The 576,716-nt window shown below is 39.9% G+C and overlaps 6 protein-coding genes, 2 long non-coding RNA genes and 1 pseudogene across 27 annotated transcripts; 3 read left to right on the top strand and 6 right to left on the bottom strand.

Moving 5' to 3' along the window:
• Positions 1-204,476: 204,476 nt before the first annotated feature.
• LOC122152961 lies at positions 204,477-209,434 on the bottom strand. Its single transcript, XR_006164975.1, has 2 exons — positions 209,340-209,434; positions 204,477-205,294 (listed from the first exon to the last, which is right to left on the bottom strand). It is a non-coding gene; the product is annotated as an uncharacterized LOC122152961 (long non-coding RNA).
• An 18,719-nt stretch (positions 209,435-228,153) lies between these two features.
• On the bottom strand, positions 228,154-249,739 carry LOC116961955. Its single transcript, XR_006164976.1, has 4 exons — positions 249,497-249,739; positions 232,232-232,332; positions 228,904-229,171; positions 228,154-228,278 (listed from the first exon to the last, which is right to left on the bottom strand). It is a non-coding gene; the product is annotated as an uncharacterized LOC116961955 (long non-coding RNA).
• On the top strand, positions 241,212-241,358 carry LOC116961960 (annotated as a pseudogene).
• CASK (calcium/calmodulin dependent serine protein kinase) lies at positions 248,560-474,176 on the top strand. Of its 11 annotated transcripts, none has more exons than XM_042789078.1 (28): positions 248,560-249,350; positions 304,908-305,020; positions 338,118-338,223; positions 351,253-351,330; positions 352,611-352,683; positions 377,716-377,818; positions 388,839-389,014; positions 391,229-391,351; positions 393,831-393,914; positions 395,517-395,616; positions 400,911-400,928; positions 409,268-409,389; positions 427,272-427,349; positions 428,912-428,992; positions 434,512-434,700; positions 435,231-435,309; positions 441,336-441,421; positions 443,258-443,326; positions 449,245-449,313; positions 450,658-450,693; positions 453,464-453,660; positions 454,942-455,057; positions 460,102-460,167; positions 460,264-460,344; positions 463,969-464,171; positions 466,435-466,518; positions 468,868-468,894; positions 472,741-474,176. In XM_042789078.1, the coding sequence occupies exons 1-28, from the start codon at positions 249,292-249,294 to the stop codon at positions 472,915-472,917; spliced, it is 2,793 nt and encodes a 930-aa protein (XP_042645012.1). In that variant the 5' UTR covers positions 248,560-249,291; the 3' UTR covers positions 472,918-474,176. The 11 variants fall into 11 exon arrangements, with proteins under 11 accessions (XP_042645012.1, XP_042645011.1, XP_042645014.1 ...); XM_042789077.1 differs by having other exon boundaries at positions 460,087-460,167; XM_042789080.1 differs by lacking the exon at positions 400,911-400,928 and having other exon boundaries at positions 460,087-460,167.
• Positions 358,649-362,927, bottom strand: GPR82 (G protein-coupled receptor 82). 2 transcript variants are annotated; one of them, XM_032994509.1, is made up of 3 exons: positions 362,615-362,927; positions 361,495-361,640; positions 358,649-361,398 (listed from the first exon to the last, which is right to left on the bottom strand). In XM_032994509.1, the coding sequence occupies exon 3, from the start codon at positions 361,363-361,365 to the stop codon at positions 360,331-360,333; it is 1,035 nt and encodes a 344-aa protein (XP_032850400.1). In that variant the 5' UTR covers positions 361,366-361,398; positions 361,495-361,640; positions 362,615-362,927; the 3' UTR covers positions 358,649-360,330. The 2 variants fall into 2 exon arrangements, with proteins under 2 accessions (XP_032850400.1, XP_032850399.1); XM_032994508.1 differs by lacking the exon at positions 361,495-361,640.
• Positions 371,548-375,880, bottom strand: GPR34 (G protein-coupled receptor 34). 2 transcript variants are annotated; one of them, XM_032994506.2, is made up of 3 exons: positions 375,792-375,880; positions 373,162-374,022; positions 371,548-373,059 (listed from the first exon to the last, which is right to left on the bottom strand). In XM_032994506.2, exons 2-3 carry the CDS (start codon positions 373,998-374,000, stop codon positions 372,858-372,860), a joined length of 1,041 nt encoding a protein of 346 aa, XP_032850397.1. In that variant the 5' UTR covers positions 374,001-374,022; positions 375,792-375,880; the 3' UTR covers positions 371,548-372,857. The 2 variants fall into 2 exon arrangements, with proteins under 2 accessions (XP_032850397.1, XP_009965850.2); XM_009967548.3 differs by having other exon boundaries at positions 371,548-374,022.
• A 16,431-nt stretch (positions 474,177-490,607) lies between the features above and the next one.
• Positions 490,608-520,290, bottom strand: NYX (nyctalopin). 8 transcript variants are annotated; one of them, XM_042788938.1, is made up of 5 exons: positions 520,167-520,290; positions 498,209-498,464; positions 497,012-497,078; positions 496,533-496,882; positions 490,608-493,145 (listed from the first exon to the last, which is right to left on the bottom strand). In XM_042788938.1, exons 4-5 carry the CDS (start codon positions 496,552-496,554, stop codon positions 491,746-491,748), a joined length of 1,422 nt encoding a protein of 473 aa, XP_042644872.1. In that variant the 5' UTR covers positions 496,555-496,882; positions 497,012-497,078; positions 498,209-498,464; positions 520,167-520,290; the 3' UTR covers positions 490,608-491,745. The 8 variants fall into 8 exon arrangements, with proteins under 8 accessions (XP_042644872.1, XP_042644873.1, XP_009973181.3 ...); XM_042788939.1 differs by lacking the exon at positions 520,167-520,290 and adding an exon at positions 499,448-499,466; XM_009974879.3 differs by lacking the exon at positions 520,167-520,290 and having other exon boundaries at positions 496,533-496,608; positions 496,727-496,882; positions 498,209-498,515.
• A 2,662-nt stretch (positions 520,291-522,952) lies between these two features.
• On the bottom strand, positions 522,953-541,545 carry DDX3X (DEAD-box helicase 3 X-linked). The gene is made up of 17 exons (XM_042788369.1): positions 541,374-541,545; positions 538,984-539,041; positions 537,901-537,951; positions 532,520-532,643; positions 531,203-531,343; positions 531,020-531,119; positions 530,315-530,450; positions 529,803-529,888; positions 529,064-529,162; positions 528,828-528,988; positions 528,479-528,623; positions 528,234-528,378; positions 527,730-527,911; positions 527,522-527,639; positions 526,925-527,081; positions 525,822-525,949; positions 522,953-525,476 (listed from the first exon to the last, which is right to left on the bottom strand). Exons 1-17 carry the CDS (start codon positions 541,416-541,418, stop codon positions 525,394-525,396), a joined length of 1,959 nt encoding a protein of 652 aa, XP_042644303.1. The 5' UTR covers positions 541,419-541,545; the 3' UTR covers positions 522,953-525,393.
• A 28,448-nt stretch (positions 541,546-569,993) lies between these two features.
• On the top strand, positions 569,994-573,543 carry RPL8 (ribosomal protein L8). The gene is made up of 6 exons (XM_042788224.1): positions 569,994-570,053; positions 570,258-570,401; positions 571,142-571,283; positions 571,711-571,929; positions 572,952-573,067; positions 573,344-573,543. Exons 2-6 carry the CDS (start codon positions 570,264-570,266, stop codon positions 573,500-573,502), a joined length of 774 nt encoding a protein of 257 aa, XP_042644158.1. The 5' UTR covers positions 569,994-570,053; positions 570,258-570,263; the 3' UTR covers positions 573,503-573,543.
• Positions 573,544-576,716: the final 3,173 nt, after the last annotated feature.

Raw genomic sequence — 576,716 nt, 5'->3', positions numbered from 1 at the left:
GAGCCTTTCATTTATTTGAGACAGGGTTTTTTGTACTTGCAAACTCTTAAGAATGATATTTTTCAGGGGTCTTTTTAATGGAAGTTTGTGCTGGCTTAACATCACTCTTGCAGCTGATGATGACAAAAGAAAAAAAAAAAAGGTGTCCACTGACAATGCATATAAAAATATACTATATTCCATGATAGTGTTGGATTCCAAATATTCACGGAATCAATGGAAAATTATGTTTGGCAGGGATGGTGACCACTGCCACTTTTTCTACCTCAGCAATCTCTCTAGTTGGCCAATGTTGTAACTGCATAATGCTGGCAAGTTAATCATCTCCATTTAGCAAGGTGTCTTTTGGACCAATGCTATTACTGTATTTATAGTGTGAGTCTTCTAAAATCATGAATTCTCTCACTCAAGATAGAGATTTTGAAGTGACAAAGAGAAGAGGGTTGGAGGATATTCAGACACACATTAAAATGTCAAAATAATGTTTCCTATCTTTCCAATCCAAAAATAATTTATGAATCCTAAGTAATGAACCCCAACATCATGTAGTTTTATAAAGAATAGTAGTTCTTCATTTTACACAAGGGAAGGGAATTCATCCTGGCCACAGAAAAAGCCAATGTCAGAATTAGAGCCTACAGCTAGCAGTACTAGCTTCTAAACCTGAGAGCAGCCCATTAGATTTTGCCTAATCGTCAGTATAAATTTGGCATTGACTTCTCCAACTCCTAGTTGTTTACTGCAGCAGAGTAAAAAATCAGAATGTGAGAGGCAAGAAAATTCCTGTACTGGGACTCACAAAATCTGAAAACAGAGTAATTTTCAAAAGCTGTTTTTCTTCTTAGATGTGATGGTGACAGCTGCCCTCAGAAAAACACAGACGGACAGATGGATAGGAAATATTTTTGTGGTGAGCTGAAGCCAACATATATCTCAATAGTCTTAAGTCAGGTCTCCCATAGTAAAAGAAGAAAAATAGAACAGGACAAGGTAAATAAATAAATTTCCCTGAGATCTTCCTCTTGAGGGAAGGGATACTGAAGGAATTTCTACATCTCTCTGCTTAGTTGCTCTTGGAGAAGGCTCCTAGCCACATTAACCTCCCCTAAAGCATCCATTTGGGTATCCCTGGGGACATGGAGAAATGGTGACATGGGCTAGAGCAAGATCACTGTTCCAGACTTCTCTGCCCTGCTATCAGCTGCAGAAGTCATACAGGGCTGTGACCCCATGGAAGCTGGGAGGATTCGAATGGAAGCATCTACTTTCCCACATAGACAGAGAAGTATCCAGTCACAGTTCTCTTCACAACACAGAGGATATCAAGACCTCCTGCTGACTGTCTTAAAGGCTAATTAGACTGGAAACTCTTGGCAGGTCTTTACAGGAATTGTGCTGCAGGGACTGTTCAGTCATTTCAGTGCTTCTAATAAGGGGACTTGACATATAGTACCTGCAGAATTCTTTATGGCATTTATCTGGATCCCTTCCTTTCCTCCCTGCTTGCATGCCAACATCACTGTTGAATGCAACATTTATTGTAATTTTCAGACTTCTGCTGCACCTGAGCACAAAGGAAGACAGGTCTGCTTTCATACATCTGCTGTTTTGCAACTGTGCCATGGGCAAGTTTAGCTTGCTAAGTTAAAGAACATGGTTTAGTTCCTATGTAGTTGCAGATGGGCCAGCAAACATAATGTGAGCTGAAATAAAATATCTCAACTCATTGTGCCAGGCAAGAGCTGCTGCAGCAGATTTTTAGGGTGACTGTTTGTATTCATGTGGAGGCTCCCAATGCATTGATGAAGTGACAGCCTGTTTCTTTAAGAACTGCTGCTACAGAACGTTACAATACAGTGATACAAGAAAATTGCTGTAACTCCCTGCATGTTTGATTTCTTGAATTATCAGTAGAAATGCTCCATCTGTGTCTTCCCATCTGTATCGCACGTTTTGGCAAGACAACATGCCAAAGCTTCTCCTTTCCTCTATCTCCCTCCTCCCTGCTAGGCCCTTATCCCTCCTCCTCTGCTAGCTCTCTTCTTTCTTCAGAAACACTAGGCAGAAAATAGTGTCCAATGCAGGGTTGCTCTTTCTGTCTCTTGTTTTACTTCTGAGTACCCTGGAGGGAAAGGATAAACCTTGTCATCTTTCTACTCTGCCCTGCAACAACTACATGGTTTACAAAATTCAAAGGGTCTGACTCTGGGTAAATCCTGTGATGGAGGCAGGATGACCCCCGAAGAGAAAGAGCATGCTGTCTTTTAGCTGCAGGGATTCCCAGGGAAGAAAGCCAAAGTTACTGTAGGAGGAAATGTGGGGCACGAGGCTGGAGGGAGAGGAGATCGGATGGTGCTGAGCCCAGGAAGCGAGAGGAAGCACTGCAAGGTCAGTCTCCTCCTGCCAGGGGAGAGATGGGGTCAGCGCTGCTGCCCTTTGCCTCCCCTGGTACTACTGATTCCCTTGGGCATCTCAGCTCCTTGAGCTCTCTCAGCAGCAGCAGCAGCAGTCTGAATTTGCATGGCTGTGCCGCAGGCAGAGAAAAACTATGGCTGGTTTGATGGTCTCAGAGTCTGCTGCTAGAGGCAGCTGTTTACACATCCATGTGGCTAGCTCTCTAGATGAATTCCTCTAGCCTGAATATTTAAGGATTCCCTTGGGGGTTTATTCTCATATAGTCCTTTGACTTCTGCATGCTAGTAGCCATGCCTGCTAATCCTAAAGTTATCACTTATTTTATCACAAGAAGGTGTGTTTATGTGGATTGTTTCGGCCTGACAGGGCTGAGGAGGGGATAAAACTGAGTTTTCTAAAAATTTGTGAATGTTTTTTAAAAATATCATAAACATGTTGGGTTTGTATTTTTCATTTTTCACACAAGCCAGCTACCTGGCAGAGAGCATTAAAAAAAAAATAAATAAATAAAAGTGACTTTGCTTGCCAGAGACATCAAACAAATAATGAACAATCAAAGCAAAGTGATTACAAGCAACCCAGAGGCAGAAAACAATTCAGTAGGGCGGCTCAGATGAGCTCTCATAAGCAAGGATAGCAGTCACAAAGCACTAAACCCTCAAAAATGGCCCAGTGGCACATACCAGGTAATCCTGAAGGAAGTCTGACCTGATAGAGCTTTTAAAGCTCCTTCGTCTCCTAGATTGCCATCCAATAAATCTTTTGAGAACATCCTTATATGTGAATGTGAGCAGCTATAATGGAAACTTTCATATGCTTGCAGTTAGGCATGTGTTCCAAGTACTTTGCTGGATCCACTATGTAAGCATGAGCAAGATTTAGTGTTTTACAGAAGGTAGCTGCAAACAGTAAAATGAGCAGGAGGCACAAACCCTTTTCCCTGGGATTCCTGAAGCATGCATGGTATTTAATTGATGGTTATAGTTTCTCATTCCTACTTCTCCCTCTCTCCCTCCCTCTTCCTCTGCCAGCATGAAAAATTCACACACTCATACACAGAGAGAATCTCACAATGTCCTGATCTGACCCCACTACTAGAACCAATACGGGACAGCATTTAGCTATGAAAAAAAAAAAAACACAGAGCAATGTGAAAACAACCTTAGTGGGCTTTTTGTTAAGAATTAACATAGCTTCCTCTCAGAAGAGCAAGTAACTGTGCTTAACACAGGTCTGGCACCAGCATCTCTGACGGCACACCTCGGTTTGTGTCCCCACAAGGCAGCCTAGCTGCAGGGCGCCTGGATCCCAGTTCAGGGGTGGGAGCAGCCACCACATCATGGTGGATATTGCTACTGTGATAGGTGCTTGGGTTACTTCTCCACCAGCTGGTTGCCCCTGGGATTACTATTGAGCAGCAGCCTGTGTACCATAAAGTGTCATTTTCATGCATGAGTAAGTAACAAGTCACTAGTCAGTCTTGTCATACCGCTATGTAACAGCTTGCTACTGCTATAAATAAGTTCCCCGCTCCTAGTTGCTCCCTGGCATGTTCACCCCCCTGTTAAGATACTGGTGTCCAACAGTATTGCTTGGCTCAGATTAAGATTTCTGGATGCAGCAATTTTTGAGGCTGGCACATCAGACTGTTTATCATCCTAAATTAGGAAAAAATTACAAATGGTGGTGTTTTCTTAGGGCTTGGCTGTGTGTGTCCTTACTGTACTAAGTGTTTCAGACATCATTCTCTTGCAGATGCCTGGCACATGTTCCGACAACATTTCACAGCTGCATTTTCACCACAAGAACTCCCCCTTGCATGAAGCACTCACTGGGCTTTTAAGGCAGTGCCCTTTGTTTCTAACGGTTATTGATTCCCTGAATGCAGGGGAATATGGATTCAATTACCTGGTCATAGCACTGAAGTTCAGGGCTTGTCAGCATTTCCAGTATATAAACTCCTGTTTTCAAGGTTTATATAACATAACCATAAAAATTCAGTCTTTATTAAAGTTGGCATTCAAGGTCCTTTCACAGATGATTAGTTCATAACATGTACTAATTACTTTTATTATTTTAGAACCACCACTTACTGCAAACATATCATGAATTTCCAACAAAAGTTTCTTAAAGACAGTCACTTCCACTCAAGGCAGTGTTAGACAGCCATATTCAGAAGAAATTATTTTTCTGATTGGATAAAAAATTGCTTGCAGAGACCTCTGCAGGCACTGCGGACTGCAACCCCAGAGCACAAAACTTCCCTGTTGCACAGAATGGAAAAAATCTAATAGCCACTGAAATCAATGCCTCTTTAATGTAGGCCATGACCCATCCCAATGTTTTTCATCAAGCTATTTACTGCTGTGTTGTTTCTCCAGAAATACTAACATTTCCAGGTTTCCTCTTCATTCTCCAACAGAAGTTGGGCAGTAGTGGTCTAGCAAAATCTTTAGGCAGTGCTTACCCACATACTTACCATAGCTTTAAAAATGGGAATATCTCCTTGTCCAAGGAAAGGACTCCCATCCACAGACTTTCAGGCTGTGACTGCACTGCTGCCTACGCTGATCTCACTGCTAGCTCTGCAGTGCCACTGCTGCCTGCCCCCCCAGATGCATATTTCTGCCCCCTTTGCACCTGCTCTGGCATCACTTTGCAGCCAGTTCTACAGAAGGGACAGGCCTGTGGCTACTGGCAGCTACACTGGCTAATGCAGTGGTCTCCTCCATGGCAATAATTCACACAATCCACAATAATACACACAGTCCAGCTCACTCAGCATACTCATATTTGCAATGCAGCTTGGATCCCAGCAGCATCTTTCCAGCAAAAGCTAGGAGTTCCTAGACGGAAGTTCCTCCTGAATTAAGGCTCAGCAGTAACTGAGATGCTGGTGCTCAGGGGGACAATATCTTGCTTGGAACTCACTGGAGGCCGTGATCTAAAAACCTTTGGCTGTCAGTGAAGCAAGACTCTGCCAACCGGCTGACTGGCAATATCTCAGCACTGTGAGAGACAGATAGCCCCGGCTTTCTTGCTCCAGCTGAGCCAGGAACTCAACAAAGCCACTGCTTCTCATCATGGCAGGGTAATGCTCCTGTAGTAAATGTTGCTAGCTTCTCCCTGCTGCTGCAGTTCTGGGTCAGAGCAGCCAGAGTCTTCCATGTCTTGCTGTGGTGGGGTCTTGTCAACATGAGAAACAGCCAGATCCCAGCTCCTATGGAGCTCAGTGGCAGTCTATTATCTTTTAGAAGTTGCCCAACCCTCTTAATGGAAGTTTGTTTGCTCCTCTAGCTCTAAACCTTACTTATCTTATCCCCCCTTGCCATGACTACCACTTATTTTCCTCTCCTTTAAGGGCATTCCTTCTTTCTCTCCTCCTATTCTCTGACAGACAGCTGAAGCACACTCACTATTTCAGTGTTTGCTATTCTCAGTGCACAACATCAAGCTGACTAGCATGGAACATGCAAGTTTAACATTTAGAACAGTTCAACCTGAAACCACTTTTCATTGCCTAGTCTGCTCTGCCCAGGTGCATGTCTTTGCCACATCCTGACAGCAAGGCAGGCTGAGACATGGGTGTGAGGTATGGACACCATTCCTTTTTCTGTGTTATACCCTGTTGTTTGGTTTCTGTTGGAGTGAATGACCAGGGTATGTTGCAGTTAATCTTCTGAGCTGGGCAGCTTGGGGACAAGATGGGATGACCCTCAGAGCATGTGCCCTTCAGGATAGATGTAGCCTGAATATCTGGTTTTTAGATGCTTTTTTTTTTTTTTTTTTAACGTTCCCCTTCCTATGATTTAATATTGCTTTTCTAGCTGCAGGATGTCTTTTACTGTATTATTGAAATATATCAACTTCTAAAATACCTAAAATAGTTTATAATATGCTTGGTATAGGGATGACATATTAAAACGTATTCACATCTCAAAAATTTTAACCTGGAGCAGACTTGATATTATCTAAATAATTTGTTTAAGAGAACATAAAATAATTTCCTCCTCTTCTAGGGGAGATATAATATTTACAAAATCTTATCTTCACAAACAGAATTTGTATTTTAAGTTTTCAAATTAGCATTTGCACACTAAGAAGAGTCAAGCTAAAAAGGAATTAGGAATATGTGATCAGCAAAGGAAGAAAAAAGTTCCTGAAATGTGTCACCATTACCATGTTAATATATGGCAATCTTATGACAGGTAAATGGATAAGGAGTTATTTGCCAATGCAGAACACTCTCTATGGAACATTGATTTAAATATAGCCATACTTTTCTGTCTTCAGTGGGTCATAATGTAGTAGTAGCTTGTCCTCTGCTGTCCTCTACTTTTAGAGTTGATACAGGGACCCGGCTAGAAAGATTAGAGAAAATGAGCGGGAAGTATAGAAGCAGACTGAAACTACTGCCTTGGTATATGCAGTGGCAAGAATTGTTAACATCATACTAGGAAAACGCATCCCTGTAGTCACTCAGCTATGGATTAAGGTGACATGCATTGCAGCAGCACAAATTGTACTAGTATCATTAATGCTGAGATGCCATTTCTATGCCATGAATAGCAGCCTCTCTGTTCCTTTTCTTGTATGTGTATCTGTATAGGTACTAACATAATGACAACTATGTATTCAGATTGACACAACGTGAGCACCAGTAATGGCTAGAGAGGAGTTATAATGCTGTGTCAATTAAACAAGATGCATTTTAAAAGTGCTTAAATCTGAAGCCACATAATAGCTTGCTATCATTCAAAAGGGTTTTTAATAGCATATTATTTAAATCAGTCTGTGTCAGCTGTCCTCAGTCCACTGTGGGGTGAAGGTCTTTTTTGCACTGCTCCTGGATGGATCTGCACTTTACTTGGTTACTGCAGGTTGGTGAGATCAGGATGACTTTCTTCTCCTGGACTTCCCCAAGTGCTCTTTCCCAACTGAAATGTAGACTTGTTCTCTACAGTACTGTGACCTTCACTGGTATTTATTACTTTCAACACATTTTTGAAAGGTGGCCAGGTAAAGAAAAAGGGAATTTTAATGCTGCGATAACTGCAATATATTTCCTGTAGGTTAGATAACATATTTATTAAAAGTTGTGTGCTTCTAAGTAATCTGCCACTGCTCACCCCAGCCCTGTGGGGATAGGCCAGCACCTCCATCTTAACAGCTTGTCTGTGTCTCCACATGGCCGGCCAGATGAGCTGCACTGCTCCTGTCCAAGATCCTGAGCCAGCACAAGTTGCTGAGAGTAGATTAAGCCTTTTGTCTAGAATGACCCTTAAAGATCTGTCTGAGACTATGCCTGTGAGCACAACAGAAAACATTTGTGCAGCTGCTGGGGTCCAAGATGGCGGCACCACAGGCCAGAGCCTGGCCGTGGGAAAAGAGTGGTGCAGTGAGTAAGACCTTCAGGAGGCCTCATCAGCCTCGCTCTGGGGGCTGTCCCTGCCCCTGCCAGCAGGACCCTCGTGCTGGCCTCGGGCCCCACCATCCCCTCGCTTACTGGATTTTGTAAAGATTGTGTAAAACAGGTCTGTAAAACTGCCAAAGTTTCCCCATGGCTGTGGAGAGGAGCCAGGCTGCACAGCAGCTGCGCACCCACCCTCACTCCTCTGGGGCGTGAGGACACACTCTCCAGAGCAGCAGCTTCTCTGGCTGCTTAATAAAGTAGCCATGTAGGCTCTGGGGTTTCTTTTGTTCTTTTTTTCTGCTATGTTTTATTGAGATGATAATGGTGAGGTGTCAGACTTTTCTGAATGCTCGGGAAGAGCTCCTTTCTGGATCTTTTGTCTAGCCAGCTTGTCACTCCAGGGCAGTACATTACAGAGAAGGTGAGAAGAGGCAGCAGCATCTGTCACATGCAGTTGATGGCATTTTGGGGTCAGCGGTTTCTAACTCCTGCAGAAGCACCTAGAATGACTGAGTTCGGGCTCCTCCTCTGACTTGATCTCCTCCAGCAGGGCAAAGGCAGCAGCCCCGTTAATGCTTTTGCCATGCCAAGATCACTGTTCTTCTCACACCTCTCAGAGAGCACATCTCTCTCCAACTGTAAATACTGACCATAGCAGGAGAGGAATTGTGTTTTGTAGTGTAAGGAGGCAAGACAAGCTTCATCTTCCTTTCATGGCTTATCTTTCTGTGGTGTTTCTTCTCTCTATGTTGGGCAGTATGCACTACAGAGTTGATTTTGGAGAAACTCCTGGGGAGATTTGGCATTGATATCACTCAAGCTGAGCTCAAACTGACCCACAAAACATTGGAGAGGGGGCTGATGGTAAAGAGTGTTTCTGATCACTGTTCATGAAGCCCACAGAAAGGCACCATTGTAATTTTTAGTAAAGTGTGTTGTAGTGTATTGTAGTGTTGCGTCCAGCCGCAATGCTACCTGTAAAACACTGAGGGCTGGAAATTATGTTGGCATCTGGAAGTGCAGCCTAACCTGTGAGTTGCTCAACATCTGCAGCATTTTGTATAATTGCTTCAGCATGAAGAGTAACTGCTAAAGCCATAAAAATACATTTTTCGTTGGGGAAAGATTGGATAGTGCGGGTTTTAGACTTTCTAGATTTGAAAGTTTGAACGTTTACTACAGGCTTGGGTCTGGTTCTCACTGTTATAGGAGATATGCCCCTGGCCTTGCATATCTCTAGCACTGGGACTTCTACCATGTTTTGCCTGATTTAAGGAAATGGAGAGAAGCCGTGTGACTTCCAGATGAAGGACAGTCAATCAACCATTTCCATTCCTTCCGTCTAACTCAATGGGAACATTTTCTTAACCTTCACTCATCCAACCATTTAGTTATTTTTGTTTTCTACCTCTTCGATTTGTTTACATGATGAGTTCTCCATTTTCATCTGTTTACTACCTTCCTTTCCAAAAGTTTTCCCAGCATCCTTTAAATTTGTTGTTGTGAAGTTGCATCTGGCAAATAGCACCCTCCATTTTGTTTCCCCAGAGGTACATTTACATGCTGAATGGGTTCAGTTCTTCTACAGAAATGAGAGTTCAGGCACAGAGGGATGTGAAAGGCATCTAGCACATGGCTCAGCTCCACATTCTCTCCCACAGTGCAAATGCAGAGAGTGAAGTAGTCATCACAGGAGTGTGCCATGGTGAGGGAGAGAGATACCACTATGTGGCATGTCCTTGCCTTCCTCCGGTCCAGGTCACAGCTGGAGAAAGACATCTTGCTCAGATGATGTACACGAGCCTCCTACTAGCATCCCAGCCAAGGACTGACTCTGAGACAACCAGGATTTTCCTTTGCGTGCACCAGTTAGATGCCACCTAGATACAGTAACATGGCAACAGACTGCTTGGTAGCTGTGCTAGAAATGAAGCACTAACCATTTCTCTATGTTGCTGTCTCCAAGGAGAAGTTCAATATAAGTCAGTCCCTTAACATCAGTTTGACATCAGCCTATGTCTTTGCCACATTAATTCAATTTATTACCCATTTTCATCCACACTTTGCATTCTATTTAGGATGCCAGGGGACCTGTTCATCCCTAATGACTGAGGAAGCATTTGTGTTTTATAAGCTATTTGGGACACACCATAAGGAACTAAAAGTGTCTGCTTTATTTTCATTGTTAAATTTACCATGTACCCAATTCTGATGCCGTTTAAATTGATAGCAAACTTGCTAGGGACCATTGCAACTGGAATGCTTTCTGAAATTTAAGGAGCCCCATCAAAGATGCATCTAACAGGTTCTCCCCCCAAAAAGGCCTATTGGTCTCTTCATGAATAATGCATGGAGAATGTTATCGGGGGTGGGGAGGAAATTACAAAACGTTAGTTTGTTGTTCTGTCTTTTATCTCTAGCTAAACTTTGATCTCTAGAAAGTGGTTTTGCTGTCATCTGTAAGAGTTTCCTCTGTCTTGTCTCAGTATCATATTAAAATTCAGCTGGCTAATTTCACTGGTTTTCTTTCATCTTTTTCCTTCAATGTGAATTACTCTAGCTGAAGAGTTCATATTTGCCTAAGCAAACTTCATCTGCCTTTCTCTGTACATTCAGACATTTGGGAGTTTCCTTGCACTGCATTTTTTCCTACCTATCTTTGCTTATTCATGTATATGAAGAGCCTATGCTCTTCTTTCCAGATGGTCTTCTGCTGTCTCAAGTATTCAGATTTCTGCAAGCGATGGGTCTCCAGAGCGATTCCTAACTCCTCATCTCATCTGCCCCTATGTATTAGAAAGCTGTATAGGACAGTTTCCTCATTGAGATAGTTATCAGTAGCCCATCAGTGCTGCTGAAGTCCATACTCTTTTTTAAAATAACTTATTCATTTGGGAGTGAAAGAGTGTTGTGGATTTGGGAGTGTAGGGTAGGGGATCAGTAGTGTCTATTAGGGTGCAATGGCAAGATAAGTTTAGTAGCAAACCAAGAAAAAGTGTATGAGGTTGTTGGCTTCTTGCATACTTCTGCTTTTGAGTCTGTATTGTTGCAATGTTGGTGATTATGTGGGTGCCTGGACCATACTCTGTGCCCAACCCCACCCTAGGAAAAATGGACAAGCCATGGCAGGAGATGCACCAGGGGCACTTTGCCTCAGAAGTGCAGCACAACACATATATGCTGGAGCATGGAAGCAGCAGCATCCCTCTCAGCACACTCCCTCAGCCACCCAGCACACAGACAATTAGAGACAGACGTGCTCCCTACGTCTCCCACCCACTCACTGCTCATTTGCTCCTGAACGGAGCAAAGAAAACATATTTTCCTTGTCCCCATATAAATAGACCCCATTGCTGTCAAACCCCCAACCTATGAGCACCATGCGCATATGCTTGTGTACACACACTCATACTCCACCTGCTTCTTTCCACACAAGATCCATGTTAACTATCTGCAGAACAAAAAGATTTTAAGAAATCCTTAGAGATGAAACAAGGATTGGTTAGAATGCTGTTTTCTTGCTGTTCACAATCTCACAGTTATGAAATCAAACTACATGTTACAGTCCATGCTTCTTTTCATACATGGGTGTACTGCCTGTCCTCAGGACAGGAAAATGGTTTTGCACAGACCAGTGTAGAACTTGGAGCATAGTTCTTCATCTAGATGGATCTTCACCATATGGTAGTTTCCCCTATCATGCCTGCCAGATGATACTTGATGCTAGAATCGACTATTAGAGTTGGAGATTATATTTTTTCAGACAGTTGTTCATATTCTATTCTAGTAAAGTGCTTCTCATGACTTGACATAGATCAGTGCAAATTAAAAGAGGAATGAGTCTGCAAGGCTCTGTGCTATCAGGGTGATGTCCTGGTTTCAGCTGGGATAGAGTTAATTCTCCTTCTTAGAAGCTAGAATAGTGCTGTGCTCTTGATTCAGTACAGGATTTGGTATGAGAAGAATGTTGATAATACACTGATGTCTTTAGCTGTTGCTAAGAAATCAAGGACTTTTCAACTTCCTATGTCCTGCTGGTGTGCAGGTGGACAAGAAGGTGGGAGAGAGCCAAGCCAGAGCAATGGACCCAAACTGGCCAATGGAATATTCCATACCATGTAATGTCATGCTCAGTATACAGCAGAGAGCTTGCCGGGAAGCTGGCTCTCTTCTAGGATTGCAGTTTCAGGACTTTCCCTCCTCTGGCATCGCTAGCCAGGAATGGACTGGGCATCAGTCAACAGGTAGTGAGCAATCGCATTATGTGTCACTCATTTGTATATTCTATTATTACTATTATTACTACAATTACTTTAATTTTATTTCATTTCAATTAGTGAATTGTTGTTATGTCAGTCTACAAGTCTCCTTATTTTTACCCTTCCAATTCTCTCCCCCAACCCCTGGGGTGAGAGGAGAGCAAGTGGGCAGCTGTGTGGTGTTTGGCTGATGGCGAAGTTTAAACCACAACAGGTGATGTGCTAGAGAAGAAGAAATTGCAGACTTTCCTTTCTGAATAAATCTCAGTGTCTTTTGACAAAACTATTAAATGGTATTCCACCACCCAAATAATTTTAATTCAGCTCCAATTTTTGTCCACTCTCATCAAACTCTTGGTAACACAGCTGAACTGCAGAAGAGTTACAGTTAGCCCAACTGATTTTTTGAGACACACATATCCAAGATGTCTGGGCAGCTGAGAAGAGGGTCTCTCCTCTAATTTTGCTCCATCGGCCTCTGGCTATAGAAGAGCCATTTGAGGAGAAAAGGGAATTGTGTGTTATTCATTTAATGTGCCACTTCACCACTTCTAGCTATCTATGACCTAGGCAGCTGCCCATGATACATACCAGTCAGGGCTGCCTGATGCTGTTCCTGAAAGGTGTAATGCTATGCCCTACAACACTGTGGGTTAGCTTCACATACCATGACAGCTTTTGTGAGCTGACGGTTTAGCTCTATGAATCTTCACGTTATGACCTGCTTTGTTTCTCTTCCTCTCCTTTTCCAGCCCAGTACATCTCTGACCATAGTGAATTTCAGCCTGAGTGAGAAGGATTTTCTCTCCCAAAGTGATGTCTGGGACAGACACGTCTCAGACTGATGCTATGTATGAGAGCACAACAGCTCTCACCCACAGGGTTATTCTGAGATCAGCAAATCAATGCTGTCTCTGCTGAGAAGCAGGAAGAAAGACTCCACTGATAGAGGAGGGGTGAAGCACTCACTGACTTGTCAGATCACATCATCTCATGAATGCATCATGCAAGGCAGCCCCCCTGAAAAAGCAGTTTAACTCTCTGCTCTGACATCATGCTGATGATAAGATGGTAATTTAGCATATCAGTACCTGTGCTGTTTCCCCATCCAAGCTATGGGTCCTTTATGTCAGATGTAGCTAACTGTTGGCTGGTGTCATTTCATGATTTACCACATACTTGACACACATTTAACTTTGTTACTTTGTGCTGTGTCTTTTCTCTTGGTACATTTTACAATGAAACTGCAGCTCAACTGTTTTTTCCAACAGGCAGACACAATAATCCAGGACACAGACTGCTGGAGGACAAATGTGGGGAGAAATTATAATTCTTTTTGCCTTAACTCCCTGTGTGCTTGATGGGAACCACAAATAGAAAATGTCAGCCATCTCTGCCTCAAATTTGCCAACTCATTTCCATATACCTCCTCTTGGTTTTAACATGCTCCCCCACTTCCAGCTTTGCTTTTGGAGATTAGGAGAGCTCTAAAGATTATTACTTTTTCACAGTTGTATAGGTATTGACAGCTATTTTCTTCCATTGCATGTCAATGAAGTGTGCATCCAAAATTTTATATTTACACTAAAGCTTCTCATTCATTGTCATAAGACTGGCCCGGTAAATCCACTGAGGACAACCAGAAAAGTGGATGTTTGCTGTCCTCAAGCTTCCTGAGTTGGTCCCAGGGCATGGAAAGCATGCTTGCTGGCATTTATAGGATGTCATTAATATCTAGAAGTGAAATACAAAAACAATCTAAGGAGAAATAAGAAGGAAGAAATCACTTTATGCAAACGTAGTCAGAAAGTCTTTAGAGCTAATGGCTTGAGCTGACTCAGAATGCTCCAACAGCCGTGGAGGCTTCCTGTGGGCTTCTCAATGGGAACAGCATTGATTCATTGGGCATAGTAAAGCCCTATGCCTGATGAGCAGGTAAAAAATTGTTGCTAGCACTAGAAAATCACTTCTGGGGAGACACGCTGAGTAGGCAATAAACTACATGACGTGGCGCAGTTTAACATACTTTAAAAAAGGAGCGTGGGCTCAAGCACTGTGCAGCGTATCATTCTAGATGTAACTGTGACATATTATAAGAAGGATGTGATTTAATAACCTTCTCCCCTGTCTGGTAGCGCACGTTTGGCTCCGCAATTCACACATGCCTGAGACAGATGGAGGGAAACCATCCGCCATAATCTGCTATGCTGCAGGAATGGGGAAAAGAGCAAACCTACAAAAGCTTGAGCTGGGGTGTGGGGTACACCAGAAGGGATGCTCAGGCTTGCAAGGGCTCGTGGCATGTATTGATCCAGGGCCTGGGGAGCTGGTTGTTTAGCAGAGAGGCTCATGGCTCCAGTCCTGGATTTACCTGTGACTGTTAGCGCTGAACAGCACAAGCTGTAAATCCTGCCCTGTGGCAGCAGAGAGACTCCCTCCACCAGTCAGGCCATCTGGAATAATTCAATAACTGATGCTCCTCGCATGTAGCTGTCAAAGGCATCGTAAATCAGAGTCAGGGGAATTGTTGAGGGCCTCCTCCTGCCTCCCTCCCCTCCAAACCTCACCTGACTGCCACTTTGTTAGGGTGCTGATAGCCCCAGCACTCCATCGTTTACTTAGATGTATCTCAAGGGCTTGAGGGGCAGGGCCAGGTTGACTGTTGTGTTTTCAAACATTGTCATTCTGATTTGGCCATCTCTGGCTTGGTGCTTTCAAATGCATAAAAATAGGAAAAGCCGGATGCAAATCAATTTAGAGTGGAAAGCAGAGAGTCTTTATCTGGAGTGGCTACATGGATGGTTTACCCATGGGCCGAGGAGGTCTGCTGTCCTGGGGAGTCGATGGGCTTCACAGTGCCAGTGAAATGGCAACCTTATACATCTGCCAGAGCAGATTGCTTTAAGTGAAATATGCACATTAAGCCTGGGAATGGAGTATGCCTACAGCCCCCTGCATGCTTGGCAGCCCTGAGGGCCAGTGTCAATCAACAGAAACTAAAGCAGCCTCCAACTCTGCATTGAGTCAGACTAGCTCTGGGCTTAGGACTGGGCAAGGGAGAGTGGAAAGCCAGCGGGATAGTCATCCTTTACTCATTTCATGCTCTGTGCCAAGCACTGCTGTGCTGAAACCACAGCTGGGAAGCTATCTTGTTTCCTTCATTTCTGTCATGCTGCTAGTCAATTCAGGACCAATGTTACTCACCTCAGAGAAGAGTAATGGGATGTAGCAGAAAAAGAAACCACCCAAAACAAAGTTATATGTTATTGTCAGTGCTTTAGGCTTTTAAAAAACAATGTTCCGGGTTACAGACAACCCTTTTAAAGAATTTAAAATGTTCCATTATCAAAATACCAACACATTGCTTTTAAAAAAACATAACAGAAGACTTTCAATGCAGCGGAGAAAAACAAAAAACACAGTGAGCTCTGATATGTCGGGTATAAAGCAGAAATGTTTACTTTTAATTGTCTAGCAGAGTCAACACGAAAGGAAAGAGCAACTTAATTGCATCAATTCTTTGCTTTTGTATGTGTGAAGAGCATACCCCCATACAAGAGAACAGACACATGTGCATCATTTGCAGGATTACAACATTTGCATTTGCTGCATCATTTGGATCATTTTAAAACTCTGCAGACATTAACATGTCAGCATAATTAATCTACTCCTTAACAGAAGTGAGATCTCAAGGAGGATACGTAAAGCAGCAGCTTCCCTCCACCAGGCCGAACAAATGACATGGATTAGGGAATTTTAGTTCTGCTTCTTAATCCAAGACAGATTCCTCCTGTAACTGTAGAGAGAGCAGCCAGCCTCTCCATGCCGGTCCATCTGTGCTACATGTACATTACCTGTTCTCTTAATAATGCAACTGGAAACCTCTGTATGAAGCAGCAAAGACAATAATACAACAAAAGACCATCTCAGAGGTAGAAATTGTACCTCAGGTAGCACTCACTGTAATTTGCCCTATATTGATGTTTTCTTTGGCATATTGCTTCCCCAGGACTATGTGTTGTCCCTGCACCAGTATGGTGGGTTGACCTTGGCTGGACACCAGGTGTTCACCAAGCTCCTCTATCACTCCCTGTCCTCAGCTGGATGGGGAACAGAAAATATGGAATTCTCATGGGTTGAGATAAGGACAGGGAGATCACTCACCAATTACCACCATGGGCAAAACAGACTTGACTTGGGGAAATTAATTTATTGCCAATCAAATCAGAGTAGGGTGATGAGAAATAAACCTTATCTTAAAACACCTTCTTCCCACCTCTCCCTTCTTCTCAGGCTCAGCTTCACTCCTGATTTTCTATACTTCCACCTCCCGAGCAGGACAGGGGGACAGGGAACGGGGCTTGTGGACAGTTCATCATGCGTTGTCTCTGCTGCTCCTTCCTCCTCACACTCTCCCCCTGCTCCAGTGTGGGGTCCCTCCAACAGGAGATAGTTCTCCACAAACATCTCCAATGTGAGTCTTTCTCACAGGCTGGAGTTCTTCATTAACTGCTCCAGCCTGGGTCCTTTCCACAGGGTGCAGTCCTTCAGGAACAGACTGCACCAGCGTGGTTCCCCCGCGGGGTTACAAGTCATGCCATCAAACCTGCTCCAGCACGGGCTCATGTCTCCATGCATCCACAGGTCCTGCCAGGAGCCTGACAGGAACCTGCTCCAGCACAGGTTTCCCATGGGGTCACAGCCTCCTTCAGGCACATCCACCTGATCCAGCATGGTATCCTCCATGGGCTGCAGGTGGAGATCTGCTCCACCTTGGGCCTCCATGGGCTGCAGGGGAACAGCCTGCCTCACCATGGTCTTCTCCAGGGCCTGCTGGGGACTCTGTGCTCCAGCACCTGGAGAACCTCCTCTGCCTCCTTTGTCACTGACCTTGGTGTCTGCAGAGTTGTTTCTCTCACATATTTTCACTTCTCCATCTAGCTGCTGTTGCATGGTAGTTTTTTCTTCTTCTTAAATATGTTATCACAGAGGTGCTATCACCATCCCTGATGGGTTTGGCTTTGGACTGCAGTGGGTCTGTCTCTAGTCAGCTGGCATTGGCTCTGTCAGACATGGGGGAAGCTTCTGGCAGCTTCTCACAGAAGCCACCCCTGTAGCTCTCCCCACTACCAAAACCTTGCCTCACAAACCCAATACAATTAGCTACTTACATAAATGTAGTCATAATGTCTGGAGGAATAAGAAGCACTGAGCACCCCAATCTCACCAACACTCACAGATAATGGAAAGAGAGAAAGAGTTTCTGCTCTAAAATCTTGGAGGTGAATTTCTTCCCAGCGCAAGTAAGGGCAGGGCGGTATTTGGGCTGCAGCCATGTAAAATCATTCATAATTGTTGTGAATGTTAAACCCAGCCATTAGCCAAAAATCATGTAGCTGCTCACTCACCCTCCCCCACCCAGGGAATGGGGAAGGGAATTGGAGGTGTAAAGGGAAACTTGTAGGTTGAGATAAAAAGAGTTTAATAATGGTAATGAAATAGAAAAGAAAATAATAATAGAAAGTACAAACAGGTAATACACAATGCGATTGCTCACCATCCACTGACTGATACTCAGCCCATTCCCAGCTAGCGATCTCAAAATACCAAGATCCTGCAATTGCAATCCCGGAATCGAGAGAGAACCCCCTCCTTCCGAACTGACTCTCTTTTATATACTGAGCATGACATTACACGATATGGAATATTTCATTGGCCAGTTTGGGTCCGGTGCTCTGGCCGTGCTCCCTCACGGCTCCTTGTACACCTGTGCACTGGCAGGACATGGGGAGTTGGAGAGTCCTTGAAATCTCAGCAACAGCTGAAAACATCAGTGTGTTACCAGCATTCTTCTCATACCAAATCCCAGGCTGAATCCAAAGCACAACACTATTCTAGCTACTAAGAAGAAAAATTAACTCTATCCCAGCCAAAACCAGGACAATAAATCAGAAGATAGTGGCATTTCCAGAGAAATTTTGGGCATACTTTCCCTTTGCACTAGTTTTAAAGAAATTTTAAACCTTATGTATGTGCCTAAAGTTAGGTGGGATAAATCCAGATTCTGGATGCTGGTCCATAAGGACCATGTGATCAGATCCTTTATCAGATCAGATCTTCAGAGCAGGTCTTCACTTCAGAATAGGTAAACACAAATACAGATTTCCACTTTAGTGGTTTAGAGCCTCATTGGGGCAAGCTTCCTCTGAAAATTCATTAAATATATTTCCTTGTCACTTCTAAGAAGCAGCGTCAGTTTTAGTCAGTCCTTGCCCTGCTTTAGTAGAAGCCAACAGCTGTGGTACCACATGATGTCATATAAAGGGTAGGATAGGACTGATCAGGTGACTCCATTAAATGAGCTTTAAAATAACTCTGCTGGGAATTCTGATATCTTCTCCAACACCAGCCATGTCTTATTTGACTTTTAATACTGAAAGTATCATTGGTCTTGTAAGAAAGCACATGGTATATAAAGTCTTCTGGTGGGAGAAAAGACCCATCTTTGCTCCTCTGTAGCTCACACTGTTGCTCCTGTGAAGCATCACTGTTTGTAGGCCAGATATTTCCAACACTCTGCTTCAGAAAAGGGAACCAAACTCATCATCAAGTTCTTCCTCTCTCTTTCTCATTTTTTCCAGTCCATTCTGGACACTGTACAGCACTAGGAAATGTTCCACCAAATCACTTGTCTCCTTTAGGAGGAAAACCACTGAGATATTATTGAGTTTCAGGCATTTTAGGTTATGTCTTATCAATCTATGAGGCATGAGGAAGATGAGCAGGCAACAGAGGGTTCTTTGAGAATTCATTGAAGCACAAATGCTGAGCTACCCTCCACAACTGTATTTTGTTCCTTGCCAATATATACAGAGGCTGAATGTGGAAGGTGCAGTGCTTTTCAACTACCCTAAACTTACAGTTGTATAACAAATTGACAAGGAGGTTTTAAAAAGTTTAATGTAGGAGACGTAAACAGGGGCATCCACATGTAAAAGGCAACATTCTCAGCATTTCCTCCTTGTAAAAAAAAAGTAGTTTCATAAGCAGCAAATACAATTGAGCCAGCTTTCAGGTACATCATCCTATTACGTTGACCCCAGCTCCTCTCATAATTTTTATATTATTTCTTATTACAATACCCTCACAGCAGACTATGTCACATTTTTCACCTAACTTTGCCAAGGGCCAGAGGCAGCCAGCCTTGACACACACAGTTGTAGTGCTGGATCCATCAGCAAATGCTGCCTGGCTGATGGGCTGCCACTCTCACTGTTGGCCAGACCCCCCTGCCAGATAATCACTGAAATCTCACAGCCTCTTTCCCATGCAGTGTTTTCACAGGAAATCAGGCCTGGATTCAAACCAGGTATTACAAAGCTAAGGGTGAAGGATGGATGACAGGAAGATTGTGCATTTTGCCCAGTGTTTGTCAATTTTTGTTTTGTCCAAACAAAGGAATTCACTTTTCATCGTTCTGTTTTGCCTTTTCCTCCTCTCCTAAGAAGCAGAAGATTACTTTGTGGTAGGTAGTATCACATTCTGCTCCCTTGAAAGTGCTTTTGTACTTTTGCTCTATTAAAAAAATAAAATATTTAGGAGCTCTTCCTCCATGTAATTCATGTAGTGTTATGAATTTTAACAGGACAGAAAAACAAGTTGCTTTGCAAAAGCTCTAACCTACAGATAAAGGGACATGTCCTCAGCTTTTACAGACTGTGTGTGACCCTTTGACTTCAAAAGACAACACCAAATCAGACCTGTGGAGAATCTGACTCAAAAATTTCAGTGCAAGTCACCACACTCACAAGTTAATGCCTACCTTAGCTGTGTGTTGTAGGCACTAATCCCATGTCAGAGAAGCAGCCAGGTGCTATCCTGATAATACTGTGTAGGCAGTCTGGAGTGTAACTTTATTGTTTCACACATAAACGAGGCTTTAAACAACTTAATTCTGGCCTATAGCCAGACCAGCTTGACTGTGATCCAGGGGAGCAGAGGGATGCAGGAGCAAAGGAAGAGGCCCAGACATAGTAGAAAGGGTGTTATCAGTTTACTGTATGGCCTGGCTACTTTGGACTCCGTATCTCAGTAACCTAACTCTGTTCTTGAGGAAAGGCTCTTTTCACGAAAAATATAAAACTGTTTTAAGGTCAATCCTCAGTCCCTGAAGATACCCAGACTCAGTTTTAAAAAGTATGCTTTTAGTGGAGTTGACTTACCACTAAGGATTTAATACTGGTGGAAGTTTCATAACTGTGCAAAAATCAAGACTTTCCATCTCTGCTGTTCCATGAATCATGCCATTCTAGAGAATGTGTATCATCTTTTCCCACCAAGGTGTCTGCAATTGATTTGCAAGTGATCACTTAACAGAATGGAGCCCTGATCTTGAAAATGCATTACAACACAAATAAAATACAATAAATGGAAGGCTTCCTAACTCGTCTAAAGAATGCAGATATAATCTAGTCTTCTAAAAATTTGGACCAGATTGTCAACTGGAATATTCCATGCTGTCTCTATCCAGTCCTTTAAATGCATATTTAAGAAGGAAAGAAAGATAATCCTGTGATTAATCCCAAGGAATGGGTTCAAAGGGAATCTCGGGACAGTGGCAGAGTTGGAGATTGCCTTACTCAGTAACTGTCAGTTACTATGGCTTAACCTGTCAGTGCCTCCACTCTCTATCAATGAAGGGCAAGGAAGAATTCATATCTCTGGTACTGTCTGTCTAAATGCTTTCACATTTTTGAAGAGCTTTGGCACTGCCAGATGGTGACTGTATATTGCACAGCCTGTACAGCCCTTACTGTGGTTTACTTAAAGTTTAAATAGTCCCTTTGGTGAACACATCTACAGAGATGCAACCTGTCAATAATATAGAAAGCAGTGGTTATTCCAGGGACACTAGGAGGGAACACATAGCAAATGCTCCTCAAAGTAAAATATTAGAGCTATGCATAATCAAAACAATGACTTTCTGTGGAAGGATACTCAGAATTTCTATGCTCATTTGAAAATAGCAAACTTTTATTTTTCCACTGATTTAATTTACATCTTTTTTCCACTTTTCCTAGACAAAGACAGTGAGCTTGAAATTTTCAAAAATCTTTAAGGAAAATTGCCCTGGGCAATTCCCAGTAACATCAAGGAGAATTGAAAAGCTAAAACCCAAACACTGGAAGGTCCTGAAAATCTAGCTTAGTTATATGCCATAAAAATAAGGGCTTTAATGAAAATCCTGTTAAACTAAAAAATATGAGCTATATAGAAATTAAAGGAAGACAGTGTCTATAATTTTGTAGGCAGATGGTTTTCCTAGCTAAACCTGCTTGTGCATACTGGATGATAAATACCTCATGCTTTCAAGGAGGCCTTTAAAAAAAAAAAAGGCTCTTTGAGAGATGCCTACCAACTCTGTTGCCATGGCAGCTGCCAGCATCAGTGATAACCCAGAATTTCTAGGTTATAATGTGCATGCAACCCTATTAACAAGTCCCACAAAGTAGTCCACATTAGTAATAGATGAAATCAGCTGGTGGCCCAGTCTCAAAACTTGGAACTCAATCAGAGAAGACATAGAGCGAAGCAAGGTCTGCTTCTGATACACTGTATTCCCACATGTTAATGATACACAACTGTTGAAGATGCATATTACCTTTCAGACAAAAAAACTACCTGAAGCTTACAGGCTGCCAGTGCATACAGCTGCTGCACTCTGCACCTGCAAGTTAGGAAGCTGAAGCATGGAGAAATCAGAAATATGGGCACAGAGAACTCAAGATCACATGTAGGAAATCAAGAATAAATACTGTTCTTTTGCTGTCCCTCAGCTAGGTGAATGTTGTTTTCATTACTTGAGCATCAGCTCTTCTAAAAAAATATCATTGACAGATTCTTGTTTCCTTTCACTTCAAATCTGGGACATGCCCATCCTTTTTAAGGCCTCTCAGGAAGCAGAGGAGACAAGGACAAAGCACAGAGGGGCAAAAGTTAGAATTTTTCCTACTGCTTAGCCTCAGATTCCCCACTGTGAGGGAATTCCCAACCAGTCTTCGGTGTCTAGTGCACTATTGTCCTATGTCATTGAAGGAAAAGGTACATGTGGCTATCTGCTTGCTAATGTTTACCTCCTACCAAAACCCTGCAGAGAGCCTGGTAGCATCTCCAGAAACAAAATCATAGTTCTGGGGAAAAGGAACTGCCATCCTTCCCCAGGACACTCAAAGCACCCCATTTCCCTGTTACCTTGTCTCTACTTCACCCTAGTCTGTTCAGAAAACAGAGAAGATACTTACTTTTCTCCCCTTGCTGTGTGTTCTCTGTCCTTGGCTTGTCAGCTCCTTGGAGCAGGACCTGTCTGCAATGACATGTATGCATGGCGCTTAGCACAAACAAGCCATTTTTCAGCTGAGGCATCTCCTAGATATATAGTGATATAACACTGTCAATAAATAATTGCAGGAAGCTGGTACCTCTCAGTTCCATGGGATTTAGGCTTCCTTTCCCTTGCATACCAGAATAAAGGAAAGAATTTCTGCCAGAGGGAAAATGAGTTCTGGTTCTGGCTCTAGGGTCATTACTACACCATATGTGCAACATCCCTTTCTGTTTTGGTGACTGCTTTTCTGTTGTTCCCCAGGTCCATTACTTTCATTCATCTTTTCAGACCCAAGGAACTAACTTATTGTTGTGTCAGACAGTGCTTTAAAGTAAATGAAAACACTGATATGCCACTGTATATTAACTCTCCTTTTGTTTAAGACATCTGGAAATGAATGTTGAGACTGAGTGAGGGAGGAGAATTCCTACTAACAGGCAGCTTTCCATAAATCTCAGACATCTTGAAATATATACCACTGAAATATATTAAAACGTTCAATATATCTAAATACAATTTTCTCTTCTTATAATGGAGATTTCTGTGAATGGACTGATCATCTTAACTACAAGACTAGAGAAAAATGTTTATTTCACATATTTTATTATTCCATTACTTTTATTTCAGAGCTTTGTGGTGAAGTGTGGTGGAAAAAACTGTTTGTATTGAAAACAATGGAATCTAATTCATATTTTATCCAACCTAAACCAGTCAGTTTTGCCTTTGTTGAGTCTGTCTTTAAGGGTCACTAAACAATTGCTGCACATATTTATTCCAGAATACTGTAATTGATATTAAGGCCTGTCACTGATATATTACAGTAAGTATAAAACAACACTCACATATTTTCTGATTCTACAGTGGTATAGTCCTCCTATCATTAAGTACTGGATGTATGCACTTCTGGATTTTCCAGGACTACACACTGGATCCAGATCAGGCTTGGGTATACAGTCAAACCTCTGCCACATTAACTATAGTGCAAAGCGCTGGTGCATATATGCTCGTTTTATGCTAGCTGTGAGAATACAGATGATATCTGGTTTCTTATAAAGACTGCCACTGCAATATTAACCCATAAAGCTAACTCTCTGAGAAAATCTGAACCAGGAGAGAGAGGTTTATCTGGACCAGTGTTTTGTACTCTATGGCTGTACCATTTTTTATTTTGCATCAGAAGCCTTAGAGCTGGAGTTATTGAATCATCCAACCTCAGCCCAAATAACTTCTTAAATACACTCTCAGACTTAATAATTTATATATTACCCTCTATGATCTTACTTAAGATAGCAAACAGACCTATAATAAAAGTACATAATATATGCAGAAATGTGAAGGCATGCCAACACTTTTTGGAAATGGATCCAAGATTCCATTTTGGTTAAGATGAGAGGCAGAAACTTCAGTCATTCAGTATTGCCTTAAGGCAGAGTTTAAGGAGAAAAAAAAAAATGAAAAAAGATGCTGTGTGATTGCTAAAATGCACAGGCAGGCAATGATGATTTCAGTTCCTCAAATAGCTATACTGTAGAATAGGGCAGGATAAAGATAGAGTGCTCTGAGATTCCCTGGTGAAAGATATTATCAGTGGGCTGAGTATTTTAATTGCTTTTATACTATTGATTTCAAACTTGAAACCACTGAAGCTGCATCACTTCATATGGGAGAAAGTTCCTGTAAAGGAGAGGAAAATAGAATGAATACTCTTCACATTTGCTGTCATTTTCAATCCTTTTTCTTTAACACCCTTCTTTTCTCCTGCCATTCTCCTCCTTGTTCCTATTTCCATTAAGTAAACTAAAAAAATAATTTAAAATTTTGCAGAGAATGAGTCAAGCAGTTTCAAGGCAAAATAAATACCCAACCAGGCCTGGTGTTTTCCTAACACTAAATAATACTGCATGCAAACTGTTCAAACAGTTCAAAAAACTTTTTTCCCTAATGATTATTTTCATGTTAAATTCACTGAAGTGAAGAGCATGAAATTTCAACAGGCTGCACTGCTCTTCTGGAGCAGAACAGCTGGTACATTTTGTGCAGGTAACAGACTTAAAGTGCTCTTTCCAAGGAGAAAGGATAGATATTTCTGGAAAATTTTCTTGAATGTTTTCATTGAATAGCTTTCCTGTTTTACCAGTGAAAGCTGGGAACACCTAGACCTGCAGAATCCAGGGCTGATTTTGCAAATTGGACACCTCCTTCCCTGCCCTTCCCCTAGACCAGGTGAACCAAGCAAATTTTAATTCTGTGCCAGAGAATGCATAAAACACTGACACATACACACACACACAGATGCTGCTTGCTAAAAATTTATACTATCAGGATTAAACTTTAAATATCTCCAATGAAGATCCTGTTTAGTCATCCAGCTGTACTGTGTTCAGCTGCCTGAATTTCTTTACCTTTAGAGCGCTTTTTGTTACTTAACTTGAATTTTCCATGAGCAGTTTAAACCTATTGTGTCGCACTTTGCCTTTGATACCTAATGAGAATAACAGGTTTCCAGTATGCGAGGAAGACAAGTCTGGTGTTGAGCAAGGCCTGAGGGCTGCCCCTGAGAGTACAGACACAGCTATTATCTTTCTTGTGAAGACATTACTGTTCCATAGCTCCGGGAAACATGCAGTAAAATGTTCAATTAAAGTGGATTACATATTCTTAGCCGGTCAGCTGTAATATCTAGGCTTGAAAATGTATTAGGGGATCCAAGAAAGAATGCTGTTTCTTTACTAACCTCAGAATGCTGCCCGTTATGCTTGTGGATGCATTTTGCTTTCATATTCCTTTGCAATTTTTCCTGGGAGCAATCCAGTTTCACAGAATGTCTGCTTTTACTACAAACATTATATCCTGCACAAAATTGGGTCTGAATACCTTTGCATTGCAACAATTTAAATTGAAAAGGGGGGTTTATTTACTTCTATATTCCTTCATTGCATTTCATTTTTTATTATGTACATCCAGTTCCTTCGTTGCTTGCCAGTATTGACTCTGCAAATATCTAGGCCTCAAAACCTTTCGGGAATGAGTTACCCAGGTAGCTCAATTTTATTTGTTCTTATCCAAGATTGGTTCAGTTCTGACATGACATAAGAAAGGTGTAAGATAACTGAACACTACTGCAGTGCTTGCCTTTATTTCTTGTAGCCACATGATGATGGTTAGGGTTGCAAATGTTGTACTTGTTATATGGTAGGGATTGTTCTCCACTGGCTCCTGTAGCAATTATTACTGGAGAGAAAGAACATGGTGAGCACTAGAGTGGAAGAAATAAAGCTCTATTGAAGCAAGTCCCTGAGAGCCTTTCTGTTTATTCAAGTTCAGTGTTTTAGGAAGTCATTACAATGAGCTATCCTAAAAACCAGCTCAGCAGAAAACTGTATTTAACTGAAAGTCATTATATTCAGATCTCAGGGCAGACACAGTAAGCACACTGTGTTAATTCAGGATTACAGCTATTTGTTTAATCCCCTTATTTCCTCCTTTCAGCCTGGCATCATTCCTTCTCTCACTCACAGATATACAAGGCTAGGTGAGTCCATTACACTCACCCCAAAGACCAGCAGAATCCTTCCAGCACATCCCAGACTTGCCCTTCTACTGCTTCAGGCTTTCTAAATGCAACAAGTGATTGCAGCTCTTGCTTCTAGAGGAACTGTTTAGAAAAACAGCTGCTTGCTTTACTTTATCACCATCTGGAAAGTCCTCCCTGATTCACAGGCTGACATGGAAGTTTGGCTGAATTCTTACAGTTTCTCTATTCATAATTATTAACCAAAACCCTCTAAGGAATAAGTGTCCTTACACTGAAGTTAATCTATCAGCTAGTGTTGCTGTGTCTTGGCGTGGGGAGATATACAGAGTTGGTTCCAGTTCCTCCTCCTCCAGACTGGAATCTCAGCTGGATATAAAAGACAGGAGCTTTTTAAAATCCCCTCAACATCTGAGGTGCACCCTTTATATGGAACTGGCAACTGCTCCTGTAAGAATACTTACACATTTTAAGGTATCTTTTGGATGGTACAAAAGGTAGAAAAAACCCCACAGATGATAACTAATCCAAGGGTTCTCAACACACCCTTTACAACCTGTTGCAACCACCATCTTTTCAAATGGACGCATCACCTTCCATTATAAACCTGCAGTTTAAGACTGGAGGACGCAGCTTAAAAGACCAGCACACTACGTAATCAATTATGGCTTCACTTAATGAGATGGTGGTTACACATAGCTCTTTAAGTAGCTTTTAAGTCAATGCTGGAGACACAAGTTTACTAAATAAAGTTGTGTAAGTGTGTGTGTGTAGGAAAGGAGAGGACTACCGTTACAGGAGGCAAATAGTAGGTGTCATGCTTATTTTTAAGTATTGTTTCTATGAGTAACTGTTCTTAAGTTGTTTAGAATTATTTTACCCAAACCCAGTGAAGACTAATTAAAGAATAGATTTGCCTTTTAAAACATTTCTTATACTCCAAGAAATATCACTCTTACTCTTCCAGACTGTTCTTTCTGCATATGAAAAATAAACAAATAACTGAATTATGTACTCTGTGGCGGTCAATAGATGACACAGCTATTTTCTATTCTAAATGGAAGAAGAATGTATGTTGTCTCCCAGTAATTCCTGGCTAGCTTCTTGAAAAGTGTGAATTGTAAAGATGAGTAGTGTGATCCATAAAATCAGAAAATGTTATCACACTTAGGAAAAGAAACAGTAGCTACTGCAGAGGATTTCTGCTTCTTTCTTCATCAAGTGAGCTTGTCAGAGATGTAAGTGTTTGCACTGACGAACTACAATGATGGTGTTACACAGCCAGCAAACCTCTCTGGTAAAGATATGCTGAGCACAGTTTTTTATGATGTGACTTAGACTGAGTTTATGGAAGCCTCTTTTAGTGTGGACGCCATGTGTCTCCCCTGGATTTGTGGAAGTGAGAGGGAAATTTTTATACTACCTTCATCACATTGGTTCAAGATAATAAAATATCTCTGAGAGATCCTACAGCACTCCAGGAAGGTATATCAGCCCATGATTTCCAAAGTCACTGTTTTGCTAGAGAATGATGTGGTGCTGCTGTTACTGACCTTAATACAAGAGGAGAATTGCACAACCAAGGAGTCTTAGTGCCAGGGTCATTTCCCATGGGAGATGAACCAGATTTTTTGAGAGAAGAGGTACCTGAGACATGGGGTGTACTTATCCAGTACAGACTACATTTGCATAAACTGTGCTGGCATCTAGTTCTGTAAGGAGTTCTTTATAGCACTACAGTGAGATGTTATAGTAGCATTAGTTAAATACTGCATTTTCTCTTAGCATGAGTTACCACATCATCAAGCCATTAGTATTAGTTAATGGAAACCAAGCACTGTAGCACCACAAGCTATCGTAACACTTCCTGGAAAACATATATGATATTTCCAGAAGGCATTCTAAACTACTTTTTTAACTGTTTTGCATTCCAGGAAAGAAACATCACAAGCAATAAACCCTTGTAAACATTTTTCTTAATAGCGATCATTTCAGAATTAGGAGGAGAAAAAGAATAATAATAAAAAAAAAAAAAAAATAGTCTCAGTTCTTTGCTCTTCAGCTGAGATCTGCTGGAGATCACAAAGTCTCAGAAATCTGTACAAATACCTAGGACTTTTGTCTTTGCAAGCCATGCAGCTGAAAGGTGGAGGACAGGAGAGGTGTGGAAGACACTTTCTCTGGGCAGTCTGCAGCTGCAGCATCTTTACAAATAATTTACAAAAGAGCCATTTTAATTTTTTAAACCCAGAATGATTTCAAACTGTCACCCAGCATGTGGTGTTCACAACATGCTGTCTTGAGATCTACAGCCAGGAGAGCGAGTGAGTAATAGGTAAACAAAGTAATACCTAAGAACAGAGTGAACAGATGACACAGTGGATCTTGGAATGCCACAGATGTTGGATTTCTTGGGAAACAAAAATATTCCCACAAACCCAGAAGCATGAGAAAGGAGAACCAAATCTGCATGCAGAGGAAATCTAGAGACAATCTAGGTTGAGGGCGGAGAGTCCTTACTCTCTCATGAGGACTGGACACAAGGAATTGAGGAACTGGAAATGAATGATATATAGGTGTCAGGGATAACTGGAATATCATATCAGCTTTTAAAGGTATTCGATAATCCCTAACACACTTGTACAATTAATACCTTTAAAGACCTGGAAGAGCATCTGTCTTCTCTCTTTGAAAGAAACTATACATGAATGCTATGAACCCTCCTAAGGCAAAGGCATTCTGCTTGAAAGATATAAATGGTTTCCAGCAAGAGTCAGGGAGAGAGAGAAAATCACTTAGACATAGGATGCTTTGTAAGGTATTTAGGAAGGCCTGTTTAGAGTCCTGGCCTGGCATGGCCTGGAAAGGAGAAATGGGAAGAGGGATAGATATATGGATGTTGGTCCTCTTTTGGTTGGACAGCCCTGCTTCTTTTGTTTGTATTAGAAGTAAAGTCAGGCTAGGGGACTCTGTCAGTTCATACCCACAGAGACTTAAACTGAACAGAGCCTGTTTAGTTTTCATAACTGCCCCCTGACAGTAGGCCATAAGGGACTACAATATGAGATGGTACCTAAGGCAGACTCAGGTTACATGGGCTATTAAAGTCTTGCTTACTGAGAGCATCAACATTATTATTGTGAAACATCTGGTTCAGGCTTTCTGGAGAGATTGCTGAGAAAAGGCAACTTAGCCCTGAGAAATGTTTCTGCATAACAGGGACTCCTGGGGAAAGGATCAAGAGAAGTCAGCATGGTTGATTCTCCTGCTGTAGTTATTGCCTTTGGAAGCTGTGGAGGAATAGATGTGTTTAGTGACTCTGAGAATGTTAAATCCTAGCAGAGTCATGAACACCAGACAAAAAATGAGAATAAGAGAGAAAATAGTTCAGGAGGTTGTGAGTTTAGTGACAAACCAGCAACCTGCCGTCATAAAATGTTAGCTTTTAGAAAGGATGGTTGCTCCACAGTCACTGTGACACATGAGGGTAATAAAGCCTTATCTGGAGTGGCAGGAAGAATTCAAATCCCTGTTAATGCTCAGCAAGTGCATACTGGCATTGAAATAACCAAAGGTATTCGGGGAATGTTGGCAGGCTGACCTGAAGCAGCTGTGACTTCCAGGTTCAAAAAGACTCTCTGCTGTCCTCAGCACTGAGTTTGAAAGAGGCAATGTACATGAGCTACACAGAGGGACAGCGTGACATCATCCCAAAGATAAAATATGATGCAATGGCAATCTTTGGTCCTGTCCAGCCAGAAAATGATTGCAAAAAGATGCAACATCAACAGAAATGGTTAAAGACAAAATTCAGCAACCTGTGTCAAACTTGACAGGAGATGGTTTGCAAAAACAAAGTATTCAGAAAAAATACTCGGAAATGAGTGTACATGATCACAGCATTTCAGTACAGACTCAACTTGCTTTCAAAATTGAGTGATCTCGTGATATCAGCTTGTGAGCTGGTTTTATGGACCATATTAGCTCTATTCCAAATCTCCAATGCAGCACTGAGCAAGCTCCTTTCCTTCTCCAGGGGTCTCCTCCCCCTACCACATTTTGTCCATCTTCCCTGCATAACTTGCAAGCTCTTTGGATCAGGACTGTCTGTTGCTACATGACCAGTGATGCTTTTGTCAAAACTGTTTTCCAGGCACCAGTCTCCTACAAATAATGGTACACAGTACAGCACAATTCAGTGACAAAGCTGCACTCTGTGCAAAGAGCTTATGCTAAGCTCTGTAATTAAGACATATGGGACCTTATCCACAGCTTAGAGAAGTCAGTGGAAACACTGTCTCGTAGGCTGGATGACAAGATAGTGATGAAGCAGATTTTATTTTAAGGAATCATTTTTTATATTTAGGGATATTGTGAGGCTTTAGGGAAGAACTGTGCTACTAAAAGGCATGAAAATGAAGAAGAGAGAAAATTAATAAAGTAAAAAAGTGTATATCAGTGTTATAAATGGGCTTAAACTCAGATCTGAAAAAAATTCACAAAGAGTACAAATGACATTTATATTAGTGGGTCACTTTTTTATTTGCACTTTGTTTTATTTTAAAGGAGCTACTCAAAATATAAGTACTCTCCTTTGCAGTGGGACATAAATTATCTTATGGAATAGAGGGTACTGATAGGACATAAGGAAAAGAGAACCTGACTCCAAAGAAATTAAATTTAAGTGGATTATAAGAAGTAATTATATTATTTAGAATAGGACAGAGGTACATTTTTATCAACAGTAGAGAAAAATGCCAGTAAGCCTGTGGAGTGAGTAGCTGGCTGGACCACTACATGCAGATATTTAGTAGATTTGTTTATGTGACAGTTTGCCTGTTAACAGGAAAATATTGATTCCTCTGGCTTTGCAAATCAGTGTCCTTAAGTGCTCTGGCCAGAAATTCATAACATGGCAATACAAAACCAAAGATCTCAAGGAATGAATCTGGCCCTAAATGTTCACTGGACAGAGGGAAGCATTTTTCTTGTTCTGAAGATGACATTCAGGCTCCCAGTTACCTGCCTTGCAAAGTATATGGTAGAGGCTCTGAAAATAAAACATACAGTAAGCATGGTTTGTTGTAACCCAGACAATTATAGGCATCAAAACAATAAATTTTTAAACACTTAGGTAATATATAATAAATAAAAGATGAACAGGAAAGCACTCACAGCTACTCCCCTAATGCATCTGGAAAGTAATTAACTTTTTTTATCTCTGTTAAGAATGTAATGTATTATACCCGGGCAAAGTAGGAGCCTGGCCGCACATCCCCACTGAGGATTTATCTGAGGTCGGGCCCAGAGGGAGCAGCCCTGCATCCATCCTGCCAGAGCTCAGCATCTCTCCAGTGTCACGCCCCCACTCGGGTGCTGCCCCTTCCCCGCTCAGAAACCAGGCACCATGGTGGGGGTGGCAGGGATCGGGGGGGGGCACGGGCACGGGGCGGGAGGGCAGCCCTGCCCAGCTAAGGGACACACCAGGCTCCCACATGAAGGAGGATCGAGGCAATGTTTGCAATCGCCTGCCAAGGACTAACGGGAAAATAATAATGGTGGGAAGAGAACTGCAGACACATTTGTGTGGCCAGCGTGCCTCTCCTGGGGTTCTTGGTGTGTAGAAAAGCCTAAATCTTCTTATTTCAGGGTCTGGCACAGCTGCCTAGTCACTAGAGCACAGGATTGGCATTCATCTGAGGAACTGGCTTAGCTCTGCCATTTCCTCACAGTTCTGCCATTTCCAACCATCATCAGGGTGCAGCCAGGCCGGGTCCCGGGGCTGAGTGGCAGGGGATGCCAGGGGAGGCCCGGGCAGGGCAGCCCCAGCCCTGGGCATCAGGCGCCATCCTGGGTGGGGGCCGGGCCACGGCCAGGCTGGGATGTCGTCCCATGGCCGGGCAGCGCAGGGCTGTGGGGAGCTGGGGAGCGGCCCTGCTGCGGGACACTGGGGCACGGTCTGGTGGCCCCGAGGGACTGACGCGGAGCCCTGGACCATGAGCAAGTGCGGGGAGCCCTGGGGGGCTGCCAAGGGTCAGTCAGAGCTGCCATGAAGTTCTTTCAGCTTCTCCGAGCCTCTGGCTGCCCAAGCCGTCAGCTCTGGTGAGCATGACTCCGATCGAGGTGTTCTGAGGCGAAGCAGTTGCACACCTCTGGGTCACTGTGCGCTTTCCCTGGTGGGAGCGGGAAGAGCTCCTCAAGTGTGTGTTGCCAGATCCAAGTTCAATGGAAACTCCTGAGTCTGGTTTAGAAGGAGGGAGTTTGCCAACGTGGGTAATGCATCGACTTTGGCATTTACCACAAATATCACAAAATTGCTGTGCTTTGAGGTGTATTGCAAAATCAATTACTGCTGGGAAGTTTTAGATAATGGAGATGTTGCTGAGGAGCAACTTTGAGGACAGCAAGAAACCTAAATTCATTTATTTTTTCTTAGATGATCTCATTGACTGGTTTTATTTTAGGACTAACGATGCTTGTAATCCATTGCCAAAGATACTGGTGGTCAAGGTAGATGGATAAAAAAATGCATCACATTAAATTCAAATTAAAGCACAGACTGAGCAAAACTCTAGGCAATATTTTTTAGCAGGCAGCCTTTCAATGGTAGATACAAGGGAACAGATGATTTGATGGGTGGTTTTCCATGACTGATTTGTGTGATATAGATACAAGCCATTGCTCCATGATTACCCACTTCCTGATCTAAACCAACTACCCTTGCATGTCAATTCACTTACGTTTAAACAAATAAAGTCACAACCAGCCATTTTAGGGACAGATTAATTCCTGGAAACATATGGTGAAGTCAGGCTATTGTGAGACATGAACTTCTGACATGATTTGCAGACACAATCATAGACATAGATTAACCTCTCTTCAGTAAGCACAGTCCTGGACTGCATCCTGAGCAAGACCCCATGACCCAGATTCTCAGCTGTGGCTGAGCAGCAGCACAGACTCAAGCCCCAAAAGGAAAAGGCCTGACCTCAGCACTCTGTGTGCTAGTCCAGTCCCAGAGCAGAAGTTAAAGCAACCTGTGCCAGATGCTGACAGAGAGTGAGTTCTCCAAAGGACAAAAATGCCCCAGCCGTGACCCCTCCATTCAGTCATCCTACAAAAGTAGTCAGCAGGAAAAAAGGAGTTGGAGAAAGTGCTAAATCATCTCCAAGCTCCTGGGATGCATCCCCTTTGCTGGCTACGCTTACTCTACAGTCTCACATGTTCGTGTTACATAGCTGAGGGTGCAGACCTGTCTGTGTTTTAATAATGCAGATGAATGCAAGATGATGTCATGCGTAGACAGGACCCTTGCAAAATACAATGTCAGAGCATTCCTGCAGTTGTGCATGAAGGACTCCTGGTCTTCTGTCCCTCATATCTTTTTCCTGAGGCTGATTGCGATACTAAAGCAAACCTAAACAAGGTGACAGCCTGATCTTAAAACTGTGTTTGTGGGATTCATCCTGAACCTTCCACATGACTCAGTCTGTGTATAACTTAGTGGCAACTGTCTAGGTCTTCCTTAGCATATCCAGCCTACACATAAACATGTCCTTGAAAAGAACACTGGCAACATCACAAAATTCGTCCTGAAGAGGTAAGAAATGCATACATTCGTCATCCCACTTCTGTGTATACATGTCTTAAGGTATGGTCCATACTCATGCAGTCACTTATTATTTGCTCGATGGGGAATCATCTAATTCAGTCCCACAAAGCTGAGATTGTCCTGTGACTCCTTTGCTTGTGTATGTGGCTTTGTTTCAGATTCCTTTCCCTGAGTATCTTGTGTATATCACAGTCAACATAACTGGCAGGGCAAAGCCTAACTGACATACTTAATATAAGGGTTAAGACACAAGAGCATTTCCAATACCTGATTTCTCAAATTACTCAGTACTCATTTATGGTGCTTACTATCACATTTAAAAATCAATCCCCAATCATGCCTAAGTTACACAGAGGAAATCTGTGGCCATGGAGTCTCCAGTGTCTTTCCCACAAAGCCTGCCTGCCACTTCCTTCCCTCCTGCCTCTCAGCTCCTCTGTTGTGTTGAAACAGTTTCGTCTCTGATTTTCCTCCTTCTAAGGAGGGCAATTGCAGAGCTCTAGGAAATGAAAAGCAGATGAAGTTCAGTAATGTGTTGCATTAAGCTGTTCTTTGGCCCTTTAATGGAATAATCCCTCTCCAAATATCTTTTGTTTGACTATAATTTTTTTTTCATTAAAATTGTTTCCTGATTTATACTGTATGCACCAATTTGGTTGTAACTGAATATAAGATAATTAACATACAGTAACGATCTTCTCTTCCCTATTGTCACAATATCCCTTGGCACTAGTGAGAGCACCAGCAAGGAGGCGTGACAATATAAGAACCTTTTTCTTTCCCAATGTAAAAAGGTATTTAGGCTATAATTAAATTTAAAAGTGCCCACAGTGGACTCCAGAGGCCACATTCACTTTCATGTACATGGGACCACTCCCATTGACTAAAACCTACATTTGGATCACAGATTCATTCATTTGCAGCTTTGGTCTGAGTCTCCAGTGCCTTTATTTTCTTTTTTAGGAAGCATCTTATTTTCAGCAAGTTCCGATGCTACAGATACCTTCTAATTTGAAGCCCCTCACAGCACTAATGGTATGATGATTTTCTGGAAAAACAACAGTTATTATCTCTGTCTTCAAAACTCTTGAAACATTCAACTCCATTTTAGTTCTTAGTCAAGCTGGTATAGAGAAAATTATTTCCAGAGTTTCAAAATTATTTCCATAACTGTGTATTTTCCACTTAATTCCCTAGAGGACTAAAAGGAATTTAAATATTCCAGTGGCCTCAGAGCACTACTAGCAGTTCTTCCCCTGTTACACCAGATGATTGCCTCCTGAGATTTCAACCAAAATTCAGAAGTAATGCACAAGGTTGTGGTAAATTTATTTTGATCTCTTTATATTCATACATATTTCCCAGAGGCCAGGCTCCCATACAAATACTCTCAGACTCTCCTAGAGGTATTTAACTGCAATCTGCAACCTACAAAGAATGAAAGCAGGCCTTAAAGAATAGTGAAATATAAAGAGGAGGTTTTCCCCAGCAACACGTCAGTGGGTCAAGAAAAGAAAAAGGTTCTAATGGCTATCCAGTAGGTAACCTCATCAACTGTTTCTCTGTATCACAATTAAGACCATAAGGGAGGTTATATTAGGCCAAACCAGAAGTCCGTCTGTCCCTGTATCCTGTGTCTGTTGTCAAACAATAATAGTAGCTTGGGGACAAACTATCAGAACAGGACAAATGTGAAACAGGGACTTTTTAGGCCTGAAGTGGATTGGCTTCTCAATGTTTAGTAACCATGGATGGAGTTTTCATCTGTGAGCTTGTCTAATTGCTTTGTTAACAAATTTATATTCCTGGCTTCTGCAACACCCTCTGGCAATAAGCTCTGCTGTTTAATTATACAATATGTGGAAAGCTCTGGCTGTTGTTTCTTTTAAAACCTTTGTTTGACAGTTTCATTTGAAAGCCACGCGTTTTGTGGTATAAGAAATAATTTGTCGCTCTTCAGCATCACCTATGATTTTGGAAATCACTCAGATCTCATAATTTTTCTTCTTGGAAGATAACTATTCTATTTAGTTTCTCATTGTGCAGAAACTATTCCATAACAACAGTTATCTGTGTTACTCTTCTTAGTACTTCTGTTGGTTATTTTCTGGTTCTAGAGAAGATAAGACCAGAAGTGTAAAATTTAGGTGCATCACTTCTATATTTGCTGACTTAAAGACATGCTTTGTTTTCCTTACATGTTTTTTTCTGTTTTTTTTTTTTTTCCTTCTTTTCTCTTTCTTTGCTAACAACTTCTAGCACTGCCTCTGAACAGTGAGCTAATTTCACAGAGCAACCTACACTGATCTGAACATCTAATCCCTTAAATGGTAGGTAGTATACGATGTAGGACTTGTCACTATGTATAGATGGGATTATTTTTCTACATATGCATCAAGTTTTCAGCTGATCAAAAGATAATTTCACCTACTGTTTTATTGCCCATCTGTCAGTGTCAAGCCACCCTTCTCCAAGTCTTCACAGTCAATTCTAGTTTTCACTACTCCTCAGCAAAGGTTTCACTTTTCCTCTCTGTTCTCCTTTTCAGATCACTCATCAATACATTGGTGAGCACACGTTCCAGCACAGATCTCAGTGGTAACCCCTTGCAGCTTTTTCTTTCAGCATTTATACTCAGATTTATTTCCTGTCTTTTAATCACATAACAGTCCATGAGAACTTGATCCTTCTACCTCACTGCTTAATTTCTTCACGTATTTTTGGGGATGGAACTTTCAAGTGACTTTATCAATGGGTTCATCTCAGAGTCATTGACTTTCATTGATTTTGATGTTTGCCTGAATCACAATGATGTTATAATAAGGGAACTCCAAAGGCACAGGAAACCTAAAATTTGTCAGTGTTCACACAGATGCTCAATAGCTCCATAAGTGTTGAATTATATGGAATGGTGTGCCTCTGAGACGTGTTAGCCTTGTTTCATGTTGCATGTGTCTGGATGTGAGTGTCTATAGGAATGTGTGTCTGGCACTCAGATTGTTTCTTATGCCAAACAATTTTTGAAAATCTGTCTGATTTCAACCAAATTTGACAGAAGTATAAAGGTTTGGAAAAAAACAGTCCTTCCAGAACTAAGGAAAAGGAGGGCTGGTGAAGGGTCGAGATCTCATAGTGCTGCCATGGAAGTGTAAGTTTATCACAAGCACATGTTAGATCACCTTGGTAGACATCAAATCTTGAGAGAAACAGAGGAAGGATAGAAAGAGCAGATGGTATGAAAGCTTCAGCCGTAGGGATAATCTTCAGTCAGATACTATGGCAAATTAGACACCAGTGAATCCAAACATCAGACGTGAAAGGCTTTGAAACAAGGCTTTGGTCACTCACAGACCATCCTGTCTGATGGTGTTAATTGTTCAAAGTCCTTGGTGTAAACAGATCAGCTGCATATATCCTACCAGCAAAGACAGCTGGCAGTCTATACTCCTGATTTAGCAATTTAGAAGACGTCTATCAATTTATATTTAAAAAAAAAAAAAAAAAAAAGTTGAACTGGGAGAACTGCAAGGGAAAATCGGCTTTTTTACATTTTACTTTGTGAAAGAAACTGATGTATGAAAATAAAACTTCCTGCAAAGCCAAATAAGTATTATAGGAATGTGGATAATAAGAATAAGAGTATCAAGGGAAACTGAACAGTTCAGTGACTGGTCAGATCAACAGCTGTTTTGTTTGAGAAAAGCTGAGATACATAAGCTGAACTAGTTTAGTAAGTTACTGATGTAATTGTGATGATAAGAGTAAGCAAACTTAGAGTAATGAAAACCTTGCAGTGTCTTCACTCTGCTGTATTCCCTTATCTGCTGTACCTATTGACTTTATTCTTGCTGCTTATTTAAAAAACTACAGTGCACTACTGTCCTTTTATCTTTCATTTTAAATAATCACTACAAAACTATAAACTGATGTTATACTGAAAATTCCAGATTTATGTACACAATTAATTAGCTTGCTTTAATAAACATCTATCAGTCACGTCTGCTGAAAGATGAAAGAAGCTTGGCAAAGCTAATACTTCCTGATGAAATTTTATTTCATTGGAAAAATGCAGATTCTGTGACATTGAAGTGTTTACTTATTCATCTCAGTTTCATTGTAATATTTCACTCCATTAAAATGTCCAAATATTCCATTTCAATCATTTGAAACAAAACATTTAATTTTCATATTATAAACAGCTTCTCATTTGGAAAGAAAGACATATTTTAATGGAGCTTTTTAACAGGTTTTAACTTCAAAATTGCTGGTTTCATTTTCAGCCTAGCAAAAAAAAAAAAAAAATATATATATATTTGCTAAAAATATCATCAGCTGGAGACGGTACGTTTTACACTTGCCGAGGAGTTTAAAAAATTTGCATACCTCTAGAATTCAGATGTCTTGAAAATCATGTCATTTTTTAAGTTTTTCATTCAAATTTAGAAATTTTGCTTCAGACCTCTCTAACTAAAATAAGAATATGTGGAGTCATTAAAATGCTCAGAATTCCCTACACAACTGCACAATACAGAGAGATCTTCTTGAGAAGAATTTTTAACTTATAACTAGAAAGGGACGTAGTGCACAGTAAACATGTTTTCTTTATCAGCGAACAGCCTATTAATGTAGTAGCATAAAGAAATTAATGTACTTCTGAGCACACAAATGCAACTACAGTGTTCTTGTATATACATTGTATTCTGTCTTCATACTGTCCCAGAACATTTTCTGCAGTGTGTCGCTGAGTAGGACTGTAACCCTGTCCAGTCAGTGTAAAAGGTCTCTTGTCCCACAAAAAAATATTATTTCAAGGAGCCGACCTTTATTAGTCAGGCAGATTTTCCACCATGCCTGTCCAGCTTTGCCCACATGTGACGTTTCATGCTGCAGATACAAGTGCCGAGTTACCTGCCATTCATATTTTAAGCTTTCCACACTGGCCCACAGTGTCAACAGACTGTTTTGGTGTTGCCTTGCTTTTAGTGTGCCTCTTCCCCTTCTGCTTTCTGTGTGAGGATGGGGTGTTTTTTTGCTCTGTCCATTCCTCATTCTTCTCATTCTTTTTCTGATGAGTTTTTAGTTCTTTTGCCTCGATTTCTCTTGGGATGTTGCTTTTGTTGCTGCTTCTCAACAACCCTAGAGAAGGTTCAGGGACGTTGCCATCTTCTCGTTCTGGCATTTGTTGCCCCTGCAGACTTAGACAGAGGAATCTGGTCTTCCACATTGTGAGGGTGAATCCCTTACCAAAGTGGGAAGGGAGCTCTTCAATGTACCCTCAGTGTACTCTGCTCTTTCAAGGGTCTTTGGATGACCATAGATGGAATTTTGAAAAAGGCTGGATGAATAATGCATTTTTGGTTTAGTTCCCAAACTGAGACGCTGTGGGTGGGGAATGCGAAAGAAAATTTTGGATGAATGTGGAAATGGTTTATTTGCTACAAAAGGAAATTCTGTGTTGTGATTAGTGTTTAGAGCCCTATTAAATAATCAGGAAAATTTTTAAACAGAAAATTTACTATCTTGAAATGAAAGAATATAAAAATACTGTGTTTTAAAAGGCCAGAGAAAACATATTTATATCCTGAAGAGAATCCCCCTCTTTTTTTCTTAGTGAAACCATTCATTATATTTATCTAAGGATTCACAGACAGCTTGTCCACCTAAAAAAGGCTTTCATTTTAAATTAATTTATTTTTTACCAGTTTAAAAACAGATATCTTACTGTGAGTCAACACTGGCATATTTAAATAAATAAGGCACTTAAAAAACCCCGCTCTTCACCAGCAGAATTCACAAGGCTTCAACCACGCTGCATGGGGAGTGTGGCACACAACAGCACACACACTGAGTATTTGTAACCAGCACTGTGATGATGACATTGATTGTATCTGGGCGATTGCAACCATGATTTTCAGCGTACCCAATACATAAAATTATGACTACATGCTATTTTTCTTATTCCATATTTCACTCCCTAGGTCATGGTGTTCTTAAAATTTCTACCTATTATTTTATTCAGAATAAGTTGACTGAGGAAGTTGATGGTAGAACATGACCAGCAGAGTCCCTCCTCTTTTCCATCTCTGTCTGCTACAGACACTGAATATCTTCCTGCTGCTCCAGATGCTCTGTCTTCCTCAGTGTATTTCTCTAGATTTTGAAAGTGAAATGAAAGGATTTTCAAACATTCCTCTGCATCTAAAAATGGCAGCAGTAGAAGCTGGATGCAAGGAATTAAACCAATTACCACGGACCTAAGCAAACTGGGAAAAGACAGGCTTTGGATGGTGGTCGCTTATGATTCATTTGCAACAAAGAGGTCTTAAGAGCTTTCCTGCCGATATGCTGAGTGCTAATAAAGCACCATCAGGCTTTATGCTGACTCTGAAAAGAAAAGACTAAACTCTCTCTCCTGTAATATCTTAAATACATTTAGCAGATGCGTGCACAAACTCTGACTACACTCTTCTGTTTTACAGCATACTTTTCTATCTCACACTCTTAAAGACTGGTAAGATTCAGCCTTGACTCCCTGCCAGGCACAAGATGAAGAATTCTATAATTATCAATCTAGTGGTGGCATTTAAAAGCAAATGCATTATCATGCACAGAAATCATCTCATGTCCCCTACAGCGAGTTCCACAACAAGCACTGTCACTTTGTTTGACTATAACTCTGGCTTTATTACATTTAAACCTCTTCCATAACTGACTCCCCCAGCCAAAAAAATATTCTTTTATTAATAAAATAGCATGTAGTCTGGAGTGGATGTCAACATACCTAAAGGTCATATAATGTCAGAGTCATTATTTTCAAATCATCTACACTCATGAGCTCTATTTTGCAAGGCTAGCTATCAAAACAATAATAAACACAGAGCATGAACAGTGGTGCTGCATGAAAATTTGTGCCCTATCATTTAAGAAGTATGGAATAGAAGCAGAAATATTCCTCCGCACTCATCCTCCTCTCACTCTTGCACAACCACTGTATTCATCAGAACATTATATTAAATGTAATTAATAGCCTGAAGCCCTCTTTACCAATACCTTTTTCTCCTTGACCCAATTGGTAATCCAAGACAATGCATTTACAAGCCAGATGATTATCCATTGCAGAGTTGCCAGTTCTGTCAGACCCTGATATTTTACCCTGTCATGGATCAAAAAGATTAAAATCAACTTTAAAAAACATGTTATGATACTAAGTCCAGTAACTCTAGCCTGTTGGCTTCAGCTCAGATTTGGAAACTAAGCAAAGATTAATGTTTTGAATGGTATCTGAATTAATGTTCTGTCAACCAGCTGCAGAGACAGGAGTTGCTGTTTTCCCATTTGTTTGGTTGGGTTTAGTTTCCATAATCCAGATAGTTTTCAATCACCGTTTGCAGCGTCAGGAAGGCTATTATCCCTCTGCAGTCCTGGGAACTGATACAACTAATATTTCTAGCCACACTCAAGGTGGGAGCCATGGGTCATTGGTTCAACAGGTTAATGTGACTGACATAGATCGCACTAACTCTAAGAGTGATTACATTTATTTGCTGACCTAGATCTTCTGTAGATTAAGACATACTCCTACCTTCACCTTTTTTACCCTCCCATTTCCTCTACCTTAAAAAAAATAAATTAGCTAACAGATGTAGGCAACTGGGAGGCTTCACATTTCACCTCTCTGTTTTCTTTTTCTCAATGACAAAAGCAGCAAAGGAAGAAAGGGGCTGAGATGAAAGAAATATCTGTCCTGTGTTTACCTCAGAGAGCTGTACCATACATTACCCACCTCTGTGTTGATAGCTGGCACTGGTCTTAATATACCCTATATGACATCGGCTAAGGTTGAAACAGAAGACATACAGACTTTAAACTTGTGTATGCAGAGCTGACCATGTTTATCAGGGCTGAGCTGCATGCAATGCTCTGCATAAGCTGCAATCAAAGCAGTTTCTTCTTATATTACTGTGAATTATTTACTACAACATTTTGAACTGATATCCAGATTTTTCCCCCTCTGTTGAGAGTTTTACTGCAATGAAAAGAAGGAAATGAATAGCAGGAGAGGGGAAATAAATCCCACTGAAATGCACTGGCTGATAAAATAAGTGTCTTTGAAACAGTGACTTATTCAAGAATAATTTTACCATTTGTTACAGTGTTGTACTGATGTACTTAGGACCATCTCTAACTATGGCAGAGAAGTGAGAATCGAAGCTCCAGCTAGAGCATCCACAGGGCTGTGGGACTTTGTTTATAGGTTGTTGGTGAAGATATACCCGAGTGGCCTGCCCTGAAGACAGGGGTTTTGAATCCTTCCTATAAACTGTGGAGAATTTTAGAGCTAAGATATTGGCCATATGCACACACATACATGCAAACTTGCACACACACATAGACCAGAGAGGAAAGTGTTTTCCATTACCGAGTAACAGAGGACATCATGTCTTTGGCACAGAGGACAGAGCAGACACTGTGCATCTTGTGTTCTGCCCCAAATGCAGAAATAGAGAGGGCTGAGAAGAGGTCCCTGTCTATATCTCCCACACAAGTGTTAGGTGGGAGAGCTAGCTAACTCCTGAAATGCCAGCTATTACTCAATGTCTCAGCACCAGAGGTAGCTCAGAGAGAAGTGTGTTTAAACCTTCCTGTACAGGAAAAGGTTCTGCTCCACAAGTTACATCTGCTTCCAGTTTTTGATTGTAGATGTAAACTTCTCTCCATGAGTCCATAGCTCAGGATTTTCCAGACCCATCACTGGCTTTGCTCTCATTTTAAGCAGTGCCAAATGAAGTTCAGAAACTGAGGACAGTTCTGTAGGTGTAATGCTTGGACCAACTGATCCTTTCTCTTCCAAAACTTGCGTTTACTCCCAATTCAGAATTCAGTTTTCTCCTCAATGAAAGTTTGAGTTGGTTGTAAGGACCATTACAACAGCCTCTGGCTCTTGCCATTAATGCTATTGCTGAATCTAATGCAAGTGTTGGTTGAGTTTCACCTTAATTTCTAAGGAAGGCAACATTTTGATCCACAACTGTCATTCCCAGGTCTCACTGTGCAGCAGAGGAAGTTAAAGAAAGTGGCTCTTTTGAATGTTATTGCATAAGATTCTGCCTGAACGAATTATTAAATGAACAGAGTATCCATACATTTTTGACAGGATAAAAACTTATTTGGACAAGTCAGCAGAAGGCTTAGCTGAGTGATTACCACAGGCAACCCTGCGAGAAAGAGATACAACCAGAGACACAAAGCTGAAGCGGCAGACAGTCAGGAATGAGAGGCCAGTGACAAGCTGAAGTGCTGGGCTCTACACACACGCAGCCAGTGATGGGCACTTGACAAGCTGGTAGTGCCATACTTGCCAAGAGCAATTCTGATGGAAGCAGCGAACAAGCTTTGGGGACATACTTTCTGCAGCTGTTTTGTTTGCCCACACTTGCTAAGGTCTAGGCACTCACAAAGCAGGCAGTGGCTGAAGGCATCGGTGACTGCCACCAGTTTTCCCCACTGACAGCCAGACTACTTCTGAAGAACATATTAATGTCCAGAGTGGCAGCAAAACATGATGGGACAATCCCTCACATCAACAACATGCGTTCTCTCTCTCCTGGAAACAGCAGCAGAAAAAATCTGATCATCTCTGTCTCTCCTCTGAACTGTGCTCCTTTTCCATAGAGGGACCAGCTTCACCTCTAGGTGGAAAGACTCTACACTCAATCTGGGCCAAGTGCTTCTTTGAAGATGAAATCAGAGAGTTGGAGTCTGAGCCCTCTTGTAGCAGATCAGCCCTGACTGGCTGCAGTGTTCCTTTTACTGGAAAGCTATGCACAGATGCTTTTCTCTTAGCCACACACCTCTTCTCTTGGGAAAAAAAATATTTAATGAAGCATTTTGCTGGTGAAAAGGGGAGAAGGAAACAGAAGCCACTCAGGGGATAGAAGACAAGTGTGAAAAATCAATATAGATGGTGCAACCAGGTAGGTTTTTTAGGGGAACAGGTGTTTACCTGCGGAGAGAAGTAAGCAACTGTGTTTCTCTCTGTGCAAGACGGGTTAAATCCAGCCTTCTGCCTGAATAGGTTTCATCCTGAAGCATAAGAAGAGGTTGAGGTTCTGCTGCGTTGCTTTCTGTGATGCTGAGCTGCACCTCTGCAGATCAGTCCTATGACATTGGTGTGGTGAGGACAAAGCAGTGGGACAAGGAGAAATCCCATACCCTAGTACGATGGGATAAATGGCAGTCATGCCCCGTACAGACAGTTTTGGTGACTGGGCTTCCCCTGGACACCAGCCCCAGGACTTTTTGAACAGCCTCATCCACACACAAAGCCTGAAACTGGGACCCTCTGAGTTAGTCCTGCTCTCCAGTGCCAGAGCCACTTATGGATGCTCAAGTATTCACTGGATTTAACCTTGAGTGTGGAGCAATAAAAATAACTATTAGAGAATTTGGATGCTACAGATGCAGGCACACCCTATCTGCCTCCTTTGCTTTGACAGTCAAAGAGAAAAGGAAGGAGCAAACCTCTGTGTCAACTCACAAAAGCAATGAAAAACTTCAACCATTCATTAGCAACACTTCTGTGAACAGACATGTGGGCTTGCCTCTGGTAACTTGGGTAAGCCAACTTGAAAATACAGTAAAAATGAAAGAGAACTGTCAAGCTGATAATTAATGTGCAATTCAAAAATTATGCCTTGTTGATGCTATCCTGGTTAGAGGAACAGCCTTGGGGAGAGTCTCCGAACCAGCTTGTACACTCACTGTGGGAATTTCTGTGTCTGTTGTGGTAGACACTATGCAAGCACTCCTTAGCCTGTTCAAATTGAGACAGAATAGTGCATATTTTTTATTAATCTGAGACTGCCAACCCAGATACTTTGGTAGGTCTGTCCTACCCAAATGAAAGCAGCTTCTTTCTTTCCTTATAGAGGCAGACACAGGGTGCAAAAGGCACTCGTAATCACCTGCCTGATGGTTCTAGCACTTCTGTTGGGATCCATTATTTGTCCAGGACTCTGATTTATTTTCCTAAGAGAGAAAAAAAAATTTTCTGATATGATCACTTTATTCAATGTGAGGTGAATAAGTCCAAGAGGTCTCAGGGAAGTAACGCAGTAATTCTGGGTCTTAGATAAACCAGGCAAACACATAAATCTGGACTGGCATTAGAAGGCGATCATTTTCCTTCCTCTCCCTTTCTTCCAAATTGTTCCTGTTCACAAAAATCCAGAAGGAAAATTCATAGAACTGTCTTCACAGGCAATAAACCAAAGTTAATGATCTGATGTAAAGCCACTGGAGTAAGAATATTTTCATATGGTCAGAAGACGGAGGCAGAGTAGGCAGAAATATGGTCTTGTGGGTGCCATATGACTATGTTACACAGAATATGAATCCTTCTTCAAGCCTTTAAAAGGGATACTGCTCAAATTTAAAGGTTATAGAACAAAGAAGTTGAATCAATGTAGAGGTGCTCTGAAGCAGAACTTCCACAATCATCAAAACAACAAGCAAAACAAACAGTCTTGCTATCCCATTGAAATTAAAAGTACACAACAAAATTGACTTGTGGTTAGCAGGGCTGCACCAAAGGAGGTATGTGGTTATCTCCTCAGTCACTCCACATCCAGTGAAAGGAGCTCACACTCCTTTTTTGTTAGGAAACACAGAATCAGTTGTCTACTGAAAGAAATGCTGCTGCATAGCTCCAGATATGTTACTGGTACATCAAAAAGAATTAACATCCTGCCTTCACTTATACAAAGAGAGGGGTCTCGTTTGATGCCAAATGGCCATGTGCACTGATACAGAAATAATGTCTTGGCAGTCAGCTGGAGTGAAAAGGAGCCAAATTACATCATTCACTCTCCTTTCAGTGGGGATAGAAGACTCTATTTACTACTTTGGCAATAGCCACCACCACAGCTGCCACCGGTCACATGTAAGGGGAGCAGAGGGAAGACAACAAAAAAATAATTGAATCCTGAGAGCCTAGGGATCCTCTCTGTAAAATATGCCATGCTTGGTGCAAGAGGGTGCTATCCTAGGTCTCAGGAAACCTCCATTCTAATCCCACTGCTGTCACCACTATCTGCTGCATGACCTTGGCCCATCACTTCACCTCTCTTCTTTCCTCTTGCTCTTGGTCCTGTTTATTTGGCTCACAAGCTTTTGAGGGCAGAGATTGACAGAATGTATAAACTCTGTGCTTATCTCAGCTCCCTGCCAGTCTCATCTGGTTCTTATAGGTACTACTGCAAGAGAATAAAAACAGCAGCAGCTGTATTTCTAATAAGAAAGAGAATACATTGAAAGGGCCAAAAATGGGTAGATTTTAAAACATACAGGATAAATATGTAACATGGATCTTACAAGATGAGAAGTTCTGCCTCTTCAGAATACCTTTAACTGTGCAAATTCCTAATGGAGTACACGTACAATGATAAGAAGTCACTAGTGTGGCTAGAATGAACAGCAGAGGCAATTAAGTAGTTTAAATATTTTTTAAACTGAAACTATTAGGGAAAGGAACTGAATTAATATGAGACAGCAAGAATAAATGCCTCTGTGAATGATTGCAAGATTTGCCTTTACAGGAAGAGCCATACTGCATAAAGAATACTCCTACAGGACATAAAAAAAAAAAAAAAAAAAAGAGAGAACAAGAGAACAAGTGATAAACTGTGTAACCTAACAAGTTTCAAGATTTGTCCAGCTTCAATGGCCAGAAAGTCCAAGACTACCTGTCTAACAACACCTTCTTGTATGTTTCAAGCAACAGATAATTATCAAACACAGAAGAGAATGATGCCATCTTATTAAAATTCATGCTCAGGTGACACAACTCAATTCGTGTTGCTCAATCAAACCCCTACAGAGTAGTAATGTGATATAATTCAACTAAAAAATACCCCCCAGAAAACTAAAACCCTTCTCTCAGGATGGAATGCAGTGCCAATTTGTGAAATCTTTGTTACATATAATTCAACAAAACCTGCTAAAAAACTGAAGGAGTTGGTGCCTCATACAATTTCTGTAGTTTTAAAATGAACCATAATCACCCTACAGAGAGAAGCGGAGGAGACCCTCATCTGTGCTTTTTCTGCAGAACAGATCCACAACTTCATTAAGAGAATCAGTGTATTTTGTAACTAAATGAGATTCTGTCTCGCTGGCAGGCATATTCTGCTCACCGAACAAAGAAACCACACACAAAAATGTTCCAAAGGGAGATGTCCTTAAAAAAAAAGTCGTTGTAACACCACTAGACTGCAGAGTCTGCCAGAAATTATGTCTTTGTGGAAGAAAAAAACGACTGACAGGAATTAGGAAGCAGCTAGATGCATGTGACAAAAATCAGTTCTCTTGACCTTTTTATTTCTCAGTTAATGCCTGCGAGTTTCTGCTTGTTATGAAGCAATTGCTGTGTTGTTTTGTTTCCCTGTATTCAAAAGTCACACTGCTGCCTTCCAACTTCCGTGCCAGGGAGCTGGGTTTAGGGATGTGGCAATAACATTGGACATGTTTGAGGTAGATTTTTAAAGTATCTCACCAACACCCAAAACCTTGAAAAATAAAGCCTTGGAGGGTATATCTCAAAGGCAACAGGCTTATTCCTCATCTCCTGATGTGCTTGTCCTTAGCTGCAAGCCTGACTGTGCCCATGAGGCCTGAGATGAACAACTGCCTGAAAGACAAATGTGTAAAATCACAGCACTAAACCACTGTCAAATTCAAACTTCTCCATGCATGGGAGCCAACAAGGCTGCTGATCTGTAAGAAAATATTCAGACACTGATCCATGCACTGCGTTCTTGCTCAGAGTCTGAGTGGGAGAGGAAAGGGATAATAAGATCTCAGATCTGGCAAGTAATGGTAACAGAAGGAGAGAAAGGGGAAAAAAGAAAAAAACACCAGTGAGTTGAAAATGCAGATGGTGGTCTGAGATGGTGGACACAGATGGTGGACTATCTGTCATGTTTTACTTCTTCCCCTTAAGATACTCAAAAACAAGATGAAAAGGGGAGCTGGAGGTAAAGCCCCAAACAGGTTTTTTATGAGGGACTTCTTTATCTCCCCTTACACATGGCATATTGTTAATTATTGTATGTCAATTATCAAATAGAAGAGCAGGAATTCACTAGATGGTGAGCATGTCCAATATGTCAAATGAAAAACATGCAAAATTTACACGAGATGTCAAGCATGAACTAGGTGTTCTCATTCTTCACACTCAGTTGAAAGAGAGGCAGATGCATGGGGAAGTTCTTCCCAACTACCATAGCCACACATTCACCCAAAAGAAACCTGTCTGGGTGAAATGTTATACTTCAATACATCTGTAGGTGAAGGCGATGAATCTCTCATGAGGTCAGTGACAGCCTGTAGCGTCACAACTTGGTCTGATCCCATGACTTCATTATAGCTTTTAAACAACAACCCATCCCGACCTTGCTCTGGACTGTCCTCAAACATCTGAATTCTGAAAAAAAGCATTTGCATCATTTATGGAAAGACTAGATAACCAAAGCTCTAGAAATTCATGGCAGAAGGAAAACCAGTCCAGAATAGGGAGCATTTCTCAGAAAATCCCTTATTGATGTCTGTCAGTCTTTTACATAAAAAAAAAAAAAAAAAAAAAAAAAACAAACCAAACTTTGTTGTGCTGATAACCACAGTTGTGAGTATTTGATAGTGTTGTGGTTTTTAGGAAAAGATCACCTGCCTTCAGGCAATATAGACCCAAATCAGTTAGGTGTTTAAATATAATTCTGACACAATGGGTGGCTTCCTGTTTATTTTGGCTGGCTCTACAGTGGCTCCATGCATGCAAAATCAATATTAAACTCTACTCAGAAGTCAGCTGCTAGATTGTGCAGTCTCTAGTACTCTGGTATTATGTGATGCCAGCATAAATCCCCACTAGTAAATGGGCTGAATTATCCTGAACAAGTTTCCTAGGAAATAAGCACATGGAAAATATGAGTGATATAATCTACAAATGATAGATAAGCATGCCATCCAAGAAAAACATTTACTTACCTTATCAAGCCTTATGGACATGTCCAGGACTTCTACTTCATGAATCAAGTTATAAATTTTGTCTAGACTCTAGCTAGCATCAAGCCCCACCAATACCACTTTCTTCAGTCTTTCAATGTGATTTATAGATATATACATAAATTTTTTGTTAAGCCATGTAGTCTTCATGTAAAGTGAAAGCCTATCTTGATTAGTGAAATTTTTCCATGAGGCTATGCCAGCAGGATATGCTGTACATTTCAGAGGATATTCTAATATTTTCTACATGCTGAAGATGCTGTAATACTGGAGGTGACTCCTGTTTACCAGTTCCTGTAATCATGTCAACTGCTGAGTAAAAGGAGATAAAGAGGAACTTTACCGTTTTTATTTCTACAGTCATTTGTTTCAGAGAGTTTTGGCTTGTTTGTTTTTGGTTTTTTTTTTGTTTGTTTTTTGTTTTTTGGTTTTTTTTTTGTTGTTGTTTTTGTTTTTTTGTTTGTTTGTTTGTTTGTTTGTTTTTGTTTGTTTTTTTTTTTCCCCAAAGCCATAGTTTTGCTGCACAGCATTCACAGGAGGCCACAATGACTGTTCAAACCTTGAAGCACCTTTAAACAACCCAGAGAAAGAGTAATTAATTGTGTTGACACTAAAAGATTACTGGGGTAAAGCAGTGAAATTTTTAAAGGCAACTGTAGACCGAATATCAAAAAGAAATTAATTTATATGCAGTCTCTGGTCTTATTTTTCCTGTACGTAGTGAAGTAAGAGTGCCACGGCTGCTCAGTCCCTCATCCTCTACTACCCCATTCCCTCGTATGTGAAAGTTCACCAAGGAGTCAGAAGGGTCAACCCTGCCAACTTTTCCAGATCTTAACCTCAGGCGTCTCCACAGAGCAGGATGGTCTGTCCCTATACATTGATGTTTTTCAAATAACAATCATCCCCTCCTCTGCAGATGCTCTACACAAATTAAAACCATGCTGAAACCCGTGGAGGCTAGAAAATTCATTAATGGATTTGAGTGAAATTGCTGTTTTATGGAATGTAATTTCACATATGGGTAGCTACACTATCTATGGAGTTCATGGTTGAAACAATTTAAAGCACTTCTCACCCTAACACAAAAGATAAGCTCATTTTATGAGCTTCTCAGCTTCCTCTAGCCCATATTAAGCACAAATATATAATGTGAACAACAGTCTTGTGAGTTAGATCATCAAGGGGAGCTGAAGACAGATTTACTGTTGCAAAAACACAGCCCTCTTCAGGGTGATATTCAGTGCCCTGCCATTCCAGAACCATAATCTGAGGCATCAGCAAGCTTGCAGTTGTCTTGCCAGATATCTTCTGCTATAGTGTGCTAATTTTTAAATATTTAAGAGATATACTTTTACTCTCTGGAGATGTTTCCCATCTCCAATTGGTATGGAGCATGACTGGCAAGAAAGAAGCTATCTTCTCTCCAGATAAAATAACACAAGTGTGCTCCACTGCAAAACCCACAACGGTTATATGAATAATTCACAAACCCCAAATTCAAGGCATATTTTAGTGTGATATTAAAAACAATGTGGTTTAGCTTGCTTTGGTTTATCAAAGGTCTTAAATTGCTCATTTCAAATCAGTGTCTGGTATCCAATACCTTGGTTTCAATCACTGATTCAAACCAGGTCTTCTGCAAAAAGTATTTCTATCTGATTCACTTTATCACTTGCATGCTGCATTTATAAGATCCTATCACAAGACATAGGCATGTTTAATATTATTGAAATTACACTGCTAATATCCATATCAATTATGTTTTGAGATTTATGTTCAGTATAGATATGAATGTAGTCTGGCTTTTCCGGTTTTACTTCTGCAAGTATAATTTATTGAGACATAAATAGTAATATTAAAGCTATCAAGTATAAGAATCAATACTTGACAGCACTGTGTAATTTAGGAGTTACATTCATCTAAATTCAGTTGCAGTCCTTCCTGAATGCTCACATCTTAACTGCAGACTGCAGCTCACCAGGAATTCTGAGTTTTGGAAGCAGCAGGCTGTCAAGTAATGCAGTACTAACATCTTGAAATAAGCTTTTCAGAAGGACTGGGGATTCGACAGCACATGGTTGGGACGTGGGTTTTCTTTTTTTTTTTTTTTTCACTAAACACTCACTGTTTACATGCAGTAATCTTTTTTTCATATCTCTCAGTCAGTTTGGATTAATTATAGTTTTGGTGTTTTAGTGATTCCAAAGACATATAGGAAAATGAGTAATTCACCCATACTATCAGCACTGCAAGTTCAGCTACACCAAAACCTTTCTTAATGACCAGCTTATGTCTAACATCCTCCAGTGGTGGGAAACCTGCCCTCCATGTGTAACATTCCTTTGTTGTGCTGTTCAACAATAAAACAAATACTTTCCTCAAGGTAAAAGCTTACAAAGCAGGAACACCTATTGCTCAGTCAAAATACAATTGGACATGAAGATGGGATTGTCTAAAGGCTTGGTCACAAATACAAGATTTTTATATTAGCTCACTGTGGACACAGACAATGTAAACTGGAAGGAATTATCGTCTAGAAATGTCTTTTCCTCTCCTTTGTCTACAGAGGGGACATCAGTGACTTGGCCTAAATGCTTAACTTACATGAAGCTGCATAATATGAACTGCGGTGTCAGTGTATACAAAAGAACAGAAAATATCTGGTATTCATCAATGTTACAAGGATCCCACATTTAGATTTTTGAATATCAATGGATGCACAGTGTTGCCTTCAATTTTTATCTCAAAATACTAGTGGTTTAGTATTCTCATATCTGTTCTGAGCAAACAAGCAGTAGTGAAGTATCACTGGCGTATTTTGAGACTGTTGTGTTATTTGTGTTATGTATTAATCCATGTTGTTATGTGGAATTCTTCTAAACTGACACTGTCCCAAAGTGAAACTTGCCTCTGTTCAGCTAAGGTGGTAGCATTATCAGAGTCCATGGCATGCTTCACACTTGATTTGTCTGAAGACACCAGGGAGAGAGTACCTTAAAATGAAGCACACCAAGAAGGGAACTGTAAAAGTCATGCTGAATGCAGAAGTTTCGTGTTGCTTTGGTTCAGTGAACCTCCTGATAGAGACAGATGTTTGTACCTACCAGGAGGGGCTACCTCTAGCAAAAAAAGAACTAAAGACCACACTTGGCACTGTCAAACACTTACCAACCTTTTAGTACTTTAAAATGTAAACCTGACAATGCTCCATAACTATCTCAATGAGTTTTTGAGCTCATAACTCTTTTGTCTTATACAACCTTTTTTCCCTCTTCTGTTTGACATTCTGTTTTTATTAGGATTTGTCAATGTAGTGAGGTATACATCTGAATAAGCCGAGAAATTTAATGGTGAAAGTAATGGAGAATCATGTCCTGTTGCATCTAGAGGCATCTGCCCTTAAGTATAGAGTTTATTCTGCCATGTGCAAAAATTTGTATATCAGAAAACTGACACAACCCATTTTTGCACTGAAAAGACTAAGTGAACACTGTACTTGCTGTGTGTTTCTGAGACTATCCAGAAGAAATATTGCTACAAAATTACATTAATATTATTTGTTTATTTAAACATCCTCTGACAGAGTGAGAATGAAACATTTTTCACCAAAAAAAGGAGAGATCTCCCAGCACTACCACTGCTATTAAAAAAAAAAAAAAAAAAACAAACAGAAAAAAACAGTACATGGTCAAGAATTTCCTACATCTGTCAAATTGGAGCTGAGGATGATTTGAACAAACCACATTGACCCCACCCTGACAAACTTGTCTCACAGGTGAAATCCTAGCGAACAATTTCAGTGACAGTCTATTGGTGTTTCCCAGCTTTTGAAAGTCTGTGGGGGATAGAGGTGTGGCTGAAGAGGACAGATGTCTGCAGGATTCCTATCAAAAATGTATTGTTGGCAAACACAGATAAAGGAATGTATTTGTGGGTGTCCAGTGGCTCCATAAATTCCAGTTTGGAAATATTTGTGGGATCAATTCAATTTTTTCCCCTGTTATTTACAGTAATGTTCCCTAGTTGATGGGGAATACACCAATATTTTAGGAGTTTCTTTTATCTTTTAAGATTTTAAAATGCAGCTGACAACACACTAATCTGTCTAACTTGACCTCCTTTGAATGAGTTTTAGACTTCAGTAGTACTCATCTAATTTTAGCCAGCCTGACCAAGTTAAAATAAATGTGACACAGACCATGAAGGGAGCTACTCATTTATCAGCAAGATGCAGCTACTTTCAGGACAGATGTTTATTGTGGAAAAGGCAATGATCAAATGAAAATGTCAGCAAAAAATGCAGAGTTACAGTCCCTGCTGTCAGGAAATTTGTTAATTTCAAAGCATCATCAGTGGTACATGGAGAGGTGAATTAATAAAAAGTAAATAAAGATTCTCTTTAACTTATATTCTCTCTATAAAAGACTGAATAATACTTGGGGTTTTGCCTGCAGCTGCCCAGGTGATGCAGCCATTATTCTCTCAGCCCTTGTTCTCACCCACGCACACACCTTCGTTTCACCTGATGGCTAGAGAGGTAGATTCTGCTTTCATTTGAAGTAGCTGGAAATTATAATAACAACACCTTGCTACTACTTAGCCCTGTTTGCTGGCAGGTCTTAAGCTTCCTTACAAGTGCCATCACCATAATTACCTACATTTTACCAATGTAGAGACTAGAGCCCAGCAAACAGTAAGCTGTGCCTATGGACACTCCATGAGTGGGTAGGAAAAGCAGGAGGAAACTCAAAGTCTTCAGCTGCGGGTGGTGACAATATTGTGCATCCTCTCATAAAGGGTTCATTTCTTTGCCAGGGTACTCCAAGTGGAAACCCCCAAAAGTTCACCTGCCTATCAACTAGGGGACTTATTTCAGAGAGTCAGGCTCCATTTTCTCCCATGACAGGTGCCCCATTTGCTCTGCTGTTAGCATTACCCCCTGGCCACAATAGATTTACCCCTATTTAGCATTCACTCCACTGAGGTGTCTATCAACAGAAACCATGCTTCCTTTCACTCTTATTCTGGTAAATTAATCAAGCCAGTCTCTTCTAGTATCCCTTGATATATTATGTTCTCCATTTTGCTAACCATCTTAATAGCCCTTGTCAATCATGCATTCTATTTTAAAGCAATTGGTTTTGATCCTGGGTGACCAAATTATACTCCACCTGCCAGCAGTGCATGTGTACACCTCTCTCTCTCTGCAGGAAATAACTCGCCTAATCCATTCCAGGTTTCCAGGGTCTTTGCATTTTCTGTCATGTTGACAGCCTGTATATGATGTTATGTGTCTTTATCTTGCCTTTTCTCTTCCTTTGGCATGCCAGCAAAAGGGCCTTTAATAGTAGGCATCTAATGAAAGCAAGTGTTCTTATAACTCATATGTCCATATATGATTTTGCTCTTTGTACTTTGAAACTAGCTCAGTTTCTAACTAGTACTCTGTCCTCAAATTCTATCTGTAAAATATTCTGAATGCTCTGCCTGTACCTAGGATGTATCATCAGCAAGTCAGATTAGTACACTCCTACTTTTTGTGTGAAATAAACCACATCTCTTCCAAGATAGCCCTTTAAGAAATCCATTTCTTCCAGGCCAAGACGTGTCATTATTTCTTTGCCTATCATAGAAAAAAACAGTGTTTTTATCCACCATTAAGGAGTTATGGCTATGTGCATGCTTGTGTGTGTGAGATAGAGGGGGAAATGAGGCAGCTTCTGGAATACTTGTTTTCACACTGAAAATCATTTAGAACTAATGGATAAACATTCGCAGTAAGAAACACAATAGAAAAATCTGAAGGTAACTGTGTTGCTGCAGTCAGGGCAAGGTAGAAAAGTAATGGGACTTCAGTATAGGCTAAGTGGAGCAGTGCATGTCAGTGTTATCACTACCAGAGGACATTAGTAGTCTTTATGCAAAGCAAGAGAGGGAATGACAAGTGAGAGGGTAAGAAATAAACAACCATTTTGGAAAAGGTGCTTTTTCCAGAGAACTGCATCACAAGGGGTATAAGATCTTTAAAGGAAGAAAAATATGCTGAAAAACTTGAGGTCCTGGAAAAGTGAGGATCTTTTATGTACACTAGGCTTATCACCAACTTGGATAACTACCTTCTGCATGGAGGCATTGTGAGAATGAAGGAGGAACTGCTTCAAATTAAAGTGTTCATAAATGAGGTCTTAGAGCAACCTGATGAACTGAATTTCTAGGGTCAGATTCATTTGGCTGTTGCCATCTAAAAGTTAGGAAACTGGACTATGTTTATCATCTAACCATCTAAAAGAGAGAGAGAAAGAGAGAAAGACCATATGGAGAGACTGATATCTAAACTAGGTAAGGAGAATTTTCCACTGGAAGTGCCCATCAGTTGCCCTTGACTATGGTGCTAGATGACATACACACTTCCAGCTAAAATTAAGTAAAATAAATCTGGGCATATGTAAAAACCCAAGAAGAACAAATTCTATGCATCAGACAGTCCTAGAAAAAGTTCTGTATAAAATTACTGAAATACTAAGAGCTAAGTTAGTTTAGGTATCTAGTAGAAAAAATTCTACTAAAGTCTCAGAGAGTTATCAGAAGTATTATCAAGCAATAAAAATTATTAGAAACTATAATAATAATAATTTTTAGAAAAAGTATATGTAAGGAATACCAAGGGAAAGCCAGCATGGCTTTTGCAAATGACAGTCATACCTCACATATCACACAGTTGTCACAAGAGAAGAGGAGCAAAAAACATTACAGCTTGATACAGTCTGCTTGGATTGCCAAAAAATGGCATTAAGAGCCTCTATCAAAGGGCCTTACAGAAACTAAATATTCATGGCATAAATGGCAATGAAGAATTAACAGCTGCTTAAAAAAAAAAAAAAAAAGAAAATATTAGAATAATTTGATTCTTCCCAGTATAATGCTGTCACTCATAGTGCTACTAATGGTTTGGAGTGAGGGCCAGTGTTCCTCAACATATTCATAATTGTTGCAGGAAGCAGATAAGAAGGCCACTGTTAACATTAGCTGATAAAAAATTATTCCAAAAAGGCTAATCTACAGTTGACCGTGAAGTATATCAAAAGATCATAAGTTTTTGTATTTAATTCCATGTTAGCAACTGCAATGTGATGCAGAAGGATAACATTCTGCTTATAAATAGACAGGTAATGGAGATATACATGTGTATGTACATGTATGCATAGGATATTATATATAGGGAGTTACATGAAAAATTACCTAGTGTCATTTAAGAAGAATAGATGGAGTTGTTCAAGATTATTTGAATACTTTGAATACATGACACATCAATACTCAGGAACTATCTAAGAAACAAAAGATATAAAGAATTATTAGGAAAGAAGAAGAGAAAAAATCAAATATGTTACTGTATAATATTACTGTACATTATCTACTTATTATTCACTTCACCCCATCTCAAAAGAATGCACTGGAACTAAGACAGAGAAGGGAAGACCAAGCTTATAGAACAGTTTTGTTACAAGAAGAGTGGATAGACTAGGTGACAGATAATAGATAAAAATAAACTAGATAATAGGTGACAAAGATGAAATATGGCTGAAGTAGATATGATGAATAGGAAATGATTTATCCACTGTTTCTCACAACACAACATCAGGTAAACTGGTAATGAAATTATCAACCAGCAGTTTGAAAGAGAGGGGAAAAAAAAATCTTTTCACTCAAGGCTGGCGTATTAATTTTCACAGGATGCTGTGGAAGCTAAAGCATAAATTTGCTCCTGAGTGTCAATGAGAGTCACTGAACACAGGGCTACTGGCATCCCTGGCCTAGAAACATCCGACTCAGGTCAGAAAATTCCTCAGTGAACAGTTCCTAAAGTTGCCAGTTTGTGCTGAAAGAAAAATCCCTGTGTATTTGTCCCTTCTCTGAAATTCTCTTTCTAACCATCAGTAAAGGCAAGTTCTACAGGCCATGAGAAAACTTCACTGGGACATGTATGTATTTGCAGTTTTAGTACACGTGAATGAGTTTACATCATACAAATTTTTTAAATGTCTCCAATGTGTTCCCATAACTTAACATTGTCTTTTAGAGAGGGAAAGAGAAAAGAAGATGCACATCTTCCATGTTTCTGTTCTGTGATTGAGCTCTTTTCCTCACAAAATACTGATTGTTGACTTTCTTAGTTTTGTTACTGGCACCCCCAGTTTATTTGCAGAAGTAATCCCTTGGTTCTGTCTACAAATACAGGAGTCTGCCCTTTTCCCCCCATTTATTAAAACAAGCAAACAAACAAAATATACAATTAAATAAGGTCATGACTATTCTGTAAAAATCACATCCTCAGATGAAATAAATTACTGAACATTATTGGCTTCAGTGGATCTGTGGCAATTTATAGCAGCTGAATATTGTTCCAGCATTATGATTCAAGTTATAAAGAATGTGAAATGCTACATATTGATTCAGAAAACTCTATTTGAATTTCTTTTTCTAAATTATTTTATTCCCAGATACATTAAACATAGTAGGGAAATATTTCTATAATGCACATAAAGTGCAAAAATGTAGACTGGGGTCCAAACTTACCGATGCATTTAGGTATTCACAGGCATTCTTAGGCTCCTAAGTGCTTTATGAGTCTGACACTCCTGGCGTAGGATGGCGTCAATAGCCTATTTAGCAAATGCCATTCATATGGATCTTTCTAAATGTAGTCCTAAATATTACCACTGTTATTTTTGGGTAGTGATAGTATTCCAATAGCACTCATGGTGAGTGATTTCCAGCAGAGCTATGGACATACCCTGCCTTGAGTTCTCACGATGTATAGAGACAGTACAGGGAATGTACACAAAAATTCTACAGCCAGACTAAGCTTGCCCCAATGACCATTCTGCCGTTTTCAATGTATAATGGATAATCTCCTCCAGGTGTTTCAGTAAAAATGTTTTTTGAGAAGGATCATGAAGAAGGAAATGACCTTGCGATTCAGTTTTTGTCAGCCAATCCACCCATGAAGACAAAGTTGAAGAAAGTATAAAGGGCTGTATACAGGTAGTCTGCTATAAACGTGTAATCTACTCATTGGAGCCCCTTCTCTCCAGTGATTATGTGGTATGGCAGCAATGTTGGCACCGTGATTTGCTCCTTTCCCCCTTAAATTTAAATGTCTTCACAGAAGCAACACCTGATTTATGCATCTCAAACCTTTTGCCGACATATACAGTACAGACAGAGTTGGATAAAGGAACTACACATGCAGTTAAATCCAGTGTTGGTAGCGTGGCAGAAGATGCAGGACACAATATGGTGACAAAGGATAATAAGACATTTTAGTTTTAGGAGTGTTGAGGATGAAGGTGGTGACTTTAAGCTACAAACAGTAGCTTGGGTCTCTTGTGGTCAAGGAGTGCCACTGTGAAAGGGAGGAGAAGGAAAGCTGATGTTGGCAGCTGCTTTCTGCGAGGGATGATTTGGGGTGAGGAGACGTACAGCCAAGCAGATTTGTGTTACTCGAGGACTGAGGCAAGAAAGGCTTAGTTGAGAGTTTGGGGTGGAATTCAAAGGTGAGATGACAAAAATATCATAAATTACCATAAAATAAATTACCCTAAAAGAAAACACTCTGAAGGAAAATTGGAAAGATATCATGTAGCTGTCCTGTCAAGATGAGGGCATGGCCCAAGATAAGGGAGAAGAATCTTGTTATTTAGGCACAGGATAAGGCCCCAGTCAAACTGTTTTCAAGCTCTGGCACAGGTGTCCCATGCGATTTTGGATGTGCTGTTACTTCTCTCACCCAGTTCTCCATTTATGAAGCGATAGTCATGTTTCATTTGTAATTCTGGTCTTTGTTTTAAGTACCCTGATGTAAATTTGCTGGGGAAAGGATAGCCTTTAAGCGAGCGTGTATGCATACACAGCTTTTTATAAGAGAGTCCAGCTTTCAGCTGAGTCTCTAGAAAATACTGTAAAACAAGCTCCAGTTTATCAAGAAAATGTGATTGTACAATTGTAGGCCGGAATGGCATGAAAATTAAAAGACTATCAACAGTAAAAAAGGAAAAAATAGATGAAAAAAATAGAGTATGTCTTTGAGATAATATAATGAAGACAGTGTTGCCTTCTCTTTACCTACATGTATTTTGACTCTCACCAGGTCCTCAAAGATGTTTATATTAAATATTTTTGAGAATCCAGGTCAGAATCATAAACAGTCTGCATGTGTTAGTATTATGAGGAGCAGTGTTAACCTTTTTTTTTTTTACTTACAGTATTTGTAACTGGCACCTACACTTACTAGCACTATAAACAAGTGAGAGAGGGGGACAGTTTTTCTCCACTCTCTATGTATTTATCTTGAGTGTTTGGCAACATTTGGAACCAGACCAAAACCAATTTAAGTCAATATTCAGTTTCGTTTGTTCCCTTTATAGCCCATTTCCCCTCTTGGTTTGCGTGGGTATTTCTAACAGCAACAGAGAAGAAAAAATATTTCAAAGCAAAGCAAAATGTGGTTATATAACAGCAAACAAAGGCAGGAGGTTTCAAGGGGAAAATATGACTCCTGAAAATAATTTTAAGAACTTATCTTTACACAGACTGCTACACACACTAATATAATTACAGAAGTACAAATCCCACACACATACCAATGCACAGAGTAAATACAATTACATCAGTGCTTATATGAGCATAGCTTATTTTATTACAGAGAGAGGGAAAAGCTGTGGTGGTACTAGACTTGGATGCACCTTACATCCCTGCTACTCTTATTAATATTTTGGCTTAAACATTTGCACCTCTTGTACATGTAGCCAGACTGGTACAAAAACTGGATGTAGAGCAATGCTATAATTTCCCTCCACCCCCTTATTTTAAGGCTTTTTCTCTTATGGGCTCTTTTAAATTATCATAAGGTTTCAGGGTGGTCAGCCTACCTGCTGGAGAGAGATTTTGTTCTAGTTATAAGCTGTTTATTAGTGGTTTAACTCAAAAGTTTGGTTTTGGCTTCTTTGTGGAGGCTGTTGAATGTGAGCGCTACAAACCTCTAGCAGCAGTCAGTGCAGAACACCCAGCATTATAATAGTTAGGAAAAAAATGCTGAAATTAAATAAAATGTGTTGAGTTCAAAGCACTTTTTTAATTTAGCTTTTGGAGGTGTCTATCTTTTTAATGGCTCACTGGTTACTATGGGAACAAGGGCTTTCCCCTCTCCCCAGATTTTGCCTTTAACTGTGTTCAGTGCAGTGTTGCTCCATGTCATTCTTTGAGCTGGTTGAGACAGCACCACATACTTTTATTGTAATACATGTATAGCCACCTACGGAGAATGAAAAGGTTGATTTTCTTCTTTGTGGCAGGCACAGTGTTAGATAACACAGTTAACTGATTGTAATAGACAATTTGTTCCACTCGGGTTTATTGGCTTCTTTGCTCTTTCCTTCTTTCTCTTCTTTTAAGTATTGAGTATCTTAAACCTATCACAGGTTTTGATGTCTCTTAAAAAAAATACAAGGTTGGAAAGCAATTGGCAGTGCAATTAGCAATGTTAAATCAGCATGAATTCAAATCATTCATCTTGCTTCTTAGAAGCTGATACTAGGAATATGAATTAGAAGGTGGAACCAAAATTGAACCGTTGAAACTGGAAATCTTCAAAACAAAAGGCCCTGGGTTTCAGGCTGAGAATTACACAGACTTCTTTTAACATGACAAGAAATAGAAAAGAGAGGGCCGTAACATGGGCTTAATAAGCATATGTTTGCTTTCCTTTCAAGAGACTGGCAGCTCTACAGTGTGTGACTGTGAGGATGGTTCCAATGGCACAATGAGCGGTCCGACCCCTTCTTCCTTTGCATTTGATCAGCACTCAGCTCGCTGCTAGGCAGCGAAGAAGAAGAGTACAATAACTGCTGTGTCATGGGACACTCTCCTCCACCTCCACCCCCCTGCTGAAGGAGGGGAACATTCCCAAATATCCCTGGGTGTCGCTGAGGAAGGGTTGTGCTACCATTTGCTGGGATGTTGTACCTGAAAGAGGACACTGGAGCTGTTTCTCTCTGCCCTAGGCATGTCACTTCCTACGTCTGACAGAGAAAGGATGCCACAGCAGTGGATTTTTAATTCCTGTTATTTTTTTGATTTAAGCAATGTCATAGCTGAAGGATGAGCAAAACATGCTGATTCCTCCGAGTACTGCAATCATGCACGGCTGCATTTTATGTACAATATCTCCCAGCTGCGGTCACTTTGCTTAAAGCTCTAGGGCTCTGCTTCTGTCTACTGGCCTCCTGGCAGGAATGCACACACCCAGATTTCCCAGTTAACACTTAAAACCTTCCAACTTAGGGAGCAATTATTCTCCACTAGCATTTTTGGTCTCAATTTTTCCTTCTATCTTCCATCTAATTTTGCTTTGATACTCTTTCACAGGGAAGTTGAATGAGATCAGATGAGCTTTGCATTTTGTTCTGAAGTTGATGAGTTTATTGCCATTCTGAGGCCTTCCCAGGACTCCTGAATTTGGGATATGTGCAGAAAAACTATCTGCTTCACATCCCCCTAGATCCATTACGATCTTGCAGTTCTTGTCAGCTTATCAGTGACTGAGCTGTTGAAAACAGAGAAGGAGTGGGGGGAGGCAGTGGGGTTGGGGGCTTGGTGGCCAGAACCTGTGCCCTGAAAACCACTGTCATGCTGTGTCCTTAAGAGTTGAAGTCATAGCCTGTGTTGGGTTAATTCAGAGCCTCACTAACACGTTATGTTTTCTTGGCAGTTTAGTTGCTGTTTACTAATTTCTAAAATAGCAGTAGGAAGATAAAAAAATAACTGAACTGCTTATTGCCCTCTCATGTGAGTCACCAGGTAAACAGCAGTAAGACATGTAAGCAAAAGCAGTTTTAAGGCCAAAGCTACTAACCTGTCATATTAGTGTCCTGCCAGAGCACCCCTTCGGGCCTCCCTTCTGGCCAGAGTATGGAGCTCTGGCTTCCCCAAAGTCTTAAAAAGTTCTTGTGGCTGAACTTGCTGTGCATGGGTGCTAGGGCTATTTGTCTGGCCCAGTTTCCTTCATATATCCCATCTGCTTTTTCATGACGCCACCTAAACGACATCACACATACCAGCTGTCCTTCCTACAAGGCTCTGAAGTCACCTGCCAATAAAGCCACAGAGCATTTATGAGCAGCCTAAATCCAGGTCCAGCCCATAGGAAACAGAATTAAGGTGCTTCTTCAGCTTCCAAGTGCACCACACCCTGGGAAGCTCAGGAGCAATGTAGGTGTAACCTAGGAGATCTTGCTGCTTTTCTGTTGCTCTCTGCAAATCTGGAGATCATCTGAAACCTTGTGTCTCAGCTTCCCAGAATCTTTCCTCCAAAGCGGCAATGAAGAACTCAGTAGAGGTTTGTACTCCACATTTTTTCCTTCAGATTGCAGTCTCCACAAATACTTGTGCATATGAAGGCTGTATTTCAGATTGACACATCAGAGGGAATATCAGAACCAGGCTAAACAGGTGCAATTCTACTAATAACTCCCACCTGCATCCTAATCTCAATTTGTCTCCAATGTAACCGTATCACAGCAAAGTACACTTGGGGAACACATGCTACTTGTAAGGTGCGTTGTGAAGAAAAAAAATGTCTGTTTCATTGTTTGGTTGTAAAGGACAGACCATGGAGGAGATTCTCTATATAATGTTTTAAATGAAGAAGTCAGTGGAGAAGGGGCCCCTTTCTCAGTTTAATTTGGTTTTAATTCTTCACAAAGTTCCCACTAAGGAATATTAATGTCACAATGGAGAACAAATCATTCTGGTGTGTCACACAAAGTCAAACCTTTTCATCTGACCTGAGAGATAATTTCTCTAAACAATATCACCATAGTCAAAAGGAATTATAATTAATTCATACAGTGAGAATATAATTAGCATTCTTAGGAAAGAACTGACTACTGATGTACTTATCACTTTATGAAAAGGTTTTTCTTAAGAGTGATAGAAATAAACTGGGACCTGAAAAATCTCTTTTTATTAGTCTCATGTGCAAGATCATCACATTTACCACTTGCCAGGCAGCCTTTTGGAAGTATAATATATTAAAAAGCTGTACATCAAATAAAAATACAGAGTTGGCTATTACAGAAATTGTGTCCTTTGGTATTAATAGCTGAAGAACAAGAAATCCTCTCCATCTTCATGTCTATCTATGCAGTCAAGTTCAAATTGATTCTTAGACTGATTTATAGATATGATATCAAAAAAGCTGGAAGGCTGTTGCAGGGACACACTTATTTGTATCAACTACAATGTCATCAGCTGAGCCTCTATTTTTTTTTCCAACAACCATACTGCTGGTTTAGCAGAGGTAGTCCTATTCATAGTCCTAGTGGTCAATTTTTCTCCCTTAAAATGTTTAAGTAATAATTGTGTGAAGACAGATGAAGAAAAGAGGACTGGCAAAGAGCAAACTGGGAAGAATTCTAGTAAGGAAGGGCATTAATTCACAAACCACCTAGCTCTAATTGTGAAACTCAGCAACAGTGAAAAACTACAAGGCTTAAAGAATATGAAACAAGGAAAGGGTACAAGTTTTATTCCCGTACACTTCCACAAACATATTAAGACAGTAACATGATGCAACTTTCTTTTTATAGAAAATGTTGAAATATTTGATTACACATTGATCCAGCATTTTGCAATGACATTTTATTTTTAAATTTACTCTCGAATAACATTTAAAAAGGTTCAAAAAAATGTAGGACAAAGAAACAAAACCAATTTATCTGATTCAAAAGTGAATACCTTGTTGGACTAGGAATTAAAACATACTTTTTTGCAGTGGCATGAAAATTGAAAACAATTGGGTAAATTTAAAGTCTACTTCCTTCTCCAGTTCAGGTCATGAAAAATCAGATATTTGCACAGATTTATTTGTGACATAATACATTAAACAGGCCACAGACCTCAACAGACCTATTTGTTCTATAATTTTCACACTGTAAATACCTGCTTACTATCATACTTTAGCATTGATTTTGATGAGTGACTGATGCAATTCTGTAGGAATGTAGCTGGAATTCTGTTGTCCATATGTTGCAAATAAAGGCTTAGTATTATCATGTTACTTCTATAGATAAACTGTCTGGGAAGGAATAAAAAATTTACCTCTATCTATCAGATAAGCTGGAAAGAAACTTGCTTACAACATTGTCTTAACATTTATTTTGTTTATTCTGGCACCAAACAGGAGGGATGTGTACAAATTATATGAAGAGATATAAAACATGGTTGAAAGCCCATGAAAATCTTTCCTTATCTAGTGTCCCAAAGGGCTGACTTAGCTAGATTTTTATTTTTCTAAACTTAAATTCTTCTAGGTCTTCTAGGATCAATTTATTTATGGTTTTGTCAAGTTGCATCCAGACAGGGTTGGGTTCTCTTCTCTATCATAGGGGAACACTGTAGTAATTTTATTTTTAATATATATTTACACAGTTTTAATTTTGAAAAAATATTTTTATGTAAAAAATTTATTTTGCCATTTTCCTCTGGGTTTTGGATTATGGCTCTCTTTTCATTTTTCACCCAAGAGACAGATCAAGGGATTTAGGCCCTGAATGTGCAGGACATGAAACCTAATTAAACCATGAGTACACACATTTCTATTTGTTTACACTGAGGTTTCCCAGGCTGGGATGCACACTGCCTTATAGACAGACAGCTTCAAAGGGATGCCACTTCAGCATGCTGTGTGGTCAACCAGCACAAGTGGGTACTGTTATCTCTGATGATCTGTGTCATTTTGCTATGGTCAGCCGCTCTCCATGCATAAAAGTCTTATATACCCTAGCTCAGGGAGGTCTGCTTGCATGCTATGTTGTGTCCACTGATAATTCCTGGGAATAATAACCCTGCAGGGATTTTCATAAGGTTGAATGGAGCTGAATAGCATAGCAGAAATCATGAATGCTTGCCTGAGGAGCAGCAACCAACGCACAACAGAAAGTTGCATTGTTTAACCCAGTAAGGGTTTTGTCCTTGGAGCTGTCTTTTCTAGCAACACAGCAAACTTACAGTTTAAGTGATTTGTTTCAGACTATGAAACCTGGGCGCTGCTGTCTGGGGCTGATGCTGTTCCTTGTTTTCTGTTTATGTAGAATATCTTGTCCTGCTCATCTCCTTACTACCTTTTTCCTATTTCTAAGGAGTTAAAAGAACAGCCATATCAATATAAGAAAGCATTGTATTGTAATTTATTTCAGTTCAGTTGTTAACAGAGAGCACTTTCTGACCATTTGACAGTATGTTACAATGTCATTGTACTCTAAATTTTCCAGATTTTTCCACAGGCATATAATATCAACACCCATTTAATCTTCCCCATTCCTTTCTTTCAAGGTGATTTTTGCATTCATAACTTAATACCAGGAATTCTATCCCTAACCTTTTGCACAAAATTGATGAGAAAGTATAGCTACTCATATCAGTTTAAAAAGTAATACCCGAAGTGATGAAAGGAGATTTAAGTTCTAGGGTGAAAAAATTATTTTGTGAATAGTAAAAAATGGTGCACATACTAAACAGTGAATAGTTGGCTTTTGTAACACAGCAATAATTGCTTTTACTGGGGAAAAGCAACTGAATCAATAAGCACTAAGTTTGCAAGACTGGTTTTGTTCATTGATCTCATGATCTCATCAACTTCCAAGAAATACAGCTACTACTGCTGGACATTAAAAAAAAAAAAATATGCATGGTCTGAAGATCTACTAAACTGAAACAATACCATTATTTTTTAAACCTTCTAATTCTGCCATTTCAAATCCATTTTAATCATCTGAGATTATTGCTTTTGCATGGAAAACTTCAGGATACATTAATGCACTTCAGCCTGGTTGTCTTCTATCTGGAAAGCAATATTAAAAGTTACATGTCTCAGGCTTTCGCACAAGATTTTACTTATTTAATGTCATTTCTAGTCTTCACCATGACTTAGCAAGGAACTACATTTCTAGTTCTCTTCTGTATGCCTGTGTTTTTCATTATATATTTTATAAATGTGCATAAACTACTATGAAAGTCTAAAATGTTCCTTATTTGGCTGCAAGGAGAACTTTGTTCATAATGGATAGGAGATATGTTTATACAGCAGTCAGGTATCAGGTCTTTCACTAGGTGTTGCTTTCACCTTGGTTAATGGTTTGTTCACTGTCTACCCAGGTAGTAACTCCATATCATTATGCCCAAGGAACATGAGTATTTCCAGAACATCTTTAGAAATCAATGATCCTTAGTGGGAAGTATTAAAACCTGAGATCTTCATTAAGCATCAAGTGTATGAATTGTAATAAACCCTCAAGGGGACGTCTGAGTCTGAAAGGAAGCTGAGGGAGAAAAAGAGTATGGGAGAAAGTGCTTGTCTCCAGCTCAGTAACCTTTTCGGGAAAAGTAATTCTGCAGACAGATCTTGTCAGAGAATCAGTTCCCATCTGACAAATGTGGAAACTGCCAGATAGCTTTTCAGTTGAATGGTATTGGTATAGACTATCTCAGTTAGAAAAAGTATAGATATCTATAAAAAAAAAAAAGGGGGTTCTCTTTTTACTTTTTTCTCTACAGCTGTCCCTAATATATCTTACTTGCTCTTAAGTATGCTATACTGAATTATTTTGTGTTTACCATAAGGTCTAGATAGCATCATGGATGACTATGGGGTGTCTAGCAAATCATGCCATTCTGCTTTCAAGAGAACGGCCACCTAAGCTGTTGATTCCCAAAACCACAATTCAAAACCAGAGCTAATGCATAAAGGAACACTGAGCTGAGGCAGCTGTAAGCCTTTATGGGATCTCACCAAGCCATTCAACTGTCTTTTACTTACAGATACTGATGATGAGACCCACAGTCTGACTGGTAATATCCAAGTCCCATCTACTTCATTTTGTAAATCCACTGAGCTATTTTAGATCCTCCCTCCAACTGTCATATCCAGTGACAATCAGGTGATATGAGCTCTTTTTCCCCTGCAGAGGTAGAGGTCTGGCCAGGGAGCCCTGACTGTCTGGGGTCTGTGTCTGAGCCCTGAGTATCTTTTAAACTTTCACACCATCCAGCTATGACTGTCTAACACAATGTGGCAGTGGCGCATGAAAGAGAGCAGGCAGGTTTCTGAGATCACTCTTAGCTGTAAGGAAAGATATCACCAAACAGGAGGAAGTGAAACACTATGCAGTGTATGGGAGCGTGCTTGGCAAACTGAAGAAACATCCATCACTATTCAATTTTGAATAGGTTATCTAGACATTTCCTTGGATGATAACATAGATTTGGAAACTAAGCGTAGTTAACCGTATGGATTAACAAAGAAAGACAGTGCATATCGCCACCTTTGTTTAAATTTATTCTGTAAATAATTTAGCATTGCCTAAATAATCATTACACTTCACAATCTCCCTGAAACTGTAGACAAGGTAGGACTAAGCCCTTGCAAAGTGAAGAAGGGAGCAGAAAAACCAGTCCTGGTGCTGCTCACTGATTGTACTATAGGAAATATTTGTCACCATGGCAGTTTTTTCACCATTTGAGGCTCTTGCACAGAAGTGAGATCTGAGGGGTGCTTGTTCCACATGCGTCAGGAACCATCTTCTGAGAGCAGATTTCCCTGTGAGACATGTAGAATTCACAATTGGCAGGCAGATGGGGCTCAGTTAAAAGTCTTCCAAAGGCTACCAAACCTGCTGGGTTCCTTATAGCTAAAAGGAAGCATTAGAGACATGTGATGACACATTTCCATATTTTCTGTTCTGTATTATGTTCTCTACTGTGGAGCTATTTAGACAAGTTGTTTCCTTTAAGTGTCCTTCCATTCCTTCTGCTAATACCACATTTGAAGCCATGTTCTCTCCAAATAAGAAGAGATAGGAGAGGTGTGAAAGTAATTAGATTTTAAGGTTTTTCTGTCAAAAACTAATCAAAATCAGAATTTCTTTTTAATCGTTTTCAGCTATTTTTGAATCAATCTGAAAATGACTGAGAACACTTCTGAATAATAGAAAATAAAAAAAAATAGGTAGACAAATGCTTCAGAAAAAATATGAAGAGTTTCACTTTTAGAATGGGGCTGATGGCTTTTGTTTTTGGATCACAAACAGAGCAACTATGCATTTTATCAGATCCGTCTCTAAGGAGAAAACTTCTCAAATTTCTCCATGGTGTTGATTAATATTTAATTCTTTAGATTACTTTTAAATCAAGGAACGAATTAAAATTAGTTTTCTTCTGACTGTTCATACTGGAATTTAATCCAATTTTAGCAGTATTGATAACAGAAATGCCTGTTGATAATTCCTGACATTTCAAATGTGTTTAAAATAACTATTGCTTTAGGTTTTATGACTGTTGCTTATGAACAGTTGGGAGTTGGACAGTAAGGAGGCTGAGTAATAGTAATGAGCTAAAAGCTTCAGTTGAAGTTTGAGTCTCACCAAGAAGTACAGAAGAAATTAACACACCCTTCAAATAAAAAAAGCTGCATGATGGATCCTGTTCCTGGTAACTTCCCAAATGCCTTAAACTCATTTCAAGAAATGTAAAATTGAGTGATATAGGAGAAAAGATTCATACAACTGTTGCCAATATTTTTAGTTGTGTTTTACTGTCCTCAGTGTTTGCACTGGCAGTACAGCAAGCATCACCTGTCATGGACCAAGACCCTATGGACATAGGTACAGTACAGACTCTGAACAAAAGAGGAGAGACAGCCTCAGTAGGCATGGCAGTGGTTATGTTGTCCCTCAAACAGGGTTTGTCACCTGCTGTGCAAAAACTAATCTCATACACAGAGCCGAGATATCTGTTTATTCCATAGTTGCGTAAAGAAGGGTGCTAGGGGGTAATTCCACAAAGCTAGCACAACCCACAAAGGAACTACAACCTATTTCTCTTGTTACATAATTAGTAAAAACCTTTCTAAGTTTACACTCATTGGTTCATAATTACCATTTCATCTGATATTGGTTAGTTGTATTTGAATTAGCCTCTCTTGCTGTGTAAATTAGCATGCATGCTCCTCACAGGTGTGGGGAGAAAGTTCCTTAGTGGCCACAGATTTTTTTTTGGCTGACTTCATGCTTCTTGGGCAATCATCCAGCCTCTGGTGCCTTCTGGGACTGAATGTTTACCTCTCATCTCCTCTTCAATAGCATAGTAGTTAGCAAGGCCTACGTGGTATCAGGCTTACACAATAGATCCACAAAGTATCAGTCTTACACAATAGAGCCAGTGATTAGTGGTCCTTGTGCTTGATGACAAACATTCCTACTGGTTACAGTTAGATAAAAACAGATGGGTGAACATGAAATTGTAATGAAACACTAATAAACAGTGCAGCCTCAATGGTGTTTCCTCTTACAGGAAGCCACAGACAATTTCTGTATGAAACTTTTGGGAACTCCTCCTAGGTAAAATGGACAAGATAGAAGTAAGTTGTCAGGAGGACAACAAAACCTGGCAAAACAGCGTGGCTGACATGAAAATCTGGATTTACAATTTCAAATGAGAGCTGGCTGTTTGGAGGTATGACTGTAAAAGTCATGACAACTTCAGTAAGCTTAAGGCAACAAAACAAATCTAGAATTAATTTTACAGTTAGAGGAAAGGACAAATTGTGGTCAGGGTGATCAGAAATTGATTGCAGTGGGTGAAGTCCTTTCTTTGAAAATAAATTTAGCTTTTCTTTGAAAAGATATTTAAACCCCAAGTAGGAGTCAGTTGAGCACAGATAAATGGTCAGAAGAGTCTTCAAGCTCTCCACTGAAATTACATACCATGAGCATGGAAGAAGATAAGAAGGGGAAGGGACAGAGCCAGGAGTTACATTTTGGTAATAAGGTTAAATTAGAGGAGATAGGTCAAAGGACTGTGATATGTAATATCAATACAGCAGGAGAAAAGAAGAGGAGCCAGTGCTTTTAAAAAAAAAAAAAAAAGAAAAAGAATGGAGAGGGAAGCATCAGGCCACTACACTTAACATCAAGGTGGGGAAAGTGAAGAAAGGAGAGACTTCTACAGAGACAATGTTAGGCAAAGGTATACAGGTTTCCAAGCACCAAAAGTCAAATAAACAACTCAGATTTTTTGGTTGTCTGTACTCTTTTCAGACATGACATGGACAACAAAGGAGAGGTAAAGAAAAGAAGTAAGATGGAGTAGTGACAGTCAAGGGAGGATGCAGTGGCATGCTGTAATAGAAGGACATGGAGAAGAGACATACAGAGGATAGATTGAAAGGAGGTCAGAAGTGGGACAAATGGGAAAAACCAGGCAGACACTAAAAAGGTGTGAATATGGATCATGGCTTGTCTGGTGGGACAAGAAGTAGAAGGGAGAAGGATTCAGTGAAACAAAGTAGGGAGAAGTGAAAGCTGGGGTTGAAAAACATTACAAACAAGCAAAACCAAAGATCCCCAGTGCCTACAAACAGTGTCTTCTCTTTGCTTCAGGGAAGGTGAAGGGGATAGCACTGTTTTGACCTAGATCTCCCTTGTTTTGCCTTCTGCTGCCATTTTTCTGCATTCAGGACAACGCTTATAGCAGAGAGGGGAGAATACACTTTAGAATGGGGATGGTCATTGTCTACATTTCACAGGCTGTTGTGCTTCTCTGCCTGCCAGTTTATAAACAACAGTATCCTGGCTAAAATTAAACTATTTTTTCTTGGCAGCAATATTAACACCAAATGACTTTTGCTATTTTTCATTCAAGGCAATGGGCAAAAGAAAACTTCAGAAGTATTCATATGAATATTTAAAAGTAGGGAAAATAAACAGTCCAGATATGCTGAAATTCCATCCAGTTCCCACAGGCAAAATGATGCCAATACATCTCTCCAAAGAGCTGTTCTACTGGCATTTATTGGTCCTTGTCAGCTGCTGATTGGAGGGGGAAGGAGATAATGTTCATGAAACAAGCATATTAGAGGGGTCCCATTTCGTGCTTTGGGATTTGGATTTACTTGCAGTATTATCCAGTTCCACCAATTCATTTCTCCTTGCATATGTAGGAGCAGTACTGAATCAGATTTGTCTGTGCCTTCCTCTCCCTGTATTCCCATTACTGAAGGAGGCAACACAGAGAATTGTAAGCAAAGGGTGATTTAAGGGATTCCAATTCTATGCTTGGTGGTTCCTCAGGAGGCCCTTTGCTTTATTTGCATTTGTCTTTAAGCCATTTACACCACATTTAACCTGCCCTCTGACAGAAACAGTACTATGCTTAATTCTTACTGCTGAAGTAGAAGTATACTTAGGATCTGTGAAGGCAATCTGCAGGTTTTAAAAATATCCACACTATTTCCAGTGTTTTAGTTTGGGCTGAGCAATTGTTACTTTGTTTTCTGGAAGGCTGAGTCACTGCTCAGATCTTCCCAATGCTGTCTTCTTCCTTGTCTCTTCCATCTCTGACAGCTCGCTGACAATCAACATATACAGTACTGTTTTGCTTGAATCCCTCCTACTGCTTACCTGTATCCTGTAGCACATCAGATGGGATAAAGACAAGGAAAGTTTTCGGGTTTCAGTGCAGGAAATAAGAGTGGTTGGCCAGGTGAAGCAGAAAAAGCTCAGTTACCTACTTTTAATACATAATTGCCTGGACTCATGTAATATCTTTAGTTTGTCCTCTGAGTAGGCAACAGGATCCATAGCTCAGTAATGGGAAGCCTGAAAAGAGCTGGATGCAGGCAAGAGCAAACTCTCTCCTGCCAGAGACCTGGCACAGCCCTGCCCTGAGGCGTTTCTGATGCAAGCCAGGGGACTATGCTGACTGTATTAGGGGAGGCTTTGATGACAGAGTGAAACACATCTCTTCCTCAAGAAATTCCTCCAGAACTTGATAGTGGTGCAAAACCTGCCTGACTTTGCATGAAAAGCCTTCCCCAGCCTACCATCCGGAATGCATCTGCCCTTGTGCAGCACATCAAGTTGCAAAACCTAAAACCTGTCCCCCACCACTTTGGCAGTGGGCGTAAAACAAGCCCGGTAATTTGAAAGGCAAACAGCAGCCTCCTCACTATATGACTGAGGTAACTAAAGATAGGCGAGTAACAGAGAAGATGGTTTCTTGCCAAAAAAAAACAACCTGACTGGCTTTGGTCTGCATGATGGGAGATCAAACAACTGAGAGGGAATTATGCTTTATAACTTTTTCTTCCATACACAACCTTCCGGTTTATTTCTTTAATTTTGCTTTTTAAAAAGTTTAATAAGATATAGGTAAAATTCATTTCAAATAGCCATATTAAATGAGAAAACCCTAGAAAATAAAAATGTTTAAGTGAAATATTTCACTTTGACCAGAAATCACTCGCCAAGTTTTTCCATTAATTCATTAATAGCTTTATGCTAAACAAAAGCTGCATTTTTCTTTGAAATAAAAATTGCTGAAGTCTGGCTGTGACATGCTTTCTACCAATAAATATTTCTGAATCAGTAGATATAGCAAGTCTCAGCACACATGTAACCAACAAAGAAAACTGATTGGCTTGACACCGCTGAAAGGCAGTTCTGAAAGAAGTTATGGGGAGAAAAGTCACTATTTCTCCTAATGTTAGGAGGTTCTTTCAGAATATAGTGTGTCTTGATGTTATATCTTCTTTAACCTATTCAGTATTATCACATAAATTACCTCTCTGATTTCAACAAAGCTGTCAGCACGAATTCCAGAGTTAGATGCAGAAATACTGAACAATTTATACATAACCTTAGCCTCCTTTTTTATTTGCAGAGTTCTGGTGAATACATTTAGTGTTCATAAATGTGGTTATTGCCAAGAGTTTTTCAATTAATCATGCAGTATGCATAGCAAGTATTCATAGGATTTTCATTTCGAGCATTTGCTATGTGTTTTCTTTCATCTGGGTAAGTCACTATCTTCTGACTACCTAACACATGCAGGACTTCCCGCTCCTGATGCACACACCTGTGCACACCCTTGCACAAGAATTCATTACATCATTTCTTTCTGTGGATAAACTTGTGAACAAAGATTCACATATATGTAATTATCATCCAACAGCTGATCAGCACCAAGTTAGGCACTCTTGTAAACAGCACTTACGAAGGATTTAGCTATAACAGTTTTTACCAACTTCAGTTAAGATTTTCATGATAGAGGTGACTGTGAACTGCCTCTTTTGTGTAATGTCCTAAGCACGTTAATAACACCTTTCTGGGCAGATTTTTTAAAGGTATTTCAAAATAACTAGCTACAGGACTACCTCCAAGTAAGGCTTGTGACTAAACTTATCAAGTTTTTTTCAGGAATGGAAAGAAATCCCAAATAATGCTAAAGGTATGTCCAACCTGAAAAGAAACCACTTGATCTAGTGCAAGAATAAGCAGCACCTGTTGCCATGCAAAATGTAAAATATATAGCAAATCTTCAACACCAAGGAAGAATATGTATGGACAGTGAAAATTTAAAGCATTTTGTTCACAGGCATGAAAACATTACCAACAACTTATTCTGAAGTGACCTGCAGCACAGCTCTGAGCTAAGTCAATTTGTCAAGCCACACACCTGCAGTTAGCTGCTCCCCTAAGCCCCTCTAGCTTTCTGCTCAGGGGTCAGGAGTTACCCTGAGCAGTGTGAGGTTTGAAGAAGGAACATTAGTGAGCACATTACACGACTCCAAACTCTATGCCATCGAATTAACCTCATGAGGGCGGAAAGTTTCGCTCTTCTGGGCATGAGCAACATACTTTTGTAGAGCAGCAATTCCAGAAAGCAGAACAGGGAGAAGGTGACAAAAACCAGCAGGAACAACAGAACTGTTTTGCCACAACTTTCCTCAGGCCATTGAAAGTATTCATGTCTGCCCAGGTGGTTTTTTTACCCTCTTTTCCTTTTTGTGTCACTTTATATTGCCATCCATCCCTTAATCTCTCTCCCTTTCTCTGTAATTTTTTTGCCCTGTCACCAATATACCACAGAGTAAATGAATCACTGCAGTAGTCATTATGAAAATATAAATCACTGGTTATCTGTTTCTGCATGTGTAGGCAGACGATATATTCAGTAATAAACCATGTGCTGAAATGGAGAGATTTATCTGGTGCATAATCTTTGGGAAAATGCTTGCACCTAATATGAAGCTGTGGAAGTGTGATCTCACCTGGTGTCTCTCAGAGGGGAGAGGAAGGTGTGGAGGAGCAGGATCTGTTGGGGTTCTTACAAAAGAAAAACTGTTGCCAAAAATGCATCCAGGCTAGGGGAAAAAGCAAAAAAGATTCCACAAAGGAATAAAAAGGAAAAACAAGCCAAGAGAAAGACAAAGCAGTAATTCACAGAACAAGGAAGAAATCTGTTAGTAACAAACAACTTCCCATACAGTCTTCCATTACTCAAGAAGAACCAGGGACAATAAGCAGGTATGTTCCTACAAACTTTATTATGTCTTGAACTGCCCCTCCAACTATATTCCCAGTAATGCAGATAATCTACAGAGGCAGAAAAGGGAAAAATCCAAACAATAATAATTCCCAAAAGATAAATTCTATCTAAAAAATCCTCCAGGTCTTTTTACAATACGATCTCTTGGAGAAAGCCAGCACTTGGTTGGTAAGCTAAATCATCAGCTGGATTTGATGTTGATTGTGGTAGAGATAAGTTTCACATGCAGCCATACAGGAGAAGTCAACTTCTGCAAACAACAAAAATAACAAACAGTGAGGCAGTAACTATTGGCCATTGCTACATAGACAGTGCAAGGGTAAAAATGGGCACAGTCTAAATCCACCAGATCTCTCATTGCATAAAACACCATATCTGGGGGCAACTGGGAGATATTTTTGGTGTGAGGGATTTTCCTCCCCGAGACAAAGAGACAGTCCTCATCAGTGCAGCAGTTTAGTGCATACTGCCTGTAGAAAAAAATGTCAGTGAAAGCAAAATATTTGTAATATCTGCTGTAGACAGCCCATGGAAAAAAACTTACAGCAATGCAGCTGACTGCTAGCATTATAGAGCAGCAAAAAAGGAGAAGGAGAAGAGAAGAGAGAATGCAAAGTGTCCCACTGACAGCTCTCTCAACAGATCTCTCCTTGGATGGAAAGTGCAGACAGTGTATCAGTGTGAAGGGATGACTGGCAGACACTCTGATGTACAATTAATTGTGTGATTGCTCATAGTAGTACTTCAAGCTGAGATAAAACCTCTTCAAATGTTTCACATGTAAATTTCCTGCTGCAGATCTACAGAGTAGTTTTGGGGGGATCCTGCTGAACCATACTTAACCTCAAACATGAAACATTCCCCTCTTTTAAAAAGTCAGGATCAGAATAGCACAAAGAGCTCTTGGTATGCCAAATTTCTGGGCTTCCCCTCCCTCTTCTCCACCAGCCTTGTGGGATACCTGACATTCAGGGAACAGCATGGATCTGAAGTCAGATCCAGACTTGCAGCACGATCCTTTCCTCAGGTCGATGTCTTTGATGCCATGATACATGTCATTTATGTCATTAATGAGAATCCATTCACCTGACAGCTTTGTAGCTTGCTTTAATTCAGCACTGTTTTAAGGCAGAAGTCCCATAAATTCAGTGTCAGCTGAGTCAGGTTTATGGTTCACGGGCAGCAAGGACAGCGAAACTGTCTTTTATGCACATGTGTAGCACAACTGTGTAATACACATGGTACCTGGGGGCATCTGGCACATTTAATGTGGCCCTCCTTTAATTTAATTGCCTATCTGATGTGTTATACAAACACAGGGAGGTATTTACATTGACCACTGCATGGAAATCCTTTACTCATTTTCAGTGTCTCATTTATAACCTGTCACACTTTCATGGAGTGATAGCTACGAAGGTGCTTACCCATCTACAAGTTCAGACAGAAACTGAAGGTTGGGATCTCTGAGGTGCCATCCAAATGCCATCGGTATGTGCCCATGCAAGTCCCATCAAAATCATCTGTAAATCTCTGTGTGCACCCATGAGAAAGTCTTTACTGCTCCCTTTTTTGAGCTGTAGTTTGAAGGCTAGGAACAGCTGGTGGTGGCAGTTTCTTGATATGGCACAGTGGAAACATCCAAAGAACTTGGGAATTCCCCTCAAACCTTTTTGCAGAGGCTAGACACAAATAAACGAGTAAATAAGTATGTTGAGTGACACACCACCACTCCCTAGGAAAACAGATTTCATATAACTGTAGTAGATAAGCAGTTGGAGAAGTTTTCTGAATCAAAAGTGGACATGACCACAAAGGGCTGGGTATGCTCCTGATTCATATCTTGTAGGGCTTCATCTCCTTAGTTTAGATCCTATTCATTCATGAAGTTGTTCAGAAAAACTACTTGAGACTTAACCAAGATTATATCCAGGATGTGTTTGCTGTGCTTTGTGTTAACTCCCATCATTACTACTGATCAAATAATTTGGTATTACTGACTAAAATACTTTTTTCTAAATAACCAGAAGTGATGTTTTGTTTGTTTTCATTAAAAAGAGTTACATTTGTATTTAGCTTAGGAAAAGTTTTCAAAATGGACCCAGGAAAAGGAAGACACTGATAGAAAAATACAGATGGGTGATTTTGGCACTAACACATACACTTAAAAATTGTTATAAAGTAAATTACTTCTGCCCCAGGCTTGTTTTAGGATTTCGTTGTTCAATTCAGTGAACTGGTTTACTTTTATTGTCTCACTAAAGTTGTGACTGCAATCATAATTACACTTAATGCATCTAGCAGATTAGTTAACTGGGCAATATCATTTAAAGTTTGAAGTATATATGCATGTAAAAAAAAATATATATAGCTTTTTAAAGTTTTTCTTTGTGGGTTACTTCTTACAGGTAAAAAACAAGCTTCTGGAGAGTTTAATTGGTTTATAATTACATTTGATAAGGAATATTTTTTTTAGAAATAGATTCTTTTGTTTTTCATATTCAAAGCTGTTGAGACTGAATACAGAAGATATCTTTTAATGGTAGGAGAATAGATAGTTTTAAACTTCCACCTCCTCTGTGGTACTTTGATTTCTAGCAAGATGGAAATTGTGTGAATAAGCGGGGCAAGCCTTAGTACTGTATGTTTTCTATATTCTAAAACATAGGAACAAAGAAAGGAGTTTCTGGGAGGAGAAATTTCTTGAACACCTGAGAAGAAAAATAGTTTTGTCTTTGAAGTACTTGATCCTATTTAAGCACCAGATCTACATCTTCTTTATCTTTTAATTTTCCAGTCTGAGGGATAAAATGGAACTGAGCATTTGCAATCTCCTTCAGCTAGTTTATTACAAAATGCAAGACTGTCCTCGCACACCAAGACTCAAGCACCTCTACTAGGCTGGGGCAGAGCAGTCCTTGGTACAGTTCAAGCTTGGACCAGCCAGCACTCTCCAGAGCAGTCACCAGGCAAGAGCCAGGGACCACTCCAAACAAGCAGTTTTAGAGGATAAGAGAGCATATAACATAGGCCATGTTGTACTGGTTGGACTCAGCTCCAACAGCCCCAGGCACATTCAACTTCCTAGACAGAGATGCAGCCATAGGGGCAATCTGAGATCCAAAAGTTGAAGCAAGTGTTTAAAATCTCCATGCGCATTTATGTTTCTCCTGCACCATTCTCTGAACTAGTCAAATGTACCTACTGACATTTTGGTTTCCTCTTTGGGATTGTTTACATCTGCTGTAAATCACAGCAAATGTCATATTCTTTGTTGCCTCATCTCCTTTGACTTCAACTAAGTCTCACCTAAGGGGATTTTGGTCAATGGGAAGTTTCCCCACTACACAAATGCTTTTTATCAAGAAGGCATTTGCCACTAAAATGTGGGAGGATGTGCTTAACAGTACCTACCTGAAACCACTGAAACATGTTTTATCAAAAGTATTCTGTAAAGAAAAAGATAAATCTGTAAAGGTTTTCAAACCAAATATTTGAGTAAATACTTGTAGATTATTTATATTTCTTAGTCCATAAAATCAAGCTTTTCTCCTTTTCCCATTCTCACAGTTTCACATCCAATTTATATTGTAGTCAGGTAAGGTAACCTGCCATCTGCCCCACACAGGACAGACAAACATTTGTTTTCAAGCAGCTGTGCTGGTGGTAAGGTTATCACCCCTGCTCATGTCCAATTTTTTGCTACCTTTTAGCAGAGCTGCTTGTCTGATTGCTCCCTAAGCAATTTAGTTAAAATGACCTCTATGAACAAACACCTGCCACTTGATTTCTTGAAGCTAGCTGGTCCCTTTTGGACTGAAGTGTTCACACTAGGGAGTGTTCACATGAGTGCCTGTGCTGACAGACACAGAGAAATAACTTCTATCTGCACAGTAGCATCAAGAAATTTAGGACAGGCTGGGGTGAGCATCCTTTTAACTAGCAGAGTTCAGCATGGAAGATACTGTCTGTCTACAGCCAAAGTGAAATAGTTTTTTAATATGTGATCATGCCAAGGCATAACATCACACTGCATAAGAATGATTGGTTTTTTCTCACTTCAGAATGCTATTTTTGTGCTAAATGCTGGAGTGAAATATGTGTGTATTTCCAGATATTATGGAATTGCAAATGTTTAAGATGTGTTTAGTGGTGGGTTGTTTGATTTTTCATTTCCCTACCTCTTTGAGGGAAAAAAACAATCATCAAGACAAAGCACTTACTAAAGTGACCAATTAAGATAGTATTAAGTGCAACTTTAAAAGAGAAAGAAACCTCTCCCTAAGTTCCATCTGTGTCTACACAGAGGAGGTCATAAGTCCTGCAGAGCACATTTCTTATTTGCATTTAAAATTAACAGTCTCAGACTTTGATGTCATTTTATTCCACAAAGTGACAAAGGTAGGGCTGCACATTTTTGTATATAGATTTTTTCCTTAAATCAGTTCATTTGAAAATGGACTTTCAGAGAAAGTTACTAAAAGTGTCCCTGCCTACATTAAAGGAAATTGGTTAAATTAATGAGTCTTATACTACAATTCCTTAGTCCTAAAACCTAGCCGCATTTTAAAATGGCATGGGACTGATTGTTATCTATAAGATGAGGCGATTCATGCCACCCTGGAAGGATTCCCAATACTTAGAGTCTTTCCAATAAAGTAAAGAGAATGGCTCCTTGCAGAGCCTGGTGTTTGATTGTCCTGCAGGTAATACATATCCAGTCTGATCAGAGGGTCTCCAGCCTGAATTACAGCTTCAGCAGAAACCTGAGAAGTTCTGTCTTATTGCCCTGTCCCAGCCTTTGCTTTCTGTCATCAACACCTTCCACAGTCTCTTTCCATGTGGTACAAGTGTCTAAAAATAAACACTGGTGCATGACTTGAAGACATCAGCTATACTGGTCCCACTAGGCTTCTGAAAAATAATTTCAGTGGTTTTCTGCCATAAAAACAAAGAATATGTTTTTAGATACTTTTATATGTTTTTAAATACTCTTTAGATTCTTCAGGATATTTTTTACATTATACAACTATTCTACAGCTGTATACATGCAAGCTACTTTTCAAAATAGGGGCCTGCTTTCATGCTGTGTCTGGTGGAGAAAGGATGTCAGGCAACTCTGATCCTTGGATCTTTGGTAGATGTTCTGTCCAGACAGAGGTGGCAAAATGAAGCCACTGATATTCACTGGAAAAAAAACTCTGTGTGGAAAAGATCTTATCAAAAACATACCTATGATGGTATGTCCAATATATTGGTCTAACTTCAAATATTTCAGTAATTATTCTCCCTAGTCACCCTAAAGGTTTCCATTCTACAAAGAAGGGCTAGTGTCTGTCTAGACTGAAAGACCTTTGCCCTGAAGCATTTAGATGAAATCCATGGAGCTGCTGTCCTCTGCCCTTACTAGACAGTAGAGCAGTTTATAAACTCTGTGACCCATTTTTCACCAGTATTCATGCAAGGATTCAAATCTATTAATTTCTAAATCCAAATCACAGAAAGAATTATTCCAAAGTCTCTCTCCCAGCATTTATTTTTAAAAGAAGTTTAAAATTATGGAAAAGGAACTTCTTCTCATGGGAGGGAAAGCCTAAGACTCTTGGCTGTTGTCCTTTTAAACCTGGTATAATTAAGTCCCAGAAAAGCTCCATCTCAACAGCAGAGTTTGATTTTAATGAATAATGGTTTCTCTTTAAAGACAGAAGTGTGTCTGCAATAGAGGTCTTGGCTTTATAAAACGTGGTCTCGGAGAGCATAACCCGCTTGAACCACAACCTCACCACACGCCGGATGAAGTTTTGGTATAACAACGGCAACCTGTGGAAACATGTTCCCTTTGTACTTCTCTAGCTATTTTCCCCTTTTCAGAAATAAATACTGTGACAGACTCAGACACCACAATGCTTGGAGCCAGTAGAGCTTGTGGAGCAGTTACACAAGCTGCTCAAGACGGACCCAGCAGTCTGCCACAACCATGACCTTAAATAGCTTTTTTTTCTATGCCAATTCAAGCCATGGTTTGAATATACAGCAAATCTGACTTCAGGACTTCTTATATAGAAGTAGAAATGCTGTGGCCACATAACACAAAGCACTGATCCAATATAAATTTACTCTGACAGTTCAAATCTGTTGAAACAATATCAAAAGGTTATGTTCATACAAGCAGGCTTCATACCATCTCGTGTATTCACCCCATGCTGTGCTCCTGAACAGGCACCATCAGTCCTGCCAGAGCTGGTAGGAACCCAGCATAGACTCTATGTCATGTGCATGGACTGTCCTGGGCAGAAATGCAGTCATGCACCCATGCCTAACCCATACCAAATTCATATTACTGCATGATTCAGCAGTGTCTCATCTGGAGTTAGAGGTCACAGAGGCTCAGCCTCATTCATCCTCAGTCTCGAGATCCTGATAAGAAGGTGAAGTTTTCTTCCCCTTTCCTTTCCCTTTCTTTCCTCTTCTCTTCTCTTCTCTTCTCTTCTCTTCTCTTCTCTTCTCTTCTCTTCTCTTCTCTTCTCTTCTCTTCTCTTCTCTTCTCTTCTCTTCTCTTCTCTTCTCTTCTCTTCTCTTCTCTTCTCTTCTCTTCTCTTCTCTTCTCTTCTCTTCTCTTCTCTTCTCTTCTCTTCTCTTCTCTTCTCTTCTCTTCTCTTCTCTTCTCTTCTCTTCTCTTCTCTTCTCTTCTCTTCTCTTCTCTTCTCTTCTCTTCTCTTCTCTTCTCTTCTCTTCTCTTCTCTTCTCTTCTCTTCTCTTCTCTTCTCTTCTCTTCTCTTCTCTTCTCTTCTCTTCTCTTCTCTTCTCTTCTCTTCTCTTCTCTTCTCTTCTCTTCTCTTCTCTTCTCTTCTCTTCTCTTCTCTTCTCTTCTCTTCTCTTCTCTTCTCTTCTCTTCTCTTCTCTTCTCTTCTCTTCTCTTCTCTTCTCTTCTCTTCTCTTCTCTTCTCTTCTCTTCTCTTCTCTTCTCTTCTCTTCTCTTCTCTTCTCTTCTCTTCTCTTCTCTTCTCTTCTCTTCTCTTCTCTTCTCTTCTCTTCTCTTCTCTTCTCTTCTCTTCTCTTCTCTTCTCTTCTCTTCTCTTCTCTTCTCTTCTCTTCTCTTCTCTTCTCTTCTCTTCTCTTCTCTTCTCTTCTCTTCTCTTCTCTTCTCTTCTCTTCTCTTCTCTTCTCTTCTCTTCTCTTCTCTTCTCTTCTCTTCTCTTCTCTTCTCTTCTCTTCTCTTCTCTTCTCTTCTCTTCTCTTCTCTTCTCTTCTCTTCTCTTCTCTTCTCTTCTCTTCTCTTCTCTTCTCTTCTCTTCTCTTCTCTTCTCTTCTCTTCTCTTCTCTTCTCTTCTCTTCTCTTCTCTTCTCTTCTCTTCTCTTCTCTTCTCTTCTCTTCTCTTCTCTTCTCTTCTCTTCTCTTCTCTTCTCTTCTCTTCTCTTCTCTTCTCTTCTCTTCTCTTCTCTTCTCTTCTCTTCTCTTCTCTTCTCTTCTCTTCTCTTCTCTTCTCTTCTCTTCTCTTCTCTTCTCTTCTCTTCTCTTCTCTTCTCTTCTCTTCTCTTCTCTTCTCTTCTCTTCTCTTCTCTTCTCTTCTCTTCTCTTCTCTTCTCTTCTCTTCTCTTCTCTTCTCTTCTCTTCTCTTCTCTTCTCTTCTCTTCTCTTCTCTTCTCTTCTCTTCTCTTCTCTTCTCTTCTCTTCTCTTCTCTTCTCTTCTCTTCTCTTCTCTTCTCTTCTCTTCTCTTCTCTTCTCTTCTCTTCTCTTCTCTTCTCTTCTCTTCTCTTCTCTTCTCTTCTCTTCTCTTCTCTTCTCTTCTCTTCTCTTCTCTTCTCTTCTCTTCTCTTCTCTTCTCTTCTCTTCTCTTCTCTTCTCTTCTCTTCTCTTCTCTTCTCTTCTCTTCTCTTCTCTTCTCTTCTCTTCTCTTCTCTTCTCTTCTCTTCTCTTCTCTTCTCTTCTCTTCTCTTCTCTTCTCTTCTCTTCTCTTCTCTTCTCTTCTCTTCTCTTCTCTTCTCTTCTCTTCTCTTCTCTTCTCTTCTCTTCTCTTCTCTTCTCTTCTCTTCTCTTCTCTTCTCTTCTCTTCTCTTCTCTTCTCTTCTCTTCTCTTCTCTTCTCTTCTCTTCTCTTCTCTTCTCTTCTCTTCTCTTCTCTTCTCTTCTCTTCTCTTCTCTTCTCTTCTCTTCTCTTCTCTTCTCTTCTCTTCTCTTCTCTTCTCTTCTCTTCTCTTCTCTTCTCTTCTCTTCTCTTCTCTTCTCTTCTCTTCTCTTCTCTTCTCTTCTCTTCTCTTCTCTTCTCTTCTCTTCTCTTCTCTTCTCTTCTCTTCTCTTCTCTTCTCTTCTCTTCTCTTCTCTTCTCTTCTCTTCTCTTCTCTTCTCTTCTCTTCTCTTCTCTTCTCTTCTCTTCTCTTCTCTTCTCTTCTCTTCTCTTCTCTTCTCTTCTCTTCTCTTCTCTTCTCTTCTCTTCTCTTCTCTTCTCTTCTCTTCTCTTCTCTTCTCTTCTCTTCTCTTCTCTTCTCTTCTCTTCTCTTCTCTTCTCTTCTCTTCTCTTCTCTTCTCTTCTCTTCTCTTCTCTTCTCTTCTCTTCTCTTCTCTTCTCTTCTCTTCTCTTCTCTTCTCTTCTCTTCTCTTCTCTTCTCTTCTCTTCTCTTCTCTTCTCTTCTCTTCTCTTCTCTTCTCTTCTCTTCTCTTCTCTTCTCTTCTCTTCTCTTCTCTTCTCTTCTCTTCTCTTCTCTTCTCTTCTCTTCTCTTCTCTTCTCTTCTCTTCTCTTCTCTTCTCTTCTCTTCTCTTCTCTTCTCTTCTCTTCTCTTCTCTTCTCTTCTCTTCTCTTCTCTTCTCTTCTCTTCTCTTCTCTTCTCTTCTCTTCTCTTCTCTTCTCTTCTCTTCTCTTCTCTTCTCTTCTCTTCTCTTCTCTTCTCTTCTCTTCTCTTCTCTTCTCTTCTCTTCTCTATCTCTTCTCTTCTCTTCTCTTCTCTTCTCTTCTCTTCTCTTCTCTTCTCTTCTCTTCTCTTCTCTTCTCTTCTCTTCTCTTCTCTTCTCTTCTCTTCTCTTCTCTTCTCTTCTCTTCTCTTCTCTTCTCTTCTCTTCTCTTCTCTTCTCTTCTCTTCTCTTCTCTTCTCTTCTCTTCTCTTCTCTTCTCTTCTCTTCTCTTCTCTTCTCTTCTCTTCTCTTCTCTTCTCTTCTCTTCTCTTCTCTTCTCTTCTCTTCTCTTCTCTTCTCTTCTCTTCTCTTCTCTTCTCTTCTCTTCTCTTCTCTTCTCTTCTCTTCTCTTCTCTTCTCTTCTCTTCTCTTCTCTTCTCTTCTCTTCTCTTCTCTTCTCTTCTCTTCTCTTCTCTTCTCTTCTCTTCTCTTCTCTTCTCTTCTCTTCTCTTCTCTTCTCTTCTCTTCTCTTCTCTTCTCTTCTCTTCTCTTCTCTTCTCTTCTCTTCTCTTCTCTTCTCTTCTCTTCTCTTCTCTTCTCTTCTCTTCTCTTCTCTTCTCTTCTCTTCTCTTCTCTTCTCTTCTCTTCTCTTCTCTTCTCTTCTCTTCTCTTCTCTTCTCTTCTCTTCTCTTCTCTTCTCTTCTCTTCTCTTCTCTTCTCTTCTCTTCTCTTCTCTTCTCTTCTCTTCTCTTCTCTTCTCTTCTCTTCTCTTCTCTTCTCTTCTCTTCTCTTCTCTTCTCTTCTCTTCTCTTCTCTTCTCTTCTCTTCTCTTCTCTTCTCTTCTCTTCTCTTCTCTTCTCTTCTCTTCTCTTCTCTTCTCTTCTCTTCTCTTCTCTTCTCTTCTCTTCTCTTCTCTTCTCTTCTCTCTCTCTCCTCTCCTCTCCTCTCCTCTCCTCTCCTCTCCTCTCCTCTCCTCTCCTCTCCTCTCCTCTCCTCTCCTCTCCTCTCCTCTCCTCTCCTCTCCTCTCCTCTCCTCTCCTCTCCTCTCCTCTCCTCTCCTCTCCTCTCCTCTCCTCTCCTCTCCTCTCCTCTCCTCTCCTCTCCTCTCCTCTCCTCTCCTCTCCTCTCCTCTCCTCTCCTCTCCTCTCCTCTCCTCTCCTCTCCTCTCCTCTCCTCTCCTCTCCTCTCCTCTCCTCTCCTCTCCTCTCCTCTCCTCTCCTCTCCTCTCCTCTCCTCTCCTCTCCTCTCCTCTCCTCTCCTCTCCTCTCCTCTCCTCTCCTCTCCTCTCCTCTCCTCTCCTCTCCTCTCCTCTCCTCTCCTCTCCTCTCCTCTCCTCTCCTCTCCTCTCCTCTCCTCTCCTCTCCTCTCCTCTCCTCTCCTCTCCTCTCCTCTCCTCTCCTCTCCTCTCCTCTCCTCTCCTCTCCTCTCCTCTCCTCTCCTCTCCTCTCCTCTCCTCTCCTCTCCTCTCCTCTCCTCTCCTCTCCTCTCCTCTCCTCTCCTCTCCTCTCCTCTCCTCTTCTCTTCTCTTCTCTTCTCTTCTCTTCTCTTCTCTTCTCTTCTCTTCTCTTCTCTTCTCTTCTCTTCTCTTCTCTTCTCTTCTCTTCTCTTCTCTTCTCTTCTCTTCTCTTCTCTTCTCTTCTCTTCTCTTCTCTTCTCTTCTCTTCTCTTCTCTTCTCTTCTCTCCTCTCCTCTCCTCTCCTCTCCTCTCCTCTCCTCTCCTCTCCTCTCCTCTCCTCTCCTCTCCTCTCCTCTCCTCTCCTCTCCTCTCCTCTCCTCTCCTCTCCTCTCCTCTCCTCTCCTCTCCTCTCCTCTCCTCTCCTCTCCTCTCCTCTCCTCTCCTCTCTTCTCCTCTCCTCTCTTCTCCTCTCCTCTCTTCTCCCCTCTTCTTTCCTTTTTGTTTCTGTCCACCTGTCTGTATTTAGTTTTTTATTTATTTAAAACAAGTCCATGTGTCCCCATGAGATGGTCTGGGACTGCTCTCTATCTGATTACCTCTCACACGGACTGAAGGGCTTCCATGAAGAAGAGAATAATGTTCAGAGGCTTCTCGTCCTTTTCACTTGGACTAAAACATAGACCTGAGGGATAGTGTAATACTGATCACTGGAATGGTATAGTAACTGGAGGGCATTTATGAATATTTAAATATTTATCACTTACACAGAAGTTTTGACTGGTACACATAAACAAGAGTATCCATCAAGCACATAGTTCAGGGCTTTTATTTTAGCAACTAAACTGTCTTATACCCAGAATTTCATTAGCATAATTTCTTGAAGGAATAAACTCTCTAGGACAAATCAGAAGAACAAAACAAAACAAAACAGAAAAAACAAACCCCAACCCTACAAAAATCATAATATATGCATACTTCTTCAGGTGCAAGCCTTTGTACAGAAAATAAAAAAAGCTTGAGCACTAATATGGACACATAACTCTGCACCTAAAGGCTTCACATTCCTCATGAAATATTTAACAGCAGAGAGGATACAGGTCTGAACAGGGTTCAGCAGATGTCCTCATCTTCTTTAGGGGTCCTGCAGTCTTTCTTTCTTAGGTGGCACCATTACTTTTCTCTCTGCCAGCTGCCACTTCTCTTTCTGGCTCAATCCCCATTAGAGGAAACATGCATGTCAAACGCCATTGAGAACAAAGTTTCTCAGTAAATCTTGGTATGAAAAGTTCAGTAGTGTGGATTAAGAAGACACAGCCATGCCACTTCTCATCACACCAATAGGTAACCCACTACTAAGTCCAGACCTATAATACTGATTTTTACTCTTGGTTACAGAAGAAAAAAGGGAGCAAAATCAGTCATAACACTCAGGAAAAATTTACCACCATCAAAATATTAAAACCCTATTTTGATGACAGACTTGTGACCAGTCGCATCAATCTTTCTCCATACATACCATTCCCCTGAATAAATATTAACTTTACTGCTCAAGCATCAAGCAATTATTCACATAAGCCTCTTTCCTAACATAATGATCCTGGCAAAAAAAAAAAAAATAACACACAAACGAAGTATTTTCAAACCTACTCTGGCAAACACTTTGTGTTCTTTATGGGATGGTTTGCTACGATGTGTTACATTACTATAGTACTATTAGTTGCTACATTACTATGTTTGGAACAGACTGTCAGCAGCAGATGGACTATTACTGATATGCAAGTAGGTGAGATGCAGTGGCTGGGCAAATTAAACCATTGTTTGCAGATCTCTGCTAGTTTCTCCTCAGTAGAGGGACATAAAAAAGTGATAGAAATTCCTTAATATTAAATCATTGCTGATCTTTTATAATACAATATAAAAAGTAATGCAAACAAAAATTACTGGTGAGACATGGTTGTGAAAGCTATTTCTATGCATCATTAGCATACGTATTTACAATAAGATATAAGATGCAGAGGGATTTAGCTGTGAAGCTCCCATAGGGAGCCATATGTGGAATAAATCTATGTACATCTTACTGCAAATTTACTTAAGCTTTAAGTGTTTGGGTAACTTTATGGCTTGAATTTACATGTAGAGTTTTAATAGCTAGATTTGGCAGATTTTAGTGCTTTAAATTAGACAGGAAAAAATCTTTTGTCTCAGAAGCGATGCCTAAATGACACTTCCTCATACAGCTGGCTTATTAAAAAAGCTATGCAACAAAGTTAGTTATGTGCCTTTTTCTTCCCTAGCATCAATGGCAATGGGGTCCTGTGGCCATATCCAGTCTACAGCGGGGAAGACATGGGACCAGCCTGTGGACAAGAGCATCCTCCCAGATGGTAAGCAAAGCAGCAGCACACAACATCATGTGTTTGCTAACATGAAGTACCCAGCCAGAATGTAGAAGTAGCCCCTGCTGAACTAAGTCACCTACGGGGAAGAGAAGGCTGCTGGCTGGTCCAGCTTGAGATAAATTATTAGTGTTTATAAAATGACATCACAGGTGCTCACCCACACTCATTCACCGGGGGAGGATGGTGGTTCATAGAAGTCAGTAAATTTCAGATGTCCCTTCCTCCCTCTCTTTGTGTCTTCAAGAATAACACCTGAATAAGTTTCATAGAGATTCTACCCTCATGGCAACTTAGTTTGCCTTCTTCCCATCTCTTTGCATCTCTTACAATTTGAATCCCAAGATGCAAGCAAAGAAAACCAGGTAGAGGCTACCAGTGGGTCACAGGGTACAGGGTCGGGTAACCTACGTAAGCAGAACAGACAAACACACCTGTGAAGCTTGAGCTGACCTGTTCGTGTCAGAAAGCTGTGGCAGCAGCTCATCACCCATAATGTCTGCACTGCTCATCTGAGTGTGAGCACCACGTCCTGTTGGTGCAGAAGGAGGGTGTAGCTGGGAGAAGACCATCTCTCTCTCTCTTTTTTCTCAGAAGAAACAGCCCAGCCATGAAATGAAAGTTTGCATGCCTGATTGCACAGGAGAATGATACAGCCCTGGGAGTCCAGCACAGCCAGCACTGATGGCCTTGAATCCTAGCTGGGGGGGTCCATGGTGGAGAGCCCAGAAAAGTGTACACAGGCACATGTTGAGCAGTGACTCATGAGCACTTTGTTTTGTCTTCTTTAACAGGCAGAGCTGGTATGTAGGTCCTCTGCCTCCCACTCTGACCTCTAACTCAGTCAGAAAGCTGACTATATCGGCCTCCTGCAAGCTGTATCATGGGGGAGTGATGACAGCCATCTCCATGATGGTTGAATTCTCCTCAGAGCCATGGTAACAATGCTCCTAATTAAGGGACACAAAAAATTGAGCAGTCTCCTCCTCTCTTTCGTTCTTTCATATGCATACATACACAGAGAAAACCCCAAAATTAATGATGCAGCACTCCTCCTGACCTTAAGGATGTACTAGGTCTAGGGAGGGTAGATGTGCCTGTTGGCCCCCTCCAGCTTTGTCCCTGTTGCAGTATCTGTAGGGTTCTCAGAGCTGCATGGCAGCAGGACTGCACCAGCAGGACTGCAAAGGGTGCTTTCCACAGGACTGCATTAGACAAACATGTGACAATGAGGGCGCACCAAGCTGTAAAATTTAGCTTCTTTGCCTTTGTAATTTCCAGTTGCTTCACCCGCAAGGTACTTAATCAAGGCATGGCTGGGAAGAGACTGTAGGCTTCATCACTGAAACGGTAGAGTGTTTTGTTTAAGCCAAGGACAATTACCCCTGTGCCAGCCAAAGTGAGCCTGACTCAGTTTTTTCTTTTGCCTCCCTCATGTCAGTGGATTACAGAGGTCAGGCTGATCAGATGGTCCTACAGAGGTATTTAAAGAGTTCTCCTCCTTTCTAGTTACCTTTTTTTACCATTGTTTCTACTATGACACAGCCAGGGCTCCATCTCTGCTGTGATGTGCTACACTAGATGACACCACACACAAACTTCTTCATCCATTGCAGACTCCATAACTGAGACCTTCTCAGGTGCTGTAACTTCTGTGTAATCCTACACAGAAATGCTGTGGAAAGAAACACGCACAAGCTGCAGCTTGCTGCCTTCTTAACTTTAGTCTCATGTCATCATCACACAAATACAAACCTCTAGAACTCCATGCAGAACTCAGGTTATGCCTTACTTTTAGCTATTTCCAGACAGCAAATTCCTCTTTCCCATTTTGAGCATCCCCATATACAACTTGTCCCTTCCTAGAGTGAATAATTAATTTCACCAGCAGGCTTCTGCCTGTTTATGCTGTACATCCTATTTGAAGTTAATTAGCTGTATTAAAGTTTTCAAGTTAAAAATAAAACATCCCCAAAGATGCTATCTATGCCCTCCAAAACACTATTTGTGCTGGCATGCACAAACTCCACCTGTCTTTTTTTATCATGAGTAGCCAACAGGCTCATTTCCTCTCTCACAGTTTTCATCTCCCTCTGAATTTGCGTCATTGCAAAAGCCCAGGGACTCTTGCCTGGTGTCACCAATTTAACACAGCCTGGTTCTCCTTAGTCAGGACCTTCTTGTGGCAGAGCACTGAGCACCCACTCAACTCCAGCAAATCCTTGTTCCACTGAAGCCATGTGGGAAAGTGGTTTCCTTGCAGTAAAAGCAATCACTGCCTGACAATAGTTGGGTTTTTTACCCCTATTTTTTTTTAAAAAAAAAAAAAAGCTGTTTTGCATTGTTGCTAAAATAAAACTGTCCTCATAAGTTCTTATTTTTAAAAAGAACCCACAATGGTAATTTCTATGAAGGTGTAGCACATTATTACTATTATTAAAGAAATAATATAAATAATATAATATGCTATTATTCTAAAACTACAATATCCAGCATTTCAACACTGACTATTAAGGTACCTGGAGATTCTAAAACATGTGCTCCATCCTAAACACTGGGAAAAAAAATCCACACCTTTTCCAGATAATATACTAAATTAATTTATGTATGAAACATAAATAATTTGAGATTCTTGCTTTAGCTTTATGAATTTGGATAGGATTTTTCAAAATATAAATGATATCTACTGTATGAAAGGCCATTCTACATCAGAACAGAAGTCTGTTTAGTCCTGTCTCCAATAGACGCTCTTCTCAAGGGATGTGTAAGAACAGGACAAGAATATGTGATATTCTCCTCTCATATTCTTCCAGACTCCAACTGTTTTCAAGTAGAGACAGTTACAGTGCTAAAAGTGGTTTCTGTGAAATGAGTAACACACAGTGCATTTATTTCTTTTGCATTTGTCCAGTCTTGCCTTGAACTCATGTCAGCCTTTGAAATCTCTTGTCAAGTTATCCCTCACAAATGGGAAGGCTGTCAGTTTGTTTTTCTTCATTTTTCTTCTTTTTGTTTTGTTTATTTGTTCAATTGTTTTAAAGAAAGTTGAAATTTAATAACAGAAGTGCATGGCCAGGGCTTCAAGGATGCCATATACTCTGAGAGTTGGAAACACAAGAAATAGGGAGCAAATCTTCTACATCAAGGTATAAACCAACTTCTAACCAGTGAAGTTTAGGAAGAAATTGGCCTTGCAATTTATTCCATAACCCAGTACTGGGCTGCTTCTTGCAGTTTTAATTGAAGCATTTGGTGCTGGTCACCATCAGAGGCAGGCGGCCAGATTACATAGACCTTAAACAGCAAAGTTTCTGTGTTTCTGTTCCAACAGTACATTTTATTTATTAATTAACTGAAGAAATACGCAAATTTGACAAATGGTTGGTTTCCTTCCAGAAATAAACTTCAGCCATTCAGATGAGCAAGTGCTTTATCCACTGACTTAAAATAAGTTCCTTCTCTTATTAGTCTGTGGCAGGGAAGTGCACATTTTCCCATATTTGCTCCTTTGTCTGCATGCTTTCAAGCCTTCTCCATCCCTGCTGGCTTTTCTGTAAGAATTGAAGTCCTGAAAAATAATATTTAAACACCAGTATCCTCTTTGGACCTTTTTTCCCCCTTCTTTTTCTTTTTTACTACTTTGAAACCAGCAACTGCCCCAAAAACCTGCAGGAGAGAAGAACACAGATTCCTACTGATAATAGCTGTAACGTTTGCACCCCTTGAAAGCAAGCTGAGAAATGTCCTAACACAAGATCTCAGCCTTCGTTGTCCTCAGCAAAGTCTATCTGGGCTGTGAAAACACCAGGAGAAGTCTAAGCAAGACCTCAGACCCCGCTTCTGGTGAGCAGCTCTGACCTTTAGGCTATGGGAAAGCTGTCGGAGCGCTGCAGGAGTAATGCACATGCTACAGTAGTTCTAAGGTGTCAACCACCACGGATAATAAAACTGTTCTCATCTGCTCTAAGAATTATGGTTGTGATTGTGCCAGTGGTAACCAAATGGGCCAGCTTTGCTGAGGTGATCAGGAAGTGAGTGGGAGCATGGGGCCTCGGACCACCCTTACTGCTGATTTCTCAGTCCCTGGTGGGGAGCGACCTGGCTGAGCTCACTGCAGGAGCAGGTCCCAGAAGAAAATGCAGCTACAACTGACTATCTCCACCCTATACAGCTGGCCAACATTATCCCAGAAGGTTTTCAATCTCTCAAACCCTTATGCCATGCTCCAGTATACACAACACATGCCTCTAGGTGCCTGCAAAAACTCGCTCCCCAACTCAGTGGGTTATTAGGCAGCCCTGATGTTATTTCAGACATCTCAAGCTGGTAAAATGTATCCTGACAATTACATCTTCAGACCGCAGGGGTGTTACCTGAGGCCAAGGTTTATGCAGTGCTCAGGGGAATGCAAACCCCTCTGTGACATCTGCCAAAGGCAGCTGCAGCTGGGAGTAAGTCTTTGACCTTCTCTGCTCTTCTGCAGGTACACATCAAAACAATTCCTGCTCCAAAAATCAAATCTTAACTCTCAATCTGTCTTACTATGGGACTAATTTTAACATGCCACTGTAAACACTTGACAACACTTGGGGTGGAAAGCCAGGATAAATGCCTGTACCCTGTATATGTTCAGTGATCTGACAACTGTCCTCCTGACTCTTCATGGAGCAACACCATCACTGGGGTGTGTTTTGGGGAGCAATTTATTACAGTGGATGCCCACAGATGCAGGTTCTCAGAGTGAGGTCTTGGGACCAAAATGTTTTGAGGAGCCATAATTCAGCCTGAGACCAACAGAAGGTACAGAAGCTCTTCAGCCACTGGGTGTCTTGAGTGAGCATTTAAAGCATAAAAGGCATCCAAAATGAAGTTTTAACAGATCTGCTCCTTAATTATCTCTAAATTGGCAGTACTAAAACTCATCTGCTCTACTAGGTTGCTGTAAAGGTTAAATAGTGGCATTATTAAAGTGCTTTAAAAAGGTAATTAATCAGCATTTTTATTTTTAGAGCCAAAGTCAACCATTAAAAGAAATTTAAAAGATATGTCTCACTTTCCTGGCACTTGCCTACCATTTATTCTTTGGGAATATCCATTTCTAAGGACTGCTGCTTTTTTTACCTACATCAGAAGTCCTCAGTTAATGTATGTCATATCATAATAATTACATTTTTGTGTCATTTAACACATTATGTATCTGCTAAACTCTCTCTAAGGCTTATTCTAAGTGTAATTGAATTCCAGTTGAAGCAATGACCACACTAAAGCACTTCTGTTTGGAGCAATTTCCCCTCCTTTTTCACAAGAGTGAGTGACTGAGCAACAGCCAGAGAGACCACTGAGCTGAGCAAAAAATCACAATTTCTGTCCTTTTGGAAATTCCGTTTTTATTTTTTTTTTAATCCCAGATCAAAGGAAGGGGTAATTAACAGAACTTTCTGTGGGACAAAAATGTTTCTAAATTTCAGCATAATTTCAGAGACCTCAGCTGAATCATTCAGTTTTTGGGAATTATAAGGCAGTGTAATACTAGGAGAGAGCCAGGGGTCTCAGGGAAGTTGTAGTACACCCATAAGTAAGGCTGGGAACATGAATCACAGCTCCTTTGAGGCACTTGCACTTCAGTGCCAAGCACAAAATAAAATGTCTTTCTTTTTATTTAAAAAAGGGAAACACTGTGATTTGGTTTGAACAGCAATGCAATATTTCACTTTGATGGCTTAAGGAAAAAGCAAATGTTTTGATCTAAGTAGAAAATTCCCTTTGGATACTTTCACATTTCTGGAAAACCTTTTTTCTGACAGCAAAAAGACAAACATTTAATGGAAAATTCCCAATCAATCTAATGAAAAGTCTCAGTGACTGCCAGCACAGAGCTACACGGGAGGCTCTCCCAGCAGCATTCAAGAATTTTAGCCCCTAACCCTTAACATTATTCTCTACAGTACCTTAAACTGAAAGTTATTGTTTAGGAAAAAACCTCTGTTTTCATAGGCATACATTATTTCTGGTGCCACTCAGTGCTGAAAAGTGAAACTGTGTAGAACCTCTGTTGTGCAGGAAACAGCAAAAGCTGCAGACTTGTAGTTGTCTTTTCTTAAAAAGAGCTGTGGATTTGACCTATACATGTACCATGGAGCTAGCTCAAAAACAGGAAGGTTTCCACTCTGACAAAAAAACCATTGATTTTCATAAGTAACTCAAAAGTAATTGAAGATTACAAAATCCTATTGATTTTTTAATGGAAATTTTAGAGGTGTTTCAAAAACCATCAAATAAAGATCAAAATATTTCTTTTCAAGAACTCCAAACCTGAGATGAGAAGGGTTGACACAATGTCTCATATGAGCTGTACAGACAGGGCTTTGCCCTCCTTCATCTCTGTGCATCAGGGTCTTGGGCCAGTCTGGGTCCCAATTTTTTGGAGACGAGGCAAAGTGAATTGAGAATTACTAATTCTAGAATGACATGATTAGAGACCAACTGGCCGTGGTAACAGCTCCAAGGGTACAATGAGAGCCCTATAAGTCCCAAAGTCATTACAGCAATTCGGTTTCTGTTTTCCGCTAGAAATTCCCATTTTGAAATATGAGTTTCCAAGCATATTTTGCTCGTAATTATGCACAAAGGAATGCTCTTGGCAAGATCAGTTCTGTCGAAAAAAAATTGGATTTACAGTCATAAAGTTTTATAAAATGAAGATGTTCAACCAGTCCTGTTTTGATATGACAATAATTTCAGTGTGCTTAATGTAATCAGCCTTCAGACCGGTGCCTTCACTGTGCCAACCTGAACTACTCCCCATAAATAGATAATATTCACTGACAACAGTGAAAACGATGAAACGAGTTATGACATCTTTTCTTCAAGGAGATGAGCGTGGGGGTTTATTAGCAGTCTATGTGTGAATTCAGTAATGATACGCTCTGTGTTTGCTATTAGGAAAACACATATGGGAGCCGTTCAGTCTGCTCCAGCTCCCAGCACGTGCAACTCTCACACCGGGCTGCGTGGCAGAGGCGACGATCCGTGGGTCAAGGGCACGTAACAGGGGCATCTCTGTTCTGGAGAAGACCTAGAGAAAGGGACTGGGGGGGATGTGGGATCTCAGAGCAGGGAAAAGGCAGCAGAGCATGAAATAGGAGCACAAAAGGACAACTCTCGAGCTCAAAACCTCAGACTTGACAAACCTGTGCAATAACCAATCACCCAAGTACTTACATTTGTTTTCTTTAGAGGTGACTGGGAACATAAGCAGAGGTGAAGGTCAGCACTTAGGTATAAACAATCTCTGCCTTCCAAGTCTCGGAGGGTAATAAGCCACACACATCAGTTGTGTGAACAGAAGTTGCTCCATTCCAGCCCACAAAGATGCACACCACCTGCTTTCCTGAACACTAACTTCTTGCAGGACAATACAATGTGTAAAGTCTTATTCCCCACAGGTTGAGTGGAGGGAAATGTACACCTTGTTCACAGTGCAGTAAGGACAGCCCCGTTAACTTTCATTTAAGCTTGGTCAGAAATACTGTTAAATGTCTTTCCAAACAGCCATATGAAACACAATATCTGCTAAGCCCATTTTCTAAGCTCACTAAAACCAGTGATGGTTTGTATTGGGAAAGGAGCAGTATTCAGGCAGATCTGAAATCTCTCCACTTAAAGTCTGTTGCAGAGAGTCTGGGCATCCCTCCAGCTGCCTGTCTGGGTCCAGTCACATCATTTCTCCTTCATATTGCTTTGCTTTAATTGTTCAGTTTCCATATTCTCAATCCCTTAAACTGAAATCACTGAGCCTTCTGGGTTTTGGTAGAGGTAGCAATATCAGGTGACAGTCTCTAAACTTTCTCTATTCCCAAGGACCTCTGCTAAGCAACTGCTTGTGACATTCACTTCCCTACTGGTTTCCCTCTTTGGGTTTCTTTGTATTTTTTCCTGTTAAAGTATTGCACGGCAATGTTCAGTTATGAGTCCTGTTCAGCAGGGACTGGGAGGAGGGGAGATTTAGTACAACTCTGCCTGCAAGCAAGGACACAAATATGATTAAAATAGAGTTCAGTTATCTCATCGTAGTATTCTACAACCACTTGCTGTTTAAAATGATTCCTAATAGGGAACCATCCCACTGCTTGGCATATTTTGACAGAGTGGTAGCACCTGAAGAGGAGAGAGCTGTGGTTTTGGGAGGCCAGGGCAGAGGGCTAGGGACTGAGCCAGCCAAGAGGCTGGGCCACAGCATTGCCCACCCTTACCTCCTCCTTGAGAAACTGGTGAAACACGTACATGGAATCTTGGCCGCTTCTTCTGTTTGTTTGTGGCTGGTTTGTTTTTATTTTAATAATGGAAAATAAAAACATTTTATAAAAGGATATTACCTCCTGCGGGAGGAGCAAGCAAAGCTCAGACCCAAGCTTGCATCTGCCTTCTCCTGGCACCAGCTTCAGTGCCCTCATCGGGGAGGGGGCTGCAGCCGCGGCCGGGGCTCAGGCTGCACAGCCAGCCTCCACGTCTGCCTCCCGCCTCCGCCTTCACCATTGTGCCAAGACACAGCTGATGTGACACTTGTGTTTTATTCATGGTCTTCTTTTGCTTAGGACACTACACATTTCCTAAGGATTTTACTTGTCTGGACAAATATCAAGTTTCACTACTTTGTGAGTCCACTTCTGGATTTATCATAGATTTTTTTTAAACTGAGGCTGAACAGCTGCCGGCTAGTAACACCAGCCACATCTCAGACCACCTTCAGCGCTCATTCCTCCTCACTACTGACCTTCCTCCGGTACTATTTCCTTCGACCTTCTCCTCTCTTTCTCCCCACTTGATAACTAGACTACCTCAGGGCAATAGAGAGTTAAGATACTCAAGTGGGAAGCAACCAATATGTCTGTCCTGCATTTAGCTGGCAGGGTGCAAGACCAAGTGTTTGTCACAGCTTTTGTAATCTCATAGTTCCCTCCCCAACAGCCTGCCTGCAGCCAACAGACAATCTCTGAACACACCTCCCCAATAACTATATATTGATCCTGACACAGTGAATTTTACCAAGCTGCCAAAATGTAATTTTCCGAATAAAAATTCAGCCCTTTAAATAAAGGGGGAAAAAAAAAAAAAAAAAAAAAAAAAAGATACTTAGATACTTTACTGCGAAAATCTGTTTCTGATTGTCCTGTTTTCACAAGCTGCTCACCACTATTGTCAACAGAATTGGGCTGAATAACACACCTGGAAGCAGAGTCAGTGCCAGGTTTATCTGACCATATCACCTTGAAGCATTTTCTTTCTTTTTTGGTTCTTTTCTTTATAACATAAAAGCCCTCTTCCAACATCAACACCCCAACTGTTGTTGCAGTTGCTCCCAATGTCTCCATTTCCAGCTGGAAAGCTGATGTTTCCTAGAGCACAGCACTGTGCACACTCCGGCTGGCTCGTTACAATTTACAGTTTCCTTTTTCGCAGCCCTGGGCCACTGCACAATATAAACAATAGCTGTGTCTTGAAAACCATCCAAAACAAATGGGTCTCAGTGCCTGTGCTGCTCTCAGATCTGTAAAGAGAGCTTACTGTATGCACAGTTGGTTTAATCTTGTGAATAGTCTGGAAAGTATGATATAATACTCATTTATAACCGATGGGTCCTTTGTTGGAGTCTTGCTAGAGAGAACTTACCCCTAGATTATTCTTTGCTCTCTGTCGTGTACTGAATAGTTGAGCTGTATTTCTAGTGCTATTTTTTTTCCACAGTAAAATTAACCATCTGTAACAAGGAAAGATATATAAAAAAAAAAAAAAAAAAAAAGGAAAAGCAAATAATCACCCTCCATCATTATGACTTGGCAAAGCAGTCATAATAAGCAGCTAGAGCCGAAGTCAATATTTGCCCATATTCTGAACATTCAGAGGCATGTTATGCACTTGGGATTTTTACTAATATTTCCTGGATACTCATATTTTTCTTTTTGCCTCCAGCACGTTTTCCTGCTGTCTGACTAAAGTCCTCAGAGATACTGTTTTCACAATCTCCTGTGTTTTATAAAATTCAACAGTACTTTATCACTCCTTTGAGTAATCCACAGTGGCATATACTGCAATCTTCTGCTACAGGGTTGTCAAGTGTGGGATCTTCCCTCCAACTCAGAGCAGATGGTTTGCTGACCTTGTTGTGACAAAACCTCATGTCAGAGTGGAACATTCTCTGTAAAAGAAGAGATTATTGTCTCTGTGAAAGGGTAGGCTGTAATTCAAAGGAGTTGATCTGTGAGGATAATCTGAAAAAACAGCCAACTCAGGTTAAAGACTCACATTTTTTTCTTAGATCAGGCTAGGTCATATATAGTAAGTAAGATTTATTCTGAGGTTGTCATCTGGGTTTTTCTCCTCCTCATCTGCTTCCCACTGATGAGACCCCTTTGTACAAGAAGCAGACTGCATATGAATCCCTAAAGTCATGTCTCTTCACTGTGTATTATTACATTCTAGTCTTCAAGGTTGTTTTGTTCTCTATAAAATATCTATATCTATCTCTGCATTGACAAAACTTCATAATTTCCTTAACAAATATGTATTTTCTTTGTGTCAAGGTAATCTATAAAAGACATTGAGCATTGCTTCCCAAAACAGTCCTTGAGGACTGACCGCTGTTCAGCCCAAAATATTCCAATAATTTATTTGATCAACTAAAGGAAATTCACACCAGCACTATCATATGACATCAAAATGCAAGGGATATGGGATAATTATTCTGGCTATCATTTGTGAAAAAAATGAGTATTAGTCACAAGAGCAGCCTTTGAAAAATGCACTAATAATCCCATTCAACCTGGATGATTCCCCTTTCATTGCAAGACTGCCTTCCGATCTGTGCTTTTCATGTTCCTTATCCCTTTATAAGCATTGTATATATTCTTCAGCGTAATTAATAACTTCTTGTGTGGTATCATATTTTTAAAAAATCAAGGTAAATTAGATATACTTTTTTCTTGTCTAAAAATCATTTATCCAAGAAAAATGTAAGGCAAGTCAGGCACAATTTTTTTGTGAAAACAAGTTGTGATTTATCAGTTTATCTTCATATATTTAAGTATACGTCCTTTTAAAATTTGTTCTCTAATCTTGTATGCCACTGAATTCTTACTAATGGGCCTGTTGTTGCTTAAGTCACTTTTTCCCCTTCTGATAGCATAGACAGTACATTTACTATTTGTTACTCCTCCAAAAGCTCTCAACTTGCTAGTTTCATTAAAAACTTTTCAATTTCCATGCTAGTTCATTCAGTGTATATGATGAACACTGTCCAGGCCATCTGATTCAGGTGCATCAACCTCCATGGGTTTTAATTCCACTCTGGGAACAGTATGTTTCATTTCCTTACATTCATTCCACTAACCAACATCTGTGCCCTGACTTACTCAAATGTAAAGCATTTTCATTCTAAAAGATGAAGTATTCATTTAGGTGTAGGACCATAGCATCCTGATGGGGAAATGGCCCCATTTGTTTTTCCCTTTACTAACTTTCATAATCCCAGATGCTGTTTGGCTATCCCGATACTTCATGACCACTGAGATGTAGTTTTCTTTGTTGATCATTCTTTTTCTCTATTCCTGCAGGTTTTTTCTTACAGATCTTTCTGCTGTGATTATTCACCCAGGAGCTTCCAAGACCTACTGGGTTTTTGGCCTTGCTTTGCATGCAAGTTCCAAAATTTTTTTTTCACTTCTGTAAACAGAAGATCACAGTCAAGTGGAGGTGTTTCTGATGAGGTTCTGCAGGGACTGATCCCTGGCCTTTTTTCAGTCTGTACTGAAAGCACACCTTTATCTTCAAAATATGCAGAGGACAGGAAACTAAAGGATTAGTAAAACAAGCAAAATGAAAGAACCTGATAGAATTAGTGTGGTCCTTAGATGTACAAGCAGAATAAATGTAGAGATTTTATATTAAATTTATATTTGACACTGATGAAACTGCTGTTGAATCTGGTTCTCTTAGACAATATAACAGAAGTAGATGAATGTGGAAGAATCTGAGAACTTCAAGAATGATACAGGACTGGATTTTTTTCTTTATTGTGCCTGATTTCAGGTAGAGCCAACCTGGGGGACACATGTAGCTTCAGTATCTGAGGGGAGCTCAGAGCCACATCTATGAGATTTTGGCGTATCAATATGCCTGCTGATGGCAACAAGCTATGACGGAGGGGTGGGCTGGACATGGGTTAACACCTTATGCCTTTCTTCTTTCTACCTTGTACAGCTTCCCCAAGTCTTAATGAACTTTTGCATCTGTCCTCTGCAAACCATAAAATCTGTTTGATAGAGCCCATCTATTTCTGAGATGCTCTCTCCTGCTATGCCCAACTAATTCTCTGTAGTGGTCCCCCTTTCCAGTGGAGAATCATTTCCTCTGCATGCTTTAATCTCCAAAGGATCTCTGCCCATCTAGGCAGATGCCTCTGCTGACAATAACATATTTCACTTGATGCTATTGCGGCCTCCAGTAGGGAGAGATAATTCTCTCTCCTGAACTCTTTACAAGCTTTAAAAGTTCAGATTTTCACCTTTTCAAAAATAGAAAAGAGTGTCAGCTGCTAGCAACAATCGTTTAAAAGGCAGAGGTCCTCCAAGGATTCTGCATACACCAGGATTTTCAATGTTCTGAGATGCAACAAGGCAGCTCTGTTGATCATCATGTATCCCATTCAATCATTTATTGTTGAAGTCTCTCTACAAAATCCCTTTTAAAAAACAGAGAATATTTTGTATTATTTATTACAAAATCCTGTTCTGCCAACAGCAAGACTCACTTCATACAGAACTTCAATGATGGTAAACTAACTGATTTACTGCAAACTAACTGATTTACTGGAATAGCTCTTACATTTTTAATAGCTCTGTCTGTGTGCCTGCTGTTATTTGCACCCTGCAAAAGTGGCAAGTGAAATACAGGACAGATGTTCTGAAAGCTAAAAAAGAACATTACAGTTTTAACAAACAGCTACCTGTCTGGGACCTCTGCTGGAAAAAAATCCCATTTCTAGGTAGCTTTTGGTGAATAGGGTTTAAACAGGTTAGAAAGTATTATTGGCCCTACTGTTGTCATGGCACGTTTGAAAGTCAGACCACTGACCAGTGATAAACAAGGATCTTTTTCAGCAGAACAGGAGTTTATTGAGACTTAGAGATTAATTTTATTCTACCAAAGATCAAATCTGAGAATTCATTTTAGACAACAAATTTCTCACCTTTTTCATGAAAAAGCTATCTCAGATTTAATTATGTTTTTATGCTCTAATGCCCCAACAAGAGTAGTCAATTTTCTCTTCATAAAGTGGACACTTATTCCAGTGGACTGGAATAAGAACAGACTTACTCTGTTTGTAGAAGAGAACTGCTGACTGTCTTCATTTATAGTAACTACTAAATATCAGGGGATTAAATTTAAATATGCCTATAGGAGAAAGTAGTGTCCAATACTCTATGGTATAAAGGTGCGACAGGTCAAATTCAACCTAAATGCCACTCCTCTGAAGCCCAGAGATCAGTATGAATTTAATTTGAAGTATTGAAAGTGATGGATATCAGCTGCAGACTGGTAGCAGGGATTACTGTTTATTCATGGCTCACATGTCCTTCACAGAGAAATGGAAGTAGTGAATGCTACCTGGTTCCTTGAAATTCAAAACATTAAAATTCCAAATGTGCCAGATTTCAAATGTGTCCTGCAAGAATAAACAACAGATTGTTTCTACTGAGAGCTGGAACTGTACTGAGCAATAAATGAAGAACAGGTACCTCCCAGCCTGATGGTAGTATTTAGAGGGTCACACAACTGAAATGTAGGCATTTTTTCCCTCTCTCAACCCCCTGCAAAGCTTACAGACGTTGCTGCTTTAGGTACCTAAAACTTCTGGACATAAAGCCTCATGAAAACAGTATCTCCTTAAACTGTTTTGTCTCAGCTGTGTATAGATCCTCTTTGTAACCCCATTCAGTGCCATGCATGACATACAGATTTCAATTCAAGCAGCTTAATCTCATTTTAGAAAGTAAGTCCAAGCAGGCATGGCAGAGAGCTGCTGGAAGTGTGGATACTTGTCTTTGCATTTTGACATAAGCCTATCCCAATTACATGCAATTTCACATGAAGATTGTGCTTCACAGGGATGGGTACTACGATGCTACCGATGCAAAGGTTTGTTGAAGCATGCTTAATGCTACTCAGTAATCTACACTAGGAATTACATCCCTTTCTTGTAGCTGCCAAATCCTTTAAGCTAATGAATAGGGAAGGAAAATGAAGGGGAAGATATGAGGGCATTAGTTTATTTGCTGTGTGACTTAGAACTCAAAATCATGGCACTCTGTTAAGGGCTGTGTAAATAAAATTGAATAGTATTCCTGCCCCAAAAAGGTAAGACCAGATTTTAGACAAGAAGGAAGGCACACATGATGATAGACAGGCAGGAAGAATTTTTTTATGACAAGGGTGGTGAAACACTGGAACAGGTTGCTCAGAGCCCCATCCTTGCAAACATACAAGGCCAGGTTGGATGAGTCTCTGAGCAACCTGATCTAGTTGAATATGTCCCTGCTCATTTCAGGGGGGGTTGGCCTAGATAACCTTTAAAGGTCCCTTTCAACCCAAACCATTCCATGATTCTCTGATTCTATGAAAGCAAAAGGAAACATGCAGTGAATACCAGTCAGTAAGCAGTACATCCACAGATGAGACATCCTCAACCTTTCATTTAGCTCACAAAATGATAGTAAAATCCTTTAGCCTCCCAGTACTCTGCTGGAATACTGTAATCACATACAAACACAGCAATCAGGACTCCATGTCTCCCACCAGCCTTCAAAAGAAATCAACTTAATGTGGTTAACAAGTCACACTTAGATATGAATGAATTGCAGCAAAATGCAGACCTGGCAGTTCAATTATAAAATATGTCAAGGCCTTCCAGAAGTGATTAGCACCATAACATTGAATAAGATTACCAGAGGCATGACTGACTAATTGTCAATGCTAAATTTACTTTTAAATGCCAAACAGCATCTTATTGATATGGGCTGCTATATGGACAATGTATAGCATTTGGTAACTGGTGGCACAAGCATCTAAGGGGTTCATCTGTATGTCAAACAAGCAATCATCCAAAGGGTTTGTCAGGTAACTGGTAAAAATCACAACCTACAAAGTTATTAGGGCTAAAGCTTCCCATTTTTTTTTAGCTGAAGGTTTGCTAACTGATGACATTGTTAAAGTTAAGATAATTTTAAATAGACAAAAAATTATATATATTGATTTTTATGGAAAATAGTTTTTTCCAGATGCTGTAGAGACATTTGAGTGGTCCCAGCCCAAGGAAAGCTGAAACAGAGCAACTGGTGACTGTCATGGCTGCTGTGGAAACACTGTTTTGCTGGGAGCTGTTTACTTCTACTTCTTCAGTTATTTGCTCAAAAGCTCAGGCGCTGTGTTTATGATTTTAATTTCCTATAGAAGTATCTCACCTGAGCTTTATGACATACAGAGTGGTGCTGTTTCTCCCCCAGGGAGAGCTTCCATGTACGTCATCCAGGTACAAAATACAAACAGCTGGGGAAACAGAAGGGATGCAATGATGTCACATGTCTAATACAAGGATAGCACTGTTACTGTTGAGATGTTTAACAGCAGGTCTTTCTAAGTGCTTTACCTGTGTGAGGGGTGTAGTAAGTCATGAGAGAGCAGGGGAGAAGTGCAGAGAATTCCTCTACTGAAAAAATAAGGAGAGGAACTAGATTAAAAAAATATAAGATGCTTAACAGCTGCAGCTGTGAGCTGCATCTTCACTTGCACTATAGAGTTTCAGAGGAAGGTGGAATGATGTCCCACATTGGACAGGGACTCCGAGCAGTTTCTCAGCTCATCTTCAAAGACATCATCCTCACCTTCACATCATCACAATTGTCAAACTGCCTGATCAGGAAGAAGTAGTAGATGAGGCTTTCTTCATCAGCTGGAAGAAACCCTGCTGGAAATTGGCCCATATCATTTCAAGGTCACTCTCAATTATTTTTGAAATGTTGGGACAACTGGGGAAAATTCCTCAAGGACTGGAATTAAGTGAATGTCACTGCAACTGTCAAGACGGAGGACCTGGGGAATGACAGGCTGGTCAGGCTCAGATCAGTCCCTGGGAATGTGATAGAACAAATAATCCTGGTAACTGTTTCCAAATATTATGGGAAATAAGGTGACTGGGAATACTCAGCATGGATTTCTGAAGGGAACATCATTACTGACCAACTTGATATCCCTGACTGACTCATTAGACAAGGGGAGAGCACTGGATATTGTTTATCTTGAGTTTACTAAGGCTTTCAACACTGACCCCTATAACATCCCCTTTTCCAAACTGATTAAGTATGGACTATGGAAGTGGACAGAGAGGTGGACTGAAAACTGGCCAAAATGTCAGGCTCGAAGGGTTGTAATGAGCAGTATGAAGTCAGTTGAAGTTGAGTCACTAGTGGTGTACTGCAAGGGTCTACAGTGTGGCCAATACTGTTTATCATCTGCATTAATAATCTAGATGATGGGACAGAGTGTGCCCTCAGCAAGTTTGCAAACAACACAAATCTGAGAGGAGTGGTTGACACACCAGATGGTTTTGCTGCCATTCAGAGGGACCTTAACAAACTGGAGAAATGAGCTGACAGATGTCTGGCAGATTTCAACAAAGGGAAATGCCAAGCCCTGCACCTGGGGCAAAATAACTCCATGTACCAGCACTGGCAGGAGCCAACCAGCTGGAAAGCAGCTTTGCAGAAAAGTCCCTGTGGGTCCTGGTGAACACCAAGTGACAGATGATCCAGCCATGTGCCCTTGCAGCAAAGAAAGCAAACAGCATCCTGGGCTGCATTAGGCAGATCAGCAGCAGCAGGTCAAGGGAGGTGATCCTTCTTCTCTACTCAGCTCTGGTGAGAAACATCTGGAGTGCTGGGTCTGGTGCTGAGCTTCCCAGTAGAGGAGAGATAGGGACATACTGAAGCAAGTCCAGCACAGGGTCACAGAGATGATTAAGGGCTTGGAGGATGGTACACATGAGGAGACAGAGAGATCTGGGACTGTTCAGCTTGGAGAAGAGAAGGCTCAGGGAGGACCTTATCAATGTGTACAAATACCAGGAGGAAGGGTGAAAAGAGGGCAGAGCCAGGCTCTTTTCAGTGGTTCCCAGTTGTGCAGGATAAGAGGCAGTAAGCATGAATTAGAATAAGAGAAAGGCCATTTAAACATAAGAAAATACTTCTTTAACTGTGAGTGTGGTCAAACACTGAAGAAGATTGCCCAGGAAGGTTGTGGAGCCTCCATCTTTGCAAATATTCAAAATCTGACTGGATGCATCCCCAGGCAACCTGCTCTAGCTGACCATGTTCTGAGTGAGAGGTTGGACTAGGTGATCTCCAGAGGTGCCTTCCCACCTCAGCAGCCTTGTGATTGCAGAGTTCCAGTTAAAGAAGATGGATCTCACTATGTATCTGTACAACAGTGAGACTGTGCTTGGGTTAGAGGGAAAGCAAAAACTTCTGGAGTCTCAAAACCATAATTTCTGCACTGATTTAACATTAAAATGGCCAGACTGTTCTCTTAGTCATCTTTGATCGTGTCACAGAAAGAACTTGGCGTTCTAGTAAAACCAAGAACAGACGAGTACATGTATTTTGCAATGATAAAACATTTTCTTAATATATATAATTCATGTTCCTGTAGCATCACAGGAGTTATTATCTCATTTTATATTTTTAAAAATTTTAAAATGTGAAGTATGAGTCCTCATTGGCTCATTTAAAATACCTTTTTTATACCAGTCATAACTGCAAATATTCATTCTTGTCAAAATACATTTCAGAAAGTGTAAATTTTTAATACTTTGAAATAGGTGCACTGTAAACTAGAATTGAGCTCACAGTAACTGCTGGAATAAAATTCTTTCCAAAAACTTGTTTGCCCTGTTGCTGTTCATGGGCACTGAGCAGATGGCTTGTGTTTATTAATTAAAAGCAGCACGTAGTCATTTTCCTGATCTGCTTTCTGGTTTGCCTTCTTTTAAATATATAGTGCTCCAGCTGTGTGATGTACAGACAACTACTGTTTGTAATTTGAAATTGGAGTAAATACATACTTAAAGGCAAAGGTGTTTTTATAGCAAATTTGGAGGGTAGAGTTAAGACTATTTGACACACTGACCAGACATATCAGAATATCTTTAAATTTCTTTAGGTGTTTTCTAAATTCTTAATTTACAAATTAGAATATGCATTTGGGTAATAATCACAACAGTAATTTCATCTTTCACTATAAAGGTACTGAATTGTATTTTTAAATTAAAACTCTGTTGATATAACTTGTTATCAAGTTGTATATAAAAAAAAATTTACACACAACTTTATAGATTTGTCTTCTAAGTCTCTGATGAAAATGAACTTTCGAAATCATTTTTGAAAATGGAACTTTGATATTAAATACTCTGATATGTTACAGCTAGGCTTAGAACAGGATTAGGCCAAAAGATAGAGATCATATCTATTCAAACCAAAGACTGGTTTGAATACATACAAACAATTTTTTTCCTGCTTCTTAGCATACTTTTTGGGGTTTGGCTTTGGTTTTGCCTTGTTAATAATTCTAGGATCTAACTAGAAGCTTGGAGAAACATCAGAAAATTCAGGAAGAAATACCAGAAATATGTGCTTTAGTTCCTGGTATAAGCACTTCAAGCATGATTCTCTGTTTGCAAAGATGCAAATGGAGGAAAGAGTTTATAACAAAGGTCCTGACTGAAAGGCGTAGAAAATAATTTGAGTAACTGAAAATATCATTTCTTTAATAAGAAGAATTCCTTATGCAACTCCAGTTCCATGATCTGGCATTTCTAACATAAATAATTTTGATCAGTATATGCCAGAAAGAGCAAACACATCTGCAATGGAACTCACAATAAGACTAAATTGAGTAATGCTCCTTGAAATTAGACATCTGTCTCTATGAGTAAAGCTCCTTGAAATGAGACATTTGTGAGATTTGATCCCAAGCTCCCAAGTCACTTCAGCAAGACTTTATATGTTATGGAGAATGTATGGTATTATTACATACGCTGAGACTTGAGTATTACATTAAAAAAAAAGGTGTTTAAATATTAATAAAAACCTAATTTACTACTGTGTCAAAGATATACAAGAAATAAAATTGAAAAACTTGGCAAAAATGTGTTAAAACATAGTGACTGAAAAGAACAAAACAAAACATAGCAAAGCAAAAAAAAGAAATAAATAATGGATGAATTAGTGATTCCTCTCACATTGTTAAAAACACGACAGAGGATCAAATGACATCAAAAGAGAACCAAACATAAAATCTTCTCTCTGGAATAAGAACTGTCAACATTCTCAGAATCCATCTTTAATTCAGCAAAAACATAAAAAGGAAAAAATACAAACAAAAATTCGTATTGCTTATTAAAAAAGATTTGGAAGTCTACTTTCTCCCTTTTGGGTTGACTTTTTGTCAAGTCAGTAAGCTTGTGGACTTACTTTAAAAAATTATCCTTGTTCACCTAGGGGTTGAAATATGAGCCCTCTATAAAGAGAAAGGTAAGCAAATACATAGAAAATTTATGCAAAAAGCTGTAATTACATAAAACCTATACAGCTTTCATGCAGTCCCACAACAGCTTTAACATTTTTCAGTATGTCTGGTGATTTCCAGAGTGATGTCTGCTCAGACAGTGACTGATACTCCTTGCCCCTCTGTTTTCACTTTATTTGATTCTTGTAGCAAAGTCAAGGGGTCTGATACTGCTTTTACTAGAGTTTCTGGGAGTTTTACCATCTCCTTGGGTCTCACTTTGATGAGAAAAAATTGGACTCATGTTGCTGAAACCCAAACCAGAAGCTATATCCAACGTGATCTTTTTTGCACAGTCATTTCAGTACCTGGGCACAAGAACAAAATCAGGAACATATAATCCAGTCTCTGTTCTCATTGATGAGTACTTATGTGACAAATCCTGTTAAAAACGACTGATATACCTAAACCAGCACTTTTTTTCATTACTATTATTTCTGCGACAGTGAGGCTTATTGGTCAGACTGACAATTGGAGTGAACATTAGACTTTATTGCTCTTCTGGAAATGAATAAGTTCAGGGAAGGTGAAACACTGCAGACTTTTCTCATGCCAGCAGGTCAGATGCAGCCATCCTCTGCTATACTCTGGAATGATTTGCTGCTGCTACTTAGCACACCAGGGTTGAGGTTTTTTCCTATTCTTGTTCCTCTTTGCTTCCGAGGGGAGGATTCAACTGTGTAAATGTGTCTGAGATTTTATTTGCCATTTGGATACCCTGCCCAGCCACTTGCTGTCTCTCCAGAAGGTATGGCTTGGATGAAGCCCTGTGCCATGCCTCCCAGTCCTCTGCAAACATCTGCAAAACCATACATGAGTGTATCTGAAGTGACCTTACATGGTTATATTTAGGCAAACGTATATTAAGGCTAGTCCAGCAAAACATCACCACTAAAATGATGAAGGGACTGGAACATCTCTCCTGTGAAGAAAGGCTGAGAGAACTGGGACTGCTCAGCTGGAGAAGAGAAGGCTCAGGAGGGATCTCGTCCATGTATACAGATACCTGAATGGAGAGTGCAAAGAGGACAGAGCCAGGCTCTTCTCAGTGGTGCCCAGTGACAGGACCAGAGGCAGTGGCCATAAATTGAAACACAGAAGGCTCCACCCAAGGACTAGGGTACTCTTTTTTACTGTGAGGTTGACCAAGCCCTGGCACAGGTTGCCCATAGAGGTTGTGGAGTCTCCATCCTTGGATGCAATCAAAAGTCTTCTGGACATGGTCTGAGGAAACATGCTCTAGGTGACCCTGCCTGACCAAGAGAGTTGGACCAGATGACCTCCAGAGGTCTCCTCCAACCCCAACTATTCTGTGATTCTGTGAAAAAATTTTTGAACCTAGATTTTGATTGAGAATTTTTGATAAATTACCTTTATCAATAGGTGATTTCCCTTTCACAGATTTTAGAACATAAAAACTAAAAATGTGAACTTTGGGAGTTTTTCCAGTTTACAACACTTCTGTTCAATAATTCCTACTAATTTTCTCTAAAAAGGCACTTGAAAATTAAATGATCCATAATTTTCAGATTATGAGTCCTTGAAAACTTTTAGGATATCAGTTTTCTTTTCCTACTCTGCATAAGTTAAAAAAAAAAAAAATCTCAAAACCTCCTCTGGGATAAAACAAATCATTTCCTTCCCACTCCCTATCATTGAATCCCTAAGTGAAATACTGGCACCAACAGAATCAACATAAGATTTCCACTCACAATTGCCTTAGGCAAGGCAATATCCTCATGGATTTTATTATGCTCTCCATTTTAAGTATAAAGAATTTATTTTTACACTGATAGAATCTTTCAAAGCAGTGAGCTTTCTGAAGTTCAGTCTCTGTGAAGTTACTAACATTTTTAATTAATGCCACAAAGGCACTCAAATCTCTTTTGTATAATACAGTGAATGTAAATAAGTTAAAAACAAAAAAACCTTTCCTAATAAATTCTCATTCTATGATTCCTAGGAACTATTAGCAGACAGTCTTGCCAAAACTATGATTTTATATCCACCAAGCCTGCCTATAGCACCTTCAGAGGGGGCACAGTTTCACCTGTCTTCATTGCCAATGTGATAAGGTCTATTGGATGTTATTACACATATTTTGAAACCTAGGGATGCATATGTAGAATTTAGTATACTCTTGAAATTATAGCATTTAGTCTTCATGCTGAATTTTATGATTCAAATTAGACTTTTCAAGCTATTTTAACTTTCATTTTGACATGTAATATATAATATAGGTGCACAAAATAACACAGTGTTAGTTACCTCATCACAAGGTTTGACAAGATCACAAGGCGTATTAGCTAAGTGGTGTTTAGCTCCCCACCTTTATTCATTAGGGTAGAAACCACAGTTAATGTTGGGTTCAGAGAGCATGAATCAAGGAAAAAATATTTGCTTAAGGTGGCCTCTGGCTTAGAGACTGCAAGAGGTAAAGAAGCCCTAGGGGGGAAAGGGCAACAGATTGATGTAGTAAACTGTTTAAGATAGTATCTCACTTGTGAACAAGGGGTCATAGCCTGACACTCCCTGCCCTAGTAGCAAACACTTTACATTGTGTAGACAGACTGTCGGTTTAGAAAAGTGGTTATAATGCAAAACAAATAGTCAGAGTCATCACTGGATGTATAAAAAGAGTGCCTGTAAGATGACTGGACATACTTTTCCAAGAGAGGTGGTTGGAAAGGTGCTGTCAGTAATTAGATCTGAACAATGGAAAAGTGGCTGATTTTTTTTAAAGCTTTACAGGAAAAGGCTTTGGTGGACCATATGGTCTTCGACCCTGCAACACTCCTGTCTATTTTGAAATAAAGTTCTGTACTTAGCCCTCCAGAAGAAGAGTAAATTGGGTGTTGGGTGTGCAATACAGCTCTTCTGTCAATATATAGACCACATAACATCTTATTGAAAGAACCATGTGGGAGGTAAGAAATAGAAAGCATCTGCCACAGCACATAGTACAGAATAAATCCCCTGCAGCCACTGTTCAGAGCTGGGTCCAGGAGTAAGACATACAAGAGTCTCAGGTATTCAGAACTGATCAACAAGAGGCATTTTACTGCATAATTCAGTCTCCATGTAACAGTGCCCAATGCCAGGAAGCTTCTTTATTTAAAATCTGAGGGTCTTAAAAGTTTAATCTCATACACTGCACGCTCCTTCCTTAGCCCAAAAAGGCACAAGAAGGCACATATGACTCACAATTGTAATGTGTATCCCACCCATCAGCTCATCTGCCAATAATTTACAATTGCAGTGAGCCTTCGGTGTGTGTCAGTCCCTCGTACAGATTTGAAGGGACCCCACAGGAAATGTTATCAGAGGCAGTACACTTGCTTGCTTTGGCAATGCTGTCCTAGCCTGTCACAATGATTGTCCATCTGTGTCTTTCTAGTGCAAAAAACTAACATTAATATACTTTTTCTCCATCCCTCTGAAAGCTGCAGGTGATATTGCTTCTCTTGCCTCATTACATGATGATGTGATGAAGAAATTCCTAAGATCATGGAGATATTTGATATGCCATTGTCGTTTGCAGCTGCTTTTGTCTTTGCTGTGCATCATAACCCCTTGCAATCACTTTGTTCAAGGCAGGAGATACTTTGTAAAGTCTTGAGTTACTTGCAGGTTGCTCAGTTATACTGAAGGACGTGGTGGGACTCTGTCAGTTTGTTCTCCATGCTTATACTTTTGTGCCTCTTCACAGTCATTCATAAATATTCATATTGTAGGTATAGTACTGATCAAGTACTGCTGATCACTTTAAAAGAGATAGCAATGACATCACCCTGCCCTTTGCATAAAACCATAGCAACCACATCAACTTTCAAGTCAGTGAACTATAGTAATAACGTAAGTCATTTAAGGCCAGATCTTACAAATTCTAAGAAAGTGAGCCTGTCAAAGTCCGTGGGAAATTGAAAACCTAGGGTGAACTAAAAGGGGAAAGGGACCTAGACAGGCTATGTAATCACAGGCATTGCCAACTCAGTCATTACAGAGCTCTGCTTCAGGAACTGTGAGAGTCATTCCTAGCTTGGCTGTTGTTTTGTATGAAGTAGAGCATGACAATGGAAACAAATGCAGTAGCTATCACAATGCCTTCCAGAGTCTGAAGGCAGCCTGAGCAGCAGCTTTGAAATAGCTCTGCCACCCCTGAATGTTAAAGCAAGACCCACCCATAACATTCCTCCTTTAACAACACCTCCACTGTAATTTCTATGTGGCAAAAGAAGCTGCAAACATCAACAGTCTATCCAGATATGCTATGTGGCTACCAAATTCTGGAAAGAAAGTCTAGTCCTCTGTCTCTTCAAACCATGTGGGAATCCCTGGACATTCAAAGATGAAAATAAGTCCTTCCCTGAATCTGCAGCTGAAGATGAGCAACTGAAGAACACCATCAGATAAAAGACAAAGGTGGACAGTGTCCCATGGCTGTCATAGCTTCCTCTAGGAAACAGAACAGCAGTTGATCATCCCCAGAGCTTATACTTTTGACCTGTATTGTACAGTTCTCAGCCTTAGCTCCAGGATCAAACCAAAATAGTAAATATCATGTAAAAATCATGTATCTATCTGCTGGCAGCCCTAGTAAGGAAAACAAGGTCTAGGTGTGCTCCTAGGAAAGAGACCATACTCTCTGTGGTCAGGTTGGTTCACTACACAAGCAAATTGCAGTCTAAGTCTCCTGCCCACCTACCATCTACAGTAGGATGTCACAGCAAAACAGCCCACAGGACAAGAAGCAGGGATCCCCACAGGACCTTAGCAGCCAGGGTCCATCCCACCACAAAGCAAACCTGGAGATGGTGGCCAGGCTCAGCCAAGAGTCCAGATCATCAGGCAAGTTCATGACAATGAGAAAGGTTCAAGGTCTATGAAGGAAAACAATCCACAGGTCAGTTCTTATGATTGCCCAGCAGGCCAGCTAGGAAATCAGTCTGTAGGTCCTGGCTTGAATCAACAGGGCTTATGACTAGGCAGAGGCACAGCCGTAGCTGAGCTGTAGACCAGCACTCCAACAGCATCTCTCAAACAGATAGTAAAGGACCAGGACTGGACTTAAATATGCTCCTAGGCTTATGGGCAGTGATGTGGGTGGATGCTACAGGTGAATCTGGTCTGGCAATTAAGGCCTATTAGTGACCTCAGGGCCCTGACATTAAGTGTGGTTGGAGGGTAAGAATTCTGCATGTTTTTTCTACCAACACCACGTGCAAGTAACATAAAAAGTTTTATTTCCCTGGTGTATTCAGTGTACTTTTTCACCTAAGTTAGTTGGTACTAGTTATCAGAGTACTCTACTGTCAGAACAACTGTCAAAAGTCATCCAGGAATAAATCATTCAAATTTTTCTTCTTAGAACACATGGTGTGTGAGCAGGGAGACCCAACAAAAGATCATATTCTTGTATGACACCTACATATCAGGTACCTGGGTCTTTCCTTTTTAAAACAACTCTACTTTTACTATTTGATAATTTATTAATTTGCGTTTTAAAGCCTACTGTCTGTATCTACTATGTTCCTTTGATATTCATTGTCTTTCCAAATAACGTGATTTGTTAAAAACTCATTTTTCTCAAAACTGCTGCTCAGATGAAAGAGCAAAGCCAAAACAGGATGGGAAAGAAGAGGAAGAGAGAAGCTCTCCAGACATTACATAATTTTTATCTTAGCTCATTACTCCTTCAGAGAGGTTTTGTAACTCCTTTTGGATATCATTCTTGTCTTTTTCTAGGATCTCACCACAGTATAGAATGTGGCTCTGTGATGTTAAGGAGTCATATACTGTTGTAGCAGTAAATTATTTTCAGCCTAATGTTTAAGCTTGTGTAACCGTGTTTTCTGTTTGTGTGACTACCCCTCTGTCTCCAATTACTTTTGAATCCCTTGTTTCATAGTCACCACCACATTTGACAGACCTGGACAGATCTCACTGACTCAAAGTTCCCATAAGTTTTATGAAAACAGATGAGCCAAGAGAGGAAACAGGGTGAATTCAACTTTTATTAGGCATCATAGAATCCATAGTGAGATCAGGTCTGAGCCTTACTTCCTTAGATGCACATACATGTGTTTACAAAAAGAAGCAGATTTTAGAAGTATTACAATTGCCTTCTTTATCTGGTGAAGATTATGTTGCAATTTAACAAGAAAAAATCATAGAATCATAGAATCATTTAGGTTGGAAAACTCTTAAGACCACCAAGTCCAACTGTAAATCTAACACTGACAAGTCCACCACTAAATCATGTCCCTAAGTGCCACACCTACACATCTTTTAAATACCTCTGGAGATGATACCTCCCTGGGCAGCCTGTTCCAACGCTTGACAACCCTTTTGGTGAAGACGTTTTTCCTAATATCCAATCTAAACCTCCCCTGGTACAACTTGAGGCCAGTTCCTCTTGTTCTATCACTTGTTACTTGGGAGAAGAGACCGATATCCACCTCACTACAACCACCTTTCAGGTAGCTGTAGAGAGTGACAAGGTCTCCCCTCAGCTTCCTTTTCTCCAGGCTAAACAGCCCCAGTTCCCTCAGCCACTCTTCATAAGACTTGTGCTCTAGACCCTTCACCAGCTTCATTGCCCTTCTCTGGACATGCTCCAGCACCTCAATGTCTTTTTTGTAGTGATGGTGCCCAAATCTGAACATAATATTTGAAGTGCGACTTCACCAGTGCAGAGTACGAGGGACAATCGCTTCCCTAGTCCTGCTGGCCACACTATCTGATACAAGCCAGGATGCTGTTGGCCTTCTTGGCCACCTGGGCACACTGCTGGCTCATATTCAGCCACCTGTCAACCAACACCCCCAAGTCCTTTTCTGCTGAGCAGCTTTCCAACCACTCCTCCCCAAGCCTGTAGCATTACATGGGGTTGTTGTTGCCCAGGTTTAGGACCTGGCACTTTGACTTGTTGAACCTCATACAATGGGCTGTGGCCCATCGATCCAGCCTGTCCAGATCCCTCTGTAGAGCCTTTCTACCCTCAAGCAGATCAACACTCCTGCTCACCTTGGTGTTGTCTGCAAACTTAGTGAGGGTGCACTCAATCCCCTCATCCAGATTACTGGTAAAGGTATTAAACAGAAGTGACCTCCATGCCGAGCCTTGTGGAACACCACTTGTGACTGGCCGCCAACTGGATTTAAGTCCATTCACCACAACTCTTTGGGCCCAGACATCCAGCCAGATTTTTATCCAGAAAAGTGGACGCCCATCCAAGACATGAGCAGCCAGTTTCTCCAGAAGAATGTTGTGGGAAATGGTGTCAAAGGCTTGACTAAATTCTAAGTTGACAACATCCACAGCCTTTCCCTCATCCACTAAGCGGATCACCTTGTCATAGAAGGGGGTCAGGTTAGTCAGATAGTCAGGTTAGTCATTTGTCTTTATTCTTCCTTTTAACTGTTTTTTCAAGGCTTTGTCAGCATGGAAATTGAGATGACATTCATTCTTCAACAAAAACATGGGCAACATTGCAACGTATCTGGATTTGCAACTTTGTATGCACTGGCTGTCTTAGGCACTTTTATCACTTGACGTACACCAATATATCAAGCCTATTTCAGCAAGATGAGTGTGAAAAGTAACTTTATAAAAGCTACAGGGGCATTCTTGTGGTATCTGGTGTAATTCAACAACTACAGTTACAGAGGACTCACCATGCAACACAGTTGCTGCTCTGTGACCTCCTGCAAGCCCTCCACGTCCACCAACGCGCAGGGAATTGTCATGTAGGGTCTTCTGTTCTACTTCAGAGAATTGCATCCATAGATGCAAGGGGACATCACAAATTCAAGATGTGACTTTGCAATAAGGTCATAAGTATGGGACCAGGCCTTCTATGAGAGTCTGAGACCCTGTGGTTGCTTGGTCAATGTATGCAAGTGAAGGTGATTCTTCCCTGCATAAAGAGATGCCCACTGTGCTGGGACCAGTCACAGACTTCTGTAACCTTAATGATTTCTTGACACTACTTCACTGATCTTTAATTTAAAAACTAAAAGTCCCCATGTCTCTTAGGACATGTTATCCTGTAGAAATAAGCAGAAAGGAGTATGTTGCAGGTGACAATGACAAGCCTGCTTTCTCACGACATCCAGCATGCTTCAACACAGGCACCTTTCTGAGTGGCTAAACCTTTAGGACATAGCTATGTAGAGTGAAAGATCATGGTCCTGGTCTCTGTGGTGTTAACATGATTTTCTCTGACATCAAATTCTTCATCACTTGACCTCTAGTAAATCAGAGGAAATCCCATAGGCATGCATCCTACCTCCATTGCTTTAGATGCAGATTCACATACTTGCTTATTAATGCACTCATGCTAGTGCATTTACTCTTCCAGCACATGGACAGCTATATACAAAGGTCAAATCAAACAGCGTTGGCATTCCTATAAACATTATTTTACAAATGGATAAACATGCACTGTCAGGAAATACATGTTCAGAAAATGCATAATAAAAAATGTATGATTCTTCAATATTTAGGAGGATAAGTTTCTCTTTGCGATGACTGCCTTAGCAAGAAAAATAATGTATAAGTCATTCGCATTGTTTCTGGCCCCAATTCAGGAATCTTATATTCCACCTAATCCTCTCTGCTTGTCTTCCCCGCTGGTGGTGCCAGGCCTTGAAAAATGCCAAGACAATAACAAAGACAAGGCAGAGGCTCCCAATACTAGTTCAAGGCACTCTGGTGTGGTCACAGTTTTGGATCACTAACAGAAAGGCCAGCCCACTGTTAGGGAATGGAAATGGGGCAGAGAGAGGAGCCTGAGCGCTCCAGTCTTGCCTAGCCCCAGAGGTACCATGTCTATGACTCCTCTAGGTCTGAAGAAAAGCAAATGGCAGATCTTTGGACAGACATACTGACCAGCCACTGTTCACACACAGCTGACCCTTTTATTCCCTTTAACCCTATATTGTCCCACAATTGTTTCTCCTCAAACCACGCCGACCCCTCCTTTTCCCCACAGTTGGTTCTTCCCCAAACGTCCCATACTGTCTTATGCAATCCCAAAATGTTCTTCCCTTGCATCCCTTAATGTATACCATATCCATGCAGGGAGCAATCCCTTCACTCTGCAAGGCACTCCACAGAACCTCTCCATTGATGAAGTGGGTAGATGTCCCCCAGACCATGGGACTGAGGCTCTTCTGGCACAGCTGGAGTGTGGTGATGGTGGCGGTAGGAGCTTCTTTCCTCTGGGAGACTGGGATTTCTCTACCCATCATTGCTTCTCTGTGCTCCTTTGTCTGTGTGCGTAAGCATGTGTGCCGTTTGTGTGCATGCAGATGAGCTTTTTATGGGCTGATGGCTCTCCTGTGGTGGGCCTGGGACTACTGGGCCCAGGGTATAATTCAGATTCCTCTGCCTGCCGTTGTTCCTCTGTGCTCTTTTGTGTGTTCGGAGATGAGCTTTTTTATCATATAACCTGAAAATTCCCTGCATATATACATTCTTATATTACTATTCCTGAATACATTGCCCGTTGTTGTACATCTTCTCCTTTAGTCCAGTGACACTCCTGAGAGCAAATACCAACAAAGGAGATAACATATTCTCTTGGCTGACAGACTAAGAAAAGGGTAGAGGAGTTATTTCTTAGTAATGAAGGTCTGATTCTCCACTCTTTGCTTAGGGCATCTGCATCTTGAAACCAAAACAAAGTTCGCAGCATTCAAGCATATCGTATTGCACAGTTGTGCTAACAGGGCAGCTGCAGAACTGGAATAACCTTACATCTCCTTTGGTGTCCTTGGGTACCTCTGATACCCAGGAAAAATGGGTATCAGTGACAGACTGCTCTTCTTCCACTGCTCTCAGCCAACATAAATGGCTGATACAGGTTAACTACCCAAGAGGTGCTTTTGTTTATGTTGGAAGCCAGCCTTTGGGAACTTGGAGAGCAAGAAGGTAGAAAATAATGTAGCCCTTTCCCCACTCCCTAGGCTCTGCGATAGAACTCAGTCAGACACCTGGTGTGGGACCCGTGGTTCTCCTCTACTCCTTTCATTTGCTGTGAGGAAAAGGAAAGAGGTGAATCACTGTGGACCACTGTGCCACCACAACCTCTATGTTTATATTCCTCTACATACACCATATAATAACCCTGGGAAGAACAAATGTATCCATGAACACTATTTACTTCTGGTGCAGGGTATGAAATATCTAAATGGTCAGACAAAAAAGTCAAGATGAACCAAAACAGAATTCCCAGAGCTGATTTCCTCACAGCAGAAAGGTAATGGAAAGAGATGAAGGATATTGTTAGATCTGTGCAATAGTTCAATTACTTCTGAAATTACATTGATTTCTATGACAGTTTGGTTTACTGACATGGACAAGATTTTCCTGGTCACCTTGAACTGATATTCAGCTGCACTCACAGAACTAGTAGCAACCACTACACTTATATATCATGGGCCAGGTTCTCAGATGGTGTAAAACAGAGTAGATCCACTGACTAGCCCCAGGCCTGGGAAAGTTTATAAATGCTGTTCACTTCTTTGTCTGCTAACTATGGCTTCTTTCCTTGTGATCACAGTGGTATCAACACACTTTACTGCCCATTCATATTTTGTGGAATTGCTGATCTACTGAGTTTTTTTTGCTTTTTATTTTCCCAGACAATCGGCTAAATTATATTCTGCAATTTACTAAGTAGCAATTGTCTTCTGTCTCCTGTTGTCAGGTAAAAAATGAGCTCCTATCTTGGAAACTGTCTCACTGGAAACATGCTTGTGAAAGAGCAGTTACAATGCATATCCTGGAAATGGCATAATCACCTACAGAACATGCACAGGACTGTCCTGCTGGCACAGCCGTGGAACCTACCAAGGCCCTGAAGATCATGAAACTTCATTACTGTCACTGCAATGTTATAACCACATGATTATCTCTTTACCAGAAGGACAGAAGGCTTCCTTTTATTCTCACTTGTGAATCTTTCACACCAACTGCAGATGATTAATCCCTAAATATGGATATTAAGACCCATCTTCTGTTTCTTCGATAGCTTTAAGGACTCACACAGCTCTCCAACTTTTCTGTTTCAGAGCTTAGTTTTGTACCAGCCTTAGTGGAGTCTCCATCCTCACACCTGTAATTATTTCCTGATAAACTCTCTAATTCAAATAAAGAAGTTTGATATGGCCATTCAGGTTTCCAAGCCAGAATCCGATCTGTTTGTGGAGGTTTATTGTATCCTTTGGTCCTAATCTGTGTCTCACCAGAGTTTGCCTTTCTGTGAGAGCCTGAAAATTACCATCTCCCTGCTGCAAACTGAACTCTCTCAGTATGCCAGAGGACCACAGGAACCTTCTTCAACAAGTCAGCAGGTGCAAAATAAAATCCTTTGAAGTGGGAAGGCAGTATTTAATCTACACATAATAGGAAGAGTTAAATTGACTTTATCAAGTCTTATTTGCTGAGCCTTGTCCTTTAGTAGGTCAATATTTCTAATGAGTAAGCTTGTCTTTCTCAAACTTTATCTAAAGGTTTTCCAAACCATTTACAGTTCATGAGTCTTAAACCTATGATACATTTTCTTCACAGGTTTTCTAGAATTTTCTGGAATGTGCTATAGCACACATTGACATTAGGCAAAGCAGAATATTCCCCTGCTAGCACCAAGTGGGCAGGCTCTGAATCTAAAGGTGCTAATAGATGCAGAAGACATTTAGCCATAGATAAAGTACATACCACACAGGATCTGCTATACTGAAAAACGTCATCTTTCATGGTTTTCTAGTACCCCCACTTCAAAAATACAATGAAAAAGGAAAAAATAAGTTGAAAGAAGAGTTTTCATGTAGTTCATTGAAGCTACTTTTCTGGTTCTGTTAGATCAAAAGTCCTGTATGCTGCACAGAATACAGTCAACTGCATAATGTATATATTATATATTATTGCATACATTAACATTATATAGCATGAAATAATTAATATATGCTGTATGAGTAATTCTATTTTATAATTGTCACAGTCATACATATTTATTGTACGCTTAAAATAATATTAGTTATTTGTGTTTTGTACACATCTATAAGTAGGGAAAAAGTACAGTAAGATGTTAAATTGATGATAACGTATGCCATAGAGGTAAGCAGCTAGAGATCTCCTTAAAACAATATTCAAATCATTTACATTCTCCAAAAACAATGATAGATCTGAAGCAGTGGAGAATAAATTATTCCTCATTTAATTGTGAGACTATGGAAGTCTGAAGGAGCTCTAGAAATCATAGTAGCAGTATCACTGGGAGAAAATATTAAGTACAAGAAACAAATTTTGCAGAGGATGTGTAACAGCATGTTTTATTCAAACAACAGCTAATGTTGGAAAAAATGGTCAAGCTTTTGTGCACACAAACACAAGAGCAGCCTAACAACTAGTATTACAGGCAGCATTACAAGTTCTTGGAGAAATTCTTACTGTGAAGGAAGAAAGGACTATCACAAGTTCAGCCATTCGTGGCAGTGTAGCTGAAGTTGGACACCTGAAGTGTGTAAATAAGCCCCCTACATTTTTTCACTGATTGCAGGAATTTCAGATCATGTATCTGTGACTCCCATCCAGAAAATATCTCCTAATTAGCTTGTGTATATCTTTAAACTACATGTTATATGGCTTATTAGACAGAGGAAAGGCAAATTAACAATGAATCAATCTCTTTCACAAGTCACTTGTCACGGCCCAGTGAGTTACAGTGCGATCTGTGAGCGCGGGTGTACTTGATGGGGTCTGTGATGGAGATGGTGCTCCTGCTCAGTCCTGCTTCACGCTCCAGCAATCCCACTTGCCCGCAGCCCCATGCAAGCTGTGTAAACTCTCCATCCCTGTGCCTGACTGAGTGCTTAGTAAAGTCAATTATCTGAATTGTTCTGTTTCCTTACCTCCTGCTTATGCCTCTTGAAAGCAGTCACAGAGGAGGCACATAATAGTTCTCTATGAATTTGGGGCAGAAATAGATGGGACTAGAAGAGGAGTATGTTCTCTCACATACACATATATTCCTCTCTCTTACTCACTTGGCTTTCCTGAGAAAGAAATATTAAGACCCCCTTTCATAACTCTCCCTAATTTTGATTGTTTGAAACCAAAATTGAGTCAAATACACAAAAACCATGCATATTTCAAAACTGAAGCCAGCTGCCTCACCTCGGTCCCAGGGACCAGGGTGAATACCCAGCAGGCTACCCAGAAATCCTGGGAAGAGAGGGCAGTGTCTGAAGCACCCTCTTGTGTACCAGTAGTATTGCCTATTCAAAAAAACACAAGAAAATTATCTTACTGCTGCTTAGAAATCAAAGAAGAACTTGTAGAGGCAGGACTCCTTAAACTGATGTAAATTGCCATGGTATTTCCATAGCAAGAAATGTTTTTCCTTATATTTATTCTGTTTGTCAGAAATCACTGCTTAGTGATATTAGAAATCAGAAAACTAATCAAGAGTGTCCTCATTCTAGCACCTTCACAAAAAAAAAAAAAAAAAAAAAAAAAAAAAAAAAAAGAAGCAGCCAGCTCTTTCAAGGACATTCATTCACACGTGGTTTCCCATCTTGAACTCCTCTTTGCAGATCCTTTTACCTTCCTCTCTCCCCACCTTTGCAACAGAAGGAAATGTTCTCAGTCAGAAAAGCCAGCCTAGCCTCAAAGCAATTTTAAACCAGCAGCTACACGCACCAGCTCCTGGTCTAGAAGAGCAGAAAGCCTTGCTCCCCAGTGCCCTACATTACCCTGAACACTTTTCGAAAGGGAGAGAAGCCGCCTTTCCTTTAAACAGGATATTCAGGAAGTTTGGGATTTTTTTTTTTTTCCATCTGGGGCCTTACAGTATCTCTGCACAAATCTGCTTGGAGGCTGGAACCCAACTGTTTATGTTGAAGCCCAACCCTCCTTTGTAGGGTCCCTTTCATTGAGAGTTTTCATCCATCTGGGAGGGCAGGGAGAGACATTTTCTCTGCAGCTGCTCCCCATGAATCAGCTGGAAGCTGCATTGCCCATATTATTCCTCCAGGACTTTTAGGATGTGGCATCCACAACACTCCAAGTTTCTAATCACTCAGAAATCTCAAGCTTTGTTCCCAGTCAGCAGCCTGTCCGGTGGCAGGAAAAAGCTGGGTTTTTGCGCTGCTGTTACATATTTACTGTAGGCCACTCCTCGTAATTTCTTAGTCCCAGTACTCAGGCTTTGGTCCTCCACAGTGTCTTGCTTTTCTCACACTTCACTGGCCTTCTGTGTTTCACATTAGGCAATCAGCAGGATGACAAATACAACAGCAGTCTCCAGTTCAGCCTCCTGAGTGTTCCCCGTCAATATGCCAAAAATATAATGGCTTTTCTTTTATTTGCTTTTAATAACATTATCTGGATGGTGGCTATAGGCATCTGTCGAGCTTGTCATATGCTCCACATTTCCATATAGAAAGATGATGGTGCTAATAAAATAATTATTTGAATAGCACTTTATGTTATAAAAGGAGTAATTTGATGTTCATGTACATAAGTCCAGACTTGGAACTATTATATGCAATTAAAGCATCCTGCACTTGGGTGTGCATTACAGTTAGCACACAGGAGCAATAGATTTATGTGTGTTTTCAGTCTGGTCATAAAATTGAATCACTGTTTTCCTCCAGCTTAGCACTCTTACAACTGAGTGTCTGGAGCAAAACTACAGATGAATCTAATAGACTAAATCTCTTCTTTGAAGAGATTGTACAAGTCCCAGCTAAATTAGGGCAATTTTCTGTCTCGCATTTTTCTACTTTGCAGTACCATACACTGCTGAGTGTCTCGGGGAAATCAGAACACTGGTACTACCTCATAAGACTGCAGATATAAACATTTGTCCCTATCTAAGGTTTCTGGGGCAAGGAGCATCTCTTTGGCCCATGTTATCATTGTGACTAGCACAGCAATGCTTGACCTAGGACTCTCAAGCAATGCCTTAGTGTAAGCTGGTTACACCAATGTGGAAGAAATATAACATTAACTTTTCAAACAGTACTGGCTATTTCTTTCTACAATTTAAAATCTACAATTCATAAAAACTCTAATATGTAGCCACAACCATGTCTTTGCCTGGCAGGTCCTGCCCAAAGGACTGAGTTTCCAGGTTGACCCAGGGCCTCCCTTATCTTTGTGGATCTGCCTGGCATTCACTGGATCTGACCTGTGGATTGACTTCCTGGCTTGACCTTGGACCTGCTCTATCACCATGAGCTTGTGCGGTGATTTGGAAACTCCGTTGAGCCTGTCTGTGATCTTGTGGACTCCCCTGCAACCTTGCTGGGGGTGGTGGGATGGGCCCTGGCTGGTGAGACCCTGCAGGCTCCTATGGAGAGTTCTGTGGCTTTCTGCTCACAGGGAGCTGCTGGTGCTTGCTGCACACTAACATCATCACTTTCTGAAGCAGAGCTCTGGTATTTCCTTAGCTAGTAAAAAAAGCAGAATTGCTTTGAGGGTTGAATGAAGTCAAGCAGAAGCTTTAACTAAGGAGAGTGAAAAAAGGCCAGAAAGTGGAACTAAAAAGGGGAACGCTGCCAAGCATGGAGATCATCTAAAAGCTTCCCAGAGCATTGACTCCCATAGTAGACAACTTCACCTCCTTAACAACAGGTGTCCAATTCAGACTTCTTCAGAATCATTCATCAAAAATGGAAAATATTTGCCGTTTGGTATTTGCACCCTTTCAGGGATCAATCTGGCTCAGAAACTGACCTGCACTTAAATGAATAAGGCAGCGATATTAGAGAATGGGAGCCCCTTGATGCACGTCTTAATCCCATTAATCAGAATTAGGAAATCTGTAGCTGAACTGCAGCTGGACTTTAGCTGGATAAAGATTTAGTTTGTTTTGGTTTTCCCATGTTACCAGTGTGTAATCCCCTGTACTCTCCAGAACGATTTAAGGTCTGTGTTTTCTCTTCAGCATTTGGGGCTGGAGGCCAGGAGTTACATTAATGAAAAATGTAGCTCAGATCATCAGTCAGGAAAAACCACTGCCACCTGATGCTTCCTGTGATCTCTTTGAAGTAAAATGGTTAGAGTTGCATTTCAGCCACCCCTATAGTAGTGGAAAGGTTACATTTTAAGGGAAAACTCAATATTCATGTCTCAAAAAGTTAATTCTGGGAACGAGTAACATGTTCCCTTTCCTTCAATGCCTAGAGTCAGGAGGCTAAGCTTACAGATCCTTTCCTTCCAACAGCCTACATAAAGCAGGTCATGCTCGGGTTGTATCCAGATGATTTATACATGGGCCTTTCTGAGCCAGTCCTGTGGTCAGACCCGTGCTGCACAGTATGACAACAGTGGCTTGGAACTGTTACTGCAGAAGAGATAGGAAAAAACAAAGCATCTATTTCACTGCTAGTTGGGTCAGCTCAACTCACACTGGAAATGTGCCCAACCTATACCAAAATCACTGTTAGAAGGGCACTGACTGACATATTCAATGGCAGTTGTGGAAGAAGTGGGTGCACAAACACAGAGTTACTTCACATAGTGGTTTACCATTTAGCCGCTTGGCTGACTGATGGTATAGTTCAGAGGAGTTCCTTCTGGGTACATAATGTAAGAGCAAAACAGGTACGTGGTGGCCACAGAGAAAGTGAAAATAGGACTTGCCAGTAATGCATGGGAAATGAAAGACAGGTGTGTCCCGCATGCAGATATCCTCAGGGCCCTCTGAACATCCACCCAGCAAGCAAACAGCACTGTACCGTCCAGCTTGTGCTCCTGCTATCCCAGCTGTGGAGAGGGAAGCACCTCCAAGGAGAAGGACCCATGTTCATTCTGGGAACTTGCGGTGATAACGGTGTTGGGTTGGAGCCAGGGGATCCACCAGAACAGAGCATGGGGGTGCTCCCAGCACCCCAATTTAGAGGACACAGGGCTACAGACAGCATTCAGGCACTGGGGAAAGCTGACATACAGGCATTATGAGAAGGATTTGATCGAGTATTGCCCTTTGAAACTGAGAAAGCTTTGCAGGATTATCAATCAGTCATACTGTAATAGAGCACAAGCGGACCTATAGGGATATTTAGATATTGACTGGTAGGTTGCTGCATTCACATGAGTAACTAGGACTCTATTTGCTGCTAATAATATCAAAGGTTACATGGAGAAATACACTAACTTTGAGTTGTTCAGTAATTTGGAGTTTCGCTGTCTGGTCAATGCATTGATTTGGATGTAAATTGCTCATGGTTTTGTGTCCTTATTAGAGGTGAAGTGTTTAGGACAGAAATATCAATATTTTCACTAAATATTCTAAGTTAAGTTATTGTGCACTGTGTTTATTTTTATCTTTTCTTAGTATGTGCCATTCAAAATTGCTCAGTATTTGAGGTTATGAGATGGGCATTTTTACATGTTTTTGGATCTGTATTAAGGCATGGCTCAGTTTTATAATGCTCAACTTCCAAAGGTACCACAGTCTCACAATTCTCATTGACTTCAAGGGCAAGTATGGTTTCTCAGCACCTTGGAAAATCTGGTCATCCTGAATGTCTGTAGCTACATTTTAATCAGCTGTTTAGGCCTTTATGGTCGGTGCACACACCACCTTATCCAGCTCCCAGAGGAACCACCTATGGATGTCTCCTGACTCCCTATTTCTGAGGCAAAGAGGGATTATAATGAGATTGCCTGTCCTCCCGCTTTCTTCTTAATATTTCAGTGTTTTGCAGAAAAGGGAAAAGATCATTGCCAAGTTTTCCTGAAGGCCCTGATGCCAGACAAGGTGCATTTTTTGATCTGGTATAGGATAAGCTTGTGTCTCCAATCCCTCACTTGTGCTTCCAAGTGCGCAGTAACCATCTGCCTGAATGCAGTCCTACAGTAGCAAAACCTGTAGAATGCGAATAGGAGAGACAGCAAGACTTCCCAGCTAAAGGATGTTGTGGGATATGTGGTAACGTCAAATCTCTTTGCAAGGGGGATTCAGCTCTCCCGTTCCCTGACATGGCCTTGTGGGACCTTATCTGTCCAGATCTCATTTCAGGTCAAGGCATATAACCCAGCTGGGAGTACCTCTTACATGGTCTCCTCTGTCCTATTATGCAAAATGGATGGGTGTCTCCCAGCAGGTACAGAGGAGCACTGCCCTCAGTTCTCACACACCCATCAGCTCCCAAGATCCATGGTTCAAACTCTGGCATGGTCAACAAGACAGCACTGTGGGGAACTTGTTGCTCCACGGGTATGCAGTGGTAAGAAACACAGTAAAAGGCCAACTCCCTTGGCACAGTCTGTCACAGTATCCAACACAATTTGTCCGCTGTGTATTATCATGGGTAAACAATCCCAGCCTCAAACTCTCATTTATAAACATGGGTTCAGATTTCCACAAACTGGTCCATTCTTTGCTCCTCCAGGCAGGATGCATTTCCCAGTAGTTGATACTGAGTGTAAAGGTATTCCCCAAGAGTAGAAAACATTTTATGAAAATACCTTTACCAACCTCTTTTAGTAGACATTGACATGGATCTATGCTCTACTTACTTCAACCAGTTTTTACCAGAGGATGATGTACTTTATTTCTAAAATGCCCATAACGTACTAGATGATGAAACAGCAAGCTAGAGGAGGAAAAACAAAGAGAAATCTAATAGCTGACATCCAGGTAATTCTACCGCATGTGCACTAGGCACAGTTTTAGTTAGATATGGAAAAACCTGATCTACAAGATGACCAGACACTCCCCTTGGCAGAGGTGAGATTGTTTGGAATTTTTAACATTTTTGCTAATATATAGGTTCAACAATACAATGGAAATGTTTGAATATTAGAAGCTAAGCCACAGCTGATTTATAAAATGGTTTGGTGTTCTTCTGCACTAGGAGCAACTTTTTGAAAATAACTCCAGCTGCAGCTCTGGACTGTAGTCCGTCACCCAGTGGGAAGGGCACTTTCCCTCAAAAGCAGCGCACTGCTTGGGCTGCAGGCAGACAGCACACCCAGGAGCCCTCTGGGAACACAACTGTGAAGCTGCTAGAGAAGATTGGTTTGAAAGACTTGCTTCATCCAGATTGACTTGGAAAATTAGGTGAATTGTGTAAAGTAGTTGTTTGCTCAGCTAAGTATCCTCTCGACTTCCCAGTTATCAGCTAGCTCTGTGCAAGGCACGTCTGCACTTGCATTCACTCAAGGAGGGAGAAAGGAGATGTTCATTAAAAAATAACTTAGACTCACTTTAAATTCAACTCATACTTCCAGAGTGAAGTCCTGAGTTGGAAGTACAGAATCAGCATCTGTGACACAAAATCAAGGAGATTTATTTACCACAAAGAGCGGAGATGATGCTATACTCTAGCTTCTTCCCTGTGTCTATCAATCTTAAATTGTCTGAGACTCCCCAGTCCAGTAACTGATCAAGCTCAGAAGTGGCTCATTTTTCTGTAGGCCTATAGCTGTATATATAGCAGCATTCTCAATATCACATGAGGGTTTTTTTAAGCAGCATTTGAAGAAATTCATGAGTCACCAGATGACTCCCTTTGAACAATGAGAGCTTTATTCGCCAGTAATGTAACAATGTGGCCAAAGCTCATAAAATATGCTCCACAGAAATTATCTGAAAAGGCAATAAAACACCTCTGCAATACATTTCTTTGACTGTCTTTGTCCTTACATGCTTCAAAACAAAGGAGTCTTTTTTCATGCAGGTTACACTATTTTGGTCTCCATGTCTGATGGGCCTCCTGACTGACAGACCTTGAGCTTTGTGGGTTTGGTTTGATCCTTTACAGGGAGAAAGGTTGACATGATGACTGATACAGGCTTGGACTTCCAATTTCTACCATACTTCATGGTGTGGTGGAGTCAGAGTTTTAATTCAAATCCATCTCTAGTTAGGATTTACTTATTAATGTTTGTTAGCACACTGCATTTTTTAGCTGTTAGTCATGTTTGGTTTCATACTATGGTTCTCTCCCCTCAAAATTAAATTTTGACATTCAGACAGTGCATATAATGCTCTCCCAAGTCATGGAGACCACAAGTGGGAGTTGTGCTACAACCATTAAAGGGGTAATGGGGCACTATTATCGTTTATGTTTTCATTGTGGCAGCAAGGACAATCCATGATTTAGAGATTTCACAATCTTGCAACAAAGCCAGCCAGCCAGATTACTATGTAAAATATTCCACAAAATCCTGAAAGGAACTTTAAGTCAGACTCAGTTCATATTTCAGCTAGATGGAGAAATCAAAGAAGATAAAAAAGGGAAGGGGGGATGGGGGAAACGCCAACATATTTTCTCCTGAATTCTGTCAGTTTGATTTCGGACAGACACAAATTGAATTTATTATTACTTTTTGTAGTAGACCCAAGCTTTGGGACAATTCTCTTTGTTATTTCTCTGCATTTATCATCACACTATTAGCTGACCCTCCCCAACAGCCTGTGTGGGAAACCAGATGGACCTACTCCTGAGAGAAGCCCCATCCCTCACATCTCCAGGCAATCCCAAAACACTGCAACCTTTCATAACATTGCTTTTTTAACCCATTAGGATCATACATATATCACATTTGTTGTTTTGAGCAAACTTCCTCTCCAGGATGAAGAGGCTGGGAACAGAAGGATAAAGGACAAAACTCTGGTCCCTTTGAAGTCTGTGGGAATGTTGCCATTGACTTCAGTGGGGCCAGGATTTTAGCCAGAGCTTTCCTCCAAAGCCAACATTTGTGTCACATATCTAACATGGATATTACAGAGAAGGATCAAAAGGATGGAGCTGCTGTTCCCTCAGCAGTGGTCCCTTCTCAGGCAAACAATTACTATGTTAAGACATATGCTATGTCATATGCTATGACAGGATAGAAATTCTTGTTTATCCAAGGTTAATACCAAGGGAGGCTCCTGACCCCAGAGCTGACTGAAGCACAGCTCAGAAAAGCAGAGTTAGCAGGGTTGGTCTGTGGTGAGGCCACCAAGAGCTATTTCAGAGCCTGGGGCAAGCACAGCATTGCAATCCTCCCCACTCTGGCAGCTTCCAGCCAACACCACCCACCAGCCTGCCCCACTCTTCGCAGGGCAGCCCTGATCCCATGGCTGTGGTTCTGAGAGGTCACAGCAGGAGGAAATATCTATAGGTCCCAGAACCACTGCATCTAACCACAATCTTCTTGATGGCCCTTACCCTGAAGGGACAGACCTCTGCTGCACAGCAGAGGTTATCGTCTTGGACGTAGCCACTGAATGGCACAAACCACTCTAAGGGCTTTTGACTACTAAGCACTCGTATAGCAAGTCAGAAAGCAACTCTGGAAAATCAGAAACTTTAGCAACCCACCTACAACGAGGAGATTTTGAGTTAGCTTCAAAACCTCCAGCCCATCTTCAGCTTCACTCTGATGCAGTCCTTTCATCAGTGAGCTTTTGAATGTTTCCACAAAACAAAGCCACAAGCCAGCGAACCAAACCAGTCAAGTGCATTAACTGAGCAGCAGCAACTGCCATTAAAGAACATGTAGGTGTTAAACAACAAACACCACTAAATCCACAAATAGCTTTTATCCTATTTGCTGTATCTCATACACACAAAGAAGTTTCTGTTTATTTGTTGCCTGGCTTAGCTGTTGCTTGATTTTGTCTTTATAAAGGATTAAAAACAAATTCTCAGCTTTAGCTCACTGAAAAAATAGAGTAGGTATCTTCGTTAATCACCATTCACAGCCTGTTGCACCTTTGGTCACAGCCACAAGACTCAGAAGATTCACTACAACACATCTGTAAATGACATTACATTTCAGATTAACAATCTGGTGAAAAGTGTACCTCACATTAAATGCTGCTCTCAAGTTACACAACACAATGGATCTGTGATTTTCAGGTTCAGGAGATATTGAAAACAAATATTTTGTTTTGTCTAACTAAACTTTGTCAAGATTAGTTGTTAAATTACTTTCTGATCAGTATGATTTCATACTTATTAACATGGTTATGGAGGCTTCCTCTTCACTTCTCCTGTCAGTGTCTTTGCAGTTTGAAGCTAACTCTCTCCAAGAACCAGTTGTCCAGCTCCACGTCCTCTGGAGGCCCCTGGTCACCATATAACACAGTCTCTGGCTATGGCATATCTCCAGTGATAGCATTACAGTTGGCCAGGCATTTTCCTTACAACATTTTCCCCATTAATCTTATGATGAAGGATGACCTCATGCAAAGTACTCAATTTGACTTGACTGATCTTCTGCAAAAGTTTTTTGTGAATAGGCAGGAACAAGAAAAGGAAAACAAAATTATTGCCACTGTCTCCTCTTATACCAGAGAGGGCACCAAGTTAAACCTGTAGGTAGCAGATTCATATAGAAAACCAGAGCTGGTAGTTCAGAGAATTAAGCTTTGGAATCCTTTTTTTATGGGACACTGAGGGTGTCTAAAACTTACATGAGCTTTACAAAAAAAGAATTAAACATATTCATTGGGGAAAAAAAATCCATGAAGAAACATCAAATGTTCTCTTCATCAAATGCACTGCTACCCTGAGTATGCCAATTTTAAGAAAAAGAAGAGAAGCCTGTGCTAATATCAAGTTATCCTTCCTACAACTGTTAGTAGATATTAGAAAAAGAACACCCAGAATGTATCCCCAATTTAATAGTATTTCATGTAGGTCTGTGCAAGAGGTAAAAAAAGAATGGCATCTGCATGGTTAAATATATTTGCTGTAGCAATAGTTTAAGAGGCTATTGCTATCATTTGTTTCTTGCATTTTTATAACTTCTCACTGATCATTTTAATTGCCCTTTTATTATATTTGTTCAATAACTTTTACATTCACCTTTAATTATATTTTTTTATTGCACAAGACTGGGATCAAATTTAGAGGAACTGCTTTAAATGGGAAGGATGATAAATTCTGGCATATGGCTGAAAGATTAAAGTAAACACCATTCCTTTAATATAGAAAGCTTCTGCCTGGAAAGTCTGTAAAACGCCAAGAGAACCCCTTCTCAAGACAGTAAGTCTGCAAAAGCTTGTTGGAGGCAGCAATAAAGAGGAAGACTGGGAACTCATGACCAAGAAGCGGCATCACCAAGTGTTTCAGCTGCTTCACCTTGACTACCCAGGCTTTCTACATTCTGCCCTACTCCTTTTAGGGGAAAGAAAAACCAGAGATAAATTCCAGTCTTTTTAACTGATGGATGGTAAAACTCCTTCAAATATGAGTTTCGCTTCTGTGGTATGCTGATAAGCATGTGCTGCCTGTATCCAGTGATTCCCCTTCCACCAGTAACCTTCCCCTTCAGAGTGGGATGACTGGGAGAGGAAAGACCCATGCCTTGCTACCCATCATGCAGTTTCTCTTGGACCCAGAGCAACACTCACATTAAGGGGAGACACAACCTGTCAGCCAAAATTCAGAAGTATTTCCTAGTCCTTCCTAATTCCTAATGTTAGAAGAGTTTGCTTACTCCTTAAACACAAGTATTTCTTCACCTCTTTTTGAGACAACCCCATTGCTTTGTCTTGCATCAGCAGTCCCCATTGCACGTGCCTCTTTCCCCACGAACAAGGTTCATCAGGCTCCAGCCCTTTATCTGCAAGCTGTGAAGGCTCACCTCCCCAGGAGGTAAAATCCATTCTCACCCCTCACTGCATGGCAGCGTGGAGAAGTCTTCACCTCCGTACGGTTATTAACTCAACATCACATGTGGCCTACAGAGATCTGAGGCTTTGTAGCACACTGGATGTAAACTACAACAGTTTCACAGTACCAAGAGCTCTTAAAAGTTTCATGACCAGTTAGGAGTTTTATTAATTAAACATGCTCCGTGTTATTACAGCTCTTGTATTAATTAAGCACTGAATTGGTGCCCTGCTATACAGAGTGACAATATCGTTGTCCTTTGGATCTTACATCGGTGTTTTGATTTATTAGTTTGGTTGTTTAATCCAGATTTTCAAACTTGTAATTAATAAAAACAGAAGGCTTCCATTATGTAGCCGTAGAACTGGCCATATTTACTAATTCAATCACTTCTCATGGGCTTGTACTAATTATATCACTTCAGCTTTATTTAAATGCCTTTGAAATATTTTGATTCAGAAAAAAAAAAAAAAAAAAAAGAAAACAAAACCAACAAACAAAAGAAGTCTTTATACTCAGCTCGGTAATGCATCAGGCTCTCAATTTGACCAGCACTCTCACTGCCCACTTTGAAATTAGCGACTTTTCATTTTTAGCTTTACCTCAAATTCATCTGCAAGACATTTGATGTTTCCCTCTCTCCAGAGGAAGTAATGGGTTGGACTTAATATATTTGATCTCACTGGTACAACAATAGCATCTGTTTCAGCTGAATACAGAAATTCGAAGTAAAAAGAAAATCATACTTATTGCATGGGCTCATATGATTAAAATTCCACAAGTGGTTCCTGGGCTCCAGGTAGGCGTAGCAACAGTAGACCTGATCTGGTATTTCTTCCCTGAAGTTATGACATTTTTTCTGTTTAGGAAGAAAATAATTTATATTCCAGTGAATTTCTTCTCATTATCTTCCCTTGCCCCCACAGTCATCACCTGTTTTTTCTGTATGAGATAGGAGAGGTGTGGTAGGCAGTGCTTGAGTGGTGCTCATGAAAGCTGTAGTGGTTTGAAGGACCCTTGAGAGTCACACACCAACAAACTTTTCTGAGTGACCCTGAGAACAGGGAAGAGTCAAAGTCAAACAACTAAGGTTGAAGCTCTCCCTTGTCTGGCAGGTTGTATGCCGCTAATGCAGGACAGCACATTTCATGTTGAGAGCATGCATCCACAGACAATAAAGAGAAGTAAAAAAAAAGAAGAATGTCCAAAAAGTCACTGGGGTGTCTTTCACAGCCACTTGTGCTCTAGCTGGTGGTGTGTGGAGGTAGGTTTTAGGGGCAACCTCTGCTTTCTGTCAGCCAGAAATAGAAGAGGTAGAGGGGTGTCCCTAAAATACAATCCCTTTGCTCCATAGGGGAGAGAAATGGGCAAAGCATATCTCCTCAGTGCTAATCCATCTAGTGGGGGGAGGTATTCTACTTGGAAAGAGCAGTGGGATGATCCCTGGCAGGGCACCTCACTATGCTACCAGGGGAAGATGACAGACCACATATGCCCAGACCAGAAGCACTGAGGTTTTCCCCTTTTCCCACTCCAGACTTTCTTGCTCCATGTGGTTTCTCTATACCAGACAAAGATAAAAGGAGACTCTGAGGCAGTTTTTCTCCCACAAGGGACAGGAAGCAGCAAGAACATCCCCCTGCTTCTGAGAGCAGAAGGCAGCCATGTTCTGCCTCTTTTCCCACAGTTTTCTTCACTGATGCTGGGATCTACATATGCTTTCATCTCCAAACAACATGAACCTTTGCTTATCAGAGGAATAATTTGAAGGGGTTTGCAAGGAACAGCTGAAGTGCCTGTTTCCACAATTTCCACAGCAGCACCAGGTGCTACCACTTGACAAGGGAGCCTCAAGAGACATAAGGACCAATTCTGTTTGCTCCAGATGTACAAACCCAGGATTAAAGACACCTATCCTTGTTTAGGCAGGAAATTGGCCATGCAGTCTAAAGAGGTACCCACTGATATACAGTCCTCTTTTCTTCCCACTGCCCTGCTCCTATGGGGTGCACAGATCAGCCAGAGCGTATAGAAGGCTCTTCTTTTGACTGAGCCAGCAGTCCACCTCAGGGAAGTCACATAAGCACCAGAAGAGCTACTGCCAACAGTTATGCTGGTCTATATTTTACCTGATGCTTATACATCTGCACCTCTGATCAAGTAAAATGAACTCTTCACATTGAGGATTCTTACCAAGTCTGCCACAGCTATTGACCTAGTCCTCGGAAAAAGTTCCAGCTGGGGTATCTATTAGCGATTTTATGTAGTGCACAAAAGGTTATCCCTTTAGGAGGCACAGCAACTCCCATCCTTGAACTGGCATTTGTGATGGCCAGTATAACCTCTAGCCATCCACCTGCCTATGTCCATGAGAGGTGACATGTCCTAAATATGCACAAGATGCCCTGCATGACAGTTAATTCAAGCATCACAGGAATGCAATGGGACCAGCAGCAGCAGCAACGATCACATACTTCCTCAGACTGCAACAAACATCAGGCCTGAACACCAGGCAGGAGTTAAAATTTACAGAGCCTCAAGAGATGGGCTGGTCCAGTGCTCCTCCACCACTTCAAATCCAGGAATTCTCTTCTGAAAATGAATTAGCTAATTAGCAGGCCATCTTGCATAGGGCTGTCACAGCAAGTCATCAATTTATAACCAGTAAAGATCTGATGAAACTGAACTTTTATGAATGACTTTTCTGTGATGTGTTCATTTGGCATGTGCGTGGAAACGTCCACCTATGTTTTCCCTTAGCCAGTTTGATTGCTCTGCATTCCCACAGGGCACAGGTGGAGAAGCTCTGCTTCAGTCCAGGTGGACCTCAAAACAGATTCAGTTGTACCTATTCCAACCCTGACAGCTGTTTTTCTACAGCACCAAAAAATGTACTGGGAGTAACAGTGTGAGCTCTCAGATTGGAAGGACACAGTGCTCTCCTGCTGAGGAGATGAGAAGTTTTAATTGCTTTTTTTTTGTGAGTGATCCCACTGTCCAATACAGTACTCCAGGTACAATAACCAGGATATTTTAATTTGAAGAAATAGAAGGAGGAAGACTGTTGCTTACCACACAGATATAAAAAAGACAATTTCACGTCTGGATGATTGACTCCAATTTACAACAATCTTGTAACAATAATCATTTCAATAATGTGGCTTGCCAAGGGTTTTAGGGCAGCTAACTGAATTATAGCAAATCTTTACAATTACAACATTTGTAATGAACGCAGTTAGTGAAGCCTCAGCAGCCTTCCCTTATCATTTACCATTGACTGATTGCTCATTGAAGGAGGAGGCCACCCTTTAGCAAAGAGCAGCAGAGCAGCACACAAACCAGCCAAGCCTCCTGCAGCTTCAAGGAGATGGGACTGCAGGGATGGAGAGCACGGATGATGTGCAGAGGCTCCCTGTGCCCCTCTTCATAATTTTTGCTAAGAACAATCTGAATGTATTTACTCCTGCTCTGGCTTCTTTTTTTCCATCACCCCTAAACATCTCTGTGCACCCAGTGAAGAAGCAGCCAGTTGTGTTGCTGCACCTTTGCACGGGGCTCTGTTGGGAAGAAGGACTGCCACTGGTGGGGGGCAAGGGGCCAGCTGGCCTGTGAGGCCTAATTATGGGGAAGGAACAACTGGAGCTATTTTGTGGCATAAAAACACCACAACAGGGGGAAAGGGCAAGCCTGCCATTTCCTTCCACCCTGGGTTCACTGCAGGTCCCATTAAGGAAGTACTTAAACTACTATTTTCCCCCTATATACTTGCACACCACCTTGCTAAAGGGCAATTCCCTGCTCTTGGGGGATGAAGGCATCCTCCTCAGGGCTGGGGCAGAGCAGGTCTTCTGCATGCTCACAAGACTGTTTCAGAGAGAGCACAGGGCTGCCCACAGCATTCACATCTCCCTTTTGCTTCTCTGTGGTTGTGTTGCCACCAGCAGACACATGGGCATGGGTCACCTCCTTGGCAAATCTCTGCTCACTGGCTGGAGCAGGACTAAGCAAAATGGCCCCAGCCCACCAGGAGGCTGGACAATACAATTCCTCTCCTGTCTTAGGTGATGCCCCTTCACGCAACACTGACACTGCTTGAAGGGGAAAACAGTCCTGGCTGGGATCCAGTGGGGCATCCGAATTACATCCTTTGGATGTGGCATTATTTCTGCCATTTGTAGAAGTAAGCATCGCCCAGCAAGCCCAAGTGCCTTTTCAGGCTCAGTAAATTGTAGTTCATGATCAAAACAGAAAAAGTAAAAAAGGCCCAGAAATAATTTTTTTCCAAGCCAAAAATCATCACAGGAGACTCAGATGGGTCTTCCTTCCTGTCCTACACCATCCTAACAAGCTGGACCACCAATGTCCCTGCCATGAGGCCATATCTCCTCTGTGAAAGAGCCTAGCACCCATTGGTGGCCAGCCTTGGCCAACCCTCCCCACTCAGACCTCTCACAAAGGCTCTCCTGAGCACGCAGGCAAGATCTAATGTAGAAATCATCAAACCAAGTATGTATATCTACATTGTTGATATCCACACTGGAGCTTGTTGTTGAAGTTCCTTCATAGTCCACAGAGATAAATAACTGTTTTATCTTGTTCAGAGGTGACTTATAAAACAGTTGAGAGATATTGGACCCAAAGAACTGCCCATTTCTCCAGGTTGCCATATGGTGAGCTGGGGGCTGATTGGGACTGGGGTCAATACCTACAGTGTGAAACAGTTAAATGATGTGAAACTCAACACAGCATCCAAAATAAGTCCCTTGGCTAGAAGCCGGATGTCTGCTCAGACAATGTACTGTAAGGTATGTGCCTGGCACCTTGCAGTTGACCTGGGTAGCACTTACAGTTATATGAATTAGTGTGGCTACAAATGGACAGTGTGGCATTACTGCAGCAATAAATCACACCTTGGGCTTATGTCTGGACCACACATGTTAATGTTGACTTCTGCAAGCAACTAGTGGGAGCAGAGTTCAGTAGATCCTCAGATTCATATTACAAAGATCAACTATCTTTTGGCTTGACACAATATTCAGAAGTTCCAGCAGCATCCAGTAAGTGTACACATACTCTCAAATGGTTTTCTTTATTAGTCTAATGTCAGTAGGAAGTTTTCATACCAATGATGGTGATGTGTGACTGTGCCTCAGACATCTAGAACTGTGAGTTGTCATCACATAAATAAATAAGCAGAAACCAAAGCAAGTTGCAACCTAAGTAGGCTTTAGAGACCCCTCTGTAATATTATTACACCAGCTCATCTCTGCATTTGTGCTTAAAAGTGAAAGTTTCATCCTTTTGAAGACAATGGGATTTTGTAACTTAGTAGCGGAAAATCATATTTTTCATCACCAGCAATGAAAGCCAGTGGTTCAAAAATTCCCAGTATGCTGAGACCACCATTTCTCCTGCTGATATTCTTTCACTCTTTCTTTGGGTTGCTTTATCACCTGACTGCCTCTGACAGCTCCCTCTCACTCTGATACTCAACATTTCCTGGGAAAGTGGGCATCTTTTTCTTCTAGGTTTCTGCAGTACCTGACATGATAGTAATGATAATAATAAGGATTCATATATTCCCAAAGGCGATAAATAGTGACAGCAGATTTTAACAAAGTGAAGAAATAAGTGTCCTCCTGTAAGGATCAGAGCTAAAAGACCTGAGTGCTCCTAACTCCCAGCTTCAGGATTTGCTTTATCACTTTGCAGTATTAATCATTATAAGCCTCAGACATCTACCATGGTGCTCTGGTTTCTTTGCCAAGGAGAGTTACAACAAATTCAGTCAGACAAACCAAAAGCCCACCTTAAAACTTTACTTTTCTGCCCCCATGACTTAACTCTTATTGCATTCCTTGTACTCAGTCTGCAGACAAAGCTTGGTTTTCTTAATGTCAGTACAATGAGCCAAAGTAGTTCTGCATTGCACAGATGTACAGCACCCTTGATAGAGAGAACAAAGAGCTCCCTCATATTCGTGTGTGTTATACAAGCATGGAAAGAAACAAAAATACATCCCCAATAAAAATTAGGAGGTCTTTTGTATTTGAATTATTCAAATGTGAGTTTGCTTTTAAACCTCAAGCTCGAGGTTGATTTCTTTCGCAGCATGGCCTACACTCAGGATATTGAATATATAACTATATGTACAACTGAATATATAACTGTGCTGAACAGAGGAGAGAATCGGCAAAGACCTGCCACTGAATCTCCTGCCCCAATCACCCTTGCTCCTGGGTGGTGCTACAATTGACTTCTGCTCTTTATTAAATGCAGAAGCACTTAGTTCATTGCTTCTGCTCCCAAGCTTAGCAAACTGCCAGCTGAGACTTTTCTTAGCCCCATCACAGGAACAATAAGAAAGCAGTGTGAGCTTCAGCTGCAGCCCACAGCCCCTTTTCCCCCCCATGGTGTATACACATTTTGAAGAGAAGGTAGAGCCTATGTGGGATGTGATCTCAGAAGCAGAATCAACACTACTAGCTGCCCTGTCCTGGTCACAAATGTATTTTGTTTTACCAGTTTTGTGTGGAGAATACCTCAGTCACAAGAAGAGAAAATATGTGTTTATGACTCCATTAGAAAAAATCAAAACTCCAATTCTAAAATAAAAAAAAAATATTGTTCCCTCCCCTTCTCCCTGTGAAAAACAGCTGCATTGTTTCAACATTTCTGCTAAGAGAAATCAGACTTCATACTTGAATGGGCAGAAACTTCACCAGGTTTTGCTTGCTGGAAAACGCTCAGCAAACTGAAGAAAGAAAAATTTAATTTCTTTCAAGAACTCAATGCCCATGTACAACACTGAGCAGCACCTTTTTCACTGGGTGGGATCACGTGCTGTGAAGAAGGGTATGCTATAGCCGCCAGATGAGCCATTAAAGGCATTCCCTGCAGGTGAGTGAGCAGAAGGCAGGCAGTGAAATTGCTAGACCTTTTTTGTCCCTGGCAGAACAAGGATTTTATCTACTCCAGGGAAAATGAGAGGAATTGCAAGCATCTTCCCCAGCCTGACCTCATACAGAAGCAAGGGTTAGTCCAATCCTGTCCTTAAAATACCAAATTGAGACAGGAGAAAGTTGCAGAGTCTCTGATCTGTCTTTAGAAATGGGAGCTGTTAACAACTCAGCTACACAGAGGCTAACACAAGCCAGGAACCAGTGCCAGAGAGTGCAGTGGAAGAAAAACAGAGTCAGGGCAAGGACTTGTTCCTGCAGTGCCTTGGGTACAGATTTTGGGTTACTCAGTTTTTTCCTGAACTGATTTTTTTTTTTTTTTTTTTAATTAGCCATGATATTGTGACTGAGCTGTGATATTCTACATGGGAAAACAGAGGCAAGGTTATGCTGCCCTGTGGCTTTGGGTACCAGCTCTTCTGGCCAGCCTAAATGCATGTTCAGTCAAAGCAACTGCAACAGGTTGTATTATTTTTAAGTTGATTATGCTTGGATATCTGAAAAGTAAGCCAGTTATTTCCAACTAGCAGCTGTTATATCCCAGCCCATCAACCCAGTAAAAGAATTTGTTCATTACTACATCTCAAAAGTGTCAAAATAACCTGAAATATTTTGGAAAAGGATCGCCTTCCTTCCTTGGATGGATTTTTCTTTTTTTCCACAAGGAAAATGTAATGTAAGCTGTGATAATTGACAGAGAGGGTAGGAAAGGGATTCAAAGGCAATGAAAAAAGCAAGTCTCATTTTTTAAGCGATGCCATCAAACATTACAAGTCTTGTCACTTTTCTCTCCCTGGTGAATGCAGGTTTCAGAGAGACAACTGCCCACACACCTGGCTAAGAAGTAGCTGTGGTAGTTCCACACGATTCATTTAAAGTATTAACACCTCCCATCATTGACAAAGTTACCTATTTGTTCAGTATGTTCAGAGGAAAGGCCTAAATACGCCCAAACTACATGCAAAAGGATCTTCAGAAGCTCTGTACATGTCAGAAGGGTCTTTCTACTCAGCAGGCTGCATTTTTTGATACCAGGAGTCTTTTAATACAAGGAATTAAGTTCAGATCATAAAAAAGAACACACCAGGATGAAAGCTAATTAAACACCTAAAGTATCACTTTTCTAATATTCTAGTTTTTCTATGCATGTTTTTCTCAGTCTCATACTGAAGCTACTTGAAGAAAATATAAAAGTATTATTTATTCTTTTGTGAAGGAAAAATCCCTGATCTACAAATCATGAAAAGATTTTTATATAGTTCATCTACTTACTTGAATATCCATCGGATTCTGAAAAATTTTATACCACTTGATCATTTTCTTTTTTTCTGAAAGAGAAGCATTCAAATAAAAAATTCCCAATAGACAAGCTCAAAATCTGCTATTGTCCATTCTGTCATCATACTGATTTTCAAAATTTTCTTATGATCAATAATATTGAAAACAGAGAAAGCAGAGAGTAACTCTTCAGAGACCCTTTTTTTTTTCTAGTGCAAAGGAAGACATTGAAGTATTTGACTTTATCCCATACTCCATTAAAAAAAAAAAAAGACAAAAATAGTAAAATGAAGCTGACTAAGTTCTCCCCCAAGACCTCCTAAGAAGTCATATTTCAGGTCTTGCTAGAACATTTTGGCCATTCATTGTACTATTTTGTGTGGCCCACAAGAAGTTTGTCTCTCCCAAGTTCTTTATCATGTGCTTCTTATTTGTGTGCCCCTCTAGACATGGGTTCTGCTTCACCTCCAGTTGCAACTCTTAGGAGATGTGGTCTTTACAGAAGCCCCTTTCAAACCCTCCAATACCCAACCTGTGCCTCTTCAGGGCTTAGAAGTGAATAATGATTCTGCCTAATCCCAGATTAGGCGGTCAAATGTCATACAACCAGTATAAAAAAATCTGATATACATTATGGAGACCAACAGACAACTATATGAATATGAGTGATGACTCTGAGGCTGAGAGAGCTTTTGCATTCAGTACCCATAGCTCCCTCTTTGAAGCTGTTGTTAAAACTCTCAACACAGATGCAACAGACAGTTGACCTCTACAGCTCTAAATTTTGTAGCTGATCACAGAGCAGTTGAAAAGGTGATGACTTTTGGTCACATCACCCTGGGCTGAATTTAAGGCCATAAGGCAGACTTGAGAAAGACTGTTTTCCATTACCAAAGCCATAAGGCTTGTTTGAAAATATATTGGCACTAAAAGGAGGGCTAATAACAGTATTTTAGTTTTGCGTTTTCATTTTTGAACATTTAGCCTGATCTGTAATGTCATGCCAGTGAAGGATATGCTTGTAACAATGAAGTGAAATGAAAAGTGTTGTTATTATTATTATTATTAACTCAGAATTTCTTATATAGAGTTTACATCATAAATGTTTAGCCTTACAGTTTAAATATAAGTTTCTTAGGGTAGATCTAGGAGTAGTATTAAAGATATTCTTAAAAGTAGTTTCCTGTAAAACAAATAAATGTTATTTTATTAAATTTTGTGCAATAAAAAAGCAAGAAATAGTCAAATCAACATTAAGAATTGCCAAATGGGTTCATCCCATATAGTTGACACCTCTTGTTTAAGCCTCAGAAAGAGGTGGCATGGATTGATATATACTCCTTGCGTAAAATAGCTTTATATTTATCCACAGAGGTTACTCTAACCCAAAAACTAATAGCAGAGGCCAAAGAGGACAGTTAAAAGACTAAAGTTTTTAGATACCAAGGCAATGAGCACTCTTGTTAAATTTCCAGGCAGTCAGACAGAAGAAGTAGAAGCTAAAAATAGGAATCTGTCAACATGCATCTTTGGGAGATCATTTATCCTATTCACAACTACCAGCAGGAGTGAAAGCTTATTAATGTTCACTGGTTACGAAATGCAAACAAAGGTTTGGAATGAAATCCAACAGCTTTAAGGTCACATTTCTTAAAAATGCTCAGGAAGTTATTTCCTCTGTATGTTTTAAGTGAGGCATTGGTGATGCTGTTTTGTGCGTACAGCATTTCTGAAACTCTTTCCTAAAGCCATAGATATGTAGTGTCTTTGATGGACAGGCATCTGTTACATGCTGGGGCCATAAAATACAAAGTAGACAAAGTGAGCACACTCTGAGAGAAACTCAGTCCTTAAGCATCTAAACTCCTGTCCCCAGTTATAAGGACTACTATTTCAAATATTTTCCATAACAGTTTCTGTAATTTATGTGATAACAGAAATAAAGGCCAAACCAAATCAGAAAAACTTAAAAACATGCTTAGACATTAGTCATAATGACCTTCTTCAAACTCCATCCCCAGATAAATCCCATACTTCCCTACTGTGTTGTACTGCAACAGCAAAGAGTTTCTTACTTCCTCTGATAACTGCTCTTAACTGCAGGCTCCTTGCAAAAACACTTCACCCTCTCATGGAGGTCACTGGGAACTCTGCAATCAACCTCCCAGAAGAGCGAACCCCACCCAGAACTGGCATCCTTGCTAAGGCAACACTGGGACAAAAGACACAAGCCAAACAAACCAGGTGTCTTGACTGATTGCATGGGAAACAGCCTCCATCAAATATACATTCAATGTCACTGATGTGGCAGCATGATGTTAATAGTGTGGGGGGACCTTGTCACGCTACAAATTTTAACAGGCTGGCAGGATAGTACAACCACGTTTGAATTTCAGAAACCAGTGGCTAACACAGAGACATAAAAGTGCACACAGGTTATCCCAAGATTATATATCATTTCAGACACATCTTTTTAAGAAGTGTGTACAAGCTACTGTGAGGAGCTTAGACTTTTTAAATATGAAAACATTTTAAGACACATTAACTTAAAGAATAGGGATTCCTGAAAATTAAAGGTTCTTTTTCTCTCAGATGCAGTGAAGTTCGCTGAAAAAATAAGCAGGAAAGAGAAGCTGATGGTATCTTTAAGAAAACCCATGTAATACATTAATGTGTATGAAAAATCAAAGTAGGAGTTGTCATCTTGCCAAAACAATGCACCCACTCTGCTGCCTAAGAGCAGAAAGGCAGTGGCTGTGCAGCAACATACAACTCCCCGCTGCCAGCAACAGGACTAGCTCCATTGTGTTGTTCTGCAGAGTCTGGGGGTGGTTTTACTTGTTGCTTTCCAGAAAAAGAAAATTAAAAAAAAAAAAAATTAGTAAGACCACCTCACAGAAACAAGAAACCATTTAGGAGCTCTGCTAAGAATGCCAACTCTGCCCCTGAGGTGTGGAAAACCGTGGCAAGGTTAGACAGGGGAAATTATATATAGGTGACACTGTTAAAGTAGATTGCTCTTTAATCATCTGCCCTGGGCAAATATTATCATCTTTTTCCATTCTTCATTCTGCTTCTCCCCCACATCCCTGACACTAATGTAAAGTTTCATTTTTCAACTATTAATAAACTGGTAACGTTATAAAAACCTTACATCTAGTTGAATAATACCAAATTAACAGCCTAACCACTGATCAAATTTATTTCTATGTAAAGGAGGAATATCTGCTTTGAGATCAGTGACACTGTGTTAGGTTAAACCTGGAGAAGATCAGAGTCACTCTCAAGATTACTGTCTAGGGTAAAGCTTTTTCCTCTCCTGTTCATTCACCTTCAGTATGAGGCCAGATTAATTTTTGAGAACCCTATTGCTTAAACAGTAGACTACAGGTGAATTTCCACCAATGTGATTGAAAGGTGAACTTCAAGCTGATGCAATCAACAGAATATAAAATTTTTTTTTTGAAACTTCTTTCCAATAAGATGTTTAGATTGGTTTAGGAGTGGTTCACACTGATTTAGTTTGAGGCAAATAGCTTGCACACTTTTTGCAAAGTCTGTGGTCAGCTACAGGTTGCAGTCCATCAGCTGAGATACAGGATTTAACTCAGCTGCTCACATTTAGTCCTTTAAGCACAAAGGGGCAGCAGCTTCATAAATCCAGACCAAACATGAGCACTTGTCTGATCTTGACTGAAACCAATTCCTTTCTCATTTGACCTGGCTTGGAATAATCCATTATCCCTCTGAAATACAAATATCTATATAGGCTTTGGGGCTTTTTGACCAAATCAAATACAAATTGATTCAAGTTGCTTCAATACAATTTACTATAGTCCCCTCACTCTTACTATGCTCCACATCCTAAGTCCTGGTCTCTTGCTCATGATTTCAATGCAGATTTAAATACCCTCCTGTTAACTACAAGATATATATGCACTGCCCCACAGTGAGTCTCCCAGAAATCCTTACTTCTGCTTTGATTGGGCCTGATCCTGAACCTGCTATGCATTTCTCTCTGCTCCCATGGCTGTGCTGTCTGGCACCAGTGGGAGCACTGAGCAGCTTGCAGAATCAATCTCCAAAGTCCCAATTATGATGGATACTGGGACATCCATGCTCCCATTAACAGCACCACAGTCCCACACTGCCCAGTGCTTCTCCCAGCCTCAGAGGGAAGACACTTGGCTGGTTCAAATTTTCAGTGTGTACCTACAACTCCTTCCCTAAATTTATATTTTTCCCTTGTTCTATGCCTAGAATCAAGGCTTCGCTTGCATGCTGAGTTTCAGCATGTAGAAATGTCTTGTTACTCCTCCTTCAAATATCCCTCCACTTGGTCTTCTGACATTTTTCCTCAAACTCTTCCTTTTCAGTCTGTAGCTGTTTGAGATCAGCATTATTTAGCATCCTCACTCTGGCCTCTAATTTTCTCATCACAGAAACTTTATTTTCTGTGAAGCACACTCCAGGAACAGCTGCTGCTATTCCACCAGGATCCTCCTTTCTCCCTCTGTCTGGCTGTTGGGAGGCTGCAGGTGTGCTCCAGCTCCAAAGCTTCTGCCTGTCTGTACCAACGATGGCCCCAAAATTCCTGGGGATTCCCCACATTCAAACGTGCCCCTCACCTGCCAGGGAGGTGTTTCTGCAGCTTGTACCAGCCATAGGAGCACAGAAAAAAAAGGCTAGTTTCACAACAGGAATTCTAGGAAGCCTCCCTTTATTTAAATTTCAGGGAATTCAACCACAACAATGCTGCAGAATTATAGTACCCTATCTCTAAGTCTGCCTGGCTTTTACTACATGTCCTTCCCTGTTCCTGGCTGTTACATATTTGAGGAGACCTTGCGTAAAGCTCCCTCAGTACCCCACCACATCACAGGGTATGCTGGCTAGAGCTTGTCTCCCTGCACATCTCAGAGGGGAGAGCCCCCCCATCTCCTCAGAACCCCAGGCTTATGCCTGCTGCTGAGCTCCACAGGAGTGGGCAGGCATTTGGGATCAAGGCTTCCTTGCCGATAGAATCGTTTGCCATTCAGCCTGAAACCCTTCTGAAAACTAGACGAGCATTCTGCAAAGAAAGAATAAGCTTAATAAAATAGTCTTGGAACAAATTTGTAAAAATGAAAAGGAAGCGCTCTCAGCTAACTGCATCCTGGCTTGGCTCCAGTTTCTGGTCTCTTTATTTCATCCAGCTGAAGTGCTGTCAGGGCCTGTCTCAGCTCCAAGAGCCACAGTCAGAGCCTTAAGAGCCTGGAAAGCCTGAGCAGTTAATGCTGAACTCAAACACCTTCATTGCTTTCCAGCTCAAGGCGCAAAACAGGATGCAGCCCTGGGGGCGCTCCCATTCCTACAGACCCCTTCTCTCTTTGCAGGTTGTTCAGGTGCAGACATCACATGGACCATTACCTGCAGCTGATAAACTCAATCTTTAATCAAGATGCATTTTTATCACGAAACCTGTGGGATTTTTATCTCTCACAACCTGTCTTTAGCAATGTAGATATCCCCTGGGCATAGGCCAGGTACAGCCTGGCATCACCATTTGTGTGGCCAGTGAACTCCAGGCATTCCTGAACACAAACTCAGAGCATAATGACCAGGGTAGTCATTTCCCCTGTGAGCAGCCCACATACACACTGTGGAGAAGATGTTCCCTGCACTCCAGCAGGATGATAATTAACCCTAAATCTACTGTGATGAAACATCTCTGCTGCCAAAAAGGATATGTCTACTCTCCGTCGAACACCTCCCCACCCTTTTCCCTACAGCCAGCGCTGACAGAATCATGTGAGCAGCCAACTCAGGCCAAACAGCAGATCAGTGTATGTTTTGCTTGCTGAAATCCCTGAACCATCACGTCATGGAGTCAAACACACAGCAGTGCCAGTGCAAATGAAGCAGCTGGAGCGAGCAGCCTTGTTCTTTGGACAGGGGCAAGGGGAGTGGGGCTGCTAATTTCAGCAGCAGCCCACAGTTAGGCTGTCTTAAGCACCCTCTTCATGCTCTGTCCTTACAACTTGAAGGCTACATTTTATGCAAACACATAAAATTACTATCATGTGCTGTACAAAGGATGTGGCTAGAGATGCAACTAACAGTGGGGGCTAACAGGAGGAGGGTGGAGAGCAAGTTCCTAACTTGACTGACCAAATATTGGTGCCAGGCTTTAACACCTTTGTTGTTGAGTCCACAGAGATGTGGCATGTCAGCACTAAAGGCTTGCAAATCTTTAGCGTGTGCACAGGTTAGACGTATTCATTTTCCATACTAACAATTGAGTTGGGCAGTTCTACAGCTCTCTTGAGGTTCAATCTTCTTTCCATCACACCATGATGTCACATCACCATTCAAAATGGCTTGTCTGAAAGTTGCAGTGGGACTGCAGCCTCCAAGGGTCTGCCCCAAATGCAGTTAAGAGCAGCGCTAAAATGTATTTCAGACTACAGATTTGTAAGCCCACACATGCCAGTTTTTAATAAGTGGTGAAACATCCCCCATGCCTGACTTCAGTAATTTCATGTTTGTTTTTGATGAGAACAGAAAGGGCTTTCTCAAGAAGATGTCCTGTCATCTCTGTTTCAGTATTTGATAAGATGCAAGCAGTAAATGCCACTTACATTTTCATTTACCAGCCAGCTGAAAACTCAGCTTGATGCTTTTGGACTTCCATTCTTAACCACTTGTTGCTTGACTATTTCAACAATTTAGATAAGCTGGAAAAATGCAGCAAGGACACACACCAGCCTTCTGGTAATGAATTCGCTTTAAGCTACTTGATGATATATGGAGAGCAACAGCTAAATCTAGCAATGACTTGTGCTGAAAGCTACCACCAGTGATGAAGACCTGCACTCACCACAGTGTATCAAGTGTAAAAGTAAGCCTGAAAGATACTGGGGAGCCAGTGAGTAAAGTGTTACTTTAAGAATCATGATCAGAGTGGAAGATGTTGCCTTAATAAAATATGCTTTGTACCTACTCTTAGTAAATCACAGCAAAATTGACAGTCTATACAGGAGAGGAAGGCTAGATCTCAGCTTGCAAGCAGACTGAATTACTTCTCACTACAGATTTGAGGTTATTGGCAGACAGCCCATGTTGCCATTTAGTCCCCATAGCAAGCATGTTTTAAAAAATATTTTCCATATAGACAGACACACTGTAGCCACTGGGACTCCAGAGAGTTTCCATATAGCCCCTCCTGCCCTTTGAAATATCTAGTTTGATTTCCAGGTAATACAAATCAAAACTGAAATTGAAATTTTATCTATACCAAAAAATTACTAGTTCTCCACATGGCAAATACCAAAGAGGAGCGTGAAATGTTCCCAAAGAATGAGGAGAAGCACGTTGTTTTCTTTCCTCCCAAGAGCTCCAAGCATGTCCCCATCTTGGAAAAGGAGGAGTATTTCTGACAAAATACCACACCCTGACCCCTCTAGGGTCCGATGGCTTTGTCACAGGCAATAGTGACACTCACACTCCACAATCACCATATCTGCATCCACACGGATAAGGCAAGAGTTTGAAATTACATAATAATGATTTAATACTGCCATGTAATAACCTGATAAATCTTGGTTACAGCCAGTGACCAGTTGCATTCCCTGAATGCCATCTCTGTTCTTCACCACTGCTCTTGCAAGTACCAATCTATAACTGTGAATTCATGTGCCCAGAAGAAATCAACAAACTGGAAAGGTAAGCACACCTTCTTCGATGGTAAGGCTGTAAGTAAAAAATGAGTAAACTTGACTCTGATATTTGTGTGAAACACATAAACACTAAAGAGCCCAGATAACAGGGAATTAACTTCATCTACCCTCAGATCTATCACTGCTTGTGGTTCACTGTCTGTTGTTGTCGGGGTTTTTTAGAGCAATGTGTAGAAACAGCCTAAATCATCAGTCCTCCCCTGGGCCAAATGGGATCAAGGAGGGGGTGAACGTTTGCGGGACTGATCCTTCCACAGCATTTGGTCAGCCAATGTCTGGAAATAAGGTGTCCAGGATGGCAAAAAGCTAGGGCCAACTCTGTTACCTCTCACAGTCCTGAAATTTGCTTTGAATAGAAACTAATGTGTCTTTATCAGAGGAATGTCTTCATCTGAAACTTCATCTGAAACTGGGGAAAAGCTAGGCAGAAGAAATTATAATTGTAATGTTTGCTTATACTTGATTACTATATATCTTCTTTTTGTCCTTTTCCCTTTTATATTTTAGATAAGAATAACCTCATATTTAAATGCCTCTTAGGTTGCTACTAAAATAACTGATGAAACACTTTCCAGAAAAAAAACCACCACACAGATTTACTCATTAAGATACCTTCTTTATCTTTCTTCTCAGGGAGCAGTAGTTTTCTATGTCCTATGTGGATATGCTCACCTATAAGGTATTTTTAGCAATGTATTATGGCTGCTTGTTAGTCCCCCTTTAGAGATACCCTTAGACTATTGCTTTTTAGCATGATCAAAATAGAATTGCATCAACTTCTGGGTGACTAATTGATGCAAATTATACTGACATAGCTGGTGATTTTCCTGCTTTAAATTAGCAACCATTTTGATGCAAAAGTCATCAAAAAAAAGAGAACTAAGTAAATAAAAATGATGTTTGTTGTGTTGTTGGCTAGGCTGAATCCACTAATAATTTTGAAGTACTTTTTGCATTTTTTTCTTTTAATCAGCTCAGCCAAAATTCAGAGGCCATTGTTTTAACATTACCGTGTCATTGTCTAGTTGGGTCTAATTTGAAACTGTGGCTGGACAAGAATTTGCATAGTTGCAAGAACTAAGGTATTATCAGTACTCAGGATGGAGAGAGAGAGGGAGAGGGGAGGGAAGGAGAGAGGTGGGGATGGAAGGAGACAAGGTTTTTTATTACAGAAGACTGACATATCCACATTCAGATCTAAGATTAATCAGAACTTCCTTCTCTTGTGTTTTTTCATGTCGTTAACAGGCTGCTTTTAAGAAACCAAGAACTCAGTGAGAAGATCAAGAAAAATGTATCTGTTTTGATAACTATTTTCTCCTGACTTTTCCAAAATATCCTCTCTTCAGTTTGCCAGATAGACTTTCAGTAATAGTCTTCCTTTCCCACCATTTCTCAAACTAACCCCATTATTTCCAAAGCCATTTTAGCAAAGCAGTCATTTGAACTTTTATAAAGGTCATGAATGAAGAGCCTTGACCATCTCTAGCCCTCTTCACAACACAGGCATGAACTGTAGGTCAGCACTGAGCAGTAACCGGAATGCGTAGCACAAAAGTGAGACGCTGAGGAAACCTGTAAAAGAAGCATTTAAAGTGCCATATAGTTCCTCATCTACAGCCTTGTGTAGGGAAAATGTGCAGTGAAGACAGGTCAAGCCCAGCGCAAGAAGCTGCACCACTACCACAGATGCCCTGAACAGCTTTGGGTGAAAGACCCTGTCCCCTACTTCCCACCATGCAAGGGCTGATCGCAAGCATGTACTCGAGGTGGGAAGGCAGCAAGGATTGTTGTCCTAGGGCACTTGCAGGAGCACTGGAAGGTAAGGCACCAGGTTGAGGAATGCTGCTGTCTGTCTCTCATGACAATTCATGGCCTAGAGAAGCTGTCAAGTCCTCCAGTGTTGCCTAAAATAGCTGGAACATGTAGACATCTACCGCCTGGGGTGCTCATAGGCACTTCTGTTGGAAAGCTCTCATCACTCTCTCCTTGCCCAAAACACTTTCCCTTTGTAGTTCACACGTTGCATGCCAACATGTGAGTGTCTTCTAATCTTATGTTAGCAAGAGAAAAAAACCTGATCCTAAGTCTTGTGATGCAACTATGATTTATCTGGAAGAACAGGCAGTCTTGTAGCTGTAACCTTCCTCTTCACCAGACTCACATTGTCCCCCTTACTACCATAGTTTTTTAATCTCAGTAATAGACTTGTGACCAACATAACATTTTAAGGGCTTTGGAGCAGGGATCACAGCATTTTCCTGGAGCTAGGGCATGATTACAACATTCAAAGATGTGATACATTAATAAAAATAAATTAATCTGCTACAACACAAGGAATATCTTGAAGCATATTTTTTAAGTCCACTGGGATTATATGAACTGCTCAGATCCTTAGGATTTTCTTGTATTGTGTTATAATTTATGCTATTGTGCTAGGAAGACTAGACCTGGTACCAGTCTGCTTATCTATCTGTGAACAGGTCAAGGATTAAGCGTTATCAGTGTATTAATAGACTTGCCTGGAGAGAACGAGAGTAAATGCATCATCAATAAAGGCAACCTTTCTGAAGTTAAAAATTGTCGAGTTTCTAAAGTCTGTTGCAAAGTATGTTGAGTACATTGGCTCTCAGTGTTGTGTACCTCTGAACAGAGAAAGTGTAGCTCTGTGGTGACTTCCAAAGTGAAATTCTGCCATGGGATGAGAGCACAGGGCATCTGCAGAAAACCCATTCTGCTGGTGAGCCCACAGGCACCTGGACTGGAGCATCCCCTCTCCATGGGAGGGTGGCAGAGAGGGACCCTGTCCCTAACAAGGACAACAGAAAGGCCAAGATGGTGTGTGGTGTCAGAGTCTATTTACCTCTGGGATGATCCTGAGGTTTGGTATCAAGAAATCAAACAGGACTGCTCAGTGAAGGTCCTGCAAGCGGTTTTCCACCAGAATTGCATGGATATCAAGATCTCTATGGCTTGAAAAATTATTTACATTGTATTGTTTAAAGTCTTCTCTGCTCTGTTATCTGAGAATGAAGGCGGACCCTCAAAACACTGCTTGGCCTCTTGTGACCAGGCTGCAGAGCACATGCCGTTATCACCTGTGACCACCCATGTTTGGATTCCAGATCCCAGGGGGATGGCTGTAATCAGTGCTTCGTTGCCTTGTTTACCTTCTCTTTATATGTGACAGCTATGTGTGTCTGGTCTATATACCCTGTGCTTTGTCCTTATAACTGTATTATAAATTGATTGATTGCTGCAACCAGATAAACTTGGGGAACTAGGTGGTGGTTAATATTCAAACATGCTGATTAGACACATGGCTTTATATCTGTCTACACAAATTCTCATGTCTTGCTCACTGGGTACAAAAAGGCATTCGGAAGCAAAGCTTTATTCCACACAGAAAAAGGTTTATTTAACCTGAATAGTGTCATTTAATGCTGACACCAGAAAGTCAGAAACCTGCACATCAGCAGGTTTCTTTTACAATCTCTCGAGGTTCTAATTCAGCTGTTCTCTGCCCAGCTTGAATGTCTATTTGCCTCATCACAAATGATTGCCAATTTATTGTCAAGGGTAAAATTACCTACTCTAAATCCCTTCTAACTACCTCACTTACAAAAAATTATGAAGAAAAAGGCTGGGTGGGTTGTTTAGTTCCTCCAGGATTTTACTGGGCTAATATCCCTCAACCTTAAATTGAGGCTAAGGCAAATTATATTATAAAAAGCTATATTAGAGTAATATTAAGAATTTGAATTAAAGTTGCAAAAGTGACAAATTTCAACGATAGATCTGAAATTCCCATCTCCAGGCCATCCTTACTGCATTCTGCAAGCACAGAGACCTTACAAAATAAAAGTGTACTGCCTACAGACTGGAGACCTGTGAGCTAGGTCAATACTAGCAAACCAAACAGGGCTATGGCCTGGGCACAAACACCACCTGTGAATGTCCATAGTGTTTACATGTTGGCGCACTCCCTGGTATGGTTTAGGTTCATGTCAATCAGCAATCTGCCTCGCAACGTCCATGCACGGTCCAGAAGCAGCACAGAACCATAGCTGCCCTTGTTCATCTGTACAGGCAAGGACACCCGCTCCCTAGGAGAAGAAAACTCAACAGTATGGGAGCAGGTAGGGCTATCTCACATTCCCCAGTGAGAAAGAGCTTGCTCCCATCTGTTTTACTTCCTAAAACAGGCATAGCTATTTAGTATTTTTATAATGATAAGCCCCAGGACAATACTTAAGGTTTTGAATCTAGATTTATTTTCCTTTTTCTCCATTCTGTCCTTTCTGCTTTGAATTGAGCTGTATCCTCAGTGCATTCTTCCACTCCCCTTGGCATGTCAAGAAACTTAACTGAGTCTGACTGCACTAAGATCAAGCACAGTTCCTCAAGGGAACTGCGCAACCCAAATAAAATTAAATGTAGGGATTAAGATGAATAAGGAGGATGTGATTAACACAATCAATTAACAAAAGTTCTCCTGTGTAGAATAAGACCTACCACATCCATGGTAAATTCTAATTAAGCTACTCATTTTATCATGGATGAACACAGAGATAACCCATCACAGTCCCTTTTGTACTAGATGTCCACAATACAGACAGAAGTAAAAATGGGTATAGCCAAGGTCAGGCCTCCCCGGATGGCACAGCTACTGCCAAGTGCTCCAGCAGACAAGGGGGCTGATTTGTCCTCACAGGGCCAGTGGCTGAGCTCAGGCACTCTCATTTCCAGACCTGGAGAGGTCTGCACAGGCTGAGCATCCTGCTTAAGCATGTTTGTGTGAGACCATGTGCTGAAAAAAGGAGATGGGGAGTAAGAAACATGTAATCTCCTATTCTGAATATAGATCAGTTCCAGCATGGGGAGTCGGATCAGCAAACACCAAGTGTGGAGCACCTGGAGCCCCGGTGCAGTCTTTGGTCCAGATCTCTCCCTTCAAGAACTGAGGGTAGCTGATAGTTCAACATTTATCTGTTTTAGAGGGGACTAAACCAAACACTTTGATAAGGCATTCACAGACCTTCTCTGGAAATGGGAACATGGAAGCAGAGGAATTTAGGAAAGACAGGAGGCAGCCCCAGATGCCTTCCTGGCTCCTGTCAGTCCCCAGCCCCTTGCAGTTCTCCACTGCCTTGTGAAACTGCCCCATCCTTCCTTCTAGACTGTTCCTCCAAACCCCTGGTTTTGCTGTCACCCCTGCTCTTAGCACCAGTTTTGCTCCTCTCTTCCCAATACTGGTTGTCCTAGACTCCTCATCTATCCATTGCTTCCACGTGGACCTTTCCCATGTGTGTGCACGTGTGTGTGCATGTGTGTGTGTACATGTGTGCACACATGTGTGTGTGTGCATGAACATGCCTGACCAGCTGCATGCAGTTATATCTGGTGTGCAGTTCAGCAGCCAGCACTAGATTAAATGCTTCCACAATAGACAAAATGTGTTTTTCCTCTTTAATAAAAGCTAGAGAGAGAATTTTATTTCTTTCCTCATCTACTCTTGCAAAAAGGTACTGTGGTGTTGCAGTAGGGCTTTTAAAATTATATGACTGTTATGTCCTTAAATAAGTAACACTTACTGTAATCACAGGTTCCTGGGGAGCGTCCCCACACCCACCACTCATCAGACCCAAAATAAGCAAGGTCCTGTTTGCCTGAATAAGGGCTGCTCCAGAGGCAGGGCTGAGGTAACAGCAGACAGTGCATGAGCAGGACACAGGTTTTGGCCCTGATTGATGGGGGCCCTTTACAAAGGCCATTTCTGAAATATGACAGTCCTTGCCCAGCCAGCTGCTTCCTGCCCCATAATATTTCAACTATGTAAAATATGGTGATAACACTTAAAATTAATGCCAGTTCCAGAGTTATTCACAGGGTTAGGCATATTTATCTCTGTAAGTTGCGATCTTATTAAAACCTGGATGCGCTAGGCAATACCTCGATCACATGTTGTAATAGACCAAGTGTCTTCAGAAGGATTAAAGGGAGGTTAAAATCCAGGGAAATACTCTTTCATGAAAGCATGTAGAGGCATCAAAGGGAGATAAGGTTGTTTTTCTGCTACTTTTCTTTGTACAAAAGCTGTTTGGCATCTATATTGCATGTGTTTGTTTGTTTGGCAATAGTCTGCCATATGGCTTTTCTCTTTTCTTCCAACTGCAGCTCTATGTTTCCTAAGAACATAAATCAGAATGACAGGTAAAATAACAAGACTTTTGTGAAAAATATATGCACCTCTACTGTTTTAAGAGCATACTGATATAGCATGTATACATCTTGTTTTGGAGAGAGTCTTGAGAGAGACAAATTCACTTCCACCCCTTCAACACATTGCTGTCTTCCTCCACAGCACGGCAAAACCCCATTTCTGTACTCAGGTACAGGTTTTCTAGATTCTTTCATTTCCTGTCCTTCTAAAATTTCAGTCTTTTAGGTACCTGTCTGAAACACTGACCTTCTAATCTGCTTGAAAAGGACAGTTCAAAGCTGATATCAAAATCACATTCCCTCCATATTTGTGTTTTGTTTGTTTGTTTTGATTTGTGCCATTTCCCTCAAAATAAACCCACTTTGTTCTTACAGCTACTCATCCTTATGAAAACAGCTTAAAATATTTTCCTCAATGAAACCTGGACACCTGCCTTATTTCAATAATTTCTCAGTGCTTTAAGCGAAGCAGGTGCTGTTGAGTTAGACCAGCTGAAATTGTACTGTTCCTAGTAATTTTTGTTATCTAGATTATCCATTTAAAAAAAATAATTTTTAATTCCCCTTAATCTGTATTTTACCCAGTCTCCAAGAGGGCTACAAAAGACCACTGAAAAGAAAATAGTGCACAACATCTGGAGGCTACAGAGTCTGCTCTGCCCAACCTCCTTCCTGGGCTGAAGTCAGCTGTATATCCTGCTGACTCAGACCCGCCACGCTTTCAAAGGAGTAAAATATGACTAAAAAGTGCTAAAGTAAGTGTTCATCTATAATTAAAATTTGCCAGCTATGTCTAAATGAGTTCAAAATACCTTTTCTATAAAACACTATTCCTATAAAATGAGATTTTTCTGTTCAGATCAAAGAATAGTTTTAATAAACGAGGACAGAATTCTCTGTCACAGCATTTCTTACAAAAGACAGTGATTAAATTGCTGCAGTTTCTAACCTGATCCCTCTGACTTCTGAGAAGCATTTCCTGGCCAGGTGCTGGCAGCAGTCCACCGATTGTGGGGTTCCCCAGCTGTGCAGGGACCCCAAGAGCCAGATCCCATTAATGCTGCACAGTTGCACTAAGTGGGCAACCGAGGGTTGTGATCCCTGTGATCATGTGAGAAAGCAACAGACGAAATCCGCGGCTGCTTCGTACCCGTCTGCTAGGTTATTTATATCAAAGAGAGGGTCATGCAGCCTCAGAAAACACCAAGACGTGACATCCTTGCTCCTTCAGAGCTCTCTCAGCCAATTCCCCTGTTTTTCTCCATTGCAATGAAAGCTCCTCCTCACAGCCTCCATGCTCCTAGAGCTGCTGGGGGAAGGTGATTGCACAGCAGCAGCTTTGCTCTGGAGGCTGTATGCAGTGCCTGTGCAGCAGCCACCAAAGACCAGACTTTGAGCTAAGAGATATTTCTGGGGAGGCTTCAAAGAAGCTGCTGGCTGCTACTCAAGTTGACCAAAGTCTCTCTGGTGAGGCTATCCCAGCCAGCTAATTTTCCAGACAAGTTTTGTAGAATTATTGACATTTCTATCGACCTCCAGCAACACAAATCATTTTCCTCTATTTCATCATATTTGCCAGGTGCTAAACAGCCTCAAAAACATGCAAATGATTACAGAGGGAAACTCTGTCTTATTGGCATCACTTCAACACAGTCAGAAGATAATCTCAATGTAAGCATTTTCTTAGGTGTCCAGGAAGATTTATTAGGAATATGACTTTGGAGGAATAAAAAAAAAAAATAATTCTGTTTTATTTCAAGCATGAAAAACTTATTTATAAATGTTCTTATTGCTTATTACTGACCCAAAACTCAGGCCAGATTAAAATATCAAGAGACAGGCCCATATGGCAAACATTCATGGTCATGCTAAGCATTAAATGGATGGATGAGCAGATGAAAAAAGGATAGCTGCAGATCCTAACACTGAAAAAGCCATTAGGCATATTCTCTGGGTCTAGAGGAGGGAGGAACACTATGAAAAGGGTGAATTGGGAGTGGGAGGCAAGGGATGAGCTGGGGCCTTCTCTTCTACCTTCTGTTTTTTAATGAAGAGGGGTCTGGGAGAGTGGCTGTGCAAAGAGACAGGGCAGCTGAATGGAAAGTGATCAAAGCACAGGTGTGCCTCAAAGAGCAGAGTTGGAAAAGCAAGTCTCTGACTCCAGAAAGTAAACCAGTAGGTTTTCAGGACACAGAAATCTATGAGGTGGACTCCTGGGAGCTGAGTGAGGTTTCAGCCTCAGGTCCTTGGAGGCTGAAACCCCACACTCCTCCATCCAGCGCTCGTCCCGTGCCCACGCTGGGATGGGTGGGAGCACCTCACCAGAGGAAGCTCAACCTTGCACTTCTGCAGCACAGCTGCCAGCGCAGACACGGCTGAACAACAAGCTCCTCAGAACATGCATAGATTTGTTCACCTCTCAACAGTGAGAGCCCTGAAGAATTTAAAATGGTTAAGCTACATATTTTCACATGTTTGAATCATGCTCTATTTCTTCATGCTTTATGGTAATAATGAAGTTCTTGGCCAGTAAAGACAACCTCACTCAGGCAAACTGTTAAAAGCCATGATCATATTTGCCTACAGCTCCGGTTGTAAAGATAAAATAATGGAATAATAAATCATCCTCCCCTATCAGTAAGGAGCCTTGTTTTTCCAGAGTTAAATAACTTGGTGGATTGTGGCAGTGCACAATTTACCCTTTCAGCATGTGAGTCACAACTGACTTTAATTACTTAAGTAATTCAGTCCCTGAGCTCCATTTACAGTGGGCACCATTGCACTGTTTGGCATCCAGACCATGATTTGTAGATGCATCTGAATCCCCCATATGCGTGCAGTGCTCCTCTACATAAAACTTTATATGTTCTTGCACTCCTTCCAGGAGTCATATATTATTTACATCATCCATATTGCAAACATACCAGATGCACACTACAGTTTTCTCTGGAGTTCATCTGGCTTTTCATGTTTCCGATGCCTGAAAGTACATTAAACATTCCTGCTTAATCCTGTGTCTCCACTTTACAGACTACACAGCCTCTTTTATGTAGAGCAGTACTCCCCCTGTAAGTAGGTGAAGGTTTGTTTACTCACATAACACAGGACGGGTCCTAAGATAGTAATTCTGAAAAAGCAGCTGTAATGGCAATGAGAAACAACAGAAGGAACTGGGTAGCAATATTTCCTCCTCTGAACATCTGAATGGGTTTGTCTAGAAATGAAGGAGAACTAATAAAATGAGGAGATAGCTAGATGGGATCACCAGCAAGGAAACAAGCCGAGATTGGCTCTGCAGTTATGGTAACTGGTAGGAGCAGTGGGAAAAACCAGTAAGGAGAAAGAGGATGAAGCTAGCCCTGCAGCATTCCCATGTGCATGGCCCGGATGCAAACCAGCTCTCCTGCAACCATCCTGAGTTCTGGGAAATCACTTATATGTTTTTTGAAGTCTTTGTTCTCAAATGGATCCTTCATTGCTTCCAATATTGATCATCTTACAAGCTGTTCTGGGCAAATACAAGAGGAAAAATATCATTTGGGAGAAAAGTGGAATATTGTGGAAAGTAACATTTCTAGAGTGCCCATTAGAACCAGATGTTCTACTCAAAGGTATTTCTGGTCAGGGACTACGTTGAGAAACTAGCTGCTATAAAGGGAAAAAAAACAGAATTACAGCACACTAGATACAAGAAAAAGTTACACCAAGAGAAAAAAGAAGATTGAAGATGGATATATTAGGTGTCTTGCACTGACAACTGAAATTGAAGGCTACTATCCAAGCAAAAAAAAAGGGTTTGATCCAGCTCCTGCCTCTTCCACAGATGTGCTGCTGGACTTTGACCAAACCACATAGGCTTCACTTCAGTGTTGACTAAGGACTTGAGGGCTTTGCCACACTAAGGGGTTTTATTTTCCTCTCTCACTGCGCCTTAGTCATAAGGACTGGATGCAACCCAGAGGCAGCCCAGTTCTGGGAGGGCTGGCAAGGAAAGGGCTGGCATGACCAAGGCACTGCATGGCCATTTCTTCAGGGCATCACACAGAGTGTGAGGAGGAAGAAGGCAGCTGTAAGTGTCTCAGGGCCCATCCCAGCCCAGCAGACTCTTCCCAGGGTGAGGATTCCCTTGTAAATGGGGATTGGGCTGTTTCTTTGTCATTTTGAAGAGCTGTGAGAGACAAATCTACTGATATGTTTAGGTCACTCCCATGATATGGTGATGGAAGATGTGGAAAAAGCATGCAAATAAAAATAAATCAGTATTTCAGTCATAAATTTTAATGACAGAAAAGCATAACAGAAGAACAGCCATACTATCATCATATGGAAAAGCAAAGATACACCTGGCTCTATACCCTAAGTGTGGTTCAGAAGGAAACACTCAAATGAAGCGTATAAGGAGTAATGCGGACAGTGAGTGACCGTCCCCTGCCTTCCAGCTTCTGGTCATCAGTGACTTCTGAGATGGAGGTTTCATTCTGAACATCATTTTGAATATAAACTGATGGCCCTATCCTCTGCAAATTTGAGCCATCAGCTTTTGGATCCATTTATTATTTCAGTCTCCATACCTCGTGGCCATGAGTTGCACAACTTCACCACATGCTGGGTGATGAAATGTTCCCTTTTTAAAAGCCCACTTGATTATTTCATCAGCCCCTATTCTTATATTGTCAGGAATGATAATTTATCTCTTTCCTCAACTACCCATGATGATATCAGGACTCATCTGTCTCCCAAGTTGAAAATACCCAGTATATTTCACCTTTCCTCACAAAAAAAACCCACTCCATTCACTGAGACTACTTCTTCATTTTTCTGGGCCACTTTCAGCTCTTCATTCTGAGCTGTGGTGATGAGCTCACTGCATAATATCCAGGATGCAGATGCATCATGAATTTATGTGGTAGCATAACTATTTTTTTTTCTGTTTGCTCTCTATTCTTTTCCTAATAATTCCTAAGAATCTTTTTGACTACTGCTGAGCAATGGACTGACTTTCACAGGAACTTATCAGTAATGACTCTCAAATCTCTTTCCTGAACATTAGAAGCTAATTTAGAAATGGTCATTTTGCATGTAGTAGGGTGATTTTTTTCCCATATGTATCACTTTGCATCTATTGACATTGAATTTCTTCTGTCGTTCTAATGCCAAATCACTAAGCATTGTGAGATCCTTCTCCAAAGGTGAAAATGAGAAAATTGATAGTAAAATCTGGCCAATTTCATGTTAAATGTATTTGTAATTTCATAGGAAGCATAGTCAATATGTGAAGAAGACAACTCAGCGAAAAACATACTTATTACTGCCAAAAAGTCATGGGCAGTTCATCTCATAGAGGATTTGATTTCTAAAGAAAATAAATTATTGTCTTCATTTGTATGTGACTGGAGGGAGTTATAGCTTTCCAATCTAAACATCAAGTCTGAAATATCTACAATGCAGGGAAGGCTGGATTTGGCAATCAGGCAGTCAGCATCCCTTCTTTGTCTCAGGGGGGACTAAACAAGCCTATACAATTGAGAGAGTATTGGCATCTGTCCTGGGTTTGAGTGAGTGGTGGGGTTTTTTGGTAGCAGGGGAGGGGGCTATAGGGGTGGCCCCCTGTGAGAAGCTTCTCAAAGCTCCCCCAGCTCCAGGTCAGCTCCACCTCTGCACCCCATGAAGATCTATGGTGGAGCAGACACTGATTTATAGCCTATGTTTCACCTGGATGATCAAGGTGCTGTGCCCGAAGAAGGCCAGGGTCTTGTGGGAAAAGGTAGCCCCGCTGTTGTAGTTCAGCACTTGGAGGATTGCAGGGTTCTGGGGTGTCCCATGCTGGAGCAGCTCAGGAAGGGCTGCAGCCCATGGGAGGGACTCCAGTTGGAGAAAGTTGATGTTCCACACTGAAGCAGTATAAGGAAATGCTGCCCCCCATGGGAGGGACTCATGTCTGGATGACTGTCTCCTGTGAGAGGGGGACCATGATGGAGCAGGGGGAGAAGTTCCAGAAACTCCCCCCACAGAAGATGGAAGAAGTGGCAGCACTGACTGCACCCCCCATTCCCTGACCCTGCGTCACTTGGGGGAGGAGGTAGAGATATCGAGAGCAGAGCTGAGTCCAGGAAGAAGGGAGGAGTGGGGCAGATATCTTCAAGATGTGGCAATGCTTTTCACTGTCCTACTCTGTTAAGTGTTGTTGTTAGTGTCTGTAATAAAAGTATGTTCTTTTTTATTCCCCTTAACGAGTCTGTCTTTTACCTGTGACCATAATGGGTGATCTGATCTGCCCCTCCCAGTCCTATCTTGAATCCCAAGCCTGGCTCATTTGTCCCTTCTCATCACTGGAGGAGAAAGGAGGAGTGAGCACCTGTGTGGTGTTTGGCTACCAACCAAGATGGTGCCGACCATGACACCATCATAGTCAAGATAGCTATATCTTTACCAGACTACATCAGCTCTGATAAGACTGTGAATTGGCATTCTTCAGCATCCCGACACCCTGAAGCAGGGTGCACCACATGCTTTGCAGTTTGCATCCCCTCCCACCCCATACCACAGGTGGCTGCTTCTCACATGCTGCATCCCCCTGAAAATACACTTTGCAAATTATTTTCATTAATAACTTTTTGTAATGATTTGTGAGACACTTGTATAGGCCATCCACACCTTCAAGCAGTTAGCTGTGTCACCAAAGTAAGGGCATGTCCCTCTTGTAGAAGAAGAAAAATGTTCTTTCTGTGCAACGAGAGAGCTAAAGAGGACTTGCTACCAGTGCAATGAGTGAGTTTAAGTGTACGTAAGGTAAACCAGACATGACACTTGTACATGGGTGCCTGCATAAGTCAAGAGGTAACTGCTTGGCTATGGATTTGCAAACATAGATCCGGCCCATGAAAAAGGAGTGGCAAGACCTGGTAGAGATTTGATGCTGCCTCCTATCCTTCTCGGGCAAAATGCATCAAGCTGCCACAGGTTTCTCTCCCTCCCTCCTCCCTCCCCATTTCCTTGGCTCTCAGAACTTTAATTAAGCAAATGTACAAGCTTGTGCTTTATCATGCACAGTCTTCTACCCGCATTGAATGTGAGTTTGCTGCATCCAGTGTCATCAAAATTCTGAAATTTCATATGGAACACTCTTCACTGGACTGCATTCAATTATTTATTCAGGCTCTGGTCCTGTCTCCACCAAATGCAAGAGCACTGACACAAGAAGTAGTAGTCATATAGCTAGAAAGAGAAAAAATGTGAATTAAATGCCATTTAATCTCATTTAATCACATTTCCTCTCCTCCTTGCCCAAAATAATAGGATTTAGAAAAGAAAGAAACTTTCAGAAAAGAAAACCATTAAGTAAGTTTCAAAGTCAAAATCATGCCAACTAGTATTATCTATTTCAGGACTTCCTGCCTTGCTTATCTCCTTTTAATTAACCTATTTCTGACCTGGACTGTGTGTTTGCCTGGCAGACACAGACCCATTTTGTAATTGCTCTTGGTTAAATAAAAGAGTCTGTAGTAGCGTTTCTGGTCAACACTGCTTCTACGTATTTCCTGTAGCAAAGCTAAGAGCAGAATGTGAGTGAGTCTGGGAAGCAGATGTGGAACAGGAGTAACATAGCGGGAAGCTAAGGTTTTACTTGAAATGCTACATATTGAAGGGGTTGATAAAACAAAGTGGTCAATCTGCCTCTATCTTCCTGTTTCTACAGCTCAGATGTCTGGACACAAAGCCAAAGGGAGCACAACCAGCAGAATTCCTATTCATTCTTATCTTCTAAAGTGCAGATTTAAAAACCTCTTGTACATAGTGACCACAGGCCATTGCTGGATGACAATAAACTTTCTTCCTAAATGGAGTCCATCCCTTTATTAAAAATCTGAAAATAAAACCAATAAAATTCTCAAACTCCAGATAACACCTAGAGGTCCCAAATGTGTGTTATGCAAAAGCCAGCATCCCCCAAAATACATAGTTTTAGCTGCCAAAGATTTTATCTGTTATGATTTTAGTAGCTATCTGATGCAGCCCTGGACAGCAAAAAGAGAGATGCTAATCCACTTACCTAACAAATCCTGTCAGGAAGGAAGGAAGGAAGGAAGGAAGGAAGGAAGGAAGGAAGGAAGGAAGGAAGGAAGGAAGGAAGGAAGGAAGGAAGGAAGGAAGGAAGGAAGGAAGGAAGGAAGGAAGGAAGGAAGGAAGGAAGGAAGGAAGGAAGGAAGGAAGGAAGGAAGGAAGGAAGGAAGGAAGGAAGGAAGGAAGGAAGGAAGGAAGGAAGGAAGGAAGGAAGGAAGGAAGGAAGGAAGGAAGGAAGGAAGGAAGGAAGGAAGGAAGGAAGGAAGGAAGGAAGGAAGGAAGGAAGGAAGGAAGGAAGGAAGGAAGGAAGGAAGGAAGGAAGGAAGGAAGGAAGGAAGGAAGGAAGGAAGGAAGGAAGGAAGGAAGGAAGGAAGGAAGGAAGGAAGGAAGGAAGGAAGGAAGGAAGGAAGGAAGGAAGGAAGGAAGGAAGGAAGGAAGGAAGGAAGGAAGGAAGGAAGGAAGGAAGGAAGGAAGGAAGGAAGGAAGGAAGGAAGGAAGGAAGGAAGGAAGGAAGGAAGGAAGGAAGGAAGGAAGGAAGGAAGGAAGGAAGGAAGGAAGGAAGGAAGGAAGGAAGGAAGGAAGGAAGGAAGGAAGGAAGGAAGGAAGGAAGGAAGGAAGGAAGGAAGGAAGGAAGGAAGGAAGGAAGGAAGGAAGGAAGGAAGGAAGGAAGGAAGGAAGGAAGGAAGGAAGGAAGGAAGGAAGGAAGGAAGGAAGGAAGGAAGGAAGGAAGGAAGGAAGGAAGGAAGGAAGGAAGGAAGGAAGGAAGGAAGGAAGGAAGGAAGGAAGGAAGGAAGGAAGGAAGGAAGGAAGGAAGGAAGGAAGGAAGGAAGGAAGGAAGGAAGGAAGGAAGGAAGGAAGGAAGGAAGGAAGGAAGGAAGGAAGGAAGGAAGGAAGGAAGGAAGGAAGGAAGGAAGGAAGGAAGGAAGGAAGGAAGGAAGGAAGGAAGGAAGGAAGGAAGGAAGGAAGGAAGGAAGGAAGGAAGGAAGGAAGGAAGGAAGGAAGGAAGGAAGGAAGGAAGGAAGGAAGGAAGGAAGGAAGGAAGGAAGGAAGGAAGGAAGGAAGGAAGGAAGGAAGGAAGGAAGGAAGGAAGGAAGGAAGGAAGGAAGGAAGGAAGGAAGGAAGGAAGGAAGGAAGGAAGGAAGGAAGGAAGGAAGGAAGGAAGGAAGGAAGGAAGGAAGGAAGGAAGGAAGGAAGGAAGGAAGGAAGGAAGGAAGGAAGGAAGGAAGGAAGGAAGGAAGGAAGGAAGGAAGGAAGGAAGGAAGGAAGGAAGGAAGGAAGGAAGGAAGGAAGGAAGGAAGGAAGGAAGGAAGGAAGGAAGGAAGGAAGGAAGGAAGGAAGGAAGGAAGGAAGGAAGGAAGGAAGGAAGGAAGGAAGGAAGGAAGGAAGGAAGGAAGGAAGGAAGGAAGGAAGGAAGGAAGGAAGGAAGGAAGGAAGGAAGGAAGGAAGGAAGGAAGGAAGGAAGGAAGGAAGGAAGGAAGGAAGGAAGGAAGGAAGGAAGGAAGGAAGGAAGGAAGGAAGGAAGGAAGGAAGGAAGGAAGGAAGGAAGGAAGGAAGGAAGGAAGGAAGGAAGGAAGGAAGGAAGGAAGGAAGGAAGGAAGGAAGGAAGGAAGGAAGGAAAATAGGAAAATAGGATTCTGATGCAAAAACAAACAAACAAACAAACAAGAATGAGTAGGATAAAATACCTTTATCTAGGCGAGTGGGAAACTTGTTGGTAAATACAGGAGGCTGATGATACAAATAGATAATTTCACAGCTGATTCCTTTTCTCCCCAGGTCTTTTCCTCATTGTGTTCAAATAGTTAATTTAAAACGTTGATTATTCAGTACAGGAAAGCTGTTTAAATATGAACTAAATTCAGCCAAGTATGAACAATTGCAACAGTGATTTAGGAAGAAAAAAGCAGATAAAAGGCAGTTTAGAAGAAATTCCTCCAAGGCAGGTAATCAATGGCAGAGTCAAACTTCAGACTCTGGAAAAGAGGGCATCTGAGATGCCTTGGAGGTGATGCTCTTACGCTGTCACATGGTCTGTGTGTGGCCTCAGAGAGATGTAACTCCCCAAAAGTCTTTTGCTGGACCCCAACACCTTCCATCCTGGTCCAGCCACAAGCACCACAGTGTCTCGAATCACAGACAACCAGCAATGCGAAAGCTGAAGATAAAAGATAAACACAAGCTTCTCCCTTCTGTCATAAGCTGAACTGAAATATAATAGTCCCAAGCAGAAAGGAGATAATCTTAGACATCGTTGCCAGCCTGTTTACTTACTTACTGTCAGATAACAAATGCTGACAAGTCTTCATCTTCTCCTGTTTGACTGCTGAAAATGCTGTTTTCTGGAGTTTCTCTTGTCAAAGACACACTGAAGGGGACACAAACTTAGGTGGATGCACAAAACCAATCTATGCACTGCTAGAGGTGGCAAGGCTGCTGCAGTGCCATGTCCCCAGGCTGTAGTGAGGCTGAGCACAGTTTCCCCACACTTTCTTTTCTTGTTCGGGGTAATTTTATTTCCTAGGGATGGTTATACTCTGGCAGGCCAGGTGCATCTTCAGTGTTGTGAACAGGCTAGGCTTGAACACAGACAACATGCCTTTCACCTCTAAACAGGGCAGTCATGAATGAAATTGAAATGTTAGACCCCTTAAAGGAAAAGCGCTTATCTCCAGCAACAAATAACTATGTGTCAGCTTGCTATATGAATTAGCAACACAGGTGTTTTGTACCTGTCCTCAGATCTGAAAGACAAGAAATACGAATTCCCAAGAGCAGAATACAGAAGAGCATCATCCAGCATCACTAAAGACCATTTCATCAATTGCTTCCCTCCAGCACTGGTCAAGGAAGAAGGATTTGCTTCTCAAGATACTCTTTTGTCTCTAAGTCTTTTAGGAAGGATTTTCTGCTTACTGTCTTTGCCTGACCCAGACCAGCCCTTGCCTCAACTGGGCAAAACATCCATAGTAACTAGAAAATTTGTTGTGAAATAGAGGTTTAAAAGTATTGGAATATTGCATCAAAATACTGTGTTTTGATGCTGCTTAGTAAATATTTCATTTCAGAAATACCTACATGTTCTGTCTGACATCAAAACAAACAATTCCTCTGAAATGACACTATTTATCTAAACAAAAACTGAAGCAGAAAAAGGTTAAAAGGATTAAATAGTCCCAAAATGAAGTAAAAAAAAATGTCCTTTGAGCTTAAATAAAGCATTTCAGTTTCACAAAAGAATCCTTAAAATTACCATTTTTGGCTCGACATCAGGCAAACGTTTTTCCATTCTTTCTGTTCAATTGCCATTCTGACAAAACTAATATTCACCTCTCTTTTCTACAGCAGAAATTCAAAGCAGGAGTACCCCTATCTTCCCAGACAATGCTGCATTCTTTCCTAAGAAGATTTCTTTTGAAGATGAGATGTCTTGAGCATAAAATCTATGAATAGATACTGAGGAAGGTGACTTGGGACAGCTGTGGGCTGCATAAAGGGAGATTTCCCTACTCAATGAGAGCAGCAAAATTGGATTCAATTTATTTCTATGCCAAAGACTCATACCCATGTATCCAGATGTCTATAATTTTCCAGAATAGGAGCTAGTAAACCCCCCTCAGCAAGGAAGAAGGACTTTTTCTTGGGGAACTCTTGTGCAGCCCAGTCTGGGGGGGTGTTGGTCTGTAGATCAGGCTTGCAAAGGTGATGGAGAAGGGCAAAACCAGGAACATAACTCTGCTCTCCCAACCCAAATGTGCAGTTTCATGTGTCAAATATCAGAACACCAAGCAGGCTGGAAGGCTCAAGAAAATGGAAAAAGGGTCACAGGAGCTTTCCCCGAGCTCATCCGTGGGCTGACAGTAACCAAGCAGTGTTTCTGCCAGGCTGCCTTCGGAATGACAGGGCCCTTGCTCTAACTTGTGGCAGACAGAAAGCTGCAGCACAAATCCTCTATCACAAACACTGCCAGAGTTAGACATTTGAATAGATGACAAAGGTGAGATGTGCATCCAGATGTAATTACCTTCCCACAACAAGCAGGAGAGGTCCTGTAAGTCAAGTCTTAGAGACATTCATAGAAAGCAGAAGGAAAATGTGATTGCCACTGCGGTATCTGTACCTTTACCACTGGATTATTTGCAATAAATCTATCTGAACATCCAGGTATGAGAGAAAATAACAGATTTTAAATCAAACCTTTAGCTTATTACCAACAGCAAAAGCAGCTTTAATTTACATATGCAAAGAGCTTCCACTTAGACATAATATCCACACTGTAATTTCAAATAAACAACATTTAAAACTGAAGCTAACAAGACTTAAAGTTAAAAGCCTGATGATTAATCCATCACTTCACCTGTCTTCCCAAATTATGCATGTTTAGCCAAATAAAGTATTAACATTCTACATTTTACATACAGCAGCAATGAATAAAATAATCCACTGTGACAAATGTTTCTAGAGCGGGGGGGAAAAAAAAGACTTGTTAACTGTTGAGAAAGCTGATGTAATGCACAAGAAGCTCTGAGAGATTTCATAAGCAAAAGGCTGAGCTTTCTGAACAACACCTTGTGCATATTTTCTGAATGTATTCATCCTTGTACTGAATTACAGCATTGTGCATTTGTAGCTGTTGTTGCTGGCAAGGAATCACGGTGAGGGCCACTGGGATGGCTTCTGCGCCTTTTCCGATTACAAAGGGTTTCATATTGCACTGCAAAAAGACATAGCTAGAGATAGGAAAGGTGAAAATGAAAAAGTAGAGAGAGATAAAAATCATGCTCCATCAAGAAGCATGTCATAGAGCTGACAGAAGCTGCCCGGCGTAACTGCAGTTTCTCACAAAAGCAGCCTAAGAATATGCAGAACAACTGATTCAGAGCAGACCAGGAGTGAGTGTATTAAAAAGCAATGCCAGCTTGTGAAATACAACCAGAATAGCACTGAGTGCTGTGACACATAGTCAGGGAAATAGGCTCATTACCTAATGCATATGTTTGGAAACTGTTTCCGAGGGAGATTTTCTGGTGATAGGTACAGTTTGTTCCTCTTTCTCATTTAGCTAGGTAACATTTTCACTGATTAAGGAGAAACATAAACCAGTTAGAGCAAGACTGTGACACATCCTGGCTCATGTCTAGGCTTGAGCTGGGAGGCTGAAACTATGTCACCAGACCTGTGAACTCTTTCTGATATGTTGTATGTCACCGAGTCAGGTTGCCCACTGAGGAGGACCTGAAATTACATCTATGATTAAGAAGAGTCCAAGTTGTCACTGATTTTCATAGAATCATATCATCTTAGAATGGTTTGGGTTGGAAGGGACCTTAAAGATCACCTTAGTCCCAACCCCCCTGACATGGGCAGGGACACCTCCCACCAGACCAGGCTGCTCAAAGCCCCGTCCAGCCTGGCCTGGAACCCTTCCAGGGAGGGGGCAGCCACAGCTTCTCTGGGCAGCCTGTTCCAGTGTCTCTCCACCCTCACAGTAAAGAATTTCTTCCTTATAGCTAATCTAAACCTGCCCTCCTTCAGTTTAAAACTGTTACCCCTTGTCCTATCACTACACTTCCTGATAAAGAGCCCCTCCCCATCTTTCCTGTAGGCCTCCTTTAAGTATTGGAAGACCACTATAACATCTCCCCAGAGCCTTCTCTTCTCCAGGATGAACCACCCCAACTCTTTCAGCCTGTCCTCATAGGCGAGATGCTCCAGCCACCTGATCTTCTTCATGGCCTCCTCTGGACTTGCTCAAGCAGGTCCATGTCCTTCTTATGTTGGGGGCCCCAGACCTGAACACAATAATCCAGGTGGGGTCTCACAAAAGCAGAGTAGAGGGGGAGAATCTCCTCCCTCAACCTGCTGGTCACACCTCTCTTGATGCAGCCCAGAGCACAGTTGGCTTTCTGGGCTGCAAGCTCACATTGCTTAGTTTTCCATATAGTTTCTCACATAGTCAGTTTTCCATCCACCAATACTCCAAGTCCTTCTCCACAGGGCTGCTCTCAATCCATTCTCCACCCAGCCTGTATTTGTGTTTGGGACTGACTCAACCTCTGTGCAGGACCTTGTAACTGGGCTTGTTGAACTTCATGAGGTTTTCACAGGCTCACCTCTCAAGCCTGTCAAGGTCCCTCTGGATGGCACCCCTTCCCTCCAGTGTGTCGACTGCACGCCACAGCTCAGTGTCATCAGCAAACTTGCTGAGGTTGCGCTCAGTCCCGCAGTCCATGTCACCAGCAAAGATGTTAAACAACACTGGTCCCAATACTGACCCCTCAGGAACACCACTTGTCACCACTCTCCGCTCAGACATCAAGCCACTGACTGCAACTCTTTGAGTGGACGCCATCCAGCCAATTCTTTATCCACTGAGTGGCCCATCCTTCAAATCCATTCCTCCAATGATACCATCTGTTAATGTCCTGTTAGTAAGCACTGTCACCATCATATTACTCTGGGTTTAGACAATGTCTAGGAAACAAGTGGAGCGTGACATGCTCTGGCTACTCCCCAGCATATCTACTCTCCTCAGATGGAGTTATTAGCATCTTCTTGGTGGACTCTTTACCTGATCACTAAGACCTCAGAGACAAAAAGTCTGGTAAAATGACTATGAATGGCCAAGGCACCAGTAATCCTGTTTCCCAGTTTATTCTGGCATTGGTCTTTTGAGTCTGTTATAAGGCTTAGTGATTTTGGAGTTCAAGTTTTAGTGCCAACATCATATAGTTTACGCTGCAGAATGAGTCAGAAGTACTGTTGCCGTATTTCAGTGCTCTTAATGGATAGTTTTTTCCATTCATTTATTCAAGCACCTTTTAAGACCCAGATAAGATTTCAGCATCGTGCAGCAAGTTCCACCATTCAGATAGGGACTGGGTACAGGAATAGCTTCTGGGCTTTTCCAAACCTTCCAACTGTTGCTTTTTATTTGTCACCCCCCACCCAATGTTTGCACTGGGGGAAGCATATCTTCTGGGCAACTCTGAGCAGCCCTTATTCCTTTCTCACCTTCTCTGTACCTCTCGCAAATCCACACTGTGTCATAACTCCCGTCTGGTCCTCTCCCTTCCAGGCTGAAGAGTCCCCCTCAGGTTCCAAAGCAGGACAGCCATCCCTGCACACCATGGATCTGCAACAACGGGCACAGAGGAGCAGAGTTTACCAGCCCAGGCACAACGTGTTGCATTTAGTATTCTCTGGAGCTAATGTTGACACTGTTTTACATAATACAGACGTGCCTCAGATGCTCAGAAATCCCTGACCCATTGTCAGAAGATTCCAGTGTGTTGTCACCTGGCATGTCCTTGATCCAGATCTGCATGTTTCAACGGAAAGTGATAGTAGCAGCAGCTTTCCAACCAGCCCCTTTCAAAACTTCAGCCTTTCTCAGGCATGTTTGTTTTGACTGCTCCAAAGTTTCCTCTCCCTTTAATAGATGGCAAATATATTAACCAGCACAAACAGGGAGCGCATATGATCGAGTAGAGGGACAAAACAGATGGCACATGAGTCACTCCCGTTTGCGAAGTCAGTGATGAAAACACACTCTTGCTTTAGCATCCTGCTGGAGTCTTTTTTCAAAAGACAATTGAAGAGCTGCACTTGGCACCAAGTCCCTACAGCTGTCCAGGTGAGAAAGGGATCACTGCTCAAGTCCTTTCTTCATACATCAAAAGGGATCCAGGAAACGGCCGGGGGACTGTGGCAAGGCCCTCATAAACGTGCAGTTTAACAATAGTTAACTGCCCAGCAATGACATGCAGGGACTGAGCGATGCCACCAAGACACCGATTGCAGTGCTTCCTCAGGGCCACAAGCTCTCAGTACTTTTTCAGTGTATTAAGCTTCCTTGTTGGATTTTTCCACCTGCTTTGTTATTTGCTTTTAATTCCCTGTGCCTTGCAACACTAGGCATGTTCCCTGTTTTCTTTTCTCTCTTTTCCCCCCCCTTTCCACAATCCTTCTATGGGTAATGGATTTTATATGCTAAATCACATCACTGAAATATTGTGAATGACACAAGTAGGAGTGGAAGACATCGGTTATGCTCTCGCCAGGAAAGATCCTTGGCCCATTGGAAATAATGATTATTTGCACTGTATAAATTGGATTTCTGCCATGAACAATATTAAAAGGAAAAGGCAGTGAGCAATCTTACTCTGCTGCTGAGTATTCATTGTGTTAAAACAAAAATAGACATAATATCAGATAGCTACCACCTGGAAACTGCATTATATATTTGGGTGAGAATACAGTCCCAATCTGCAAACACATTTGCACATGATTACTTTTACATATTGTAAGAAATTTCCTTGAAATTCAGTGAGTATAACATTAATAGTCTTTATTCATGTCTGCAGATGACAGTCTTGGCTTACGGGAATAGACACAAGGTAATTATTACTAGCAAGCAAGTTTAGTTAATTTTCTCTCATAATTCAGGGAGAGCAGATTATTGGAATCAAAGACATATAATCAATTATCATATTATTAGTTATTTCTAATTTAACTGTCAAAATTTAAAATTCTTTAGATAGAGAAAGACATTTCACTTCATATCTAGAAGGGATTTTTCCTTCCAAAAAACAAGCCAGATTTATTCCTAGAACTAACTGAAAATTATGATTTGGATTTCAAACAAAAATTGCTACTATTGCAAATTAGAACCTTTCACCAAAAAAAAAAAATATTCAAATGTGAAACCTGTCAAAATCAAGATACATGCACAGAGAGAGACTTTTTTTTCCTCCTTTCTTTTCACACTGACACTGTAAAATTGATATTATCAAAATTGTTATGGTTTTTCTTTTCATTTTCCTTTTTATTGACTTCAAGAATTTTGAAATGTCCTCACCTTTGAAGAAGAAAAATGCAACAGTCCCTTCTTTGTGTCATACTTCAAACACTAGAAAGGTTTTTCAAAGTTTCAATAGCAACCAGCATCAGAAACACATGAAAATGCAAAAAAATTTGCTTGTGTGGGCAGAGGTGCCTGTTCAGCTTTCATTTTACCATTCCCAGTTGTAAAGAAATATTTGACACTGTTAAAATTTCAAAGAAATCAGACTTTAGTGTTTTAAAAGTTTACAAAAATTCTTTTTTAAAAACTATATAGTGTCAGACAGAACAGCATTCAGAAAAAATCCTGACTGTGGTAGATGCTGATTATTTGCATAGGAGTCCCAGTAGTAATGAGCATCAGTAGGAATACTTCCTGAATACTTGAAGCAGCAATGCTCTAATAAAGAAAAATAACTTAAATAAACCCCATAATTTGTCTCTTTCAGTGTCTCCTCTTAATGGAGGAGATCTGATAAGGAGAAACATATTTTTTCAAAGTGGTCACTGATTCTGCATGTCTTTGTGTTTAGACAGCTAATGTGTGGCACTTTACAGGGATCTAATTTTCACATGTTGTGCAAGCTCAGGCCTTTCAAATACATTTCATGTTCAAAGTCTTCCACCAGCATGTTTCTTGGCACATGCAACATAGTATATGCAAACTACACCATAAGATGGTTGCACATGCACACAGATTTCACAGTCCAATAAACAGAATGAAAAATACAAGACTTCACAAAGTTGAGAGAATAAATAGTATAAATGGAGAGTCACAGCTACAAAAAAACCCCACATATAACAAAACAAAACACTTCTTTTTTTTTTAAAATGGCTAATGTTGCCATCTGACTTTGCATCAGTAAATTGGTTTTGATTTTTGTCTGTATTATCCTCCTGTGCACACAAATACAATAGCTGATTTCTGCTGTGGTAGCAATGATTTCTACTGCAAGCGGAAGGGATTCACAGCCTCCCAGGCTTGAGCTGGTGCCAGGTCATGGATCTGCTGCCAGACTTTGTAAACTCTCTGTGACCACCTTGCTCTCCAGCATTGCTGTAGTCCATCACTTCTCTGCTCCCTTCTGCCTCTGGTCAACCTGGGAGAGTGGGCTGCAAGAGGTCACATACAGCCCCAGCCCAAGAAGGACTTAATTTACCCAATTCAGGTAACTCAAGTAGAAGTGAATGCACTTTCTCACCTTCCACATACAGATAACTTCCCACAGAGGGTCAAGAGATGGCCTGAGCCTCACAACCTGTGCTGAGTAAGCAAAATGTGGAATTTCGAAGTTGAAAATGTAAAAGAAAATCCTTCTTCAGGTCACATGTAAATGCTTGTGAGCAGGGAAGGTGCATCACTTCAGTCAGCCTGTTGCCCAAAATCTGTAGGACAGTGAAGGTACCAACCGAAATCAGAAAAAATCCCAGACTTAAGCAGACCTGGTTAGACTCATCTCAGAATAGCACTATAATTGCTGAATCTGAGCATAACTTTTCTAAAAAGTAGAAATGGGGAAAAAATGTAACTGTGTGGCTTACCCATAAGTAACTACGGGCATAAATGTACCCTAAACCCACCACGCCTTTCTGCAGGTATCATGAAATGACTGCTCTAAGAGACACAAATAACTTCAATATATCCACTTCAATGTATGCAGCTAAGGCATTGACATCTGATTAAGTCTTAAAGTACTGATACTAGCTGTATGATCTCTTTGCCAGACCACAAAAAAAAAAAAGACATGTGACCACATGGTGAAATCTATACTGGCTCTTTGGATAACTTTTACTTCTTGACTCTGGAATGGGAAAAACTTGGTATTCATGACATCACTTACATTTCCTCCATCTGACCTATGTATTAAGGAATCACAAGTTGCCACATTAGTAATTTTTTTTCCATGGGGAATGTTTTTTTGGACAATAATTCTTACTTTCCCTTTCATGTTATTCTATATGAAGAACACTTTTTAAACAAAAATAGTGTGGCTTTGTTTGTTAATGAATTTGAAGCAATGAAGTGTCCACACATGTAGTCCCTGGGTCTTGAAACCTTAGCATCTCAATTTGAATGCAGAAAAATGCAGTCCCAAGCTACATATCCAGCAGAGTGGAGACCCCCTGTTAAAGGGAAGCTCCTGGCTTGAGCCTGCAATGGATGGAAAGGATAAAATGAAAAATAAAATAAAATTAAAAGACTTTTCTATGCAAAAGAGGGGTGTAGGTCCCTCAAGCAGGACTGCAGGTCATGATGACCACAGGTGACAGAGAGGGGTTCAGAGCAGAACATGGGGTAAGTATTGAACAACAGGTCATCCTTTAGGATCCTTCTCATCCCTGAGTCTCCTTGGGAAGGCTGCCGAGGTTCTGGACCACCTAACACAACACTGGTCCAGCCCTGTCTGTCTCTCCTCCCCATCCTAGTCACCAACAAGCCACTTCTCACATGCAATGTGGGCAGACGAGGCCAAATGTGGAAGGGGTCCACAGGTCCCAGGAAGGAGGTGGTGTTGGGTGGGCATCCCATATTGCACAGGGGTGAGAGGAGGGACATGGTCCACAGGAAAGCACCTGTAGGAAAGCAAAGTGCCTTGCACACCTCACACACACATACACACACACACCCCTGGTGTGGCACCATGTGGCCAAGGAACTTTGTCCTCTACAGAGCTCCTGGTGCAGCCCATGCCTTCGCTTTGGTTCCAATGTTATTTCAGGTTTCTTGGGAAGAAGCTGAAGGTCACGAACACCACGCTGATTTCCTGCTGATGTCCCCTCTTGAAAGAGTTTCACATGTACCCATGGTAACAGGAAATTCACTAGGCTTGCTCATACCCAAATGCCCTGGTCACCCACAAAAGTGGTGTCAGAGAGGGATGAAGTCCAAATAAATTTCAGATGCAAAAGATTACATTTTTCATTCCAAAAATGCCTCTCTCTGATAGGTTAATGCAGCATTCTATTTGCATATCTAATTTTCTTGGTTTAGCTTTACAATTCACTTTCAGTATATGGTCAGGATTCACATAAAAGATTTTAACTTTGTAAACTGTCTGTTACTATCAGGATTTAGTTAGATCTCTTCAGCTATACAACACAGTGCAATAAGGAACAGATAGAAGGATCACTGAACTCAGGACAAGACTCTTACTGATTCAAACCATCTGATAAAAGTGATTTCCTTGAGTCCAGGGCATGCATCCCACAAATCACTATAAACTAATAAAAATGTGCAGCCTACAGGAATGCAATGAAATATGATAACAAACTCAAGCTGTTGAATGAACAGTATAGCCAACAGCTCCCCAGAATGGTTCGTTGATTAGTCAACACCAATGCAGAAAAGCTTCACGTGCATAATTTATGGTTCACATAAAGATCATATTATTATAACATTTTCCTGTTCACTCAGAGATAATAAAAGACATACTCCAAATCAATATTTATTATTTTAGTTTTCCTTCCTCCCTACTGTCAAGCTTGACATCCTTCTCCTCCCCATTTATAGCCTGCCATTGCTAACTGAACCCCTTCACAACCTCCAAGATAAGTATCTGTAAGAGATCTATATATCATGATAGCAATAAACCAATCCCTCCAGACACATTTAACCACAATGGAATATTGTCAAGCTCTGAAGACAAGTTGCTCCCTGAGGAGCAGAACTACTGAACCTTGATTTCCTGCAGTTCAATGTCCCACAGCTTTCCTCTTCCACCCCAAATAAACCCTCTCTGCCTCTAGTATCATAAGTTCACCACATGACCTCTAAGTCCTTTCATAGTATCCTCCATGTCCCTGCAGCATTTTGCTTTGCAATATCTCCATTTAACTTTACATGTCCCAGTCTTTCTGTTGATTCTTCTTATTTCTCCTTTGTGCCCTTGCTGCCCTTTTCTGTCTTGCCACTGCTGCAGGAGACAACGGGTACTGGGACTAGGGTGGAAATACACATTAGAGAGTTGGTCTGCTGGAAGGTGCCTGCCATCTGTCCAGCTGTGGGGCTGCCAAAATCAACACAGAGCACTAAGTTGTCCAGACCAGTCATAAAGAAAACCTCTGTCCTTCTTCCACCTGCCAGGATTTTTTCAAAACTTGGTTGATAAATTAGGATCACTGGAAACACTACCCCTTCTCAGATTTGGTTTGAAACATCCAAGAGTGCCACAAGTTACTAGAGGGCCATCATGAAGGCAACATAAACACCTCACCTTCTTCTCCCGACACCTCAAAGCCAACCACTTGTCAACCCACCCCATACTCCACTTTTCAGGGTCAGTCAATTGAATCACATGACTCCATGTGATCTTCACTGAACTGACCAAACTCTTCTTGAGGTGGTTTTACCAGGCATCGATCATCATTCCTTTGATGTCTAGTGTTAAATTTACATTAAAAAGATTTGTTGCTTATTATTGCCAGTGTTGCCAATCCAAATCCATGACAATGTCAAATTTGGTTATGCTGCCAATGTTTTGCTCTCTCTGAGGTGGAACATTTCTTTCATTATCATGTTATTTATACAATGTCCTTGTTCAAAAAGAAGGAAAAGAATAGAAAAAATCACTTGGGGTATAGGGAAAGCTTAGGAATTGGATGTCAAGACAAACAAGGTTGTAGTATACACATTTCCTTGTACAGCTCGTTCTTATAAACAAAGTTTAGCTGCCTGAATCCTAGTGGTTTATACTCTTTGAGCAAATATTGAGCTAATATCATGATTCATGTTCCTAGTCATACTCCAAAGCAGCACTGTGTTCCCTCCACTGTGTTTTAGATGTGTGCAACAGAACGTTACTGTTCGATCCAAAACATGTTTTATGATTTACTTCCTTTTCCTTTGGTGTATTAACAGAGGTTTTTGGCAAGTCTGACTCCTTTTCAAAGGTTATCAGAACAAAAGGGTCAGATTCTAATTTCATTGACTTGAAGGAAACTGAGCGGGTGGAAAAATACATTTTATATCTCTCTGTGAGCCAATAACTGTCCCCGGGGGGCAGTCTCTGGTCCTATCTTTTCTTCCATGACAGAAGTTTCATCTTTGAGTTTGGGTTTTCACCAGGAAGAAGTGAAAATATATCCTTAAAACCACTTTGACATCAATCGATCATTTTGCTCACCTACGACTGTCATTTATATGCTAACGGCATGTTCAAGGCTGCCATTCAGCTGCCAGCCAGTCCCCAAATGGGTACTGAAGTTTTCTTGGGTCACCTCAGCACTTAGGAGTGACTCAAGACTGAAAAATCAGTCAGGGATCCTGCTGTGGTTGAGGCTTCTGAGAGCTGAAATGCAGGCTGCTCTCACCAGCCACATCCAGCACATCAGTTAAGCCTGGAGAAGGACAAACACCAGCTTTCTGCCACCCCAGGGGGGTCACATCCCCACTGATGCCTGTGGTGGGGACTGACAGCCACCAGCACAGGGCATGTGCAGGACACAGGAGAACAAAAGAGGTATGGCAGGGTGAGGGGAACGTTCATCTGCCAGATCTGAAGATGTCTTACATGAGAAACTTATCTCCAGGAGACTGTTCACAACTGAATGTCTTGTACAGCAGAAGAGGAGGAAGAAGGACTGCCTAGCTTAGGTTCAGCCCTGGGCTGATGACCCCAAGGTGAAGCATACACACAACACTCTTTACCAGCTTGGGTCAGGGCTAGCTGGGAGATCTTCACATCATGTGGCACACAGATGTGCTCTAGCTTACTTTGTACGTCCATCCTGACCAGAAGAGACCTGGGTCATCTGTCATTATGCTTATCATGTGACTCTTCTCCTTCACACCAGGGCTTCTCCATGTTGCCACATGGCATGAAGAGAAGAAGGATCTGTCTGAAAGTATAAGATCAAGAAACAGTGACAGACATGTTGATAGGGACCATAAAACCTTAAACAGCATATGGAGCAAAACATGAGCAGGCAGAGCTGAGGCAATACAAGCTTTCACAGCCCATAACCAGAGGCAGGCAGCCACCAACTCAGGAAACTGAGGGCCAAAATGTTGCTGCCTACAATGTGGAAGAGCACAAAACTGATGTTTACTGTCACAAACCTCTCCGCTTGTGCCACAATGGGCAAAGCTCCTTCACAATGTACAACAGCACTGGCGACTTGCAGCATGAGAGACACCCTGCTGCTTAACGTGGAAGCTCTTCTGTGGCCAAAAGGCTTGGCCCGCTTTTCTGAGAGCTCATTGGGCAGCACCCTCCTGCCTCCAAGCAGAGGTTCAGACTGTGGATGCTGAAAGCTGCTCAAGAATGATGGGAGACGTGGCGTCAGTAGCTGATGAGTTAATTGTTGGAGTGAGATTAAGGTGAAAAATGGTAGAAATGACTGAGGCCACGGTCTCACACTCGGCAGCAGATCTACGTCACTCAGCTAAAATCATTCCCACTTCTACCCCCATGGCGGCACAGCTGTGTGTGGTCACACTGGGAGACACACCAGGGAACAGATCCAGATGGGAAAAACTAGTTCAGATTATTTTTCAGATCATCAGACATTTTTGTTGGCAACGAGGTAGAGAGTGACAGGAGAGACAAGGGATGAAGAAGAAGGAGTGCAAACTTATTAAATAACATCGCTCTCAGATGAGAACACACAGGCCAGTGAAGCTGAAATGCTGTCTTTAAGCCACTCGGCATTCCGCAGATCTCAATGGAAAAGGGGATTTGGATTTCGCAGGCACACAGGAATTTTTTTAATGTTGTCCAGAGTCCATAGCCCTACATTATTGTCATTTCGTTTCAGCTTTTGGCCTGGAGGAACACTGTATATATATTAATGTACAAAATGAGAGATGAAGGAATAAAAAAGACTGGGCCAGACTAAAGCTTGTAACTTCTGTGGATTTCCTCAATAAATCCATCATTTTTTCTGATAGGGACAATCCTTAGTTGACTGCAGTTTATATCACAATATTACTGTATGTCAGATGTTTGACTATTTTTTGAGCAGGCTACAAAATATATGTGTTTGTCACCTACTCATTCTTCAAAAAAATATCCCTACATTATCGAGAGGAGGGGAAGGAAGAATCTACACTTCCTTTGACATTACACAGTACATTTGAACGGTGAACCTCCCCCGTGCCTTGTAAGGAAACTTCTTAAGAATTCCAGTTATTGAACATCTTATAAATTTTGTTCTTTAATTTTAAATAAAAATAAATCCAAGTTTCACTCTCTGCAAGAACAAAATGTGAGAGAACACATATTGTGCAGACACATACTGTACAGTACTGCCAACATCTGTTGCCATAATTAAAGAGAGCAGCATTTGAAGCAATAATAAAAATTAGGATAAAATACTGAAAATACGGCTTTTCACTAGTTGCATTCGTGTAGGCAGCCTCATGTAGCATACCTGAAGAGTAAGAGTGTTTCTTATCTTTCAGCACTGAAGTTCTGGCATTCTGAGCTTCAGCAACTCTCATTATCTTCATCTTCAGACTTTCACTATCCTTTATATTTATGTGGTTTAGAAATAGATTAAATTACTGTAACAGAAATATGCCTTATTTTTCTGATAAAACAGTACTAGATAATATCCATGCTAGATAATACGTGTTGCTGATGCAGCCTAGTAAATACATATTCTTTTATATCATATTTTAAGAAAAATAATATTTTTTTAGCTATTGGGTTAATATTTTGGCTGGACTTGTCAGCATAAAACAACAACATTTACATTAACAAATAAAAGGTCTAGAAAGTCCTCAGAGGCATTTAGTTTAGACTGATCATGGATGTTTTCCTGGCATAGGATCACACTAAAATTTTTACTGCTACAATGTTTATCGCCATATAAAATCTTACATAACCATGCCTAGAAAGCAAAATTGCAGGCTGAATTTCTTATTCAGCCTATAATATGAAATTAACTGGTGTTCAGTTATTGTTTTTTATGGACTACATTGTTTCATTGGTCTGAATGACAAGTTACAAATATAAACATAAAAGTCTTTGCCCTGGGGATTTATAGTCTACTAGATGAGTTATCTTACAAATGGTGAAATAATGCAACCAACACGGAGGTTTTTTCTCAATTATTGCTTTTTGGCAAAAAAACATCACCACATCTCCAATAGGAACTTGCTCAATTATGATCGCTATGAGGCAAATATCTTACTAGAGCACCTGAGAAATGGCTACCATTAAAAAAAAAAAAATCTGGTAATCAAAGGCCATGATTAGCTCAAAAAGGTGAATTTAGCATGGTCAGCCAGCTCTGTCTGGATTTAAGATGACTCATTTTAGTTGCTGTATTTTTCATATGTAATGTTCTCAGTTACCAAGGGATAATAGACTCTTCATTGAAAACACTCAAATTCTACCACTTGGGAGTTCTAAATTAATCTATACACAGTTTGTACCTTGTATATGTCAGCCAATGTGTATTATTCAACAAGAACCAAGGGCAATTTTCCAATACCTGAGAGCTAAGGAGACTTAACATATCAATTTTTCTAACTCAGTGCTTTACAATACAATCCCACTGCTGTATAAATCACCAATAAATAATAACCTCCTTAATACTATCTTCACCTTCCATTAACCAAAATGTTCTTAATTTTAAATTACAAAATATAAATAAAGGAATATTGCTCTATCACATATTACATGCACTGTTCATCATTTTACTATTCAATAAAAAAGAATGTAACAACAGGATTCAACCTGTAGGTTCACTGTTAGAGAAATTTAATCAACTTCTATGCTGCACCATTTCAGCTGGAAATAGGGACAGATAAAGCTCTACAGATAAAATTTATATTTAAAAAAATATTTCTAGATACAACCACCATTTTATTTGGCTAATTTTTCTGGAAATGCAGTTACTCTTTAGAAGTATAAATTAGCAGTAGCTATCTTTCTATATCATAGTTATTTGCATTGCTATTGTTGTTAGTAACTCTACATCTATTTCGTGTATGCCAGCTATATATAGTGGAGTCATATTTGCAAGAAATTATAATAAGAATGCCATGTAGCACCCTAGCAAAAATAAGGCAAATAACACAGCTCTGACAACCAAAATACATATAAAAAACCTTCAAATAGGCCTATCACAAAAAAAATTAATGGCTAAAGACCATGTGTTCAGGCCTCCCTCAAAGGCCAGCAAACTCAGCTTCTTTGATGACAGAAAAGGTAGAATATTTTAGTGGTGAACTAAAGTGAGAAACTTCAGCCATTGTTACTGTACAAGATGACAAATAATAATGATACGTTTTGGTGGCAACTTTCTCTGTAGATTTCATCTATATATAACCTTTTCTAAGTGATTGTGATAATATGCCTAATGACAGAATCCTTTAATTCGCCAATATATTTTTTTAGTTTTCAAATGTATAGCCCAGAAGAAATTCTTAACAGATATAAGAGAATTCTACATAAACCTCAGTGCTTACATATACAAAAAAAAAGCAAACAAACAAACAAAAAAAAAATACCCCACACATTTCTCTTGATTCCCATTCCCTATTTTTTCTTTCTCCATCTTCAGTGAAATTATTCTGAGATCCATCTTACTCTTTATAATTTGTCTTTCAACTACATCCTCAGGTTTGCGGCTTCCGTATTTCTTCCCCTTGAGTTTATAATTAAGGTACATAGAGTTCTTTCTTTGGCAGAGAAGGTTCTAACTATATTTCTTAAGGATCATGGTAGTTGTGGATGCTGCAGTCCAGACACTCACCAACTGCATTCTTTTTGGCATCAATTATCCAGCCATTCAATGTTAAGATAGGTGACAGGAGCATGCCTGTTGCAAGGATTATTTCCAATCACATGCTTGGTAGAGTATTTTCAGTGCAAGCTGGAGTAAATATTCTTCATATGTCAGAAGTTAACCAGAATCTATTTCACTCTATTTGTCACAGCAGAGTTGCTAACAGCAGTTGTTGATATCAGCTGTTGCAATTTCAGGGGTATACAGATGACTCAAGAATTCCTGTAGTTTTTGAAAGCTGTGATGAAAGCTCCCATGTTTGCCCAAGCTCAGCAAAATTCTGTTAAGTGTACTTCCTTAGCATAGGTTTTAACTTCCCAGAATCCCTCTGTCTTCAAAAACATCAACATTATTGCTCCTCTAAAAGACATGCAGACAATTGGTGGCTTTTATATATGCAAGTACTAAGCCAACATATACTTTATTATTCTAAGTGAATCTTTCCCAGGTCTGCATTCCAATTTTCCAGTGCACTGGCAAGAAATAGATTTGCTAAACTGAAAAAAGATCACTATTTTCAGCAGTGATTATGACTATTTTTATCCACCATTTGAGACCTGGAGGACAAGCAAAATAATTTTTGCACCTGTCTCCTCACTGCAAAGTTTGAGAAGTTGAGTTCCTCACAGTGGTCGCTGGTTAGCCTGAAGTAGAAACATGTGCCTGTGCTCTAGAGAATGATGTCATATCATTTATCTTCATGACACATTTTTCCCAGTCTTTGACCAAGAATTGGAGGAGGAGTGACTCATTCAATTTTTCTTTGCTTCTTAGTCTTGCAACCAATATCTACAACCAGAAATTGTATGCTTGTATTAGATGCACCATGACATTCCTCACCAGCTTCTGTGCTTCTGGTAAGTATCAGTCATTTTTAAGATGGCTCTGGCAGCTGGTTGACTAACTAGTAGATCTATCTTTAAAAGTAGTTTATTATACAAAAAAGTCCAGATAATCATGGTACTGAAGGAATCTAAATATCACATCTGGTCTGCTCCTCTGGACAACTACATTCATTCCAACATAAAGACTATGACATGAATATAAGAAATAAAAAATGTTATTGGATTTTCATTTTCAACACCTTCTAGATGTCTGCATTATACTTTAAACTGATGCATGATTTATAAAAATGAGTAATTGTGAAGGACTGAGTCAAAATGCTCTTGGCAGATATTATCAAAAACATTGTTGATCTGTTTAAGTATCTCTTCCAAGCGGGCAACATCAAATATGACTATTCTGTAGCCAAGAAAGGAATTAATTTCATACTAATCTAAAGTACTTCATCTCTAACTGTGTCAAGCCTGACAACACAGGTATTATTCCATCCCTTCAGCAGTGGCTGGATAGAGCCTCAAGCTATGGTGCCAAATTCTGCACATATTCCTCATAAACATGTCTCCTGGAAACCTTTGCCAATAGTAAACAGAAGATTGAAAATGGTTTTGAAGTCACCATCCCAGGAATGTTTCCATGTACCCTGTGCGTTTATGCACATGGCCTTTATGCAAGTAGTTTAATCAAAAACATTTACATTGGCAGCTCCAATATTTCCAGAGTTGCTGGTACTTAATGTCCCTCTCTATTGCAGGGGGGATGGCAGCGGGCGGGTGGTCTGCACAACAGTGGCTTCCCAAACCATCCTTCCAGATGCAAATATTGAACCTTGTACTGCTGGATTGCTTTTGATATGACAACAAATTAATGTCTTTACCAGGCACTCTTCTACATGCACTACATCCCTGGTGTGCTCTGCTGGTCCATAACATGAGAGGGCCTGTCCCATCCCTAACCCTGCAGGCTGTCTCTGATGTTGGGCGCTCACTGTTTACATCTCACAGAAATAAATTTTAGATTTTCTGGATATAGTCTTACAAATGGCAACAGAACAACAACTCCCTTTATACAATATCAGATATCCTCCCCAATCACTTCTTGAAGGCTATCAGCATTGCTCACATGCACTGTCCTGTGCACAGAAGGAAGAATATTTAGTAGCAGCACAATATCTTGTTTAGAAGTTGATGGTAGGTTGTCTACCAAGACTAAAGGGTTGTCTTCCTCTCCCAAGTTACTGAATGAGACACATGACATCCCAGCCTGTTGTTCACATTCCTTGTTAGCCTCATAATCTGGCTTCCCAAACAATAACAGTAAATGTGCTTTAGGAGATTATTTTTTCCACACGTGACTATAAAAACTGTATTGACTGAAGAAGTCTATCAAAGGAGCAGAAGATGCAGAAGCCACGCAACTTCTGAAGATCAAACTGTGGATCTGCTGACACTTAATGGCATAAACTCAGGGATTACTCTTCTGAGAGCCGCCCAGATTTATAGTGGTGGGATCTGTTTGTTTACATGATGAAGGACTAATCACCATAAACACAAAAGCCTGGAGATGGGTAGAGGATGCTATCAGGCAGAAGCAGCCCAATAGCATTGAGACCTGGCTACTCCCAGGGATCTCAGCAGAGGACAGCCCGTCCACAGTCTGGGTGTCAGAGGAGTCTGAGGGAAGTGCTCTCACCAGACAGCCTTGCAGGCTGAGCAGGATTACTGCCTGCAGGTGTGCAGGACGCGTTATGGGATGAGCATCTGGGAAGTGGTGTAAAACTTACTGCGGGATATTTCAAAGGGGTTAGTGGAAATGTCTGAGAGTCATGGTATATTAAGGGTAAAGACCAAAGGCAAGAACAGGAGGGTGAAGGTTGCTTGCAAAGGAACAAGTGTGTAGAAAAATACAGAGAGAAGTAGATAAATGGAACCAGTTGCATGTAAACAGGCTACTGGTCAGTATGCTTGTTCAGTCATGTCCCCATGCCTGATCACCACAGTCTTCTAGCTAAACTGTGTTTCTAGCTGTTTTCCTGGGTGAGGGACTCTGCTGTGTGTGCAAGTGTGTGTGCGTACAGGGGGGTGTGTGCAGCTGCTGGAGTCAGGCCATGGGTCAGAGGGCCCGTGTGCCAGGGGTGCCAACAACTGGAGACACCAGTGTGTGTCTCTGTGTGGGTGTGTTTTGCTAGGGAACATCAGTCTTGTGTGAGTGCATGTAGGATAAGGGGTCTGGGAGCCATTTATCAGGGAGACCATAGGTCAGAGGCTGGAGACCAGAGAAAGACCAGGGGTCTGAGAGTCAGATACTGGCATGACCATAGGTTTGCACAAGCTCCCAGAGGGACCAATTTGTATATTTGTATGTGTGTATGTGTAGCAGAGGGCCTGACCGCCATCAACTGGTCTGGAATGACAGACAGGTTACTGCAACCACATGAATATCTTGGTCTCCAAGTCAGCCAAATTAACAAGTCTCCAAGTTAGCAGCCAATAAGGAAACAATGACAGAGAGGCAGAGGCTGGGCAGAGCACGGGACAGTGAAGTGTGTGACCTGAGAAGCGTTCACATCCACCCTTTCCCAATCATCAAGCTGGAGCACCTTACCCAGCTGAGCCAGGCAGAGGGGGCTGCAGACAGGTGACTTGGCAGACTTCCATGCATGAGGTTGTCAAAGTCCCAGGTCACAAGGAGCACATTCTCAGCCTTTACAAGTCTTGTTCTCCCAAGACAAGAGAAGGAGCAAGAACCTGAAGCAGAGGTGGCCACTCAAGGGCAGCCCTGATGTGGAAGACACATGTAGGAGCTCAAGCGCTTTGTAGTACTGCACTGCTTAGAGGCACCCCGTGCCCACAGGGTACTCATGAGACAGTCACAACTTGCCCTGTCAACCAGTGTGACAGGAAGTCTGGAAGTGGCGTGACCGACTGCCAGAGGGACCACGCTATGTCCCGAGGGAGTGGGGTGCAGCGGTGGTTTGGATCCTGCCTCACAGGACGGTGCACAGCTGTGGACCTAGAAGCTTCCTTCCCTCTCCAGCTGCAAATGGCACATCTGTCTCCTGTTTCAGGGGAACAAGCAGGGCCAGCCCTCCTCACTCCACTGGTTGCTGCTGCAAAACAGGACAGTGGGGAGGCAGGCGCTTAGGCTGCCCCCCTGCAACTGCTCCTGTGCAGTTATGCCGAAGTCGTGTATTTGCATTCACTTGTAGCCTAGGTACTGGTGCTGAATTCTTGATAAAACAGATTTTCATAGGTTACAGCAAAGATGCAAACATGGTATGCGGCTTCGAGCACAGCTGCTGTAAAGAGTTGTCATAAGGAACAGGGAAATTCTTTCCCTTTAAAGCATGGTAGGATGGAGTGGCTCTGGGCTATGCCATGCAGCCTTGCCAAAGGCATCGCACCTTCCCACTAATCCAGGCTACAGCACTGGGTTCCTAGGGACCTTCATTAGAAGCCAAGTGAGGGCTATCTTTTAATAAGTGAAAGAGGGAGCAGTGAGGGAAGAATCACCTTCTTCAGCAATTGGCCTCACTCCAAAACTGCAATCTGATCACAGGACTCTGTTTCTAGCTCAAGTGTAGAGAAAGATTATAACTGCCCTGCATTTTGTATTAAATGGAGCATGTTAGAAAATCCTGTACTCATCTGAGAAACCACAAGTCTAGGCATTAAAAAAACATGCCTCTAAACTTTACAAAAGTAACAAAGGATGTTCAGCTTTGAACTCACAATTATGAGTGTTCAGGGGACAATAGAGCTATGCAAAGAACATGCAATTAGTAATTGATTTGATTTATTAGGTTCTTTTTCTGCTCTCTGAATATCTACAAACATGCTGCAGCTGTTACATACATTTGTTTATTCAAATGCACTTGATTAACAGTATTCAGAATTTTTGACAAGGTGAATCATTTGTAGATAATAAAAATCTGAATAGTGTAGCTTAGCGGTAATTTGTTAGAGAAAAGGAAATGGTTTAACAAACCAGAAAAGCACAGAAGTACTTGTAGGTAGAAGTTGATCTTCTTCCCTGTGGCTTCGAAATTGACTCTTACCCAATATTCATAGCAGGATAACTATTGTTCATATAAGCACAGCATGTAAACATCAGAGTTTGTAAGCATGTTCACTCAAACTGAATTCGTTTGAAAACTCAGCCACTGTTTGCATACTTTTAATTACATACTAAGAAATAGCAGTGCAGGCAACATGAAAAAAATGCAGAGAGAAGTCAGACATGCCTTCAGAATTAAGATCCTTGTTCAAGCCCCAGCAGATAATATCAGAGCTGGCCCTGAAGAATAAAGAGCAGAAAAATGAAAACCAGAAAACAGTTCTCATTTTTCCAACTTCCCAAGTTGCCTCCAGTGAATCTTCTCTGCTTTGTTCTTGCTGTGTGCAGACCACTACTGTGATAGCAAAGCCATTTTCTTTGCCCAGAAAATGTGAATATTCCCTCTGAAGAGCACTTGAAGCATAGCAGGGGGAAATACTGTGGTGGAGAGAGTTTTCTCTGAAACTAACCATAATGGATTCCTTTTCATTCCTGCATTAAGGGACTTGCTTCAGAGCAGAAGAGTAGACAGGCTCCTTCAGAAATAATCTCCCCCTTTCCTTTTGCCTGGTATCAAATGGAGACTGAAAGGGAAAATATTTTTCCCTTGGGCTCTGCCCTGAGGTACCCGCCTCTGGTCCCCAGGGACTCTGCATTGTATAGGGCTGGGGAAGGTAGGAGATCTGTGGTCAAAGAGTTAAAGCAGGAGGAAAGAGAGATAGGACTCCTGGATTATAGTCTTTGCTCTGAGATAGAAGTAAATAGTCACTTACATTCAAATGCAAAACTTCCCCTTTGAATTATTTTTTCCATTCCCTACCAATCCCACCTTATCTCCCCAAAACGGTCTTCACTTTTAAAATCAATTTATAACCGATCAGACAGCTAAAATAGCTTCTTACAGTAGGTGTCTCTAGTCAATGACTGATTTGCATTAAGAAAGATATGACAGCCAAGTGTGAAGAGAAAAGAATGATAGTTTAATTTTAGAAAAATTCCACATTCATCTGAGAAATGATTACTAAGCACTGTGTATGTTCATACATAAATTATTTCTAAAAATGTGAAAAGATATTAAAATGCTAAATATTTTCTTGCAGTGGGAGCGGAAAAGCTCCAGATCAGATGCTGTGGCCTTTTACGGGAAGGGATGGAGCGGACTCGTGCTTCAGGGAAGCAGCCCATGGTCCTGTGCCACTGACCGTGACACCAAGCAAGGACGAGAGTGAATGGCTCAGGAGAAAAGGGGTAGAGTGATGCAGAAGGAGAGGGAGGTTAAGACAGAGGCAAAAGCACCTTCCAGCCCCTCTGGGGATGGGTGAGAACCCTCCCCCTCGTGCTCCACGCATGTGGGCTCTGGGACACCCATTCTGCCCGTGCAGCAACCTCTGCTCAGCGTTAGACAGGCCTGGGGGCAGCGACACACGGACATGTAATCATGGAAATAAATAGGGGGGAACCCAAGAAGGCAGGGTGGGAAGCGCCGGGCAGCCCGCCCCGACTGTAACCTCAGCAGAGCAAAGGCAGCTCCAAGAAATGTGACACAGGCATCAGGGGGACATGCCAGGGAGCCAGGTGCCAGCTCCTGAAATAAGTCCTACAGCCTGTCAACAGAGCTCTGTCATCTCTAGCCAGAAAAAGACTAATAGTGGGCTGACGCCTGGCACTGAAAAATTACCAGGTTGCTGGAATTGGTATTCAGATTTGTTGCTGAGTTTTGTTTTGATTTTGTAAGGATATCTTTATTTTACAAGAACAAGCTCTTTTCTTTGTCCTCTTATGGCCCAAGCTGGCAAAAAGCAGCCTGAGATGTCCCACAGAGGAAGCCCAGACCCTGCCAGGGGCCTGTGCAAAAGTGTAGGACATGTTCAGAAGCGGCAGGGACCTCATTGCAAGATGAATTGTAGGCTCAGAGCCTACAAGGGAAGAAAGAGAAAGAGTCAAGAGGTGAGAAAGGTGTGAGAGGAGGGAGAAAGACAATAAGAAGGTCGTTGCAAGACCATCAAAGCATACATTGTGTTTTTTACTAGATGAGTCTCATTTTTCAGTGTCAGGAAGAGGATGTGTATGTGGTGTTTGTCCCAGGCTAACACACCCTGGGAGAACAGACATCAGTCACCACCTGTGTCACGTTTTTATTAGCTAAGTTTCACAGAAGCATCCCTCCAGTAGGGAATAACTCCATGAATCACAGCTCAAGCTTGACAGAAACATTAAAGGCAATATGTATTTTGATATATCAATCCAAATTTGTAGGCAGCAGAGGTTAGACCTGATGTATAAAACTGTTAAGATTATTTTTTATGAAAAAGTTAAGTTTGTGGCCCTCTAATGAAGATCTACTGTCTTACATAAAGATATGTTTCAAACAATCTAAACTTGTGTTATCTGATATTTAAATTAGCCTCATCTCATTGCCTTGGAAACACCTTGTCTTCTTGCATTATAAGTCCTAGGGCATTTGACACTCTAATGTGCAAGACCATTTTAGAAAGACAGCAAATTTTTATTAGTGTTGACTTCATTGATATACACTCGAACTCCATTATTTGACATATTCACTCTGTATATTGCCTAACTTCCCTGAAATATAACAGGAAATTCTCCTGGCTTCATTCAGAAGAAGAAAATCACTGTATAAGCAAATTATGTCACATGAAGGGCAAGATCTTTTTCGGGATTTTTGTTCTTAGGAGACAACATAGAACAGGAACCTCTCTTTTCAGAAAAGTATATGCACAAGCACCAGCAGAATGACTCCAAGTTCCCTCATAGACTTCTCAATGGACTTTATACCAGAGGTAGGAATAAAATAATTCTTTCAAATACAGACTGGTCCTAAGACTCAAAAACAATGGGAATCTTCTCAGCAGACTTGAGAACAGACTTTAAAAAGAGGAGGTACCTCCAGCTCCATAAACACCAATCTTCGCCTTTAGTTTTAGTCCTTTTTCCCAATCCTAGTGAGAGTTTGGGAAAAGCAAAACACTTCAAAAAATGCTTCATTTTTTTCTCCTTTTGGCTTCACTGATGAGACTTTGAACAACTACCCATTGTTGTGGCAGAGATATCAACCCTGGTTGGATGCTGCTGAAGTGTTATCAAAATATCAGTCGTTATTGTGTATTGGCCTGAACTAAACTTAGCTTGTTGAAAGTGGTGTTCTTCCATGGTCTCAGTACAATGCAAACACACTACTCACTCCTTTGAAAATATAGCACTGTCGGTGTAAGGGATTTCTTTGTCTCATTAAAATAATTTAAGTAGTTTATAAAAAATTGCACCATTGTAGTATGACACTGAACCATTTCAGTTCCATCCAAAGTGCTTAGAAACTATATAGAATTGAGCATTTTCCACCTAGGGCAATAAATAGTAAATTTCTTTATTTTGCATAATTTCCTTTTAGAATTTTTTAGCAGATTTGTCCTGAAACAGGCAAATATAAATTTTAAGCAGTACGTTTTATACAGCAATTTTACACACACACAGAGTGGTCAAAATACTATATAACAGAATGTTTCAGTGGTAAAAGGATTATGCTGGCTTACAGCAAAAACTGTATCTCTAATTTATTACTTATGTATTCTGAGCAATAAATTTAAAAATGGTAGGAAATTAAATTTTTTTGATCAACAGGGCAAAAGGTTCATCAGATGAATTTGAGTTAATTGTCTGAAATTGGAGTTGAAAAGTGCCATCTCCCATCCAGCAATGGTTCCAATTTTCTACAATACAGGGCAGAGCCAGATTCCAACAGTTTAGCTTCCAAGATTCACATTAATTTGTTAAATTTGTTTTCTTTGACATCTTAGCCACATTGTATGGGGTTTCACCCAGGACTTCTGTACAACAGAATACCCTCACCACCTCCATTTCTGTTGACCAATTATTGCTGAAACTACATTCCAATGCTTCTGAAAACACTTTGACTGGCTGCAGCCTAACAGGAGCCAAGTGCCAGAAAATTCCTCAAAGATTTTCTTTCTCTCTGGATGAAGCTAACAAAAAGAGCATTTTTCCTTTCTTCCCTCATTAAAAACTTCTTCACTGACCATGTGGAAAGGAAATTTAATGGCATCTTTTCTTTTCAGATGGCTTGCTCTTCTTCAGAGCTCCAGCAGGACTAGTTTGGTCCAGATGCCTGGCCCCGTTTTCTGCAACAAGCTGACAGTGCTGATTTGATGGGCTATGTCCATGCAGGAAACAAATGGTCCTTCCAAGAGCATCCATGGGATGGATTCTCCCTACCAGGAGTCTCATAGAAGGGCACTGCAGCAGGAGAACTGAGCCACTTGTCTCCATGTAGGTGCACAGAGATATTAAGGTGCTTTTACTCTTCAATCTTTCACTGCTGGTCAGAAAGGCCTGCATAAAAAATACAGAATATGCCTTAATGGTCCAGGTAATCAATTTTTATTCCTCATCTGAGCACATAGAAACAAGACAAGACTAGTTCAGGCCTAAACCCCACCAAAGAGTCCCCAGAGGTTTCCACAGGACACCCACACTTCAGAGAACGGGAGAAAATCACAAAAAAAAAACTTGGGTAGCCATTGTCTACCTCTCTGGGTAGACCTAGACTCCTTAGCTGGCATCAGACAGCACTGTCCCCACCCCTTGCAGTCGCTGCAAGACTGCCTGCAGGCTCAGGGAGGACACCTCCACTGTCCTTAAAGGGTAGTCCTATGAAAACATAGAAATATAACACATTCCTAACTCTACTTGATGTGTTCATACCTGGGAACAAAAAAAAACATAATTCTCACATTGCACTAGTAAGCCCCTAGCAACAGAGTAGTCCCCGCTCAGTAGGCAATCCAGTGCTTTGGAAGCCACCTCCTCTCCTCCCTGGGGCTGCACTTAGGCAGTGTATGAGCTGCAGATCCAATCCTGAGCACTGTCTGTGGTCATCGCCTTAAATGACTGTCTGGCACAGCCAAATAAGCTTTTCCTTCCTAAGTACATCTGAGCACATCTGAGCAAAGCTATACCTTTCTCCCACTCAAGGTGACATTCCATTATTAATACGTGACTCTGGAAGCCAAAGACCTGTGTGAGCCCTACTGTGAGCATGAATGGCACCCGACTGCATGGCAGCTGGGAGGAGAGTAGCGCTGCTCTATCATTTACCCAGCTAAAACCCAAATATTTACTCCCAAATTGAGCTGAGCTGCAGCTACTCTGTACCAGGTGGTTATCCCATTGAGCAAAGAAAGGAGGGAAATGGATTTCTTCCTGTTTTCCTTACTGGTCAAAAGATTAAAAGCAATGCAGTGGTGTTGGTCCCTAGGTATTGTTTGATTAATATCCTGTTAGCCAGCTGGCAAAGTGCCAAATTCACTTCTCTTTAAGTCAGAAAGAGACTGTTCCATGAGCTCAAATGGACTTTATTAGCATAACACTAATAATTCATCCCTTACAACCCAGGGAAAAGATTATAAGTAAATACCAGTATGCGTTGCCTAACAAGATTCCTTCTTGCTTTCCTTCTGGGTAGGCAAAGAATGACAATATACGAGATGTTTTGCCACTGCAGTCAGGTCAGAAGGGTCTAACTTTTACAGTAAAGTTGTTATGAAGCAAAAAGGCCAGAAGCCCTGCGAAATTCCTTTCTCCCAGCAGCATTTAGAAACTTGTCCCTACTGTTTTTTAACGGTGTTGATCAAGTAAGAAGTAACACAGAGAAGTCTCCTTCCCTACCTCCAGGTTTCTTGTCTAGTTAGTAAGCTAGGACTTTCCTAGCTGAATGTTGTCTGCTGGCTCATAAATCAGCTCCCTCTCTTGCCTGGCTCTTCTAGCACATTTCACATTAAAAACCATTCTGAATTATCCATCATGTCATTTCCTTTGGTCTTCTTCATAGCAGAGGTTTGTAGCCAAGTTCAGTTTAGAAACTATGAGTATGAGGCTGGAGTCAGCAGCCCATAAAGTATCCAATATCGCTTCATTCATTCAATGTTATTCATATGTTTGGGAGTGCAGTTATGACACGCATATCTTTGCCTACTATCTGCATCAGCCACTCATGTCAACAGGGATTTCAGAGGAGATAACTCCTCTCTGTCACCTCAAGCAGCGGTTGCTTCCCAAATAGTGCTCCCTGAGGGACTGACATGCCATAGAAGAAGACAAATGTTCTGAGGACACTCACTAAAAATATCCTGTGTTAATTCCCCGATTAAAAGTCTCAGGAGGAGAATAATGAGTGATCTGTTAGCAATTCTGTAGGTTCACAGTTGTCTGATATCCCACATCTGGGAGCCTCTGCCCTCCGGTAACAGCTAATTAGCCCCAGTTACCATAGTGTCTCACACTCCTTAATATATGTATCCTCACTACTGCTCAGTAAAGCAAATAAGGACTTATTTCAGTTCAACAGCCTGGGAGATGTGCTTCACAGAAAGCAGGGAACTGACTGTACAGCATTATACTCCACATATAAATCACAGAGTGAGGCAAGATCAAAGGTCCCGACAAGTACTTTCTACCCAGGGGATAAACTGGTCACAGAAGAATAGGTTTCTTTGGGTCAAGCCCACCAATTTACAAGGGCAGCAAAAGTAGTGCTTCCCTGTAAAAACCAACCAACCAGCAGTTTCTTCATCTAGCCCCTTCTCAGCCAGCTCTGTAACCAGAAAAAGCTGTCACAAGGCCTTTTCTCAAGTGAAGACCCAGTGATTGCTCTGTCTTCTCAGTTTTGTGTTACTTTCTGCCTTTGTCTCTGCAGAAGTCCTGCTCCTTCTCCCACGCAGGCAAGTGCACAGAGCTCATTACCTCTCCCTCCAGGGCTTGCTCTTTTATTCTCACAGGCTGGCATAATTCGGCTTTTGTGGGAGCTTAAGAATTTGTTCCTATGGTTTTGGAGACTTGGTACAACCAGGGAGCTCTGTTACTCATAAGGCTTATCTTGAACAAAACATGGCTTTAAACCCACTCACCTCCTGAAAATGCACCGAGGCTGTAACAGCGCTGAGATACCTCAAGATTATTTTTTTGTAAATGCTCCTTCAGCACTGATTTCAATAGGAGCTGGATGCCTCATCTGCTTATGCACTTCTGAAAATCCTATTAAGTGCCTCTTTACTTCTCTAGGTGCCTAAATATACTTTTCTTAATTTGGCTCTAAGTCATTTGCATCTGTCATCAAGATTTTTGAGAGTGTGGCTCGAGGGGAGACGCCTCCCTGTCACAGCCCTTCCATGCAGTCTGTCACTTGTTCAGATACCTAAACCGGGAACCAAGCTTTCTCGAAGATGCTGTGACAGTGTGAAATATTACTATTAAACTGTGAACACTCTTCGTGTTGTTGCCTCCTTGTTTTATTATGCCTCCCGTCCTGTGCTGAGCCCTCTCCCCAAGGAGACCTCACCACAGGGTCATCACACCTTCATCTCCTTTCCCACCACCGCTCCCAACCTATACAATTTTCTGCAGAGGGCCCCAGCTGCGGATGGAGCTGTGACTGCTCAGAAGCAACAGGGGCATGTATTTTGGGAGGGGGAAGGGACAGTTTTGGTGCTCAGAGGCAGCAGCCAGGACAGCAGCAGTGTCTCATCTTGGCCCCCCAGCTAACAAATACGGCACTTACAGAGAAGTGCAATCAAACCAGGCAGCGTATATAAACATTTACTTCTAAGGACGTTCTAGAGAATGAACTGCCTGTGGCTCAGAAATGTCTTTGCTCAGATTTTCTTATCTTCCTTGTTTTTTTGGTACTAAAGGCACTTACAGGTAAAAAAAAACTGTGAGGGACCGTACATCTGAGATGCTCAAAAGAGCTGAGGCTCAGCTTCAAGTTTCATGTTAACAGGATGGCCAAACACTCCTTGATCTGGTGAAAGGGCACTAAAAATGGGTCTGTGCCTTCCGACCGAGTGCTAGATGCAGTAACTGCTTCCTGCAGACAATGGATGTGGAAGTGGTGCCAAGAGGAAACCAAACTGGCCGTGACAAGGCTGGTACCCACCTATGGACCACTTCTTGGGAAAGATGGGCCCCACCAGGGTCCTCAGCAGGTCTGCCCCAACCCCACTGCAAGCCTTGGTCAGAAAGGAGAAGAGAGAAAATTAGCACCTCTGGGAATTACAATTCAAACAGTCCTCAGAGCACCTTGAGCAGTTCTTAGGATGAAAAGAAACTTTGAACAGGGGATTAAAGTTAGGATGGTCTGTTTTTGATAACAGAAGAACAGCTATTCAAAAAGAGCAATGAAAAAATGTGAACATATTCAGAGATCTAAGCATACTTTAAGAGAAAACTAGAAAAGTGTAAATATGGAAATGCTCTGGATATGGTCAGCTGTTTCTCCTCCTACAGACTCTATGCTGCAGTCCAGAAAGCCTTGATAAACCAGAGCTTCAAAGTCCACTTGGCTTTTGCCACTGATTTCTCTCTGTATTAATTCTGTTCACTAATAACCACAGTGCAGCAGCTGAAGTGCACAGGCACTCGCAGCAGCCCCACTAAGGACCTGGCAGCTCAGGGTCCAGCCCATGAGCTTCAGTTGGCAACTTCTGCACTCCCAGGTCTTTCGTTGCAAATTGTTGGCCTGAGCAAGTTTTACGACACATCTGTGCTTCAGTCCCCTGACTACAATGCAATAGTAATAACAGTGGCCCTATACAATCCTTATGGATTAATTAGTTACCATTTGCAGTGGACACTGACAGTTGTACTGCTGATAAATCACCTTTTTAGAAAGAGTGAATAAAGTCCCATACAAAAAGTCTAGCAAGTTACAATTTGCTGATACACAACAAACAGACAGACAGACAAATCCAGGGGAAAAAAAAAAAAAAAGATAATAAAGCCCCCTGATTTTATTCATCCTCCCATTGCATCTGTCACAATGAGCAGAGGAAGAAAGGGTTACATTTGTTCCCGGCAGGAAGCAATGAGAATATTCTTGCCTTGTCTCTGCCAAGCTTGCAAGGATGATCCCCAAGGTGGATTTCTTTGGGGAGCAAATGTTAACTAACAGAGAGCTGGATGGGCTCTCTTTCTTGGGACAGGGGCTGAGCTTCCCTCAATACCACTTTGAAGAAAATAGTTTGCATGAGGCCTAGAGCCAGGGGCCAGAACATAACCTAATTAGGCCAGAAATGGTGATTAGCTGTTTATTTTGAAGATGTTCAAACCATGCACTCACATTATAAACTGCTCTGGGAGAAAAAGGATACTGTTTATACTCCCAGATATAAGGGATCAGCAGAGTTTATTTTCCCCTACAAATGAAGGCCTGTTCTACTTACATTCTTTCAACTGAGATTGGATCTGTTTATTTTCACTCATCTGCAGGAAATGGGAATATTTCAGTCTATTATTCTGAGTCCAGGGAAGCAGTTTGTATTGCTTAACCATGGGCAAAGGTAAATTAGTCACAGCCTTCACATGCTACCTCGTAAGATTTGTTTAATAGTATTACCATTAGTGGCAAAAGGATTTACAAAAATTCATAGTGCAAATTCTGCTTCTTGTACATTTTCCAGAAGGCATGAGAAACTTTGTTAAACCCCCCAGATGACTGGTACTCCACCGTGGGAGATGGGGTTGATCAAATTCTCCCTCTTCCCAGAAGTCACCTCCATGTATTGATGCTGACCTGAGGGGTTTAATGCAATATTTCCAAGCTTGCTGCTTCTTTCCTCTATTGAATTAGCTGCAGATTTGTGAGGGAACCTGGAAGCACAGCACTTAAAAAGGAAAATGCTGGTGGGAGAGAAGAGAGGTGCAATGAGGCTCCCCATACATAGCTTCTGGTCAGACCTGTGGCAACAGGGCAAAGACGTCTTCACAATACGTATAGTGCACCCCACCAAAAGTTACAGTGGGATCTCATTTCAGTGTTTCCAAATATCTGCTTGAGTTGACTTCATACTTAATTATAAAACAATCCCCTTTTGCTAGAGTTTGTTAACAGGGTTTGTTTGCATGCTTTGATCTTTTATTTTCAATCCTCTCTCATGTTCATGATGCCTTCACTAAGATTCTCCACTGATAAAAGTGCTCAAGTTACAGCAAATGGACTACGAGATGACAATATCTTAAAAAGTGCTTTAATTCCCTTGAAGTAAAGTTTTCTGATGGTCAATTGAATTATTCTAACTGTATTTTACTTACTTTAAACTTAAATCAAGACTGGTTTCAACTACGGGAACTTAAAAATTCTGCAGAACCCAGACAACTGCAAGTGCTATGAATGTAAATTTTATCTGTTGACTACATTCAGTGGAAGAAACAATCAAGAATGCACCGAACATCAAATACTGTGATGAAGACAGAAATTACCGGCAACCAATTATAAAGATATGGAGCAGCAGAAGGTACAGTGTGTTACATACATTATGGGGCTGCCAGAATAGGCTACTTAGGGATATACAATAATAATTTAGGTTGTTGATCATAATAATCTCATGCTGGTCATAACTGTCTGGCTGCTATTTTATGCTTCCCCAGTCTGTTTGCTGAATCTGTTTGCTGGGCTTTATACTTGTTTATAGTTTACAAATTGTTTGAGGCAAAGTGAATTTTGCTGTTTGTTTGCACAGCACCAGTTCTCAAGAAAGGGTGATCTCCTTCACTGAAAATAATTTTTAAATCCTTAATGGACGCAGTAAAAATTCTTCTCTAGGAAAAGCAAACTCAGATGAACTCTAGCTAAATTAACTGATATCCCTCATGATCCACCAATTTTCATGATGGATTATGGGGAAGCTTCATGAAGTTCAAAAATAGCACTGTGTTCCTCCCTCCTCCTCCTGTTGCAGGGTCCTGCCAGCTATCAGAAGATTGATCTGCCACAAGCAGAACTTCCCCACTACAATGAACATAATCCTCCAGTTCAATGGTTTAAGTGAGTCTTGAAGGATTACTTTTCAGAGTAATGAAGGGTTAGATGCTTCCCCAGATAGCTAAACAGCCTTCTTGGGTTTTTGAGATAGTCAGTATATGAGAAGTTACAAAGTGCCATAGCCTTTACTTACGTATTTCTCCCTTTTCTCAGAAAAAGGCCAGGTGCTTTGAGACATTCACCTACCTGAGAGCAAGTTTCTCATGCAGATACCAGTGAAAAAAGTTATTAGGTTGCAGATGTTTCTCTTGTTTGGTTTGTTTTTTTGTTTTTTTCCAAACAGCTTAATTTTTTCTCTTTATTACAAAAAACATTAAAATTATTTTCTGTTCCATTTTCAAACATTTCCTGTGATTACCAGAGCAACAGAACATACCAAGGTAGGATCACTTTATTTGTAGGGTTTTCTTACAGTAGAGAAGTTATAACCCACAAGCTCGCATGCATGGCATAGCCATGAATCCCGGTGGCCTGGCACACTGTTGCCATGCCTTGCTGTTTGAAGAGTAAGAGGATTCGGTTCCTAACAGACTTCCAAAGATTTGCCAGAGTCCAAAATCACATGCAGATAACCCCTACTTCCATGTATCCTTGTTTTCATGGGCTCCTTGGCTAGTCACCACCTTCAGTGACAGATGTTCTGGTGAAGTGGCTCATGATCCATGGCAGTGGGGGAGTGACTGTCCAAAAGCTAGATAGCTATATTTTCTGACACAGGAATGTCTCGGTCTTGACCCGTACAATGCAAGTAGCAGTTACTGCTCCTGGAGAAACTGAGGACAAGCAGCCACAAAAAGCAGCTCCCCCATGCCCACCTACACTCCCCCAGCAGAAAATCTCTTGGAAGGAAGGGAGAAGGTCACAGCTGAACAGCAGCAGCATCCTATTCCCCTCTTCAGGCAACAATCCCTTTGCCCAGAGAAAACAGACATTGGTTAAAATAAACCAACACCTTTCTCGTAGAGTTTTGGCTGTTTCTGGCCTCCCCTTGCATATGACCAAAGAGTCCAACACAGATTTTAATCACATGCTTGATGTGAGTTGTTCTGGGGTAGGAAGATTTCAATATTACAAATTTTCTTATTCATAGGAAAAAAAGTGGTTAAAAGATGATTAGCTAGTTATTTCTCCTGCAAGACCTGACCCACAGGGACAAACATTCTTAATATCTACTTGAGATTATTAAGTAATTTCTAGCCTCACTAAAAATTTACTTGTAGGGTTTTTGAGACATTTTGAGAAAAACCATGGAAGTATAGCAGATTTCTCCCAATACACATAGGAATCTATGTTAAATTGGCTAAAAAAAGCTGCTTGGATTGGAAAACAAATTAATCCACCCACTGATTTATAAAATGCCTACAAGAAACAGGAAAATAAAAGCTTTTCTACATTTTATTTCTTTGAAGAGAGAATGAAACATTCTTGTCTCCAGAGATCTACTAGTCTCTACTCCTATCCTTTGAGTTTTACCTTCCTTCCTCAGATTCAGATTTTGAGGAGAAAAATTAACTGGTTTTAATGAGAAGAAGTGATAATGGCAAGAGGGGATTCTGTCAATCAAGGACCAAGTCCCCGGACACATGAGCATCCAGGACAAAATGCTCAGCGCAACCAGACAGGCTGTCCAAAGGCTGCTAGGGAAGAATGTCCTGCATGAGTTTCCTCTGCGGTGTTGATGCTTTCAACAGAGCAGGCATCTGAAGGTCTGATAATTGATTAATCAATATAACGATGGAGGGTCTGTACTGTTGTTCAACTCAGGCAAAAATAGAAACTTAAAAAACATACATTTCTGTCCAGTGTCTTGGACCCCTTGCTCACATGAAAAAGTATCCACATTTAGGAAAGTGAATCCCACCCTTTCTTAAGGCTGCTTGCATTTCCTGAGTTGCTCAGGAGGGAACACTCTTTCCTTTCTCTTGCACAGCAGCTGCCCAAGAGGAGGGTTGGTGCTCAAGCTTTATTTTGCAAGAATAGTCCCTCTAATGATGAGTACTAGGGGCTGTGCTTGCCGGGATGAAAGAAGGAAGAAGCTGCATGTGTTCAAGTTGAGAGGTTCTAGCAAAGTCCAAAAGAAGCTGAAGAAATTCACCTCAGGGGAAATGCTAGGTTGTATTTTGTCTACAAAAAATACCTGAGCTGAACATCATGGATGTGCCCAACAATGGAATCTGACCAGCAAAGTTCATCCACATCTGCTATCATTTAAGAACGGGGCAAAAGTATATTTGATGCAGCCTTCAGCTATTTGCACTTTGGAAATCCAGCTCCCAGGGAGTTATTCTATCATTCTGTTTTATTAGTTTTCACTGTCTCCCAAGATCTGTGAAGTTCGACTCCATGGTAACTCAGGAACTTGCTTAGTCACCTTACATATTGAAGTATACAAGGAAAGCACAGAGCTAATACACCGTTTGAGCATCTCTAAGATATATTTAAAATATCTAAGATGTGTAGCAGAGTAGGATTTATAGAGGATACAAAATATTGCTGTCTTGCCATAAGGTTGTAGCGATTGTTTCTTGGGAAGTTCTGACAAGTCACTCCTGGCTTTGCAACAACTAAATTCATGCTAAACTTTTGTCCACACTGTTAAGCAACATTTGTTCTCCCAGTCTTCTAGAGGTTACAATAAAAAAAAAAATAAATAAAAATACAGGTGAATAAAAAGGGGAAGAAAAACAGAGGAAAAAATTACTTACCCTACAGTAATTAGCTATTTCTAGATTTGCTAGCTAGGTGCTATGCTACTGACATAGCCCAGGATATGAGCCCTCTGGTCCTCATTTTTTGCTTGTCTACAGCACACCATGACTCTGCTTAGCCTGCCAGGCTTGGGCTTTTTTATAAATGACAGAAATGCATGAGGGGTTGGTGCATGCCCATGTTTTGCTGTGGTATGCGTATCCATACTCAGAAGCACTTCAGGCAATAGGAAAACTAGAAAAGCTATAACAACTGTCACATAGACCTGAAGTCAGATCCCCAGTTCCTATGCTTTCATCCCCCATGCCCTGTTACCAACTGCTTAGCCCTGTACATGACATAAACTCTTCAGTTATTTTTAATATCTCTGGTTGATTTTCATCATATATGATGGGGTCCAGACAACAAAATGATTAATGCAAGCTACCATTCTGGAAGTGCTGTGGGAATTCATTAGTTAATGCCACAAGGACCTGGCATGGAACGCCTAAGGCCTTAGCGGCATTCTGCTCCTTCTCACTGCTGTTAGCTTCGTATATCTTTTTTAAATACCTCAGAGAAAATGACAAGAGAAATAACAGGAAAAAAAATGGTTTTCCCACATCTTTTGGGAGAGGAATAAAGCTGCATGTTACCCTTTTAATATTTGAATTAAGCAAGCAAATTTTCAAAGAGCAGGAGAGGGATCAGCTTCTGATATTTCAGCTGCAGTGAGTGACCTGCATGGTGCTAGGAGAAGATGACATACTTGTCCAAACACAATGGCAAGAAGCTAAAAGCCTGTAACAACATGTTCTGAGGTCCTCTAGCCTGGTTAATTTTTCAACTTTGTAAAGCCCACCTTTGAAAATTGCTAATGAGTAATCAATGATGTCAAAACACAATACCTGTTGTGACAGTGAGTTTTTCACCTACTGTCATTTGGATTTTAATGACCTTCTGATGTGCATCAGTGCAAATCAATTCATACTACATACGATCTGCTTTAATTGTTGCCGTTTAACTTAGAGGATAAGCCATTATAGAAACATATCTCTCCGAGGCAGCTGGCAAAACAGTTGCGGTGAAGTATCTAATATCAAAACAGAGACAATAAACTCTGAAGAGCTTCTCAGGCCTGTGAAAGCATTTTCATTGAATCTACCTACATCTGCCTTTGAGCACAAAACCATTTCCAATAGTGCTAAAGGGTCAGCAATGTGTCGGGGGCAAAAAAAGACCACTACAGCTGGCTGTGCTATTGAACATATCAGAGTAAATGCAGGATCCCAACTCCCTCCTCTAGCAGAGGTCAGGCAAGCACACGCACCAGTCACTGGTTTCAAATCTGGAGGTGAAGGTCTTCACTTGGTAGTTTCACAGAGTTCCCACCTAGTCTATGTTGTCCTGCTCTGGAAGTCTTTCTGTCGGGAAGACATTGATGTGCATCAGGATTACTTCAGGTGAGTTTTAGTTGGTGGTATGCAACTTTCTGGCTGATATATGTTCACCTGTAGTCCTATCAGCTAATTTCTGAAGTTGAAACAAAGCCAAATACAGAAAAAGTCAAAATGATTACCTTCGATCCGTGGTTTAAATTCTGTATGGACCTCTAAGATGAAGATCCTTATTGTTATTACTATTACTATTGTTATTTTAGTTTTCATTTTGAAGTGTCAAAAGATAAGAAAAAATCTAGGACTTTAAAATTAGTTTGATTAACAGAAGGGAAATTCACCCAAGTATATATGATATAAAATTATACAACATGTATAACTATACCCACTACTACAGAAAATAAATTTACATGGTCAGGATCCAGATCCAGCCTAGGTAGATAAAACTGATGAAAGAAAAGGCTCTTTACTTCTGGAGACATCTGTTGTCTGCTACTAAGTAGGGAACCAGATAGATCTTACATAAAATATTTGGCATCATTTGAAGCATCCTATGTTCTGTATCTTGTTTTAGCTACCTGACTCATCAATATTTTGCTTTTGTAGCCCGGGAGAGCCACACTAAGCTAAGGCAAAAATAAACAGTCATCTGATATGTAAGAAAATAATAATACAGTAACTGTAGTGACCCATTATTTAAGGTTCCAGAATCATTTTTGCTTTAAAGTTCATTTCATTAGAATGCTTCTGCACATTTTTCTCTGCACTGCTCCATGGTTATTTCCCAATCAGAGGAAAATATTTGGAAGTTTTAGGAGTTGCTTTTTCAGAACATGAAATCAGCAATTTCTAACTTTTCTTACTGCAAGTTTTGCCCATTCATAGTTCAAAATAGATAAAATTAAACAGAAGTTTTTTCACTGGTCATGCTGACAATGAAGGCATGGAATATTTTTTGCCAAGATCCTTGGGTAGGATTTGTTACTAAAGTGATCTCCTCACTCAATATAATCCCATGAAAAGTTTAGGGAAAGGGTACAAGTACATCACCTGTCCTATTTCTAATTCTATCATAGTTGATGGCTGGAGACACATTATATATGTCTAGGGACTTATATTAAACAAATTTACATAAAAGTCCCCTATCTCTGCCCTTGTATCTATCTAATGGAAAGTGAAGTCCTCAGTCTCCAAAGATCATCCTGAAATCCACCTCTAGCCTATCTCCTTTCATGAATATTCTTGACAGATGTTGGCAATGAATACACTCAAGCAGTCATTTAAATTCTGCTGCTTTCACAGGAAAGGAATTTGTTATAAATTATATTTGGTCGCCTCTACTAATTCATTCATTGTCCTTCAAATTCCAGCTGTAGCCTGATCCTGTATGTGTGTTCATGTAAAAAATTTTCCCTTTAAGCATTGAGACTTCAAGACTCAGCAGTGAAAATACTTGAATTGTTGGTTTTATTTTCTAAATAAATTATGTTGAAAACAGCACGTTCCCATGCAATGTTTCCACCTTGATTAAATTATACACTTTCCACTGGGAAAAAAAATCTGTTTTCTGCTCTATATTTGTGGAAGCATCAGTTCATCTTCCCGAGGTTTCTCCACAGTTCAGACAAGGGCAGTTTGCACTTTGCACCAATCAGCTGTTTACTGCCTCAAAAAAATTGGGCTTCTATATAATGAGTCATGGCCATGGGAGTTTCAAACATCAGTTCCTGATGCTCCCAACTAAGGGAGTACTTAAATTATGCTTAACTTATTTGCTAAAGTATATTTAAATGCTTCTCTGGGTTGGAGTTGTTATCAGTTGAGACCACAACTTAACATGAAGCAATAAGTTAGCATGGGTAATAAGTTTCAGTGCAAATACCATCATGCAAAAAAGCAAATACACATGCTCTGGAGTGACATTTCATGTGGCAGCTAGTTAGGAACTTCAGCTGATGGATGGTGAGCATGTACAGACACAGGGGTAAAACTAAGGATGTTGTAGACTTTGCACTGCCTGCTTCCTGGATTTTTAGTACTTGTTTCACCTTTATTAAACAGTCTTATTGTTTTGAAGAACAATAAATTTTTGCAATTAAATCTGCTTTACAGTTATCTTGTTTGGGAAGTTCTTTATGGATCACAGTCTTTTCTGAAATTACATTGTGCAGATATTATTACTTATGAGGTAAAATTATGCCTAGTGAGTAAACCAAATGTATGTGCAAATAAATAGATGACCTTCACCGAGCAGCTTATTTCTGAATACATTTGGACGTACCCATGAAATTGCCCTTCTGCTGGCACTGAACCATAATTTTACCATCTCAATAACACAATGAAGAGCAAACAAAAACATAGTCCCTGGGTTTTGGTGCAGATTGTACAGAGTAGCATTTAACTACAAGGCCTCAGCATCAGATCATGGTCCTGACAAAGACTGGAAGGTCATATTCTTTAAAATGAATGTTTGCCAATGCTGAGATTTTCTTTATGATACTTTTTTTCAAAGTTTGTTTATCCTGTTTCAAGTGGAATATTAAGGAGATACTATTTCTACCAGTATTGGCTCAAAAGATTATGAACAATTCCTTCAACTTTCTACCTCTGTATTTTATCCCATAACCATTCCACCTACCTTGAGATACTTAACTGAGATGTCTGCTTCGGATAGCTCACCACCCAAGATATATCATCTGCCATTCAAAACTCATTGCAGTCACCAGCTCTCCTCACTGGTTGCAGAAATGTGTTTTTCAACCTGCAACCTGCAGACCCTGAGGCAGCTATGAAATAGTCCTTGATGGAGCTTTGAAAGGTAACCGAGAAAAACAATCTCAGTCTATGGGGTGAAATTCACTGTACAAGTGCTCCGCTCTACACTAGCAAGTTGAAAGGAACTAAATCAAAAAAGACTGAGGAAAACTTTGTCTCCTCTTAGACAGTTCAGTGGTTAAACCTAAGCACTTGGTCCTTGATTTGCTATGTAATTAGCCAATTCTGGACACTGAGGATCAAAAGACTTCAGCAGTCCTTGGGCATCTTTGTAAAGGTGCCCACATTTTTAAGCAGAACATGAAATATCTTCTAAGCAAACTTAGCTTAAGACTCACCACAGTTAATTGCATGCAATTGTTCAGAAACATCCACATGGTTATTATCTCATAAGCACAGAATAATATGTAGTAAATATAATGAAAACTTACATTTTGCCTCTGCTGAATTCCTAAAATTACCTAATTGCAAAGCTAGTTACAAAATTAAGAGGGAGAAAGTTGAGGACAACAATTAACTATGAAGTCAACACTGACAGAAACGAGATGGCAGGTGTCATCTTAGATAAAGTAACTTGTGACTGCATACCACAACGTGGTTTCATTAAAAATACAAACAAATTTAAGCCTGAGGTTATGAAATTGACCTTAATTTGTCTTCATAATGACATCTAAAAATTTCAGAAAATGTTGGCAGAGAAAGAAACTAAAGACAACACTGTAAAGAAGTTCTATTTTTTTGTGCATCATAATCAAAATTGAAATCAGCCTTAGGCTGAAAATTAGAAATATGATCTTGCTTCTAATTAATTGGGTAAAATTAGATAATTAGGTAAAAATTAATTCACTTTACCTTGATCTTGAAAGAAAAAAAATATATATGTAAGTTGAGAAATGTACTGTAGCTGCTGTGCTCAGCTTATATGTTCAATGGTACTTATGATTTTTACGTGAACCATGTCATTAAATGGAAATTTTTACTTCTAAGTAACCAAGGATTCAGTGCAATCACTGGCCTTCTGATCATTCATGCTAGTTAACCCTTAGGTCATTGCCTTGCAAGCTCTGTTTTGGACTGTTGCAATTAGATATTTCCAACACAGATATGCTACTAAAAGGGACTAGTTCTAAGCATTACAAATTTAGGCTATTCCATGTAACTCAGTTTCAGTGCCCCCTTAATTTTCTTTTACTGATCCATACAGGCATAGCCTGTGTAACTTGCTTTTACAATCTCAACTTTGCTGCCCTGCCCCCAGTTTTCTAGTACAGTACCCATATACACTACACCTCTGCTATAGTTATTTTTTAAGGACACGTCAAAGAGTTTTATTTAAAAAGTGATCAGACCTTAAGCATGAAGGCTTTTCTAATACAGCCACACCAGTAAAGATCATACAGCATAGGAATGTTGTCACACTCAACATGGGTATGAATTTTGAAGGTATGGTTAATTTTGTCTGGGAAAGTAGAGCCACAGGAAAGTTTAAAGTGGTTTTGGTTTTTTATCTTTTGCCTTGTTTTAATCAACTTAAGCTACAGTATCAAAATTCAAGTTTTGCAGCATAAACAATATGATTACTTCAGCTCATTTCCATCAGTTGCACCATGCCACTCTTTTACTAACATGGTTTTGAGAGCTAAAACTTTTCTCCCCTACACCTAGAAAGTTGTCTTCTGTCTTAGACAAATTCCACACATCTGAATACAAAGATCATCCTAGTATGGTTTTAGATATGAGACTTCATTATTAAACATTACTGGGGTATTTTATCTCTGACAAACAAAGAATATTAGAAAAGATAAACTGGAGTATCTGAGCTGCAGAAGGGCCTAAAAGGTTCATTAGATAAAAAATAAACAGGAATTTAACTCCTAACACCAAAAGATAATAGCGAACTGTTTGTGTTGGCATTTCAGCTGGATTTTTTTTTTCCAGATTTCTCTACGGGTTAAGAAAAAAATACTTGGAAACAGTGACTCCTAAAACAAACTGAACAAAGATTTATGTCTATTTACAGAAATATTAGTTCTCAGTGGATAAGTCTGCATTCAGTATTTTCTATATTACTACATGGTTTCCCTGTTGCCAGAGTCTGTTCAGCTACTCTAAATATTTTTTTGCTCAAGGATATATTTTATTTCTGTTGATGGGAAAATCTGAGCCTTGTAACTTTCTCAGCTACAAATTCACAAGTGACAGTCAGACATGAACAGAATTTCTCTCTCTCTTCAGCATGCTTGATAAACAGAAACATGGAAAGGATATCTTCTGTGTAAGCAGGCAATACTGATGTTAAAATGTTGTTTCAAAAACTGCCAGGGAGAAACAATGGAATTCATAGATATTCAACAAAGAAAACCGAGAAAAAATAATGAATTAATCTATTTTCAGTCAGCAAACGTGACACACATTAAAAGGCCAGTGAAACCAAGCTCATGAAATAGGATTCCTCTAGATGGAACTCTTGAAATTGAAAGATGACAGTTGTGTAACAAAAGCATCGAAACATAGGAAATTATTCTCTTCCTCCTACTGAAACTCCTCCTTAGAGGAAAATGGGCTTATCTCACCTACTCGGTTCATGGCATGATGAGACACAGCTCTCCTGTGCAGAACACTTGAATTTAAAGGATTGAACAATGTAGTAAAATAAATAAAATTATGACTATGATAGAGGTTTTGACAGGTGCAAAGAGCTATCTATCTGTGTAGTTCCTTTCAGAGTAGCATTAAACCTGATAAACAATGATTTTATATTTGACATAGCTCTTGCCATTGAACTTCCTACTAACACTTGCAAACCTACCTGGACTAGAAACAGCATTTTTTTTTTCAATAATCTTTCACTTATTCTGTAATTATATAAAAATACTTGAGAAGTTAATGGGCAACAGAAAATCAAATTCACCTAAATAGAACAGAATCTTTGTAAAATATTATGAAGTACTGAGACAGCCTTAGAAGAATATTACATAACATTTTTGTCAACAGCATCAGGTCAGTGATATCTTTTATAATTAATTATTAAAAATTTATTTGAGAAAGAGAAAAAAAGTACATATCTACAGACCTAAGCTTCAGAAAAACACAACGTTGCCAGCAGTAACACCTAGACACCACAAATACATTCAATGAAAACACAAGAGCTTTGCAGGATTAATACATTCCCAACTGAAGCTCTGGCAAGGTAAAATATAATGAGTCAGCAGCTTCTAAAGCCTCTGCACTTGCACTGGAACCAGGTATCTGCTGGATGTCAGGCCCTTGAACCCTCCATCAACACTGCAATGAAAGTAACAGCAATAACCAAGATCTCTGCACTTCAGCACAGCACATGGTGTGGAAATAATAGCGACACATTAGAGAGCACAATGTGATAACAGGTAGCAAATACTGACTTCTGCCAGTGACTGTGAAGGTTTTATTCTTTGCATTTTTAGCTTCACATCTTGACTGTTGAAAAACACTTTTCTTGGGGCTATCTTTGAAACATATAGAGAAATCTTGTGTGGCAGAAAACATAACGTGCATGACCCACCGTTGTACACATAAACATGTACTATGCTCTCTCTTAGCTATCTGTTTGCTTCTGGCTGTTATTAGAGGTACTGGTTACCATCCTAAACTTGTACTGCATATGCAGTACATTTATCTTCAAAAGATGGCTTTTCTCATTGAACTCTCACAGCAGTAGCAATGCTTCTCTTCCCTGTTTCTGTGAAGTCCTAGTACATCTGGAGATGCCAGTAGCCAGATATCCTCCCCGCGTGGGCCATGGTTCCGGAGTTGCCTTTCCCCTCGCAGGGCTCCAAAGAGGATCCCAGCTCCTGCAGTCAACAAAACAATTAAAAACTAGAAAAATACATGCACAAAAACATTTAAAAGACACTCCTACACAACACACACAGTGATACCACCAGAGTACAGAGACAGCCCAAAACACAGTCCCTGAGAGGAGCAACTTGCCACATGTAGGATTAGTAACACAATGCATAACAACAAACCTGCACACAGGAGAAAATAACAGAGCAGACCCAAAATATATTAACTGATCTATTTATATTTCTGACATGAACAGGAGGGAGGACAAAAGTCATCTACATCCCTCTGAGGTGCAACAGAGACCTCTGGTACTGCTGCAAGAGGAAAAGGTTCCTTCTTGCTCTCCAGCACAGCAACTGGAGTGTGGGGTGGGTCCTGGGTGGCACTGGTCTGGCCCTGGGTGCTCAGAGGGTGCTTCTGAGCCTGCAGATGCCAAGCCAACTAGTACTGGGCAAAGTCTGCAATTGCCTGCTACCCGGACATGCATCAGCAGACGACAGGGGTGGTGATAGTTTTTCAGAAGGCATTTTGTAATTGCAACTTTGTGTTTCATATAAAGCAGCCAGATGCTTGGGGGAGAGGGTAGGGGAAGAGTTATAAATCTATAAATAAGTAATGGAGTGTTGGGCTATGAAATTCATAGATTAACATAGGAGAAATTCTCTCAGCGGCTGCATTAATGCCAGCACAGTGTTCAGCTGTTTATCATTTTGAAATGGCTCCTGCCTCTCACCACAAAGGCTATGTGGGGCTTGCCTGGCCTTCTATGTGCTTTTCTCGTGTTTACCTCTAGCCATAAAGAATTAATTCATCACTGAGATTGTACAATCAGGATCTCCGGCTCCGCTAAGGCTTGCTTAAATAATATGACTTTGCCTCATGTAATGCCAAACTCTCTGGTCTCAGAGTGCGGTTTGGTCCTTATTGCCTGTCTGAGAAGTGTTGGGGGAACAAGAGGCACACGAGGCCACCTCAAACCTCTTTCTGATCTCACTCTGTGAAGCCACACTTGACATCAGAGACCCCAAAGTCATGGCAATATCCCACATGCTTGAGACAGGTCTGTGAGAGGATTTATCTGCCTTGGAAAACACCATGAGCCACTCCTGGTTGTCAACCAAGGACTGATTCAAACCTGCAGAAGCCCTTCCACATACTATTTTTTCATGGAGGAATTTAAAACTCCTTAAACACAGCGGCACCCAGATGCACACTGTGCAGGGGCAGCAGGTGTCGGTACCGTGTGTCCCGGACAGCTGCTGCCATGGCCTGTGACTGCCCAGCAGAGCCACGTCTGAAGTGGCAGCCCATCTTCCCAAAGCTGCCTCCCTCATGGCTCCCCTGCCCCCCGCCACCCAGGGCACCCCTGAGACTGCTGGCAGTCCTGGGGCAGCTGCTCACTGCAGTGGGTAGCTCCAAGCCTGTTTCTAACCCCTCTCTTGCAGAGACAAGGCGCATTCCATTTCACTCAGCTGCCCAGCCTGACACAAGACCTTCCCCCAGGTTTCCCTGCCCAGGGCAGACCCCAAGCACAGAACAGGGTACGGGCTTTTGCATAGCTTCCAGAGGTACCTCTCAGTCCAGCACCTCAATCCTACAGCCCTACAGCTTCTCTCTATCTACATTTATCCTGTCCTTTACCTGTTTTATAGTGCTTCTCCAACTGAATATCACCTTCCTTCATGGAAATATCATACACTTTGTAGTTAGTCACTTTATTCCTCTGCCAAGGATTCTCTCAAGTTCCTATAACTAGAAGAACCCTGTGTTCTCTTCATGCCATAGATTTTTAAATGTGGTAGTTCTACATTACTTAGGCTGCACATATTTCTTCCTAAAATAACACAGGCATCTCTATAGACCTTCACGAGGTCTTTGATGCACTCCAGGCATCTTGCTATTCAGTCTATTATTCAGTAGCACAACTGAAATAATTGGGCCTTAGTACTTTCTAAGTCTTTGCAATTTTTTGACTCCTAACAGGGTGAGTGGCCAGGTGTGATACAGAGCTCAGAGGAAGCTGGAAGAAAAGAGAATAGATAAGTATGATAGCAATTAAGCTAGATCTTGTTGTTTGCCTCTGTAGAGGGGTATAAGGCCTACAAATGAGAAAATCGTGGATAGTCCCATTCTGAAAACAAGTGAAGAAGGTGAATGAATGGAAAAAATATGTCAAAGCCCACAAAAATTGTGGAGCTCCTGAAGCAGCATTTCATTCCCCTCAAAAGAGTAGGTGAAATCCCTGGAGATTCCTGTCTTAAGCAGACGAGCAGGGAAGTCCACAACTGTGGCATGCATGAGACAAATCTTGTTCCAGATGCTTCGCTGAGTGCTGCCTGATCTTGGACAGGAGCATCCTGGAAGGATGTATGAGGTGCCCAGACATGAGTCACTGAGACATCTATAGTGCATACTTTGCATCTAGTCTTTGCTGTGGAGCAAATTAGTTCTCTAGACAGGGAAATGTGACTACAGATGGGAGGATGGAGCTGGTAGTGACTGACCCCTCAGAGTACACACGTGCTAAATGTGATGCCTTTGGCCGGCTCCAGTTCTACAGGAGTACCCCAGCAAGGTCTTCATCTTGCTGCAGTCCCCCACCCCCACACTCTGTGCCCCTAAGTGCTGTGGCTGGACACAAAAAAAATGGTAACAGCAGGCTGCAAACCAACCTTCTCAATTGCTTCTAGATTTTCTGCCTGCATGTGGCACATGCATAGTGTTTGAGATCAACATCTGGAGAAGACAGGGACCTGCTTCATTGTGGGTACCACATTTATAGACAGAGATCTGTAGGTGGGAAAAGCTGTTCTGAAAAAATAAGAACATTCTGAACTTTTAGTGTGTGCTTTGCTAGGGCCCAGGAGTATCCTCCACCTGGGCAATAGGGCCCTGGCATATCAGGGAGGAATATATCTTGTGATGCACCTATTATCACCATTTTGAAGTACCCTTCCACTGCCACCAGAGCACAGGCAACTTGGGGCTAAATGTTTATTAATCAAATAGAAGAAAATCCATACATATCCTTTTAATGCAGTCAACATTTTAAGTATTATAACCTAAAGAGATAAATCAAAACACTGAAGAGGAAAAACACAGAATATCTGTTAAAAAGACCCAGGGTCTGAAATAGGTTGTAAACATATTCCATCAGTTAGCGGGACCACTGTCTCCAAGGAAGCAGCCATGAGATACACTCCTTATGTAGTAAGCTCCAGGGAAACACTTGCAATCAGGAGAGCAGGATGCCCACTTCTAGCTGTTGAAGTTGAAAGCTAAATCTGATGATCACAGCCAGAAATGTGTGAGTGTTTGGTTAAAATGTTACAGAAAATTCTAGAGATGGTGTGGCAAATGTTCATGCTGGTTACTCCAGTAAGCTCAGAGAACTTCTGTTTAGGTAGACCATTTTTCCCCAGGTTTAAACCATTGGGACTGCAAGCAGATTTTGGAATAAGGGATCCAGCTTTGCCTGTGGCTGGCATATAACTGAAGTCACGGGAGGGTTTTGCTGAAGTCAGATTAGTTGGGTAAGGGGAGTTAGGTAAGGCTAGCAAAGTTTGATGTGCAGTAACACCAGAAGCGGAAGTTTCCATCCTGAAAAAAATATAAGAGAATGACTCTAGAGGCAGACTCTCGTTTTATTAGGTGTAAATCAGATGTGATATTAAATCCATATGGTAAAGGTTAACGTGTAAGAAGTATTGCATATTGATCGCAGCACTTCAGAATTGGCCCATTTTTCCTTAGCATTTTATCGGCTTCACAATAGACATCAACAGTGATACAGAATTCCTAAAAATTAACCGCAACGGTAAATGATAATGCAAGTTTCAAAAGATAATCATGCCTTCCTTATGCTTGTGATGATAATAAACAGCAGAGATCCCTAATAGCAGCATCAATTCCATCTCACAAACAAGGAAAGATTAACATGGGAGAAAGAAACTATGCAGATCTACCAATAAAATCGTAAAGCTGATAGTAAAATGATCCAACAGCAGAGGAAAAGGCAAAATCAATAGCAAAAAAGATATTAATTAGTACCTTCTCCATTCTGCTGCATATATGTCAGACTCCAGTGCTTGCAAAAGCAGGAAATCTTGTGGTATAAGGGCTCCAGTCTCTGAAAATCATCTTTCTATGAGTGAGGAATTGTTCCCAAAGGCCACTAAATTAAACAGAGGGAGACAGAGATGGTAACATTTTTTCCCGGGGACATAAGTGGATTGTAAGATTAGACATCTCCCTGGCACTGCTCTCAATGGAACTGTAACACCCTGCTTATCTCTTATCTCCTCAGATTAACATCCCAAACTCTACAAAATAACTCCCTGATGGGTGAACTGGACTTGGCGGTGACCCTGCACACTCACAGGAGTGGGCTGGGGTAGGCAGGAGGTGGGCTTTGAGCCCTGCTCATCCCCTTCGAGGTCAGTGTCTCTTGTGGCTGGGAGCAGTGGTCACTCCCTGACTATGGGAATTATCCCACTGCTTGATCCCTGGACTCCCACAGGGATATCTATGCTAATTTGTGTCTGATTTGCACCTCACAGACATGTCTCTTTAAATGCAAGGAATTGGGACTGTGAGCACAATGTACAGCTGGTAAGGAAGTTATCGGTCAGTGAAACCACAGCCTGCAAGTCCACCTAGACCTGGACCCGTGCACAATCCTGTCAGCCGAGCAGAGCCCACACACACGACTGGCATCAGTCCTGGCCACCGGCACATGCCCTGCAGCAGCCCAGAGTCACACCTTCAAGTCCTACCAAGCAGCCAGTGAGCAGAGGTGCTTTCTGAGCCGGGGAGAGCACAGCAGTGGTTGGCATTCAACAGATAGCCGAGCTGAACATTTACACCGCAGCGTAATGGTGAACTTTATTTTGTTCTTTGCACCTCTGCCAGCAATTCCAGGCAGACACTTTTCTTTTTACCTCTTGCCTGCTGCTGAACACTGCTGTTTTCATAAAACTGCCTGTTACAGACCCAAGCTCTTTCCCAAGCTGTAATAGTTAGGTCAGACCTCGTTGTTGTGCATGCAAAGCTTGGAGAAAATCTCCATTTTCACTGCTTTCTACCCATCAGCACTGAATTTCACCTGCTGTTTTACTACATGGTCATTCAGTGTAACAAAATCCTTCTGCAGCTCTCCAGACAACTTTCATTTGCACTGTCCATGGTAACTTAGTGCCATGAGCCAGAGATTAAGTTATTTTGGCAAATTATCTGAAATGTCTTTTCCCCACAAAAAAATCATTCTGTCAAATAAACAATCCCTCTTCTGTGAACACACCACTCCAATTAATGGAGGTTAATTGCCTATAACAAACAACCATTCAATGTATTCATTACACTAATGAGATTTCATTTTTAGAGAATTTATTAGTTGAAAAATACAGTTTTGTTCACTCAGCTTTTAACTGCAGCAAGGAAATGTGCTTGAACTTGGAAAAATCTTTCTTTCCAAGAGAAAATTACAAACTGATCTTAAAAGAAAATGAATATTTATCCACTAGTTGATACTTAGATCTCCCTGAACAAAAGATCAAAAGAACTGCTTTCAAATACTTTCACTTACTAGGTGTTTTATAATATGAATATGTGTGATACTGCAGCTGCACCCACTTGTTGACTATAAAGATTCTTAAAAGCATAACTGACCCTCAGAAAGCAATCTGTCTTCCCTTATCACCACCAGGTTGCTATCATAGAGATAAAATTGCCTAGTTTTAACAGCAATGTGCTGAAAAGCCAGTGGTAATTAACAGTTAGGATACTTCCAATTCTCTTATTTTAAAGTTTTCACAGATAAAATAATTTGGCTGCTTAAACTTTGTCCATTAAAACTAAAAGGTGTGTATGACCAGAGACAATTACACTGTGATGGATTTGGCTCTGCTACAGTCAAATTACATCTTGTTAATTTAGTTAGGCTGTGTATTGCTGTTCTGCTCTAAATTCATACCCATGGTTTTGATGCAGACTACACCCCAAATAAGAATCTACTGTTTTAATGATTAATAAAGGGCTATTCCATAAGAAAAAAATAGATTTTGTTACACAGATATGAGCAATCCCTTAAAGAAGTAAACACATTCACTATGATCTTTGTCACATATTCTTAAACTCATCCACAGTGTTTTCACATGCTGTGAGTGTTTGTGCAACTCTCATTTTGCTTGCAAAATGTTTGTGCTGATCCCTCTTTATTGGTGTGTGTCACATACTAAACTGCTATTGTAAACAGTGCTCCATCAGGCCAGGTTTTCTGCAAAGACCTATAAAGCCTTTTTATCCCAAGAAATTTGAAACTAAGAAATTTAAAAAGTGACCATAGTGGTAACAATTTTGAGAATTATGCACATGGCTTTATGGTATTTACCTGCCACTCATTTAGATTGCTCTTGCCCTCACTTCTGGGTCAAACTCCACCTTGAAGATAAGGTCTCCCAGTGAGGTGGTCCACATGCATGTGGACATGTAGTCATCACTTGTTAAAGCTATGTAAAAGCTACGTGATGACTTATGAGGGAAGTGCTCTGCAGTACTTAGAGCAATTTCCATTTGACGATAAAAGAAGACATGTATAGCATGGTGAATATGAAGAGAGATAAATAGGAAAAGAAAGCTAATGAGAAGCCTCACCAAAAAAGACAGATTAAAAGCCTCAGGTACTCCACTATGACAACAAGCCAACCCATTCTAAGTCACTTCCACAGGGCCAGTTTCACTTATCTTTTCCAAATAATATGTCTTTAGCTTTCAAGAAGGGCTTGGCTGTGGGGACTGAAAAATAACACGAGCCACAGGACAAAGAATGGTGGATGCATGCTTATAAGAGCATCTACTTAGAAGTAAAAACTCACTTCCATTGTATGTGTAGGTTCATTTCTCACTTCAGCTGTGTGTGAAGAGAAGATCATTAAGAGCACAGGCATGAGTTATGAAAATATCTAACTGCAACTAATAAGATGCTAAACTGAAAGTGATGGGAAAAACATCTCATCATGGATTCCACCACTGCTTCATTTAGACTGAAGAAAGCAAATATCAACTTCAACTCAATTATTTTACTCCAGAAAATTTCATTTGCCTTCTCTTCACATCTCACATATAAGCTCCTCCTCCATGAAGGGAGAGAAGAGCCAGGCTCCCCCTGTCAATCGAATAATACCATGGTATTTTTACCAACGTTAAGTTCCAATATGCTGTTCCAGACCACTTTGATGCAGAATTATCTCTAAATGTAATCTACTTCTTTCAGCCTCCCTCCACAAAGTCTCCCAACTAGCCACATATGCAGTCACTAAAACAAATATGAAACATTACTGCATCGGAACTTGTATTAACAGATTACATCCCACGGGACTTCTGCCATTCTGGGTAGTTTCTCAAAGCTAGCACTTCCAAATCAAATCTTTATCATGTGCCTTGAATATGTGATACCTTCTGGGTGAAGTTTGGAATATTTTATTAATGCCAATTAAATAGCAAGACTAGAAAAGGTGTAAGATGTTCCAAAAATGAAACATTTAGTAAGAGTATACAAAAAGAAAAAAAGTATAAAAAAAAAAAAGAATCCTCAATCTCACTTGATTAAATGATACTTCTTTAATCAGCAAATTGTGATCTTGTTTCAGACTGAAGATTGTTGTTACATAGAACATAAGAACAACCTAAATCATCTAGCATTTACTTAAAATGCTGCAACACCAGCAGGTTTATTTTAATATAATAGAGTAGTAGAGTAATTACACTCTGAGATTAATATTTATAGAACATAATCAGGTTTTCCTTATTTAAAATATTATTCAATAATTTCTGCTCCTTAAAAACATATTCAAAGTTGATGTAGGGTTTGAAATAAGTCTTTACAGAAAGTTATCAGAACCCTGGCAGGAATCTGAAATGACGTTCACTGCCCCTCAGAGATCATACATGGTGTGGTCCCTGCAAACCTTGCACTTCAGGAGCAAGAATCTCCCTTTCTGATCTGGAGGAACGAACATGAGACAGATTAGGGGATAGATTATAAAATGGCATGAAGCAGGTGCTGTGAAAGTGATTTACAACATTGTCTGGGACAGTGGCCGTTCTGTAGCAAGAAACACAAGAAACCAGCAGAGGTCAGATATAAAACCTCAGCAGAAGGAGGGAGAGTATTTTTCCACAAGCAATCCAAAAAACTGTGATATTGACATACCAGCAATCCCTGTGAAGCCAGAGCCTCAGAAAATTAAGTGTGAACCTCCAGGATGACTGGCCAGTGACACAAGGACACAGTGACCCAGGCTTCCAGGTTTCTGCTCCTGAATGGTACCCTCCCTCAAGCCGGAGCTCTCGGCCACCGTGTGTGTTCATCCTCCACAAAGCCCAGGCATGACCGGTCTGGGCAAAGGCCTCTGTGGGCTATTGCAACACAAGCTGCGTGCAATAATGACAATTCTTTCTGGAATACAGTTAAAACTAGCATCGGATCACTGAAACTATTTACTTTAAACATGAGAAAGGTGTATGCCATGATTTCCTTATCTGAGTTGGAGCAAGAACAGTGCCCAGATTAGAGAAAGGTACAAGGTAACAAATTCCTCACACCCTCAGCATAGGGGATCGATATCTGCTTTCCATAAGGAGGAACTGACAGTATTTTAATTTGCTAATTGTTAGTACTGCCAATTCTGAGCTCAGCGTCCTCTGCTGCAATGAGCCCTGCTTCAAATTCCAAAATACAGGCACGTTTTATATCAGAGTGTGGGAGTGTTGTTAATTGCTTTGCTGCACTCTTCAGGAAAGCATTCCTTACATCTGAGTGTGTGTAACTCCTGATCATTTTACTCTTTACCCTGTAATTCCCACTTCTTTTTATCATATAGGAAATACCCAAAGTGCTTTATAAACTTTGCATCTAATGTAACTAACCAAGATACCATTATGCTTTATAAGCATGCAGAAGAGTCCTCCAGTCTCCCAGTTTCCAAGGTAAATACTGCTTGTAGACAGGACAAAACCACCGGCTGTTTCTGAAGTGCTCAGCATCCAGTTTCTCCAATATTAATAGAGATTCCCAGACGTCACTTCTGGGACATCTCAGTCTCACTCAGCACCCAAATCTGTATGGCCCTGCCCAGTGGAACCCGGTTCAACCCAGCATGCCCCTCGGATTAGTCTGGGGAAAATCCTGTGCTGCTCCTCTCTGGAAACAGCCTGCGACAGCGGTGGAGCAGAAGACAGCCCAACCAAGCCTCTTCATAGGGAATAAAGATAGGTCACTGCACACACACAAACGGACAAAACAGAATACTTGAGATTAAATAAATTAAATTGCTGATACAGCTTCCAACCTCAGCAAACCTGGCTTTTTACATTTCAACAAACACATAGCTCCCTGGCCTCCCTTTTTTTCCTCAAATTGTAAGAAGGCCAAATTTCTTGTTTGTTCATACCATCTGATGAGCTTCCTAGCAATGGCTGACAGCAGTGGACTTCCCTTGACATCATGTCACTAATGGGGACAACCTGCAAAGTATCAGTGCAATACAGAGCAAACAATGTTTTGAATGTCATTTTAGAGAGCACCAAATAGAATATAGCATCCACCACATAATTCCCTTGTACAGTCTCTGTTAACTGCTCAGAGGGGCTCAGTACTTGGGAAATCCTTGAAATAAAAGTGCATATTCCTCTTGTAACTTGATCCAGAAATGCCCAGGCTGATTGGGATTGCTGGTGGAACTGGAAAGATCTTTACCCTCTGCCTTCTCTGAAACAGCAGCCAACCATGTCAACCAAGCTTTGTGGAATTAGTAGCGGCTACAACCTGGTCACTTCCATTGTTTGTTTTTTCAATTTCCCTCCATCAAACAGTACTTTATTTCCCTTCACCTTCATATCTTGCCTGGCAATCCAGTGATTCACAAATGTATCTTTCTCATACCTTTAGCAAAGATATTTTAGTTAAAATATTAGCCTGACTTAGGTGAACAACGCCAAAGTGCACTTACAAGTGGAAGCCTGAACTGAAAATTAGGAATTTGCTTTGATATTCACAGTGCCTTTGGTCCTTGTAAATATTCGTATAAAAGTTTTTTTCTCTGCAAAGGCAACTGATATATTTGCAAGTTCATGTGAAGGCACTGGCTCTTTTATAAAAAACAAGATAGTCATCTAATTACAGAACAAAATAAATGGCAGGGTACTTAAATGACTATTCCAACATTAGAATTAATAAAGTATGAATGCATGACAATATAAATATTACAACATGCAGTGGAATAAGAGTGTGACTTGTACACACCTCTGCCAATATATTAATCCATATCTCACATATATTATTGTTTTGGTTATTTAAATAAACAGCTGGATTTCTCCATCTTCAGTGGCTAATTTGAAAAGAGAAGATTCCTATTCCTACATCATATGAGTGAAACTAGAGAGGAAATGGTAGTTCTGTTTTCTGAAAAGGGACCAATCTGTGCCAGATCACTGATTCTGTAATAGAGCTCAGCGCTTCATAGAATCATAGAGTATCTCAAGTTGGAAGGGATCCATAAGGATCATCGAGTCTAACTCCCTGCTCCTCACAACACTACCTAAAACTAAACCATATGACTAAGAACATGGTCTTAGCTAAGAGCTCCTTGATCTCTGGCAGGCTTGGTGCCACAACCACTTCCCTGGGGAGCCTTTCCCAATAACTGAACACCCTCTGAGCAGAAAACCTTCTCCTAATGTCCAGTCTAAACTTCCCCTGACACATATCTCTTAGCTTTCTCTTTTACTTTCAGATTTAATTATTTATCTTTTTTTCTTTTCTTTTTTTTTCTTTTTTAATTTTTCCTGTCTGAAATAATTAGGCCATATTTTGCATGTGAACCTGGAGGGTGCATCAGCTAAAGCATATTTGTTTGGCAGTTCAGATGGAAAAGTGCACCCTTGAAGTTAGACCCATTCCAGAAAGTGAGTTCCTAGTGCCTTGTGAAAGGTAGGGAAAACACTTCATGGGTTGTGACTTGAATCTTGAAGAGAAAGCGCCCACAGTGCCCAACACCTTTACACTCATAAGAAAGACGTACCAGGCTGCAGACCTAGGAAGGGCCTAAACTTGATTTCTTCACTTGAGGTGCATAAAGTGAGCAACAAAAACAAAGCGCTGCATGGAAGTGTTGTTGCAGTCTGCTCAAAGTGGCTGTCTTCTCTTTCTTCTCCCCGTCCTTGCCATAGCTCAGTGATGAGCTGGCTTTTTAAACAGAGCAGAAGATGGGGCTGATCTGTGAAATTCTTTTCCTGTGTATGAAATGCTTTGTATGCAGTCTTTTGACAAGTTAAAGCTCCTGTGCACTCCAATGCTTCCTTTTTGCCTTTATTTAGGAATTCTTGAGTTTAACAGGCTAATATTGACTACTGCAACCATGAGAAAGGTTATAATGGTGTCAATCTCAGATATGATGTAGAGGGAACTTGTACAGAAAAGACTGCAGGCAAATTAATGCATGCTGTCAATCTAAACTCACTGTTGCCAGGCATTTATATCCCATATCTAAATTATATTAAATTTTGACCATCCATACTGTCAGCCTGACAGATTACTTGTTCCTGTAATAGTCGTATTTTCTTCTCATTAAAAGATACTAGCAAAAGCATCCTTAAGCAAATATGCAAGTCACACGACAACAAAGCAGTGCTTTTCTAGCAACCTTTGCTCTGAACATTTCTGGCAGGTTTTTTCACCACATTCCACATCAATAATGCAACAGCAACCAAAAGGCCATGTAGACATTTAATCTGTGAGTGCTGAGGGCACACAGCTACTAGCCAAATGCTCTGCAAACATTCTCCATCATTTGCTTCTACTCCAGGGAGCTGCCATTGGAGACTCCTCAAAGTCTAAGTTAGGTTCATTTTAAAATACAGCACTTTTTGACACTAAATAAAACAGACTCCTAGCTTTATTGAATTATATGAAGTGCTTTAGAAAAAAATAAGAAGAATATGCCTTTAAACCATATTCTTGTCTCATCTGAAAAGAGCTACCAGGAGCAGACTAAAACTTCCAAGTGATGACATGTAAAAGTACCCTTTGGCCTATTTATAACTTGTATATATCTACATAAATGTACATATCCTCTTTCTTACTGCACCCAACAGAGCTACATAACACTGATGCCAGCAGGAGAGAAGGAGAGACGAGAGACAGTGTGAAGAAAGGGAGCAGGGCTACAAAAGGAAGAGAGTAAAGGACAGACCAGAATCCATATCTACTCTCATCCAAGGAGAATGGAGAAATCATAGAAACATAGAATGGTCTGGGTTGGAAGGAACCTTAAAGATCACCTAGCTCCAACCCCCCTGCCATGGGCAGGGACACCACCCACCAGACCAGGCTGCCCAAAGCCCCATCCAACCTGGCCTTGAATCCTTCCAGGGAGGGGGCAGCCACAGACTCCTCTGGGCAATCTGTTCCGCTGCCTCACCACCCTCACAATGAAGAATTTCTTCCTTACATCTAATCTAAATCTACCCTCTTTCAGTTTAAAGCCATTGAGCCTTGTCCTATGACTACATGCCCTTGTAAAAAGTCCCTTCCCAGCTTTCCTGTGGGCCCCCTTTAAGTACTAGAAGGACACTATAAGGTGTCCCTGGAGCCTTCTCTTCTCCAGGATGAACAATCCTAACTCTCTCAGCCAGTCCTCATAAGGAAGGTGCTCCAGCCTTCTCATCATCTTTGTGGCCTCCTCTGGACTTGGTCCAACAGGTCCTTGTCCTTCTTATGCTGGGGAACCCAGAGCTGAACACAGTACGCCAGTTGGAATCTCATGAGAGCAAATTAGAGGGCGAGAATCACCTCCCTCAACCTGCTGGTCACATCTCTTTTGCTGCAGCACAGGATATGGTTGGCTTTCTGGGCTGCGAGTGCACATTGCTGGCTCATGTTGAGCTTCTTGTCAACCAACACCCATAAGTCTTTCTCCACAGGGCTGTTCTCAATCCACTCACCACCCAACCTGTATCTGTGCTTGGGATTACCTTGACCCATGTGAAGGACCTTGTACTTGGCCTTGTTGGACTTCCTGAGGTTTGCACAGGCCCACTTCTCAAGTCTGTCAAGGCCCTTCTGGATGGCATCCCTTCCCTCCAGTGTGTCAACCGCACCACACAGCTTGGTGTCATTGGCAAACTTGCTGAGAGTGCACTCAATCCCACAGTCCATGTCACCAGCAAAGATGTTAAACAACACTGGTCCCAATACCAACCCCTCAGGAACACCACTTGTCACCACTCTCCACTCAGACATCAAGCCATTGACCGCAACTCTTTGAGTGTGACCATCCAGCCAATTCTTTATCCACCGAGTGGTCCATCTGTCAAATTCATGTCACCCCAATTCAGAGAGAAGGATGTCATGCAGGACAGTGTCAGATGCTCTGCACAAGTCTGGGTAGATGATGTCAGTTTCTCTTCCCTTATCCACCAGTGATGTAACCCCATCATAAAAGGCCACAAATTTTTCAGGCAAGATTTGCCCTTAGTGAAGCCATGTTGGCTGTCACCAGTTACCTCTTTATTTTTCACATGCCATAGCATAGTTTCCAGGAGCACCTGCTCCATGATCTTGCTGGGCACAGAGGTGAGACTGGCTGGCCTGCAGTTCAATGGGTCTTCCTTTTTTCCATTTTTAAAAATGGGAATTATGTTTCCCCTTTTCCAGTCAGTTAGAACTTCACTGGACTGCCTCAAATTCTCAAACAGAATGAATCATGGCTTAGCAACTTCATCTGCCAAGGTCCCTCAGCACCAGCAGATGCATCTCATCAGGTCCCATGGACTTGTGCACCTTCAGGTTATTTAGATGGTCTCAAATCTGATCTTCTCCTACAGCGGACAGTTCTTCCTTCTCCCAGTCCCCACCTTTGCCTTCTGTGAGTTGGATGGTGCGGCTGGAGCCCTTGTCTGTGAAGACTGAGGCTAAAAAGTCATTGAGTACCTCAGTCTTCTCCATATCCTGAGTAACCAGGTCTCCCATTTCCTTCTGGAGAGGGACCACATTTTCCCTAGTCTTCTCTTTATCACCAATGTATCTTAGAAGCTTTTCTGGTTGACCTTGACATCCAAATGATTTTCTCCAATGGTGTCTTCCAGTCACAGCTGAAGGTGCTTTGTTTGATTTTGCCCTATGATTTGAGATTGTTAACTTAGTTAAACCAAAACACAAATTTGGAAAGCAAATATTTTTGTGAAACTTGCTTCAAATAGTGAAATATTACTGCCTAGAACTTGTATCCCATTATATACATATTGCCAAAGTGAAATTAATCATATGCAAACATTATAAATGTAATAGTTGTGAACATTTAAAATCTATATAAATGATTTTGCAGGTAATTAATATATGGAGGGCATTCCTTCAGTTAAGGAAAGAGAACACCTAAGGAATAGTATGGTAATCTTCTCTCAAAGGCAAAACTGTAAAGATTTTAGTGGTGACACTGTCTCTGTAATAAATGTAGCCTGCCTGAGCTAGACACATAAGAATATATACAGCATGAACTTTTAAATAAAAATCAGCTTGTTGCCCACAGAAAAATAAGAGGTTTTTTTTCCCTTTTTTTTTTTTTCTTCTGGTACTTTCTGGCTCCTTAATACCAGGAAGTAGAAAGAGCAATTGATATTAAAAATTACCATGTTGTTACATAGCAAATAATATAGTATGTAATGCATCTGACACCAAATCTTAGATAATAATTCAGTCCACAAGAAGACCCTATTGGAAATGCTACTGTGCAACTGCAAAGAGAGACACAAACATTGGTTTTGCTTCTCAGCCCCAGGGGGAGAAATAAAAATAGAAACTCCAGGGGGAGCAGGGACAGGACAGCTCGGATGGTGAGGAACTGAGCTTCATTCACCTATTCCCTCTTGCAGTGCCACAGTCATCTGCTCCTGATGTTATCCTAAGAATGTGTCTACTGCCACTGGAAGATCCTTGGCACAGTGCAGTTTGAAAAAAAACACTGTGGTTTACCATGCGGAAAATATACTGAGAGTAATGAAGTGGAAGGATAGTCCTTTCTACCCATGTATATCTATCCTTAAACTTTATCTGCAGTATTTCTAGAACACCCAAGAACTTATTCTTTGCACATTCCTTAAAAAAAGAAGTGTACATAAACATAAGGCAAATAATGTTCCCAGAAAGAAAGATAGCTGCTAATAAATGGGCTCTGAATTAATTGACAAATCCACTGTAGGGGGGAAGGACTGGAAAGATCAAAGTATACCCACACTGCTGTCTAAGACACAGCTGCAATTGCTACTGTAAGTGCAGCAACGCAGATCTGGCTTTGTGCTAACTGCTTCTCGGGTGGGTTTGGCAGCCCAGGCTGTACTCGGAGCTGCTATCACTGAGCTGCTACCACCGAGCTGCAAAAGATAATTTAAGACTAGTTTGAGCATCCTTCCTGTATAGTGATGTAATAGCACTGACTTCGGTGTACTGTTTAGGCAGTATTACGAAAGTATAAAAGTATTATATTCTTGTAGTTTGAGCTCAGAGGGCAACTGAGCACCACACAGCCGTTCACTTCCCCCTTCGCCCCAGTGCTGAGAAAGACAAAATAAAGCAAAAACCCTGCCACTCACACAAACCCAGCACATATATATAAACAAATGATTAATGTAGAGTAAATAGATACGTGTTCCTTATTTACTCTTTCACATGAAACAGCACTAGGACCATGTCAGTAAAATAGAAGGCAAACACATCTAGGACAGACTTTTGCACGCAAGGCATAATTAGCTGATGGTGTTCCTCTCTAGCACACATTACTACACTCAACAAATCAGAATTCCATAAAAGGGTAGAGATTTGTATAAACTGTGAGAAGAGAGTAAAAGAGATAAATCACACATAAACATTGAAAAACACTAATGCTAAAGGAAATAGCAAAATCTCTTAGGAAAAAAAACTGTTAGGATTTAGGAAGACTAGAGACAATATATTTCATAGTTGTTTCTTACACCATTTTCTAAATTTTTTGGCATGAGCTGGTCTCAGAAACTTCCAGTGTACTGGAATAGAGGAGTTCCCAGTCTGGGATTTGATACGGGAGGTGCTAATGATGCTGGGAATGATCATGACAGTTGCTCAGCAATCACTCCCCAGATGCGAAGTGAGTCTACAGATGCTGCTTGTGAACACAGCTCTCCTTTTGTCCTGAGATGGTGAGCAGTAATACACTCAACAGCTCACTCTTTTACTGTATTTTTTTTTTATAGTCTTTAAAGGTCTGAATATGACTTTCCATCTTTCCAGCAGTGCTTTTTCTTTATTGCTTGCATGAGTTGTTCCATTTCATTATCCACCGGAATAGTATATCTTCCTTGTTTTGACAGGGACTGTTCTGTTACAATTACCTGCTGTCGTTGTGGTTCAAGTGAAGGTGCTGCCAGCTGGACAAAGCTGTAAAGCAACAGGAGTGAATTCCTCAATGTTAAAGGGTTTTTTTTGAAAATACGGGAAACAATTAGCTATCTCTATATTTAGAAGAGTGCTTGTATTGCCATGAGACACTGCCAGCTGGAACCCTGATGCTTCCCAAACTTCAGAGATGTCTGACTGTTTCATTGCATCTAAAAATTCTTCATCTCATCTGGATAAATCATAACATATAGGAACATGTGATATTTAGCCACAAAATAACATGGGGGTAAACTGTACCAAACCTTTCAAGAACAGTATTCCACATCATTCCTGGGAGAAACAAAAAGTTCATGTCAGGCAGCAGAACTGACAGAAAGTGCACGTCCTTCTGATGGGTTGAGTGCCTCTTGTCTCAGCTAACTTGAGTAGGAGTTAGTAGGGAACAGAAACTAGGGTTTACCAGCATTACAGGTCTTCAGCCAAAAACACAGGAAAGAAAAGGAGAGGATGCAGGAGAGAGCAGCATGGGCTCCTACCAGCTCTGCTACCAATGGATGGACAAGGAACTCCCTCATGCCCCTGCACACACTGCTGGAGGGACAGTCTGTGACCGGTGGTGACCACTGGGCCTGGACTGCTGGAGGAAAGGCTTAGGACATATGGAACACCTATTATCTCCAAAAGGTTTGTTCACAAACTGTAATTACGAGAAAAAAAAAAATAATACAGCCTCATTTTAAGAAATGAACAAACACAGCACAGTATTTCAAAGTTACTTTTCAAAAAGATGTCTAGAAAACTTTTGGACACCATGATAACCCCAATGCAAACTAACATTAAACCAAACTTTGCAACCAAACATGCAGTTTCAGCAACAGATGAGTACGGACCAGAAGGATCAAGCTATACATGAGAGTCCATGCTCCTACATGTGGGATGGACTTGAAGAAGAAGAATTTCAACTATAACATGGTAACCAAAGCTCATAAAAATTAGTATATTTAGTACGGTTATTACTTTTTGCCAAATTAATCTTAGTTATATAAATTATCTTTATTTGCCTTAAGAAGGCATAGGAACGGTTTTCTGACATTTTTTGCAACTGTTTTCCATTGAGCTAGTGAGTCCAGAAATAATCACTACTATCTTAAAAATGAAAATTAACCTCTTACTAGCTTGTTCCCTCTAAAAGTTTACCTATTAATCCCAATTTAAATATTATTTTCTCTTTGCAGAATATACAGTACAAACAGAAAAATTTTCCTTCTCCAAAACAGCTTTGGCTTCATGGAAACCTAGAGAGATTCCTGTAATATTCTAACTATTACAGTCCCCAAACATTTAACTCTTGAACATGATTATTAGATCCACTGGTTTTATCTTTCATCTATGTGTTCCTAACAGATGAGCTGGTTTGTACTCCCTCATAAACTTACAAATTAAACTCCTACGTGCTCTCCTGCTTCCTAATTTGGTGCTTTGGGAAAGCACTGCCCTTAGCTCACTTAAGAACAAAACCATTATTTAGATGAGCTACATCAAACTCATCTTCAAACAGTAAATTGCAACTTACAAAACAGATTTGCATTACACTCAATATTTAGCTTAAACTTTCAGTATCACACAATACAAGCTCAAGAACATTCAATTTAATGATATATGGAAGAAATTCTCTCCAGAAAAGTGAAAATTCTGTCAAAAGTCTGAGGTAATGAAAATCTATTTGATGGGTCTTTTATACTCAGGTTCAACACTGACTGCCCCTTACAGCACTGACAAGTGAATACAGGTAACTATTCTCAGGAGCAGCATATAATTGCTACTTTATACAGTATAAATAATTGCTTAGGCAGCAAAAAAAAGTGAGCTGTTTGTTCCCTAGACTTTAAACTGGACTGCTACTTTTTTCAACACAGATAGATGTATTGTAGCCTCTCACTGGAGTGTGTGATCCCATAATGAGGTATAAGAATAAGAAGGCGAGTTAATCAGTAACTCCTAAAGGCAATTAGGGTACCTAAAAATACTGCCAGGATGCTTCTAGTGACACTCTAGTGATGCTCAGTAGATAGAAAATTCAGGGATAGTAAGAGCTATGTTTTTGAAAGATAAAATGTATGCTTGTTGTGGTTTGAACCAGGCCATAAGTCAAGCACCATGCAGCCGCTCACTCACCCTCTCCCTACCCCAGGGCATGAAGGAGAAAATTGGAGCGCTAAAGGTAAGGAGACTTGTATGTTGAGTTAACAAGAATTTAATAATTGAAATTAAATAAAATTAAAATAATAATGATAATAATAATAGTAATAATAGAATATACAAACAAGTGATGCACAATGTGATTGTTCACCACCTGCCAAACAATGAACAGCTTGTTCCTGGCTAGTGATCCCAGAGGAGGGAAAATCCTGAAACCACAATCCAAGAAAAGAGCCAGCATCCCAACCAACCCTTATCTAGATAGTGAGCATGAGGTTATATGGTATGGAATATTCCATTGTCCAATTTGGTTCTATTGCTCCTCCTTCCCAGCTTCTTGTGCACCTGCATGCTAGCAGGACATGGGAAGTTGAAAAGTCTTTGATTTCTTAGCAACAACTGAAAACATCAGTGTGTTTTCAATATTATTCTCATACCAAATCCCATACTGAATCAAAAACACAACACAATTCTAGCTACTAAGAAAAAAAATTAGCTCTATCCCAGGCGCAACTAGGACAATGCTCCAGGCCCAAAACTACCCCAGTTTAGGGGAAAACATATATGGTGGTATTGGTGTCCATGCTTACATGGTAATGAGAGTGTGCAGGGGTCAGGCTAAACTTTTCTCTTTCCCTAACCCTGCATACTTGTTAAGTGCAGCCAGTAATTGGTCTAAAATATTCAGCTCCATTTTCTAACACTTGCATGATGATAGCAATCAATCTTTGTAGATCAGGCTGCAATTTCCAAATGTACACAAGCAATAACTATCAACACTGCAGAAGCAGCTGCCCTTCCAGAGGGACTGATGTGCCATGGGGAAGGAAGCAGTGATGGAAAAGAAGGTTTGGTACTTCAATTTCTTCCCAGAGATAAGAGATATGCATGGAACAGTGGATCTACTAATTCAGAGACAGGAGTAAACTTGGTAATAAGGATGAGAGATTAAGCTAAAGAACCATATAGCCAGGACAGTCACAATGTGAATGAGACATTACCTGAAAAAAGCCTCCATTTCTTTAAACAAAAATCCTTACGGAGACAAAGGTTTTAGGCTGTTCTTTGTTAGAAGTTTTTCCTTTCAGGAGAAAACTGGGATCCACAAACCTGAGTCCTCAAGCTCAGGTCCTGTCTGAGATTTGGCAGAGAAGAGATTTTCCCTTTCTGACAGAGCAATGAACCTCTCCTGCGTCCTAGCAAGGATGACATCTGAACAACTCTGGGTGCACAAAGGTCAGAACAACACTAGGCTGCTGAAAGGAGTACAGTAATGAAAGAAAAAAAAAAAAAAAAAACCAAACAAAACTAAAACCCAATGTGGCATTTTTTATACACTCCAGAGGTAAAAAGTGGAACTTTGGTTAAAGTAAAAGTGCTCTCATTAAAATCTTTCTCTTTCTGTTTCAAATGTTTATTAGTTGGAATACAGGGAACTACATGCCAGTTTTTATAAATCAAACATCACTGCATTTATGAGGGGTTATGAAGCAACAATGCCATTTTAATAATAATAATAATAATGATTATTTTTTAGTTTTGAAAAAGTTTATATCTCAGTATGACTTGTAACTCAGTAAATAAGTCTCTTGTCTAGATTGCAATTTAATTTTTCAAAAGAAATTACCAACTGGTTTAGAATTTGAATCAGTTGCTATTGAGATATTTGCAGTGCTCTAAGTATATCATTTTATACATTTAATTTCATATGGGTATATATCCTAGGGAAACAATGCCTGTTTTGTCTCTTTTGACTACACTGGCAGGTGACAGGTATGACTCCCTGCATATCCACCCGGGTGAAACCAGGCAATCACTGTAACAGAAGGGGTGTAGGTACCCAACCAAGTTGACAATGTCATCGCAAACTGATGCCATGAAACACAGCACTGCTAATTCATTTCCCTGAGAGGTACAAGAGATTTGGGAAAGTGCACTCCCACAGTGACTGATGTCCGTAGATGTACATCTCCTTACCCTGGCTTAATCTCTACCACCCTTAGCTCCGGGACACCCAATTCTACCCACCTCTGAATTAACAAGGTGTTATATTCACTGTGTCTGTCTCTCTCCCCACCTCTCTCTTTGTGTGACTACCAGCTTCTATTTGCTGACAACCCACTTCTTACTCCTGGCATGACAATTTGTGAGGTTTAAACATTCTCTTTTATTTCAAGCCTTGGGAAGAGTAAACACTCCTAGACTGGATGAAGACAGGCATATGGGTTTGGGGTTTTTTCCTCACTCTGCTATTTTTCCTTAGGGAATATTTTTCTCATTGTTTCATCTCCTGTGTAATTTTCCCTTACTGCCCTCTTCTGATTTAACTCTTGGATATTAGGTAGGTTAATAGAGAATAGATAACCTGCAAGTCATCTAATATGGTAAATATATTGTAAATATTGCTGGCACTTCCCTCACTCTGCCCATTAGAGGTACTTATCATTGTATCTTCAGTAATAGGATACACATAAAACATCACCAAGTGCGCCAGACAAAATAATCATCAAGTTTAATGGGTAAATCAGAAAAATTTAAACAATATAAACATAAATTTACATACTTTCTACAAAATTCCATTACTGCCAGCAATACATTTTGAGTTAATGGCATAATGTGTACATCACAAATATCCAGATAAGCAAGGCTTGTAGCAATCTTCCTACCAAACAGCGAGAGAACATACATATATGAGTATTTTTTTGACAGTATTTGGGCTGGAGGAAAACCCCACATTTTTCTCAGGCTCATCAAAAAACAATTGCCTTCTTAAACACAGGGTTTCCTCCATGGGGGTTTATTTAGGGAACTTTACTGGTTTCAGTATTTTGCCTTTGAACATTGATACAAGCAACTTATCCTATGTATATTTTGAATTTTGTCTTTGCTCATTGTGAAATTAAATAGCCTGATATGAAATTTGAAATTACATGCTTTTATTTCTGTGTAAACAGCATCTCCCAATAAAGTAACCTGTAACACAGTCATGGCAGGAAATTATTTTAGAAATAGCAATTCTCAGATGAATTTGTCTGCTCCCTTTATAGATTGAGTCACCAAATCTTTATAGACCAATGTTAGTCTTTACTACTTTTTGTTTTTGCAAGTACTGCATACACCTCTGGGAGACTGAACTGAGGTGTCTTTATGAATCATTAGACCTCAAGAATCGCAATGAATCCCATTAACTGCATCCCAAATTCAGAAATCTTGTTGCTGGTTGTTCACAAGCTATAGAGAAACGGAGTCTTAACTTGCAGGATGCATTTGCTAAGCTGGTATCTGACAAAGCAATATATCTGACATAGGAATGAGAGAGGCAGTCTGTCTGGAGCCCTCCAGCAACCAATTTTACAGTCTTGTTTCAGTCAGAGTTGCAGTGTCCTAACAGCATTTTGGCCAGGGGTTTCTTGAGTGCACAGTAAGTCGGTAGTGTCCATTAGTTCCGATCACAAGAGCCAGGCTAACTGAATGTTAACGCCCCCAGAAACTGGACTTGGGACCTGAATCTCCCAAATCCTTATCAAATCAGCTGGATTTCTGGGAGGGGAACATCTAAGTCAGCTCAGACAGACAAACAAAAGATTCTCTCCCAGTCTGCCAGACCAGATGGTTAAAGTGGTTGCTTTAACCTTGCTGAATCTGATTTAATCAAAGCCGGTGAGACTCATCTTCTAATCACTCCAACATAAAAAAGACTTTGTGACACCATCTTAGAAACTCTCCTGTGAGAGAAGACAGGTAAAGGGAGAGGTAACAGCACGTGCACCGTGGCCCTAGAGGTTGGAAGGTTCTTACTATATCCTCATGTCAGGCAACTGTCTAATCATCGTGGTCTGTCACCTCTTGCTCATGACATTTGTCTCCGGCACTGCTAGCTAGCTGATCCACAACAGTCATGTAAGTGGAACTGTAGGTAGAGATGTAATTGCACATCCCCTACTGCCACCCTTAAAAGCTCTAACACTATAGGTTGGAGTGTTTCCAGGGCCCCAGGCAGTGTCTCACTGACAATACTTCTTATGTTTAGAAACCATTCTCCTTTAATAGCCAAGTTAAGATTCTGTATATTACTCTTACAGCTTTCACTCTGTGACTTTTTAATGACTCGGCTATTAAAATCTATAGACTTTAAATGCAACAAAGGTATAGCTTTAAAAAAAAAAAAAAAAAAGAATCCCCAAAGCCTTACTATTGGTAGGTGGTAATGGCTGAGTTGAAAGGGGTGATACTTCTCAGACAGGATCACTCAAAGGGAAATCAAGAAACTCTGGAAACCTGAACTGTCCATTAAAGAAAAGGTCCCAGCAGTGGGAGTCAAGACAGATACTCCATCAGAGTGAGGTTCTTGCAGACTGCAAGGTAAGCTGAACAGAGAGGGAAGGGATGAGAAGTAGGTATGAGAAGAATGTAAGAAATTTGTTAAAGATCAGAATGAGGCACATATAATAATATAGGAATAATCTATCAATAAGATTTTAAAGTTCAAAGGTGTAACTTTGATCAGGACTGATACAGACAGAGAATCATAGACTCTGAGATTAAGAGAAAAGCATTTTTATTTATAGGTCCAAAAAAAAAGAATAAAGCTATATATTTTTGGACCAAAGAGAGGACAAATAAAGCTCAGGAGTACTAAAAACCTGAAATTAAACTTTGAAAGGCTGTAAGTATTGGTTTTAAAATACAGAACTAAGAAAAGGCTCGATATAACTATAAGCCTTGTTTCCATAATGGAAGACCAAGCTCTCAGATTAGAATCCCTTCATATTTAGGGAGCTAGGCTGTGAACATCATATAATAAGGACTCTCACCAACCTATATCCAAACAACTTCAGTTCTCTAGAGCAAGAACTATAACATGAAATAGAAGATAAAGATATTTCTAAATACCCTTTAATGCCTGAGCAGGTCTGGAACAACACTTTTATGTCTCGAGAGATGCTGTGGAAATAGCTAACTGGGCTTTTGGCAGAGGTAGAGTGCACTTACCCAGTGTGACTTCATACTATAGAGCAGCAAATGGCTGAGTAGAAACATGCCCGTGTATCTTCCTCTGCCTAACATCTCTTACTTTCTTCATCCTGGTGGAGTGTGAGCAAACTCCACTGTCTTTGGAGTGCCGAGGTGGAGCATGATCAGCTCTGTCAGGAGAGCAAAGGGGTCCCAGTTCAGCTGCCGTGGTGCAGCTGTTAGCTACACCTGAGTGCTCCTGTCTGGGAAGCCGTAATGCTGGTACATCCTCAGCAAAATTCCCTACCTGCTGAATAATATAGCAGAAGATAGGAATCAGTAGGTTTTTTTCGGGGGGGGGGGGGGGGGGGGGGGAAACAAAAAAACACAAAAGGACTGAATTGCTACAGCAAACTACTTAAATGCAACTCTTTAAATGCTAGTTGACCTATGTTTTAAACACAAAATACTATCCCTCATTATGAGAAAAATACAAACTCTTCAGCACACAGCAAGGTCTCTACAAACTTTGCTCTCTGTGAGTTCATGTGTGACCCCATTCTGCTGACAGCTAGCCCTTTCACAGGGGCAAGGTGACTACTTTTACTAAGGTGTTTAAATAATATGGTGGGGTGTGGGGGGAAGGTTTCTATAACAGCCAAATTAGGAAACTCATGGTTATTTATACCCAGTTACACTGAGCCAGAGGCAGCCCCAGGTGAATGGGGATTCACAACCTGTAGTCAGGGCACCCACTTCTGCATGATGGTGCAATCTGAGGTACTGCTGCATCACACATGACCAAGAGGACTCAGGTCACCACACAGGTCCCCTTAGTTATGCATTCTGCCTGCCCAGCACCCACAGCATGTGATCTCTTTCTGAAGGGAATAAAAGCTAAAAAAGGTCTTCAAACTAAACTGTGCAACTGACATCTTCTCACAATCTGTACTGCTTAATTTTTGCCTCCACTCCAATTACATCAAAAAGTAAAAGCTGTCTTCCAGGAGATTTATGGCCTTTATATCACATTGCCTCAAGCCCTTTAAAATTTAAGATCAATTGACAAGACACAGTGTATGAGACTTCTCAGTCTGTGGACATCCACACTATTAGGAAAATGGAAAAGACATAAATTCAGCAGTACAAAAGGACAAGACTATGATCTTGGACACATCTTAGACACTTTCTGATTTTTTTCTTCATTGGGCCAGAAAAGCCAGCCATTAAAGCAGACATGAACAAAACAAAGATGGGGACAAGAGTCTCCACGTACCTGTCATTCTGCAAATGATTGTTTATTTTAAATGGAAATATTTTTAATGTCTGGTTTGTTCAGATAGTTACAGCCATGGTCATGGTGCAACAGCAGAACCACTTTGTTCTGATCCTTGTTCTGATGTTTTTATGACAGTTGAGGATTTTTGGTTATTAATAAATTGGCCATACCTGTATTTCCTTTCTTTTATGCTGTACTTTACTGAGACAGATTCACCTTAGGGTAAAAGACAGGCAGATGGCAGATGTATATAGGTCATGTGCTCTTCAGTGCTGAAAAAGGAACTCCTCTGTGCCTATGCATTGTCTGTCTCCTGCTAACTAAGACTTAAAATAATTATAAAGCACTCATTATAAACTGAAATATCTGAACCTAAGGATAAACATACTGCCTAAACTAATTATTATGTTCAATTTTATAAACCACTTGTGAAAATAAATTTCCTGATTAAACAAAATGAAGCATATGATCATCCAAAATATGAAAGTGACACTATGTGCTGGGATTTTGTTCATATTGATTCCTCCAGTTAGCACCTTTGACTTCCAAACGGGAGGCCTAGATGACACCATCTAATCTAGAATCATGTCAGCAGCTGTTGACAGTCCCAGATGCTTCAGATGAGGAAAACAATATCCTCTTCTTTATGGAAAGATGAAATAGACAGTCTGTTTCCTTATTTTAATGTTTGTTTTTAAGTCCCTGAATGATGATCATTTTACTATCCTTCCTCTTCAGTCCTATGCATACTGTACTATGTTCTAATTGAGGACATAAATATCTTTTCACTTCCTCCATCTGGTTCTACTCCTGGCCTCAGGATTATAGTTTAGAATTGCATCCATTGCTATCCATTTTCCATTCTGTCTTTATTTAAATATGATTAATTTTAATTTTTTGTTTGACATTTGGATTGATTGAACAATTCCTTGCTCTTGTAACATAGTTAAAAATACAATAACATGAAATATCTTCCCTTAACTATTTTTAATGTGCACTTCTACAGTTACCCATTCACTGCTTATCTAGATAATCCTAATTTCAAGTTTATATGGAAATTTTTCCATGTCATTCTTCCCAGTTGCTTCTAAATTATTCTTTTCTGCTGCTCATTCTTTTTACATGACAACCAGAACTAAAATGTTCCAAATAAACATACCACATATTTATTTAGCATATAAATCCATGAATTCTTCCACACCACTCCTATATTTGCACTGAAGTTTCCACTCAAAACTTTATTTTTTACTGGTTGCCATTAATCCTGAGCTCTGATATCTATATAAGTGTGGGATTGGTTTTGGAGGACAATGGCCATGTCAGACAAGAGCAAGACTTTGGCTGCATCACAGAAGGGACGCAAAAAGAGGAGGAAGAACTGAGAGCACTGTACAGCTGGTGAATGATGAGAACATCTTGACCTTCGTCGGCCAGAAGCTTTGGAAGTAGCAAACAGGAATGTAAAAAAACAAGATAAGGATGATGAGCTTTGTCTGAAGAAAACGTGCCAGGCTATGACTGATGGGAAACATCTGGTCGTTTCTTAAACAGTGGAAAGTTTTCTACTTTGAGCTAAAAGTGTATAGAACATTGTGTCTGTGCTTGTAAGATTTAATTAACCAATCGGCTTTAGGATAGAAGTAACTAACTTGTAGCCAATGAATTGTCTGGTGTATTATGGACAGCAGGTAATAATCAATCAAATGTTAGTCTTAGGCATGTGAACAGTGTGTGAAGAATGCATGTAACCAATCAAGCCTTCTGTTTATGTGTGATCAGTTGCTAGGAAGACATATAAGCGCACTTGTATCGACAATAAAGGGATTTCGATTTCTGACTCTTACGGAGTTGCTGGAATCCATGATTCTCCTCATATAAGTGGTTCAGGCAATTCTTCCAAAATGAAAAAATGAAAACCCACATTAATTTTCATCTGATGCTCAGTGACATCAGTTAGCTACCCCAGTAGTGCTCTTCGGTCTTCCCTTGTTTTAATTATCTCAAACAATTTTGTCATATTGCAAACTTTGCCACCGCACTGATCATTCTTTTACAGACAGATATTAAACACTGAGTACTGATACTCACCCTTGGGCCATTCCATCACTTCTTTTGATATTTCTTTATCTCACTGTGTTTCTATAATAGTTTTCTCTTCCCCCACAACAATAAGCTTTTTTCACAGGTTCCTATAAAAAATTTTTCAGAAATAAAATAATTTTTATTAATTTCTGTAGAATAACTTTCATTTTGTCTGATGGAAAGAGGTTTGTCCCTACCACATTACACTTAGGTGTCTCGTACCTATCGTTTAATCTAGTTTACCCAGCAGTTAAGCAAAGCTCACAAGGGCTGTAATCACAAGATTGTCCAGAGCATTCACAATCTGTTCAGCTGCCTAATACCTTTGCAGTGTCTCATTTCCCATTTGCACTGTACCTCCCTGGAATAAAAGCCAGCCTGGCTGATGCATGCAGAAGGCTCAGAGTCAACTCTGGATTCTTGCTCCAGCTCTGCCAGCTACTGGTGGTGTAACCTTAAGTAAGTTTTCTAACCTTTCCACATTTCCCTCCCTTCTCCAATGCAGATGATGCTTAACAAAGTCACAGGAATAGATTTGACGAGTCTCTGTGTTTGCCTTGGTGCCGATTTCTGGGGGGCTTGTTAGATGTCTCCATCAGAGTGTTAAAAGTTGGGGTAGTAGATGAGCGCAGAGCAAGCAGGGCGCCCTGTTCCTCCATACATCTCTGAATACCTGCCAGCTTTCTGAGGATTTCCTTTCTGGATGGGACAGGGACCAGTCTGGGGCACCAAGTGGCAGCTGGCTCTGCGAGGCCAGACAGCAGGGCTTCGAACCGCCCGCCCACAGCAGCAGACGCATCTGGAAAAGCTGCACATTAATTTTTTATGAATCTTAATTATTAATGTTTTGTAAAATGGTTGGAGATCCATGGTAGGAAAATTTTACCACCTGCTAAGTATTAGCCTTCTATAAATATTTCCAAGCAGGACACAGTTGCCAAACGTTTTGTTTTGAGTTTAACCATTCTAACACTGGGCTGGGGGGAATTTTCACAACAACCCAAATCTTCTTGTTGAATAAATGTTTTACACTGCTCATTTTTCTGCTTTGTGTCTCAATAGTCCCCACTGTGCCCTAACCTGTCCTTTAAATGGTCATTTTAATTATGGATATAAGCATTTTTTGTCAAATGTGTATCTTCTTTCTCAAAGCCAGAACTATATACTCTTAGTATTAATGCACTAGTATGCTTCAGATTAGTTTCAAGGTCTTAACATACATAAGGTAATTAGAGAATCTGAATATTTTGTTCCAGTACTATCATTTTAACTCTGTATTGGTTTTCAACTTCATGAAGTATTGCATAGGACCCCTAATTGCTGAAATTCTGAGATAAATTACACCACTTGAATTTTGAATTTATTTACTCGGTCAGTAGCTTGTAGTAAAGTTCATAGCAGAAATTCTGTTGGGTAAATTATGGTTGTAACTTTTTGACAGCTTAATTTAAAATACTAGTAGCTTACATAAAAATTAGTGAAGCAATTTAGTCCCATTCAAAATGATGCAAGACCAATATGCAAATGGAGAGAGAGAGCTTTAGAAATTTAGAACTATCACTACTTGAATACATATGTATTTAAATTTATATTTAAATAATTACAACACAGACACACTAGCCAATGCCGGAGGTTCCCCTTACAGTGTAGGCTGGCTTTGATCTCCATGTTCCACGTATTTCTTTCCGTGCTTCAGCAGAACTCTTGACTTTCTCTCTGCCAAACAATGTCTAAATGGCTGGCTTCAGAGCAAGTTTTTCTCTTCTTTTCCACATGCTGCTACTTGAATCAGAGAATATTACTCTGATTTTGTACTGCATTTGTTTAGGACACTATTTTTTCCTTATCTCATTATGCTGTATTAAAGACAGAAGAGTAAAATTGTTTGACTGTTCATGTTGAATTCCTGGCAACAACCTGTCATACTGTAAAGAAGATCTCACTTGGGTCACTTTCAACTTAACATCTCTCCCATAAGTGTACTAAGAAGATGGGGAGAAAAAATATACAGAATTGTGTTTGGAAGTAATGTTTTCTTCATGTTGTATGTCCAGACTACATGACCTGAAGACCTACTCTAAAGACTTGGTGTTCTGCAGCAAGAAGCAGCAACAAAGAATTAACTATCCGGAGCAGGCTACATGATGAATTTGGTGGGGGATTCCACCGTTAGTATCTCTCCTGCATTATCTTCCCTTGGATGGAGGTCTTTGCACTGCAGTGGCTGAAAATGAGCCAACCATGCTTTCAGAGTGCACTTGAGTTTGATATAACCATACAGAAGGTTGATTCAGTTAAGCAGACAAAACAAAGTTTTCAGATACTTAAACACACACTTAAACTTACATATGAGAGGTCTCAAGTTTAAGGAACAGGTTATAGATTTGATCTTCCAGTGTGCTGCAGGATTGAACCCCAGGGGTTTAACATTATGTGGGAACAAGGATTTTTCTATGTTATTTCTCCTTCTCAAAATGTTTTCCAAAACATTTTGCCTATCAGTTGAAGAATGACAAAGGTGCTTAAAATTGACCTTGAGTCAAACAAAGAGAAAAAAGGAAGATTTAATTTTTAGTCAAGAACTAAGTTTAATCAATTCTTTTCATAAGATTAATTTAAGAGAGTCCCATGAGCAATCTTCTGCTATATTTAGGGCTACTGTGTCATTTGTGTGACATGAAAAATCAAAGCATAAAGAGGAAAAGGTAAAATTAAAAATCAGGCAAATGCATAACATAGTATCTAAGAAAGAGAGCAAATTATGTTAACAAGCTCCTCTTATTTGAAGTGAGAGGTTAAATCTAAAAGAAAACAAAAAGCAGAAGTTCTTTTGAAAAGCTTAACTTCTGATTTCAAATTTAATTTTAGCAAAACAAGGGTATGCTGAGTAACATCATACAGGTTTGCTGAGGGTAACGGAACTGCTGAGACATTTTCACATTGAAGATGGAACCCCTCGAGTGTTGAAATGAAAATTTTTCAACTACAATTAAATTACCAGCATTTTTTTCCCCTATCCACAGCAAATTATTTCTGTAAACATTTTCAGCAATGGGGAGCATGTTTCAGGGATGAGTGATAGTTACAAGTACCATCCATAGACTTCAAAGTACAAGACGTGAGAACATTTTCCGCGTCGCAGCTGCTGCTAGCTGACAGCATTAGCTATAAGGCTGGCCAGTGTGGGGAGCAGTGGCTTTCCAGAGCTCTGGAAAAAGCCAGGAGCTGGTGCAGAGAGTCAGGCTAAGCCATGGCAGTCAGTGAGATATCAGACAGGGAATGAATCAGATTTCACTCAAACGTCTTGACTCTGTACACTGGGACCAAAAATAAAATGAACTAAGGGTATAACTTCACTGAAGACTGCAATGGACAGCACAAATATCCGAGCCAAATTTCAATTCGTGAGCTTTCAGCAGAGCAAATTAACCTATGCAGAGCTTTGTGCTGTCATATACAACTAGCTTAGCATATGAGCATGCTCTCAGAAATTTAGTCATAGTTGCTTTAGTTTATGAGGTTTAAACTAAGGCATATAATCTTGCAACTGGGATGTGCTGGATGCTTAGGGACCAATAGACATCCATTCAGGTTGTAGTAGTCGTGGCAAAAGCTCATGTGTTCAGTCAAAATGAGCTGGGTAGCTTCAGCAATTTACATAATAACTCTTCATTAATCCAGCTCATTTTCTAGAACCGTTTAGGAAATGATCACACGAGGGAGGTTGATGTTATCATTAGTATACCTAGCCTGACAGACAAGAAAGGGTTTAAAGATTCCTTGGAGAGACAAATGTAGGCAAATTTGTGCCTGATGGAGCTGCCAGAACCAGCTTTCTAGGCCCGCCACCCTACAAAACAGGGGACATGGCAAAGGCCTCGAGAAACAAGCACCACCACTAGTGACAAAGCTTTTGAGAACCTGAAGGAGCTAGAGAGGCCTGTAAAAGTAATCAAAACACAAAGTTTTCTGCCACCCAATCTGAGAAAGGCAGTGGCACCACTCCTCTTTGAGCTGCATGGCAGCTGCACACGTGTTGCAAGCTTCAACCAAATGCCAGTTCCCCCAAAAGGAGAGGGAGGCAACAGTCAACAGCCCCACAGCTAGGGAGGTTCATGCTCTCATTCCCCAGATTTCAGTTTTAGCTGAAAGTGACTATCAGCCACAGGGACCTGGGAAACAATACTTCAAAGAGGGATATTCAACTACAGACATGGGATTCGCACATTAAATGTAAATTTAGGAAAGTTTTGGTTGTTGGAGGCATGCTCTCCTATTTAACAATAGGGCTGTGGTTCAAAGTCCAGAGTCAGATTTTATGTGAATCAGGCAGATAAAAAGCTTTGATTGTCAAAACTGCTCTTACAAACAAGTTTCTTACCAAATGTAATTAAAACTGTTTACATACTGTGCCCAGCATATTATACTATCTTTACTGATAATCTTTATCATGTTAGAGTTGGGGGAAGCTGTTAGCGCCAGATGGATGCTTAAGGACACTGGAGCGGTCACTTTTAAGATGTTATTGAAAAATGGTAAAAAGGAAAGAGGAAACTCATTCAGGGATTGAAAACTCTAAAAGAAGGACTAAAGATTTGTCCTGATCCTAAACAAACGATGCCATTAAGGAAGTGGTAAGACTCGTCACATGGCACAGCAAGTGCTTGTTCCCAATGCAAAGGAGAAACAAACTTGCATGTCCTGGCTGGAAAGGAAAATATACAGTCAGCAGTCCCTTGATCCTAGATATGTATTTAGAATATTCTCACTTTCCCGAGATAGTGTTGCTAGAAAACACAGCAGCTTAGAAAGATGACATCCCAAATTTGATTCGATATCCTAGGCCTGGTACACCTGAAGTAGTAATGTCTGACATTTATCATGGTTTTGTTTAACGGTTCTGCTCTGAAATACAGGTTTAGTCATATAACCATAACTTACATTATCTCCAGCCTCTGAAGGCTAGCAGCAAATATGTTAAAGAATATACAGGAACAGATGTCACTTCCGATCTGTACTTGGTACTGTTAAATAGTGGAGTGGTACCAAAGTAACATGACGTGTTACTTGCTGATATTTTATTCAACAGAAAACTGAAAACGAGTGCCTGCTCTTGAGCACCTATCAGGAACTCAAGTCAAAGTCAGAGCAATGGGAAGCTATGAGCAAAAAAAAGACATTATGGGGGGAAGGTAAAAGGGAAACATAATCTGGGGTACTGGAAGCTGTCGCCATTTTGTAGAAAACAACTGTGACAACATCTATAATGAAAATCAATGGCTGCAAACAGCAATAATGTCACAAGAAATAACCTGTGGTCAGGGACAAACTTGACACACCAAGTGGATATATGCGGAGGAATAAGTGACACTTTATCCAAAGGAGATGCCCCAACATAGCCATTTTATCTGAGAAATTCTGACAGCCAACACCCACAGCAGGTGGAGATGAATTAGTTTCATAACACGGTACAACTGGAACTAACAGACTTGCTGCCATCTGACAGCAAGAGTATTGATACTCTGGGAGAGATTTCCAATTCCATGAATCAGTGCAGAGTACCTCAGAGACTAATTGAACGTGTGCTTGTTCATTAAGTTAGATTAAGCTAGTATCTGAACTTCCTTATTATGTTAATGTTTAATTTCACTATGCAGAGGGAAGTTGCTGAGAACCATGTCTTTAAGAGGTTCTGGTTTGAACCAGTTGTTAAATACAGGCTACAAAGTGCAGTGCTCTTGTTAAGAGCTCACACTGCAAGTAAGGCAGATCCCTATCAAATTCCACGGTGCCTGCTGGTCGCAGGACAATTTAGACATAAGGAGAAGACATTTTTTCATTTCTGTGTAAGGTAAAAGCCAGGCCAGGAAAAAATAATACATTTCTCACTACTTTTTAGAAAGCTAGCAATTTTCTCCTTTTCTTTTAGGGCACATGTTACTATATTAGTGGAATGGTTTAAAGCATCCCCTCTGGAAGATCGAAGGCAAAATATCTCTGTTTTTCATAAAGGAAACTTAGGAACTTTGCTGGAGCTACTTGCTGCCTCCCCAGCATATCCAGAGTGATAATGCCCCACAATGCCTCTATCTGTTGACTGACTGTAAAGGAAGAGCAGATAACTAGCTCAGATGTAGACCCCTATACTATTGGTGTCTAAAGTTACATGAGACAATTTCTATTAGGAACTATCAAGTTGAGAAAACAGAACTAATGAGCACTTGTCAAAATCTTGGTTTACCTGACCAGGTGGGCACTGGATGTAGCTATACAGCAGAGGCAACAATAGTGTGTTTTGTTAGATATATTCTGTTCCTGCTGTGCATGCCCTTCACATTCTTGAATCGACATGCTTCTGGAAAGGTATAACTACTGTGGGCTACATCTGTTCCATGATTATCTTCATACTTTCAACCAAAAGCATCAAAGGAGGGACAACACAACCACCATTAGGCCTAACACTATGAGTCATAGCTTTTCCAGCCATAGTATTATTTACCCATTGTTCTGACAATTACTGTAAATAAGTACTTAGTAGTTCATTATTAGATATCAATGCTAAGTTAGAAGTTTTTTTAGATAGGATGTCATTTCTTCTAAAACAAGAAAACACTTGCTCCTGTTTTGTTCTTAATTGAAAGAATCAGTTATTATGACTGAACTCAGCCTCCTGTCTAAGAGCTGTCCTTTATCCAAAACTGTAATAACTGAGCGCAGGCACACCCAAGGCCTGTGGGTGTGGAGCACGTAATGGACAACATGGTGTTTGCAAATCTTTCTCAACAAGAACCCAAACAGCAAGAGAGTCTGAGGGATTTGAATGACACATAGTGACAGCATGGTGAGGACACCAGTGTGCTTTCTTGCTCTGGATCAGCCTCAGAGATGCTTCTCTGTTCCTATGCCTTTTACAGCAAGGAGGTTTGGGTGGACTGTCAGCAACAGGGATGGCTTTAATTAGCCTAAAGCCACCGCACTGTAAGTGGGTAGTTCAGAGTCTGAGTGACAGGAAACACAGCTATCTGTTCCATAGACTGGGAAAGACACTAGATGTTGAAGTAGATCCACTTCATCATCAGAGCCCTAATTTTCTTAAGTTCCTTTTAAAGAAGCCAATACATCCATCCAGAGCCTAGCTCTACAGTGACTAAAGCAGAAATCATTTATAATTCATCAAAAAGTGTTACTTCTGGCTCTTTTCCTCACAGAAAACATAATTACTCCTAAAGCTTTGTCCTCCTTAATTTACAGTAAAAATATAACCTTCAGAATTTAGTTCTACTAGGTGTTTTTGTGTTACTTGTGCTAAGGATATCACCAACATCAGGCAGAGCTTCCGATTATGAGTCATCATCCGTAAAATACTTTAAAAAGTGTTTATGTATTTCCAGGATCCTTGGTTTTCGTCTACTCCTATGATAACATATAGATTTTACATTGGTGAAGGAGTAGATGTGTTTGATGTCGCAGTACACCTGGAGCTGTGAGAAAACTGAGGGCAGTCTTGTCTCCAGATGAGCACTGATGGCCAAAAAAACCCGAAGCTGAGCATATTGGTCTTGTGTATAAACCATAAGCAAAGTATCACCCAAAGACCACGCTTTACTACAAGGTAAATAAGAATTTGTTCACCTGTGTGTCAATCTCCTGTCCTAACATCAAGGATCTCCTCCCACTTCTTCCCACCTTCTGTTACATTCTCCATTGATGTTCCAGTAGTGAGAGAAAATAGGGTAGCAGTCCTGAAAATAGTCTCACACATAACACACAAACGCCTTTTCACAAAGAAAAAAATATTTTGCCTTTGTAGAAGTAGATTTTTCCTCCTAAATGAAAAGGCCCCAACCTATTCATAAAAATCTCTGCTAAGATTCAGATCATGTGCAGCACACAGGTGATCGTCCAGGGAGTATGGTCCAAATTTCTAGATACTGTGTGATGGGTTTAGAGAGAACTATTACAAAACGTGGCTTTGTTTTTTCTCTCTCTGTTGTCTGCAAACTTCACTTCCACAACAGCTTTTTAGCTACAGTGTCAGGCTCCCAGCACAATGCTGTGTGCAGTGGATGCTGCCTGGGATGAGAATGCCCATGGCTGGGTTCCCTTGGATGGCTGCCAGAGCGCTGTTGCCAACATAAGCCATAGGAAAAAAGGATATTTTTCTCCCAGTTTCTCCCTGTCAGACCTGAAGAGAATTTCATGGGACACAGAAAAGCACACATCTTTGCCCTCTAGGGCTTTTTCCCTGCTAAATTTCAAAGATCTGTTGCAAACAATCTATGAATTGGATTTCTGCAGGCAAAAGATTTACAAGAAGCTTTCTCAGTGGTAACTTGGCCAGTCCAAATCAGGAAGTCGATACTAACTCCTTTCATTGCAGGTTGTTTTGGTTTTGAAGTATAAAAAAACCCTTGAAGTCTGGGTGTGAATAATCACGCATTGTCAGCATAATACTTCAGAAAGGGAAAGTGTAAGGAAGTGGGAGAAGGAAGTGGGAAGTAACTAAGTGGCCAGGCAGAGCAGTGTTTGCACTCTTCTGTGAAGCTATACCTCATCTGAAAAAAAGAAGTAGGCTGAGAAAAACAGGAGAAAAGGAAAAAAAGGTGGATGACAAGGAGGAAGACGAAATACTCAGCAAATAATTATTTACAAAATTAGTATTCTCTTATAAAGTTATGAAATGTGGTAAGCTTGGCTTAACCTGAGGCTATAGGTTAAGTGGTAAAGCCATACATATGTCTTAGGAGTCTTCAACTGTAAGCCTTGTCAGCTTTTGGATTGTATTATTGCACAGTAATAGATACAGTGATCTGAGAACTTTAATAAGAAAAAATAAGCATCTCAAACCTCATAAATAGGGTTTGTAAAATAAATTGGTGGCAGAATGAGGACAAAATAAAGGACAAAGTTGGGAATGAAAAATGAAACACAGGATGAAACTAAAAGTCTGAGAATATAAGAAATGCCCTAATGAATTCACCTAGCCCTACTTACCCACCAGGGGATAGACTGAGATCAATAACATGGTCTTCCTGGCTAAGGATATTCTTTGCATTCCATGTATGCTGACTCTCATGATTTCCCAGAATGTGGAGAAGCTGACTGTATAGTTTGTAGTAAAAGACTGCATTTAAAAATTAAAATGGACCAGTGGCAGGAGGAGATAATTCACACAGTGCACGAAAGCCTAGACATTATTTACAGTCAATTCCCCTTCCTCTTCCCCAGCATCTACAATTGTACTAGGGATATTCCATGGCACACCCCTGCCTATTCTTTCTAGTATTTGTTTATAATGACGTGTGTCGTGGTTTAGGCCTGATTGACAGCCAACCACAATGCAGCACCTCTCTCTCCCTTCCCCTCCGGCAATAAGAAGGGACAGAGAGCCAGGCTTGGGGTTCAAGATAGGACTGGGATGGGGGAAAATCCCCCTTTTATGATCACGAGCAAAAGTCAGACTCGTTAGGGGAAGAAAAAAAGAACATACATTTATTACAGACACTAACAACACATAACAGAGTAGGACAGTGAGAAGCATTGCCACATCTTGAGAACACCTTCCCCCCCACCCCTCCCTTCTTCCCGGGCTCAGCTCTGCTCCCGATATCTCTACCTCCTCCCCCAGTGGCGCAGGGGCAGGGAATGGGGGGTGAAGTCAGTGCTGCCACTTCCTTCATGTTCAGTGAGGGGAGTGTCCAAAACTTGTTACCCCCTGCTCCATCGTGGTCCCCCTCTCACAGGAGACAGTCCTCCACAAACTTTCTCTGACTTGAATTCCTCCCATGGGCCGCAGCGTTCCCCACACTGCTCCGTCATGGGTCACTAACTTCCTCCAACTGGATTCTCTCCCACTGCTGCAGCCCTTCCCGAGCTGCTCCAGCGTGGGACTCCCCCGCATGCTGCAATCCTCCCAGCGCTGAATTACAGCAGCGGGGCTACCTTTTCCCATGAGACCCCGGCCTTCTTCGGGCACAGAACCTTGATCAGCCGAGCAGGAACAACAGGCTGTAAATCAATGTCTGCTCCACCGTAGATCTTCATGGGTGGCAGGGGGGGCCGCCCTGCCGTCTCACCACAGGATACAGAAGGGTCTCTGCTCCGGCACACCTCCCCCCTCCTTTCTTCCTCTGTTCCTCCACTGACCTTGGTGTTCATGCAGCTGCAGCAACTCCTCCTCAGAAGTCCCACTACCCGTCACCACGTCCCTTCTTAAATACGTTATCGCAGAGGCGCAGCTGATTGGCTCAATTTCCCAAACAGAAGTGGAGCTGACGTGGAGCTGGGGGAGCTTCGAGAAGCTTCTCACAGGGGGCCGCCCCGATAGCCCCCTCCCCTGCCACCAAAAAACTCCACCACTCACTCAACCCAGGACACGTGTCATCCCTGAAACGGTCTAATTCCTTTTTCAACCTGCTGACACTATTGTTGTCCCCAGCCTCCTGTGAGCAGTAGGTTCTCAAGGTTCACTAACCAGTGTGTGTGTATTTTTTTTTTTTTTAAGTACTTTCATGTATTTGTCTTAAACTACCTTCCTATTTGTTTTACTGAGTGCCCCTTAGTTTTAGTATTGAAGGATTTGGTGAACAACAGTTCTACTTTTGCCTTATCCACCACCTTCATGATTTTGTGAACCTCTACCCTGTCCTACCTCAGGTGTCTCTCTGTAAATTGACAAGTCCCAGCCTTTTGCCCTCAGGACAAGGCAAACAGCTCATCCTTGGTTTCTTTCTGTTGTCCTCTCTCTCTTCCTTTGCAAAATCCTTTGTGTCCTTCTGGAGACAGGAAAGCCTGAAATGTGCCAGCCCTCCAGCTGTGGGTGCACCAGAGTTTTATATGGAGGCAAAATTACACCTGTCTCATTTTCATGCCTGTCCTGGTATGCCCAGTATTTTATTGGCTTTTTGGACTGTCACTGCACCCTGCAGCAATGATTTCAGAGAACTGCCAGGGTGAGGACTCTTTCCAGAGCTAAAACTGCCTGTTCCAAGTTCAGCATCACTCAGGGATGATGTAGGTGATGATTTGCTCTAGATGCAGTATTCCTTGCCATTTGTCTACACCAAAGCTCCTCTGGGCACCTACCCTGCTTTGTGGGACCCTTATGGACTTGGTAAATATTAGGGTGGCACCTGTCTACTCAAAAGAGTTCAATACTTTCCTACAAAAGATAGTAGATGTGTAAAAAATGTAAGAAAGAAGAAGAGAAATATATGAAAGGAAAAGACAAGGTGGTTTTGTGTTTGGTGGTGTTTTGTTTTTGTTTTTGTTTTTTTTTGTTTGTTTGTTTGGTTTTTTTTTTCAGTGCTAGTACGTAGTATTTTGATATTGTTCTTATGATGTGATTTTTAATTATTTTTCTGTATATAGGTGCATGACTGTAGCATACGCTTGTAAATTTCCATTTAGGATAATGATGAAAAGATAACCAGAATTTTGAGTTGTTTTTATTTCCTGGTTTTATCCCCTATACATCTTGTAAGATCTTTTTAATTTGAAAAAGTTTCAATAGAAGCGTCATGGAGAGATTTCCTCCACAATTCTTATTAGTACATACCTGTCAATGAGGAAAAGCTGCAACAGGGGAGGAAGCAAGCAAGCATCTTCAGTAATCCAATCAGGATTGTTCATGGGTACACAGTACACAAGGGAAAAATAACCGGTATAGCAAGGAATAGCTAAAAAAGAAACTCCATTAAGTAGGGGTTTGTGCAATTTTTGAGTTTCCCCCTCTCTTTTGATGTTGCCAGCTGTTCCTCTTACCTGGGACTGTTTCACCTTTGGAAACTGATTTTGAAGGGTGACCCTGAGATGCTTTGGCAGCATCAGATAGGCTTATCTTTTGTTTAGTTTACTACCTATCTTCAGTAGTGTTACTGTAATTTATGTTTAATTATGACTATGGTCTTATTACAGCTGAGGAATGTGGTTTTTTCTTTTACAATTCCTTGACCACAGCCTGGCTGGTTACTTGACCTGGCACTCTCTCCCAGCTGGGTGGCTGGGTCAGTACGGGCCGGTGTGGTCACCATGTCAGAAGGGCAGTGAAAAAGAAATCCTCATTCAAAAGAGGCAGCTTTTAGCCGGTTGCCTAAGGAAATTACGTTTATGCTTTACCATGTTCACATACTCATGCACACTTGTAATCTTTCCCAGGAACTTTTGAACCTGGGGGCCATCTTCAACAGTATTCGATGGGGGCAAGGTGCAGATCCCAGAGATAACTCCAACTCTCCTTTGAAGATAAGGGGCTGTGGAAAAGAGACCCGACAGTATCTTCTCTGAGGAAGAGAGGCAGTGAAAGTCCACTTCTCATTGAACAATGGAGAATTGACACTGTGGAGAAACTTAAACAGAACTCCACTAAGGAGAAAAATGCAGTTGGAGATTTATCTTCCTAGAGAAACATTGTTCACCTGTTAAGACAAGCATTCATGGGAAACCTGGCCTCCTTAATTACAGTGTGGCACGACTCGTGCAGTGTGCTATACCCGTGCTCTGCAGCTGTAGACTGCCCTACCAAACAGTAGATTTCCAAGCTGATTTAATTACATACTTTTGTAAGAAGTTATCCAGACTTGTTCAGGGCTGGCTGATGGATTTTTAGGACTCTTTTGACTGACATTTTTTACAAGGATTGAAAATGCATGTGTCTGTCATAATCAAAACATCATCTCTTTTCATTGCAACCAAAATAAGTTTCTATTGCCCAAAATATGAGCTATTTTCAGTTCATAGAATTTGAACTCCTAAACAATACAGCAGTTTGTCAGAAATCTGGTAGGCCTCCAATATTCTCTCTTACAAAGGACTGAGTTCATACTCATCTTCAGTGTCAATATCATCCTCAAACTTTGTAAGAGGGGGTGAATTAATCACTCAGATTAACACATCAAAGTAAACACAAGGTACACATCAAAGTACCTGGGGCCTTGCCATACTTGGAATCTGAGGCACAGAATTTGGTGTCTCCTGTATCTTTTGGATTACAGAACACTGTCAAACCCTTAAAATTTCTTGTTCATCACCATGTACCTTTTACATCACATTTTAAAATGAAAAACACTATAAAGGTTCTTTGGATGTAACTGATAACTGTGGTTCCATAAACAGCCTTCGAACAACTTACCTGTCCCTTGGCTCACCAACAGGATGTACGTGCACACCCTGCAAAGGCCACACAGACAAATAAACCTTGAAAACCCCATAAAATTTTAAGAAATGGGTTTTCTAGTGCCCAAGCCCACACTTGGCTATTTCTCATGACTTTAAAATAAACTTTTTAATTAAACAGCAATAGTGGTTTGCCTAAAATTACACCACCTTAACCTGGCAGCTCAGAATCCGACAGACAGGCAGCTCAAACATGGGCACTGGTCTGGGGAAGGCTACTAGGGATTGTTAAGCATTTCTTTCCTGTGAATAGTCAGTGTCCTTTTCTTGCTGTTTCCCTATGAAGAAGTCCCTCTCCCCACCCTGAAGTGACTGATACCCTGAAATGTTTTCAGACCAACCATTATCATTGCCAATAGATCATTCCATATCTCAAGTGTAAAGTTTCTTCTGCTTGTATGTCAAATATCATTGTTACATACTTTTGAATAAGATGTTAGATGTCCGTATTTCAGAATTTAACCTTAAACTTTCAAATTAAACACAGAATCTGTAAGGAGATGTATTGGATACATGAGTGAAAATCAAGAATGCCTGCCTGTGAAAGGAAAAGGGAATGACATCTTTCAAACTTGTGGCTGAAATTCATGATCACAAAAATATCTGTATATGCATTGCTTGGATGGTCATAATATTGGGTATTGGCTGCTGACAAACTTATGCTCATATTTTCTTGAGCCCATTCAATCTGAAACTGAGTTATAGCATAGTTCTCATTTATTCTAGTAACTGCTGAGGTAGGGCTATCCTCACTGCTTTTGCTAGTTCAGTATGCAACTTTCTATGATACAGATCTGCACACAAATCCTAGTTCAGACAGATTCTTCTCATGCAACTCAGACAGTAGGTAGCACCCGTTTCCACCCTCTCCCTGTGCTGGAATGTGGACAACTGACACATTTGTAAGCTTTGATAGATTTGCCTTGCTTCTTGCCAGCCTAAGCAATGAATGCTACAGCTCCTCTAAGGAGCACATCTTCTTTGCTCTGGAAAACAAACAAACAAACAAACAAAAAAAATCACCTCAGTCCATCAGATAAAAAAGCAGCTGCTACCCTCCTTCCTGGAATGTAGCAGGACCCTGCAGGTAGGTTAGATGCCAGGGAATGAACCACCTCTCTTATCAAAAGCCCACTTTTGTTCAGTGTCTTCCAGGAGACTACCTTCCCCTGACTACAACTCTAACTCTCCCACCTGTGCTCTGAGACCCCGTCCATTAGCAGAAAACCATGTTTATGTGCTGTGTCACCCCAAACTGGACCCGACTGCCTTCCAGAGCTCTTAAAGCTTTTGTTCTATTACAGTATTCTGGCCCAAAGGCCCCCTATATATTATGCTTGGTATTCCTTGTCCTCAGTTTAATGTGTCACACATGGGTGATGTGGCCTGGTATGACTCTCAGACCTCCATGAGGCGATGCTGCCAGTGGCAAAAGCACTTGCCTCGGCTCGGGAAGGGATCCGTTACGAGCATGTTTCTTCCTTGTGCGCCTCTGTATCATTTTTTCTTGTTAACATCTAATGATGGGTCCACATATAGTTAGAAGACACTTTCAGCTCAAATCATAAATGAACACTCGCCAGTATTCTAAAACTCTCTACTGTGAGACCTGTGTAATACTCAGCCTAATGGCCTTGCAAAAGGAAAAAACTGTTGACCACTTGTTTAGCTGTGGGGAATTTAGGGAACGATCTAAATATATTGGCTTTTTGTTTGCATTCCAAATAGCAGATGGTGTTGAAATATTTTTTAATGGTTTGTATGGCATAAAACACAGCCTCATGGTAATGTCTCTCACCGTATATGGTACCATCATGCAGGAGATTGACGTAATAATTTTCACTGCTTTCCTTTTTTTCTTTTGATTTCATCTGAAGACAGGAACAAGGTGTTCTTGGTGAATTGGTGTCAGCTCTGAATTTTAAAGCTAACCCTTAAACCACTTCATCAGATAATTCCGCTTTGGCAGGTTTTTTCCTCTGTGTGGGGAGCAACTGAGTAACTTACCTGTGTGAGTTTTAAGAAGTTGCAAGTGTGCTAAAGTACTGTAGCAAAAATAAATACTTTGTAAATTGCAACAGTTCGTGACCAGCTCCGTCAGAAGTGCTTTGCTGTCTTCTACAAAACATCTAATTCAAAACTTGGAAAAGCACACGTGTACAACTTATATCTACCTTTCGTATATAGTTTTCTGTGCAACATATAAAAATCATGGAACACAGCGTATCAGGCAAGTACTTAGTGTTTTAAACTTCACCAGATGTCTCAGACACTGCTTTTTAAGTAGCTATTAAGAGAAAAGACAGCCACCAGTTACTTGCCCGACTGGAAGAGTGTATCTAAGATCACTCCCAAAAGGATCTGTCACTTCACTACTTTTAGGGCGAATAAGATGACTGTTTCCCTAACAACAACGAAGGGTTCAACCTGTGCTCCAGAAAATATTTATAGCCCCTTGAAAAAAAAAAAACAAAAAACAAAAAACAAAAAACAAAACCAACAACAACCCACAACACTGTAACCGTCCCTGGACAAAGCTCTCCAAGCCCAGTTTTGCACGCTGGCTCTTTATTGCTACAGCCGATTGTGAGAACGAGCAGGGCCGCCGGCCGCTACCGACCGCGCGTGTGCGTGGGGCCGAAGCACCGGCCCTCGCCCCCGCGGAGGGAGCAGCAAGTCTCCCCGCTCCCCCACCCCCCGCCTCGGCGGGGCCGCCGCTCTGTCCTGCCGCCGCTGGCGAGGAAGGTCGGTACCTGAGCCCCGCTCGTCGCCGTCGCCGTCGCCGCCCCCGCCCCCGGCCCGGCCGCGCCCCCACGCACCACAACCGCCACCGACAGCCGAACCGGCCCCCCCGCCCCCCTCCTTCACCCGCGACATGACGTCATCCAAACTCGCGCCTGCGCACACCGACCGCCCCCCCCGCCCCCCAAAATGGATGGTGGGCGTGGCCCCGCGCGCGATTCTGGCGGGGCGGGGCCGGTGGGGGGTTGGTGGGGAAAGAAAGGGAGCGGAAGCGAAGGCAGCCCCCCGCGTGCGTGTGTGCCGCGCCTGACTCGTCCTGGCGGCGGCGCGCGCGCCCTCGCCCCGGTGCCCGCCCCCGCGCGCGCGCGCCGTGACGGCGTTGCGTGACGGCGGCTGGGAGCGCGCGCCCGCCCGCCCTCCCCTCCAGCAAAGCGAGCGCCTATCGCGGCCGCTGCCGCCGTTGCTCCTGCTGCTGCTGATTCTCCTCCTCGCGCCTGGCAGCGTAATCGGCGGCCGCGCCTGCAACTCCCCGCCCCTCCCCCTCCCACTATTATCCTCCCTCCCGGCGCTCGATCGCGCGCGCGCGCGCCTCCCCCCGCCCGCCCGCCCGCCCGGGAGCGCGCGGCCGCCCGTCCGCCCGGCGAGGGAGCGAGACGGCGCTGCCGCCTGCCGCCGGCCCCTCTCCGCGCCGCGCCGATCCCCTCCATGGACCCCGCGCCGCCCCGCTAGCCGGAGCCGCCCGCCCGCCCGCTGCCGCCGGGGAGTAGCCGGCTGAGAGGGGGAGGGAGGGGGGCGGGGGGGCGGAGGAGGAGGAGGAAGGTGGGGTCGCGCAGTGTGTGACACGCGCGGGGAGCGGCGGCGGCTGCGGCCCGCGGGAAGGAGAGAGCGGGGAGTCCCGGAGCGGCCGCGGGAGCCCCCGGGCGGGCGGCGGCGGCGTCCCGGGAAGGTGGCGGCGGTGGCGGCGAGAGCGGTTGGGATTTACCGTGGTGGTGGCCGTTGGCGCTGACCGGCAGGGGAGCGCGCCGCGCGGCGGGGACTGTGCCCGCGGCCCCCCCTCCCCCCCTCCCTCTTTCCCTCCCGTTCCCCCCCCCCTTCCCCTCCCCGGGGCCGCCGCCTCTCGGGCTGATCCCCCCCCCCCCCCCGCCCGGACCATGGCCGACGACGACGTGCTGTTCGAGGACGTGTACGAGCTCTGCGAGGTGATCGGCAAGTGAGTCCCGCGGGGAGCGGGCGGCGGGCCGGGCAGGGCAGGGCGGGCGTGTGCGCCGCCGGGCAGAGCGCGGGGGGGGGGGGGGGGCGGTGGTGCCCCCGGGCCCGGCCGCGGCGGGGAGAGGGATGCTCTGGCTCGGCACCCACCTGAGTCGCCGCCGCCGCCGGCAGCGGGTCCGTGCGAGCGGTGCGGGATCCGGGTCCCCCCCCTTGGCTGGTGGCGGTGGCACGGCGGGTGCCTCCGCCGCGCTGCCCACCCTTCCACGCTACACGGGAGGCGGAAGGGGGGAGAAGTGACCCGATGTTTTCTCAGCCACCATGATTAACCACCTAACCATCGCTCAGGCTGGCTGCAGCAAGCGGCAACCACTTCCCACCCCTTTTCTTCTCCTCCCCCCTATATCCCATTCCTGGCACACCCATCAAGGATTGCCTATTGGGGAAGGGAAAGGGAAGATATCTCTCTGTAGATCCACCTATTCACTGGGTGTCCGCATATTTGTGCGCCAGGTGTTGATTTTTCCTCTTCTTTGCTGCATAATAACCAGCTTGTTAGTGGCAGTACTAATGACGCTCGGGTAGTGCTCGGTTTTCACCCAGATATTTCCCTCCGCTCTCATTCGTGTGGAAATAGAAATGTATACGGCAGTAGGAGTGCTTGGCCTTTTGAGTCTTATTATGCAACTGCTATTAAACCCGTGTTCGAGGTTGCTTGTATCAAACCTAGGAGTTGAGGTAGTTGCTGCCGATCCCTAGCTACCTGTTTCGAGTTACCAGTGTTGTAGGGTGGATGAAAATGACAGTTCAAGTCTCAGTCTGTGTAATCACACCGAGAAAATCAGATGGTGGTAAAGAATTAAAGCTGAACTCTGTCGTGTGTGTTCCCGTGTGTGTCCCCCCCCCGCCTCCCCCATATGTTTATGACTGCCCAGTTTTGGAATCCATTTTTTATGTATTTGTCATCTTTCATGTGTTTTCTGTAGTTGTGTCTGTGTTGCAAAATGGACATGAAAGATGTAGCAATATTGTGACTTCCTAATTTTCTGCATGTTTCTGATTCCAAGGCTGAGATGGTTGTGGAAGCCTTAGTAGTGACGCTGTTCAGTGTGTTTGCAGTTTTTTTTCTTCCTGACAATTAATTTTATAAGAATAATTGTTCACTCTGTTTTGATTATAAACAGAGACTTTTTTCTGCATGCGTTCTCTTGCCCACTCTCCTCCAGTATGCTTTTCAGTTTATATCAAGTGCTATCTACTTTCAAAGCTAGGGCTAAAAATATTCTAGAATTAATCTTTCCTCAGGATTATACTAAAATGCTAGTCTTGGACTTAGCAAGTGACTTTGTTGTCAGCAGAAGTTTCAGCACTCAGTTCTGTTATTTCACAACGTATTACTACCTTTCTCTTAACACAAAAAACTTTTAAAAATATTAAGCATAAAGGCTTTGTTTGCTGTCATAAATGGTAAGTGATTGCTTTAGCTTAATGCTAGTTGTTGACGTGGAGCTTGTGTAGCTGAGAAACAAAACGCCATTATTAAACATGTTTTGAAGACAATTTTTGGGACATTCCTTTCACAAGTGGTTTTATGCTAACAACTGCAGTTCACACATGATTTTATTCGTACCTGATCACTGTTAGAAAGAAGGTACAGTGGTTATGCATGACCACACACCCTTTTAGAGAATGGATGATTCACAGGGGTCCAGGTGACTGCTCATCTCAGATGACTTTTTGTTTTGTGATGGGATAATTTTTAAGAGAGTGCTCAAAAACTGTGAATTAGGTATTAGCTACAGAAGTTCTACATGAGATTTAGGTAGTATAGATAGTGTTATGATGTAACTAGATCTAACAGATAAATATTGAATCACAGTAGCATAATGATGCCAAGAGCACTGTAGCAAAACCAGGGTGGATCACTGAAAATAGCAGCAGTGGTGTTGTGAAGGGTTGATAGCTCATTGCGATTGCTCAGGCTTTTCTGCACAGATGTCATGTCAGTCCTCTAAAAAAACATTTAGAATAAATACACAAATTCATGTACAGTTGTATAAGTAGTATTCCTGTTCCTTTGCAATACTATGCAGGTGACTTCCAGGGAACCAGGCATGTGGCATCTTTATTTAGCTTACAGGTTTTGGGTACCACCTTGCCCATCTTTAAGCAACTTGAGGAAAGCTGCTGTAAATCTGATTTGAATTGCTATGTATGCATCTTACTAAATATCAGTGAAACATCCACTAAATGCCTGCACGTTCCTATGATTTATTATTGATTGATACAGTAATTTAGTTCATGCAAATATCACATCTGTCCCTGATTTGCATTTCAGACACATGAAATATTAAAACATGTAATTTATCTTTCCTAAATAGATAGTTACCACTGTCATTTTAAGGTAGTAAGAGGTATTTTCACAAAGGGTGTGGGAAACATATCTTTGCCTGTAAAATGTCTGAATATTTAGTCAAAGTTCCCATACAAATTACTAGAGAAATAAGGAGATAGTTTCTTAGTTGACAGTATGCAGTCCAATTTGTTGAGGCATATTCTGATCATCAGGATAAACTTTAAACACTTTTAAATACAATAAACTGATAAGACTGACTTTGTGTAAACACAATAACAGCTTTTGGTGTGCTGGAGTGTAGAACAATTATAATGCGATAGTATATGAATTAATTGATTAGAATGACAGTGATAAACTGTTTCTTATGTGACATTTAATGTGTTTAAGTCCTGCAAGCACGCATTTTTCATTCTGAATGGGTGTGGGAGAAAAGAAAGGCCAGGAGGGAAAGAGAAATTCTAGTTCATGTTTCCTTTAGAAAAAAAAAAAAAAAAAAAAAAAAAAAAAAGGGAAATCTTAATTTGCATATATTTCCAGTATACCTTTCCATCACTGAAAGCTATATGGAGGTAAAAATTGGAATAACAATCCCAATTTTTTGTAGAAATTTTTTTAAGTTGCATTTATGATACTAACATTAGTCATGTAGTTTTACTTTACCAGATGTGCTATGTTCCAGGTTACTGTCTTGTCTTCAGACTTGGCAGACACAAACACACTTCAAGCAAGAAGTAAATTGGGGATTTTTGTATTAGCTTTCAAAAATGTGTTAATGTAGCTTGGGATAACTGGTAGTGATGAAAAATACAGGCGTGTCATTTTTTCCTAAACTTGCTTCCAGGTAACTTTGAAGAGATTCTCCCTGTATATTGGTTGAGAGTACACAATCTAAAATATTTAAGCCTTTTGTTATGTTGATCAGACCATACATTTGATTGATAGTTCACAGATAATAGTGCTAAGAGTACATATTTAATTTTTTTTATTAGATTTTTCATTAAAATGCATTGAGTAGTTTATAAAACATAGTAGGTGTAGAGTTGAAATGTCTTGGGTATTCATGTGAGGTGAAAACTGTTCTGAGTTTATCATAGGAGCTCTGCATACACATAGCAGTAGTTTTCTTTATGCCAAAGAGAAAACGCCTGTCTTTAGTTGGTATTGAATATAGAAGACTGAAGCATGGCTTTTATGATAGATAGAGTCCTTGTTCTACAAGGACTTTATTTTACATTATCTGTTTTTGAGTTTCTGTACCTCTTAAGATTCATGTCAGTTTATGGTAGCATTAGAGGAGTACCATAAGGATTGTCTGATCTTTCTAACAGTAGGATTGCAGGTTGCTTAAAAATTTCTCTAAGTTTTTAAGTTGTAAATACTATGCAATAAAGTTGACGAAAGTTTATTTATGTTTAAAAGGACATTGGTCACAATTGAAATCATTAGTCTTCATATTAATAGTCACTTAAAATGTAAATTTTTGTGATTTTGTTTTCCATTTGTGGACCATGTATATGTACAATCATTGTACATAATAGTAATGCAGTTGTTGATATTTTTAGTACCAAAGTATAATGTGATGACTGCTGCTAATACTATCATAGCTTTCAGGATGTTCCCTGCAATATGACTGGGTTCAGTCCAGTCCTTTTCTGCATTGCACACTTGAGGATTTTAGTTTGTTTTCATCCCTCCTTTCCCAGTGATGAGATGATTCTCTTTGCTCCGGCTCTGCCATCTAGTAAAGTGATCTCTTAAGATAGTGAACTAATCAGCTAAATCAGCTATGCCCACCGAAAGAACCCCAAGAAACCCTTTCTTTTTCTTTGCATTTATCAGATAAACATGCAAGAGGATACCTAGGTAAGGATCCAAAGCATGGGAAGAGAGAGACTTCACTTCAGCGTAGCTGTAAACTGAACTGTGTTTTAGAGTGTCAGGTTAGTAACTTCTCTTAATAAACTTCAGCTGTATTCAGCGTGAGTTACAATGTTTCTTGGGAGAGGTCTAATGGTAAAAGGAATGCCTCCCTTGTCGGAAACAGAAGTGGGCAGCAAGCTTTGGCGTTTAAGTTACAGTAGTGTTGCTAGTACTTAAGCCCCATTCTTACCGATATCTTTTTCTGAAACGAACAGAGCTATATAAGGTTTGGAATAATTTTAGGAGCTTGACCATAAAAGATCTTTGCATTATAATAAGGGTTTAATTTTTCATTTCAATTTGTATGAGAAGCAAAGGTGTCTTTTCAGAGAAATGACTAGAAAACAGTTAGAGGATAAATTTAGGACTAAAAGAACGAAGGGCTATTTCCTAATGTATTCTCAAATGGTAGAATTGACCTTCCCTTGATTAACAAGTGGCTTGCTCTTTTACTTTCATACTCTTTTTACTAGAAACGGGATAAGAAGGGGTAGCCAGAAAGTTACTATATAGATTCTGTCTTATTACAATGTTCAAGGTACATGGAGCTATACTTTCTTTCCAGGCTTAGGTTTTGTCAAAATTCTTGTATTGTCAATATTTTGTCAATTTCTATATTGACTTAGCTTTTTCAGAAATCAATAGTTAAAACATGTCTTCACCTGTCTTTATAATTGATTCATAGTTCTTACACACTGAGAAAGTTCATTGTGTGTCCCTTAAACTCTGTATATTTTCTTTCTACCAGAGGTTTCTAAATAGTATTTGGTTAAATAGATTTTCATGTGGCTCCTTCGCCTGTTTCTTTGTCTACCCAATGGCACGTGTAACTGTTTGCAGGTATTCTGATTTAATTTTTGACTAACATCCTCATTTTCTTTCTGGATAGTATGGACATAAGCAGTTACACCTAGCATTTAATATTGAATAAGTTTCCTAGGATATGTGAATGAAGACAGTTGTAAAGAACTTGCCTCTAAACAAAATTTTTAGAAGTAAAAGCTGGGGTATAAATCTTATATGGACATTTAAACTGGTTAAGTTCAGTTGTTTAGGAAGCACTTTCAGCTAAGTTGAAAAACTAGTTTTATCTCATCAGTGTCAGTTCTGCTATATGTGAGATTGGGAAACCCTTACAATTTTAAAGTGTGCCTTTTCTAGGGAACACATAATTCTTAGCTAGCTCATGACTTCGTTTAAGCCCACTGTTACCAGGGATTGGAAGGTTGTTCACATGTGGAAACTTTTGATCCAACAAGCTCTAGGGGTAAGGAAGAAAGTCTTAGCTGTAGTGAGGATGAGGCTTCTCAAATACAGTGACCTTTAAGGTATTCAGAACTTTATGAAATCTGTCTCTGGATGTCTTTTTACAGTGGTACATAAAGCATCCATTTTTGTTTTGTGCATTCAGGATTCATTGTGGATTTTCCCAGTATTAGAGCTGTTGTGCTTATTTGTTTTTTGCTTGTTTTGGGGTTTTGTTGTTGTTTTTTAAAAGCGCCTTTTCAAAGGTAGTCCCCTGTTCACTGTTTTTCACCCTGAAACTTCTCCTCAACTCTTCTGCCTTTTTGATAAAGTACTGTATTGCTTTTTCCAGAGGGGAGGGAAAAAAATCCACAACAAAACATGCACACGCACACACATATACACCCCCAAACCAACAGAAAAAAGTTCTCAATATTTCTCCTAAAGGGAAGCTTAACTTGTCCTGACAAGATCTTCAGACAAGTTCCTGTATTTTCTTTATTATCCCAATTTTGTTTTGGGGAAAGGGTCTATGAGTAAAACTTTGGCTGCATTCTTGACGTTCTAGCTTAAAGAAGCCAGCCAAAAAGTTCTGCTATTACTTTACTTCCATGCTGATCTAGGGAAATCCTGCAGCTGTTGCTACAAATGGAGTTGTCAGCTGTCAACTTTTCTCTTCTTTTGGCTCCAGGTGTTGTTCCTGATACTGAACAGAGGGGAACAGTTCTGAACAGTGGGAAAGCTCTAATTTGCACTCAGATTAGAGGGATCTATACACTTGTAAATGGAAGGGACAGTGAAGAAGCAAGTGGGGTGGTCTTATCTCCCTTCTCCAAACAACCCCTCTACCGCCCTCCTACTAGTTAGGAAAAGATGATATAGAAGGTGGGGGTAAGGGTAGCCTGGGAAGATTACAAAAAATGTAGGGAATTATATATTTCAGCGATAGGATCTTTCCTGTATCAATACTGATCTGACCTAGTAACTTTTCCTGGAACAGAACATACCTTTGTGGAGCTCTTTAGGTTTGCCAGGGTTGAACTTGAATCTAGCAGGACCAGAAAGGTTGGGTCCAGGTGTGGGTTTAGAGAAAACATCTGTCTGGTCAGCATTGGTCTAGCTGCAGGGGAGCAGTTGAGGTTGAAATCCTGCATTTCCATAATCCTGCAGCTTCTTTAAGTATATCATGATTCCTGAAGGAGAGCTGTATCAAGTTGTAGCTGGTCTGTAGATTTTGTAAACATGGTAGTAGTAGCGTTTTTCCTCTTTTTGCCCCTGTGTGAGGTACTGGGAGTATACGAGTGCAATTTTTTGATGTGAACTGAATTAAGTTTGCTGCTGCTGGAAGAGGGAGGTCTTTCTCTGTTTATGTGCTTCCATGCCCGTGCCCTTCCTCTGTGCCAGCTTTAGCATTCATCTGATCTATATAAACCAGGTGCACTACAAAAATATTCACTTGTTGAATGGGTTATTGTTCTGCTGTTTTCAGTGGCTTGGCTAGACCTACAGTGCAGTCAGGACTAGCTCAAGTCAGAAGACTTGATGGGATGAAGAGAGAGAAGGTGTGTAGGACCCTGCCCCTTTCCTCACCTAAGGCCATGTCATAAAATAGTTTGTTGTTGTTTTTTAAGGCATGTGGCTTTTTTGCATAATAAACAGAAAGTTAGTCTCCAAACTCTTTCCTGCAATAATCCAGAAAATGGTAAAGAAGGGGTAGGAAAAAAGAGAAGGATTTTTTTTTTTTTTTTTTTTTAAAAAGGGAAAAATCAAGTTGCAAAATGAACAAACTATTATTAACACACACCAAAAAAAAAATCACATTTAGTTGTTTTTATATTCTTAATTTGCTTCTTTCTTCTTTCTATACACATAGACATTCCCTGTAATTAAAAGCAAGCACTAACTTTCTGTCAGGACCTCACCTCATTCAGGATTTAAATTAGATACACAATAGAGTCTAATTAAAGTTAAAAAGGCAACTGTAAATCTGGGATTTTTATTTTTGGAATATTTGAATTAACTCTTTGAAGCATATTAGCTTACAACATGGTTAGATATTCCTCAAGTATGCATGCATTTTGTTGGGTCCTTCAGGACTTAAATATTAGCAGTTGGATATACTCTGAACCACAAGCATACTTAATGTTTGTGAGTGCTTCTAATTTTTATAGAAACCAAATCTAAGTCTGTTACTTCTGGTTCTGATGTGATTATGTACAAAAGTACTGGCAGCATATTTAGGTAAATTCAAGAAATTCAAACCCAAAATTTTTCCGAGCTATCTTTTTTCAGATTTTGTTTTGCTCTAAACCTAAATTTAAAATGTATTGATTGCATTGATCAAGAAATTCTTTCAATTAAAATATTTATTGCTTTTTTTATTTTAATTATTATTTTAGGAAAATTTCTGTGTTAGTATATCTAGATCAAGTTTAGATTGAAAACTACTAACTTCTGCTTACAGAAAACACCGTTTTCTTTTCTACAGCTCCCAAACTAGAGGTAATCTCTTCCTTAGTGTGTTCCCACAAGAGTCTTAATTCCAGAGCTTCAGCACTACAAAGATGAAAGCAACAAAAGGGGCTTTCAAAACTGAAGGTCAGACAGAACTGTTTTGCTCAGTTACAGCTATTAGATTAAGATGATTTTTTAAAAATTTTATTTTATTTTTTTTCCTCTGTGGAAAACATGGTTACCTGTTGGCTGAGTTTCTCGGATGTACAGCCCTTAAGGTTCAACTATCTTTAAAAGCATAAAGTAAACAGGGTGCTTAAAATATCAGAAGCTCTTTCTCTAATCTTGGCTCTCAAGTGTGTAATTTTTTTTTTTTTTATCATCTGCTGGCATGTCCAATTGGAAGGTATTCAATACTTCCTAGCTGCTATTGAGACTGGATACTTTCTCAACTCTAGCAGATGCATCTTCTTTTTTGCATTCTTAGTTTCTTAGTTTGAAGTTTTCAAAAGTCTGAATTATCTGTTTGCTCTGCTGGCTAGGGAATGTTTTCAAATAGATTGCTGGCTGTAGAGTTGGCTTCCTTGTGCTGTGTGTATGAAATACTTACAATTCTCTCAGAACAGGGACTGGGAATCAGATTTCTTCTTTTTGCTTAGCGAATATGATCATCATGGATGAGTCTTTTCCCTTAGTGATCTGGTGAGTATTAAATGATTCCATAAAAAGTCAGCTGGGAGTGTTGAGAATACATTTGTTTCTCATATTTTCTAGCCTGGTGAGAGCTTTTTCAGATGCTGTGTGTTAGGGAAGGACTTGTGTATGTGCCTCCCCATTTCAGAGTGGATGTTCCAAGCACTGATGAGTGAGCAGCTGCTGCTGCTTTGCTGGGCATGGATCGGCAGGTTGGTTCTGAGACCATGTCCCAGTTAGTACCCAGGCAAAATACATAGCAGAGATGTTTATTTGGATATTCTCCTTAGCTGTGAGATGCTGCACAACTTGTTGTTGAGGCAGTGCTTTTCAATGTACTAGGATCTTTTAGTTTTAGAATTAAAGAACAAACTCGGAATTATAGAATTTTAGAGTATTCTCAGAGATGCCATTTAACAGAAAGGTGAGATCGCTTTGTGAAACTTTTGTGATTCTCTCCCTCTAATTTTTTTTTTTTTTTTTTTCCAGTATAGGGCTTAGTTTCCAATATTGCTAATGTATTTTTTAAAAATTGAAGTGTTGGAGAAAACTAAGAGTTGAAATTTCTCTTCCAGAAACTGAGTTTATACCCAGCTTTTCAGTATTTGTTACAGTTGCAAAGCCGAGGAAAAACATGAGAATAATACCTTCCTGAAATGTGGTTTCAGATACATGGCTGGAACATTCAGAAATCAGTGGTGACTTCTGAGAATATTGTTACATGGTAGATTTAAATATGTTTGTTTTGTTGAAAACTGTTTTAAAGTGTTCATTCTTATGTGCTAAAAAATGATCTGTGAAGTCATTGCATTTAAAAATAAAGCCTTACTGTTGTTTATACTTTTTTTTTTTTTTTTTCTAATGGGTTTTCATTTTCTTTGAAACAGTCTAAAAAAAAAGGTAGGGGAAAAAAAAACACAACAAAAACCCCACAAAATCCAAAATTGAAATATTTACTGTTTGAACAAAGCTGTGAGAATTATTCACAACTTTCCTTTTCATTTAACTTTTTCTCTTATTCTCAACTGATAGCTTGAGACTTTGCTGCCATCTCTAGTTTCTTGATGAAATTTATCTTGAGCTGCAATTTGGTCCTACATTTTCATCTGTACTCTTAAAAAGACGAAATTTGTCTGGATTTCATGACTGCTGTTAGAAGAGCTTGTTTTGTAAAGCCTGTATCAGTGAAGAAAATAGCTGAGTCCTGTGTTTATTTCCTTTAGAAAACATCAGGGAGTTTCTCTACAGAGAATTATTTTGAATTCTTCCTTGTCTCATCTTCAGATACAGCCGTAGTTAATAAGAAAAATTGCAGAACTTTTTGCTCTCAATTTGACTGTTAAAAATTTGCAAGTCACATTCCTATTACTGTTCTTACTAGGATACAGTACCCTAAGTTTTTCATCTCAGTTTGTTTTCTCTAATTTTAAGAGATGTTTCAGAAAGATTATAATTTGGCTTTAGAGATGCATATACTGTCTTAAACCACTTTCATGCATATTTATAACTTCTGTTATAAGTAGTTATGTTAATCTTCCTCCTTCCTATACCTTTGAGTGCTTTCAGGATATCTTGAAGAAAAGATTATATTGGATCTGACTGACTTCTCTGTTGTCTGGTTCATGAATACAGAACAGTTTTATTTTTGGCTAGTCTCTTCAGTACCAACATTTTACTAACAATTTGGGAGTCAATATACCTTAATTTTTTTTTAAGGGTTTCTCTGCCAGTTTTCATTCTTTTAGCATTTCTTTTATAATGTAAAGCTCCTCAGTAGCCCTGCCAAAGCTTCTTTCTGGCTTTTTTTCCTCACTTTGCTTTCCATTTTCTTTTCATCTCAACACTTTTATACATTGTTTGACACTGTACATGCTGGCCTACAGTAAGATCTTGTTTATTTTTCTTCAGACTCAGTGGCCTCCCAGCAGACTGTAGGATGCCTGTCAAACAGAATTTTGCTCCCATGGAAACTGGCTTGATGCAGAATCAAACTATAATTTCAGTTTCTAAAATCAAAACTAACAAAAAGTTTTTCTAGTCTTCATAGTTACAAGCACCTTTGAAAAAGTGTCATTTTTATTGTTTTATCTTTGAATCTGCAGACCATAGTGTTGCAACCTTGATTGTTTTCCTTAGGGGGAGTGGTACACAGTAACCTGTTCTGTTACTGTCTCCTGAAACTCCTGGTGACAGTTCAAATACTTAATGTGTGTGTGTGGTGGTGGGGTTGTTGTTGGTTGGTTGGTTTTGTGTGTTGTTGTTTGGGGCTTTTTGTTTTGTTTTTTTATAATAATAGTGAAAGCTTTAGGGGAAAGCTTTTCTTTTCGTCAGGTTAACTTTGCCTCTACAGCATGGAAAGAGTAAAGTTTTGTGGCCTCACTGCTACTGCCTAGAATTCATGGAAGAAAGGTGTTTCTCTGCATGCTGATTGTGCCCCTGTGAGCATGTTTGGAAGAAGGAAGTTCACATCATTTTCTCACTGGAGGGGCAGAGTAAGATCTTGGCTTTCTTGTTTGAGGAACCATGCTTCTTTACTCAATCAGTTTGGGGGAAAAGAAGCACACGAGCATGTTTTATATCTAATAAGCACAAATTTGCTCTAGTCTTTCCTCTATACTGTAACTAGCAGAAAATATTTTTTATATTTTTCACATTTTTCTACTTTATCTAATCTTTGTGGCTTGGGGGGGGAGGGGGGGGTTGGAGTGTGGTCCTCAAAAGAATGATTAAAAAATGATTCTTTTTTTTCTCCCTGCTACTTTTGTTAAGCTGCTAGTGTTTTACAGGATAACTCTTGAAATCTCAGGAAATGGGAACTTCCATGTCTACTGCCTATGTTCAAGGTCCTGTTATTTCCAGAAATGTAAGCCTCCAAGGGAAAGGAGAAAGTCATATCTTCTAAGTCTGAAACTGTAACATGTCCTCTGCAAGAGTGTATCTGTTCTGTTGAAAACATTATGCCAGTAAACTCCTCTGAAGGGGTGTGATTCTGCTCTGTTAGTAAATGAGAGATGATATCAATGCTGTAATTTTTTTTTAAACCTTTATCCACATGTAAATCGGCTGGTGGTAAAATTCTTCATTTTTTCCCCCCCATTCTCCTTCACTTCTAGTAAACATAAATACGATCTTCCATCCTATCAGCATAAATGTTTTTTTGAAATTTGTTGTTTATAAACATTCAGAAAGTATGCTGTTCTTTAATGACATGCAAAAATCTTTTGATTAGCATTCTTTGGAGAGGCTCAAATGCACAGAGGTGTGCTAAGTCAAAATTAACATTTGGCCAAGTGCTAATTAAGTGTTTTTCTTGTTTGGAGTTAAGACCCTGCAGAACATGCAAAACCCCTGTATTCTTGTCTGCTTTTATGGATATGAGCTGAGTTTTTATGGTCAGTATTGTGCTCAGGAGCAAATTTTTCATCCTGGCATACTTCATGCATAGAATAGGAATGAGAGAATAGACAATATTGATCTAATGTGAAAGTATCCTTTGTTTTTTTTTTTTGTGGTGTTTTTTGTTTGTTTATTTTTGGTGGTTTGTTGTTTTTCCCAGTTGTCAGGTATTTTCTATATCCTCCCTAGTCCTATTTCTCAGTAAAGCATGTGTAATTTGTTACCTCTTCTTTTCTAACAGATATATTAGGAAGGGCTATTGCTCATTATTAACAAGCTAGTAATCAACAATGTAAATAGGCTGATATGGTCAGAATGATCCAGTATATGAAAACAGTCAGTGTATTTATGAGTGTTTGGTGCTATTCACAGTGGACTGAAAAAATCATGTTCAGCTTCACAGTATTATGTTGGAGGTGACTTACTAATTAAAATTGCTTAGCATATGCTCTTTCATCAGTTAAAACGGTTTCTTGATTTATGTTCTTGAAAAAATCTGTCTAGTAATAGAAGATTCTAACTGTAGTCAGGCAGTTGCCATAAACCAGTTTATTTAAATTACAGTCCATGCTAGTCTATTCAAACAGTCTGTAATGTTTATACAGTAGATGAAGATCTTAAATTTACATAGATAATTCTGTGAAGTGGGAATTATTTTCTTGTGAGGAAGTTGACAGCAAATAGTAGAAAATGTTCACAATATTAAATTTATCTGCAATATTAATCTTGTCCAGAGAAGAGTTTCTGTGAAAATCTTCACTGTCAAAGCTTTTTACATTTCATAGTAAAATGTATGTAATGAAGTTCTAAAAAAAAAGCTTAAAAATCTGTCAAGCAGTGTTTCTTCAGATGTGTTCCCCTCCCTCCTTGACGTTTTTGTTCATGTTCTTACTGTTTTGGGACCTAAACTAGACAAAAAAAAAAAAAAAAAATCAGGATTAAAAAGAGTGGCTGTCTGTTCCCCCATGCCCCTTTCACAAGTTTCCCATTGGGTCATTCTCTTCAAGGATTTTGGCCAATTTTCCAACTACAGAGCACAATTACTCTTAAAATCTTCATCTTTACCTGGATAGGAATTGGGGAGCACCAGAAAACCAATTGTTGTGTGAACAGCCATGAAAACAGTTAACCCAGGAAACCAGTTTATCAGAAAGATTACATGTCCTTGTTTTTAGAAGGAAATCACAGATGATATCAATTTTATTACCTCCTAGGCAAATATTTTCTGCTTCTCAGTGGATTACACATGGTTGTCACATGCTAGAAAACGTTAGTGAGGGGAAGGGGCTTTTGGCGTTGACTCCCTTTCAGTGATGCAAGGAGTGTGTGATTTTTGGAGTCTAGTTTGTCACAGAGGAGTGTCATATAGTAAACAGATTGATCTATCCCTTGAGTATCCCATGTGTAGAAACTATTTTGTTGAGAACCAGGCCAGCACCTTCCTTGAATGTCCCAAAAAAGCCCAGGAAGAGGAGAGGACCAGGAGATCATTAGCAGTTTTGAATATACATATTTTTAAAAAATTTCTTTTAATTTGGCATAATCTTCCTCCAGCTTATATTTGAACCCACATTCAGACTAGACTCTCAATAATAAACTAATAGTTTTAAAAGTTTTGTTTGGAACAGATTCTCGCAGAAAGGAGAAGACTGTAAAGATGGAGTTTTCTAGCATTATGAAGGGAGTCCTTTCTCCTTAAGATAGGAAATGAGCAATCAATTGGAAATAGATAATCAATTTTGAAAGTATGCCTCAACCATTAAAAAAAATGCTGCTATCCTAGACATACAGTTGAACTATGACATCCATGAACTATGTAAAATGATTTCTAGATGTCTTAGAAGACTTTTAATGGATTATATATCCTGGTTTTGGCCATAGTAGGATTTGATTTTGGCAATAGCAAATGTAGTTAGTGTTGAGTAAGATATAGAGGAGACCATATTTATTCTGCATTCCCAGTCTGCACACAGAGGGGAGAAAAGAAGCAAGATTTGAATCTCAAGAGGTGTGCAGAGGGTTGCTTTAGTTCCTTCAGTTACATTTTAACCTAAAAACGAGGAAGGGGGCTTTGACTGATTTGTAGTATGTGTTTGCATTACTCCAGCTGTGAAGGTTCATGCAGTATAGCCTTGGGACTTTTTTCTACTTATTGTAGCTGTATTGAAGATACATCTCCAGAGAAGGCCATCAGATTATCATCTGCTACCATGTCTACAGAAGGCTTTCACCACCAGTCAGGATGCATGCTTCAGTTCTCTTTTGCTATTTGCTCATTGCCAAGACTGAGCCTTGTCTGCACCCAAACTTGATTCAGGTAGATGCGCTTACTGTAGTACCTGCAAACTTTTTGTTATTCAGAATGTAACTGGATGTTGATTTATGTGGGAATTTGTTTTAAGTCCATTTCTATGACTTTTCCCATCCCAACTTGTCTGATGGTCTCAACAAAAACTGAAGACTGTCAGATATCTTACATCAGAAAAATAATCTATATTCATAGAAAACTACCTGCTGAAATCCCTTCATGGTGTTCAGTCCAGTCAGAAGATGTTATTTCTGCTTTTTTTGTACCTATAACTCATATCAAGCTGCTGAGTTTTATCTTAATTAGTATTTTGCCATTGCTGCTTTAAGGTAAATGAAACGATTATGTTTTTCCAAATATCCCCAGTGCAGATATTTTTGAAATATATTTACGTCTCTTATGAGTTACGAGGCATAAAAGCAAATTCAAAGTTTGAGCTTTTATATTTTGACAAACTTATCTGTGGCTTAATGGCATCGAGTTAATCATTTGGCTTTTTGTACTGACAAGAGTAAATGTGCAGTTTCTAGTGATGAAGTTCTACATCAAAAAAAAGCCAACTGCTTAGTATTTCTAAAGGGTCATTTAAGTTTTTTTGACACAGAATTAGCTCAGTCATATAATATACTTTCTAAAATTATTGGTTGGTTTCAGTCACTGCTTGAATAGAACTGTCCCCAAAAAATCTACATCTGTATATTAAACAGAATTGATTCAGGGCTACATTTAGACCAAGGATTTTGCCCAAATTCTACTTTCAGAAGCCTGGGAAAACCTAAATTGTAGGCTCTGGTTCGCTTTTTATTGTTATTATTGTTACTGTTATTTATTTTTGAAAGTTTCATATGTACCTTAGTATCACATGGTGTTGAAAATAATTGATGCTTATATTTTGGAGCAATAAATTAGCAGTGTGCTTCAGCAAAGTCTACAAGCTCGTGCTCAAATCTGATGAGGTGCAGTTGCTTAAGATCAGTTTGAGCTCTGCTGTAAAGGCAACAGTGCAAAATTTTTCCTCAACCCTTGAATGTTTTGACATAAGCTTTCTCAGATTAAGTCTGGCCATTTTAGAATATCTTGACCTTGATGAAGAGCTCATCAAGCGTGGTTACTTTTGATCAAATCTGGGGCTGGGAGGACAGGGAGGGAGAGTAGGAAGCAACTTTCTTTTGTCCAGTGCATGGTTAGTGTGCCAGCCCTGGCTGCTGGAGACCTGAGATTGACTGAGTGCCCCAGATACTATGTTAGAAGTTGGACTTAGACGTGGAGCTTTACAATCCTGCTTTTCTAGCTGCAAGACTCCGTATCCAAGAATACACTATCACAGGGATACAGGTAGTAGGGAATTTAGATTGTATTCTTGCCTGTGAAGGCAACTGCACTGTACAGTTTGGAGTTTCTAATGCTGCTCATGCATCTTGTTCGGTGCTGCTGTAATGAAGAGTAATTAAGTCTTTGGAACAGGAGAAGTGTTAGAGCCATCTAGTATTTCAGTATATTCATAAAAATATGACCTGCTCCTTCTGTCTCTTCACGTACAGTTCAGCTCATGAATGCTGGGTTTTGGTTTGGTGTTGTGTTGTTTTCATTTTTTCCTTTTTTCCTCTAGAGAGTCAAATTGGTTTAATCAGTTTTTCAGGTGAACTGTCTTGTATACAATAATAGAAAACACTATTTCTAGCTCATATAAAAAAGCATATGGTATATCACAATGAAAGTAGTAACGGTAAAAATTGAAGAATTTCATTAATGGTCTTAAAGACAGCTTTAACAACTTCAGAAGAAATCTTATGAAAAGGAAGATATAGAATAGAAGTTAATATTTAAATGAAATGAACTTCTTGAGTTCTTAGAATTCTGTGAAATTGGTTATAGCTGAATTCTAGATTCAACATGCAAAACTTTTGCAAGGAGGATATTTTACTTAAGAACTAAATCCTAGATTAAAATAAATGCATAACTTCTCAGCGTTATGCCTTTTTGTTGTTATTGTTCCTGAAGCAGGGGGAGCAGGAATCATTGAAATCCTGGCCAAGAGGATTTGGAAGCTTGGTTTTTAAAGGAAGCATGAGCCAGCCCAGTTCGGCTCAGGAGTGTGCTTGCAGTTGCTGCAGGATGAGAATGAGGGAACAGAAGTTAGAATTGGAAGCTGCTGAGGGAAAGATTCCTACCAGGAGTGGATGTGGGAAGAAGCGGGAGGGAAAAGGATGAGTAGAGTAGGTTGATAAGAAGGAAAGAATAAGGAACTGTGTTTGAGAAATTAAATTGAATAACCAACCAGCGGTGGAGGATTTGTGATTGTCAGCCTGCAAGGACAGAGAAAATGGGTTAAGGGAGGGAAAAGAAGCAGCAAGTAGAAAGTAATTTACAAGTTAATAACAGAATGTTTGTAAAGGTGAGAGGGAGAGGATCCCAGCTGTGCTAAAGGTTGTGGGAAAGGAGCAGCTGATGCCTGAGAAGGTCTGGGGGAAAGAGGAATGGAATTGAGGTGAGAATCATGAAAGGCGAGATTAGGATTAGCGGGGTGATAATCAGACATGAGACACACCATTTTAACAAACCAGAGTAGGCAAAGTGTGTAGATTGATTCATGTGTAGGGATGGGATGCTTGATGAGGTTATTGCCATCAGTTCTTCCCCCAATATTCAGTGGCTTTTGAGTAGAATGTTTATTAAATGCAGTGAGTTATTTGTGTGCCATTTAGCCAAATGAGCAAACAGAGTAGCAGTTATTAGTATGTTAAAGTAAGCTATGAACAAAAATGTTGACTTCAGAAACTGTACTGAGCTGAATCACAGGGGATAATCGTGGGTGGTAACAGTTGACTTTTGTCAGCCATCTCAAGTTATATTTTCCCTGTTTCTTAATCCTATATTTTAGCTGATTAAATTACTGCTTCTGAATCTTCCTTCTTGGTTTTCCTCCTCTCTTGTCCGCAGTGCTTATAGCAGAGCTTCTTTATTTTTAAATGAACTGGGTTAATTTAAATGTTTCAAATATTATGTCTTGTTAACCTAGCTCATTCAGACTAAAGCAGGTTAGGGAACAATTGCACAAACAGCCAAGATGAGGGATGAAAGCATGCTTCAACTCTGACAGAGGAAACAATAGTTGGTTGCAACTAAGTTTGGCAGCTCTGTGCCAGCTTGGATTTTCTGATCCTGTATGCATGTGTTTTACTTCAGCTATCTTGTGAATACTTATAAATTCACAATTTAGTAAAAGGTTTGGTGTTTTTTTGTTTGTTTGCTTGTTTGGTGTTTTTTTGTTGTTTTTTTTTTTTTTTTTTTTTTTAATATAAACTCCATAACATTATGCTAAGTTTATGTAGGTTTTTAATATATTAATAATATCATTAATATAGTTATCTGTTGGTACAACCTAGCTGGAAGATGTTTTCTGGACAAAATTTGGTGATTCATTCCCAGTTGATAGACCTGTTATTTTTAGACAGCACAGAACATAGAAGAATTTTTACCTTTTGATAGTCAGACTTTTTTTTAAATCTTGAAGTCACAGGAAACATTTTGTTTGGTTTTGGTTTGATTGTTTTGGCTTCTTGGTGTTTTGGTTTTGTTGTTTTTGTAGGTTTTTTTTAGTCTCCTGAAACTGAGTGCTCAATATATTCCATGTTAACATTATGATTCTGAGTCCTGTAGATTTCTTTTAGCTACATACTGGTACTTCCATTGTTTTTCTCCTGAAAGAATTAAGTATTTCCACTTCTCTGTTCTTCATTAATATTTCTACATGATACATTTAAGTTTTGTTTTTTTTGTTTTTTTTTGTTTTTTTTGTTTTTTTCTTAAACCTTAAAAGAGAATCCTGTTCGTATTGCAAACTTAAAATTAGCCAGGACTAATTAGCAAGTGTGACTCTTTCCACCTTTACTGTTATGTGCAGTGTGAATACTATAACCAGAGTGGCTTTCTAAATCTACCCTCTAGACTTGAATGAGTTGCATATAAATCTGCATATGGTTGTTAAACTGGCAATGATTTCCTGTATCATATGCTTGCAGTCTCCTTGATTAAGGGTAGGATTGTACAAGATTACCAACAGATATAATTCAGCTTGCAGAGCTGCTGTTGATGATGGCATGTTAAAAATAAAGAACACTTGATTAAACATTCTTGGAAGGATGTTGCCATATAGAAATACCTATTTTACAAGTAAACCTGGAAATCACCTTCTATGTAAGTTCTGCTTTTCTGTAAAAGAACCTTCTGTATAGATACAATTATAAAAGTAGCCATTGCTCATATAGTATTTTTGTATATCAGCTTAGTGGAAATCAAGCATTGTAATTTTTACATTTCCTTCTTAAAAATATGTGAGATGCTTTGATGCCACTCAGCTTTCCATGTCTCTATAGAATTATGTGATGGTCTTATCTGCCACTGAAAAAGAAGATTCCAGTGCATGGATGTAGTTAGAGGATGGGTTTTTGTGTCAATCAGACAGTTGTTTATATTCAGCCAACAATAGGAAATGGTGCTCTGTCCCGCCTCCCCATGGATTTTTTCTGTCTTTTATGCTGCTGGAAAGAAGCAGGTGGTTGTCAACTCTCTGCCTTTGACTAATGAGGCTGGATATGCTTAATGTATTGTATAGTATGAATGCAGTACACACACTCTTGCTGCTGCCCTGTTTGAATGTCTGAAGATTTATAGGTGAGAAAATGAATAACATCCCTTTCAGCCTTTGTTGCTGTGGCAGTTTTCTTTCCCGTATGGTGACCCATCAGTCCAGAGGCAGCAGGATGGATAAATAAGGTCGGTGTTGCATTGTTCCTTTGGCAAAACAAATGAAAAACCCTGAAGACTCAGATAAGTGAATGAGGTTTGGGGAATGAATGAGTTATGCTGTGTATTCTCGCTACATGTGTGCTCTTAGGCCACTGCAAACATAAAGTAAAATTGATTTCATAGAATCCTTCAGATTAAAGGGCCCTTGAGGGGTCTTCGGTCTGGTCTGCTCAAAGTGGATTCTTCAAGGCTTTGTCCAATTGGGTCTAGAAAAGATGGAGAGCCATAATTTCCCCGGGTACCCTGTTCCAGCGTTTAATTATTGTAGTAGGGAAAAATGGGTTTCTTATATCCAGCTGGAACCTTCACTGTTTCACTCTAACTGTTGTGGCACATTCTTCTACTGTCTACCTCAGCAAACAACTTAGTTCTATCTTCTTGATAACCTTTTTGGTGTTGAAAGACTACTACTAGGTACCATGTTATACTTTATCTTCTCTAGGCTATACAAGATAATTTCCCTCAGCTTGTCCTTGTAGGCCAAATGTTTGAAATTTATACTTTTCAGTTTTTTTCAAGGACTTTTGGTCCATACTTGCAGTTGGCACATAGCCTTTTTTTTTTTTTTTTTTTTTTTCCTATGGAAAAAAAACATGGTAGAGTAAGGGACAGCAAGCGATATTGCCTGTCTAGACTTCAGCAATGTCTTTGACACTATTTCCCATAAGATCCTCATAGAGAGGCTGAAGGAGTATGGGATGGATGAGCAGTGAGGTGGATTGAAAACTGCCTGAAGCTGAGTACAGAGGGTGCTCACCAGCAGCACAAAGTCTAGTTGGAGGCCAGTAACTACCGTTGTACCCCAGGAGTCAATACTGGGTCCAATCATCTTCAACACCTCCATCAATGATCTGGGCAATGGGCCAGAGCGTACCCTCAGCAAAGTTGCAGGTGACTCCAAACTGGGAGGAGTGGCTGATAAACCCGAGGGTTGTGCTGCCATCCACAGGGAGCTCGACAGGCCAGAGAAACGGGCTGACAGGAGCCTCATGCAGTTCAACAAGGGGAAGTGTGCAAAGTCCTGCAGGCGGGGATGAACAACCCCCTGCACCAGTACCTGCTGGGGCTGCCCAGGTGGAAAGCCTTTATACAGAAAAGGTCCTGTGGTGGTCCTGGTGGACACCAAGTTGGATGTGAGGCAGCAATGTGCCCCTGCTGCAAAGAAAAGCTAATGGTATCCTGGGCTGCATTAGGAGGAGTGCTACTAGCAGGTGGAGGGAGGTGAGAGAGACAATGGGCACAACCTGAAACACAGGGGAGGCTCTCTCTGAACAACAGGAAACGTGTTTTTTACTGTGAGGATGACTGAGCACCGGCACATATTACTGAGGGATTGTGGAGTGTCCATCCTTGGAGATATTTAAAAGCTGAATGTCCTCAGCAGCTCGCTCTGGGTGGTCCTGCTTGAGCAGGAGGGGTGGACCAGATGACCTCCAGAGATGCCTTCTAACTTCAACCATTCTCTGATTCTATGTACATGATTTAGAGAAATGGATGGTACATCTCATGTTTTTTATAAGCTCTGCAGCAAGTTTCCTCAGCATTAGGCTGAACGCTCAAGTTTTCACTTGTATCCAACCCAGGTTTGCATGTGGCAGCTGCTTTTGATGTTTATGAGAGTGAAATGGCTTCTGATACTATATTCAATATCTTGCAGTTTATAAAAATAGTGGAAATAGGATGCTCAGTTTTACATACTCAGGTTTTCCGTGATCAGAAATACATTGAAAATCTGGCTGTAATATACCTTTAACTTTGTCATCTTAAATGGGATCTTTTATTTAGTACTGATCAGACAGCATTCCAGACCTCATATCCCTCTAAACCTGGGGGGCACACACAGCTTCCAAAACATTTGGAAACATTCCTTGTGATGCATTGTGAAGTCCTAATTGCTGCCTCACTCACTATGTATGTATGATGATGCTTTCTCCCACAGTGTGGTGCTATTGTGTTTAGCTCTGTAAAGCTGGTTACAGAACTGAAATGAATCATTATTTAAAAGGGTATAAGACAATAGAGATACAGCTAAGAAGGATCCTAATATTTTCCCCTCTTCTGAACACCACATTTCAGCTAATGTTTGTTACAATAGAAGCCGTAAGCATGGACAAGGTATGCATGGAGTTATGTGCTAGTAAACCTAATTATTGTTAAAGCTTTAGTGGCTTCATGGCCTCCTCTCATTTTGCATTGTAAACAGAAGGAAGTGGAATGTTTTTTAAAAGTAGTCTTTCACTGCATCTGCCACAGAAACATGAATGAACAATGCATGTTCCTCAGAGATTTTCCAAGTGGACTTGTATAGCAAAGGAAGATAATAAGAGTAGGTGAAACACCTGGGTACAGGGTAGTTCTTTTTTCTGCTTCAGTCTCCACTGAACTAATGTAGACATTTGAGTAGGTCATTGGACCACCTTTACTAAACCAGAAGTGAGTATCCTTCTGCACAGGAGTGGAAAAAAATCAGCTTAATTTAAAACTATTATTTAATTTTGTTTAATTATGAAGTTGATTTCCCCTTCCCTCCCCTTCAAATGATAATGGAATTTAAACAGAAATGTTAAACCAGTGGGATGTTATACTAAGATACAGCTCACATTGAAAGTGGGACATAGTAAATTCAGGTCATCATTAGTTGGTTTAACTCCTGTAGCAAAATGTGCCCAGCTGCTTGCAGTTCATAAACAGTTATCAGTTCTGCTTGTTCTTTTATTTATTTTTTTTTCCTTTCTTAATTATGAATCAAGAATTTGTGTTTCCTGAAAGGAAGTTGTTTCTTAAGACTTTGATTTACACTAATGTGGCCATAAATGATTCTAATGGAGATTTCTTTGCTTTTTTTTTTGGCATGCTCTTCAAGTATCGTCCTTTTAAGCCCATTGTATACACTGAATTCAGATTATTTTATTTTATTTAATCTTTTCATCACATTCTTATTTTTTTGAGTTGCATCCTTCTGCCTGCAGTGATATGTGTGCAGCAGTAATGTTTACTCTTCTCTGTTTTAGCCACGTGGGTCTGTGATTTTAAGCCCCTCCTGTTACAGAGACCCTGTGCCCAAGACCAAAATTAATTTATTTAAATCCAGTTAGGAAAAGGTTCTTGAATTTGTCATGCTGATTTAGTATGTGTATGCAGGCTTTTGCTTGAAGGTGATGTAATGAATGGCTTGTTTGCTGTGATTGTTCAATTTGTTTGAATTCAAGACATTCCTTAATGTAAGGTACTCTGTTGTTTCTAAAGGTGTAAAAGGGCTTTCAAGAGTAGTGGTGGTAACCGACTTAAAAGGGTGTTGCTTAATCTTTAAAATGTTTTGAAGAAACTGAGGCTTATGCAGTTATTTTAAATTTATTGCAACTTAAATAAACAAATCTTCAAATAACTGTTAAATAGGCTAATAAGACTTATCTGGCCTTCACCATGTTTATGCTATAAATAGATCTAAAGCCAGTCCTTGGCAGCAGGCTGCTTAACAGGCTTCTGTGTGGCTTTACAGCCAGAACTGTGTATGTCTGGGAGACCCACCTGGTGAGTAAGCTCACTTTTTAAATGGACCTTTTTTCCACTTGTGAAAATAAATAAGAAAAGAAGTAAAATGTATAGTCACAGGAAAAGGAGGGGGCTGGACCCATTTGGTGATTTTTACCTCTTCTAAAATCTTGAAGACTTAACAGCACACCTATGTTACCTCAGTAATTAGATTAATAAATTGATCATCAAATATCCAAGGACTATTCTGTTTTTCTCTGAGTATACCACACTTAACACATCATAGTTGATATAATTTCCTCAGTGATTGAAAAAGACATAAGTAAAAATTTGCTATGTGAAAGAGCATCATCCGCTCCAAACTTGCTACTCAGGAAGAGTAAACATAAAATACACTTCCCATAGTTAAATTATACTTGAGCATGTGTCCCAGTTTAGGGCACAAATAAGGTAATTGGAAAGAATGTGCTCAACATTTGTGACACTAGAATGCGAGACCAGAGATCACCTGGACTCTTTTAGATACATGCTTTAAATTTTCAGAGAAATGTTAAGGTAATGGAGGGTCAGGTTTAAATAATTTTCCTATCAAGAGATACTATTTTAAAACCTTTTTCAGGAGAGCATGATGCTATTTCTCTCATTTAAATGATCTTGTAGGCATTTTCCAAATAATTATGTCTTTAAAGAATGTGTGTTTAGATTAATTTCTGAATTGGCTTAAAATGAGTATACATACATGTATAGAGTGGCTGGAGTACATCAGAATTGTTCTCTATTTTACATTATCTGTAAAAACAAAAATCAAAAAAACCCAAATATACATGTTTTATGTAAAATAGCATGTCTTGTTTTCTGCAAAATACAGTGACAAATGAAGGGAGGAATTTCATGAGAGACAAAGCAGCTTCTAGAGAAACAGTGGCAAGATTTCTGTTTAGCTGCCAGTAGTATTGAAACCTGTCAGTTATATGCTGTCTATAAGCTGTTTTTGCTTTGGTACCTAATACTGGAGTTGGTTATAGTAGCCACTTGCTTAGAAGTACTGACCATTTTGGACGTTAGGCACATTTCTGCTTTCCAACCTAATCACACAAAACTTTAATTTTAAAACAAAATTACTGGAACTAATAGCTGGGAAACTAATAGTATCTTGTTTGTGAGCTGAAAAATAGTATGGCAGCAAATAACAATTTGTGAAAAGTTGGGGTTTTGGTTTGTTTTTTTATCTGTGTTCCTTTGTGCAAAGAGTCTTATTAATGCATGCATGCGTTTCCTCTGAACTTAATTTGTTTGGGGTTTAAGGAGATGGCAATAGTCTTAATGTCAGCCATGATATGGAAAATTCTATTCCTCTATAATAAAACTGTTTTGTAACATAATTGTGGCAAAGACATTTAATATCGGTACATAAAGGCAATTCATTTCATGAGCACATTTCCCCTCCCAATCCTGAAAAGTACTGCTTTAGCAAATACAGAGTGAAATAAAGAAATTAGTTTCACTAACAATTGGAGAATGTGTTATTTGGGCATTCTACTTAGAACTTTAAATTACTTTTAGTGTAAGATAAATGAGAAATAAAAAGATACACATTTCTCAGTCTTGGCTATACATTACTATCACCATGCAGAGTATTCTAGAGTTGTGTTCTGTAGTATGTACTGTATGCATGTAAACATCATTCATAGGGTATCTAACAGTGTCTCTTTGAAAAAATGTCACATACAAATTTGTCAGAAGGTTTATTTTAGAACATTATGGAGAAAAATTAATGTTCGTCTTTGCTTTCTTGCATTGTCTTGGGAACTACGTGTACTTAAAATTGAACCATATTAGATATTTTGTGAGTCTTGAACTTTTCCAAGAAACATAGGACTACGTGATGTTTGCTTTTCCTGAACTGATGTATCTTACCATATACATCATCAATGTGATCTGTGTATGAAGTACACTTGTAAGACATATTCGTACCAGAAGCATCACTAGCAGAGGCAAATGAGTATTGTAATTAATAGGGTTCTACTGTTTTGGAAATGGTGTAACTTATTAATATGGACAATATTTAAGCGAGTTCATCCTGCATACAGTAATACTTTATAGCACAATGCTTGAACAGTAATTTTAGTGGTTTTATTTCTTTTGTTTAAGGTTCTCTAAACCCAAGGTAGTGGCCTGAGCAGATGCTGGCTAGGAATGACCAGACCGTTTTCAATTAAGTGAAAACAGAAATGAAATAGTTTCCGATTCAACTACCAGTAAGCAGAGATTAATATGAAGCAACAGTGCTACTGTTATTTATTGCAGGCACAGTGGTGTAAGTTAGACAGAATTACAAGTTTCTTGACACCTTTCTTAACTCTAAATTTTTCTTCTTTATAACTTTACCTGTAACTGCTTTACTTGTATTCCTTATGGATCTGTTAATCTTTTTATTCAAAACCGAAGAATAATTTGAGATACTGCATAAAAGTAGATGCAAATATGTGCCAAACAGCTAACAATTATTAAAATGCCTGTGGAATTCCTGTACATTTTCCAGGTAACTTATTTTATTGGACGCTATAAAAATTTCTGTTCTACTACTGTATATCATAATAAACTGATCTCCATATATCTTCTCCAACAGCTAAAATACATCTCAAAGTAATACTAAAATGCTTTTCTAAAGGCACAATTAAAAGTGCTTTTTATAATACTCCTGGGCATGAACTGTGACCTGAATGTTAATCTATTTAAAAATAATCAAACAAGTAAAACTAACAAAAAATCCCCACAAAAAAAAAAAACAAAACAAAACAACAACAAAAAAAAAAAAAAAAAAACAAACAAAAAAACAAAAAAACCCCAAACCAACGCCACAACAAAATAAAATCCCACAAACATACAGTATGTGTGGTCCCCCCAAAACTAATACATGTTTTGTGTTGAAAAGCCACGTTCCGTGTGTGCAGTGGCTTCCCTGAATCCTACAGTGGCTCAAGGAATGAAACAACATTAAGTGAACATGGTGACCATAAGGAATATGTGAAGAACTTTTTTCTGTATATTTAGTTTTAAATGTGTCTCAAACTGCTTTGCTCTACAAGGGGCTTAATTTTGTCGTGGTCACTAAGAGTAACGTCTTATTTTCGGTGTTAGATACACAGACTATGCTTATCTAAACTCATCTTTTGTAATTGTGTAGCTTTTCTAGCATGTCCTTCTCACTGACAGATGGTTAAAACTGAACCAGAGGAGAGAATGGCCCCACTTTGTGTCATTTGATGTGATCGTTTCTGTTTATGAAAGTTTGTGTGTTTAATGAGAGCTACTTAATTCTGTTTCTGAGACCAAACTACTAGTTGCTTAGAATTTTTACTAGTTGAAACAAGTGTTTTGGCCTTACACTTTGTGTGTGTTTTGGGAATTTAATATTGTTAGAATAACTGCTTGTTCATGCAAAAATTTTCTATCAAAATTGGAATGTAATCACGAAAATGCATGTTGTTATGTGATTAGAGTTACATTAAACTCTACGGTCAGAACTCATTAAAGGAAGAATTGTTTGAATGCTTCTTTAAGCCTGTATGTGTAGAATTTACATAACTTCTTCCTACAAACACTAATTTTTCATAGCTGTTATGATCTAAGCATATTACACTATTGCTAGAAGTAGTTACTTAATTTCTTTAATATTGGTAACAGTAAGGCTATCATTCAGGTAAACAGTAAGACTATAATTCAGATATACAGAAGTTTTGTAGATTCCACCATTTCTGGATTATGGTTTACTTTACTCCTGCAGTTAAAATACTTCGGATAAATTGAGTTACCCCTTGTTCAAATAGAATTCTGTATGGTCTTTTCTAAATACATGGAAGCAAATATAATGTAAGGTTGTTTGCAGATAACTTTGGGTTGATATGTTCACTAAAAATTTATTTCAATGAGTTGCATCGTTTTTAGTAAAAACTGTGCCCTGCTGGTACTTGTACTTAGGAATAAGTTGAGAAAGTTTATACCTAGCAAACTTGGCTTATTGATTTTATTGACAAAATAAAACTGTGTTTTTAGATTTCCAACACTGTAAAATTACTGTGTTACTAGTATTATCTGTATATACCTATGCAGTTCAAAGTCATCAATCATTCAATACAATAACTTGGTTTTGTTCTGACAACTGGTTGCAGTAGCTTACTGTTTGCTTTGGAGTCTGACGTTTCAAACTGAAGAACAGAATGAGTTGTATCCTGCTTTTGTTGGGTTTGTGGAATGTATTTAAGTTGCATCCTATCTAAAATATCTCCCCTACTGGTAGCAAATTCTTACCGATCCTGATGCGTACTGAGAGGGGAAAAAAAAAGGCAGATTAAGTCTCTAACTTTAGCAGCAATGTCTGTCACCAAAACTTCCATGAGCTTCTGTAGTGTATAGCTAAACAAATTCCACTAACTTTTTAGAGTGTCATTTATTGGAAACTTCTTTCTGTATTGGTTACCAACATAGTACCATTATTAACTAACAGTAAGAATGTGAGCCGGTAAGAGAAATTATCTTAATGTATCTATTTTTTAACACTGATACAGTGAGTGAGGGTAGATTTCATACAACTTGCGTACATCTTGCTCTCTAGATGGTCCAACTGTATATATTATGCTTTAGGGCATATACCTGTGATCCTAAAAAACAGCCAGTAAATAAGTTCAAATATAAGATCCAGATGTTTAACTGCACAGTTTTTAACTCTCTCCATGGCTTAGTTTTTGATTTTTACTGCTGTCTCTCTCCAAAAAAAACCTTCTGTAGAGCTGGCCGACTGTGAACAATGTGTATATGAGCCAGGTGATGTTGGTTGACCTAATGTCCAAGAATCGGTCTTCGGTTGTCTCTTATTTGGCTGTTCAGCAGTTCAAAGATCAATTTCTAACTTCTTATATTTGAATGTACAAAATTAGCTGAAATAAACACTTTAATTATTGCTTGCAGTTAGAAATTTAGTCTTCCATACTGTGTAGTCGATTATCTGTAGTAAATATAGTATGGATAAGGATTTTAAATATTGTTTTTCAAAATCATCCAAACTGCAGGTTGATGGGGGGGGGGGGGGGAAGGAACAAGAAAGAAGCATAAAATAACAAAAATTAAGTGCAAGTACACAATACCAGATATGATCTCTTGAGATTTAATAACAGTGGAGATATAAAAAGGAGTGTAACAGTTTTTCTGCCCATAGATTACGTGGTGCATCTCTTGATAGAGTATCTTTAGCAGATTATTGAAGAAGCATGTAAATGTTAAAGTTAATTTAGTGTTCTCATTGTGAATTCTTTAGAGAAAAGGAAAAATCAAGAGACGAATTGAACAATGTAAATAAATATGAGATAGAGCATATTGAAGTCTCCAGTCACTTCTTATATTAATTCTTCAAAGGGAAGCGATTAAATTTTTGTGATTTGTTAAAACTTTTAATTTGTCTGATTTTTTTTTTTTTTTTTTTTTTTTCCCAAATGTCTGCCTCACAGTAGTATGACTTAGCATTTCCAAGTCAAGTCAATATATATCATAGTTTAACTCTTAATGGTGCTTGAGAGAAGAGGGTGGCTCTTGACATGGGGCTTTATCAGAACTGTGTAAACCATACTACTTCTCTGGACTTTGTCAAAACATTTTTAAACACTTCAGAATTTACCAGTCTAACATGAAATTTAGCTTACACTTTCCCCAAGAACAACGTGTAAGAAAGATACAACACCGTACATCTCTTTCTGTTTGCAGTATAGGTTGTTTTAAAGTATGTGATATATTTTTCTGTGTTTCTAATGTCAGTTTTAGATTATTTTGTAACCGAAAAATATTTTTTTTTAAATCAGCAGACCTGCAATACGTGTGTGTCTCAATTGGTATTTTATTTCAGGTCATGCATGCTCTTTTGAATTAAGTGTCTTAATCATCCAGCCTTAATTTACTTTGCTGCATTTCATATGGTAGAGTGATCTCAGAGTGTGTGAACTGAATTATTTTTGAATTAAACTAAACTGAATAATGTACTCCGAAGGTGAACATGATGTTTTCTAACTACTAATGGGTATTTAGTCCATGGGACCAGACTATAGCTAGTTCATAGCAAAACCTCTGAAAATACTTTGTGTCAACGTTTGGTTTCTCCATACTCTTTCATTTTATCAATCTATTCCTATTGCACTACACCTCTTGCTAATGTAAACATGTGCTCTGGTACATAATTTGAAATTACTTTTTGACAGGAGAGGTGTTGCAGAATGTTCATCTTTAGCTGTTCTAGTGAATTTGACAAGTGGTTTTATCTCTTAGGTTGTCTTTCTTTTAGGATATATATGGGACCAAAGTTTTGATACAAATTGATTTACTGAAACATTTTAGAGCATATGATTGCAGTGGTAATAAAATATGAGGGATGCTGGGTTGGATGCTGGTTGTATTGCTTTAGGTTTCTGACTACTACCATTTAAAGGTAGGGTGCTATTGCTACTCTGGAGAGGGTGAGGATAACCAACTTCTTCCAGTATTACCTTTACTGTAGCTCTGCTTTCCAAAGAGGGAAAGCACATGGGTTTGACTTGGTTGGCTTGGACTGATTTAAACCTCATCACATTTTGGTCATATCTCAAATCAGAAAAACAAAGGTGAAATTTTCATTATTGTTGCTCTATTTATAGAGTTTGCCCTTCACTTGAAGACAAACCTGTGCACTATCTTGCATTACCAGTGTGATTTCTTACTGAAGTGAAACTGGGGGGGGGGGGGGATGTGTGGGGAGGGAGTGGGGGTATATTTGCTTGGGGGGCATTCAACATATATCAGGTTTGCTCATGGGCAGTGCACCTGTGCTCCAGGTCCTCTCTATGGCTGTGAGTAGGTTGAAGGCCTGTGCTGCTCTGTGGGTTAGTGGCTTTTAACTTCTGAAATGCATTGTGGAGAAAAGGGAGGTAGCAAACTGACAGCCTTTAAGCCAAAGTAAACCAGGACAGCCACCTGGTGTGCTGAAGGCCATATCTGATGGTTAAGACAGCTTTATCTGTCCCTGGGAAATACTGACAAAGGACAGTCCATCCCAAAGTCAGGGATATTGCTGGTGGATTACAGATGGGTCTAGTGGTAGTCATTGGCTCAGCTGCAGTGTCTTGTACTTTTGGTTTACCAGGCACCACCTGGGATGGATTTATCACACTCAGATGGGAATGAAAGTGACAATTGAGAATGAAGAAATTTGTTACATCTTACATAAACACATTTGAAACTACTCTTGTCTGCTTTCATAATTTTAAGGAAGAACTTTCAAACTGACTTTCCTTTTCTGGGATTTTGGACTTCACATAACTAAGTGCACCCTCCTGTGCTAGCCAGGCTAGATGTTGAAAAGAGACTACAGAATTTTGTTCCATTTACCTTGAAGTCTTATCTTGACAGACATAAATATGGTAACTTTTACCAGGGGGTTTACCATCTGGGAAAATTGATGGAGGTGGTAGCTTACTCTGATTTCTCCAGGGACATTGTTCTGCACTCCTTTATGTGTGCATGCAACCAAATTGTGCCAGGATGAGAGATGGCTTTTGACAAGCAGCATTTGATTTGTTACATTCCAGATGTTGGCTGTGATGTGTGTTAAGATCTGCACAAACTTGATTATCAGTGAAGTCAACACGGATATGAAAAGATGACTTAATGTGTAGTTGGGTTGTCCTGTAATAGCAGAACATAACACTGTAGTTTAACACACAGTGCATAGTATAGTGTAACAATTGCAGTTTTGCTGGTCTTTTTTGTCAATTTGCATTCAGTTTTTGAGAAGATGATATGATGGATTATGTAAATTATTGGAAATTGTTCTGAATTAAATAAGAATGCTACAGGAGCAGTCAGCATGGACTCACCAAGGGGAAGCCATGCTTGACTAACTTGAAAAACTTCCAATGACTGGCCTGGTAGATGAAAGAAAGCAGAGGATATTGTCTGTCTAGACTTCAGGAAGGCCTTTGATGCTGTTTCCCATAAGATCCTCATAGAGAGGCTGAAGGAGTATGGGATGGATGAGCAGTGAGGTAGATTGAAGAGGGTGTTCATCAGCAAAGTCTAGTTGGAGGCCGGTAACTACCGTTGTACCCCAGGAGTCAATACTGGGTCCAATCATCTTCAACACCTCCATCAATGATCTGGGCAATGGGCCAGAGCGTACCCTCAGCAAAGTTGCGGGTGACTCCAAACTGGGAGGAGTGGCTGATAAACCCGAGGGTTGTGCTGCCATCCACAGGGAGCTCGACAGGCCAGAGAAACGGGCTGACAGGAACCTCATGCAGTTCAACAAGGGGAAGTGTGCAAAGTCCTGCAGGCGGGGATGAACAACCCCCTGCACCAGTACCTGCTGGGGCTGCCCAGGTGGAAAGCCTTTATACAGAAAAGGTCCTGTGGTGGTCCTGGTGGACACCAAGTTGGATGTGAGGCAGCAATGTGCCCCTGCTGCAAAGAAAAGCTAATGGTATCCTGGGCTGCATTAGGAGGAGTGCTACTAGCAGGTAGAGGGAGGTTATTCTCTACTTCTCCTTTATTCAGAGGCCACACCTGGAGTCCTGTGTCCTGTTCAGGACTCCCCAGTACAAGAGAGACACGGACATACTGGGAAGAGTCCAGCAAAGGCCTGCCACTAAGATAATGAAAGAACTGGAGCATCTCCCCTGTGAGGAAAAGCTGAGAGAGCTGGGATTGTTCAGCCAGATAAGGAAAAGCTCAGGTGGGATATCATTAACGTGTACAAATATGCAAAGGAAGGGTGCAGAGCAAATGGAGCCAGGCTTTTCTCAGTAGTGCCCAGTGACAGGACCAGAGACAGTGGGCACAAAGCAGAACACATCAGGTTCTGTCTGAACATGAGGAAACATTTTTGTTCTGGGAGGGTGATTTAGGCCTGGCACAGGTTGCCCAGAAAGGTTATGGAGTCTTCACCACTGGAGATATATAAAAGCCACCTGGATGCAGTCCTGGGGAACAGGCTCTAGGAGGCCCTTCTTGAGCAGGAGGGTTGGACCAGATGACCTCCAGAGGTCCCTTCCAACTCTGAAATACATTTTACAGTTAAAAAGCAAATGTGTGAGCAAATGCAGAAAATGCAGATGGTCTGAAATTTGTTGGAACACTGGATTGTTTTAAATAGTTCCTTCTGCTTTAAAATAAGGTTTTTGTAGAGATAATTTAGGAAACTTATTTAAATGGTAGTATACATTGAAAGATTGACCAAATACTGCTCTCTTAAAATTACTTTCCTTTTGTCGGATTTGGTGTGTGACTTGCAAGATTATTTCAGGTGGGTATTATGCCTAAAATAACCTCTGAATTTGCATGATTACAGAAGTGAAGTGTGGGTGATCTAATTGTGAATGAAATACATCTTTTGGACAGCTTTTTTTTATGATCGTCTGATTGCATACTAAAGCATGTTAAGATTTCATGAGTATTTTAATAGCTGTTTTTAGGAACAGCAAAAAGGTTTTGTTTCAGGGTTTTGTATTGTGTGATTCTCAGCTATTTTAAAAATAGTATTGAATGATAAGCTAATTCTTTACGTCTAAACTTTAGGCAAAAGTGAATTAGCTTTTGACAGAAATTAAGTCATGAAATGTCAATTTTGCTTTTATACAAGTGAGATCTTAGCTTTACTTTTATAATTAAGTTTCTGGCTGAAGTAATCTTAGTGATAGCAGTGGCTGTAATTTTGTGTAAAATAGAAGAGTACCAGTATAAAAGAGAAGCCAAACCTCTTTTGTAAATAGAATTCTTTAAAAGGTTTTAAGACCTGTCTGGTTCTGCTAACCATCTTTTGTCCTTCATCATTGCCAAACACTCAAGTTATGCTTTCATTTCTTTGTTTCAAGATGATTGAAGAAACATCTGTTTCTGAAAGAGGTGATACTTCCAGTGACCAGAAGAGAAATGAAAACCAAATTATCTCAGCTGGGTTCTTTGCCATGGGTTGTTTTTCACTAGATACATTTCTTACCTGTCTCACTCCTGCGGCCATGCAACTGCCAATGTTAATAGAAAGAACCTGGCAGAAGTGCATGCCTGGAAGGACAGGATTTCCTCATTTGATGACTACCTCTATAATGGTGCATCTTAAAGCAGTCATCAAGTTGTAGTCCAGGTGGCAGCTGGAGTCACTTTTGGCGGCTCCCCAACCTTTCTGCTTATGAAAGGGTCCAGAGGTGCAGTACAGCATAGGAAAGAGTCATTGAAGTCTGGCCAAAATAATCTGCTTGTGTGTAAATCAGGTGCATACTTGTCTAGCACGGAAAGCTGTCTGCTTGTGCTGCAAATTAATGTTAAGTAATTGGGGTTTTTAATTGGTGCTGTTTTGGTTTTGACCCAATGTGATACCTAAAGTACATTTAAAATATAGTAAGGCATGTATTTAAATGTTTATACCTTTTTTTTTTTAAGTAAGTTTGTTTTCTGATGCATTGAGGGCAAGGAATAGGCTTTCAAATAGAATGAAAGCAGTTATGACCTCTATTTTAGGTGCAAAGAAGCAGTCTGATTTCTAACGTACAAAATCGTTAAATAATACAACATAGAGTATATTTTTTAGACTTGATAAATATCATAGTACCAAGTCATGTATAAGCATTGCATTCTCAGCTTTGCTAATTACGTATCCAGGAATAACCTTTTTGTTATAATTTCTGGATAGCTAATTGGCTAAATATGCCTTGGCCATAAATTGTTTTATTAATATTTAAGCTATGTTTGCTAAAATTCTGAACAGTACTTGCAAAAGCCACTTGTTGGCAGCAGAAGAGAGGTAGTTATAGAAACAAGGTAGTGATAAAAACTGAAGATTCATGCAGAACCTGGAACTTAGATTTCAAAACCTCTTTTTTAAGAAAATATCTTATGTGTGAAAATAAATATTTACAGGTAATGTAGTTCAGTACTTGTATCTTAAAGCACCAGATCAACGCAGAAATGATTGACGTTCTCCAGAGAGCAACTGGATATTCTGCAGGTGTTAATTTTGGTTGAACTTGTTGATAATTATTTGAACTGTGAAGATTTGCAACTTCTTCAGGTTTTTGTTTTGTTTTGGTTTTTTTTAACACTTATTGCTTGGCAGGGCTATGAATACAAGTGTAGCAGAGACAGTTGGTAAAGAAGAATTGTTATGTGCTACAGAATTTTATTTTTGCAGCCAGCTTGAATCTCTCAACTTGTTCCTGCCTTAAGGTAGTGTCCTTGTCCTGTGTAGGGGACTGGAGTGAAGAGCTGTCAAACCTACTGTATTAGGCAGAGATTCAGTATGCCCAGCATTTTATTATAAATGCCTCATCCTATGTTTGACAGGAAGAGTTGTAAATGGATGTTAGAGGCCCCAGACAGCTATTAGTAGACTGCTCCTACAGTCACTCTGATGTATAACCTGCTCACTGGTTGATCTTGGGAAGGAACATTGGTGGGAAAGCAGCCAGTCTTGAAAGACTTCTGTTCAAATACAGTGTGAATATTTTTATGCCTTATATTGAATTGTGAAGACTATTTAACTTTGTCATTCAGTCACAGTTGTAATGTCCAACCACTTTGGTGTGGCCTGTTTTGATCTTACACAGAGCATCTTTCTTTGCACCTTAAGACAAGCAGTCAGCTTAAAATTGAAAATAATACGTTTCCAGGAACTGTAGTGGATAACCTGTGACTAATGTTTTTCCAATTTTCACTTTTTTGAGTGATTAGCTTTTATGAAAAACTTGTTTATGTTACGAATATGTAGAATATATGGGAAAAAACATATACTGAAACTGTAGCTCTTGCTAATAGGAAGTGCCTTCATTAATAAGGCAACATTAGTCAATTACTGAAGGAGATTCTTCTAAAGATTTCCAGAGAATATGGTAGTTTTGAGCGCTGCGAGGTGGATAACAGAAAAAGTTCTGTTGAACTTTGTGACCATACAGAGGATAAGAATTTTAAGAATTTGCCACAACGTTCTAGTGTGAAGGAGGTATGATCAGATTCTAATCTGTTGCTGTATAGGCAGCTCTATTTGTTTTCATAGCTTTCAACAAAACTTTTGGAAACAGTAGAATAGTAGAACACTCTGAGAAAAGGATCCTCATCCATTTGTATTTTCTCTTTATTGGTAAATTTGTGGTATCCATATTTATTTCCTAGTATACATGAAAGCACAGGAGCTAGGTTTTTCTCTGTTGGTATCACAGGAGTGCATAAATTCCAAATTAGGTACTCCATAAGCTGATCTTTTCTTCCCCTAAAGTGATCTTATTTGTTCTCAGTAGAGCAATTGGAAACTTAATTTAGGCAGATTATGATGCAGCTTTTAAGATGTTTGTGGTTTTTTTAGATAAATTTAAAAAAATATATAGGCACTTTCTTATATAATATTAGTAGATGGCAAACTTCTATAGATAAACATTTCACTCATGCCTCCAGAAGAGTCAAGATGTGAAAGCGCAATGTCCCCTGTGATTTTTTTCTGTAACTGGTAACAAGGGTTTACCTGGGGAGAGGGAACATGAATACCAGGTACCATTGCATGCCTACAGCGTGCTCTTGTGAATATGTATACATATCAACATAGAAACATAAGTTACTTCCAAAGCCTTTAGCGTGCCTTTTCTGTAAGAACTTCAGAAATTAGACTTCTGAGGTACTCAGAATTTTTTTTTTTTTAAAGCTTGTGTACTTAAATAACTATCAGCTGTTGAAAATAGTCTGTATTCTAAATGTATCCTGCTGCCTGTAGAGGAATTTATTTTTTTTTAACTTAAATTCAGTGCTTGGTCTTCCTAGATAAAGATCTGATACACAACATAAAAATATTGATTAAAATATTTATGTAGGATTGCCTTTTGTACGATTGTGATCTGCAGCTAAACCTTTTTCAATAGATGAGAAAGATGGATAGGGCGACAGAGGAGATAGGGCATAACTGTGCAGTCTAAACAAAAATCCAAATCTGCACTTGACTGAAATACAATAAAGAAAGTCTTTATAATAAATCATGAATATAGACTTCACAAAACTGGAATGGGCTCCTTCTGTTGTTTAGCTTGCAATTTGTAGAAGTGGAGTTTTCCATGTGCTAGAGACAGTTATTCGTGAAAATTAGACAGCAGTAATTGCCAGGAGGAATGGTAAATTTCAGTAATGCATGGTGTTTACAGTTTTATTGGGATTTAATTTTTTTAACTTTCCTGAAGAAACAAGAAGGTTTCTATTCTTGTTTTTCTATTTGTACTAACGCACAGATTTTACCTAATGGGCAAAAAGAGTAAAGAACATAGGACAACTAGTGAAAGAGGTTTTATCACATGCAAGCTGACAAGGGCTATCAAAGTCAATCCTTCTGAATTTTTTTTTGCTGTTCTGTAAAGCTAAATCTTGAGGTGCTTCACAGACATGAGCACTTTTCTGTCTTTTAGCAAACTAAGATCTGTGATGAATTTTACTCAGCTATGATTTTTACAGGATGGATTAAATTGTCTGATCGCCAACTCTGTTGTTGATAAACACTTCTGAATACTATCAGATTTAATATTAGGTACTAAATTATTGAGGCTTTGCCTCATTTTTGACCCATTACACAAGTTGTTTTTGTGCTGGTGTGCTACAATAATTAAAATATGTAACTTTAAGGTAGTGAAAATTTATACCTCAGACATCTGCCTTTTAACCAAGAGTGGATGGAACTGAAAACTAAAACTTATAATGATACTTTTATCAGGCTTTTTTTCAGAATGAAACAACATTATCTGTTAGCTTTAGTATGACCATGAGTTAGCTTGCATATTTGTTTTTGAAGAGTAAGAACTACAGTAGAATTAATTATAGAGGAATGATCTAATCTGTTTAATGATGGCTCATTAATGCAGTGTCAGATGCACTTAATTTTCAAAGAAAACTAGATTTCAAAAATGTTTGCAAAAAAATTGACTTGAATGTAGATTGGAATTGTTTTGTCATACTGCATTTTAACTGTGTGCATATGTACGTATGTGGGGGAGGTGTGTGTATGTATATGCTTCATGTGTATCTGTGCCAATTTATATTATTAATAACCTACTCATTGATCTACCTCAACTGAAGCTGCATGGAAAGTCTAGGTCCAGCTTGGATAGCTCCTTGAGACTGCGGTTATTTTGAGTAAGTTTGGAATATGATAGCAGTTTTGACAGGGAATTGGGTGTAAGAATTCCTCATGGTATGAAGGAATCACTGCTCTAAATATGTTGCCACATGTTCATTTTAATATGAAACTTGGTTTAGTACTATCAGCCAATAAAGTTTCCATCTGCAGGGGTATTGCTGAGCTTCTAATAAAGCCATAATTTGTTATAAGAGTTTATCTGGGGATGCCACAGACACTGAAGCTGGAAACTAAAATTACGAGCTAAATTACAAGCAAAACTCTTATTCTGACAGTTACCTGAACAGGTAGATTTTGTATCTAAATAACTAAATACAAACCAGCCTGATTAAAATTCCCTTTTAATTCTGGTATTGCAAGATGTCAAACCTAATTTCTGACATCAGTTTTTTTTCTTTTATTGCTCTGTATTTGCCATCATTCTTTGATTCTTTTTTTTTTTTTTTGTGCCTAAGGTGTGCTGGTAAGCTACAAAAGGTATCCTGCTTTCACTTCTATGCTAAAGTCCAGGGTTGTGATACCACTTTTTGCCTTGCTCCTTCCTTTTGGGATCCTGAATTCCACCATCTCATGGGCCTGAAGCAAAGGCTGCCCCCAATCTTTGAGTTCTTCCTTGTTTGTAAGTGGGAGGTTTCAGCAAGTCATCTTCCCTCATTGATATCTCAGCCACCTGTGTTCAGGAACTTACCATCAATGTACTCCAGAAACCTGGATTGCATACATTCTGCTTCTTTATCCATGCAGCAGGTATCAGCATGTTTAAAGTCCACAGTGAGGACCAGGGCCTGCAAACATGAGGCTTCTTCCTGTTCTCTGAAAAAAAACCTCATCTGCTTCATGGAATAGAACCTCCTGGAGGAAATGTCAAAACATACGGAAGGCAACAAGGTCATTAGAGACAGCCAACTTGGCTTTACCAAGGACAAGTCATGTCTGACTAATCTAGTGGCTTTCCATGATGGAGTGACTGTATCAGCAGACAAAGGAAGAGCTACAGGATTCATCCACCTAGACTTCTATAAGGTCTTTGATACAGTCCCCCACAACATTCTTGCCTCTAAATTGGAGAGATACAGTTTTGATGGATGGACTGTTAGATGGATAAGGAATCAGCTGGATGGTCAAATCCAAAGACTTATAGCCAATGGCTCAATGTCTAAGTGGAAACCAGTAACAAATGAGTGGTGTCTCTCAGCAGTCCATACTGGGACCAGTACTATTTAATATCTTCAACAGTGACAGACAGTGGGATTGAATGCACCCTCAGCAAGTTCGCAGATAACACGAAGCCAAGTGGCACAGTTGATTCATTAGAGGGAAGGGATGCCATTCAGAGGGACCTTGACAGGCTTGAGGAGTAGGCCTGTGCAAACCATGTGAAGTTCAACAAGGCCAAGTGCAAGGTCTTGCACCTGAGTCAGGGTAAATCCCAGTATCAACACAGGCTGGGAGATGAATGGATTGAGAGTATCCCTGTGGAGAAGGACTTGAGGATACTGATGGTAAGAAAATTATGTGAGTCAGCAATGTTTCATGGCAGCCCAGAAAGCCAGTCATATCCTGGATTGCATCAAAAGAAGTGTGGCCAGCAGGTTGAGGGATTTGATTCTGCTCCTCTGCTTCGATTTCATGAGACCCCACTTGGAGAACTGCTTCCAGCTTTGGGGTCCTCAGCACAAGAAAGACATCGACCTGCTCAAGAGAGTCCAAAGGAAGGCCACAAAAATGACCAGAGTGCTGGAACAGCTCTCCTAAGAAGAAAGGCCGAGAGAACTGTGGTTGTTCAGCCTGGTGAAGAGAGGGCTCCCAGGAGACTTTATTTATAGTATTTCAATATGTAAAGGGGGCTTATAAGAAAGACAGCCTGGAGCGACAAGAGAAGTGTCAATTTTAAACAGAAAGAGAATAGGTTTAGATTAGACATAAGTAAGAAATTCTTTACTGTGAGGGTGGTGAGGCACTGGCACAGGCTGCCCAGAGAAGCTGTGGCTGCCCCCTCCCTGGAAGGGTTCAAGGCCAGGCTGGACGGGGCTTTGAGCAACCTGGTCCAGTGGGAGGTGTCTCTGCCCATGGCAGGGGGTAGACTTAGATGCTCTTAAAAGGTCCCTTCCAACCCAAACCATTCTGTGATTCTGCATTTTCCTGACCAGGCAGTCTGTAGCAGACACCCACCACAATGTCTCCTGTATTGGTTGTATGCTAATCCTGACCCACAGTCTCTCATCTGGCTACTCATCAGTCCCAAGGCAGAGCTCCATATATAATGCTGCTCTCTTACATCAAGAACAACTGCCCCTCCCTACTGTGCCAGCCTGTCCTTTCTAAATCCTTGTGCCACCCCATTGCATCACTCCAGTTGCATGAGCCAGCCCACCATGGTTTTGTGAACCAAATGAGACTGTAGCCCTGCACCTGCATGTAGCCCTCTGACTCTTCGTGTTAGTTCCCCATGTGGCATGAGTTATTGTATAGGCACTTCAGAAAGGCACCTAGTTGTGGTGATGTCCCAGAAGAGATAAGAGAACTGTCCCTGTGCTGTCCTGTTGGTGCTTCTTATTTAAGCTTGAAATAAGTCATTAAAAGATCTCTGCTGTCCATATCACCCTGATCACTTTGGTCCTCATCTCCCTCCCCTGTCATTCCTAGTGTAAAGTTATCATCTACCAGGATGACCTCCCTGTTGACAAAAATGCTTTTTGCCCTCCTTGGGCAGAACCTGTCACTTCCTAGCAGTTCTTGGTCCTCAAAGAGGATCCCAAGCTTCTAAAAGCCAAATAAATCCTTGTTTCCAACTTCAGAAGCACAACCAGTTGCCCAGTTAGTATGACTCAAAAACTGCTGGATGGGTGCTTGAAAGGAATACAATCATAAGCTTTCATTAAAGTTTTGGGTGTTTTTGGTAGGGTTTTGATTTTCACTTGTACGTGTTTCACCCAAAGTATTGGGTGTCAGGTATTTATATTTTTTACATCTTTACAAGTAGAGTTATACAGTTATTTGAAAACCCTGCCAATAAGTTGCTTTCTGTGGTTGAGCAATATTCTATGCATTTTCTGCGATCTATACCACTTCTCTTTCTCTTTTTCGCTGTCTTTAAATTATTTTGACTAGAAAAGCATAATGAAGAAAAAAATAGTATGATAATTTGCTTTCTTTTTCCCATTTCCCTCTCCCTTATCTTCAACTGTCAGCACTCTTCTCCTCATTCACTTTTTCCTAAATGTTGCCTTTCTTAGCAGTTAACTAACTTCTGTTTCTGTTTTGTACAGCCTTAATTCATCTAAAAATATGGTTAGACTTAAATTTACAATGAAACTTCTAGCAGAAGTGTGCTATGGTAAGATATTTTAGCACATGTTCATATGTTTAGTCCAAGAGCAATTAGCAGTTTTAAATCCTAGTTTTGTTCAAATTTGTAACCTCAACTGTTTGAATACTTTGGACTCTTCATAGCTTCAAGAACATGCCATAATTCAAACCACAGTAGTAGCTAAGTCCTCTTTTTTTTTTAATTTTTTTTTTTTTTTTTAAGACAAGGAAGTTGGTGTGGATATGTGCTTACTCCTTTGTGTGTATATAGCCTAGAACAAAGCTGGAAGCTACATTTCTACTGCTGGGCTCCTTTCTGGTGACAGCAGTAGCAGATGCCACCAACTACTTGCGGCAGCCAAGCAAGCTAAGCTTGGAAATTCCTCAATGCAGCATCAAGTTTCTTACTGAAGTCTCCTAATTATCTTCTAGGACTTCTACCAGTGTCACTGCATTTACTTATTTATTTATTTTAAAAAGAACATCAGTGAACATCAGTGCACAGGTGGTTTGGTGTTTTGAAACAGTAATTTAGGGAATGACTGATTCTGTGGTCCAAATCAGGGACCACAGCATTTATCACTGCAGTTGAAATCACTTTTGGTTTGATTTGAATTTAGAATGATGTAACTGAAAGAATACTTAAACTTTTTGCTTGTTGATGTGAAAATATGTAAGGAAACAAACTGACCCAAAGTGTTGCTAATCTGCCTCATTTCACTATTCCGTCCTTGAATAAAATAAATAAAAAGCATCTGGAAACTGATGAAATGTCAGATGCCGTTCCTGACCTGGACCATTAATTCAACTTCCTATTTTTGTCAGTGTCCCAAAAGTCAAATAATCATTTGCAGGAATGTGAGATCTTTCAGTGCATGCACCTTACATAGTCACGAAGAGATGGAGTCAATGCTCTGATTCCTGCTAGGTTCATAGTTCTGGGAACAATTTGTTGTTTGGTCTTTTTAAACAAACAGTACTAAAAACCTTGTCCTATCCTGGCAGGTTGCTAGCACCCCTGTGCCATCTTCATATTGATATTGACACAAACTTCAGTACAATAGTGTCTCAGAGCTGACTGGGAAATTGATCCGGGAAGCTTTTCCATTTTTGTAATGAAAAAAAGGAAAAATATTATGTCTGGCTTTTAAGTAAATGCTTTACATTTAGTTTCAGGTTGTTAACAGTTCTATTAAATGTTTGGCAATTTGAAAAATAATGTGGTGGCTTTTTTTCACTAAAGAAATTGTGAAATGATCATACAATACATTATGCTGTATTAATAATTGTCTTGTAGGTGATTATAGTTCATATAGGAATAATTGTCCTGTAGTTAATATGAGTTACTTTGCATGGTAGAGTCTTTCTAATGACAAGATCATGCTAAGGAGAAACCTTTATCTTTAAAATAAAACATCAAGAGAAGAGTTGAATTTAAAATTGATGAACAATTGTTCTACAGGAAGCTGGTATCTTGTGTTTAAATACTTAGGGTATTTTTTACTTTTCCAGACAACAGCCAGGTTAACAGTCAACCACCACAGATGGTCACGAGCGAAAGGCAGACTCGTTAGGGGAAGAACAAAACCCATACATTTATTACAGATACTAACAACACGTAACAAAGTAGGACAGTGCGAAGCATTGCCACATCTTGAGAACACCTTCCCCCCACCCCTCCCTTCTTCCCGGGCTCAGTTCTGCTCCCAATATCTCTACCTCCTCCCCCAGCTGCACAGGGGCAGGGAATGGGGGGTGCAGTCAGTGCTGCTGCTTCTTCCATCTTTGGTGGGGGGAGCTTCTGGAACTTGTTCCCCCTGCTCCATCATGGTCCCCCTCTCCCAGGAAACAGTCCTCCACAGGAGTCTCTGTCCCACGGCTGCAGCCCTTCCCAAGCTACTCCGGCGTGGGCACCCCCGCACGCTGCAATCCTCCCAGCGCTGAGCTGCAGCAGCGGGGTCTACTTTTTCCCACAAGACCCTGGCCTTCTTCGGGCACAGCACTTTTTCAGCCAGGTGAAAACAAACACAGGCCACAAATCAATGTCTGCTCCACCGTAGATCTTCATGGGTGGCAGGGGGGGGCTGCCCTGCCCTCTCACCACAGGATACAGGGGGTCTCTGCTCCGGCACACCTCCCCCCCCACCCCTTTCTTCCTCCGTTCCTCCACTGAGCTTGGTGTCCACGCGGCTGCCGCAGCTCCTCCTCACAAGTCCCCCCTGCCCGTCACCACGTCCCTTCTTAAATACATTATTGCAGAGGTGCAGCTGATGGGCTCAGTTTTCCAAACAGAGGTGGAGCAGACTTGGAGCTGGGGGAGCTTAGAGAAGCTTCTCACAGGGGGCTGCCCCTGCAGCCCCCTCCCCTGCCACCAAACAAAAAATCCCACCCCTCACTCAATCCAGGACAAGTAGTTACTTTTCCTACTATATTTATATAACAATACACCTTCCAAATATTTATTAAGGTGAATAGCCCTATTTAGTTTTAAAGATTTTTCTTGTAGCTGCACTATCTCGTTCCAAGTCATCTTTAAGTTTTGAAGTTAGTGAGAGAGATGACATTTCTGAATGAACTGCTAGAAAGTAATTTGTTTAAAGATTAGAAAAAGGCTGAACTAGTACAAATGGTGTAAAGTTTTTCTCATAGAGATATCTGGGCTGTTGAAATGCTATCTGTACTTAAAAAAAAAAAAAAAAAAAAACAAAGCAAAAAAACCCCACACCCTGACTTTGAACTGTAGTTTAGAGGCATTTAAATATATAAAAATACAAGGAACTACTGTTCAGAACCTAACAGATCTAGGTGGAAGAGAGAAACTAAAATTTGTTTTCTTCTCTGTGTCACATTTTTCATTCCAGAACGTTGCTGAAAGTGTCAGATTTCAAGAGGTCAGAATTCATTAATTTCTCCCCTGGAAAGAGAATTCAACAGCCTTCTATAAATAACATAACCAAGAACTTTTTTCCCGATATTCAGATGAATGTTCTTAATAAATCCCATAATCCTTCCGTAATTTAAAGTGTTATGAATTGCCCTAAAGGCTGATGATTTGAGTCATAAATTAAATTTCTGAAATACCAGAAGTCTTCAAAAATCTTTAAAAGAAAACCTCAAGTATTTATGTTTTCCTTCACTTCATACATGGTCTTGATGACAAGTTATTAAACTTAATACTAATCTGCATACTTTTGAGACACACAGGACAGACATTCTTTTTAGGATACTTTGTTTTCCTAACACGTGAAGGTGTTTGGCAGTTCAGCAGCCAAACTCCTTTAAATAGTACAGGAAACTGTCTGTCTGGATCAGGATTCTTCAGATAATTTAGCTTTACTGGTAAGTGCTGTACCAGCGAACTTTCTCATTTAGAAACTTGGTCTCTCTCACTGACCTCAGTAACTTCTGCTTATTAGTTCCAAAGGGTCTTGTGAATTGGTATGCACGCAGAAATATCATTGAAGCTATGATTTTAAGTGACAGCTAAACTGAACAACCGACAGGTTTATTTGTTTATTTTTTTAAAAACAAAATTAAATATTGAGCTATATATGAAGCAATTCTGCTTGAACTGATTACCAGAATAAATTCTGTTTAGGTTCAGCTATTGGTTTTGTGGGACATACCAATTTCTAGTATATGTGTATGTTTTAAATATTGTTTTGTTTGACCATTGCTATCTTTCAAGTTTGAGACTTAACTATTGTGTAGTGGTAGCAAATTAAATGGGAGTTTTGTTGTTAGTCAGATATGGAGAAGAGAGAGGCCCTCAAAGAATTTCTGAACCTTTTGCTTATATTAAAGTACAAAGGTGATACGTTTTCACTTTTGAGGAATTGTCATATGTTATCACAGACATAACAACAGTATTTAAATGAGGTTATTTCCATAAAAAATGTTTCTTCCCTACTTCTTTAGTGGCCCATGCAAGTTAAGTGTACCTTTCTTCATTCTCATGAACACATAGGAAACTTCTGATTTTTGTAATGCAGTAGTGTTGGGGCAGCTTAATTAGTAGTGGTGTATTCCAAGCAATGAGAAAATGCCTTCTATCAGTTAGATCTTCTAGTACTTCCCTCTTGTAGTTTGGGTTGGTGGTTTCTTTAAAAGAAACAAAAAGATTACAGTATGATAAAGGTGATATATTCCATATTGTTCTAAAGAAGAAATTAAAATGGAGCATTCAAATAGGCAATAGTGAAAAAAGTGAGGGTTTATCATTGGTCAGTTTTGGATTAGTTGTCTGTTGGGTTATTTTAAACGAAAAACACTAAATTGAACTGTACTGGCTAAACTGTGCTTTTTTTGATACAACATTTGAGGATAGTTGTTGCAGAGGAGGATACGGATATAATCCAGAAAGGGGGGGGGGGGGCAGAACAAACACAAAACAAAAACAACAAAACAAGGACATTAATGGAAAATAAGAACTTCTAAATACAGGAACCACCATTTGAGAATGGAAAAAGTAGTAACTTTGGGGTAGGTTAAGGCTGATTGGTTGGAAACAACTAAGAATGCAGCTATATTAGATGGCTATGTGATGTGTGTGTCGAGGAGGCAAGTATGGGATTGTACCAGGCACAGTATTTCCAGCAGAGAAGAAAACATCATTAACACTGTGCAAACTTTTGTGAAGACTTCATCTGGAGCACTACCCACAGTTCTGATTGCTTTTGTTAAGAAAAATTAAAACTGGAACTAGATGCAGGGAAAATATTCTGAAATGAGAGTCCATCATAAAAAAGTGCATTTTGTTAGGCTTGGCAAAATCTGTGAGAGAGAGAGAAGAGGAAGTAATATGTAAGCTCAGTTTTGTTAGCAGGACTATATCTATATAGACATTAACAATCTTAAAGTGGATACTTAAAATAGAACCACAATGGAGGAGGGAGAGATGATGTAGGGAGTGGTTAATGCATGTACGTTCACCTAAGGGTGTAATCTCATGGAGGAATTTTGGCAACAGTGATGGCTGACACATTCTCATTCTTCTTCCTCATCTCACTCTGTGTTCTGTGTGTATCAAAAGCACTTGTAGTTGCAAGACAAACTATGCACAGTGGAGCCAGCTATGTGTGGATTTACCTAAGGCTCACAGAGGAGTTTCTTTGCTTCATTCCATGAGTGTACATATGCTATATTAGATCAGGTCCTACAGGTGGCTGTAGGACCATATGAAAAATCATTGTGGTCTCAGACTAGATTCACTTTTAGCAGCAACACTGCTGAAGCACCCGCTGTATCCTTGGATGTTTCTTCTTGGTTTTGACTGTCTTCACACAGCTCTTTGAATAGCCATGATTTAAGCCAAATGAAGCAACTGGTCTGGATGAAAACTAACACAGTAAAAAAAACAAACAAACAAACAAACAAACAAACAAAAAACGGAAAAGTGGTTTGTGTGGTGTATTTGAGTCGGTTTTGTTTCTTCTTTGATTTGGTTCAGTGTAACCATGCCAAAGCTGTTTCAGGATGACACAATGGTCAGAAGGGTGGCTGGTTTGGTCAGTACTGCCGCTGAAGAAATGCAACTGAAGCCACAGCCTGAGATGGAACAAGGCTATGTTAATACATGAATGGGATAAAAAGGTTCTCTGAATAAGAAAAGAGAAAAGTAATGATCATTGTCTCTAGCTGATGAGACTGAATATACTCTACAACCTTTCTCTATTCTTTTGGAGGCAAAGCTATTATTATTAATCTACTTCCTTTTGTTCCTGTGATTGAAGCACTCTTTTTAACACATTGTTCATTCTTGTTGCTTTTCTTCTCACTGTTGAATGATTTCATACCTAATGTAGTTTTATAATTTTTTTTTTTCCCATATTTCCTTCACTGCATCCTGATCTTGTGCACTCATTCTTTTTTCGCAAAGAGAAAGATGCAAAAGATTTAGTCAGATATTAAAGGAGTCTGTTAGGAGAACAGCATCAGTTTTTCTGAACACTTTTGAACCGATGCTCTTAATTCAGCTGTTGGTGTGTTGTATATTTCTGTGAAGTGTTACAGAACGTTAGAGCATAAAAATAAAATTTTTGGGATTTTGATTCCATGCTTTTATTACACTATTTCCAGAGGGAATTAATCAGTGAACAAAGCTCTCCTTATTTCCCCCCCTCTCCTGTTCAAGAAGTAGGTTTTGTGCTTTGATTACCAGTCTCCACCTGCCTGAAATCACTTCTTGTGTGAGATGTATATTCTCATCTACCTTAAGGTGAACCAGAGAGGGGAGAGTCATAATCATAAGTTTCTTGAGTTCTTTACTGATGAGGGGATAGGATGTTTCATCTCAGCTTAACAAAACAATTTTCACTCTTGTTTCTCACCAACAATTAAAAAACAGCACCATTTTATGAGACCCTTATAATTATTTATATCTCAGTTAAGAGAAATTATTTACCTGTGCATGCTTAGTACATAGATGACTTAGAAATAATTTTTTGTTCCTTCATTCACCTGTCTGGAAATGAGACACATAATCAGTCACTTTCTTGAAGACTGAGACTGCAAGCATAGAATTTCAGTCCTGTGTACTGATTTAGGAAAGTGAAAATAGTGTCCAATGTCTAAACTTGCAGCAAAAGCAAGTTAGTAGTGAATCATTGGAAAGAGATTATCAAGGAAAAAATGAGCTAAATATGGAATTCATAGCGCCAAGAACCAGAATTCTTTAAGAAAGCTATTCAGGAGTTACCTGAATTTGAGGTCTTGATCCTTCTCTTGCAAAATGACCTTTTAATGAGTTGAAAAATAGGATGTAAAAGAAGATCTGAGGACAGTCTCTTGAGAGAGCTCTTCTGTGTCCATAGCTATTGCTTCTGTTTAAAACTGTCATCATACTTCAGTATCATGCAAACATTACTTTGAAATGATGTGCTGTAATCTTCTGTGTGTATCATGTGGCCCTTCTTGTGGAAGCATACCCCTCAGAAAGCCACCCAGCAGCTAATGTCTGATCTTGTTCCAGAAAGCTTCAAGGTTTTAACATAGCACATTTACTACTACCATATTTGCTACAGCTGCAGCTTTTAGACAAATTCTTTTAAGACATTGAAACCTATTACTACAAACATTATTGAAAACAGAATTTGCTTGTCTGTGCTGAGGTGAATAATTATTTATAAATGCTTGTTTTCAGAGAGTGAGATAGTTTCTACCATTTTCTTTAAAAATAATAATAATTTTTAAAAACTAACATGGTAGTATCATTTTTGATAGCAACAAGTAGATATACTGACAAAATTTATTAAGCATGTCCTTTCAGAGATTCCCTTCAGAAGTACCTTCCAACCTAAATTTTTCAATGAGTCTATGAATAAGATGTGAGAATTTACAAGGATAAGGTCAGTGTTAACAGATAAATAAGGAATTCTGAAAATGAAGGTTGTTGTATTATATGTAAACATAAAAATATTTTTTGAATAGTTTGCATTTGAAGAATGTAATTCATTAGTGGTGCTGAAATTTATAATTCATGGTAATAGAACAGAGAATCTAGTGAGCATCTTATCTCAATGTTCTTCCTTTCTCATCTCCTCAACATCCCAGCCAGCCAATGAAAAATACAAGTTGTTTACAAACTACAGATAAATATCAGCATCTGTTTATAGCATATGTATGCATAAGAGATTTGGTAGATACGTACCTCATATATTAAAATATAGAATGACTGATAAATTAATTCTTGCTTTTTTGCCTGATAAGAAGAAAAGCCAGGCCACAAACATACATATTTCTCGACAGAGATTACAAATCAGTTCAGGATAGCTTATCCCCCTTGCAGGTTGGAGATAGGAAAGACATGGTAACAGAAGAGATCTCCTTCTGCTGCTGTTTGGCTTTTATAGTGACAAAAACATGTAAACAAGCTTCTGAATTATACCAGATAATCTTAAAATTGAAAGTAAATATTTTTTCAGTATGTTGCATAAATTTGAAGCATACCCTAAGGTTTTCTTGGAGTGTTTCCCTTTCACAAGCACTGGAGCGGCTACTCCTTCTGTAGTTTCCTGTGGAAGAAAATAAATAGTTAAGAGACAGAGAAAAAAGTCTGGAAGCTCCTCCTGTTTGCTCTCTCCTTTTCTCTGAGGTAGCTCTGCCAACGTTTTGTCTCTGAACATAATTATGTAGTGGACTTCTCAATTTTAGTTTTCATTTCATCCCTTTCTGTATCAGATAAGGCTTTGAGGAGGGCTGAAAAAGTGGGTTCTAACAACACAGCAATGAGTGGAACCCTGCTGGAAGGTCAGTAGGTTGGAAGGACCATGACTGGGTTTCTGGTCCACAGTGCTTCTGACTGGAGTTGCACTGAACTTTACGGTAGAAACACTGAGCGATAAGGTCACTCTGAATGTCTGAATAGCTCCTACAGTGCACTGCATTCATATGACTATGCTTTTTTTAGCATGTTTCCCCACCCTTACCCCCCCCATCAGGTATTTCTACATTGAATAACCAAGGTTTAAGTTGTTGTGGGGTTTTTTTTGACAAGCGTTTTCCCTGAAGTTTTGGTTCCTATGTATAGAAGCTTGCTTAAGCCTTCAAAATAGACAGTAGTTGAATATTTTTAAGCTGTAACACTAATTTCTTATAATGTTTTATCACTTAGCTAATAATTTTAAAATTCTTTAAATGCCATTATTTAAAAAATACCCATCACTTCTAAATCTTGACTTTAGTTTCACTGGTTTTAAATGACCTGTTTCAAACCCTACCACTTTACTCAGTAGCCTTTCTCCAGTTATTTCATTATAAACAAAACTCTTAGAAAATAAAATCTACAGTATAGTCGAATATTATGTAAGCACTATGATTCAGTACTTTCTGAAGGTGTTTAAGTGATCATATCTCATAAAAATGATCATGAATGTAAAGGAAGACTTGTGAGTTGTGGTGGGGTTTTTCCTACCTTGAAACTACAGCTTTGGTACTCTGTATATTCTTTTTTTCTGTTGGATTAATATTAGAAAGTATGTATTCATATTGGACTGAGATCCAGTGAATTCCTATCTTGTGCTTTGTTCTTTGTATGCTTTATCCTAAAGCTGAGTTGAAACACAGGCTTGGATTTGAAGATGTGAACTGTTAAAGCATACTTATGATAGAAATGTTGCTGCTTAGGAACACAGTTTTGTGACTTGTGCTGGAATATCTGATTTTCTAAAGAAGTACCAGATCTTCAACCCAAATGTTCTTCTGTGCCCTAGTCAAAATAATGCAGTATTTTAAATTTTCCTTTGAGGATAAAACAAAAAATGGCTACCCAACTTTGCTAATGCTGGCTTTTTAAATGTGGATGCCCTCTAATCTAATGTACTAGTTCACAGAGAGGTTCAGCTACTGTTTTAAGTTGCAGTTCCATGCACAAATGAGCTGATATAAAATGGCTAGGTGCAGGTTTAATTAGTCTTGGAAATACTTAATTTTTGAAAGAGGTTCATTTCAATCAAAGGGAAAAAGAACAAGTATATATTGTAAATGACATGGATGAGTGAAGAGAGAAAGAGTTCTATCTCTTTAAAATGTGGTTGTAGTTTGGTTTCTTTCCAACACTTTTGGTCAATTTAGATACAGTTTTGGAAGTATTGACCACATTAGTACAAAGCAGTGTTGTCTGTTGCTTAAGTAAGCAAATGCATAGCCTTTACATGAGGAACAGAAAAAAAAAAAGTCTGGATATGTATGTCTTTTCTTATGTGACTTTATCTGTATGCATTTATATAATATTGCAACAAACTGACATCATCCCCTTTAGGAAACATTGATCTTCCATTTAAAATGTTGAATAAAGGTAGCTTCAAGGCCTGTATTGCATGTTTCAAGTTCTTAATAGATTACGCCCAGTTAAATAAGGAAAAGGAATCTAAAGCCTTTTACTTCTACATGGAAGCTCGTTTTTAAAAGAGAACTCTGTTCATTGGAAGAGAGATTGTTCACTATTGTTGGTTTTACTGACAGATGTTCAATTTGTGTTTCTAACTTTTTTTTAAAACTTAAATTTGTGAAGCTGAATTTGAGAGCCAAAATGCATTGTTTTACATTAAGTTCCTCAAAGAATTGTGACTCACATGGGAGAGATATTGAGCAAATTCTTGGTGATCTAATATGCAAATGACTTAAAATCTAAAGTTTTGGGGTTCTGAAGCATAGGGGTTCAGAAGGTGTCTTTATAGTATCCGTCAGTAGGAACTCCATTCCCACAGATCAGCTAAGTTAAAGTATTTGTGCTTGGTAGGATTCAACAAGGCATATTTTAATCACAACCAGTTCTCATTCTTGCATACCAACATGGATTAGAGGAAAGGGAAAAGGAAAGAGAACAGACAGATAAACTAACAAGATTCTAGTATATTAAAAATAAAAAAAGTTTGCAAAATACTGGCTTATGATCTTTTTCATTGAAGTCCTAATGACATACACAAAGTAGAATAATTTAAAGTGAGGGAGATGATAAAAAAAGGCTTTGATGGTCTGAAATTTTTAGGATTTTATACTAATTTAAGTGGTTTACTCCTGAAGGAGAGAATAATTAATAATTGATTTTCTTCAAGCTTGTGTCTATCTGATATAAAATTAACTGTTCTGTGCTAGACAGTAAAGTTAATCACCAGAAAATAGTTTCACTAGAGTTAAATTTACATGAGGACATTCCCTCTGAGCTCAAACCATGATGCCTGCTTACTAGAAATTTTGGAAGCATGAAAAGAACTGGTTATGATGCAGCTCTTCAGCATTCCTATCCACTTTTTTATGGCCTATGTGTAATCCATAACCTCCTTAATAATGTATTGTAATACTTGAATTTCCACCTGCAGTAGAGAGCAAAAATCAGCATACATCCCAACTTCAGGATAAGAAAATACATTTCGCTTTTTGGTATACATTGCATGTGGGACTCAAAGCATTGCAGGTGTTGGAATGTGCTACTGCAAATGTTGACAAAATATCGGTGAAATAATCATCTGTCCTTACCACTTGTGTATTTTAACAGTTCTAATGCTTCGAGCTACTGCAGTCGGTTTTGTGCATGCTAACTGCAGTGAAAGATTTTGAAAGCTTGGGGGGAGGTGGGAGGATGTGTCTGAAACAAAAGATTTGCATATCTCAGCAGGTATGTCTGTTAAGGATAGCACAGAGAGAAATTAAATATAAACCACATTATGTTATAATTTTAGTTTTATGGCTGTTACAAGGTAAGGTCTTATGCAATTAACTCAGTTCCTCTAATAAACATATAAGTAGTCTGATCTATCTATAACAGTTCTGATGATTTATATCTAGCATTACAGTTCTTCCTTGCCCTATCTGCATTACCTCTGTATTTTAGATCTGTATAATTTGAGCTGCAGGGCTAGTAAAATGAGCTATATAAATTGTCGTTTATTGAGGATGTGGTATATGTTTCCCCAGTGGCAGACACAACTGTTGAATAGCTCTTTGTCTCATTTGAGCGATGAAATATTGTAGCCCTTTTCCTGACTGAGAGTGTGATTTTACTGTTGAGACTGAGGGTGGCCTAAAAGACTTTTGTTACTTAACTTCCAAATAAGGTTTGAAACTACTGTGTAAGGAAGCATGGATTTTTGTTTCCTGACTAAGCTTAGACAGTACCACCGTGGGCTATTATAAAATTTTGTGTAAAATTGCTGTGTAGCATTGCATATGAGGGAAAAACTCAAAAAGCTAACTGCAACCATAAGTTATATAAAAGTTTCTTTCTGTTGCTTGGCATGTGGAAATGATGATGTCTGCTTAATTAATGAGGGCACTTCTCATGAGTGTTTTAAAATTACCTAAAATTTGAAAATTCAAGCATTTATTGTGCTACTATTGTCATGGAATGTATTCATCTAATTGTATTGTCATAACATGTACTGTTTTGAGGCTGTTTGTGGCTTGAATATGAGAGAGCTAGTTTTGAAAAAGTTGGAAATCTGAGGCTTGTAAATAGCTGAATCTTCAGGTTATGTTTAAAAATATTTTTATTTCTATATGAAACTCTGAATTAGTGTGTTTTTTTAATAGAATGTGTTCGTTATGGGCATCACTGAATTCTTGTTCTCTGTGCTTTACAGCACCTTTGAGTTCCTTAAGAATCTTTAGCATTCCTCATTCTAAGTAGATAAGGCTCTGTTAAAGCCATAGCTAAGTTTCAATATGGCCATAAAGGTTGAGGCTGTACGAATGTTTCTTGGACTCTCTCTGTTACAGAACTCAATAAAAAACTTTATTTTTTTGTCCCAGACTTAATATGCAGGAACCAAATTGCTCAAGTTAGGGTTCTAAAATATTAATACATGATTGAAAACAAAAAACGAAGTCATGGTTACAAGAGAGAAAGGTATAGGTGACCACAAGTCTGATCCGTCTTGGAGATACAGTTTGTATGCTCTTTTTTTATTTAGGATTCTTCTAACTAGCTCTCGTTGTCTGCTCAAAGTATGTACACCTATTCAGGTGGCTGGGCAAGTTCTCCAGCCCGGACCTGAGGAAACCAGAAAATCTAGAAGTAGCTTGGTCAACAGCAAGAAGTACTTATATTCACAGAGTTTATATAAATGAACAGAAGTCAGGTGTCTTCTATAAGTAAGGATATGGTCTTGTCAGGCATCTCTACACTCTAGTGGTCTAGCATTCTGTCATGGTTTGAGCCTGGTTGGCAGCCAGCCACCCTGCAGCCGCTCACCCACACTCCCCCCCAACCTAGGAATGGGGGAAGGAATTGGAGGGCTAAAGGGAGACTCACAGGTTGAGATATGAACAGTTCAATAATGGTAATCAAATGAGAACAATGACAGTAATAGAAAATATAAATGGGCAGTGCACAATGTAACTGCTCACCACCTGCTGACCAATACCCAGACTGTTCCCAGCTAGCAATCCCAAAATGCCAAGATCCCACAATTACAATCCCAGAAGCGAAAGCGAGCCCCCCTTCCAGACCACCCCTCCTCTCTATAGTGAGCATGACGTTCCATGATATGGAATATTTCATTGGCCAGTTTGGGTCGGGGGCTCTGGCCGTGCTCCCTCCCTGCTCCCTGTGCCCTTGCACTCGGGCAGGACATGGGGAGTTGGAGGGTCCTTGAAACCTCAGTAGCAGCTGAAAACTTCAGTGTGCTATCAGCATTCTTCCCATACCAAAGCCAGTGCTGAATCCAAAACACAGCACTGTTCTAGTTACCAAAACTGAACATTAACTCTACTCCAGCCCAAACCAGGACACATTCTATATCAGATTATGTTAAAAGCATTATTTAATGTCTTCAGAAAAGTTTTGTGTGGGGAAACAAACCACTGAGAATTAAAAGAAAAAGGATAGTTTTAATGAAATACATTTAGTTTCTACTCATTTATGGCAATTACGAATGAAAATGAGTATTACCAATGTTATTCCAAAGTTTATGTTTTGAAGTGGTTTTAAATTACCGTAATTTAAATTTGTTAATACTATTTTACAGCAATTTTACTTTGACAGATGCTAAAAGAGTAAGCAGAGACTTGGAATAAGAAGGTGACACTGATCTATATAAAGTGTGTCTCTTCAATAAAAGATTACTTTTTGAAATGTGGGGGGAGGATTCCAAGTCAATAGCTGTAGTACTTCTGATGCCAAATGAAGTCAGTTGAGCCTTTTACATTTACAAATGTAAGTGGATTTTTATGTATTAGAGTCTTAACTGAACATCATTTAAAAAATATATGTGGTTAACTGTTCATGAAAGATAAGATACTGAGTAATAGTGGAGTGTGGATTCAGAGAATAAAATAGCCATCAGTATGGGGGATTTCATTGTATGTTAGGAGCACGGAAATAGGAAAAAACACGTGTTTTCTTGTATGGATAGTTCTGAGCGCATCAGCACAATTCAAGTTGTGCTAATAAATATTTTCCACATTTGTAAATGTTCAGATTGTGATTTGTTGACTGGTTTTGGTATTCATGTTCTGTGTCAGAAATTATCCTATTCAAGAAATCTTTGCAAGTATGTTTGAAGAGTACAAATTTTGGATTTCAGCTATGGGGGTACAGGTTTTGTGATGTGATGAGCTGCATACTTTGAATTATCTGGTGGGTAAAAGAATACCAAAAGCCACTTATAAAGGTTTGTAAGTGCCCTCAGAGGGACATTTCTTCTTTTTCAGGTAACCTTTTATTTTGAGGATTGTGTTGCTTTGCAATCCAATTGCTCAGAAACCTGTAAACAAACTTCCAGTTCACTGCTTGAATGGAAGAATTTGTCTTTTAAACTATATTTAAGCATTTATTTCACTCAGTAGGTAAATGTTCATTCAGTAGATGAACTTCTGATCAAAGACTCTTTCCATCCTCAAATTTTCCCTTGCATCTTTTTGAGAAGACTTTAGAATAGATTTCTTTAGAACTGTTATGTCAGTCATTAAATAAGTAGCAGTAAAGGAGGATTGATTTGCCACAACTATTGCAGTCTTCAAACAGTCCTATTCTGTTTTCATAACCTATTAATTTTTCATGTTTGAGAGCTTGACCTACCATAGTTATCTGATTGTATTGTTTGTTATTAACACTAGATGGAAGATTCCATATTTTAAGTAAAGGCACCAAGAGCTTAAATTATTACTGGAAGAGGCTCCTAAAAATGCATGTTTGTGGTGACAGTTTTTTAAAAGGTTGTCATTGTTCTAACTGATGTTTTGGCAAATGTAATTTCAATTTTGAAAAATAACTAGTTTTTTATTAGTTGGGTGCAGTACTAACATCTGTCTGAACTGATTTTAATAAATCTATTTATCTGTAAATTTTGTGAGGGTTCTTTAAATGCTATAGATGAAAGAAAATATAAGCTTTTGTGAAATTTTGAAGTATTGTTATGGAGGTTGTTTATATCTAGTGATGTCAAATTAGCTTAAAATAAACCTAGTTTGTGTAAAACAAACAAATAAAACCAAACAACATGACTTAACAATTCTGTTACTCTTACCATTGTTTTGAAGGAATATCCTTTCAAATAATAATTTCTTAACTCTAGCTTAGGACTGAAATGAAGAATGTGTTTCTTTCTTCTGTTTTTTCTTTTTTTCCCTATTTGGATTATGTATCAAAATAAAGTCCACTTAACATTTAATAAAAATGTAATCATATTGCATAAGATTTCTAAGAGTGTAGACTTTCTAAAGTGGCAGGGTAAGAGAATATGTCTTTAACATCAGAAAATAAAAAACTCATTTGGTGTTCATTACACTAGTCTGAAGTTAAAATTATTGATTTTACATTTAATGGGCAGTGAGGATAAGAGGTATAAGCTCCTGTGTAAATACCACACTTGAATTTTGGAATCTAAACTTTGGTTAGAAATAGAATTGTAGCTCAACACATACAAAGAATGGGTTATTTACTGCTGTTTTCTCTGTATGTATGTTTCAGGGGTCCATTCAGCGTTGTACGGCGATGTATCAACCGGGAAACAGGGCAACAGTTTGCTGTAAAGATTGTCGATGTAGCAAAATTCACTTCAAGTCCTGGATTAAGCACAGAAGGTAAGAATGAATAATTAAGCAAATTCTAATCAGACAGGTTTTTTGATTTGTCAACCTTTTCTATGTTTGCTTGCTTTGTAAGATCTTTTCTGGTTTATATTTTGTAGAAGTTTTCCAGCAAGGTCTTACATGTCAAATTTAACTTGATTTAATGTAGCTGTTGATGGTTTGCATTTGACACCTGGGTCTAAACAAAAGGCTTGGGACTATACTAAGACATTTTATTTTTTCAATTCCACTTGTGTTATATTAATATAGTTATAATTCAAGGTAGCAGGTCATTGAGTTAACAGATCATAAACACTTTCTGGGTTTAATGTGGTTTTGTTTTGTTTGGTGATTTTGATTGTGGATTCTTGGTGGGGTTTTTTGTTTGATTGGTTGGTTTTGGTTTGGTTTGGGTTGGATGTTTTGGTTTGGGTGTTTTTGTTTGTTTTTTAAAAAAGGTTTTGAATTGTTGTATCTTAATATTACAAATCTAATACATATAAGGTTATAAGTGAATGTGGAGCAAGTCCTTAACTCTACATAAGAGTCTGAGACTATTTTTCACAAATTCTTTTCATCTTATGTACTCCGCATTTTGGCTTTCTTCTGTGGTGGTTTTTTTTTTTTTTTTATTTCTTGTGTACTTCTCTATCCAGGTTCTAGGTTTATTATTTCAAAGATTTTTTTTTTCTTAATTTTTTTAAATTTATTTGGCTTATTTTTGATATGGCATTCCTTAAACACATTGGTGGAGAGCCATGATGGTGGTACTTGCAAAAAATAAATATTATATAACTTACCTGGGAGGTAGCTGTATTTCTAAATTGTGTTAAAGTGTAAACTGGAGTGGAATGATAAGAGTAATCCTTAGGAACACTCTTCACATCAAAGTTTTGCCCTCTGCAAGACCATTTTGGTCTTGAAAGGTTATATTTGTATGACTTTCCACTTCCAGTCTTTCTCTGAGGCACAGGAGTGGGAGAATAGGACATTCTGCATATGAAGGAGATGATGACAATTTCTTCCATTAATTTCACATACATGTAGAGTTCTAAGAGGTAAAGGGCTGAATATGCCTCCATGCTTATAATTAAATCTAAAAAGTCTGTGTTCTTGAGTGCTTTTGCATAAGTACCCGTGTAGGATGATGTGTGTTTATGGGTAAGAACTTCATCTTTATATTTGTCAGCAGTGTACTCTTGTGGCAAAGGCAGCCAACTGCACAGTATACTGTTGCAGAAGTGTAGCCAGCAAGTCAAAGGAAGTGATTATTCTCTCTATTCATCCCTTGTGAGACCACATCTGGAGCACTGTGTGCAACCTTGGTTTCCCTGGTACAAGAAAAACAATGATGTACTGGCATGAGTCCAACAGAGATGGACTGAGGGAACTGTGTTTGTCTAGGCTTAAGAAGCTAAGGTAAGATTTAGCGCTATCTTCAACTATTTAGTAGAAGGGTATAGAGCAGATGGACCCAAACTCTTCGTATAGGCACATAGTGAAAAGACAAGAGGCCATGTAGACAAGGTGCAATGTGGAAAATTCCAGTTAGAGACAAGAAGGAAAAAAAAATCCACCCTGTGAGTGGTAAAACTTTGCTACAGGTTGCACAGAGGGATTGTGGAAAGCAACCCCAGAGATGCTCAGAACTGGGCTGCACAAGGCTCTGAGCTGCCTGACCTACTTCAACCTGCATTGAGCAAGAGTTTGCATTAGAAGACCTCCAGAGGTTCTGTGCAAGGTACATGATTTTGTGGTATTGGTAGCAACAGTCTACGTGTAATCTGTGGGGCAATATAGTTTTAATACTATTTAGCAAGAATATCTAATTTTAACAGTCCTATGCTTAAAAAGGGGTTAAATTAAAACTGGGTTTGATACAATGTTTCAATTTTTAAACTAGTTAATTTAAAACTTGTTTTAATACAGTGTTTTAGTTTAAACCTAGTTTTGATAATATGCTTCAGTTTCTTTAACTTGTGTGAAGGTTGGGTATGGAATATGTTTTAAAAGCACTATTTGCTAGTCTAAACTATTCATTAAAAAAAATATACTGATTTCTTAGAATAATAATAGCTACTTTACCACAGTAACAAAAGCAATAAAGCTTGTAAAATTGATAATTCTCTAGGTACTATCATAAGCATTTGTGGTATCTGATAGAGAAGCCACTAGCTTGTAAAGCAAACTTTTATCAAGCATAGCATTCTTTCCATAAGGCTGATCAATACACGTAGTGTGTATAGACATGTACATCTCAAGTGATTTTTATGTCTGTGCATCTCTGCAGTGATTTGATAGTAGGAAAAAAATATTAATGTTATGTAACGATGCCTGACAGCTAACAAATCTAATTTAGACTAAATTCTATTGAATTTAAGTATTAGTATTCATGGTCTTGCATACTGTGTGTCATCAATCTCTGTAGTGTTGTAATTCAACCATTTAATGAAGTATATTGACACCTTGTCAGTGTTCAAGTGGCTGCATGATCTACTAGATTAATGTTGGCTATTTTACATGATGACAGATTCTATTACAGTTCACTATGCTTTCTTATCACAGAGATACAAAAATTAAAAATATGCATAGGAAAATGCAAAGCTTGAATGATTTTATGTATAAAAGAGATTATTTTGTACAGTTCAATTTAGAGGATTCACCTGGGAGAGTACTTGATGCTCTTAGAAGCTAGTTTATTCAATAAGGTCTAAAAAGTATCAGTGTAAGTAAACTTATTTTCAAATACAGCTCTTAATTGTTATACTCCGAACTTTTGGTATAGAAAAGTGTAAAAAGCATGTTTCTTACTTCTGAATTTGTTATAGCTCACACTGTAGTTACTTTTTACTGTCCATTTCTTCTTCTGCTCTCTTCATATCCCATGCATTTTCTTTTTCTTTTAGTTTTCTCTGTGTAGCTTGCATATCTTACTTTTAGTTAGCTATTCTAATACCAAATATCTCTAAATGCAAACACGATTTCTCAGGAAGAGAATGGTGATAGGTTCCTTACTATTTAGTAAAAGCCTATATATGTTATTTGTTTGCCTTCTCTTAATGTCAGATTGCTCTTTTGTAGCATGCTGAGTGTTTTTAAAAGCAATTTAAAGGACAGTGCCCTGTGCTTACAGTGCATGTCTTGTTAAAGTTGTTTTTAAAGATTTCATTTATCGTATATTAGATTCAGTTATCTGTAATTCATTTTGATTGAAATGTCCTCACAAAGAAAGCTATTACCATTGTTTCCACAATCTTCCAATATTCTAGACTTTATTTATTAGGTTGCTATGCACATCTGTACAGGTTTATATGTGTGCAAGCCACCGTGAAGCAGAATATTTGAGCTGATAAGGAGAGATTCAGTTTTCCTTTCGAACCCCATCTGGTTCTAGTGGAAGTGAGCTGTGAAAACCATCTCTGCAAAATTTTTTTGTCTATGACAGAGAAAATTGTAGCCAACAAAGAAGTGTTTTGTATATAGTTCTTGGACTACTTCTAGCCCTGAGAAAGGCACGATAATTGAATCAAAACTGTCATTGCAATGGATCATCCATTTTAGGAGAAGAATTCCAAAATTATTTAACTGAGGGAGGATATGTGAAAATTGGCATCAGTTTGTTTTTTTCCTACAAAGGACCCACAGATCTTTTTCCTGACATGTTTTCATGTCATCCCTGACATGATTTTCTTACAGTTGAGACCTTACTCTTGTTCTGCTTGTTTTTTTAAATAGTATACCCTTGTTGGGTTTGGGGGGGGGTGTTAAAATTTTATTTAGACTTGCATTTTTTAAATCACTTTATCAGTGCAGTTCATTTTAAAGACATTGTTTAATTCTGACTAAAGATGAATAACATTATATAAACCTTTCAATATTGGAAGGCTGTGGTGAATCACAAGTTATTTTTTGCCAAAGGAACTGTGTGTAAGATTCCTGCACCTCCCTGTTTTTTCAAAGTTTTAAGCAAAAAAAGCAGTGTCAGTGTTGAGCTCAAGTCTTTGAGAAAAAATATTGCACCTCTGTGCGTCATCAAATTTTATGGTACTGTACCATATGTAGACTGGATTTGAAAAAAGAGCAAGTGACTGTTTGCCTTTGATTTGGAAATGCCAACTTATCTGAAATTTCTAGTAATTGTCAGTTCTGTGTTATACTATATTTCACAGATCAAGGGAAGTTAGTTCCTTCTGTGTGGCATTACCGGGCCCACACCTCAGCTCTTGTGCCCAGTTTGGGGCCTCACAATTTGAGGGATGCCAAAGAACCAGAAAGGTCCCAGCAAAGGCCTATCATGATAGTCAGGACCCTACAAAATATGATGGGCAAAAAGGTGTTGAGGAAACTGGGTTTGTTTAGCCTGATGAAGAACAGGCTCAGAGGATTATATCATAGTAGCCTACAACCACTTGAAGAACTGCAAAAATTGCAGAGCCAAGCTGTCTTTAACAGTGGCAGCTATTACAATAGAATAATGGTCAGAAATTGTTGCTTGGAAGGTTCAAATTGAGCATCAAGGAAAAATTTGTCCACTGGGAGGGTAGTGAAGCAGGTAGTGGTAGCGCAGAGAGGTTATAGGACCTCTGTCCCAGGAGTTTTTCAAGACTTTGCTAGATGAAGACACAGCTGTCCTGATCTATTATTATCAATAACCTCACTTTGAGTCAGGGTTGGTTTGGATGACCATCAGAGGTTATTTCCCACCAGCATTTCTGTGATTTGGTAAAAATATTAAGCAGGCATCATTATAGGTTTTCTTTCATTGAGGTAGAAAATAAGGGGATATTTCAGAGAATGAAAAGCTGCACCAGCTTGACTTTACTTTTTCTTTTATTATTATTCTAACCGTATGAGAAATCTTAATCAAAGTATCTAGTGATAGTAGTGTTGCAGATACAACAGGAGCTTTCTTGAAAATTCATTGTGTGTATGTCTCAGTACTGAAGAGGTTGAAGCATCTGTTTATAGACTGCAGAAATTCCATAGTGACACCTCTGTTAATAAGAAAATGCACCAATATGGAGTTTTGAAGTGAAGGTGTTTAAAATGTTAGTAGCTGCCTGTCATGGAGTTTGTTGCTGGTCTTTTAAATACCGCTATAGTTTCTGTGTATGCTGCACAAACAATAAAGCAGGTTGGGGTAAAAATGTAGGAAGCATTTGAATTTACTGTGTAGCTATGGTAAGACAAAATCAAGTCTAAAAATAATGCTTCATAGAAAATATATGTTAAAAAAAAATGGGTGTCAAGGTCATGATAAAAGGGATCTGTACTAGAGTTTGTGCCTATCAACAGGACTTGAAGGCTGGTGCTTAAAACCACTTTTGATGCTTGTCATTTCAAGAGTCTACCTTTCTGGGGAATGTGTTGTTCATAGCTCAGTTCTACTTCTTTCACACATGGGTAGAATTATTTTTGGTACAGGAAATGTTACCTAAGCCTCTCTGAGGGGTTTGCTTGTTTTAACTTAATGAAGGATTTGAGTTTTCTTCTTTTTTTTTTTCTGGAGAAGCCATAGGCTGGTTTGGTAATAATTTCAGTTCAACTAATTTGTGTGTGTAGATTTAATAAGTGTCTAACTGTTTTATAGGTCTGCTATAACTTTCATAAACAAAGTGTCATTAGAATTAAATATGTCTCTGCAGAAATATAAGAGATGGAACCAAGCTTTTTTCTCCAGAAGACATTTCTGTGTTGAAGCATGTTAATCATATAATAGATACAGTGAAGCACAGGAATGCATGAAAGCATAACAAGGACTTCTTTCTCAGGGTTTTTTAAGTGTAAAATACATTGTTATATATTAGGGGCCTTTTTTGGTGCTGTTTCTAGAATGTGCCCGGATATCGGCTTCCAGGAGTGGAATACTAAGTGTCACTGGTCAAACTATCATTGTTTTGACATCTTTGAAGTCTCACATACGAATTCAGTTGGTCCAGGGAAGCAAATATGAAGTTCTATAACGAAATACGGCCTTTCATCCAGATCATAAGCAAAGAGTAATAAAGAACAACTATATGGTGCTATTTTATTTCAAGAACTTAACATTTCTTGAAACTTGAAGCAAGTGTATTCACAGCAGTGTTGATGTAACGCATTCCCTTTCCATCTTCAGAAGGGAAAGCATAATTTGTGAATATATTACACCCCCTTTAAAGCATACAAGAATATTTACCTATTTTTTTGTTAACTATTGCTTAAATAGAAGGAAAATCATTAAGGTTTTATGCACTGCAAGCAATTGGTTCTTTATTCCTCCTAATCAGTCTCCAAAACAAGGACAGTTTTGTTTGCTGTAGGACTTCAGTCCCTTGCCTTAAATATGTATCTGTTTTTACTGGATTTACTATAGTACTGAACGCACAATGGCTTTCCACGACTGCAACTCTCCCCCCACACTTTTTAAATCTTACTACTTGGCTACACATTGCTCTGATAACTCTGTTCATCTGTTCTTGATTTCACTGTAGTGCCAACATTGTAAAATCACTATTATATTTAGTGACTGAAACCACTATGGACCAGTTGTGCACTGTGAGATTTGGTAGGTCTTTATATAACGTTAGCATGAAATTGTTTTTGAGGATGCTATCATGCAGCTGAGCACCAAGAGTAGTCAACATATTTTTCAATTTTATAAATGTAAACAGTACCGCTTATAGGTTTCAGAATGCAATCATATGAAGTGTATTTGACTGTCATTTTAAGAAGTATTCATTCTAAGAATAACATATTAGATTATTCATTTTAAAATGGCTATATCTTTAAATTCTTAGAACATATATTATAATGAAACAATTATGTCATTAACACTAAACAGAATTTATACAGCAGATAATATATAATTGAACTGTTATTTTTGTTATATAAATGAGTATGCAGTTGACCTGGATTTTTTTAAAAAAGTAATCATAATTGATTGAAAAGTGTTCCTGAAGAAACTTTGGTATAATCTTTTCTCTCACTTTACATTCCACTTCCATATATGTGGAACAAGAGGATATGTTCATGTATGTGGACAAGAAAATTAGACCTATGCAAATGAATCTTGTTATGAAAAGTTTCTTTAAACTTACTGTGATTTAAGTCAGTGAAAGTCAGTAAATATGGTTTGTCACATAAAAATTAATTTATTTTTGCACATATAAAATAGGGCTTAGTGTGACCATTTGATTAAAATCTTTAATGAAATAACTAGTAGTGTTAAATATGTGAATCTTGTTGTGTAATACATAATATCAAACCTTTTTTCTGAAGAAATACACATAATTTATGCACACCTTAGTCACCTCAAGTCATAAAAAAGATATTTACTAATTGAGGAAAATATCTATACAGACTAGTATTTATGCATTGCTTCTGCTTAATCTGGATAAACACTGGTTGGTCTTTTAAATTTGTTGTTTGAATCCCATCTATACCTGGGAGCTCAGAACCATTTAGAATACAAGTTTCACTGAAAATTAAACTTGAAAATATTTTAATTCTTAATAAAATTTTTAAATTTAGGAAAAACATTTTCAGATAGTGTTTGTGGTTCAGCATAAATCACAGAACCCAAAAGGTAAGCTGCAGTTGATACTATTTATTCCAAGTGGACTAGTAAAGTGATGCCTGCCAGGTAATCCTGTGGTGCACTAAGTACCTTATAAAAGTATTGGAGATAACTGTCCTAGGTTTGTTTTGTGGTTGGGGGGGGAGGGTTTTGCCGGTGGTAAGCCTATGATTGAAATGTCCATCCCAGTCAGCTACAGTTGTATCCTCAGTCAGTCACTCTGAACCTGATACTGCTTTCCAATCCATCTTTTTCAAACTGTAATGAGAAAGACAGTAGTTGAGCAGGGTTCTAAAAAGCCATCTATACTAATTCTCTCCCCATGAAAACAAGGAAATAAAATATCACAGCCACACTTGGCTATTTTTCAAAAACAGGCTGTAAAATCTCATACAATTTCAATCTTGTCTACCCTTTTACTAAATATTTATTTGCAAGGATGTGGTAGTTGAAGAGTATGTTGACTTATGTGCTTACATTTGGTGGTTTAATATGTGAAGTATTTGGTAAAGGAGATGTCTAAGAACTCTCAACTTTGTGTCAATCAGGAAAGTCTTAGGCACCTAACGGACTAACGTATTGTTGGAGTGTTCATTGCCTCTAAGTGTATTTATACAAATGTGGGTCCATTCCATTGAGGCCCAAAAGTGATGATGGAGCTGAGAGATATCATTGCAAGGCCACTCTGGATAATGTTTGAATTATCATGGTGATTGAGAGAGGTGCCTAAGGACTGGAAGAGAGCAAACGTCACTCCTGTCTTCAAGAAGGGCAAGGAGGTCCCAGGGAACTACAGGTCAGTCAGCTTCACCACCATCCCTGGGAAGGTGATGGAACAGCTAATCCTGGAAACTATTTCCAAGCAAATGAAGGGCAAGAAAGTCATCAGGAGTAGTCAGCATGGATTCGCCAACAGGGAAGTCATGGTTAACCAACTTGAGAAACTTTCAGTATGAAACAAATGGCCTGGTAGATGAAGGAGAGAAAGACATTTGGTCTACCCACACTTCAGGAATGCCTTTGACACTTTCCCATAAGATCTTCATAGAGAAACTGAAGGATTATGGGATGGATGAGCAGTGAGGTGGATTGAAAACTGCCTGAAGCTGAGTACAGAGGGTGCTCACCAGCAGCACAAAGTCTAGTTGGAGTCCGGTAACTACCGTTGTACCCCAGGAGTCAATACTGGGTCCAGTCATCTTCAACACCTCCATCAATGATCTGGGCAATGGGACAGAGCGTACCCTCAGCAAAGTTGCAGGTGACTCCAAACTGGGAGGAGTGGCTGATAAACCCGAGGGTTGTGCTGCCATCCACAGGGAGCTCAACAGGCCAGAGAAACGGGCTGACAGGAACCTCATGCAGTTCAACAAGGGGAAGTGTGCAAAGTCCTGCAGGCGGGGATGAGCAACCCCGTGCACCAGTACCTGCTGGGGCTGCCCAGGTGGAAAGCCTTTATACGGAAAAGGTCCTGTGGTGGTCCTGGTGGACACCAAGTTGGATGTGATGCAGCAATGTGCCCTGTGCAGAGAAAATGAAGAAATGCTGAGCACTGGGGCTGCTCAGCCAGAGAAGGGAAGGCTCAGGAGGAATGTCATCAGTGTGTACAAATACCCAAAGGGAGGGTGCAGAGCAAATGGATCCAAGCTCTTCTCAGTGATGCCCAGTGATGGGACCAGAGACAGTGGACACAACCTGAAAAGCAAGAGGCTCCATCTGAACTCAAGGAAATACTTTTTCACTGTGAGGGTTATCAAGTACTGGCGTGAGTTCCCAGAGAGGTTGTAGAGTCTCCATCCTTGGAGATACTCAAAAGCCACCTGGACATGGTCCTGGGCAACTGGATTTAGGTGGCCCTGCTTGAGCCAAGGGGGTTGGACCAGATGATCTCCAGAGGTCCTTTCTAACCTCAGTCATTCTGTGATTTTACAAAGGCAGTTTCATAAGTTCTTTGATGAGTGGATAGCTCTCCTGTGATAGGCCTGGGAGCAGCTGAGCAAGGTATTATTTGGTCTCACTCCTACCCCACATACCATTGTCTCTCTGTGCTGCTTTGTGGGTGTGCAGATGAGGTTTTATCAGATAACCTAACAATGTTTTTCTTTTCTAAAACCCAAGTTTAATAATAGCTTCCTTCTTGCTTAAGAAAGCAAAGTGTTTGAGAAAAGCAAGTTTGTTTAAAAAATCAATCTAGGTTTGAGGGGGAAGCAAGGATATTCCTATTTTGGTGTTCCTAAAGTAGTAAGGAATACCTGGAGCTTTGACCGGTATGATAAGCCAAATGACAAAGGTGTGTGTCTTCACCGTCTTTGCAAAGCAAAGTGGTCATGCAAAGATTATGCAAAGAAATCTGGAAATATACTTTTTAAAAGATTTATTTTGAGAATGCTCTAAAGTCTTCATTCTTAAACATTATTGTCTTTAATCTCTTTGAAAAATGCATGAGATATGTCCAACTTATGTTCTGAAAAATGAAAACACTTTTCTATCTTTGTACATAGTCTATACTCGTCTAACAAATCATGATTCTTGCCAATAGTCCAGTAATAGGCTTCTAACTGTGCTTACCATAATTCAGGCTGGTTACAAACATAGGGAAGATAATAAGCATCAGCTGTATTTTCAAATATTTTCTGTTTGGATGCGAGCATGTATTCTGTTCTGGTCTGTGCAATCAGCAAAATTCAAGATTAATTGCAACTGAGCTGCAATTTCTGTTAATGCATGGATCCAAAGAGAACCTTCTCTGACTCTTAAATGCTAGGGTTTGTGGTTTGTGAATCTAAAAACATAAGTCACTGTGATATGATAAATAATGATCCTTGTGCGGTATCACCCTTCTAGAACTGCTTTTCACGTTAGAATGACAAACCTGTATCCTGCCATAGCAGTAAGACATTGGGAAAAATTCCATCTTCGGATTGTGTGATTTTTGGTTGGGTTAGTTTACATCCTGTGAATATATTGTCTAAAATCTTTATTTTTCCAAAAGAGAAATTTCATGGTTTGTGATCCATAGATTCCTTTTCTTTTGTACTCTAAAGTTTTCTGCTAAATTAGATAGGTACATCATGATCTCAGGTAATCTTTCCACAAATCAGCTACAAACATTTGACTTGGAGATTTCTGAACGTAGTGATTTTTTTACTGGATCATAAATGGATGTGGTTTTGAGCTATAGGCAATGGAAATTTGCAAAAGTAAAGATGTGTTAGCAAATCTTAATGGACCCCCTAAATAGTAGGATGGAAGAATGAATGATAGAGTCCAAAATTCGGGCATGTTTTTAATATGCAATATATATATATATATCTGCCTATATGTTCATTATAATATCCATATACATACAGAGTAAAAACCTTTTAGATCAGATATTGTCTTTTGTAGTTCAAAACTAAAAGTACTTGCTCATAAATTGGTAAAAATACAGGAGATAATCAAGAATGCGTACCTTTAATCAAAATGTTTTTTGATCTTGACTGCTTCATGATCGGTTGCCTAAGAAAATACAAAATACCTTCCTAATGGTTGATATCAATTGCTGTAAGTTGTATCAATCTTTGTACATAGAAGCTGTTACCTTTGTCAATTTGCTGCATATGCACTGGTGAGTGTAATGACAGGTTACTAAAATCAAAACACGTAGCATAATCCTCCTACTGCCTAACTGGTCTTCAAACTGAAAAATTAAGTAGAGAAAAAATGATAAAGATAAATACCAGTGACAAACTATCACAAACTATACTGCAATTTTAGAAACTGAACACTGATCTTAATGGGAACTTCCATTCTAACACCTGCATCAGCAAATATTTATGACTAATACCTGAAGAGTGTAGAAGTTGAGAGATCTCTATAGTATGTCATTATGTGGGAGAATAGAAATACTTTGAGGAGAAGTCCAAAATGTATGGGGTTCAGGAAGTTGTTAGTATGTCACTTGCTTGTGAGAATTAAATACTTTAGGTCACATTATCACATATTAACTTGTATAGATGCAAAGGTATCTGCCTTTCTTGAGTACAAGTCAATGGGTTTAGTCCAGTTGTAAACACTGCCAAACAGTGGCTGTGTTTTCCAGGAAAAGAGTTGCTTTGGTAGAAAAAAAAAAAAATAAAAATCTTGTAATTATTTAATGGTTTGGGTTGGAAGTGACCTTAAAGATCATCCAGTTCCAACCCCCCTGACATGGCAAGGGACCCCTCCCACAAGATCAGGTTGCTCAAAGCCCCGTCCAACCTGGCCTTGAACACTTCCAGGGAGGGGGCAGCCACAGCTTCTCTGGACAACCTGTTCCAGTGCCTCACCACCCTCACAGCAAAGAATTTCTTCCTTCTATCTGATCTAAATCTACCCTCTTTCAGTTTAAAACTCTTACCTCTCATTCTATCCCTTCACTCCCTGATAAAGTGTCCCTTCCCATCTTTCCTGTAGCTTCCTTTAAGTACTGGAAGGCCACTAGAAGGTTTCCCCAGACCCTTCTCTTCTCCAGGCTGAACAACCCCAACTCTTTCAACCTGTCCTCATAAGGGAGGTGCTCCAGCCCCCTGATCATCTTCATGGCCTCCTCTGGACCTGTTCGAGCAGGTCCATGTCTGTCTTACGTTGGGGGCTCCAGAGCTGAACACAGTGCTCTAGGTAGGGTTTCACAAGAGTGGAATAGAGGGGGAGAATCCCCTCCCTTGACCTGCTGGCCACATTTCTCTTGATGCAGCTCAGGTTACAGTTGGCTTTCTGGGCTGCAAGCTCACATTGCAGGTTCATAGTCAGTTTTCCATCCACCAATACTCCAGGTCCTTTCTCACAGGGCTGCTCTCCATCCACTCATCACCCAGCCTGTATTTGTGCTTGGGATTGTCTCAGTCCATGTGCAGGACCTTGCACTTGGTATTGTTGAACTTCATGAGGTTTGCATGGGCCCACCTCTCAAGCCTGTCAAGGTCCCTCTGGATGGCATCCGTTCCCTCCAGTGTGTTGACCACACCACACAACTCGGTGTCATTGCCAAACTTGCTGAGGGTGCACTCAGTCCTGCTGCCCATGTCACCAACAAAGATGTTAAACAGCACTGCTTCCAATACCAACCCCTGAGGAACGCTACTCATCACCACTCTCCACTTGGACATTGAGCCATTGACCACAACTCTTTGAGTGAAACCATCCAGCCGATTCCTTATCTATCAAGTGGTCCATCCATCAAATCCATGTCTCTCCAATCTAGAGAAAAGGATGTCATGCGGGACAGTGTCGAATGCTCTGCATGAGTCCAGGTAGATGACATCAGTTGCTCTTCCCTTATTCACTAACACTGTAACCCCGTTGTAGAAGGCTACCAAATTTGTCAGGCACAATTTGCCCTTAATGAAACCATGTTGGCTGTCACCAATGAGCTCTTTTTTTCCATGTGCCCTAGCATAGTTTCTGGGAGTGTCTACGCCATGATCTTGCTAGACACATAGATAAGACTGACTGGCTTGTAGTTCATTGGGTCTTCCTTTTTTCCCTTTTTCAAAATGGGGTTTATGTTTCCCCTTATCCAGTTAGCGGGAACTTCACCAGACTGCCTCAACATCTCAAATATGATGGATAGTGTCTTAGACACCTCATCCACCAGTTCGCTCAAGACCTGCAGATGGATCTCATCAGGTTCCAATGACCTGTGCACCTCCAGGTCCCTTAAATCCTTTTGTGTAAAGAAAATCTTTGCAGAAAAGAGGGGGAAAAAAAATATTAAGAGAAACAGTGAAGTCAACCTGATATAAAGGCAGATGGAAATGCGTGTTGTTTAGAAGTTATCTTGTAAAACAGTCTAAAGAAAATATTTTTGGTAACATACAGGGTAGAAGACTGGAGATTTTTAGCCTCTCAATGAAGAGAAGCATTTTGATTCAAGTAAATCAGACCTGGAGGTCCTGAGGAGACCTATGAACTTAATTCTGTTTCTTAAAGATTTTCTATATTTTATCTGCTATTCTAGTTCTACTATGTCAAATATTATTGAGTCAGTTGTCTTGTAGTATAATAATTATTTTAACAAAATGAATGAAGTTAGGTACAAAAAATACTTGATTGCCTTTACAGTTACTTTTAAGATTAAAAATCCACTTAAAATCTTGAATGAATATTCATTATATGATTTCAATTTTATCTTTAATACTGCACTGAATTTCCTCCTAATTCTAAATTTTAAAACTATTATATGTATAACTACATATGTTTAAGAACTTGACTGAGACAACTGTTGTTCTTCCCACTGCAGAGTAATCAAATAGAAGATGTATGGTTTTAAAACACTTCAATGACTTAACTACCTAGAAGATAGAATGATGAGAATATTATATCTAACTAAGCACCATAAGATACTTGCATGTTCTTAGGGTTATAGTCTAGCAATTTTGGTTTTTTAAGTGCCAAAGTCTTTAGAATTAGAAGAGAGACCTGTTTTTAACAGCTCTGTGTATTACTGCAGTCTGAGCACTCTGAAACAGCACTTACAAGCATGCCATTTTCCAGCTATAAATCATTTATTTTGATGAAGACACTCATCAGGGACACCTGGATAGCCTACTCATGCTAAATGTATTGTATGTACTTGATTTCCTAATATGAATCCAACCAACAAATATACACAGTGACAGTAAGTAAATTGGCACTGTAAATAAACATACTATAGTTCGTTTACTTAAAATCTATGACAGATCACTTCATATCTAAATAAGACTTTGCCATGTGTTTCTTGGTTGGGGGAGGGGATTGTTCTATGTATTTATTTTGCCTAAAATAGTCAACAGTCAAATTCGTTTTTGAAGTTCCTGTAGAAGCAAAAGCCTGATTGCAAATAAGACTGGTACTAAAAGTCATGTTTTATTCTTTCATAATGTCTTAGGATTTGTTAAGGCACTTCAATGAGGATTTATTTTTAATACTTTACAGAACTGAGAAATTACTTTAAAGATATATTCTAAATTCCAAAGAAAGTTACTAGCAGAGTCAGCGATATAAAACCCAAGTTTCTTGATTTCCTCTGGTTTCCCAGAAGACTAAGTAAAGTTAAAAAATATATTGCTTTATCTACTGTGACAGAAGAAGTTATCGTAGATTTCTTAATATCTGTCACTTTCAACATTGCCTGTGATATAGTGACAATTAACAATTGCAGGTCCTGGTGAAAATATTACCTTAGTTTATAGCATCTTAAATAGTAAAAATGGCTTATGAAATACTACTTTGCCAGAGTAAGGTAGATTTTTTTTTCCTTTGCTAAATCAAGTAAGTATTTGAATCCAAGTTACTACCACATAAATATTTATTATATGTGTTACATACACATCAGTGTTTTCAAGTCTGTACAGGTTATCATTGCAGAATTCTCTTTTGTCCTTGTAGTTCTCTTTGAAAAGCGATGCCAAACTGGAACCTGTGTTTCCAGCACAGGACTGGACAAGTGGGGTTGACATGTTTGGAAAGAAGCTTTTAATCTCTGATGTTGTAGTTTTACAAGTACCTCTGTTCTTGTGCTGCAGAGTAATCGGGCACCTACTGTCTCTGTCTCTCAAAAGCTTATCTGTTTGAGGGGGAAACCAGTAAAGAAACTAGTGCGCCCTGGAAGTGTAGGATGCTAACACCTAGGATTATGCCACTTACCATCTGTGCAGTGTGTGGGTGAGTCTCACTGCTTTGGTCCTTTGTCCCTCAATAAGACTAGCTGAAGTGATTTAACAGCTCCTGGCTGCTGAAAGGGGAGGGAAGGCCCTGTTTCTTTAACCCAGGTTCATTACTGTGCAGTCCTGACATTTCATTTGCATTGGCTTTTGCACATATTACCTTTGGACTGATTTATTCTAACTTAAGTTGGGGTAAAAAGTGAACAGAGGACTTGCACCCTAAGTCTCCTAGTCTTTACTTTCTTATTTATTGAATTGCTTCCATTTTTAAATGCACAGCATTTAGAAACCTATTAGGGTTGAAGAATTACCTTGTTTAAGGGGAAGACATAAGCAAACATAGTTTGAATTTATTCAGCTGGGAATCTTGATATTGTCTTTAGAGGAAAATATATCAGTATATTGTGTGTTAGTCAAGAATCTGAGATAATAAACCGGTGTAGGATGATTAGAAAACAGAAGACAGGTTCACTTCTAAGGGCTACCAGTGACTCTTTAACACATGAATGAATGCGAGCTGGGGTTGGAGTAGGAACAATAGGAGCGCATGTGGTAAATCTCAGTTCCTTCCTGAATAGCTCATAGTCATTGTTTGGTTTTAATTTCTGCCTTAAGTAACAAGCAAGCAGGCAAGCTAGATGGAGAAAGTGCATGCGTAAGGTAACATTAAAATGGAATGAGAGGAAAAAGCCTCAGGTCTTATCAAAGCTACTATCCTTCCTTATCTGTGTTCCTGTCCATCTGGTAGGACTGGTCAGCAACTAAATATCAATTAGGGATTTGAAGATATGTGTTCCATTCTAGAAACTGTTTGAACTACCAGGCCTTTTCCTGCCAGTTTCCTATTTTTGGTCATGTCCTGTTTTGTTCGTGGGTGTGGAGCTGTCTGTATGATTAGTTCTTAAGGGTACTGCTTGGTTTACTGAAGGTGCTTGTTCAGTTGGGATTTGCTACTTTTATGACATCATCCTTCTCCCTCCCCCGTCGCATGGCCAAAAGAAGAGTTTACTAATTGGGGGGGAATTTCAATCGATTTAATTTATTGTCAGTTAGCAAACTTTTAATTATTTATTCTGGTTTTGAAACACAAGCTTAGGCAAAACATCCCTTGCTTCCCCGCTTCCTGGTCTCCATTCCCCTTGTCACACATAGCACTCGGTCCCTTTGGAGGGGCAGCAGGCGGGCAGGAGTTGGAGTCCAGCACATGTTGCTGGTTCCTACCCCTCTGGAGCCATACCCTCCAGCCCTGCTCGGGGTGCTGTTCTGCTCCAGCCCCTGCTCTCTCCTCCTGCTCCACCCTGCTCCTTTTTTCTTCTGGCTCCTTATTCATCCCACTCTGGCTTTGTTGTTTCTTTTATTTTCTCTGGGTTTTTTTGGTGTTTACAGCCCTTTCTTAATTATATTTTCACAGAGGCTCTGTGAAGTCTTTTGGTTTGGAGGTGCCGCATGTGCACTGATGGAGCTCAGCTGTGTCCTCTGGTGGGTCCATTGCTGGGCTGGCTGTGACCACAGCCCCTCATCTCTTCCCACTGAGGGCACACCTGCAGTCCCTCGCTGCATTAGACATAACATCTTGCCAGTTATGCCTAACATACTACAGACACACACACATATTTGTATGAATTTGCTCTTCTTTTTCTCATCTTGGTCTTTGCCAGTCTTGCTTTTTCACTGTCCTATTTGAAGACTTAGTCATTTGCTGCTGTCAGGTAATGTAGGGGTAAATTGATTACAGGGGAAACATAGCAGGAGTTCAGTGCAGGGTACTGTTTTGTCCTTGCTTATCCCTTTGTGTGTTGCAACACAAGATAAACTTCTACCTTGGCTCTGTTGTATTTAGTAAGATCCCCATATAGAGTATAGTCTGTAACAATTTTTGAGGAATTATGTAACAGTCAAAGCTATTTACAGCTTCAGGGCATGGTAATCTGAGTTGCAAATCCTGGTCTGAGGACTGAGGGCACATCCATGTACCAAGATATGCAACCATCTTTGGAGGAAAAAAAAAACCAAAACCTTTTTAATATCTATTCTGTGTTTTTATAAAGATAATTTACATTTTGAAATTTTTCTAGGTCTTCCATGTAGTACCAACTACTGAAAAAAATAAGTTTCTCAGTGATAAAATAAAAACTGATGTGGAAAGACAGTTTCTTTATAAAATCAGGTATCTTCTGCGTTAGTATTTAGAAATGTTATGCTTTACAACAGAGCTTTAGAGCTGTTCATGCTGTGGTGACAATTTGTTTGCTGATAGGAAGGCAGGTTCATATCCTGAATCAAATCTGTACCCTCATGTGACATTGCAATAACTTGATTTCCCCTCACTCTCAGCACTGTTCTTCACTATCACCTTTGCCTCTTGCAACCAGGTTGCTGGATTTGCCCGAGAAGTAGCTCCTCTGAAGAATGTCATGTCAGATGAAGATGATTCTGCTGTCTTTTGCTTTTCTGAAATTATGATTACTCTTCCTAGTAACAGACCTTGGACCTTCAGTTCCTGTACATGCTTGTTTCATCAGTTTGTTGGCTGTATTCATGATCTAGTTGCCCAAAAAGGGAATTAATACTATTGTTCTAGTTCTGAAGTTACTTGTAACAAGTAGGAACTACTGAACTTGAGGGCACTGGCTTTGCTGAGATAATCCAAATTTCAGGATTTGCTTCATCTGTCTCAGAAGATTCTTTCTTCTGTATCAGTCAGTATGGAATTTGAGCTGTGCATCACCCCACATTTGTCACACGTACATTTTGTAGATGCTGGGTGGCACTTGTGTGTAGTTTTTGTTTCATCTTTCCTGTTATTAATGAGGATCTTTCTTACAGGGAGGGTAAAATTTCCTTACCTTGCCAAGCGGACTAGATTCTGGTTTAATATTCCTACAGATTGAATTTTCCACTGCAGTTGTCTGGGGCTGTGAGAGTCAAAGGAATCATGTTCCTTTCATAGTTGGATGGAGTCTGTCTGGCAGAAATTCTTGTCATGTGTTAGTAGGAAGTTAATTGGTGTTCACTTAAATGTTTGCATATAGAGAAAGTTGAACCTATTGAAGAAGGACCCAGTTTCCTACAGAGGTTAGACGTTTTAAGGACTACAATGGGGCAACACTTAAATTTGTTTGCAATGTGATATGTGTTATTATTTATTTGTGTAAATGGTGATCTTGGTAAGTCTTAGTTCTCTGAAGTGGTATGGGAGGACAAAGGACCAGTTTTGATTGTGTAGAGTAACTTATGTTGTTCCTCCACTATTGAGATGTAAATTGTAATTTTCATTTGGTCTGGAGGCTTTTGCGGAAAGGTTAACCCAGAAGAATGTTCTGAAGTCAGGTGGTTTGCTTTGGTTGCTACAGCAATGGAGTTCATTCAGTCCATCTGAGCTGTTTCTGAAAAGGATGGCATGTTTTATGTATCAGGATTTCAAGAAAGAGCTTTAAAAAACAAGCAAGCTCTGTTCTAGGACTTTCTTAAGCCTGCTGTCTGGACAGGTTCTTGTTGGATCCCATTGCAATTTCATGGCTCCTTAGAACTTGGAAGATCATAGAAAGTGATTTTTTTTCCCATTTCATCTGATACTATTCTGATACTTTATTTTAATGTCCGAGTCCATTCTTCAACAGATTTTAACCACTCAGAGTGGACACAGTCCAACTCAAAGATCAGTTATTGCTGAAGGTCTTGTAACTTAAAGTATTAGGTGATTATACTGAAAATGTGTTGTAATAATGAGGGAGGTGTGTATGCTAGAAATGGAAGAAAATTTTCAAACTTTTAAAATTAGAAAATGGAAGCTTTAGCAAATTTTCTTAAAAGTTTTTTGTTCTTACTAATTATATTATGTGTAAATAAGATCTGTATATGAAAATAATTTTCAAAACTAGAGACTATGAAGCAGATTCCATTGCTATTATCAGGCAACTGGTTTTACATCATTTTTATCATGTGAATTTTATCAGTATTTTGGGAACTTGAAGATAAATTTACAGTTAAAAGACAGCAAAACAAAGGAGAAATGGTTGCTACATTTGTGCAGTATTTTAAGTTCAGTCAATGTTTTCATTAAAGTCCATGGACCATTGTAACTGTCCTCAAAGTTTAATTTGTCATATATCTACTTAGACTTTTAGTACATGTATTTTTGCAAAAATTCTTAAAAATGGGTTATGACATGTACATTGTTGTCTGCTTTCACTATTCTTTGATTCCAGTATTTATTGATGTCAACACATGGCACTTTTGTGTCCATGTTTTTTCTCAAGTCCGCACAAGCATCACTTGAATAATATTGCTTGTGGTAACACAAGGTTTAAATTGATTTCAGTTTCATGATTTTCTGTGGTATTTGGAAAACAAAAGCTGAAAGATTAATTTTATAAAGCTCATGTCAAGAATGCTGAAAAGTTCAAAGCTTTAGGCTCAGGTTCAATGCTAAAGGTTCAAAAATGTAAAAAAAATTGCTTTATTTTTTTTTCCCCAGCTTAAGAGTTTAATAATGCAGTTTATTCTGGTTTAAAATCCTGCTTCACTAGAAATTATAAAGAGACTTTCAAACTGACTGTAGTATGTGTAAAACATAGGATATATATAAACTTTATGAATTTGTCTGTGCTCTGAGGCCATTTTATTTCCCTAATTAGTTGTTCATGAATGAAGATTTACACAACAGGATGATTTCAGTAGACAATTCTTTCTTCTCTATGGTAAATGGAGACTGAGTTAAGAAAAAAGTGCAATAATACAGGTACAGTGGGATGTGTTAGAAACCATGTGGCTGTGCAAAACATGTACAGTGTGCTTCTATCTGTCGAGTATTGTGAGCTCTGGCTTAGCACCAGTTCAGAACTGAACCTTTCGAGAGTATCAGCCCCATTTTCTTGGCACTCCACTTCTGGGAGTGTTTATTACTGTATCCACAGCTTGTGTTTAGCTGGGCTAATAAATCCTCAAGAATCAGGGTCACTCTGACTTTCAAGTGACCTTACATGGAGCTAGCTCAAGTCCACCATGGTTTATTAATTCAGGTACTGACAGGGAGAGACTATACTGTATCATCATGCCCTGAAGCAGCATAGCTGTTTTGCATATACTGCATTTAAGCTAATAAATTCTGCTAGACCTGAGCTGGCTCTTAATGTTGTTGCAGATGCATATGCAACCTGCATAAACAGCTCACTGATTTGCAAATTCGTTTTTTTATGTCAAAGTCAAAGGTGCATAACTCATCCCCTTCCTAGAGTGGCAAGTATACTCCTCTCTGCCTCAGTTTCTTGCCTTCCTCTGCCTAGTGCAGTACTCTGAAAAAATGAGAACATGGTTGTGCTGTATGAGACACACTGATCAGGTTGTTTCACCCAAAGAGGCTTGTGAGAGAAGGGAGGTCAGACTCATAACTAGCATATGCTTCCTCCTTTAAGGACAATGTGGGGAGCATATCTTGTGCAACTAACCATGCCTCAGATTATTTTCAGGATGTGGACAATACTGCATTCAGACTGAGAGTCATATGTTGTCATGTTAAGACATGGTTTTGATTTTGTTATGCAGACAGGAAAGGTAGTCTAAAGAATCTGTGTAATGGGTCAGGGGTCTCAATTCAGCTGACCTATGTGAATGTTATGTTTTACATTTCCAAGTACCCCATCATGTCAATTAAATTTTTAATCCCAGTAATATTTAATGTAGAGAGATTATATTATTATTGTTATTGTTATTACTGCTGCTACTACTACTACTACTACTTGTGAGGAAAGGAAATTTGGTTCTTTCTTTTAACAAAAGAACCCTGTTAACTGTTTCTTCCAGTTCTCTTATAAAGCTCTGTTTTGCAGAGTGGACACGTATTATTATCAATTGTTTTACTTTTGTGAACTTCTAAAATATAATAGTGGACATATGCTTTGACCATTTAATATATATGAAAGTTTATTGTTGTTCTTGCACTTCAGAGCAAGAAAAATTGGCAGAATTTATAATGTTCTGTTCTTCCTCTAATTGATCATCATTTCACATTTGGATACCAAAGTAAGCAAATGGATCTCATGCTAAGCATGCAGGAGGGAGATAATACGGGTTTTTATTAAGTCAAGCCTTTTAACACCTGTGGAAGGTTCATTCAGTTCTGAGAGTGTTTTACATGCAAGTACTATGAGTGTAAGTACTTAAATAATCTTTGCTCTGTCAAGCAGGAGGAGCAATCCATTATCCCCAGCTGGTCACTGCCCAGGGCTTCATACATCGATGCCAGTCACTCAAAATACACTGTGACAGTGAAGGAAGTTGTTGTATATTACAATGTGGTTCTTGCCATTGGCATCACCTGAAATTTCAGAGGCAGTGAGAAACTCCCTCAGAATTTAGTTAAAAAGCCATGCAGATATGTTGTTTCCAAACCTGTATCTCCTGCTTTCTGATATAATTTCCAAGTTCACAGATTGGATTAGGTGATCAAACTGTTTCTAACTCAATTTTTATATGAATTTTAAGTAATTTTTGTTCCTTGCCCATCACCATATAATAAAGAGGAGAAATGAAATACTGTTTTATTAACTCTTAGGTGGGATTAAAGAATTAAATTCTTCTTATCTGTATTGGTGAAGAGGAATTGTCCTTTATGAGAAGCGTGTGAATATTATGAAAGAAAACATTTCTCAGATCATCTTTAATTACAATAGGATTCAATTAAGTTCATAGGCAAAATTGTCATTGGATAGTTTCTTTATGGGGATATGTCACGTCTCTCAGTTTTGGCTCTTCTACAGAGAAAAGCATAAGTGTATATTTGTAAAATTTTGCAGTATTTTCAGCTTGTTTTACAATCTGAGACAAGTTAGGCAAGTTAAAACCTTATTCCTAGAGCTGTAACTTGAATGTTGCTAGAAAAAAGTCTGAGCTCAGTTACACTGGTTTCATCAGTAACGTTTGATTTTTGTAGAATGAAAGGGGGGGGGTACATTTTAAGGACACTAGTTTCAGAGGCTCAGAGGGGTATTGTAACCGCACAAGCAGAAAAGGGAAAATGTACTCTTTAAAGCATTAGAACCTTAATAGAGAGTGTGTTTAAGTATTTTATGAATATGTGGAAGTAATAACAAGTCTAGTTAAAACTTTTTTGGTTCTTAGCATGATATCCTGAAAGTGCTGGTAAAGATTACATTCTGTAGTGGTGGTTTTATGTTTATTACTGAACTAAGACATGCACACCTGTTCTACAAGACTTGCTTCATCATGTGTCAATTAAGACAGACAAGAAACAGATTTTTTATGACTTTGGTAATAATTGCAAAGAGAAGCATGTGCAGAAGTGGAACAAACCAAAACTAACTTTTATCTTATCCTGGATTAGTACTGCTTGAAAAGTTTTCTGTTTCCTGACATTGTTCTGTCACTGAACCAGAAAACAAGTTTCATACAGGTAGTTGTTCTCCAGTGTTCAGACATCACTCTGCTACAGGATTTCCTAGTTGGACAGAATTGGTATCATTCTTAAAAGCTGCTAGATCTCTGCAGTGAACTGTAGATGCTGTTTGTCCTAGAGTTCAGTGCTGTGAAGGGAGGTTTCTGTACTTTGGCTGTCTCAGTACAGCAGCGTATAATGCAGCTTGTGCTATTTTACCTGAGAAAAACTGTAAAATAACCTGTGCTGCTTGCCATAGCTACCACAACTAAAACGCCGTCACTCACTGAGCTGTGTGACGTTGTAGAATTAATTTCATCAGCATAGGTGGATATTTTAGATGCTGGTTTTGCATGGGTTGTCTAGACTTGATATGGGCAAAGTAGACTATTTCCTTTCTAGCATTAGTGAGCAACTGGTTTCATATTGACTATGCAGAGCACAGCAGTTCAAGACCAAAGAAACTTTGATCAATGCAAACAAACAAGTACATTTTCTCTGTATGAGAAGCATCTTAAGCAGTCAATTCCCTCTTCTGAGTGCCTTTGGGCACTCTGTTTCTGCCTGTTAGTGTTCAACAGCAGCAGTGTAATGGATTATTTAACCCTTCCTAGAATAGGAGTTAGGGGCAGTTTGTCTAGACTAGCTGAATCTGTTATGAATAGATCTCCTTTGAAATTCCAGACTTTTTCCTGTAAAATTTAGATTTTTTTTTTTTTTTTTTTTTTTTAATATCAGAAACTAAAGTTCCCTGTCATTATAGTTAGGTAAAGGCTAAGCCACAGAGGAAAAGACATTTCAAACAAAAAGAAAATAAAACTGCAAATAACAGCAACAGAGGTGATTTTTAATCAAGTAGCATGCTTTTCTTGATAATGTTCCATTGCCTTCAGGGGCATTTACTTGATGTAATGTCATTACATTTATTACATGAGTACTAAAACTCATTTAGAGGACTGCAAAGTCTAACCTTTAGTTAACCTGATCTGCCTAAGTGAATTTTGGCCAAAATATTAAAGAGATGTCAAAGATTGGTGTAAAAATTTTCTGTCAGTCTGAATTTAACTTTAATAATGATGCTTTTAGCACTTTGAGATACACATCATCTGTATTGCCTTGGCCAAAGGCTGAAGAGAAAACAAACACACACATATGAATACACACATACACCTGCAGCAAAAAAATATAATCCCCAGAAACAAGCAAACAATAACAAAAAACAAACAAACAAAAAAAACACAATGTGTGATTAACCTTTAAAAGGAGAATTTCCAGTGATCTAAATGGAACTACTTGAAAGTTCTAGCTCTCTAAAGCTTTTTGCTGGACTTCAGAGGAATAAACACCCTGCTCTGATACAGTTTTGCAGATTAAACAAAGAATTTCTGGCTTACATGAAGAAACTGTTTAAATGTATTCTGGCTGTGTATTACAATTATCGATGTGTCCAGTGTAGTAGATTACTGGTGTAGTCATCAGCTCTGAGTGGCTCGTTAGGCATAGAGGAGTGAATGGTCTTCCACAGAATCTGAATAAAAGGGCACTTAGCCCTGGATATACCTTAATTATTTTAGGGTATCATACTTTTGTTGTTGTTGTGGTTGTTAGGTCTGAACTGTAATCATCGTTAATGAGATCAATGGTATAAAACTGCCCAAACGTAAAGGTCTCTGCAGCTAAATAAATGCAGCCACTGCAGACTACATACCAGATCAAAGTAGGAGCTGTGTTGCCACCTAGTGAGAGATCTATAGGCACGCATGTTGGCTTGGAGTTGCATACACGTAGGAAATTACTGAAAGAGAAACAGGACCTGATTTATAAATTCATTTTTCAGTTTTGAGTTTCGGTTAAATATACAAAAGTATAAAGATACTGCAGGTTAGCATTTCCTGTGAAATCTAGTGTTCTTAGTTTTCTGACTTCACTCTTTGGGAGAAAGACAGCAGTGTTATAGACAGTTGTGATTTGACATATTGTCGAACAGTTTAAGCCAGTACTGCTGCTGAGATGAGCAATGCTGCTGTAATCTGGCCATTTGTTTCTGTTGCTGTGCTATCAACGCTATTGCACTCATAAGCGTTTGTGCAGACACCCAGAACTAGCCAGAGCTAGACTGGTTGAAAAATAGCTCTTAGGGGAGAGGAAAAAAGATTGCAGTCGGATTGATTCCTTGATTCTGTTTATTGTTCAGTTGCACAATCAGTTGCACTAGCATGAAGGGAAGAGGTGGTACAAGAGTAGTAAATGAGTTGCCAGAATAGGGAACAATTGCTGCTTTTAAAGGGGCTGCTAGTTTTAAGTGTTTATCAGTTAGTTTTCACTACAAGAAAAAAAAAACAAACCAATCTGTGTAACTTTATGAAATTATAACCTTACAGTCATTTCAACAAAGATGATCCCTGTGACCTTACAGCTGAGCATTTTGACAGTTCAGAGGTCCAGCCAGTGTGTAGCATTCTTTTACCAAATACACACCTTGTGCCTAATAGTTTTTCTATTTTTCTTGGTTTATTTTTTTAAAGAAGTTTCACAGCATATTTTGACAGATCTGCTGCTGCACGTGCCTTTCCACTTCCCTCTCTTAAAGAATTAATTGTATCACAAAGTGTTTAAAATTGTGGTTTGTAGTGTAACAGCATGTGGTCTATGGTAATTGGGAAGGTGTTCGGTTTCAGACTATTACGCAGTGCTGCATAGCAGGTGGCAGCATGAGATTTAATATAATATGGTTATTGGTAGTGAACCCACTATTCATAATTTGATTGATCATGGCTTGAGAGTCAATGACTATTTTCATTTTCCTTTCATTAATTATTGAAAACAGAGCAATGTTAGGAGAAAAGGAAAGTGTTTCAGATTTTACAGCAGAAGTTTCAACATGTCTTCAGCTTCAACTCCATTTCTGTTTGGAAGTCCAAATTTTTGTGACACAGAGCCACCCTCCTTATTCCTTTGTGGAGTTTGTAACACTACTTCTGATTATCATATCCCTACCTGAGTGTGTGAAATACTTTTGAAACTGCTACTTTGCAGAAGGGAGAACTACTAACAGTGTTTTGAAATATAGATTGTGTATCTAAAAAAAAAAAAAAATCCAGGAAGTGTTAGTTTCACTTTTCTGTGTTTCCCTTCTTTTTCCTCTGTTCCCTTACCTCACTGAACCTGCTGTTGAGTATAAACCGAGAGGACATAGGATGTAAAATATCTTAGAGGAGAGATCTTTGTTCCTACATGAGAAAGATTAGATTAGATATTTTTTTTTTCATTGTGGTGGGTGCTTTGTAAAAAGTTGATAAGATTTATCATCTAATTAAATTAAATTATTTGATTTTAATTATGTGCAATAAGCAGCTGTTAATATTCTTTCAGGCATTATTAAACATTTTTATTAGTTCAAGGTGATTCATTACCCAAAATACACCATCTTATTTATGAAGCATTGCTTATATGTATGCCAATTAGAATGAGGAAATGAGTAAAAAGAGGGAGGGTTTGCTTTCATGGACACAACCATGCAAACGAACTTACAATGTCTGTCAGATATGTGATGCTGGACAAGTCTGGTGGACGTATCGGAAGTTGTGAGAGAAAAGGAAAGTGTTTTTTCACACCCAATTTCTTGTTCTTCATAGCTGATGGAGTGTAAACTGAGGAAAGAAAATTGCCTTTTAAGTGTCCCAAGACACGCAGATCCAGCTAAAAAGCCAATAACATGTTAATATTAAAGTCCAAACACTGAGAAAGAACAGAGTAAAAAATGGAAGCTATTCAGAAGTGAGCAAGCATCTATAAACTCTGATTCCACAAAATGGAGATTTTCACAGATTTCTGCATGGGGAGCTCAGAAATGGATTCTGGTTGTTGAGTATTAGCTGCAACTGGATTTTGGTTTTCTTTCTTCATGTCGTCATTTTGATTCCAAATGGTACAGTAGCATTAAAACAAAAAAGACTGACTGGAGATGGATTATTTCACATTGTTACTGTAATTGTTGATTACTACAGTGTTTTTATCAAGGGCCATTCACAAGCAATAAGCATTTGTTTATTTTTGGTATATGTTTTAAGCATGTTTGTTAAGGCACAGATTGATTATACAGTAAAAGATTTGATGACGGCGGACACAGGGAAGGGTGTGTACTTGTGCTTATGCTTATGTTTTGCAACATCCTAAGCAGCTCTGAGTGCTGGCATTCACAGTCTTACTTGCTTCCTTCTTCCATATTCCTTTCTTTTAAGCTAGCTTCTATATTTGAGTTTGCTCACTGAGCTATTTCATGTGAAGACTGCTTGATGCTGAGCCAGTGGGGAAAAAAATGAATGTTTGTTTTTTTTTTTTTTATTCAGTTAACACTGAAATGGTTTGGTGTGTGGTGTGACAAGCTCCAGGCTGCTGCACAGTGGAACAGAGGGCAAGAATGTGTGTGGGATGAAGGGAGAAACAGCCAGCAGTTAAGCCATTTTAGCTACCCTGAAGGGCGCGGGAGGGGAGACAGCAAAGCTTTAACTACTTGTTGAGGCAAGGAGTCACTGACTGATCAGATATATCTGTGTGATGAGGAGTCAGTCACATATCCCAGGAAGGCAGGCGGTGCAGTTTTAATTAAGAGAAAGGGGAATACATTCTTATGGGAAAATAAATAAGTAAAATAAAAGTCTTTGGGGCAGAAGTATCACTATGGTTCTATAGCATGAGAGTTTCATTGCCAATGTAAATATAGGATGTCCCCACCTCTGCTGCTCATTTTTGTTGCAGTATATTGTCTGTGCTGAGAGATTTTATGACTTCGTTGCTATAGTGTTAGAATAATAAAGCCTAAAAGTAATTTTCACAGAGGAGCAAGAATGACCAGAGCGGGGATAGGGAAAACTTTTAAGCTAGTATTGCCCTGAAAGTTCACATGGAAGTGTGACCTCAGGTACAGTACTATTGGTTAAACAATAGAGTTTGCAGTTGTGCAGGAGATGTTGTGTGCTTAGGTGCTGTCTTGAGGCAGGAGCGTGTAGCAGTGTCCTCGGTTTGGAGGTAGTCAGCTGCTTTGGAGCCCCTTGAAGCATAGTGTCTAAGTACAGTCTTGACTACTAGAAAACGGAGCAGACCTGTAGTAAATGTAAGTGGCAAATTGTTGGTAACAGGAGGCTGCAAGGGCAGCTTCTGTGGGAAGAGGCTCAGGGATTCCTGGTGCTGGATGCACCAGTTCCAGATGGCTTCAGTGGACCAAAGCTGAACCCATCAGCCATGTGTGTGGCGCCTCTGTGAAAAATATATTTAAGGAAGGATAGGAAATGCTGGAGTGAGGTGTAGGGAGTGTGGAACAAAAACAGAACACCAAGATGAGGAAAGGAGAAGGTTCGCTATGGCAGAGCAGATATCCCCTGCAGCCTGTGGAGGACCCATGCTAGAGCAGCAGAAAGGTGTGAGAAGAGCAGCAGAGAGGAACCACTGTGTACTGAGCATGAACCCCACCCCCTGCACCACTCAGAGTTGAGGGCTAGAGGAGTCTGTAGTGAAGGAGTGAAGTTGAGCTTGGGAAAGGGGGGAGGAAATTTATCAGTTTAATGTTTATCTTTTTAATTCCCTCTACCCAAATCAATAAGTAAGTATTTATTTTAATTGGCAATAATAAATTCAGCTAACTTTGTCAAGTAAGGCTATTTTGCCCACAATAGCAACTGGTAAACAATTTCCCTGTCTTTATCTCAATCCATGAGTTTTTTTGTTCCTGTTCTTCATATTTTCTGTCCCCTGCCCTGCTGAGGGTAGACAGTAAGCAAGAGCCTGGGTGGGAGTTTAGCAGCTAAGCAAGGCTAATCCACAAGACAAAGCACTGTATCTGTAGAGTGAAACAGTTGGTGCTGTGGTCTCAGCATCTGCCTTACCTACGCTTTGCCAGGTTATTTTGAAGTAGGACTAGTCAGGCCTTGTGGCCTGTTCAAGACTGGAGTGCATCAGGCACATTTTTGAAGCACATCAATCAGTTTAGTTGTATTTGGAAGAATTCTGATTGGAGTGGTCAGCAGCTTCTCATTGAGGTGCACCAAAGGATCATAAGTGAGAATGTCACAACCAAATGAAAAAAGCATATTGATTTCCTTTTGAAACTTAGTACTACCACATCTATTTAAATTACATATAATCATATTCTCACTGTACAAAATATATAGAAGCATTTTAAGCAAGAAGTTTACTACTGATGTAGATACATCTTTTCAAAATACTGTCATACTTAAGCAGTGGTTGGAGAACTAATCCTTTAAAGGACTGAACCTGGAAAATCAGAATGCTCTCTGGTTAAAAATGACATATGTCTTCCATCTTGCTAAGAAACTTGATGTCATCCTTCCTCAAAAAAGATGTGGATGCTACAGTCTGTGCATGACATTTTAAAGATGTTAAAATGGTGCTATAATCCAGGCCACTAGAGAGCATCCAATTCTCCATGCTATAGGATACCATGAGCATACTTTCAAAATATGTTCAGTATGTTTGAGATGTTTTAAAACCTTGGCTATCAGATTTTGAAAGGAAATAAGGTGTTTGCCAGAATTGTCAGAGAGGCATAGGTTATTAGGTAGTTAACTCCCATGGAAATTTTAAGTGATGTTCATGTTTTATATTTTCTATCAGACTGACATATTTTTCTTTATGATTATTTAGAGCAGTTATCTTTTCAGAGCTTCCAGTAATTCATTTTCAGTGTCACCATCCAAACACAAGGCTGCGTTTTCTCTGGATGGTGATTATTGCTGAGAATTCTTTTCTCAATCTTAAAGCTTTTCTATTCATTAGAGAAGTCTGGACTTATTTTAACAACTTCAGTGTCTCTCAATAATTAGCCATGTATAAAATGGAAACTTGAACATGTCTTCAGTTGCTTAAAAAACCCTCAAAGTTTTGTAAACAGACTGAAATTCTGGAACATTTATTGGTAAGGGTAGTGTAAAATGGCAGCTTTTAATTCCTTTATCAATTATGATGTGAAGTTGTGAAGTATCAGACTGTGTGCTAAGCAAGTGAAATGAAATACCACATCTTTCTCCCTATTTCTGGTTGTGTAACAATGCCTTTTGTGCAGTTGTCAGAGAAACTTTTAAAGCTCTGCTTTTAAACCTTGCTGTCCTATTTATTACCACTGTTGTCATTAATGTTTAATTTTGAAAGAAATGCTGACAAAGAAGGCTTAAAGAATGGACCAGAGTGTCATTTCTTCAGCCACATCAAGAAGAGAAAAATTAATAGATGAAGTGTTCAAACAGGATTCAAATGTAAAATAGTCCATCTATTAAAAGTTTGTTTTAGATTCTAAGACCGTGTCTTGCCTTGGGGTATGTTCTTTTAGCTAAATTTTGTTTACTAGTGAAGGAGACTGTTCTAAATATGCGATATATAACCACTAGTAAATGGTAGCTGTCACCTCTTGCTGATTAAAGCTAACTGACTCCATTATCAGATTCTAGAGTTGTCCTGAAGTTCTTTTAGGTATTTGGAATATGAAAGGCTTATTTTGATATGAGATGTATGGGACCATTTTTACTACAAGAGATGGCTAAAATACTCAGCAGAGGTTTAGAAAACAGGAGGTAGCGAATAGTTCATATGATGTTATATTTAGAATGATAAGGTACAGATAACATGGTGGCTCACAAGATAATAATGGCATTTTTCTTAGGAAATCTTCAGTCACCTGCTTACAGCCAAACGTCTGCTTGGCTTTTTTTGTTGTATTCAGAACTGGAATAATATCTATAAACACTTGAGATTTTATTTACCTATTGAGAAACATGTGGAGGTGAAATTTAATTCAGTCTGGTAAAAGCATTTGGTAAAGGACTGAGTAGATGAGGATGTCATTTTTCGAAGTGAAAACAGTGAAATATATGCGCCATCTCTGCCTTTTATCCTCCCTCTCCTTTCCTTTATACTGGTGTTAAACATTACATATTTTTACATTTGGATCAGAGTCCAAATGGACTTCAGAATCTGTCATCTCTTTTCTGCCCTGTGGCTTTGTTGAATCAATGTGATGGGTACTTGTCTGTCTTTATACCTAGTTTTCTTCTTCCTTAATAGGTCTACTGTTAAACAAGTCCCTGCTGATTTAAAAATAGGACTTTGTTCTGCTCTTAGCCCCAAGACCCCTTAGTCATAAAAAACCTTGTTCTGTGACTTCTGTTCATTTGTTTTCCTGTTTCCACTTTTTGTTTCTCGTTCTTCTGCTGTTGATTCTCAGTGAGTAGTCGTTTCACCCATGCAATATTACACAAAGGAACGAGGTAAATGACAGCGTGTTTTCTTCCTCACAGTTCTACTTCTTTTCAAAATATAAATAGTGCCCACAAGAAATTAATAAAGTGGCCAAAATAAATTGTGATCAAAACAGGTTTTACCCACAAATAAAGCAGAACTTTTCTGTAGTTCCCTATTCGATTTTCACTTTGCTTTCTATCTAAAGTAGGTATTGGATGCCATGGTGAAGTGTGGTAGCATAAATTTGTTATACAGTAAGAGACAAAATAAAAGTACCATATTTTCTGGAGGTCATAGTCATTCACAGAATCACGTAGTTTTCTATTCTCTTGTGCTATCCATTGGTATGCTTACCTGTGATCCTGTTTGGGAAAGACTGAATGTGTACTTCAGTGAAAGAGAACCTTACTGCCTAGAAAAGAAGTGGTAATTATTCAGTGTCAAATCAATGCCTAAGCGTGATGGAAGGAAATGTTACAATAAGGTTTTAATAGTTATTCTGCATGAAGGTAGTGTAAAAACTGATATGCAAGTATTTTCAATAGTGGAAGGCATACTGCTGTTTTCTTACTTGATAGAATTACATCTCTGTATAATGAAAAAATTTTACATTAATTTCTTTATCTAACTGTCTTTCACTGATGCAGAATAAATTTATTTGCTTCTTACTGCTGCTCTGTTTGCACTTCCTAAGATGACATTACATAATGGTTTCTCAGGGGTTGCTCTTCTCCTTTTGCTTTTAGATTATATTTGCAAGGATGTGAGGCAGGAAGCATATAATGCAAGTGTAATATGAAAGTTCTAGTAAGAAAATTTGCACTTTGTGAATCTGAAAATTTTTCTTGGATTAAAATTCATTCATTTCCAAATTCGGAGCATTTCTTCTTAATTTATAGATGACGAAAAGATTGAAAGTCTAGCATAAATCTCAGTAACCTGTTAAATGCTTCATGTGAAAGAAGGTTCATTTCACTGCTTGCATTTTTGAATGTTATTGATCTCTGTTAGAACTGTAGTAGGGTACATATGAAAAGAGTGCATTTTAAATTCCTTTCTAGTGTAGCACAAGAATATGGTAAGCATTCTCAAACCAAGAAACTGTACTTATGTTTTCCCATAAATATGTATGTAGGTCATTCTTGAACAATGAACAATTGTATGGAAAGATAATATAGAAGCAAAACATCTACTTCAGAATACAGACAAATAGTTTCCTCTCAAATTATCATCAAGGCTCTTCATTCATGATTTTTCTAGAATACTTGGTGGTAAGTTAAAAGGAAAAATAAAGTTTAAGGAAAACTAAGTAACAAAAATATCAAACAGTTTCAACAAAGAAGAAAAAATGTAATTCTGTGTACTTTGGCTTTTTACATTTCTGTACTGGCGGAAGGATTGATTTGTCATCAGAGAAAGTAAGAGTGTTGTTTCATTAAAAACAAAATCTCTCAAGCTTTGGGAGATGTCACAGAGATTTCTGCTCTTTATTCACAACTGTTTCTCCTTTTCTCCATCTTGCCTAAAGCAAAGATGCAAGCTAATATGTACTGGTTAAAATTTATGCCTGTGTCATTTCCTATATTGTGATTATTTATTTATTTAATTATTTTAAAAATCACTATTAAAGTAGTAAACTGCAAGAAGTAGAAGCAAAATAAAAAGACTGCTTTACTTATGAGGGTGATCAGTATAGGTTTCCTAGACAGGTTGTCACTGTTCTTGAAGATCTTCAAAACCCAACTGGATGTAGTCCTGGGCAACCTGCTCTAGTTAACGTTGCTTTGAGAGGAAGAATCAGACTAGAGACCTCCAAGTTTTATTAGTTCTGTGGTGTGGTGAAAGAACCTGTCTTCCTTACTTGGAAATAATTTTGGAGTGATGTTGGGTCTTTTGGGCTAAAATATTGCTGTAGTCTGCATATGTGCATTAAAGAAACTCACTACTGTACAGTTCTTCAGATTATGATGAAGGAAAACTTTAATTAATAGGTCAAAGCAAGAAAGTTTTGTGTGTTCATATTTTAAGATCTATGTGAAGTTTTTGAAACTTAATTTCCCACTTAAGTTCTGAAGGAGAACAATTAAATATTATCTTGTCAGTGTTGTTTATAAAGATTAAAGAATATATTAGAAATTTCAGGCATACATGTCTTTCCACACATTGTGTTCTAATTGCTTTCAACTTTTTTTTGGTATTCAACATCTTGAATATATAGCTAATATACTACCTTGCTATATTCTACAGATCTGAAGAGAGAAGCCAGTATTTGTCACATGCTGAAACATCCTCATATTGTTGAACTGTTGGAGACATACAGCTCAGATGGAATGCTTTATATGGTCTTTGAGTTGTAAGTTTTTCTCTTTGATTTTACCTTTCTTTATGGTCATTTTCTAAATAAAATATTAAAAGTATGTCTGCTTTCATCTGCTAGTTTTGTAGCTCAGAAGTGTTTGAATGCTATGAAAATATTTATTACTGATAAGTAACAGGTTGTCCCAAACAGAAAAAGTTGTCACACTGCCGAAGTGGCTAACATCAGGCTGATTCTTTATAGCATTCTTTTTAAGGGCAGACACTGTTCACTGATGTCTGCTCTGTCCCTAACACGGTACATAGGAACGAGTTAAAAATCTGCTGATTGTCATCATCTTTGGGTAACCGTTGGTATTTTATTCCAGCTGTGAAGTTTTGTTGTTTTTTTTCCCAGACTACTGTTTCTTTAGTACTGCTTTTCCTCTACTAGATAAGAAAGTAAAATTTATTGGAGTATTGAAATATTCTTGTAAATAGATCTACCTGTTCATATGAAAAGAGGCATTTGTCTAAAAGATGTTTTGGAAGCTTGAATGTTAGAGTTTAGTTACCATTGGCATGAAAGGGTGAATAAAACATGACTTCTCAGCAGTGTACAGGAATTTTTAATCAACAAGAAACAAAAAGGGGGGGCAGCCCCTAAATCACCACATTCTTTGCAAAATTATTAGTCCTTCTTGAGTTAGGTTTTAGCTACATGGGAGGGGACAAAAACAGACATGCAGAATACTAATTTGTGCGTGTTCCATGTTAAATCTTCCTTCTCTTCTTTGTTACCTATCAGGTTGTCTTTTTATGTTCCCCATATATGCATTCCTAGTGTATCTGGGAATATGTGTCTACACCTGTCTAATTTCCCTGATCTTCCTGCATGATGTTTTCTGATGCATTTGGCCTGCTTATGTTGGAGCAAACCACATCATGCCAATGTGTTAGGTTGAATTGACATGTCCACTAGAGCAAAGAATTTAGCTTGAGATATGCGCTTTTTAAAAGAAAATTCTTACATGTTAGTTTTACCACTGAGGTAGAGAAAAAGTTAGGTGCTAACAGCAAAAAAAGTGATGTAAAGCTGAAAATTGTTGCTTGAAAGTCTTCTTTTTTAGGTGAGTTTATAAACTTATGATTGTAGGAAATAATTGTCTTACACTTTCCTTTCTGTAAGTTTTGATTCAATACTGACTTTGTTTTTTATTTTGTAAATCCCAAAGCAGGAACCAAGAGACTTTAATTATCCTATTATGAAATAATTATGTACACCTTGGGGAAGCATACTATGATAATTAACAAGATTTTGAAATGGAAAAAAGGTTTTGCTTCTATTTTTACCATGCTGATAGCTCAGAAATATGAGACAAAAGCAGTAATTATTTTTTAATGACAAGCCTACTATCATTTATGTTTGTATACATAAAAAGCGTGAACAATTAGGCTTACTAAACAAACACTGTACCTGACTTCAGGCCACATGAAAGAAGGAAATATGAGGACAATAATTTAAAGGATAATGATTCTTTGCCATCTTGTATGTCCTTGTCTCCCTTGTATACTACAAGACGTCACTCTTTTATAGCAGTGGTGGAAAATGAGACAGTAGAAATACCTGTGCTCAAAATGTAGTAGGGAATGGAAGAGTTGTGGGCGCAGTGTATTCTGCTGGAGGGGATGCCTTGGTAGAGTGGTCAAACAGAAGACTGATGTTTGCTGTGGAGTAAGACTGGATTGTCTGAGTTTGACTGAGTTAGTGGCACACTATATAATTGTGACCATAATAACAACTTGTAGTTAGTAGTAAAGCATCTATGTATTTGTAGGTAACTTATTTTCTCTCATATTGCTTTCTGTTCATTATGCTATTATTATAACAAACTTAACTGCTTTGCAACAGAGTTAGTCTACAGTAATAAAATATATTTTATTAGTGTCTAGTTATTCTGAAATGACAGAAAAGGTGAAAACAACACAGATCTGCAAAGGAGATATAAGCCCAGCTGGTGATAGGCTCTTTATGGCCCATTACTGGCAGATGCTTTGCCTGAAAATTAATTCATGTCCAGCACATGAAATGCACAGAATAACCAAACCTAAAAATTTGTGCCATCAGTTGCACATAAATTATACATAGGTCCACTACTGTTTCATAATCTGTGAGCTACATGAAGCAGCTGCTAAAATCTTCCCAAATCTATTGTTATGAAAAAGTACAAGTTAAATAAACCAATGCAGCATATATCTGATAAGAAGAGATTGTACTAAGGAAAAACTACAATCTGTGCCCCATTTTGAAAATTTAAGTTAAAATAAACGTAAAAAATTGAGTCACAATTCACAGAAGCACTGAGGAGCATGAACAGTAAGTAGCAATGAAGTTTAACACCAAAAAAATAGCTATGTTTTTAACCACTATTTATACACAAATGCAAGCACTCCTCAGAGTGGGGCCATCATGTCATGTTACCAGTAGGTTGCCATTAGCTGTATGGTATTGCTGTAATAAACTGCATAGAAGCAGTTGGTCATAGTAGACGAAGTGCATGTGTAGAGTACAAAACAGACCCTATCCCAGAAAGTCTTATTCTTAAAGTGAAATTATTATTTTTAAAGTACTTAGATGTTATTACCTCATAAATGAGAGCATAGGTGTCTGTGCCAAGTGATTTCCCCCACAGACACCCCAGCTGCTCCCCAGAAGGGTAATGGACTCTTTCCAGTCATGGAAGAGGCTTTCCCTGGAGGCTCTAGAGAGACTTTGGATCTGAGATAGGACCAGCTCTAGTCTTTATCATACAGTTCCAATTTTCTTTCCCATTCTGTGGTGTTATTTGCTGACGTGTGTAGAATCATAGAATTGTTTAGGTTAGAAAAGATATTTAAGATCTTTTAAGTCCAACCATTAACCTAGCATTGCCAAGTCCACCACTAAATCATGTCCCTAAGTGCCACACCTACACATCTTTTAAATACCTCTGGGTATGGTGACTCAACCACTTCCCTGGGCAGCCTGATCCAATGCTTGACAACCCTTTTGGTGAAAACGTTTTTCCTAATATCCAATCTAAACCTCCCCTGGTACAACTTGAGGCCAGTTCCTCTTGTCCTATCACTTGTTACTTGGGAGAAGAGACTGACACCCACCTCGCTACAACCATCTTTCAGGTAACTGTAGAGAGATAAGGTTTCCCCTCAGCCTCCCTTTCTCCAGGCTAAACAACCCCAGTTCCCTCAGCCACTACTCTCAAGACTTGTGTTCTAGACCCTTCACCATCTTCGTTGCCCTTCTCTGGACACACTTCAGCCCCTCAATGTCTTTCCTGTAGTGAGGGCCCCAAAACTGAACACAGTATTTGAGGTATGGCCTCACCAGGGCTTAGTACAGGGGGACAATTGCTTCCTTAGTCCTGCTGGCCACACTATTTCTGATAGAAGCCAGGATTCTGTTGGCCTTCTTGGCTACCTGGGCACACTGCTGGCTCATATTCAGTCAACCAACACCCTCAGGTCCTTTTCCGCTGGGCAGGTTTCCAACCAATCTTCCCCAAGCCTGTAGCGTTGCATGGGGTTGTTGTGGCCCAAATTCAGGACCCGGCACTCTGCCTTTTTGAACCGTGGCCCATCAATCCAGACTTTCCAGAGCCCTCTGTAGACTCTTTCTACCCTTAAGCAGATCAATACTCCTTCCCAACTTCTTGTCATCGGCAAACTTACTGAGGTTGCACTCAATCCCCTCATCCAGATCATTGGTAAAGATATTAAACAGAAGTGGCCTCAATTCCGAGCCTTGGGGAGCAGCACTTGTGACTGGCTGCCAACTGGATTTAACTCCATTCACTGCAATTCTTTGGGCTCAGCTAACTAGCCAGTTTTTCACCCAGTGAGGCATACGCCCCTCCAAGCCATGAGCAGTCTGTTTGTCCAGGAAAATGGTGTGCGAAATGGTGTCAAAGGTTTTACTAGAGTCTAAGTAGACAACATCCACATCCTTTCTCTCATCCACTAAGCAGGTCACCTTGTCATAGAAGGAGATCGGGTTAGTCAAGCAAGAGCTACCTTTCAGAAACCCATGCTGGCTGGGCCTGATCACCTGGTTGTCCTGTACATGCCACGTGATGACACTCAAGATGATCTGTTTCATAACCTTCCCTGGCACTGAGGTCAGACTGACAGCCTGCAGTTCCCCGGATCCTCCTTCCAGCGCTGCTTGTACATGGGTGTTACATCTGCTAACTTCCAGTCAACTGAGACCTTCGCAGCTGGCCAGGACTGCTGATAAATGATGGAAAGTGGCTTGGCGATCACTTCTACCAGCTCTCAGTATCCTTGGGTGAATCCTATCTGGCCTCATGGACCTGTGTGTGTCTAAGTAATGTAGCAGGTCACTAACCATTTCCCCTTGGATTATGGGGACTTCGTTCTGCTCCCTGTCTTCCAGCTCCAGGGTCTGGGTACCCTGAGAACAACTGGTCTTACTGTTAAAAACTGAGGCAAAAAAGGTATTAAGTACATCAGCCTTTTCTGTATCCTTTGTCGCTATGTTTCCCCCTGCATCCAATAAAGGATAGAGAATCTCCTTAGACTTCCTTTTGTTGCTAACGTATTTATAGAAACATTTTCTTTTTTTTTTTTCTTTTATGGCAGCAGCCAGATTAAGTTCTAATTGGTCTTTGGCCCATTTAATTTTCTCACTGCATATCCTTATAACATCCTTGTAGCCCTCCTGAGTTGCCTGTCCCTTCTTCCAAAGGTCATAAACTCTGTTTGGGGTTGGTTGGTTGGTTTGTTTGTTTGTTTGTTTTTCTCCTGAGTGCTAGCCAAAGCTCTCTCTGTTCAGCCAGGTCAGTCTTCTTCCTTGTCATCTCGTCTTTTGGCACATGGGGATGTCCTGCTCCTGAGCCTTGAAAATTTGTTTCTTGAAGAATGTCCAGCTTTCCTGGACTCCTTTGCCCTTCAGGACTGCCTCCCAAGGCACTCTGTTGACCAGTCTCATAAACAGAACAGTCTGCCCTCCAGAAATCCAAGGTAGCAGTTCTGCTGACTCCCTCCTTACTCTCCAAGAATTGAAAACTCTATAATTTCGTGATTGTTATGCCCAAGACAGCCTCCAACCGTCACATCACTGCAAATACTTCTCTGTGTACAAACAAAGGTCCAGCAGGGCACCTTCTCTAGCTGGCTCCCTCATCAGCTGTGTCAGGAAGTTATCTTCCACACACAAGTTGTCCATCATTAGTCTCAAGTTAACTGTGACCTTTTACCTAATAGAAGCATGTAGTCAATAGAAGTACATCAAACATACATTTTACACTGTCAAAATAGAAGAAATCAATCTTTCTTTAAGTCTGTGCCTTGCAGAGAACAAAATAATATGCAAAAGTCTCTTGCTATTGAAAAATTCCATTTATGAAATGGGATGCAATCTGGTTTCTTTCATATTTGTTCAATAATGTGCTATTCTAGATAGTGCTGTCTCTGACACATGACGTTTACTTGGCAGTTTATGTCTGGGGTGGGGGGAGGAACACTGGTTTTACATAGAATGTTGTTTTCTGTTTGGGATATAGCTATCACTTTTGTATTTCTATTCTATTGCTTGTTACATTTTTTTTCTTTCTAAAGACCACTGGTTTTTATCATTAAGAATACTTTGAGATGGGTCAGCTACTTGCAGTATTTCTAAAAGAAAGAAAATAGTCAATTTGAAGTGTTGGAAATGCACATTTTAGACTCACAGTACATTACATGCAGTTTATCCTCAGTATAATCAAAGCATTTGGACTGAGAGTACTTACCTCTCATGCTGTAGAGCTCAGATACATAAGTGGTGAGTGAATTGCAGACACCTTAATATCTGGTCATTTGCAGAATACTGTTGCACCACTATGAATATGTGGTTTTGCTTTTCTTAGTGCATTTGAAGAGAGATTTATCTCTTGGGACATTAGAAGAATTGATCTTACTTACCAGTTAGGCTGTATAGATATATGTATATAACTCTCTCTATATATATATGTAACTTTGCCATTCAACCTAGCTAACGTAAAAATTCTTTAGTTTTACTCTTTCTAATTCATAAAAGCAATACTTTAAAAGGTTACAGTTACTTAGGTTTACATTAAGCATATGCTGATGAGCCTTTAAATAACAGTAAAATCAATCATACAGATTTGTTGAAGTGTTAGAGAAAAAAGAAGGGGAAAAAATGAATGCTATGTATTTATTCTGCTTTGTTACAATACTGTGAAATAGCACAGATTCTTAGTTTACAGTGTTAAAACTTTTTCTGATTATTTTACTTAACCATGTTAGTATTTTGCTTATGGTTTTGGTTTTAAATGCAGTCTCACCTGTAGTCCTTCGTCTTTTATATGGCTTTACTGTACTTCTTTCATATTTGAATAATGCATTATCTAGGATAAAAGTAAGTCTTAAATGTTAACATTTAAAAGTAAAATCAAAAAGAAACTAAAATCTGTATTTTTTACATCAAAACAAGTTGCTGTGATTACTGAAAGAAAATAATTTCAGTTGCTTCTAGGTTTAAAGTTTGGACCAGACTTTCAAAATATCCAACGAAAGGAAAAACATTGGAATTCATTTTGAAAAGCTTACGATACACTTAGAGAAGTCATTACATTAGAGATTCTGACTGTCCTGACTTCAGATGTTTAAAAATTACACGGTAAATCTGAGGCATTGCTGTATGTGCTGTTTTTTTCTGTGGACTGAAAGGGAACCTAAAGTGACTAACTCTAATTTTAAACCATAGAATAGTTCAGGTTGGAAAGGATCTTTAAAGCTCATCTAGTTCAACCCTCCCTGCAATGAGCAGGGACATCTTCAACTAGATCAGATTGCTCAAAGCCCTGTCCAGCTTGACCTTGAATGTTTCCAGGGATGGGGCATCTACCACCTCTCTGGGTAACATATTCCAGTGTTTCACAACCCTCACTGTAAATTTTTTTTTCCTTATATCTAGTCCTGAATCTACCCTCTTTTAATTTAAAACCATTACCCCTCATCCTTTCCCTACACTCCCTGATGAAGAGTCCCTCCCCACCTTTCCTGTAGCCCCCTTTAAGTACTGGAAGGCCACTATAAGGTCTCCCCAGAGCCTTCTCTTCTCCAGGCTGAACAACTCCAATTTTCTCAGCCTGTCCTCATAGAACAGATGTTCCATCCCTCTAATCATTTCTGTGGCCCTTCTCCAGACCCCCTCTAACAGGTCAATGTCTTTTCTGGGCTGAGGGCTCCACAACCGGACACAGTACTCCAGGTGGGGTTTCACAAGAGCGGAGTAGAGAGTCAGAATCACTCCCCTCAAACTGGTGGCCACCAGTACCCCCAAGTCTTTCTGTGCAGGGCCTTGCACTTTGCCTTGTTGAAATTCACGAGCTTCACGAAGGTCCAGGTCCCTCTGAATGGCATCCTGTCTTTCAGGAATGTCAACCTCGCCACTCAGCTTGTTGTCATATGTAAACTTGCTGAGAGCGCACTCAATCCCACTGTCTGTGTCATTGATGAAGATATTAAATAGTAGTGGCCCCGATACGGACCCCTGAGGGACACCATTTGTTACTGATCTCCATCTGGACATTGAGCCGTTGATCACTACCCTCTGGATGTGACCATACACCCAATTCCTTATCTACCAAATAGTCCACCCATCAAATCCGTATCTCCCCGAATGTTGTGGGGACCATGTCAAAGGCCTTACAGAAGTCTGGATAGGTGACATCTGTGGCTCTTTCATTGTCTGCTGATGTAGTCGCTCCATCATAGAAGGCCACTAGGTTGGTCAGACAGGATTTACCCTTGGGGAAGCCATGCTGGCTGTCTCAAATCACCTCCCTGTCCTCCGTGTTCATTAGCATAGTTTCTAAAAGGATCTGTTCCATGATAGTCCCATGCCCTGATAGGTTGGTAGTTCCCAGGGTCCTTCTTTCTACCTTTCTTAAAGATGGGTGCAATGTTTCTCTTTTTCCAGTCTCCAGGGTCTTCACCTGACTGCCATGACTTTTCCAATATCATGGAGAGTGGCTTGGCAACTACATCAGCCAACTCAGGACTCTGGGATGCATCTCATCAGGTCTACAGACTTATGCATATTCATGTTCCTCAGGTGGTCGTGAACCTGATCTTCTCTTACAGTGGAAGAGACTTTGGTGCCCCACTCCCTGCCTTGCAGTCCAGCCACTTGGAAGGTGTGGGAAGAGAGGTTGGCAGTGAAGACTGAGGCAAAATATTTGTTGAGTACCTCAGCCTTTTCCTCTTCTGTTGTTATCAGTTTGACAATCTTGCCCATCGGAGGGGTGCACTTTCTTTAGCCTTCCTTTTCTGGCTGTCATAACTGTAGGAGCCCTTCTTATTATTCTTTGCATCCTTTGACAAGTCCAGCTCCATCCTTAAGTCAACCAAATTCCACCAAGTATTAAATATTCTCATATCAAAATCTTTGACATAAAGACAGATATTTTTTGACTTGATAAAACTGTTGTTTACACTGTGTTTGTATTGGGGATTTTTTTGTTGTTGTTTTTTTTTGTTTGTTTGTTTTTTAATGTCTTATATATATTCAGTACATCATTGCCCATTAGTTGTGGACACAAAGTTTACTCAATTATCTGGTATGGGTATGCTCTTTCTCTTTTGTCCCTGATAGCCTGTGAGCTGTTGACTGATTATACTCAAAAGGAAGTGATGGAGAATTCAAAGCTAACTTATGTTTGAGGAAAGAGATGTCAGATTTTCATCTTACCTTTACTTAATATTTATTTCATTCATCTGATGGACAGGAATTAATAAGAAGCTAGACCTCATTAGTTTTAATACTTAAAGAGCAATCTTTGGGGGTTTCCTGTTGACAAGGCCAGACTTAAAAATCGAGATTTTTATCTTGGATGAAATTTTGGATCTTTTACAATAAGTAACAAAATTTGGCAGAGCAACTGAGAATTCAGAGCATTGAGACACTGATACATTGAAATTTCAGCATTTATTGTAACTTTAATTATTACAGGCTATTAAGTTGTATTATTTTAGCAAAGCTTCAGAAGACCCACTTTGACTGCTACCAGTTAATTTTGCTTAAACGTAAAATGTTAATGCATATACTTGGATTTTGAAGAGTTTGTAGAAACATGAACTAATTCACCCAGCATTGCTATAAATAGAGTATTTTTGTATGGCTTCATGATACTGGCTGATGTGTGTAGGTTTTAAGATCAAATTGGAAGATTTCAGGTTAGGTACAGTACTACTTTTATATTACCACCAAAACCAGTGCTTTTCAAGGATGTATATGTTCTTTCTTTCATGTTATTTAATAATCAGGTTGGACCATTACTATGAAAACGCTAGTAGAAAATTGTTTGCAAGCATATCTATTTAGAATTACTCCTAAGATCATTATCTACACTGTGATTTAGGAATGAAGTATTAGTGAAGTTTGTCCGTTGCTTGTGACTAAATGGAATGAGTTAGTTTATGAAAAGCACTGAAATTAATCTTTGGCTGCCAGCAAAGTTGTAAAAGTGTCTCAGTGTAAAATACTGAAAAACCTCTAAACAGACGCTGAGAAGATAAACTCAGGAAGGTCATTTAATTACCTGGAACAAGCTAAACCCTGGATGCATGGGTAATAAGAGTTTCTGTACTTTTTGGTCTTAATTTTCAGAGGTAACTATATAGAGGCTCCAATAAAAGTTAAATACTGTATTTTTAAAGTTAATTTATGGCAGTTTATTTGTAGTAAGTGAAGATAACAAACATATGAAAACTGTCCAACTGAAGGAAAAAATTTCATTGTGCACAAACCTTTAACATACACGGTACAAACTCAGTAAACTCAAGCATAAGCAATATGCCAAATCCTTTTTTTTTTTTTTTTTAAGTAATAATTCAGTTCCTTAAAACAGTGCTTCTCAAACTTTCTGATTCTTCATCAATAAATTAAGTTGTAGGCCACATCTCATTAGGGCATCTGCAAATTCAAAACTTTCATAACCCAGTGTTGAAATCTAGATGCGTTCTGGACTATACTGTGTATTCTTCTCAGAACAGATTTCTGCAATGAATATGACTCAGGAGTAAACTTTTTGGGCAGGTTGCAACTTATCATCAGCTCTGTGCAGAGTAGTAGAAAGACTTTCAAGGTGCACAGTAGCACTGATCAGAGCTATGGAAAGAAATATTTATCCAAAGGGCTGAGATCCAGACACAGTTCCACTAAAAATATGGGAAAATCAGTAGTAGATTATGAGAAATTGGGGGACATAGTTCGTACTGATATCCAAAACAATTCGGATACTGTGGTGGTGTCTGTTAACTCCCTGTTCAGAGTTGCTTTAACTGGCACTTACAGTGTAAATGCCAGAAACTGTCCGTCTGTCTCTGTAGCTTCCATGAGTGCCCTCTACTGGTATCAGATGATTCTCTCTCAAATTAGGAGTGTGCTGTAGGTGACCAACTTTTTTTTGCATCTTCCACTTATGTCTTCAGCATGTATATATCTCTGGGTGTTCATTTTAGTGGATTTTAACTTGTCTGAATTTTTTAATTATTTTTAGAGTTTGCACATGCCTAGTGATGATAGACTTGAGACTTCCTGAACTTTCATTTAATTGATATCTCAAAACTTTAATGCTCTTATATCACATAAGCCTTTCATTTTCTGCAAAGTCATCTTTCAAGTGATTGTGATATTTCTGAGTTTTTATTCTGCTAGTGCCCTGAATTTTCTGGGGGTTTCTTATAACTGAGGCTGACTCTTGCTTTTGCAGCCTCAGATAGATAAAAGTCTCATAAGGTTTTCAGATAAAATTCAACATCAGTAGAGTGATACAAGCCCTATTTGTGCATGAAGAAAAAGCTACTCTTAAAATAAGATTTTGTCTTGAAAAAGTAGTCAGTTGAAGTCAGAGATGAAAATATACCTGCCACATATTTGAGCTTTTGAGATGAACAGAGTTAATTTTAATGGAATAAAAATTTCAAAAATAACTGCTCACAGTCTCTAGCAATTTTTAGTATCAACATAATTTAAACTAATTAGAAAATATTTGCAAAAAAAAGAATAAGTCAAGCTGCCACTTAATGTTATCAAATTTAAGCGAAAAGTGCTGGTATGTGTAAGTGGGAGGTAGATTTACATGTTAAAGACCATTTTGACTATAAACACCTTGTTTAATATAAAAGTTAGTGTAAAGGAGTGACACTCTTGGCTCATTGTCTAGGCAATTATTGATACTGCTAAAAATCTTGAGTGCCTCTAAAACTTTATTCATATATAGTTTATAACAAGGCAGCCTTCTAAAGGATTCTGCTGCTTCTTAAGAGTGACACCTCATAATTTCTGGTAGTTAATCATACACTTTGTATATTCTACAGCGCTTGGTGTTGCTCAGGTTTCAGTTTTGTTTCCCATCCAGCTGAAATAAATTGTTGGGAGGAAGCATTGAAAGGGAGATCGACATGAGGGGTTTTTTCCAGTGAGCTAGCTAAATCCGGGCTTATGCTGTTCTCATTGAACCTGACCCTGTTGCTGCTGTATAGCACAATGTGTAGTGTAACACAGTATATTGTCTGAGTGATGTTTAGCTACATATACAGACTAGCTGTATGAAATTGAGCAAGACAGAAAAACTACTGGGAAAAAACCTACAGAGGAATATATTGATGCAGTGATGGGCAGTCATGGTTTGGTGATACAGGTTTCTGATTTGTGGAGCTTGTTAAATCCAAAAATGGTACCAGATGATGAAATAAATGGCCAGGAAATTTTTTCCCACCTACTTAAACGAATGTGCATTTCTTCTGTGTGCCAGTCTCTCTTATAATTGCCAGCGCTCTATCCACATAATAGCGTGTTTTGCATGGGGATACTATTTGGATTTATTTGGGAATTAAAGCTTCTGCACATTGCTTGTGACTCCCGAAACAGAAGTTTTGCATTGTAGGTGGGTAAGAGAGCAAAAATGATTGTGTGCTAACATTCTGGGTAGCTTACCAAAATGGCCCTGATAATGTTGGCTTTCCAGGTACCATGCAAATTCTGCTTCCCCTCTGTGTGTGTGTGTGTCCTCCACCCACCTTGAGTCTTTGTTGGAGAAAAGGTGTGAAGGCTGAAAATGACATATTAGAACTGATATTTTTTGCAAATGCCTTGTTAAGCATGAATTATAATATGTGATTTTTATTGTTGCTGTCAACTCTTGTTACTCTCCCCTTGCCCCATCAAGCAATGAACATTTTTAGATAGAAATCTGCCTTAGGTTACTTACCAGAGAATGAAAAGGAAGATAGTTACACCACACCAAGCTGCTTTGGTTTAAAAGAAATGGTAGTCTAATTTTAGCTTAACAACTACTGATACATGTGCATCTAAAATTGTTAGACTACGCATTGTGGGAAGCTAGGTTATCAGAAAGACTACAGACAATTAGGGAAAAAAGGAACGCAGTATCAAGTATCAGAGCTAGTGATATGGTATGTGTGCTGTCACTATTTTCAGGTGCCTTCAGTGAGGCTGTGAGGTATAAAATACCTTCCTGGCTCCTTAGAATATACATAAGGTTAATTAACTGGAAAGACTATGCTACATTTCTAGAATATTTTTTGAAGCCTTCATTTAAAATTCAGTTTGAGTAAGATAATTGTTTAACTGCAGTCTTTATTATATATAGATTTGCACTTGTTAGGCTTTTAAGAACACAATATCATGCATCAATTGTCAACTCACAGAGCCTTCTTGTACAGGGCAATGTCTTTCTGCTCCCTGGCACACCTTGTTCAATGAGTAGTTTAAGCAATAGAAGAAATGTTTGGTCCTGCTAATGTTTTGAGAGAACTGTTATATGACCTGAGGGGCATAAAACAGTTAACCTTTGGCAAGCTATATACTGTTAGGTTACCTATTAAGTTCTGGTTTAGTTAGTAATGCATTGTACATGTATCTAGAGTATTTTATGTAAGATTTATATAAGTGAAGTAAATAAATTTTTCTGAAGCATTTTTATGTAATTGATTGTAGTTATCTGTCTTAAACATTTTTCCCTCTATTTACCTGCAGTATGGATGGAGCAGATCTGTGTTTTGAAATTGTGAAGAGAGCAGATGCTGGATTTGTGTACAGTGAGGCTGTAGCCAGGTATGTATTATGATTTTAATTAATCCCACAGGATAAATGGGAAAATAAATGGAATATAGTGTTGTGCAATCTGGTAGATAGAACTTGGAATACTATGAATAATCCTGTTTCCACAGTCTAAATGTTTATTACAGTAATTAGCATAATAAAAGTAGAATTTTGGATCATTTTGTCATTTACTAGTTAAATATTTGGATGGGATTATTGAATAAAATAGTATTTCATATCCAATACTTAATTCTCTTTGCTTATTATGTACCTCTCATACGATGGCATTAGGTGACTTGCCTGACAGGTGTGAGTTTTATTGATTTTGCTAGATGGAGTCACCTTTTTTTTATTTTGTTTTTTATATATCACTTTATTTATAGTCACTTGAACTTTTCACTTATGGGGTAAACCAAAATCAAAGAGTCCATATAATTGCAGAAGGACAAAAAAACCCAGTGACATGATAATTGAGCTCAAAGCCCATGAGATTCTTTGTTAGCTTTTCTTGACGCTGTGAATTTTTTTAGCATCATGGTAGCCAGGTTGGAAGAGACATCAGGAGGTCTCTATTTCAACCTCCTGCTCAAAATGGGGTCATCTTTGCGTTTGAATCACACTTTGTCCAGTGGGGTCTAGAAAACCTCCAACGATGGAGATTCCATGGCCTTCCTGGGCAACTTGAGTCAGTGCATAATTACGTTTCTCGGGAAAAATGTTTTACTGTAACCAGCTGAAACCTCCAGAGGACAAAGATTGCCTCCCTTAGCCCACTAGTAATGCTTTGCCTGATGCAGCACAGGATGCTGTTGGCTTTCTTGGCTTTCTGGTATGGCCAGTAATCTGTTAGGGGATCCTTTGGACACAGGGGAGAAAGAAGTTAGTCTTCAATCTGCATCAAGCAAGCCAAGATCTTGGTTCTATCCCTTTCTAGACAAATCAAGCACTGATACTCAGATTTTTCCTTTACATGTTTTGTTATAAAAAAACCCTAAAGGGTCCTGACTTCCTTGTCATATGAAACAGAATTATTGAAGATTTGAAAGCTTTACAAAATGGAAAATGCAGACTTTTCTTTTGTGATTGTCCTTGGCTTCAATCAGAATAATCCTCAAACTTCAGATTTTATTATTCATTATTATAAACACAAACTCTATTCTACTGCACTCTATATTTAAGGTTAAGTTGGTTGATTAGTTTTATATAGTTAGACTCTTCAAACTTAGTTTGTTATATGTGTATAGTATTTTTTCCTGCATGTTTGTCATGTATGATGTCTTTGTTTTTTTCAGTCATTACATGAGACAGATATTGGAAGCTCTACGTTACTGTCATGATAATAATATAATTCACAGAGATGTGAAGGTAATGGGTTTTAATTCTTTTTTTTTCCTTCATCACAATAATACAAAATACTGAATTTTAATTTCTGTAATTTAGAAGAAGGGGGCTAAGCTGTAGAAAAAGAAGCTATATTTGTTGAATGTGTGTTTACTCTTACTGTATCATGTAAGCTTAAATCCCATCACTAATTCCATCAATATAGAACATTTAGGTGGTCTTTATTCATAGATTACGTGTGCAATTGATTGTAACTTACTTTGAAAGTCAGTTTAATTTCTAGTTTTTGAATATTCATATGAAATCTGCTTTCATTTTTTTTTCTTGTTGGGAAAATGTGTATATAAATTAATTGCATAAGTTAAACTGGAATTGATAGATCAATGGCATCGTTTTGACAGCATAATGACAGTCTTCATCCAAACTAAGATTTCAGAGATGAGCATGCGTAAATGCCACAATATTGACACTATTATTTACTTTTTGCAAGCAGTCTTTAAACAATTATTATTATGAAAAAGTGTCTAATAGTAAGTAGTTTGGGAGGAGAAATACAGTATTTAAGAACAGTGTATGTACATATTCTTTTTGATCTGGTGAATTTTATATTGTTTCTACGGATGGTTATGGAACTAGTTTATCCCAAAGTACTATAATGTAAGCAATTGGGAGTTTTCACCTAAGAGGGTTTGAGTCTCTTCAATTTCAATATACATATTCTTTGTTAATGTCGTTTTCTAAGATATATTCCCACTTGTCTTCTCTAAGAGTGTGCTTTTATCCATAGTGAGTTAAGCGCTATAGGAATTAATGAAAACTCTAACAAGCTCTGGTGCAGTTTTAGAAGTGAATCTTGGGTTTTAGTGAATAGAGAAGATTGAGGGAGGGTAAGCTGTGCTTCAGATTCCTGCAGGTGATCCATGAGGGAGCAGACCTTTCCCAATCTCTTTTTCCTTTCCTTCTAAAATCAAGACAATTACTCCATGTAGTAGGCACTTTTTATTTTTTTTAAGTTTGGTATTTTAAAAGTAATTTATTACAACAGCTTCTAAAGATGGCCTCTTAATTGCTGGTAGAAAATATCATCTTGTTCTGTCTTGAAGGTTCTAGATTCTTTTAATTGTTCATTTTTGGTACCACATGAGAATTTCAGAATTAACATTATCTTTATGTTGCTATGTCTTCCTGAAAGCTGCACCTGTTCTTGTTGGACCATGTCCTTGAATGAAAACAAATTTCAGTTTCAAGGGCCTCTGAGGAAGGCCCATTTTACCGAGTGTTAAATGGTATTTTATTTTTCAGCTTATCCAGACTGACAACTTTAAAATCACTGTTTTTATTATATACCATCCTTAGAAATAAATCTGTTCAATTACATGAGTGAGTAATAATTTTTAATGTATCAGTCTAAGTAGTGTAAAACATCAGGCTGTTTCATTTTGGCAAAAGCAGTGCAGAAATACAACTATAGGGTTTGGGTACAGAATGTATTAAGCTAACTGCAGTATGCCAGCTCTAGGTGTCACTGTAGACATTGTTTTGAATGGAAGTAGACTAAATGACCAATTTCCAAATTATCTGAATTGATGAAAGTGAATTAATAATAATCTGTAAGATTAATATACTCATACCACATTTTTTTCTTCTTAAGTTTTTGGTGAATGTTACTTTGAACTGCAAATTTTTGATCATTATCTGATGCACTTTATAGTCCGTGTAAGAATCTTTTAGCCATTTCTGTGCTCCCTTAGCTCTTGACAGATTAAGAAGTGCTAGACAGGAATACTTCAGTTTGCTTCAGTCTGGTGCCAGAAACTTCACCTGACTTCTGTAAGTGACAAGATCTACCAAAGCTTCTGGAGCACTATGACTGCAGCCTATGATAAACTCCCATATGCCCCAAATTTACCTCCCATGACAAAATCAAAACAGGAAAGCTTTCACAAGATAGCCTGTAGTTGTCTTAATTCCCTTCACTGCTCTGTGAGACCATACATTTCTTGAGCCTCTATATATCATGATCCCCTTCAACATTGCTGAAAGGCTTTATAATCAGTGCCAATTGCACCTTTGCTTCACCTCCAGTTAATGTGATCCTGCATTCATTCGCTTCTTGGAAGTTGGATCGTATGATAAGGAAAGTAAAAAATGCTACTGCAGCCAGTTGGAAAACTCAAGGCAGCTATGCATCAGAAATGTGAATGTCAAGAACTTTTTCCCTTACCACAACATTTATGCCTGATCTGTCAACCTAGTGATATAGGACTCAGCCATTGTTTTTATTCTTTCAGAACCTTGCTGTGTGAGAAATACCCAAAAGATGGCTACCAAAAATAGCAACATTTAAATGGGGTCTTTTCCAGTATAGACTATTATTACACAGTAGTTCATATAGAGAATTAATCTTTATCTAAGAGAACAAAAAAAGGGAAATGGAAGTAATGTGGGTCTGAAATAAGATGCTTGTCTTTTTCTATAAAATCCTTGCTAGAGTTTGAGTATCATTTGTCACTGAAGTCAGCTACTTTCTCTTGAGCCACTTGATGTCAGTATTAGACAATAATGAAATTATTCTGTTAATATAGTAATTAAAAAGTAATAAGTGGGAAAGGACCTTTAAAACAGGGCAAAGAAAAAGGAGAAAAATTACTTATCTCTTTCTTCCAAATCTCCACTGCACTATATTCTGTCCTGCAAAATAGTGTTTTCTCTTACTTCATCTTTGGGAACAGGAAAGTATCAAATTGGGTTAACTCTGCATTAAATTGTTTTTTTCTCCTAGCATACATACAACTGAAGATAGTTCCCTTGTATATGACAACACATGTATTACAGGCAATAATGCATACCTTGAGATTTAATGGAACTAAAAACAAGTAACCAAGCTTTTCCTCAAGAAGGAAAAAAATTAACAGTATGCCACTGTAGCTCTTAACTGCGAAGGATACCACTGATCATTGAACTTCCTTAAGTTCTGTGCTATACAATTATTTTAGTAATTATTATTTTAAAAGCTGGAAGTGGTGGTTTTGTTATAAGTGAACTTGAATATTTCCAATCCTTATGGCAGTTAATGTGGTGTAGAGTACCTAAAGCAGCACTGTGCACTTAGCACAGTCACATTTGGTCAGCATTGTGTATTTTACACTGTTATATTCTCAGCATGTGGGAGAAGTTGCTTTATCTTGTCCTGACAGTTTCACTGAGTTACCTGTTAGTAAGAGGATAGACTGACACAGATCTTGGTAGAAGACTTTTGTGCTAGTTACTGAAAGTAGAACATGATTCAGCTCAAGAAATAGACTGTTTAAGCATTTTGTAAGTCATGAAGCAGAACAGTGTTCTATAAAAAGTGCATTTCTTCAGTGTTTATTGCAGATTTTTTTTACCTGTTCATTTTTGCAATAACTTAACTGGAATGTTATTTTTATCAGTAAAACATCAAAAGGTTTTACAATCTTCAGTTAGCCTATATTGTGATGTTTATGTAGCATTTCATATAGTTGCAGAAATCTTGTTATAAAAATTTCTTTTAATATAGCTGATACACAAGTAATATAATCACATCAAGAGCTTTTGTTGATGGGGTTTTATCCTTAGTTCACTCCAAATGTTTCAGCTTTCTTCTATGATTTCTATATATTCAGAGTGCTTGTATATGTGTCTGTGATCAGTAAAATGATTGGTGTGTAACTGGAGCTAGGGCAAGCTTGCTGGCTAAATATAGACATCCAAAATTTTTATTATAAGTTTATCTCAGTAGGTATAAATTCCTGTTTCCAACATGTGATCATCTAAATAGATAAAACTGCTAAAGCAAAAATGCACAGATTCTGCCTTCTCTGCTGTTAAGATTCAGTTCAATATTTCTGTGACTGGAAGTAAAAATGCTTTATCCAGAGAGTAGGACTAAGAGTTATGAACTGTGTTGTGTGCTATATACAAATTTCAGTTGGCCCAGGTGACTTGAGACTTGATCTGTGGATAGATTTGCATGTTGATTTATGTGCTATATAGAACTTAATAACCATATGAATCCTGAGAGTACGTTCAGTTACCACTTCTGCATTTCATTGCCTGAACTACTTGTAGTTAGGCGCTTTGGATTTTGCCGGTAAAATTCAAGACTCTTATACTTCTTCTTTTAGGTATATCTAGAAAATGAGTAAGGTTGGTACATATGTATTTGTGTGTGTTTATGTAAGTGTATATTTAACTACATAAAAAACAACCGATATAGAAGATATTCTTTAAGACCATCTTCTCTTTCCAACCTCTGAATATCCAAAACAAGAAATCTGTTCTATAACTGGTGCTTCTCCATTTTCTAGAAGTTATTAGATCCTTGTGATCCAGTAGCAACTGTTTTATGAGGATTTAGTTATGATTTAAATTGCGAAGTTTATTAAGGCTGCAAAATCAATGGCAGAGGCAGAATTAAGGTGTCTTATCTGGCCATGTTTTTCTAAGGAGCACTTTCTCCTTCAATGCAGAAGTTAAGAGACTCCAAGAATAAATCTTTTGTTATTTTTTCCTCAATGTTTCTTCAGGCAGTGCTTTTTTTTCCCCCTGCTTATGTCAACTCCTGTACATATGCTTCCTATCTCAGAGTCCGCATTCTTGTTTTGTCCTGCCCTTTTCGTAGTCTACTGTTGGCTGCTGGGTGTTCACAAGCAGTTTTGCTGAGAAGTATATTTATTCTGCTTGGCCTATTTAGAGAATCAACATCTACGTGCTTTCTGATCGTGAAGTTTATATATTCCAGTGATTTTCCCAGCCAGTCAGAAAACAGGTATCTTTTGATCAATGAGCTGGACACCCATGCAGCCCATTTGAAGGAGTTAACCAGAAAGTAGGCAGACACTTGCAGTCTTTTCAACTGCTTTGCAAACCACATGCTGTGCATATTTGCCTTGGGATTTTGTGTTTCCTGCTATGGAAATTAATTACTTTATTTTTTATTATACAATTCACAAGTCACCTGCTAACTTCTGATTTGGCACCAGGATGTCCAAGCAATGCAAGAAGTTTAGCACATGAGCTGTGTTTTGCTGAAGTATTTCTCTGTCTCTCCTTCATACCTTTCTGTTTTGGGTTTTTTTTTTTCATCCATGAACTATTCTGCCAAATGCTAGACCAATGTATTAGTCAGTTTGTAGTTTCTCAAGTTGCCTGTACTGCATGGAAGCTTTTCCACTATTCAAAACAAGAAAAACTTTGATGCAATTAAAAAATTTAAAGGAGACATCATCTTGAACAGACTACAGAGGAAAAAGGTAAAGTATACATCATTTTTTTTGGTACTGTGTGAAAATGGTGGAATGAGGTCTTGCTCAGAGTCTGTTACAAAGTTATATTTGATTAGTAGTTCCCAAAGTTTCACCTATTTCTTGCCTTTTTGATAAATGCAGCACTGGGGAACAAGTGGTTGTGACTAGAAAAGTGGAGAAAGAATCTCTTAAGCCTATGCTACCATCAAAAACTCTGTATTAAGAAAAACGTCCTAAGGCAGGCACTCTGCTGAGATATCCTAACTACAAATGCTTTCTCCATAAAATTTATTTAAGGAAGGGCAGAAGTAGTGAGTTCTCAGTTTGGGCCTGTACAAATTATAAGAACACATTGATAGTAAACAGCTTTGTTCACCCAGACTAAGAGCTGCTGATCTAAAATCAGCCATCTGAGCAGCACTGTGCTGTCTGGAGGACTTAAACTGCTCAATTCAGTCCCACTGTAAGTACTTGACCATTGGCTGTGTAACACCCACCCACACAAACCAGCTTCCATGCTCAAGGACTGTGTTCACAGAGCAGCTTTCCTACAGTGCTTTGTAGAATTAGATCCTGAAGCTGCCCATTTCAGGTGTTTTTGTAAGCCGTGTGCTAAACATCATGTGGGAATCCTGTGAAAGAAGCAATCACTAAATTAAATTAAATATCATGGGTAACACTGTATTAAATAAAATGCTACATTCTTATGGTTTTCTGTCTTTTTCACGTGCATCTTTATTTAACTTCTGCAGACTGTGAAGCAGCTGTCAGATGATATGAAGTCTTGGGGTCCCTCCTAGAGAAGACCTAATATTTTTTGTCTACTGGCACATGGGTCGGTTTAGTGTACCGGTCATGGAACTCAGTAGTGTAGGGCTGGAAAGACAGAATTGCTCACCACATTTTATTGTGAAGTTTGGGTGAGTGATAGAATTTCTCAGAATACATAGTATTTTATAGCACTTTTTACACTCAGTAAACTGCTCTTGATCTCAGTTGCAGAGAAGATTGTACAAGGGAAAAGACCATTATGTAATGTTAAGTGTCTTCAACAGAAATTATTCAAAATAGTTGAAATCTCTGCTTAAGTCATTGTGACATTCTAACTCCTACAGTTCAAAAAAAAAGCCCAACAAACAACAAAACCCCACAAAATCTCCTGTTTTGCACTGCTCTCATACTGTTAATGATCACTGAATATATTTTGTATACCAGTAAATAATAAGCATTTATGCCTTCCTAAATAAACCATAGAATTTGCCTCACAAGACTAGACTAGGAGTATGGAAATTCTAGTGATTTGTTTTGTTGGGGGATTTTTTAATCACAAGTAGTACCATAGGTTAGAAATAACTGCATATATGCATTTCATCCTTTTTTTTTCTTCAATGAAAATTATTGTATATTCAGGTATGTTGCAATTTTGTAGATCTTTTGTGCTTTATGCACTCTTCTATAAATGGTCTGGATTTAAACAGTGTTGTGAAGGAGATGCCTTCTGGAGCAGCATGTGTTAATTGACCTGTGAAGTGAAGTAAGTACACCAAGGCTGTGTACTAATAAGGAAGCCACCGCCTCAGCTGTTGAACATGACTGCCATGGATAAGACTGCAAGAAAAATGATAGCTGACAAAGGTATAGAGCACGTATAAACCCCATTCTTCTCAAACACTGAGTAGAATCTTAGGCCACAAGGTTTCTCTTCATCTCTGGATACTTCACCTCTGCAGGTTATTAGTCACCATCAAAACTTTCTCTTCAGAGTCACCCTGTTGCAGATGTAATGTCAGTAACACTGTGGCCATGATAGCAAATGTCAGAGCAGGGTGATAACTTAATTAAATCTTAAATGTGAGCTTTTTCCTATTTTAGTACAAAACTGTAGTAAGGCTTTTCCTGTGAAGGCTAGAATAAAAAAAAGTGCATAATCTCTTAACACAGTTTTTTTACTCCTAAAAAATCAGTTCCTATAGCAAAACCCTAACGTGATGGACATAGCTAAAGTAAATAATGACATTTTCAGTAATTTTAGAATAAGATGTCATCCAGAAATTTTCTTTACGCACTAAACTCCTCAAATTCAGCCTACTTTCTACCTTCTTCCTTGGTTATTTAGGTAGAAAACACTGTCGATGTGTGAAACATAAAATGTCTTTTGCATTGCATGGATAAAGAGGATTACAGAGTTCACTGTATAAATTACTTGGATTCATATGAATATACCCATTGGATTTACTATAGCTGATGTTGATGTAGCAAGCAAGAACATTTGGAAAAAAAAATCCAGGTAATATGTTAGCATTTTATTTAAATATTTACCATTTCATATTAAAGTCTGGTTATAGGTAGTTAAAATGAGTTTATTGTTACTTATATTCTACTAATATCTTTCCATATTCATTCACATTTCGGGAATCTCTTCAGTGAAAATATCAGCTTTACGTTTGTGGTGTTCTGGTGTGGATTTTGTAAACAGACCATACAGACTTTTCTTAAATGTTTTATCTAGCAGAAGGGTTATAACTGGATCTAAACTACTCTTAGCAGCAGCAAGACAAGTAAGGAAATTTTTAATTTCTACTAGATAGTTTAACCTTGGGCAGTCATCACTTTTAAGCAGTGCATAAAAAATTGGCCTAAAAATATGATATGGAAGAAAGCAGACAGTTAATATCATCTGGATGACAAAAATGTTTCTTTTTACAGTACTGTAAATTAGATGTTTTTCTCTGATACAGGTATTTTTCTGTATTTTACTCAGATGTCTGGTAAGAGAATAGTATGATGACAAAACTGTCATAAAGGATACAAAAAAACACGGAGTGGCAAAAGAAGCTGCAATCATTGTGGCAAATTCACCAGCTTCTACATTGATGTTGTAGCATCTGTGAAATTCTTTCATAGCCCTTGCCTGGATATTATATGTTATAGCTACTACCGTTATGCAGAGCACAGTAAGCCATATAATTATGCACAAATATTTAGCAAATTTCGGCTGACGAAACTTTTTAAGTACACATCTGTAAAAGTTTTCATTAACTGCTTGAGAGTATTGTGTATCACAGTTTTTCTTCAGTGTTGCATACTGACTTAGAGCAGTTGAACACAAAATTATAATCGTAACATACATACTGACATGCATAATGAGAGTCCCAAGGTGATTTGCAATTCTGCATGCTGCAGACTCATAAGTCCATTGGTAACCTCTTGCAAAATAGGCAGCCAGAAAAGGCATTGTGCTACATATGAGTAAATTTGCAGTGACAAGGTTTGCCAGGTAAATGTATTGTGTTCTTTTTGTGAGTGCTTGCCTTGAAAATATCCAGGCAGTGAGAATATTTCCAAAACTTCCAGCAGGAAATAGGAAGGAGTAGATGACTGGTAGAGCTACAGTCGTAGCTAACGATGGCTGAAGAAGACATGTTGAATTTCTCATTTATGCCGCTATTTCTTGAATGAATGGTCAGAGCTGAAACACAATTAAAAGAATTATTCTTCTGTAATGTGCATCTAACATCTCTTTTATTCTTTGCTATTATCTTAACTGTTCCCTTTTCTCCCCTACCTTTCAGTGTTACTAACTGCTGTTTGTCCTCTGGGGTAATCGTCTTGATTTTGCATGAGGTTACTGTTTGGGTGTTCTCTTCCACTGACATCTTGTGAAGAAAATTTGGCTGATGTTAAACCCCAAAGATTTTATGTGCATAGAATCTAATAAAATAAATTAGGAAACAGAAGGTTCAAGCTAGGGTGTGACAATAACATGTGTGGTCTTGGTTTATTTCTCAATCTTCTGGAACATCTGTAACCTACTTTGGAAACCACTTCTAGACTATTTTAAGTTAAATAAGTGCAAAGTACTACTTTAATTGCAGAAATGCAGAGGAGTATCCTGTACCTCCATTTAATTACAAATTAAACTCTGCATGATGCAAGAATCTGGCTAGGTGCATTTCTTTTGTGCTGATGTCTGTATCTATTGTTACTTTTTTCAGAGCTCTAATCTTAGATGTTCATTTTGCATAAGCATTTCAGTCTGTGTTTTTAAACATATGAAATAGTTGTTGAAAACCGCAATATCTTTATTTTTCTCAAGTTCAGTTTTCAATCTTCTTCATTTCCAGACTGAAAATAATAAATCAAAGCTTCATACAATGACTGCATATAAAGCCTGGCACTTCAGCTTACTAACCTGTAGTGAAGAGAGGTTTTATTGTTCTATGGATACTATTTTAGTGAAGTGTATCCTAGTTAGCTTTTGTTCCATATAAAATCATATGGAAAAGATTAACAAATTTCAAACTTTCAGACTTATAGTAATTTATTATTTTACAGTTGTAAGCAAATGAACTCAGATAGCAGAGAGGATTCTGTGTAGCTATGATAAAAAGCCCAGACACCAAGTTGATTAGATAGCAAAAAGCTGTAAAAGTCATATTTAAAAATTATGCTGTAGGCCATGTTTGACAACTTGCAAATTAAATTAACTTTTATAGCTGTTGCATTTTAGCGTACACTACATCTCATATGGATTGTTGAGCCAAATGTATTAAATTATTTTATTACATTGAATTAAATTCACAAAGTAATTCTTGAATTGAGTCATTTAGAAGTCTAATGATCATTTTTGTGTCAATGTCCAAATTTTGTCAGGTGAAACAAAGTAGTAGTAGTTTTAACCTTACCTATATGCAAGCTGCAGGCACCTTCCTTTGCAGAAAGGAAATTTTTCTGTCTGATATCCTTTTTATCTCCACTGCTGCAATGAAAAGGATGATACTTGAATCTGGAAAGTACAGTTAAAAAAAGTCTCTCTCTGGCATAAGTAGGTTTTCAGAATGCACACTTTTCTTTTGCAGTGTCAAAAAGTGACTAGGTACTTAAAGTTCAGACAAGATGATGCTGTCTGTGCAAAAAAGACTTTGAAATTAGGTCAGGATGCAGCTTCATTAGAGAAATAAAAAGCATGAGATACTGCATAAGAGTGATTGTAACAGTCCTTTGGTCATGTAGGTATGGCATGGAAACACCTTACAATCCTTTATATAGTGCTTTCCTCTTTTTGGGGGTGGAGGGATTGTTACTATCATTTTCTTTAGGACTGCCCACTTTCCGGGGGTGAAGTAGAGGGGAAGTTGCTATTTCATACGTGAAAACTTGTATTTTCAGTGACATTTATGTGTTCTTCAGCTCCAAGATCTATCAGAAAGCTGACTGTCTATTCCTGAAGCCCACATGCACCAATAGTGTACCCATGTCTGTCCTCATGTGCATGACAAAATGAACACATCTCATACTTCTAGTGAGGTGATAGAATGTGTGGAAGCAATTTACAGCTGATACATTCTAGACATCAGTTGGGGAAAATAGACTTTGTGTCCAAGAAATACAGTACTTTATACAAATCATCAAGAAGTGTGCACAGGACAATTTCCTTCTTCCACAGGAGAGGTTTGGTAACAGATTAGTCAAACTCTGTTTAGCTCTGCAGAGCTTGAGACGCTTGAATATCCTTCTGTTTGATACATCTGTGGTTGTCAAATATGGCTTTTCAACAGCTATAAATAAGCTCCTTGGTAAGGTTCTTGTTTTCTTAGTTTTGTTTGACATTTAAACATACACTGTGAGAATCCACCTCAGTGATCTACTATCAGTTTTGTTGTTAAGTCTTACTGATTTTTTTTTTTTTTTACTAAAATGAGGGACATGTATACTGCCCTCCTATTTAGACTACATAGCTGACCTCATTTAAGATTAAATGTGAGTGAAACTCGCTGTGCATTATTAGTAATTAGTTTGTAATTCTGTAATTAGTTTGCATGTACTTTAATTCTTGTTCCTGTTAGATTTATTTATACCTTGTTTTTATTTTTTCTACTTTTGAATGTATAGTTATACTAAAATTTGTTCTAACAGAACGAGTCTTGTATTAATTAAATATTTAATAGTTTCTTAAACAGTCTTAGGAGTCCTTCTTGTTGTGGTGTTCCAACCAGGTTTAGATACAAGAATGCATATCCTGAAAATTTGCTAAAAAGAGACATGCCAAAAAATGGTGTGAGCAATTCCAGTTAACAGGATTTTTTAAAATTATTGTTATTATTATTATTATTCAGCTGGTTATTAACTGTAGCCTGTAGTATTTATAATTTGATGACTATAACTCTTGCTGTAGGAAGTGATGCTACATTTTTTTCTGAATTATTATATAATAGATTATTATAGTGAATCACAGTCTATCAGACTTCATTTTGGAAATGATTAGCGGGATGAGTAACAAAGGAATGGGATATTATAAGTTTAAAAAAACAACAAGCCAACTCTAGAAATACAGTTACAGTTGTTTCTCAGCTGTAATAAGCACCTTCATTATTCTTTTAGTGGGCTATTTCCATCCACCTAACTTATAAATGACATATTTTATCTAAAATATATTTTATCGTATTCGAATGGTACAAGTGCATCTTTTGCGTAATTCACTCTTAAATTCTTCATAATGACCTTCATGTGCATTCTTCACCTCAATTATTTATATTTTCTGTACTCTTAAGCCATGATCACTTTCTAATTTAGACATGTTACTCAATTTTATATGCCAGTAGGCAGCATATGTTGCATTTTGCCTTTGTATGCAATTTATTTTGTGGCTCAAAAGCATCAAACCAGGAAAAGTCCCAGTGGTGAAAGGTATTTTAATTAGCTCTGTATGACCCATACCTATCATGCTATGTAATACAATCATATATGACAGAGTGATCTACTTGCAGGCTGCCTGGCCACTTCCTCTCCCCTCCACCTGCTTGAGATAATAGAAGTCAGCCCAGTCAACCTCGTAGCTCCTTGTGCTGGTCACAAATCAAAAGGAGAGCTGGACTGTTCCTGCTGTACAACAGGGTGTATACTGTGTTGGCAGCAGTTGCTTCCTGTAGGATGGAAGAAGGTGGCAGCTCGGTTACCTCTGGCTTCTGTAGCAGTCCTGGCTCTCTCTGTACTGTGGAAGGCTCAAGGGATGCACTCGGTCTCTGCATCTTGAAGGATGGAAGGCAACCGCTGAAGATAGGGCACAGAAAAGTGTATGACCCTGGATATGGCTACTATGGGTGCTGAGGATGAATCATACTGAATAAATATATAGAATACATCAAACGTGCAGCAGCCTTTAACTTGAGATTTAATTTCAGGTGCTTGGAATTTCATCTACTGTATGGCATTTAATACCAAGATAAGTCTCTAAGATGCACCGGCTACTACACAATTGCAATCCATATTTTCTTTCAAAAAAAATCATTTACCAAGTAGCTTGCCTAGAACTTTGACTTTTGGTGCTTAGTTTTGTTGGGAAGTTTTTTTCCTTAAGCATTAAAATTAAACGTTTTTTTGACTGCATAAACTTTTAAGACAGATGCAGTACACAGTAACCATTTTCAGTTGGACACCTGTATCAGGAGAGGTGTTGCAGAGCATCATGGTTCCTCTCTGCCCACTCATCAGCTTTTCTTGAAGGGGTTGACCCAGTGTGTACACAGCTCTTCTCCTGACTTGACAGAATGAGGATTTTAGCTATAGTCAGTGTATGTATTTAATATTTTAAGAAGTGCTTATCAAAGCAAAATCATCTAAGCTCATGTTTTAATCTACTCGAGCATTATGCTGAATCAGTGAAGATAAAATATTTGGCAGGTTTGAGCTCCATCTGTGTTTCCTGTTCACTAATGATGTATTTTCACCAGTTTTAGAACTGTCCTTGTGGTTCAGAAAAATAGACCCAGAATGAGCGTTCTTATGTTATTTGATGAATTACAAGTGTATGAAGTGTAACTTTGTGGCATCCTAAGGGATATAGCAGTGGGGATATATTGCACTCATAGCTTCAATTATTTTGTTGTCATAAAATATGCAAAGTTAAGTGTTTCACATGCTCCTGGTAGTTGCTCTACATAGACAAAACACAAGCCAAACAATGTCTTTTAGGCAGGAAAACTTAGCTTGAAGTTGACAGTACTAACAAAAATAATCTTCCAACATTTTTATATTTCGGGTCATTAATGCTATATACTTTGTATTTTTTCTCCAATTACATTATTTGTGCAGTTCCCAGAGGTGTCTCTAACTAATTTGCTTCTGAAAAGCCAGTGGTTTTGTATTGGTCATGATGATTTTTACTTTTAACTTCAGAAATCAGTTTTTAACATGAAAACTGTGTTGATCATAATAGTCAAATAGGAACCTTTCTCCGTGTTCTTCTGCATCATACTATAATTCGTGTTTTTTTCAAGTTAAATATGTTTGTGTATAACAGCTTTTTGGCTTTTCCAGGTGCTTCTTAAGTTTCTGTGAAGATGAAAAATAATAAAGCAAAAATAAAAACCTGAAACATGACAGGAAAAGCAAAACTGATGCTTAAAATGTAGATTCTGTTGGCTGCAAGCTGGGGCCTTATGGCTGCAGAAGATCAAGAACATTTCTATACCCCCTGCCAAGAATTATTCTGTCTTTTCATCAGACTCTTAATCTGTTGTTGATCATGTTTGTTAACATCTTTACCTAGTGAGAATTTTTGTGGAAGGAATAGAAGGTATATTTTTCTTTTTAAAGCACAGTCATTTATGTCTGTGGCTTGAGAGTTCTATGAAGAAGCTGGACTTGCTTTGTATTAAGTGCAAAGGTGTACTACCCCTCTCTGTATGCAAATTTAAAGGTACCAGAACACACAGACCATTTACAGATAAAAGCAAGGTAACTTGAAGGTAGCATGTACCAGAATATGTTGTTGTGGTATATTGTAAATAATTCATTCAGCTTCTTAAAACATAGGCTTGTAAGCAAACCCTAGAACTCTTTTCTCCTCATTTTGTTTCTCACTTTGCAGTACTGTGATATACAATTAGCAGTTTCTCTGCCATTCATGTTTCTTTTTACACTTCCCGCCCTAACTGTGCAGTTTGAATGTTAAGGCTTTTTCCAGTTTCATCCCTTCCCCACAATTATTCTCACTCTCAGTGGGATGGAGAAGAGAATCGGAAGGGTAAAAGTGCAAAAACTTGTTTATGATTTCTGTCTCTTCCTCCTCCTGTTCTTGTGGCTGCTCTGCTGCCAAACAGGTTGCTGCTTCTGATGCTTCCTCCTGCTCTAACACACACTCTGGTCAAACCTGTCGTTATCTCGAACCATTTGAACCCCACATTGGGTGCCAAAAAGGGTTGTTGTAGTTTAATCCCAGGAGGCAGCTAAACAAACCACAGCTCCCCCTCCTGTGGGAGGGAGGTGGAGAATTGGTAGGGTAAAGTGAAAAAACTCATGGTTTGAGGTAAAGAGTTTAATAAGTTTAAAGAAAATGAAAAGAACAAGAAAAAGGGGGGGGGGGGGGGGGAGAAAAACTAAACTAAGAAAAGCAAGTGATGCAAAAAAACCCCATTGCTCACCTCCAGCCAATGGATGCCCAGCCAGTTCCTGAGAAATGGCAGCCCTGGCAAACTTTCCCACCATCTTTTTTAGCTCATACAGTATGGGAGATCCCTTTGGTCAGTTGAGGTCAGCTGTCCCAGCTGTGTCCCCTCACAAATTCTTGTGCATCCATCCTCCATCGTGGGGTGAGAGACAGAAAAGGCCTTGATGCTGTGCAAGAACTGTTCCCTGATAACTGAAACACCCCTGTGTTATTAACACTGTTTTTATCACAAACCCAAAACATAGCCCCAGGCAAGCTACTGTGAAGAAAGTTAACTCTATCCCAGACAAAAACAGTACAGCAGTTTACTAAAATGAGGTACACTTTGATATGTTTATGATTCAAGTTCTAAACTTGTATCTGGCAAACAGCTTTGTTTCTTGGTTTATGTTTTCCATTCATTTTAAGGAATATGTGTATGACAATGTAGCTATTAATGTATTTGTCAAGTCTAAAAGGTATAGAAGTGACTAGCCAGCATGTATAATTTATATGCATTTTGTAACTAGTGTTTGTCCTAATGAAGAATATGTGTTCCTTTTTACATAGTAAAAAAGAAGTGACCTTTTGGTACACCAACTGAAATTTGAGAATGTGTTGTAGATTTGAATAAAGAAGGAAAATGAGATTCACGCAGGTTGTGGAGATGTGTGTTGAGTGTGTTGAGTTACCTCTACTTAGAGAAAGAAGAATAAATAGAATTATTTTCATGTTGAAATTCATCTGAAGACTCATCTAATTGCTATAGTTGGCCCTGGTAGTACTTAGGAAGTACTGTTAAGACAAGAAGTAAGAGACACTATTAAAGTCATTTGACATGTCACAGTGTAACTTTCAGCAGACCTCTCAAGATGCTTCAGGACTGTTTGTTCTTCAGCAATACTGTTTTGCAGAACCTGGCATTTTACCCTCAAATTTTGGAAAATTGATTGCAGAAAATATATGTAAGAATTAAATATTTTTTTTTTAAATAGTGAAGATAGCTTCTTTTGGTTTTTGGTCAGTAGTAATTGTTTCCTACATGACAATACTGTCTAGTTTCAGATCCCTTTCTAAGCCAGTTGATACATCTGGCCTTTAACATCTTGAAGCACTGATTTACATAGTTGTGGAAATCCATAAGTATTTTCACTTGTCTGGTTGCTTTTGGGGGTTGTTTTTTTGTTCTAACTGCTACTCCCTTAATGTCACACTCTGACAAAGATCAAATAGTCATACCTGTTCCCCTCTTCTGCACCATACTTACTGTTATAGTCTTGTGTTTCCTTTCAGATTTTCATTTCTGAGCTGAAGAGTTGATTTATTTAACGTGGTCTGTATAGAATCTCCATCATACAAATTATACAGTAGCACAATGATGACTTCTCAGGTTTCTATCTCCTAATTTTATAATTTTAACAGTCTGTTTGCTCTTTTGTTGCTGTTGAGTAGAGTTATATCTTTAACTTTTTTTAGGTTTCACTACCTGAGTAATTGTGTGTTGTTTGAAAACTCTATCATCTCCTTACTCTCACTCATTACAGATTGTAGTGTTAAACATTTGTAAATGTATCTATTTGCAGATTATTGGAGAATATCACGAAGAAAAAAGACTATATTTTTAAGATTTCTTTCCAATTTTTAACTAGTTGTTAAACAAGAATTAATATCTAACATCTCTTAGGGTTTCTCAGAGCCTTTAGTAAGTGACTTTGCTGAAGTCTAACTACACCATATCACCTTTACCCCAGTGCTTCTCAGGTCTTCCAGATAACTCCTCTGTTACTGATTTTCTGCTACATGGCTTCCCTCAAACAAATCTATTCACTTTTACCTAGGCTACCTTATACACCCAAGCTTGCCTAATTTTATTTGTCTTTATAGTTGCTGTATTAGGATTTGCCTAATACAAACGGTAGCTCCTGAAATCTCTTTATTTGGGGTTATATTTGCTGCTTGTGTGCAGAGACTGGTTTAAGCGACAGATTACCCTGTATTGAAATTCTTTTGAAACATTTTAATGTGTAGCATGTAGTCCTGGGGAAGAGTTACTCTTTGATATTTCTTCTAAAACATTTTGGTTTTTTTTTCCTGAAACCTTGTCTACTGCTATTGTGCATGACTTCTTCAGTGCTCATTCTCTACAAACTGTAAAGAATGGCTGTAGTGTAGGACACACCTGATCAATGCAAATATGTATGGGTGTTTAAGAGTTTCGTCTTGAAGAAAATACTAACTAGATTTCCCTGTTAAAATTATTAAAAACAAAAAATCCCATGTAATACTATTCACATGATGGACTAGCATCTTGAGTTTATACTTCATGACTATTTTCCTGTTGTCCTTTTATGTATTTGGTTGCTTACAAATTAATGTTACAGTAACCAAGTAAACGTTACATAATTTACAAAAGTATGCCCAGAATACTAATGTGGTATTTTTTTTGTCCTGTGGAACACATTTCTATTTGCCTTTGGCTTTAAAAGTCAACTTCATTTGTAGCATTGAAGACCTGTACTATTATTTGATCTTCTGAAGACATCTGAGTCTATTTTTGCTATCATGCAGTGTCCATGAATTGTAATTCTTGTAAATTAAAACTCTGGTTTATACTGAACTTTTGCTTCAAAAGAATTTTAGAATTCAAGGTTTGTTCAAGCTGCAGGGTATCATACAATCATAGAATGGTTTGGATTGGAAGGGACCTTAAAGGTCATCTAGTTCCAACCCCCCTGCCATGGGCAGGGACACCTCCCACCAGACCAGGCTGCTCAAAGCCCCGTCCAGCCTGGCCTTGAACCCCTCCAGGGAGGGGGCAGCCACAGCTCCTCTGGGCACCCTGGGCCAGTGTCTCACCACCCTCACAGCAAAGAATTTCTTCCTTACATATAATCTAAATCTACCCTGTTTCAGTTTAAAACCATTACCCCTCATTCTATCACTACACTCCCTGATAAAGTGTCCCTCCCCATCTGTCCTGTAGGCCCTCTTTATGTACTGGAAGGTCGCTATAAGGTCTCCCCAGAGCCTTCTCCAAGCTGAACAACCCCAACTCTCTCAGCCTGTCCTCACAGGGGAGGTGCTCCAGCCCCCTGATCTCCTTTGTGGCCTCCTCTGGACTTGCTCAAGCAGGTCCATGTCCTTCTTATGTTGGGGGCCCCAGCGCTGGACACAGCACTGCAGGGGGAGGTCTCACGAGAGCAGAGCAGAGGGGGAGAATCCCCTCCTTTGACCTGCTGGCCACAATTCTCTTGATGCAGCCCAACACATGGTTGGCTTTCTGGGCTGTGAGCTCACATTGCTGGCCCATAGTCAGTTTTCCATCCACTAAAACCCTCAAATCCTCCACAGGGCTGCTCTCAATCCACTCATTGCCTGGCCTGTATTTGTGTTTGGGATTGCCTTAACCCATATACAGGACCTTGCAATTAGCCTTGTTGAACTTCACAAGGCTTGCGCAGTCGTCATTTGTGTCCTTCCTGTCCCGTGTTCCCCTCTCCCAGCCTGGTGATCAGTGTCATCAATCAGTTACAGTAGAATAAATACAGGCAAAGAACAAACGATGAGATAATGTGTATATCTTGTGAAATTATGATTTATAAACTCCACTAGATTTGTCAGAGTTGATGGAACTGTAGAACTAATATACTGCATAGGAAAACTGTGGAGGACAAGGAACATGCTATTCCTTGCACCGTACAAATACAAAGTCAAGACAGTTCTTGCTTCAGCATACGTATAATAGGATGACAAGATGATGGATAAAAGATCGTGAAAAAATATAATGCAATTATTGTGAGAGTCAGAAATTATTGTACAAATACCTTAATTGTATGCTGAAACTGTTTAAAAAATGTGCAGTTACCATCATACTTTTATGAAAATTACATGTTTGTTGGAATACCTCTTGAAGATTAAGAAATCCCATCCTTTTTTGTTTAAAAAAAAGACACTGGCTAGTCATTGTAATTTGTTTAACATGTTTATGCCCAGTTTTAGCAAAACTGAATGAAGTAAAATCACATAAAAATTAAACCAGGTTTATATCTAACAGAGGTGACGTGTTATGTTTACTTTGTTAAATAAGAGTTTTATGAGTAGCTTCTGTAAAACCAGGATATTGTACAGAATTAGTAAAAATCCACAAGTTTTGACACAGATTTGGCATAAAAAGTCACATGATCCATCAGAGAAGTTACTGGTAGTTGTATTAAAACGAACTTCTTTAAAGCAGCTTACTGGAGCAGTATTGCTTGTATGCGTTCAGGATTATAAATCCTTATTTTATGGAGCTTAACATCTTATTCATTCACCTTTCTGGCCTGTCACGCTGGACATTTAAGTTATTCTTGGTATAACTGCCTCTATTTATCTTTGGGTCAAACAACCACTACCTTCAGCCCCCCTGGTTTTTTGAACAATGTTACAACTTGAAATTTTTGTTTAAAACTTTGCTTAAATACATGAACCTGTTTGGTTTCAATCAGAGAATATAGTTGTATCTGTGGGACATTGCTGTTACATTGCTATTTACATATTATTAGTAATTCTCAAGATTATTTTGATCACATAAAAAGAGAAGGCCTGTGGTAGGGAAGTGAGCAGCTGGCATGCATGGATGTGGAAATCTGTAAGTTGACCAGTGACTGAGCCTGAGCAAAAATCGAAGCTGATGCATCAGATGTTCACAAGAGCTAATTTTTCCATTCTGCTCTTTACGCTCAGTTCTGAGAGTTTATTTACCTTGTTCAATTACTTTGTGTAGCAGCAGTCACCAAATTTGTCAGAGGTTGAAGGAAATCTTAGGTAACTGAAAATATCTGTATGTCATCTCTCCATCATTAATTTCTAATTTTCCAAAAGCACTGCTTACTTTTCCTCATGTGTTCAACCTTGACATTCATTAAAATGTTGAAAACATAATAAGAGGCTTAGGAGGCTTGAATGTTTTAATGTTCCTGTTTTATAAAACTAAGTGTACCTTGTATTCACCTCATTTTTAAGCCACATATGTTGCTAAATTCACAGATATTTTCTTGGAAAAAATACTTCTAAAAATGTAGTTAAAATGCTCATCTCTTTGAAACCTGTTAAAACACAAAAGTACATAAAATCTATAATGGTTTATAAAGCTCTTTTGAATAGGACACAAATTACTTTTTGCAAAATTAATCTATTATCTACATACACAAATTGGTAATATTAATGTCTATAAACAAGATTCCTTATACAGATTCAAACCACTTTGTGGAAATCTCCTTAAAGAGTTAGTGTTCTTGTTTAGCCCAACAGGAGATGTCTCAGAACTTCCTATTTTGTTTTCTTAGATAAAAAAGAGCAAAATACTTCAGAAAAGTAACTTCTTGTTTCACAAACAGAAGTAAGACTTCTCATTCTTTAACAGGAAAAAAGGGGCAGAATTAGTAGCTGTACAGTATAGCATTTGATAATATCAAACTGTTGTCCTGGAGTGACAAACTAGTATCCATTCAGTTAAACAGTCAAATCAGAGACTTCTTCTTTACAGAACTTGAGTGGGGAGTCGTAGTAGATAATCGCTCTTGTGTATATTGTCCAAGTTTTATTTCTGAAGTGCTTTCCAGAGTTACGCCTGGATCTCCGTGAAGTCTTCTGCAAATAAGTTGGAATACAGTCTTACGGACACTTCTGGACATTAGAAAATACATAACTGGGTCTAAGCAGCTGTTAAAAGATGAAAATACAAGCATCACCTCATTGCATTTGTGAATTATTTCCTTCCAATAACAAGATGGATTTTGTAGTTGTGATGTAATGTAGACAAACCTGAACAGGTGGTAAGGAACAAAACAGATGGTAAAAATAATGAGCACAATGAAGGAATTCCTTGCTGTCTGGGTGTATTTTCCTGCATTGGGAAAATTTGCTCTTTTCCTTGACATTTTCAGAAGGTTCTTGGCAATTTTAACATATGAAAGTATCAAAAGGAAAAAAACTATCCAAAAAATAATTACAATAATGTAATTCAAAATTGCTTCTGTCTTTGCATTCTGTTTATTTCGGTAATGAAAGCACATAGTAGAATTTCTGTCCTCACTCTTGAAGAAAGATGGTGCAACTACTATTATAAATCCTATTAGTGCAAGTGCCCACACCATGCAACAAATATGTATGCTTCGTGTAGTAGTTAGCATTTTAGGACGCTTCACAGACTTATTTATTTTTATATAACGGTCTAGACTAATTAGTCCCAGCAGTACTATGCTAATATACATGTTCATATAAAATAGAGTTCCTACAATCTTGCATAAAATCAGTCCAAACATCCAGGTGTTTTTGGTAACATGATAGAATATTCGGAAGGGAAGACAGAAGATCAGCAGAAGGTCTGCAACAGCTACATTTAGCAAGTAAACTTGGATAGAATTCCTTTTCTGATGAACGCAGAGGAAAGCAAACAGGGATATAATATTTCCAACCAATCCAATGACAAAAATAATAGAGTAAAAAACTATCAAAGCAAGTGACAGTGAGATGTCATCTAAAGGACAGCTAGCATTGTTTTTCATTTCTGAGGCATTTATGGATAGGTTAGTTTGGTTACTCCAGAAGTCTGCCTTGTATGGAATAACGGTCAGTAAATCAGCTGAAGCTGCAGCCATCATTTGTGAGGATGTTTTAGCCGTTCTGTAGGGATGCAAAGAGAAATTTTAAGAATTAAATTGCCACTGGATCATTCTCATGTGTCTACTTGCTTTATTGTGTACAGTCTTATGTGATATATACATAAAAGATGATAACAAAAAAAAAAGTAAATGCACCAAAGTATCGCTGTAGCTGAGTAGAAGTAGGTCTTTCAGCCAGATATCATTGTACAATGTAAGTCGAGAATAATCAGTTCCCTGTTTTTCTTACAAGAACAGATGGTGCAGCATATTGACATAGATAACTATTTTAGTAATTACATCTTTATTACAGTCTTGTGTTGTTTTAAAAATCAGCTATTATGTCTTACCGCAAACTTTAGAAATTCAGGGTTTTTTTTTATATAGAAGTACAAATATTTTTTAAGTTCAGATGTTAGGATTAGTCTTTCTAACACAGAAAACTTTTTAATTAAGATGCAAGAATGGGCTAGCATAGCTAAGTGAAGTATTCTCAGTGTTGATACAAAGTACATAGCAATATATCAAAACAATTCTAAACTCATCAGTATTAATTTTAAATAAGTACCCAGGATCTATCACATGCAATTCACTAGTTTTCAATTAGAAAAGCAATTGTCAATATTTATTTTCTTATGTAATCTGTAATAAGTAACACTTAGAGTCAGTACTATTGCAGTAGTTTGTTTTTAATAATTTATATCTTAATGTAAGTATTGTTTTCGTTTTCTTGACTGTTCACAAATCAATATTATGCAAAGAAACTAATATTAGCTGGAAAGTACATTAATGTAGTAGCAGATTGTTTTCACATCTTCCTTGGTTTCATTGTTTTCATTTCAAAGTTTTTAGTTTCACTAAGATTATTTTTTGACCAGGAGGATACAATCTAGAAGATAAGTCAGCTTTGATCAAAGAAGAAAAACCAATAAACTGTGTGGTTAGGAGACCAGAATCACAGTGAGCTGTTTAAAGAGATGGTTAAGACTGATCAGTAATGATACAACTTCTGTCCTCAATTTGTATGTAATAGAGATAAAAGATTCCATCAATAATTTTATTTAGATTTTTTTTTTAAAGGGGCAATGTTTTTTCCCCCTGATCTCACAAAAACTTCAGAATAGGTTTTGGTACTCTGAACTTAGTTGTCCAACAACAGTAACAAGTCAAAAAAACAACAAAATACTGCCATATATGTAACATTAAAATAGTTTTTCATTTGCATATTAGGTCTTAAAAATTCAAATTTTCATTTAAATGTGTGATATAGCTCCAGCAGTGAAAATGGCAGCACTTCAGGTAAAATTCTTAGTGAAACCTACTTTATATATAAAATCTGGATTGGCTGACCTTACAAATACTTTAAATGTGTACAGTATATTGGCAGTTTCAAAAATATTTCTGGTTTTGTACTTGCCATTTCATATTGTCAGGGCAAGAAGTTCATTTTATAAGTTTGATTAAAAACATGATGCTTTCAAATACATCTTGAAACTTCTCTACTACTATAATTTATTTTTTATGTTGTTTTTCTATAAAAATGCTTGGCATCATGACTTGCATAAATAGTGACAAGATTTAGGTTAGTGAAAAAAATCAATTACACTGCAGATAGATACACTAGAAACATAACTTCTCACTATCATGTTTTGTCATCTGTAAGCAAACAGGCATGCTTAAACCTCAGTATATTTAAGAAAGGGTTTGAAGGTCAGTAGTACCTTTGCAGTTAAGAGAAATTTTAATAGAAATTCGATTTACTATAGCTTAAGTATAAATGAAAACACTTACCATTTATATATTAAGAACTTCTGATTTTCAAAACCACTGGTGAAGACAGGGAGGAGTAACATGCAAGTCCTCTTATTAGAAAGCTAAAGCACCAGCTTCTCTATGAAAGTGATGAGAATCAGCTGACACAGTACAATTAGCAACAAGAGGAAGTTTAGCTAGTGTTGCAACTGTTTTTTTAAAAGATAATTTTAAATAGCAAAACTCAGTTTATTGAATTGAATTAATCAATTTTGATGTTAATTTGGGCTTTACTGGAAGAGGTTCTATAATAAAATTTTCTCTGAGTGTCAGTCTGAATTGGCAGTTTGGGTTTTTTTCTCAGAAACTTTGTTTCTGGTAAGAAGTGTCAGTGGCTTCCGTTTTTGATGACATTTATATTGGTACAGCCTGTCTTCTTTTTAATGCTGTCATGGAAATAGTGTCACTTTTTCAAATGTAGGGTAAAGATAAATCAACACCACAGTGAAATGGTACATTTTGCTTATATTGGTGTAGTTCTCCCATTTACCTTCCTCCTTGCCTGGGGTTAAAAATTTGATGTTCATCTTTTAAACTCAAAATGACAGTGATGAGAGAATGTGAAAGTGCCCAAAGCATGCAGCTTAACGATTTCAATAGGGCAGAAGCGAAATACAGTATGCAGATATAATACCACCCAGTAACGCTATTTTAAATAGGATGCAAGGGATTGAAAAGTATGTTTTTAAATTGCAAATGTAAAAATGGATTATAGAAGTCCTGATAAAAGGTAGCCTAAATTTAATTATCATCTCGAGAACATTATCTTGGCTTTGTATTTTCCTTAACATTTGAAATGAGAATTTCCATTTTAATTTTCTTAATATATCATCCGTTTATGAATCAGCTTTTATAGGATTCTTCAGATTTTGGTTAGAATTATAAACAGGTGGTGCATTCTTACTGGAAGATGCTTGTTCTAAAACTTAAAAAAACTAAAACTTAAAAAGCAAACAGGCAGTTACAGATTTTGACTTTACAGGTAGTCAGATTGAGCTTGTTGTAGCTCCTTTGCACTATTTTGAGTTCCTAGTATTGTAATCTAAGCAATAACATATCGTTAAGAAGCAGTATACAATTTTCATATTCTTCCTTTTAAATAATATGATTGACTGCAAAGGGAGGCTTTGAGTAAATGCAGGAAGTTGTTCTATGTTAAATGCAGTAATTTGGCTATGTGTACTAAATACAAAATTGTGTTCTAAGAGATTTTTTCTGTATGTTGCTTTCTCCTACACCAGACAGTATCCATCCAAACTGTTGTATAATATTATTCTATTTTTGTACGTTACACCTCACTCTTATTAGTGGAAAAGACTGGGGAAAATCAAAGGTATGGATGACTATGCCCAGAATACAGTTTAGAAATATAAACAATATCCCCCCTTGCCACATTATTTATTAGATACATCACAGGGATGCTCCTTTTCTTTCCAGCATTTGCAAAGTGATCAGTGAATTCTGTGATTAAGACTCAAAATAGTGTTCTGTGTTCTCTGTGTGAAGGATAAGATCCCAAGAAGTGTATTATAGGCAGGATATTTCTGCTGGAGAATTGAAAGAGTGTAAGGCTTAAGGGTGAACAGTAAAAAGAAAAAGTAATACCAGGTAAGAAATTATAGGTGTTGATCTTTATCTCCGTTTTATTATGATTTCACTTTGTGTTCCTTGTGAGTTCTGATAAGTCCTGAGGGGATTTTGCTGTGCCTGGGATGACTGAAAGGGAAGCCAGTGAAGAAAGAGGAGTCTATGCCAGAAAAAAAACAGATCTGAAATTAAGACATTCTTTCCAAAAAATCCCCAAATTCTAGCTTTTCTTTGCAAATTTATGAAAATAAGTTCTAAAACGCAAATTGTATTTGTCAAATAATAGATTAATTTGTCTGGGTTTTTGTCTTTTCAGCCACACTGTGTACTGCTTGCCTCAAAAGAGAATTCAGCCCCAGTAAAGCTCGGTGGCTTTGGGGTAGCAATTCAGTTAGGAGAGTCTGGGCTAGTTGCTGGAGGTAAGAAATTTTCCTTCAAAGTTATAAAATATTATGCATGTTGTACTGCAGAGTTCTGTTCTTCTGACACAGCCTAGCCTGCAAAACAAGAGCTCAAAAATAATCTTTCACTGAAGACTTTGTTAGCATTATAAATGCACACAGTTAAGCTAAATTGCTAGTAGAATTTTACATTGTTGTGCATACATATTCTGAGTATTATGTCCCTCTAAATGTTACTCAACAAAACCTTACGCTTGTTTGATCAAGATAGAATTGGAAAAAAGCAAAGAATTTTCCACTTTAATACAGTCTTTGGAATATTTCTTCTGTGCTTGTCAAATCAAATCAAATAAAAACATATCAGGATCGAAAGGTATGTCAAAGCACTTGAGTAAGGACTTACTACAGCAATGTCAGTGCTCCCTTATATTTCTTAGGCAATTTCTGTAAGAATGCTATGCTGTTTAATAGCAAAATCTTACTAGTGTGACTTACATGTGATTCTTCTGTGTTTTAATATTTCATTGTAATTATTGCATAAGACATCAATATCTTGATACATATGTATATTTTTTTGACTAAGTGTGTTTTGTTTTCTGTGGATTTTATTTCCTCTAGCTGCCTTCCATATTGTTCCAGACAATAGGGTTATGCTTTAATCAGCCTGCACAGATGAAGACCCAATCAATTTTCTGATGCTTTCATTGCCAGAGTAGGAGACCACAGCAGAAGATTTTGTTTGTTCTAATATTTTTTTCTTCAAAATGAGTAACTTCCTCTCAGTACCATGTTTCTTCAAAAACTCAGATTTCCTAATCTAATTACTTCCAGGTCTGCGACAATTTGGCTTTTATATGTTCTTTAAAATAAAAAGTATATTCAATATAAACATACCAACAGCTTCCATCCCCTTCCAGATATCACTAATACCCTGGAAATATCCAAATATCTTACTCCTTTGAGAACTAGATACATATTTTCAAGGAAAATGCCCATTCAGTTAAACTACTGCTGTTTCCTTTACAAATGGTCACTCCCTTCTTTACTTTTCCTGTGTTTCTCAAATTTTCTGTACCTCAACCACTGCTTTTTTTAGTAATAGTTCCTACACTTTTGTTTACGATCCTCTCATTTTTCTTCTTTATATTCTCATTGAGCAACTTTATCCATTTCTTCTGTTTCAGCTACTCTTCTGGACCTAGTCAGATACAGTGTACTTTCTTTCAGACTGCTAACTGTCTTCCAGGAAACCTCAGGTTCAATTTGGAAAAACAATCCAATGTTTTTGCCCAAATTTGTCATGTCCTTCCTTTCCTATTACCATTCACTGTTCTGCAAATCGCACTCATCATTCATGTGCTCAAACTCCATGCAGTTATCAGTGCTGATCTGCTCTTCCCTTTTCGATGTAAAAATGTTTTCGTTCCTTTCTTGCTCTGTTTGCAGTGCTTAGAAAAGCTTCTTTCTTAAGCCTCATGAGTATAATATTTCTCTGTATTTTTTGCCTCATCCATGTCAACTTCTGCCATATCAATCTGCCTTCACGTTGTTTTTTTTTCCTCTCTCTCAGCTGTCATTTCCAATTTGTAGCCTTTTTGTTAGCACTTGCTACTTTCAGCTTTAAATTCCTCTCCCTTTCAGGGACACCCAGAGTAATTCCATTTCATTTATATACCATGGAAAGTCTCAGTTCCACTACTTGTTTCAAGCTTTCTCCTTATCTCTTTGTTCTCATCTTCCTTTCCAGTCTTTACACCACAAACTACATCTGTTAGCTAGCAATTCTTTTCCCTTCCAGAGTCCTGCCTGAAGGCACATTACTAGACAGTCCCCTACACAGCACATGCAACATTTTATTTCTTCAACTTTATGATATCACCCCATATGTGTTGTATGAAAGTTAACAATACTGTCTGTCTGAACTGGGCTGTGCATTTCTTGTAAAAACATTGTTTATCTACAGATTTCAGTTATCCAGATGCCCTATGGATAAGTTTCATTTTGTAATAATAATTATAATGATAAATTACAGGCACTACTTATTTTTCAACTGTCTCCTGAATGAAGTAGAAACTCTCCTTATAGAGGAGTTTGAGCAGTATAAAAACCGACCTGTTCACTTTCACATTCTTTTTCTAATTTTTCGTGAAAAACATCCATTCAGATTGACATAGTCAATTATTTCTCTTTCAGCATGGCAGTTCCTGAATTTGATGGTCAATATATTAAAAAATAAATTCCTTATTAAATAGAAGGTATGATGGCTTTAAGGTTCTCTTACTGAGCTAAAACCCTTTGTGCTCCTAACCCATTTCAGTGCTTGGTACACCTTAAAATTTTTACAATACTGAAGACACACTGCCTTATGCTTACAAAAAGTGCAATACTTATTAATCTTTCTGTATCTATGTAATGTGTATTGCCATGATACCCTAGCAGAACATACTCATTACTAGTGTAAATCTCTATGTAGAAGACCCTAGTGTTCAAGAACAGAAATCTTGTATCTTTATTTTATGTTGCTTGGAGGAGTTTATCCTTTAAACCAAAACGGACAGCTTTCCTTTAGAAAAAGCACTTCAACATTGAAAGTAATGCAACTGTAGTAAAATTCAACCGATAGGACTCTTCCCTTAATCTTGCATAAAAATGCAGGCATACAAAAGCTCTTCAGTATCTATAATGATAATTCTGTTTCGTGGTAGTACTTTTCCTCCTAAAATAGGAGTTGCTATATCTAAAACAATCAGGGGTTACCAACGTTCTAAAAAATTCTTCTTGCTTTCATGCATTTATGTTTGTGCCGTTTTGCTTACCTTTTTACATTGACACACCTGTGCCTGGCATGGCCAGATTGTGTGTAGCCCCAGGAGAACACAGATAGAAGGGAATTTTCTCCCTAAATATCTTCAAAGCCTGCCTTCTAGAGTACAGCTTTTGCTTTGTTTGGGACTATGGAATTTTTTTAACTTAACAAATGACATCTTTTTTTCAGTGTCTGTAAATTGTTTGGGGGGCGGTGGTGGTGTATTTTTGTAATAAAGTTAAACTAAGTCCCAGGTATTGAAAGCGGACCAGTCCAAATCTTTTGATGTAAGTCAAAAGATAGACTTGTGTTTTTTAGAAGGATTATAACTACAGTGTTCTTTTGAGCAGATTGAGGGTTATTTAACAGAAGTGTAAGGGAGCTCATGATAAAAAGCTATGACATCATACTAGATGCCATTAATGAAAAAGCCTGTGGAATAGATTTTAGGAACATGACTCTATTTTCTTTCTCAGCTAATAACCCAGGCAAGTTTATTTTTAAGAGAGTGTCATTATTATTAAGTAAGTGGCAAAAAAAAAACCCAAAACATAGCCATAACTCATTTTTTATAAGACCAGAAGGGAAAAATATAAGGAAATACTTTTTTCCACTATGTATGTCCATAAGATGCAATGCAATGAATAAGAATCATGTATCATCTTCTGAGTTACAGAAAATTGTTTTCATGAGCTATCAATCCCTGAAGGTCTCTTCTTACAGTTCTCATGATCAGAAGCGGAAAATTTTTCTGAGTATATTCATCTGAAGCATTGAAGTAGGTACTTTAAGACCTAATTGTGGCAGTATACACAGTAGCTACAGATTATCATAATTTACAAGTGAACAGGAGGTAGACAGAAAACAGTCCATGTTTGCATGGTTATGATGCAGCTGTAGTAGTGGAATCTCTGGGAAGTTAGTGATTTAATAGAGCAATATCACATTATGATCTCTGTCTTCTTCCTTGGACATTTTTTCTTTCAGAATGAGATATGAATTGTCACAACATTTTCTTAAATAAATCTGTCATCAGATATGAAATATCTTGGATGATAAATCTTGAGATTTTTAGCTAGTACACAGTATAAAAGTCTGAAGGAAGAAAAACCATTGAGTCCACAAATGCTATTTCCTCCATTTAATCTACTTATTTTCTCCTGGTTTCAACTACTGCAAAATATGATAACTACAGACATAAATTGTATGAAGTTCTCTACTAAATGTCAAGTCTTATCTATGGATAGTTAACTGCTTTTCACTTTTTACCTTTATCAGCAAAATGTCACAGGTACCATGAAGCTAATCCAGTCCGGTATTGATTTTTATGTATTATTAGTTAGGTCCCCTAAGTTGCTTCAGAATTCTATAGTATCTTCAGTTATCCTAACACAACTGTCATCATCTTATTGGAAAGCATCTTGTATGTTCTTATTAGAAGTACAGCACATAAATATAAAGTATTCTTGGTTCTTTCTCAGCTAGCTTTTTAGCAAAGGAAGGCATTACCCCTCCAAATAAAAAAATGTGAGCCTCTTCAAAGCTTTGCCTCTGATAGATTTTGTTTCATTTAAAAGATATAACTGTGGTTTACTATCTCTCAGAAATTCCACTTCACATCTGGGTCAATTTGAGAGTGCTTAAAGGAGACTAATATGTTTAAAAGTCAATTTAGATTTACTTACTTCATCGTAGTTTTATGGCTGAAAAGGCCATTGAATCAATTATTATAATTTGTGTGGTTAACGTGATCTTTGCTTTGTTCATTTTCTGGATACTAATATCCAGTTGTCCAGTTGTTTGCTGATGCATCTTTAAAAATACATTTTCTTCAGACAGTATTCTGTGCTGAAGCTGAATTGCCCTTTTTTTCTTTTCATTTTTCTTTTTTTTTTTTTTTTTTTTAATCTATTCATCTTCTCTGTACACCGGCTTTAAACATCTCTATTGTCTGGAGTAATGTGGAAAGGAATTAAAAGTAGTAAATATTGACCTATCTAATCTGTTGTGTGTGATTCTTCAATTCCTTCCACATTATTCTGGACATCCCACACTTTTAGAAACTCCTTAATTTATGAACATATTTCTTATTACACTATTGTGAGAGGTCAGATGGTGATGTTTATTAGTACCTCACATTTTTTTCCTAAAAATTATTTGTTCCAGTTGTTTCCTTATACATCGTTCAGATACTACTGCTGTTGAAAGACTCTCCTTCTGATATCTTGGTCGTCAATCCCCTGCCTTAGGGATGACAAAATCTGATTGGGTATCTGTATATACTCTTCTTCTTGTGGAAAGCATAGCCCTATTGTCTGGAATAATATGGAAAGAGTCATAGAAACTAAATTATCAGAGGTAAGTCAAAATTTATCTTTAGTGCTTGTAAATTATATCAGATTTGACAACACCTGAAGACTGAAGCTCTCTGTTTATCCACAGGAAAAAATCAACAAAATTAGCAATTTTATAAATTTGCAGACTACCAACATGCCTCAAAAGTGGCTGATAAGAAAGAAAACTTTCCTCTAGAAATAAGATGTCTAATGTCTGTACCTATTCAGGCATTGAGTACTTCTGAAGTCAGCAAACACTTTGATGTAGTGCATACCACTGCTGAGTTTTCATGTAGTAATGATTTTCAGTTAATGCTACTCTAGAACAGATAAGAGGAATGCAGAAGCACATAGATAGAAAATTGTTTCCAGTCTTCCATATGATTTCTTCTCACATACAGAAGCAACTAAAAATCATGTGTGCATGCATGCATGCAATATTTATTTAAATAAAATTGGTCTACAGAGCACTGACTGTCTCTAATTTTAGAAAACTTTGCTGTCCCTCAGTTCATATGTGCACTTTATTCATTTCGCTGAGCTAAGTGCAGCTCAGAAGTGCAACTCAGCAGTCCTTGCTCAGGTCAGTTTTTAGAGTAACCTTGAAATAATCCTTTTTGCCTTTGATGAACCCAGTGAAGTGATTAGTTGACACAAAGATGACAGCTGCCTCAGAAACTACTTCAGCCTTTTTAAGTTTCTAATACATACATACACATATATGTGCTTTTAAAAAAAATGTTGTTTAACTAGACAGTTCAATTTCAGCCAATTAAGTTTCTGCTTGATCTGGGTTTGCCTTTTCATGGAGATGAAATCATGATCATCACTGCCCCCCTGTCTAAAGTATTAGGATCTTGTAATCTGCACTAAAAAGGCTTCAAGACCAAACCATTCTGTAATTATTTTCCCTAATTATAACCTAGCAATTGGCAGGATTCTATTAAGTTAGCCTAGTCTTCTTTCTCATTTCATTTGTATTTATGGAGTTCTCATTTTAAATTTAAAAGTGAGTATTAAGGTTTAGTAGTACTGATTTTTTAGCACGCTATTAAGTAGCATCCATTTTTTATCTAGTTGATAGCAACAGTCTGTTGAGGTCTTAAACAACTGTGTAGAATGTTACCTATTACTGAACTAGTCTATTCCTTCTGCTCAATATCAAGCAGTTCATTAAAGTAGACTTTTACGTTATACTGGTTTTGAACCAAGGCAACAAAGATCCAGTTCTTCCACCTGTAAACTAAGTTCTTTAACTTCCAAGGGAGAAGGAAAAAAAAATGGGATAATCAGAGAGGAACAGTGTTTTTAACCATAACTTCTGTCATTTTTCTGTAATAGTACTAAGTAAACATGCAGCCTCACATTCTGATGTGAGGTCACCAGCTAAAGCGAAATAGGAACCTTGAAGTGTCAAGAGGCTATAATTTGTCTATTGTCAGATAGAAAGTAGAAATAAACCTTAAGAAGCTTGTTCTGTTAGAAAAACATGTGTCTATGGAAAAAAATTATGATATGATGGAGGTCATTGATAATGAAGAGTACTGGCAGTGGATGTCTACTGCATAAGAAATGCTTGCATATTATATTTTGTCTGCAGTTTTCATAAGCATACTGTTGTAAGTTATGTTTGTTAGTTGTTGATATTCAGTATTTTTGTAAATATTTTTGTATTTCCTTGCCCTGTGATCAGGAAGTGGAGCGGAAAAGGAAATTTGAAATTGTTGTCCACCATCAAGACCCTGTTTTGCAAAATTTAGGGAAGCTCATTAATGCTTAGTTTCGAGAAACTATTCTGTTCTGCATATATTTATGAGTGCATATAAATAATGAAGGGGTTTTCTTGCTTATCAATTTCTGCAAAATAGTTTTAATTTGAAACATTATTTGCTGAAAGGGAGAAAGAAGCAAAAAAATATGCACTTTTGATAGACTCTTGACACTGTAGATTACTTGTTTTGTACAGTCCATGATTAAATCAGGTAAGGCAATATATGAAAACTAAAAATGAGAGAAACAAGCTGTGTCTTTAGAGGAAGATTCATCTTATTTTCCCCCATTTAATCAATATTCTGTATGTTAACACTAGCATAACTACATGTGGTGGGCTGGCCCTGGCTAAGGGCCAAACTCCCACCATCTACTTACTCCCTCTCCTCAACAGAGCAGGGGGAGAAATAAGGATGAAAAAGCTCATGGGTCAAGGTAAATACATGCAAACTGCTTACCAGTTACCATCACAGCTAAAACAGACTTGACTTGGGGAAAACCAGTTTAATTTATTGCCAATTCAAGTAGATTTGGGTAGCAGGAAACAAAGACAAAAATGAAAACACCACTGCCTGCCCTCTCTTTCCCAGACTTAACTTCACTCCCTCACCCTTGACTTCCTTAGCCCCCAGCCCCAAGTGGTACAGGACGATGGGGAATGGGGGGCTGTGGTCAGTCCATAACAACCCCTCTCTGCTGCACCTTCCTCTTCTCACTTTTCCCCTACTTCTGCATGGGTCCTCCACAGAGGAACATCCACCTGCTCCAGCATGGGGTCCTCTATGGCCTGCAGGGTGGATACCTGCTCTGGTGTGGGGGGCTGCAGGGGCATACCTGCTCCACCATGGTTTCTCCTGGAGCTGTGGGGGGGATCTCTGCTGGGTCGCCTGGAGCACTTCTAACGCTTCCTCCTGCTCTCACCTCAGTGCTTGCAGGCTGTTTCTCACACTTTTTCCCATACTGCTCACTGCCGAGCAATGTTGTCCCTTTCTGACACACACTTTCCCTCAGGCACCACCGTCTCAGCCGCTGGGCTCAGCGGTGCCCTGCAGTGGGCCCACTGGAACCAGCTGTGGCACAGGGCAGACCCAGCTTCTCCCCACAGAGACCACCCCTGCAGCCCCCCACTGCCAGCACCTTGACACCTGAACACCTACACCCGGTAATGCTATTGTACTGCTTATGTAGCGTGTCCTGCTGTTAAATATGCTATTTTCCAACATAGGAGAAAATGTAGGATGGGTAATGGTTTGCAAGGACACATTTTCCTCAGAACAAGATATTCTATAGGTCAGCCTTCACTGTAATGAAGGCTACAGTGAAGTATGAAATGTTCAGCAGACTTAAAAGCATTGGCAAAAAAAAAAAAAAAACCAAAACAAAACAAAGCAAAAAAAAAAAAAAAACACAAAACCTTTAGGTCCGTTTCTCACAGCACATAGTCATATTGCTACCATGTTCATTTCTGCAATTGTTTGCTTAAAATGCGAAGAAGGTCCCAAGGTGAGAGGAGTAGCTCATAACTATTGGAAATATACATTAAATCAATTTAGATATCATTTGATACATAGGATTCTTAGTTTCATTAGCTATTTGGTCCAGACAACTGTATATCTCCCTGAAGTTTAATGCCTCTTTTAAATGGCTTTGCTTGTCCTTATGATATCTTGTCTTCTAGTGATTTCTGCTGTTTGTCTCTTGAATAATCATTTTTCTCTAGACTTCTCAGGTTTCATAACAGCAATTAGAAACCCTGATAGGAAGGCAGAATCTTCAGAATATATGATTTTTCCACTCCTATTGAAAATAAAATATTTAAGTGATCTTTATTACCACAAATGGTTTTTTACAATGTCTAAGAAAGGTTACACCTGCTCCAAAATTGCAAATGAGTACTTCTGCACCCAAATGCCAGGAAGTTTACCACTGAGATAAACAAGACTTGGGTAAGCTAGTCTGCTCTGCGATCTTGCATGATGTCTTCTGTACTAACTATTTCCAGACTGTGGTGTGCATACCACTAATGTCACATGGGCAGTCTAAACTGTTTGAACAGGAAGGTGTTGCTGCTTATGTACATACATAGCCTGATACAGAACTGAAAATGTTGATGCTTTTGCTGTCACAAATTATGGCATCTTAGGGGAAAAAAAATTTAGGTAACCCATATAGATTTGCAGAGCACATGGGGGAAAAAAAAGAAAAGTCAAAAAAACCAGAGTTTTCAGAAACTTGTGCATACTGGAGATACATATACTTTCCATTTTCCTTCCCTTTCCCATCACCAGGCATCTAAAAGCAAGAGACTTTGGGTCATCTAAGGCGATAATTCTTCGCCTCATATTTGTGATCTTGATGATTTGGCTTTGAGGTTTATCAGTTAGGCAGAAGGATATGTCATAAGCCTTTAAATTGTGTATAACCAATGGGAAGAATTAGTAATCTTTCCCCATGTCCATCTCTGTCTTTCTCTGTCCAGAGTAAATATCCTTCCTCTTCCCCCAGTGATATGAGAGATAAGATGGACTTGCAGCATCTTCTTGCTGTTTTATTTTTGGTCTGGGAAGGAACTGCCCCTTTGCTATCATGTCAGCCTAGACTGCATGGACTTTTTAAGACGCCAGCCTAGCTTAGTGGTGAGGTAACGTTCCTTCGTAACAGGCAGATTCCTAGCATTTGTTTGGCAGAGGGATTGCCTCATAAAGTAGAAATGAAAAGGTTTAACACAAAGCCAGGTGAAGAAATTTGACAGTGGTCTTGTTTCTCCTTGAGAATAGTATGGTGAAAAAGCTACTGTCTTTCTGTTAATCTTTTAATCCTTGTAGATGCAAAAAAGGAGAGAGTGGGTACTAGTTAACGTAGCATGGTCAGATCATATTCCTGCATTAGGTTGTATAAGTTAAGGATGGTCTTTACTGAGTAAGCTCCTGCCAGGTAGTCATCTAGGTGTTTGTTAGCAGTGCTGTGACTTAGCTAACTCACATTCAAATGGTGTGCAGGATAGGCTAGCCTAGCAAGAGCCTCTTTACAAGGCAAGACTGAATTAAATACATGCGGTGTGAACACCTTGGATTCTCTAGGCTGCATTGTAAACTCTCCTAGCCAGCACAAAGGTGCAGCAAGCCTTGAATGGAGCCTCTGAAGTCCACTGTAGTATCAGTGTGCAAGAATAATTTATGAAGGTGGTACAAGTGGTAACAGTTTGCTACAGTTGTGCATTGCTTAGTGCAGCCAGGGTAGTCCAAAAAGACTACAGTGTTCGTAAGTGTCAGTAATGCCCTGAGCATTCAAAGCTTAATTCTTGTAAATCTTTTGCATTGGAAATACCTCTTTACAATGGGAAACATATAGGAAGAGGTAAAACGTTTGTTGCTTTTATTTGGCTTACTGTGTTATATAGAAATTGAATGAAGTCATTCTAATCAGTTTATCTACTCAAAAGATGAGTTGGTATTAAATATGTTTTCTTTCCTTGGGTATACATTCATTATCAATCCAAAATCAGTACTGTCCCAGAACCATTACTGTGTGGCACTCGTTGAAAGCACCCTGTGAAACAAATTAGCATTATATTTTTATTTGTGGTAAGGTATTGCCTACTTCAAATAAATGAACAACACATTTGCTAGCATTTTGCATTCTTGTTGGCAGTTTCAGTTGACTGGCTAAGGTTTGGGCAGAGCACGCGACCAAATTATGCTTTTTGCCAATTAGAGGCAGGTTTTTCAATTAAGTAGTGTAGACCAGAACTCTACGATATCTCTGTACATGCTCTCTGCATAAATAATTCCTATTTCAGACTGTCCAAATGGATGTTTTTACTGTTATATGCATGTTTCAATGAAGAATCTTAGTGTTCTTGATATAAGTCTTGTTTCACATTCTGCAGGGTAGCATATAATATTCCTCAATTTATAAAAGCATAAAACAAGCAAAAGGGAAACCTCTGATTTGTCTCACTGGATATATTTAATAAATACTAAATGTAAGGTAAAAAGAATCCTGTTTAAAGCTTAACCCATGAACAAAACTTATTAAAACTGTTTTAGTTTAATGCAGTAGTATGCTTCATTTCCATGCTTGACACACATCGCTTTGACTCAATTTTGTTTTTATTTCCATTTAGGGCGTGTAGGAACACCTCATTTTATGGCCCCAGAAGTGGTAAAAAGGGAGCCTTATGGGAAGCCTGTAGATGTTTGGGGTTGTGGCGTGATCCTTTTTATCCTGCTAAGCGGTTGTTTGCCTTTTTATGGAACCAAGGAAAGATTATTTGAAGGCATTATTAAAGGAAAATACAAGGTAAATTACAGCATACCTGAATCTTTTTCCAGTGAGATAAGCTCTGCTGGTAAAATTTCTTAGAGTTGATATTTGTATTTAGCCTGATTTAAATTTTAAGCTTACAGAAATCTGTCTGTGTTACACCCAAAGAGAGATATTTTTTTTTCTCTCCAGTCTATCTTGTTCCTGCTGTGTTTTATATCAATATTAGGAATTAGAATATGGAAATACTTACTCAGATGAAATAATAAATAGGTGCAACTAGCTCCTAACTGTACATTGAGCTTGGAAGGATTACATAAGATTTAGCTGTGAAGTATAACATACTGTATGTTACTGTATGTTTAAGGAATGTTACCTTAGATCATTTAAATTCGTTAATTAGCTAAAAGAACTGTCAAAAAGGCTGGTCATATTATTGCCTTTCTTTAAAACAAAATGCATGTTACTGTAAAAATGTAGTTATGCATTTTTCTTTTTAGTACAGTATGTAATAAAGTGCAGCTGATGATTCAAAAGGAGCCACTCACAACTGAAAGCAAGTCAGTGTGTGTGCAAGATAATCGTGTTTCACAACATAGGCATGCTACAGCCATTATGGAGTCAAATTTAAAGCTTCAACTTCACTATTTTTGCAGTTTTGTCTAAGATAAGTTTTGCTCTACTTTGCAACCAAGGTCATACATGAGCTGTGTATTCGTGAATTGAGAAAGGAAACTCTTAAAACTGTCTGATGGTCTGTAATATGGTTTAGGAAGTATTTTATTTCATGAACTTAACAGTAGTCTGCTGAATTTTAAGTGATAGCAGCATTAACTGCACTTCGTCAGGAGCACATTTTTCATTCTTTAAATTTTTGATTCCTAGAAACAGCAGGATTTCTTCATGGCACTAGTTTTGGGATTGCCTAGACTGGTAAACATTCCGGTGTCACTTTATGGAAGATTTCTTTACGGAATCTCTTAAGCAGCTAAAACCTTCTGGAAGCGTACAAGTTAACTTTTCTTTGTTTAAAAAAAGTCATGGACAGCACATTGTGTCTTCTCAGTTCCTTTTCTGTTCCTGTTTCCACAATAATATGTCTATTCAGTGAAAATAGTATAAGGATTTCAAAACAGTCTCACTGCAAATTTGTAATTACCTTCATTTCATTAGAGCTGAAAAAGAAATGACAAGTCACAACTATAAGTGTACATTTTGTAGCCAGATAATGTTCCTGAGTGTTTCAAATCTGAAGTGATCATTTTCTGTAAAGACTGATTTTAAATAAAATGGACTTCTTTAAATGAACAGATTATAACATTGAAAACAGTCTAGTTATAATTTTGAATTTTCATTTAGTACCTTGTAAAATTAGCAGCATTTAGATTGCCATCTAAATAAATAAAACTTAAGTTCTTCATAAATTAAAGAAATACTAGAAATAGCTTAAGGATAGAATCCTTTATCACAGAGAGGAGTTTCTTTCTTTAGTATGGTTTTATGAGGTGTCCATTGTCTTGACTAATTGGACACAAAACTGCATATGCACAAGATGTAAATATATTCTAAATCATCCTTCACATTGTTGTCTCCTAAGATACAGTTCTGCTCTAAAAAGTGTTGCAATTGCTTGTATTGTTGGTCAGTATGCTTTCCTACCTGAGTGGCTGAAGATGCTTAACTGTTATAAACTTGAAAGGAATTTATTGGGAAGAGCCGTTGTCCATGGTACCTGTGGAACAAGACCAGAGTAGTTCACAGCAGGCATTAGCTTACTGCGTTTTTACTCGGCATGACTGCCATGAAACTGTGAGTTGATACAGATAGACTGTTATGCCATTCCTTGTACGGATTTCAGGAGTAGATTTAATTGCTATTTTTACCATATGCATAGCTAACTGTCAGACAAAGCCTAATTATTTTTCTTTTTCTAGTGAAGGGTCACTTTTTTCTGAACAAAATGTAGCATAGATAGAAAATTATACTTTGATTATAACATAATACCAAGGATATGTCAGCTTTTATGTGACACAGTGCTTACAGTTTTCAATTTTTTATGTCATTTCAGTAGCAATTAATGTACATTTTTGTAAGTTATTGAAAAACTTAGAAACTTCCTTTTACATTTATAATAAAATGCTTACAAATACCAACCACTGTTAAATCTCTTCAATTACTTTACATAAAAAGTAGGTTCTTTTCTATTTTCTTATAACTAATTTCATTTCTTTTTTTCTTGCTTGTAATCAGATGAATCCTAGGCAATGGAGCCATATTTCTGAAAGTGCCAAAGATCTGGTACGCCGCATGCTTATGCTGGATCCAGCAGAAAGGATAACAGTATATGAAGCACTGAATCATCCTTGGTTAAAGGTAGTAAAAGCAGCTGTTTAGATACAAGTTTAATTTTCAAGGGAGAAGAAGATTTATTTCTTTGTTTCTTTGAACTTTTCAAAGTAGGTGTGACATTGTACAAAATATGTGGTAATATGATTTAAATGTTTTGTAAGATTAGTCTGAGATTTATAACTTCCAGGCTTGAACTCTTGCTCAGCAGCAAGAGCAAACTCAGACATCTTTGACAGCATCAGAGTATAGAGGGTAGGGCTGCATAGAATAAATCTTGGAGAAGGTATTCATGTGTGTTTCTGTGGCTCTCAAACTCCAGAGGAGTAATTTCTGATCTCTTCTTTCCTCAGTTATATCTAGACCTCTTCCCTATTATGTGTGTAGCCATGCAGTGTATTGCAGTATGTTATACTACTACTTAACTGTGCTGCTTTCTTACATTAGATTCCTGAAATATCCCACTAGACTGAAGGCAGTATGTAGTGGTGTATTGCTCAAAGGCTGCTGTAACTGCATAAAATTATATGGCAACTGGTAATCAAATTATTTTTCAGCGGTGGCAGAATTTACAACACAGTTTGAGCCAGTGGAAGAGTAGTTGCTGGACACTGAAGATTAACAAGAGCAGGAGAATATGCACCTAGCTTCTCAGCAGTCCTATTAGTAGGCTGTGATAAACATTGGAGTTGGAGAATGATGGGTGTGTTGCAGATTTAAAAGGTGGCAAGTACTGCTTCAGAGCATTGTATTTTCCTTGGCAGAAATAGATGAATTAACTATTTTTCTTTATTATCCTTTATTTCTTTTCTATAGTGTGAGCCAAGGGTAGAGAGAGTCATAGTATCATTAACTGAAGCAGGGTGCTTCTTTGGAAAGGGTGCTATTCTCTTGTCTGCGCCTGGACTGTTTATATGTTCTACATCAGACAAATATTGATGGGGAAAAAAAAAAAAAAAAAAAAAAAAAGCAAAACAAAAAAAAAATAAAAGCAACTAACCAAACAAAAAACAACCTGAGAAACACAGGATCATATGTTCTTCTTCCTCCAAGTAAATGCTCTAAATACTAGTGAATGGACTCATTCGTTCATTTCTTTGCTCTCTTTTTGGCTCTGACTTTTCTATTCCTAGCTGCTGAATGGTCTAGCTTGTAAAAGGAGGGCAGGAGAGTGAGCATCTCAGGAATAGCAATGGTTAAGGCACTCTTCTGAATATTGGGAAACTGCAGGCTCAGACCTTGCCACTCGAAAGGAGCCGAAGTTCTTTCTGTTCTTCTGGGGCATACAGTGCATCAAATATTACAAAAACCATAGGAATGGACACCATGTTTAGGAATCTCAAATGATCATATTCCAGTGATTCAGTCTGTGGTAAACACAGGTGACCTTGTTTTACATGCTTGTAAATTGACTTCTTCCTCACTGTGTGAGCTTACCCACATTTAGATGCCAAAGCAAGGGGTTTGTTGAGTGTTATTTTGGCAGAAAACTTGGCCATTTTTGTTGTTTGAGCAACTAAGCTGATTAGGCTTTTTAAAAAGATAATTCTGTAATGTGAATGTGCAAGTTCTGCCTATATTGTGTAGCACTTTTGAAGTGGTCTCTTTCTGATCTTGCTGTTATTTGTTGAAAGACAAACAAGAACATTTAGTTTGAGACAACTTTGTTTCCAAGCTTAGGTCAGCATTCTGTTAGTCAGTCCTCTCTTATTTTTGTCAACAATAAACTGCCTTCCCCTCTGACTCAGAATTTTCTTCTAAACCATTTATGGGTAGCAGCCAAATACAGCATGAGACAGAGACATCTTTAGAGCCATAGAGAGACTGAATTACTTCTACCAGTGATTTCACTCTAATTCAGGAGATGCATGTGATAAACATATACATTAAATTAATAAGTGTATGCAGCTTCTGTGAGGATTTGGGGCAGGGGAAGAAAGTAGTCAGCTGCTGCAAGTTCTGCCCTCACTGTTCATTGGCAAATTTTTCATCTGCATCTACAGTGGGGAATTCTTCCTGTAAGCTAGCGCCTGGTGTCACCAGCCATTAAGCTGGCACTTCTTGCTCTTTTGATCATGTATCCCATCTCCCAAGCTTACCTGAAGTATTAAGCACCGCTTAAAAGAGAGAGTGCTTGAACACATTGCTTCACTGACATTTGTGAATCACAAGAAGCAGAACTACTTTGTGTTAGCCATCTTCAAAGTTCAATGCTAGCCACAGACTGACTAACAACACAACAGTGAAACAAAAGGTTAGGGTCTTACTACAAAGTAGGAAACAAAATTGCAAAAAGAAAATATCCCTGGCTCAAGTTAAGAATTCTTTCAAAATATTTTAATCCCTCTCAGTTTCTTGAAGTTTTCCTGAAGTTGCAACAAGTTCTCATTCTCCTTAGGATACTTATTAGTGGGTACATTTGTTGTCTAGTTTCTTAATGTTGAGAGAATATTAAGAACTTGTATTTACTGTTTCTTATGGGGATTTTTTTGTGGGTTTTTTTAAGGAGAGAGATCGCTATGCATACAAGATTCATCTTCCAGAAACAGTAGAGCAATTGAGAAAATTCAATGCAAGACGAAAACTAAAGGTAAAATGAAAGTAGTGATAAAACAATATAATAACTTAACTTGAATTTTGTGTGATACTTTATTAATTTTAAAAGCGCTAAGAGAAATCTATGCTCTGAAGTTGGCAATAAAATAAAAAGTTGAAACAGGCCTTCACAGCTGTTTATTGCAATGATGTCTTATTAAGGGTGTTCGTCCTTTTTTAGTTAATGCATTATTTTCAAACTAAATTTCAGCGCCAGTTATCTGGTATCAACCAAGATGTGTATGGGAGCTTCATCTTAAATTAAGTAATTCTGTGTAATATGAATTATTGGAGAGGAGAAAATAGTACAATGGCTTCCATTATTATTATGTTACGTTTATAATAAAAGGAACATAATAATGTTTTAATGTCTTTTCTTCAAGAAGAACAAAAATGTATTATTCAGTTTATCCCTTTTATGTTTATCTATACACAAGATTATTTATCAGCCATATTGAAAAGAATGTTAACATTTTAGCTCAAAACAATAAGGTTACCCTTCAGTTCCTATCTTAGAAAGTTTAGCAGGAGCATTTTTAAATTCACTGAAAGGTTGAGAAAATTTTAATAGAAACATGCAGCATTACAGTTCATGAGGTTTTTTCATAATTTGTAATAAAACACCGAATCGGATATACACACTGAGTTGCTGCTTTGCAAAAGTTTAACGTAGCTGCAAAAACAACTAATGATTAGGATGCAACAGTTGCTGTAGTTCATGATAAACAACACTTTCTCTTAGGTGGTATGTATGTCCAGATAATCATTTCATTAAAATGTTAGCTAGTACATTTTAGAATATGACCTGTTTTCTTGCTCTTGATGCAGTTTTAGGTCTTTCCCAGATTTCTTCCTGGGGAGGCCACTATATTTGGTCTCCTGAGAGCTTTTGTACCTGTGCTATTTCTTTTCTACTGTTTTGTCCAAAGCACTGTTCTTCAGAAAGTTTCCGGAAATTACTTGTTCATTTTGCCTACTTCCACAACTGTAAGACGTTAAAACCTGAGTGGTTAAACTGTAACTTACTTGAACATGTACATTTATGTCAGAGCAGATAACCATTTTTCTGACTTTGTAAGTTCCTATGTAACACTCATTCTGGGAGTCTGAGATTATTACATTTTCATATACATATATGATGGATGTCAAACATCCTAGTACTGTCAGTGTCAGATTCTGACAATTTCTCAAATAACAACATATTGTGTTGTTTTAAAGAGTGATTTTTCTTTATATTTGCTAAGCCACACAATCTAGGTAAGAGAGAAAGAGAAATAAATCAGTTATTTTGTTTACGTTGTACTATGGGAATTTATGCCTCACACTTATTATTTTAAAATGCTTTCCCATAAAGAATTATTCTTATGAATCCCATCACAAACAATATATTTACTGGTTTTTAGAGTAGTTATAACCAGCTCTTCTATTAGATATGGTCACTGGTAACAGTGAAGCAAAGCTGAAGACTATAAAATTTGTTTACTCTTCACTGAGGTCAACACATAAGAAACCTCGGGACATTAAGTGATCCAAGGTGTCTGGAAATGTTTCTTTATCGTTCTTCTGTGTAATTTAGTCTCTGGGTATTTTTATTCAGGGGGCAGTACTAGCAGCTGTGTCAAGCCACAAATTCAACTCCTTCTATGGTGACCCCCCTGAAGAGCTGCCAGACTTCTCTGAAGACCCCACCTCCTCAGGTATTTTAACAGAAAGTATATTTACTGCAGTCAACCTGTCTATACTGACTGGAGTACCAAGCATTTACTATTTTCTCATGATTTCATAAAGTTGGATATTAAGGTAACGGTTAAATATGAAAGCATAAGTAGTTTTCAGTCATAATGGTGTTAGTGAGCAGAGAACATGAAGAGGAAAATCTCTGTACAGTTGTAAGTTTCCACAGAAATTCTGTCTGATTTTTTTATTTGTTGTATGTGTATTTAATTACAAATAGTGCTATAACCTTATGTTTTTCTTTATATTACTGGAGTGTAAAAGTTTACTGAAATTTTGTCTTGAATTTTTAGAGAGCAGCAAGGTTCTCATACTTAGTAAGAGTTATTTATAAAAAGAAACCATTGTGTTCCAGAGTTTCTTGGCCTCTGTTTTAGAGAACAGTATGATTAAGATGACTCCTCTTTAAAGCATGTTAGACAGTATTTCTGATACTATAACCCAAGCCCCTTAATCTTCAGAGAGACAATACATGTACTTCAGGGACCTCCCAACAGACTTCAAAGGGGAAGATAATACCATTGCTGTTGTGAGCATGTAGCTAGGCCTTGGGCAGCACAGTGATTTTACTCCAAGCAATCCTTTTAATTTAAATAACCTGGCAGTCCCTATACTAACACAGCCCAGTCATGGTTAATTTTAACATAACATTACTCACATTTGCAGTGCAAAAGTCTGGGTTGGTCTATCTCATCTAAAATTAGGATTTAGGATCTAGTTAAATGAACTTCTAAGAAAAATCTGAGGCCAATAAGACTTTTCTTTTTCTTAACAACTAAATAGTACTGGGATAATATTTTAGCTATACACTGACTTTACTAGAAGACAATTCAGGAACATAGTTACATGTGCTGAACTGCTGTGTGATAATTCTCTTTCTCACTATTTTTATAGATGAGAAAATTACTTACTGAATGCATATGTTAATTTTTATAAATTTTTTATAAATTATTTCAATGTCATTGACAAACAATATTTGACAAACATTGGCAAACAAAAAATTATATTTGTCAATGTCATTTATAAACAATGACACAAGAATTGGGGACAAATTTTTTTGTTGAAATTCTTAAATTTTACTTCTTGGAATTCAAGTTTGAGTACTTAAATTAAAACATTGCTTCACCCTTAGAGATGCACACTGCTCATAATTTCCATAGAAGTGAATGGGAATCCTAGATCATTTATTGCAAATGGGTAACCACAGCCTCATGGCTTAATTTCAGGCAGCCAGCTTTTGAATACTTGTTGTAAGTAAGGATCCGTATATTCTTTTAAAGAAAGAATAAGTCAGATTTACTTCACCCAGAATTACTTGCAGTGCTTTAATTTTTGTTTCCAGCTACTTCCCCCTTTTTGATAAAACAAATAGGCCGCCAACATAATAGGCAGTGGCAACTTTCCTAATCTAAAAACTGCAGTTCCTCTTTCCAGTTTCAGTCTCACATCAACAGGGCATGTGTCTTCCTCATAGAGTGATGTAATTGCAGATATCAGTATACAGCAAAGGTACAAAGTTCTGGTTTTCTCTTCTCAGAGAATACATGAATCCAGTACACGTACAAATTCTACAGAGTATCTGTGCTAGGTCCATTGTTATCATGTGTTCATCTCTGAAATAACTGGCACAATAGCTTGGATTTCTCAGGAAAGCATAGTTATTCTCTAAAATAACATTGTTGATCTTGCTGATGGGAGATCACAGTGATCAGGAAGCCATGTTAAGTGGATACTTTTCATTATGTTTCCCTGACCGACTACATTAACTGATAAAATATTTAATATCAGAAGATAAACACTCAGGCTTGCAAGAAAAGATGCTACAACTTTCAGCTTCTGAAATTGCTAGATGCAGAAATCTATTTTCTTTCCTCTTATGAAGTACACTAATAAAGTTTTCAAATATTTCTATCTTATAAAGACAGACTCTTGTGATGATTCTAAATTGAAGTAATTTATAGAAATGAGACATAAAACTCTTGAATTCCAGTAGAAACTTGACTATCATAAGTTTATTTAAGTTTCCTTCCTAACATCTCATAATGTTATTTCAGATCATAAACTCTAATGAAGAGTATTTAATATTTTAAATGCTGCTGCCTATTTAATCCTCCTATAAAATTTCATTAAGCTTATTGTTAAAATTAAGTGATTTGTCAGGAATAGGAAAATGTGGAACTCTTGCAGATGCAGATATACAAATGCTTATTAGGTTATGCAAATTGTATATCCTGTCCTCCTTTCTAAACACAGAAATAGAAAATTTCTGTCTTTTTTGCACATTAATGTGTAGGTGTTCTTCCACAGGGTTCAGTGAACATGGGATTGGACCTTTTGAGCATCTTCCTATACTACCAGAGTAATAGCCTTGGATGTGAAGGCACTATAGGTAGCAAGTCTTTTCTTCGGTGCAGAATCATAAAGGATATTCTTGTTAGAGAGCTTTCCAGTGAGGGTCAGCAAATTGCATAACTAAATTAGGTGGGAATGAACACAGATAAATTTAATTTAAGGACAACCAGGTATTTTTATGTACACATCTTCCTTTCATTCATACAAAGTGTGTTTATAATTCTTGGTCCCTACAGCTTGTTCTGGGTTACCTACTTCCTCTTTCATCAGCAAGTGTCCTCTGAAGGTTTTAACTTAATCCCACTATCATTCTGTTGGTAACATGGCAGAAGTCAGTGTTGCTGAATTTTAAGAGAGTATGATAAAGGCCTTTAAAATGTTTTGAAAAAATAGGTAATTATTTTTAGGCTAAAATATTGCTTTAGAGCTGACAGGCTGTGTTCAGTAACTTATTTAGTAAAGCCCCTAAACAACTCAAATTACAAGAGTCTTGCAAATGCTTTTTGCTAAAATGTAAAACATTTGACTTTCAGGTTTCTTATCTTCAAGACATTGTAAAATGTCAGTTTCCCGAGGCAGTGAGTGTTTTGGATATTTTTAATATGCTGAAACAAACATAAATCAAAAGTTAGCAATAAGCAGCCCTAAAGACTAAATCAGGCATGTGAGAAAAATTGGCCCACTGGAGAGTATTTGAAGTGCACCATGAAATAATTAGGTGCTGGAGAAATTCACAATCAGTTTGCTCTCTGTTGCCCTTCCCCATCCAACTCCCTCCCCTCTCCCCTGCCCTCTCTGGCCTTCCTATCACCTGACTGCACATTAGATCAAGACTGAGGATTTCCTCTGCTTGTGCCACATGCTGACAATTTGTCCCTAATGTAGAGTATGGAGGTATAATTTTCAGCGTGTTTTGATAACATTGCCTAAGACTGAAGAATGAACATCAGCAGTGAAAGCTTTCCATTTTTCCTCTTTTTGCTTCTTCAGTTCCCTCATTCTGCAGCAGCCCAAGAAAAGGCTGTGGAATTGTTTGATATTTTGACTTGAGAAACTGAATTCAGGAAGACTGCTTAATTTATTTTGGAGTTTTAAGTAGATTTAGAATGTTTAAGTTTTTAGACCAGCAATTAGAAAAGCCCATAAATCTAAGAGGTTTTTTATAACTTTGTATTTCCAAAAACCTTTTTGTAGCTACACTTTCAGAACTACTGAGTCAGTGTTGGAGTTAAACCAGTGGATAGTCCATAATCTTGGGAAAACTGCATAACTGATTTTTATATTAAAGCAAACGTTAACCTTTTGGTTACAGGACTTTCCTCTACAATGCCTGCTTGAATTGCTTGGTTGATTGTGCTCATATTCTGAAATGTGACTTACAGGTTTCAGAGTAGCTTTTTGCTGCAAACTGTTCTAGATTCCTGTACGGCATTTTATAATGCTATGTTTCGGTTTAACCACAGAGAAAGTACAGCAGCATATTTTATATCTGACTGACTGTCCAAATGTATTTATTTAGCCCAGGCTAACAAAAAGCACTGTTGCAGTACTTCCTGAACATTTATGTGCTTTCTGAGCTCTGTGGTAGCGGTGTAAGGTGAAGAAGATAAAAGCAGTGCTTTCACATTACACAGAAAGCAGGCACATTAAGTCTACGTCAGTGTTTCTAGCTTGTTTTCTCAAACTGCAAGGCACAAATTTCATATGGCATTTTTACAAATGCACTTCAATATTTTGTCTCAGAACTGCTGTATGTAAATTGAAATTTTCATTCTTTTTTATCTTGTTAGACACTATATTGTCATATCAAATGAGATTTTTAACAGCATAAAATCTTGATTTTCAAATTTGAAAGTAATAGTAATGGGAAGAAAGATAAATCTGATAGTCTTTCCGAGTGAGATCAGACAGCAGATGTATGACCAAGATCACAGTTTCCAACATACATGGAAGAACTAGCTTAACTCACAAGTTGTGCTTAGTAGTTTTATGGGATTTGGATTCCATGAAATTTGGGCAATATAAGCCCATATCTTAAAAACAATCAGTTGCAGTGACACGAGGAAAAGAAATACTGTTGTTATGCAAAATTTACCACTGATTTTATAAATACTTGCAAAGGGTCTTGTGTAACATTTTTAAATGTGAGTGCTTGGAAAAAAGATTACATTTACCTTATAATTTATGTAATTTGTTACTGTACTTTCTCTGTGTTTAAACCAAATTTATGAATTCTTTATCTAGTATTACAGGTATAACTGACTATCAGTTTTGAGATCATGAGTCTGTATGTTTCCCATATTCCATTATTTTCTCTATGATTTTTCAGCTATTTAATTTTTTTTTCTGGTATGTTTAAATACAAAAACTTTTAAATATATAGAGTCACTGTTAATTAAAATCAATAATGAAATGGTTGTATTTCTAAATGGTTCTCATAATGGTTCTCACTGAAACTATTGTAAAAAAGAATATTTCAATATAATATTGCTAATTCTAGTTAGTAAACATAAGTATATTAACATGATGATCCACTTCATTTATCATATGTTGAAATAATTTGTCAGTTCACCTCTTACAATATTCTTACTTGAAATCGGGTTTTGTCCATGAGTTTTTTAAAATAGTTTAACCGATGTTGGAAACAGTCTGGTATTCTAGATACCTAACACTGCGTACATGTGCCTCCTTCCCAATGCCAAGTGTTTGTTTTCCTCCCATCGCAGTCTGCAAGTCCCATTAGCTTCACACATAGAAATCATACTAAAAAAACTGGGGAGGGTTTTGACACTTGGTTCATACTAATTTGTTGCTAAACTAGTGTGCTAGCTTGCAGCCTTATAAATCGCTTGTTCTGAAATCTTCATACTGTTTGTTGTTTGTCCAAATGCTGCCTTCCTACTAGGACTTCTAGCAGCAGAAAGTAGGTATCCCTTTGTTTTCCTTTAAGGCATATCATTCAGCTATGGTGTGTGTCTGCATGTTTAAAAATCAGCTTTCTTCTCTTTGCTATTTTCAGTTTTAATACTGCCTGTTCAAGAAAAATAGCCTATATGTTTTCAACTAAATCTGTGTACAACTTTGAAAGTATCATTAACCAGAAGTAATATGATTTCCAGGGAATTCTGAAGATTCTAGTTTAGAGGCAGTATTAAAATTACCTGGTTTTTTGTTTTCAATATTTGCAACACAACTGAAATAAAATTTAATTTTCATTAAATTAATAAAGGATAAAATGGTTTAGTTTTGCATTTCATTTTCAAAAGTAATGTTTTCATGGACTAATGGGCTTTTTTCTCTTAACTCTATAAACATATACTGCAATATTAGCCATATATTCTTTTCTTGCAATGCTCCTGCATGAATTTTCCTGATCATTCTGTGTTGATGTGATACATGATATATGTATATGCATACACCTGATTTAAATAACTATCCAATATGTGTCTGCTTAATGAAGGACTATTATTGACATGTAGGGATGAGGTTCTGGTACAAGTTAGCTGCACATTTCATGAGAGACTGAAAGTGCAAGCACTTCTAAAACCTGCAGGCTGTACTAGACAGAGGAGAAGGTGTGAAATTCTAGACCCTTTGATATGAACAGCAATTATTTCAAAACCAACAAATTCAGCATCTCAAAATACAACCTATAAAAAGGAGGTTTTTTCCTGCAGCATTTTAATATTTGTAGGCTAAGAGTTCTTCTGTCCTAGGTCAGGGCATCAAGACATATGTCCGTGTCTCCATTTCGGATCAGTTACAGATTTTTTTGTTGTTGTTTGGGTCATTCTTTTGATCTTATAGGTTGTGGAGGATGTCACTCCTTGTCCTCCTATTTCCCTGTCTCAGAATGCCTGTCCAGTAATACAAGAGTGAGAACTCAGTGGATTTTTATATAAAAGTTTTACAACAGTATTATTTTTATACAGTTGTAGGAAAAAAAGAAACCTCATGCAGAGCTGCTGCCTCTGATTTTTGGGTTTTGTTTGTGCATCGAGACTTTCTTCAGTAAATTTACTGACTGATAGAGTGTGCTGCCCTCATACTGGTCAAAAGAGGGTTTCTATATATTTTTGCAACAAGGAAGAAAGTATCTAAGGAAGTAATAGTGAAGGACATTAATTTGTTAAAATATTTATTTAGTTGCATGTGTGTGTGCTACCTGTACAGTGTGGGTCTGGTCTGAAAAGCAGTAACATCTCACTACATATTTCTTTACCACCACACTAGACTCCCTTCTGTCATATCTGTGGCTAGTTTTACAGTGAGAGATAACCGGGGAAAGGAATTGACAAACTTGGTGCAAAGGTCCCAAGTAAGGAGACTTGAGAAAGCTGGAGACATGCATACACCCAGTGCCCCTGTGTGTGTGGAATAAAATGAAGGCTATTCTCAAAATCAAGCATCAGTTTCTTCCTGACCCTTTCCCTCTGCACCTCCCCTCCCCTTTCCCCTCATCCCCTTCTTTTTTTTGTATTTCCATATATAGTACTCTCTGTGTTCCTGCTTCTTTTTAGGAATATTTCTCTTTTTTTTCTTTTCTTCTTTATTTGTTTGGTCTTCTCCTCTTTTTCCCTGCTTTTCTCTCCTGCATCTATTTCATTTGGTTTTCTTCTCTGACTTTTACATGCCTTTCTTTCCCTTCTTATATTCCACAGGTGTTCTTATCTTCTTTAAATTACTTGTAAATCCCAATACGCTTCTATCGAACCAACTGCCTCCTTTCTGCAGTTTCACTGTAGTATCCATAAACCTCCATTTTTTCTAGTTCTCTCCTTAGACTCTTCCTGATTGCTACATATATATAAAAATATATATATAATGTGTGAATATATATATATATTATTACTGTCTTAATTGCTTCCCAGTAGCATTCACAGAACTGTATGCATGTAGGAGCTTATTTATAAATTTAGAGAGTGTCTAAACTTGGCTGTTTGGCTTCTCTCCAAGAAGGAAGAATTCATGAAACACTATATAGCTCAGATTTGAGGAGGCTAGAGTCCTTACTTGACTTTCATTTTAATTACACTGTTGTGTACATATGTGAAATGTATATCTCCCACCTTATTTTAAACTATAATAGGCATATATATACACATGCTTTGGCTGTCATCTGTCCTTAAAGAAATAGTTTCTCTCAAATATAGTAAACAGCAAAGAGCAACTAATTACTCTGTGAGGTTAGAGGCATCTCAACTCCAGTGATTCTTGCAGATGTGGTTTAAAGTGACAAAGACCATCTGGTACGCAGTTGGCTTTCTCCTAATTTTTTCTCCTAATTTAAGAAATTACATCAGCACAAGTAGTGGAAAGGTCCCATCATTGTAAAAGATTTTTTTTCTCACCTTTAATGGAAACAGTATATGTTTAGTAATTTTTTTATGGGACAAACAGGAAATAGAGGTGTTCTTTCTTACACATTTTTTACTCCTGCCCACTGCTACTAAGGCAAACCTGGCCTTTTATATGACGTGGGCATAGTATTTTATAATTATGCTGATATTGAGCCTAGACTTTCACGTTTTGCTAAAGTGAACAGTTTTAAATGTGTATGTGATTATGATTTGAAAACCTCAGCTGACAGACACCCCATCATTTCCACAGCATTTTGATATAGTGCTTAATTATCTAAGGTGTTAAATATTTATGAGTTGTGTTAGAATATCGTAATCAGATGCTAGCAAAAGAAAACTACTGGAGACACTCACACAGTTATCGATAAATAGGTCATTTAAAGGTGTGTCACAGGAGTCTTAAAGCAGAAGCAAAAAAAAAAAATCTTTGTTCTGTTTGTTATGCCTGAAAAATAAAAATAAGATCCATGAAACTTGAATCTCATGTTACAGAGTTGGTAAAAATTATCTCATTGTCACTTCACCAGATGTGCTCTATCAGAATCTCACAATATTTATAAGATTTTTTTATTTTTCTGAAAATGACTGCACTTTATAATAATGCCCATGCATGTTTTTTGTGAAATTCTATCCAATGACTTCATTTCTTGATTCTAATATCTGATCTCTCTAAAATCTAACAATTTCTGATGGGTTTTCTTCTATCCTTGCTGTATGTGCCAGCCTCAGATCTCTTCATAAACAAAGTGAAATGTAAATCCTACCTTCTGAAATGCCTGTGCTTTGAGAGCCAGGACTGGTTTTCAACTTCATTTCTAGCAGCTGCACACAAGAAGGCAGCCAAGGGATGAAGCTGTGAAATCAGCTTGTGTTGATTGTAGATTGACTAGCATAAGGACTGAAATGTGATATATAGAGAAATTGCAAATAGCAGCTAAGGTTTGGTTAGTCATTTAAAAATCACTGTAAAACCTTCAAGGCATAGTTACTTACCTATTTATATAACAGAAAGAATGGTTGAAAAGCCAGTCCAAATTAAGGTAGTTTATAAGAATGAACATGAATAAAATGAGTGGTTGGTGTCAGGAACTTAATTTTATACAGTTTTACAAATCTAAAGGGTCTAGAGTTTGTCAGTGTCTCTTTAATAAAAATATACTACTTTTATAATGGTTGTTAGAAGGTCTTCTGCAGAGTCATTTGCTGGAATACTAATTGCATGAGACTTGCAAAAAGGTCACAGTTTTATAGTTTTGTATTTAAAGAAGGTCAGGCTTCTTCTACCAAGTTTCTATTGCTCAGAAAAGGGTTTATGACTGACCAAGACTTAAGTGGGCATTTGTAATCTTCAATATTAAAATACCAAACTAAACAATTCTTTTACTGTCTCTCCGAATGTGTTTGGAGTCAGAACATAGGCTTTGTGTTTTGCAGCAAGATCAACACCTTTCTACCTAAACACTCTTTTAGTCATACATGGTCACAGATCAGTGCCGCATGAAAAGACGCACGTAATTCTCTGTATTGCCTGCTGCAGACAAGAGGAAGTCACGTGTTCACGCCTGGTTTGCTGAGCTTTGGAAAAGCAAACTTTTGGGGTGTTTTGTGGTGGAGATGTATTACTGTTGGAGATGTGCTCAATTCTTGGAATAATATTTTAAAGATTTCTTTTCTTATCTTTTATTCTCTTCTCTCCTCTTCTGGGTGGAAGTAAGCAACCCCTACCTGCCTCTAAAGTTCAGTTTCTCTAGCCAAAGCACCTGTTCCAGATCAGACTAGCTAGATGCCAGCACTCTTATTTTACTAGAGGTTTGTCTGCTTGTAAGTTGTTGAACCAGTCTCCATACCAACTTCAGGTGGCAATAAGAGCACTGTATGAGAACTACAAAGACTCTGGAGATAGAATTCATCTGTAAGAGAGAACTATTTTTGAATGTCCATCTCCATAAATGAGGTAACAGAACATACAGGAAATACCTGTGACAACTTTGACTATATACTGTATGAAGAAACAATCCCAAATTATTGCCTTATAAAGCAAATATGACTAACTGACAAATAATAGATCTCTCAGTAGGCAGAAAGTTACTCTGTTCATCTCCATCTTCTTAGAAGCAATTTGGTATCATCCTTAAGAAATCATTCCACTAACTATAAAAACATTTCACGTACTAGTACTGACTGCAGAAGACTGTCCTAAGCATTTTTTACTTTTTTTTCTTAATATAGTGAGAGCCCATAGTTTTCAACTTTTCAGAGTGGTCAGCCCCAAGGGAACTGTGAATAGTTGCAGCTGTCCTTTCTTGGGTAGTCTTATGGGAATACAAGAAAGACAAGGTTGTGTGCGTGGCCCAGAATATCACTGCTCATTTGCACACTGAGAACATATATGCAATTACAATGGGATCCACAGTTACCACAGTCTTCTCACAGAACCATGTTTGGTGCAGATTTTGTTACTATCACTGTGGAGAAGAGTCTTCTACTTGTATCACTGGAATTACAACCTTTCCTGTGCAATTGTATGTGTATATATTTTTATAGTAACTTAAGGTGCAGGGTGAGATTCATCTCACCTAAGTGATTGGGGCTACTTGAAAGTTCTGTGGCAGCAAGCAGCATTTTCTAGCAAAGTTTACTTTAGAGAGTTGTAAGAAAACAAACATACACAGTCAAGTTAGTCAACTTCCTTTTTTTTCTGGATTCTCAATATTTATGCATCATTCTAATTATTTATAATATTTATTCCAATATTTATAGATTCTGTCTGTAACTGCTACAGACCATGAGAAATCTGAGCTTTTAGATTGTATGATTACAATAACTCACCTAAGTCCTTCCTTTGTCATCTATGCTGAGACTAAAATGGGTGCATTTGCAATAATGAAGAGATTAAATTCCATTTCTAGAGGATACAATCTTTAATTATAAATATTGAGTGCTTTTACACTTTCCCAAAAGGATATAAATTTATCTTAAATATAATAGAATATGAGTCTGTTTAGGGACAATTGTGCTGTAAATAAGTAGATTTATTTTATGTAGTATCTTTTACCTGAATTTAAAACTTTTCTGAAAGGTACTCTTAGGCTTTTAACCCAATGTCTGTAACAGAGGGAGTTTAAGTGTTTGCAAAAATGACAGATTATTCACTTTTTTATAAAATAACATGTTGTCAGTATATTGCTAATATGCCATTTTATCATGCAGGTGCATATTATTTGTAAATGTGTGAAAGACATGGCAGTAGATACAGCATGAGATTGTGGATAAAAAGAAACATAAGGTAGAACTGTGATTTTGAGGAATTAGCAAAATCACTGTCAGAATTTCTCACCAAATTTATTAAGGATATTCTTCAAAATTTTCTTTCACAGCCATCTATTCAATGTGACCAATGGACAAGAGAAAAAAAAATCTAATGAACAAAGCTTAATGTTTTGGAATTTCCTGATATTCAAAAGGTTGTTGGGATGCAAATATTAAAAAATACTAACTTTTATTTCTATTTGAAAGACCTCAAAGTATCCCACAAAATAAATTTCCTGAAGTAAATAATAATGTCAAATAAATAATGTTGTGGTCCAGAACATTTATTGTCTCGCAATAATACAGCACTGCAGACAGCTTTGAACATACTTCTCATTTGTTCTGGTTTTGACTCAAGTTTTAGTGGTTATGAGGAACACTGAGCAGTATTAGAGACTCTTAAGATATCCAAGCCTCTGAAGTGAATCTTCTCTTGAGTTTTCCTTGAAGTAAACACTCCAAATACACAGAAGGGGCTTTGAACCCAGAAAGCAAAGTTTTGCTAGAAAATAAAATCATTTAATTTGAACTCCATGCATGACAAGAATAGATATAAAAGAGAATTCTAGCAAATTTCCTTCTGCCAGCTGCTTCCTGGAAAGTCAAGCACTTGCCTTCAGGCTTGGAGATCTCCAGGTTCATCAACCGTTAACCCACATCCTGTAAATGTTAAAAGAAACTCAGCACAGTCCCTTTTGGCTCCTTAGCTAATGCTTGTCTTCATTTCCTTTGAGGCTTAGCTCTGATCTCTCCATGCTCTTACCAGCAGACTCCGAGTCCCGGTATTGTCTCAGGTTTCCTCCTGTGTCTCCCAGGGTCGAAGCTGTGGTGCAGGCAGGGGAATATGGGCAGTTCCTTTCAGCTGGCCATGCTTATGCACTATCAGACGTGAAGCTGGTTTTTCTCTTCTTCAGTGCATTTGACCCCATACGCAGCAGCTCCAATAAGGCAAACCATTAGTTTCATTTGCTGATCAGTCACCGTTTTTTTTAAAGGAACATAACTTAATGCATCAGCTGGAAATAAGTAGTCAGACACATTTAATGGGAGAGAACTAAGAAATCTTATTGCTCCCGGGCCATAAGTTGTGAGTGAGGGGAATACTGTGGTTCTTAACCTTGGTGTACAAGGAACCGTGAAGAGAATCCTAGGTTGAGATTTGTACTAAATGTGATGCAAGAGTTTCTAGACTTGTAACTTATTTGTCATTCTAAGCCATGGGGCCGCAAGTCATTTCATATATTTTGTTATGTTTATTCCAGTTTTTCAAGGTTTTCAGAGAAATAAGTTAATTTAACTTATTTCCTTGTGTGGTTAAGAGGGAGATGGGATTTGAGGGTTTTTTTGCATTCTGAAAATGCAATACGTTATAAAAGGGTTGGAGTTAAGGAAAGCTGGTAAGAATTGTTCATACAGAGGAGGACAGAATTTCAAGAAATATAGCAATTTTTTAGATATTATCTATTTTGACAAAAGAGCACTTTTAATAATAATTAATAATTAATAAATAAACAGTTTAAACATATTAAGGAGAAACTAGTGAAATACAGAACATGTAGAATTCGGTATCCAGAATTGAGAATTTATTTATGAAAAAATGTTCAGCAGCTCACTGTCAGACACCAGCATTTTTGCAGACTAACATTGGATATGCTACCATCTTTCCAGATGCTTATATCACTGTGGAAAAACTGAAGATGTGGGCTGTGGGTGTTTAGTTAAGCCAAAGTTAGCATTCTAGTAATGCACACAAGTGGCAGCCACCACTGATATCTGATTTCTCAAATAAATTGTTCCACAAGGAACCAATATGGGCTGATTTACTCTGGATTTGTGTTGTGTTTTTATATCCTCCCCTGCTGTGACTTCAACTCTCCTCATAGACTTCTACCTTCTATAGTGCCTCCTGTTTCTCCTTTTTGTCCCCATATCCCTCATTCTTTTTCATGCTTGTGCCATATAAAAATCATCCCCATCTTTCTATGCCCCAAAACAATCCACTGGTCAAAAGGCAGCAAGTTCTGTAACTGGGTTTGTGATAACCAGGTAAGCAGAACAAACAGAACAAAAACCAGAGCTCACGTTACAGCCTTCTTCTCTGTTCTGGAGGACAGAGCAGTCAGGTCTTTCTCTCTCGTCCCTCCTTTATCCAGATGATTATTTTAAAAGAATTTGTGAGAGCGTTAGCTCTTTCGAGTTTTTACTGATTTGGAATTTGTATTTGAAATTAGCCAGCAATTCAAAAAGTGAAAAAAGAGGAGGTTGGGGTGATAATAATGAGGACAGGCAGTTGAGCAGATAATCCAAGTAACTTAATAAGCTAAAATAGAACAAAGCTAAGCTTAGTAAAAACAGGTTTTAACCTCTCTTCAATTAAACCAGTTCTTATGCATAATTACGCTATATATGTGCACTTTTAATATGCTTAACATTTATTCAGTGAATTTTCCTGTAAAAACTCCACGTTTTTAAAGTTCCTGTTCCAGTTGTACCAGATGAAGTGAAAGTTTCCTTTTCCAAAGTTCAGTTTACCATGAGTCTTTGCTTTATTGATTTTTGTTCTTTCTTTTTTTTCCTGTTTATTGCCCCATAGGAGCAGTCTCACAGGTGCTAGACAGCCTGGAAGAAATTCATGCACTTACAGACTGCAGTGAAAAAGACTTAGATTTTCTTCACAGTGTTTTTCAGGATCAGCATCTTCACACACTACTAGATGTAAGTTTCTGTGATAAACAATTTGAATGTGTTTCTGTATCTGTTGTTCATTGGATAATATTTTTTTCCAAATATATTATCCTTTTTTGTTTCATACCAAAATGAATTTATTTAGGTATGGAATGTAACAATCAAGTAGCACATTACACAAAAAATACGTTTTAGGACTATACATACAGATTATTTTAGAATATGTAAGTGGTGAATGACTTGGTTTGAATTAATAGCTTTGCTTTAAAATAATTTATCAGAATAGGCTTTTTTCTTTTGACAAGGGCTGGATTTTATTTTTCATTTTAAATGTGAATTGTAACTTTATAACTCTACAGATTTATTCCTTTTCTTTTATTTTTAAGTGATGTAATAATCTTAGACCAGTTCTATGGACATTCTTACAATTGTAACATTATTTGTGTGAAACACCTAGGTATGCTTGTTTCTGTCCTGTGCTAGAACACAGTATGTAACAGGCTCAGTCATTTAAATCCATATAATTCTGTGGCTCATGAAAGCTATTACCCCATGAGACAGCAGTGAGTGTTTGACAAGAAATCATGCAAAAATTACAAAGCTGAAAGATACAGGTTAGTGCCTCCTGGTAGTATTGCTAGTATTATCAGGATCTGATTCCCTTCTTCACTGTCTATCTGTAAGCATAGTTTACTGTCTGGCTACACATATAGATCAGCTGTGATATCAGATGGTTCACAGATTTTTTTTTTTTTCTTCCAGAAAACTAAAGAGCTCTATTTTGCAAAGATAATTTTGAAAAGCAAGTAGTCTGGTGTTTGAGAGAGAAATGCTTGCATTCTACTTATCTTTCTATGCCTTGAGGACTTCCTGTTCTCAAAGTTTCTTGTTATCTTGTCACATGCAAAAATCCTGTTTATATTTCCCAATAGTTTTTTAAACCAAGCAGGCGTAACAAACAAATACATTGTACTTTGTCCAAAATTGTGTGAATTTGGGGAAACATATGTATAGCTTTGAGATAGAAGCAAAAAGCATCACTGCAGGTGTACACTCCATCCCTCACATTATGTGCCAAGACCCTCACTGAAGGACAAATTCAAAAGCATATCATACTGTCATTGATTTCTGGGTCTACACAGTATTGGGGTCTAAAATAAAGGTCAAAAAGAAGAGAAGAAAACTTTCCCTGATTTTTCTTCTGGGATATATGAATACTTCATGTTGAAGACAGAGGACTTGCTTTCAGGCAAGACAAACTTTTCCTAAATCAATCTATACATTCCACTGCGAAAAAACTCACAATGGAATCAAATCCACAGAGGCATTGGATACGTCCACTTTATCAAATACTACAACATAACAATAACAGACATGAAGAGGAAATCAGTTGTCACTGAGGACCCAGTGTTGACAATTCTGTGTATTTTGAGAGCTTTTACTTTATGCTAGCTATACTGCAGTCCTATGGACTGACTAGCCACAGGTAGGTGAACAACATCTTCTATTTTAGTGCCATTTGAGAGTAAATATGCTCAGGTAACATCATACAATGAAAACCAGAGAATGATGAGTGGGCATAAACAGAAGATTCATTTCAAAAATGCATTCCTGAATCAAACCGAAATGATCATGGGACCATATAGATGATGACCATTTTATTGCTATGTCTTAAATTTAACAGCTTGGATACCTCAGTGAATATCACAAATCTAACCAGGTGTCTGTGCTTTTTACCCATTGAAAGACACGCGGGAATAGTAGTCATTCCAGCCATCTGATCTGCAGGTAGATGATTATAGTTGTAGAAACTTTAACTAGTTTCTGAAAAATTGTTGAATGCTCTAGTTCCTAGATGCAGATTTGCAGGGGTATGATACGAATGTAAATGGCACCATAGTTACTTTGGTGTCCAAACTCTTTAAAATGTTGTTGAATATTTGTTCACTTCTTAGAGTTTGTTTAGTGACTGGTGGATAGCAGGCCACATGGATTCTGTGCATCCTTCAGTTTTAAAGGATTCAAACCCACACATGCTTCCCTCTGGAAGAGGACCCAGCTGCAGGGTTCTGAACTGGCCTGTATGAGAACATAAGCTTTCTGGTAAAGCTTCCCCACAACATAGCTGCCCGTATGACTTGAGGAGCCAGAGATAGTTAGCTGTTAAGTGATGAGGGCATTGCTCTGGCATAAGACTCTACAGTTCTAATCTTTGTTCTTGATAACTGTTTATGCATTTTACACTAAAATGTCATTGGATAAAATTATATGAAGCATGCAGGAAGAAGGGATTAGGATCTCATGACTTTCCTGAACTGCATCTCTGACAACTCATCTTGCAATATGCATTAAAATATATTTGTCTTGCTTATGTTTCAGATGCTTAACCTACTCTGTCTTTTTATATTGTGTGCTGCAGTATAGAAAGATGATCAGATAATATGATCAAGAACTACAAATCTGGACAGGAAAAAGAATAGCATGAGTGTAATAATAAGAACCAAAACACTTGTGTCACTCATGCAGAAAGGATTTAGACATTTATTACCCATTATTATGTTGTCATATAACTTCTTGGACTTTGCTAAGACAGATGGCCTTAGTCTAAGTATTTTTCTCTATGAGAGGTCTACCAGACAGTAACTCACACTTCTGTGCTTTTAATTCTTTCTGTTCATTACAGTACTAGCCTGGTTCATAGTACTTCACTAATAATATATTATTTCTGTAATGGTCTGCTGTAGCCTATTAAGCAAGAAAAAACTGCAATAAATTCATACCATTTTGCCATTCTTTTATTTAAAAGTCATGGTCATTCTCAGACAGGAAGGGATACGTTTAAATACACACTATAATAACATATTTGTGAGAACAAAACACTATCAAAAAGCATTTTTGTTTTATTATGCTATGTGGAAGGGGGATGATGGAATCTTCCCAAAGATACTTTGATTAGAATAATACAAAATTAAATTCTAAAAGATTGCGGTGTCAAGAAATACATATTTGAAAGTCTGAAGCAAGTTACAGACAGTATTATTTGAAAGGGTAGCTTTTTCATTTCAGTAACTTGAATGTGGCAGATTGATTTCTAGTTATGCATGGATACTATTCCAGACTCTCCCAGAACTCTGAAAAAATCATCAGTTGTACTTGGATGAAGTTCTGTCAGGGAAACTGTTCCTCTCAGAGTATTTGGGGTTAATGAGGCCACCAGAACAAGTCACCTGTAAAGCATTATATTCCACTAAGTAGGAATTTTCTAATCTGTTGTGAAGTTGTGGCTGTCACTTTGCATTAAAGCTCCTGTCCTTCTTCCTTGGCCTTTTCCACAGTTAAACTTGTTCTCATGTTCCTACTCTTTCTCAAGAGTTACCCTTATTTTTAGATTAGGCACATGATGATAGATCACTCCTGCTGCTGAAATACCTTTTTCTGCTTATGAACTAACATTTTCTGAAAGCAAAAAAAAAAAAAAAAAAAAAAGATAACCTTCATGTTAAGAGTGCAGATTACCCACGTGTTGGGTTTTTTTAGGTAATATAGATCACAAAATAGAAGTCTTCTTTCTCAGTAATTCATTAACTTAGGTGTTATGAGGAGAGGCACCTCTGAAGGCCGTAGAAGGCACAGTTCCTATCATCCCTTCGATTATTTTCTGATTCATTTCTGTATGTCTGTTTAGATAGCTATCCTAAGACTCTCTTCCACTTTACTTCGGTGCCAAATCTGCTCAAAACAAGGGGAAAAAAAGGTGCCAGCTACTTACAAAGTAATTTATATTCACTCTGGGCAAAATCCTGCAATATACCAGCATATCCTGATGTGGGCTTATTAAATAGTTTCATTGTGTGATTTTTTTTCATAATTTTACAGAATCCCTCTATTGTGTTGAGTGGGTTTTTTTCCTGTACAAAAGCTACACAATTCATTATTAAAAACTTAATTTTGCTTACTGGGGAGAGTAAAGAAAAGGGCCTTCTAGAAACAGTGATTTAGAATTATTCATTACCTAAAAAAAATTTGTTTGTTGTTTCTTGTAAAGTAGAAGAGTAACTTTGGGTTGGACAGATTTAATTTTTTCTTGCTTCTATTAGAAATGTGGTGATCAAAATTTTGGTGAATGCTCTAGGACGTTCATCTGTATGAGTTAGAGAACTCTCTGCGTTTATGCCTATATAAAGCTTTATAGATTGTTTCATTCTGGTATCCAATTTAGATCATAAATAATGTAATAAAATTAAGTAAAGAATATAAATAACTGTGGAAAAACAGAGTTAAATTTAAGTAGTGAAGCAGCTTTTTATTACCACTGACAGATTTTTAGAATTCTTATGAAATGCTTGAATTAATTTTTTTTTTTTTTACTTTCGTGAAAGAGATCCTAGGAGGCATTGCTGTCTTGTGTCAGCAGTACTGATAAAGAAGTTGGAAATAAATGTGAAGGGGGTTACTAATTTTGGAGGCTTTGGTGTTTGGCTATTTTTTGTATCATGACTAAAGGTTTTTACTTTAATGATTATTTGTTTTGAAAAGTATACTGGACTCCAAGGCCGTGCCTAATGGGGAAGATCTTTACACGTTACATTTCATCTCTATCAGTGCATCAAAGGAAGCAAGGTTTGCTAAACAGTAAACCCAGAAGCTTCTATTTTGTGCAGCTGCCCATATTGAAGGAGACAAAAGAAATCATTCTCCTATTGAGTCAAGTAGTTTGGTCACCTCTCCAGGGACACTTTCTGTGGGTGATTCTGAATGCAGATGTCGTTGGATTTACAAGTGAGATTTTCACTCAGCAGGAGAACAATATCAGCTTTTGTGTGACTGGGGCCTCTCTATGCTACAGGCTTTGTCTGCCTCTGTCTGTCCCGAGTCAGATAGTTCTCTAGGCTGATATCTTTTGGCTGTTAATTTAAGAAGTTTGTTACATTATTTTCATAGATGGAATTGTTAAGGTAAGTGTTGTTATTTCTGCAAGTATATCTGGGATAGAAGTGTTATGCACTTTTTTGAAAGTTTATTTTACCTTTTGCTGGCATAAGGCATTACACATGTACGGTTTTAACTAAATGAGATTAAATAAATTTTGGAGTAGCTATATGTATCATATCTATATCTGTAGACACTTCTTCCCTTTAGAGTTTAATTTATATTCACAGTACATATGTACAAGGCATACTGATTTTTCAAGAGAATCTTGATTTTATGTCTGTTGTCATTTGCTGCTAATGGTGATGTTTCAAAGGAACATGCATCCGTGAACACTTCAGAGTTCCCTTAGTATTTATTTTGGATGACTGAGTTCAAACAGATTTGATCCTGAAGTCCAGACTTTTAAGGAAACGTATTTTCTCTTTGGCTAGAATGAATGTTTTTGGGACCTCAGTTTAGCCTCTTACATGGTCAGCTAAAGCTTTCTATTGGATTTGTTTTGGTTTGTTCTGTTTACTCTCTCAATATTGGACATTGGCACAGTAAATTTGAATGTCTTTTCAACAGTGTCCAGCCATGGCTGATAGTTTAGTTCTCTATTTGAAAATGTTTTAAACTCTTCATACTTTTATCCCCAATTTACTGTCTTCTGAGCAAAATGTATTAACAATTCTATTATATACTTTGGAAAAAAACAAAGCAAGGGACATTTTGATTTCTATTTTCAGGACACTTTAATTTCCCTCTTCCTTTCTTTTCTTTTAAATCACAAATAGACTGGTGGAATATCTGTCATATGATGTGAAAATGGAAATAAAAACATCAGCTGTGTATAAAAAGCTTAAATATTTTCATGAATCACCTAATTTTTCTATGTTTTGATTTGAATAAGAATGGCTTTCTATGTGGATCACATAGTGTGGTTCAAGTTTTTTGAATCAACATTGGTCTTTACCTCTTGAATACTGATTATGTTAAAACTAATAAGTGGAACATATTTTAGTGAAACATGAATGTGTTTCTTTTGCAAAAACAGTTTAGAGAGTGTATGTGTGTTAGATGTCTTGCTAAACTCCCTCAGAAAGTGTTACACTTATGTGAAATAATCCTTTCTCATTTTTAAAACACCTTGTTTTCCTATTTTTAATTATCCTTTAATTGATATGTTTGTAAGAAGAAAGCAAATGGAAAATATTTGTTAAAAAAAAAAAAAAGAAATAGAAACTATGTTGGCAGGAAAGCACCTTGCTATTTGGGGAATCAAATCTGGCTTCTATCCCAGTCCAGCAGAGGCAGCATGCTCAGCCCCAGGGAGTGGGAGGGACTGTCTCTCACACTGCAAGGGAAACTCCTTTCCCAAGTAATGTAGAAAGAACAATGACCAAGCTTTAGGGAGAACTCTGAATAATTCCTTCAGCAGGTGGCCTGGATCATCATCACCAGTGCAGTATGCTGCTTCTCTGAAAGGTAACTTCTCTGAAAGGCCATATCTGAAAGAATGCTAAAAGCAGAGGCTATACTATAATTTCTTCTGCATCATTTCATAATAATTCTCTAAAATACCTTCCATTTTCAACCTCCTTCACATCTTAGCATTTCATTTTCCATGTTCCTGGGATATGTATATCACTGTGCTAGTCAGCACCATCTCATTGTTTTCTTGTCCTTCCCATTTATCTGTCTTACAAATTTATCTAGAGAATTTGTCTTATATTTAGTCTTCTAAGCAGAAACCATTTCTGTTCCATGCTTTATAATATCTTATATAATAGTGATATATGACTGGGTTTTTAAACACAAAACTAATACAAATAGGAGCTAACAGTAACTTTTATATTAAGATTAGTTTTTGAGAAAATTACGTATCCGCCACTTTACAACAATGCAAAATTCTGCATCAGATTGCATGACTGATAATTGCTTTGTTGCACTTAACCTGTTTTCTTTCTAACTAATGTTCTATCCTATCTGAGTATCTATAAGCATAGTCCTGATGTGGTGAATCAAATCAAATTCAGCTTAATAAAGTATGTACTTTAAATGAGAATTGTACTATTCAGCCTACTCCTCTTGGCTTAATGTCATCTTCCCTCTGTCGATGGTGTGTCGTTTTTAATGTCTTTGCATGCGTGTGTGTGTGTCTGTGTGCACCAACATATCTTACTGCAAAAACATAAATCTGCAGACTTTTTTTTTAGTACATGGAATTAAAAATTTCCTTGATTACAGTGTATTTTTATGTTACTGGGCCCTGATCTGTCAAAGAACACTAGAATTGTATTCCTGGCCCTTGGAGAACATTTAATTAACTTCACCAATCCTGTTTTGAGGTATAAAGGATCATTTGCATATTTTGCTATCTACATTTCACTTTTTTTTATGTTGAATATAGTTCAAGTTAGTTTCAATTACTTTTGAACCATAAGGACTACCTGTTTGGGGTTTTTTTCCTTCTAAAACTTCAGATTCTCAGATTTATTATTTGTCTGTGAGCCTGGGACTTACTCTCAAAAACAATAATAAAAAAAAATGCTATAACACCTGGGATACAGTCCACATATCTTGAATAACATTTCAGCTTTGTTGGTGCTGGGAGCTTTCTTCACAATGATATTTCAGTCTACACTTAAGTTTACATTAAAATACCCAAAGGCAATATAGTAACAGCCCAGTAAACTATGCTTCTATCTTTGAAGTCAGTCAGGCCTCACTGCCTCCTACTTCCAGTTATTCAAGTACTTGGCTGTTACATGTTGACTGTTCTTTGTACTAATGAGCTCACTGCAGTACATTTTTTTTTTCTCAGTATGTCATTACAAAAAATTTACATGGATAGGAAAGAAATAAAAATGGTTGCTACTCCAACATTAGCACTTCCTGGTAAAAGATATGGTCAATGTCACAAAGCAAGTGAGAAGATGTGTTCTTTGCTAACTCTCTGTAATCATTGTGAATTTAACTACGTTTATATGCGTTCTATAGCCCCTGAAATGAGGTTTGTGATCATTAGCATCCTTTTCTTCAAGATGATGATCTAGCCCTGAAGAGTTAATTCAAATGACAGAATTGGGAACGAAGGCTATTTAGGCTTAACCTGAGTCTATATTTCCTGCTATAGGTTACTAGTCCATATTGGAAGTGGGGAGAGCAAGATAGGAGCAAAGGCTATTCTGTGAAGTGTATCAAGGTGTTGTCCATGTAACATGACTCTCTTTGTAGTCCTTCCTGTGTTGAGGGATTAGTTTTCCCTGGTGCTTATAGAATAATTTAGGTTTGAAAAGACCTTTAAGTTGAGTGTTGAGATCCAAAATTAAAAAAAAAAAAAAAAAAAAAAAAATGGCTGGAGAGACTGGTGGCAGAGAGTTCCTGAAATAGAAAAAAATTAGATGGTTTACTGAAGACATCTTGCTGTGTGTAGTAGAGGAGTGAAGGGTAGCCTGGATATCTGCAGTCAGCTTCTGGCAGCAAAAATTGAAGAGTTCTCACGTCCTTTGAGGAGGTATGAAAACATCTTGGTCAGTCTACTTAAATCTAAATAATCTTTTGTTTTGTCACTATGATTTTAAAATGTAGCATGTATTTATTTAAGATTATATAATCCCAGGATTTGCTCACCACACTTTCCAATTTGAGAGAACATATGTTTACCTACATGCATCACATATGATCTAGAATTTTGATAAACTGCAGCCTCTTCCTCTTTGGCAAGCTGTGTAAATATACTGTCTGGCATATCTTTTAACATCTGCTATCACTTGTTGAGTACTGCAGCTTCTACAGTCAGTAGAATTTTTATGATGAGTATCGACATGGGTTTTTCTTAAAATATGAGACAAATTACTAGATTAGAGTCCTAATTTATAGTGAAATGTAATGCTGTCAGATACTGGAGTCTGATTTCATTATACATGAATAAGGCATTTAGGGGCATCTGAAGTTAAATAGAAGGAAATAATGTCTTGTGTGATTTTGAGGAGTAGTATAACTGTTTATTATCAGTACTTCTGTGACACAAATAAAAAATTAAAAAATATAAAGCCACAAACAAAAAAAAACCTTCTTGGTAACTGTGAAGCAAATCAAGAGACACAATTTAAAAGGAGAGTTGTGGGAAGGAAAAAAAAAAAAAAAAACCACATATCCTGCAGTTTATTTTGTATTAATATAGTCCTTTCCTCAGCTCTTTTACCTCTGAAGTGTGAAGGCTTTTAATTTACAGAGTAAGTGCATAGCACATGGTAATATCTGCTAAAAAGAAATGTTTTCTATAGTAGAACTAAAATTTGTTCATTGCTCATGTATGTGGAAGGTAAAAAGTCAGCCCCTTGCAAAGAAATAGAACATACGAGTCAGATATTACTGAACATCTTGACAGTTGACCATGTGGTCTGAACCAGTATAAGCATAAGTGTGTCTTTGATTCTGCTTTTAACTATATCAGTTTAAAAAATAAAATTAGATCAAAGATCGATTTAGAACAGACTGTAAAGATACTTAATGTTTCATTACAACTGTAAAAAGCAATGTGCCATGTAATACACAGAAGTGGAAATATTTACTTTAGCATTTTAAAAGCTAAAATTGCTGCTTGTCCTTACTAGTAGTATAAGAACTACAGTTTTTAAATGTTTACACCTACATACGTAAGCACAGTGGATTTAGTGTATGGAGCTGCACAGATTTGTATAGTCCTAGTTTCAGATTGAACTTTGTGTGATTTCCCCGCAGTTCATGACTGCTTGCAGTTTCACTACATGATTGTAACCTATTGATAGAATTTAAACTTGGTTACATTTTCACTTTTTTAAAGTCTTTATCAAAAGATAGATACAACAGATATCTCAACACTTAGCTACATAACAGAATGGAAAACATTTTCAGTGCTCTATACCTTAACCTTCTAGTTCCCCTGATGTTTCCAAGCATACAAAATATATTAATGCAAGATTTAGATTATAAAATAATCAGTGGTAACTGATGTAATGCCACTTGGCATCTTTGCTTGTTGCCAGCACTGACAAAGAGCTGTATGCTTTCCTTCCAACTGTCAAGTAACCAATTTGCCAATAAACAGACCTTGTGAAGGCAATGAGGAGGATTTCTTTCTGAGTTCCTTTTTATCCCCTGGATTACTACGAAGGCAATGCATACACAGTCCTTTGGCTTTGCACTTCTTAGGGTTTGGGGGGATGTGTTTTCCCCCTAAAAGGAAGCATATGATCTTTTCAAGGTTCCACCTTAATAAAACAGATACTGTATCTGTCACCTTCTATCCCTTAATTTATATTCTTCCTCCCTAGAATGAACCTTGATCATTTGTGCTTTACTAGGATGCTGTTCTGGCAACTCACTAGGATCACTTCTGACAGACAGTGTTTGTTTTCATGTATAGCACACTGAAGGGTCGAGGAATTTTATTCTAGCAGTTCTTGATGTAGATCAGTTAATGTATTTCCTCCTTCTCCAGTAGTAAGGCGCTGAGCACTAAGAAGCATGTAGTATCCTCTGCTTGCACCAGAAATGTGGTCATAAACAATCTGCTAACATGTATTAAACATTTTCCAGTTGGCACTTAGTTTCACTGGCATGTCAGTTTTGCATGGTCGGAATTTCAGGTTTTGTGTATGCAATGCAATTAAACTTGTCATTCTTTCTCTCTAGAAGACAATTGTTTGCCAGTTGTGTGCAGTGGGAATTGAACTAATACACAGAGAAAAATGTTTTGCCCTGTTTGATTGAGTTTCCTCTCCCATATTCTGCCCCGCCCCCCCCCCCAAAAAAAAAAAAAAAAGTTAAGTTCTTGATTTAAAATAAAACAAGTGAAGAAGCCCAAATGTGGAATGGTCCCCAAAAGAGGAAGCAGCTTGGAGTAAAAGTTGAAATTCCATGGGGTTGATTGAGTTTACCTGACATAATTTTTTATTACATGTTGTTGTACGTAAAGGCATAAGAAAAACTGGGTTCATGATCATTTCTGACATGGGTAGAAGGAAATGTAACTCTGTTCTACAAGTAACATATTATGAATATGTAAGAATACAGATGACTTTTAAAAACAAAGTACAGTTGGCCTACATATTGCAGATGAAAGTTCCTCTAAAGATTAAAAGAATAATATGTGTGTTTCAGTTCTATCACATAAATAATCAATTAAATATTAATAATTAAAGTGAAATTTGGGATTCTATTTGCTACTATAAGAATTTTTTTGCATAAAAGATAATTTATGTGTTGCATGAATGTGAATATGCAGAAAGAAATTGAGTATATCAAATTAGCATAACCTCTGTCAGTGTTACAAAAAGTCTGAGTGCATCGAATAACAAGCTGCAGTGATGGCAGCTGTCAGTTCTGTGGCATGACAGAAGCAAACAATTGTCTCTTCAGACAGATTTAATGTACTACTTCAGACTGTATTGTTCTGTGAATACTGCGTAAGGGAATTTTTGTTTTAGCTGATAAACTACTTCCTGAAACCTTCTATTGGAAAGTTTTGTTCACTTTGTTCAATTGCACAGCATTTCACCATGTAAGGAACTTGAATGCAAAGGTTGATCATACTCCTACTCTACTATAAGTGTATCACACAGAAAAAAGTTTGAAGCTGTGGAGGGCTGTAACCTGTAATGCTCTAGAGTTCACAAAGCAGTGTCTTAAATATGCTTCAGACTTTCATATGGGACGGGACTGTAACATGCACTGTAGAATTATGCTGGGAAATTAATGTTTGGTCACTGATGCTAAAATAGTAACAGTGAGCTTCAGGCACAGTCCTTAACAGTGAAAAACAGAGGGTTTAAAAGAACAAACTGTTTTAAACAAAGTAGAAGATAAAGTCCCTGCTTACTGTGACCTTGTTACTCAGTATGTTTTCCACTAGGAGTTGTTACCTTCAGGGATGTGTTTTCTTGAGGGTGTAGAATCCCAAGCAAAGAGGCACCCATGGGAAGGTTATAACATTTTGTGTGGAAAAGATGTGAAGCAGAACTGGCAGAAGAAAGAATGAAAGTGGTCTATCAATTATGTAATTGGCTCTTTAATGTTAGCACTTATTTGATACTACTGCTTGTGAATATTATTTCATTCAGGAGGTCATGGATTTCTTTCAGACTTGCAGCACATGAAACCTCTGGGGTAAATGGAGTACCACAATGGGCAGCTGTGAAAGGTAACAGAGCAACAAGCCTATTGTTAGTAAATGTTGCTGTACAGCACCTCCACCTGAGAATTTTTAGATGGTACAAAAACCTAAAAGTGATGAAAACCAGTCCTCTAATATAAACACGTTGCATAGGGTTATATTGTTCAGAAAGCAAAATTTTAATATATAAGGATATGTTTTAATGATTATTTTTAGATGTTTCAATTTGGAGATTTAATATTTGACATTGGCAAAGTATCTGTCTGTCTGCATTATAACTGAATCCTCACAAAACATGTATTTATGTTGAAAGATCATAGGGGTTTATGCTCTAGCAGTTCAGTAGCCCTTATTTTAACAAATGTTTCTCGTTTGCATCACAGAAACTTGCAGCTTTTGGATAGATAAAATACTTACTGATTTCACTGTGTGATCTAACTTTGATTACATTCAAGATTAGACCAGACAGTGAGGCTAAACTTCTCCTGCTTGTGTTGTATCTACATTTTTCAGTGTGACATTGAATGGGTGTTGTGTTCAGACAGTATTCTGACTCCTCTTACAGGAAATAGTTAAAAAGATATTTCTACACATCTGAAAAGCTAATCAGAAGAGAAGAGTTTGTTGTTTTGTCTCGACTGCCTGATTGTGGATTAGGCTCTGGGCTGTCTGCTTTTAAATACCAGAAGAAACTAGTTCCCTTCATATAGACAGAAGACTCCTCCGAAAGCTGGTCAAGTGATAGTGACACTACTTGACTTGTGGGTATACTCTTCATAGCATCTGTGTTCTAACATGCAAAATTTAAAGCAAAACCTGCCTTTTTAAGAAGCAATAAAATTCTGTTAATTAGTTATGATGTCACTTTATGTTTGTTATATCAGGTTTTGTTAATATATCAGTAGTGATTGTTAAGCTTTTCTAGAGCAAGCTCTTAATTTTGATTTTCTGTGTAGCAAATGCAGAAGAACTGGTGCTGAGGAGTGAGACTGAGATGCAAACTATACAAGTCTGGAAATTCCAAATGTTACAATTGTTGTGGTATTTTACAACTTTTTTTTTTTTTTTAATTGTTACATTTATACTTATTGCTGAGTGAAACTGTTAGAGGTTGGGCTACTGGGGTGAGGGGGTAGAGTTATTTGCTTGAAAATAGAGCATCCAAGCAAAAAGAAAGCCCATCATTAGGGCACATACAGATTTTGCCCTGCTGAAAGTGTGCTGGTATTACATAGAAAAGCATTCTGTTGAGGACAGTGAAGAATGAACCAGTTCGTTCTGTTCCACCAGAAACCACCTTTGGTATGGTCCCTGAAGGACTTATTGTTACAGGGCTGCTGAAAGACAACAGTCTGTAAACAGACTGGTTTTCTGTGATTAAAATTCTGTAGCTAACTGCACACAGTAGTGTGTTCTGTACCACAGGCGTATATAAAGCCTAATTTGTCATTAATGTTTACTTTAATTTATGATGTGTGCAAATAGGTTTTATTGAGAGTTTTCTTAAACATTTCATAAAACTTTCATGTAAAGGTGCTTTGGATTCTTCTATCGAAGGGAACAAATATTCTTTTTAATGTGTCTAAATGAAACCTCTAAATTCAGATGCTTTCAGAGACAAATTATGGAGCTACAAATTCCTTCTTCTGAATTCCTTCTGCTAGAGCTATTGCTTAAGTGCAAAATATTTTAAAAGTACTGGAAAGGTTTTTTCAAAGATTGCAAAGAAGGTCGGACTGCTTCAGCAGTTCTGGTATATTAATGTATAGTATAAGCTTTGGTCCTCTTACCAGCTTCTGGTGTCTTCTGGCAGAAAGCTTCTAATAATCTTCTGTAACAAGTAAAGACTAATTACTGTTAGAGTTAATGGGGTTTTGAAATAAGCTTAATAACATAATGCTAAAAAATTCTGTTGAGACTGAAGACACAATTAAATTTGGAAATGAGAGATACAAAGTAATATCCTGGATTCGTCCTTCTGTTTATATGAGTATATACCAAACAACAAATGGTTTAGAACCAGACTTTTTTTTTTAATGTCAAAAAAAATTCTGTGAAAGCATTGTTGAAATGGTATAATGAAAAAATTAAAATAAAAAGGAAGTACTAAGAGGTACTAATACTTCCTTTGTTTCTGAGTTTACTTATTATTACTTCATATATTTTTAAACATACATATTTTGGTTGTATGTTCTTATTTTTGCTTTGACTACATAAACAGTTAATGTAGAAATAGTGCTTCTGATGCAGTCTTGTACATAATATTATTTTAATTTATCCTAAGAATGCATTAGAAATACATAAGGACATGTGAACCTGAACAAGATTAATGATTTGTGGGGTTTTGCCATGTTGTATGTATCTATAGATTTTAAAACAGTATTGTCGTTTTACTGTCTTCAGTGTGTAATAATTGCGTTTGTCTTGTCTATTGTAATTTGTGCCACTACCCTCCAGAATAATTTAGTGTTGCAGTACATTATACCAGAGAGAATTTGTGTGGCCTGAACAAAAGGTTTTTTCCAGATGAGATGTGAAAATAAACAAAAGCAGTTTGGTAACAATACTGGTTGTCTCCACTAGGAAGATTTTCTATTACTAACATCAAATGTCAGAGTACAGCTCTTTTGTTGTTAAAAAGGGATTAAAAACAGTTTTAGGTCAAGACAGAGTTCACCATCATTTCAAAATCCACAATTAAAACCGAAGAATTTGTGGCTTATCTATAAACAGACAAAAACTCTTGACATGATGAAAGCCATGGTCAGCTCCCGTATTAAAAGTAATTCAGAGCAAAGTGATAGTAATGACTAGCTGCACATTTACAGTGTGCTTAAAAAAATACTGTGTAGGAATTGATAAACTACATTTTTCTTTATGTCATTTGGATTTTTTCATGTGGAAATCTTTGATAACTTCACATACAAAAATAGTTCTTTCACTACTACAATTGGTTCCCTTTAGGACAATTCATAAAACACCAGTTTTATTGATATAGATATCGTCTTTCAAGAAATTACAAAATAAATTATTTGCACTGAAATTTTAAAGCTTAATCTGTTGTTTGTGAAATATGTGGCTAGGAGAAACAATTTTAATTATGTAACCTGGTCCCTTTGTAAGCTATACTTGGAGTATACAATTTCAAAAATGTCTGTTTCTGATTTTTTTTAAAAATCCTCAAGAGTGTAAATCAATTAATTGCATTTCAGGTTGGAGAAGTTCAAGTTTCTTTTCAGATTTATTGTGGGTTTTATTTGCTTCTTGCTTTTTAGAGTTAAGATTGGACAGAACTTTGAAGAAGAACATATTATACTCATGGTAAAAATGTAATGTGGTATAGGCTGTTTGCATAGTGTTTCCATTAGGCCTTGCAATGAGTGCCTTCTACTGTAATGAGCTTTGGATGTAGGAGGTACCCAAGAAGATTCTCTAGGAGAGATCTAGTGAAGCTACTAAAAATACATCCTTTCTCTAGTTGAGGATGTCTTCTACCTCCCGAAACAATGAATGGATCCCGTGGCTTGGGTAATATATAGGCTTTAAGCCTTAATGCAAATATGAAAGTTTATCTTTTAAGTACTGTCAGAGTCTCTCCCAGTGGTTTGGTGCTTTGGAAGCAAATCTGAGTAAGTAGCAGTCTGAGAATATGAAATTTAAGTGCATGAAGGCACTAGGGAAAAATAAATGCACCCTTGTTTAGTCTGAATTTTTGCCTTGATTTTTTATAAACATTCTTAGAGGCACTTTGCTTTCTGCTTTCCTTTTTGCCTCCTTCCTAGTCTGAGATGATAACTGTCCCATGATAGTGATAAAAATTTTTTTCTGTAAACTGCTGGTTGTTTTGGATCACAAGAACATAGTGACTTGAGTGAAGTCAGGAACTGCAGTGACTTAGCTTTTAAAGAATTACTAGAAGTAACTTATAAAAATATGTTCATGCTAACTTTTCTGTAATTTCATTAATCTTAAACAGGATATGTGTGTGACTTTCAGAAAAATGCATTCAATAATATTCATGTTGGATATCATCCGTTTTCAACAGCTCCTACTGCTCTTTACTCAGTACAGAGTGCTTGATGCAGTTTCTTAACAGGTATATAAATGTGATACTTAATAATTTGAAGTTACTGGAGTTTGGGTAGGTTTTGTTTACTTATTTAAGAAAAGGTAAAAAACAAATAATTGAGTATGCAACTAAAGTATCTCCTGAACCATAAGCTAGCAGAAAGTTTTTACTTTAAAAGCTTCAACAGTAGTCAAGGCTGATTAAATTACTGAGTACCATGGTGTTTTTGCAGCACAAGGTGAAATTGTTGGATGTGGAAGAAACTGATTTAGCGTGACTTTTCTACTTTCCTTTCCATAAGATAGTGTTATAACTGTCCTGCAGACAATGCTTTTTGAAAGTGACATTGTTTCCTCATTTTGTATTTATCTGTGTATGGACTTGAAATGTTCAACATGTGCATTAGAATACAAGGAAAATGATAATATTGGATTTCATTTATTGCAATTTACATCTCTTCTAAAACTGAATTATATTTCATGGGAGAATAGAAGAGGGCACTGCTGTATCTTGACAAGATTGCCGTTTTCAAACATCAAAGGCCACCCTCAGCCAAACAGTGGAGTGTGAGCTTCTCAGAGGAAGCTCTGGAGAACTCCTTGCTGAGCAGCCTAAATGGGGGGTCCTTGTCAACTCAACCTTTACAGTGTTCAGATTTGCTGAAGGTGTTAGAGTCCCTTGTGTATTTTGAATGTTCATTTACATGCACTATTTTGAATTTCAGTTGAATTTTGAGTATTTCCAAAGTTGAGAGATTCCACAACTTCCCTGGGCAATGTGTTGCAGTATTTCACCACCTTCAGTGTGATAAAAACTTCTCTAATATCCTAAAAATAGTTATTTGTATCTTTTTTCTGTCTTATATTTCAAAGTAATAATCTAACATAAATGGGAAATAATTACAGGCATGACCATCTTTATATTGTTTGAAATGTAAACCAAAAGTTTTTTACTTGAAAATAGTACTTATTACTGTGCCTGTTTATTCTTAAGTATACATTTATTCCTTTAAATCATACACAATATTAGGTTTCTATGAAAGAGAGCATGTTATATCTATCTCTAATTTCAAACTGAAGATAGATCTTTCTCCTATTGTGTTTTGCATAGTTAAGGGGGGTTTTTTAAGTTTTTCTTTTTAAATAACTAACCTGCAAGGTTTGCAGTTTCCTATTTAAATACATTGTCATTCTTCTGTCCAGTAGAAAATCTCATAAAATACGTGTACTCTTTTTTGTGAGCACTCTTTCTTGGAAAGGTTTGCTTTTCTCTTCTCCAAAGACTGAATTTTGTAGCATTCTATCTTCAAGAGCATTTTCCCATATTCTGAGGTTTATTTAAACTACTGTTTGGAATGTTTGATGCTTTGATTTATTGAGAAAAGTGGAATATGGAGATTAATTTGATTTTATAGCAGAATGTATGATTTACAGCATTTATTCAAGATTTATAAGATCGCTTCTAGTAGAAGAATATATTTTCTGTAAATCTGTGAAAAAAGCATGGGAGGTTTGCAGAATCCCTTAACCTCTTGAACTTTCCCATGTCATCCTATGAACTCTGAATCTATGGTACTGTTAAAATCAGGAAATGTTTAAAAATTAAAAGCCAAAACCCTAAGATGCTAGATTTTGTATACAAAACATCTGTGGGTCTTGCAGTATAACAATAATCTTAATCATGATGATATAAACAGGCTATTGTTAGTGCTCATCATTACTTTATAGAAGGTAGCATATGATTTTAGTAGCTGTTTTCTTGTTATTTCAGCTTTATGACAAAATAAACACAAAATCTTCACCACAAATCAGGAATCCTCCAAGTGATGCTGTACAGAGAGCCAAAGAGGTAATGGCTTTAAAATATATTTTTTACTTTGAACATTTGATTGTACTTTAAGTGGAATATTTTTTTCTTCAGTCAGATACTGATATGTACTGATATGTACTCTGGCTCATAATCTGAGTTATTTCTGGAATTCTACCATTGTTTACTTATGTTACATAGCAAGTTGCATATGCTTGCAGAATTCCATTATGTCTGTAAGGATTATATATATTATTCAGTTTCATCATTAAACCTTTGCTGCAATAATAGCAGTATTAAAAGGAATATTCCTGTTGGGTAAATGCAGTATCTTTCATGTTCACATTCAGTTTATCTGCAGCTGACGTTTATATGTCTTATCTGGTGTTTATATTACTTAGTCACAAAAAAAGATATATTTCTAGGTATCTGCTTTTTTAATTGAACAACTGAGCTTATCATAGATAGTTCTAAGAAGAGCAGACCCTAAGAAGAGGGTGATTCTCCGCCTCTACTCTGCTGTCGTGAGACCCCCCCTGCAGTCCTGTGTCCAGCGCTGGGGCCCCCAGCATAAGGACATGGACCTGTTGGGGTGAGTCCAGAGGAGGCAACGAAGATGATCAGGGGGCTGGAGCACCTCCCTTATGAGGACAGGCTGAGAGAGTTGGGGTTGTTCATCCTGGAGAAGAGGAGGCTCTGGGGAAACCTTATTGCTGCCTTACAGTACTTAAAGGGAAGCTGGGAAGGGACTCTTTGTCAGGGAGTGTAGGGATAGGGTGAAGGGGAACAGTTTTAAACTGAAAGAGGGTAGATTTAGATTAGCTATAAGGAAGAAATTCTTTGCTGTGAGGGTGGTGAGACACTGGCACAGGTTGCCCAGAGCAGCTGTGGCTGCCCCCTCCCTGGAAGGGTTCAAGGCCAGGCTGGACGGGGCTTTGAGCAACCTGGTCTGGTGGGAGGTGTCCCTGCCCATGGCAGGGGGGTTGGAGCTAGATGATCTTTAAGGTCCCTTCCAACCTAAACCACTCTAAGATTCTGTGAAGTATCTGGTTGCAGGCAAATAAGTTAAAGCTTATTTACTCCCTCCTCATTCCCCCAATGATAAGCTGAAGTATGGCTCAGATTTTATAAAATCTGGATCTTAGAGGTGGAGTAGCAGATGGACCACCTACACTTGATGTCTTTAACAATTTAATTTGTGGAGAGAAGGTTTTATGAGTATTTTTAATTCTGCTTTTAAACTGATTGTTTAAATAAATTGAGACCATGTGTGAAAGTAGCAGTTGGTGGTGGTGATGTTTGTCACCTATTAGCACTTCATTTCTGTCTCCATATATTTAGCTGTTGGAGGAATATTGTCAGTTGAAAAAAGAACAACTGTTTCCTTCAAATTTCTGCCTTAGTCTCTCTCAGAAAGAAAATCAGTGAGGTATTTTAATCTCTTGCAGGGAGCATATTCTCCTAAGCCTTTTATCCTGTAAAAATATTCTTTTGTAGAATCATTTGCAGATATTCTAACTGGCCGGGGAAGGTTTTCATTTATTTGATTAATAGCTTTATTTAAACGAAAGTTACTATTGGTATTTCTCCTGCTTATTTTGCAGGTATTGGAAGAAATTTCATGTTACCCAGAGAACAATGATGCAAAGGAGCTAAAGCGTATTTTAACACAACCTCATTTCATGGTAAGCAAATGTTACTCTTGTTGGGCTATTTTTTTTAATATTCATTATATTAGAAAACATAAATTCTAAATTCTCCCTAAAATCTGCAAGTGATGAAACTGTATACAATACAATATGCCTATTAATAAATACTTCTGCTGGTGTGGCAAATAGTTGCTATTACTATTACTGTTGGTCCCCATTACTGTGCTGAAAACTGTCAGCAGTTTGGAGTAATCTTATTATGGAGCAGTTCACTGTCTTTTCCAGGGGATCTGTGTTTCACACAGAAAGAAGAACGAGTCCTTTTGGATGTCCATAGGTAGAGCTGGGATCCTCCTTTTTTCCTTTTCCCAAGGTCTTGTTAGGATAAAGGTGTCTGAATTCATTGTAAAATAAGTGTTTATTTAACATTATTTTGCAATAAATCAATAGCTTGTACAGTCAAGTGAATTTGTGTTACATATCAACTTTACTGTGTCTGTTTCACAAACCTGATTTGTGGGCAGTAATTGTCCTAAGTCAGAGAAGTGACTGCTTAATAACTTGGTTCAAGTTACTGAAGTCCAGTCTTTTGAAACTGATTAAAGGATTTCTTTTTGTTTATGCTGTGGATGAAGTTCATAAATTCAGAAATAAAAGTGTTTGCTTAATCTGCAATACACTTTTGTCAGTTTAAAATCATGAATTTGACCTTCCCTAACACAAGGATTATATGCAGGGAACTTTGTGGGATTTGCTCACCTGAAAGCTGAATTACTGTAAGTCTGAAGGATAAACCTAATTTCCAGGAAAGAGTGAGCTGAAACCAACCTTATATTCAGGTATAAGAATAAATCTGGGTAGCTGCATGTCCCAATGTGTTCTTTTCATGGCCACTATAGCTTTGGGAGCATTTATTTTAGTAATTTAAATCAGATCAAGAGTATGTTTTTGAAGTGAATCTCCTGATTGTTCCTTTATAATGCATTGGCTTGTACCAGGTAAGGGTGTCAGAACATGCAAACTAGACTCCTTTCAGATAAAATTAAACTTGAAGATGTACGCCAGAAGCCACTATAATCCAGCAGCTGATGGGTATTCAGTCCACAGAGCAAGATGGAAGCTGTCCAGAATTAAAACCTCCTGCAGTGCATTCAGTGTGTACATCAGGTCCTCACTAACCCAATTGTTTTACTTGTTGATTCATTCCTATTTAATTGCACTAATTGCTAATGCAGACATTGTTTTTTTATGTTGTACTCAGCAACAAACTGATATGTCATTGCCTGGAGTTGATACCTATCCTGAAGTGTGTAACAAATCTGGTTCGACATTTAACAGGAATACTTGCTTGAAATAAAACATAAAACAAGGTGGAATGGTACTCAGACATATTGTAAGAAAGACTTAAAAAAAAAAATGGAGGGTGGGGGAAAAAAAACAAGAATACTCTCTGGTACTCAACTTCTTTATTTGGAATCTGATAGGTTCTTTTTATTTACCTTTTTTGCATATTACCACTCAGTATTGCAGAAAAATTAGCCACTCTGGAGAAAGGGGATTTTTTAAGAATAAATTACTTTTAGAGTAGGTATCAATAAAAATGGTTGTGGCATATAAAAATTTCATGTATCAAGTCAAGTGACAGGAAAAGTGAGTTGGAAATCATCTTTTATAGGTATCTCTATTTCCACCCAATATCCTCATAAATTTAAAACATCTGTCAGAATTCTTTTGCTGCAATTCTATAGAAAATATTTTTTATATATAAGCAATAAGCTGCAATTCCATAACAAATATTTTTGTTGAAGAGTAATTTTACTAAGTTAGCCTGTGGCATCCCAAGCTAAATCTCTAGTTGATGGAGTCCTATCCCTTCTCCTCATATTTCATGTCCCTTGCAGTTGTTCCAACATTTATCTGACACTGCACTTCGCTATTGCACCGTGCTAAACTAGTAGGAAACTGCTCCAACAAAACAATGAACCATTTAGCTGAAAGAATTAGGGACAATTGGAATACTGACAGAGCCAGAATGAGCAAGGGGACAGAAACGCACCGTCTGGGTTAGGGAGGAATGGCACAAACATGTAAAGCAGCAGTGGAATCAGCATATTTTGCTGTGGAACCATACCTGTAGGGTGCAGATACCAAAGAGTCTCCAGATGTCAGAGGGAATCCCATTCTCTCCCATCATTCCCACTCCTGCTCCCAGACACACCTTTTATAAGGTTACAGACCTTACAAAATTATTCTTACATATAGGGCATTCTGCCAAACTTTCCTTCAGAGCCAAAGCCTTTAAAATAGATACTATTAGGAAAGGAAATAATTGTATAAAACAGTATTGTCAGCCTACACTCAGTGTGTTTACCAAGCATTGTACAGAGCAATACTCTGGTTAGTAAATTGCTGAGTTCTGACACACATAAACTGAAGCTATAAGGTGTAATAAGCAGGATCATGTTTGTTAACACCTGTATAATAACAGTATTTTACTATTATTATTTATATGATTATCTAATGTGTATACCTAATTGGAAGACAATGGAGTATAGTCTGTCTCATTTACTTAAATAGTGTTAGTGGTTTAGACTAGGTATAGGCCTTTACAAAACCAAAGCCAATAAAGTATGCATTTGTAAGTACTCTTATTGGCACTGAGATCTCGGAGTTCAAATTTTTTTGTTGTTTTGGTTTTGTTTTACCCTTGTGTACCTTTTGGGTACAGGAATAAATTATTAATTTAGCCTGTATGTGCTTAACATTTTAATTTAAGAAATGTATGTAAATTTTGCATAAAGGTATTTCTTCAGATAATTGATTTAAGAATTGTTTAAAAGATTATCATGTACCTCATTTGTTGTGTACAAATTTCAAGGAGCTTTTGTTCCATTACACAACTTTGAGTGGTTTTTCAAATGTGCCAATTTTATCTGTAAAAGATTCTATTATCTATGTTTAGTATGTGGCAGCAGTTGAAATGTTTGATGTTCTAGGAGACTTTTACTTAATTACATACTGAAGTTTTACCCATCATCATGTGCCCTCCTACACTGTTCTTTGCAGACAAAGATCCTGCAATATAGCAGAGAGCAGTTGTTCTCACTAAACTTACTTTCAGCAGGATTATCATGTACTATAAATGAGAGACAGGAAGAAAAAAACATCAATTATCAAAATTAACAAAAATGCATGAAACAAGTATCTCTAAAGTCCAATAGCAGCCTTTTTATTAAATGTTTTCAATATTTAAATTGAGCTTGCTGTACTTCAATATCTGCTGTCTCTGAATTTGTGTTAATTTTTGTTAACACATTCAGAAGTCATCTAGTATAATTATGAACCTTTAAAAACATTCAAATTACCATATTTTAACCTCCTACAAAATTTGTATTACTGCTAAAAATATAGTATAAAGCAAGGCAAGTACTGGATGCGAAACAAATGTAAGGCCCTGAATTACATAAGAAATGTATTATTGAAGCATGGAGAGTATAATAGGTACAGGAAGGTGCATGAAGTTGAGTAAGTAGCTTTGAGTAGATTGAGCTGACAGAAGCACAGAAGATCATCCTACTCTCTGCTTGCGTATAAAGCCAAGACCATGCTCACTTTTCAAATGGATGTTTTTGTAACAGCCAGAGCTAAGGCATGATTGCAGATGGCTGCTCTTGTCTTGTTTGGGAAAACTGCAAAGTTTTCAGATACTAGAATGAGAATTAAGCAAAATCCCTAAACCTATACAAGAGTATTCACACATAAGTTTACACCCAATTAAGTAAATCAAATTAAGAACTGATTTAATTAAAGTGGTTTAACTTACATATATGGACCAGATTTCTAATATAAAATGTTGCTTCAGTAGTACAGACAAATGCAGAGGAATTGTTGAAAGTTTGAGTTTAGTGGTTGACAAAATAAGCTGAAAAACAGAAAATACAGATATAGGTTAGTATTTAAATAAAAATAGTACTTGTGTAGGTGGGATTGAAACACTGGAAAAACAGGAGAGAATGTGGGCAGCATTGCTAGTTTAGCAAATTTCATTCCATCGTTATAATGCTGTATTCCCAACTATGGTTTGAAACTGATTTAAGGAAAGGGAATTTAAACTGTTTATGAAGTTGTCTTTTATAATATGGTACACTTGAGAAGTGCTACCCTGGAAGTAAATTTAGGATTTTGTAGAAGCCATAAAAATCCCATTTCTGCCTTGGATTCCACATCAGAACTACATTTTGCAGGGATGGGGTTTTTATCACTTTTTTCAGTTCAAGTTCTGCTTAAACATTTTAATTGAAGACTAAGATGTTTCAGAGCCAGATTTCTCTGCCAAAACAAATTCTAGATGGTCAATCTCAAGCCTTGAAAGAGTGATGAGTTTTGCAAATTAAGAGATATACGCATTTAAATTAAAATTAACAAGATGTAAGATATAATATAGATTGACCTAACTATAGTGGTGACTGATAACTCTGCTACTGTAGAGATATTGTAAGACCTAGGCTTGATCCGTCCATTTGGGTATAGAGGCAGGATCTATCTCTGGTCCTTGAGTTAGTATACGAGTAGAACTACCATGTTCACATATAAATCGTATTTTGTATTTGGACAGAAGCAAGCTAACTACAATTACTCATTATTAAGAGTTGAATGCAAATGTGGAATGGATGTGATATGGGGCTCTTAAAGATATCCTGGAGAATAGTGGAATGTCATACCATAAAAATACCTGATACCACTGAATACTGCTTTGCAAATGTGTACACTTTGTTCAACTTTTATCTCATAATACTGTGTTACACTTTTTACAGCTATGTAGGCTTCGTGTCCTTGCCCTAGCTTAGAATTCTTGCATAGTCAGTTGTTCTGCTCATCAAAGATATTTAAATACATTCAATCAATTACATGTTGTACCATTCTTTGCATCAAGAAGCAGGGTAAATCTAATGAAGTGGTACCTGAGAAGTCTGTTGGTTTAGTTTGTAATTTTTATCAGGCTTTTTGAACACACTGTGGTTGTGTTGGATCTGTGCTCTGGGGGAAGAGGAGAATATGGAAGTGATTATGTTAGTAAAGAACAAAAAACAGTATTTCATTCTTTCAGTCAATACCAATCCACAGTCTGTCTTTATTATAATGAAATACCATTGGATCTGAACACCTTTCCATTTTACTAGGGTAATTATTATAGAATAGGTAGCTTCCTAATTCTGTGTCTAGGTACATAAATAAGGATGCCTTAATTCTGACACCTTGCAGGTGTTCAAGAAGATGGGGAGAGGGAAGCGGCATCATTCTCACTGAGGCATATACAGTAGAAAATCAGGTTTGGTCATGCAGATTTCAGAGGCTAAGTATGTGTGTATGCATTTGCAGTCTGCTGAAGTTTATCTTAGATTCCTTTAAAGGAAAAGTTCCTATATAGAAAGTGAGGCACAAATATCTTGCATTTCCTTTAATTTCTGAAAAGCTTCAAAAATACTTACAAGGAATGAGTGCAGGGCATCAGAGATGATGGAAGTCTGATATTTTGTTGCTGTAACCTCCTCTAGGCCTTACTTCAAACTCATGATGTAGTGGCACATGAAGTTTACAGTGATGAAGCGCTGAGAGTTACACCTCCTCCCACCTCTCCATACTTAAACGGAGATTCTCCAGAAAGCGCCAACGGCGACATGGATATGGAGAATGTAACACGAGTTCGACTGGTGCAGTTCCAGAAGAACACGGATGAACCAATGGTACGGAGGGAACCTCAGTATTTTTCTTAACTCTGTACTGGTAAAGACCAGTATTAAAATGATTTTTTAATGACACGATCTGAACTTTGAAGTAGAGTTACGGGTATAATTGGAATAGTTCAGCAGCCATTGTAGATGCATATCCTCCCATATCCTTAACTTAAAATGATATATCTGCAATCATACTACTAGAGCTGCACCACTAGAGCTGGTTTTTATTTAAAAACAACCTTATAGTAGTTACAGCAGATTAGGCTTTAAACCAAACTGGACACTTTGCACTTCAAAGTCCAAAATTACATTTTTAACAAACCAGAATCTTATATGCTCATATATTAAAATACTGCATCTTCACTTATAAACAGTATCTGTTTTCATTGCTCATATTTAAGTGAGTGGCAAAGTTTTTATTTTAACCTTAAAATTTATACCCTGCCTTCAAGCTTTTAGGAAAAGTGGCTATTCTTAACTACTCAAGAATCACGCTGCTTAATGTTTATTTTAAATTTATAAACATTTCTTTTTTCTAGGGAATCACTTTAAAAATGAATGAGCTGAACCACTGCATTGTGGCAAGAATTATGCATGGAGGAATGATTCACCGGCAAGGTAATCATATGTCATGAATAGTTTTGTCTTCAAATACAATTATTTAGATCATTTTGTATGAACAATGTAATGGTACATGCATTTTGATTGCTACTGTTCCATAGTGGTGTACCTCTGTATCTGGATGGAGTCCTGTTAACTGCCTTTGTTATCTTCCAGTTGCAGATGTCTGCCAGTGGTTTGAGATTAAAAGCCACTGTGTTTCATTTAGGCCTTAATTAGGATAATGGGAGTATAGCTCAGTAAGAAATCGAAATGTCAGTAATTTCTGGAGCTGTACTTCTTTAATCCTCTTTTTTAAAAAAAAAAAAATCCTTAGACTAGTTACAATATTTTTCCTTGCAGAAATGAAAGAGCTTTGTTACAACAAAAAAAATATATTTCTCCATGTATTTTCACACAGTTCTTGAGGATCTTTGTACTTTTGATGTTGAGGGTCATAAAAATTATTTTTGAAATAAAAATATTTCTTGTGTCTAGAATTTGAATCTTTGTTTTCAGTTTTCACTACAATAGCAAACACTGCAAACATGCATCTTTTCTCATCTCTAGTCTACTCCTTTTTTTCTATTTTGTGTGTCCAGATCAGGTGTCAAAAATAGCTGGTCTTTATCCTACTTTAAACAGATTAACTTCCCTGCTAGGTTGTTCACTGAAAGTTTGGATTGCACCCTTAAAAAGGTTACTTTAGCTTTTACAGCTTGCCATCTTCTTCTTTTGATGAACACAAAAATTTTCATCACTTGTCAAACTGAAGTTCCTTCTAGCCTACTGTTCTATTTTAAGGGAAGCTAAGAACAGGTAATTGGAAGATGCTACAACCCAGACTGGATAGTCCAGAGAGTTGTAAAAAGTTTCATGATCCCCTCGGGTTAAATTAAGGTGAAACACCACCAAACAACTGGTTAAATTGTTCAATTTGCAGTAGAAACAACTTAAACCTGGAAAAAATAGTAAGCGATGTGGACTCTTATTGAGAAATCTATAAGAAAGAAAAGGAAAGGAAGGGAGAGAAAGAGACTCAAAGAATCCAGATCACCACCCCACGTTCCAGCATTGTCTCAGGTCTGGTAATCTTGGGTGGTGGGTGCTTATCCAGCAACATTCTCTGTCACCTTTTGTCTTCTCTGCTAAGACAAAGAGAGGTGGGTTCTGCATTAACTTATTTGCATGAGACTCAAGGAAAAGGTAGAGCATGGGTTCCGTGCGTGCGCTGAGCAGGGATGGGGTGCATTAACCCTTCCATCCGATCAAGTCAGTGCTCATGATCTCCCCCTTACCACCTTTACCTTTCCCCCAGATTTTGCTGCTTTGGCAATCATTCAGCCTTCGGCTCCTTCGGGGGCAGGGTGTTTCCCTCTTATCAATCCTTTAGCTCTTCTTCAAGGGTATTGTCGTTAGCAATGCCTACATCATTTATCAAGCTCCTAAATTAAACTATAGGGATTAACCCAAACATATGGTTTCTACATTTCTCCACTTTGAGATTTGCCTATAGAACTTGGCAATACAACCACAAGGGAGTGGAGCCATGCACCTTTTGGTGCACTCTGCAATTCCTTGGGCAGATAGTTCATCCTTGAGACTTTCCGTGTTGATGAATGTTTGAGGCATTAACTCCTTCAGTTCCTCACAGAAGACAAAACATAAAACAGGGAAAGGGTTCAATGATCCTTTCTCTGATATATTCACTTTGTCTCCTTGATATGAACAAACCTGTCAAGAAGCAGGAAAGATAAAACATTTCATACAAGCAAGTATGCAATTCATATAGACTTCTGTATTCCTTTAGAGGACCCTCTGAACTTAAATGTATTTGGCTTCTAAAAGTGAATTTTAAAAGATTTCCCTAAGATTCACAGGAAGAAGGTTTTCTTCCAACTGTACTTAGGTAGTGGTGATCACGTGCAGAGTAATGTTTTGCACAAATGTGTTCCATAATGGGGTTAATAAAACTTTTAAAACCTGTTAAAACTGGCTAAAAAATCCAACTATACCCATTAAAAATCTGTTCTTTTCTTTTTTAATTGTACAGTGTCTTTTCTTTCTAAAGATTTGGGGAATTTAACCTATATGTGCTTCATCTAAGGTAATTTCTGCACATAGGTTTAGTTCAGAAATCAACTACACTTCAGTATTTCTGTAGTATTGTCATCTTTTTTTTTAATGTTTCTGATTTTGTTAGTGCTCTTAGGTGCCTCTTAGATTCACTGCTTCATTCAACATACCTATATTTAGAATATTTTTACTAAATAGAACAACACAAATGTAAGTTGACATAGATCTTAAGAACAACATATCTTTGAATCCTATAAAAAGGGTCTGTGGCTTTAATTTGTTTTGGGGTTTTTTTTATGTTGTTGTTGTTTCTTTTGTTTCCTCTTGCTATATGGAAAACTCCCAGACAATAACAGCAATGACTAGATAATAGATCTACTGGGAGGGTTACAGGAACTGTATAATTTCAGGTCTAGCAATATTAAGTACAATTCCCAATCACAGAATAGTAGCTGCTGCGAAGTCTGTCTCCTGTCTCTATGTCAGCTGTGTCTAGTCCTGCTGATTACAGTTGTCGTTATTCAAAAGGTGGGGGGATTTGAAACTAGAAGATAGGCTTGTGAAGAGCTATCTACCTGAACCTTCCAGAGGATTCAGCTCAATGAAAATGAAACATCAGTTTCAGTCATTAAAAATCAGACCTTTTGTTGACTAGGATAAGTAAATTAATTGTATCTTAGATGTCAGGCTGTTGATTATGTCTTGGATTTCACCTTTGTGTCTGTGCCTTATCTTAGATCCGTTGTCCTTTTTACATGTGGATTTTGCTTAGACTACTCATACCATAAATGTTATTTTCAGGGGATCTGCATATAGCCTGAATACTCAGCAGCTCTCGGTATCTTAACCCATGGTGGTTTTGTTGCTGACTCGTTTTGGGGTATACGTGCTTAAATGTGAGTTCATTCTTAAGACTCATTTAAGAAGAGGTCCCAGTATGGCATTTAAAAAGATTTCCAAAGAAGAGAGAGGACTTGTTGGCTACGCATATAACCTCACCAGAAAAACAGAGATTGTGCATTGTCTATGCTACATTCTCGACTTACTGTAAAACTCACTAATTTTTAAAACACTGATACTCCTGATAAGTTTTATTCAATTTTAACAAAATTTATGTGATGACTTGGTGAAAATACAATTATACATTCACAGTCTTTCACTTTCCAAGCCACAGAATTTTCTTTTGGCTACAAAATACATTTCTGAATAGGGACTCCAAAAATTTGTTCTGTCTTCTTCCTAATAGGGTAGGATTTCTCATACTTCTATGCAGAGCAAGAGCACACACTTCCTCAAACTGTCTTCATTATGGTTTGCAAAGACAAAGTAAATTATTTACTCCAGAAATACATTCGTTCTTTGTTATTACAGGTGTGTTATACATCAATAAGTCAATTATAGCTTAAGTTCTAAATAAATACTGCACCATCAATAGAAAAGGAACTAAGAGCAACCAAAATTAGATGGTTAAGCATAGGTATCATGGGAGTTACAAATGGTACAGAAGACTCACTATTCAAAGATGTCAAGAATACTCTTTTTCCAAAAAGAAAATTTATAAGGAGTAAAAAGTTTCTGCAAATAATAAAAGCCTCTTCCCTCAGATTGAAAATTACTTCTTACAGTTTATCAAGTGCATCCACTCCCAAAAATAGAATGACCATGTAATGCTTTATTCCCAACTTTTATGTATACTGCTCCATTTCAGGCATGAACAGAACAATATCCACTTCTGTCAGAGCAACAGAAATAGGAAGTGCTCCAGAAGAGGGGATTTTATCAAGTGCACTATTGAAACAATTTGATACAGGGCTATTACTGAATCTGATTCTCATTCTAATATTTAATTCCATCAGATTTATATTTTGAATAATGCCAAAGAGTCTTTATACTATTCAAGGGCATATGCTCTGATTCAGTATTATTGTTTAATAACAATTACACTTCAAACACAATTTAATTTTGGCATGATACAGTCAACATAGAGCCTCATTACTTTTTAGAATGTATTTTTTTAAGACTTGGGTATTGAATGAGTTCCTGAGAAAGCCTGACAAAACTCAACTTTCAATCAGTTTCACTAGAGATTTGGTCATTACTATTCTAGATGTGAACTAGATTAATTTGAAATTCAGATGCAGGACTGTTGCATTCACATTCAGTAAACTATTAACTGTGATAATTTTTCCACTGAAGAGTGAAAGAAGAATTGTGATGAATCCTTTTTTATAATTTCACTATCAGCAGATCAACTCCTGTAGAATTGTTTGGAGCATTTAATGTGGCTGAAGGACTTACTCTTGAGAGTACTATAAGTTTTTATAAACTTTGGGCTCTCTCCTGTAGCACTGCCAAGTAAGCTTCTGTTTCACAGAAGAGAGCCCAAAGGGAATCATAGCAACAGAGCTTTTCAGGATTCTTCTCCATGTTTCAGGCTGTGTTTGTGCTTAGCAGGCACACAGTTTGATTTTTATATGTTTATCCAGCTGGAAGTTTTACTTGCATGGTATTCGTTAGAAAAACTGACTATTTTGGTTAAAGAAAAAAATTTTTAAGGTTTTTTCAGGATTCTAGTTGATTTACTTTTTTCAGGTAATTTTTCATATGTATGTTTTAGTTTAGAAAATGTTTGCCAGTTGCTAGTTTTCCAAGTAAGATTAATTATATTAGATATAGTAATCGTATTAGGTACAGTATTTAGAAAAGATACTTGCACAAAGTATTTAAATCATACAGCAGAAAGAAACATATATTAAGTAAATGGTCTTGTCATATTTCATTACATATTAAAAACATCTTCTGCCTAATAATAAACCATGGAAGTTTTTTTTGAGAACTACTGGAGAATTAGGTGTGCTTGAGCTACTCAAGTCAGAATTATCATCCAGAAAGAGCCTCCTAGGTTGCTTCTAATCACAAAGATAGTTCATTTGCTGCCTCCTCCCTTTTGAGCTTTTGTAGTGTCTTAGAACCATGTTGTAGCATGCCAATCCCATCCCACCTTCAGCAGGCCAGTTTATGACTTGCCTAAGCTAAGTAGATATTTGTTTCACCATCTGACATTGTAGGTAGTCACACCAATCATTACATTCAAGATGAAGTCAAGTGTATGACGCAGAAGTCTCAGACACAACATGCACGATCAACGTGATCAAGTTAATGCCACTTTATTAAAGGATACACATCAATTTATACACTAGCACAAAGTGCACGCGTTACGTTTTGGTTGCTAATAGGTTAAAGCTGCTTGTTCAAACACCTTGCTCTGCCATACCTACATTCTGTTTCTCCCTCTTGTTATCTTGTTTTTTACATTCCATCCTCCTTACCTCTCTGCAACATAGACAGTTTCTCAAAACCCCAATTTCATTATCTCTTTCGACCTTGCATATGTCCTTCACAACAGCTGCAGTTGTGAGGCCCCTCGCTCTGGATCACTCACAACATGCTTATTTTCTTCCAGCCACTCCACAAGTATACATACAGAAAATGCATACTGTAACTATGGTAAATTAAAATCAGAGAAATTTAAAAATAGAGCAATCTGATAGATAAAATTAAGACTACATCCAGAAGCCAAACTGCATTACGTAGTCATCTGATAAAATACTGCTTGAATATCTCTTGAATATCTATTGAATGTTTCTAGCTAACTGGTTGCAGGGGACTTTCTTTTCAATGTGTGAGTTTTTGCAGTGTCCTTGTAAGGGACTGATGTATTCCTCGTGTACTTTATAGGGTGCCTGGGCATCTCATGCTGGTGTATTGACTTCATTCTGAAAGACAGATTCGTAATCTTTGATAGCTAATACATAGCTACCAAAGTCCTTTTCTGAATCTATCCAAAAAAACCTTATTTTAATGTCATTTCATATTTGTGCTTTTGTATGAATATTAGTCCTGTCTTAAAGTTACCTCAATTTGTAAAAACATGTTTGAGATGATTGTGTGTTTGGTTAACTCCGCAGGTACGCTACATGTAGGGGATGAAATTCGAGAAATAAATGGAATCAGTGTGGCAAATCAAACTGTAGAACAACTACAGAAAATGCTTGTAAGTGCCTGAAATCTTTCTCATGTTCCTTATAAAAGTGCTTGTTTTATTTTGACAAAACTTTTATGTAATTGCATTGTGACTTCCCCTTTTTCTTGTATTGTTGATAGCCTGCATGTGCATGTAACACAAAATCTTCCTGTGTTCAGCTGTTAAAGCCTTCTACAGGTTCTCCCCTGTTTTTTATTAGTGACTTTTTTGCACTTTATACCCAGGAGTGGTAGAAGGCACCTCCAGGTGTCATTTTATTTATTCCATTTAGTCCCACTGAAAAGATCATTGACACCCAACCATTCCTGACAGATGTACGTCTGACCAGCTCTTTAAAAAAATTGAGTAATGGAGGTTCCCCAAACTCTCCAGACAGTTGACTAGAGTACAACTCCCCTGCATTTTAGAAAGTTTTTTCTAATGTCTGAGTTTCCTTTGTTGAAATGCTGGAGTTTCTTCTCTTGTCTCTAGTGGACATAACAGAAAAAATACTACTTTCCTCCTACTACTCCTCCCAAGTTTGTCTATAAAAATCATGACCTTATTATAAATCTCCAGTCTACACCAACTGTAGTCACTGAGTATACTATGAGAGAAAATAAACTTTTCTCAACTGTTGGTATAATTGCTACACAAATACAAAGACAATAGATCATAGAACCATTCAGGATGGAATTAACCTCAGGAGGTCTCCAATATAATCTCCTGCACAAAGCAGGGTCAACATTGTATGCAGCCCAGGTTGCTCAGGGCTTTGTCTGGTTAAGGCCTGAAAATATCCAAGGAGAGAGATTTGACAGGACAGTTGCCTCTTTGGACAACGTGTTCCAATACTTAATGTTCCAATCCTTATATGTCGTTGGAGCATCCCTTTCAATTTATAACTATTGTGGGTCATGGTTATTGATGAAAAAAAATATTTTGAATCAGACAGTTTGGCTTTTTGCAGGAAAACTCCATCTTTGACCTTGCTAGTAGAGTCAGTTTGATATTCACGCTTGCAAATTTTTCTGCATGCAAACTTGGGATCTTGAATGTTATCACTAATACTTTTATTGTGACCGGAACCATACAGACAAGCTTAAGTGAGTCCAGGCAAATAGCATGTTCAGGGGTTCACAATAAGCCAGGCAAAGAGAGAAAGGGGAAAAACACCAACCTCATTTGAAGTGGTCTGCTTACCTTTCTACCCAGATCAAGTCCTACAGTTGTCAGCCATGCCGTGGCACTTATATTCAAACTGTCATTTAAGAAAATATGGCTGAGGAAATATGTTGCCACAATCTGCTGTTATTCTGCAGTTTCTACTTGTTATGAATATTCTCATACTACAGTAAATGCAAACTAGCAGACCCCATGTTCTGTTTTGATAAAAGACAATTTCTTACATTTCTACTTTTAGTACAGTAACATGCAGATTTCCAGAAACTGTGAATGCGCTTTTGCTATTTAACATGTATGATGATAGGGAAAAAAGTGTCACTTTAGTAAAGAGTCTGTGGCTCACAACAATATAGCTACAAAGCAAAAATTGACATAGAAGAAATCTACACATCTCTGAATCTCTCACCTTAAATTACAGCTGTAGGTTCTAAGCATTCAAAAACTGGTCAGGCAAACAAACTAATAATGTATGTTTATATTTTAGATTAGTGTGAGACAGTTTAAATGTTTGTTTATAAGTGAAATGATAAATTAGCCATAACATTTTAGCTTTTCTGAATATTTACTTTAGGAAAACATACTGCTTCTCTTGAGCTATGATGCTCTCTTTTCAAGCATTAGTGATTTGGAGATTTTATCTTCAGTGTTTTAATCTTTTAAGAAGTACTTCTCTTTTTGCAGAGGGAAATGCGTGGAAGTATTACCTTTAAGATTGTGCCAAGTTATCGCACGCAATCTTCATCCTGTGAGGTAATGAATTTAATGAACCATCCCATTTCTTCCTCAGTCCTGTAACTAACTGCCTGCTGATGGCTGAATGTTACTGCTTTCTGGGAAATTGTTTCTGCCTGTCCTATTAGATCACGCACACCAATTTTACAACAAAGATAACGGAACATGAGTAGGTCCCACCTACCTACTCAGCCCTGCCTTCATATCCATCTCATCAGCACCCTAACTAACTCTTTACAGCCTACTGAAAAAAAAAAAATAGGAAAGGGGATCCTCAACTCATGCATTTAGGAAGCCCCTTTAAAAAAATTACAATTTAAATTAATTCTCTAGCAAGTCTATTAAAGTTCCTAAGCTGAGGAACAATCCTCATTTTTTTAGGCATTAAATATTATTTTACTGCTTTGGGCTGTTAAGGGTTAATTGAAGACTCTGTTTCTGTATAACCCTGTTGAGGTAAATTTGTGATGGTTGTCTGTAACAGTTACATGTGGCTTAATATTATGTTTCCATGAAAAAATGGTATTTGTCATTACAGAATAAAATCAGATTTGGAGTTAGTTCCTGTTGAACTAGAAACTTGGTATTATGGTTTTTGCACAGTAATGTTTTCCCTTCTGCTCACAAAGTTACGTTCCAGATTGCAATTGAAGGGAATTAAATTCTAGAAAATGGCTACTTGAGAGAGATACTGTTCCAATTTAGGCATACAGATGGCATATGCACTATGTAGATGATGCCAGTCTTTCTGTGCCACATGCTTAACTGCGCAAACAGTTCCCAAATTAGAATTCCAAGAGTGAAATCACAATCCCTGTTGAAGTCAAGCACCTTATCTTAATTAGAGCTGTGATTTCACCCTAATTGTTTTTGTGTCTCAGCAGATGCTAGAACACACAGAAACTGCTATTGTGGTTGTCAGAACAATCTGTTTGCAAGAAAAAAATTACTGCTTTTTGGTTGCCTTCTATACTTCTAATAGAAGTCAACAAGAACTAAAAGGTTTAGAAGTAGAAGGTTTGACGAGTTTTCACCTGTGAGTCTGATTTTCTTAAAAGGTGTAAATATGAAATCAAAAGTTTTTCATGAAATACAATGGCTTAAGAAAAAATCATAAATCTAGAGCATGCTGACAAATTTATGTATTGACTTCTGTGCTGTAAATAGCAGTGACAATAAAAGATATCTCACTTGCCAATATTAAGATACAGAAATTGGTGAAACTGTAGACCTGCTGGGAAGATGATTATTTGGAAAAAATAGTTCATCATTCAGCTTTAAATTAACACTACTAGATGTCATTTTAGTAGTAGCAGGTCATCTCTTTTCCTTAGCTTTGTGTCCTTAGGTTCTTCATAACTATTTATTTGGCAGAAGAGAGGAAAATGGACCCTTACCTTCCTTTGAAAAAAACAGCAAAACTAGACATGTGTGGTCAAAGACAGAGCAAAAAAAAATTAGCATGTCTGATTATCACACTTCATGGCATTTAGCATTCATTTAATCAGAGGTGGCTGAGTCTGTTCTACCTGAGTTTGGCTAGATTTTCAACTGTTACAAGTGTACACAAAAAGCCAACATTTTAAAATCATTCTATTAAAGCGTCGCTAGTCCTTTGGTACAAATAGAAAATTTTTTTATAGAATTTTTCAGGATTGTGATTCAGATAATGAATCAAAACCTTAACTATTGATAAAAGCTAAAAATAAATGTTGAATGACATTACTAAGACACAGAAAGCTTGCTTCTCATGCTCTCTAGAAGGATAAATGCAGATCTATTGGGTCTTCAGTACTATGATCTTACTACCTAAGTTATTTTTGGCAATATTTCAGTATAAATTTATGTTTAGTTCCCCTCTCCTTTCAATCATGGACTGATACTCCCATAATATAGTTTTAGCAGGAGAGGAATGTAAAACAGAATCAATAACAGGGGGAGTTTTGAGGCTCCTAACATGATCACATCATTGGATTACAAAACACCTTGTTAATCTTGAATAAGAAAAACTAAATATGTTTAGAATCAGAGGTGACCTGCCCTTTATATAGAATATGTCTATATGCCTTTATATGCAAAGGTATAGAGGGGTACAGGATGTTATTTTTTTAAATAACTGAGATTTACATTTTATTTGTTATATTTGTCTTCTTTTGTAGGCATTTAAGAGAAATGTTGTAGTGGTGTTTTCTAAATATTAAGACACTTTTGAATATATAGGGAAGTCTTGTGCCTATAGTATATAGTAGTATTTCAGCATCACTAGGCAGCTTCCAAAATCTATACTGAATAATTTCAAGTTTCTTAGGGATTAGAGGCTTTTCCTGCACCTATGCCTTCCATTCAGTCACCAGGCCTTCTATATCATGGAGTAGACTTTGCTTGAAAACATAATACTTATGAATTTCCTTGTTTAAAAATCTGATCAGCTGATGTACTGTGAGATGACCTGTTTAGTCATTGGTGTGGCAAATGGCCTGAATTATTCTGATGTCTAAATAACAGTGGCCAAGATGTTGTTTTCTGCTTCAGATACCCAAGACACTACAGACTTACATAAATATGAACTTAAGTAATTATTGCAACACATTCTTCTTATGGCTGATGACTGCATATGCTGTTTATACATTTCAGCCTTATCCAACTGAGTAAGCATTTTGCTCTAGCTATATTTACATTCTTTACTTTGTACTGATTAAACACCCCGAGTAACTTTTTATAGTGTCAGATATATGAGAATGGTAAGTGAAATACTTTTTAAACAAAATAACTTCCCTTATAACCATCCTTTGTGTTTCAGATTGTCTTTGTTAAACCCTTAAATTGTTTCATTAAGAAGAAAAGCCTTTATATATATATGAGATTTTAAAAATCTGGTGATAATCACCATGGATTTTTTCCTTTAGTCTTGTAATATTTGCATTAGTGCTCGGACTACAAGATTTTTTATAGTCTTAAACCTTTTTTGCATCTGTATTAAAAATACTGCCAGAAAGGTCCCTTGAGCAAGACTGAAATTGAAGTGTATTTTTAGGTTTTTGGAAAGTATGTGTCTCTTTTTTTTTTTTTTTTTTCCTCCTTTTTTTGTGTATATGGCAACAGTGTCATTAATCTAGCTGTTCTTGTCAACATCTGATTTGATCAGGTCACATCTAATTGACTTCTATAGGACTGCATCTCAAATGCATTGATTTATCATTCATAATCCACACCTAAGAACAAGAAATCAACAGGAAACTAGTTTTGTGATTTTTTTTTCCTCTAAGGCTTCAGCTGTGGTGCTTCAACTGAAGAGCAAGAATTCAAAAGACTGCTGTTTTGTTATTTGACTTGGTGATAGACAAGGTTGGGAAGTCTAGATAGTCAAGTTATACTGAAATATGATGATAACGCTTCTACGCTACTCAGAATCATTGGATCCTCCAAGTGTTTTTCTGCTTTTATTCCAGAGAGGATAAAACTAGAAGAGGAGAACTAGGGCTTTTTCTGATGTATTGAAGAAACAAATTCACAGCCAAAACTGAAGTTTTCCAGTCCAGTTCAAAACAGTTCTAGTATTCTACAAAGATCTCTATACTCATTGATTTGGCTCATTAGACTGTGCAAAGTACAGTTTTTCTCTTAACTGTGGAGTCTGATATTTTTTGAAAGAAAGACCAGGTCCCTAGGAAATTAAGAATCTAAATGCCTTTGAAATTGTGGCTGAAGTGCCTAATTATTTAGAAATTGTATATATGCCTCTTGACTAGTTTGATGGATTAATTTCTTACAGTTAGTACTGAAAACACCCATAGCACTGAAAATGTGTATTTTCCTCAGCATGTTATGATGAACATTTGCTTTGAGTAATATGCTGTCTTCTGTTGAGAATTGTTGGAGGAATACAAATCAAAACATTCTCAAACCAAGAAAATTTCCTTCAAAGGTAGAAGCCTTCAAAGGAGTCTAGGAATAGTGGCATTCTCCAAGTTACTCTAAACTTGTTTTTCTCCAAATGACTTGGGTGCTTGCATCACTTTCCAAAATTTTCCCTTGCTAAGCCATCACTGACTAACAGATCATAACAAAATAGTTTTACAAAAAAAAAAAAAAGGTAAAATTAATTTTTCGCCTCTTCTTGAAAGTGAGAAAATGACAGACACAGAATTGCAGAGCAAGCAGAAAATCTCCTTATAAAAGAAGGAAGTCGCTGTGTTTTTTGGAGAAATGTATCTCCTAGCTGCTAGTTGGTAAAGGTAATGCTGATATTCCTGTACACACACAAAAAAAAAAAAAAAAAAAAAAAAAGAGTAACAGTTCCTTTAGTCTTTTCTTTTTTATAGCTTATCTGCTCTCGTTTGAACATTTTAAACTTGTGCTGGAGTGATTTTGTAAATAGAATTAGAGCTCATTTTCCCTGGTCTGATACGTGTTGCAAATAGTTGTGGGAGCCAAATGAGCATTTTTTTCTTATGCATCTACCAGAAGTACAGAGACCTGCATACTTTGATCCACAATGATTTTACAGCCATAATATTGTCAGATCTGTCCTCAACCGTGTTAAAATCAAAGCAAGCATCTAGATGGATACATATGGAACCTTCTGTGAAATCATATCTAATGAGCCTACAAAAAAGTGCAGAACTTCTACATGAGTTTGTTGCACACCAAGCGTATAGGCAACGAGGGATAAAGTATTGCCTGTCATTTTAACTTTTCTTGATGCTTTAAAATAGCTATGAGTGGTTTCACATAATTAACATAAGTTCGAGAGTATTAGTAGAGGACCTTTACTTGATTAATGTTTCATAGCAGTTTAGCTCCAATTCTTAATTTGTTTCAATTTTTAATTTGTTCACAGAGGGCACTTGTATTGATAAAATGTGACAGGAATATCTCTATGTTCTTTGGAAACTGTTTTAGCCCTTTTTATCTGCTATCCTTGACATTATGCAAAATTAGAATCATAGAATACCAGGTTGGAAGGGACCTCAAGGGTTATCTGGTCCAACCCATCTTGGAAAAACTACCAGATGTTCCTAAATTGACCTTTGACATGGAATATTATGTCCCAAAATTCCCTTGGGAGTAAAGGGGATCTTTTTTTCTTCACGATGTATGAGTGAATTATTTTATTTCCTGAAGAGGTGACTCAGTTACCTGATCTTGGAATTAAGTACTGTACAATCAAAATGGCATGTGAAAAAGATTGCTCTACAGATTACATCCTTGCCTTTGCAAAACCCAGTCAAAAACTCCTACTATCCTTTCTGTAGAATTTCCCAGTATATACACTCTGCGTCTGCTGTCTCCTCACTGAAATGTAGGACCACACTGGTAGTCTGAGTCAAGAGAGGTGGCTTTTTACAAGTGATATATTTTGGCAAGGTTTAATACTTCTAAACCCATAAGAATGTTGGAGGAAAAAAACCTCAGCATGCTGTAAAATAGATGAGGAAGGAAAAGAGAATATGCAACCTCCTTCTTCGGTGTTAGCTTCAGTGTCTTTGAGGCACTGAGGAGAGATGCATCTTACAGAGTAGAAACTAATCAACACTTACCTCCACCACATAGCTGAAAAAAGATGTAGAAGCACCTTTAAAATGGAATATGTGCCTCATTTCAGGTAATTACCTAAGACACCAGTATGACTAATGGCCTTTAGCGTTGTCAGCCATGTGAGATCTAAGAGGTCCCAGATACTCAGAAATTCAAAAGCTGTTTGATTGCTAAGGCAATATAAAAATAGTTATTACCTAGGATACATCAAAATGTCAAACCTGAATCTTAAACTATGGAAAAACTTTTCAGATTTACAGAGTTTGTAGTATGGAAACTTTCACGGATGAAGCAGCTAAGCAAATGGTTATAAGGCTGTGGATGTAACTGTTCTTTTAAATATATCTGTGTTCCTGTGATAGTGTTGTGTTGTTAATGAACCTTGTGTCTTATTTCAGAGAGATTCCCCCTCTACATCCAGACAGTCCCCAGCTAATGGTCATAGCAGCACTAACAATTCTGTTTCGGTAAGATTTCCAGTTCCACACAGAGAAAGTGTGAAAGTTTTGTTGGTGCTCATCTGCCATTACTGTTATACTTATCATGTGGTCAGTGGAAAATTTTGTCCTGCTGGTAGAACCAAGGTTATTATATATGTAACTCCCCGTTTTCTTTTTTAAGGGATTTTTCCAACATATGCTTCTCATTAAAAGTCATATAGTGAATTAAATGTTAATAACTGTAATGTGACACTTCAGTCATCCTTAAATCATTGTTAGCAGTTTCCTCAAAACTAAGCAAAGGTTTAAAGTGGAAGTTTTATTTCCATCCTGAACTTTGGAAGCAGTGATTAAAGAAATAATAACTGTGCAGTTGCTATTTCAAGACATTTTAGGCTCTTTTAAGTTTTGTGTTTGAGAGACCTCTGGAACATGTACTGGTTTCCGCTATCTGAGTTAATGAATTGGTGTGCCCTCTGCTGTTGTGGTACGTGCACATACTTTGTGAAATATGAGCCTTGCCTGGATATGAAAAGCAAAAGGAAGTGGCTTTAAACTGCACTACAAACCAAGCTATCATCACATCTTTAACACAAAGTACTTCTGTTTCATATGTATTCAGGTAGAAAGGTGCTGATGATCTGTTTTTCTAAAGCATATTAATGTTAAAATTTGTGTTGTTTATCATTTGTCATTGTTTGGACCAATGTAGTAACTGTACATGCAAGTTCCTTCAGTAAGAGTGCTGTCAGTATCATGAGTTCATGCAACTAACTAAAAAAAAACAAAACTGAGTAACTAGTCCATTAATTATTGAAAAAATTACAATTCAGAAATTATTTGCCACAATGTAAAGTACTTATTAATTAATACAATGAAAAATAATTGTGTGGATGAAAAGTTTAAGAAATTTTTGTGAATTACATTGAATTTGTAACATGATTAGTAGTCATAATCTTATTCTTCGGCACAATTAATCAGATTATACATTTTTAATTATAAACTTTTTAATATTTATAATATCAATCCTCTTTTAAAAACAAGACTAAGTATTAAGTGGAAAAGGCATTCACATAAAAAGCCTCTTTCACTCGACAGTGCTTTTGTGTTGAAGATGATGAATTATTTATTAAAAAGCACATTCTCTATCCGCTTAAACTTTTTACCTGCTTTCTTCAGCTTGCTGCTAAACAGCCTGGATTTGATTTTTCTTTAAGAAAAAAAATATTTCTAAATGTGGGTCTACGCTTTATACTTTTGTCTGACTTACCATTTTACTGTAATGTAGTATGAATCACTAACAAATGGTGTTGTATACCCTTAAAAAGTAAAATGAAAATTTTTTTCTCCTGGGTTGACTTTATTCTGCAGGACTTGCCATCGACAACACAACCAAAAGGACGACAGGTGAATAGATATCCTCCATGGGAATTTTTGTAAACTTAGCTGCTAGCAAACATCCCTGCTTATCTTTTTCCCCCTCATATTCTGTATGTGCTGGACTAAAACATTTAAGTTTGGAAAATTTGTTCCATTTTTTTAATTTTTCTTTTTAGCTCATTTGTTTGTGGCTAATTCAGAATAGCATTTTTTCATGTGTCCATATTTGTGAGTTACAAAGTCATTGTAAATTTAACTGGAGTTGTTGTTTTAGTTCAGAATGCATTAATGGACTCACTGTTGTAGATTTTCATCTCAAAGGAAAGCTCAAATTTATATTTTAGCTGAAATGGAGCCTAGAAGGCCAAGTGTCTAATATGCTACTCTCAAACATGGTACTGACAAAGATTCTAAACTGGAGTTGGTCTGTAACTTATAATTAACATTTAAAAAGCTCTTCAAAGAAAAACACTAAGGACAGTTTCTATTAAAAATTAATAAGTCTGAAGATAGCCTCTTAAATTTTCAGTCCTAAGGTCCAGATTCAGTAACCTCCCTTAACTTTGTTACCTTGACCTGATGGTAGTACATGTCATCATGGACCAAAGAAAGATCTTCCCGCTCTAGAGAATTCCAAGCCAGGCCTTAAGGGCTCTGCAGAGGATTCCCTATGATTCACTTTGCAGTTTTAGGAATTTATTTATTTTTACTGCAGCCTCCAAATCAACACATACCATCAAGTCATTTGTGATTCATCTTCAGTAACTGCTCCATTTATATATGGCCCTTCCAAAATTTGGCCCTGAATCTTTAACCATGGATTCAACCTCTTTCTCTACCAAGGGTTTTAATAATAACTCTTCAGAAGAGTCAATTAACTCCATGATCTGTTGTCTTTGAAAATCTTCTTATACTACTGTCTGATTAAGTTGGCTGGAATATCTATTACAAGAACGGATTACTCCTACTTTGTTTCACATTTTTAAAGCTTACGGCTAAAAAGTTCTTTCAACTCTCTGTTGTCTTATGAAGTTTCCAGCTGTCTGAATGTAACCCTGGAAAGGCTCCATGAAAGACCTTCCAAGCTGCTGTGTTAGGTTTTTGTTTGCTTCTCATAAGGTACTTTTTCCTAGGAGAAGATACTTTGTTCAAGGCAATATCAGAATAATGGTGTTCCTTGTATTCACACCATTTATAGTTGCCTGTTTTTTTTCAAGAGTCTTCTCCCATTGAGCCAGCATATTCTTCTGGTAGCTTGTCATCCTTGAAGAGAGTAAGGGCTTGGATAACAGATACATTGCTATCTGTAAGGAAGTCTGTAATGTTCCATGCACTGCCAATATATGGTGGACAATGGCTCACACTGGAGCAGGGACTTGAAAAGCAAGGAAGTTTCTGCATGGTAAAAATACTGCTTATGTTTCTAGACCTATATTAGATAAGGCTGAGGGGCAATAACAGATTGGTTCAATACTGATTACTTCATATAAAGATAAATAATCTAAGTTTACCTAGTTGGTTTCAAAATATCCTATTTTTCAGGTGATTAAAAGAAGTTACATTGCTTGTCTAAACTCACACACTCAAATGCACAGAAGAACAAGGGTCAGATTTAGCAGATTAAAAGTTGAGTTCTATATTGGTATTATCATCAGATGCTCTCACTGTAAATAGATAAAAATGCATCAGGTACAAGATAGTAGTGATTAGCCATTTTAAATTAATTTATTAATAAGTTGGGCTGCAGATTGGATTACTATAGAAATGAACTTTTTTAAGTGCCATGAATAGTGCTAACACTGCTTAGCTACAGCTATTTTTGGAGCAGAATTTCAGCAAAGTTGAAAATTGTTTGTTGCAGTTTAAATGAAGGATATTACTTTGCAAAGTAATTTTATTTTTTTATAAATCTAGTCAATTTTTAGTAAGAAAATCATCAGTATAATATACATGGCTGTCTGAGATGCTACAGGGTGATGTTTGAAGTTCATAAACCATAGATATTACCTATTTTGGACATTATATTTAATTCCAATTTTAAGATCCTTGGATGCATCAGGGCTGTAATTAGCAACCAAAACTGGAGATCACTTATTTTCTAGGGTTGAGACCTCACTAACAGACAAAACAAGGATTGGTATATTATTTTAAATTGTGAACTCAGAATCTGAGTTCTTTCTGTTAATGTCCCTTAGATAATAACCTACTCAAATCATTAGCTTTCATTTACACAGGAGTAGAATTTTACTGAAAAACCCATGCAGAGAATTTCCAGATTCCTCCCAAGTAACTAAATGCAATAGGTGTAATGCAGGACTTTCTACTTAATCTTTTAAAAAGGTACTAAATTGTCAGTCTAAATACTAAAGATCACTAATGTAGCCTAAGTCCCTTATACTGTCCAATAAAATTTCCAGTCATACAAATTTTTAAAACATATCATAGGAGTTCAGTTAGAAAGTACAGTACAGTTCAAGTTGTAAACTACTGACTTATAATCTGTAATGATTCATGATAGTTAATATTGATTTGAGGGACTCTTTATTTTTGCCGTTTGGGTTTTACAGTGTGTAGATGACATGAGCTTTCACAATAACATCATATGTTTCCATTCTTTGCTGGTGGGGCAGGGTTCTGTTCCATTTTCAACTATCATGTATGCTTTTGCCATTCTGTTTCTTCCTTTGCTTGTTGCAAACAGTATGTGTAGCTACGTGCACAGATCAAATTTTCACATTATTCTTAATACTGTACCAGTAATAATATCGCAGTGTCTTTTATAAACTCTTTTTTATAGATATATGTAAGAGCACAATTTGAATATGATCCAGCAAAGGATGACCTCATTCCTTGCAAAGAAGCTGGCATCAGATTCAGAGTTGGTGATATTATCCAAATCATTAGCAAAGATGATCACAACTGGTGGCAGGGTAAACTTGAGAACTCCAAAAATGGTACTGCAGGTCTTATTCCTTCTCCTGAACTTCAAGAATGGTATGACTTAAGTTTTCTATAAAAGTTAATTTAGCTTTGTTTTTGTTTCTGTCTTTCACACTTTTCATTGTTGTATAGCTAGTTATATATAATTTTTTATTTAAAAAAAAAAAAAGTCTATATATTGCCTCAGTTTGTGTGGCATTGATTTTTATTTTCTCATATATGCATGGCATGAAGGGTTGCATGCAATATCATACGTGTGGTTACATTAGAAAATTAAACACCTGTGTTAGTAAACATTGTGCTTTCTGATATACTAAAGGAAACTAGGATGGGAGGCTACATACAAATTGTTTATATAAGGGGGTCAAATTAATTTATCTCTTAGATTCTAAACAATGTTTTCATTAGTACTGCTTACATGCAAGTGCTGCAGGAATAAGGTGTTAGCAAGATGTCAAGCACAAAGGTCATTGAGGGAGTTTTGTGGGTTTCTCTCCTTTTAATTTTTTATGTGAAAGCGAAAAAGTAGAAAGAAATCACAGTGCAAAAATTCTTGAATGACAGATTCAACAAACAGCAATGGCATTGAATACCACAAAAGCAATGCAGAACCTCTTGCAGAAGCTGTTCAGTAAATATTTCAAATGTATCAGCACAAACTCTGTCAAGCCAGTCCTGGGCCATGAAGTTACGGACATAACTCAAGAAAGTTTATCCGTATGGATAATCTAGCCCGGAATAGTTCATACAAGATTTGCTACATAAAAGAATTAGAGTGCTCTAAAGAGTTTAACAGCATTTGTGCCACCTGTACTGGCTAAGGAAGATTTTGCTTGAAGAGCAACAGCGGTAGACAAGACATTTCATTCCATCTCAAGAGCTCCCTTGCAAACCCTGGCATAAGGGAGACACTGGTATGCAGTGCAACAGGAACACTTTCAATACTTCATCCTAAAGATCGACCTCAAAGCAGTCCCACAACACAACTTGCTCTGAAGTAATTTTAGAACACAGTGGTCTTTTCAGATCTCATGTTCTTCCAGTCTAATCTGCTGCAAAGTGCAATACAGCCATTTTAGAAGCTATCCTGCCTCCCATGCTCGCTTGATCTGTGGGCTTTAGTGATCATCTGCCACTAAGAAGATATTCTTTATATCAAAATACCTCTGTATATAAGTGCCTTTAAGTAATCAGAAAAAAAAAAAAAAAAAGGTTTTGAAAAGTTTTACTGTACTCTTGTACTATTTAGAAGTCTTATTTTTCTAATTCATTCTATGTGGCTTTTTAAAAATATACTGATTACAACAGAAAAAATGTTTCTCCTCCATATGCCAGGCGAGTTGCTTGTATTGCCATGGAGAAGACCAAACAGGAGCAACAGGCCAGCTGTACTTGGTTTGGAAAGAAAAAAAAGCAGTACAAAGACAAATATTTGGCAAAGCACAATGCAGGTATGAAAAAAAAAAATGCAAGTATATTTAACAGGTTAATTTTTTTTACAATCTTAACCTTGCCATTAATTGTTCAGCTGGCCCTGTTATATAAACCTAATGAGTTGCTTATGAAAATACAAGTAAAATTTTAATTATGCCAACAAACTCTGCTTGTTCTTTGCTATTTAAACATACAGCTTAATAAGTGAGAAGCAAGCTGCAACAAAATAAATGTATCATAATATATCCTAATATAAGCTTACAGTGCTTCAGGTTTTATGTTTAAAGGAGTGCTAGAAACCAACAGAATATGAATTTTGCAATCTCTGTAACTGTACTGTGCTCTACAGAAGACTTCTCAGTAACATCCTTGTTAATGTGTGTTTTATAGTTATAGATTATACACGTGAAAACATGAAAGGGCATTTTTCTTGAAGCATTACAGCTGGAAGTAGAATAAGAGCCCTTGCATAGTCGGTGTGTTATTCACAGATACCAAACAGAACAAACTGTGGAATTTTATCCTCCTTGCAGTGATTTCTGCCTGAATCCTAGGTTTTGATTTTCTATTTAGACTGCTGAAAAATTGAATTGTTTTCAAAAATTTTGAAAATAGAAATGTAGATTAAGAGATCCTTGCTAAAAAAATCATTAATTTTAGTAGTAAAGAAGGAAGAGCCCTTCATTCATGAGTGGAATTCAGTTCTTTTCTTCTTTTAATGTAAAATACTCAGTGTATTGAAACTGTTTCTATTGCTTTTGCATTGATATCAAGATACTGTGATGATAAACATGTTGTTGTGGTCTCTTGGGAGACTTGCAGAGATTTTTTTTTAGAATTAAAAGACATACCTGTACAAACAGTATAATGAAAGTATTTTATATGTTGCATTAATTTCTGGGGTTTTTTCAGTTACATTCTTGAATGCACCAATTAAACAATATAAATCTGTATTTTCACATTTCTCCTCACCTGTACAATCTGTGTGCAGTATCAAAGCTCATAATATAATGGTACTACAGAATTTATGTTTACCTAAAATTCATTTGAAAATAAAATCTAAGACAGTCAAAGATCAGTAATTGTAATTTATACCATCTAATTCACTGTCACATTTAAGATGTTTACAGTTAAATATAAAATTACACATTACCCTGAAAAACCTTGCAAGTAGAGATTGAAAGCTTTGTTTACTTCCTTTTGCTGGTTTAAGATTCTGGTTGTTTTAATGTTTCCATTTCACTGCATTAGCACTAAGCCATGTTTTACTAATTACAACCTTAACAAAAACTGTTGAGGATAAATTGGATTTTATGACCTAAAGTCTTTGACAATACTGGTTTTAAAGTATTATCAATTACTCCCAGCATACATTCCCACAGCATTGCTACTCCCTTCAGTTGTGGCAGTATAACTTTGCTGTTAACTGAAGAACAACACAACAGAAAACACTACTTTTTCTTCTTTAGGGCAGATACATTTCTTACTACAGTTCACAGTGCAACTCCATGGTTAATAATGTCAGTGTGACTAAGCACAGCACGCTACAAAGGAATAAACAAAGGAAGGATGATGGCCAGGGAGGGAGAAGGATCAGGCAATACTTTCAGAGCAAAACTAGCTCAAAGACTTTGTGTCAATTAAATCCCTGAAAGGAAGGTGATCTAGACTTTCTTATCTTGGTGTAAGAGGGACATTTTGGAGAAGGTTGATAGCACTCTGACTCACACAGTTTGCCTGACTTAGTGCTTGCCACCATCAGTGCTGTTATTGACTTTACATCAGAGCACAATATTTGTCAAAAATTAGAAACATGAACATTAAAAAATATCATCATGACCAGAAAATAAACTATTCTTAAAGAACACCATCTGACACTTCCCCTTCCCTCTAAGAAGTCAAAAAGTTAATGAAAGCACAGACTGGAATCAAGATTTCTCTTAGAAATGTTTATTGATCTTAGTGTCTTTGAGATATTAAAGGTGATGCCAGTAATGTTCCAGGGAATGACGCCAAATGTAAGATATAAAGAGGTTCACTGAAACGCTGTGGTACTCACGCCAATTTAAGTTTAACTAAGGTGGTACTGAATTTACCTTCTCTGAACTACTCTATCACATCTGGTATTGTTAGTCAGAAATGACAACACTGGCTTTTGCAAGCTTTCGGTGCATCTGTCTCAGAATAAAAACAAACCTTTTCTTCTGTTGTATCCAAAATAAGTATAATTAATTGGAACTGGGAAGTCTAATCCAGATGTCAAAATGTTGCACTTACGAGAAAATAGAATGTATTTCTCTTATATCTTAGTATAAAATTCAATACATTGTTTAGCAGTATGTAATCTATTTGGACTTCCCTGTTATGTTTGTCTTAGGGATGAGACTGAACAGGGGTGCCAAGAAACAACTTAGTAAAATACTGTGTAGTCAACTAAGATTTGTGTTGCTAGCTAATAATTTGAGAGCTAAGATTTTGGTGTCATATATTGGGATATTACTGGAACTAGAAATGAAATTATTTTGCAATTCAGATATAGTTTATGAAGTAAAGAGGAGACTATTTCAGTTACTTTTTATAATTAAAAGTAAATATATTCTCCTTTACAAGAAAATATCGTCCCATTTTTCTTTCCTCCATACTTGATATTAGAGTATTTGTGTCCTTCAAGAGACAACTTCACGATCATACTTATTATTGTGAAATCAGTTTTAAACTAGAGCCCACAGAAAAAAATAAATACTTTTCTTTATTAGGTTCACTGACATTTTTGTAAAGGCTATAGAGATATACTGCAGTCATATATAGATATATTTTTTATTTATTTTACTGAAATGTTATTGCAGGACTTCATAAAAGAACACTCTTTAGAATATGCTAGAACTATGCTTCATATTATGCATAATGTAGAAAATTGCCAAGCTTTTATAAAATATGTTTATCATTTCTTAATGTGATTTATTTGCCTTGTGTTTAGACTATTGCATGGTAAAGTTTATTTTGTGCATATACTTTTTATTTTACTAATATATTACAAGCCATATCTCAATGACCCCTGTACATTTTTCATGCTGTCTTACTCCCAATGGCCTCTGTGCATGTAAGTAACCTGTCAAGTGACAATGCCTCTTTATTTGCTTCTCACTGTTTCCTTTCAAGAACTCCTTTTCTTTATTAGCTAGTAACACAGAAGCATTAAAGTTCAGTCTTTAAGTGTGCCCTGTATTCCTCATATCTTGTGTATATTAAAAATCTATTCATTTTTCTTTTGCATTTGAAAACCCTACAATCATTAATTAAATCCATGTAGACTGAGACACATCTTCACGCTGCTAGTTTGTGAAGACATTAACATGTATCATTTCTGTTGTTTGTATCTAACATAATGTGGTTTTGTTCAAGAAGAAAATAAAGGATTGATTTTTTTAATTATTTTTAGTGGGAAAAGATACTTGCAAACCTAGATGGTTAGAATGGTAAAACTATTTAACATGTTCTAGATCTTTAGCCCTTTCTAATATGAAATGAACTTTTAATTAGTTTAAATAGTGTGAAGTTGCAAAAAGGACAGTAGTAAGAATTCCATGTTTGTGGAATGGAATTAAATTATGACTAAATTCTTGCTTGTAATATTTGGGGAAAGGTTGAAAGAGATTCTTCTTTAGGATGAAACTTAAAATGCTTCAAATGGACTAGGAAGTTTTCATATCTGTATCTTTTCAAGGTCTTAAAGAGCTGAGTATGTCAACTGACTAATTTGTAGTTTTCCCATATTGAAGTAGTTGTACTTTAGAGTGGAAAGACTGCCACTGAATTGAAATATCTGCCTATGAAAAGAAATACATTAAGTTAAATCTTTTGCTGCATTAACTGGGACTTAAGTACAAAAAGCATGTGCTTTCTAGGAGGCTCCACAGTCTTAATGCTGATCTTGGTGGCTGGGGACTTCTGGAGCAAGCAAACTAAAGCTCCTGCCACTGTCTACTTTCCTGAAAGGTTTTGGATAGGGGGAGAGGGATATATCCAGACTCATCCTAAAAGATGGATGGATAGTTGAGGTGAATACACCAGTTTAGGACTTGGAAACACATAAAGATCCCATACTTCAGATGCAGTCTCTCTCCCTTGTTTTTACAGCATGCATAAATACAGAACTGAAAACTCTTGTTCATTATTCTGCTCAAAATTGCTGACTGCTGCAATCCTTAGAAATACAATTAACTGCCTCCTGGCTTCTTTTTTTTTATTAGAATTCTGCAAGAATTACCAGAGATTATGTGGTTTTGGACACAGGAGGACTAAGCTGTTTTTAATGAACAAAACTTGATTTGTCAATCATTACATACCTTGGCAATTGACAATAGATAGGCATGATGGAATTCATCCAATTTCAACTGCAGTTGAAAGTATTTCTGAAATAATACTTTTACAATTTTTCCCTAAATATGGTGGAGGTTCTTTTATGTAATGCCATCGATTTTCATTAGAATTCTTCATTCTGTCATAAGTTTTAAAAGCATGTCAATTTAACGAGCACGTGTGTTTAAAGAGAACTCTAATTACAATTAATATGGTGGTAGTTTTGAAGAATAATCACAAAGTATTGACACTCTTCACTACACATTTCTCATAGATCTTGTAAAAACATGATTATGAAAGTATCCCTATCTTTAGTGTAAATAGATGTTCTCATATCGTATTCATGTTGGTCACTGTCTACAGATTTTTCTTTAGAATTGCTCTTTCTTAGGAATGCAAATGTGAATGGCATGCCATTTTAGCTAATTTTTGTGGTCTGCTGAATACTGCATGAAAGGACATGAAAACTTTCCTGAACATTTCAGTAGCTTTGTTTCTGCTTTTTAACAGTTTTTTAAATGAACACTTTTGTTAAAATTGCATAATGAAATTGCTTTATTTTCTATAACATATGAAGTTGTATTGTAAATCTAAAACTTGATAAAATTATCATTTATAGCACAATTAATTATAACCCTTAATATGCCTTTTTCTCTTATCCCTGTGGGGGTTTCTTTTGTGTTTTAGTGTTTGATCAATTAGATCTCGTCACATATGAAGAAGTAGTAAAACTGCCAGCATTCAAAAGGAAAACACTGGTCTTACTAGGTAATTTTGAGTTATTCTGAAAATTACAGCATAGTTTTGAACCCCTTCTGGCGGAAAACTTCTAATTTAATGATTAATTTTTGTGTTGTGGATTAGGTGCACATGGTGTTGGAAGAAGACACATAAAAAACACACTCATCACAAAACACCCAGACAGATTTGCTTACCCCATTCCTCGTAAGTAGCAGTGTTCAATTTACCACAAAATTGTTTGTATTGTCCTTGACAACACACCCATTGTACTACTACATGTGTTCAGTTCTGCTGAGACAAATCCTGTCTTAAAGGTGGGAACTGTGATAGGACTAGGTATATTTCTTCTTTTGTTTTTTCAGAGGGGAGAGGTAGTAAGCAGCACCACTTTTACATCAAATGTTTCTCAGTATTCATAAAACTTCTTGTTAAGCATACTTCTCTCTACCCCAAATGTTAATTTATAATGAAGGCTAAACCACTTTTAATTTTTCCATGCTAATTTTACATTTACAGTTCAGGTAAGATTGGAACAGTCTTGACATTTATAACTGTGCATAATTCCCATGAGAAATATAAACTGGATTTAGAGGAAACCTTTAATATGTACCTTATCTGAATGTCTTAAATTACTTTTCATGGTATTACACTAAACTTCAAGTTTCCAGAGATGACAATAAGAAAAACACAATTAACCTCACTGCTTACAAGTGAGTTGTTATGACGAGCACAGGGGTGTTTTCCCTTCGTAACAATCTCTGTCACTACCAAAGCACAAATTGCATATCGTACTACATAACCTCTTGGAGGTGCACCATTTTTCCTCAGGCTAGGCATTCTGAAACAAGAGTGTCCAGCAGCTAATTCTGTCCACTCTATTTCACACTGACTTCAGAAACAACATACGTGGCTCAGAAGTGACATTGATAACCATTGTGCATTAATTTAATTTTCTTTATACCTTGTTAGTGCTTTACTTTAAAATTGCATGTAGGTGGTTTTCTACCTATTAGGATTTTGTTGTTGCTAAGAAGTATTATTTTTAATAACTTATCTGTAAACCTATTTGGAAGAGGAAAGGGATTAGTTGGCTGCTGATTTAAGTTCCTCAGGCTTGCTCGCTAAGAAGTTAGACAAAGACCAGTGTCAGCAGAAGGAAAACAGAAAGACCTAGCCGTTTTGCAAGCACAAGGCGTTAGATCACCCCAGTAGCAATGTGAAACTGCATTGTTTGTCACACTACTGTTTATATCTAGACACTAAAATCCTGGGTTAGACACATTAAAAGTGCGGTGCCAAGAGTATGTGATTTACGTTGTGCCTATGTTATTTAATACAGACAAGATTATATAGGGAGAAGGGAGTAGTAACCCAGCAAATATGTTCTCCATTACAAAGAACTAAAACAAGGAGCAATAAATGTTTTAGAGTATGCTTTTCACCTAGTCTCTCTCAAGTACTAACTGTTTTGTTGTGGGGAGGTAGAAGCTGAACTAGTTATTTTTACCTTCAAATTCCTATTAAAATGGACTCACCTATACTGTGACGACCATGCCTTAGTTTGCCTGCGTTAGGTTCCTGCTCTGTGGAAGCACTGTAATTGCTTCACTGATTACATAAGATGACTAAAAAGACTAGACTGCAAATCAGGATAAAATTCAGGTGTTTAAGCATCAGCATGATGTTTAGATGCCTGTTTTTGACATCGCCTGACCTCCAGCCCCACTCCAGAAAAGCAAGTCTCCTTTAATTCTTGTGTTATATCTAATAGTCCTATATGGATGTTTCAGATTTAAGGCATTTAGGACACTTTATGTGGGTGTTTAGAGACCCAAATTACTTCCTTATGTTAGTGATATAAATAGATCATATAAAATATATCACACACACTTCAATTATTATGGGAACTTGATCTATCTTTCAGCTGGGTAATTGAATTTATTCTCTCCAACTCTCAGGGATGGATTTTACTGCATTTTCTGCATTCTTTTACAAAACCATGGTAAGAGTAGGTAACTTTTGAGATAGACCTTAAATTGGATATGGAGTTTTGGGGAATGCTTTCTGCAGAAATTATCTGTCTACCTAAAACCTGATTGTAAAGGTCACGTCACACACAATGATAGTTAATTAAAATTATTAGTAGGCCATACATCTCTTACCATATAGCTCTGCAGAAGCATTATATTTTAAAAGTATACTATTGCTAAGTAGCTTTCATCTCTCTTGACCACAGGTAATTAGGCCTTTACCCACTTTTTAGAAATGTTTTTACAAAATAAGAGGACTTGGAGGAAATATAAGAGTATGTAAATTCAGTAGACCTAAGGCAGCAGTGAGTAGTACAGTGATATTGTATGGTTTATATAATCCATTGTTCTTGAATTCCTTAAAATAATAAATAAGAACTGTAATATTTCTATAGAACTTTTCATCTTTGAAATATGCTATAAGTAATTGTCGTGGTTTGAGTCCAGAGGGCAACTGAGCACCATGCAGCTGTTCACTCACCCCTTCCCCCTCTCAGGAATGGGAAGGAGAAAATTAAGCAGAATGGCTCAGGAATCCAGATACAGACAGGGAGGAGTGGCTCCCCCATTAAGGTCACAGGCAAAAGAGACTCATTAGGGGAAGAAAAAAAAGCATCACTCTAATTCAAACACCAACAAAGACAACACTTAACAGACCAAGTGGGACAGTGAGAAGCACTACCACATGGAAAACCAAATACCTTCCCCCACCCCTTACATCTTCCCAGGCTCAGCTCTGCTCCCAATCTCTCTCCTTCACCCCCAGCAGCGCGGGGGGCAGGGGATGGCGGTTACAGCCAGACCTCCTCTGAGCCTCATATTCTCTAGTCCCAGCTCCCTCAGCCTTTCCTCACAGGAGTGATGCTCCAGTGCCTTAGTGCCCCTTCACTGGACTCTCTCCAGTATGTTCATGTCTCTCTTGTACTGGGGAGTCCAGAACTAGACACAGGACTCCAGGTGTGGCCTCACCAGTACTAAGCAGAGGGAAAGAATCACCTCCCTCCACGTGCTGACAATACTCTGCCTAATGCAGCCCAGGAAACCTTTGGCTCTTCTTTGCTACAAGGGCACAATGCTAGCTCACGTTCTACCGAGTGTCTACCAGGAGCCCCCCACAGGGCCTTTTCTGGAGAGCTGCTTTCCAACTGGTCAGCCCCCAGCATGTACTGGTTCACAGGGTTGTTCCTCTCCAGGTGTAGGACTTGGCCCTTCCCCTTGTTGATTTTCATGAGGTTCCTGTCAGCCCATTTTTCCAGCCTGTCAAAGTCCCTCTGGATGGCAGCACGACTCTCTGGTGTATCAGCCACTTCTCCCCGTTTTGTATGATTGGCATCCTTGCTGAGGGTACAATCTGCTGCATCATCCAGATCATTAACGAAGATGTTGAACAGGATTGGGCCCAGTACAGGCCCCTGGGGTAAAATGGAGATGTTAACTGAATTGTTTAGAAGCTATAAAAACTGAGATCTGGCCTTTGCTTGCTGTTGAAAGCAGCTGATAGAGTCTTATAGTCTTGACCAAGTAAAGGTTATTTATAACTTTTTATTCTTCCTCTGTTACCTTTTGATTTTTGATTTTTGCCTTTTCCACATCTCTTCATCTCCTGCTTTTCACAACACACATCCCCGACTGCTGCTTTTCCCAGCCCCTGTCATTCTGCCTACCTTGAGCTCAGTCTTCATTGTTCTATATGTGATTTGATAGGTCATCATTCAGTGAATAAGTATTGATAAACCAAACAAAAAGCCATACATAAGCTTAACATTGCTTTTATACTGAAAATATTTTGTCTTTTCAGACACAACGCGACCTCCAAAGAAAGATGAAGAAAATGGGAAAAATTACTACTTTGTATCACATGACCAAATGATGCAGGATATATCAAACAATGAATATTTGGAATATGGCAGCCATGAGGATGCGATGTATGGGACAAAACTGGAAACAATACGAAAGATCCATGAGCAGGGACTAATTGCAATACTTGATGTAGAACCTCAGGTAACTAATTAGAAGTATATGAAAATAGGACTCATCACAAATCCTTCAACCTTATTTTATTGAGATATATTTCTTTTTATTGATTGCACAATAGATAAGTAATGCATACAATAATGTGGAAAAGTCCCTGGAACACCAAAGTATCAATCTGTGAAGTAGAATTCTGGTAATCATCTGGTTAGAAGAACATACAGCAGAAACAAATTCATAGTTTAGCTTGGTGTGCAACCACTGTAGCTTGAAAATCTATTTGCCATGTAACTCCTTACTATATTAACCTCATGTCCAGTGAAACATATCAAAACAAGTGGTTGTCATTGCCTGCCAGGAGTAATGTTTTGTTACTTTCAAAAATTTCTTTTTGATGCTGTATTAGAGAGTAATCTTGCTCCTAACTGACTCTTGGCTCCATATCACTATTGAGCATTGTCAGAAATATTTGTGGTCAATCACAGATATTGATCCTGTTTGCACAATGACTAGATCAGTGTTATTACTTTATAAACTCCTTTCTGTGCTGTAGTATCATGCTTTTAGGAAGAGGGCAGGAAGGAAAATCAGGATCTCAAGAAACACTAATAGTTTTTTTGTTCATTATATAAAATCTTCATTGGAAAATTCTGATATGTTTCCTTTGAAACATCCGTGTTGTCATGAGTTTCAATCCACAAGGATGTGTTTATATGGTTTTTTAAGTGGAACAACATGAATATGGACAAACGGGGTGTTTATATTATTCTAGCAGATAGAGGGAAATGGGAGGAAAAACAAATTAAAATTGTGGCCAGTGTTATCTATTTAAATTTGCTGTCTTGTTTCTTCTTTGTGAATGGATTTAAGAGGTTCAAATTTTTTAAGAATTTCATAACAGAAGTAAGATACTTGACTAAATTATTTAGGACAGTTCACATACTGTGCTGGAGTGGTGGTGTTCTGAAAAATAAAATCCCGTATTTAACAGTGTTGAGGGAGAGCAGCATTTATAGTTAGTTCGAATGGAGCAGCTGTTAAAAGAAAACTATCTCGATAAACCTTTTCAACTTGCATTATTCAGAAGCATTACAATTCTCAGAAGCCATTTTAACCTTTGTTAGAACATTTGGTGATAACAGCCTTTGCTACACTTCCTCCAGCATGTGTCTAACAAGCCTCTTTCTTAACCAGCTTCCTCATACACCCATCTCAGCCCATTAAGGCCAGCTTGTTTGTGGACTTATTCCTAGTTATCTTACACCACTTGCCTGTTTTCCCTTGGGTACTGTTAATTATATGAGGTTTTTTGACTTGCACATATGGGGTTTATCTCTTGTTTAGAGGAGGTTGACATAGATGATACATACATATATATATATATATATATATGTGGGTTTCAAGCAGCAGAGATTAAAACTTCTTTAGCTTGGGAAAAGGATGGATTGTAGGTTTTTATTTGTTTGGGGGTTTTTTGGTTTGGGTTTTTTTTTTCTTAATTTGGAGAAGACAGGAAGTGGAAGAAGCAAAAAAAAGACTGACCTTTGGTAGTCTCTACTTTATCTTGTCCATCCATTTGAGTTCAGCTGAGGTATGTTTACTTGCTGTCCTGCACTTCAGTCTAGTTTGGATCTGTACCAAAGTTTCACGTATGGCAGCTCTGTGTGTCACTCAGTAAATTATGACTAAATCAACTTTTTAATGAGAACTTTTTTCTTTTGCATAGATTTGGTTCAAGGGACTGGTGCTGCATTTACTGCAATAGTTCTATGCTCGCTTTTTTAAAACTTCACTATGCTTACTTTTTAAAAACTTCAAACCTCTCATCACATTTTCAATTGTTTCAGAAAATAATAAAAAAGTGTTGGTAGGTAGAAAAAGTCAGACAAAAAAATATATTCTAATCAATATTTATTCTAAAATATGCTTAGCTCTTTTCCATTTTTATGGCATAGCTAAATTTTTTTACCTGGTATTAGTCATTCAGTTAAAATGCAAACAGAATTCTGCACTCTTTGAGACTATATAGGAAGACCCTCTCTGAAAATGTCATTGGTTTCATTGTCTTGAAAACTCACATTAATTAAGGATAAATATACGGTTTGACCACCGAAAATGTAAACCAATGCAAAAAGTTAAATGTCTGTATTACTGAAGTCTTGACTCCAGATCAGTTAAAAACAAATTCCAGTGTTGGTAAGTCATGATTTTGTATCTTTTGCTTGTGTGACTAAACTTATTTCACACTGATTGTTGGGAGATTCTTCTAAAGTATCTGATTTTTTTCACCTAGGCATTGAAGGTCCTGAGAACTGCAGAGTTTGCTCCTTTTGTTGTTTTTATTGCTGCACCTACAATTACCCCAGGCATTAACGAGGTATGGCAAGTTGCAATCTAATGTCCTATCAGAGACAGAATTAAGGATGAGATTCAAATATGCAGATAAGACTCTTTAATTGTTTCCTTGTCTGTAAATGGAGAGGCAGAAAGACCAGTGTATGGCATCATTATTAAGTTGATTGAGGTGTATTTATTGTTCATTAACTGATTTTTCTAATTCAAAATATGAATGTCAAGTTGAAGGATCCACATGATGTATTCTAAAAATACCTGTTCTTTTCTTTCATTCCCTGCCCTAGCAAAAAGATCCATTTTCAAGTCCTTGACAAATCACTAGCACAAATTACTCAATTCTGAGTTGCAATGCTAGCACTAGATTACAGCTGGCCTGAACTGAAGAAATGGGTGTGCATGACTGTACTGTCATCCCACCTTTATCTTTTAGTATTTTTTCTATACAGCAAACATATATCAGAAATAGGCTTATTAATTTCAAACACTGTTCTCTGAGAATTGAAAGCTTTGACCAAAGGGGTAATTGCTTGTGGATTATTGTTAAGTATACATGGAGGTCCACATCCTGAATTTCCTACTCTAGGTTTTATAGAGTATCAGCTCTGCAGATTGCTACTGATTTCAAAGATGATATCAAGCAATTCTGGATTTAGCTCACAACATGGCAAATGATATTTATACAAACACTTTATCTGCTCAGCCTTTTTTAAACCATGATATTAAGGTATTTAATCAATTGGATTTAGCCATGAATCTGTTCCAAATCTCCTAGATGTCTCCTTGATCATGCAAAAATAAAGTCAAAAGCCCTGTCTCTACAGCCTCTTTCTATAGAAATGTAATTACAGTATCATAAGTATGAAACTATGACATCACTGCAGAGGCTTGCGGAAGAATAAGGAATAAGACAAAAATATTCAAATGCAAATACCCTGAATGATTATTAAAATAGCAAGTGGAGAGTGACAAATACTGGCTTCAAGCTGCAATTTTACTGGCAGCTGAGGCATTCTACTAGTTTGCTGTTGCTGAAAGGAGTGATTCTCTCTAACTTGCTTCTGGGACATACACTGCCAGTCTGCACTGGCCATGGCACTTACCTGCTCCTTTAGTGAGCTATTTTAGCTCTAAATTGGACTTTTGTCAGTTTTCGAGCAGTTCACAAAGGCTCTGACAAGCAGCATTGCCAGAACAAGCAGTGAAAGCATGTAGCCAGGAAGAGAGATGGGAGGGAGACAAAGGATCTTTTAACTTTCACAGCAGTAAGTTATGTCATTTCACTGTGTCTTACGGACCCATATCCCACCTGGTAAATGTCACGAGTGTGCAGACAAAAATCTCTCGTTACATCACAATTTGCAATGTTAGTGAAATGACAGTTTGTCTAACTGCTGGTGTTGGCATATGTTGTAAATCAGTATGACCTTGAGAAAATACCAAAATTTTGTATACTACAGTGAATTTGCTTTTGTGAAAGTAAATGGCATGGCATCACTTAAAAAATAATTAGAATTGTCCTTAGGATGCGTCAGGCAAGCACTGTGCTTACAGCAGCCCTCAGGCATCCAGGTACCCTGTGGAATTATGTAATTTCCTGGGTTTGTTGCCTCCATGCCTGTGTCTCAGCTCCCAAATAGTCATCCTTGGCCCCACTCATCTGCCAGTGGTACTTAACTTTTAATCTTCCAGCCCGTAGGATATAATACAGGGACATTTGGGACAGTTCATATGAGGGAGGAAATGTTTTCCGTGGTACACTGGGAACAGGACAGAAATGTACCTTTTATAGTAGTGGTGAGGAAATATTTGTTCATGCCAAAGAAATATTAGTAGAAGTATTATGTTCTAAATATTTGCATTCATGCTGTAAGACTCTGTCTTTATTTTAAGATCTTGTGACTAAAGTCTCTATGCACACAGGGTTTCACTCAGGCACATGAATTGCTTAACTGAGGCCACATTTACAAAGCATGCTAACTTATGAATCAATTAAACTTAAGGAAAGGGAGGGGCAGGAAATGGTAATTGCAACAGACCTTTACCGGAATATGGGATCCTGTTTTCCAAGGTCTACTGGGCTGCATGAAGGGAGATATGCAAATTGTGTCTTTGTGTTAGCAGTCTGCAAGGCAGCAAACAAGGGTGTGGAGAGTGTGTGTTTCATATTTCCCACTCATGCTATCTTTTTGAAAGGTTCATTTGCATAATGAGTATCCCTCTCTGTTTGTCCTCTTATCCTGCTTTGTTTACTTTACTTATGCTTTTTGGGAACACTTCTGTAAATGACTGTCCTTTTTTCCCCCTTATGTTTTCTTAAATTTCATCTTTGCTTTTCTTTTCATTTTCCTGCACTCGTACTAACTGTACATAGCTGCCAAAATGGTGCAGAAAATTGCCTGTAAGTACCAGCTAGGGGCTGACAAGGTAGTCCTGCTTATTTCAGTAGTTTTAGAATGTAGATATGCTTATTCCCATTAAACATTACTTTCAACACAGGAATAAAAATTTAATGTAATAATGACTTCAGATGTCTGTGCTAAAATTATATGCTAATCAAAAGAAACTAGAGAGCAAAATTTCTACTCTTACAGCTGTACATCTGAACTTTGTGGTAATATCAGTTCAGAGACCTGATCTTAAAAGTACTTGTCTTGAGACACTTTAGCCTATCATAAACCACATAAAATTTCTCAACAATCAAGGACCACACAGAAAGAGTTAAGACACAAAATATTATTTTTTCCAACTGAATATAGCAATGCACTATGAGCAACTCTGCAAAGCACAAGACCAATTTAAATGATATAGGAAATCTGTCAGAGTGTACCCACCTGTCTAATCACAAAGGAAACTTAAATCAGATTATTGCTGTGCTGAAACAGAGAGAGGAGAGAGCATACCAGGAAACACTTGGATCCTCTTCCCTCCAGCTGTTTTCTATCTCCCATTGCCCAGACAGCAATGAAGAGGAGTTGACAGGCTCCACTTTTTTGATCTTAATCTTTATCGAGCCATGTTTAAAACTTTATTGAGCCAATTATTCTGAATTTTAGCTATGCTTGCTCCCTTCCTACAGCCAAAGAATAAAAGCAATTTTTCTTAAGAAGTTTGCAGTGTACCAGCTCTTTAAATTGCGGACAATTTCCTTCCACTGGGGCAAAATTTGCAAAAGCGTGATGGTGTGTTTATACATTGTTCACAGCCTTAGAAGGGAATATTAGTAATTTGTTAGGCTGTGCTTTGACTGTCACAAGTGGCAGCTATTGTCCTATGTACTTCAAGACCAGAAAAAAACAGCTCTCAGAGACTGAAGAGATCAGTGGTGGCCATTATGCACATGGGAGAGACTTCATGGATAAAAGCCATGTTTCACTCTTTTCTGTCCCAGCTATGGTGAGAAGAGATTAGGAAAGTGAACTGAATTCTAGTGATGGGAAAGAAAAGTCTTTTCCAGTAATGGACACAGTCCAACTAGACGCACATAAAATGCCTATTGCATTAGAGCTGAAGGAATAAGAAAAAACAGATATTCTGCTCCCAAATGTGAAACTACTGTACCTGTGGCCATTTGTTTGTCTGTCTGCAGCTATCTGGACATTTTGATAAATATCTTCTTGACACTATTGAGAGCAAAACTGTTGGAGAATATTCTTCTTGGAGAGTAATCTGGGATGTTCACTATTCAAAATTTAATTAAGAAATTTTAGAGAAATTGAAAGAAACTTGCTACAGCAAAAGTTTTGAGGAAGTGTCAGCTTTAAAGATTAATTTTGGTATTTAACACTTACAGACACAGAGAAAACACCCAAGTCTGACATGGTTTTGAATGTACAAATAGATACTCTATCACAAACAAAGATGAAATTTGGTCCCAGAATAAAACAAAAATCAAGAACTGTAATCTTTTTTCTTTTTGCAAAATTTGAGAAAATTTGAACCTATTTGAAAACTGCTGCAATGGCCTATCCCAAACTTACTACTGCTTTTAAAAGTATATGAAAGAAGTAATGTTTTATATTTCCAACAGGCTAGGAAGTTTAGATATTCCAAAACACAATCCACTTGGATCCCAGTAAAGTTGAATCTAGGAGAAGCTAATTCAGAAAAATATTAAAATTTAATTAATTTTCGAAACTCTTAGATTTGTGACATCTATGTGTGCAAGATAAATATTAAAATTCATTCTTCTCTCCGTATCAATTCTTTTTTTGTAAGATGAAATAGCTATAAATTGTTCAGATTTTTATTGTCAGTCACAGTAAGATAGATGCTTTAGTGAGAAAAGTTAATTCTCGTACTTGTAAGTAAAGATGACACTGATGGGAAATCCAAATACCTGTTAAAAAGCTACATGTGACTTAACAGTTCTAAGGCTTCATGGGTATTTTTCAGGTACTGTTAGCCTTGTGCCATGAGATTAAAACTCTTTTAGAGGTGCAATTTTATTTTGCTAAGACTGGCTTTAAATATAAAATTCATCTTAGCTAGATATGTTTAAAGCACTGAAAATATTCTTCTTGACAACTATGATCTATTTTTTTTTCCTTTGTAGATTAATTTAAGAAGAAAGGTTTAGATCCTCTGCTGATATAAATTGATGTCTCTCTTGGAATCTAGGAGAAGTTGGCAGTTTACCTAACTAGGCTTTTGGTTTAAAGACACTGGGCCATATGAAGGGTTCCACAAAAATATTTAAGATTAGTATCAATTCATATTGTCCAATTTGTTAATAGCGTAAATTAAATTTGCATGCACTGGTATTTTCTACAGAAGTTCCAGTCATCACTGGCAATGCATAATGGTCTGTACAAGGAGCATCCCTTGTACAGAAGGACATGTGAGGAGTATTTGTCTGACTTGGAATGAAATTTGTAGTGATTGTCAGGTGAAGGTGACATCCCCTCGCTCATTTGAGGCTGCAGCTTCAGGAGAGAAGCAGAACTGTAACTTTGGTACTGAACTTCTGCTCCAAAAGTGACTGGTTTCATACTTACAGGGAAGGAGAACTGTCTCAGCGCAGGTTGTTCCCTTCAGAGGACCTGAAAGCCGCTGTTTCACACCCATTTGTCACTGTAACTACAAATACTTGGGAAATTTAAACAGAAAAAAATGGAAGGGGGGAGTCTGTTATTAGCTGGATAAAATTCCATTCCCAGTATAATTTCTTGTGAAAACAACTATAGGCACTGTGTCTGTACTTCCTGCAGCCTCAGCCTCTGTTAGAATAAATTGTATCCCAGTTGATTGATTAAGGTGACACTATAGATACTACAGAGCAGCAGGAGTCTATACTGTTCATTTTGCCCCATATTCACTCCAAACCTCTGGGGCGGAAAGGACTTCATTACTTTCCTGTGGCTATTTCAAGGTTCCTGGAAGCAGCAAATTATATTTTTTTTTTTAGTTTCTAAGGGGATTTGGAGGACGAGAATTCAAACTTAAAATTGCTGCAGAGCCCTAGAGAGAAGCCTTTTGCAATCGCGCTCTCTCAGAAGGGCAGACCTCACCCACAGAGCCCATCGCTGCAGCGTTGGTGGCTGCCCAGAGCCCGGTAGCACAGCCAGACGGTGGGAGGCGCGTGTTTCTGTAGGGACACTGCTGGCACACGGGCACGCAGAACACCAGTCTGCTGTCACTGGCCTCTCTTGAGCGCAGGCGGCATGGTTTATCTTCAGGATGTCACAGGAAGAGGTGCTGGAAATGGCACGGTCTGCAATAGGAACCACAGGGGAATGCGGAGTGAGAACTTCTGTGTCAGTAAATGATTATTAAAGGAAGTAGACCGAGAAGACTGATGCTGAACAGAAAACATTACCAAAACTGGGAACAGCTGACACTTGACAATATACCCTCTCCTGTTTCTCATGTTCTTCCCTGGACATAGGCCCAATAGCTCATAGCTGTGCACTTGGTACATTTTATTCATATATGGTCTCCGTTGCTCATGTCTCTGCTGCTTTTCTAAGCTTCCATCCTCTGCTTTGCTTTTTTAACTAGACTTGTGTTTTGTCTCAAGTAATGTCAATAACTGAGTGCCGTTTGAATGTCAGCTTCAAGAGAGAAATTGTGCTATTTCTCCCGTACTATTTCCATAGATTTAGGTGGGGGATGTAAACCACATAGGCCTCCCTAGGACTTTTTTTCCCTGTTTCCTTCTCTGTAAGCAACAGTTAGGAAGCTGTTGTAAAAGAGTATGAAAGGATCCAACTTGTCTCTCCCATTTTCTTTTCTGACTGCCAAACAGGATGAATCTCTTCAGCGCCTGCAGAAGGAGTCTGAAATCTTACAGCGAACATATGCACACTACTTTGACCTAACAATTATCAACAATGAAATTGATGAAACTATCAGGCACCTGGAGGAAGCCATCGAGCTTGTGTGTACAGCCTCACAGTGGGTCCCGGTCTCCTGGGTCTACTAGACCAGTCACAACAGAATTGGAGGGGGGGGGGGAAAAAAAAAAAAAAAAATCTGTCATTACTGGGAACCACCTCATACATGGAAAACCTCTTCGTTATTGACCTTGTGTCAACAGGTCTTGGCCCCTAGAGACTACCTAGATGTAGTGTGACCTAAAATATAATTATTGTCATGTCCGAATAGATAGGAGGAGGGGGAAAAAAAATTAAATGCTAATTTAAAGAGACAGTATCTTTTTTTTAATCATTTCTCCTAAACTTTAATAAAATGTATCTTTAAATATATGTATTATTCAGTCCTTTGGAATGTTATATTTTTGGAAATCATAGCTTTTTATTTCAAGGGCCCCTAAAAACTGCACAAAATAGATGCTGCTTTCTATAATCTATTTTAATAGTAATAATAATATGATTCTGTTACCTTAACTTGGGGGTGGAACACTACATTCTTTTTAGAGTCTGATTCTATGGATTGGAATACTTTGCTTTCCTTTATTTATTTGAAGTAATTAGTCTAGTGGTTACGAAACAAATTCATAAATTTTAAAGGCCTTTTTTTGCTTTTTTTTTTTTCCTAGGATAGTATTTTTAAGTACTTTGTGTAACATCCAGATAATGTGATACTGTCTCTTTGAAGAACTCTGTAAAACTTTTAGAAATTTGAAATTGGGTCTTGACTCTTAATGCATGTGGACAGTCGCAAGCGTTCATGCCGTTGGTGTATCTGTGTTGATAAAACCTGTAATCTACAGCAAAGTACATTCCGTTCATGGGAACACGTACCCAAGGGAATAAAGTAAAAATATTATTCTGACTAAGTTGTAAACCTATGCACATCCCTTGCATTTTGGGCAACTTTATAAAAAAAAAAAAAAAAACACAAACAAACCGATTTTTATTAATAATAATCATGTAGTGAACTGTGTTTGTAATTTTGTCTCAATTTAATTTGTTGTAAGGTGGGAGGGGGCAAATACTGGTTTCACCATTTCAGATCTGTGTTGTCTGAGAGTATTAACGTTTTAATTAAGTTTAAGCAAAGAAATGCTGATTTTTAATATGTATGTAATTGTTTAAAAATGCACACATTTTAAAAGAAAATACTGTGCAAAGAAGAAACCAGTTTAGGCATTGCGATAAACTGACTATTCCAAAAGACTCATCTACAACAGCCCTGTAAATTCCTTTAAAATGGTAATTGACTCTACAGTCTGACCAATTTTTTTTATTTTAAATATACTTCCTTTTATGTGTTCAACAATTAAATGCTTTTGGGTCCTTCATTTCATCACAGGGAGTTTCAAGAACAAATCAGTGACTCGTGCAGTGAGAAAAGGTCTGTTAACCGAAGGCCCTTGTAGGGGCAAGGCCTGGAGTCTGTTCCAGGGGCTCTGCTCTGCCTGTGCGAGCACAGGCTCAACAAATATAGAATTAGAGCAGAGCAAAGTAAGAAAATTTAACTACATGCTGACCTGGTGTTTGTTTCTCTTCTTTTTCCTCTCACTGGCCCAGATGGTTTGTATTCTTTTCTGAAAATGGTTAACAGAAGCAAGCATTGCCACCTCTTAAATGATTTCTCTCCAAAGCTTGGTTGGCTGTGTGCTGTTGTATAGTGTGAAGTGTCATGTTTATGTTCAAATGATGCAGTGTTCTCAAAGGGTTTATCCTCAGAGTTGAACTACCGGATGTAATTGATCTATGGGCTGTTCCAGTTGTTTGAGACCACTGCAGGTGTAGTCAGAAAAGGTTCTCACAGTTGAACTTTCATCCTGGGGTAATTTTCATAGAGTGCATAGGTTGCTCACTTCCTCCTGCCTACTCCTACTGCAGGTCAAGGTGGTCAAATCTTTATTCTTATAAATTCCTTAGGCTAGGTCCAGTTAGGCCATCCCAGCCAGCCAGGTCAGTTAAGGTGTTTATTTTTGCAACATTCACAGCACAGCCTGCAGCACAGAAGGGACTTGATCCGTCGCTTTACCCCACCTGCTGAACCCACTCACGCTACGGCTGGAATCACAGTTCCGTGGCACAGTACCGTAACAGAGTCCCTGGAGTTTGTAGTTTGTGGAGTGCTGGAAGCTAACCGATGAGAAACTACCTGTGTGGGCCTCGCATAAGCAAGCCAGCAAGTAAGAGGGAACCTATTGGAGTAGTAGCAGCTGTTCATCTGTTCTGAGTTTCGCCCCTGTAAAAGGGAATAGGTGCAAACGGTGAAATATTTAGTAAGAGGTAATGTTTCAAATAGTCGTGCAGTGTCGTTTTAGTTCTGGCTGAACCTCAGCGGGTGTTCCTCTAGATCAGCTGTTGCTGCAGTGGTTGTACTGCACACTAGCTGAGCTCATCAAAGTGATGAGTTCATTCACTCTCAAACCTACCTCTTTTTCCAGTAAAGCACAAAGATGGGAAGACCTACTGAAAATGAAGCAGTGGAGTGTTTCTGAGTGTTAGAAATACAAACTTCTCTGGTGAGCACTGGTATCTGACTTCAGTGACAGTTTCATCATCTCAAGTGTTTATGACCTTAAGCAGGTAAAGTAATTTTGATAATTCAAGTACAGTTCACCATAAATGTTTTGACTACACATTTTTGATTCTGTTAATGTGAATTTCTTGGAGCTTCTGTGTAACCAACCTGTAAGGAAAGAAAACTCATAAGGCCCATGAGGGTGCTTCTGCCTTATGTAGATGACTAGAAGTAGTGATTTAATGTAATTAATACGCTTCTCTCCTCTTAAATGGAGCTACCATTCAGTTAATATCACACAGTAGAAAGACTAACTTGGAGAGCTTTGTTTCTTTTATTCTCACTGCATAGCCTTTTATCAAGAGACAAAAACTGTAAAGCACATCAGTTAGCATGATCTCCTGGTTCCTCTCTACCACAGACTGTTTTCCTTGTAGGAATCTTCAGTAACAAAAGATTAACTTAGAACCCCATTAGGCTTTCATACAGCTGAAGCACGAAGCCCAGTGAGCTCCGTGAACCAGTTTCAGCACGGTCCCAGTCCCAGGAAGCGCAGAGCAAGCCCAGAACTCCTCAGTCCACCCTATCCACACCTCTCCTGCCCTGCCCAAACCCTCCTGATGCGTCTCTGTTATTTGTGTGGTACGTAGAGGGCAAAAGGCTGCCATAAATTCAGCCGGAATCTTCACTTGCATAGGGAAGACTCATACAGGTGCAGAGCTAATGTTACAATTTTTAAATATTTTTTCAATAAAATCACTGCATAATTCAGAGTGCCTCTTGGACTTCTCTAAATTTATGCTGAATGTGACCTCAAAAGCAGCCCTGGGATTGGGAAGAAACAAGTATTTCTGTTTGCCCCTTTTATACTTTATTTTTGTACAGGGGCTCATAGATTTTTAAAGAAAACTTGATCTTATCAGTATGCTGTCTCTCAGTCTGACTGATGCCTGTGATTTCAAGTCCAATAAATGTTCATTAATCTCTGCTTCCATTTACTTAATAAAAGTACACTAGGTTATTCAGTGTCTCAGAGTGGTAAGATTATTGCATGGAAATGGTAACCTAGTTTAGACAATCCTGGCTACTGCCATGCAACCCACAGGTGCAACTATTTAAAATCAGAGGAACGTTTTTAATCTCATCACCAAAACTGAATTCTTCCATGTGTTTTAGCACTGGTTTTCTTTTTCTTTGATTTGGGTCAAGAAAGATGCTGTGCCACTAGCCTCTAAGTGAAAATATCGCTACCTACTTCAGAAACTTCCTTAGCTGTGTTACTCAGTTGAGTTTGAAAGGACAACATGGAAGGTGAGACGTTACAGCCTGAGCAGCATTGAACTGGAGTGTATACTTCAAGAACTGGATACTAGAGTCATTAGGAAAAGTTAATGCACAGGCTAACTTCCATATTTGTTCCATTTTTATTCTTTTCTGTAAGGAAATTATTTCAGAGTGCTATTATTTATGTAAATACTTGGAGATGCTGCCAAAGCTCACATTTTTTGCAAATCTAGATTGAAATATTAGATGCAAACAGTTTTGGTTCCATTCTCTTCCACTGCAATTAGTTCTCAACAGCTTTAATGAAGGCAGTTAGAACTCAATTTCAGGCTTTAAAAAATTTGGTAGAAGAGGATTTGTGAAAACTATAGGAAAATTAAATTTCTTGACTGACTTTGAGTAAGAGTCATCTGGTTTTATAAACTAAATTGACAGAGTATGAGCTAAAGCAGACACCACAAAAAGTCTGCTTTCTTTATGTAGAGGATATTCAATTTTAATAAACCTGTTTCTCAGACTAGTTTCTTCACTACTTTTAATGAGCTAAGAGATACCCATAATTCTTACCAAACAGACTGCAGCATATTATGTCACATAGTTGCATGTAAATTAAAACATCTGCACAACAGGAAATATATCATAGAGAAGCAGGGCAGAAGTAACTGAATGATTGTGCCTTGTGTGCATACCATGAGGTATGAGTGCAAAAGCTTAAATTAGAGTGTATCTTTTCTAATGCTACACAAAAATTACAAAGCCAGTTCCAACAGTTAAACGTTTACCATGGGTGGTTCTTTTTCTTTCACTTCCTGATACACACAGTTAGTGCATCTACAGTAATTTTTACTTTCTTCCCCTTTGGTGAATTTTAGCAGTCTTCTGCTTCAACCCTGTGAAAGCTGGACTGAAGCAAGTACAGATTTTGTCTTCTTATGATTTAGCCTCAGAGGCCTTAAAGGCTTTTAAAGCCTCTTTCCCAGGCCTGTCCATTACATAAATAATTAATTCTTGCCTCAGAAATATGTCTGCCGTAGCTGTAATCTCAGCTAAGATTTTAGAGAGAAAGTTGATGGCTTTTCGTGTTGTCTTAACCTTTCTAAGAAAAAATAAAGGGAGGGTGTATATATGCATGTCCATGCATTCTGCCATATCTCTCCTTAGCAACTGCCATGGGAAGATCAGTAACAAGCAAATTAAATCTGGCCACATCTCTACCATATGTTCTTATGATCAGTATGTACCTGGAGCCTGGTTTTGTGTTGTGGAAGATAACTGAACTAGCAGTGCATTCCATGCTGTATCCTTGACAGAGTTCACGTTGAATATTAGCAGAGTAATTGCAAGTTTTCCCTTATCAGTAGCAATAGCTACTTTTTCTATCTGCATAATGGAAATACCCAAGAGGAAGGAAGGAATTTGCTTGGTTTTAAGTGTAACTCATCCTGAAGATGAAACATGAGTCTGTTTTTCTCCACTGCTGGCCATCCAGTTGGAGTCTTCGGCCTTCACTGTTTTTCACAGAGAGGTTATGGTGGTGGAGCAAGTCCTGAAAATTGCAGGGAGAGCATGTGGCTTGTGCTGAATGTAACAGTTAAACCAGGGAATATATCAAAAGCATGACCAGGCTTTATAAAGAGAGACACAGCAAAGTAGGGAAAACTCCATGGCGTCAACCCATGCCCAGATCTGTTATGGGACTAATTCATTGAACATATGAAAAGAAATTTAATTAGATGCAAAATAGCAGAATCATCCTATACTTGAGTACATCTTTGTATAACTGGGGGGAGGGAGAGCGGGTGGCATCACACTCAGAAACTTGATTTTAAAGTGCATTGTCCTAGCAGTTGGCACACATGTGTTGCCCTGCTGTGTTACTTAGTATCCTTATTACAAAAGGGCTTTGAATAGATGTGGAGGAGGGAGAGATTGATGAATAATTTTGTAGAATATATTATCTTAATCGACCTTAAATATTACAACAATGTTACAGCACATAATACTGAATGCTGAAGAGTCCATCCCAGGCTTACACAGAAATTAAGTTTTTAAAACTCGGTCCTTTTTCACTAAATTCAACAATTCAGATGTCTAAGCATCTTCTTACACTGTCTTACAGCCATTTCTGTTCACTAGGATAGATATAACAAAAGCATCAGCTCTGTGTCAAAATGATAACCCAGTTAAAGATTATTGTTTAATAAGTCAGTAAAGATTTATAAAGTTACCCAGTAGGTGAAAGAAACATGAGGTTTTTTTAGTTTAATGTTAGAAAAAAATACATACAAATAAACACTGTAATGCATAAAAAGCAGATTTGTCTCAAAAACTCACGAGTTATCTAATCATGATGTCTCTCCTCAAGTAAAATATTCTGATTTTTCACTTATCAAAGTAAGAATTGCAGTAAAATCTTTGGGTTATTTCCCAAGTGTTAGGGAAGGAAGAGGAGAGATATCCTGCTTCCAGGAAAATACCTTCTTGATTTTAGCAGCTTAAGCAGCTGCCCCTGTCAGGGTCTGCCAAAGAAGGGTTTTAATGCCAGCAGTTTGAGGATTCCACTCTGCCAACATTGTCTCGTTACAATCTGTGATTTTAAATTAGCAAGATTTCAGGTAGAAAATATAAAGCTTTAGCTTTCTTGTGTGTATGTGTTGCTGGGCTCAGTGTTTTCCCTCTGGCTGTAATTTGGAGTATCCCTTCAGTGTGATATTAGTCCATTTAAAGCAATGGAAAGACTCCCAATAATTTCAAGAAACTCTGACTTTCGGTCTAGCCATGTATTTTCATTAATATGTTTTTAACATATTTATGTTTTGATCACTAAAACAATTAACTTAAAAGTGAGAGATCACTGAGGGTGTTGCTATCTAAATTCGGTAAATTACCGAATTCAATCCACAGAGCAAGGCAGTCTAAACTCAGACTTTAATTACCAGGTTTTTTAACTCTTGTCATTTAAAAATCCCTGAACCTCACTTAAGTAATCCACATGCTCTCTTCAAGAGTTCATAACTAACCCAATTTAGATTTATAAGATACCTGTCAATAGAAATTAAACAGTAGGATTGAATGAAAAAAGAGAAAGGTAAGTTGCCTCCAGAGAAAATAAATAAAGGCTCAGAAACAGAGCAGCAGACTTGGGAACATGAGAGATGTTCTTGACTCCTGGAGACATCTGCTATGCAAGACAGGGTAAGTGACTTCGCCTCTCCCTGCATGTCCCCTCCTGCATTGTCACTTGCAATCTGTTTAGGTTGTAAAATCGTGTGGATAAGGACCTGACCTCACCATGTCTTTTACAGTGTCAAACATAGGTAAGGCTGCAAGGTGATACCAGAATATATGTGTATTAATCATAGAACAGTTTGGGTTGGAAGGGACCTTAAAGATCACCTAGCTCCAACCCCCCTGCCATGGGCAGGGACACATTCCACCAGACCAGGTTGCTCCCAGCCCCGTCCAGCCTGGCCTTGAACCCTTCCAGGGAGGGGGCAGCCACAGCTGCTCTGGGCACCCTGGGCCAGTGCCCCACCACCCTTGCAGTGAAGAGCTTCTTCCTTATATCTAATCTAAATCTACCCTCTTTCAGTTTAAAACTGTTACCCCTTTTCCTATCCCTATACTCCCTGATAAAGAGTCCCTCCCCACCTTTCCTGTAACCCCCTTTAAGTACTGGAAGGTCACAATAATGTCTCCCCAGAGCCTTCTCTTCTCCAGGCTGAACAACCCCAACTCTCTCAGCCTGTCCTCACAGGGGAGATGTTCCAGCCCCCTGAGCATCTCCGTGGCCTCCTCTGGACCCACTGAAGTATGTCCATGTCTTTCTTACACTGGGGGCCCCAAGAGCTGGACACAGCACTGCAGGTGGGTTCTCATAAGAGCAGAGTAGAGGGGGAGGATCATCTCCCTCAACCTGCTGGCCACACTTCTCTTGATGCAGCCCAGGATATGGTTGGCTTTCTGGGCTGCAAGTGCATGTTGCTGGGTCATATTGAGCTTCTCGTCAACCAACACCCCCAAATCTTTCTCCTCGGGGCTGCTCTCAATCCACTCATCACCCAGCCTGTATTTATGCATGGGATTGCCTTGACCCATGTGCAGGACCTTGCACTTGACCTTGTTTAACTTCATGAGGTTTGCACAGGCCCACCTCTCAAGCCTGTCCAGGTCCCTCTGGATGGCATCCCTTCCCTCCAGCACATCGACCGCATCACACAATTTGGTGTCATCGGCAAACTTGCTGAGGGTGCACTCAGTCCCACTGCCCATGTCACCAACAAAGATGTTAAACAGCACCAGTCCCAACACAGACCCCTGAGGAATGCCACTCGTCACTGCTCTCCACTTGGACATCGAGCTGTTGACCACAACTCTGAGTGCAACCATTCAGCCAATTCCTTATCCACCAAGTGGTCCATCCATTAAATCCGTGTCTCTCCAGTTTAGAGACAAGGAGGTCGTGCGGGACAGTGTCATAAAGCTTTGCACAAGTCTGAGTAGATTTAATAACTCTGGGGCTTAAAGATGATGGTGAGGCTGAACAGTCCCTAGCCACTGAGGAACATTTTCTCCATGTAAATTAACTTGGAGTTTCATCAGAGGTTTTACCCCATCACAGTAACCAAATCCAGGTTTCAGTAGGTGCTGTAGATACTGGCGTGGCTTCCACTGTCTGCCCAAAAGACAGGCAGGTTTCCACCATGAGATTTAAGAACTTAAATCAGAGGCATTAAACACTAACTAGTCCTTTTAATAATAAGCTGTGCAGGCAGCATCCTGTCTAGGATCTTACATTGACCAAAGACTGAGAGAAGAGCAATTCCCAGGGCTGGCAGAAGGGAGGATGGTTTTCCTGGTTCAAGGTAGATGCCTACCAGGAGGGCTTCACTGTGCCAGGGAAACTGCTCATAGAGCTTAAAATTTGGGACCTCACAGTTTGTGGGATGTAGGTAACTTTATAGCTGCTGTTTGTAGCAATTTGTGTTTTACTTCCATTTTGAGTGTTTGGAGCACTGTTTTTTAAACTGTCTTTTCTTCTCCAGTGTGACTCCAGTTGCAATGCTCCTTCTTCTGCAGGCCCTGCATCTGCCTCCTGGCTGGTTTGTCACTCTTTTCTGACTGCTTCTGACAGTTTGTCCCATTTTAGTGATTTAATGAAAAAAATTTCCCTCTCAAAAAGGTCAGTTCCATATATATGATATCCTTGAAGGCAATGTGGTGTGTTTTATTAGTTGATATTGTCATAAATGCCAAACTGTTAAAACTTTACATTTAAATCTTGAGTTTAAATCCAAAATTTTAAATATTTAACTCTTGTTTTTAAAACTTGGGAAACTCTTACTGGCCTGTAGCATAAAAGCATGTGAAGTCACATACAAATTATGGTTTTATTGCTATAAGACTTTACAAATTTAACATAATCTGACATTATTTTAGAAACATTATATCTAGCCCAGAGTATTTGCTGTGTTGGTGGCTACTAGCCCATTCCAATAGCATTTATTTTTTTAAAGGTCAACTAGGAAGTCTATATCTCATTTTCTAAGCATCACTTTCAACTTCAAATTGCTCAAGCTGTAGCATCACATAACACAATTTTCTATTACAGTTTTTGTCATGAAAATAGATTTTATATTCCATTTATGGGTTTAAAATAATTCATAGTTTATATTTAATTTTATAATAAAATGTTATTAGAATTATACTGTTACAATATTATATCACCGGATCTGGTATCTTGCTTTCCTGAATTTAGTCAGGGACCAATAAGCAGAAGACAAGTGAGGGAAAGGAGTAAATCTTTTAGAAAGAGAAGCTAAGGTGCCTGGGTGAATTGAGATTGAAGTAAATGATCAAAACACCCACTTGCACTAAAGAAAATGAGAGAAGATTAGAATGAAGATGGAGAGCCTGGAAATCCACAAAGGTAGGTTTAATTAAAAAAAAACACATATATGCAGATCATTATCCTGTGAACTGGTTGTGTAAGGCAAAATTCATTTCTGTGCCAGCAGCCAGCACAAGGTCTGTGCATCAGGCATTGCATATAAAGCTTCAGCAGGCGTAGGGAGAGCCTGGATTAAGGCTACCCATCTGTACAAGAAGGAATTTGCGGGCCAGCAGGGAAGTCTGGAAACAAAATTTCAGCCAGAGCTCCTGATTGCTGCCGATCTTTTACTGAATTTCTCCTGAGATGGGATTTTTAACCTCTTATGAGAGCAACACATAGCACACTGGGAAGTTGTCCCTACTCTTCTGACACCTTCTTTCCCACACAAAGGGCACTCTTACAACAGTCCGGTTTCTTTGTACAGAGCTGCAAAGTTAGTTTATTTGTTTGAATTCTGACACCATTTCAGCTGCTGCATTGATGGGTAAGTCAACTTGTTCATAGTAGACATTTCATGTCGCTACCTGACTAAAAACAGTTGGTGGTCTGTTATACTTGTTTACTTTCTCAGGGAGGATTGAGCAATATTAGGCAATTAAATTAGATTTAGGTACATCAGTAGGATTAGATTGGCAAATATTGCAGTCCTGATGGACAAGGAGTTGACATGGGCCCTTGGGAGTGGGATCACCTTCTGTGCTCTGCTAGCCTTGGGTCAGATGTGTCCTGGGCTGGATTTTGGGTGTCACAACATCCACAGTTGTGAGTCAGTTATGATGGTTGTCAGCAGCCACTGGCAGACCCACCACAGACAAGGTCTGAGACAAGAACAGGGAAACCCAGCTCTACTCTTAAAAGCGACAGCTAGGGGGAAGAAACTAGAAAAGCCTCATGAATCAAAGTGAACCTCCACATCCCCAGGGGGTCCTCAGGTGAAGGCCATTGTGCCCTGTGGCACAGAACAGAGATGTCTCACCCATCTCTAGAATTTGTGATCATTTGTGTCCCACACTGCCCATGACCTGTGCGGTGTTGGTTAACTGGCTTGCCCGTAGATGATTTCAAAGGAGTCAAAGGGAGCTTCATAGCTCCCACAAGACTTACCACTTTCTAAGTTTCTCCATCTAAACAAGATTTACCACCATCCAGGTCTCCCCTTCTAAACAAAGCCAGTCTTTTCAGTCCTGAATAATGAGAAATCTTAGCATCTCATTTACTTCTGTCACCAAACTTTATTTCTGCTATGTCTTTTCTGAGGTGGCAAGACATAAGATAGGCATATTCTAGATCAGGCTGTACTACTAAAAGGCATAATAATACTAGTCTATTGCATTATCATTTGCTATTTTTCCAGCCCCAGTCTTTGTTACTTACAGCATTTTGTTTGTTTTATGTCAATTGATCTACCAGCCCTTCACAGCAACTCTCAGGTCTTTCTTTCCCCAAGAGCCCAGCCATGACAGTGAGCAGTTCAGGTTGTGTCTTTCAATATGTACTACCTTACATATGTCAACATCTATTTTATCTATCACATTGCTGCAGATGACCTGGCTTTCAACTAATTCGGAATTCATGAAAACATACTTTACACTTTATTGGCCTAAAAAATTCTGCATCTGCAAATTTCAGGGCTTCTTTTTGCCTATTAAAATAATCAATCTGTTTCAGCACAGATATTTACAACAAGCTTTGTCTGATTGCAAGTTTATCATTTATTTCTATACTTTGCCTTTTGACTCTTTGCCAGTCTCATTCATCAAGAAAGTGCCTGTCCACATAGTGTCTGATATAAATCTTATTGTCACAGCACATTGAGACATAATCATTCAGCATGGTGAGGAATTGCTACTGCCAACTCCAACCCAATTTATATGCACACAGCTAGTTGTCCTTTGTTACTATTTATCATGTTTGTCCATTTGCCTGCTCCTGGCACTGTGCACACAGCTTTGTTTTCATCATCAAAAGCCCAGAAGTAAAACCCCACTGGGCTAAGTGTATTTTTACACCTACCTGCATGACACAGTTTGTTGTGAGTCCAGCAGATCCTCCACTCACCAAGCACTTGGTGTCTCTTTGCTTGCAGCAAGGAAACCTTGCTTGTCCCCTTGTCTGACCTCGCAAAGCCCGAGCCTCCTCAGATCTCTCCTCCCTACTCCCCAGTACCCCTGTGCTCGTGAGCCAGCCCTTGTTTTAAGCAAAATAGAAATAAAAAAATAAAACCCTTATTCAAAAATGAATGCCCGCAGTCCATGTCCTCTCCACTACAGGCAGGTCCTACAGAGTACCCAGCACAATCCCATCTCGCCCACCCAGAGCCGGAGCAAACACCTGCCAGGCCCAGGCCTTGCTGCCTGTGCTCTGATGCTCTGCCAGCCGCCCGGGGCAGGCGGGAGGGCTGTTGGCATCCCGGAGGGTTGCGAGGAGCCGAGGTCCCGGGGGAGGCACGGCAGCTCCGCAGGCAGGGCGCAGGAGCCGGCCCGCAGAGCGGTGGGGAGGGCAGCCCTGCCCGCTGCGCCTGCCAGCCCGGCAGCTTGCTTCTTCCGCGGCTCAGCCCTCCCCAGGGGTTAGCAGCCCACCACAGAGCTCAGAGATGGGATTCTCAGAGATGTGAGGTTTGTGTCCACATGGCTGCTGAAACCCATGCTATGCTATGGATCTGTACTCCCCGTGGATCTATGCTATCCATCCCCGTTGCTACTGACGGCAACAGCCCCTTCCCCGTGTTCTCATTCCCCAAGAGCCAGCTAAGGAAACCAGTTTTGTCCAAAACTGACCCAGGTACAGCGGTTCCCAATCCAGCTGTCACGCAGCTGTGCAAAAGCTAGTGCTAGCCCAGGAGAGAAGGAGAACAGGACCACGACCTGAGGCCTCCACCTCATTTAGGCTGCGGTGCAGGTCAGGGCTGTGGTGGATTGAAGCTCCCTGAAGATCCCACACAACCACAGCTCCATGTGCTTGTGCAGTGAGCTTCTCCTCTCTTATTAGACCAAGGTGCAGTTTGACTCTGTTCCAGCTGAAGGCAGATAACTCCCAGCAGTCATTGTCACAGTACGCAGTCAAATCTGAGCAGTTATTAGATGTTTACTTGTTACTCATCGTTTTAATTAAAGCACATAAGTAACCAACTCAGAGGCTGCTCATGTATTGTTTCAGGGGAGATGGGGGAGGAGGTAGACAAGCTGCAATGATGTCACCTTCAAAAAAACCTGTTTGCACTAAGTTATGACAAGAATTAATCACAAAAGTCCTAGAGTAAGAACATTTTCACAGTATGTCTTAAACTATAGTGTAGGGCCTATTTTGATGAAGTGTTTCTTAAATTCAACTGTTAATTAATTTGGGTCCTGAAAAAAAGAGGACACCTCTCCCTGTACTTTCGCACCAGATCCATGCCAGCACAACTAAATCATACAGTGCAAACCAGCAATCGAGCTTGATCTTTCCAATTTAGCTTGACCTTCTTTCAGATATAGCAATTACACTTTCTTCTTATGGTCCCCAGTTTAACCTACTTATGCCCATCTTGACTCATAAAATTTAAGGGGAAAAAGTTGGGCTCTTAACCATCAAAAAAGAGGGAGGAGGCAACTGTTGCTTTTAACTGGGACATTTCAGTGAACAAGTGTCAAGCACAGCCAGCCCTGCTGCAGCAGCACGATGAGGGCACAGGCAAGTTTTGTCTTGGAACAAGAACAAGCAGTCGCAAACGGGGAAAAGAGGGTGGGGTAAAGAGGGAGGGGGCAGAAGGACAGCTTAAGCTTGTCTTATTGCAAACATCCTATAGCTACATCAAGAAGCTCCTGTTACAGGTCAAAACCCCCATCTTAGATGCTGAACAAGCATGAAGTGCAATTAGCTGTTAATCCAAAAAAGCAAATAAATAGGTTATGCATGTAAAGTGAACAATGGGACCAGTGAGTATAGTAAAGATAATGAAGTTGTAGGTCTCTTTAAAATGTCTTGGGATTCTTCATCGGGAATCTAAGATTTACGCTGCACCAGTTAAGAATTAACTCTATATCAGTCCTTAAGAGAGAGATGAAGAGGGAAGTACAATAAAAAAAAAAACAAAGGATGTGGTGAAGGTCAAAGGTGAGAAAAACTGCAGAAGTAATGAACTTTTCACATTCAAGGCTAAAACTAACCACAGATTACAAGATCAAACTGGTTCAAGTAACCACAGGGTCAACAGAAGCAGCCATTGGGCAACATCTACTCTGTCCAGAAATATCTATTTATTTGCCATATTTGTATTCATATTTATATTTGTTTAAAAGACCAGCTTTGCTCCAAGACAAAGAGACCTTTTACTGCTGATCTTGTGCATGTTTAGGTTTTGACCTATAGGTGCTTCTTCATCAGGTCCAACAGCTGGCCACTTGGTAGTGTCCCTTGACACAGTTGCTTCTTAGACCTCATGCATTTTCAGTATTAAGATTATTTTGTTATGCTTAAAAAATTAACTACATGTTTTTCTTTGCAGTAATAATTGTGATGCTTCTTATTTTTATTATTTATTTTTATGGTCTTTATTCCATAGTTAACGTTTTCCATAAAGCTCTTTTAAAACTGATTTGGAGGTCACTGCAACAGATTCTTCAAACTCCATGGGTCTCTGTCAGATTCGGTTTGGGGGAAAGGAAGGACCAATATTATTAGCGTTTGTGCAACAAACCCATACCTTGACTCTATAAAAGCAGGCATTTAGAAGGGTATGCTTCATATACCTAGAAAGTATTTTTTCCTTATCCATCTAGCCCATCTTCTGAAGCTCACACTGGGGCAGCAGTGATCATTACAGGCTATTGTCTAGCCAGGCTTCAGATATTCCAAAGGAGGAAGAGCAGTTTTCTGGAATAAACTTTAACTCAGTTGATTTGGTTTCTCTTGAATACTTGACCACAAAAATTATCAGGGGAAAACTCAACAAATCAAGATTTACATTTTTTAAGAGATAGCATCCAGATGTTGTAAAGACAAGATTTAGCTAAAATATATAATGACCCACTTTAAAATTGGCAATGAAGTTCCCGAGACTCAGCTGGACAGCATCTGCTGCCTTTGTAACAAAAGTTATCTTTATTTATAGTGATTCCTCTTGCCTTGGACTTCATATTACTTTCCAAAGCAGAAAAGCAACAAAAGAATCTACAAGATAAACAAAATAGCAAATAGCTACACTTCACAGGAGGTTACTGGCAGTAGCTGTAAATTTAAAGCAAAAAAAAAAAAGGAGCATAAGAGTGTTTATGCCAAACATGACCCCTAAAAACGCAACATGGGTGCAAAATTCTAAGACCAGAAGATGATATCCAAAACAAGATAATTTATTTTTTCCTATTTACTTTGAGCACTTCTCCCTTCTAATTTAATACCAACTGTTTTAAAGCATAAAAAACAGTCGCACCAGTGAAGCACTGTGTTAACAGGTACCATACATTAGAACAAATTGCCTTCCCGCAGGACCTCATATGCTTTGGTCTGGGAACACTGGCTTGCTGAATAAACTTCAGTCAGAAGGTGTATCGTAACACCAGGCAACTCATGACCATCCCTCCCCACTGCTGTAAGTAAATTCCCAGCCACTCACATTGAGGACAGGACTGGAGAGCACCCGCATCACCCTCCCAGACGGGGATTTGCCAAAAATGTTTGTAGTCAGTCCAAACACACACTGGTTTGGCAGAAGTTTTCAGCCATTTTCTCTGCTTTCTAGGTTACAGGCAGTCAATGCCATCAAAACCAACGTATCAGTCAAAAAAAAAAATCATAATTCTTTGAAGGTTTCCTTACTGGTATGTCTGACCTGGGACAGGGATGCACAGTCTGTGCAGGGCAATGACTTTGTAGCTTTGGGACCCTGCTGAAAGGGTGTCGGGGTGAGAGCTAGAACAACGTCCTCCCAGACACATGGAATTATGTCACTTCAACTGAAAGACATCCACACGAGTATCAATGAAATGCTCACCCCATCGCTGTCAGGCCATTAGGGGTTTGCCCTCACCAGTGCATGGAGAGCAAACCAGCGTATAGAGACTGGCATCTCAGCTGGGCTTGTGTCATGGTTTGAGCCTGGTCAGCAGCTAAACGCCACGCAGTTGCTCACCCACCCCCACACATTTGGGAACGGGGAGGGAATCAGAGGGGCAAAGGGAGACTCGCGGGTTGAGATAAAAACAGTTTAATAACAGTGACAGAATGATACACTGACAGCAGTATCAACAGGTAATGTACCATACAGCTGCTCACCACCCGCCGACCAACACCCACCTGCTCCCAGCCAGTGATCCCAAACACAAAGGCCCCACAGCCACACCCCCAGAAGTGAGAGCCCCTCCTGGCCCACTCCTGCCTTTATATAGTGAGCGCAATGTCACATGACATGGACTATTGGCCAATCGGGGCCCAGCCCTCCAGCTGTGCTCCCCCCGCCCCCGCACACAGGTGAGGGCACTGGGACCTGGGGAGCCCCTGGGGTCTCAGGGGGCTGCAGCTCCTCCCGCTGCCAGACCGACGGGAACTCTAGGCCAGCCCCAACCAGGACAGCTTGTATTTGTATTTGCTTGCATTTGACCACAGGAGAAATTTAAATCACTGATGCCCAAGGTCACTGATCCCGCTGTCACACAGTAAAGTATGACATACAGTTCCCTTGTCTGTCACCTGACAGTGCAAGCTCTGCTACAACCTACATTTTAAGATGCTTCACATTCAGAGCTGACATTCTTGCAGACAAAACAGAAGCATCTTTGAAGCACTAATTAACTTAAAAGCCATATTCAGTAACTGCAGAGTAAGACAATCTTCAGCTTTAATGTATTTCAGCACAGAAAATGAAAATGTGAGTTATAAAAACAATTCACTCATGAGGCATCCGTACTTACAGGAAGTGAAATACAACCAGTTGTGCCCAATGTCCCACCATCTGTGTCAAGCCTAGTGATAAACCTTCCCTGACAGGATGAAATACTGCTCCTGTAAAGGCATCCTTAACATAATACGCCTCTACAGCATTGGACTGGACTAGGTTTGAAAAACAGCCTTTTATAATGCACAGATGAATTTAGCACTTAAGAAGATTAATGGATTCATAAATAGCCTGAAAATCCAAACTTATTGAATTTAGTTCACAGAACAGGTCAAATAGGCATTTATCAAACCATCTGGCATCTTTTTTCCCTGGGGAAAAAAACTGGTCGAGCTACAGATTGCTGAGGAGCCATCACACCAGGGAGGGTTCAGTTTTCCCTGTACTCAGCTTTCCTCTAGAAATCACTGGTGCAAATTAGACAGCAGCAGATCTTTTTGGACAGAGTGCCGCAGACCAAGGCGGGCTGCCCCAAGGCTTGTGTCATGAGGATGCTGGAGGTGCCACCTTTTTGCTGGCAAAATGTGAAGGCAAAAAAAGGGGCTTCCCTGTCTCACGTGGCAGCTGCTCCAGGAGTCCAGGGCTGTGGGACGGTCCCTGGGGTTGTTCACAGACACAATGGGGTGCCAGAGGGCATTAACTCTTGCTCCAGGCTGGCCTGGCCCCACCGGTGTGAACAGACCCGACCCAAGGCACCTTTGCTGAAGCACTGAGCCCTTTCTGAAAAAGTTTATTTATCTCCCCAGTTTTCCCAGACAATCACACATGTAAGAGGGAACAGGAGCTGCTAAGAAAAAGTCTTCATGTGTTAAATTTGTACATTGCCCACCATTTTTCAGTCGTTCAATGCCTGAAGCCCATCTTCAGGTGGCCTGTCCTTTGCATACATTTTTGGGTCCTCACCTATGTGTGATGGGGGGAAGGGGCAGAGGCAAGAACAGTTGCCCTCAGTCACTTTTAGCCAATGTGTTGTCCATACTGAACCACTACCTTAGCAAAGCATGAGCCAGGGAAGCTCACCTTCTGCTGCTGCTGCTTCAGCACCTGTGGGGACCGAGCTGGGGCAGGAGTGGTGGTCACAATCATATGGAATTGCTCAAGAAAAGGCAGGGGTTGGGAAAAAAAAAAAAAAAAATGTTTAGGAAAATGTTTGAAAGGGTTTTTTTAATTCATTTCCATGTTTATTCCTATTTCACAACATTTTAGCAGTAATAAAGGATTGTATATGTTATATCATTTCATATGAACATGTATACCATAATATGATAAGCCATGTATGATGAATGAATATAGCTAAAATATCACAGAAGTGTATTTTTATATAGTCACTTACTTTTTAAAGCGTTGCTACTTAACACAAATGTAAGCACAGTCATGTTCTAAGTAAAAGTGTCTATTCTTTATGCTGCAATAGATAGCTTGCTGTTTGCTCTAGACCATAAAAAGGACGTTCATGTGTACCCGTTTGAGTAGCCTACAAAAAAAGCAGCAGAGTAATTCAAGGATCTCAAAAAAAAAAATATGCTTTTTGAACAGCTAATTTATAAGAGCATAATATCAAATTATTTTATTAATGTACTCTGATAGAGAAAACATGATAATTCTTTCTGGTCACAGTAGCAGCTTTCACTGAAGATTTCAAAGATAAAACATGTAAGATGCCATAAAAAAGAAAATGATGGCATAGTTTATTAGTACAGCATAATATGACATGTTATGTAGTACACATTAATGGTGAAAATACAAAATATTTAGTAAAGCCTGGTTGCATTTGTCATCACGACGTTCTGTCCCTGCTGTCATGCCACGAAATAACCTACAAATATAAACAATATATTCTTTGAAACAAAATATCAATTAAAAAATAAAACCACATTCAGTTGGGTTGCTGCCTTGTCTTGCACTCATAAAGTCAATGGTTGGGTCAACATGAGTTGTCCCAATGAAATAAATAGCACCGCACTGCCATCCTTACAGATCCCTCATCTCTCCATTCCCAGCAGAGGACATCACAATTCTCTAAGCAAAACTCAACCCTACTGCCATTCTTTCAATGTTCATCTTCTACACAGCTCTGTGAGTGTCCAGGAGGCTCTGAGACCCCCCTGAGCAGGTTTCTCAACCAGACTGGGACCCAGCCTTGAACCAGATCTTACCAGATCCCAGGGAAATCTGGAGACAGATCCAACCAACCCAACTTGGGAGAGTTTGGAGCCAGATATATCTGCTAGGCCCACAATACAAACTCTTCCCTAATGACTAGGTAGGTACAGGGACTAAACGCTTAAGCAGGACCCATGCACCAGGCAGTCCTTGGACTATTTGCGCTGCAAAATAATCACTGTTAAAAGTGCTGGGACATAAAAAGAGAAGGAGGCAGCCTCAACACTGTCCTCTCCTACCCCAGAAGAAACACCATGCATCAGTCCATCCAGCTGCGTGGCGTTACCGTAGACTTCGGTGGTGTTTGCCACCTCTTCAGGAAGGCCCATCTGGAGCAAGAGTTTGGAGATAAGGCTGTTGAACTTGCTCTCTGTGGTAGACCAAGGCTCTTCACTTGGGGTCAGGCCTTCAGATGTGATGTTGAGCTCCACCGGGTCAAGACAGTAACCTTCTGGCGATCTCTCATAGAACACATCCATCAGGTCAATCCCGGCTACTGAGGAGGGGGAGGCACAGGGAATATCCCTGACGAGCCTGTAATTCTCCATCCACTCCTTCAGCCACTCGATGCGGCAGTCACAGTCCCAGGGGTTGCGGAAGAGGTACAGCCGCCCAAGGAAGTACACTGGCTGGAAGACGGAAAAGGGCAGCGTCGTCAGGTTGTTGCTGTTCAAGTGTAATGCAACCAGGCTGGTGAGGTTTTCAAAAGCCCCTTCCTCAATGTGGCTTATCCTGTTGCGGTCCAGGTAGAGGACCTCCAGCTCCCCCAGGTCCCTGAACCAGGTGCTGGAAACGTTCCTGAGGAAATTCCCCCCCAAGTTGAGCATCTTCAGGCACCGCAGTCCATCAAAAGAGTTTTCTGGAAGCTCACTGATCAAATTGTCATTCAGATACAGGTACTCCATCTTCTGGCAGCCCTGGAAAGCTCGCTCATGAATGACATTTATCCTGTTGTCCTGCAGATTCAGGTATTTCAGCTTGGTCAGGCCCTGCAGGGAGTTATAGGCTACCGCTTCGATCCTGTTTCTCTCCAGGTAAACGTGGGTCAGGTTCTCCATGCCCCTGATGGCACCTGGGATCCTCCGGAAGTTGTTCTGGAAGCAGAAGAGCTCCTGCAGAGCAGGCAGCTCGATGAAGATCCTGTCCGGGATGTTGAAAAGATTGCAGTCCGCCAGGTCCAGCTTCACCAGGCGTCTGAGGGCAGTGAAAGTTCGTGTGTGGAGATAGCGAATGTACTCGTTGTGGGCCATCTTCAGTTCGGTCAAGCTGGGCAGTCCCTTGAAAGCCCCCGGGGTGATGAAGGAGATATTGTTGTGGTTGAGCGACAGGGATCTGAGGGAAGGCAAGGTCCCAAAGGCCCTCTCGGAGAGGAACTTGATACTGTTTTTGTCCAGGTTGATATACGAGGCTTCGCAGGGGAACTCGCTAGGGATCTGCCCCAGACCGGCATGATTGCAGAGGACGGAGCAGCTCCGCTCCTGGGTACACACACAGTGTGCAGGGCAGGACCGCACACAGGCCCATACCGCATGCACATGGGGGACCCAAAGGATCACTGTCAGAGAGGAACACGCCGTCCCCATGGAGGAGTGGGAGGAGAGAATCAGGATTCATCATTAGCAAATATAACAGTCATGACAGGAAAAAGAAAATATGCCATCATTTCCTCCCTTCTAGCCAGGCTAATTGCTATCCACTACATATACGCCAGTGCTGACCAAGGAGCTCTCATGAAAGATTCCTTAAAAATCTTCTGCCGGTGTTTTTAAACACTCTGAGGAGGGTGTGTGTGTGTGTATATATATATGTATATATATACACACACACACATATATATATATGTATGTATATGATGTCATCTAGAACTTCACCTCTGATTAATTTCTCTCCCCAAGAAGGGGACTCACCTAGACTTAAGTATTTCTCAGTGTCTCTGTGATTGGTCTCTCTGCAAGCTGATGGGGACATGGTTTGACCAGAAGCAGGCAGAGATGCTTTGAAGGCCAGCAGCTGTGGATGGGTTGCAGTATTTCTGGGTGGGGAAGAGGGGAGGGCAGTGTATGCTGGTCTGGCAGTGGGCAGGGAAGATAAGTTAGTTGCCTGGGGCATGTCAAATTCATGCTTTTTGATTTGTTTTCTTTGTTTCTTTTCTTTGTTCATTCAACATAACATCTCTCCACCAGAGCCATAAGCTGGTGCAGCACTGCAAGGGGAACTATCAGCTCCTAAGGATGCAATACAGCATTTAGAAACACATTGCCACCGTGTACTGGTAGAACAGCATGAGGCAAAACTAATTAACTGCTTTCTTCATGATCTCATCATAGATGAGATACTCTGCGCCTTCGGCACAGTTTTTACTGTTTTGCCAGTTCTCAAGACAGTCACCACGGTGACTTATGCTTGATGGGAGCAGCCACTTTGTCCTTTTATCAGCCTGACATGGGAGGTGTGCAGCTATTGTGGTTTCTTTCACATTAGTCCCACACAGGTGCATGTACAAGGAAGAGAAGGAGAAGGCTTTTAAAGAGAAATCAGAGAACAAATAGAACAGGAGGCATCAGCCTCCATGGACAGGCATTTTTGTGGGGAAAAAACATCCAGTCAACCAGATGTCTGTGAAATAAACTCATTAGAGAGGAAGAACTGAAGGCAGAGCTCATTTTGTAACTGGTCTTAAAGGCACATCCTACCTGCTTGCTCAACAAAAACAGAAGCCACACCATGTAGTCGCTAGCAGGAAACTGTGGTATTGCTACTGACTCCTTTTAATGATGAAGTTTATTGGCTTCAATGTAAGTACAATCTGTTTATATTTTTTTTTCAACAAGACATCAGATACCGTCTTTACCAACAGCCACATTTATTACAGCATTGCAGGGAATCATGTCCCAGCTGCTGCGTGCCTGGTAGCCCCAAAGGCTGAGACAAGGAACAGGCTTTCCTCCGTGCTCCAGCTGACTGTCTGGAGAGGAAAGCTCCGAGCAGCTAAGCTGCCTCGCCCTGCCAGTTTGCAGCACAGCAATTGCCTGCTACAGCTGTATTCCCAATGGACATTTTGATTAAGACAGATTCATGAGGTGATATGCCAGGAAGCATCAGCTTCAGCAAGTGTCAAGCTTTTAGTTTTGCAGCCCCTAAGGCTGCAGACCAAACTATAGTTCGAACTGCAATTGCTCTGCCCTTTCTCCATCTTTTTAAAAGGCAGCATGCACAGTACTGTATTTAGGAGTTTACACTGCCCATGGCTTCTTCAAGCAGGAGACTTGCAAAACCAGTCGCTGGGCAGGTCCCCATTGATAGGACATCAACCCAGGACCTTCCCAGCCTGTTTCTGTTCAAACCAACCTGGTCACTGCATGTAGAAGAGGGATTTAGATATGTGGAGGGAGCATCACAGAAGGACTTTGGCTGTGGCCTCTTTATCAAAATTCAGGTCCCATCAAGCCTGGCCACATTATTGTGACTGGAGAATTAGCAAAACAGCATCACTTCAAGGATAAATGATATTGAAGGACTCCGAGAGGAGGGAAAAGATTTTTAGACGGATTGTCGTTTGTTTGTATGCTCTTCTTTTTCCTGAGCCCTTATCTACCAGCCATAGCTACAGGGAAGTCCCCTTCAGTCAGGGCCCTGGGTAGACGATAGGTGAAGAGCCCAAGGACAAAAGGGGGGGCAATGGGCTGGCCTCAGATCGCTCTTTCTCCATGCAGGCTGCCCAGGGGTTCGCCTCGTTTGCCACCCTTTGCACCAGTGCCCGCTGTTGCTTGCCAACAGGGGCATATGTTGTTTTTGTTATACAGTTACATAAACTGAGGGCCAGACAGATTAAGGATTTGCCTGTTCCCAAATGTCTGACTGCAGGTGGCTGTCTGGAAAGGGTGGATGAAAGTGTTGCTGCTGGAACGAGAGGCTTGCGTGGGCTCAGGGTGACATCCAGAGGGGCATATGTGCATAGGCTGGCCTATGTGTGAGACAGACCCAAGCAAGTTCAGTGTTTACCAACAGCTACCCCAAGCTCAGTCACATCTCTGGCCTCCAGACCAGACCTCCCCCAGCGGCTGTGTACACTCTGTGCAGTGTAGGAATGAATATGCAGATAACCAAATGCCATCCTTCTCCTCCCTGCTTGTTCTCTAATCACTTGATAAAGGAAATGTCTGTACCCAAGCCATATCTAGCCTGTTCTCCTTATACACATGGGGTTTTGACCCAAATCTGGGTCTTTTGCTAGTGGCATTTTGCAGCACACTCCTAAGATCTCTGTTTACAAGAGTGTATCTCTGCATTTTGCAGTATATGGAAAACAAACACTTGCAGACCATCCAGCTAGAACATGATTCCCTGGCAATAGGAGACCAGAGGAGCCCCTCAGCACCGCAGTCTTTGTGGCAATTCTCCCTCATTCTCTTGCAAAGGTAGTCAGAAAAAATCCTCCATCTGAAGCCCATCGAACCCTCAGGAGAGCTGCTGCTCAGAGCACAGGAGATCAGATCTCTGCTGTTGGCCAGATCTCCTCTGACCAACATAGCATGAAACATTCCCACCTCTCCTTCCTTACTTCTTCCTCTTCCCCAGAAAGGACGATCTTTGCTTTTTACACCGTGACAGCAGGTGGAAGATGCCTCCAACTCATTAACACAGAGGGGGCTCAAATGACATGTGTGTTTAAGAGAAAGGGTGAAATACAGCAATAAATTCAAAAATATTTGTGAGATTAAGGAATAAAAATATTCCACCCAGGGATGATGTCTTTTGCTCTTTTAAATACTATGGTAATTCAATATCTGAAAGGAAGAGTGAGAGACCAAAAAAAAAAAATGTTTGCGGTTTTCAGAAGGGTAAAGAGACAATGATTGCAATAACTGAGTATTTAACCTGCACCTTTCTGAACGATCTGTCTAATACACTACTGGGTAATGCAGAATAAGAGTATACTCACCATTTAAAATGATGGCAAACATTACCTTGATTATTCACTAGTGGCATTTCAGGTCTGGCAAGTGAACTTGAGGATTCTAAAAGCACACAGGAAGACCAGAGACAAGTTTCATCCTCTGTTATTTCCCTGCATCATTTTCCCACAATAAGGTCTATGTTTAGAAAAGAAGAACAAGGAAAAAGCTCCTCTCTCACACGCTTTCAAACTGAAGAAATCCCCGGCACCTTCCTGGTGAGTATCTTTCTTCCACCACTGACCTTCTCAGGGAATCCTGCAGCTTTGTGCTAGACCTTTTCACGAGCTCATCTGCATTCTTCCTCCCAGCCGTGCCAAGGGCAGGTTCCTATCATCTAAGGTGGGAAAAGATCACCAACAGTAAGAGCCTGGCCATCTGCCCAAGAAATAGGTGCTGGTACAGAGGAGTGTAACCAGTTAAAACTAAAATTCGCAACAGAAATCATCTTAGATACATTGCTTACCTAGATGGGAAGTGGCTGTGTCCTCCCTCCTGCTCATGATGCTGCCATTAGCCATACGAGTCAGTCTCTGAAAAGTTGGCATTTTTTTCTCGCAAGCTATCATTTAATGGCAGGAAAATCCCCTGTATCAGAGGAGGATTAGTGGAGATGGAAAAAATGTGTCTGTCCTCTAAAGCTCCCAATGCAAAACAAGGATTGCAGACAAACCAAACTGGCGCTTTCTCCCCTCTGCCAACCTACTCTCCCCCCGCCACTTACAAAAAAAAAAAAAAATACAGTCCAGAACTGGACTGCTGCCATTCAAATAGAATTGCTGAAAGTCATTACTCCATTCCCCATTGTATAATGGCAGCAAAGGTGGGAACGGAGGGTGTCACCTAAATGGCATCATATTCAGGGGCAAGCACAGGCTTATGGTTTCCCTCCGTTGAGCTCTCCAGACAGACACAGCTTGGCACTCTCTTCTCTCATCACACTTTCCCAGGCCCAGCGTGGCTCACACATTGCTAACAGGGTGCCGGTGTGCTTTGCTTTGCTGGGAGTTGCTCCTGAAGGACAAGGAGATGCCAACAACACTGAGAGTAGGGTCAGCAAACACAAGAGCTTGGATGGTGTATACGGCCTTGATAATAATGAACTCTGCCCTGCCTATCAGTGTGTTTTGCTTGTGATACTGCAGCTGGTACATGGAAATTACAAGGACAGGTTCTGAATGTGGCGATGTTTTAGTATTCACGACGTGGATTGGTTTTTAAAGCCCTTCCTGACAGAATGATGGTTTCTTGGGAGAGTGGGGTCTGAATAAGTAAGTTATCTCAGCCTCCCATGCCTTAGGTAATTGCATTCACTGTATCAGAGGGAAAAATAGCTCTACTCTTTATTTCTAAGTGAATTATTCTGCTTTTTTTTTTTTTTTTTCTCTTTTCAGGAAATGTAATACCTGACGAATTTGAACTTGATACAGCAGGAAAGATTCAGCTGGGAACCACACTGCTGCTGCTTGGCTCTTCTGGCAAATGAAAGCACCTAGCTAGACCGGGTTTATTTTGTTTTGGCTTTCCCTCAGTCTTAAGGCATCTGGCTGGAACCTCAGGAAATTTGTGCCTGTCTAAACAGCATGTAAGCAGGCTGGTACTGGGGGGCAGGCTGGAGGGAAGGGGAGTGACCCATATAGCACTAACTTTATCTGAAAGATACCTTTTCCCACCACCTTGTTGTACCAACCCTGCAGCTTTGCACTTCTGCACTTTGCACCATGATGCTTTGCACAGGAGGAAGGAGATTTGCAAAACCACACACAGTGGCATTGCAGCCTCCACCACGGAGCTGAAGCTGCTGGAGACCTTGTGGGCATCAAACTGACACCAGCTGGGTGCTCGCTAGCACTGGGGCAACTGGTGTTTTCCTCTGAAGGTCTCAGTCCTCATGGGAATACCAGGACACCACAACCTGTCTGATCGCAAAAAGCAAATCACTGGCCTTTCAGCCATGAAGAAAATTGGTGGGGAGGAGGGCAGGAGCACTATTCCCAGCTCCTTTTCCCCAAGCATTTACCAGAGCCCTAAAGTTGGTACCAGAAATCTTGTCTCTCCCCAGGTGCACACATGTTGTAGACAAGAGGTGGAGGCAGTGGGCAAGGAGTGTATGTGGGACTTGGGGACAATTTGGCATGTGATCAGTCAGCAGCTCCCCAGCAACTAGACCCGCTGCTTGGTTTGCACAGCAGTACTAAATCTGCTCATTAGAAATGAGGAGGGGCTGAGCTGCACCAAGGAACCAGGTTTCTGCTGAGACTCTGGGGCTCTCCTGTACCTCTCTGCTCTTCTTCCACATGCACAGTAAGAGGACAGGACATGAAGGACCACTGAGCCCCAGAAAGTGCTTTTGTGAGCTGCAGAGCCACCTCCCACAGAGCAGTACCTTGGGGGATCTGGCAAAACGCATTCCCTAAGGAGGGCACTGGGAACCTCTGCTATGTACAGCGGGCGGGTGAGGGCTGGTAGGTTGGGGACTGGGCGGCTTGCTAAACTGGAAGCTGTATGCACCCCAGCAGTCACTTTTGGAGGGGCTGAGGGGATGGTGGCAGCAGGTGCCTACTGCACAATCACCAGCCGTGATGTTGTTAGCAATGCTGCTGAAGCAGGATCTAGCAGAAGCTGGAGGAAGGCTGGCAGGGAACACCTCTTCAAGAGCTACTGCAACAGGCAGCCTCGCCATAGACCAGCACGGGTATTATTAGCTCCTGCAGGAGCTTCTGACAGCAGCTCTGCCGTCAGCGTCCCACATACATACATAGCTCGGTGGCTGCAGCTGGCCTGGCAATTGAGCCCAGTCCTGCTCTGGCCTCTTCTACCGTGGCTGGAGGTAGGAACGGCTGAAACAGCCCATGTCCTGCCCCATCATAACCCCCCCACACCCACAGCACCACCAGCCAACCTGTGCTGGTGCACTGGAGCTCCTGCCTGGCCAGCAGCAGCAGCAGCTCCAAGGAAGGCTTACAGCAGCACGGTTCTGTGCATCATCTTTGGGCAGGAGACTCGCGCGCCTCCAGACCACAGCACAGAGCCAATACGAACATCTCAGTGTATGCACAGGGGGAGGTTAGAGGGAGGCGGGGGTGGGAAATGTGCTTAGGTCATAATTTCTAGGAAAACTCCCCACTGCAGGCAGCCAGTTTGGTCAAGGAGCATCGCCCTGCGAGTCGCTTCAGCAGAGTGCTGCAGGAACACCAAGCTTGCCACCCAGTGTCTCCTGTGAACTTCCGCCAGCTCCTGCAACTCCTGGTTTGTTTCCTGATAACCCTTGGTCCTGAAAGGGCATGACAATGTGGGAAAGAGGGCTGGTAAGGAGAAGTTTCTAGTCTTCTTAGGTAGAAAACCTTACATACCAGAGGGTACATAAAGGAGACCAACATTTGTTCTTAAAAGAAATGAACTTGGGCTTTAAACCACACCTCAACATTTTTCAGAGCATGACTCACGTCTGGTTAATGCTGAGGGTTGAGCATACTGCAGATGGTCAGTGCTGGGAAGCTGCAGTGGCTGCCAGGCTGGAAGTAGACTCGGAAGCTACAGACCTTGCTACTGTGGCTCTGTGCTGCTAATTTTTTTGCTACCAAGGGCTCTTCCTCATGACCTGTCCTGCCCTTTTTAATCTCTGGAAACTCAAAGCCAGAGGTCAACATAGCAGTGGAGCCGAGCCCAGAAATCAGCAGAATTATGCTGCCACTGAAAAAAAAAAAAAAAAAATAGATGTTTATATCTGATCTTATATCTTCCACCAAAAGAATTTGGAGAATTCAGCCAATTCTCTGGAGGAGCCTGCTCTGCTGCAGCGGTGTGTGCTGGAGATGTAAACCTTGGCACAGCTTCACAAGATGGCAGTGAGGACAAGCCTGCCCTGCAGGGCAAGCCTGCGCAGACTTGATGCAAGATTGTTACTAACAATCCATTTCTTCATAGCCAGGGGCATTTCATGTGACAGTGGGCTAAGGCTCTGAATATAGCTCCTATCTCTGATACACATTGATATGATTTTAAATGATCACTGGGGACCACTTCTTGCAGTCTTTCAGCTGCAGGTTAAAATATTCCCTTTATATTCAAAGGCTGTCTAAAAGCAGCTGGTGGGACTCACCTCACCTAACTGAAGGTGAGAGGTCTTGTCTCACCCACTTTAGCCACCTAGCTGTGGGTACCATCGTGGGCCTCAGCAGGGCTCATTTTCACTGACAGAGGATGACAAGACAGCCAAAGGCGTGCGGCTTTGGGGACACCTCCACGCCATTAGACACTAGCACTGGGTTAGCTGGACCCCCAGCATCGCATGTCCAGATGCTTCCAGCCAAACACTGCCCTCCTCAGAGAAGTGAAGAGGCAGAGCTGCTTGCCTGACTCAGGTGGCCAAACATCTTTGCTTCCCTGTTCTTTAATTTCTGAGAGCTGCTTGCATTCGTGGGACTAGTGCAGGGGGGTGAGGTCCCCACACCGCAGAGCGCCCGAGCCCCTCCGCCCACCCCAGGTTTTGGTTTCCTGCGCTTCTGTAATAGCGGCCGCAGCTCGGTGCATACTTCCCCTCTTCTCACAGCAGCAGCTGTGTCGCACATCTGAGAGTCTCCTGGGCACGTAATCACTGGGGTGACCTTTAAAGCAGCTGCCTCAGCGTTTCTCACAGGGGCTCTGGGACCCAGGCTGCGTGTAGGGTGGCCACAGAGCCGGCCACACCGCTGCGCACACAGCTCCGGATGGCTCAGCTTTGGAGCCCGAAGGAGGACTCCTCTGCGGGAGGGACTGCTGCACTTTGAGAGGACAGGACGGACCAGCACGGCCATGCTGGGGTTTGCAAATTCAGCACAGCTTGTGCCACCGCCAGAAATAGTGCCTGGTTGCACACATGATGTTGCTGCTTACAGAAGATGCAGAAGCAGCGGGGGAGCCAGCTAGGACTTCAAGAGCAAATAGTTAAGAGCCTTTCCCTCACTCAGAAGAGAGGAACAGCTCTTCTTCCGCAGTCAGGGGTTTAATTTTTGTCTGGACTGAGGCCCCCAGACTTTGCTCAGGCATTAAGCTCCAGGCGCCTGAGGGGACCTGGTAGTATTATATGGAGGGGTCTCCCCTGGGGCCTCCCCCCACCCCTGCCCAAGGGCTCAGGGATCTGATTTCATCGCAGCCCAGGGCCACTGGTCCCTGCCCAGCCTGGGTGCTGTGGGTTGCACGTTGTCGCTGGCCCTCTGCCCCATGTTGCAGCCCCCTCAGGCTGCTGTGCTGTGCCATCGTCAGGCTGCCTTCTGCTGGTCCCACCCCGGCCAGAGAAGATCCACATCACCTCAAGAAACCCCTTGGAAAGGAGAGTTGATGTGGTGTCCTCCTACAATGTCCTCCCCATGTATCCTCATCAAGGAGGGCTGCCACCAGCGACAGTGCCTCTGGGCTGTCAAAATGGCTCCTGCCCTCCAGAAATAAACCCATCTCACCCCAAAGACCAATTTTGTCTCTTCATCCCCTTCAGCGGCCACTGCCAAGTGTCCCAGTTTGATCTGCTGGGCATACAGCCCCGCTTTCCCTCCCACCCCGAGCCATGTCCCCACATGGGGAGGGGTAAGGAAGCGAAGCCAGCGAAACAGCAGAAAGAGGAGAGGGTCAATGTGGGCACTGAATTTGACGCCTCGGCCCAGGTGCTGCACGATGGCCGAGCCTTGCAGCAGGAGTGGAGGCCCCGGAGGCTGCAGCTGCGGTGGGATCGTCTTCTGAAAGGGAACAGCACACTCTAGGGTAGGGAGAATGAAGCAGATGCAGAGCACAGCAAACCACAGGCTAGTGTATCCATCTGTCAGCCCAAACCTCCACCCATGGCCCAGTTAGACATCACACACACCCCTTGCAAAAGGGACAAGGAGCCCAGGAAACCGAGCGTAGCTCCATCAAGGTCAAATCCTCCCACTGCCTGGTGCAAGGGCAGGACAGGGACCCTCTCCGAGACTGTCCAGGCCACTGGCTTTTATATCAGCTCACAAGGTCTGTCCCGGCCCACCCTGCCTATGTGGTTTCATGTCTCACTCAATCAAACAGTAACATTTCCAGCAAGAAAGGAGCAGTGTGGGCTGCTCCGCAGTGAGGGGCTAGGCACTCACCCAAGAAGCAAGTTCCTGCTTCCCATTGCAGCACATGTGTATGGATGCAGTGCTGAAAAACATTATCATTGGGGTTACTGGCTGACTCCCCACAATACCCAGAGCAGCCCTGGGGAGGGAGAGGGAAGTTGGGCTCAGATTTGTATTAACTAAAGCTGAAGAGGAACTTGAATCTACATCTTCCACATCTGCACTGTGACTCTTGGTCTCTATTATAATTTTTTTTTTTCCTAAAGCTGTCTGGCCACCCTCAGAGATCTCATTTCAGGGATGATCTGCTGCTGGTGAAGCCTGAACAGGGGCTGCCAGCGCCCATCTTTCTCTGCAGGTTGTGGGGAGCCCTGCCCTCGCTTTTGCCTTCGAGCAGCCCCTCAGCTCAGCACATCGTGCTGCATCACCGCTCCGGCCCGGCGTGCGGCCAAGCAGGCAGCGGCTCCTCGCACGTCCCACTAGCAGACAGGGAAAGTCAAGACCGGCAGTGCCTGCACCGGCCAACCTGCCCTCCCTGCTGAAGCCGGTCCAAGGGTGCCAGTGTCATGGGCATGCACAGCCGGGGAGCCCCGGGAGGGTTCGGGCTCATGCTGCTTTTCCTGAGCAGCTGCCCTGCCCCAGCCCGCTGGCATCTGCAGGGTTATTTCTATCCTGTGTTAATAAACAGGGAGCTGCTTGTCTCCTGGCTAACTCCTCACACCGTGCTTTCAGCAGGCTGCCACCCGAGGCCATGACTGCTTGCGGTTCCTTGTTACCTAATGGCAAAGCTGCACAGCACACACATGAAGGCAAGGACACATCACAGTGAGTTCTGCTTAATACCCCCTTAGTGGCTAGTGAGTCCATTAATCTTAATAAAGCTGCCTCCACAACCACGTATGGGCAATACACAATGAACTTAAAACACAGCACTGCAAACACCTTCTGAAACAGCCTTGTCTGCAATAAACACACAACAGGCAATATGTTATCAAAGCCAACAGCCCTCCCAGGCCTCACCAGACAGTTTATTTACCTCCTGGTGATTCATCTCTCCCACCTACATGACAGAATCAGTGCCGCATTCTCCCTGCTGTAGTATCAACGTTTAGGGCAGGTTCATCAGTTACCTGTCTCCACTTAACTCAGGCACTTCTGTCAGGAGCCTGCTTTGTAGCCAGGTCAGATACTCAGGGAGAATGAACCAGAAGCCCTGGGACTCTTGGACTGAGGGCTCCAGTAGGCTACAACTGTGCTGCACTGTGTTTTTTGTTCTACCCATCATGGTACTTTTCCCCACCTGACTAACGCTTCTGAAAGCCAAGTAACAAGGAGCTCTTCATTGCTCCAACCAGCTGTAATTACCTGGTAATAGATCTAAAAGGATAATTCTGTTGCCTGTCAAAGATGCTGGCATGTAAGCAAGGAGACAATCATCAAATCAGGAAAAACTTCAATACCATAATAACCAGCACACTAAAGAGGAGGTTAGAGCAGCATACGCTTACAGATGATCAGAAAGATTTGTTGAGTGAACTTATGCCTTCCTCAGCATGTAATGGCAATGCATTCACTGGATAATCAAGCCCAGACCGGTTAAAGGCCTGGGCTGAAAACACAGCAAGAGAACTGACTAAAAACTGTTCATTATGGCTGAGTCCTTCCAGCTAACATTACAGTACAAACAGCCACACACACACCTTTCACCCATGCCCCCTTCCTAGCAAGGGAAAGGGACAGGAGAAAGTCTCCAGTGCTCCTTCCCGCACCTGTGTGAGTAAAAGCTTCCTCACATGGCACAGCGCACCTGAGCGACATGTGTTGGACCACCAAGAAAGGATGCGGCGTGAGTAAAGGACAAAGAAACTCAGGGAGCCCAAACATGGAGTGCATGAAACTCTGGTAAGAAACAGAGCATCACTCCAGGGCGTGCTGGAGGGGAGCGGGAGCAGCCGCTGGGGCCGGGAGCTGCCCTGGGAGCAGCCGGCGCAGCCGACAGCCGCCATCTGCCACGCTGCTTTCTCCAAGCCTCAACCGAGTTCATCCAGGAGGAGGTTAGATTCTCCAGCTACGGTAATGTAGCTACTCAGAACATCCATCACCTGACATATGCACAGTTTTTGGATGGGTCCAAGACGATTAAAGCTAGCAGAGCTTGGGGGCTGGAGGGGAACAGCCACTGCAGTAGTTAAGCACACATTTACACCCCCCACATTCTACTTCCCACTCAGTCCCTGACTGTGATTTTATGGGCTGCTGACACCTCCTCCTCCATGCCAACCCTGGGCGTTGCCAAAAAAGCCCCCTTAGGCCGTGTTACAGGCAAACACAGTGAATCCCCCACACTGAGGTGTATTTACGGATCGCAGAAGTACAGCACTTCTGCTCATGCAAAAGTCTTTGTTTCCTGCCAGCTGCAGAAGACCACGGTACCTGAGGGAGAAAGGGTGCAACAGCTTTTTCTGAGACATCAAATCAACAGTGACAGAGGAATAATAGCTCCTCTGCAGCAGGGCGAATACTAGGCTCTCTGATAGGATCAGCACTGAGTCCCAAGCCTAGCAACTGGCAGGGTGAAGAGAAAGCTCTACTCCTGCTAGCTCAATAGCAGCAAAGCTGCAGCCTGCTAATCCCTTAACCATTTCTAGGTTGCATCCAGGGATGCTCTGCAGGTTGCATTGGGTTCGTGGGAGCCTGCAAGCAGCTGGGGAAAACCCTCTTTGTACTTGTCAGAAAAGCTGTGCTAACAGCTGTGCCTTAGCAACAAGTGCGTTGCAACAAGTTCTTTGAGCTACCATGCCCGATTTGAGTTATAACAGAGAGTAGAGAATGTCTGCTCTCCTTGTATGGTGGGAAACAGAAAGTAAACGAGGAGGGAAACACCAGGAGAGCGAGGCAGGGCACGGGAGATGCTGCATTGAGCTGAGCTGTGGGAAATGCAAAGGAGGGCTAGACATTCAGCATTAAGAATAAATCACACCAGGGCTCTGCAAGACACCACAGCCCTCAAAATAACTGTCTTCTACCCAGAATTTCTCACTATGGTTATCATTTCCCTTTGATTTAGGCAGCGCTTTCACACTTCTCATCTGAGACTTACGTGGTTGTGCTGAGAGGACACATTTGGCACATGAGAGCGTGGGACGGGGAAGGGGCAGCATGCCTTGCCATGCACAGCTGCATCTCCCTTCACCCCGGTGCCCAGCAGCACCTCCTGGGCATCCAAAACACATCCTCTCCCTCCTTGGCACTCACTAAGCATTCACAGCAGCTGCTCAGGTGCAGTTGGTGACAGCCCATCCACAATCTCTCCTACCAGAGCAATGGGGTGAGTGTAACAGAAATGCTTGCCTTGCCCTTAAACAGGATGGAGAAACTTTGCTGCTTGGGGCTGCCACTATGACTTTTAGTGGTGCAATTTTAAAATTGCAAAACAAAGAGCAGACCATGGAAGTGATGCATGAAAGCACCAAGCCAGGACACCCTCAGTCTATTATTTTGGGTAGATGCTCAGTAGGTGTCTTTGACAGAGCATCCCATCAGGTCTGAGGGTCCCTACCAGTGCTACAAGTTGCCTGAGGGTCTCCAGCTGAAGGGCGACAGCATTGGACCTCGTTGCAGGGTGCAGAAAAGAGAGGCACGCACAGGTCCCTCCTGTCCCGAGGGGCTGTAGCATCCTCAGGGGGGTGGGATGGGCAGCCAGGGCAGTAACACAGTACAGGGAGGCTGGCTTGCGCCAGCACAGCCCAGATGCAAACACGCCTTGTCAGAGACCCCCCCCACACAGCTTTGGGGCTCTGCCAGGCAGCAGCACCTGTGTTTAGGTGGCTCCGTTCACAGTTGAGAGACCTAAAATGGATTAGGCGTTAGCCAGGGGATGTCAGCAGCACAGATGCTGAAATACCCTTGAGGCTCTGGGCCTGAACATTTGATCCACCAGGGAACAGAAGTGTTTTGGGAGACTTGAGGCTTAACCAGCAACTGAGGGAGATCTAAACGTTGTATTTATTCAAGCATCGAACACGTCCACCTCCCCATAAAGAAGTCTGCTGGGCGTCTGCCTTTCCTCCATCATGCCTGTGCATGACCCACCAGCCCAGTCCAAATACATTCTGTCAGGTGTCGCTGGGGCATTGCTCACAGACCTTGCACTCCCCCACCTTATTTTGGGTACGCAGCCCAGCCCTGCAGCTGCTTGCGAGGAGGGCAATGCTCTGGCCTCCCTCCCAGGTGAGGCTGAAGAGAACATTTGCCATCACTCCCCCGGGAGCACGCAGGGTCACACAGTGCCCCACAGCATGCAGCAATAGTTAACACAAGCAGCATCACCCCAGCTTCGTACAGCCAGGGGTTTTTTTGAGAACTCACCTGACAAACAGGAGCCCCAAGTTCTCTGCTTTCCACCATATGAGAAGAGCCAAACCCACACCACCCTCTGCCCTAAAGAAGCACCCTACCAGCAGACACGATGGGCCGGCATGGATCAAAAGGGGACTATCCCCCCCTCCTGTTGAAACCATGACACTGTCCAGCAAAATTAATAAATAATGCCAGCAGGCTTCTGTCTGGCAGAAACATACTGAAAGAGGAGATGGGGATTTGCAAACGCATCCGGGGGGGAGGGGGGTGGGGGGTGGCAGAGGGGAAGCATTGCCTTCTGTTTCCTGGACAGCTTCTGCATTTTGCATTGAACCAATCTGCAGATAAAGTGCAGAAGCAGTCTCAGAAGCCGAGTCCACACCCCAAGAAAATTCCCCCATCCACCGTGAAAGCCCTTGCAGCCAGCTCTTCCTGCTGCAACCCCTCTCAAGGACACTACGCCCCTGGCACCATGCCTGGCAAACACGCAGATAAAAAATACAAGGCCCAGAGACTTTGGACACCAGCAGAGCAGGAGCTGCAAAGGTCAAAGTTTTGCACTGTAATTAATTTGGGGTGGGTTTTTTTCTCTGTCTTTCGTCTCTCCTAGGCACATGGAAAGTCAAGAGCAGAGGTGGGGAGGGAACCACCTCTCCAGGAGGCCCCTTTGGCATCATCAGTCTCCTGCCTTGACTATAAGGCAGCCTCTCTTCTGATACATAAAATGGGAAATGGGATACATAAAATGGGAAAGATTAACAGAAACACAGATCGAAAGACTTACATGTCTGCTTTTGAACAAATCTGACGTAAGGCAAGAAAGCTTAACCAGGGCCTAGAAGGGCACTAATTATCAAATGGAAAATTAGCAGGTAATTCATCTCTAATGTGAGCTAATAATTTCTCGGGGAGGAATTAATTAAATGAGGGAATTAAATCACCAAGAATTTGCAGAGTGACCGGTTCTGATGGGATTCAGTTAATGAGCTATCTGGTAACTGTGTCAGCTTCATTTTCTTCTCCTGTGGACACAAAGAGGAGGGACAGCGAGCAGGAGATTAGCACAGTGCTTCCCCCTTCTAGGCTGCAGGCTGAGATGACCGCACCTTACTCAGCCTCATCCTTTTCTCTTGACAAAACTTGAGCAAATAAAAAGCAAAAGCCAAAAGTAGACCACTGGGGAAAAGCAGCTGTTAAAAAAAAATAAAATAAAATAAAAAATTAGTCCATGAGAGTGAAGGAAGTTTCCTTTACATAAATGGCTCGCAGGGTCATGACGCACTCTCCTGCCTGAGCTCGGTGCCAAACAACACAGTGAACTAGAGTCAAAGTCTGGTGCCAGCACTCTCCAGCAAAAGGGGCAGGTAAAAGATGAGCGTCCCTCCCTCAGACACATGTGAGGCACTTGGAACAAGAAAAAACTTATTTTGCTTGTGATTTCAGTAACAGTCTGAGCTGTTACTGGGTCCTGAGCAACGGATGGGAGGTTCAGGCTCCTCCTTGGCCATTAATAAAACCCAGCCTCCACTGTGCCACCAACACGCTCCAGGCTGGGTGCAGGCACGCAACCTCATTTCTGTCTAATTAGCCAGAGCGGTGTTTATGTCAGTGTCATACTTGTACAACATCTCTGTGCCAGCTGCAGGAAGAGAAATGATCTCCAGCCTTGTAGGAACGCAGAGCCACATGGGCAGACACCACCTGATCTCTCCTAAAGCCTGCCAGCACAAAAATAACTTCTCAGAAACACTTGAACATGTCTGAACAAGCAGAGTGAGCCAATATTGGACCAGCACTTTGCATCACAGGGCTGCAGCAGTTGCAATCCAGTCTTTAAAACCCTAAATTTGGATTTGCTTGGATTAGCTGCATCTTCAAACCAATGCCAGAGCTCACCTACTTCCAGTTCTGCCATCTCCTTACAGCATTATGTGCCGAATACTCTAACCACCCTCCTGGATGGAAAAACATCAGCATTTACACTTCAAGGCAGAGACTAATTTGTGGCTCGTATAACAGGTGAGGCTCTGCAAGTGAAAAAAATATGGTCAGATACGGGTGGAACAGAGGGGGGCAGTTACATTATCTACTTCACACACACGGTGTGTTTTTCCACATGTGAACAGAGGCTGAAGGAGGCAAACTAAAAGTTTACGGCTCTCTCAAGAAATTAAATTCACTGTTGCTGATTTGTAAAATGATGCTCCAAGTGTTAGGATTTTCCCTGATGCTGCATGTCGTTGCTGTGGTAACACAGCCCGATAGCTCCGATACATTTTGCAGTTTATGCCTGAATGACAATAACAATAAAAAAAGCAAAACATGAAACCTGTCGGTGCCTGTGAGTTCACATTACAGAACAAAATATTCTTTCCTGCAACATGCTGGGTCTTATGCAGATTCAACTTTTTTGGGTGACGCAAATGCTGTAAAAACAACTCTGAGTCATAGAATAAAATCACATAATTCCCCGAAGCCAAGTAAGGACAGAACTCAGCCCACGCAGCTCTGACTTCCCACTTTCTTGGTAGTAACAATTTTGTTTATCTTCCCTTCTAAATGATACCATTTGCCTTGCTCTCGCTGCAAATCTTGCATTTCCTATCACTCAAGCCCATAGTCGGTGTAAATACTGGTATTGTAAAAAACAATCCTGTCCTAACATCTGCAAGGTCTAATGTAAAGCCTGTTACAAGCTCTCTGAGACTAGCTTTGCTAATTGGTATAAAGTCTTTATGAGGAACCTTGAAGGCATTCTTCCGGGCTGTCTGTAGTTCTGTTTTGATATATTTTTCACCAAGAGTTCATTTACAGCCTATTAGAACCAGGCTTGGGTATTTTATGTACATTATACAGCAGCACACAAAGAACACTTAATGCCTTAAGGCTTTAGAACACTTTTTAATTTCATAACACAACTAAATTGTTTCACTGCCAGATTTCCCATGCACCCAACTGGGCAAAGCCTTGTGCAGAGTCTTGCAGCATGTAAATAAAGCCTTCAGACTCGATCTGTGGGTGGTGTAAATCATCATCACTTTGCTGCTGTCATTTTGCATCAGCAACTGCTGAGCTTTCTACTTTGAAACCTTAAGGACATTTTTTTAATAGGATGGGAGGAGTTGCATAAGAAGAGTTGCACGTAATAAACAAGGTGTGATGTATTTGCAGTACATGTTAGTGTATTGTTTTATTTATTTTCGGCATTTTTGATTTTCCTTCTCCCTGGCTTGACAGCATCTATGCATGAGCTGAGTGACTGTGCTGGAAATACAGGTTGTCATGTTTGCATGGTAATGCACCATAAGTTTGACCTAACTGTAAAGCAAATAAGAGCTATTTGTGTCCTTACTAGTTACTAACAACTCTCTTTAGCGTCCAGTTTGGAAGATGCAGTTACATACCCCTGGCTTTACGTTTTGCAAAGCAAAAGCCTCTTCAAGCAGGTGAGAATGTAGCAGTGTATTTCCATAATGTTGCTGCCTGATGATTGACATAAACAATATACTGGTGCCCGATTAAGATACGCACACACTCTTGGGTACTGAAGCCATTAACACAGCAAAGCAAAGCCATACTCAAAGTGTGGGATTCGTGAATCAGAAAGAACAAACTGTGCTGTGACCTATCAGAGCTTTAACACATCCCTGGGCTGCTACACAGCAGCTTCAGCCAGCCAACGCACGCTTGCACAGCTGCAGCTCCTCGTCAGCCTGCTGTTTAGTTATCCCTCCTTCTCTTCCCCACACTTAAGTGTCTTCCAAGTTACCACTAGTAACTGCATATATTTACCTAAGATAATCGAGGACTCCAAGAATAGAAGAGATCTCATGCACATTTGACATTTTTGTGTTTAACGGTAACATTTATGTATTTGAGGCATGTTTTTCCACTGCTGTTTTTTAAACACAGTAAATTCAGTCTGGTTTTAATGCTGTTTTTTCCTTAAAGGTCTATCAGATCTCTAACAAACGCTATATCACCCACGTGTTACTTAATGAAAAGCAAAAGAAGTGATTTATTCAGACCCTTTAAAATTCCTGTATCATTAAATCCAATGTAGCACAAATGTTTGAGAACTGTTGAAAATAAAATATGTCTCTATTAAAGCTTCAAGACTCTTCTTTTTGATTAAGGCAAAGCAATTTTATACTTCTGAGACCTCCCACGCCATATTCTTAAGAGAGGAAAGGCAGAAAATAGTCTATCTGACATTCCCCATTTGGGAAGGAAAAGAAATACTTTGGAGTTCCTTTATAAATCACATGTTAGCTAGAAAGAAATTACTGGGATTTTGACTCTTTTGCCAACTTTAATCCACTGATAAGCCCAGAAAACTCAGTGCTTTCACCTGGGGCTTACACATCCACATGCAAGGATAAGTGAAAGTCACAGGTAAGCATCTCAAAGAAGAGAAGGGGCATCGTTAGTACCCAACCACGCTGGCACAGTATCTCTACTGCTGTGTATGAGCTTAAACTGGGTGCACAGCAGTGATTTCCATTTGGACAAATGATACATGTAATTCTACAGAGCAGTACTGTCTACAGTAGCCACCAAGAAGCTTACAGACATTTCCTCCAAATACTGTTACCCATCTGTCTAGCTGGTACTGTCATAAATGCACTAACATGGGGTTTGTTCTAAGTGCTGGCCTTTCTTTTCCATCAAAAGGAATGTCTTATATTGAGCTTTATACAAACGGGCTGCATGGCAAATTGGTAACAAGCCTTTGCAGTCCAACTACTTGGTTCTTTACCTGTAAATAGACACCATGACCAAACCTGAAGTTTACAGCCTACGAAGGTCACTGGAGCACTCTGCCCCCTTAAAGCTACACAGACATATCCTATTTTAGCCTCACAGATAGAAGACTGCAACAAGAACATCAATGCATTCCCAGGCTGCCAATGGATTTTATGACCTTTGCTTTTTGTCTTGCATCTCCCGCTTCTTGTGGCAAAAAGCTCATGGCAAAAGCTGCAACTCCACCTCTCATCTACGAGAGACATGGGGCAATGTGTCCACAAATGAGCTGTCAGCGTTGACTGTGTCATTCTGCAGAGGGCATTTGTTACTCCTGCGGTCAGTCACCAGACCATGGTGTGCACACTTCCACAGCTGTCATGCTGAATATTTTAAATGACTGTGTTTTTGCCAAGTCAGAACACATTCACAAACCAAGAGATTACCTCAGGACAAAGCCTGTCCAGGAAAAAGCCTGTTTGTATTTTGGCGTGGCAGCTTGGAGCAAGAGGGTACAGATCCCAGGTCTGTCACAGCTGGAGTCTGTTTATGGAGGTGATTTAAAACACAGATTTAGCTAATCTCTGAATTTCCTAAAGCAAAACATACAACACTGCTTGTTTATTCCCCCCTGACAGAAATTTCATCAGATGAGGTCTGTAACATCTGACTACAGTTTGCCAACCACACTCTCAAAGCCCACAGGTGATACTTTGCAGAGATCAGAAGAAAAGCAGACCTAAGAGGCTGCTGTGACGTGTCCTCCCTAAGAAGCTCTCATTAGCGTCAATCTGTACGAATTATGGAGTTAATCCTCCCTACTCTCATGAGTAATTCTGTGTATTTGCACAGCAATTCAGATAAGATGCTACTCTGCTAGACACTATGCAAACATGGAACACAAGGCTACAGGACATCACGGGTGGGATCCGTGTTCCCGCACAGGTTTCCTGTTATCCCACAAGTCCATTGCTGGAGGTGGCTGGCATGTGCAGTGCCACACCATGACACCCTCCGGAGGGACGATCCCACTTGGATGAAGGAAATAAATAAAGGAGACACATTCCACAACTGACTAGGTGGGACAAGGCATAGAAAGATGGTCCGGAAAGAGTTTAGGCAGGAGTCCTGTGGTGGTAAAATCAAAGCATCTGGGAACAAGGTAACAGAGACAACGGAACAGAAGGAAGAAGTTTGCAGTGTGGGACCTGTGCAGTCCTCAGCCTTACAACCCTGTGCACTCAGGGGCCTCAAGATTTCCTCTGAGCTTGCTTTAGTCAATTGAAATACACAGGAACACACAAGCAGCTGTAATACATGTGACACACGACTATACACCAAAACACAAAAGCTGGAACAGAACAGTGAAAGGCTGTATTTGAACATGCAAAATCCTTGTCCAGGGCAAACTGAATTATCACCCGTTAAAAAGGAGAGACTCTTACGCTGTTTAAGTGCCCAGTTCCAAAACTAACAGCACATGCACTCTTCCATCTGCAAGTCATCAAGATGGAACAGGCTCAGCTCTCTCAGCACTGAGCTGAACACAAACACCGGGGGGGGGGGGCTCCCTGCAGCCCTGGCCGCGGCGGGGGGCTCTGCAGGGGAACTTTAGTGTGGCCAGTGGTGGGTGCTGCCAGGGGCCAGGCTGCACCTGGAAGACAAGTGCCTAAAAAGGAGGGTAGGTAAGTGCTTCCCCACCCTCCTGCCCACATGCCCCACCTTTAAAAGGAAGAAGGGCTGCTTACAGCAAATGTCTTTACTGGTGGACCTGTTAATGCAAGTACAGGTGTGTATCTAGGACTGCTCCATTGGATTGTGGGGCTGGGGGGTTACAGCTCTTGAAGAACAGCATCTTTTACCAAAACAGTACAGTCAAGAGATACTGAGCTCTCTCAGCTAGATGAAAAGCCATTGAGCTCAATTAAAGATTAATGTTAGAACTTGAAGTGTAAGTTAATCTCACTATTGGTTATATTGGGTTAGAAATTTAATTAATTTCTCATCACATGAAAGGGGCTTGAAAACTATCTCTGGGATTTTTAGTGTTTCCCACTAAAGACAGTAGTTTTACATTATTTAAGTCAGCTAGGATAAGCCTGGCTCCTCTCTAGCCTGGTTTACTGGCACCTCACAATGCGAACATGCATCCCGTACCAGTTGGGCTGTGGAGACTTGAAGCAACGTGGAATGGCAATGTTCTGACACTAATGTGCTCCGCTCATAATGGCTCTCACCAAACAGCAGTCACCCTGATAAGCCTGACAGCCTTCTTTACTGCACTGAAATCACTATTTCCTTACTCTCCATCTGCTTTTTTTCCAGTTTGATCTGGCAAAACCTGGACATCTTTCCTTCCTGCCTGCTCTTTTATTAATACTATAATATTATCCTGCAGGCAAGCTGCCCAACATACTTCAAAATGTGCTCTGAAAGTCACTGGTGACACAACGTACAAGAAGAACAGAAAGCAAACCCATCAACACCTTCATTTTAGCTGCTGCTTTGCTTGCTCTCCCATGCCCAGCGCTATTCCAGGCCAGCACTCCAAGGACTTCTCAGTGATCCCAGCGGAACAGTGACATGGTGGGAACTTTCTGCTGGGAGAAAGGGAAAAGCACAGCCTACTCCAGACCTATTTCTGAGGACAGCACCACAAAATAAATCAAGCTGGGTGGGAGGTATCACCCCACAGCCACAAGCCTTCTCTTTCCTCCCAGTGTGAGGGAAGACACAAATCTGCCATTCAGGAGGGACAACAGGCATGAAGGGTAGCACCAGCCACCCCCAAGTTAAACAGCTGAATACCCCCTGGTTGGGAAGGAAACTGAGACATTTCTGTAGCGAGAGAGGATCAGTGCAGAGATATATAAAGATGTTCAAAGGAAAAACGTGGTGGGTAGCTTGTGAGCAGGGGGAACTCTGGGAAGCTCTGCACGGAAAGGCCAGGAAAGACTCACATCCACGGCTTCAGTCTCACAGTATTTTTTCTCACTTTGGCTCTTGCCAGCACTAACTAATCCAGGACATTTTCTCTACTCACAAAGCTGATCAAGCATATCCTCCTGCCAGCCTGCAAGCGTCAGCAGCCAGCTCGCACCAGTGCCAACATACACAGCTGCCATCTCTCCTGCCTCCCCCACAAGCCGCTCCCAGCCTAGCCCCCCACAGCACGCCGCCTTGCAGATCGGGATGCAGACTGCGATCCCTTACGCTCTTCCCACATCTTTAAAGCAGGAAGATCCAAAGCTTTGATCCCATTCCCACTTTGCCACTGACGTCAGAGGGCAAAGCCTATGCCGCAGCTTACTGTAGCAAGGCTGAGTTGCCCTGATTTTCAGTCAATAAAACACAGTCCCCCCGACTGGTGGCAGACACACTAAAAACCTCATTTACAGGTAGCAATTAACAATGCTGCTACTACTAACCACCTGCTCTGCCTTCAAGGCTTAAAAAAGACCCGTCCTCCAATTAAGCCTCATGAAGCAGTGGAGAAAGGACTGTCCTCCGCTGCCCAACAGGAACACCAAATCAGAAGAAGTGAGAGCTGCTGAACTAAAACTTACTTCCCACTTAGCTTCAGCCGGAAACTTTCCTTTCAAGAAAAAAACAGTGAAGGTACACCAAGAGCCAGGATGCTTAGGAAATACTGCCTTGATTGTCCCCTCTGAGCTTGGAAAAGTGCTTTGCAAGAACATTAATTGAGACGACGTAACTCTAGAGTAGGCTCAGCAGAATCAGCCCTGTATAGTACACAAAAGGAGACAAATGAACCTGGAGTTTAAAGGTCCACTTTTGTTCTCAAAAATCCAATAGACATTTACTCTACAACATTTCTGAGAGCAGGATGGGGCTATAAATCAAATATACTCTACAATCCATATACTGAACCCGTAACGCTGCCGAGGCTGTACTTTCGTAAAATTAATATACTAAATAATACTGTGAATAACATGGCAAAGCCACTGACAGCCCAGGTGCCCCTGCTGCTCACCGGAGTAAAACAGCTCACCCACAGGTTTTTATTGTCAGCCAGCACCCACGCAGGAGCCCCGAACCTAGGTAAAAATTTTGAGTCACGCTGTGACAAAGAAAATGGTGTCACACACTGATATGAAATGACAATAAAGCTGGTCACGAACTCCAACAAAACTGTTTTGCGGCTGTTAGAAAATGCTGGTACTTCAAAAAACATTTGTAAGGTAGGGCCATTGTGAAAAGTGGTTCAGGATTGTCAGAATGTCTATCTTGGACATTCTTTTAGAAAAGTGTATTCTGAGAATTGGATTTAGAAACTAAAGCCGCTTTCATGTCATTTTTAATAGAGAGCAGTACACCAAATAGCCTGTTGTTATCAAACAACCCAGAGTTAATGTTACATCAAAGACACTGCTGTTTTGATCCTATACTCTGTATTGGTAGGAAGGAAAAATTTTTAATCTTGAAGTTGGAAGATTACATGGAAAAGGAAAAATCATCCCATCCAGGTCTAATTTTAAGAATACTGCATGCTCTAGTAAACAAAATTAAACATAGTGTGCAAATATAAACTAGCTTCTACTTCATTTTGGAGGTTGATCAGTCACTGCATTCTGCTATTTTTATACTATTGACAAAATAATAGTAAGAAATCAAACCCTTATCAACGTACAGCTGCATTTTCTCCTAAACTGATGAGAATTCAGACACTGAATACTTCATAAAGCAGATTTTGAGGACTACATGAAAATTTGACAGCCATATCCATTTACAGTCCTGCCAGCTACTGCTCTGGGTTAAAAGAGTTCAGTGACCTAGAGGAGCTATGTTTAAATAAACTACAGTAATAATTCTGCTGAGAAAAACCTTGAACAGCCATCTTCCTGCAGCTTAGTCAGGACCTATTACCTAGGAGGTCCTGCCTGAGCAGCCCTGCAAACTTTTCGTCTGGAGGCATGGATTTGCCACCCTGAACAGCAATGCAGCTGTGGTCACACCCGTCCCTAAAAGGAGACCTTCACACTATGGAGAGTCTACTCGAGGCAAAATGCTGTGCTGTAGAAATAGGCCTCTGGGAGCAGGAAGATCAAGGGAAACAACAGTAGGAAGTTTCTAACTTTCAAGGAAGCAGGTGGATCTCTGAAAGTACCCAAACGAAGTAGAGGTTGCAGATGGTGGCCAAAGAGCTTGGAAAAAAGGGTTACCTGGTTCAGAAGGATGAAGGCAGATCTTTGGGACTCAGAGGAAGGTATAGGTTTCTGGGCTTAGTAGAAAGAGTCAAGGAAGACAGAAGGAAAGCAAAATGGTTTTAAGCCAGTGGGACAAATGGCACAAACACGTGGCAATAAATAGCTGCTGGTCCCCAACTTAATGGCTGGCAATTTAACACCCCACCTACACACTGATGGATGCAAACTGTAGCACAGAAGTTATATCTAATCACAGAGTATCTGGTGATTGCAAAAGGAAAACCATTAAGCTGCCAGGACAAATAAGAAACTATGCACCACCAAAAAAATTTGCATTTCCAATTGAGCCATCCATGTGGAAACTCATTCCTTGTCCCTAAGAATGATCTATGATACTCATGTAATTCTTGAGAAGTCCTCATCTAATCTACTCTTAAACGTTTCAATTGCTGCAAGTCACACCTCTGACCCAATGCATTCAGCTGAAGAACTAAAAGTGAGGTAGAGGTGAACCTGTATGTGATATCTACAGCCTGTCCATGTGGGCTTGAATCAAGAAAGATGGTCAGATTTCTAAACCAAAGCTGTACCCTTAACATTAGAAGAATTGGTCACAGAAGTATGATCCTTTCCTTACATGGGAGTAAGATTCTGGTACCAGAACTAAAAAGAATGAAGTTATTTGACCTCTAGTGCATCCTAGGGAGAGCCTCCACTGAGTTAGAAAAAGCCCTAGAAAAGTGACTTGTAGTCTGGTTATCCGGTAGACATTCTTTGAGCACATTTGCTCAAGCAGACATCAGCAAGGACCCAGAGATATCCCGATGCTTCCGTCTTGTTACGACATTCATAATCCTATGGCACAGCCCATACCAGAAAATTCAGCAGTGCACTGCAAGGCTCAACTCTTTATTTGCTACTAGTTACAGGAATGCTGTCTTGTCCTGCAGGATACACTGAAACCTGCCTCCATTTCATGAGTGATTCCTGTCAAGTGTATTTCAAGGTCATGATTAACTCCTTTAAGGATACCTCAGAGTTTCACAGCAAGGGAAGCAAGGGTGCATCACCTCTGGAGACCAGAACAGCAGTAGTAGAAAGCACCTCCTAAAACCCTGATGACCACCATAAGACTTACCTTGCACAGAGAACTTTGAATCCGAGGGCGGTACTACTAGAGTAACACAACTGCCACGGCAAGTGCAATGGCTGCAGTCCGAGTTAGTTCCCACGTGAAGACAAAGTGCCTCGTGCTGCCCCCAGCTCCCCAGGTTATCATGAAAGGAAGTTGATGTTTGCACTACAAGAGCAACATGGGGTCACTCTCTTAGAGGAGGGCTGGACTTCTGGATCCTAACTCAGTCACTGGCCTCTTGCTCGACTGCTTTGTGTCTCAGTTTCCTGGCAAGGCTGACCTCCTTCTTAAAAGTATGCTGAGACGTGCTCATGAGAAGTACTGCTGAAGCACCAGCGGTTGCAGTGGGCCTATCATTTTATCCACATAACATAGGCAAGTATTTGACTCCCTGTGGGAATTAATCCATTTTTTCCATAAAGTACATTGTGATTCAACAGTGGTCTAATTATCCGATTCCTCAGCTGCTTAAGGAGCAGTGAGAAGATGATGTGTCCTTCTTTAGACCAGCTAAGATAGCTAGAAAACTCGGGAAAGCTCTCAAGTACATGTTCCCATTATATTCTTAGACCCACACAACTTAACATAATTAAGTACATTTAGAGTCTTTTCAGCCAGAGTCCCTAGCATATCTTCTCCATACACAGGTGAAGAAGAGAGAGCTGGAAAAGATCAACGAGGTACTGTTTCCATAAGCCAGACCTCAGCTTTCAAGTGTTTTTACATTTCTTCACAGAACGCTTCCCAGAACCTGAATCTAATCTCTGACTAAGCTCAACACACAAGTGGTATTTAACAAACCGCTTCAATTATGACTCGTGGCCATTCCTTTTTTTAAACAGCCCTAAGTGTCTGTTTCCCTTGCTTCACAACAAATGCTTTCAATCACATGAACCTCTGAGATCTCAGGCACCATCAGAAGCAATATTTGACTGCAAGAAGAAACAAGTGTTTACAAAAAAAAATAATAGAAAACAAAGTAAACAATTAAAGATGCATTAGAAAGAACAACAGAAGTAATTATTTGAGAAATGCTATCTGAAATGTCATTTATCTGTCTTGTTATAGTAGAATAATCAAGGAATATGCTAACGTGTCCCATGCTCTTATTGAGCTGTGATTTTTTTTTTTTTAACATTAATCTACCTGCAAATTATTGGTTTTAAGTAGAAACTGGAAGTCCTGAGTGAGATGACAGGTGAGATAGGATAGGGCACCGCAGTCTTTGCTTAAAAAAGTTGACATCTTAGACTGACAGGATGAACAAGAGACAAGAATAGTTGCAGCACAATGGCAACTGGCCCCAGGTAACCCAGATCAGCAGCACAGCTGGGAACAAATGCCTTGTGTCTTTGCCTAACCCTTTATCGTTTCCTCTTGAAATTTATCACTACTACTTTGTTCCCACTGAGTCATCAACTGAGGATTAGATAAACTCCTTAGGCTCTGAAAACACTCTGCTACTCAAGTCCCTCCTTGAAGCAACACTGTTGTGTTTTCTGCACTGAATATTTAACTACATAATGCCAACAGATTTCTATCAATTCACTCCAGACTGTACTTCAGCCTTCCCCGCAAAGCCTATAGTCCTAGACTATCAGAGTACGCCCCTTGATGATAAACACTTCACCTGAGAAATCTAGTTTGCATAAACAACACTGGGAACAAACTTTTCATCACACTGAATCTGGAAGTTGATGCTGCCACTGTATTGAAACCTGTACAGATCATTAATCAGATTCAGCACTACGTAATCTGTGCTCTGAACACACTGAACATCTATCTGAACAATGTAATTCCTTTAGCAGCAATATTTTTTGCTAACAAATCAGATGATACACATAGTAAATTTCTCCTGAAGTGGCAGGACTAAGAGTGAACCTATTCTTCATAAAGCACAAATAGTTTAGAGCAGCATTTTAATTGCTTACAAAAACTCTCTGCAGAGATGCAGTGCCCCTAATGACTAAAGAGATTTTCCTTCCACCTTTACCCTAAATGGACAGCAAAGACTTAAGAAATCCATTGAACTGACAACCTTTCCAGACCTCCCCTAAATAATGCCAAGTAAGAACTGCAGGAAGCAGTTGAGGACCATGGTATGGTAGATCAATGGTGATTGCAGACAAAGGCCTTACCACCACTTACTCTATTCCTTGTCTTGGCTCTGCTCCAGGTCTGCTTTGTTAACCATCAGCAAGTTACTTCAGCTTGGGGAGTAATATTTCTGTGAACAGGGAATAATTAAAGAGCTCACTTTCTGGGGACTACTTACGTGAGTGCTACGTATGAGCAATGCTATGCCCAAGGCAAATGATTCAGTGATAGGAGGCCGGCAGAGCCACAGATAGAAGCTGTACCGATATGTTTTCTGACACCAAGTGGTAACCAAATAGTTTCATGCCGTATTTTGTCACCTCAATAGCCCTGGCAGTCTTCTTTCCCTCAAAAATAATCCAGTTATGACTGTTCTGTGAGGCTGGCTTCTGTACTAGTGCAACAGATCTAACCAGACTCACTATAGTGGAAGAGCTCGTGACAAAGGAGTGAAAACTACAGACTTCTCCTTTGCTCCCCTCCTCCAACGAACGAGAGCTAACACTTCAGATTTGGAAGTCAATATAGACTCTAACTGCCTGCAGTTTATTTTCATGAACACATTGATCAATGAGCAACAACGAACACTGCACTCGATGAGGATTCACAAACTTGGAAGGCTACAGACACAGTGTTAATGAGGTATACAGTGCAACTTTTGTTTGATTGCCATGGTGAAAGCCTCAGCAGTATCCTGCTTGCACAAGTCATCTTCCCTGTACTCAGTCATTGCCCAGATTTCACGTGTGCACCTAACAAACCAGTAACCAAATCCCTCTAATAACCCCACTGCTCTCTCAACCTTTATGAAAATCCCCAAAAGGACATTAATCTAAATCCCTCCCACACCTTGTTGTCAGAGTCAAATGGATGTTGTTTCAAGACTACTGCTTATCTGCACAGGTCATGGTTATCTCACTGGCAGAAACAAGAGCAGGTTTTACTCCAGCCTTTTTACTGTAACCTCTGCCACTACGGGCATATGCTGCCATGTGTTGCGTACTGACTGACTGCACGTTTTGAAGGCCTAACACAGCTTCAAAGGCAGATCAGTCATCACTCTCACTGTTCACAGCCCTTTACCTTACAGTTTAGGATCAGTTTTTTCCAACCATTCCAAGTCCTTTCCCATTTATTGTATAACATTATAGTGTAAAAGTTACGCTGCCTAGTACGCCAAGAACTACTTAAGTACAAACTCCTGCCTCTGTGGGAGCATGCTCTGTGCTCCTCTTACCACAGTAGCTGAAGTGTCCCCACCCCTCATCCCTGCAAGTTCCCCAGTAGCCCAGTTTCAACCTTGTAGCACCTTGCTTTACACTAACCATTCCATTACCTTTACGACCCCTGCTCCAGAGCACTGCTCACAGGTCTGCCCCAGAGCCCTGTTGCTGTGCTCCTGCGGTTTCAGCCGCCTCATCACCTCTGCCCTGCCTGTCCTTTCTGCAACAGCCTTCAACAGGCACAAACCTCATGCCCAAGCCATGAGCACAGATCTTTACACCCAAAGCTTGACTTCCAGGTCCCCCAGAACCACCACCACAGCGCACACCACTTCACTCAGTGCATCACCTAACCATGGTTCTGTATTTCTATGACTTCAGCTGCAAGATATACAGGGAAGGGATGAAAACTGCTAGGTTAGAGCTTTGGAAGCTACTCAAGTGCATGTGCATGTTGCACAACCAGGGACATAGCATGACAACACAAAGCCCTGCACGATGAGGTTGATAATCAGTGCAAGTCTAAAGCAGGTAAATTTAGTGTGGTCCACAGTCAGTGTGCTCAAAAGAGATCCTCCAGCAAGCTACCCTGGCAAGCACGCTGATCTCCTTCCCACAGTTCCTCAAAGCCCATCCCCACTACTGATGGGTGGTGTACCGAGCAGGATCGATTCCATTTACAAGTGTGCGCTACCCGGATCCAGGACTACAAGTCCCCATCACACATTTACTGATCCTCAACCCACAGGTCTGTAACACACTGCTGTGGGTCAGTTCCCCGGGGCATTACCTTCTCCCCTCTCCTTTACTCACCAGGAACTCACCAGTTCCTGCAGTCATTTCAGCACAGGTTCTTTGTAAATCACATTTTCTAAATGAAGAGACATTTTTGTCTAGCTTCAAAAACAGACTGGAAACATCTGGATATATTCCTTCCACCGTACCCCCTTGGATATTCTAGTATTTAGCCTCATTCCAGCCTAATTACAGCTCAATCCCAGACCTTAGTTTTAAAAATCTAATTCACAACTCAAGTGCGGGCATACATTTGCTAAGTGGGGGGGAGGCAGGGCACACTTTTTTTGGGAGAGAGGGAATAGGGCATGTACTGCACTGTTCCCCCAGAATTGCGTATGCTTGTTTTCAATAAGGCTGCCTAACAATAATCAACAGGTAAGACACTGTATCTTTGCTGCATCCAGAGGCGCAACTGTGAGATGAAGTCCTTAACATCAGATGGCTGAGGAATCAAGTCTTGAGTGCAAGTTCAGTAAATTAATAGTTACAGCCAAACTGGGTACTCTAAAAAAAAAAAAAAAAACACAAAAACCAACCAAACAAAAAAACAACCCCACCCAAAACTAAAGTGGCTGTCTCCTCTGTCCCACATCTGCTTTCTTAGTGTCTCTAGGTAATTTCACAAGTATCCAGCACTGGGGGCACAGGTTAGTTTAAGGTTGCTACAGCTCTAGCCTTAAGCATAGCTGCCATTTGTAAGCACACCGCTATGTACCACACTAGATGCACCTGCTTCCAGAGTTGCACGTGAATGAGACTGCTTGGGCTACAGATCTTATAAACCAGAAGAGTGACGCTTCACAAATGAATAGACTGTGCAGTTCAACTTTTTTATTTTAATAAAATCAAGAATATGCACAGCACATGCAGTGCTAGCATCTAAACTAATACAATAAGCAATTCTAAACCTACAGTGACTTGAAGTTCAATTTTCACATTCAGCAAGTTTAAATCCATTCTTGCATATTGTTTTGAATCCTTGTATCTGAACTGAAAATATTGCTGGCTGATAAAACTTGCTAAAATGCACAAGTCACTGATTATGCCAATACAACAAAGATAACCACATGTTTGAGGATTGCAATGTGCCAGACATTCACTGAAAAAAAAAAAACACACAACTAAACAAAACTCACGCAACAAACATCTGAGATTCTGGACACTTCACATCAGTGTTTAGAAGTGTTTCATTAATATCTTAAGACAAGTGTATCAAAACCTTGGCATGTTTAATTTTAAGTTGCCAATTTTTGTTTTACTATCAGAAAGTTATGGCTACACTGCCAATGCCGGGTCTGCTTAATTTGACTTAAGAGTTTAATATGACTTAAACATTAAAAGCTCACACTACCCCGAAATATATAATTTCACGCATACGGTGACATTCAACATTCAAGTGCCAGTGTTTTTGTACTGTCTTTTGGTCAAGTTTCTTTAAACTTTCAAAGAATCACTTTTAGGCTTACAAAAATAAATATTTGTCAAAAATGTTCAATAAATATTACACAAAACTAGCAGCAAAAAGTATCTAGAAATCTGTCGTGTGCAAATAGTTTTCTTCCCAGCTATCATTCCCATGGTCCCAAATAAGTTTTAGAATCTATTTCCTTCTCCTTAAACAAGCTGCGTTCAATCTCCAAGAGACAAAATAAGATTGGAAGTTAAGGACACGCACACAAGACATATATAAAATTCTCTGAATGTGCAATAAAAGAAGTATTTTGTAAAAAGTTATGGGCAAAATGTACAAGGGCCTAAACCTAGACTTGAAATAGCACCATAACAAATGACCTCAATACTGTCAAGTGCACCTACTTAATAAAAGTTTTAGAACAAGGCACAATACACTTGAAAAAATCTATTGCACTTTAGGAGATTTTTGCCATTTTCCTATGCCACTGTAGATTAGTTGTTAACTGCTCTGGCCACAGAGTTAGCACAGAAATTCCAAGTGGCAGAGGCATTTTTCTGGTGGACAATAGTTATCTTTGGCCAGATTTAGCATAAACAGACTATAAATACAATGGAAACCTATGCAACTAAAACTGACTAAAACTGCACTTTAATAGCAGAATTGAAACCTTGTGCAGTTTATGTACATTTCCAACCTCTGTGATCTCAGGTTTGTTTGTTACTCTTCTGGAGCCATTTTACAAAGTCTACAGTAAGCCAGTTTAACATCTCCACGCAGCTTGAACAGAGTAATGTGAATCTGCATTAAAATAAAGCCTGCTGCATAATTCTTCCTGTTCATACCCTCTTGACCAAAAAACATCAACACTAGCATGCGTTATTAGACCAAAAATTCAGTCAGGCCCTTAAGGAGGACCAATCACTGCCATGGTCAGCCATTCTACCATTTCAATTTCATATGGCAGGCATTTTTAAAAAGTCTAAATAGATGAATTCTCCTAAAAACTATTTCAAGTTATCAGACCTTTAAACATTCCCTGTAATGTTCTGCCCACATTTGGCTAGCTCACATTAATGATCTGCCTAAATATTGAAAAAGGAATTGCTGTATTTACTTGCATTAACTTCAAAAACAGTGCTTTTAATGTATGCATGTATCCATACATCATCTCATCATGACTGGAATGGCTTATTAAAGGCTATCAGGTTCTAAGTACCTATCCAGGATAGAGTGAGCAAATCAGAACTTTAACTTAGTACAGTTTTGCCACATTAGAAACTAATTGCATTGATATGCTTCAAGATGTTTTATTTTTCAAATCTGCAGATACCAAAAGCCCTAATGCAGGCTACCGCATAAGTTTTTCTTTGTAATATTATGGATGAATCAGTGATTCCTGTTTAAGTTGTATCACACCTGTGTGCCAAGGTTTGATTTTAGCCCAAGTTCAGTAATTTTTATTTTGTCAAAACAATTGATATCTTGAGCATTACTGAGCCAACAGGACATCAAAATAAAAGTTGTCTAAAGTTAAAGGCACAGTACATTAACAAACAAATGATCCTCAGTCACAAAATTATAAATGCAGTTTCTGGGTGGGGATGGGTGGGAGGGGAGTTAATCCTGACTACAGCAATAGAGTCTTCAAAACCACCTTCAAGATAGGGCTACTTGTTCCTTTGTTTCCATCTTGTGACCTTGAGCTCCCTTAAAAAAAATTTCAGTGGAGAATCACAGCTGGTAATGTACTGCGAGTTCTTGAAGCTACACAAGGTATAGTCTGGCTAAGTTACATGTGGTTTCCATATTAGCTTGTTTGGTAGGGTATCTGCTGCAAGCAGATTCAGTTGCCCCACCAGTCAACCCCCTGGGAGTTATAGTTTCCTCCATATCCATCACTGTTGTAGAAGCCTCCATAACCACCACCTATGAAAGGCAAGAGAAAGCGATGCTTAATTAACCTGCTGTACACTTGTGCCTTCACAAGAAAACAGCCCGGGACACAGACAAGGGATCTATTGTCTGTTAAAGGAAACCCCACCCAGAAGTGCTATCAAATGCACACATTCAACTAAAATGCTGGAAAGACAGGCAGCCAACTAACCAAAGACAGGTAACTTGCGCTAGCCTGGATCCAAGGAGGATGCCAAGACTTCTCATAGCAAGCACCAGCTGTCCTCATTTAAAGCATTACCTCCAGCAGTTTTACTACAGCAAGCATTTTAGATCTGGTTTTATATTTGCCAACATCGCCTGTCCAGTTTTACTTACCTCCAAATCCTCTGCTGCCACTTCCTCCGCTGCGGCTGCTGGTTGAACGACTGCTACTAAAGCTACTGCTGCCAGAACCACTACTTGTTCGATAGTCTCTGGCACCAAATCCACCACTGAACCTACTGCTGTATAAAGGAAGAAAACAAACATTTGAGTAAAGTCAGTGGTATTTTAAGCACTGCAGACACTGAGATTCACGTTCTAAATTTCTTCAGTTCTCGTCACCAGATACAGCCAGCCAACAAACAGTACAAGCATCAAGTTCAGCACACTTTATAAGCATCCCAAATGCTATCTGGAAACGGCATTCAACATGGCAAAGGAAAATTCAAGCCAGGTCATGTAACTTATGTTACGCCAAGAATTATTTTCTCAGGTCCTGGCAAGATCTGTTTCAGTGCAACCTCTGCTCCACAGAATTTCCAAACCTATCTTAGTGCTCAAGGGATGCGTTTATGACCACCTCTCACACTGTAGAAAAGGACCACCATTTTACAAGCCTACTTTCAAAGGGAAAAAAAAAAAAAAAAAGAAAAAAAAAAGAAAAAACCCACCACCACACACAACTGGAATTCACGTGGTTGCATCATCTTAACTATATTAAAAGGGCTGTTTCTCCTCCCACCCTTTTAAACCATTAGGCACAGCACTGTATTGACAGCTTAAAGCATTTTAGGTTTCCATAGCAAAACTATTTTACAAGCCACCTCACACCTGCAGTCTAACTCTCATACCTTTCCTGTTTTATGTCAGGAGGTATGCGTTACCTTCTCCCTGAATAGCAAATAACTGCTGAAGGTACATCTGACACATGCAGGTATGCATTTCTGCCAAGAGTTTTGTAACTGCTTTCAGAGTCCTGAAGCCATTTCTGCTAGACATCACTGCCTCAGCTATATCTAGTTGTCTGCTTAAGAGAAGTCTTACGGGTTAATTGCCTTAAAAAGATAGAACAAAACCAGAGACCAAGCTGTCACCTTCTAATGGACCTCATTCAGTTTATACTATACTGGTTTGTATTCCTCTATTTTCAGACTGAAAAAAGTGTCACAGAACTACCTCTCACTATGGATTAAGTATGCCACAGTTGTGACCATTACCTCTTAGATCGGCCGCGGCTGCCACCTCCTTTGTGATGCTGTTCATAAGCCATGTTTTCCAGCCAAGATGGTACTTCTTGCTTAGCCTCAACAAGAAGATCAAGCAAGTCCTTGGTGATGTTTATGTTCCTCTCATTGAAGAACGAGGTGGCAAGACCTGAAGTAAACATTCAGTTTTAGCCCCACACAGAGCAAGTACACTACACACTTAAACCCCTTCCACACTCCACTTGAGCAGCTGTGGCAAGTACTGTATCAAGATTCCTTATAGCCAAACTTGAGAACACTAGAATTATCTGAAGAGAAAGCCACTTAAGACCATTATTCCACCACAGCTAGTCCCAAAAACCCTGGCTATTTACTGACAGACACAGAAGATACCAAGCTTCCAGGTGGTATCAGAGCTTTTTAATAGTAACAAAAGCACTAGCTAAAGGAGCTGGTTACTTTCCACATCGGTCAGGCAGCAACGACCAGCTTCTGGTCACAGAAGGCAGCACACAGGCTTCTCAAGTAGTTAGTTGCAATTTGCTTAGTCAATACTACTACACCTATCAACTGAGGTATTAAGTAATGAAAAATCTAGATCGTACTTACCAAGGTTTCCTACTCGGCCTGTACGACCAATACGATGTACATACTCCTCAATGTCACTTGGTAAGTCAAAGTTTATGACGTGCTTTACATTTGAGATATCCAGCCCTCTTGCTGCTACCTAGTGGTTAAAGGATTCAGTAAGATCTTAGTAAAATTCCACCTGCCAAGTAATACGATTACTGGCTCAATCTTCACAGATTTCACTTACTGCTGTGGCAACAAGAATTGGGCTCTTGCCAGAACGGAACTGATGCAGTGCTTCCTCTCTGTCTCTTTGAGAGCGATCTCCGTGTATACTTGTACAGGCATATCCTTCATGGTACAAGAAGTCCTCAAGAGCGTCAGCACCCTTTTTAGTTTCCACAAACACCAGAGTCAATGAATCCTTGCCTAGCAATAATTAAAAGCATAGGTTAGCAGATGAAAAGATGAACAGAAATACTTGGCTCCACCTCTTGTTAAAAGGCAGTTTCAGTTTTCTGCTCTTGTTTATTCTGTGTTTACTCAATGTCTGAAGACACTGGAGACCTTCCTCCCCATTTTATATCAGCAGAAGAGCTTACATCAACTCAATACTGACATTTAGCCAGTCCAATACAGTCACTACACTTTAAGGACATTCACCTAATCAATAGAAGATCTTGTTACTTGAGTAATTAGTTTTGTGTCATCTGAATTTTGCCTTATTTGCTCATCTGAAACCCGTCTTTACCTGTGGCATTTAGCAGGTCAAGCAGAAACGAACGTTTGTCTGACTCTTCCACCCATACTACTTTCTGTGTAATATTCTCAGATGTAGAACCTACTCTGCCAACAGCCAGAAAGATATATTCATCAAGGAAGTCACGAGCAAGCATCTAAAAAAATAAAGAAAAAAATAAATCATTGTGTTTTCCCCCTGTAGAGATGGAGTTTGCCCCTATGACCTGTTAAAATATTTGAACTTTTGTAAAGTACCTGGATTTCCTTGGGGAAAGTAGCACTGAACATCATGGTATGACGAACCCCCTTTGGTGGCATAGTATCTTGTTCAACAATGCGACGAATTTGAGGCTCAAACCCCATATCAAGCATTCTGTCAGCTTCATCAAGCACTAGATACCTAAATAGTAATAAAAAAGGTTGCTCTTCAGAGACATTTTCTTTAAGCTGTAACCCAGAACAGGTACCAGAGCACAAGTTCTCATCTATATGTTTACAGATGGAAAACCAGAACTTAAGTGTCATTAACTCTAGATCTCACATGAAAAAAAGGTAGTTTCTAGTTGCGGAGTCATTCACATATGGACAAGAATATTTCACTTACTTGCAGAAATCCAGTCCGATCTTTCCCCTCTCCATCATATCAACCAGTCGTCCTGGAGTTGCTACAAGCAAGTGACATCCACGTTCCAAGTCACGTATCTGCTGACCAATGTCTGCACCACCGTATACAACACAGGGACGAACTCTGGAACGGTATGCAAACTATAAAACAAAGTAAATTAGCGCTAAGAAAAACTATACTTAAGCTATTTTATAATGATGAACTCCTAGATATACCTTTCTGGCTTCCTCATAGATCTGCACAGCCAATTCTCTAGTGGGAGCCAAGACCAGCGAGATTGGATATTGCTTACGGCGCCCGTATCTTCCATTCTCCTGAAGAAAAAAACCACACCCATACTTGGAATGAGTACCCCAATTATGAGAGGAATTAAAACAGCTACTATAGGCAATACTGAAGATGGGTCACCAAGTTTGTCTTAACAAGAAAGAAAAGGAACGGCTGAGCGCCAACTTATTTTAAGCACTGCATCGAAGTAAGACTGCCCTACTACAGTACCCAAGATTCAGCTGTTGATTAATGTTTACAGCAACATAGCTGCACAAGCTTGGTGTGTACCACCTGTGTTGTGTTTCATAACTTAAGCAAGAGAGAAGTAATAGCTATAAAATCTGTTACTTCCTATCTTAAGGTCACTACAACATAGGCATGTGTGACCAAGTAGCTTTTTTGTAGCAAGGAAAGCATCTTTAAAGCTTACACAACAACAAAAGCAATCTTTTCTCTAGACAGTTACACAGATCTGCTCTTTAAGTAGGAAAACAAACGTTCCACAGCCTGTATTTTTAAAGGGAAATAGCTAAAGTAGCCTGCAACTCGAGAAGCTTGCCTAATATACTCAAAATAATTACGACATTTAAGACCAGTCATTGTTTTCTGTAGCAGCCATCAGCATATGGGGCAAAAATACTCACTGATCATAGTTTTCCCAAGACTGGGTATTTAAATACTTGCCTTCATAGCTCTCAAGGCATCACCAGGGCCATCTGCATAGATCTGGCTCAATATTGGTAGAAGAAATGCAGCTGTTTTCCCAGATCCTATTAAGATACAATTCAGTTATTATTAATAGTTATTTTCACAGCTACAGCACTAATCCTGTATCACTAGCATACTCCCAGTAACATCTGCACCAGCATACAGATACCACCTATGCCGCTGGAGTGTACTCCTTAGCCAGCAGGGGTTATCTACAAGAGACTTGCCACTCAGCACCACAAAACCCTGAAGTGAATACGATTTAATTCATGAACATTTCTCAGGACACATGCAGTAAATCCAGTCAAGCCACATCTAAAGCAGCTGCAAGACTCTACAGTTAATTAATTTCCAACACTGCATCTATTTCAGTATACGACTCTGAACAGAAAGTTGTATTCCTCAAGCTGCAGGCAAGAGGTCTGTAAGGTAGTGCAAGACCCTACTCCTATCAAAAGAGACTAGGTAGTAACAAGTTACTAACTTACCTGTCTGAGCACAGGCCATCAAGTCCCTCTTTTCTTTAATAATAGGTATTGCATGTTTCTGGACTGGAGTAGGACGGGTGTAGCGTGTGAGCTCAATGTTTCCCATAATAATTTCTCCCATGTCAACATCACTGAACTGCAAAATATTTAGAACGAGTAAGATGGGGATCATTTCCTTCAGCCACCATGGAACACATCATTTAGTTTGTCTTCATTTGTAAAGTAGCTTTTATTTTCATCTCTTCCCACGGAACTTGCCTAATAAATTTACAGATACTCAGAAGCTAGTTCTCAAGAACCTGCTATCTACTTAGTCCAGTCACATTAAGTGATTATTAAAAGGCCAGCCAAGCCTGCAGTGCAGACTACACTAGCATATTACGCTTAGCACAACACAATGCCTATGCTTAAGCAGTTCTAACAAACCAGCACCTCCAAGCACTTCCACTTCTTTACACGTTTACTGTTTAAAGACAAATCACCGTTACAAGTGTTAACTGAACAAGCTTAGCTTACACAACTTCGCCCATGTCTTAGTTCACCATATGCAACCCTCATCTGCAACAGCTTAGCTGTGTTTCCTGTCCTCCCTGAACTTAAGACAGCATAACAAAGTTCCACACGCAAAATAGTCATTAGATACATCAGCAAACCAAAGGAAAAAAAAAAAAAAAAAAAACCACACAAAACAAGAAACACACTTACGCTTTCAATATGTGGAGGACAGTTGCTGCCTGTTGCTTCAACAGGAATGTCATCGTATTTCTCAAAGTTAATGCCAGTATTGCTTCCTGAAAAAAGCTCTCTAAAAACAGAAGAGAAAGTATTTTACTTGCTAGATCTATCAACTGACCCTGTCGTGTGAATTTATACTGTTCCACTACTTACTGTTCCAGACGTTCACTTGGGGGAAGAGGCTTTGACCAGTCATCTTCATCTGATTTGTCAGACCAGCGGCTATTCCCACCACGGTCAAATCTGCCAAAGCCACTCCTATCATAGTCGCCACCTCTTCCACGCTCTTCATATCTAAACATAGCAAGAATATCAGGCCACTATTCCTGGGCAACAGGATTTTTTGACATGCAACATTAAAGCGATAGTAATCTAACAGTATTTGCTCTGTGTATTACATATACAACTGTGTAACAATTCAAAGTCAGACTATCTGTACTTGCTTCCTGACCTACGAACTGAACTGAGTTTAGTCCCCGTCAGCAGATTAGGCCATGTTATTCTGTCACAGACAGGGGAGTTTGCATGATTTCACAGCCAAGTTCAACATACTGAACCGTGCATCAAAATTTTTGTTTGGTTAAGTGTAAAAAGTGTAAAGAACCAGTCATATGCTAGTAGAGCTGCAATTCAAGTTGCTCAGCCTTTGTCATTTGTTTGTAGGGAACTTCACTTAAACTGCTTAGAAAACATTGTTTGGTAGCATGCTTCATTTTACATAAATCTCTCCCACATCCAGACAAAACCCTGTCAAGTGCTCTAATTTGTTCCTTTATTCCCCCACCACACGTGACCAAACTGAATACCTCAATTACATGTCATGTTATTTTATAAAGAGGGAGCTCACCTGTATTACTGACTTGGAAAGAAGGTGGAAGAAGTCCTTACCTCAACTGCTTAGTTTTTGGTCTGGTAAATCATGTTTGAGAAAACTCTGGATACAGGACTAGCGTCAGCTTTACTAGTCGATAAAGGTCACTCTCACCATACTTGTGCATACAACGCATGATGTGTGTAAGACTGATCAAGTAAGGTAGAGAACCTGCAAGAGTCTCACCCAGTTTTATTAACTACAGGTTTTAAACAAGTTAAAAAAAGTTTAAAAAATTAAGAAAAATAAAAATCCATTTGTTTGTTTATGTGCTCCCAACAGATCGTCATGATTTTTCTGGAAGTAGCCACCCATCTAGGACTTTTTTGGTGAAATTGTTAAGTCAGCAAGTCATTACAGCTGCAGTGAGTGGCTGGTGATGGACTAGAGGGCACATTTTTCAACACATACAAGTTTCCCATCCTTTAACTCAAGTAGCTTTAAAAGCAAAGTTCTCTCACTATCTCCTCCCCTCCCAGGTTCCTCCTACCTTATGTTGTTCACACCTAGCCCTCTAATTTTAACATCAAGATTACAGGTCCACTACTAGAACTGAGACAGACTTCATATATGCACCACCCAGACAAATAAGTACTTGCCTTCCTCCTCTCGATCCATTTCCACGGTCAAAGAAACTTGATTTTGCTCCACGGTCAGACCGTGCACCAAAGCTGCTGTATGCATCCTTGTCTCTGCTAGAACTCCAGCCGCCACTATCAAAACCTAGTAGAGAAAGATATTTTAGCCATACAGTACATGGTCTAGGCTTTTACAAGAAGAAAAAAAAGTTCTGCCCAGTAAGCCTTCACTGAAAGGTCTACAGGATTTAAAAGGCAGGCAGTCTTTCAGAAATGGAAAATGTACAGATATGAAGGCTTATTCAAATAAGGATTAAGCATTTCTCACTGCCTATCAGAACCTGCTGAAACACCTCCACTCATATACAAGCATGTTATTTTTTAAAAACACTGCACTTGCCTTAGTGCTAATATTTAAGTTGCCTACCCTGAAAAGACAAGTATCAAAAGAAACATTTAAACACCAAGACTTGCCAAGCCTAATCTACGTTACATCTCCAACACAAATCCTTGACAATGCATTTAATTTTTGTGAGGTTAACAAAGCCTCTGGTGGAGATCAATAAATGGTATTAGCCCTCACATTAGAAATCTATACAGCAGTTAGAATGTTTTGTCATCCTGCAAGTACACCAAGCAATCTGATCTACACAGACTAAAACAAATTAACAGCACCATGCACAAATAACGCAATTCTTTGCAACGAATTACCACATTGAATTTTTCCACAGCACTTTTTACACCTACCTACAGAAGGTGGCTACTTAGGTACATTAACTCCAGTTAGAATAGAAAGTACAATCAGTTTGCTAACACCATGAAGTAAAAAGTCTTGTTTTTATTCATCTATCAAGAGTATGGAGGTAGGCAGAGAGCATTAAACAGTGTTCTGGTATTACACTTATTTGGTACTAGACTAAGAACTCAAATTCTGGTTCAGCATTCCAACCTTTGCAAATTCTGGCAGAGAGTAAGTAAAATAATTCAACAGACAAACAAATAATGTCACTCCTATTAATAAGCATGCTTCTTGCCAGCTCCACAGCACAAAAAAAAAAAGTCAAGACCTATGCACCAGACAATAAAAGCAACCACAAAACAGAATTACTCCAAAGAAAGGGGCTGGTTCTAGATCCTCTCTCTAAAAAATGCTTTGCTATAACAATTACCCTATCCTGTTAGATATTCTCTGGAGACTGTCATTCTCCTTCCCCTACACTTTAAAGAAATTCTACTCCCCAGAATCCAGACATGTGCTAGTCACAAGGGAACTCTGAAAGTATGATAACTATAACTCATTTGGTCTAGCTAACTGAAGCAGACAGCAAAAATAATCCATGTATGAAGTTTATTAGCACACAACATCATGGAATACTTCAAGACCTCCGAAGTGCTTTAAGAACTTTAGCCTTTAAGGATAAATTAACTTCACACAGAGAGACTGCTGACAGAAGACCACAAATACCATAACCACTTCACTAACGCACGAGAAACTTATTCATAGCTTGTTTGACAGCATCTAAATCCAGATGAGTGTAAGTACATTCAAATTACACTAAAAATACTGGGATACACCACCCCGTTAAGAGATCTAACAGCAGTGGTACTGACAGAGCAATCCTCAGGAAGGGATAGATGTAGTTTCTCATTAATAAAAAAACTGGGCTGACTCTGTACTACACCAAGATCTTCCACCAAATCTGGAGAGTTACAGAAAGGAGTAAAAATTTTATACTCCGAATAGCATACAAAGTAAGCTTACTCATCTAGCTTGTTACTGCACTAGCTTCTGAGCTGATACCCTGCCATATTTTTTTTTAAGGTAGTGAAGCAACTTCTAGAACAAGTCTTTAAACAAATACATACATACACATCCTGCTTGACAATTAGGGCCATTAATTCCACTTTGTTTAGTATTCCTAAATTGATTTTACTTGTGGATCAACATAGAACAACAACAGAGATCCAGGCTACACAAGTCCATTCTAAGGAACCAGCTAGCAGAAGACATCATCTTTATTTAGAACACATGGCAAATTAAAATCAAAAGCAAATGCACTGAGACAACCCGTAACAGGCCATATATTGACTTCTCTGAAGTGAAGAAAATGATCATGAGACCATGAAAGAATCATCAAGAAATTCCTTGAAAATAAAGGCTTTTTTTTTTTTTCAAGTAAAAACCTGTATAGATTTTATCCAGTACATATTTCTCAACAAATGAGCTAAGGTTGGCTTTCAGTAAGTTAATGAACATATATCAATGAGCAATTTTATAGTTCCTGTGCCTATGAAGAATGGTAGAATTGTCAATGCTTCTCCTCAATCAGCATTTTAATTCCCATTTTCTAATGCTTTAACACCAATGGTTGTTAGCTTACTTGAAAAGCTGCCATATGCAGCAGCAATCACCAGTTTTTTAAAGATGGGAAAAATATTCATAATTATAGAACCCTTCAGATTGGAGAAGACCCTTAAGGCAAGTTCTAACACCTACTCCTTGATCTATTATAGATCAGGTTAGACTTTAAATATCCAAGAGCAACTTCCAAGAATTTTAACAAGAAAATGACATAACAAGTTTTAGTGTTATCAAGTGAAGCTCATGGAAGCAAAACACTTTCAACCAGGCAGCCTACCTACTGACGTCCATATACTGTAGCTGCAACAGCTGAAAAACAACTGCCATCAAGTAACAAACAGACCAATTTTTATTTTCATGTATGCTCTGATTTCCTGTGGTTCTGTACTGTCTTGTTCCCATGAATAAAGGCAAAAAATTTCTATTATGACAGGGACAGATCTGCAAGTATGTGGAAAGAATAAGCTGAAAAAGCACTGTAGGAGTTTTAAACAAAAATACTCTAGATCCCTTCACATGCTTCCTCTGTCAACACCTACTGAAATCATGAAGATGCTCAGCTCTTCCTGAACACAAACAATGGCTATTTTTAAAGTATTAAGTCCACTGCCTTAAGCAATTTCTTACTTAGCTGCAAGTGAGCCTGTTGTGCAACCTTAACAGTGTCTATGAATTACTATACTGTCATCAGCTACAGAGGAAAGTGAGAACCGCAAGCTAGGAACTATACACTATTTGTTTCTAGAGCATGTCTAAGGGAACAACACACAGGAGAAACAAATAGTTGTTTCAAGTTTCTGAATGCAGTAATAACTAATCAACACTTTCACAGAAGTCCGTAAGGTCATGACATGAGAGCAAGACAATTCTACTGGATTACTGAAATACAGACCAAGCAGTTTAACTGAACTTAGCAATAAAAATTTTAGCAGCTTACTGTACTTGTAAGGCTGCATGAAGAGTTTTGCTGCATGGTCAAGTATCACTATTATCCAACGTCTCTTTCCCCTGTTGCTTGCTAATGTCTACAGCTTGAAAGATCTGTTGCTAAAGATTCAAAGGAGCAGCCAATACACAGTACAGCTTCAACGCAGGTATAGAAGCAGTCCTTAGTTGTAAATAACAAAAGCAAAAATTACTTTTATGAAAGTACAACTGTGTAACAGAGTTTAAATCATCTTATAAATAGCTCAGCTTTACATCACTATACTGATGATATCCACTTCACTTCTTAGTAAGGGGCCTGAACTGGAATCATAGCTTTTCCACTTAGCCATCATGAACCTTGTCACAGGGAGCCATGAGGAGTTTAGTGACACTGTACTCAGCTTTAAAGGAAGTTTTGGAACATTAGGTTGACCAAGGAAAGTTGGTAGCCTATATCCTATTAATTGAACAAGCCATGTATCAAGCTTAAGTTTCATGACTTGTTTACCTTTTTGCAAGGTGAATCTCGAAGCTCCCAGAAAAGACACACATGATCACACGTATGTTGCTATGTTTGAATTCTGGTCTTGCAGACAGTGACAGTCCTATACATAACAGGTTAGGATATGAACTCGGGATTAAGACTAAAGTATCCTTCCATATCCAATATCCCCCAAAATTAAACTGCAGTTTGGTACAAATTACCGTATGGGGAAAGGAGATCTACAAACAGCAAATGCCCACAAGCCAACTTGAAGTTGTTTCCTGCTCTTGAGAAACCTGCACATTCCTGTGAGGTTTTGTTAGTCCATTTCTTGAAAGACTGTTCACATTTGATATTAAGCTGCCAATCACATAAAGAACATTAAGCTGACAACCAATCCCTCTACTTTCCCCAAACCATTCAGCTCTGGTAACAGGCTGTTCATCATTTGGTGCTTTATGCCATGCTTTTAGATGGTAAAAACAAAACAGAACAAAAATGAAAAAGGCAAAACACCACAAAAATCATCACTAGCTTAGACACATGTAAAGGCAAGACAAAACCAGACTGATCTGTTTCGCCAAATGGCATAGAACTGGAATGGAGCATTTTTCATCCAGTCAAATTTAAAATTACATAACTCCAGGAGTAATATGAGGTATCAGCATTTATTTCAACATTCTCCTCCCACCCACTCCTAAGGAAAGGAGTCCTCTTGCAGTACTGAAAAGAGAATCTTTTGAAGTCCATGGCTTTAGGTACAGATGAGATACAAGTCCTCCCATATTACAGAACTTCAATTCCCTAAGTTGTAGCATAGCAGAAAGTATTTTAGCTTCTACATTCCAGTATTTCAATATATGTTAGAGGAAATGTTTCTCTTCTATCTATACAAGTCATTTAGCCATGAAGACAATGCATGCTGAAGCATCTGCAATCTTTATACCTTACAACTAAAGGTCATGATTTACTCCACTGAAGCACTCCACTAATTTTTTTTCTTAACATGTTTTGCTTAGAAAATCAAGTGCAACACACAAAGGCCATTTCTCAGCATAAACCCCCATAGTAAACATATGATCAACATCAATCATGTTATTTCATGTTTCATTCACTAGCATCCTGCATTTCCTCCTGTAAGTACTCCTGTGGACTTCCATAAAAAGTGCAGGAAGCTAAACATGGACAACGTCTGTTTTGTTTCTCAAGCTCCCCAGTTAAAAGTTGTGTAAAACATCCATTTGCAGAGTGAAACTGCCAGTTGTTCATAGTAACCAGTTGTTTAATAGAAGTTCCACATTACAGTCACTAGCAGAAAGAGGTACTCCCAAAACCCATTAAAATTGATACTCAAGATTACAGAGGTACTTAAGATGGGAAACTTCATCTTGTAATGGCTTAATGAAACATGGAAGATATTTTGCCAGTCTGAACTTGAGCTTAGAACGTAACCTGATGAACCAAGAAAGGCACACTAGAAGTACACAGTTAAGTTTCAGTGTTTTGCACAGAACAGTTGAGCAGTAATCACCTTTAACAATACTGTCAAAGCCTGTAACAGTCTTTTCCTAGAGATTCAGGAGGCTAACAACCAGTTACAACTGTTGCCAGTGTATTTCTGATACATACCCTGTTTTGAAGCTTCCCTGTTCCGCAAGTGAGGAGGAATATATCGGCCTTCTAAAGGACAAAAGAAAGATAGCGTTACAAGACTGAGGCATTAGCACCTTTTGAGGTACTTGTCTTTCCAACAACAGCTTTTGGTTAGAAAAAAGTTGTGTGCCTCCAAGTTTTAAGGTCTCTTACAGAATCTTTAAACAATAGTCCTTTAATACAGTGCTTAACATCCTTCTCTCAGAGGGCCAAGGCAGAAAAGGTACTCATTTAGGCAGCTGCTTTTAAGGCACAGATGTCTTCCTATCTCTTTGACCAAGTCACACACATCCTTTATGGATGCTGCAGCGTGTGTTGAAAGCCTGTCTTCCTAGATCTCACTGAAGCTTAACCTGGCGCCAGATATCTGAAGCTTAAGATTTTCACTGTCATTCAAGTACTGGCACTCACAGTATTATTACTACCAGCACTTTTCCTTCCCCTTAAATTCAACCATCCCCATCCGCTCATCTCAGATCAAACCAGAAGCCACACGTAATTGCCTCTGAATAGCATTCTTCATTTACAATCCAGAAGCATCTGTCTGCTAAGCAACATGAATCAGAATGCACCAGGCACAAGCTGAATGTGAATTCCTGAAAGATTCCCCCCTCTTAACATACTTAAGCCTTGCATGGCAGAGAATGTAGCTTCTACTGAACGAATTAGGATTAGTACACTTAACTACTAAAAGTTTTATCTTCAAACATTCCAGCTCTAGCTGTATGCTTTGAGAAGACAGATCACTACATTACTACTACAATCAGCAGCCTCACTTGTTTGACAAGAGGCAAAAAAAAAAAAAAAAAAAGAGAAAGAATTGGAAGACTAAGTTCTCTCTAGTTAAGTACTTGAGAATTTTTACAAATGCCATACCCCTGCTAAATTACGTGCTCCTATCTAAACTATATAGCATTTTCAAAGTAGGCATAACTATCAATCTCCTTAATTTCCTCATCAGCCTGTAAATCTTGGTTTCATAAATTAATTTTCACAGCTACCAAACTCTTATTTCTACAACTGTGTGTCTGTTAAGCTTGAGAACTTGCATGTACTTACTGCTTGAAGAGCTTCCTTCACTCTGAGAGTCTGAGGAATTCAAGTCTAGACCAGAAAACTGGAAGAAATAAAAATATGTATCAGCATGTTACATCATGAATTTATGCTAATATACGAAAAGCCCTTTTACTTATCAAGAGAAAGCAGTGTTTCAACAAGTTACTGCTGCAAAGAAATTTGTTTATAGTATCACTTACATCTCCGATGAAGGAGAAAAAGCAAAATCATAGTAAGCACTCAAGGCTATATCATCTTCAAGTGTCTTCATATCCACCAACTAACACATACTCTCCTTGCCTTGCTGCCAGTGTGGGGTCTTACACCCACCAAATATTTTTTAGGTCTGAAGAGACTACAGTTCCAATTATATCAATTCAGTTGTGCACTTGTGGAGACTCAGTTATTTCTTCACACTGCATCAACACAACTAAGAAATAGTCTATGTTTGACACAGCTACTGTTCAAAAAACATCAGATGACTTCTTCCTAAAATTATTTCTTTTAGCAAATACAATTTTCGGTTTGCTTTTCTAAAGTTTCATCTGCAGCATTCAGTCTCACAGTAAAGCCTACCAAAAGGTGTTTCAGTTCAGGCAATACTAGTTGTGCATGCTGTCATTCAGAACATTCAGATTCTTGAAACATCCTCACATGGAAGGCCTTCTTACCCTCTTTAAAGCTAGTACTTAAAAGCTGATCTCCTTTAGTCGATTCAAACATCAACAGAAGACTAAAGAATGATTCTTATTTGAAGAGTAAACAAAAACAAAGACTCTACTAGGTAAAAGTGGCTGTCCCGGGGCAATCAACACCAGTGATGCATAGATTTCCTCGCACTGAACCCCCCCACTGTCCGCACCGTGGGGGCAACACTTGCCAAAATCTGATCTCGGAGATGGCGCAGCGACCAAGGCCGGCGCGGCCGCCATCTCAGTGCGGCGGTGCAGCCGGCACTGCGGGTTGGGATTTTCGGCGCAGCAGGGAGCAGCCGCAGCCGCCCAGATAATCCGGCACCCGTCACGTGCTATCTCGGGGGGGGGGGGGGGGGGGGGGGGGGGGGGGAAGAAGGGGGGGTGAGTACCGGCTCCCTGACCTACTTCGCCGAGGACTCCAGAGCAGCGGCCGCCCGAAGCCTATACTAGCCGCCGAGGACTAGCGCTGCCCTGCCACGCCAGTTGCCCGCCCTGGGTCTGGCTACAACATGAGGGCCTCTTCCCGGCGCCCGCCCGCCCCCCCCATCCCCCTCTTCTCCGGGGATTAGATAACGATCTATCCCCTCCACATTGGGCAGGGGCCTGCGCCGGACTCCGCCCAGCAAAGGAACGGGGCGGGGGGGGGGGGGGGGGAAGTGGAAGACGTAGAGAGCAGGAGGGAAGAAGTGGGAGAAAAAAAAGGCGGGGGGGGTGGGGGGAGGAACAACAACATCGCGGGCCCGGGAGCCGCCCGGGCACATGCCGGCTGGGGCGCTCCTCGTCCAGGCCCAACTGCGCCACCGGGGCCCACCGGCACCGGAGGAAAGAGCGGGAACGGCCGCTGCCGCCGGGCTGTGCTGACGCAGCTCGAACAAAGGCACCGCCAGCGCCCCCTCCCCCAGCCCCCTCCCCGGGGAAGGGGGCGCCAGCACAAAGCGCCTTCCTTCCTTCCCCCCCCCCCCCCCCAAGCCTCGCCCCGTCAGAGGCACAATGGCCGCCATTTATCGTGTCTTTCTCCCTGCCCCCCTTCCCCCGGGCTCCCTCCTCCTCCTCCTGCTCCCCTCCCTTCCCCCCCCTCGGCGCGGAGCCGTTCCCTGCCGCTGCCACCAGGGGTCCCGGCCGCCAGCATTACCATCGCCGCTCGCCGCCACACAAAAGCCGGGCCTGGAGCGTGGCGAGGAGGCCGCGGGGGCAGGCGCGGGATCCCGGTTCGGCCGGCAGCGGCAGTCCCTTCCTTCCCGCGCCGCCCGCCGTGTGTCCGTCCGTGTGTGTGTCCCCCCCCCCCCTCCCCTCCCCCCCCAAAGGCGACGGAGCGTCCTCGCGGGAGGAAACCCGGCGCGGAGCCGCCGCACGACGGAAACTGCGCAACAACCGAATACGCCACAAACGGGCCGCGGTGGGGGGGGGGGGGGTGTTGGAAGGGCGGGGTTGCCGGCCAAAAAAAAAAAAAAAAAACCAAACAAAAACGCGGGGGTGGCGGGGGGAAAGGAGAGAAATCACGACGCAACTGTTGGGGACTGGGGTCCAAAACAAGTCCCACGCTTGGAATCTCGACTGTCCCTTCCGCCATCCCTGCCCCAAGCACTCAGGGAGTCCTCCGCGCCTCTCCCCCCCGCCCCGGTCGCCGCCGCCCTCTGGTTAACGGAGCGGCTTGCCGCCGCTTCCCTCCCCCACCGCATTCCAGGGCCCGTCCCTCACCTGCTGGTCTAGACTGAGGGCATTTTCCACCGCCACATGACTCATAACGAGAGATCGTCTCGGGGTGTCCCGCTCCGCCTCGAGAAATTCAGATTCGCCGGGCTGGGGCCTCGCCGCTACTGCCGCTCGTCCACCGCGAATCGCTTTCCTGACTGAGCCCCCCCGCGCCTCGGCCCTGGCATTTATATAGTCCCCGCCCCCCCGCCGGCGGCGCACGCTGACTTCAGCGCGCACGCTACCGCCCCTGCCCGAGCGCTCCCTTCCCCCCGCCCAGCGCTATCGCGAGAGGAGCCGACGGCGACGCGCCGGACCGGACCGGCGAGGGATATCGCGAGACCTTGGGCAGGCCCCCGCCGCTCAGCCCTGGGTGACGGGCGACCCGGAGGTGTCGCGAGACTTCGGGCGCCGGGGCCCGCGCGGACCCCGCTGGGTCTCCCGGGTTTCGCGGGAGATACCGCGAGGTTTCCCCGCGGCGGCCCGGCACTTCCCCCGCTGCTCCGCAGGGGAAGAACGGCCACGAGGTCTCGCGAGATCACGACATTTCTTCCCCCCCCCCCCCCCGGGCCGCCCGCTCCTTTTGTTCGGCAGCCTCGCGAGAGCACCCCGCGTCGCGCGCGCGGCTGAGATGTCTCTAGAAGGAGTCGAATTCTAGGTCACGTGGGTGTCCCGGCCGGCGCCCGCCGCCATCTTGTGCGCTTCCCCACCACCACCTGCAGCTCAGTGGCGCAGGTCCTAATGGAGGCGCGGCGAGGCCGCGGCGCCGGGCCCGAGCGCAGCGAGCTAAGGAGGGGGGCGCGAGCAATGGCGCGCTGTGGGGCCCGCCCAGCTCCAGTGTCAGTTAGAGCAGGAACTGGGACTCCTGGTCAGCAGGCTGCTTCACCCCACGTACACCCAGAGGCCCCTACGTGGTGCCTTTGCAGGTCAGGAACTGGGGCTCCTTGCCTTTACAGGCCTCACTGTGCATCCTGGCATTAGTTTCTGCACGCTTCCTGAGAGGTTCTGTCGCCTCGCCTTTCCTTTGCCCAGCAGCCCCTGCTCTGGACCATCACTGCTCAGCTGCCCTTAACACAGATGCAGACACATTTAAGATACAGCTCTGGCCATTCCTACAGGGCTATGAAATGATCCACTCTGCCAACTGTCCAGTGGCACATCACTGAGCCGCTCACCCCAACACACTAGTGGTGGTGGTGAACACTAGTTACTACAGTCATTCATCATTTTCCCAAAAGCTGCCTTTAACCATCAGATCTACCGAGATGCCAGAGGTCATCCTTAATTTCCCCCTCTAGTAACAAGTTTTACCAAGCTATCCCATCATATCCATAAAAAGCTCCACCTTGGACTCATTAGGACTCGTATTTGCTGTTAGCCTGTAAAATGCCAGTTAAATAATAAGGATTAAGCTGTCACTTTTCAAAAGAGAGAAACACCTCCATACCCTTCCATCACATCATGGCCTGCTAACACAGAAAATACTAGAGCCATTTCCTTTAATTTAGGTCAGTAAAAGTACTGACAAACTGCTTAAAGGGTCAGGATACCTCTGAGGCTATTAAGTCACAAGGAAAAGGACATAGGGCTTGGTTGTCCTTGATCCACACATAGCAATTATTCCTCCATTTCCCTCCTCAGGCTCCTGCCTCTTCCAACAAGAAAGTGTAAGGAAGATTCATACTCCAGAAGGACAGCTAGTTGCACTGTGGGATTTAAAAGCATGACAAAACTTTTCTACAGTACTTGCACATAAAACCACTTATCTTTACTTAGTTTTTCCTTGAACACAGAGTTCTTTCACATAGCTGCCCTTAAAGTTGGAGCTCTAAAGCCAAAGTCCTTCCATTCCAGAAACTAAGCCCTACAAGATTTAAACAACCACAAACAAATCCGTAAATGAGCAACACATACTCCCTCTCACAGAAAAACTACTCAGCTCTGTACAGGACAGAATCTGTCCTTAAACAGAACATTTACCATTCTCTTGCTTTGGTCTTCCATAACACTGCTTCAGCCAGCTACAGCTCCAGAGTTAAAGGTTTATACTTGTATTTCTTCCCCAGGTGCACCTATTTACATCATTTAAATGCTTGCAGGTGTGTTCACCAAGGCTGGCTGAGAGTTAAAAAAAAAAAAAGCTATATTTTTAAAAAGACTTGGGTGCAAATTTTGGTTTTTTGAAAGCAAATTTCAAACAAATCTTTTAATTCCTTTTCTTCTTACAACTTTGCAGACAATTCTAAATTCAAAACAATTCTGCAATGTTTACATCCCTACAATGTCTGCAATGCTTTTGTAAACAAGAGCATTGTTTGAGATAATTCCTATGCAATAGAAAATTACATTAATTATTCCTCACTGTACAGGTTTTTGAAGTATCACAGTAATTGAATTCCTGGTCCTGCAGTCAGGAAAGCAAGTGGGCCTGCTTGCCTCTGACAGGTTAATAAAGGGACCTGTGTGTGTCATACTGTGTCATGCTGGCAGTGTGCTCCACGCAGTCCACCCAAATTAAAAAGTTGGAGTCCTCTGCTGCAGGCATACAAGTGCTCCTATTACTTAGGGAAGTCAGTTTTGCCTTTGTTATTAACTTACCATCTGCATTGGCCAGGACTAGGTATTCTCAGTTTCACTTTTTATTCTCCTGCAGCTGACTCAGAGACAGTTTGCTGGAGGAACTTGGGCAGCTAATGAGTATTTGAGTCAAGCATTAAGCTTACTCTGGAGTCCTCACAAATCCTGCTCCCTGTTTGTTAAACTCAGTAAGTTTTTGCTGATGGAGTCAAACAAAACTGCTTAGAATCTGACACTGCTGGGTGCTTGGACACTCAGTTCTTAAATCCTAGTGGGATTCCCAAATTTGCTATTCCCTCACCTGCAGAGCCTCATCTCATAGGTGTTCTGAAAGGCTACACTGTTAGCCTCAAAATAGAGCTAGAGATAGAGCCTTCTGAGCATTGAGGAGATAGTCGCTGTGCTTTAGGAAAGCAGCATCCCTGATTGCCACCAAGCAGCGTGGGTTGTAAAGTCAATATTGTTTATGAAGTTGTGGCTCCTGTTTAGAATACTTTTACCCAAAGCTGATAGACGCTGGCCTTGCATACACAAGTTTCCTTATCTGTTTTGAAACTATCAGCAGGTCTCCTTGTAGTAGCCATCTTAACAAGCAGATTTCCCATCTTAGAGGACTATGGGCTTACTTCTAAGGGAAAGAGGTATTTTGCGAATCGTAAGGCAACTCAGACTTAAGCCCTGAAATCCAGAGTGTGTTAAAAAAATAAATCCTACATGGATGTAATTCTCAGGTTGCAGTATTGAAAAGTTGTTCTACAGACCTATCTATGATACTGAGACCACATACCATATTTTTGTAAGTCATACTGCGAGCTGGCAGGACAATAAAAAAAATAATGTCCACCACTAATTAGTAAAGAGACTGACAAACAGTCTTTAGTCAACAGTGTCTGTCTCTCAGAAATATCAGAGATCTGTCTTTGACAGCCTGAATTTTAAATCTGCATCTGATCAGTTCCCAAATTTCTGGGGACATTTTTAGGCATCAAAAGACAGAGTCTTACTGATTTGAAGGCATAACATGAAAAAAAGAACCACATGCAACCACTGATATACTGTTAGTGAAGCCTTCACTACAAAGTCTGCATTTCCCTGCAGCAGCGGCTACAAAACTCTTTGGACCAATGGATAAGTTTTAAAATAATATATGTAAAATCAATTTATATGGCAAAATAAAATGAAGAAGCATTTTTAAAGCTGGCACCCTTCCTCTAACTTCCTAACAAAACAGACCTGTTGCATTGGATGGCCTTCCCGGCTTCCATTTGGGAGGCTGTTGTTCTTCAGGCATTTTGCTCAGCAGCAGCACTGGTGTAGGCAGTTCCCAGCACTTGCCATTTGTTCCTGTCCTCAAAGTGTCCCCTCGGCTGTCCCAATGTAGCTGTTAGTGATGCCAGTCTGTGCAGTGAATGGAGGAACTGATATGAGTTGTTCGTGTCTGTAAGGGTAGAAAAAAAACCTGCTTAAGTCAACTCTCTGCCCAGAGAAATGCCTGTGGGATACTGGTTCACAGTTAATGAGTTTCTTCAATTTCGTGAATATTTCCCGCCATACATGCCTTAACTCTGTGTGCAGGGCAAAGCTGGTGCACTTAAGCCCAGCGTTTCTTCCACTGGCACTGCCAGCTCACATAGTCCCTACCTCACTCTGCACCCCCAGCTCATTTCAGTCTTTCAAATAAACCAGTGGGAAGGGGTGTTGTTTTTCACCAGGATCAGTCCTGCAGTGTGGTTGGGCTGCACAAGCACCTATGCCAGCCCAACAAGAGCAGGGCAGCTAGCCTCAGGCAGGGAAGATGGGCCCAGAGCTGCTGCAGCCAGCACTGCTGCTGAAGAAGCCTGTGCAGAGCCACAGCCTTCTCCTTTGGGTAGGCAGGGACAGAGCAGGAGAGCACAGGGTGCGCACCTACATTTTCTCAGGAAAGGAAAGCACTGGGGAGCTCATTACACAAACCATGGGGCTCAGTGGGGAATCACAGGAAAACCTGGGCAGAGTTTTCTGTTGCCTGTTATAGAATTACATTAGGTATTTTAGCCAAAATGTGCTCAGTTGGTTTTCTGGTTTGAGTCCTTTTGTCTCTGATAGAAAATCTTACTCTAAGGAACACAGGAAGTTACTAATAATAAAAATACTATTATAAATGCTGTGCATGGACAGCATTTGACAGAATGTTTACAGAATTTTCCACTATGCTGCAACATTTTGTTCTGTCATTGCCTACACTGAGTACACCTCTATCCTAAGTCTTAGAGAGGACATTATGCCTTTAATTTACATGAACAATTAAAAGGCAATCTGATTAAGAGCTCTTGTTCTTTGCAAGTGTATTGCCATCCAAGACTTGCTGGCTCCCCTTGCCTTGTCTCTCCATGCTCCCAGACTGGTAAAGGCTGATAGAATGTACATAATTGATTGGGGAGGCCTTGATTAAGAGCAGATTCATGACAATTACTCTGAGAAGATGCCTGGAGTGTGGTTGAAAACTTCAGACATTTGCATCTTATCCTGAAAAGCCACAAAAGACTGTTTACAGAATGCAGAGACACTTTACATAAAGGAGAGACAGAATCAGAAAGTTTTACAAGCTATGACTAGAATAGGGATACACAGAGAGGATTTGCGCATTTCAAACATATGCTAGTCCTTATCTGAGGCAGCACTCAAGACTTCTCTTTTTTTTTTCTGTAATGAAGTCCTCCTTTTCTGTAATGGTTTAGTGACAAGATCAAGTAGTCACAGGCTTCTGTGGGAACTGAGGAAGTACAAGCATAGTTTTGCTCTTATTTCTTATGTTACACTAGGATCAGACACAGGCAAGAGTGAGTCCATGAATTTCACACAGGAGATGCTTTTTGAGCTGGGGTCAGGGCCCAGGCGCCAGTGACCTGAGTGCCACCTAAGGCTGCCACTGAAATGGCAGCAGAGGGACACAAGAATATGGGCAAAGGGATGGGAGACAAGACGTGAACTAGTTAGTTTTAGCTCTCTGCTGTGAGTGGATAGTTCCTAGTGGCACTCCTTCCTATGTGTCTCTTCCTTGGATCTTGGAGTAAGTGCCCTTTCAAGGCAAGACCAAGCAGACTAGCAAAGATACACCCATGCTGCTTGCTGTCAGCTTACAGTGTTACCTGTCTGATTCAAGAAAGGACTGGCCTGATGTCTTACCGGGGCTGCCTCGCTTGCCTGGGTCCAGAGAGAGTATAGCACTGCAGCAGGAGAGGCTTGCCTCACTCGCCCTCTCTCCTCCCTGAGTCCCATTTTGCACAGCCGGCAGGCTGCAGAAGTCACTGCCCTGTGGTCTGAAGAGAGCCGTGCTCAGCCCAGCCTAACAGGGATTGCTGCTACTACCCATTACCCAGAACAGAGCCTGATGAAATATGCAGTCCCTCATTCACAGCCTCCAGCCAATGTCCCAGCTAAATATCCTGCTATGTTAGTGAGTCCCTCACTCTGCCATGCACCTCTCTTGGCTGTGGATGATTTTCCCTGGCCACACTGCACGTAAGGAATGGGGCAGATATGTCCTGGGGTTTCAAGGAGGGGCCTTGCCAGCACTCTCCCATCTTGTGTGGAGGGGTTTGAATCCTGCTGCCGGATGTGAACACCTTGGCAAGCTTTGACCTTTGCAGATGGTGGTTGTGCAACATCATGTGGCTGCCAGGAGTGTTTGGGTTAAGCAGCAGTGGCCTCAGCTATCCGAAGAATGCTCAGGGTTGCTAGTACTCCTTATTAAGTGAGAGAGAGATTTTGAAGTATTAAATATTGTTACTGAGAGGCAGCACTAGCTGAATGCATCAGATTGTGCATTGTCAGAACCTTGCTGGGCTGCTTCTGTGGCTCGGCACTATAGGGGATGGAATGAAGAGTGGTATTTGACTAAAATGGCAAGGGTTGTTGTGCCAAGTGGAAGAACGAATGGAAAGAAGATGGCAGTTCTATGAACATTGAAAAGTTCTGAGTTGGGCTCTATTTTTCATATATCTAGATTCCTTGCTATCTTGGATTCCAAAAACCTTAACCACTTTTATCTTTCTGCATTCATGTCTCTCCATCATTCCCACTGGACCCCATATTACATTGCCTCCCTCTCACACTCCCCAAGTTTACACACTGCTTTGTCTTCTCAAATGCTGTTTTCCATGTTCCAATTAGATTAAGGGCTTGCCTGCACAGGAAAGTTGTGCTACTATTAATTTGCAGCTTGCTTTAAAGAAATTATGTTAAACCTGGGCAAAAGGCCATGTGGATACCCTGGTATTCCTTTGCAGGAATACAAATGGCTTATTTCAGGTTAGATCAGGTCAATTAGGAACAGGAAGAACTTGCAAAGCAGTAAATTTTCCTACACCAGAACAAAGTGAGTCCAGCAGCAGCTTCTGCACATTGTGTCCTCCAAATGAGAAGAAAGGTTGGGGGCATGGTCTTGACCTCAACCAAAGCTACAATCTGCTGGACAGAGGTAGCATACCAGCAGTCAGCTGGTCCCACCAAAGCAGCAGCCTCTGCTGCCATTAACTTCTGGCACATGCTGTGGAGGCGGCTCACACAGCAGCAACTGCCTTTTTCCCATCCAAGGCAGCCTGGTCTGCAGCACTCATAGAGCAGGAGTAGGGACAGCCGCCTCTGTGCAAGGTATTGGCTTCCACTGCGTTCCTATAGGTATTAAAAATATAGTCCTTTGCCAAAAAAATTATGATATGATCTCGCTCAGTAGGAAAATGTCATGCATACCTGTCTACTGCCCCTCTTTGAACACTGCATGAATGATTGGAGTTAACTGTATTGGTGTACAAGCAGATTGTAATTTTATGAGTGTGCATTTCTCTTGTAGGCAAGCTCAAAGTAACAGAAGGTGAAGACAAAAGAAAAGAGACTTATAGCAGCAAGAAGAAATGAAAGAGGCACATCAGTACCTCTAGGATGATGTGTGCATTCTCATCGTGAACTGTTTTGAACCGGTAAACTAGTAATTGCCTAAATCCAAATAGGCACCTAGTCAAGATGGTTCCTATACTAAGCAGCGTTAGTATTATACTTTGAAGAAGGGACTAATGTTTCTTACTTTGGTTTCTGTAAACCTTTTCTCTTTCAATTACCATTTCTAAATACCAAATGTAACTTTTATGTCACATTAGAGTCTTCTTTGAAAATACTAGGGTGATGACAGCTCAAAAATGCCTCTGGCATTGTCAGGCTCCAGAAGGGACCACTAGCCCTGACTGCCCCTGACCAGCCCCTCAGAGGTCTCCTGCTTGTGCACGGCCCATGACCCCATGTCTACCCCTTGGGGCCATCAGCCCCTGCCCCAGCCATGCCGCAGCAGGGCCAGTCTCCAGCTGCCCACAGCCCCACCCTGCCCCGCCGTGGGCCCTGCTGAGCCAGGTCCACCCATGGGACCACGACCTGGCCTGGCCTTGCCTGTCCCCCCGCTGGGGAGCAGCCCAGTGCCTGGGGCTGAGGCTGCCCTGGTGCCCCCAGCTGCTCCTGGCTGGGGGTGAGCCAGGTCTGGGCTGCCAGGCCTTGCTCTGATGCCCTGGGGAGCCCCCATAGTCCTGGCCCCCTGCCCCAGGGGAGCTGCTGCCCTTGTGCCCTACCGGGATCTAAAAGACCTAAATCACGGGGCCTGAGGGACAAATGAACCAAACCCAACACTGGTCTTCAAGAGAAAGGGGGAAGAAGTCCCACTTTCCTAGTTCTCTCAGTGTTGCCGTTGAGTATTGACTCGGTCTGTCCCTTGGCTGGTGAAGGATCTCCAGCAACTGCAAGGGAATGGAAAAGGTGTAGAGACTTGTAATGTGCAGGTTCATATAGGTGTGAACAGAGAAGGAGTGGGAAGGCCTGGGTGTGGAGGCACCAGCAGGAGCACTCAGCAGAGGAAGGGCTCTCTGAACAGCCTGCATTAATGACACCCAGATTAGCAGGTGAAGACTGCAGGGCATCTACCTACTGTTTCACAAGACACTCAGATCTGGAGACAAAGTGATTAGTCCTGATGACTTCCAGAGCTGGGAGAGGATGGAGATACTGCCAGTTCCAAAAAGAGACCAAAAGATACCCAAACCCTGGGCATGGTCACCAACCCAAGAATAACCCAGGAGACATGAGGAGGACTCGATAGCTGGCATCCCTTGTTCTCCATGACATCACAACAGATCCTGGATCTGTTATCTGGGCATACTCTTCATGTTGCCTGGATTTTGGATGAATGGCTTGAACAGGCTGACCTGGGGTCTTGCAGCTGCACGTGTGAGTGTGAGACTGTGAATGTGCTTGAGTGAAACCTGTTTTGTTTCAGTTTTTATTTTAAATAAAATCACTTTCCCTCCTCTCTCTCCCTGGATGCTTCCTGCATTGTTGATACAGTGTTGGAACAGTATTTCCTACAGAGGAACAAGGAATAGTAAATAGGAGCACCCAGCTGCATAATCTTCCATATCTCTTGTGATGGCAGCAGAGAAAGAACCATGAAAAAATTTATGTCAGTGGAAAAGAGTCTTTTTTCTAGACTGGTTCTTCAAAGACCACCCTGTTCCTTTTGCTGGCTTTGGTCAGCAATGCAGGTCACACTGCTGGAGCTCTGGTCCACTCCATTTTAAGAGGGTTAGCTCAGGCTTCGGTTTGCACATTGCAACCTTTCCACTTAACAAATCATAAGCTAAAGTGGTTTTGAGACATCTAGTCCATCACACTGCCTTAAGACTAAATATATTCATCCACTCTGGACGGATGCTCATTGAACTGGATCTCTGGAACACCAACTGCATCCCCAAACGGGGGGAATGGCTCCCAACCCTGGTAGCAACTGGCCTTTCCCAAGAGGCAGGGCACCAGGCTGCCCTCTTGTCACCACAGCCACTGGTCCTCAGCTGCAAGGCAGGAACCCCTGCTTCATGCTGAGACTGAAAAGCCATGTAGTGAGCCAAGGGCTCCCAGCTCCTTCCAGATGCCCACGGGCGCGGTGGGACTGCAACCCTCCCACCCCTGTCAGAGGCAGCCGGCTCGGTGCCTGCGAGGAAGCAGGAGCTGCTGCTGCCTCCCCGTGAGACAGCAGCTCCTGTCGACTTCCCCTTTGTCTGCATGATGGCACAATGCTGTTGTTCAGCTCCAAGAAGTGGCTGCACAGCTTGTTGTTGCATGCCACCTCACTTTGGAATAACTTAAGTCTCCTTATACTATAAGCTCATTGCTTTTTAGCCTATTCATAGTAAACAGGAAGAGTAGTTTATTTCCTTCCTCTTTGCAGTTACTTTTTATATATTTGTGTACGGCTATTTTGCCTCTCCTCAGACTTAGCTTCTAGAGACTAAATTGTTTTTCATCGTGCCTTACAGTTCGTATCTTCTGAACTTCCAGTAGAGCAGCAGTTTGACATTTAAATGAATATAGTGTTTATGAAATGATTGGGACTAACAGGCATGGAAAGGGAGACTTCTGTCTTCACAGATTAGATGCCACAGTGGTAGGAGCAGTGAGAACTCCATAACCAACTAGTGATCTGGAACATCTCTAGAGGCAAGGACATAATGTAGTGATGAAATTTATCAAAGTGGTTCAGATTTCTTCTTTAATCAGTAGCCTCTAGGCTGTTTCAGCCTGCTAGGATTCATTTGTGCCAGACGTGGTAGTGTTTTTGTGATACAGCCAAAACACTACAATAGCAACGAACAGTGTTAACCAACTCATTTCACATAAATTACCAGCCTTGTGGAGGCAGAGCATTCAGGCAGGGTTCATCTAATCAGCAGTAGATGGCTACTTGGATGGCTCTCCAGCCAAGCTAGTCACCTCAGGCCCCTATTAAAGCCACAGCAAAGAAAAAGACACTCTGAAGTCATGAATCATCTCATCCTAAGGTAGATATTTAAAATAGATCAGATAAGACATATCTTTAACATGCTTATGGGGCAACAGGCTTAGAGGTAGAGATAGGCACTGTAGACATCTAAAATTAGGTGAGCTGAATCTCACCTGTGGAGTCCATCAAATTGGTGATACGCAGGTCAGAAGCCTCGCTTCCTGTGGTGAACTTTCCGAGCACACCTTCTGCCTTTTTGAATTTACAGCCACCTCAAAACAGCCAGACATAATGGCTACATATGAGGGTCTTCCACCAAATGGCTAAACCCTCTTACTGATTTTCAAAATATTTTTTTTTTTTTGTAGTTTAGTATTTAAGTAATCGTTTTCCAGAGCAGGAATAGTTGCTTTTTCACTTCTGCTCATGCCAGCATGCGGAGTTGGAAAAACAAATGCCTGGATTAGGAAGCACTGATGTTCATCATGACTAAAATAATTATATTCTGCAGAGAGGAGTTTTTAGGTTGATTCATCTGATACAGTTGAATTGTAAATATTTATCTGGCAGAATCTTTGGAGAATATGTACTTCAAAACAATCTTTTTTTCTACCATAGAATTTTTTCTCCTTGCCTCATTTTTTTTTCCTCAGTTAATAGTTTGTAATTAAGTAAAAAGGCTCTCTTGATACCACAGCACGTCTCCTGACCCACTTCAGTGCAAATGCATACATAACCACATGTTTGTTTGTACTTCTACAGGTGTTGGTGCTGTACAGATATGGGCTGTGGTTAAAGTTTCATAATGGAAAATCTGACAGGCAGTTAACTAATCCATGAGTCATATTTCGTAATAGCCTAAAGGTCTCTGATGTTTGACCTTCATTTGATATCCTTGCCATCAGGGAGTTATACATAACCCATCTGAAGAACATTCTTTATATAGATGACTGCACGCTGCCCTTTTATACCTGCAAGAATGGGCATTGCGCTTACTGAACCAGGGAAGTCTTCTCTCTCCCTTTCTGCCCCTCTCTCTCTGTGAGTCTCTTTGCAGGGCTGCAGGGTGCACTGCAGGAAACTCACCTGATGAATGAGATCAGTGGAAGTCTGTCTGCTTAGTCTAAGTCCTCTGTAGGGCCTAGCTGAAAGGTAAGGAGGGGGATGGGGAGCTGGTTTTGGACTCCATTCACCCTAACCCTTCTGAAGGGACTTCTGATCGGTACAGCTCCAGTAATAAAAGTAGCAGTGGAACTACCAGTAGTAGCAGAGCTCTGCTGATTTCACCTGTGCATGGCTCACTTCTGCTTAAGGCAGGCCAGACAGGTACAGGACAAGACATCCTTTTGTCAGACCATCACAAAGAGGAATCCCACCGTTGCTGACATCAGCAGAGTTGAGCCAACATTAGCAGTGCCAAGGTGTTTATAGGAAGACTTAATGTGTAGAGAGCTCATCTAGAGAATCTACTCCTTTATTTTCTAGATGAAGGGTGAAAAAGCAAAACATTATTTATTACACTACCATAACCTTGTTGTCTTTTGGGACTTTTCAAGTCCTCTCTCAAAGTCAGCAAAGGATGCTGGCATTGCTGCTGTTCCCAAAGCTAAAATAAGGCAGACAAATGACTTCAGTAACTGGATTGACATTTACATACTCATTGTAATAAAGAAATCTAAACAAAATCCCGGTGTGTCATTAAAGCTGGAATATGTTTTCCATAGTAAATTCTTTTAGGTTTGATTTGGCTTCTTTTTTACAGCTGTAGAATCGTAGAATATCTCAGCAATATTAACTTTGCCATTGCAGGATAGAAAGTTCTAGTCTTCATGAGTAGACCCAGTATAAAACACAGCAGAAGGTTATCTTATTTTTGAAGCACTCTGGCTAGACAAATTTTACAGCAGTGCCAAATGCTAGACAACGAGACCAGCTGGGAAGACAAATGGAAAGAACAAACTGGAGGAGAAGAGTTGTGTCCCAAGCTGTAACTTAGGCTGTCTTTTTAAGAAACTTTGCCATTTCCAAGTAATTATAATTGTGTCTTAAGATACCAGCAGACACCACGGGTGATGTACAGATGGCACGTGAGTTGCCTGCATATATGGAAAACTGCATAGTGAGGGTCTGGCACAGTGGGAGGGGGAGCACGCCCAGCCTGGCTGTAGGCACCAGCGAGGAGGTTAGTCATCCTGCTGAGTCAACAGGAGACGCAAGAACTTCCAAAGGGTGCTTCTGCCTACTTGTTCTCTAAAGTTACTTGGTATGAGCCTATAGTGGTGGGCTCATATGCATGCTCATTTATGCATGCAATTCATCTTGCATGGATGATCTGGATTACCAGATCCAAACTTCTTCATCTGGAGTAAACTGTGTTGGACTGGGGAGGGGCTTGCAGTGGCAGTTTTCTAGGGTTCTCCTTACAGCCCTTCTTAAGCTAATGCAGAAGGTGAGAAAAGGCCAAATGAAGGTCCTGGTAGGATTCACGTTCATGCAGATCTGGCATCAGAAGCGGGGTAGCAGTGATTGAATTCTGACAAGGAAGTTGCTAAAAAGGGCCTGGGAGAAGGAAAAGGATTACACAGCAGATGTATCCATCCCTCTGTCAGCAGTTCTTCACCCACCTCTGCCTTCCACTCACATGGGAACTGGTGGTGTTTTAATGGTGTGAATTCTCACTTATCAGGACATTGTAATAGTTAATGCTCCTTATTTACACAAGTCTCTCTGTACAAGTTTCTGTCTAGTTGGTCACAAATTTCCAGGCATCTAGACCCTTTTCCCAGAAACAGGAAGAGTTAGGGTTTTTCCATCTTCACAAATAACTTTCCAAGAAGTCATTACCAGATAAACAAAGTTATCCTTGTCACACTCCAGGCAAAATGATAATATAGCTAGAATCAGAAAGTCAGAGGGTTTTTTCTGATGTGTTACTAATTATATGACTAGTACTGAGATAAACCTGGCCAAAGCGGTGTAGTTTAAACTCCAGCAGCTTTAGCTTTAGAGGGCTTTCCATCTTATTCAACTGCTACCTTGTTCTACCATCTCGGGCCACAACCTCGTAGTCATCCTCACTGAAGGATTTTTGTTGCTATCATTTCAAGTCCCTGCAAGAAGAAGGGCTCAGCTACACAAATCCCACTGGCAGGATAGGGCTGCTGAAACATGCGTAGCATAATAAAATTCACTGCAGGATTGTACAACTGTTATCTGATGATCTGAGGAACTCATCTCCCAGCTTGGCCCGCACTCACTGAAGTCAGTGAAACTATCTCCAGCAACTCATCCTGGCATTGAATCACGATATTCATAACAAACTTTTGCTTTAAAGTGCCAAGACAGAGGAACTGTACTGTATGACTGTTCCACAGCGTGCTGTACTCTTACTTGAGCTGAATTTTTGTATTTAAAAAGTTTTTCCTTTTTAAAAGTAATTTTAATATCAGAAGAGAATTTTCATTTTGTGCATCTTTCCTCTTTTGATTGCAGTATTGGCTGTAATTAGACATTAAATTACAGGGACATCATTACCTGACATTATTCTCTCTTTTCCAAACAATCCCTGGAACTGAAAATTAATAGAAGAAGATATACCTTTTCAGTTCTTCATTTAGTTCCCAACTTCGACAGTGCTTTTCAACCTCTCAGTTTCACTGCTTCTTCCCTATTTTCTGGTTCCCTGAGCTTGTGTGGAGCCTTTGATGCTGCAACAGGGAAAGGTAAAGCATTGAAAAAAAAAAAAAAGTAAAGTACTGTGATTAAAGGATATGCATCACCCCAGGGATTCATATACTGAAACATCTCTAAAATTCGTCTGAAAAACTGACTAGTTGGGAGTTGACAGTATCCTTTTAAGAACAATTTATGTTAAGAAATTCTGGTCAGTCTTACGAGCAAGTTTTGGCTGAGCACAAGTGCTAATGACTTTTTTGAAATGAAAAACATTTCTAAAGACAAAAATAGCTAGTACTGAAATCTCTCACAGTCATTATTTACAATTTCTGTGTGATCCCTTGTCCAGAATTATAATGATTGCTTGCCATGCCAGCAGAACTTACAACTTTGTGGGTGTGTCTTGAATGCTGTAATTAAAACCATGATAATTTTCGTGGGCCCAGAGTAATTTGTAAATCTTGTGAGAGCTCTGTCTTTTAAGTGGCCTTACGTAAGATATAGCCTTCACTAACCTAAGCATGCAGACACATTTTTTATACTCACTGATGTTTTCATCAAGGAATCCTACACCTTTGGGGTTATTTCAACCCGATACATTTAGGTAAAAGGTAAAAGTACAATTTTCCCAGCCTTTCTCAAGATTTTTTGACGTGTTTAAGTTATTTTTAAGTGAAACACTCCTTCTTTCTCTTCTGCCAGCATGCCTCCAAATAGCTTGTCTCTCTTAGTCCTTCTGTAAGAGTTAAAGACGTGTCCTTTAACAGTCCTTTTATACCATCTTTCCTCCAGCATGATGTTTTCCATTTTACTGCCCACCCACTCATGACACAGGCTGGGGACCCTGCAGTGACTCCCTAGCATTCCCAGAGCTGAGCAGTCTAAAGACCAAAACCTTAATGTTCTCCTCAAACATGGGAACATTAGGTAGTGTAACCCCCAAAATCTGATCTCCTAGTAGTTCTCCATAATTGTTGGAGGGGTGGACACTCCTTATCATACAACAAATAGACCATTCTGGCTTCACTCATACACTCAACAGAGCAGACAATGTATTATAGAAATACTCAGTGAGGGGTTGTTAGAGAGGGATATGTAGAGAGCTAGGTCCTCAAATGCTAATTTCTTCTTATTGGAAAACACAGCTCTTTCTAAAGTCTGAAGTTTCATTAACATGATTCCTCTATGGAAAAGTTTCTGCAGTGCAGAAACATTTAACTTGTCCTTAAAGTTTTTGTTCTGGGAATATTTCATGTAAGGTGTTTGATTCTTGTCTTGAACCTGCTTGTGCCTGGTAGTATTAATAACCTGGGGCAGAGAATGTTTATATAGTACCGAGCACCATGGCAGCACCTACTAAATAATGAAAAAAATCACAGGCTTTGTTTCTGTTTAAATACTGTGTTTGCCCTCTGTGGATACAGATCTTCTGGATCCTGCTCAACAACCTCATTTGGGTGAAACTGGATATTGCGCCAGTTTTATTCCAGCTCCTTTAACATATGGCACCAGTACAAACAATGCACTGGCTAACAAAGAACTTGGAGTCCCGCATCTAGACCCTTAAGAAAAATCCAAAATCCCTGGAACCTGCACTAAAAATAACCTCCAGTCTTCTTGATTTTTATACAAATACACAATTAAGGTAGAAAAGGGAAGAAGCAAATACGTCCAAATCAACAAAAACAGCATGCAGGAACCATTAGGGTCTGAATTCACTGCCCCATTCCAGACTTCTAGATGAGTGCTGAAAATAGCAGGGCTGGGAAGTTACTCTGGCTGCTACGGAGGAGATACTCAAGCATATGGGAGCCAACATAGAATTAGAGATGTGAAGAAAACCCATGCTAGTTAACTGTTTTAAAGCACCAAGCAGAGAGAAACTGGGAGGACAGGAGTTATTGCATTCTATGAACTTGGCCTTCCAGACCCACACGCAGGTGTAGAAGCTGGGGGGGAAATGTGTGCTGTAGAGAGGAGCTGCGTGTTTCAATTCAGAACAGCCTGAAAGCTTCTCAGGAATACCAACACTTAAGATATGTCTCAGAGAAATCCTACTGTGGTTGACTGTGCCTAGCTCACATATGTTTTCAATAGAAACATTGAAAATCATTTCAAGATTGAGGCATATACACGTTAAACTTCAAGTATAAGCTGAATTAAAAATAGAGCAATGCTAAATTGTTTTCTGATACAGCTTGACAAAATACTCAAGATGATACCTAATCCCAAACGATCCCATAAAAACCACCAGTGTCTATGTAATCTCCTACCACCAAATCAGTCTGAAATTTGTAGGTGAGGTTACTACATTCTCAGTCTGATTTAATCTCTTTTCCATCAGGAACTGGCAAAGCTGAGAAATACTTTATGGCTAAATTGAGCATATTTTATGTGTTTGTGATATTTGTATTTTTCTATTTTTAATATAAAAGTAAATTTTTATGTGTAAAGTCATCTTTCATTTATTACAGAATAATAATACTTATATTAATCAAAAGATTTGTAACATTTGTCCATAACTTCATTACCGCAGAGTGAGCTGCACTAAGGGGCCTTGAGCTGGTCCAGAAGACAAGAAAGGACAAAATTCAACTGCAACAACCAAATGAGGAGTTAAGGTATTACAAACTGAAGCCTCTGCAAAACCAGACTAAAATGCAGTTAAAAGCCTCTGCCAATTCTGGAACAGAAACTGAAGTCTGCTTTTACCGCAGGGAAGCGACAGCATCCAGGGGAAAAATGGGAAGGGATCAAGAAACAGTGGTGTGAGAGACAAAAGCTAAAAGACCATCAGGATGAAGGGTGAATTTGTCATCATAGGTGTCATCAAATTAATGCCACATGGCCTGTGAGTCTGGATAGTCCATCATAAGGTATTAGGTCAAGCAGAGGGTTTCTTGGTCAGAGTTACGCAGGAGGCCAAGCTAGACAATCTGGATGGTTTAAGATGTGCAGCTGGAGTTTCAGCACAGTGTGCTGCTTGCTTGATGGCAGTAGCTGTAGCAGTATTGAATGGGTGAGTGAGTAGCAGCATGCTGGCAGCGCTGCGGTTGCAGTAAGGGGAGAGGTACACAAGTATCTTGATGGTTCAAACATGCCCCACGTCAGCAGTGATTTCTGCAGTTCATGTTAATAGTAGGAGCAACATAAGCGTGTCTGCTTGCCGTGGAGGGTGGCCAGCAGTCAGGCAGCCTGCGTGAATGGTTGTTGTGGGGGCACAGAAATGAGGAGCTGAAGGTACTGCCTGAAAAGAAATCTCTGTGGAAAGGTAAGAGGGAGATACCGTTCTGCATGTCTGGGCTGGTGTGAATTCATCAGGCTCTGTGTTTGAATGGGCGCCAGGTATAGCGTACAAGTAACTCCTGTTTGCTGTGCCTGACCTAAATCCAAGTGTTGCTTTGTCAGGTTTTGTCCGACACGTGCTCTGTTTCCTTACTGTGTAATAATGCTGCTGGAGGCTGGGTGTTAGCATTGGAAACCTGATGATTCAAACACAGAAATATGAAGGCTGTATTGCGGCAACAGGGAGGAAGCAGGGACATATAACCTTACCATGTATTTTATGGTGGTCAGAGGTTTCAGTTCATGTTAAAAGAATTCTTATTTGGGAAGTTTCAAAGGATTAAATATAGACCACATACTAGATGGCAATAAGGCTCCTCAAGCAACCCGCTTCTCTGCTAACAATATTTGTGGGGATATAATGTTTGTTTGTTTATTAGTAATTTTTCAGGATCAACATCTATCAGAGACCATCCATGCAACTCCACTGCCTCCCATTCCTTGGAATGGCCTTCCCAGCAAGAATGCATAGCCAGCACAAATCCTTGAGCTGCCCCTGAATCCTTCTTCATCTTCGGTCTCACTGGTTTTGAGGAAAACAGAAGTATTACACAAGAGATCTTAGGGTGGTGAGATACGCATCTGCTATTTGAGCCTCTGCCTTAAACCACCACATTGCCATGAATGAGTAAGTTTCCAGTAGCAAGAAGCCAGGAATTACACTAGATAGGAATACTGCCATCTCTTCTGCGATACCTGCCTCTGGCTGGGGCATGAGAGAAGTCCCCCTGGTAGGATATCTGTGTGAACACTGAAGCCCACTCACTGCTGATACTGATGACAAGGCTGAGCAGAGCAAATGCACTTTACCCACAGAGGATGCCAAGGTCCTTTTCTCAGCAGAACAGCAGGTGAGCTTGGTGCTGAAGGTGGAGAGTATGATGGTATCATCGGTGAGAAATGAGAAGACAAGAGGCAATTGAGATTGTTGCAGTGTAAGTCCGTTAGGGCCCCAAGCCTGGGATCTGAGATTTTTCTAGGTGGTGAAGGCATTAAGTGCCTTTATGATTTCAAAGATCCACGGTTTAAGCATAAACAAAAAACAATTAAATAAAAAATAAGCAGTAGTGAAATGAAAAAGAAAATTCACAAGCCAAAAATGGGGTGCCGACAAGTAGCAGGGAAGGGAAAAAAAAACAACTTTTGGTCTAATTAGGTGACAAATGCATAAAGTTGTTAAGAAGCAATGGTTTCCCTGCAGCAAGAAACTCCATCTCAAGTCAAGAAGTAGTGGAGGTGAACTGCAATGAACTCGGTGCATATTCCCCCTCAAGCTTTTAGCACCAAGCATGGGGTACCATATACGTACCGTTAGCCAATCTCCCACACCTGAAGTGCATGTGTCACCACAGTGAGATGGATACAAGTGTCACTCAAAGGAGAACAAGGACGTATGTGTGAAATGACTTTTTTGGAGGAAGAAGGAGGGGAGGAGGAGGAGGAGGTGGCTGTAACTTGACAACCCCAGCTCAAGTGACCTATTGTTTGCACTATCAACATTACTCTCTATTCCCTCACTTACAGGAGATTTGGAGGCAACATGACAGATGTGAATGTATGAGAACACAGAATAGTCTACACCAAGAAGCAGTCTTTGGCTTTAATTAGGACAGTACTGCTGTCCTGCTGTGGGGTCATCAGGGCCCTGAGTGCACTAATTCCCCTGCGCTGCCCCAAGGAGCCCAACCTGGGACCCCTGCCCCAGCACCCGCTGGCCTGGGAGCACCATGCCAGGGTCTGCACCGTGCTGGCGAGGGCACTGCCTGCCTTGGGGCTACCCGGGGCTCCCAGCTCATCCCACCCTGTGAAGCACCTCGCTCCTGCTGCTCCCTGACAATTATCTGAAAGAATAAAACCAAAACCACCTCAAAAGCAGAGACTCTATTTATGAATGCTGTCATACTTGCAAAGCAAAATTAAAATTAGTGCTATTGCAGGATGACAGACATGGAATAATAAGCCAAAAGCAAATCTTAAGAGAAAGAAAATATATGCCTACAGTACCTGGATCAAGATTTCGGTGTACAATGCTATAGACAAAAAGGCTGTACAAAATCTTTAGATATTTAACCACTTGTATGTGTTCCTGTGGGGGGGAAAATGACAGATTAGTTTTCCTGTGGAGGATTCATTAGTATTCTGTCATTGGTAAGTCAGTATTTTTAGTTTAGTGAGCTCAAGATGTATTGTGGTTTAGGCCTCAGAAGTTACCAACTCTGGGTAATGACATAAAAGAAAAAAGTAGAGTGTGTTAGGAACTGTAATGATTTTCCAAGATCTTTTATGAACCATCCCTCTCAATTGCTGTTTAGCATTAAGCACCTATTAACTCCATTTCAGGAAGGTGGTGATTAAACCGGGTCAAATGGAAGTGATTAGGCTGGATTATCCCTGTCATGGAAAAATTCACTGGAAGATCTAAGAGGGAGGAAATTGCCACACAGATCCCAGCAGGTTGTGCTGGAAGGTGTATGAATTTGCTTTTCTCCCTGCAAAAGAGCATTGGCCCACTCAGGATCCATCTAGATGCCTCAAACACACTGTGAATTGAATTGTTTTTATGTTGGAAGTTCCTCAGGACTGGTAAGGAAAGCAGTTGCCCCAGCATTGATCCCACTTGTGTGGTTCACCCCAGGTCTACCTGTGCTGGATTTTGGAAGCGTCCCTGAAGACAGTGAAGCTACCTTTCCTCAGGGGTCTTTAAAGAAAAACCTCTCTTTTCATTTCTGGTGCTAAAAATTACCAAGGAAATGTTCAGGTGGACAAGGAAAAGTGATACCATGCCTGCTGGTAGGACAAACTCTGGAAGGCCAGTGAGAGGGCCCAAAATGGAGTAAACAAATCTTGTACTTGAGACTGGGTTGAGAATTGGGAAGGCACAGGGTGCTGTGGTGCACACAAGCACATCTGCAGCACCTGCAGTGTTTTGGATTTGCCCAACCAAGAGAGCAACCTCTTGGCCATAAGCCATGAGATGAGCCTGCGCATAGCCCGTGCAGCGAGGCCAGGTTCAGCAGCGTGAACCCCAAATTTTCTGTGTGCTAGCAACAGGCTCCTGAGAGCCCAGGCCGGGTAGAAGGCTCTGGAGCCCCCGATAACTGTGCTTGAAATCAGCCCCATGCAGGCATCTCACCTACAAAAGCAACCTATGCACAGTTTGTGCAGCAACCCTGAGATCTGGAGTAGAGCTCGGAGCAGACACGTACCCTGGCAAGCCTCTCCCTCAGCACAGCCTCAGTTTAAGGCCACCCTCTATTATGTGACCCTGCCACATATTAGCAAATACTTTGGGACTGCCACGATTACTAAGAAATAGGTAGTATTTTATTGAGGGGACTGGTACACAGTTTCCTGCTGGCCAGGGGCCAAGGGGTTGCTTCCTCCTGGTGACATCTCTGAGCGCTCTCTTTGTGCTTGGCTCCGCTACGCTGTGTTGCTGAGATTTTCAGCAGACACCATGTCACCAACCCCTCCGTCATAACCCTTCACTTCTCGTGCTGTCAGAGAACTGCCCTGGGGAAATGGGGCCGAGACATGTGTATGTGTAAGAGCATGTGTATGTGCGTGCGCCTGTGCACACAGCTGTGTTTATTTTATGTTGCATGTAGAAGAAAAGAGGATTATTTATGTTCTAGTCATGATGTGTTCCCCAAGCAAAATATTTTCTGCTCTGATTTATTGCTCTCTTTAGGCCTGCCCTCAAGCATTGTTCTTCTATTTGGAGCCAGTCACATTTTTTCCATTTGGAAATGGAAATCTTAAATGTAGTGGCATATTTAATGAAAAAAAACAAGTCACATGGATGGAGGAGGAATTTCACTTCTCTGTTTTCCCATTTTATGTTTGTTTTCTTTCTCCCATCTTTCCTTTTTCTCCTAATATATCTCTGAAAAGGGAAGGAAAAACAGTATCTGGAGAAAAGACAGGAGCGTTATTTTTTTCTCATTTTTGGTTAAGAAATAAGAACAGTTCAGAAGTGTTTACCCAGAAAAAGTCCACATGAAAAGTACGTGTCATTTTCTGATTAGCACTCTTGTACTATTGATCAAAAGCATCCAGCCAACAAACTTGTGTAAATTAAAAGTGGTTGTGCACTATACAGAGACAGCATTTCTCGGTATCTACAAAAGAAATGCCTTTTTTCTTTTTTACTACAAAGGTTATGCAAGTGGCCTTAGAGCTTGGCTTTATTTTTATCTCACAGGTATCAAAGAAGAGCGGTTTCCCCCTATCCCCAGCCTTTTTTAGCTAGAGGATTTCTTGGAGGACCAACATAATCAAATCAGTTTTGTAGGTTGCACTCAGAAGATACAGGAGAATGCAGATCTTTAACAAATTGATCTTTCCTCCCGTGTGTTTCTCAGGAGTTTTGATTCAAACAATCTCAGAAGAGTTTTTAAACAGTCTGAATAAAAACTCTTTTAAAATCCTTTTTAAAAGCTTTCCTCCTTACTCCATTTTTAAATTCCCTTCAGTTGCTCAGGATTCCTTTCTGTTTTGAGGAATGAAATTCCTTTAGCTCTATTGCCTACATGGCAAAAAGAGCAAGAACAAAGCAAAAGATTGTGGGAAAAAAAAAACGCAAACAACAAAACAAGAAAATAATGAAACTTTCTTTTTAAAAAATCCCTCATCCATCATTATGCCTTAAGAAAACAAAAAATACCGAAACATACACTTTTTTCCTCTCTTATGGGTCACATCTATCAAGCAAGAGAAAAGCCTGTGCTATTGTATTTGGTTTCTAAGCTGGATACACAAACTACCCTGGCTGTAGCCTCCAGCGATGTTGTCACCAAACAAATGCTGCCATTAAAGTGTTGGTAGGAGGTCCATTAGGAAATGCAAAGAGAAAAACAATTTTTTGGGGGGTTGGGTAGGAAAAGCAGCTAATAACTAAATCTGGAAGTACAGCTGGGTGCTCTTAAATTAGAAATCTTTAGGAGGTCTCCCACACATCCCTGTAAGACTGCAAGTTTGCTAAAGTGTTTTTTGAGCTGTGGGTTGCTGCAGATATGCTTCACCTCCTCCAGCTTTTCTATCTGTTCCTTGCTAAGCTTCTCTATGGCTATAAGCCTCTCTAGGTTAACTCCCCAATGTCTCTCTGGGCAGTGTCTCACTGCTCTTCCATCTCTCCTTCCAATTCTCCTAGTTCCTCATTATGGTTTCAGTCCCGTATCTCAGCTGCTCAAGAGGAAAGAAAATGAGCTCAGTGGATTTCGCCCCTTCTCCATCAGCTGCCCCTATTATTTATCTCATTAGGGAAAAAGCCAATCCAGATGTATAACTAAAACAACACATTTTTTCTTAGACATTTTCTCGCATCACTCTTCTCTGCAGGTAATTTTATTGTTGTTTTACAATACAGGTAGAAGGTAATTTTCCCACATACAGTGTTGCTTGGCCCTGAATCTGGTGGGTTGTCAATTTTTCCCTGTTTGTAGCTGAAAATAATTTTTCAGAAAACGTGGTCATACTCCAATCTAAGAGGACAAGCACAGTATTTGAGCACTCCCTTGCAAGCACTAGTCCACAAAGGTGGTGTTCTGCAAAGACATCCTAATGCACGTGTAATGCCTGTATCTTAAGCAGACATAACTTACACATGTGTAAGCAACCAGATTATCTCACCAGATAGATGGGCAGATTTTCCACGATTAGTTGAATATATTGTTAGAGATAATGAAGGAGGAGAAGTGGTTCCTCTTACTTGACAATGCACAAAGAAAACTTCTTGCAAAATGGGAATCTCCAGAATACCTACAACAGTTACTGTGCAGACTTTGAGGTTGCTGCAGCCAGGGAATTATTGTTACCATGTTTAGTGGGAGGAAGAAAATAGCCATCAATTGCTATTCCCCAATACCTTCCCCATGACAGCTAAAATCAATCTTGGTTTGAAACTAAAATAAAGCAGAAATCTTGTGCTCGTTGTTCCGGAACAGGAAATATCCCCAGAAATCAGGTGCTTTGGGGTAAAGGCCTCTAGAGGTCACCAGAACCTAATTAATAAGCCTTGCTAAATTGCTAAACCCATCTGTGAAGTGTAGAGGGCTGTGTTTTGATTGGGGCTTTCCACCTCTGCAGCTCTGGGTCTCCCCTCTTGCAAGGAACTCAGACTGTCCTTAGATGGCACAGAACAGAAAATGCTTACAAATCCATACCCTCCTGGAGAGGCTTGGCTGTACGGAAGTCAGCTCATTTTGGGGTAAGAAAGCAGAGTCACCCCATCGGCACCTTTTCTTCTGTGCATGGTTCCAATCTTACCTGTGTGCTTCTGTGATCAAACCTGCCCTGGCACAGCTGGAATCTCTTGTGCCCTATGGGCGATGGCTTTGCCACACCTTTGTAAGCCCAGAGAATGCCCTGAGCGTTACCAACGTGAGGAGGATCCCAGTTCTTTCTCCCGTGCTGATGCAATGAAAGCAGTAACTCAAAAGGGAGCACAGGCTGAGCATGCCGATTTGGTAATTGGCAAGAAGTCTTCTACATGCGTTTCTGCCATGCAAATTATGATCCACAAACACAGGAAACCCTGTAAAGAGTAAGGTTTCCTTCCAGGTCAGCCAGTGCTATATGTATAGGGAAGGTTTAGAGAAGAGCAACAATTTAATTATGATTAAAGGGTTGTCATGAGGCCAGAGACCTCATCTGCTTCATGCAAGAGCAGAAGGGAAAGCTCAAGTCATTCCTGGAGCTCTCTCCAGGGTTTAGGAATGAGACATGCTGGAGGGGAGGGAGCTGGGTATAGCTGAGGGAGAATATTTATTTCAAGACAGGAAACAGAAGCTGGTCCTTTCAGGAGAAATTCCTCTGAAGAGAGCAAAGGTATTTATTTTGGGAGCAGTCACCGGAACGGAGGCCGGTGGTGTCTCAGCTGAGGGATTTTTGTCTCCTCTGAAAAGCCAGAAGAGTTGCATGCAGACGAGTGGCCTCTGCCTCGCCAGGATGCTGAGGGTGGTGTGGGGGGATGCTGTGAGGGGATCCTCAAAAGGGACTCCTTTGCTTTTAGATACAGGGTACTGCAGGCACAGGACGTTTCCTCAGAGTCCAGGGAGCTTTTCTGGACACACAGCAGGAGCTGAGGCTTTGCCCCTTTGACGATCTGTGGCTCCTTTCCCTGGCCCACCCTTTGCCTCCATGGCAGCAGGTGACTTGCACCCCTTGTGCCCTGCTCGGGGAGCAGCAGCAGCAGTAATAGGATCACCCTGTGTTTGCTGGGGATTAGCAGGTATGTTATTTTTGCAGACTGGAACTGTGATGTTGCAGCCTGGCTGGAGTCCACGTGTCAGTTCCTAATCCCATGCAAAGCCCCAGAGAAGTCAGCAAGACCGTAAACAGAGGTATGTACCCACTGAAAGAGGTCAGGATTATTTTAATTGTAGCATACCACTCCCAGACAGGAGACACTTACATGAACCTTATAGCTATCCTTTATATTCCTTCCCTTTCAAAAGATGCACCGATAAGACTTAAGGGCTTCCCTTCTTGGTTCCCTTCTCAAGGCAGAGGGGTCCTGGAGAAACATTGCTGCTTCTTCCCCCTCTCCAAACAGCAGTCTCATCAAAATTTCTCGATGGTTGCCATCTGTCGCAAGCAGAACACCACTCCTTTTGCTGTTTACTGTGCAATTAACCTTTAGCAAATTATCCTGTGACTGTCATGAAAGGATTAATTAAGGCAACACACCTTTGACTCGTTCCCACCATGCATGCAGTGTGCTGTGTTTGCAGCAGCCTACCCACGACTCCACCAAAACCCTTCCAGAGTCTTGGGGGGGGGAGTTTTTTATCTTTCCTGCATTATCCCAGCTAATTTGCCAGCCACGGGGAGATGCGTGAGGAAGGGCTCCATCAGACACAGTCCCGTGGAAGCAGCTGCAGTGGTACAAGACCTGGCCTTCCCCAGCAGTGTGGGTGCTTCCCCGCTGCTGAATGTTACTGCCCTGGTAGCAAGGATGCAGGGCCAAGCCTCGGCCGCCTCAGCTGAGTGTTGTAGTTTAAGCAGCCAAAGAACGAAGTTGCTGCCAAAAGAGCAGGCTGTGATGTGCAGCAGCTGTGCTTTGGAAACATACCCTATTTTGCCTAGCGCCGTCAGACTTCCATCCAGATTTCTGTGCGCGTGTCTCGGAGGCGTAACGCGTGCACGCCGAGGCCACGGCTCCCCGAGCGCCTTAGGCCTCTGGCCCTTGTGCAGCAGAGTTGATCTGTGCAGATGCGCAGGACGAACCCGGGTTATCCAGACATCCCTGTGCTTGCTGCCAGGCCTCAGAGAACCCTCGGGCAGATGAGCCGGTTCCCCCAGCCCCAGCACAGCCTGACTTCTGGTGGGAAAAAGAGGCCTTGGCTGGAGAAATCCAGCATGCTGGCCCTGCCTCCGCTCCTCTTCCCACGCGGCTGTAACTGCTGGCAGAGAGGCAAGGCGGCCGGTAAAGGCAGTAACATCTTAAGCCGAAGCAGCTGCGGTGGCCAGAGATGATGTCCTGAAGGCCAAAATCTCAGGACTCTAAGCTGCACCAGAGAAGAGCTGCTGTGCAGCAGCGCTGTCGGTAGGCAATGCGGGGCAATACCTGTATTGGTGGGCGATGCTTTTGTTGTAGTTGGTAGCCCCGTGTCTCACGGGGTGTTGTCCAGCGTGGGCTTGTCCTGCTGTACCTCTGCCACTGCCACCTCCTACTCACGCAGCAAAACCCCCCGTGGATGGGTTCTGGGGAGCCCAGGGAATGGGGGCTTAGTGAGGAGGGAAACAGCCTCGCTCCAAACCACTGCACCACCTCCTCCTCCTCCAATTTTAACAGAACAGTGATCGTTGGTAGTCCCCAACCCTTGTATTTCTTCAGCACCAAGATTCGAAGGGCATGACCCACAGCAACACTGTTCTGACAAACCCTGGACAGTATTTTTTAATTACAATCGGGTGTAAACTACTTCCTTATGTTTCTTTGAATCCGTGAAATTTTGAAGGTGCAGCCAAACAAAATATTTAACCTTATAGTGAGTTCAGCCATGCTTGACTGGGTGAGGTGTTATAAGGCTGTTATTCCTTGATGATTATGAAAGTGTTGTAGCTAAATTTGTCTCTTCTAGCAGGAGAGGTCGATTATAAGGTTACATCATCATTGAAGCAGTTCTGTCATCTATTTGCATGTCTTCTCTGATTCCCAAACTCTGTCACAGCAAGAAAACTTGGGAGGCTTTCAGAGTTTTGCATCCATGTGTGCACCCTACAGAAATCTTGAGCACATACAGAGACGAGTGCTGTGCTAGATGCATACTACTCCCAGCCTCCTCCTGGTTTTCTCTGATGGAAAAACATTTAAGAGCCAGCTTGGATGATACCGGCACTGGAACCCTGGGCACGCAGCATGCTCTGATCCAGAGACACACATAAACACAGCCTGAGGTGGTACAAATAGGTAATAACCATTCAGCATTTCTAGGAGAGGCTGAAACAGCATCTGTTGCGACGGTGGACATGGAACTCTTCGCACTGTTACAGTACGGACATTTCTAGCAATATTCAGAACATCCAGAAAACGGGTAGGGAGGAGCAAGGGATTATTCTGGTTTCAGACTTAGCCTCCGCGTTGCAGGAATACCTTGGCAGTGAGGCTGCTGGCCAAGCCCACAATATAACTGAAAGGTTGCAGCTTCACAGATGGTGATTGCAGAGTGCAAGACTGCACCATTAATGAAATAATAATGAAATGAATACGAAGTATAGTTGATACAGGATAATAAAAAGAATGAGTGTCCTAAATCATTACACAACTTCTTATCTTCTTATATAATTGATTACTAAGTCCTTAATAAGAACATGAGTGAGGAGTGACCAATGTAATTTGCTAGTTATATGGGCATTATTTGGAAATTCAGATGGTTCCTTAATGTTATTTTTTTCTTCCCCTAACAAGTCCATGTTTTTGTAATGGGTGAGACCCCCCTCCTTGTCCTTATCTCGATTCCTGAGCCTTTTGCTTCTTGTTCTCCTTCCCAGCACTGAGTGGGGGGGTGGGGGTAGGAGGGAGGCATGAGCAGTTGCGTGGTGCTCAGGTGGCATCAGAGCTCAAACCATGACACTGTCCCCACAGCTGAAGCCAACGGCAACCATAAATCAAGACCTCTAGATACTCACAGTGTATCAGTGTAAATCAAAGTAAGTGGCTGTTTGTCGTAATACATCAAGCTGTAATATGTCAAACGGCGCCCAGGCCAAGAATCTGATACACTGGCTGTTTGCTGGAGGGACAATAACCTCCAGCAGATGGGCAGAGTGGACAACTGGCTGTGCCAATCTACCTGTGGTGGCTGCATCTGACAGGGATCCTGCCTCAGAGCCCTTAGTATTAGGATTTTTTTGCCTAATAATGAGGGGTGTGACTCCCATTTGTCCTGGGAAGATTGATGTAAGAAAGCTTATCTGTCAAGAAATGGTGGATGCTTAGGTTCCTCTCAGTCCAAGGCAAGGAGGACAGCTGCATATATGGCCCTACACTGATGAACTTTTCCTAATTGCCAACGAGCCAGTCTAAAGGCAAATTGTCCAGCTCTAGAGAATTGGGTCAGCAGCAGTGACCTCCTTGGGAAAAGGGCCTCTGATGCTGAAGACCTACCTAGTGGGCTGTTAAAGGGAGTTTTCATTTCCCCTGCCAGGATGTAGCACATGTCAATTAGGAACACTAAGATAATTACCTCTGCTTTGCAGTATCTCTCAATTACGCCCTAATTGATATTGATAAAAATCTGGCACAGGCAGCTTAAAGTGGCTGCAGGGTTTTATCCTTGGTCACTTCCTAGCCTGAAATCTGCAGCTGCTAAACCGCACAATACAGAAATCTTGAAAAAAAATAATTATCGGTCAGGGAGCCTCTCCCTGCAAACAGCGTCTTCAGTCCAGCTAATTAAAGGTTTTGGCATGATGGCTTATTTTAGGAACGGCTCTCGGCTCGGGGAACTTGGTTGTTTACACGAGGTCTCCAGGCAACGGGCTGCCAATTTTTAAGCAGTAATTGCCTCACGATAACCCCAAAGAAGTGGCGAAAAAGACTTTGAAGCCCCTGACCGGAGATTGGGGCCGTTCCAAACACTCCCCCACCGCGGTCAGAGCTGCGTCAGACCGTGTGACAATCCCACCGGCCCGCCCCGCGCTCGCCCCGCCAGCGCTCGGCTGCCCGTCAGCGGCGCGGCGTGACGTCACGGCGGCGCGACTGCCGCCTTGCCCTCCCCGCGCCGGAAGGGTCTCGGCGCCGCCGTGACGTCGGCGCTTCCTTCTTTCCCAGCGAGGCCGGAGCGGAGGTAGGAGCGCGGCCCGTCGCTTCCTCCGCTCCGCCATCCGCCGCCATCCGCCCCGGCTCTGCCCCGCAGCGCCCGACGCGGGGCAGCGGGGGCGAGGGGGGCGCGGGGGTCGCGGCTTCGTGCGTTAACGGCCGCGGGGGGGGACGGGGCAGGGGCGCGGGTTCCCGCCGCGGCTGACGGGGGGTGCCGGCGCTCTGCCCGCAGGGCGCCATGGGCCGCGTGATCCGGGGCCAGAGGAAGGGCGCGGGCTCCGTGTTCCGCGCCCACGTGAAGCACCGCAAGGGCCCGGCCAAGCTCCGCGCCGTCGACTTCGCCGAGAGGCACGGCTACATCAAGGGCATCGTCAAGGTAGGGGCGGCGGCGGCTGCTGTGGGAACACCGGCGTGCTTTTGTGTCCCCTCAGACTTGTACCTCGTGCGGGGGGGGGGGGGGGGTGGTGGAGCGGGTGGGGAGTTGTCCGAATAGTTGATGGCGTCTTTCAAAAAAAACAAAAACGAAATCGGCTTTCGGAAACACCGAGCCGTACCCATCATCTTTGTCCTGAGCGGGGGGCGTAAGGCAGTGCTTTTATTTGGGGTACGATGCAGCGTTTCGGTGTTTTCTGCGCGTTTGTGACTTAGCAGACTGCAAGCGGTGCCGCTGGGTGCCCTGAACATCTGGCCGTCTCGGCAGGCTTTTAGAGCAAGGTTGTCTTCAGGCTGTAGGGAGAACTTTATTCCCACTCGCCATAATTGGACTTGATGATAGGAAGTAGGTAGGTAGGTTGGGCAACTAGTGAAAGCGAATTTCTTAGCATGGAGAGATCTGATCTCTGCAGATTGTCAGGAGTAAAACAGATCAGAGACAATTAGTTTCAAGCAGCATGCTTAACCAGAGTTGTCATTTTGTCATACAGATACTTGAGTTTGTGTGCTTACAGACATGAATCCTAATCCATTTGGGTTGGGAGTAATCAACGTTCCCCTGAGAGAGGGGGATCCTAGTGAGAATTGCCTCCATGGTAACCCTCTCCAGATTTCCTAGTTCTCTTCTGCAGAACCCATGACAAACGCTGTGACCTGTTTTAAAGCACGTCTCCATTCCAACAGGACATCATCCACGATCCTGGCCGAGGCGCTCCCCTTGCCAAGATTGCCTTCCGTGACCCATACAGGTTTAAGAAAAGAACTGAGCTGTTCATTGCTGCTGAGGGTATTCATACTGGTCAGTTTGTTTACTGTGGCAAGAAAGGTGAGTCAAGATGGAGTGTGTGTTGCCCGGGCTGTCTCAGAAGGCTAAAGCAGGTGTTGTCTGAATGTGTGAAATTCAGGATGTTTAAAGTGCAGTTGTGAGCCGTGGCAAAGCAGTAGCTTTTCGCAAACCTAGATTTCTGCCTGGGAGATCTCCTCATGCAGCATCTTGATTAATGAGCCTGACTGCGGTTTTTGTCAGGTGTTTGAATTGTTCCATCCAGAGTCCCAGTTTGCCTGCCTTTCTGTTAACACTGAACATGAAACTTGTGTTCCAAGTTAAACAACAAAAAGTTCCCCTGCCTGTTGCTGCTGAAGGGTTTATGCGGTGCCACCCTCCTGCGCCCAGAGCCCCACGATAAATAGGACTTGTAATTCAGGTGCCGGAGCCCGAATGAAACTGCTGATGCTCTGATTGCTCGTTGCAGCTCAGCTGAACATTGGCAATGTTCTACCCGTGGGCACCATGCCGGAAGGCACCATCGTGTGCTGCCTCGAGGAGAAACCTGGTGACCGTGGAAAGCTGGCCCGTGCTTCTGGAAACTACGCCACCGTTATCTCTCATAACCCTGAAACAAAGAAAACCAGAGTGAAGCTGCCTTCTGGCTCCAAGAAAGTGATTTCTTCTGCAAACAGAGCTGTTGTTGGTAAGGAGTGACAACTACGAGCGTGTCACTGTGTTTATGTACTGCTAAGCAAGCTTCCAGACAGGGCCCCGGTTCCCAATACTGTCTAGAAAATAGCACAATTTACAGGCTGGAGCCAGGATTATGCCCAGTTACAGTCTGTGCACAGGTGCCTAGCTTGTGTGTTACGCCTGCCTTGCTTTTGGTAATGGGAACTTACTCTTGAACGTAGTTTGACCTAGTGAGAGGACAGAAAAGTAGATGCTGGTTGTCCTTAAGCTGTAGTGGAGTTCCTCAGCCTCTAAAATCTGCAGTCCTTGGGGAAGAGCTTCTGCAGAAAACAGCGTTGGATGTTTTTCTGCTTTTGAAACGGCAACTGAGCTTATAGCAGTAGTGCTGAAGGTACTTGGCTGCTGTAGGTGGTGTCAGCTGGGTGAAGTATTCTGGAAGGTCTGACAAGGAATGAAAATACCGCTGTCAAGAAACAGAAGTTTTACCAGGTTTTATGTACACTCGACTAACAGCTGAGGTGGCTGCTGCACTCAGTCAGCCTGCCTCTAAATCAAAGACACCAAAGTGAGTAATCTGTGGTCTGTTACTCCAGTAAAATTGACTAAACAAGTAATGAAATAAACTAGGTATTAAACCTTACAGTTCTTGAAAGTCCCCTGAGCTCTTTCAGTTCATACTTTGTTTAGTTGAAAACCTATTAATGCTACCCAAGAAATTGTAGCAATAAAACTGGTAACACTTGAGAAAGTGTTAAACTCAATCCTGCATGTATGGATTGAAAACCGGTAATTAAAGTGTGTGTCCCCTTGTGGACCACCACATAGTGTGTGGCTGGTAGTTTGAGTTTAATCTCGGTGTTGGCTGGAAAATACAAATTTGAATACACAGCTGGGATTGTTCAAGATTGGTCTTTAGAAGCTTATTCTTAGAACTTTAAATATGAATAGGAGTTAGTCATCTTCTTAAAGCACTTCCTTTTGCTCTCTTTGCCTGTTACATTTGCATGTTACCATTCCTGCAATTGTTTTCAGGAATTGTTGCTGGTGGAGGTCGAATTGACAAGCCCATCCTGAAGGCTGGCCGTGCCTATCACAAATACAAGGCGAAGAGGAACTGCTGGCCACGTGTCCGTGGTGTGGCCATGAATGTGAGTCTGTTTTCAATTTTCACTTTTTTTATGGTTTAAAAGGGGTTTGTCTGATATGGGGAGGAGTCTGGCATGTATCGGGAAAGAAGGTTTCACAGATTACCCTGTAATTGCACACTTGAGTAGGGTAGTTAGCAGCACTTGATAGTTCCTGCGCTATATGAAAAACGAAGCTGTTAAATTTTTTTGTTCCCTTAAATCAGTTTATTGCTGTTAAAACAGCACTGCTTATTTCTGTTGATGATGATATTGACAACTTGCTTTCCTTTTCCACAGCCTGTAGAGCATCCCTTTGGTGGTGGTAACCATCAGCACATTGGCAAGCCTTCGACCATCAGGAGAGATGCTCCCGCTGGGCGCAAAGTCGGTCTCATTGCTGCCCGTCGTACGGGTAGGCTGCGTGGAACAAAGACTGTGCAGGAAAAGGAGAACTAAAGACCCAGTATGGAGTTTAGAAAATAAATTTTTAAAACACAGCTTTTGTGAAGTTCAAGTTCTGTGTTGAAGTGCGGCTAAAATAGGGGTTATGCTCCGCTTCAGCAGGGGAAGTTGTGAATGGAGATGAGGGCTTTTTTTTTCCCCTATCTTCCAGAGCAGGAATTCTTTCAGCCAAGGCTCCCCGTCTGTAAGCTGACAGCACAGGCTGGAATAGCACTTGGTGTAGGTGCTCTTGTGCGCAGATGTGTTAGGTGGTTGCTTAAGCCTGACAAAGCATTGCAGACTGATCAAGTAATCCCTTGGTTACCTGGCTTAATTTGGGGATCTAGTTGAAGGGGTTAAAGGGTGCCCAGTTTTCTAAATTCATAGATTCCAACATAATTGTTTTCCATTTCTCTCTGCTGTGTTTCTTAAGAGGAAAAGCTTGTGAGAGTAGTGGAACTCCTTACAGAGGGAGTGTTTCAGCTACTGTTGCTGTCGAGGTTGGGCTTCCTATCTGAACTTCAAACGAAGGTATTCTTCCATCTGGTCACAGACTCGAAGTTTGAAGTATCACAAAGCCTGCCACCTTTACTCATCAGTGCTTAGACAGCAAAGCAAGCTTCAAAATTACCATTGCCTTTGCAGGCTGTTCAGCAGGGTGGGGCCCAGCTTTTCATGACTGGATAGTCCTAGGTACTGTAAGAGCGTAGGTGATAGCACTGATGCCTCACACCACAAAGCTGTATTCTCACAAGAGCTACCTTGGGAAAAGCCAACTTGGGAGGTGGGGAGGGAAAGAGAAAAGTTGTGGCTGCTACTGCAGAATAATCCAACTCCAACGCTTCTACCTCCGGCCTTTGGAAAAGTGAAGCTGGAGTTCAAGTTCACTTCTGAGTACGCCCAAGGCAAGGACTCCTGCCCCTCATTCCACAGCACCTCGGTTCCTGCTGGAGACAGCGCACATCACCGCTCGTGTGCCTCGCTCTGGGGGGCAGCCACTGGCCCGGGGGGGGGTTGGTACCTGCTCTGGGCGCCTCCTGCAGCACCAGGGGCTGGCATCCCCACATGAGTGGGCTCCCTGCTGCTGCAGGGCCAGCACAGCACCTGGTCCTGGCCTGCTGCTGGCTCCACTAGAGACACTCGCCAGCGCTGCAAGCCAGTGACAGAGGGAGGTGGTCAAGTCCAGGTTCTCAGTGCTGACACACCTGCAGAATTCAGCAGAATTCCTTCAGTCACATCGTTCAGTCCTGTGATTAGCTCCTGCATGGCTGGAAGTGCTACCAGAGTAGATGTGGATTCCTCAAAGGGCTATGTGTTCCTGAACATAGCAGTGGCAACCCTTCAGAAGACGCGACAAGAAGATGCATGGAATGCAAAACCATTTTTGCTCTTCAGAGCAAAAGCTGCTTTCCCTTATGGTGCAGGGTAGTTCACCTACAGCAATCAAAATAATGCCACTGATCCCGAAATGCCCGTGCCAGACCTCCACATAGGAGTATGACCTTATTGTGATAGGAATCCAGTAGAATGCGCCGCAAGAAGAAAAGTTATTTTCTATATCCACCTGCAAAAAATAATGCTGTATCTGGCCACATCTCTCTAGAGCAGAAAAGATGATTAAAAAAACCCAACCCCACACCTCGAGGAAAGATCACATTGGGGGAAAATGCTAAAAGGCGATTTGACAAGTTTTGTTCCTGTTTGTATAACCCCAATACTATCAAAGTTTCTGAAAGTTCATGTATTGTGTTTTTGCCATGAGGTCAGAAGCTCTTGCTTACATGCCCATATTCTCCTGCCATGGATCTAAATCTAACACTACTCCTCCCAAACGGTAATAGAACAGTTGAGATATTTAACATTCAAACGACTACCTTGTCAGGAACCAAATTAAGAAACATTTCACAATACGTCAAAGGCAGTAGAAGTTTCCTCAGGACAGCTGTACTTTCAGGCTGTTAGTACAAAGAACTTGCAGAACAATTTGCATTAAGTGCACCTAAAGAACTTGCAGAAATCATGGTTTCCAACCATGCTTGGATTTGTTGACTTCGTATATTTTCTAGGGAAGGTGGAAAGTCTTGCTGACATCACTTGCTGCCTTTGTTGCTGATCCCAGACTGCCAGCTCCCAGACTGCCAGCAGCTGGAGTATCAGTGCGCTAAATCTGTAGGTATGGAATAATTGCACAAATAAAGAAGCACCATATTATAGCACCGAAGGTGGCTACAAAGACATTTAATGTAAATACACAGGATGCAGTGCTAAAGGTCTTTAAATTTACACAATAGTGTTAAGATTTTGAAGATTTGAGGCCATCCTCCAAAACTGAGTAACAGTTGCTCTTGTTGCAAGTAACTTCTTAAAGTACAGACTCTTGTTATGAAGTTTGCTACAAATTAAAGATAAGTCTCCAATCTTTGCACCTTACAGGCCTGAATGCACACAACACATTCTAACTGCTCCTCTGGAAAGACTACCTGGAAATGGAAGCCAGGGCTGTGAAAAATCCTAGAGTATGTTCCAAACGTTACCCCCCAATTGTGCTAAACAGGGAGTTCATGCCAGTCAAATGTGGATGTGCATCTGTCCACACATGAAAGCTTTCAGTGCATGACTAGGTAATAGAGTGGTCCCTGGGGCAATGCACATCTCAGAGCAGTAGGACAGACTGTACAAGAGGAGCAGGTGAAGCCAGGAGGTGGAATTTTAGGCGTGATGGTGCTTGAAAAAATAGTGGGGAGCCGGTGCGCGCGCGTGTGTAGGGACGCAGAGCAGAATTTATGATTGCAAACAGGCTGCAGGACCCCCCCCGCACTGGTGGAACCACACCACGAGCATGCTGAAGTGGCGCAAAAGCCACCTACACCCACGAGAGGCCTCAGCCACGATGGCGTTGAGCAAAGCCCCTTGGTGCACCATGGAGAGGCGTGAAAGGAGCAGTAGGTCAGTGAAGCAGTGGGTACCTGCAGCCAGGCTGCCAGACACCCTGACAGGACAAAATACAGAAGAGCGATATCAGAACTTAATTCTTTCAGAGGGGAAATTACTCGAGAGGCTTTAAGTCTAGTAACATGCAACTTCAGTTTAAAAAGCCACAGTGATATTAGCAAGTGACCACAGCACGAGACAAACCTGCTCCAGCGGAAAAATCCTCCCCCTGCACCAGCACCGTGGGTGCTAAAAATTTATGAAAAGAAGTGGGAGGGAAGAGGGAATCAAATAAAGT

Source organism: Tyto alba, unplaced genomic scaffold (genome assembly GCF_018691265.1).
Source record: "Tyto alba isolate M040663 unplaced genomic scaffold, T.alba_DEE_v4.0 Super-Scaffold_14, whole genome shotgun sequence".
Taxonomy (NCBI): domain Eukaryota; kingdom Metazoa; phylum Chordata; class Aves; order Strigiformes; family Tytonidae; genus Tyto; species Tyto alba.
The sequence above is the reverse complement of the archived record's forward strand: the minus strand, read 5'-3'. Positions and strand labels throughout refer to the sequence as shown.

Excerpts from the sequence above, each read along its gene's own strand:
- GPR34 (XM_009967548.3), bottom strand. The coding sequence starts at position 374,000 with ATGATGGCTGCAGCTTCAGCTGATTTACTGACCGTTATTCCATACAAG.
- DDX3X (XM_042788369.1), bottom strand. The coding sequence starts at position 541,418 with ATGAGTCATGTGGCGGTGGAAAATGCCCTCAGTCTAGACCAGCAG. Across the intron at positions 532,644-537,900 it reads CAGGGAAGCTTCAAAACAGG|GTTTTGATAGTGGCGGCTGG; the intron begins GTATGTATCAGA and ends TTTCTCTACTAG. Across the intron at positions 531,120-531,202 it reads CCAAGTGAACGTCTGGAACA|AGAGCTTTTTTCAGGAAGCA; the intron begins GTAAGTAGTGGA and ends TTCTGTTTTTAG.
- RPL8 (XM_042788224.1), top strand. The coding sequence starts at position 570,264 with ATGGGCCGCGTGATCCGGGGCCAGAGGAAGGGCGCGGGCTCCGTGTTC. Across the intron at positions 571,284-571,710 it reads TGTTTACTGTGGCAAGAAAG|CTCAGCTGAACATTGGCAAT; the intron begins GTGAGTCAAGAT and ends TGCTCGTTGCAG. Across the intron at positions 571,930-572,951 it reads TGCAAACAGAGCTGTTGTTG|GAATTGTTGCTGGTGGAGGT; the intron begins GTAAGGAGTGAC and ends AATTGTTTTCAG.
- NYX (XM_042788938.1), bottom strand. The coding sequence starts at position 496,554 with ATGTTTGCCATCATTTTAAATG. Across the intron at positions 493,146-496,532 it reads GTTTGCCATCATTTTAAATG|TGATCCTTTGGGTCCCCCAT; the intron begins GTGAGTATACTC and ends CCTCTCTGACAG.
- GPR82 (XM_032994509.1), bottom strand. The coding sequence starts at position 361,365 with ATGAGAAATTCAACATGTCTTCTTCAGCCATCGTTAGCTACGACTGTA.
- CASK (XM_042789077.1), top strand. The coding sequence starts at position 249,292 with ATGGCCGACGACGACGTGCTGTTCGAGGACGTGTACGAGCTCTGCGAG. Across the intron at positions 393,915-395,516 it reads ATGCAAGACGAAAACTAAAG|GGGGCAGTACTAGCAGCTGT; the intron begins GTAAAATGAAAG and ends ATTTTTATTCAG. Across the intron at positions 466,519-468,867 it reads TTACCCCAGGCATTAACGAG|CTGCCAAAATGGTGCAGAAA; the intron begins GTATGGCAAGTT and ends AACTGTACATAG.